Source organism: Pantherophis guttatus, chromosome 2 (assembly GCF_059756535.1).
Source record: "Pantherophis guttatus breed Tessera chromosome 2, ASM5975653v1, whole genome shotgun sequence".
Lineage (NCBI taxonomy): Eukaryota > Metazoa > Chordata > Lepidosauria > Squamata > Colubridae > Pantherophis > Pantherophis guttatus.
The window spans coordinates 108,416,886-108,993,601 of NC_142064.1; the positions used below are offsets into that span (position 1 = coordinate 108,416,886).

A 576,716-nucleotide genomic window follows, 5' to 3' on the forward strand; every position below is an offset into this window, starting at 1 on the left:
TTTAGATTAGAGGAGATGAATCGAGGCTTATTCCAAGTTGCAATATTCTGAAAAGTAACGCGAATGAAGGTTTCTAATAAAACTCATTTATTTGTTATAAAGAAAATAAAACACCTCACTAACTAAGAAAAGTTAATTGTTACATTTTGGAAGTAATTTGGGCCAGCTGCCTTTCAGCAACCGGCACCCGTGGCAAGAGAACAAAGGAAAGAGTGTGTGAAGAATGTGGGTGGATACGGAAACACGTAGCTTACTGATAAGAAGTTGGCAAAGCTACGGAGAGTCTGACAGTCCAGAAATAATGAAGCTCAGCTGGGAAATCCCTCCCTTTCCGATCCCCAAATCTCTGCTTCTCATTGGCTATCTTCCAAGTCATTCTTCAGACTTCTTGTCTCGTCATTTCCCAGGAATGTCTCCCCCCCTTCATTTCCACGACAACCCGACTTCAAAGGGATTTAGCAGGCAAAAGTTCAGAGCTTATCTCTCTCTCTCCTCTGCTTTCTATGCCAGTGTCGAAGCGCTGACATCGTCTCTATCTCTCCCCTCTCTGTATCTCTCTCTATGTGTGTCTCTCTCCCCCCTCTCTCTATGTGTATCTCTCTCTGTACCCTCTCTGTATCTCTCTCTCTGTCTCTCTCTCCCCCTATCTTCCCCCTCTCTCTGTATCTCTCTCTCCCCCTGTTATGTAAATAGGTTTGTTTGGCGGGCAGTTTGAATTAACTGACCCTCAGCTGATTGGCTGACCACTGGCTGACCACTTAACATTGGCGACAAGGATGGGATTTTGAGGCCAGCAGCCAAGGAAAGAGCTGAAGTTACAACTGAAAAGAGCTGAAATCACGTTCCGAGAGAGAAGCGGAACAACCGATCACAGAATCCAGCCAGGCGAGCGAGTGGAGCACAGGAGAATCATGAAGGATGTCTGCCTACACCCCGCCAGCGCCCTTCAACCCCAAGGAGGAGAAGTAGGGGTCCTACATGTCCCGGTTCAAGAGCTTCATGGTGGCCAACGACCTGCAGGGACTACCGGACGTAAGAAAGAAGGTCCTGTTCCTGAGCCACTGCGGACCGCGAATGTTCAACACAGCCGAAGCCCTGGCAGAGCCGAATTCGGTCCATACCATATCATGGTCAATGCTACAGACCCTGCTGAAAGACCACTATGCCCCAACGCCTTCCAAATACGTCCAACGCTATGAGTTCCGCCAGAAGTTACAGCAGGACAGCGAGTCGATCAGTGAGTACGTCGCTGCCCTGCGTAAGGCTGCAAACCAGTGCGAATACCGAGACCTAGATGAGATGCTCCTAGAGCAACTAATCTGGGGAGTGAGAGACGGCCGGCTACAATGGAGGCTACTTGCGAGATCAAACCTGACGCTGCACATCGCCCTTGATGAGGCAAGAGCGCAAGAGTCATCCGTGAAGGCCACCGAAAGACTGCAGGGGACCATCCATGTCCAGACAGCGCAGAGGTCGGCGACCGTACACCGTGAGGCCATGAGCACCGAGAGCGAAGGGGAGTCCTTCAAGAAAAAGGGGCACATCGCTTGAGTCTGCAGAGCCAAGCAAGCGAAGGGCCACAAACCACGCGGCCTAACCAGCCAATCTGAAATGGCGCCACGCCAGAGATCCAATAAAGATGGCGGAAACCGGAAAGGCGCGAAATTCGAAGACATCGAGGCCTACACCATCCGCATTGGCCAGACCTGCACATCACCCGGCGAGAAGATCTACACCGTGGTCGAGATCGAGGGTCGTGAGTGCCAGATGGAGATCGACACGGGATCCCCGATATCCATCATGTCGTGGGCCAATCTCAAGAAAACCATCCCCAGCGCACACAAGTGGCAGCTCCAACCACAGCGATGCCGGCTTAAGGACTACCAAGGGAACCACATCCCAGTCGAGGGAATAGGCGAGTTCCAAGTACGATATGGGGAGATCAGCGAGAGGCTCCCTCTCACCATCGTCAGCGGCAAGCTTCCCAGCCTCCTGGGCATGGACTGGTTTCGAGCCCTGGGCATGGGATTCACCGGAGTGAGGAACATCCAGAGCACCCTGAGGGACGACCTGATGCAGGAGTTCCAGGACGTGTTCGACGAAAGGCTTGGCAAGTATGTGGGGACCCCTATTTCATTCAACCTCGACCCCAACGTTGCCCCAATCCGTTTAAAGCCTAGGAGGGTGCCATTCGCCCTAAAGCCCAAAATAGACATTGAATTGGACAAGCTAATAAAGCAAGGGGTGCTCGTGCCAGTTAACCACGCCAAATGGGAGACCCCAATTGTGACACCCGTGAAACCGGACGGGTCAGTGCGCATATGCGCCAATTATAAATGCACAATTAATAAGGCCCTGCAACAGAGCGCTTATCCGGTCCCAATTGTGCACCACCTCCTGCATTCCCTGGGCCCCGGCAAGATCTTTGCCAAACTAGACCTTGCGCAGGCGTACCAGCAGCTACCGGTAGATGGTGCTACCGCGGAAGCACAGACTATCGTAACACATAGAGGTGCTTTCAAGTGCACGCGCCTACAATTCGGAGTCAGCATAGCCCCCGGACTTTTTCAAAGTACGATGGAGCAGCTACTGCAAGGGATCCCCGGAGTAGTCCCCTATTTCGAACATGTACTCTTCACGGTGGAAGACGAGCAACAACTGGGGGGGAGGCTGAGAATGGTGTTAGAAAAATTCAGAAAGGCTGGACTCCGGATCAAACGCAACAAATGCATGATCGCTGTCCCCTCCGTAGAGTTCCTGGGGTACCGAGTAGATGGCACCGGCATACACCCCACCGAGAGTAAAATCAGGGCAATCCAAAAGGCCCCCACCCCTAAAGACAAGGCGGAACTACAAGCGTCCCTGGGACTGCTTAACTTTTATGTGATCTTTTTAAAGGACAAGGCAACAGTGGCTGAACCCCTACACAGACTGTTAGCCAAAAAGTCCACATGGACCTGGGGGAAGGCCGAGGACAGGGCATTTGCAAATATCAAGAAACTGCTATCAGCCGAGAGTTTCTTGATTCAATACAACTCAATGCTTCCCCTTGTCTTAGCCTGTGATGCATCCCCTTTCGGTGTGGGAGCCATCCTGAGCCATAGACTCCCGAATGGCCTAGAGGCGCCCATCGCCTACTACTCCCGAACTCTGTCAAGCACCGAGAGGAATTACAGTCATCTTGACAAAGAGGCCCTCGCCACCGTCTCGGGAGTCAAAAAATCCCACGAATACCTGTTCGGGAGGGATTTCTACTAGATCACCGACCATCGTCCGCTCCTGGGTCTCCTCGAGGGAGACTGACCAACACCGGCAGCCCTATCGCCCAGGATGACATGCTGGGCCATCTTCCTCGCAGCCTACTCCTATCGCCTGGTACATCGACCAGGGGCGGACATGGGAAACGCCGACGCACTCAGCTGCTGCCCACTACCAGACAAGCTGGACGACCCCACACCCGGCATCCCCATCCTGCTGATAGACATTTTGGACTCGGGGCCCATCACATTAGCAGAGGTAGCCAGAGCCTCCAAAAAAGACCACGTGATCTGGACGGTCGCCAGTTGGGTGATGAGGGGCTGGCCAGAAAGGACTGGGAGCGGGGAATTCAAACAGTACACCGGCAAACGGGACGAACTAACAATGCAAGGGGGGTGTTTGCTATGGGGCAAACGGGTTGTTGTTCCCTTGTGCCTAAGGGAAAAGGTCTTAACACTGTTGCATGAGGGGCACCCGGGAATTGTACGGATGAAAGGACTAGCCAGGAGCTACGTCTGGTGGCCCAACATGGATGCAGACATTACCGAGTGGGTGGGGAGGTGTCTGCCCTGCCAAGAGTCTAGGCCAGATCCACCAATGGCACCGGTGAGGGAGTGGGAAAGACCCAAGGGACCCTGGTCCAGAATCCACATACATTTTGCGGGGCCGTTTCACGGGCAGACATTCATGGTCATAGTAGATGCCTTTTCCAAGTGGCTGGAAATTAAGCTCATGAAGGCCACTACCACTGACGCAGTTATTAGGGAACTGAGGCAGTTATTCGCTACACATGGGTTACCGGACATCTTAGTGTCAGTGGGCCCCAGTTCACGGCCACACAGTTCGAAGGGTATTTAGCGGAGTTGGGGGTCAGACATGTCCTCTCAGCCCCGTTCCATCCGGCTAGTAATGGACAGGCTGAGAGATTCGTAAGAACAGCCAAAGAGGCCCTCTCACGTCTAGGCCCCGGAGACTGGCAGGAAAGGATAGATCGCTTCCTAACAGCCCAGCATTCCATGCCTTGCACAGCCACAGGCCGAAGCCCGGCAGAACTACTCATGGGGAGGAAGCTCCAAGGGGTACTGGATAGGCTAAATCCCAATTATTCCCCCGAGGTTTTCAAGGGGGGGGGAGAGGAAACTCAGGGAGTTCACCATAGGGACTCCAGTCCATGCCAGAAACTACAGGAAGGGCCCACTCTGGGAAGCAGGGAAACGGGGCCCAAATCGTACAGGGTAGACATGGGGGATGGGAGAGTTTGGCGCAGGCACATAGACCAACTGCGAAGGTGAATTGCAACAGACGCTGAGGAAAACTTCAACGAACCGCTTCCTGACTAGCAGCCAGAACAACAAACTAAGTCAAGCCCGAGTGCAGCGAAGGACTTAGCTGACGATCCTGGCGTCCGGAGCCGTCCCAGCAAGGAGTTCCCGCCAGCCGAAGAAGTCACCGCCCACGAGGAGATCTCGGAGGTTCCATTGGCAGAGCAGGGAGAAACAGGGAGTCCCTCCGACCTGCTCGACGCGGTCCCTCCGACTGAACTACGCAGGTCGACCAGGCTACGTACATGCCCTGGTCACCTGAAAGACTTTGTATGCAAAGTGACTTCTGGGAGGGGAGGAGTGTTATGTAAATAGGTTTGTTTGGTGGGCAGTTTGAATTAACTGACCCTCAGCTGATTGGCTGACCACCACAGCTGCAAGGTATATAAAGGGAGCTGTTTCCCTAGGTCAGTTGCTGGGTTTTCACCCTAATAAACAGAGCTGTTGTCACTCACTGCCTGGCTTGCTGCATCCTCATTCACCCAACTTAACACCCCCTCTCTCCCCCCTCTCTCTGTATATCTCTGTGGCTCTCTCCCCCTCTCCCCCCTCTCCCTGTATATCTCTCTGTGTGTTTCTCTCTCTCTCTCTCCCTATCTCCCCCTCTCTCTGTATCTCTCTCTCTCCCCTCTGTAACTCTGTGTGTGTGTGGGGCTGTATCTCTCCTCTCCCCCCCCCAATTCTGATATGAGGCATCGGTCAGGCCATGAGGCACTCTTGCAGCACCTTGCACAGCACAGTGAACTTTAGTGTGCTTCGCAATGGGGGAGATGGGGTCCCCTCCTCCTCCTGGAGCCCATTAGGATGCAGTGGCCCTCCTCTTCCCCCTCTTCCTCCTCTCGTGACCCCTGGCCAGTTGTGGTGGGGCCGGGAGGGTGTGCCATTACCATGGCAACTCCACTGTGCTGTCCAGTAGAATCCATTTCAGGCTGTCCAGTAGAAGCCATTTTAAGGCACAACAGGCTGTATCTTAACAGAACACACACCCCGAGTGGTGTTAGGGGTGTCTTACCACCACAGTATTTCTTTCCAGGGAGTAAGTCATCTGTGTACCAAGTTTGGTTGAAATTGCTCAAGGTGTTCCATAGTTATGCTGGTAGAAGCCATTTTAAGGCAGTCCAGTAGAAGCCATTTTAAGGCACAACAGGCTGTATCTTTGCCTGGATATTTATAGAGGTTGAAGCATTTCTCTGATAGGGAGCCATTGGGAGGGACCTTTCTTCCCCCTATTCCCATGCCCATCACCCCTGCCCTCTCCCTTCCCCCTCCCATGTGCTCCTCTTTCCCGCCCTTTCTATGATCCTGGCACTTTGCCCCAAATCCACCAGGAGCACCATCAAAGTGTTTGTCTGACAGGGAGCCATTGGGAGGGGCCTTTCTTCCGCCTACTCCCATGCCCACCATCTCTCTCCCTTCTCCCTCCCATGGCCTTCTCTTTCCCACCCTTTCTACGATCCTGGCACTTTGCCCCAAATCCACCAAGGGGCGCCGTTGAAGCATTTGTCTGACAGGGAGCCATTGGGAGGGGCCTTTCTTCCCCCTACTCCCATGCCCATCATCCTTGCCTTCTCCCTTCCCCCTCCCATGTATTCCTCTTTCTCGCCCTTTCTACGATCCTGGCACTTTGCCCCAAATCCACCAGGGGGTGCCATCTGCCTCTGACAGAGAGCCATTGGGAGAGTCCTTTCTTCCCCCTGCCCTCTCCCTTCCCCCTCCCATTCACTCCTCTTTCCCGCCCTTTCTACGATCCTGGCACTTTGCCCCAAATCCATCAAGCACTTCCCTGTTGGTCCACTGGAGGGCAAACATCACAGCTGGCTTTCCAGAGGAAGCTGCGAAGGAACTGACATCACAAACAATAGCCACTCTAGGATGCTGCACTTGCTCTTCTTAATGGCCTAAGCATTCCAGAGTTATGCTGGAACACCCACCCACAGACACACCCACCCACCCCAGGGGTGTATCCCCTGCCCCCAGTATTTGTTTCCAGAGGGTAAGTCATCTGTGTACCAAGTTTGGTTGAAATTGCTGGAGGCGTACCAGAGTTATGTTGGAACACACAAACATAGACACACCCACCCACCCCAGGGGTGTCTTACCCCCACAGTATTTGTTTCCAGAGAGTAAGTCATCTGTGTACCAAGTTTGGTTGAAATTGCTTGAGGCGTTCCAAAGTTGTGCTGGAATATACATACAATCATACATCTTTTTATATAGAGAGAGATTTTATTTATATCCTGCCTTTTTAACAGGATTTCAAGGCATCGTGCATAACATTCCTTCCTCCTACTTTTCTTACAATCCCCATGTGAGTTAGGGTTGGCAAACAAGGAGGAATGATTGGTTTTGCAGTGTCTACCAATACCTCACATCAGCTCTCCATCTTGCTGTTTTAGTCTTTTGATGTTCCTTGGATCTTTGAATGCTCACCATTATTTTATTTTAGTAGAGCAAAATAGTTCTGAACAATGCAAAAATGTAGATCTATATCTGAGATACATTCTGCATTATACTCATTTCCATCAAGCAGAATTTGCAACTTGCAATCACAGTTCCCCCTTTTGTCTTCAGCAAGTGGAGAAAGTTTAACTGAAGTTTTCACATTAGAGGAAAGGAAGTGAATATTCAGATGCGGCTAAAATGTGGCCAACTGTAGCTGAAAGCGGTCAATTCAAAATGTGATTTCTGAGCAAGGTGATGAGTGGAAAACAAACAGCTATTTATATCTTTCAACCAGATCGCACTACTTCCTGTTGATTAAGAGTCAATGTGTCCCTTCCCCTCCTAGTGTTTGTCTTAGATTTAGTTCTATTTGGTGTTGATTTTTCTTAGTTTTTCCTTAATTAATTCTAGAGGGAGAAATGTTACTTCAAGGAGAATTAAGGAGGTGCCCAGAAAAGCAAATACAGCCAACTGGTAGGGGGATGAGAAGTCATGGACTGATTCTCTTTTTTAGTGGCAGACAGCAACTTTTATAGACTTTCTAATCTAACAAGGTGATTGCTTTTTCAAGGTTCCCCCTTCACTGAAATCAGGGGAGGGATTTACTGATGCTGCCTCAATACTGAAGTAATGAAAGGGCTTCTCTTAAGAATTAAGCAGACTATCTTGCACCAAAAGCCTTTAATTTAATTTAATTTAATTTATCATATTTCTATTCCGCCCAACTCCCAAGGGACTCTAGGCGGCTTACAATAAAAATAATACAAACAATGAACATAACCTTTTTTAAAAAAAAACATTATAAAAGCATTTTAAAAACATTAAAAACACATGCACACCATCCATGGCCGGATCTCACAAGATTGAACAGCGAGATCAACGGCCCCAGGCCTGCCAGAAAAGCCAGGTCTTCACCGCTTTCTGGAAGGCCAATAGGGTGGGGGTAGTCTGGACCTCAGGAGGTAACTGGTTCCAGAGAGCTGGGGCAGCCACAGAGAAGGCCCTCCCCCATGGGCCCGCCAGCCAGCATTGTTTAGCTGACGGGACCCGGAGGAGACCAACTCTGTGGGATCTTACCGGTCGCTGGGAGCTATGCGGTAGAAGGGGTCTCAAAGATAGCCTGGCCCTGAGCCATGTAGGGCTTTAAAGGTAATAACCAACACCTTGAATTGTGCCCGGAGACCAATAGGGAGCCAGTGCAGCTTGCAGAGAATTGGTGTAATGTGGGTGCATCTAGGTGCACCCACAATAGCTCGTGCAGCTGCATTCTGGACGAACTGTAGTCTCTGAACACTCTTCAAGGGTAGCCCCATGTAGAGCGTGTTGCAATAATCTAACCGTGAGGTGACAAGGGCATGAGTGACTGTGAGGAGAGCCTCCTGATCCAAGTAGGGTCGCAATTGGTGCACCAGGCGAATCTGTGCAAAGGTCCCCCTAGCCACAGCTGCTAGATGTTGCTCTAATCTTAGCTGTGAGTCTAGGAGGACACCCAAATTGCAAACCTGTTCTGAGGGGGACAATTTCTCCCCCCCCAGAACCAGGGATGGACAATCGACATAGTCTTTAGGAGGCAATACCCACAGCCACTCGGTCTTGTCTGGGTTAAGTCTGAGCCTGTTGACTCCCATCCAGACCCTCACAGCCTCCAGGCACTGGCACATCACATCCATCACTTCACTGAACTGACGCGGGGTGGAGATATACAGCTGGGTATCATCAGCATATTGCTGATACCCCACCCCATATCATTGGATGATCTCACCCAGTAGTTTCATGTAGATGTTAAATAGGAGAGGAGAGAGGACCAAGCCCTGAGGCACCCCACAAATGAGGGGCCTAGGGGTCGACCTCTGCCCTCCTGCCAACACTGACTGTGACCGACCAGAGAGATAGGAGGAGAACCACCGTAACACGGTGCCTCCCACTCCCAACTCCCTTAGTCGTCCTAGAAGGATACCATGGTCAATGGTATTGAAAGCTGCTGAGAGGTCAAGTAGCACCAAGATAGAGGAATGACCCCCATCTCGGGCTTGCCAGAGATCATCCATCAGCGTGACCAAAGCAGTTTCTGTGCTGTAGCCAGGCCTGAAGCCAGACTGAAAAGGGTCTAGATAATCCGTTTCATCCAATGACCGCAGGAGCTGAAGTGCCACCACTTTCTCTACAACCTTTCCCACAAAGGGTAGGTTGGATCCAGGGAAGGCTTCTTGAGGAGGGGCCTTACAACTGCTTCTTTTAATGATTGTGGGAAGGACCCTTCCCTCAAGGACCCGTTAACTAAATCCTGGAACCAGCCTTGTGTCACCTCCCTGCTGGCCAAAACTAGCCAGGAGGGGCACGGGTCCAACAAACAAGTGGAGGAACTCATCGCTCCTACAGCCTTGTCCACTTCCTCAGGAGTCACAGGCTTAAATTCATCCTACACAATAGGACTAAGACCTGCCCCCATCATCTTGGTCAGAATTGCCCAATCAGAGTCCAGCCCCATCCGAATCTGAGCGACTTTATCCAACAGAAACTGTACAAACTCCTCAGCTCTACCCTACCCTACCCACTCCCCCTACATTAAGGAGGGAGCGAGTCACCTTAAATAGGGTGGCTGGGCGCGAATCAGCGGATGCAATAAGTGCGGAAAAATGTGAACATTTTGCCACCCGTATCGCCACTAAATAAATCCTAATAAAGGTTCTTAAGAGTGTTCGGTCAGATTCAGAGTTACTGGTCCTCCAGTGTTGCTCTAGACGTCTCTTCTGGCGCTTCGTCTCCCAGAGCTCCTCTGTAAACCAGGGAGCTTTCCTGGATCCACCACCATGGGGAAGCTGAGTACCACCATGTGTTTGTTGGACCCGTGTCCCTCCTGGCTCATTTATTCGGCCCGGGAGGTTACACGTGGCTGGCTCCAGGCAGTGATTACTGCCTCCTTAGGTGAGGGGAGTTTCCCGGCCGCCTTGAAGGAGGCGGTGGTGAGAGCCCTCCTCAAAAAACCTGCCTTGGATCCAGCTATTTTGAATAACTTTCGTCCTGTCTCCAACCTTCGCTTTATTGCAAAGGTTGTTGAGAGCATGGTGGCACATCAGCTCCCGTTGGCCCTGGATGAAACATTATATCTGGACCCGTACCAATTGGGTTTCAGGCCTGGGTACAGCATGGAGACGGAGTTGGTCGCACTGCTGGATGATCTCTGGAGGGCTCAGGACAAGGGATATTCCTCTGTCCTGGTCCTATTAGATCTCTCGGCGGCTTTTGATACCATCGACCATGGTATCCTACTGCGACGCCTTGAGGGGCTGGGAGTGGGAGGCACTGTTCTACGGTGATTCTCCTCCTACCTCTCCAGGCGTTCGCAAGCGGTGTTGGCGGGGGGACAGAGGTCTGCCCCGAGGCCCCTCACTTGTGGGGTCCCTCGGGGTCGGTCCTCTCTTCCCTTCTGTTCAACATCTATATGAAGCCGCTGGGGGAGATCATCCGTGATTTTGGGATGGGATATCATCAGTATGCTGATGATACCCAACTTTTTATATCAGCCCAGTGGTGCCCTCGACGTGATGTCCCGGTGCCTGGAAGTGGTGTGGCTCTGGATGGGGAGGAACAGGCTTCAGCTCAATCCTGCCAAGTCGGAGTGGCTGTGGATACCGGCATCTCGGTTCCAAGGGAATATTCCATCGCTGGTTATAGGGGGTGAGGTGTTGCCCCTGTTGATAGGGCACGCAACTTAGGTGTTCTCCTGGATTCACGGCTGACTCTGGAAGATCATGTTAGGACCGTGACCAGGGGGGCATTTGCCCAGATTCGTCTGGTGTGCCAGTTGCGCCCCTACCTGGACTATGATGCCCTACGCACAGTCACTCATGCGCTCGTCACCTCCCGGATCGACTACTGCAATGCTCTCTACATGTGGCTTCCCTGAAGACCACTCGGAGGCTTCAGCTGGTGCAGAATGCGGCCGCGCAGGTAGTGATAGGAGTGTCCCAACACTCTCATGTTACACCCCTCCTGCGGGACCTGCACTGGCTACTGGTTGCCCTCCGGGTGAGATTCAAGGTGCTGGTAATTACCTATAAAGCCCTACATGGCTTAGGCCTGGGGTATTTGGTGGACCATCTGTGGCCAGCGACAGCTCCCCATCGCCCAGTGCATTCCCACAGGGAGGGCCTCCTTGGGGTGCCATCAGCCAGACAATGTCGGTTGGCGACCCCTAGGGAGCGGGCCTTCTCTGTGGGCGCACCTACCCTGTGGAATCAGCTCCCCCTGGGGCTCTGGGTTGCCCCTGACCTTTGCTTTTTCCACTGTAGCCTTAAAACATGGCTATTCTGCCTGGCCGGCTTGGACTGAAGGGGTTTTAGAGGGGATTTTAATGGTTTTTATAGTTTTATTGGGTATTCTTTTAAAAATTGAACTTTGTGTGTTTTATTGTTGTGAGCCACCCTGAGTCCTTTCGGAGATAGGGTGGCATATAAGTCCAAATAATTAAATAACTAACTAACTAACTAACTAACTAACTAACTAACTAACTAAATAAATAAATAAATAAATAAATAAATAAATAAATAAATAAAATGGAGAGGTCGCAAAGGCGCAATCCGGTCCAGTGCCCCAGATGCCGCCCTATTCCAGGCAGCCACCAGGGACTCAGCCGGACTGTGGACAAGGGAGTCAGGTATCTCCCCAAGCTCCTTCTGGAACCCTTCAGGGTCCATTAGGCACCTGGGGCGGAACCACTTAATCAGCTCCGCCTCCTTGCGATGGAGGAGTAGCGCCCTGAAGTCTAACCTCAGCAAGAAATGATCTGACCACGACAAGGGAGAAGCATCTATACCCTTTAATTCCAGATCATATCTCCACTGCCCCGAGAGAAACACGAGGTCAAGTGTGTGTCCCCCCTATGAGTCGGACCCTGAACTACTTGGGTCAGGTCCATGGTTGTCATGGAAGCCATGAACTCCTGAGCCGCATCTGAGGATTCGCCAAATGACAGCAAGTTGAAGTCCCCCAGTACCATAAGCCTGGGGAACTCCACTGCCAGCCCAGCTACTGCCTCTAGCAGCACAGGCAGGGCTGTTGTAACGCAGCTGGGAGGCAGGTACATCAACAACAAGCCCAACTGAGCCCCTGAGTCCAACCTCAAGAGGAGAGACTCACACCTAAAAATCTCTGGGGCAGGGATCCTGTGAGGGCAAAGTCTCTTCCGGACAATAGCTGCCACTCCTCCATCCCTTCCCTGGAGTCGCGGCTGATGCAATATCTGGAACCCGTCTGGACACATCTCTGAGAGGGGCACACCCCCTTCCTGGTCCAGCCAGGTCTCAGTTATGCATGCCAGGTCAGCCCCCTCCTCCAGGATTAAATCCCAAACGAGGGGGGCCTTGTTAACAACAGACCTGGCATTAAACAGCAGCAGCCTGAAAATATTAACCTCAACAGATTCATATCAGTGCAGTTCTTCATAAAAATAACTGAAATCCCAGGAGTAAGAACTGAGAGAACCAAGTTTTCTCTGCTGATGCAGGAACATATTTGGATTCTTCTAATGTTCTCCAGCAAATGAATCTGAGGATCAGGATTACATGCTGAAGATGAACTAATTCTAGTGCCAAAGGCATTATAATAGAAACAATTAAATATGAAGTACCGTATTTTCCGGTGTATAAGACGACTGGGCGTATAAGACGACTGGGCGTATAAGACGACCCCCAACTTTTCCTGTTAAAATATAGGGTTTGGGCTATACTCGCCATATAAGACTACCCCTCTTCCAATGCACACCAAATAAAAATTAAAAAACATCAACTGGCTCACCCACAATGTAAAAGCAGCTGTGCTAGACCCAAAATGGCCCCTGCAACAAGCAGGAACCTCACACAGCCACAAAAAGTCCAAAAAACCAACTTTCACACTTTACACACACAAAATTCCACATACAGCTTTGTGAGATTTTGTGTGTTTGTGTAGTTAGAGTGAAACACTACAGAAACACACTAAATCTCAGAAAGCTGCACAAATATTATTTTATTTTATTTTATTTTATTTTTATTTTTATATGAAAGCTAAATTTAAAACTTCCTAAACTTTAAATGGCTAGGTCTAAAAAAGAACAAATAAAAAAACCCCAATTGACTATTTTTTTTTAAAGCTCCCAAAGGGGAAAAAACTTACCCAATAAAACAGGGGTCTCCAACCTTGGCAACTTTAAGACTTGTAGACTTCAACTCCCAGAATTCCTCAGCCAGCTTTGCTTTGCTGGCTGAGGAATTCTGGGAGTTGAAGTCCACAACTCCCTGCTTGCTTGATTGCAGGTAGGGAGTTGCTTCCTGATGGAATAGATTCAGGCAAGCGAAGCAAGGCAAGCGTTGCGACTAGCAGCTGAGGTAAGCAAGCTGGAGGGGGAAAACTTTTTTACATGGCTCTGGCCATCCCAGCTGAGTTTCAGGGAACTCAGCTGGGATGGGATCGACCATCAGAGCTGGGACCATCAGAGCCATGGTTCTGGCGATCCCAGCTGAGTTGCAGGGAATTCAGCTGGGATCTTCAGAGCTTGGATCGTCAGAGTAAAAGGGAAAAAACTTTTTTCCTTTTACATGGTTTCTGGCGATCCCAGCTGAGTTGCAGGGAACTCAGCTGGGATCGTCAGAGCTGGGATCGACCGTCAGAGCTGGGACCATCAGAGCCATGGTTCTGGCGATCCCAGCTGAGTTGCAGGGAACACAGCTGGGATCGTCAGAGCTGGGATTGTCAGAGTAAAAGGGAAAAAACTTTTTTTCCTTTTACATGGTTTCTGGCGATCCCAGCTGAGTTGCAGGGAACTCAGCTGGGATCGTCAGAGCTGGGATCGACCGTCAGAGCTGGGACCGTCAGAGCCATGGTTCTGGCGATCCCTGCTGAGTTGCAGGGAACTCAGCTGGGATCATCAGAGCTGGGATCGTCAGAGCTGGGATCGCCAGAGCCATTTAAGGCTCGTCAGAGCCTTTCGGGCTGGTCTGCCTGGTTACAGGAGAACGACACCCAGCATATAAGACGACCCCCGACTTTTGAGAAGATTTTCATGTGTTAAAAAGTCGTCTTATACGCCGGAAAATACGGTATTAAAGTCATCCCCTAATGTGGCAATTCTAATTATGTGGGTGAGCGTCCCCTGTCTATGGTGGTATTTGTTTATATTATACACTTAGCACTATTGATGATGATAATTGATATTTTTAATTTATAAAAAAATTCTACATTTCTCTTTTGCATATCTGAACTTTTAATTTGCTAATTGCATAGAAACATCATTTACAAAAAAATGTATGACATTGCAGATTGCTTTGCTTGACATGAAAGTATGAAAACAATACTATTGTAAATATTTCTGAGGAACATAATATTCAAAGATTCAATGCCCAAGAGAATCAAGCAGTTCTAGTGGAAGGAGTAGAAGAATCTGTGTTTTCTTTGCAAGAAACACCAAAGACATTATAATAGAAACAATTGAAATAGTCCAAGAATTAAACTTGAACGATGTATGGAGAGAAATCAACCCACAAAAGAACCAATATATCTTCTTTTCCAACCCCCATAATTCATGGTCCAGGATTGACATGGTATGGATGGACCCGGAAACTGAAAAAGATATAGCAGAAATAGAAATTGCAATAAATACCTGGGCAGACCACAATCCATTAATGATTAAGTGGAAAGTAGAAGTAAGAAGGAAAGGGAGATGGACCATGAACCAGAGGGTAGTGAAAGAAAAGAATTATGTCCAATATGTAGAAAAAGAATTAGTGCTCTTCCTAAAGGAAAACTCGAATGAACAAACAACCACTCAAAATTTATGGGATACAATAAAAGCCTATGTGTGGGGCATAACGATAGAGTATACAATACAAAGAAATAGAAATAAAAAGAAACAATATATGGAGCTCCAGGGGAAACTGGAGAAATTAGAATCTAAGCTACAGAAAGAACCCCAAAATCAGAAAATCAAAGAAGAAAAAGATATAACTAAACATAAACTACATTTAATTACGCAAGAAGAAGTGGCCCAAAAAATTAAATCAATTAGATAAAATTATTTTGAAAATGCTAACAAACCAGGAAGATGGTTTGCCTACAAATTAAAAAAAGAAAAGGAAAGAAACTAATACAACAATTAAAATATGAAGAATAAAGAAGAATAAAATGAATAAAGAATAAAATGAAGAAGTAAAAAAAAAAAGAATTGGAGTACGTTATTTTCAAACTTTGTATAGCCAGGAGAAGATAGAAGAGAAGGAGATCAAGTGATACCTACAAGAGAGGATCCTCCCAACTTTACCAGAATTAACAAAGGAATTACTTAATGAGAGGATACTGATGTTAGAGTTGAAGAGAGCAATTCAAAAGAAAAAAAACCAATAAAACTCCAGGTCTGGATGGAATTCCAGCAGAATTTTATAAAGAAATCCAAAAACCATTAGAAAATTTATTATTAGAAATATACAATGAAGCACTAGAACAAGCTAAGATACCGGAATCCTGGATGGAGGCACTAATTACACTCATTCCTAAAAATAGTAATGAGAAGCAAAAGATTCAAAACTATAGGCCAATCTCGCTGCTAAATGCTGATTATAAAATATTTATGGCTATAATGGCAGAAAGACTTAAAAATATACTAAATGAAATCATACACCCGGACAAAAATGGATTTTTACCCAACAGACACATTAAAAATAACATATGAACCATAATGAATGTATTAGAATACTATGAGGCACACCCAGAAAAATAGGCAGCATTGATATTCCTAGATGCACAAATGGCTTTTGGTAACCTAAATTGGGACTTTAGATTAAGGAATGAACTTTGGAAAAAACTTCAGTGAAATGATCAGAGCAATATATTCCAATCAGAGGGCAAAAATAGTATTAAATGGTGAACAAACAGAAGGTTTTAACATAGCTAAAGGAGTAAGACAGGGATGCCCCTTATTTCCTCTGTTATTCATTCTCTCTGTGGAGATGTTAATATTACAAATTAGATACAATTGGGAAATAAAAGGATTAAAAATTAGAACACAGGAATACAAAGTCCAGGCCTTCATGGACGATTTAGCATTTATTATAGAAGAACCTTTAGAATCTGGACAAATATTAGTACAAGAGATAAACCAATTCACTAAAGTGGCAGGGCTCAAAATAAATAAAGAGAAAATGAAAATATTGACTAAAAATCTAACCAATAGACAGAATGAAGAACTAGAGGAGAAATAGGAAATCTCAAGAGCCAAAAAAGTTAAATACTTGGGAATATGGCTATCGGCAAAGTGTATTACGATTAAAAAAGAGAAATATGATACACTATTACAACAAATACAAAAAGATTTGGACAATTGGACTAAACTACAAATATCACTAATTGGCAGAATTTCAACAATCAAAAATGAATAGTTTACCCAAATTACTCTGTCTTTTCCAAACAGTGCCGATAAAATTAGGAATATTTTTTTTGAACAATTAAACAAAATGATAACGAAATTTATTTGGTCAGGGAGAAAATCACGTATTAAACTAAAGCTATTACAAGACAGTAGAAACAAGGGTAGCTTTGGCCTTCCAGATTGGGAGCTTTATTATCAGGCGGCAGCGTTAACGTGGCTCAAGGATTGGATTCAACTAAAAGACAAACGAATATTAACAATAGAAGGCCATCACCTCCAACTTGTTTGGCATGGCTTCCTCTGGGAGGGAAAGAATACATTTCACACATACTTCCAGAGGCACATACTGAGAGATGCTCTGTTAAAAGACTGGGAAAAAAATTAAAAGGATCATTATAGGAAAGTCCCAATTTGGTTATCAACGATGGAAGCAATGATACATCCAAATACCACAGATTTGAGTAAAATTGTGAGTTATGCAGAATTAGATGAAAAAGGAGAACTAAAATTGGTTCAGGATTTGAAAACGCAAGGAATAAATATGGAATGGTGGCCTTATCTTCAAATTAAAGATTTAAAATTAAATCTTTAATCTTTTAATTAAATTAAAAGATTTTAAAAAGACTGGGAACATTATGGTATTAATAAGGAACAATTGGAAATAGACAAATTACTTCAAGGAATGGGGAGAAAAATGATTACAAAAATCTACAATTTTTTGTTAAGATATAAAATGGAAGGGGAGACAGTTAAGGAGACAATGATTACTTGGGCCAGAAATTTTGGACACAATATAAAATTAGAACAATGGGATAAATTATGGGAAAGGAGCTACAAACTTACGATGGCAGTAGCCTACAAAGAAAATCTTTATAAAATGTTTTATCGATGGCATTTACCCCCAGTGAGATTGGCCAAAATGTTTTCAAATTTATCCCACGAATGTTGGATATGCAGCCATAAATTAGGAACATACTACCATATGTGATAGACGTGCCCCAATACAAAAAAATACTGGTGTAAAATTAAAAGATTGCTGGAAGAAATTACGCAACAAAAGATAGAACTTAAACCGGAGTTGTTTTTATTAGGAATATTAGACCCAAAAATGGAAAAAAATCTGTAATACATAATACTACATATATTAATGGCAGCTAGGATTACCCTTGCACTAAATTGGAAACAGTTTAATATACCATCAGAAGAATTAGTGATCAGAAAGATACTTGAATGTGCAGAAATGGACAAAATGACTATGGAAATAAAAGAAAGAGAAGATTTGGATTACTATAAAGTGTGGAATGATTGTATAAATGGCTAGAAAACAGAAACCAAAATAAGAAATAGAAATTTTAAATAAATATAGATCAAACAAAAATTAAAGTTATTAAATACTGTTAAAGTTGAATAGAATAGAATAGAATAGAATAGAATAGAATAGAATAGAATAGAATAGAATAGAATAGAATAGAATAGAATAGAATAGAATTTTTATTGGCCAAGTGTGATTGGATACACAAGAAATTTGTCTTGGTGCATATGCTCTCAGTGTACATAAAATAAAAGATACGTTCATCAAGAATCATAAGGTACTACACTTAATGAAAGGTTACAAATAAGCAATCAGGAAATAATATCAATATAAATTGTAAGGATACCAGCAACAAGGTTACAGTCATACAGTCATAAGTGGGAGGAGATGGATGATGGGAATGATGAGAAGACGAGAAGATTAATAGTAGTGCAGATTTAGTAAATAGTTTGACAGTGTTGAGGGAATTATTTGTTTAGCAGAGTGATGGCATTCGGGAAAAACCGGTTCTCGTGTCTAGTTGTTCTGGTGTACAGTGCTCTATAGCGTCATTTTGAGGGTAGGAGTTGAAACAGTTTATGTCCAGGATGTGAGGGGTCTGTAAATATTTTCACAGCCCTCTTTTTGACTCGTGCAGTATACAGGTCCTCAATGGAAGGCAGGTTGGTAGCAATTGTTTTTTCTGCAGTTCTAATTATCCTCTGAAGTCTGTGTCTGTCTTGTTGGGTTGCAGAACCAAACCAGACAGTTATAGAGGTGCAGATGACAGACTCAATAATTCCTCTGTAGAACTGGATCAGCAGCTCCTTGGGCAGTTTGAGCTTTCTGAGTTGGCACAGAAAGAACATTCTTTGATGTGCTTTTTTGATGACATTTTTGATGTTAGCTGTCCATTTTAGATCTTGCGATCTAAATTATTGACTATGTAAATATAATGTAAATATACGTAGCTAGTATGGTTACAATAGTGGTTAAAGTTGTTATAAAGGATAGAAAGGTATAATAGAAGAGCTAATTATAAAAGTAGAATATGCATGCCGACGCGGAAGGCTGTAAAAATATTATTTATTTATTTATTTATTTGTTTAAATTTCTATACCGCCCTTCTCCAATGTAGGACTCAGGGCGGTGAACAGCCAAAGTAAAAACAAGACATACATACAAAACATACAAAATCTAAAAACTGTTTAAAATAATTAAATAATTTTGGCCGTAATTAAAACATTCCAATTTAAAATCCATTTAAAATTTGACTCAAGCCAGCCCAGCTAGTTGAAATAAATGGGTTTTCAGGGCCCGATGAAAAATCCGGAGGTCTGTTATTGTACGTAGCTCTGGGGGGAGGTTGTTCCAGAGGGCGGGCGCCGCCACAGAGAAGGCTCTCCCCCTGGGGGTCGCCAGCCGACATTGTCTGGCGGACGGCACCCTGAGGAGGCCCACTCTGTGGGAGCGTACTGGCCGGTGGGAGGCTATTGGTGGCAGAAGGCGGTCTCGTAAGTACCCCGGCCCTAAGCCATGGAGCACTTTAAAGGTGGTCACCAACACCTTGAAGCGCACCCGGAAGACCACTGGGAGCCAGTGCAGCTCGCGCAGGAGAGGTGTCACGTGGGAGCGTCTTGTCGCCCCCAAAATCCCCCGTGCGGCCGCGTTCTGGACCAGCTGGAGCCTCCGGGTGTACCCCAGGGGGAGCCCCATGTAGAGAGCGTTGCAGTAGTCCAGGCGGGAAGTGACGAGTGCCTGAGTGACTGTGCGTAGGGAGTCCCGATCTAGAAAGGGGCGCAACTGGCGTATCAGGCGGACCTGATAAAAAGCCCCCCTGGCCACGGCCGCCAAATGATCTTCTAACGACAGCCGTGCGTCCAGGAGGACGCCCAAGTTACGAGCCCTCTCCGTGGGGGCGAGTGATTCGCCCCCAATAGCCAGCGATGGCGTCAGCTGGCTATATCGGGACGCCGGAAGCCACAGCCACTCGGTCTTGGAGGGGTTGAGTTGGAGCCTGTTTCTCCCCATCCAGGCCCGCACGGCCTCCAGGCACTGGGACATCACTTTAAGGGCATCATTGGGGTGGCCTGGGGTGGAGATGTACAGCTGGGTGTCATCAGCATACTGATGGAATTCCACCCCGAAGCCACGGATGATCTCACCCAGCGGCTTTACATAAATGTTGAACAGAAGGGGCGAGAGGACCGACCCTTGTGGCACCCCACAAGCAAGGTGCCTCGGGGTCGACCGCTGCCCCCCTGTCAACACAGATTGCGACCGGTCAGAGAGGTAGGAGGAGAACCACCGCAAAACGGTGCCTCCCACCCCCAACCCCGCCAACCGGTGCAACATGATACCATGGTCGATGGTATCAAAAGCCGCTGAGAGGTCTAACAGGACCAGGATAGAGGAGCAACCCCTATCCCGGGCCCTCCAGAGATCATCCACCAATGCGACCAATGCCGTTTCCGTGCTGTGCCCAGGCCGGAAGCCGGACTGGAGCGGGTCTAGATAGACAGCTTCATCCAGGTACCGGGGAAGCTGTTGCGCCACCACACTCTCAACAACCTTCGCAATGAAGCGAAGGTTGGAGACTGGACGATAGTTAGCCAAAACAGCCGGATCCAGAGAAGGCTTCTTGAGGAGGGGCCTCACCACCGCTTCTTTCAAAGCGGCCGGCAGGACCCCCTCACTCAAAGAAGCATTAACAATCTTCTGGAGCCAGCCTCGTGTCACCTCCCGGGAAGCCAGTACCAACCAGGAGGGACACGGGTCCAATAAACATGTGGTCGCGTTCAGCCGTCCCAGGACCCTGTCCATGTCCTCGGGAGCCACAGGATCGAACTCCCCCCAGATAACACTCTCAAGACCTGCCTCAGTCATCCCGTCTGGACATACCCAGTCAGAGGCCAGCCCTTCCCGAATCTGAGCGATTTTGTCATACAGATACTGCACAAAATCCTCAGCTCGACCCTGCAAGGGGTCATCCCGCACTTCCAGATGGAGGAGGGAGCGGGTCACCCTAAACAGGGCGGCCGGGCGATTATCTGATGACGCGATAAGAACGGCAAAATAGCTAGTTTTCGCCGCTTTTATCGCCACTAGGTAGGTCTTAATATGAGACCTCACCAGTGTTCGGTCAGGTTCGGAGCGGCTGGTCCTCCAACTACTCTCCAGGCGTCTTTTCCGGCGCTTCATCTCCCTAAGCTCCTCGGAGAACCAAGGAGCTAGGTGAGTTCGGTGCCGGGTCAGAGGCCGCAAAGGCACAACTCGGTCCAAGGCCCCGGCAGCCGCACTATCCCAGGCGGCCACCAGGTCTTCAGCCGAGTCATGAGCCAGAATCTCAGGAAATGGCCCAAGCTCCATCTGGAACCTATCAGGGTCCATCAGGCGCCTGGGGCGGAACCACCTGGTCGGTCCCGCCTCCCTGCGGCAGGGTGCAGCGGTTAGAAAGTCCAGTCGAAGGAGCGAGTGGTCAGACCATGACAAGGGTTCGATGGCTATATCCCCTATATCAAGGCCACTCAACCACTGACCAGAGACAAAAACTAAGTCCAGAGTGTGTCCTCCTGTGTGAGTGGGGTCATGAATTAACTGAGTAAGGTCCATGGCCGTCATGGAAGCCATGAACTCTCGAGCCACCTCAGACGTTTCACCGATAGATGGCAGGTTGAAATCCCCCATGATGGCAAGTCTGGGGGTGCCCACCGCCACCTCGGCTATAACGTTAAGGAGCTCGGGCAGGGCCGTTGCCACGTGGCAGGGAGCCAGGTACGTGACCAACAGGCCCATCTGTACTCCACGACCCCACTTCACAAAGAGGGACTCACATCCGGCTATCTGTGGAACAGTGGTCTCCCTTGGATCCAGACCTTCCTTTATAATAACCGCCACCCCCCCTCTCCTGCCCTGAGCCCTCGGCTGATGAAATGCACGGAAGCCTGGTGGGCATATATCCACGAGGGGGACTCCCCCCTCCTGGCCCAACCAGGTCTCCGTAATGCCCGCCAGGTCCACCTCCCCCTCCTGAATAAGATCGTGAATGAAGGGGGCTTTATTAACAACGGACCTGGCGTTGCACAACATCAGCCGGAGGCTCTGGCCTTGAGAATCTGGACAACCTGGGGAACAAGGTTGTTGTTTGTCTTGTTTTTTATCATTTGTTTTTTTTCTGTTTTTTCTGTTTTTAAAGGTGAAAAATGCATAATAAAAACTATTTTTTTTTAAAAAAAGGAAGAAACAATTAAATATGAAGTATTAAAGTCATCCCTTAATGTGGCAATTCTAATTATGTGGGTGAGAGTCCCCTATCTATTGTGGTATTTGTTTATATTATGCACTTAACACTACTGATGATGATAATTGATATTTTTAATTTATAAAAAAATTCTACATTTCTCTTTTGCACATCTGAACTTTTAATTTGCTAATTGCATAGGAACGTCATTTACAGAAAAATGTATGACATTGCAGATTGCTTTGCTTGACATGGAAATGCTCAGATCAGTTATAGCCAGAAGAAACAATACTATTGTAAATATTTCTGAGGGACATCATATTCAAAGATTCAATGCCCAAGAGAATCAAGCAGTTCTGGTGGAAGGAGTAGAAGAATCTGTGTTTTCTTTGCAACAAACACCACATTTCCACTTTTCCAGTATATGTGCAACTTTGATTGGCAAAATAAATGTCTTCCTTCAAGGAGACCATAAGAGATGTTTTTGTATCAGATTTGCTAGATGTCACCATTTTAACTCCCTCTTAATGCACTTAAGGATAGCACTGTATCTTGGAAGCTGAGATCTAAAGCAAATTGTGGTATGAAATATCTGCCAATTGGCAATCGGCAGAAATATCTGCCAATCGGCAATAGACTTGACCTTCAGCAAGTCTAGTACTTTCCCTCATTTCTAATGTTACATTAAGATAATTGTAATTACAAATAAATTTAAAAATATCTGAAATGTTTATTTATTTATTTATTTTATTTATTATTCAAATTTCTATACTGCCCTTCTCCTTTCGGACTCAGGGCGGTGAACAGCCAAAATAAAACATTTATACATAAAGTACGATTAAAAATAGATTTAAAATAATTAAATTTGGCCCATAGTTTAAAATTTATCAATTTAAAATCCATATCAAAATTTAAAATCAACCATAAAATCATAAAATCAAGAGAGACCGTCTAACTGAAAGAGATGAGTTTTTAGGGCCCGACGAAAAGTCCGGAGGTCGGAGATCACTCGTATCTCTGGGGGTAGATTGTTCCAAAGGGTAGGTGCCACCACAGAGAAGGCTCTCCTCCTGGGGGTCGCCAGCCGGCATTGTCTAGCCGACGGCACCCTGACAAGGCCCTCTCTGTGGGAGCGAACTGGCCGGTGGGAGGCTATTGGTGGCAGAAGGCGGTCCCATAAGTACCCTGGCCCTAAACCATGGAGTGCTTTAAAAGTGATCACCAACACCTTGAAGTGCACCCAGAAGTCCACCGGAAGCCAATGCAGCTCGCGCAGGAGAGGAGTCACATGGGAGCACCCCGTCGCTCCCATAATCCCCCGCGAAGCCGCATTCTGCACCAGCTGGAGCCTCCAGGTGTACCCCAAGGGGAGCCCCATGTAGAGAGCGTTACAATAGTCCAGACGAGAGGTGACGAGTGCTTGAGTGACTGTGCGTAGGGAGTCCCAATCCAGAAATTATTATTTAAAATTATTATCTATGACTTTTTTTCCCTATAGACTTTTTAAGAAAGGAAAGCATAACAATCCTTACTAGTGACATTATAATTTGGATATAGCCAGGCCAGACTAGCAAAATTATACTCCTAGCATCAGGCAAGACTTAGAAAGATTTGTGACCAAATGTAATGCCTTATTTTAACTCCTCTGGTCAATGGATCCAATAAGTTCAATCATTTCAGTAGATACTAAACAGGAATCTGGGAGTTGGGAAACAATGTGGAGGAAAAAAATGTTTTTTTCTATTCAGAGAAACAATATCATTTTTTAACAATATCAAAAACATCAACTAAAATTCATATTACTCAAAAATTAAATTCTAATTACATGAAGAAAGTGCTGGCAGCATAGTCAGCACAAAGGAAGGAAAGGTTAATTTTTCTCTCCCAGATGCCATTGCATACAAAATGCAGCCCCTGAAACTTCTTCTTTTGTAGTTCCTGTGTCTATACTTGCTGAAGGTGTTGATGTATTATGAAACTGCAAATACTTGTAAAATGTACTCTATGCCCTAAAAAAGGTGGGGGGGGGGAGCCTGTCCTCAAGACTTTAAGAAAAGGTACAAAACAGCTTGGTCTTTCCAAAAGGCCCCATTACCCATAGAGTAGTGAACAGTGATATGAGAAAGTTAAACTTCTCTTGGATGAAAGTGCAATCGGTCCATGTCTGGAATTTATTTCTGTATCACCACCAGCTCTCCAGGTGTGATTTATTGATTATGTGTCATTCTGAACCAGAAAAACAGCATCATAAAGTTGTCGTCTTAGGTACCAAAATTTTATTCTAAGACTATTTTCCGATAGACTAAGTGTTGCAAGTATCAATTAATGATAAGCCCTAATAGAATTATAATAGCTATAAACATAACTGGTAGGGTAAGTTGGAAATAAAACTTAGGCATTTCAACCTTTTTGCTATAACTATTAGCTATATTTGTTGTTGTCTGTGGTATTTATATGACTTCATGTATATATATGGGGATGGGGGGATTGATCACATTCAAAGCTAAAGAACCAATCAACATCAAATATATTTTCAGCATGGGAGCACACAGCTCCAGTGAACTGTGTAACTCCACCTCAGAAAGACTAACTTATAACAGGATTCAGAGCTACACGAAACACCCACCTCTTCTCATTTCTAGTCAAAGGGATACTCAGGCAAAGAATTGGTGGTGCTTGGTGACTCAAAGAGATTCCCCACAACAACCCTGTACAATCATGGACAGGTAAACCCGCTCCTTCTGCCCCTGGGCAAACTGCTAAAACCATAAATTCACTTGTTATGAATTTACTGTTTTTCCCCTTCTGACTCAGTTTTCCAGATGGCTTCTTCCTATCATTAATCAATTCTCTGAAGCCACCAGTTCTTTTTTATTTATTTTTATTGTCTTTTCTCTGTTAAGGTTTCTCTATCTTTCTTGCACATAGTTGGCTTTATACTTTGTTTTTTAATGCAATTTGTTCCATAAAGTTATAAAAATAAGGTAGACTGCTAATGATTGTTATTTCCCTCACTGCATTGCCTTTTTACAGAAGTAAAAAAAAGTTTTAAAAAAAGCCACAAGCCACAAGACCTTAGTATCAACAAAGAGGGATTTAAGTAGAACAAGGGAAAAAGGAGAGAGACATACTTAAACTTTGGTTCCTTTCCTGTTAAGATGAATTTAGTTGACAGGTGAGTCTTGTGTAATTCAAATCTTCCTAAATCAGGAACAGTTTCTGTAATAAAGATTCATGATACATCATACATTTCTAACGTAAAGATGAGTGGGTCTAAGTTTAAATTTTCTGTACCTGTTCACAGTGACAGACAGAAAACTGTTGTTGTCCTGTGTGTATATTTCTTCTGAGTAACTTTATTTAAATGCAACATTTCTGAATCTGAGCTATTCATAAATATCTATCTGTCTACATCCTTCTGTCCCAGTATTTCATGCAAAATGGGACTGCAGCATAGGTTATTTAAATGTTTATAATTTAAAACATTTTAGTTAGATAAATAGATTTTAAACATGAATAATGCTGCTTTCACCTAACTGATTTTTCACAACTGGTATAGACTCTTTTTATGATATACTTAGCCTTAAATGTGGGGTCTATAATTAGCAAATTCAAAAAAATCATAATAATATGATTCATGGAACAGTTTAACCCTTATGTAGGTGTCTGCATTATCTCTGAGAAGAGTAGCTTTCATTAAGTGACCCTTAGTTGCCTGATTTCTTTATATTAAATGTAATAGCTTAGTCGATCAGTGGTGGCCATTTCTGTCAATGATATAGTCTTGGGTTGCAACAGAGGTTGGGCATCTTGTATATACAGAGACAGCTACCTGTGTTATATGCAGAGAAAACTACCCTTGCTTTATAAAACTGCCTTTGTAAATAATTTTGTTCATCAAGGGCTCCTTGGTGCTTGTTTGTTTTCTTCTCAATGACCATTAACATGCCCATGAGGGTCTAAGACACGTTGGATGCAGCCAGCTCAATGCAAGCAATTTGGCGTAGCCAGCTTGCCACCACCAAGTCCCCTCTGCCAACTCACCGTTCATTGATTCCCATGAATGAGAAAATGGGAAAAGCAGTGGGAAAACCCACTGGAACTACATTGTTACAGTTTTCAAAACTGAAATGTTGTGATTTGTACTGAATTTCAGCTGAGGCAGAAATCCTGGCACAATGGTATAGGATTACACTGGTATAATGCCAATTTGGAAAAAAATAATCAGATCCTCATATGGAGTCATCCACTCTCACAGTCAGTAAGTACAATATGTTTTAATCTACACTGCATCAATTACAACTCCACAATAGAAGGGCATGACAATAACTAATCCTAACAGAGGAAATAGTTCTATATGTGCCTGGTCTTCTAATCTGAAAACATAATTCCAAAGTGGCAATGATGATGATGTTATCCATTCAGTCATGTCTGACTCTTGGCAATTCTATGGGTCAGTTGTCTCCATATCTTCCAATCTTGCACTATTTCTTTGAGTTGTTCTGGCTGGTATCAGCTTTGATAGTGTCCAGCCACCTTGTTCTTTGTGGCCTGGTTTCCATTTTCTGCTGTCTCTTTCAAACATAATTGCTTTCTCCAATGAATTCCTTTTGCTTTATAATAATATTTTGTATAATGTAGTCATAATTATTTCTATTATCCTTTATTAGATCACATAGAGTCATAGAATCATAGGGCTGGAAGAGACCTTGGAGGTCTTTTCTTCCAACCCCATTCTGAAGACAGTAGTCTTTATACCATCCTAGACAAATGGATGTCCAATCTTTTCTTGAAAACCACCAGTGATGGAGTAACCAAAAGTCCAGGAGGCAAGATGTTAATTAATTAATTTTTCTCAATGTCAGGAAATTTCTCCTTAGTTCCCGGTTGGCTCTCTTGTTCTGCTTCTTGTGCTGTCCCCAGTGCTTTGGAGAATAAATCAACCTGCTCTTCTCTGACTACCCCTCAAGTACTAGAAAATAGCTATCATGTCATCACTAATCATTCTCTTTGTTAGGCTAGACATACTTAGTTCCATTAACATTCAGCATATGATTTAATCTCCAGACCCCTTGTTATCTTTATTGCTCTTCTCAGCACTCTTTCAACGTTCTCAGCATATATAGTTTTTTGTGGTGACCAGAACTAGATGCAGTATTTCAATGTTACCTTTTTAGTGCAGTATAAAGCAGCACCACCACTTCTCTTGATCTTGATATTATCTCTCTGTTGATACAGTGTAGGATTGACTTGGCTTTTTTGGCAGCTGCAGCACACTGCTGGCTCATACGTAAGTGGTGGTCGGCTAGGACACCTAGATTCCTCTCACAGTTGAGCCAGATGCTACCTATTCTATATCTGTGCATTTGGTTTTTCCTGCCTAAGTGCAGAACCTTAGTTTTCTCACTGCTGAACTGTATCTTATTGGATAAGGCCCATTTCTCTAGTCTGTTAAGACCCTTCTGGATCTTGAGTCTATCTTCTAAAGTGTTAGCAATTCCCCACATTTGTTGTCTGCAAATTTGATGAGATCTCCTTCTATCTCCTAGATCATTTATGAAGATATTGAAGAGCATTGGGCCTAAAGCAGAAGCTTGAGGTCCCTCCCTGTATATATAGCTCCATTGAGGACTACACACTGAGTATAGTTGGTCACCCAATTTCAAATTCATGTGGTGATGGTACTGTCTCTCTGACATTGAACTCAGTCATGTTTTAATTATATTATTGCCATAAAAGTTTTAGTGGTTGAGCACATTGTTAGTCCCTTAGGCTATGTTCTGGATAGTGGGCAAGCTATAAATATTTTGAATGAATGAATGCTAAGACTTGTGTTTCATCATTATTTTGATCATTTTTTCAAGATTTCTATTATGAAGACAAAATAGATGGTTGAGTCCTCACTGCTACTGAAAGTTCATCAGAAAAAAGATGATGCTGAGTTAGAATTATTTTTAACCCATTCACTCCTGTTTTGCATTGCTTTTGAGGGTGGTAAATGTCTCACTTTACTGAGCACAGTTGTTCACAGTCCTGCTCTTCTCTTCACAGAGAAGTGAAGAAAGTCTTCATGTAGAAAGTCTTCATGTAGAAAGAAAGCTGCAGCTAGCAAAATATTTTTCTTTATATTAATTACCTTTAAATAAAAAACAAAGTTATTCTACCTTTTTAATTCTGTCCAGGGTCCATGCCATTATGGTAAAGCAAGTAATGAGTTATTCTGTAGTATTTCAGTATATGTTGGAAAGGCAACTCCAGAAGCACTAACTCCTAGCATCTTTATCCTAGTAAAAACACAGTAAGATTATCAGATCCCATTGGAGCATGGTGAGTAGCAATAGCAAGAATGGTACTGTATGGGATGCAGCTGTGTTCTTATTTTGGAAAAAAATGCAGATTTAATTTAATTTAATTTAATTTAATTAATCGTATTTCTATGTCGCCCAACTCCCAAGGGACTCTGGGTGGCTTACAACAAAAATAATACAAACAATGAACATAATTAAAAAAAAACATTATAAAAGCATTTTAAAAACATTAAAAACACATGCACATTATCCATGGCTGGATCTCACAAGATTGAACAGCGAGATCAACAGCCCCAGGCCTGCCGGAAAAGCCAGGTCTTCACCGCTTTCCGGAAGGCCAATAGGGTGAGGGTAGTCCGGACCTCATTGTCTCCCTAAGATACCATTTCTTAACTCCAAAATCTTCTTTCAATGTGGTCCTGAGGTTAGAGTATAGATTGCCTAAAAATAAAGCTAGAGCCTGGCAAATAATCCTATTCTTCTGGTTTAGGCTTAATCTAGCCCAACGATGTCAAACTCGTGGCATCACATTGTCATCATGTGATGCATCGTGACTTTTTTCCCCTTCGCTAAAATGGGGGTGGGCATGACCAGCACGTGAAACATCTGGCCCGCAGGCCGAGAGTTTGACACCCCTGATCTAGCCCTACAAAGCTACTTTCACTAGTCTGTGGGATATGTTTAAATCAATGTGGAGGATAAATTGGGTTTTTATGATGCCAGCTGGTTTCTTGTTATTCCTTGAACTAGAAAAAAATTAATGATGTCATCTGACAATATTAAGAATTTTGAATTATAGAATGAGTTAATACAAACTATAAGAATGTATCATTTGCTCGGAGAAATTCAGAGATGCTTCCCAGCACAATGTGTATGGGTGGATCTTTAGAGTCTGTTTCAATTTTCCTCCTGCAGCAGTTTGGGAGCATAACTTTACTAAAACCCACCTATGTGGCATGTGTGTGTGTGAGAGAGAGAGAGAGAGAAAGAGAGAAAGAGAACAAGAGGGTGTTCAGGGAAACTGAAACCCTGCCCTTTTTGTACACATACTGATTTCACAACAAAGAAGCATGGCTTTGACCATGCTGCTGTGGCCATAATACATCCATGTTCATCAGAAAAAATGAATTCCTTATAGCATGATTTACATTCCAGACTATTTCAGCTTTTACTTTTAAAAAAAATCCCTGGCCAAAGAAATGCATGTTAACAAATAAAAATTGTTTAACTAATTGCAAATTTTATTTTTAAACCATAAAGTATTAATGTTGAAATGTTTATCCTACAGGATAAGAAAAACTAAGCCCCTGTAGTATCAGTGATAATTTGAACACATGTAAATTATTATTTTATTATTATACACACACACACACACACACACACACACACACACACAATGTATTCTGTAATATTTTATTGTAGTAACAAGGAGATTTCTTTTTTGTTTCTACTGTGGGGTAAAGACACCTTAATAACCATTTTTAGGTACAAATACTGTAATTTCACTTGTGTCTCATTCCTAGCCCTGCTAAATTGCTGTTTTCCCTCTTCTCTCAACAAAGAAGTTGCAGTTTAGATCATTTATTTAATTCTATGTAGATCAACATACCATGATCAGTGCTGGATTTAGATTTGGTGAGGTCCTATGCTAAATAACACTTGAAGATCTCTTGTTAAAAAGCTACACCAGAAGATCTCACAAAGGTACATATCAAAACAGGATTGTGGGTCATCCCCCCAAAAATTGAAAACATATATATGCCTTTTAATTATATATAAAGCCATTTTTAAACTACACATAAAAAATGGCACATAAGTTTTTAAAACCTATAGCTGTGATGGCGAACCTGTGGCACATGTGCCACAAGTGGCACACGGAGCCATATTGGTGGGCACGCGAGCTCAGTTCCAGCTGATTTTCAGGCCTTCTGGGCCCACCAGAAGTTGGTAAACAGGCTGTTTCCGGCCTCCGGAGGGCCTCTGGGGGGGTGGGGAAGGCCCGTTTTCGCCGTCCTCAGGCTCCTAGAAAGGCTCTGGAGGCTGGGGAGAGCGAAAAACGGGCCTTCTGGTCTCACTGGAAATCAGCAAACAGGTTCTTTCTGGCCTCTGGAGGGTCTCTGGGGGGCTGGGGAAGGTCATTTTTGCCCTCCCCAGGCTCCTAGAGAGCCTCTGGAACCTGGGGAGGGTGAAAAATGGGCCTATTGGGCCCACCGTGCCATCACGTGCCAAAATCGGGGGGTGGGGAGCATGCACGCATGTGGGGGGATAGTGCACATAGAATTATGGGTGTGGGCACATGTGTATGTGACCCCTCAGGCTCCCCCTGCTTTTGGCACACGATGGCAAAAAGGTTAGCCATTACTGACCTATAGGATGCATAAAAGCTATATAAAATTCTAAAAGTGCCCTTCTGGAAAAAAAATCTTAATTTGCAAGGCTCTGTATTCTAAGATGTAGCTTCTTTTGGAAAGGGCTAAATCTGGCATAAGATGGCAATGGTAAAGTCAGGGACAGGCATCTGCCCAACTCCAACATGCTGCAGTGCTTAAGTCTGCTTCAGGCATGTGTCTTTTCCATTTTGTTGCTGGACCCTACTTTGAATGGCCATTTTGGTTAGGGATGCTAGAGAGAGAAGAAACCTGACTTACATAGAGGCAACAGCTTAGGGCATGTCAAATTTTTCAACTTTCAATTTCCAAACATTAAAGGTAAAGGTTCCCCTTGCACAGATGTGCTAGTTGTTCCTGACTCTAGTGTTGTGGATTTAATAAGACAAACACAACTTTTGGGTTAATCAGAGACAGATTTTTATATATTGCGCAATAGGTTCAAGGTTCTGTACATGAAGCGTTGAACAAAGACAGGAATTAGGTACAATGGTTTTATACCCTTCTAGACAAAGGATTCTTTTGAAGTCAGCAATTCATATGGTCATATACATTTATCAATTTTAATTGACATTTCCTAATTACAGAGTTTCTTTGCAAAACAGTCATAATTCTTTTTGTTGATTACTGAAGCATCTCTTTTATCTTTTGACGATGGACAACTTTTAACTCATGTGGATCCCCTTGACCTAACCAACCTTTAAGCTGTATGTCATTAGAATGTTCCTTTCTTCTGACAACTTAGAGGCCTCCTAGAGGAACCAAAAGGACCTTGGCTGAGTTTGTACTCTTTCCAGCCGGATGCATTGCTTTTTAGAATAGAGTGAATAGAAAGTTATCCAGTGGTCATCCATCAGAGCCCGCTTCATTACATTATTCCCCCCTCTGAAAGTTTTTCAATGCAGAAACTTTCACTATTCTCATATAAGTTTAACTTCTGAGTATACAAGATTCCAATAAACAAATCTACCATATATAGGGTCTAACAAAAGATAATTAATAAAAGTAAAGGATAGGTAGTTCTTGATTGTTTTTCTACTCTCTTGATTCTTGGGGAGATTCTCTACCTTTTTCTACAGGTTCCATTTCCTCATATGGGTCTGCCTCAGAATCTTTATGTTCTTCCACAGGATATGGACCAAGTTGATTAAGAAAACGTTCTATCAAAGCTAGTTCCTTTTCAACTTGAATCTCCTTTACTGTTCTTATTTATAGATGTTTCAGCATAGGGATTGCACAAGGAATAAAAACTAGGCCTGCCACAGCCATATTAATTCACCCGGATCCAGGCAACCAAGAAAACCACATGTCAGTTGTTTATAACCTCTGACCTAACTTGGAAGCCCTATCCTGCAATTCCTTGGCCATTTCTCTGACCACACCTGATTTGTTACATGTTTCTGTCCAGTTTGTTGGTAAACACAAATATGCATCCTTTCCACATAAGAAGATTTATGGAAAAGGCATGCACTCAGTAGTTCCTTGCATTAGTCCAGATCCCTAAGTCCCTGCCACAAACATTCCTGCCAGTGGTTGCAATGGGACTTCCAGTGAGGGGTCCTTCTGTTTATCTCTGAGAATTGGTCCTTCAAAAAACATATCGAGAGGTAGTATTTCCAGATGGAAAAAGGATACACAAATCTAATTTGGACTTCAAGTTGAACCAGAGTGGAAATTCGGAAGGTTGAAATGGTCTTGGACAGATTCCATCCACCCCACTTTCCCTTCTTAAAGTTTATTTCTGGTAGCCTTTGTTCTATCCCAGAGTTGTGGTTTGACAGGAACAGCATGATAAGATGTAGGGCTAACATAAGCAGCATTTCTGACCTAGGGTAGGGTCATACTGTTTAACAAGATCTTGACTTAATTCCAAAATCCGTGATATATAGTCTCCTCTATGCAATTGTTGTAGAGGCCCATTTTCCTTATCTATTCCCCCCTCAGCTGGGAATGTCAATAGTGCAACCTTAGGTGGTGGAGTTGACTTAGGTCTAAGGTAACGACCTCGTGCATATACAATGCGTTCTTGGCGTGAGTGAACTTGACCTAAAGTGTCTCCACTTGGGGAATCAATGTTCATCTTATGTTCACTTGAGAGTCCTAGTGCGAATAATGTCCAAAGCCATAAACAAATCATAATCAACTATGGTGTGAAGCTCACTACGTCAGGGAAAGGGTTAGTGGTGCATGTGGTTTGGGAAACAGGAGTAGCAATAAAAATCCTAGATCTACCACAAAACCGTTCCTTATATATGTAAAACAAAATTACTAGCAAGATTAGAAAAACAAATACCCACAAAACGTACTCCCAAACTTCTAATAACATTAGCATGTGTAAGAAAGTGTTATATTAAAGCTAATAATATGTATATGTACAATGTGAAGGCAGTTGTCCTCTTTACAAATCTTCCGCCGTGCGTAGAGAATCAGCTTCCGGAGTGATTCAGCAAGGCTGATGGTCACCTGGTATCAGTCTCATCCAGTGGATCCAGGATTGTCCTCCTAAGATCTTAAAAACACAATTACAAAACCAATACATCTGGGCGAGTGCGCAAAGGAATCTGAGCAGTTGTAGTCCTTTTCAGTTGGGAAACAGCATAGGCAACCACTGAATCCTAAGAAAGAAAAAATACAAAAATAGTCCAGATGATGAAAAATGCTATTCCCACTGGTGGCTGGATCCTTTGGATCATCAACTTCACTGGATTTCCTTGATGAGATTGAGCCCGTTCACTTGGGGTCTAACTTCCATCCAGTTTGGATTAACATCCAATCATCGTGGTGGAATTTGTGGACTGGAAACTTCAAGGGTGATGTTAGGACTAATAGTCCTTGTTTCCTAAAAACTTCAAAATATCTGGACAGGTTATACACATATTGTTTCAATACTTTGTCACTGGTTTCCAAGGAAGTAATGCATATGCTTCCTGTAGTGAAAACTACTCCAAACAACAGTTCATATGATGATAATCTGTCTAGGTTGGGTAAAACTCTTGACACCACTGTTGCTGTAGCATTACTGCAGATAAAAGCTGCAACCCACATTTGTTTATAATTGATGTTACTAAAGGATATATCCCAATACAATCATAGCTTAGTTTAAAAGTTCATGTACAATAGCCTGAAGTCCCCAATGACTCCACCCATATTTTGCCAAATGATGTCCAGAGACTAAGGGTTACAATGCATTAAGCAATAGCCATCATAAAGTCAGCTTATTGCCCCCCACAAACTGGGTCCTCAATTCACCTACCTTAGAAAGGATGGAAGGCTGAGTCAACCTTGAGCCTTGGCGAGATTCAAATTTACAGTAATTGCAGACAGCTGATGTTAAATTAGAATGCATTTATCCACTGAGCTATCCAGGCTCCCTGTCCATAGAGCTTAATTTAATGAATACAATTCAAAGGTTTGAGCAGACCAATTTCGAGGCAATTTGTCTCCAGGGGGTGTCCCTCCAAATCTGGTCTTATTTTTGTATGGAGACCAATTATTTCAACACCATAATGTTCTCATCCAAGGTGATCCATTGATCTGGTGTTGGTTAAGAACTGTGCTTGATTCAAATTGAGATCTGCAGGTTAAAATCACCACTGAAGGATAGTTCTGATTTGATGTGGGGTGTTTACAATGAGGGCTCCCTCCAAAGGTCAATTGCCTACTTTCTGAGCCAACACCCCTCGTGCAATTCAATTTGTGTGTGTGTGTGTGTGTGTGTGTGTGTGTCCACAAAGAGACCGAATGGCTTTTCCAAATTTGGCAAACCCAATACAGGAGCCCTGGTTAAAGCCTGTTTCAATTTTTCAAGGCTTCCTCTTTCATGTCCCTCCCAGTTCAAACTCCAAGATCCAGATTCAATTAATTTTGCATAGAATTGTCTTAATTCTTGCTTGTTTATAGATGGAGGCGGAGATGCCACCCCTCCTTTCTATCAGGAGTGATTGTTGTTTACTACTCCTGTTGGGGGGAAAAAAGTCTTTCCCTTTAAAGATTGCTGAAAGGCAGAGCTTTCCCCGTCCTGAATTCAAAACTCCTGGAATCAGTTCTTCCTTTTGTTGTGGAAATTAAAGCGGCGTCTCAGTTTCTTAATGGCCCATTGGTAAAGGTGGGGGCTGAACTCTGCCTGAGTTTCTGCCTATTTTCTTTAGGGGAATTTTCTTGTGCTTTTAATATTGAGCTTCTCAAATCTTCCAACACTCCCTTCACTGATTAAGTGTATTCAAATGCTTTGTTCACTTAATCTGATCTCTGTCAACGAAAAAACACCACTTCTCTTCTTTGGATCGGGCAATCTTTAACGCTGTCTTCCCTGCCCAGATCACCACTTCTCTCCTACTTCTTAGCACTTCCACATTTCAATCTGCCAACTTCCATAACTTTCCAAAAACAAATCACATACCTTCTCCCTTCCATCAATTCTACTTTCTCTAACTCCTTCTTATTATAACATTCAATTCCTCCTACCACTGCCATCCTGATTTCCAAGCCAGCACAAGTCTGTGTAGACAAACTTAAAGGCAACTTTCTGACTTCCCTTAAAACTTCCTCTCTTCCTTCAACTACCGTATATCCCTCTATAAACAAATGAGCTCCTCAGCACCAATTATCTAATCTCCCCGCAAACTGAAGTGAACAAAAACAAGCATACTCTCGAGGCAGAATCCAACATTTTAGACAAAAATGCCACTGAATCTCTCCCACCACACATCACAATTTCCAACTCATCTCTGTGACAATTCCCAAAAAGGGCAGTAACTTGTGCTACTAGCAAACAAACAAATAAACAACAAACAAACATACAAACGAACAAACGTGCCATCTGTTAAGGATGCAGAATGCACGCAGACATAAAAAACATTTAAGAAAGACAGCTTCAAAAATAAAACAATAGTAAAATGCAAGTCAGATTAAAAAAAATCTTTCAAAATCATTTCTTTGAGATAGAATAAAAATAAGAATAAAAATAATTTTATTTCTATACTACCCTTCTCCCGAAGGACTCAAGGCGGTGTACAGCCTATTTTGTTTAAAAAAACAACAAGGCAAACATGAATTTAAAATAATTAAAAATATTAAATGGATTCGGCTCAATTTAAAACCTCAGAAATTTAAAACATCCGATTTAAAATTATGTTGCTAACCCAGCCTGGCGAAACAACAGGATTCTGAGTACAGGTTTAATGAAGCGTTTTTAAACCTCCAAAAATTTCCAGAAAAAATAAAATCAAAATTGTATTCAGAGCAGAAAAGTTTTCATATGCAAATTAAAGAGACCTAGCAGCAACAGCATTAGCCGATCACCCACTTCCCCCTTCTTTCTCTGGCTGGTCCTCTGAGAGAAAAAAATGGTTAAACCGTAGCCCCCCCCCTTTCGTGCCTCTCATCTCCCAGGGAAAAAGGAGAGGGTGAGAGAAAGGAAAAAAGTTAAAAGGAACTGTTTCTCTCTTACAAAGGAAAAGGAGGGGGGAGAGGGAAAAAAATGTTGTACAGCACGCAAGGAAGCCTCGCTTCTCTCTTCCATTCAGCATTCTTACAACAAAGCAACACAGTATTATTACTATACTAACATTAGTATTTCTCTAATTTCTCACTTTATCAACACACAGGCTTTTCATATTTGTACTGCAATCAGACTTCTTTAAACCAATTTCACATACAAAAAATCCCACTTCATGCAAACCAACCATTCTCAAATATCTCCCACAGCCTCAAGCACAAATCATCTCACTTTGCTGGCAGCCACACATATCACAATCAATTAAATTCCATTCAAATTTTACACACTATCATTATATATATATATATATATTTAACAGAAATCACACCAAATTGATCAAATCATATCTGTTTTCCCATTTAGACAGGCTTCACCTTTTTAACTGCCTGCTAAACCCCGGGAGGGAAGAACAGTAAACTCTGGCTGTTTAAGAATGTCAGTTTATCAGAAAATTTATAACACTGCAATTAGTTCTTCTCTTACCACACATAAGATTACACACAATACTTAGTACTTAATTTCAATACTTAAATACTTAATTCCAGAGACTTCAGCACGCCAACTGGTCTCCTAGGAGATTGATCAGATCTCACTCTTCCACCCTTTTAATGGGTAGGTACCTCTAAACAGAGAGACTTTAACTCTCTGATTTATACTTACCTGTTTACTTTTCCTCTTTCTTTCTTTTTTTAATGTATTTTTGTTGAGTCTCTGTTGTCTGATTAACCTTCAAGGATTCTTGACTTGCCTGTCTTCGTCAGCGGGTTTACGGCACCTCCTCACTGAATCTCCGTGGACTTCAAAGGAGTCCTAATGGCCGGCCAGTGGATTTTCCTTGGGGAGGCATCGATTCCCACTGAGGCAGGCTGTCTGGTAGAACAAAAGTTCTCTGCCTTGTAGTCCCATCTGCAGGGTGCCATAAATGTTGTGGATTTAATAAGACAAACACAACTTTTGGGTTAATCAGAGACAGATTTTTATATATTGCACAATAGGTTCAAGGCTCTGTACATGAAGCGTTGAACAAAGACAGGAATTAGGTACAATGGTTTTATACCCTTCTAGACAAAGGATTCTTTTGAAGTCAGCAATTCATATGGTCATATACATTTATCAATTTTAATTGACATTTCCTAATTACAGAGTTTCTTTGCAAAATAGTCATAATTCTTTTTGTAGATTACTGAAGCATCTCTTTTATCTTTTGACGATGGACAACTTTTAACTCATGTGGATCCCCTTGACCTAACCAACCTTTAAGCTGTATGTCATTAGAATGTTCCTTTCTTCTGACAACTTAGAGGCCTCCTAGAGGAACCAAAAGGACCCTGGCTGAGTTTGTACTCTTTCCAGCCGGATGCATTGCTTTTTAGAATAGAGTGAATAGAAAGTTATCCAGTGGTCATCCATCAGAGCCCGCTTCATTACATTACTAGGGGGTGGTGCTCATCTCCGTTTCAAAGCCAAAGAACCAGCGCTGTCTGAAGACATCTCCGTGGTCATGTGGCCGGCATGACTAAATGCCAAAGGTGCACAGAACGATGTTACTTTCCCACCAAAGGTGGTCCCTATTTTCCCACTTTTTTATGTACTGTCGAACTGCTAGGTTGGCAGAAGCTGGGACAAGTAACGGGAGCTCACCCCATTACACAGCACTAGGGATTCGAACTGCTGAACTGCTGATCTGCCAACCTTTCGATCGACAAGCTCAGCATCTTAGCCACTGAGCCATCGGCTCTCTTTTCAAACATTAGGGGTGCTCAAAAGTTGTGGCATGCCTTGGGGATTGTAAAGATATTTTGGTTACTTTAATATAATTTAGGTGTTTGGTAAATAACTTATCATAACTTTTCAGACCAGCAATTCCCCAGCAAACAATTCAGACCAGCAATTCCCCAGTACCATCAAAGAACAACATTATTTTGTGTGCAGTGAGCTGGGTGGAAGATATCTTTATCATTTCACTCCAGAGAAAGGCTCAAAAATAGGAAAATCTGCTCAAGTGATTGCAGATAATCTGGTGCATTTCATGAAGAAGAAGCTTGAAGGCCATTGGAGGAGATTCTACAAATGTTAATACTGACTGTTGTTAGATACTGACAGCCTGAGAGTTTTCCCTCAGGTACATTGTTTGAGCGGGAAGAATACTCAAACATGATTGGTTGAACTCCCTGACAGCTCCTTATATAAGGGCAAGCTGTCAGAGAGGCAAGCTGCTGGATTGTACATAGTTTTTGAATAAAGTGCTGTTGTCTGAAGCCTGTTTCCAGTCTCTTCACTCACCCAACTTAACACTGGTGACAAAGGTGGGATTGGTGAAGGAGAACTGAGGCAAAAAGAGCTGACAACAAAACATCCAGCCAGGCAGACGAGAAGGAACAGCGGCCATTTTGCATGCCAAATTCGAACAAACGAAAAGCAGCAAGAATGTCTGCATTGCACCTGCCTATGCCCTTTGATCCAACAAAAGAACCCTGGGACACTTATATGACCCAATTTGAGTGCTTCATGGAAGCAAATGATCTCCTCAGGTTATCAGACAATCGAAAAAGGGCATTATTTCTCAGTCATTGCAGCCACGATGTGTTCGATACGGCAGAATCCCTGTCTGAACCAACTCTGGTGCAATCCATACCATGGCAAGTGCTTCAGAACGCACTGAAGATTCACTATGCTCCGGCCCCATCCAAGATAGTGAGACGCTATGAATTCCGGCACCGAATGCAAAAGGATGGTGAACCCATAAACCAATATATTGCAGCGCTTCGAAAAGCTTCTGCCCACTGTGAGTTTAGAGATTTAAATGATATCCTTTTGGATCAACTCATCTGTGGGGTACAAGACATCTGCCTGCAACGAAGGCTGCTAGCCAAAACAAACTTTACTCTACAGACTGCCTTAGACGAAGCAAGGGCCACAGACCAGGGCAGCTAATCACTCCACAAGCTCGCCACAGCCCCAGCGGTAGTAAAACCTGCAGTTACCATGAACAAAGGACACTACCAGGGCGAAGAATCCAAGGGTAGTGAGGACGAGGCCTATCACAAAGAAAGAAGGAGGCCCACGGAGCTGGAAAGCAAATGACAATCATGTGCCAGCTGTGGGGGTTGTTCTGTCCCCGTACCACGCACACACCCAACCAGCCAGCCGAGGGTTAAATAAACTCTTCAAACACTCAACATCAGTGATAAGGAACTTGGCAGCAATTCCGTGGCTGCCTGCCAAGAACTTTTACTCCGATAACACAGACAAAAATACACACAGTTTGAATAGTCCAGTTTGTAATTAAATCCAGAGCAAATAGGTGTTGTGTCCAAAGGTGCAAAGTGCCTCACCAGAGATTAGCTTTGTCCGTCACAGGGACAAAAGCTTTGGCCCCCACACTCCCTTTTATAGACTGTGGAGTGTGGTCCAGTGATTCAGCTTAATCTCTGGCACGCCTCCTTTTCTGCTGCGCCCACTTGTCTCTCCGACGCTGGCGTGGGTCCAACCACAATGTTTCTTCGTCACTATCCGACGGCTCGGAAACACCTGGCTCCTGGCCAATCTCTTCTCCTTCGGGAGACACCTGAGGCATTGCCAGAGAGGAGGGCCCTGGAGAGGGAGGCCTGGCCGTCTCCTCTCCTTCATGTTCGGAGCCTTCTTCATCCGATAAGATAGGCTCGGAGGACGGAGCCACAACAGGGGTCAGCACCCAAGAACATCCTCCCACTAGCGAGATGCCGTCTGTCGCAGTTGTGACCGAAAGGGGCACTTGGCAAGAGTATTCCGGGCAATGCTGCCCATCAATCACATAGCCACCCCAGAGGTCCCCCTGCCTGATGCACTGAAGCCACACAAGTGGGAAACAGGGAAACAGAGGCGCACACATAACAATGCAGGGGCACCAGAAATCAACCAGACGAGAATTGGCCAAGCGAGTACCCCTCCCAAAAGAAACTAAACGTGATGGTACAGATTGAGGGGTCCCCTTGTGAAATGGAGATTGACACTGGATCATTGGTGACCATCATATCCTGGCAAGCCCTAAAGGCAGCGGTCCCGAGGTTCCAGAAGCAGCAGCTGAAACGCCAATAGCTAAAGCTCAGCGACAACCAAGTGAACCAAATTCTGATGTTGGGCTGCAGAACGTTCAATGTGAAATACAACAAGTTCCACAGGAAGTTGTCATTGACTGTGGTCGGCGGAGACATTCTGAACCTACTCCGTTTAGATTGGTTTGGTTCTCTCGGATTGGGGGTAACTGGTATCAATGCCATCATCAGTGCCGGTGCAGACGACCTGATCCGAGAGTTCCAGGATGTTTTCAGCCCAGAGCTTGACAACTATGTGGGCACCCCTATTTCTTTTAGTTTAGACCATAACATTGTCCCTATATGCATGAAGCCACGGAGGGTTCCCTTCGCCTTAAAACCAGGGGTGAAATCTAAAATTTGTTACTACTGGTTCTGTGGGCGTGGCTTGGTGGGGGGGAGTAATGTGATGGTGGGCATGGCCAACTTTTTTTTTTTTACTTTTAAAAGCATTTTTTCTACAACCTTAAGAGGTTGCAGGAAAAAATGCTTTTAGAAGCCTCTGCCGATCAGGCAAGTCAGCTGGGATCGCCAGAGGCTTTTAAAGGCATTTTTTTTCCTACAGCCTCTTCGGCTGAAGAGGTTGTAGAAAAAATGCTTTTAAAAGTAAAAAAAAAAAAGTTGGCCATGCCCACCATCACATTACTCCCCCCCACCAAGCCACGCCCACAGAACCAGTAGTAACAAATTTTAGATTTCACCCCTGGTTTTAAGGCGAAGGGAACCCTCCGTGGCTTCATGCATATAGGGACAATGTTATGGTCTAAACTAAAAGAAATAGGGGTGCCCACATAGTTGTCAAGCTCTGGGCTGAAAACATCCTGGAACTCTCGGATCAGGTCGTCTGCACCGGCACTGATGATGGCATTGATACCAGTTACCCCCAATCCGAGAGAACCAAACCAATCTAAACGGAGTAGGTTCAGAATGTCTCCGCCGACCACAGTCAATGACAACTTCCTGTGGAACTTGTTGTATTTCACATTGAACGTTCTGCAGCCCAACATCAGAATTTGGTTCACTTGGTTGTCGCTGAGTTTTAGCTATTGGCGTTTCAGCTGCTGCTTCTGGAACCTCGGGACCGCTGCCTTTAGGGCTTGCCAGGATATGATGGTCACCAATGATCCAGTGTCAATCTCCATTTCACAAGGGGACCCCTCAATCTGTACCATCACGTTTAGTTTCTTTTGGGAGGGGTACTCGCTTGGCCAATTCTCGTCTGGTTGATTTCTGGTGCCCCTGCATTGTTATGTGTGCGCCTCTGTTTCCCTGTTTCCCACTTGTGTGGCTTCAGTGCATCAGAAACCTCTGACGATCAGGCAAATCAGCTGGGATCGCCAGAGGCTTTTAAAGGCATTTTTTTTCCTACAACCCAGGGGTGGGTTCTAATTTATTTTACTACCGGTTCTGTGGGCATGGCTTATTGTGTGGGTGTGGCTTGGAGGTCATGTGACTGGGTGGGTGTGGCTAGCTGGTCATGTGACCGGGTGGCCATGGCTATGTGTATAGGGACTACTCAGAGGGCTGAAAAAAGTCATTTCTGACAGGTCCTTGCACTTTTGACTGATCTTCACACTTATGACCATCCTCACATTTATGCCCGTGCAGCATTCTTAACAACCATGTCACTCATTTCACAACTGCTTCTCTTCGCCATGGTGACAAGATAGGGCAAAAAACGTAAAATGTGAGGACAGTCGTAAGTTTGAGGACTAGTCAAAAGTGCGAGGACCAGTCAAAAATAACTTTTTCAGCCCTCTGGGTAGTCCATATGCACAAAAGGACTACCCAAAGAGCTGAAAAAAGTGATTTCTGACAGGTCCTCGCACTTTTGACCGGTCTTCGCACTTATGATTGGTCATCATTTATGCCCATTGTAGCATTCTTAACAAACGTGTCACTCATTTCACAACTGCTTCTCTTCACCATGGTGACAAGATAGGGCAAAAAACGTAAAATGTGAGGACAGTCGTAAATTCGAGGACTCGTCAAAAGTACGAGGACCAGTCAAAAATAACTTTTTCAGCCCTCTGAGTAGTCCATATGCACAAAAGGATACAGCAATAGAGAGGGATGAAGGAAGGAGAAGAGAGATGGAAGAAGGAAGGAGAGAGAGGGAAGGAAGAGAAGTGAGGAAGGAAGGGAAGGGAAATTAGAGTAGGAGTAAGAGGAAGAGAGGGAGGAAGAGAGGAGGAGAAGGAGAAAGGAAGAGGAAGTAAGGAGGAGAAGAAGAGGGGGGGAGAGAAAGTAAGAAGGAAAGAAAAGAGAGAGGTGGTAGGTTTGGGGAGAAAGATTGCTGTACAATAAAAAAGATGAAAGGGAAGAAAGGCAACCCCAAACAAATATAAAGATATTAAGATAAAGAATGAATTGTTAAACTTTAAAGAATAAAAGAGAACAAATATGAATAAATAGCAATAATTAGAAACACACATACAAACATACAATGTATTTTCTTTGAACAGAGTATTTGGCCGGTTCACAAATTTAAACAATGTTTAGACATTTCAATTAAATTTACAATTTCTATATTTCCTTTTTGCCATATTTATTCCTCATCTATTTTTTTAAAAAAACAATATTACCCTTCATCCTCATCTCTAATCTTAATCAAATTCAATTTTTCCCTTCTATTCTATATTATACCCCTTCCCATTGTCATCTATTTTTATATCCATCCTCACATTGGTTAATTATGTAATATTACAGTTGTTTAATACAAATTCAACATTTTAATATAAATCAATTAGTTATATAACTATCTTTTTTTGTATATTAATCAATATGAACATGAATATTCCAATTATTTCCATGCAATCCAATTTCTTACAAATCAATTAATTATATTTACCAATAATAATAAACCAAATAATTTCCCCCATATATTCCTCCAAACCACAATTTAACCATTTCTGCTTTTGTTATGGAAGAAAGGATATAAGAGACATCCCTTTGGGTCAGCCAGAGCCAGTTTATTGCGCAATAGGTTCAGAGAGGTATGCGTACCTAAAAATCTGAACAATTTATGATTCTGAGACCACAGTTTTATACATTTTCAAACAAAGGATTCTGTTAACTCAGCAGTTTATATGGTCATATACATTTGTTAAATTTAATTGACATTTCCTAATTACTAAAGTTTTACATTATCCTTGCCAAACAATCATAATTCTTCTGTAAATTACTGGAGCATAGATTCAAATTATCTTCTGTTGATAAACGACTTCTAGCTCATGTGGATACCCTTGACCTTACCAACCTTTAAGCTGTATGTCAGTGTTTCCCAAACTTTTGACATATGTGTACCCCTTCTATAATTTTCGTAACGCTGAGTACCCCTCATAAAAAACATATGCTTTAATAAAAATCAAAATATATTTATTTTTTATTGTTTTGGTACATACACAAAATAAACGAAAGTTATATTATAAAGAACATTTATTTGATTCAATGAGAAGGATGAAATTGTTTATGTTGAGATAACGGATCATCATAATTTGGTTCCCTGGTTGTTTATTTTAATCTGAGATGCGGTTCCACGTCCAATAGTCTGTTCCTTTTTTTCGACTTAATGTCTACAAATGCAGAAAAAGCAACTTCGCATAAATATGAAGTTGGAAAAGGCAAGATGTATTTCAGGACTTTTTCTGTTAAAACCAGATACACATGTTGCATTTGTAACCAGAATGATGTTAAAGTACACTCCTTATGTTTATTTCTCAAGAATCCGTCCGAAGCTAACTCCAACAATTGCTCTTCTTCCGCATGCAACAAACCTTCTGGCCTGGATGTTGTGTTAATGTTGAACGGATATCTTATCCATTCAATATTTTTGTTTAAATCAGGGAAATAGTTTTTCAAGCCAACTTGCAAACTCTCCAAATGCTGTATTATGCATTTCAGAGTATCAGCCTCAATTTTAGTAGCCGAACTTGTTATAAACTCACGAAGAGAGGGAAACAAGTCTACTTCTCCATTACGAACTCTCTTTTGCCATAAATTTAGTTTTGCGATGGTAGCGTTCACTTTATCTTGAGCGTGAAACAATGAAATTTCTTTGCCTTGTAACGATAAGTTGAGGCAATTTAAAACAGAGAATATATCTGCTAAGTATGCTAGTTTACAAAGCCATTTCCAATCATGTAAACAATTTCTCAACTCAAATCTATCATTAAGAAAGCATTGAAGTTCATGTCTAAGTTCGAACAATCGGTTTAGAATTTTTCCCCGAGATAGCCAGCGAACATCGGTATGAAAAAGCAGCTGGGTATGACTACTTCCCATTTCTTCACATATTTGCGAAAAAAGTCGTGCATTCAAAGGACGGCTTTTAATGTAGTTAATGATTTTCACGCTTTCATCCAGAACTTTCTGTAGATCAGCGGGCATCTTACGTGTTGCCAAAGCCTCTCTGTGTATGCAACAATGTGTGGATATGACATTTGGAGCAACATTTTGAATTCTTGCAACGAGTCCTTTATTAATTCCGACCATACTTTTTGCTCCATTTGTGCTTATTCCAACACATCTATTCCAATCAATTTTGTTCTCTTGCATAAATGTATTCATAACATTAAAGATATCTTCTCCAACCAGGTATTACGGAGACCTAGTTGGGCCAAGAGGGGGGGGTCCCCCTCGTCGAGATATGCCCGCCAGGTTTCCGTGCATTTCATCAGCCAAGGGCCCAAGGGAGGGGTGGGGGAGTGGCGGTGATTATTAGGGAAAGTCTTTGTCCAAGGGAGACCACTGTTCCTCAGATAGCCGGATGTGAGTCCCTTTGTGTGAAGTGGGGCCGTGGGGTGCAGATGGGCTTGCTGACTACGTACCTGGCTCCCTGCCATGTGGCAGCTACCCTGCCTGAGCTACTCGACGTCATTGCCGGGGTGGCGGTTGATACCCCCAGACTTATTGTTATGGGGGATTTCAACCTTCCATCTGCGGGTGAGGCGTCAGAGGTGGCTTGGGAGTTCATGGCTTCCATGACAGCCATGGACCTGACCCAGTTAGTTCAAGGCCCCACTCACATAGGGGGACACACTCTGGACTTGATTTTTATCTCTGGTCAGTGGTTGAATGATCTTGGTAGAGGGGACCTAGATATCAAACCCTTGTCATGGACAGATCATTTGCTCCTCCACTTAGACTTTCCTACCGCCTTCCCCCGCCGCAGGGAGATGGAATCGACCAGATGGTTCCGTCCCAGGCGCCTGATGGACCCCGAAAGGTTCCTGAAGGAGCTTGGGCCGTTTCCTGAGACTCTAACACATGACTCGACTGAAGAGCTGGTGGCCGCCTGGGAAAGGGCAGCCGCTGGAGTTGTGGACCGCATCGTGCCTTTGTGGCCTCTGACCCGATGCCGATCTCAATTGGCTCCTTGGTTCTCTGAGGAGCTGAGAGAGATGAAGCATCGGAAAAGACGCCTAGAGAGCATTTGGAGGACTAGTCAATCCGATTCCGACCGGACACAGGTGAGGTCTTATATCAAGACCTACCTAGTGGCGATAAAAGTGGCAAAATCTAACCATTTTTCTGCTCTTATCGCATCTGCAGAGAACCGCCCAGCCGCCCTGTTCAAGGTGACCCACTCCCTTCTTCGGGGGGGGAGTGCGGGAAGATCCCTTGCAGGGTTGTGCTGAGGATTTTGTGCAATTCCTGCATGATAAAGTCGCTCGGATTTGGGATGGCTTGGACTCCGATTGGATGAGTCCATGGGAGGAGACGAGGGCAGGTCTTGAGAATGTTATCTGGGAGGAGTTTGATCCTGTGACTCCCGAGGATGTGGACAGGGTTCTGGGTAAGATTAGTGCCGCCACGTGTTTATTGGACCCGTGTCCCTCCTGGTTGGTACTGGCCTCCCGGGAGGTTACACGAGGCTGGCTCCAGGGGATTATAACTGCTTCTCTGAGTGAGGGTGCCTTTCCTGCCGCCTTGAAAGAGGCGGTAGTGAGGCCCCTCCTCAAGAAGCCTTCCCTGGACCCGGCTGAATTAGCCAACTATCGTCCAGTCTCCAACCTTCGTTTTGTGGCGAAGGTTGTTGAGAGCGTGGTGGCACGACAACTTCCCCGGCACCTGGATGAAGCTATCTATCTAGACCCGTACCAGTTGGGCTTCAGGTAGGGGTACAGCACAGAAACGGCATTGGTCACGTTGGTGGATGATCTCTGGAGGGCTCGGGACAGGGGTTGTTCCTCTGTCCTAGTCCTATTAGATCTCTCAGCGGCTTTTGATACCATCGACCATGGTATCATGCTGCAGCAGTTGAGGGGGTTAGGAATAGGGGGCACCATTCTGCGGTGGTTCTCCTCCTTCCTCTCCGACCGCTCGCAGTTTGTGTTGGCAGGGGGGCAGAGGTCGACCTCAAGGCGTCTCGCATGGGGAGTGCCGCAAGGGTCGGTCCTCTCGCCCCTCCTGTTCAACATTTATGTGAAGCCGCTGGGCGAGATCATCCGTGGTTTTGGGGTGAAGTGTCATCTGTACGCTGATGATACTCAGCTGTACATCTCCACCCCAGACCACCCCAACGATGCCCTTGATGTGATGTCTCGCTGCCTGGAGGCCATGCGGGTCTGGATGGGGAGGAACAGGCTCAGACTCAACTCCTCCAAGACCGAGTGGCTGTGGCTTCTGGCGCCCCGATATAGTCAGCATGTGCCATCGCTGACTATTGGGGGTGAATCTCTGCCCCCCACAGAGAGGGCTCGCAATCTGGGTGTCCTCCTGGATGCACGGCTGTCTTTAGAACAGCATATGACAGCCGTGGCCAGGGAGGCCTTTTATCAGGTCTGCCAGATTCGCCAGTTGCAGCCCTTTCTGGACCGGGACGCCCTGCGCACGGTCACTCACGCCCTTGTTATCTCCCGGTTGGACTATTATAATGCTCTCTACATGGGGCTCCCCTTGAAGAGCACTCGGAGGCTCCAACTGGTCCAGAATGCGGCCGCGTGTGTGGTTATGTGACACCCCTCCTGTGCGAGCTGCCCTGGCTCCCAGTGGTCTTCCAGGTGCGATTCAAGGTGTTGGTTACCACCTTTAAAGCGCTCCATGGCATAGGACCCGGGTACCTTCGAGACCGTCTTCTGCCACCAATAGCCTCCCACCGGCCAATCCGCTCCCACAGAGAGGGTCTCCTTAGGGTGCCATCGGCCAAGTTATGTCGGCTGGCGACACCCAGGGGGAGGGCCTTCTCTGTGGGAGCCCCAGCCCTGTGGAACGAACTGCCCCCGGAAATACGTAAGATCTCCGACCTCCGGGTGTTTCGCTGTGCACTGAAGACCCTGTTGTTCCGCCAGGCTGGCCTATCAACATAATAATTTTAAATTGGGGTATTTTAAATTTCTGGGGTTTTAAATTGAGCCAAATTTATTTAATCATTTTAATTTTTAACTACTGTTTTGTCTTGTGTTTTTTAAATAGGCTGTACACCGCCCTGAGTCCTTCGGGAGAAGGGCGGTATAGAAATAAAATTATTATTATTATTATTATTATTATTATTATTATTATTATTATTATTATTATTATTATTATTATCCTGTTGTGTGACCTAATAAAGGCTGGCAAAATAAAAAGTCGTCATGAATTTCTTGATTTTTTTCGTATCTAACAAACGCCATAAGATTTGCAAAATTCGCAATGTCGGTGGACTCATCGACTTGCAATGCATAATAACGACTTTGAGAAATATCAGATAATAACATCTGTTTTACATTATTAGACATATCAATGATTCGTCGATGAACTGTATTATTTGAGAGAGGAATGCGGTCAAAAGTTTGTTTTGCTCTATCTCCTATCATTACTTCTGCCATTATCTTGGCTGCAGGCTTGATTAAAATTTGGCCAATGGTTTCTGCTGCACTACATTTCGCAATTAAAAGCGACATGCGATACGAAGCTTCTAGTATTTTTTGATTGTCACCTCCTGTCAAACCCTGCATTACTTTTCGAGATTTAAACCCTTAAGTTTATTTTCAAAAAAATCTATGGGTTTATCTTTGTACTGATTATGGTTTGTCTCAAAATGGCGCTTTAAGTTGGATGGTTTCATGCTTTCATTTGTTAGATTTTCAAAACAAATGACGCAAAGTGGAATAGGCTCATTTTCATCTCCAGTCCATGAGAATCCAAATTTAAGATATTCTTTGTCGTACTTGCGAGTTTTCCTTGCTTTTTTCTTAACAGGTTCTTTCAGAATTGAAATTGATTCATCGTTAATTTCATTATTTCCTGTTCGTTGATTGCTACTACAATCATTACTTTCTTTCAGTTTAGTAGTTCCAGATTTCAACCAGCGATCCATAATCTCTGTTAGGGATAAAAATTGTATTTTATAAAAATAATCAAAATCAGTGGAACTTACTAAAGCACGATAACAGGCGCCCGGAACTAACTTTTAAAGAAGTAAGTTGTCTCAGTAACGAAGTGCAGTATATTCATGCCGTGTCACGCCTCACAAGACTGTCTAACCGTTAGATAACACTGCAATTCTCCGGTGTTTAAACAGCTCAGTGGCTCAACGTTAACTGTTAATGTTCCCACAGTTTAAAAATGGCCGAACCCGAGCTGCGCGAAGGATGCGCAGAAGTTCCCGCCATAATGAGTTGCAATACGATGTACGATGGCCCCAGTTCCCGTGTAAAAACTGTGATACGCACCTATTTCTTTCCTTGTTCTGTGGGCGCAGCTAAGCACGATGCAGTGGATATTCCCACGTGATCCCCACCAAACTCCGGTGCAACGCGTACCCCCACCAAACTCTTCCCGTACCCCTGGGGGTACGCGTACCACACTTTGGGAAACACTGCTGTATGTCATTAGAATGTTCCTATCTTCTGACAACTTAGAGGCCTCCTAAAGGTATCAAAAGGATTTTGGCTGACTTTGTACTTTTTCCAACCAGATGCATTTCCTGCTTTTAGAATAGAGTGAATAGAAAGTTATCCAGTGGTCATCTATCAGATCCTGCTTCATCTACATTACTTTCAACACAATATACAATAGTATCTCAATTATTAGAATTCCCTCGTTAAATAGAGCTTTTTTTTCTTTTGTGTTTTAAAATCTTGAACTCTCCTCTTTTGCCCTAAATTTCCCATTGTTTGGACCTACCTTTTTTGGTGAGGAAAAAGAAAAGAAATCTGCCTCTGCCTAATTAACCAATGTAACAGCCAACACCCTGCTTTACTTTCAGTTTCGTTTTCAGCTTGATTTGCATAAGGAGAAAAAAAAATCTGCTCCAACAATTTAGCTCTTTGCAGCAAGCAGCCGAGCCCTGCGCAAAACAGCTGAGAGCAAATCAGCTGAGAGTCAGGAGGCAGATCTAATCAACGGGCTAATTAGCCTATGCTGAAGCTGAAAGGAGTTGTTTTTTTCTTGCTGTTTGCTTGCAAGGAGGTAACTGCTGCGAGGCACAGGCCAAAGGGTGGGGGCCACCCTTCTTGCCACTTAGCGCCCCCCTGTCGCCCCCTTTTGCCTCTAGCACCTCCCTGTCACCCGCCTTGCCTCTTATCGCCCCCTAAGGCATCCCACCGCCCCCCAGGGGGTGGTATCGCCCACTTTGGGAACCACTGGCTTAACTACTTAACTACTTAACAACTGGTTCTACCGAAGTAGAATCCAACCCCTGAGTCTACCCATTTATTTTTGCAGGCACCAGTCTACTCATTTGTTTTCTTTTAACACTGATCAGCTGTAGGGTGGCCCTTTGAAGCCCAGTGGCAAGAGTTTAAACAGTATTTTTCCCTCTAGCAATCAGCTGGGACTCAGGAGGCAGCAATAGATTGGGAGTGGGGTCAAATAAAAGGTAAGAATAACATGGGGGCGGCAGCGGGGGGTGGGGGGGCAGAACCAGTTCGGTGACATCATATTGTCACCGCTACTGGCTCAGCCGAACCGGGCCGAACCGGGAAGAACCCACCACTGCTACAATCTCTTCGGCCGAAGGGGTTGCAGAAAAAATGTCAGGGTGCTAATTAATCCCATTCTGCTTTTGGGTAATCACACCTTGATTTAGAGGATGAATCGAGGCTTTTCCTTGAAGTATACTTAAGAAAATAAACCCGAAGATATATTTTATAAGAAAAACTCATTTATTTGTTATAAAGAAAATAAAACATCTTACTAATCTATTTGGTTACATTTTGGCAACGTTCCTGCCAGCCACCTTTCTGGCCGGACCTCTCCTGGCAGGAGAACAAAGAAAGTTAGAAGAAAGTGAAGGAATGTAGACATGCGCAGTTAGCTTACTGATAAGAAACTTGGCAAGCTACGGTAAGTCTGAAAGTCCAAAAATAATAGCTCATCTGGTAAATACAAAAACGCAGTGACAACCCCTTCTTTTGCCAGTTGAGCGAATATCAGGTACATCATCAAATAAGGCACATCTTCTTACACAGATACTCGTGTTGAGCTGCTGGAAGCGGTTTGTTGACCATGTCTGCAATCTGATCATGTGTAGATACATACTGCAATTTAACAAAACCTTTTTTCAGTAATTGTTTTATGTTTTGATAATGGATGTCAATGTGTCTGGACCTAGAACCTGTGAAATGTGATTCAGAAATATAAACCACCGATTGATTGTCTTCCATCACGGTAATCGGTCGGATCGGGTGTGTCCAGATATCTGTGACTAAAGCATCAAACCAAGTTAGAGAATTACATGCATCTGAAACACAAGCATATTCAGCTTCGGTAGATGAACAAGAAACAAAATTCTGTTTACGCACTTGCCAATAAAAAAGGACATCCATTTAAGAACATCATATAACCTGAAGTACTTTTACGTGATTTCTTATCACTTGCCCAATCAGAATCTGCATAACAACATAATTCTGAATAATCAGTATGTGTTGGTTCTAGCAATAATTTCATGTGTTTAGTGTGTTTTAGGTATCTCAATAATTTCTTAACACATGTCCAATGAAACTGTTTTGCCTTACCTACGTGTCGAGACAAAAGATTAACACTAAGTGCAATGTCGGGTCTGGTCCAACTACTAATGTATAACAGTGACCCAATAACTGAACGATAAAGTGTTTGATCCTCGAACTCAGGACTTGCTTCATGTGTCAAGTTGTGAAAATCTGTTTGCATGGGTGTCTTTGTTGTGTTAGCATCCTTCATGTTGCAATGATGCAAAATTTGTTCAATTTTATCCTCTTGTGAAAGACTAAACCCCTTCTGTGTTTTTTCAATCTGAACACCTAAATAAATGTTAATATGACCTAATGATTTCAATGTGAAATATCTCTGCAAAGCTTTGGCAAAAATTTCACTCATTTGCTTATTTGGACCAATATAAACAATATCATCAACATAAACAAGAACTATCTCATATGCATTGTTAGATCTTTTTGTGAACACGCACTCATCAGTTTCGGACTTAATAAAGCCCATTGAATTTAGTTTGTCAGTAAGACATAAGTACCAGTGGTTGGGTTCCTCCCAGTTCGGTCCGATTCGACTGAACCGGTAGCGGTGATGATATGATGTCACCGAACTGGTTCTCCCCCCCGCCCTCCCATCCCCCCCACCTCCCCACGTTATTCTTACCTTTTATTTGGTCCCACCCCCAATCTATTGCTGCCTCCTGAGTCCCAGCTGATGACTAGAGGGGAAAAAACTGTTTAAACTCTTGCCGCGGGGCTTCAAAGGGCCGTCCTACAGCTGATCAGTGTTAAAAGCAAACAAATGAGTCGGGTCATAAGTGCGAGGACTGGTCATAAGTGTGAGGACCTTCCAGAAATGACTCTGACCAGGTAGCCACGCCCACCTAGTCACATGACCTCCAAGCCACACCCACAAAATAAGCCATGCCCACAGAACCGGTAGTAAAAAATTTAGAACCCACCCCTGATAAGTACCACATTAAACCAGACTGTTTCAGACCATAAAGACTTTTGTTTAGAAACCAGGTATCCCCTTCTTGCTGTCGGAACCCTGGAGGACCTCTCACGTAGATCTCTTCATCTAGGTCTGCATGTAGATAAGCCGTGTCAACATCGAACTGGAAAACTTCTAAACCAAGAATAGTTGCAGTTGCTAAAGCAATTTTTACACTCTCAGTCCTGACTGAGTAGGTATTTGTGTAGTCCTCAGGATAACGTTGAGCGAAACCCTGAGCTACAAGTCTGGCCTTGTACAGTGACTCACCATTCGGCTTCTTTTTGATTCTGTAGACCCATTGAGTGCCAATGACTCTTTTGTTTGCTGGAGGTTTTGCAGGTGTAAACACTTTAAGTTTCTTTAGACTGTCTATTTCAACCTGCAGTGCCTCATACCATTTGTCTTGCTCTGAATTAGGAAGATGTTTGATTTGTGTGAAATTATCAGGTGGAAGTGTAACATTGCAAATCAAACGCAAGGGTGCTTTTGTCAGTTGCCAAGAATATCGTTGTGGAGGGATTCCTTTTGTGGCCCTCTTGGAATGTCTCAGAACAACTGTCCATTCTTCTTCTGCTTCGTCCTCATCCTCACATTCGTCGCTAGCGTCATCATCCGCGGCTTGCGAAGACGGAACATCAAGTTGAGAAGAACTAGTGGAATCTTGATCATCAATCTGCGCAGCATCAGCAGTATCATCTCTAGGAAAATAAACTCCAGGATCATTGGAATGAATCCTGGACCAGTCAACATCTTCCTCAAAATTAGCAGATTGGGAAATCACAATTACATGTTTAGAGTCAATAAATTTGCTCCATTTTGAATTATCATCAATACCCATAAATCTCAGTCTCTTTGCTGCTGGACCTCCTTTTCTTCTTTGAGCTAAGGGAATGTTCACCATAGCATATGAACCAAAAATATGGATGTTTTTGAGATCGGGCTTGTATCCATACAACATGAAGAAAGGAGTCTGATTTATTACACTGCTCCAAGTACGGTTGAGAATGTAATTTGCATATTTGATAGCTTCACCCCAGTATGGGTTACTAAGGTTGGCGTCTTCTAGGAGACAACGCATCATGGTTTGCAGAACCCCCTGTCGTCTCTCTATGACTCCATTGTGAGCCGCTGTGTAAGGAGCCGACGTCTGATGAAGAATTCTATTCTTACGCATCCAGTCCTGGAAACGCTGAGACATGAATTCAGCACCACGATCACTCTGGATTCTGGCGATGCGAACTTGGTGTTGGGTAGAAACAAGAGCAGCAAAGTCTTTAAAGATCTGAAAAGTCTCAGATTTCTCTTTCATAGGATATACATATCCATATCTAGAATAATTATCAACAATTGTTAGAAAATATTTTCTACCACCAAGTGTTGGTGGAAAAGGACCAGAGATACAGAGGATCCTGGATCTGCACACCTTCCGCCACGCTTTAAAGACCTTATTATTTCACCAGGCGGGCCTGGCCTAATTTTCTCCCTCTTTCATAAAAGATTTTTAATTTTTAAATATCTTTTAGTATTTTATACATTCAATTTTAAAATTGGTTTTAAATAGTTCGGGGTTTTAAATTTGTCAGAGCCAAAATTATTTAATTCGATTTTATTCTACTTTTAAATTTTGTATGGATGTGTTTTATTGTTTGGCTGTGCACCGCCCTGAGTCCTTCGGGAGTAGGGCGGTATAGAAATAAAATAAAATAAAATAAAATAAAATAAAATAAATAAATAAATAAATAAATAAATAAATAAATAAATAAATATGTCAGTGTGAAACAAATCAAAAATGCGTGTTGACAGGCGTGTAGCGCATTTGGGAATGGCTGCTGCTTTGGATTTGGCCTTTTTGCATACAGCACAATACAAAAACACCTTACACCCCTTTAGATCCAAACCTTTTGCGAACTCCGGCATCTTCCTAAGAACACGGAAACTGGCATGCCCCAATCTTCTATGCCATTTATGGATACACCTGAAATGCAAAGGTTTACCAGTTAGTGAATTCTCAACATTAACAGTTTTATGAGGAACCTCAGGCTTGCTCTGAGCAACCTGTTTCCTAATTTTCATTTTGTTGGCTTTAGGAGCCTTTGGAGTAGCAACAAGATCTCTCACTGGAGCATCTCTCTCTGGGCTTGTGCTCTCCTCTTTTGGAGCTTGCATTCTTGCCTGTGTTTGCAGTTTAAACTTTGGCTTTAAGTAATAAACACCACCAATTAACATGGTTTCAGCAACAATATCTCCATCTTTAACTATGTAACTTGCTTTTTCAAGGTGGTGAACCTGGAACTTTAATGCTCTAGACTAGTGACTCTGACTAAGCAAATTACTGGTTGCTGTTGGTATGTAATAAACATCAGGAATGAATGCATCGAGCTCTTCAACATAAACAGTTCCTTTTCCTACGACCTTGCAAGGATGATTGGAAAAAGAATAAAGTTCACGTAGTTCAGGTTCAGGTTCATGCATCTCTGTAAAAAGTTCCTTTCTGTAGGTAACATGCAACGCTGCACCACTGTCCAAAGTCCACAGGAGTCGTCTGTCGTACTCTGGTTGAGGTTGTGGATCATTGGTTAAAGCCAATGTGGCGAGTGGAGCTTGTGGATCACGCCTGGGACCACGACGACCTTGTCTTCTGCCTCTGCCTCTGCCTCCTCTGGAATCTGTTCCTCTGGGCTGGTACGAGATGGGAGCTGGAACTCGTTGGGGACAATCCCAGATGGCATGTCCCACACGATTACAGATGTAGCATCTTGGCATCCTTGGAGCATAGGTCCTTCCTCAGAAGGGACGCCTCTAGCTGGAGCTCTTGATGCGGGTGGTCCTCTCAAGTGTGGCGTAGCTAACATGAGTGCTTCTTCTTCAATTAAAAGTCCGCATACATTGTCCACTGTGTGTTGAGCAATAGGTACTAGATTAATCTTTGTAATGGCATCTTTCCATTCATAATTCAATGAGTTAATATAATAATACTGATCATTTGAATATCATCAATAAGATGATATTCTTTCTCTCAATTCTCTTCTGATTCCTTTCAGTTTGGTTAAAGGTCCTCCAATTTGTTCACCAGGTTTCAATCTCGAACCATGGAACTCAGACATGAGCAAACATGAAGATTCAATTGAAACGGGCCTGTAGCAATTTTCCAATTGGACCCAAATTTGTTGGGCTGTTGCATCAGGCGGAAAGGTAACCTGCAGTTCAGTATCCATGGACATCAATAATGTTGTGCAAGTTTTAGTCTCTAAGTCTCTTACTGCAGGAGTCCATGGCTGAGCAGGAGGATTAAAAACCATACAGTGAGTACCTTCTCTGCGAAGTAATAATCCAATCTCACTGACCCAGGCCTTATAATTCTGTCCTGCATCTTTAATTTTGACTCACCAGCTAGTGGAGCAACAGAAAATGCCTGGTGAGGAACATGCATTTGGTATGCTGGCTGTGCCGGTAAAAATATCTATGGTATTTGTTGTGCTTGTTGTGGACCAAAATGGTCCTGGTTGCATGGCTGGAGACATTTGTGCATGCACTTGTGGCTGAGGCTGTTGCATTTGAGTTGCAATATTAACATGGCCTGCTGGAGACGCAGTCATTTGCCTTTGCTGCATTAAGCGTTGTTGTGCTCCATCTAAAAGGACACCAGCACCACCAGGGGGTGCTGAAGATTGAGCTTTTGGAGACACTTGTGGCATTGCAGCCTGAATATCTGAGTGAGTTAAGGACATCTCTGATAAAGTCTGCTGCAACAATTGTAATTGTCTCTCAAATTGCTATGCATTTCAGCTTTCTCTAGTAAATTACTTTTGCCAGCAGATGTGCTGCAACTTTAGTTTCGGGCAGCTCAGATAATTTTTCTGCTTTCGTGGCACTTGTAATCTGAGAATAGGAATGATCATGTGACAAATGTGATGTGTGCACAGCTCTCTGTTCTGATTGGCCTGACAAAAAATCCACCAGGGGGTGTGTCTTTGGCTCCGAAGAAGAAGGCAAAATGGCATTTTTAGAGATTTCAAAAGCACAAGACTCTCTTATCTTGCTCAAGCATAGATGATAATAATAATAATAATAATAATAATAATAATAATAATAATAATAATAATAATAATAATAATAATAATAATAATAATTTTATTTCTATACTGCCCTTCTCCCGAAGGACTCAGGGCGGTGTACAGCCAATTTAAAAACACAAGACACAACAATGATTAAAATTTAAAATAATTAAATAGATTTGGCCAGTTTAAAACCCCAAAAATTTAAAATACCCCAATTTAAAATCATTACGTTGATAGCCCGGCCTGGCGGAACAACAGGGTCTTCAATGCGCAACGAAACACCCGGAGGTTGGAGATCTTACGTATTTCCGGGGGCAGTTCATTCCACAGGGCTGGGGCTCCCACAGAGAAGGCTCTCCCCCTGGGTGTCGCCAGCCGACATAACTTGGCCGATGGCACCCTGAGGAGACCCTCTCTGTGGGAGCGAACTGGCCGGTGGGAGGCTACTGGTGGCAGAAGTCGGTCTCGAAGCTACCCGGGTCCTATGCCATGGAGCGCTTTAAAGGTGGTAACCAGCACCTTGAATCGCACCCGGAAGACCACTGGGAGCCAGTGCAGCTCGCGCAGGAGGGGTGTCACACGGGCACAATGAGGTGCGCCCATAACCACCCGCGCAGCCGCATTCTGGACCAGTTGGAGCCTCCGAGTGCTCTTCAAGGGGAGCCCAATGTAGAGAGCATTACAATAGTCCAGCCGGGAGGTGACAAGGGCATGAGTGACTGTGCGCAAGGCGTCCCGGTCCAGAAAGGGCTGCAACTGGCAGATCAGGCGAACCTGATAAAAGGCCCCCCTGGCCACGGCCGTCATATGCTCTTCTAAAGACAGCCGCACGTCCAGGAGGACACCCAGATTGCGAGCCCTCTCTGTGGGGGGCAAAGATTCACCCCCAATAGTCAGCGATGGCACCTGCTGACTATATTGGGATGCCGGCAGCCACAGCCACTCGGTCTTGGATGGGTTGAGTCTGAGCCTGTTCCTCCCCATCCAGACCCGCACGGCCTCCAGGCAGTGAGACATCACATCAAGGGCATCGTTGGGGTGGTCTGGGGTGGAGATGTACAGCTGAGTGTCGTCAGCATACAGATGACACTTCACCCCAAAACCACGGATGATCTCACCCAGCGGCTTCACATAAATGTTGAACAGGAGGGGTGAGAGGACCGACCCTTGCAGCACTCCCCATGCGAGACGCCTTGAGGTCGACCTCTGCCCCCCTGCCAACACAAACTGCGAGCGGTCGGAGAGGAAGGAGGAGAACCACTGCAGAACAGTGCCCCCTATTCCTAACCATCTCAACCGCTGCAGCATGATACCATGGTCGATGGTATCAAAAGCCGCTGAGAGATCTAATAGGACTAGGACAGAGGAGCAACCCCTGTCTCAAGCCCTCCAGAGATCATCCACCAACGCGACCAATGCCGTTTCTGTGCTGTGCCCCCGCCTGAAGCCCGACTGGCACGGGTCTAGATAGATAGCTTCATCCAGGTGCCCGGGCAGTTGTCGTGCCACCACACTCTCAACAACCTTCGCCACAAAACGAAGGTTGGAGACTGGACAGTAGTTAGCTAATTCAGCCGGGTCCAGGGAGGGCTTCTTGAGGAGGGGTCTCACCACCGCCTCTTTCAAGGCGGCGGGAAAGGCACCCTCACTCAGAGAAGCAGTTATAATCCCCTGGAGCCAGCCTTGTGTAACCTCCCGGGAGGCCAGTACCAACCAGGAGGGACACGGGTCCAATAAACATGTGGCGGCACTAATCCTACCCAGAACCCTGTCCACATCTTCGGGAGCCACAGGATCAAACTCCTCCCAGATAATATTCTCAAGACCTGCCCTTGTCTCCTCCCCTGGACTCATCCAATCGGATACAGCCATTTTTGCCTGGGATAGCTCACGTTCAAAATTTTCTATTTGATCACGATAGCTTTTTACAGCTAGCTCATGAAGGGAGAGATCGGAACTGTGAGGAGAATTATAGTTTACTTCTCTCTCTGCATGGGAGTGAAAATGCTTGGCAGTTTGTAGAAACTCTGGCCTTGCACCAAGTGTTTCAAAATTAAAAGGTTCTGGGAAGACTGTTTGAGAGCATGCATAATTGGAAGAGGGTGTGACACTGACCTCGGTCATAGCACATTACCTTCAAAAGCAGCTCCCGCAACAGCTTTTCTGATTTTTAAAATTCTTTTCACTTCTTCATTAGAGAGAGTAGAGATATCTATATCTTCAGCAGAATGCATTCTGTATTTGTTTTTCTTCTTCGGCATATTTGCAAAAATAATTAGCTTACCTCAGTAGCTAAAAACTAATTGCCTATGCGCTTATCATCAAAAGTAACAAGCAAGGAAAAAAATCATAAATCTCAAACCATCCTCTGCTACCGGGTGTCAGGGTGCTAATTAATCCCATTCTGCTTTTGGGTAATCGCACCTTGATTTAGAGGATGAATCGAGGCTTTTCCTTGAAGTATACTTAAGAAAATAAACCCGAAGATATGTTTTCTAAGAAAAACTCATTTATTTGTTATAAAGAAAATAAAACATCTTACTTATCTATTTGGTTACATTTTGGCAATGTTCCTGCCGGCCACCTCTCTGGCCGGACCTCTCCTGGCAGGAGAACAAAGAAAGTTAGAAGAAAGTGAAGGAATGTAGACATGCGCAGTTAGCTTACTGATAAGAAACTTGGCAAGCTACGGTAAGTCTGAAAGTCCAAAAATAATAGCTCATCTGGTAAATACAAAAACGCAGTGACAAAAAATGCTTTGAAAAGCCTCTGACGATCCCAGCTGAGCCGCGCAATCATCAGAGGCTTTTTTTTTTTTACTTTTAAAAGCATTTTTTCGGCTGAAGAGGTTGTAGAAAAAATGCTTTTAAAAGTAAAAAAAAAAGCCTCTGATGATCGTGCGGCTCAGCTGGGCATAGAGGGGGGGTGCAGGGATTTTTGCTACTGGTTCTCCGAACCACCCACCGCCATCGCTACTGGATCAGGCGATCCAGTCCAAACCGGGAGCATTTCACCCCTGCTTAAAACCCAAAATAGACTTAGAATTAGACAAGTTAATTCAGCAAGGCATTCTCGAACTAGTTGATCACGCCAAGTGGGAGACCCGCATTGTGATTCCCATTAAAGGGGACAGGTCATTGCGCATATGTGTGGACTATAAGTGCACAATAAACAAAGCACTTCAACAATGTGCCTACCCAGTGCCAATCGCCCAACATTTATTACACTCTCTAGGGCCCAGAAATATATTTACAAAACTCGACCTCACACAGGATTATCAGCAACTACCTGTAGATGGTGCTACTGCCAAGGCTCAAACCATTGTAATGCATAGAGGGGCGATCAGATGTCACTGTTTACAGTTTGGGGTTAGCGTTGCCCCAGGAATTTTTCAAAGCATAATGGAGAAGTTGTTACAGAAAATCCCCAGGGTAGTGCCATACTTCAACGATGTGCTAATAACTGCTAGTGATGAACAGTAGTTATACTCAGGCTAAGGGAAGTACTCACTAAATTTTGCGCTGCAGGACTCCATGCAAAACGCAGCAAATGCCAAATCGGAGTCTGCAAGGTTGAATTCCTGGGGTACGGATCACCGGGGACAGTGGTGAAATGTAAAATTGTTTCCCAAGATTCTTGAGTTGTTTCATCCAAGGAATCTTTCCCAAGTTCTCTCTGAGTTTATTAAAATCAGCTCTTTTAAAATCTAAGACACTGGTATCATTATGTTCTATTACTTGTGTTTGCGTTATGTTGAATTCTAGTATGACATGGTCACTCTCACCCAATGTTCCTACCTCTATCACTTCTTCTCTGTTTGGAAAAATTAAGACCAATATGGCTGTCCCTCTAGTTTCCTCCTCTACCTTTTGGACAACAAAGTTGTCAGCTAGGTTGGTTAGGAACTTAAAATATGAATAATAAATCAGAGGCCAATATTTTAATATATTCCCTTTAAAATTGTTCCAATTAATTAATTTTACATGGATTTATCAATATTGGTATACTGATATTCTAGAATTTTGATATTCAGATGTAGAAAAAACCCAAACCCAAATTGGTGGTATCTACCAAGATTGTGTGAGGAACTCTATTGATCTGTTGTTTTAAAATGTCAGTTTCATAAGGGAACATAAATGTTAACAGAGGTTTGAATATATAAAAATAAAAGCCAAAACATAAATACCCTGGTGGCTACTAGCAAGGTCAGTAAGTGATGTGGAAGGAAGCCCTGGCAAAGGTTTTTTGCTCCAGCTATACCCTACAAACAGCTGGGATACTTCTTTCCATTGGACAATAGAAAATGTTTCCTAACAGTAAGAACTGCTCAACAGTAGTATAATAATAGAATAGAATAACAGAGTTGGAAGGGACCTTGGAGGTCTTCTAGTCCAACCCCCTGCCCAGGCAGGAAACCCTACACCACTTCAGACAAATGATTATTCAACATCTTCTTAAAAATTTCCAGTGTTGGGGCATTCACAACTTCTGCAGGCAAGTTGTTCCACTTATTAATTGTTCTAACCGTTTGGAAATTTCTTCTTAGTTCTAAATAGCGTCTCTCCTTGATTAGTTTCCACCCATTGCTTCTTGTTCTACCCTCAGGTGCTTTGAAGAATAGTTTGACTCCTTCTTCTTTGTGGCAACCCCTGAGATACTGGAACACTGCTATCATGTCTCCCCTAGTCCTTCTCTTCATCAAACTAGACATACCCAGTTCCTGCAACCGTTCTTCATATGTTTTAGTCTCCAGTCCCCTAATCATCTTTGTTGCTCTTCTCTGCACTCTTTCTAGAGTCTCAACATCTTTTTTACATCATGGTGACCAAAACTGAATGCAGTATTCCAAGTGTGGCCTTACCAAGGCATTATAAAGTGGTATTAACACTTCACTTCACTAGATCTTGATTATATTCCTCTGTTTATGCAGCCCAGAACTGTGTTGGCTTTTTTGGCAGCTGCTGCATACTGCTGGTTCATATCTAAATGGTTGTCCACTAGGATTCCAAGATCCCTCTCACAGTTACTACTATTGAGCAAGGTACCACATATACAGTACCTGTGCATTTTGTTTTTCTTCCCTAAATGTAGAACCTTGCTTTTTTCAGTTGAATTTCATTTTGTTAGATAGCGCCCAATGTTCAAGTCTGTCAAGATCCTTCTGTATCTTGAGTCTATCTTCTGGAGTGTTGGCTATTCCTGCCAGCTTGGTGTCAGCTGCAAATTTGATGAGTTCACCATCTATCCCCTCGTCCAAGTCATTGATGAAGATGTTGAAGAGCATTGGGCCTAAAACAGAGCCCTGGAATACTCCACTGCATACTTCCCTCCATGTAGATGCAGTTCCATTGAGGACTACACGTTGAATGCGGTTGGTCAGTCAGTTACGAATCCATCTGGTGGTGATACTGTCTAACCCACATTTTTCTACTTTATCTAGTAGTAGGTGATGGTCAGTGGTGAAATCTAAAATTTGTTACTACCGGTTCTGTGGGCATGGCTTGGTGGTGGTGGGGTAATGTGACTGGGTGGGCATGGAGAGGTGGTAAAAAAATGCTTTCAAAAGGCTCTGACAATCCCAGCTGAGTTGCTTGATTGCTGATCAGGCAACTCAGCTGGGATCATCAGAGCTTGGATCGTCAGAGGCATTTAAAAGAAAAAAAGCCTCTGATGATCACGTGGCTCAGCTGGGCATGGGGGGGGGAGGGATTTTTGCTACCGGTTCTCCGAACCACCCACCTCCATCGCTACCGGATCGGGCAATCTGGTCCGAACCGGGAGCATTTCACCCCTGGTTATGTTCTACTTTATCAAATGATTTACTAAAGTCCAAGTAAATTATATCGACAGCATTCCTCTGGTCCACTAATTTTGTCACTTTGTCAAAGAATGCAATAAGATTAGTCTGGCACAATCTGTTTTTGACAAACCCATTCCTACATACCTTAGTTAGCTGACTAGCAAAAAGTTCATCTACTTCCTCTGTTTGGTTGGGTGGCCTATAGTATAGACCTATGGCAATGTCATTCCCCCCCTCTTTAATATTGACCCAAATGCATTCAAGATAATTTTCATCATTGTTGTGCTTTAATTCTGTAGAGATGTAGTTATTTCTTATATATCGTGCAACTCCACCTCCTCTTTTATTTGGTCTATTTCTTTTAAATAATTTATATCCCTCTAGCTGTATGTTCCATTTGTGGGTTTCATTCCACCAAGTTTCCGTAATGGCAACAATATCATATCTGCCCTCATTTACTTGAATTTCTAATTCACCCTGTTTATTCCTCATACACTGTGCATTGGTGTATAGACATTTGAGTCCATTTTGATTGACCCTATGTTTACTGTCTACATAACCTGTGTTGTGCCTGACTGCCCCTGCTTTCTTGCCACCTGTTTGATTAATGCACATGGTATGGCACTCACTATTAAATGCTTGGTTTTGGTTGACAACAGGGGTGATAATCTTACTCGCACAGACATCTATGTTACATGCACTGATAGCCCTATTAATTTTGGATTGCTGGGGACAGAAATGTTCTGTATCAATTAATTCTTTGTCCCCACTGTTCAGTTTAAATGTTTATCCAGAAAATCTGTGAATTTATTGCTAAGTAACTCAGTCCCTTTCTTTGATGGATGCAATCCATCTCTTTTGTACAGTTCTTCATTGGACCAGTTGCAGGCATCATGACTAATAAAACCAAAGCCTTCCCTTCTACACCACTCCTTTAGCCACACATTAAACTCTGCTACACACTGGCCTTTTCCTTTTTGTTCATTATATACTAATAAAACCTCTGAAAAGATAAGCCTACAACCTATACTACTAAGTTCATACCCCAAGCTCTGGAAATTATTCTGCACAGAAAGTACATCCTTTTGGGACAGATCATTTGTGCCAAGATGTGAAGCATGAACATCACAGTCCTTACTGGCATTCTTGACTATCTTAGAGACTATCTCTTGTCTCTGCTGGCAATAGCACCTGGCAGACACCTGACCTCTTTCAAAACCTCCATATCTTTTCCTAAATTTACATCCCTTACAATTGAATCACCAACCAGAAGGTGGCTTCTCTTTTTGGATACCGTGCTCTTCTTGTGTGACTGATGTGTAATACCTGGTTCACACTTTCCCCTTTCCAAAGTAAGTTCTTCATCTTGGACCACAATCCTCTGCTTATTTGAGTTATCAGTATCACTACTACCTTGACCTGTCACTTTAGTGTCTCTATTAAGGTCAGCAAGGGCACTGCATCTGTTATGCTGGGACACAGCAAAAGCTTTGTGTTTATGGTTCACAGCTCTCACCCTGCCAGATCCCAAGGTTGTCCACACTGCCCTTCTCCTGCAGGATCTTTGTGGTAGAGGGGACTGATGGCATAGCAGCTCAATAGAGTGGAATGGCTGAATTGGGCACCTAATTTCTGCTTGGAGAGCACAGATTAGTGATTCTAGATAGGTAATGTGTCCACGTAGACTACTAATTTGTTTACAAAGAGGACAGTACCCAAATTTGAAAAGAGTACTGCGAAAGACAGCTGCAAAACAAGTATTACACTGAACTAAGCCGGTCATTTTTAAATAGAATAAAATCACATTCTCAAATGCACTAACCCTGAATATATTATTGCTATTTTTGATTCATTTTCTTCTCTGTACTCACTCAGACCCCCCTCACAGGCAGTTGCTCCTCCCTCTAACTCCTGTGAAGTGAGAAAGTAAAGAATGCTTTTTCTTTGTATTCACTCAGACCCCCCCCTCACAGGCAGTTGCTCCTCCCTCTAACTCTCAGATCCCCCTCAGAGGCAGTTAATGTTAAGATATTAAAAATTTAATAGCTGGAGCAGTGGATTAGACAATGAGTAAGAACCCACAGTTATAGATAATTGGTTAAAGAGAGCTGGCCATTGCATGAGGGAATCTGAGCTGTATAAGAATAAAGGGGGAGTTTCCTTGTTTTCTACCTTTTTGTCCTGTGTGCTGTGTGTGCTCTCTGTGATTTACCTGATGATGTTCCTGATGTGTTGATTTACCTGACTACGCTCCTCATTTTGTCTCTTATTTACTGTAAATATACTTATTTATATAAAACTGCTGGTTCTTGTCAGCATCTCTGACTCCATTTGGACACCAGTTGCACAATTCCCTGACAAATGATCTGACAGACGGTAAATTCTTTTTTTACTGGAGGTATTTAAATGGGGGGGGTAGATGGTCATACTTTGGGAATGCTACAGTTGTGGATCCTCAGCCCTTATATTCTGCAGAACTTTGATTGACAATGGAGTAACTGCCTTCTATGCCTTCTTTTGAGTGACTGGTGGTTGGTTTTTCTGCCAACAAACACAAAGTGAGAGAAAAGGACACTGATGGATTCTTTAATTTCTATATTACCATCCTGCATTATGTCTCTAAGAATGGCACTCCTCACCAGCCTTGTTCTGGAAGCACAGTAAAACTCAGTGGGGGAGTGCAATTGTGTTGACATTCTTTTGTGCCAACTCAGAGACGGAAGAATGTGCATTTATGCAGCCACGAGGAAGTCCCCTTTTTCCTCTACTTTTTATCCTAATCCAGGGATCCTCAAACTACGGCCCGCCAAAGCCATTAATCCAGCCCATGTGGGACCATGAGTCTGCCCCACCCACAACACCCTGCCCACCCACCGGCCCCCACCCTTCAGAGGAGCACAGTTCTTACCTTTGCGAGCCCTGCAGGCTGAAACTGGAAAGGAAGGCCAAAGTTTTTAGTCAGCAGAGTGCTTCTGGGGACCAGGGAGGCCAAAAATGGGATGTGCTGAGGCCCCGGAAGGGGAAGATGGTGCCCTCCGCCTCAGCTTCTTAGCTCAGGCTTCCTCCATCCATCCGTCCCTGGACTCAGGGAGTGCTCTCCAAGTGGCAATCAGCCATGGTGACCCTGACCGGGGCCTAGGGAGTAAGTGCCTTACTGCTGCAGCATCGAGTGGGTGGGGGGTGATGGGTGGTTGCCCGCCACCTGCTGGCAGCCACAGCAGGCAAGGATGCAAAAGGAGTGGCAAAAGGAGTGGCATCCACGAAGATGCAGGTGTCCAGCAGCAGGGACTACACAGCTGGCCTTCCAAGAAATATGGTGATGGCAGCACTGGCACCAGCAGCAGGTAGAATGGGGGGAAGACATGTGATGCAGACCACCAGATGCGCCTGCTCCATCCCATATAGCTGGGACAGCGCAGGTAGCTGTCCAATGCATCCAGCAAGCCAGACCACGTGCCTCTCCCCTGTGCCTCTGTCTTCAGTTACTGCTGCCGCTGCGGGCAAAAACAAGGTGAGGAGGGTGTGAGGCGACGGTTGCCTATTCCATCCTGTCTCTTTTGGCTTGTGGTTGAAAAGCAGGTAGTTGTTGGTCATCTTCTTGGCCCCTTCATAGGTCTGGCACAACCGAGGCTGCCAGCAGTTCATGCAAGTCCATTAGGCCTCTGCCATCACTACCTGGAGCACCAGGCATGGGGAAAGCTCAATCTCCATCAGCGCTATGGCTGCCCAAGCCCAGCCAGAATCACATGCCTTCACCCTCATCTCTGCTGGACCTGGGCAGCCAAGACTCCGATGGGGATCTGGTTTTCCCCAATTGTGGTGGCCATTTAATGCCTGCTGGGCCTGGTCATGCTTTACCAAATCTACTTGGCCTTTTTAACTGGCCACTTTGCCTCCTTTGGGCTGGGTGGGTCCACTGAGCCGTCATCCTGTCCGAAGTGGCAGAGTTGCTACCCAGGAGCTGCCAGGGGTAGAGACCCCTGATGATGTGCCTCCTTCACTGGAATTGCTCACAAGGGAGAGCCAAGCCCTGCCCTGCCCTGCCCTGTGAGGTAGTAGCTCCAGAGCGCTTTCGGGGCGCTGCCTGTCCGACGCAGCTCCTTCAGACAATGCTCCTGAGGCTGTGGTCCCTTCCCTGGACTGAAGGCAGCCTTCTATCTTGCAGCCCCCCTGCCACATCTCCATTCCAAGCTGAGGATTACAGCCAAATTCTCTGCTTGGCTGGCGTTCCGGGAAGGCGCGGCTTGGGGATAGTGGGACTTCCCTCTACACGAGCAGATGAGTCAGCAAGGTGCTGCCCAAACTGGTGCCTGGGGCTCAAAGGCCCTCTTCCTCCAGCCTTGGGATGGGTGCCACTTCCTACCCCATGCCCCTCCACGTTTCAGGGCAGCCCGGACAGGCACCACGTGTTGGGCCTGGTAGCAGATGGTTCCCTGCATGCTGCACTGTCCCACACTTCCTGCAGGGTGTGCTGGTGAAGCATCCCTCTCGTGCACCCACTGCTGCAGTTGGGTGTGTGAGGGGAACATGCTCCACACAGGGAAGGGAGACACATGCCCATTGCGATTGGCCAAAGGGCATGGGTGGGCGGGGGAGCACCTGCAGCAATGCCGGAGGGTGGACTGACATGAATGGGGAGGGGAGTGCGTGGGAGTTGGCAGCATCAGAACCCTCCTTGGCTCTTCCCTGAAGCCAAATCCTCTGTCCTGAATGCTGCTGCCACCACTCCCTGCCTTGCTTGGGATGCTCGCGATGGCACTTTGGACAGGATGATGGTGGCAGTGGGAGAGCTAGCGAGGCTTCCCGGAATGCTCTCTGGCTCTTTCCTGAAGCACTTCTCATGAGCCGAATCCCCTGCCCCGAATACCACCGCCGCCGCTTCCTGCCTTGCTCAGGAGGCTCGCCCTTCGCTGCCCAGTTCCGGTGGGGCAGGCAGAATTTAATATCTGCCCCTGGGAAGCACGTTGAAGGGGAGTTGGAGTGGCCAGATCCCTTCCAGGAGGCCTTTGCGATAAAGAGGGCCCGTCGTCCCTATTTCACCTGTCAGGTGGCAGCAAGACAATGTCACCATAGGAAAAAAAACGCAACCTCTGGCCCTGTGAATGTTGCCTCTGCTGTGGATGGGCTTGCATGTTGGCAGCAGGAGCAGGAGCCCTGCACTAAGGGTGGTTTTTCTCCTCCCCACTGAAGAAAATGGTTTTGGTGCAGCATTCTGAAAAAGCAGCATTTTAAGTTTTCTTAATTGGAATATGCGAGCACGTCAACCCTATCCCTCTTCGTAAATTTCAGATTGAGGCTATGGGCTCCCCGATCAAGAGTGGGGCTGAGGGGAAGCCAGTCTTAATTTCAATAGCCAAATTGGGGGCGGGGAGGGGGAGAGAGAGGCAGGCCAGTCTAGTAATTCCTCATTTTCCCTTCCCCCACCAATTAAGGGGGCAGGTAGGCAGTAGCTTGGTAGTCTAGCTCAGCCCAGGAAGGCAGAGGAGCAGGGGTGGGTTTCTACTGGTTCACCCCAGTCCGGGCAAACTGGTAGTGATAGCAGTGGGAGGTTCCACCCACCCACCCAGATGTCATCAAAAATGCTCTGTGCATGCGCAAAAGTGCCGTGCGCTCACAAAGTGCACCTGCACACCTGCACACTACTGATAGAGAACCGTAGCACTGGGATTTGAATCCCACTACTGCAGAGGAGGCCCTTGTGCCAGAAGGGGCTTGCCTGGGTCTCATGGCTGCTGCTTCAGCCACAATGAAACATGTTATCTTGGCAAGGGAGCTATTGGGGAGGGGGCAGAGGAATCAAGCCCAGAGGAGAAGCACCCTTTTCCTTGTCTGTTCTGGCACTGAGCAGCAGTGGAGGGAGAGCAAAAGGAGCCTGTACTGGTTGGAGGACTTGGCTGGGGAAAAGTCCCAAGTGTGCAGGAGCTTGCTGCTGAGGGGTGCATTTTTCCAGATTCTGGAGTAGACATAAACCTGCTCCTTTGCCTCTCTAAGGAGGCCCAGCTCTTGGGCCGAGTCCCTTGCCTCCCATCCACCCAAAACAAGGAGAAGCAATGCTTTCCCTGGTTTATTCTACTTGTTGATTGTAAGCTCCCTGGGACTGAGAAGAATTGCTGCAAAATTGAGTTTCCTGAAGTGGACCACTAGACTCCTAAACAACTTAAAAAAATGATCTAGTAAAAAGAAAAGTCAACCAAAAGAGCAACATGCAAACAAAAGCAAATAATACACCCCCAGGAGCGGGTGTTTTAATTAAACCAAATTAAAGTTTAATTTGTGTGTATTGTTTAATGGACTGCTAAATTGGCCACACCCACCAGGTCACATGACCACATAGCTACGCCCAGTCATATGACCACATAGCCACACACTCCAGCTGGTCTGGCCCCCCAACAGCCTAAGGGACCATGAATTGGCCCCCTGTTTAAAAAGTTTGAGGACCCTGTCCTAATCAGAAGACTGACATCCTTAGGCTTTCTCTTTGAGTCTCTACCTAGGATGGGAAGGATAGGGAAAGAACCTTCTTGACTCTTAGGACAGGGTCAGAGACAGTGATGGGATTCAGCCAGTTCAGGGCGGTTCAGGCGAACCGGTAGTAAAAATTCTGGCTGGCCCCGCCCCGCCCACCCCGCCCAGTCACTCCTCATCTCGTCTGCTCGCCTGGCATAGCTGCTGCTGCTCTCCATCTGGCTCCCTCACTTGCCTCGACCACATGGTCTCTGAGGGCCAGCCAACTTGCCTGCCTTCAGCTGCATCCGAGTGGCCCAACTGAGCTGCCCTGGTCTGTCTGGGTGAGTGACTGACTTTCTCATTTCCCCATTGAGTGCAGTGCCCAGGATCCTCTTTAATGGGAAGGGGAAACAGAGCAGCCAGCATGAGGGAAGGAAGCCTCTTTTTTTCTTTGCCTGCTGTTCCTCTGTTCCTCTTTCCCTCCTGCTGGCAGCTCCCTTTCTCATTTCCCTAGAGTACAGCACCCAGGATCCTCTTTGATAGCACCTAAGGTTTCCCCCCTTACAGCCCTGTGCTGTGAGGAGAGAGAGGAAAACATTGGGAGAGGCTTGGGGGCTGGGACTGAGAAAAACAAGCATTGCAAAAAAAGAAGAGTTTTCATTAGTTTGCACTTTGCAGCTTACCATCACAGAAGTTTGTTTGAGTGCCTGCACATGTATGTGTGTGTGTGCATGTGTGTGTGCGTGTCTTGGGTTGAATAAGTCTGATGGCAATGGCTTCATCCAAAGGAGTTTTTGTTTCGGATGGGTATCCTAGCCTTAGAAGGAGAGATGGAAGGGGAAGGGAAGGGGGAGAGAGAGAGTGAGAGAGAGAGAAAAGAAAGAGAGAGAGAGAAGGGAGAGACAAGAAAGAAAGAAAGAAAGAAAGAAAGAAAGAAAGAAAGAAAGAAAGAAAGAAAGAAAGAAAGCCCAAAATTTTGGTTACTAAGCAAGAGCGTTGTTAAGTGAGTTTCACCATATTTTACTCAATCCATGACATCTCTTGGCTCTAACAGTCATGTGCAGGCTAGGGAAGAACATCTGAAGGCATGTGTAACAGTGGTGGGATTCAGCGGGTTGTCTCTGGATCACGTGAACCAGTAGCGGCAACTGCGGGAGGCTCTGTCCACCCGCCCGGACATAATGCGCAACTACTGCGCATGCGCAGAAGGACATGCACATGTGCAGAGGTGGCACATGCAAGAGAAGCGTGCGCACACACTCACACTTGCGAACCGGTACGGAAGGTAAGTGAATCCCACCTCTGGTGTGTAATGTTCTAATGTACAGAAGTTATAGCTAAATGTATGGCAGAAAGTGGACTCTGGGTATATTTTTCCAAATGCAATAAGTGAGGTTGAATGTGTGTGTATATGTATATATACAGTGTATATAGTAGATAATGTATCTTTTTGTGTGCCTATACACACACTATACTATGTAATATGTATGTACACATATGGCATACATACATAGGATTAAATAATGTATTTTGGATGTTCAGTAGTAGTAAATAGATAGGGATATTGTATCTCGTTGAGGCGAGGCCAGGCCAGACAAGGCACCCTTTGACGTGAGTGACGTCAAGCTGGCCATACCCACCCAATCACATGACCACCAAGCCACATGACCACCAACCATGCCCACAGAACCGGTAGTAAAAAAAATTGAATCCCAACACTGGTCAGAGATAACGGCTTTCTGTTGGAGCATGTAACATCTGTAATAAACTTTATTTGTCAGTTTGGGTTTTAGATGATTTTAATAAGTTGGTCCTATTGAGATGTGAATGTTGACTAAAATGAAGAATTGAGAGATCCTAACCAGGGTTGCCTCACATTTTTAGCCACACGTCACTGTTTTGGCTACAGACTTTCTATATTAAAGTTAATATAGTCCTCCTCTGTATTTCCTCCTGCAAACTGCAAACTGTTTTGCTGCCTGAATGTCATTTGTGGGGCCACTCCCAAATAAATTGGTATACTCTGACTAAAACGCCATATGGGGATGTAGAAAAAGACATACAAGGATGGAATGGGCCAGAAAGCATCCTTTTAAAATAAAATTGATGGCAAAATGTGATGGAGAAATCTTAAAAAACACATGTAAGGACTGTTACCCTGTGAATATACTGATATCCACAGTATTGTGGGTGGGTGGGTGGGTGGATGGATGGATGGGTGGATGGATGGATGGGTGGATGAATTATGTGTCATCAAGTCAGTGCCAATGACAACCTGATTCATTAATCATGTAAGACAAAAAGGAACTATAGAAAAAAGTTCCAAAACTTACAGGGGAATATGTTGATCTTGTCATGCTAAATATGCTAAATTAACTATATCCATTGATTTTCTTCTGTCTTTTTTTTTTTTTGTATGTTATATGCTTGAATATATAGAGTATATTCTTTTGCCTAGCACAAAATGATAATACTTTAGTTGACTATCTGCTTCTGAGTTCCTCATTTTTAATCTCATCTTTGGTCAAGTTCTTGATTTGTCCTGTGGCTCCCCCATATTGATCTTCATTTATAAATATGTGCTATTAATTTTCTTAATGTTCCTGCCTCCCTGCAGTCTTCTAATGAAGCAAAAGAAATTTCTCTACCATTTCAAGAACATGAGATGGGCTAAAGGCCGTCATGAAACTTATCTTTGTTATGTAGTAAAACAGCGGAATAGTGCCACATCCTGCTCCCTCGATTTTGGATATCTGCGTAATAAGGTAAAGGGATACACATTTAGCTCCCATTGGGTCTTTTCTAGTAGAGGCCTACAAAAAGTGAAAGCAAGGGAAAAAGCTGTCTTGGACTCCATGTGGTCAGGTAGCTCTGGGTTCTTGCATATTTTATTACAGTACATCATTTTGCTTATTCAAATACTAGTCTTCCTGTGAATCAATGAAAGGGCTGTGCAAAGAGAAAAGCAATGCTTCACAAAGCACATCTGAGTGAGTTCTTGAAATGCTAAAGCATAGCATTTGTTCAAGGCAGCTATTTGTATATAGGTGTGCATGCACAGACCACATCTCTGGGGCCACCAGCAAATCATAATGACATAGATTGGTGAGGAGAGCTTTGAAAATCCTTTGGTGGGTTTTTGGAACATTGGAGAGAATGATTATTTCCTGTGCCAACATTACCCAGTATTTGGAAAAAAGTGAAGCTGGTTCTAGAAACATTCTGCTTTCCTCTCCAATGTTTCCAGGTGACCCTTTCATTTGTGTAATAGGTTTCCATTAACCAATTAAAGTGTTTTCCTTAATCCACTTTGGAAAGACAGAGAACAGATTTCATTACAATCTTCTCATGAATTCCTTTAAGATATTTGAAGAGTGCTATCCCACGTTCCCTCATTTTACAAAAGACTGAGATAGATTTTAACACTTTATTTCAATAGCAAAGACAGCCTACAAAGAAGGAAGGCAAGAATGAAGTTCTATTACATAGAACTTGGTGGCAGATACCTAAAGATTGTAGAAGCAATTGTGAAAGAAAGAGAATTTGATTTCAAGATAGTAGAATAGTTCCTTCTAAAAGCCTAACATCTTGCAGTGGATGTTTTTATATCTTTTCAGGTTCTGCCTATCCTATTCCTAATTGGTCAAGGTGCTTCGAGTACAATGTACATTACAATGATTTTGGCTTGTGATTGTCCAGTCTTTTTGATCCACCAAATTTTCTATGGCCTTAGGTTGGTCCATCCTGATATTTTCTATTACCTAGATTTCTCCTCTTTTTTTTATCAGTCCAATTTGTTGGCCCCTCTGCTAAGATCTGAAAAACAGTTGTTTTCTATCCTAAATTTCAAATTTGCATACTTGCAAGTTATTTATGCTAACCTAAACGAATTAGCAAGTTATATAATTAAGACCCATAGAGTTTTATGCACTAGCAAATGCCTGACCTTAAGTTTTGTTAAAGATGTCCATCCTTGTTTCTTAATAGAATGCCATAACACATACAAAGTGCTCGATCGTCCCACTAAGCAATGTGGTATAACTGCAGAACAATATGGCTCTTATTAAGAATTTGAGATAGCAGCAAATAAATATGATACAGTTGCAAAAAGGAGAAATGTAGTTTTAGATTCCATCAACCTAAGTATATCTGTAATATCTAAATCAGAAGAAATTGTTCTATTTTATTCTGCTTGATTCAGATTTCATCTCGAATACTATATCCTAGTCTAGTACTACACTTTAAAGATTCAGGGAAATTAAAACATGATTGGTGAAGAGCAACAAGGATCAGTGCTGGGTTTCAAAAATTTTTACTACCGGTTCTGTGGGTGTGGCTTGGTAGGTGTGGCATGGCTTGGTGGGTGTGGCTTGGTGGGTGTGGCAGGGGAAGGATACTGTAAAATCTCCATTCCCACCCCATTCCAGGGGAAGGTTACTGCAAAATCCCCAGTTCCTCCCAATCAGCTGAGACTTGGGAGGCAGAGAATAGATGGGGGCGGGGCCAGTCAGAATTTTTACTACTGGTTCTCCAAACTACTCAAAATTTCCACTACCGGTTCTCCAGAACTGGTCAGAACCTGCTGAAACCCACCTCTGACAAGGATGACTTTTAAGACTAATGGGGGAAAAAATGATGGCCTTAGATAAGTTAGCTTTGAAAAAAAAGTCAGGTGGGGGAGTAGCACACATTAGTCAAATATTTTAAAGAATATCATATTGAAGATCACTACCTCTTTTCTCTCCTTGCAGAATGCAGAGTAATGGATTTAAATTACAGAAATCCAGATTCAGACTGAATATTAAGAGTAGAAAAAAATATCCCCAATAAATGTCATAGGACCAATAGACCAAAGATCTATCTTTAGCTACAGTCAGTTTTAGTTTTCCTTAAAATTACCTTAAAATTCCTTAAAATTGCCAAATAGTTACATCCCTATTTGGACCAAGATGCTCTACGCACAGTTACTCATGCGCTAGTCACCTCCCGTCTTGACTACTGTAATGCTCTCTACCTGGGGCTGCCTTTGAGGACCACTCGGAGGCTTCAGCTGGTGCAGAATGCGGCCGCGCAGATTGTGATGGGAAGGTCCTGATACTCCCACATTACACCTCTCCTGCGCGACTTGCATTGGTTATCAGTTGCCCTCCGGGTGAGATTCAAGGTGCTGGTGATGACCTATAAAGCCCTATATGGCTTAGGCCCAGGATATTTGTTGGACCATCTGCAGCCAGCAACAGCTTCCCATCGCCCGGTACGTTCTCACAGGGAGGGCTTCTCTGGGTGCCGTCGGCTAGACAATGCCGGCTGGCGACCCCCAGGGACAGAGCTTTCTCTGTGGGTGCGCCCACTCTTTGGAATCAACTTCCCCTGGGGCTTCGGTTGGCTCCTGACCTTCGCACCTTCTGCCGTGAATTAAAAACATGGCTGTTTACATCACCCAACCTGGACTGAGGGGGTTTGATTATTTTAATGGATTTTTATATGTTTTAAATTTATATTTATACATTTATGTATTTTGTATGTATTTTATGTTTCATTGGGTTTGTTTTTACTGTTGTGAGCCTCCCTGAGTCTACGGAGATAGGGCGGCATACAAATCACATAAAATAAATAAATAAATAAATAAATAGAATTACCTATTTGACCTCATTCATAGCTTCTAAAGGGTATCTTTTTCCTGCTATCAAAAACCTATTGAGGGAAAAATGAAATAGCTGCCTTTTAACTGATAATTCTAGGAATTATTGTGTCTGGAAGGATCTCAATGCCAGCATGATCAGTGTAATGGGACTAGATGCATGATGTATAAAAACAAGACAGATAACTAAAAGGTTAAAAGAAGCTCAGGAACTTAAATCATATATATGCAGAAATCTTATTTGAAATGACCTCCTGATTAATTTATCACCCCAAAAGTGCACCTTCATCACCCATTATTTCATTTTCTCTGCCAATTATCTAAATATCTTCCCAATATTGTCAGCTAAGGATCAGCAATACAATTTATAAATGGCAAAACAATACCTGGAGTGTGTTAAATTAAAATCTGTTGTCCACTCAGAAATATTATACACTTAACTGCGATAGATAGATAGATAGATAGATAGATAGATAGATAGATAGATAGATAGATAGATTCATTCTTTGGCTTGATATTATTTCCATGTATGAAGTAGTGTGGATATAGGAGGAAAACAATCAGATATATAACTTTTCACTAGCAACTTGACATGTCATCTAAGAAAATGTGTTACTCCTGATCATACAATTTTTATTTGTAAATTGAGCAACTCAATCCTGATCTGTAAATTGAGCAACTCAATCCTGATCTGTAGATTGAGCAACTCAATCCTGATCAGGATTGAGTTTATAAAAAAAAAATACCTTTTTTTTTTATAGGCTCTGCCTTTCATTGTATGATGCTCATATCCCAGTTTTTCTGTACCATTGCTATTTAGTCAGGTTGCCATGTTGAAATTCTCTTCCTGCGTTACATTTCCACTTGGGATCTGGATCCAAGGCACTGCTATCGTATTACTTGGTTCACCTCCTGGAGTCCATGTTACGATTGTGCCCGGCATGTGGCTGACTTCTTGTGTGCATATCCTAACCTGACGCTGCGAATTTTCGCTGCCCGTTTGTACTTCTGTGAGGAACGCAATGCTGAGCCTGAAGGGTTAAGACGTCTACACCGTGCAGGAGCTCAGATTGCCATCATGACATTCAAAGGTAAGATACTGCAGAATGATGGCATCTAGAATAATAAATAATTGTGATTGCAAAATATAGCCAACACTGTAAAGCAGACATGTCCAGCCACAGGCCATGAGCCACATTATATTACCTATACATTAACTATGTTATATATATTTTATATGAGGCCCAGGACAATTCCTCTTCACTTAATGCTGCCCTGGCAAACTGAAAAGATTGGACCACTTATGCTGTCAAGGAAGAGTCAGCATTATGGCATCTGTGATAATTCCTTACAAAATCCATGGAACTGTAAAATTAAAAACTAAAATAATTGAAAATTGTTGTAGAATTGAAAGATGACTTCTTGTCAAATTTTGTCTATTTGACTGAAATCTCATGAAATTTCAAAAGCAAGGCCAAAATTTTAAGAGATCTCAGCAGCAAAACGACTATGATACTACAAGATTTTAGCAATACTGTACATTGTCAACAATTTTTATATTTATTTATTTTTCCTTTTTTGTGCGATGTTCATATCACTATTTAAACTTACATGGTGTTTTCCAATACCTGCTAAGGCACCTGGGATCTTATTTAATTTTTGATACACAGTTGTACTACTCTCCCTGCCCCAAAGAGAACTGGTGCTCTATAAGTACTATTAATGGTGCCTCCCAAACACATACTGAATATCACACAGTATCCATTTATGGAATAAACACATTCCACACATCATTGTGTTGTAACTGTAGGCATATGTAGAGTTTGAAAGGGGATGTAATCCATCTGGTCCTGATGATTTGAATTCGTTTATAGTAGTGGATAAGTCTTTTCTTATTGTTGTCTTGCCTATTTTGATTTATATTCTAATCTGTCTTTTACAGTATTGCTTTTATTAGATTGGACTGTTTTTTTCCTTTTGTTTAAAGACAGATGCAAAAAATAAATTAAACAGGTTTTTTTCTCCCTGCTATGCCTCATCTTCTTACCACCTTCTCCCTTTAGCAGACCAATGTTTTTTCTTTTTGACATGTTGAAAGAAACTTGGTTGGGCTGTATTATCTTTTTGTATGAAAACAGATACAAAGAATGAATTTAGCAGCTCTGATTTCTCTCTACAGCCCGTTACTTCCTTACCATCATCTCTCATTAGTGGACTGATCATTTCTTTGTCTTTTTAAATTGTTTCTTATATGTTGAAAGAAACTTTTATTATTTTTGATATTTCTTGCAAGTCTTAATTCATTCTGAGCTTTCATTATTAGATTTCCTCACTTCATCTTTGCAGATTCAGACTATTTGCTGGTATTCTGCTTAATTATTTGTCCCTCTTTCCATTTTTTTATACTTGTCCTTTTTGTCTATCAGTTTAGTTAGAGACTTCTTTATGAATCTATGCTGGTTTCATCTGGGGGATCTCTTATTTTTCTTTCTTGGTGATATTGGGCTAGACTGGGCTTTTATAATTTCATATTTCAGAGTTTCCCAAGCTTCTAGAAATGTTTTCTCTTTGAGATTTCCATCCATGGAATCATTCCTGAGCTTTAAGTTTGTTGAAATCAGCTTTCTTAAAGTCCAAGTACACTACTTAGACTTTGTTCTATTACTTGTGCCTGAAGTATGTTGAATTTCAATATGACATGGTCACCCTCTCCCAAAGTTCCCATAACTTCAACCCCCTATTATCATTTAATCTCTGTTAGTAAGAATAAAGTCCAGTATAGCTGACCTTCCAGTTCCTTCCTCTATCGTTTGGGTGACAGTGTTGTCTGCAACGTTTGTCAGGTACCTGTTTGAGCTCCCATTTGGTGCAAAGTTTGTCTCCCAGTTGATGTCAGGGTAGTTAGAGTCCCCCAATACTATTGCAGTGTGCCTCTGGCACACCTTAGCTAACTTATTAGCAAAAGGTTCATCTATTGCCTGTTTCATTGGATAGTCTGTAACATACATTTATGGCAGTGTCATTTCTGTTTCCTTCTATAATAACCCAAATGCATCCAAGGTTTTCATCTTTGTTTTTTTGCATTTCTGTACAGGTGTAGTAATGCAACTTTGCTTCCTTTTCTGTTAGGTCTGTTTCTGTTGAACAGTTTAAATTCTTCTAGCAATATGTTCCAAACATGGGTTTTATTCCACCAAGCTTCAGTAATGGCAACAATGTCATTCTTGTCCCCATGTACAAAGATTTCTAGTTGGCCTTGTTTGTTCCTCATACTTTGAGCATTAATGTATAGTATTGGAGTCCTGTTTGGCTGACACTGTGTTTGCTTCGTACATCTCTTGTTTTGTATCTTTATTCCCCTTCTTTCTTACCACTTGATTGATTGCCATCAGGCTTTTGCTTGGGATTAGGTCTTGAAAATTGTTCTCCCTCCAATTAATATAATTTAGTTTAATCCAGATTAAATTCTGCTGATTATTAGACAAAGAAAGGTAATATCATACAATTACATTTAGGGAATATCTGCATTATGAACTTGAAGCAAAATAAACTAATTGTATGAATATATATTCAGATGAATATAACGGCTGTACAAATCCTTCAAAAGATTAGCATGGGGAGACAGGTGGGAACAACTTCTAAAAGAGTCAAGTGAGCCAGTGAAGACAGAGTTGCTTTATTTCAAAAGAGATGATTTATACATACTCCCATGAATTCTCAAAGCAACTCTTTCAAAAGATTTGCACAGCCTTAGGAGATATCAAACTGAGTTTGAATGTTTCATGGCTCTTTCTTATCAGACTATTTTTACTGCTGGAACACCTTTGTGGAAAACCGCAAAAAAACCTTCAAAGCCTGGGAAGGACTTCATGAAAATTCTGTGCGTCTTACCAGACAACTCCGGCGTATCCTTTTGGTGAGCATTTACTTCTCTCACTGAGTGTAAGGATTGTCTCTCCTTCTAACTTAAGAAAGTTGAAACGTAGTATTTCAAAAGGAACCTTTTATTAAGCAGAATTGACAGCAATGGATTCAAAGCAACATCTGAATACCCTTAGGCAAGACAGGTAGGATTAAAGTAGTAGAGACCCCTCCCTTTAGCCAGAATGCAGATTTTAGCCAATACACAAGTGTGAAGAATTTTCTTTACCAGCTGCCCTGAGAACCGGATAAGCATGCATTCCCATTGCTATCCTCCATTATCCTTTAAAGTGAAACAGCCCTCATGGCCGTCCTAAACATCCCCCAAAGCAGGGGTGAAATGCTCCTGGTTCGGACCAGATCGCCTGATCCGGTAGCGATGGCGGCGGGTGGTTCGGAGAACAGGTAACAAAAATCCCTGTGCCCCCCCCCCCCACCATGCCCAGCTGAGCTGCATGATCAGAGGCTTTTTAAAAAACTTTTAAAAGCACTTTTTCTACAACCTCTTCCAATGAAAAAATGCTTTTAAAAGTAAAAAAAAAAGCCTCTGATGATCACGCGGCTCAGCTGGGATCATCAGAAGCTTTTCAAAGCATTTTTTTCTGCAACCTCTTGCAGAAGAGGTTGTAAAAAAAATGCTTTGAAAAGTCTCTGACGATCCCAGCTGAGTTCCCTGATCGGCAGAGAGGCATTTTTTTAAAAGCCTCTCTGACGATCCCAGCTGAGTTCCTGATTGGCAGAGAGGCTTTTCAAAGCATTAGAAAAAATGCTTTGAAGTTTTTTTAAAAAAAACTTGACCACACCCACCCAGTCACATTACCCCCACCACCAAGCCATGCCCACAGAACCGGTAGTAACAGATTTTACTTTTTTTTTTTTAATTTGATTTATATGCCGCCCTTCTCCGGAGACTCAGGGCGGCTTACAAAGCGCTAAGCAATAGCCTTCATCCTTTTGTATATTTATACAAAGTCAGCTTATTGCCCCCACAACTGGGTCCTCAATTTACCTACCTTAGAAAGGATGGAAGGCTGAGTCAACCTTGAGCCTGGCGAGATTCGAACCTGCAGTAACTGCAGGCAGCTGGTCTTAATAACAGGGTGCTTTAGACCACTGTACTACCAAGGCTCTTTCACTCCTGCCCCAAAGGTAAGGAGTTCTGTTGGCACAGGCAATGCTAATAAATTGAATCCAAGGTCACCCATTCTCCCAATTGAATGGCAGTATCACTTTTAGGGATCTGACACTAAACTTCCTTCTTCTTCTTTGCTGCTCTTCTCTTACTTGTCATTCCCTACTTCTCCTCAGTGTAAGCAGAATCACTGCCCTCTATTTGCTCTTCTCTTCTGTTGCCTTCATTTCTCATTCATACCCTTCCCTCCACTTCCCAGTTTTTCCTATATTTTCTTGATGTTTTCTTTATTACTGTCCTTATTTGTTATCTTGTCTCATATTCTCACAATTGCTTTTGGATCACTTATTTCTCCTTGATTCACAGCCTCTTTATGAAATTGATGACCTGCGAGATGCTTTCCAAACCCTTGGACTTTAAATTCCTGCTTGGGGAGAAATGAAGATGAAAAAATGTCAACATGTTTTGCGATAGTCTTCAACATCCAACTTTTTCTCCCAGTTCTTTCCTTCCTACCATAAGTATCAAATTCTGAAAAAAAGCATATTTAAGAAAAAAATGGCAAGGTCTTTTGAATACTCTTCTTTTGCATACTGGGACTAGGGCTTGTTGTACTGTCCTCCATGGGAAGAAGTAAATCCAATCAAACTGTCCAAGGCACGTGGCCACATTTATTATTACTATCACAAAGGTCAGCCAGATAAATGGATAATTTAGGAAGATAGCTGTTTGTGCTAAACAAAAGGATCTAATTAAATCTTCTAGAATGAATGATAGATGTGGAAGTCAAATATTAAACTTTTAAAATTGCCAAGGTATTTAGCATCCACAAAAAACTCAGTTTACATGGAAGAAAAGATGAAATTTGAATCCTGATGCCGTAACACTGCATAGAAACTAATACATTTCATCATATTGTTACTAGTAGAAGCCCACTGTAAGTCTGGAGAGCACTGCTGCTTTGACACTGGATTTGTGCTTGGTCTTCATTATGTCATGATTGTAAGCCAAAACACTCTTGCAAAAAAGTATTTTCAAAGATACACCACAAGAGCCTTATACTTTGGATTAAGTATATTAAAAATGTATAATGTGTTGAATTAGATGTAGATTTTTCCATGCTATTTTTCAATAAGAACTAAAAAATAGAAACTTTTTTCATGTCTTACAACATTTACAATGTTATCAAATTGATTAAGCAAAGTCATACAAAATCTCTTAACTAAATAAGGACTTCTGACAACAAGGAAGTTATCAATCAGTTGGAGAAAATTACTTTTATTGATGAAGAATAATCATTCCTAGAATATTGCCTTTAAGTATATGCAAATTTATTCAATATAGAGACCACAGGGACCTCTTCTTTCACAGGCAAAGAGAAAAAGGTTTATTTATAATTTCACTATTATGCATTCTATTAACTGTGCTCTGCAAATGTTAGGCAAGAGAGGGAGAGAATTTCAGAGTTATACTGGAACAATTTGAGGGGCTTCTGTAAAAATTGAGAGTATTATGTACAAATATGTGTAATGTAAAATAAATACATATTGCAATAATATTTTTTTTAAAAAATTTTTTGATTTATATGCCGCCCTTCTCCGGAGACTCAGGGCGGCTTACAATGCGTTAAGCAATAGCCTTCATACTTTTGTATATTTATACAAAGTCAGCTTATTGCCCCCACAAACTGGGTCCTCATTTTACCTGCCTTAGAAAGGATGGAAGGCTGAGTCAACCTTGAGCCTGGTGAGATTCGAACTTACAGTAATTGCAGACAGCTGGTGTTAATCACAATGCTTTCACAATTTGAAAGTCAAGCCATAGCAACTATGGAATTAAACATGAGTTTCTTCATAATAACATTTTAAAAAATCAAATATAAAATGTTTTTCTTATATGTGATTCCCTTTAGAACATATTCAATCATTTAATCACCATTGCTATATATCAAATTTTAAGACTCAAAGATAGGATTAAATCTAAAAAATACTAAATATAGTTTATTGAATTTTTAAGAGATGAAGTCACTATTAGCTGATTATTAGTCAATATAAAATAGTCAATATCTAATTGCTAATACCACTAAAATATGATCTAATGATAGATTTAATTAATTAACTATAGTGTTAAATATATGTTTTTAAAAGTGCTATCATTAATTCCTTTTAAAAGTACTCCTGTTCCATACATTGATTATTTTCTCACAAATCTTTCTCCCATAATGCTAAATAAAGTCTCCATATTGTATTCTATTCTGTAGTCTTCTATAATTTTGCAATGGTTAAGTAAATAGCATGAATCAAATCTTTAGTATGTATTAATCCTTCAATAGAAGTAATGCACAGATTGCCTCATAGTTTTTCAGCAATGAATTCATACCATGCCCACGCTGTAAATTTGAAAAACCAAGATCAGGACCATATGGGTTGGAAACATGCAGAAGAGGCCTTCATCCTACAGTGGATAGACAATGGCTAAAATGATGATGATGATGACACATACCATATTTTTCGGACTATAAGATGCACCTGACTATAAGACGCGCCTAAATTTAGAAGAGAAAAACAACAAAAAAGGTTTTTGGCCTCCCTTTTTTTGGGCCCTTTTCCGGGGCTTTTCTCTATCCATTTTCGAGGCTATTTTCGGCCTGTGTTGTGGGCTTTTGGGGGCCATTTTCGAGGGTTTTTTTGGCCCATTTCTGAGGCTTTTTGGCCCATTTTTTTCCCCAAAAAATGGGCTAAAAAAGCCTCAAAATGGACTGAAAAGAAGCCCTGAAAACAGGCACAAAAAAGCCTCAAAAACGGCCCCAAAAACAAACTGAAAAAAGCCTTGAAAATGAGCCAAAAAAGCCCCCAAATGGGCCAGAAAAGCCTCAAAAACAGGCTGAAAAAAGCCTCAAAAATGGGCTTTAAAAAGGCCTGAAAAAGGCCAAAAATGGTCGTTGCTTACCTGAATGACCCTTTTATCCTCGCTGTGAAGACACTCCTTAGACTGGGTATATATCACTCCTATTTGCACAGCTGAGTGTCAATCAAAATCCCTCTGGAGCTGGATCCACCTCACTTCCTGCTCCTTCCTCAGACTTTTCACGAAGACACTTGGTCCAAGAGCATTAGGACTGTCACGAAGACACACCACCAGATAGCCGAACAGGAAGCAAACAGCTACAGAGGGAAAGAAAAGCAGACCCCCACCAAGGCCAGACCCGGCGAAGATCAGGGAGGGACGGAGTGTCTTCACAGCGAGGATAAAAGGGTTGTTCAGGTAAGCAACGACCATTTTCCTCCTCGCTGTTCAGACACTCCTTAGACCGGGACATACCCAAGTTGTAGGAAAAAAGGGAGGGAACTAAGCCGAAGACTGGCCTTGTGGAGAGATTACAGCCTGTAACACCCTTCTGCCAAAGGCAGCATCCGCAGAGGCAAACTTATCTAGCCTATAGTGACTTACAAAGGAAGAAAGGGAAGACCATGTGGCCGCCCGGCAAATATCATCTACTGAAGCCTGGGTAGCCCAAGCCGCTGAGGTTGCGGCGCTACGAGTAGAATGGGGCATTATACCACCCGGGACAGGGGCCTCCCTCAATTCATATGCCTTAGATATACAGGCTTTGAGCCACCTGCCTACTGTAGTTGAGGAAACCTTCTGACCCAAGGAGGAGGGAAGGAAAGACACCAGCAGCGCCTCGGTCTTGCGAAAAGAGGAAGTCCTTTTAAGATATCTTCTCAATGCCCGTCGGACATCCAACGTATGCCATCGCCTCTCAGCAGGGTGACGAGGGTTCGGGCAGAAATTAGGCAATACGAGTTCTTGGGCTCGATGAAAACGAGTGTTCACTTTGGGCACAAAGGCTGGGTCTAGGCGTAAAACAACCCGGTCTGGATAGAAGACGCAGAGATCACTCCTCATGGACAAAGCTGCAATTTCAGACACTCTGCGAGCCAAAGTAATTGCCAACAAAAAGGCCATCTTTAAGGTCAAGTAGCGTAGGCTGGACGAAGCAAGGGGTTCGAACGGTGGGCCCATCAAGGCCTGCAACACTAAGGTAAGGTCCCAAGTGGGGTAGCGATGAATCGGTGGCGGTCGCAAGTTTGAGACCCCTTGGAGAAAAGAACGAATTCTGGGATCCTGAGACAAAGGAACCCGGGCCTCCCCTGACAGGACAGTGGCCAAAGCCGCCACCTGTCGGCGTAAGGTCGCAGGGGCCAAACCCTTTGAGAACCCCGCATGCAGAAATCGTAGAATGTCCGGAACAGACGCAGTTGTGGGGTCCACATGATGATCTCCGCACCATCTTGTGAAGGAAGCCCAAGAGGCGTTGTAAATACGAATCGTTGATGGCCTTCGAGCAGCTTGAATAATGGAGATGACTTCTTCAGACAAATTGTCTTTGAAGAGCTTTATGCGCTCAAATGCCACACGGCTAATCGAAGCCATTCTGGTTCCGGATGACGGACGGCCCCTTGAGTTAACACAAGCTTGTCGGGTGGAATCCTCCATGGTGGTTCAACTGACAGAGTCTTGAGGTCGGCGAACCACTCCCAACGAGGCCAATAGGGTGCTACCAGCAGAAGATTCGCCTGCTCTTGAATAACCTTCCGAATGACTTTGGAGAGGACTGGAAGGGGAGGAAAGGCATAGAGGAGCCCCCGGGGCCATGGACTCCGAAGAGCATCCAGACCTTCCGCCGCTGGACATGGGTAGCGGGAAAAGAACCTCGGCAATTGGGCGTTGTGCGCTGTCGCAAACAGGTCCACTAAGGGCAGACCGAACCTCCTGGAGATGTCCTGGAACAGGCAAGGGTCCAACCGCCACTCGGCGTGATCTATCTGGTCTCTGCTGAGCCAATCTGCTTCTCGATTTAGAGACCCTGAAATGTGTTCGGCTTTTATCGACGAAAGGTGGAGCTCCGCCCACGATAGCAGACGCTCCGCCTCCTGCATTAGTGTCCAGGATCGGGTCCCCCCGTGTTTGTTGATATGGGCCTTGGTGGCCACATTGTCCGTTAGAATCAGAAGGTCCTGGCGATAAACAAGGTGTTTGAAGTGTATGAGAGCGAGGCGGACCGCTCTGAGCTCTAGCCAATTTATATTGTGCCGCCGTTCCGACGACGACCAAACTCCCTGGGCTAACTGAAGGTTGAGGTGAGCCCCCCAGCCTCGGAGGCTTGCGTCCGTGGTCAACACCAACCGGTCTGGTTCCAGGAAGGGAGAGCCCTTGCTGAGGGCCGGAGACAGCCACCACCTCAGGGACAGGCGAACTGGAGCCGGAACTGTTACTTGGAGAAGAGACTCTGCTCGACCTTGTCTCTGGTAAGGGAGCAGAAACCATTGGAGGCGACGAAGATGGAAGCGCGCCCAAGGGACAATGTCTATGCATGATATTAATTTTCCCAGAAGTTGGGAGAGAGTGAGTAAGGTCACAGACCTGTGGCGTAAGACTTGAGACACCAGGCTCCTTATGCTGACTTGTCTGTCGGGAGATAGGAAGACCACACACTGACCTGAATCTATCGTTGCTCCGAGATGTAGAATGCGAGTCGTGGGAGACAGATGGCTTTTCGCAAAGTTCAAAGTGAACCCGTGGGTTTGAAGGGTGTGAACCACTAGCTCCCGGTCTTGGATCGCCTGCTCGGGCAACGACGACAGGATCAAGATGTCGTCGAGGTAGCATGCCAGGCGGACAGGAACCTCTCTGAGCGACGCCGCGACTGCTGCTAGCAACTTTGTAAATGTCCTCGGAGCAGATGACAGGCCGAATGGCATGGCCCGATATTGAAAGTGGTGGTCTCCGAACGCAAACCTGAGGTACTTTCGGTGCTGCAGGTGAATGGGGACGTGCAGGTACGCCTCCTTCAGATCTACTGATTGCATCAGGTCCCCCCACCGGATGCAGCCGAGTAAAGACTTGAGGGAATGCATTTTGAACCGACGGTATAAGATGTGTTGATTGAGACGTCGAAGGTTCAAAATGCCTCTCCAATCTCCCGAGTTCTTCGGTACCAGGAATAGCGTGGAATAAAAGCCGGTTTTGAGTTGGTTCGAAGGAACACATTCTATGGCTTGAATCTGCAACAGATGGTGAATCTCGAGGGACAGAAGGTAACGCTTGTCCGGCTGTAAAGGCCAAGGGCAATGAACATAAAAGTCCTGTGGCATGGTGGTGAATTCCAAACGCAAGCCTTCGGTGACAGTTTGGACAATCCAGGCATCCGAAGTTGTAGTTGGCCACAGGTGAGAGAAGGCCTGGAGCTTGCCACCGATCGGGACCAGGGACGGTGAGTCACTTACCACGCCTGGCGAAGCGACCTGTAGACGACTTGAAGGGTCGCCGAAAGCTGGATTGTCGGCGACCTCGGTCACGAAAGGACGCTCTATCTGAAGCTGGCTGGTACTGGAACTGTGAGGACCTGTAATAAGAGGCACCGCTGGCGCCTTGTTCTTGCCGAAAGGGCTGACGGTTATATGGTAGATAGCGCCTATCTTGGCGACGAAAGGACGTGGGCAACACTTTTTTCTTATCCCGGTTCTCGACCAGAACAGAATCCAATGACGATCCAAACAGAGCCGGTCCCTTATAAGGGGCAGCAGTTAGGCGCCACTTGGACTTAGTGTCAGCTCTCCAGTTCCGGAGCCACAAGAGACGTCTTGAAGAGACTGTTGAAGCCAAGGCATGTGATGCGAATTTTGCCGCGTCCAAGGATGCGTCGGCCGAATATTCAACCGCTGCCACCAGTTTGGCCAGGTCCTGTTGTGAGCGTGCGTCTTCAGGTGGTATCCTGTCCCTCAACTGACGCAACCACACCAGGGATGCCCGATTGAAGAAGGATGAAGATGTCGCGGCCCAAATAGCCCAAGCCGCCGCTTGGTGCGTCTTACGAAAGCCCATCTCAGCCCGTTTATCCTCGAACTTGAGGCCATCTCCAGCCTCACCTACCAGGATGGAAGAGGATGTAAGGCTAGCTACCGGATCATCAATCGTGGGCAACTGTAGTAAAGCATCCAACGCAGGAGCTGAAGCATACAGCTTTCTGTCAAACGAATTCAGGCCAGATAACGAAGCAGGGCGATCCCAAGGCCTTTGTATAACCTGGCAAAAAAGGTCAGGGCACGGAACAAAGTCATGATCCGGTTGAGGCAGATTAAACAGATTACTGTTAGGACCCGGAGGGGCAGAAATAGAACCCGGAGGAGTACAAGTATCCATATTAGTGGCAGCTTTTGCTTTGCGCAGAAGAGAGCGGAACAAAGAAGGTTTAAAAAGGCCAGGGAAGGCCGGCTTGTCGTGAATCTCGTCCTCATCCTCAGACATCTCAAAGTCTTCCAAGAAATCGTCCTCCCGGGCAGGTTCAGTCACATGACCATAGGGAGCAAAGTGTTGTTGTTGTTGTTCACAAGGAGGATGCATATGAAAGGGGGAAGCAGGAGCGCAGACTGGAGTAGGCAAGGCACCAGAGGCCTGTTGCAAACCCATTTGATACATATGGGACATGGCTTGAGTAAAAAAGGACTGAAAATCAACTGGTTGTCCAAAGGCAGGACCCTCCTCAGGGCGGAGGCCAGCTGCTGTGGGTGTAAAAGTAGCTTCAGGAACAGGCCTAGAAGACTGAGAATAGTGGCTAGCCATACTAGATGAACGAGATCTAGTGCTAACAATAGGCTGATTAGAGGCAGACCGTGGAAACCCTTGAGAAGTAGATGGGAGAACCTCCCCCAATTCACTAGTTAGATTTCCTTCATTATGGGAGACCAAAGGGTCACCAGGCACCTCATGGCATAAGACCCCACTGACTGGCTCCTCACAAGAGGCTTGAGCCTGTTGTCTTGCCTTAGCAAATTGCTTCTCTAATGCATTGTGCCTACGTTGGGCATCCTTATCTGGCTTGGCAGACTTAGAGGACTTCCCATTTTTGGAGCTCTTAGCCCTCTTTCTCCTGGTCTGTCTTGGGGAAGGCACTGGTGAAGGAGAGGGACTCTTATCTAGATCAGAGGAAAGAGCAATTTCCCCCCTGTCCTCCATTATACCAATTGCCTCAGTGAAACAAACAATGAATTGCCACTATCTGGTTATCAACTGTATGTATATATATAAATCAATATTATTATTATTATTATTATTATTATTATTATTATTATTATTATTATATAAAACTGAATTGATTGACTATATACAGATAATTAATTCCATCCAAGAATAATCAATTAACAGAAAATACTCCGCACTCCCCTCTTTTTTTTTCTTTTTTTTTTTATATATAAAAATAAACTATGTGTACTTTCCTGAAGGCTTCAGGCAGGTCACTCCCGGGGTTGGAAGATGCAGGTCTGTCCTGGACAGCGTCCACACCTGCTGGCCAGGAAACGACCCTGGGAACCAAAGCCCAGGTCGCTATGCCACGGGGCAGCCAAAAACGCGGCGAAATGACAGGCCCAAAATGGCGGCCCGCGAAGCAATGTCCCAAGCAAGTCCTGAGCCAGACGAAACACAGCGCCTGCGGCCGGACAGAAACAGCACTGAAACAGGCAGAAATACGCTCCCAAAAAAGGCTAATGAGTTTGCCAGCCGGCAGGGACTCAAGCCGAATGCCTCTAATGCCGATAAGTAGGTCAGCAGCCTCGCGCAGTGACTAGCGGCAAATGGCGGCAAATGGCGGCAAAAAGGATAGTAAAAGAAACTGCCAGCCAAGCCAAGCCGCTAACGGCGGCCGGAGCCCCGAACCGCCGATGCGAGCCTGTAATCTTCACCGAGGTGAAGGCAGGCAACGTGCAGCACTCACAACAAATAAGGAAATAATTTAAGTTCAAATAGACTAGGGAAACCGAATTAAAGATCAAATTGTAAAAGGAGAAACAGACACTCAATGCTTCTGCAATGGCTGAGTGAAAAAGTCTGGGGAAGGAGCAGGAAGTGAGGTGGATCCAGCTCCAGAGGGATTTTGATTGACACTCAGCTGTGCAAATAGGAGTGATATATACCCAGTCTAAGGAGTGTCTGAACAGCGAGGAGGAAAAAAGGGCATGCAGAAGTCAAAAAATGGCTGGTGGGTGGGCGGCAATATTCGGTCTATAAGATGCACAGACATTTTCACCCCCTTTTGGGAGACAAAAAAGTGTGTCTTATAGTGCGAAAAATACGGTACATCATCTGACTTAGTCAGAAGCCACAAAATGTTATTAACTTGTTGATTATTAGAAGAGATCATTTGTACATTTCATCTACTTCATAAATTCCTTTCAAGTAAGAATTAATGTCTTTTCTCTATTATGAACACATATAAGTTTATAAGGGACAATGTATTGATTTTTCTGAAAATTCAGCTTCATAAAATAAAGATAAATTTTAGGCTGATGACAGCCTCTATCATTTTGATAATCACACCAACTTTTGTGAAAACCAGATGAGTTTGGGCTAAAATGTGAGTAACACTTAATATCCTCACCTTGCAATCTCAAATTGACCAAATTTAGTAAAAAGAAAAATATTTTTTCTTTTATTGAACCAAAAATTTAAAAAAATATCCCAGCCAGACACAGTTCTAAAAATCAGGAAAAAGCTGAAAATAGTGAAATCCAATTATTCCTTTTTCTCTATACCAATGACTACATCTCTAAGAATCCCTCTGTTAAAGTACTAAACATTTTAGATGATACAACAGTAATTGATCTAATTCAAGATGACAACAAATCTGCGTAGAGACAGAAAGTTGAACAACTGGCCCTGTGGTGCAGTCGGAACAATCTTGAACTGAACACACTCAAAACTGTATAGATGATAGTAGATTTTAGGAGAAGCCCTGGTATTCTACCACCTCTTACAATATTAGACAACACAGTATCAACAGTAGAGACCTTCTATCAGACCTTGCTCGGTCTATTCTCTCAGGAAAGTAAGACTCGTGACTCCATTTTAATTGAAGCAGAGTGTGGGTAACAAATTCACACAATACTTGGGTTAATCAGAAGTAAGATTTATTAGAAAGCTGTTTGCAAAGAGCTGGTGGAACTTCGCTTTGGCACAACAACAGAAGTCCATGCCTAGTTACAGATTTCAGCATATTTTATACAGTTCTATCACCGGCCACATGTCCCTCCAGACCCAGTTGAAAGGCCTGGTTCAGTCACATGCTTTCCGACCACCTACAATCTACTACTACACCTACATGTTTAAAGTTAGTTAAGTCCTTATTGTCACCCAAACTTGTTAAGCAATCAACCCCTTTCTATCCTATCCCTTTGATATTCCCTTATCAGTTACCTTATTACACAAGAATTATAGTATAGCCATAAAATAGAGCATTAATTAAGTAGAAACAACATTTGAGAGAGGAGGATATCAAAGCAAATTTGAATTAGATACATTCTTACCCCAGTCAAGGCTAGACTTGACTATTCCCTTTGTTTATGGAGACTTGATAAGAGATTAATTGCTTCCCCTGTCAGTTCTGGTCTCAAGCAGAGAAAGAGAGAGAAAGAGGCCCCTTATAGGCTTACAGGAAATTATCAGTAAGCAACATTAAAACATGCCTGTAATGTGGCTATATGTTAAGATACTAACTCTAAATAGTTTAAACAAAGGATATATCTTATATAAATGTATAATATGTCTTTCATAAGCTACATTTTTTTATTTATTTTGTCGAGTATGTATTAGATAATATATATAAGTATAAGCATGAATTGAATACATAAAATGAATACAATTAAAGGGAACGTTAGGACAGGGACAGTAGGCATGCTGTCTTATGCACGCCCCTTACAGACCTCTTAGGAATGGGGTGAGGTCAACAGTAGACAGTCTAAGGTTAAAATTTTGGGGGTTTTGGAATGAAACCACAGAGTCAGGTAGTGCATTCCAGGCATTGACCACTCTGTTGCTGAAGTCATATTTCCTGCAATTGAGTTTGGAGTGGTTCACTTTAAGTTTGTATCTATTATGTGCTCATGTATTGTTGTGGTTGAACCTGAAGTAGTCATTGACAGGTATGACATTGTAGCAGATGATTTTATGAGCTATGCTTAGGTCATACCGAAGGCGACGTAGTTCTAAATTTTCTAAGCCCAAAATTTCAAGTCTGGTGGCATAAGGTATTTTGTTGTGAGCAGAGGAGTGGAGGACTCTTTTTGTGAAATATTTCTGGACATGTTCAATTCTATTAATGTCTGATATGCAGTGCAGGTTCCAGACAGATGAGCTGTATTTGAGAATAGCAAATGCTCTGGTTAGTAGTGTAATATTACTGGAGAAGAAGCTACGCAAGATTAGGTTTACAACCCTTAATGCCTCTTTGGCAATGTTGTTACAGTGGGCTTTGGCACTTAGATCATTTGATATGAGTACTCCAAGGTCTTTGACAGAGTGAGGGTCATCTACAAGGTCATGTCCACTCAGCTTGTATTTTGTGTTCTGATTCTTTTCGCCAATGTGTAAGACAGAGCCTTTGCTGGTTAAGATTTGGAGTTGCCAATTTTTTTACCATTCTGACACAAAGTCAAGGTCTTTTTGAAGGGTAGCAGCATTGTTGGTGGTGTTAAATAGTTTTACATCATCGGCGAAGAGAACACAGTTACTTATAATATGATCACAAAGGTCATTTATGTATAGTATGAAGAGTGTTGGTCCTAAAACACTGCCTTGGGGGACACTGCTATTAACAAGTGCAGGATTTGATAGAGCGCTCCCTATTTTAACCACTTGTCTGTTTGACAGGAATGTGGTTATCCAATTATGGAGGGGTCTGGAGATGCCATAGGATTTTAGTTTTAGAAGTAGTTTGTCATGTACAACTGAATCAAAGGCTTTACAGAAGTCTATGTGAATTACATCTATTGCTTTGCCCTGATCAAGATTTGTAGTCCATATGTTTTTGCAGTGTAGAAGTTGTAGATCACGGGATAATTTTTTTCTGAAACCAAATTGTTTATTAGAGAGTAGGTTGTTTGTTTCTAGGTGGAGGGTAATAGATTGATTGATGATTGATTCCATGACTTTGCAGGTGACGCAGCATAGAGAGATTGGTCTATAATTTTCGATTAGGCTGAGATCTCCCTTTCTGAAGATAGGGATGACCGTGGATAGTGACCATAGGTTGGGTAGGGAGCTGATCCTGAAAGATTTTTCAAAGATTATGCTTAGGGCTTCTGCTATAGCAGTGGAAAGTTTTTTTAAGAAGTATGCACATAGTCCATCAGCTCCAATAGATAGAGATGGTTTTATTCTATGTAGTGCCTTTTCAACATTATCTTCTGTGAAATCTATTTGTGTTAGATCGTTATAGTTATTAGTGATACAACTAGGGAATGTTGGGCATGAGCCATTGCTGTTTACAAAAACTGAGCCAAAGAATGTGTTAAAGAGGTTTGCTTTAACTGCTTCATCATTGCAATCTTTACCATTAGGTCCTTTTAGGGGTGGGATGGATCTTGAGTCTTTAAGTTTGTTGTTTACAAAATTATAGAAGGCACGGTTGGATTTCGTGTGCAGAAGGTTTTCTTCTTGTTTGATGTGGTAATTGGGGCATTCAGTCCTTATTTGGTGGCATATATTTTTGTAGCAGCTTTTAAAGCTAGCTACGTAGCCAGCTACGTAGCTAGCTATTGATTTTGAACAAAAAAAATGTTATAATGGTCTTCAGCAGTGTTATAGTCAGAGAATAGAATTTGCCAATCAAGAGATGAGAAATCGATGTCTATGAGATCATAGTTGGCTTTTTGAAGTTGTAGTTGGGTATCCCATTATTATGGTGATTTTTGTAAGGGCGTATATTGAGACAAAAGTCAATCATGCTGTGGTCACTGTTGGAAAGGGGTTCTTTTATTTGTAGTCCATAAATTGAGTTCAAGCTCATGTGCAACTTGAATATTTTTTAGGTTTAGTGACTTTTTGTAGAAGATAGCTATTCTACCACCTCTGCAGCTTTCGCGATCAGACTGGTAAACGTGATATTCTCTTACTGTGATAATGGAGTCAGGGAGGGATGAGTTTAGCCATGTTTCACAGACAAATATAGTGTCAAATGTAGCAGTATTTAATAAGAGGAGGAGTTCGGACATTTTCTTTACGATGCTTCTTGCGTTTATTAGTTTGTATTTAAGATCAGTAGTGGTTGGTATTGAGGAAGTAAGGGGCGTGCATACCTAGTTTTGGATGAAGGATGGTTGGATGTTCTGGATGATGGATGGTTGGATGTTTTGGACGATGGAGGGTTGGATGTTTTGGATGATGGAGAGTTGAATGTTGGGTGATTGATTGTAGGTTTTACTTTTTATGCAGTCAGCATGGTAATCGATGTACAGGTTAGTTTCACCTTGGTCTTGGTGTCTTTTGAGTTCTGTGCAGAGCTCACGGGAGCGGATCCATTGTAATAAGGATAAATCAGGCCGTGATCGAAGTTTGCTGTGGTTGGAGTTGGATCTGGTAATTGAATTTATAGTATAAATGAACTTTCGTTTGCAAATAACTCTACAGAATTGTGGGGCCACTGAGCCATCTCTGTTCTTGTATTCTGGTTTCATCTCTGGAGGCTTCGATGATTTTGTCAGGGGAGATGGTTGGTGTATTATGGCTGCTAATGATGTTACACACCTTTGTGATATCAGGTTCATTTGTGTCATCTAATCCAAATAAGATAGTATTTTGACATTTTTGTTCTTGCTCAATGGTATCTTTGATGAGTATAGAGATGTTGGTTGGTTGGTTGACAGATATTTGTGGTTTTAGTTGTGGTTGAGGTAACGTTTGTTGAATTGAGACAGGATTTTGATCTGTTGAGTTTTCATTTTTCTGTGCTGTATTTTTTTTCCAAGATATCTAAAACGTGATTCTAAACATGCTAGTATATGTCAGGGGTGGGTTCCAAATTTTTTTTACTATCGGTTCTGTGGGCGTGACTTATTTGGTGGGCATGGCTTGGTGGTCATGTGACTGAGTGGGCATGGCCAACTCGAAGTCACTCACGGCAAGGTGGGGCGGCATCTTACTGTGAGTGACATCAAGTTGGCCACACCCACTCAGTCACATGACCGATGCTGCAGAGACAGAGCGATTTCCTATGTACCTTCCCCTGACCCTTGGGCTGACAAAATAATAGCCTGCCTAGCAGCCCAAACTGGAAAATGAAGGGGGGGAGATGCTTCATGTCTAGAAAAACAGCCTTTCTTTTAATCGCCTCATCAAACCACAAACTCCTCCGATCAGGGCTTCGGTCTCTGAGTAACGGGTCAGACGAAGAGTGGGGAAGTGACTAAAGGGGGAAAGAGGGACAAAGCCCCCTTAATGTGGATGCACGTAAAAAAAGGGTGGAATTTTGACAAACTTCTCCCTCAAGACCAGGAAGAGATTCATTTCCCTCTCACCCTCCCCACCAACATTTCCAAGAGCCTCCAACATTGCAGCAGCTGCTGCTCCTCGCCTCTCCTGTCCGGAAGTGGAACCAGGCACCGTTTCTTCCACCAAGTCATTGTTGGAGCATCAGAGATCTAAGGAAAAGTCTTCCAGCTCTTCACAATTAACTTTAAGAGAGGCGAGAAGCCAATGCAAAAGAAGCGGCAGTGGAGCCGACAGGGGTGTGTGTGTGTGTGTGTGTTTGTCCTTCTGCGGTCCTCTCCCGGGGGTCAGCCAGGGCTTTGCCGCCTCTTCTTTCCTTCAGAGGGGCTGCCTCCAAGTCCTTGCGAAGGGATAAACACACACACACACACACACACACACACACACACTCACACTCCCTGCCCTGTCACCTCCACTGCCGCTTCTTTTGCATTGGCTTCTCACCTCTCTTAAAGTTGATCGTGAAGAGCTGGAAGATGTTTCCTTAGATCTCCCCCAAGCCATTGTGCAACGTCAGAGATCTAAGGAAACGTCTTCCAGCTCTTCACAATCAACTTTAAGAGAGGCGAGAAACCAATGCAAAAGAAGCGGCAGTGGAGGTGACAGGGCAGTGTGTGTGTGTGTGTTTATCCCTTCACAAGGATTTGGAGGAAGCCCCTCTGAAGGAAAGAGGAGGCGGCGAAGCCCTGGCTGTCCCCCGGGAGAGGACTGCAGAAGGACAAACACACACACACACACACACAAACCCCTGTCGGCTCCGCTGCCGCTTCACGATCAACTTTAAGAGAGGCGAGAAGCCAACGCAAAAGAAGCGGCAGTGGAGGCAACAGGGCAGGGTGTGTGTGTGTGTGTGTGTGACAGAGAGAGAGAGAGAGACATCCAGCCACCCACCCCCAGCACCGCCGCTGCCACTGCCCCTCTCACCTCCAGCACAGTGGCTCCGTCTCCCTGAAGGGCTGCCCACCCACCCACTGGCCGGGCTGGAAAGCAGGCAAGCATGGTAGGGCCATGGGGAAGGGAGCTAGCTAGCTGAGTGGCCCCAACATGCTTGCCTACCTTCCCGGTGGCCCCGTTGCCAGGCCCGCTTGCTTACCTTCCTCCCCCACCACCGCTTCTTTTTTCGGCTGCTTACCTTCCACGGTGGCTGGTCCAGAATTGGGAAGGCAAGCTAATCCAAGTTTTTGGCAGCCCCCAGCCAGCTGCTGCTGCTGGAAAGTGACTGACTGAAAAGGCTTTTTTGCCAGCCACTTTCTCCGCAGGCTGCCAAAATGCATCTGCTGTTGTCACCATGTTCTTTGCGCATGCAAATTCCATTGGACTTGAAAGACAATAGGATGCCCATGTGCAAAGAACATGGCGGTGATGAACATGGCGACCGGGAAACCGGTTCAGGGGTGTGGCCAGCCAGCAACTACTACCGGTTCTCCGAATGATGAGAGATTTTTACTACCGGTTCTCGAGAACCGGTGCAAACCGGGAGCAACCCACCACCGGTATACGTGCTTCTAAACTTGTTTCAATGGAGTCTATGGTTGTTTGCTGTGTCTTTATAGTTGTTTCTATAGTATGGACCCTATCAGACATGGCAATTAAGTTATCTAATTTTGGCAAACAAGATGGACATAGATGGAGAAATGTAGAATATGCTTGTAGGAAATTGGCTACCTGTTTGTTTATTTTCAGGCAAATGTGGTGGGCATATTTGGTACATAAATGACATTTCTTGATTTCATCATATTCGTGTCAGCGTTGGAAACCATATTAGGCCAGTAGCTTCCATGCTGCCATCTTCTCATGTGTGGGAAAGTAGGAGGAGGGATTTAGTAGAGGGGTTGTTTGTAGACATAATAGCATTTTTCCTGTCAGTCAAGGTCAGGGCCATCCAGCATCTGGAGAAGGAGTACTCGGAGTGCTGAGTCGAGATGGGACAGACGTTGATTGGAGCATGTGATCGACTGAGGAGTGAAGGGATGGTTTTGGTGGTTTTGATTTACTGAGGGAAAACCCGGATCTCTCAGATTTGGGTTTTCCCAGATGTGCCAGTTTACCTATTCTAGTAAAGAGAAGTTTGGAAAATGCTTGCTTCTGCATCTTTACTCGCAGTTCCTGTCATGTCACCAGTATCCCTTCTGATATTAGCCACCTGAAACTCACTCCTTTTGTAATCAAAAGACTTGTTAAGAAATGATATTCCTTCCTCAAATCTCTGACTCTTCTGGGTATTTGTCTCAACACCACTACCTCTTTATCTTTATATTTCATTGCAGTGTTTCTGGTTATTTGTAGTATCTCTTTATCGCTTTCTTTGTAAATCTTACATGAACTTCTTGTTCTTGGTACTCTTGGTAACTTGTTTCTCATTGCATATCTTGTGTGCACTCTAAATACCTCGTCCATCTCATTTATTATCTTCTCCTTGAGTTATTCCAACACTTCTGTCAGCATCTCTGCCATTGCTTCCAGCAAGTTTTCCCCTTTCTCTTCCTCTATATTTTGAAAATATAGTAAAAATCAGTTTTGTCCATCTCGCGAGAAATAATTGTTCGTTCTTGGTTTTTATCCACTGATGTCAATTTTTCCTCTAATTCTTCCACTTTCTTTTCTGTTAACTTCGCCTTTTCCTCTACTTTTTGAATTCTTTCTTCATTTCTCCCAATCATCTCCTTCACTTCTTTTAAATTTTCTTTCAGATCATCATGCAGTGACTGTATCAGTTTTTTTAGATCCATCGTTTCTTATGTTTTCAATGTTTCTGTCGTAGAGGGGCTTGCTGCTGAATGTAGATGTGCTGTAAATTTCTTCATCTCTTATCGTTATATATCCCAAATTTGTAATCCACTTCTGGTTGATATTTGTAATTCAAATATCTAGTTCACCCCGATGGGTGAACTAGAAAAAAATGAAAAGAACAAAAGGAAAAATATACAAAATAAAAGTTGCAAAAATCCAATACACCCCCCAAGAGAAAAAAAAATTATCCCCAAATCCTGTCCATCCAAAAATAATAATAATAATAATAAAGAAAAAAAAGCCAAGAAAAAAAGTTATATAATAAAAAATAATAGGTAAAGCCAGAAACTAGAAAAGGGAAAATTATAAGCTTCTTCAGGCTCTTCTTGCCTTAATCCAAATTTTAAACAGTAAAAATTCTTCCATGTCTTATTCCCACATCAAATAGTACATCAGAAAGAACAACAACAAAAAACCACCGCCAAAAAAGGTAACCCAAACACCAATTCCAAAACAAAGTACTTCAAAAAGCTCAAAAAACAAAAACAAAACCCAACTATTAGAGAAATAAGAAAAACAAAAACTCAAAACATAAAAACAAATTCAGGACTCCAATCTCTTCCTTTCTTTCCAAAATGTGTTTCTCTCTTCAACATATGTTTTCTTATCTATACAGCCAGCATATTCAAGGTCAGCTTTAAATCTTATGATCACTTTTAAAGTCTTTTCTTTTTAGCCACTAGATGGCACTGCAGTATAACCAAACTATGCTCCCCCCCCCTTTCAATTCTTTAATCAGTTTCGGATCATTGTAATTCCATTTGTAATCCTTCTCTTCTTACTCAGAGTAATCAAACACTTTTCTAGCTCTTCTTAATTCCAAAACTGCACTTTTAAGTCAATTCCCCATCAGTTTAACAATTCATTTAGTTCATTCAAAAAAGAAGGAACATTTTTCCCTTCTCTCTTGGGCTTTCACTTTCTTCGCAGCTTCAATACCGGAAATGGAGAGCCAATACACAGCCTCTCTCCTTCCTCACTTTAGCCATTTATCCAGTCTATCTATAGAGCTGAGGTGGCGCAGTGGTTAGGGTGCAGTACTGCAACTACTTCAGCTGACTGCTAGTTCAGCAGATCAGCGGATCAAATCTCACCGGCTCAAGATTGACTCAGCCTTCCATCCTTCCGAGGTGGGTAAAATGAGGACCCAGATTGTTGGGGGCAATATGCTATTTAGTATACTGTCTTTGGTGTAAGGCGTCCAGAGTCCTTGGAGAGTGGGCGGCATAGAAATATGAATAAAAAAATAAATAAATAAATAAATAAATAAATAAATAAATAAATAAATAAAGTAAATCTTATATCTAGAAAATTAGATTCTCACCTAGATGATGCACTTTCTCTTAGTTTCTCTGCTCCGTTGCGACTGCCCCTGCTTCTTAGGAGCTCCTATGACGGCTTTCCTCAGCTGTTCAGTTCAAGAAGCTACCTCTGATCAACCTGGGAGTTTGCAGATTCCCTGAGTTGATCAGTCCATGCTTCTCTAGTTTGCTGTCCCTACTAGACAGCTTAGGTCAATTAAGACCCCCGATCAGCTGGGATATCAGCGGAGCCCCAAAAAAACCCACTGTCCCGCAGCGACGCTGGTTATGTCCAATCTTATTTTCAAAGACATTATGTAAGAAATGCATTATTATTGGTGTGGGAGAAGATCAGAGATAAATATTATTTGAAAATACCAACATGGTTATCAACAATGGAAGCGTTAATACATCCAAATATTATCAATATTAGAAATATTCTTAGATATAAAGATATATTAACAGATAAGGGGGAATTGAAGGGGAAACAAGAAATAGAAGAACAAGGGATTGAGTTGGATTGGTATACTCAAACTCAAATACGAACAAGATATGAAAAAGATGGTAAATTATATGGTTTTTATTTAGAAATGACAGAACTGGATAGGATACTCACGGGAACAGATGATAAAATAGCTTTAAAAATATACAATTACTTACTTAGTATTGATTTAAAAGAAGAACAAATAAAAGAAACAATTATAGTTTGGGCAAAAATTTTTGGATATTCAATTAAGCTACATTAATGGCAACAATTATGGGAAAGGAATTACAAATTAACAATGTCCACAGCATATAAAGAAAATCAATATAAAATGTTTTACAGATGGCACATGCCACCTGAAAAACTGGCAAAAATGTTTAAAGATAAATCAGCTAAATGCTGGAAATGTCATCAGATACCAGGATCATATTATAATATGTGGTGGACATGTCCAGAAGCAAAAAACTATTGGATTAAAGTTAAAACATGGTTGGAAGAAATTATACAACATATAGATTTAAAACCAGAACTGTTCCTATTGGGAATCTTACCAGAGAAATTTAGTAAAGAAAATATATATTTGATTACTCACATAATAACTGCAGCGAGGATAGTATTTGCACAAAGATGGAAAACAGAGAAAATCCCTACAGAGGGTGAAGTAATTAAGAACAGATTGGATTGCGCAGAAATGAATAGATTGACTTGGACAATCAAAGAAAGAGAGGAATCTGAATGCCTGCCTTGCTTCGCTTGCTGCAATCTCTGAAATCCATTGCATCAGTAAGCAACTTAATCTGCCTGCCTGCAATCAATCCAATCAGTGAGCAACTCAATCTGCCTGCCTGCCTGCCTTGTCCCTTCAATTGGGTAAGTAATTGTGGGTTTTTTTTTCCTTTGGGAGCTTTAAAAATAATAGTTAATTGGGGGTTTTTTTTAGGAGTTTTTTTTTTTAGACATAGCCATTTAAAGTTTGGGAAGTTTTAAATTTAGCTGCTTTTATCTAAAAATAAAAATAAAATAATAAAATAAAATATTTCTGCAGCTTTCTGAGATTTGGTGTGTTTCTGTAGTGTTTCACTCTAACTACACAAACACACACACTCTCACAAAGCTTTATGTGGCCTTTTGTGTGGAAAAAGTGTGAAAGTTGGTTTTGGGGCTTTTTGTGGCTATGTGAGGTTCCTGCTTGTTGCATTCAAGGCCAACAGTTGTGAAAATAGTTGAGTGCATGGCAAACATTAAAAATTAAAACCAAAATATTTTCTAGCATCATTGCACGGAATCTGAAAATATGTCTGATCATTGATGAAGCCTCAACAGTATCCTGCAAACCAGTTCTGTTAGTTTTCTTAAAAGTTGAGGACTCAGAGGACCCACCAACAATTTTTGTCGAACTTGTTGAATTGAAGAAACAAGATGCAGAGACAATATGTTCTGCAGTTTTTGAAAGTTTGCATAAGGTTGGATTTACCTGGGACTAACTACAAAAAAATTTAATAGAGTTCTGCTCTGATAGTGCCAGTGTTATGCTTGGGAGAAAATCTGGAGTGAGCACCAGAATAGCAAAAGAGTTTCCAAACATCATCATATGGCACTGCTTGAACCATCACCTCCAACTTGTTTTAGATGACACTATAAAGGAAATAAAGCAAGTAAATCATTTTAAAATTTTTATTGATAAGATATGCTCTATTTTCCAGCAGTCCAATAAAAATCGAATTGAACTTGATGAAATATCTGAAGAACTTGAAATTAACATCATAAGGATTGGTCGAGTTTTTGGGCCAAGATGGGCTGCCTGTAGTTTACGGGCAACCATAGCTGTGTGGCGTGCTTATCCTGTGCTACATCAATATTTTCATGGGAATGCAAAATACTCAGGTATGGCTGCCCGTCTGGAAAATAAACATTTCTTAAACGATTTGGCGTTGATGATAGACATTTTGGAGGAAATTTCACTTCTTTCAACTGCACTACAAGCACGCAATATGGACATAATAAAAGCTGAAAAACTGGAGAGAAGATCAATAAAGTCATTTGAACTGCTAACAAAGTGAAAGGGCCCATACGAAAGAAAAGTTGAAGGACTAATTACCTCAGAAACCTTCAGGAATGTAAACTTTATAGAAAACCATTGATTTATTGGTCTTCATCGAGAAAGACTTTTACAAAGTATCATCAAAAATTTTCAGAAATGACTGATGGACTGTGAGCATTTAAAAACTGGGAACCAACTGCAAGACATCACAAATAAACTACAGTTTCTACAGTTTTTGGTACCAGAGTACTGGGATTTTGAGGAAATAGTCGTTCCATGGGCAGCAGCTGAAGAACAACTCTGACATTTTCAACTACAACATTGACATTAACGACTATAGAGATTTTGTGGAGAATGTCTTACAAGATTCAAAGAGGTATGCAATTCCTAACAGTATCAAAAAAGCAAAAGATATTGTCAGAACAATTACAGTGAGTTCTGCAGAAGTGGAAAGGGGTTTTTCGAAAATGAACCTGATATGTTCAGAGAGCAGAAATTGCCTAGCTATTTCGAATCTAACCAATCTCATGACCATCAACGTTACTGGACTACCTCTTCCAAAATGGGACCCTATTCCTGCAGTGAAAAAATGGTTCAGAGAACACCATTGCTCAGCCAATGATCCGCGCATCAAGTGCAAGAAAAGTAGAAGTGATGAGACTGCCACTGAAATAGCTATGTGGAAACATCCCAAAGCTAAAGACGACTAACAGTTTTATGTAAGTATTTATGTACCTATTTTGTTTTTTAATTGTTTTGTGTACTTCTGTTATTTTTATTTACGTATTAAATGGTTAAATTTGTATATCATGTTATATCTCTTCGTAGGTCATTATTATCATTGGTGCAAGAAGCGACGTTGAAGACAACACTTTTATTGCTCTTATGTAAGTATTTGTGTACTTCTTATTGTTTTGTGTACTTCATTTATTATTCTTTTTGTAGGTAAACAAAGGGCAAAGTAGTGATGTCGACTTGGCCACGCCCACCTGACCACCAACCCACACCCACCAATTAAGCCACGCCCACAGAACTGGTAGCGAAAATGTTTAGATTTCATCCCTGGTATACTGGATTTAATTATTACTAATAGAGATGAAATAATTGAAGGGATGGAAGTTGCAGAACTTTGGGGGAGAGTGACCATGTCATACTAGAATTCAAAATCATTCAGGCACAAATAATAGAACTAGTATCTTAGACTTTAAGAGAGTTATCTTCAGAAAACCTAACCCTAACGCAAACTCCAAATAGCTTTGGAAGGATTCTATAGATAGCAATCCTAAAGGGGGAAATAAATCAAGATGCTTGGGAAACACTGAAAAATGAGATTATAAAAGTACAGTCTAGCAGAATGCCACAGAGAAAGAAAAACAAGGGACCCCAGACAAAACCAGCATGGTTGCATAAAGAACTCTCTCATAAACTGTGAGATAAAAAGGACAAGTATAAAAAATGGAAAGAGGGACACATAACCAAAACAGAACACTAGCAAATAGCTTGAACCTGCAAGGATGAAATCAGGAGACCCAAGGCTCAGAATGAACTAAGTAAAACCAGTGTATAATGCTCTAAAACATGTTTAAGAATAAAAAATATTTTATCAGAAGTCTGGCTTAATATTAAAAAAACTCTATATGATGTGCCTTTAACTATTTAAATGGATTAAGGACATGTGTTGGTGTCACAGATGTCTTACCTAGGGGTGTAAATGTGCATGTACTTTTATATTCAAAGTATCCCATGTTGTTCATTTATTGTTTCTGAATGATTTTCAGGTAATGCTGACTAGAAGCCCTCCGAGGTCCTTTTCAATTCTATTATGTGTATGAATTTAGTATTTCCCTTTAGTCCCCACTTTGACAGCTTCGTTCAAACCCCGTGTGCTCCCTGCTTTTCCTTGAAACGGTGGTCTAATTAGGACCATTCCTTTCTGCCTCCCTTCTTTCGAGGCTCGTAAATCCTTGTTCGCAGAAATTCAACAAGTCAAGAAAAACGCATCCTTCTAAACTGCATCTCCTGAACTCCTAACCACAACGAGGAGAGCAGCGGCAGCTTACACGCTTCTGCGCTGCCTGCAATCGAAATCAAGACCCGCCCAATACCAAAGATGATCGACCTCGAGCGCCAGCTCCCCATCACCATGGCAACTGCAAACCTCGCTAGTCAAGGGCTCAAGGAGAAGGCAAGTCATGTGCTCCGGAAGAACCGCCTTTTGGCGCCCCCTTTGGCAGGAAGTGGGTAAACGAGAAGACAAGGAGGGGGAAGCCTGAGCCAAGGAAATTAAATACTCGGCGGAGTGGTCGGTTTATATCGGAAAGCGGCTTTGACTTCGGGAAAGGCGATCTGCCGAGGGGGCGCGGTGGCAGCCCTTTGGGCCCCTCCCCTCCTTCCTGGGTTTCTTCGCTGCTGCCGCCGGATCCCGGCTCCGCCCCGCCCCCGTTGCTGGGAGGGCTGGTCTGGGTCGTTGGCGCGCCCCCTTCGGGGTAGACGCTAGGCCTAGCTGGAACCAGAGGTAAGGAAGTGGTGCCCGACCCAGGACCACACCTGCAAGTCACTTTTCCTCCTGCAGCCATTGCGGTTCCCGCCCCTCCTTTCGCCCCATGCAGTTTCGGACCATTTTTTGTTAGTGAGCTTCTTGTTCGTGGTCTGTTTTTCTCACCGGTCTCTTGATTGTTCACACAATGAGTAGTCGTATCCCAGGTCAATTGTTTACTCTGTCTTGTTCCGCTCGTGCCTGTTCCTTTGATAGCTGCACTTGAAACACGTGTTTCCCGCGTTAATATTTTACCTGCACAATCTCTGTAGGGCATTCTTGTAAACAATGCTTGCAGTACTTTTTGCAGAATGAAGGCTTCAGCACCCTACCTGGTCCTTCTCTGCCTGCCTGCCTATTCTTACCATCTATTAAAAATTATTTCTGGAACCTAGAGAAGAATTCTGCCGCTTTCTGGTTAACTGCCGAAAAGCGGCTGACCGACTTCTTTTGTAGAATAAGGCTCATTTGGATTCTTATTGATTAAAAGCATCAAAAGGCAAGGTAGTTAATTCCGGAGCTGGCTAACAAACTTCCAAAATCTACATTTATTTCACTCAGGAATTCAAGATTTTATTGGGGGTAGATAAATGGCAGACAAAAGGTATCAAGAAGTGAATCAGACTAAAAATAAAAATTAAAACATAACTTGCCTCTAGTATCTAGACATCCGATTTCGAACTAAGGATAAATTTTCTGACAGAAGAATCAGTGGAACAACTTGTCTTAAGAAGTTGTGGGTGCTTCATCACTGGAACTCCCTGCTTGAGCAGAGGGTTGGGCTAGAAGACTTCCAAGGTCCTTTCCAACTCTTATTCTGTTACCCATTCTTTCCTTAGGATTTGTCCTAATTAAAACAAATTCTAATTTTTTTCTCTTGGAGAAAGAAACATTAGCTCATTGAAAACTTAAACTGCAAATTGTGTCAGAACCAATTGACAAAGATATTCAACCTTTTAAGGAGAATGGAAATGCAAGCAGTTGAAGATTGATTCAGAAGGCATGGGGGAATCATGTTATTGCTTTCAAAAATTTCTTCCCCTGCTTCTAGCAACATAATTTCTGATATTAAAGAGGTCCAGTGCCTTTATTATAAGTTTCAGTAGAGAAAATACAATGAATACAGTTGCCTTAAAAGGTTCTCCAAAGTTATAGCCATTAGTGCCATTTGCTTGCAAGAATGACTTTTAATGTCTGCCAGAGTACATGGGCTAATTTTGCAATAGTTTTGAAATAGTTAACTTTACATTGACATGAGTAGAGAGCACGGTCCCTATAGTTGTTTAGGGTTATGCTTGAAAGTTTGCTCTTTTCCCCCAGGGTTAGGGTTTAGAATGTTCAGGTGTAGGGGGAAGAGAGAGAGACAAAAGAAAAAGTAGAATGCAAATATTTTTAAAACAAAAGCATTAAAGGGTGAACTAGTATTGTCACTGCATTGTGTATAAAGTCCTAGGAAAGAATATGCTAACATCACTTTATTGCTGAGTTGCAGTCTGAAATCCAGGGCAACATGTAGGCTCCCAAAACTCTAGTATGATTCCTAGAGATCTCCAAAGGTTGTTACTAAAAGATTTTAAAGTTAAATTAGCTAATTTTTAGAAGCTTAGTTTTTGTTCCCGGCTATCTGTTGCTTTTTTTGAGCTCAATTAGTACTCAGACTCTTGATACTGTACCTCCTTTTTCCCAGAAAAAGAATAGAATAGAATTCTTTATTGGCCAAGTGTGATTGGACACACACGGAATTTGTCTTGTGTGTCTTGCATACGCTGTCAGTGTACATAAAAGAAAAGATACATTCGTCAAGAATCATAAGGTACAACACTTAATGATAGTCATAGGGAACAAATAAGCAATCAAATCATATTAGAAAACAGTCAATATAAATCGTAAGGATACCAGCAACAAGAATTCTGCACTAATATGTTTGGCAGAGGCAAGTTGTATAAACTTTAAAATAATTTACTTTGGTTTGCTGATAATTTATAAGTTTGAAAACCCATTGTGATCAAGTTTCAATAGCACTGTAGCTGTATTTTGAACTAATTCAGGTTTTTGAATCATCTTTGAAGATAATCCCATTCAATGTTTTGCAGCAAATAACAAGAAAATATGAGTGTTGCCAGTTTATCTTTGGCCCAGAAATAGTTATAGCTGGTATCTCAACAATCAAAAACAGTCTGGTGATATCTTGCCAAATTAGCAAATTATTATAAAGCACTTCAGAACAGTCTTAAGTTGATAAATTTTTGCTTACTGGCTGAGCTCTGTTATTCTTTCTTCCTTTATTTATTAGATTTCTTTGCTGTCCATCTTGCTTTTAGGTGCCTTTGGGCAGCTTACAACATCAAGAGTAAAACCATGAAGAATAAATATTTCTAATAATGTAAAAATACATTATTATACATGCCCGCTGTGGGGCAATTTGCTGTGGGACAATTTAACAATTCTATTTACCGGTAATTATTTTAAATAAATAAAAATATTTTAATTTTTGCAATTCACATTTCATTCTGTCTCTCCCTTTTGCATACTTTCTTTAATGATTCTATTCCACTATTTCTTTGATATTAGTGTAACTCTTGTCTGGCAGCGAGTTGTCCTGCAGCGAGTTGGGTGGGCGAGTTGTCCCGCAGTGAATTGGCCATGGCAAATTAGCTGTGGCAAGTGAGTTGGCTGTGGTGAATTGTCATAGACCGTTCTCAAATAGTCTGGACCCATGCTATGCTAGGCTTTCAAGGAGATAACCAACACTTTGAATTGCACCCAGAATCCAACTGGCAGCCAGTCCAGCTTGCAGAACAGTGGTGTAACATAGGCCACTCTAGGGCTCCCCAGAATTGCCTGTGCAACTGCACTCTGCATCACTTAGTTTCCAAAGCTGTTCAAGAATAGCCCTTATTATATGATAAGAAGGTGAATAAGATTTTTAAAAGCCATATATTAAGGAATGCTTTATTGCGTGTCTGGAAAAAATATCAATACAAATTAAATGATAAGATACCTATATGGGCAGTACCCAGACATGCCATAGAGAACATAAGTGCAGAACAAAAACAAGATGTGATTACATATAAAGAGCTTCTTAATATGGAAAGAGGTACATTACAGTTAAAGTCTTTGAATGTATTAAAAGAAGAAAGGATAATTCAAACTTGGTTTCAGCATGGACAGCTACAAGCTAGATGGAAAGAGGATCAGAAAATTGGCATCATGCAAAATGAGGAAAACTTGGTAAAACAAATCCGAGATCAGAGCCAAATGCATATAAAAAGGTTGTATAACACATTGATAGAAATAGACTCAGAAACGGAGTTAGTTAAAGATTGTATGATAAAATGGGCACAAAATATTGAGGAGCCAATAATGATGGAAACGTGGGAGAAAATATGGGTTAGAAATGTAAAATTTACACAAGCCCAAAACTTGAGAGAAAATTTTTACAAAATGTTTTATAGATGGCATCTAGATCCTAAAAAGTTAGCTTGTATGTATCCAAGCTTGCAATCCAAGTGTTGGAGATTGTGAGTGTGATGATGCCACGTATTATCATATATGGTGGACAAGTAAAAAAAAGCATTTTGGATAAAAATATGGTGGATTATGCAACATATTCTTAAAAAGATAAAGTTTACTCCACAGCTGTTTTTAGGGTATAATTACAGATTGTATGGTTATGGAGACTAATTTGATTTTAAATTTAATAACCGCAGCAAGACTTTTGGTGGCCCAGTATTGGAAGAAGGAAGATTTTCCTACTATTGAAGAATGGACACTAAAAGTAATGAACTTAGCAGAGATGGCCAAAATTTCAGCGTATTTGAAGGACCATTCAAATGAAAGATATATTTTGGAATGGAGAAGATGGATTAACTATATTCAAAACAAATATGGGATTAAAAAGTTTCAAATATTTTATGAATGAATAAAGAGACTTTAGAAAGTATTTAAATTTAGTCATGTAAAAGGGGAGTTAAAAGTACAAGAGGGAGATAGGAGTCTATAGATAGTTAGCATATGTTAGTATATGATTGTTAAATGCTATACCCTGTATTTTGCTCTGGGAAGTCGGGGGGGGGGGTTGGGGAGGGAGGTGGGAGGTGGGATGGGAAAACATTTGTAAAATTCTTTAAAACTTTTTAATAAAAAAAAAAGAATAGTCCCATGAAGAGCGTGTTGCAGTAGTCCAAATGTAAGATGACCAGGGCTTGACTAACTGAATGCAGGGATTCCCAATCCAGGAAATGGCGCAATTGATATACAACATGAAGTTGTGCAAAGGCTCTCCTAGCCATGACTACCACCTGCTCTTTGAGCAAGAATTCTGACTCCCGGATAACCCGCAGCGCAACCCCATTCAGAACTAAAGATGTTAGAGTCCCAAATCTTGAAGCTCAATGCACCCAAAACCATTTTGTTTGCCTTGATTAAGTTGAAGCCTGTTGTCCCCCTCACATTCCCCTGGCACCATGAGAGGGTAGCTACATCACTTGGATCACCAGGGTTGGAGATATAAAATTGAGTATCATTAGCATCATTAGATACTTCATCCCCTGGTGGCGGATGATTTCATCCAGCAGCTTCATGTATATGTTAAAAAGGAGTACCAAACCCTGTGGCATGCCACAAAAGAACAGCCATGGACTGGATCTTTCACTCCCTATCAACACTGATTGGGACTGACCGTGGAGAAAGGAGCCAAATCAGTACAACACTGTGCTCCCCAGCCTCAAACCTCATAGGTGCCCAAAAGGATACGATGGTTGATGATATTGAAGGCCGCTGAGAGGTCAAGGAGAACAAAAATGATTGCAATACCCCCATCCCACGCTCACCAGAGATCATCAAGTGATACTGGGCCTGAAACCTGACTGGAAGAAGTCTACATAATCAGTTTCATCCAGGACCCTCTGAAGCTGCCAAGCAACAATGTTTTCTACCACTTTCCCTAGAAAGGGAAGATGGGAAACTGCCATTTCTCTCTTGTAGGGATTAGCTTTTGGTTTATGGACATTCATCTAGTCCAGGTGTGTCCAATATGTGGGCCATGTGCTGCATGAGGCCCTAGGTGGTGCAGTGGTTAGAGTGCAGTACTGCAGCTACTTCAGCTGACTGCTAGTTCAGCAGATCAGCGGATCAAATCTCACCGGCTCAAGGTTGACTCAGCCTTCCATCCTTCCGAGGTGGGTAAAATGAGGACCCAGATTGTTGGGAGCAATATGCTATTTAGTATACTGTCTTTGGTGTAAGCCGCCCAGAGTCCTCAGAGAGTAGGCGGCATAGAAATATTATTATTATTATTATTATTATTATTATTATTATTATTATTATTATTATTATTATTAGGCAACTAATAATGAGGTGTCACAAGTTATAATAAAAAATATTTAAAAAATAAAGGAAAATTAGAATTCTTTATTGACTAAGTGTGATTAGACATGCAAGGAATTTGTCTCCGGTGCATAAGCTTAGTGTACGTACAACAATAGTGATTATCATAGTCATTGTAAAACTACATTCATCATAAAACATTAGACACAGCACTTAGTGATAGTCATGGATGCTAAATAAGCAATCAACATAAATCATACTAGGATACTAAGTAAACAATATAAATCATAAGATACAAGCAACAGTTAAAGTTATAAGGAGATAGGTAATAGGGAAGATGAGAATAATGATGGTAATACTGCCTTTCTAGATAGTTTGACAGTGTTGTGGGAACTTGTTTAGCAAAGTGATGGCATGGGGGAAAAAAACTGTCCTTGTGTCTAGTTGTTCTGACATGCAGTGCCCTATAGTGTTGTTTTGAGGGTAGAAGTTGAAACAGTTTATGTCCAGGATGTGTAGGGTTTGTAGATATTTTCACAGCCCTCATTCTGGCTCATGCAGTATACGAGTCCTCAATGAAAGAGATTGTAAGCAATTGTTCTGTAGTTCACGTTGTGAGTGCTTTTTGCCCTTTGACTGTCTCCTGTGAGTACTGGGATCTTCGTTTGTCTGGATTCCTCCCCTCTGGGGAGGGGGCCCTTTCGTTGTCCTGTGGGAAGGCTAATTGGAGCCGCTTCCCTGCTTTGGCGGCTATTGCTTTTAACGGCGGCAAATTCCCTCAGTGCTTGCGGCGGCCATGTTGTTTCGGCTGTCAAGCCGCCCCGTTTTTTTGACGCTGCATCGGATCGTTTCTTCGGCAGTGGCATGCTTTAGTCCTCCGTGCCTTTTTCACCGCTCAGCAAGGCCATCGACTGCCGGGAGGTCCTCATTTCACCGGCTCGGAGCCTTGCACGTCCCTCCTGTCAGCTGGGTGCGCTTCCTCTCCTCGGCTCCTATTCTCTCATCGGTTTCTCTCGCTTCATCTGACCGCCTCATTTACCGGCAGCCAACTCTGTTTGAAGGCACGCAGCCCTACGCTCCCCCCTCCTGTCAGCTGGGGTCTCTCCTCCTGGGATTTCTGCCCTCCTCGCCTGCCTGGAGTCTTCGTTCGCTGCCATTTCAGCTGTCCTCCATTTTATGGCCAGATTTTCATCGCGGCGACCATTTTGAGTGTCTCAAAAGGACTTAGTTGTCTTATTGAAATTTGTGGCGTGTCTGCGCTCCCTCAAGTTGATCAGGGCTAACTTGTGGAGTTTTTTACGCTCCCTCATTTGACATACAGTACTGATTTGTGGAGCCTTGCGCCCCCTGAGTTGATTACCAGAACGCTGGTTCAGCTAGTGACTGCTTAGTGGAGTTCCTTGCGCTCCCACCTTATACTCCAGCGTGTTTTTTTGAGGGGCTTTTATGCCTCCGTTGTTACACTTGCATAACCATCAGTAACCTCTGGTGGAGCTCAATTGTGCCTGCTCAAGACCTCAATTGCAGCCATGCCTAAAGCCCTGGCGAAATGGAAACATGGCCGCTCGGCCAGTACTGCTGCACTTGCCCAGTCGGATTCTGCCTCTCATAACAGGCCTCATGACACGGTGACATCCAGGGAGTCGGTACCATTGTCGGACCTAGCACGATCTCGCCAAAAAGGCCACAAGCATTGGACATCTTCTAAATCTGAGAGGTGAAGGGACAAGGTCTTGACAAAGCTCTGCGAAAAGGTGAGCACTGATATGGCTGCAAAGAGTGCTGTGACCGCACCTATTGCTGATAATGCAAATCCTGGGTCAGTTCCTAGACCCGATACCCCAGATCAGTTATCCCTACGGGACTGCCCTGTGACCATTTCAGCTTCTGCTTTGTGGGGCTCTTCTGATCCTCCTCCACCGGCTGCTTCTGCTCCGGAAATTACACAGTCAGCCGACTCTGCACCTACGACTTCGTCTCCTGCAACGGCTGTCTCTTGTCAATTGCTACCTGAGCAACTTCAACTTCTAATAGAAAATGCGGTGCAGAAATCTTTAGCTGCACAAGAACAATCACGTAGCCGCCCTGAATCAGTGCGGTCGGTTTCTTCTGTTTCTCCTGAGCGACGGGTTAGTGAGGAACACCAGACCCGGGCTCCTGATTCACCTTCTTGTTCTCATTCCAGTCAACCGTCAGTCTTGAGAGATGTGGACTATGATGACTTCGTCCTGTCAGATGATGAGAACTTGCCTCAAGAACAACCGGCCTTTACTGGACTTTTTCCACAGGCTCTGTTTAAGTCCTTACTATTTAAGGCTGTTAACACTGCTCGCTTGTCTTTGCCCGCTGCGGACCCAGTTCTGGTTTCTGAGGCATTGGATCTCATGTTCACAGAACCTGCCAGGCCTATTACTTCCATCCCAACACCTCCTCTATTTGTAGATGTAGTGAAATGGCAGTGGGCTTCACCTGGTTCGGCTCCTTCGCCCTCGTCAAATGATTGCAAGAACTTTCACGTCGCTGCCGAACTAGATTCTCTTCTTCAGGTGCCATCGGTGGACACCCCTATTGCCGCCCTATTACCCAACGCCAACGTTCCGGGCGATCCTGATGAGGGCCTTCGGCCAGATGAATGTTGCTCGGATTTGGTCCTCCAGCGGGCCCATCAGAATTCCGCCTGGGCTATTAGGGCAGCCACTACGGCATCCTTTTTTAACCGGTCCACCTTCTTTGGCTGCGCCAGCTCCAGGAGAAACTGCCTCCGGAGGACACTCGAGTCAGGCAGGACTTGAATAAAATTGTCACAGCCTTGCAGTTTTCGGCAGACTCCACACTAAACGCTGCTCGCTTCGCTTCCAAAGCGTTGGCCTCTACGGTCACTGCCCGTCGCCTTGTCTGGCTTCGACACTGGCAGGCTAACGCCTGCCATAAGTGGCATCTGGCCTCAGTTCCTTTTGGGAGGTCCCACCTATTTGGTGATACCTTGGAACCGTTCCTCACCGAAACCAGGGATAAGAAGAAGGTCTTGGCACCTGTATTTCGACGGGGAGACTCAAGATTTGCCCCTTATACCCCTCGCTCTAATTTCCGAGGTGCTGATGGCATGGGGTTGGCTCCCTTCTTTTCCCCTAGACCTTATAGTAATTTTAACAGGCAGCGGGGATCTCAAGACAGGCCCTCCCGGGGAAAACCCTTTGTGTCTAGGCGGCCCTTTCGGGGGGGAGGAGGTCGTTCCTACCGGCGCCATCGCTAAGTGCATCTTGAATCCTCCCATTGGCGGCAGATTAGCCATCTTTGTCGCCGTTTGGGAGAATTCTACTTCCGATAAGTGGGTCCTGGCTACCTTAAAATCTGGGTTGGCCATTGAATTTATTTCCCCTCCCCCGAGCACCTTTGCTGTCCGCTTTCTTGTAATCCCGAAAAGAGGGCGTGTATGGACGCTGCGGTACAGCATCTCCTTTCCATCAGGGCTATCCAACCTGTTCCGCCCGATCAAGTCGGGTCGGGTTTCTATTCCCGGGTTTTTCTAGTTCCTAAGTCCTCGGGGGGGGGGGTGGAGACCCATTCTGGATCTAAAACAGTTAAATCGGTATGTCACATACCGTAAATTTAAGATGCAGTCGTTGAAATCGATCCTCGACGGTGTTAGGAGGGGCGATCTCCTTTCTTCTATAGACCTAACTGAGACTTACTTGTATATTCCCATCCTCCCTTCCCATAGAAAATACTTGAGGTTTTGTTACGGGGGAGTTCACTATCAGTACAGGGCCTTGCCCTTTGGGCTTTCGTCTGCCCCTCGTACTTTTACTAAAGTGTTGGCGGCTTTGGCGGCTTCCCTCAGGGTTCAGTCCATTAGACTCCTTTGTTACCTGGATGACATTCTGGTGTTGTCCTTTTCCACTCACCAGGCTATACTAGATGTTAAACTCACTCTAGAGACATTGGCCTCCCATGGATTTTCTGTGAATCTGGAAAAGAGGAACCTTGTTCCCTCCACCTCTTTAGTTCATTTAGGGGCCCTAATTGATTCGGTGCAGGGTAGGGTGTTCCTCTCCCCTGATCGCCAAGAGAGTCTGCGACACTTGGTGTCTCGGATTGAGGGAGGTCAGTCCAGTTCACCTTACGTTCTTTCTCAGCTCTTGGGGAAGATGATTTCGGCCATTGCCATTGTTCCCTGGGCTCAGCTCCATGCCCGGGAGCTTCAATGGTTTCTCTTGCCTTTACAGAAGTCGGGCAGAGCCACTTCAACCAGGCCGGTCCCTGTTCCCTCCTCAGTCCTCAGATCCCTCCTGTGGTGGCGGTCCCCAGCAATATCGGCGGGCTGTCTCGTCCTAGAACCTCAACGGGTCGTGGTGACCTCCGACGCCAGTCTCCGGGGATGGGGTGCCCATTGCCAAGGTCAACTGGCCCAAGGGACGTGGAACGACTTGGAGGCTCGTCGTCTGATCAACTGGTTGGAGTTGCAAGCTGTCTTCCTGGCCCTCAGAGCTTTTCGCCATCTGGTCTCCGGCACCCATGTCCTGGTGCTAACAGACAATGTGACGGCCAAGGCACATTTGAACAAGTTAGAGGGCACCAGGTCCATGTCTCTCTTGTCTCTGGCAATGAAACTGGGTCTCGGCTTGTCGTTCGTTCAGAACCGCGATATTCAATAACCACCAGTAACGCACAGAGAATCAGGGTTTACTTTGGCAAATGTCAGCTCGCAGTCAAAAGTAAAGTACAAGTCGGTGTTTTGGTTCAAAGTCAGCGCTGAGTGTAACTACACCACAGCGCTATTTAACAAAAACTCAGCCCCTTAAACATACATCCGGTGATTATCAATCAAGCACCCCCTCCCCCTTAACAGTAACAGCTGCGAGCGCCAGAGCAGCGGGGACAGCAGAATCGGAGATCCTGACGACGTCATCATCCATCGCCCTGAACGCCGCTCTCCAGGAACTGCTTGTGTATTCATTGCGGCTGCCACCTCCGCTCCTCATCTCCCATACCCCCTCATCGATGGCGAGCTCCGGTAGGACTCGACAGGCGGCCCCCCCCTACCAGGAGCTCACCTATAATACAAAGCATATAGATGTTAGCCATTGTTATGATCCTGCCTTAGGTTTGTCTGGGTATTTTTGATGGAACCGTTGTATCAATCGGGCAGCGTGAACGTCGGATGCTGCCACCCACGGGGCCTGTGTTACAGGGTATCCTTTCCACCGTACAAGATATTGTAATATCCCCCTACGAACCCTAGAGTCCAATATCCGGTCTATTTCATATTGGTCGGTATGCACGGGACCTGGTGGAGTAGTTGAGGTACCTGGCCTTTCTATCGTTATCGGTTTCAGCAAACTGCTATGGAACACGGGATGTATCCTACTGAATAGAGGGGGCAGTTTAAGAGCTACGGTAACGGGATTGAGGACGTGTGTTATGGGAAATGGTCCTATATATTTAGGCCCTAATTTTCTACTGGGTAGTCAGAGTTTAAGGTATTTCGTAGATAAGTACACTTTGTCTCCTATCCGGAATGGTTTTGGATCAGCCCTTTTCTTGTCTGCATATTTTTTGTACTCGTCTGCTGCCTTTTGTAATGCTGTTTTTACACTTGGCCATACATGGCTAATTTTATCGGCCCAACCGCGGGGTGTGTTACCATCTGTCATAGGGGGATCTAGTTCTGGAATGGCTGAAAACTCCCAGCCGTATATTACTTGGAATGGGGAGAGCCCAGTACTGCAGTGTGGTATGTTGTTATATGCCACTTCGGCGAAAGGCAGGAGACTTGACCAATTCGTCTGCTGGTATGAAATATAGCACCTGATATATCTTTTGACCATGGCATTGACCCGTTCAGCCGCCCCGTTAGTGCTTGGGTGGAATGCTGAACTTAACCCTTGAGAGGATCCAATTAAACGGACAAATAGTTTCCAAAACTTGGAGGTAAATTGAACACCTCGGTCGGATATAATCCTCTTAGGTGCTCCATGGAGACGATAGATATGTTGCAAAAAGAGTTCGGTTAATTGACGAGCGGATGGTATGCCTTTACATGGCACAAAGTGGGCCTGTTTTGAAAACAGATCTACCACCATCCAAATCACAGTGTGTCCATGGCTAGGGGGGAGATCGACTATGAAATCCATAGCGATCTCTTCCCAAGGCCTGCTAGGGTTCGCGACTGTCTGTAATAATCCTAACGGTCGTCCAGACCACGGTTTGGCGGTTGCACAGGTTGTGCAACTCTTTACGTATGTTTCTATGTCCTTACGCATTCGTGGCCACCAGAATTGCCTCCTTACAAGATGTAGGGTTTTTAAATACCCAAAATGGCCTGCTGATTTGGCATCTTGGCACCTGCATAACACCATGTTCCGTAAACGTTCTGGAACATATATTCTACTCTCCCTCCATGCTATTCCATCATTATAACTAACCATAGAGGGGTTTTGGATTACCCATTGATCCTGTTGTAAAGCCGTTTTGAACTCAGTACGTAAGTGACCATCTACTTCCGTAAGTCTTAATAGGGTTTGGGAAGGTGCAATAAGAGGTTCTATCACTTCCTCTCGCTTGCTATTATACTGTGGCATCCGGGACAGTGCATCAGCCAGGAAATTTTTCCCAGCAGGAACATACCGCAACCGGAAAGAGAAACGCTGGAAATATTGTGCCCACCTTATCTGTTTGGGAGATAGTCGCCTGGGCGTTTGTAAGGCTTCTTAAGTTTTTGTGGTCCGTCCATACCTCAAAAGGATGAGATGCTCCCTCCAAGAGATGTCGCCATGTCATCAACGCCCAACGGACCGCAAATGCCTCTTTTTCCCAGATCGCCCATGCCCGTTCTGCCGTGGTTAACTTTTTAGACGTGTAGGCACAAGGTTGTAACCCTCCCTGCTGTGTTCTTTGTAGGAGTACTGCTCCTACAGCCACGTCGCTAGCATCTACCTGGACTACGAATGCCTGCGTTGGGTCTGGATGCTTGAGTACTGGTTCTTGAGCAAAGAGTATTTTTAACTTCTGGAAGGCCGTTTGACATGCTGACGACCACGTCAACGCTTGTCCCGGTTTGGTTTAGTCGTGGCTGGCTTGGTCCGCAATAAATCCGTTAGTGGTAGTGCTATTTCAGCAAAGTTGGGAATAAATTGCCGATAGAAGTTGGCAAAGCCTAGAAAGCTCTGTAACTGCTTTCTAGTTCTGGGGGCCTGCCATTCAAGCACTGCCTGGACTTTTCTGGGATCCATCTCTACCCCATTCTCTGATATTCTATAGCCTAGATAGTCTATCCTCTTTTTATGAAACTCACATTTGGATAGTTTCACGTACAACTTAGCAGCTAATAATTTGTCTAAGACTTGTCAGACCAGAGATATGTGTTCCTCTTCGGTTTGCGTGTATATCAAGATGTCGTCTAAATATACAAGGACACCCCTGTACAGATGTTCATGCAGTACCTCATTAATGAACTGCATGAACACTACAGGGGCGCCTTGTAATCCGAATGGCATGACCTGGAACTGATAGCTCCCTAAGGGATAATTGAATGTTGTTTTCCACTCATTCCCTGGTTTGATCCGTATCCTATAATACGCTTCCCGTAGGTCGAGTTTCGTAAAGATATGACCGGTGGCTAGGGCAGCTAACAGGTCCTTCATTAAGGGGAGTGGATAGAGGGGCTCCACACACACTGCATTGAGTCCCCTGAAGTCAATGCATAAGCGTAAACCCCCGTCTTCCCACGAAACAGGACAGGGGCAGCCATCCTTGATCGACTAGGTGTGATAAAGCCTCGGGCCAAGTTCTTGTCTATATACTTTCTTAATTCTTTTAGTTCGGATTGTGTCATTGAATACATCCGGGGCTTTGGTAGCTTAGCCCCGGGTATTAACTCAATACTGCAATCCGTAGGCTGGTGAGGGGGCAGGGTCTCACATTCCTCCTCACTAAAGACCCTGACGAGATCCCTATACAAATTAGGATACGTCGTGTCTGAAAGTGGAATCCCTGCTTCTGTTCCCCCTGCTGGCTCCTTTTCCTCATTAGAAGGAGGAGGCCCTAACGGTAATCGGAGTTTGCGAAAAACCCCTTCCCACCATATCGTAGGAGCCCATTTGTCCAGCCATGCCAACCCTAAAATCACTGGTTCTAACATTTTTTCCACTATAATAAACCGAATAGTTTCGGTGTGCTCCCCAATATCGAGGTGCACCTTTTCTGTTATATGAGTCACTGGTGCCCCCCCCAGTAATGACCCATCCATTTGTTCAAAGGTAATAGGGGTTCTCAACCGCACAACCCGCGGCCCAAGTTCGTCAACTATTGCCCTACGGATTAAGCAACGAGTACACCCTGAATCAATCAATGCTTCATATTGGCATCCAGTGGTTGCCCGTGGGTTACGAAGTACGACTGGTACCACGAAAGGTCGGATGGGGTCGCTCACCATCGGGTCCTGTGGGTCCTCGTCGTCATCACTATCCCAGCCACAATCGGGAATTTTTCCGCCATCACTTTCTTAGCATCTGTAGCTAGGGGATCCCTCTCCGTACAGGTTGTTCGAGTCATTTGCGACCGTTCGGATGTTGGACAACCTCTGCCTCTCAACACGGCTCTAGGAGGGGGGGTTCTGGTCCGAGCCGCGGGGCATAGGATTAGGACAGTTAGCTGCTCGATGACCGAGTCGATTACATCTAAAGCAACGAAACACAGGCCGCTGGATCCTTTCTCCCAAGCTGGGGCCAGCATTCGGTCTAGTCTCTGTGGTCTCCTTGGGTGTTTGTATACGTTCTGTTGGTCGTTTTACTTGACTTGCAAACCCTTCACCCCGTATACGGAATTCTCGAAGACCAACGTCCAATTCGATGGCTGCCTTGTACCACACGCTCAACTTGGGGGGCAAGCCCCTATACATGCAGGCTTGCCGTAAATCGCGGTCTAGTCCTTTATGGAATTGGTGCACCAGAAGACGTTCCGGCCACCCCACCAACCGAGCTGCAATCTTTCGGAACTCCTGTACATATTCCTTGGCTGGTACGCTTCGTTGCTTAAGCGCAAACAAATCCCCCTCCGCAACCTGGGTGCTTGTGTCGTCCTCAAATCTGACACGAAGAGCCTCCAGAAACCGTCCCATGACCACCAGTTCTCTTGCATGTTTAGCATGGAGGCCTGCCACCCACTCAGCTGCTTCTCCCGTCAGGACCCCCGTAACAGCAACCACCATAGCCCACTGGGATGGATACCACTGCCCATATTGGTCCATATGGCTTATCACCTGGCTTAAGAAAAGAGCCACTGGTTCAGGGCTTCCGTCAAAGGAGGTCTGCAGGGCAGGTGGACCCCAAACGGCCTGAGGGACCCACAACCCCGGCGGGGGTCCCGGAGGCCAAGGCATGGGGCCAGGGGTCCTCGCTGCGGCGGTTGCTCTCCTGTCCTGCCTTGATCGGTCCCTCACCGCCCCGCAAACCCCAACAGGTATGCCCCCCACTAGTTGCGTTGGTTGGGGCTCAGGACCGGCTCCAAGGTCTCCCGACGATGCTCCTTGGTCTGGTTCTGGAGGGGGTTGTTCCATGGATCGTACAGAGGTCTGCTCCATCCTCAATTTAGGACTTGTGAGCCGGAATTGGGTTTCCGAAGCGGTCACCCCTTTATCCTGCCAAGAAGGAACTGGAGGCTCCAACCCCGCAACCCAGGGCTGCCAGGATGGGGCGTTACAGAATCCAGATTCCCCGAAACGCTCACGCAGCATATCCATAGTACTGGGGCCGGATGAGGCAGGATACCCCCAATCTCCTTCATCCTCATCGGTCCATCGTCTTTCCCTCCAGCCCTGGAAAGACGCTCCCAATCGAGGGGGCGTTGGCATCCGTGGCCCGAGGAGAGCAGAGCTGTGCCACCAGTCCCCCGTCCGACCCCGTTGTCCTGGAAGACTCTCCTCCTCCGGGGCGGGGCGCTCTTAGATTGCTTAACTTTTGGTTTCACTGCCAATTGTTTCACACTCTCCTTCGCCTCCTCTATCAGCAATTCCTCCCCTTCCACATCTCCACCGCATTCCTGCTCTTGCAAAGCCGTCCCTTCTGCCATATTCCCCTTTTCTGCTGCAAAGCAACAGGGAATCCTCACTTACTGCGAAAAGGAACGAAGCGCTGACTTTCTCTCGGCTTGTCGTTCGTTCAGAACCGCGATATTCAATAACCACCAGTAACGCACAGAGAATCAGGGTTTACTTTGGCAAATGTCAGCTCGCAGTCAGAAGTAAAGTACAAGTCAGTGTTTTGGTTCAAAGTCAGCGCTGGGTGTAACTACACCACAGCACTATTTAACAAAAACTCAGCCCCTTAAACATACATCCGGTGATTATCAATCAAGCACCCCCTCCCCCTTAACAGTAACAGCTGCGAGCGCCAGAGCAGCGGGGACAGCAGAATCGGAGATCCCGACGACGTCATCATCCGTCGCCCTAAACGCCGCTCTCCAGGAACTGCTTGTGTATTCATTGCGGCTGCCACCTCCACTCCTCATCTCCCATACCCCCTCATCGATGGCGAGCTCCGGTAGGACTCAACACTGGGTCTCTGGGAGGAACGTCATCTCGAATCGCTCCGGGCGGAGCACATATCCGGGGTCGCCAATGCTCAAGCAGATTGGCTGAGCCATCAAGCAGTGGACAATGCAGAATGGCGTCTTCATCCCAGGATATTTCAGGTCCTGGTTCATTGGTTTGGAGCTCCAATCATGGACCTGTTTGCAACACATGCCAATGCTCAACTGCCCCGTTTCTTTGCCCGGTTTCCGAAACCACAAGCGGAAGCCATCGACGCACTTCGGGCCCCATGGCCGGACGGTCTGTTATACGCCTTTCCCCCGACATCCTTGCTGCCCAGAGTCATCCGTCGGATTCTGGACAAACGGGCAGAGGTGATTCTCTTGGCTCCTCATTGGCCACGCAGAGCATGGTTTGCGGACTTGGTCTCCCTCTCTGTCGCCCCCTCCTGGCGCCTTCCTCTCGACACGGACACGCTGATGCGAGGGGCTTTGAGCCATCCGGACCTTCCTTGGCTCAGCCTGACCGCCTGGAGGTTGAGCGGCTCACCCTGATGAGTGCTCATGTTCCAGGGGATGTGATTAAGACGATCCAGGCGTCGAGACATCCCTCCACGGACCAGATCTATTCTGCGACTTGGCGGTCTTTCTGTTCGTGGTGTATCCGGGCTGGGGTGAATATTTACCAACCTTCTATTGTGGACATTCTTGTCTTTCTCCAGCGAGGTCTCTCCGATGGCCTTGCACCCAACATGTTGCGTCGCCAGGTGGCTGCCATCTGTTCTGTACTTACCTGCGATTTGCTTTCATCGCTGGCCCAACATCCTCTGATTAGACGTTTTCTGCGTGGTGCCACGAACCTGTCTCTTCCAGTTCTACATCGTTATCCTACCTGGGACCTTCTGTTGGTTCTCGAATCCCTCATGGGGCCTCCGTATGAACCGCTGAGGACGTCCTCTCTCCAGTTGTTGTCATGTAAAGTCGCCTTTTTGGTGGCTGTGACCTCGGCTCGCCGCATCTCGGAGGTGGCGGCCTTGTCCATCCGAGCCAATCTCTGTGTATTTCACCCAGACCGTGTTGTCCTCCGCTTGGATCCTACCTTCGTTCCGAAGGTCAACTCTGTCTTCCATCGCTCACAGGAGCTTATTCTACCAAATTTCTGTCCGCGTCCATCTCATCCCCGTGAGCGCCGTTGGCACACTCTGGATGTCAGACGGGCGTTACGGATTTACATCAAGCGGACTGTGGATATCCGTCGGTCGGAAGCATTATTTGTCTCCTTCCTTCCTGTCTCATTGGGTCTCAAGGTGTCGTCTTCTACCATTGGCCGCTGGATTCGACAGACCATCGCTTCAGCTTATGACTTCCGTTGTCTGCCGCGACCTTCCCGGGTCACGGCTCATTCCACACGCAGTGCAGCCACGTTGGCGGCCTGGGCTACTCAAGCTCCGTTGTTGGAGATTTGCAGAGCGGCTACCTGGACCTCGCCTGCGCCGTTTATTCGGCACTATAAGCTGGACAAGTTTGCTTCGGCTGAAGCCGCGTTTGGTCGTCAGGTGTTACAATGGGTTGTGGCCAGTGAAGTTGTTTCGGACCAGCCTGGCCCCTCCCAGACTTTGGGACAGTGAACAGGGGTATGTCCCACACTGGCTGCTGTCACCACCAATAATGGAGAAGGGGTGTTGGTCCTACCTGAGACGCTCCTTCTCGTTGTGTGGAGACAGCAGCCAGACCCTCCCTTGCCTGTCTGGTCCTTTCTTGGTTCATTTCTTGTGTTTCTTCCTTCCTGCCTACCCACACGCCAAGTCGGCCTTATAGTCCTTCGCCAAAAGCTGGACCTGCCAGGCAACAAGGGCAGACTTTAATATTATTGGCTGAGTCAGTCCTTCAGCTGATTGGGCGAGCTACCCACACTGGCTGCTGTCTCCACACAATGAGAAGGAGCGTCTCAGGTAGGACCAATGCCCCACCTCTACTGTTGTTACTGTGTTGTTTAGTAATTTAATCATTTATAAATTATAAATTTAAATGTAATATTAATTTTAAATTAATAATTAAATTAATTTAATATCAATTTAAATTAATATTAATATTAATATGCATAAATTATAAAATTCTATAATTTAGATAGATAGATAGATAGCCATCATCAGCCATTCAGTTGTGTCTGACCCTTGGCCTCTCTATGGATCAGCACTCTCCATGCCTCTGTCAGGTCCCAGATATTTCTACGAGGATGCTGGTATTTTGGTGGGAGGAAAGGGTGGGGGAGGAATGGAGTGGCCTGTATATGAAGTTTCTGTTTTCTGTTTCTGTTTCCTGCATTACTGTGTTAATCTCTATATGAATTCTCTGTTTCTATTTCCCTGCAATGATGAAGTGTGGGAGAGGTTTGGTTAGCATTGTTTTAAATAGCTGGTTTTAAATGAGAAGCTTCAGTTCTTGCCTAGGTCTCTTGTTATCACAAACCTTCCAATAAAAGCTCCTTTTGGAACCACTGCAGTTTCAAGAGTCCTGCTTTCTTGGGAAGATTGGAGAGGCAAGATCTTACATTAGGCAAGAACTGCAAATTTATTTATTTATTTATTTATTTATTTATTTTTTATTTATTTATTTATTTATTTTTTATTTATTTATTTATTTATTTATTTATCTATTTATCTATTTATTTATTTATTTATTATTAGTTCGATTTATATGCCGCCCTTCTCCGGAGACTCAGGGCGGCTTACAATGCATTAAGCAGTAGCCTTCATATTTATGTATATACCTGCTTAGTAGTGCTTTTTGGACCCCCCCCCAAAGCGGTGTTCTATTTTATACAAAGTCAGCTTATTGCCCCCACAAACCGGGTCCTCATTTTACCTACCTCGAAAGGATGGAAGGCTCAGTCAACCTTGAGCCTGGTGAGAATTGAACTCGCAGTAATTGCAGGCAGCTGGCAGCTAAGTGCTACTTTAATAGCAGCAGTTTAGTCTGCTGCATCACCAAGGCTCCTAGGTCAACCCGGAAAGGTAATAGCCCTACCGTGGGGACTGTGCCCACCATGTTTGCCCAGGGCAGTGACCATAAAGAGGCTGAAGACTGGTGGAGAACCCCATCCCCCAAAATCTCAATTGAGGCCCTCAGTGCCTGGGTTGAGGAGAACATTGCCTCAAGCACCGCTGCCAAGACGAGGTGGTCCATCGGTGTTGGGAAGATAGAATGGCTGGGGAAGGCAGAACCAAAGATCTCACCCTCACCCGTGGGAGCCAATGACCTGGTTGGAAGCAGGAAATGGGAGACCTTTACGACAATGATGAACTGGAAGGAGCCCCAGACCGGCCCAACCAACTCCTGAGGGAAGCCATGAACCTCACGAGGGAGGTCATCCATGGCATGCGGATACAGGATGCCCAGGCTTGCGCTGCAAGCCAGTTAGGAGTACGAAAGGGATCCCCAACCTCAGAGGCATTGGCTGAAACCGTGGGGGCTACTGATGAACCCATTTCCATCATGGAAGATCCGCCCAGGAGACATCTCAATTCAAAGCAAGATTTGCGATGAGAGGAGGCTTCCAACCTTAAAACAGAAGGTGTCAAATTTGACGGGAATCCCCAGCAACTGGGACTTTTCCTCACACACGTACTGTCCTACATGCAGGAATATGAGAGTGATCTCCCTACAGAAGGCGTCAAAGTCAGGGTTGTCACCCTGGCTCTAGAAGGATCAGCTGCACTTTGGATGGTGAGCCTTCATAATGCAGATATACTGGAGCTCCACAACTTCAACCATTTAATGACAGCCCTGAGACCGAGATTTGAGGACTCCCTAGCCGATCATAAGGCTAGAGACCACATAAAGCACATCAGACAGGGACGACGTGCAGTTTCAAGAGTCCTGCTTTCTTGGGAAGATTGGAGAGGGAAGACCTTACAGCCTTGCACCACCTCCTTCAGATCAGCCTTGGTTATCTCGGTGTCATCCTTTATAGCATGAGTGTCAAACTTCTGGCATCACGTTGCCATCATGTGAGATTTTGCAATGTTTCTTCCTTTCACGGAGTTGGGGTGGGTGTTGCCTGCACATGATGCATTCAGCATGCAGGCCACCAGTTTAACACTCTTGCTTTATAGTGTCCAGCCAGCAGGTACTAGAATGGTCCCTTATCAGGGGTGAAATTTGACTGGTTCGGACTGGATCATGCGTACCGGTAGCGGCGATTTTAAATGGTTTGTCGAACCGGTAAAAACAACCCCTGGTTGGGCCTGCCCCTGTCCGGGCGCTTGCCTGCCTTTGCAAGCTGGCCACGGGGACTACTAGGAAGGCCTCATGGTAGGTAGTCAAGCAAGCATGTTGGGGAAGGGAGCTAGCAGCCTACTCACTTCCATGAGTGATGAGCCAGCACTTTTTCATGCAAAGCCTTGTGAAAGGCCAGCAGCTTCTAATGGGAACTGCAGCGTCTGCACTGCACTTCCTCCAGTTCTGTTACCGTAAATAGCGCCTCCTACACGTATTCCACCTTCACCCGGAAGCCACTGCCACCTCTTCAGCCTTGTCTGGTGATGGAGAGCACTTCATCTCACCATCTCATCTTGCTTCTTTATCCCTGGCTGAGAGCTCCCTTGTAAATGAAGTTCCACCAACCTGACGCACTTGCTATGTGCATCCCAGAACTAGACCCTCACCCACCTTCTGGATCCCAGGCAACAGGAGGAGGAAGAAGATGGCAAAGGACAGATGGGGAGTGGTGGGGCAGTAGCAGAGATACATGATGAAGTGCAGAGTGGCCAAAAGGCAGAGATGTGGGGGAAATAGGTGGGATGGAATTGAAGAGCCCCTGCAGTCATAAACGTGGGTAGACTGCCAAGTGCTTGAATTGGGTAATGTGACACTTAAGTGGCCAGAATGTCAAGGACCAACTACCATTTGGGTAGCACCAGTGTAACTTTGAATGGTCATTAATCAGGGATTATATATAATATAGAAATGATAATCGTTAAAACTGTCAAACCTTTCATAATTTGCTATTACAAGAAATACAATGGTTAGCAATCTTTAATATTAATCTCATTGCTGTGATAGGTGAGCAATACGTAACTTTACTTTGCATAGGACATAAAAGAGAGTAAGGATGTATTTTCTCTGCATGAAGAAGTGGGGCTTTTATTTATGTAGACAAAATGATTGTTCCCTGCATTTCCTGTATGGAGAATATTTTCCATGCAGGATCAAAACAGAGAAAATTGCTTTCCAAGGAGCTTGATGCCCTGTGATGCAGAAACTGGGACTCTATAGTTCAGCAACATTTAGAAGTCCATGGGATAGCAGAGAAAAAATTTACACCCCAGGTAATTGCCTCAGATTGAAGTGTTTTATAAAGTATTTTGAGACCTTTGGTGCATAAGGAGGTCAATTTTTGGAAGGATTTCCAGTTTGGCGTCATGGCGAGACGGTTGAGGAAAGCGGGGCTCTGTGAATCCTGGCTGATTCTTCTTCGCTACGAAGCCCTAAGGGGCTAAAGTTACCTTGGAGAGGTGACAAAGAGGGGAGGGACCCCTTGCTGATCACGGGAGAGCGACAGCTCTCCCACTGGATCTGAGGCACCCTCCCGACTAATGAAGAAGAGAGATTGCCATTATGGCCAGACCGAAGCTGGGGCAACCAAAAAAGAAGAACTAATGAGCTATTCATGAACAGAGCATTGGAACTGGGTGAGAGTATTTTCAACTTCTACGTTAGAGACCTATCTCCAAATAAAATATTTTTTTTTGAAAGAAAGATTCTCCAAAGCGTAGAAAAAGTGGCAAGTTAATACGTGGAGATCGATTACAGACCTAAAAGAGAAATGAAACTTTAATGGGAGATGATTAAACTTTAAAATACAGAAAGATTGATCTGGAACTGATAATATTGTGGAAAGTAACTTTAGATAATATCTTTTGACTAGTATGAAGAAAATAACTTTTTGGATTATTTGACAATCAGCTGTTTTACTTCAATGCAGGAAGTTAGAGCTTGAGTGACACCTACTGGTGAAAAAAGATATTATACTATTACAAAGTTGGAAAAGACCTTGAAAGGAAGCCAGGACTGATAAGAAGAAGGGAAATAAAGTGAAGAAAGGTAAACAACACCTGGAAGACGGTTTTCTTGTTATTTGGGAATAGGCAATGTTTTCTTTTTGAAACTTGCTGAACTTGGTGGATTATGAATACTGCTGGCTTTGAGAAACGGTTTGGAGACTGAGTGAACTGGTCTTTTCCTTTTTACTTCTGACTTACAAATACCTTGGATAGAGTGGATCGGTGGAATAGCTTGGAACTGTTTAGAGACTATTATAAATACAGACAGATGACAAGGACATAATTGTTGATCTTAAAGAAGTCTTTCTCAACATCCCCAATAGACTGACTCTGTGGATTACAAATATAATTGGCCTAGTGATTGAGGGAATTGTGGGAGTGCATAAGAGGGAACTGTGGGAGTGTTTAAAGGCAACAAGGTACTATAAATTAGGGTACTATAAGATCGTAAGATTATAAAGGAAAAATGGCAAGCGCTCCAAATTTAACTAAAATTGGGAAAAAAGCATCATTCACATCAACATTAGCAACCTCCAGGCCACTAAAGCAAAGACCAATAGATACAATGTCACAACAGGGAAAAACAAATCCATTTCAAAAAGAAATACAATTGATGCTTCAATCTATCCAGGAAGTTATGACAAAGAATTACAACGACACGAAAAAGGACCTGGGAGAGATAAAGAAACAGATGCACAATATGGTTGTGCGATTAGGAAACATTCAGCAAATGACAATGAAAGATGAACAAAGAACCCAGAGAATAGAAGAGAAATCAGAAGGAGCAGAGGAAAAAATAGAGGAGATATAAATCAACAAATGACACAAGCAGATAAAGATTTGGAAAGGATAGTAATAATTCCTGAAATGGAGAAGGTAGCCCACTTTTTAAGATATCAAAATATAGAAGAGGACAGAGAGGAAGTGGTGGTGTTGCTGGTGGGTACCCTAGAAATTGGAACGCATAAGATAGATGTATAGGCAGATGAAATATTTAGACTAAATATGAGTGATGCAAGGAGACATAAGTTCTCATGGGAGGAGCATGTGAGATTCGTTAAAAAGTCAATTAGTCAAAATACTAAAAAGGGCAAGAGATGATGGATAGATACGGAAAACTTTTTAATATGGGATTTGTTTTATTAAAGGTTAGAAAATAGAGGTAGAAATTAGAAATTGGGAAAATACTATTATGTATATTGTCACACAATATAATTTATTATTACTATGTATACATATATATTAGAAGTTGAAAGATTATTACTATATATTGTATATGTTATTATTGTTGTTATTTAAATTGACCCAGACAATACACTGTTCACTAAGCACCTAAGAAAAAAGTATAAATAAAATATATATTTAAAAAAGGAGGTCAATTTTTGGACTTCTTGGGTGAGTTAATATTGGAACATCTATAGCATTTTTCAAGTACATTGTTTAATTAGTTCAGCTTGCAAAACATATTTTGGATATTAGGAATCTTGCCATTAAATTTCCTGTGTGTACATATAATTCCATGGCTTACCGATTGTCTACAGCCGTGATGGCGAACCTATGGCACGCGTGCCACAGGTGGCACGCGGAGCCCCCTCTGCGGGCATGTGAGCTGTCACCCAGCTCAGCTTCACTGCACATGCGCACGCTTCCTGCCAGCCAGCTGATTTTCGGGTCTGCCCTGCGAGCGGGAGACTTCTGCGAATGCGCAGGGGACCTACCTTTCTCCTCACTTTCTGCTGCCTGTGCCTTCCCAGATCTCCAGAGATTCCCTTCCCAGCGCTGTTTTGGGAGGCAAGGCTTTTTCCCCCCTCCCAGCCGTTTTGGGAAGGGAGGCTTTTCCCTCCTTCCCAGCCATTTTGGGAGGCAAGGCTTCCCCCCCCCCCAACCGTTTTGGGAGGCAAGGCTTTTTTCCCCCTCCCAGCTGTTTTGGGAGGCAAGGCTCCCCCCCCTGCCAGCAGTTTTGGGAAGCAAGGCTTCCCCCACCCCCAGCACTGTTTTGGGATGTGAGGCCAAAAGGGGTGGTTGCATGCGCATGCACGGGGGAAGGGAGGGGGGTCAGGCGCCCATGTGCATGTGGTCATGCGCGCATGTGCAGGGGGCAGGGCGTGCAGGAGAGGCATTGCATTATGGGTGTGGGCACATGCTTTTGGCACCCAAGGAAAAAAAGTTTAGCCATCACTGGTCTATAAATTCAAGCTGTACTGTGTAAGAATGTGATACCATAATTATGTACTTATATACTTTTATTGTTTAACTCCCTAGAGTCAGAAATTATTTTCAGAAATTTCATATTTGTTTCATTACAAGTTTCAGATAGTGTGGACTGCATGGTTAAATAGTTCTATTCCCACTTTTTGGTTCTTAATTGAAAAATCATAAACATTTGCTTTAAAAATTAACATTTGTCTCTCATTTCTTCATTATTTTTAAATTTAAATTTTAAATTCCTTCAACTTATTGTTGAAGGAACAGTTATTTAGTAAAACAAATATTTTGTAATTTTGGATGATTACTTAAATAGTGATCTATATTACCAATACTCCATCCATCATTGGTAGATTTTGATACTTGGCATAGATTTATATTTCAGACAGAAAATATTCAAATAATTTTGTAATGTAGCCTTGTCTTTCGTAATCCTAATTTCTTCTTCTAGGGTTTGAAACAAAACTTCAGACAGGAATCCTTGGCACCTGACACAATGGAGACGGAAAGTGAGCAGAATTCAAATTCAGCCAGTGGCAGCTCAGGCTCTGGTGGAAGCACTCGCCCTCAGATATCACAAATGACACTCTATGAGCGGCAGGCAGTGCAGGTGAGGATTAATCTTTATTCTTTAGAAATGTAATTGTGGCATATATCAAGTTTGTTTTCATTCTGAGGAGGTTAGCCAAGGAAAAAATATGGTTCAAGAGAGTGGAATTCGACAATGGGCTTCAACTCCTGCATGCTAATATGACAGAACAAAAACTCAGATTAATATTTTGTTTTAGATTAAGCAGTCCTTCCTTTTCTCAGAGCAGTTCCTCATTTACTCCAGTAGTCCATGGTCTTTCCAGCTGGTAGCCTTTGCTTTGGGGATAACTGAAATAAATATTAGATAACTTTTTTACTTTTGTTCTTCTTAGATAAGAAATGGTGAATGTATGATGAGATGAGGCATTATTCTCAATGGCCAATGCTGGGTAACGCTAAGGCCCTCTGGCTTTTAAATCACTTCAATATGCTGTTTGACCAGGACAGAGGTAATATGAGATTGATGGAAGAAAAGACACTGAACTATGGGAGTTGCATGTTGCTCCATGACCAATAGGCGTTTGCTCCAAAAGTCCATATGGACTGGTGAAAAATTTACTAATATGATTAAGGCAATATAGTCTACACAAACTGCAAAGGTCATGGTTAATGGGGACATGATAGAGAATTTTAATGTAAGGAAAGGCACAAGACAAGGCCCGTGTCCCCTCTACTATTTATATTAACATTTGAACTGTTAAATAGAAACACTTATATATTTAAGTGTTAGTACACTTATGTATTTAACATGTAAGTGTTAGATAGACAAGATTCAGAAATGAAAGGCATGGAAATAAAAAAAGAAAAATACAAACTACAGGTGTTTGCAGATGAACTGGTATTTATTCTAGAACAGTGGTTCTCAACCTGTGGGTCGCGACCCCTTTGGGGGTCGAACAACCCTTTCACAGGGGTCGCCTAAGACCATCGGAAAACACATATGGTTTTAGGAATAATTTTCTGGTTGGGGGTCACCACAACATGAGGAACTGTATTAAAGGGTCGCGGCATTAGGAAGATTGAGACCCACTGTTCTAGAAGAACTGCCAGAAACTGGACCCAAATTAATAAAAAAATAATAATAGAAGAATATGGTGAAATTGCAGGATTGAAAATAAATAAAGAGAAAACCAAGATACTATCAAAAATCTTACAGATAAACAGAAAAAGAATTTATGAAGAAGACAAATATTCAGATAGTTAAGAAGTAAAATACTTAGGAATTCAATTAACAGCAAGATGTGCAGCTATTAAAGAAGATAATTATACTCAGCTAATGCAACAAATTAAACTAGATCTGGAGAAGTGGAAAAACTTGCAATTATCGATGGTAGGAAGAATAGCTGCAATAAAAATGAATATCTTGCTGAGATTATTATTTTTGTTCCAAACAATTCCGATAAAGTTAGAAAAAAAATACTTTGAGGAGCTAAATAAAATGATGTTAAAATATATCTGGCAAGGGAAAAGAGCAAGAATAAGATTGAAAATGTTACAAGACTCTAAAAACAAAGGAGGTTTTGGGTTGCCAGATTGGGAGCTATATTACCAGGCTTCTGTAGTTACATGGGTAAAAGAATGGATAAATTTGAGGCATAAAAGATTATTAACCTTGGAGGGATATGATCTTCAATTGGGGTGGCATGCCTTTCTATGGTATGGGAAAAACAAAATATATAGATATTTCCAAAGACATTATGTCAGAAATGCTTTGCTATTAGTATGGGGAAAAATCAAAGGAAAACATTATATGAAAATACCAGTCTGGCTCTCCATGATGGAGGCACCGATACATCCGAACGCTGTTAACCTGGAAAAAATTACAAGATACAAAGACATTTTGAATGAAAAAGGGGAACTTAAAACTAAGCAAATATTGAAAAAGGGATTTGTAGGATTATTGTCAATGGAATTAATGCAATGTTGAACAGTAGTGGTGAAAGTGAGCCCCCTGGAAGATTCCTCATCTGATGTTGACTTCACTAATGTTCTCCCCATTTGCTGTTAGAACTGTTTTCCATTTTTACATATTTGCTTTCAAAAATGTACAAATATTTTTGCTGATTCCAAAATTACTCCAAAATTATTATTATTATTAGATTATCAATGATATGAATATTATTATTACTATTATTATTTTTCAAAACTGACTGTACTCAGACAACAACACTGTTCATGTAGATATTGAGTTTTTATGTTTACTAAAGAAAAATGTATAAATAAAATATATATAAAAAAATAGTTTTTTTTTCTGCCAAACAGTATAATTCTGGAAGATCAGCTTAACATGTACTAAATATAGCATATAAGAATTGATTATTTCTTTGAAACAATAGACCCCTTTTCCTTCATAAAGGAAGTGATAGTCTCGCTGTGAAAGATGAAGAACTCTGGGATAACTTCTCATTTTCTAAAAGATAGTATTGCTTCTTACCTTAAAATAGTCAGTTTGATCTAGAGATTAAGGCATCAGGCTAGAAACCAGTAACTCTGAGATTTAGTCCCTCCTTGGGCATGAAAGCCAGCTAAGTGACTTTGGGCACTCTCTTTCATCCCACCACACAAAGTTGTTATTGGGGGATGGGGAATAGGAAGAAGGAGAATTAGATATGTTTGCCGCCATGAGTTACTTATAAAGTAATACTGATGGAATGATTTTTTTTAAAAAAAATATGCATCTCCCAGTAAATTTAAAGCAAACTATAAGCCAAAAGTTGTGTTTTGCTTTGCATTATAGTCTACTGTGGGAAATGTTAGTGAGGGAGCTAAAAGAAAATTGGGGTGAGGCCAGACATAGTCTCTGGATTGCTTATGGGCTACTGTTGAAAATGTTATAATTCTGGTCTAGTTGCATTCTCCATTGTAAATAAGATCTTGAAATTATTATCTTTTTTAAAAATAGTTTTTATTATGCATTTTCCTTTGATATGCATAATGTTTCCATTTCTGCAATGGCAGTGTACTGTCTGTATCACATCTCTTTTAAATACACATAGTTTCATACACACCATAATTATAACCATTTTTCTCATAATATGAAAATAATACATACAATGTAATCTTCCTTTCTAATTGCCCTATACAATTTAATCTATAATCCAGTAATAATATTGCTTATGGTATTGTTGTTTATATATATATAAACAATATAAAATTATTTATATATATATACACCCACACACGCACACTTCTATTTTATTGATTATCCTTAATTATAAATTACTAACTTCTGCTTCTATTCTCTTAACCATTTATAAATAAGACCCAAGTTAAATAGTACTCTGTTCCCTCTTTGTTCTTAATTTTCATGGTTAACCTGTCCATTTCGGCACAGTCTAATATTTCCTTTATTACATTTTCATCTATAGGTATATTTCCATTTTTCCATTTTTCCAATTTTGTGCGTACATAATTCTCGCTGCTGTTATCACATGTAATATTGTATAAGTAGTTTTTTTATTATATTTTCCCAGTAATATACCTAGCAAGAACAATTCTGGTTTTAAATCTATTTGTTGTGTTGTCATTTCTTCTAACCACCTTTTGATCTTTAACCAATATTTTTTTGCCATTGGACAGGTCCACCACATTTGGTAAAAGGAACCCGGTATCTGTTTACATTTCCAGCACGTTGGCAATATGTTTTGGAACATCTTTGCCATCCTTGCTGGTGGCAAATGCCATCTGTAGAACATTTTGTAAAGGCTTTCTTTATATGTTGTTGACATTGTTAGTTTGTAGTTTCTTTCCGAAAGTTTTTACCAATTGTCTAATTCTATATTATATCCAAAAATTTTGGCCCATGCTATCATGGTTTCTTTTACATGTTGTTCTTCCATTTTAAAATTCAATAAGTAGCTATATATTTTCTTTATTAGCTTATCATCTGTCCCTAGAAATATCTGATCTAGTTCTAGGGATTCTTTATAGAATCCATATATTTCTGCATCTTTCTTGTATTATTTATTTATTTATTTATTTTTATTTATTTATTAATTTTATTTTTATACCGCCCTTCTCCCGAAGGACTCAGGGCGGTGTACAGCCTGATTAAAAACACAAAGACAGACAAAATTTAAAAATAATTAAAATTATTAAATAATTGGCTCAATTATAAAACCCCAAATTTAAAATCCCAAATTTAAAACCAATTAAAATCTTTACATTGATAGCCCGGCCTGGCGGAACAACAAGGTTTTGAGGGCACAGCGAAATACACGGAGATCGGAGATCTTACGCATTTCTGGGGGCAGTTCATTCCAAAGGGCAGGGGCTCCCACAGAGAAGGCCCTCCCCCTGGGTGTCGCCAGCCAACATAATGTGGCCGATGGCACCCTGAGGAGACCCTCTCTGTGGGAGCGGACTGGCCGGTGGGAGGCTACTGGTGGCAGAAGACGGTCTCGAAGGTGCCCAGGTCCAATGCCATGGAGCGCTTTAAAGGTGGTAACCAACACCTTGAATCGCACCCGGAAGACCACTGGGAGCCAGTGCAGCTCGCGCAGGAGGGGTATCACTTGGCACAACGAGTTGCGCCCATAACCACCCGCACGGCCGCATTCTGGACCAGTTGGAGCCTCCGGGTGCTTTTCAAGGGGAGCCCCAGGTACAGAGCATTACAGTAGTCCAGTCGGGAGGTGACAAGGGCGTGAGTGACTGTGCACAAGGCGTCACGATCCAGAAAGGGCTGCAACTGGCGAACCAAGCGAACCTGATAAAAAGCCCCCCTGGCCACGGCCGTCATATGTTCTTCTAAAGACAGCCGTGCATCCAGGAGGACGCCCAGATTGCGATTGTATCTCGTTTGTATTTGGATATATGGCCACCAGTCCAAATCAATTCCTTGATTTTTTAGTTAGTGTTTCAATTTTAAGTCCCCTTGTTCATTTAGGATATCTTTATACCTTAGGATTTTTTCCAAGAGCATTTGGATGTATTAGCGCTTCCATCGTGGATAGCCAGACTGGTATTTTCATGTAATGTTTCTGTTTGATTTTTTCCCATATTGAGAGCAGAGCATTCCTGATATAATGCCTTTGGAAGTATCTGTGTAGTTTACTTTTCCCTTTCAGCCGTGTGAGCGCTGAAGCCTGGTAATACAGCTCCTAATCTGGTAGTCCAACACCCCCCCCCCCTTATTTTTGGTATCTTGTAACATTTTCAGTTTGATTCTTGGTTTTTTGCCTTGCCAAACAAACTTTAAAATCAATTTGTTTAGGTCCTCAAAAAACTTCTTTTCTAGTTTTATCGGAATTGCTTGAAATAACAGTTTTGTTAAAATATTCATTTTTGTTGTGGCTATCCTTCCGACCAATGACAACTGTAGATATCTCCATTTTTTTCAAGTCTGTCTTTAATTGTTGTATTAATTTAATGTAGTTGTCTTCTTTAATGGTTATACATCTTCCTGTTAACCAGATTCGCAAATATTTAAATTTTTTAGTTATCTGCATGCCCATCTTTTCCGTCAGTTCATTTTTCTGTTTATTTGTGAGATTCTTTGTCAACATCTTAAGTCTTTTTCTTGTTTATTTTTAGTCCTGCCACCTCACCAAACTCTTCTATTGTTTTTATTAGTTTGGGTCCCGTTTCTAGGGATTCCTCCAGAATAAATACTAAATCCATGATGACAAACCTATGGCACATGTACCCAAAGTGGCATGCAAAGCCATTCACCTGGCACGCGCGGCCTTGCCTGTTTGTCTTCTGGGTTTATGGCACTTCCTGCGTGCGCTGATCAGCTGTCCTTCACACATGTGGTAGTGCCAAAAACTGGTGTGCATGTGCGCCGGCCAGCTGATTGTTGGTCACGCATGCGCGCTAGAACCCAGAAGTTTGGCTTTTCCGGAGTATGGCCAGGACGAGTGCATGTGTGTGTGACCTATAAAGGTAAAGGTTCCCCTCGCACATATCTGCTAGTCGTTCCCGACTCTAGGGGGCGGTGGTCATCTCCGTTTCAAAGCCGAAGAGCCAGGGCTGTCCGAAGACATCTCCGTGGTCATGTGGCTGGCATGGCCAAAGGCGTACAGAACACTGTTACCTTCCCACCAAAGGTGATCCTATTTTTCTACTTGCATTTTGTATGTGCTTTCGAATTGCTAGGTTGGCAGAAGCTAGACAAGTAACGGGAGCTCACCCCATTACGCAGCACTAGGGATTTGAACCACTGAACTGCCGACCTTTCAATCAACAAGCTCAGTGTCTTAGTCACTGAGCCACCGCGTCCCTACATATGTCTTGCTATTTTATGTGTGTGTGTGTGTGTGTGTGTGTGTGTGTGTGTGTGTGTGTGTAGGTCTTTGGTTATTCGGGTTTTCTCCCGCGTAAAATTTGTGGTATCTTGGCAACGTTTCGACGAAGTCTCATTTGTCATCTTCAGGCTGGTGTTTTCGGCTTCGTGCACGATCCGGCGGTCGCTGGAGCGACCGCCGGATTGTGCCCTTAATTGTCTCGGAGGCCGATCGACCCCCCGTGGCATTGCCCCAACAGACCTGTCTTGCCGCTCGTCCCGTCTGTGCTGCCGCTCCGCTGAGGAGTTTTTTCCCGCCCGCCGCCATTTTGGATCCCTTTCAAACGGCGAAATTTTCTGTCAGTGGTTGAAATTTCGGCGCGTAAATTCAAAGGCTCTGGGATAGTGCTTTAGCCCTTTCTGGCGGTGTGTGCTCTCTGTGAACTTCAGATCACCTTGCAGACGGAATTTCGGCTTCGTCCTTCGGATAGCCCCTATCTTGCCTGGGTGCTCCTAGCGCATGCGCAGAAGCCTTTCAAGTCTAGATCGGCTCAATTGCCTTCCAGCACCTCTCCAGATACCTTTTGGAGATCTCTGTTACTTCGTATATCTTGCCGGTTCAGCGCTTCGCTTTTTTTTTTTTATTTGATTTATATGCCGCCCTTCTCCGAAGACTCAGGGCGGCTTACAATGTGCTCAGCTTAGTGACAGCTGTCTCATAGTTACGTCTACATCACAGTGACATCGAGGATTCTCTACTCTAGGATCCCTGCTGCGCCAAATACTTTTTCTTGTTCGGCGATTCACTTAGTGACATTCGTCTCACACTTATAACCAAAAAAAAAAAAACCCAACTAATAAATTACCTGGATTCCATTGCGTCATCCACTATGGCGGATCCCGTGCTGTCATCCGACCTTGAACTTTCTGACGGCCCAAACGTCACCGTCCACGTTCCTGCCAAGAAAAAGACCAAGTTGCGGTCACGGGCCTCGCGTGCGGCTTCTGCTCCTCCGTCTTCTTCGGCCCATCCCACCTCCACTGGCCTTTCTTCGACTCGTAAGGATGAGCAACGTCGACATCGCGCCCTAGAGCGCCAATTTAGTTTGGCTCAACAAAAGGCCTTGGCCGTTGCTCCGCAACCACCGATAGAATCGGAGCCTGCTTCTGCTACGGAGTTTTCCGTTCGGCCTACTGCCTCGCCCAGTGCTGTTCCTGTTCCTGCTCAGCCCGAGGCGGGGCCCAGTTCTCGTTCTTCCTCAAGCCGGCCCGCACCCTCAGCTATTTACACACCTACTGCGGCTGGCCTGCGACAAGGTGAGGGTTCCCGCCCTGACCCACCTTTGGACGTCCAGTCCATCGTAGCTGCCACGATATCCAACTTGATGGTCTCGGGCACCTGGACTCCTGCTGCCTCCCAGGGTTCTCAGCCCTTTCACCAGACTTCGGCTACTACTTATGCCGGCCGCTACTTTGACTATGAAGGTTATCAAGATTCCGCTCATAGCGAGGAATCCAACTGGGAGGACGATTACCATAGAGACTCAGAATTTTCGGAGGACGAGGGCCTCTTACCGGACAAACCTCCGCTGACAAGGCTCTTTCGTCCAGCCTTGTTCAAGTCCTTGCTACAGAAGGCAAAGGTTTCCACAAATTTGGTGGACCCTCCTGACCAACAAGCCACGTCTTCGTCCTCCCTCCCTTCTGATGGCCTGTTTCAGGTTTAGGCAGAATCTCAGGATGCTATTCCCTGCCCTCAGTTATTTACGGAGGTAATTCAAAGGCCATGGAGCTTACCTGTTTCCTTGCCAGCCCCAAATAGCCTAGACAAAAAGTTGTATTGTTCAGCGCCTAATTTACAGGAAATGCTGACTCTACCTTCTGTGGACGCCCCCGTGGCTCAGCTAACAGCGTCGTCTGTCCTGACTAGCGATGTGGCGGACGGCTTACGCTCTGAAGATAGACGGGCGGAGATCCTACTACGAAAGAACCATCAGGCGGCTGCTTGGGCGATCAGGGCAGCGACAGCGTCGTCTTTCTTCAACCGCGCCTCCCTCATCTGGCTATGCCAGTTACAGGACCGCCTCCCCCAGGACGACAAGCGCTTGCATCAGGATATTAATAAACTGGTCGCAGCGGCAGAATACTCTGCGGACGCATCCCTGGATGCGGCCAAGTTCGCCTCTCGCTCCCTCGCCGCCACCGCTGCCTCACGCCACCTCCTGTGGTTACGACACTGGAAGGCAGACAACAAGTCTAAATGGCAGCTGGCTTCTGTCCCATTCAAAGGAACGAAACTGTTTGGGGACGCGCTTGATCCCATCCTCGTTGAGGATAAGGATAAGCGGAAAGTGATGCCGACTTCCTTCAGACGAGCAGATCGTCGTTATTCACCATATTCGTAATGGCCGCCCTTTCGGTCAGATTCCGGACCCAGTGGGTCCTTTCAATACCGCCCGTCATTTCAAGGGTTCTACAGAACCTCCGACCATTTCGGCTTTCGCGACAGGGGCCATCGACAATCTTCCTCCAAGAGGCCCTACAGGGGCTCCAGCACACGTCCCTTCAGGAGGGGGAAATGACTCCCTCCCTTCAGCTCCCATTGGTGGTCGTCTCCATCTTTTTCAGTCCCAATGGGAGCAGACCACGACGGACACCTGGGTCCGCCAAACTATCTGTCTCGGCCTCACCCTGGAATTCTGCTCCCTCCCTCCTCCGAGATTCATCAAATGCCCCGTCCCAGCGAATCCAACGAAGCGGGACTTAATGGATGCGGAGATTCAACATCTCCTGGACATTCGGGCTATAGAGGCGGTTCCCCTAAGTCATCAAGGGACCGGCTTCTACTCCATCTTTTTCCTGGTGGCCAAAAATTCAGGAGGATGGAGGGGAATTCTGGATCTAAAGGCACTCAACAAATTCATAAAGTACCATCAATTCAAGATGCAAACACTACGGTCGATAATGGACTGCATCCGCCCGGGAGACCTGATGACTTCCATCGACTTGAAAGAGGCCTACCTGCATATCCCCATCCGGCCAGCACATCGCCGATTCCTCAGGTTTGCCTACAACGGTCTGCATTTCCAATACCGGGCAATGCCATTCGGCCTGTCATCAGCCCCGCGGGTCTTTACGAAGGTGTTGGCCGCCGTAGCCGCCTCTCTCCGGCTGATCCCCATTCGGCTCTGCTGTTACCTCGACGACATCCTCATCCTGTCGTCGTCGCCCGCTCTCGCCCTGAGGGATCTTGAGGATCTGCTCTCCGTTCGCACGGCTTCACGCTGAATGTCGGAAAGAGCCATCTCCATCCCACCACTCGGATTCTTCACCTAGGGGCGATCTTGGACTCTCAGCTGAGCATGGTTTTTTTGTCGGAAGATCATCGCCTCAGCATTCGCTCCTTGGTTCTCCAGATCCTGTCACTACCCCGGGTGCCGCTGCTGCTTCTATCGACCCTCCTAGGCAAAATGACATCCTGCCTCTACATTGTACCTTGGGCCAGATTCCACTCCAGGCCTCTGCAATGGTATCTGTTACCTTTCCAAAAGACCCGCCGCAGCAACTCCAGGTCCAGGGTCCGGTTACCTACAGCAGTTCGCGATTCCCTACTTTGGTGGATCTCGCCATCTGTGCTCTCCGGGTGTTTGTTCCAAAACCCTCCACGGGTGACGGTGACCACCGACGCGAGTCTGATGGGCTGGGGTGCCCACCTTCAGAACCAGGTCATACAGGGTCGCTGGTGTCCAGCAGAAGCAGCCAACGACATCAACTGGCTGGAGCTTTGTGCAATCAGACTAGCGCTGTCTCATTTCCAACCTCTCTTGGAAGACCAACACGTCCGCGTCCTCACGGACAACGTGACGGCAAAAGCGCACGTAAATCGCGAGGGCGGAACTCGATCGGCTCCCCTCATGGCGGAAGCGACCATGCTGTTGACTTGGGCGGAATCACACACTCGGTCGTTGACGGCGGACCACATATCCGGCACCGACAACCGCCAAGCGGATTGGCTCAGCCGTCAGCAGATCGATCAGGCCGAGTGGCACCTCCACCCGTTCCTCTTTCAAGAACTGTCCGCCAGGTTCGGTCGCCCCATAATCGACCTGTTTGCCCATCCGGCCAACGCACAACTTCCGAGATTTTTCTCCCGGTTCCACTGCTCCACAGCAGAAGGCACCGACGCCCTCCTATGCCCCTAGCCACGGGGCCGCCTTTATGCCTTTCCCCCTCTCCCACTCCTGCCGAGGGTGATCTGGAAGATCCTCCTGGAACAAGCGGACGTCCTGCTTGTCGCTCCCCATTGGCCGCGCAGGTCCTGGTTCGCCGACCTGGTGGACCTATCAGTGGCTCCTCTGTGGCGAATCCCCGACCACAGGATCTCTCTCAGCCAGAGGGTCATACTGCATCCAGAGCCTCAGTGGTTGCAGTTGACCTTCTGGCATTTGAGAGGATCCTCCTGACCAAAGACAACTTGTCCGGAGAAGTTGTTTCCATCATCCAGGCCTCCAGACGACCTTCCACCACCAGAATTTACAATGCCACCTGGCGCTCCTTCGCTTCCTGGTGCACCGCCAGGCATTCTGATCCCACTTCTGCTTCGGTCTCCGACGTGTTGGAGTTTCTGCATGCCAGTTTCCACAAGGGCCTTGCGGCGAACACGCTCCGCAGACATGTGGCTGCCTTGAATACCGTTCTTTCTGCCGATTCGGATGTTCCTCTGTCTCACAATCGATGGATTAGATCCTTTTTGAGGGGCGCAGCTAATCTCCGGCCTCCATGTGTCTATCGATATCCTTCCTGGGATCTCCCGCTGGTCCTCCGAGCTCTCACGGCCCCTCCTTTTGAACCCTTGGGATCTATTGGTCTGCGTCTCCTGACACTCAAGGTAGTGTTCCTGATTGCGGTGACATCGGCTCGACGGATCTCTGAATTGGCTGCCCTGTCAGTTCGAAAGGATTTATGTATTTTCCATTCTAATCGAGTTGTCCTCAGATTGGACCCCTCCTTTATCCCGAAAGTCAATTCGGTTTTCCACCGCACTCAGGAGCTGATCCTTCCCGATTTTTGTCCGGATCCCAGACACCCGCTAGAGGAACAGTGGCACACCCTTGATGTTCGGAGGGCTCTACGCCGGTACATCAAGAGGACCTCGGCATTCCGTTGTTCTGAAGCTCTTTTTGTTTCTTTTCTTCCGGCTTCTCTGGGTCAAAAAGTTTCGTCTACCACGATTGGTCGATGGCTAAAAGCCTGTATCTGCAAGGCTTACTCCTCGTCAGGCAAGCCTCCTCCGGGCAAAGTCCTTCCTCATTCCACCAGGAGTGCCTCTACATCAGCTGCATGGGCAACTCAAGCCTCGGTTTCGGAAATTTGCAGAGCAGCCACCTGGACCACCTTGAACCCGTTCATTCGACATTATAAAATTGATTCTTTTGTGGCGGCTGATGCTGCCTTCGGCCAACGTGTTCTACAATTGGTCGCTGCTCCAGTGCTTAACCCAGACCTGTCTGACAACCCCCCCTAATTAACTTGCTTGGGTACATCCCACGCTTTGGATTCTCCAAGCAGCGCGCTGGAGAACGAACGTTGCTTACCTGAACATTCCTTCTCGGTGCGCTGATGGAGAATCCAACCCTCCCTACCTTAAGGATTCAGGTCCGGCGCCTTGATTGTGGACTACCGTCGTCTTCTTACCTGTTCTTCGTGAACTAAACTGACATCAGTCGAGCAGAAGGGGCGGAACCGAGGCAGAAAATTTAAAGTGATACACTCAGTCTCTGACAAGCTCAACGTGAACATTACCCACGCTTTGGATTCTCCATCAGCGCGCCGAGAAGGAACGTTCAGGTAAGCAACGTTTGTTCTGGTTGTTCTTATCTTTCTGCGTTCTTTTATTCTTGCACCCTCTCGTTCTGCTTGCTCATTTTTCTCTTTCTCTCTTTCTTCTTGTTCTAGAGCTTTTTCTTCTGTTTGTATTTCATCCTGACTTTTACTTTGCGCTGTGGCTGCTGTGGCGGGTGCTTGGTAGTATGGGTTATGCAGATGTAGCACCTGGGTGCGGGGGCGAGAGCGGGCGGGCCACCACCATGGCACAGGAGCAGGCGCTCGAGGTCTACGGTCGGTGCTGCGGGCGGCGAAAGTGGTTGGGGGCACAAGAGTTTGCAGGGATGTGGCTGCCTTGGGAGGGTTGGGGGGGTGAGAGACCTGTGCGTGCGTGTGTGTGTGAGAGAGGGGGGGCTTAGTTTTGGGGGAGGGCATATAGGCCCATCCCAAAAATCAGGCTTGGCCTTATTTTTGGGACATGTCCTATGTCCCATGGTAGATACAAATAATGTCATTATCCACGAAAAACCCACAAGCATCTTATGCTTATACAAGTGTTTGTTTACATAAAACAAGCCAATATAAATTGTTTATTATTCCTATGATATGTCCAAAGTACCGTCTTGAGAATTACTTCCAGTTTAAAATTTAAAAGAACCACTATTGTAGATTATAGTTGTTCCATGTTCTTACTTTGGATATCTTCTTTATTGCAGGCCCTTCAAGCACTACAGCGACAACCCAATGCAGCCCAATACTTTCATCAATTTATGCTTCAACAACAGCTCAATAGTGCTCAACTTCACAGTCTGGCTGCAGTCCAGCAGGTGAGAAGTCAAGACATGCTAGCTGAAAAATACTGTTTGAGAAGAGAGAAACCCCAGGACTGGAACTTCTGAGTACCACCAAGCCTCCATCTTTTTCATCATGCATTTCAGCATCTGCTTGAATTTGGATAATTGATTTTGAGAATATTAATATTTAGATGCTACTCACTTCTCTCTCTACATTAATTTCACAAATGCTATGGAACTTCTGAGTCAATGTTTGGAGATAGTTTTCATCAGTATTACATTGGAAGAATAAGAATTTCCCAGAATAAGAACACCAATTTGGTCAACAGCCAGTTGCTACCTAGTTCCAAATTTGAGGAATAAAAAGCAAGATGTCCAGTAAGCTTCGAAAAAAGTTGTGGGAAAGAAGCATAAGGTATAAATTGCAGTGGCTATTAGTAAGAGCTGAATTCTGAAGTTGACAGAGGGCATTCAGCTGCCAAGTGGCTTCATTTTAGTAGACAATAAAGATTCTTAAATATGTTAAGCGTCTGTAGCTTCTTTTGAGTTTGAGCCATGTTATCCACTGTCCACATGAGAGTGAAGCTTGTCTTATAATCCATTGTAATTTAAACCTTTTTCCTGCCTCTCCTACAGCTTAATAGATAAGTAGCTTACATTTCTTGGGCTTGGAGTTAGGTGGCAATTGGTTCTTGACAATGAGCACTGCCGAGGGCAAACAAATAGAGGTTGAGTTGAAAAAAAGGAATATATTCTGATTAGGGAACTGCTGTTTTAGAGACTATGGCTTTTTAAAGAATGTGTGTACAGCTTAGCTTTCCATAGATTTACTACTAACTAGCAACAGTCAATAAAAATAATTAGGGGCTTACTTAGAAAATGTTAACCTGCTTTTCATTATTATGTGTTAATGGTACAGTGTCTGAGCTACTGTACTATATTTGAGGCCATTTTTCAAATGGTTATGAGCTGATGCAAAATATAGCCATTCACATATCTAAAGTTATGAGGTAGGTAATTCATTCATATGACAGTTGTAGGCTGCATTCATACTGCACCATTAAATATGAAGTTTATCCATCTTTATTTCTGTCTGCTGGGCTTTAGGCCTTTTGGAGAGTAGTGAAGGGAGCTTTTGACTGTTCTTACTGATAGTTCACATGGTATAAATTTTTGCCATTTCCGTGTCTCTGAAAAAACCTCAAAATTTTTTCAGAGTAATTGAGAACAACGTAATAGTCTGTTAAAACAATTGAGGTCTCTATCATAGTTTACCCTTGCAGAAAGGATATATACTAATGAAAAGTTTAATGTCTCACTTTTTGTCTTTTTCTCAGGGAGTACTTAATAATATATGGTATCTTAATTCTAATTTTTTAAAAAATATTTCTTGTAGGCCACAATTGCAGCCAGCAGACAGGCAGGCTCTCCAAACACAAGCTCCCCTCAGCAGACAGCCACCACACAGGCTTCAGTAAGTAGAGTAATTCATGATTGTTTGTTTGGATACATTCTTGATTATGAATGAATATTTTCATACCTAAGACTGGCATTTTGGAGTCTGGAAAAAGTGTTTGCTGTGTGGGTGGAGAATAATATTAAAATGAAAAGTATATGTTTTAGATAAATAATGGTTAGTGTATGTGAATGAAGACATTTTAAAATATATTTTATTTATGTATTTTTCTTTAACATACATAAGTGCTTAGTAAACAGTGTATTGTCTGGGTCAATTTACTTATACCTAATCATAATTTTTAATTTTTACCTCTTGTCTAACGCAGGGGTCCTCAAACTTTTTAAACAGGGGGCCAATTCATGGTCCCTCAGACTGTTGTTGGGCCGGATTGGCTGGGTGGGCGTGGCTAGATGGGCATTTGACTAGGTGAGCATGGCTAGGTGATGTGGCTAGGTGGGCGGGGCCAATTTAACAGTCCATTGAACAATGCACATAAATTAAACTTTAATTTGTTTTGCTCCTGGGGGTGTTTTTTTTTTTTTTATAAAATTTTATTATAAATTATAAATATAAAACAGAATAAAGACTATAACGAAACACAATCACATACATACGACTGAGGTTGATTCAACCCCCATATATATACAGTTTCTAAATAACATTACAATCATCATACTACAGCTTCAATTTGGTTTATCATACTGCATCTTGCATTTGTTAATCTTCTTATATCTAATATTCCCTTATTTATATTTAGCTTGCTATTTACATATCTATGCTACATGCTTCCCTAACATCTACCTCATGACATTTTTACTTCTATCCATTTATCCCAGCTTTGATTGAAAATTGATTCTTGTCTATCTTTAAGTATATATGTTAATCTATCACATTCTGCACACCACAAAATTTTGTTGATAATCATCTGATCCGATGGTACTTCCTTCCCTTTCCAAAGTTGTGCATAGGCAATTCTAGCCGCAGTGGTAATGTGTATGAAAAGGTACCAGTCTGCTTTCCTTATGCCCCCAGGGTTTATTCCTAGCAAGAAGACCTCTGGTCTCAGTTGAAAACTGACTCCTGTAATCTCCATGAGCCAAACTTTTATCTTACTCCAATAGTTTTGGGCTTGTAGACATGTCCACCATTGGTGGTAAAATGTACCTCTGACTGACCCACATTTCCAACATTCTGCTGAGGTTCCAGGGAACATCTTTGCGATTCTTGCTGGTGGTATATGCCATCTATATAACATTTTAAATATATTTTCTTTGAAAGACACTGCCATCGTCATTTTCACAATTGAAAATTGTTGCCATTTTTCCAGATCTAATGAATATCCAAAATTCCTCTCCCAGCCTATCATCGAGTCTTTAACTATTTCCTCAGCTACAAATCGGGACAGGAGGCGGTTATATACCTTAATGATACATTTCTTATCACCTTCCAGGAGGGCCTTATCAAACTCTTGTGGTGAAGTGAACCCCGCCCCCATTGGCTTTATCTTTTTGATATCTTGCTTGAATTTGTGCATATGCCCACCGGTCCAAATTGATTCCCTGTATTTGTAGTTCCGCTTTAGATCTAAGATTTCCCCCACCATCCAACAATTCCCTGTATATCACAGGTTTATCCAAGTTGTATAGAGGTGGGTATATAGTCGCTTCAAGGGTCACAAACCAATATGGAATCTTACTATACATCATTCCTTTGATCTTATTCCATACCTTAATCAGACATCCCCTTACATAGTGATTTGTAAAATATTTATGCTGTCCTGCTTTGATTGGCCAGAGAAAATAATGCCACCCTTGCTGTAGATTATACCCTTCAATTTTTAATATACGCTTCCTCTTCAGTATTATCCAATCTTTTACCCAAACCAGGCAAGAAGCTTGATAATACCGCTCCCAGTTGGGGAGTCCCAAGCCTCCCCTTGTTTTATGCTCCTGCATCATTTTCCTTTTAATGGCTTTTTCCCTTGCCATATGAATTTTCCAACTATCTGATCCATTTTTCTAAAGAAATTTTTCTCTAATCTTGCCGGGGCTGCTTGGAAAAGATATATCCATTTTGGCAGCACGTGTGCCTTTATCACTGCCACTCTTCCTAACAGGGATAGCTGTACTTTCCTCCACCGATCTAAATCCTGTTCCATTTGCAAGATGACTTTATCATAATTATTCTTTTTTATCGAGGAGCACTTTGGGGTCAGCCATATGCCCAAGTATTTTACCTTTTTAGCTATTTGTATTCCCATCACATTCTCTATCTCCAATTTCCGTGTCCCCTTAAGATTTTTAACAAGTAATTTGGTTTTGTCCCTGTTAATTTGTAGACCCACTACTGCGCCGAATTCCTCAATACTTCATAACAAATTTGGCCCCAAGGTCATTGGCTTCTCCAATATAAAGACGAGATCATCTGCAAACGCTTTTATTTTAAACTCCTCTTTCCTAACATTAGGTCCTTTTATTTCTTTAGTTTTGTCTGATTTGATTTAGTAAAGGTTCCAGAGTCAAAATAAATAATAGCGGGGACAGTGGGCATCCTTGCCTAGTTCCCCGACGTATTTGTATCTCCTCTGTTGTTTCATCTTCAATTAACACTCTTGCATATTGCGCCGTATAAAGTGCCCAGATAACTTCTGTAAAGCTAGATCCAAAATCCATCTCCTCAATTTGTAATAAAATAAAGTCCCAATTAACCCTATCAAACGTCTTTTGCGCGTCGAGGAACATTAGAACCATTTCTTTGTATGTGTTTCATAATATTCCAGTGTATCCATGATGGTTCTAACGTTGTCTCATAAGTATATGGCAAAAAGCCGTTTTGATCTTGGTGGATGTATTCGTTTAAAAAAACCTTTAATCTTTCCGCTAATATTGATGTAAATATTTTATAGTCCGAATTTAGTAGGGAGATGGGTCTATAGTTTTTAATCTGTGTTCGATCAGAATCAGGCTTCGGAAGCAACGTGATGTAAGCTTCCATCCATGACCTGGGAACTATACCTTTAGTTAGAACTTCATTAAATAGGTCTTTTATATTTGGCAATAGTATATCGTATATCTCTTTATATAATTCAACTGGCAATCCATCCGGTCCCGGTGATTTGCCACATTTCTGCTTCTTAATAACAGTTTCAATTTCTCCTTCCCTAATCTCTGAATTAAGAATACCCTTCATATTTTGTGGGGTTTTAGCTAATTTTAAGTTTTCAAGGTATGCCCTTACTTGCATCTACTGTATTTCCTCTTTTTGATATAATTTCTCAAAAAAATTTGTAATCACCCTCTTTTTCCCTTCCACATTCCCCATGAGATTTCCCTCACCATCTTGTAAGGCATCAATTCTCTTTGCTTCTATTTCTTTTCTTAACCTATACGAGAGCCATTTACCTGCTTTATTAGCATGTTCAAAAAAATGTTGCCTCTCCCGCTTAAGTTTGTTCGCCAATTCCTCTTGATCCAGTAATGATAATTTATGTTTAAGAAGCTCTTTTCTCTCTTTTATCTTCTCATTTCTCGGGTCTACTTGTAATGCCCTCTCTTCCTTTTCCAATTCTTCTAAAATTTTGCCCCTCTTCTCTCTTTCTAATTTCCATTTATGCACCAAATTTTTTATCGAATATCCTCTTATAACCGCTTTCATAGTATCCCAGGTATTTTGTAGCGAGGTATCCTCTCGTCTATTTTCCTCGTAAAAAAGCTTTAGTTCTTTTTTCAATCCCGTGACAAAGTCCTCCTCCCTTACCAGATCTGTCCTCATTGTCCATCTTCCCCTACCCTTTCTTTCGTTCCAACTTACTGTCACCGGATTGTGGTCCGCCCATTCGTTTGGTCCAATTTCTATTTCTACAGCCAATCTTAATATTTCTGGGGGTGTTTTATTTGCTTTTGTTTGCATGTTGCTCTTTTGGTTGCCTTTTCTTTTTACTAGATCATTTTTTCAGTTGTTTAGGAGTCTAGTGGGCCACTTCAGGAAACTTAGTTTTACAGCAATTCTTCTCAGCCCCAAGGAGCTTGAGAAATCTTTCTCTGTCTCTTTCTCTCTCTTTCTCTCTCTGTCTGTCTATCTCTCTTTCTTTGTCTCTCTCCCTCTCTCTGTCTCTCTTTCTGTCTCTCTCTTCCCCTCTTTCTTTCTCTCTCCTCCTCTCTTTCTCTCTTTTACTTTCTGTCTTTCTCTCACTCCCTCTCTTTTTCTCTTTCCCTCTCTCTCTTTCCTTCTCTCCCTCCCTCCCTCTTTCTCTTTCTGTCTCTCCGTTTCTGTTTCTTTCTCTCTCTCTCTTCCTCTCTCTCTCTTCCTCTCTCTCTCTTCCTCTCTCTCGCTTTCTCTCTCTCTCTCTCTCTCTCTCTCTCTCTCTCTCTCTCTCTCTCTCTCTCTGTCTCTCTCTCTCTCTGTCTCTCTCTCCCTCTCTCTCCTACTGCCTCTCTCTGTGTGTCTGTCTATCTATGTTCTGGAGGGGAAGGTGAAAAACGGGCCATTTTCGCCTGTTTTTTTGCGTCCTTTCACCTCCCCCACCTCCAGAAGCATTCTGCAGGCTAAAACCAGGCAAAAACAGCTTGTTTTTGGGCCAAAAACGCAGCAGTTTTTCCCGTTCTTTTGCTCTCCTTTCACTCCCCCCCACCTCTAGAAGCATTCTGCAGGCTAAAACCAAGCAAAAACGGCTCATTTTTGGGGCAAAAATGGGCCATTTTTGCCTGTTTTTTTGGCCTCCTTTCACCTCCAGAAGCATTCTGCAGGCCAAAATTATTGAGCTTACCTTTCAGTTTATTATTTATTTATTTATTTATTAGTTCAATTTATATGCCGCCCTTCTCCGGAGACTCAGGGCGACTTACAATGCGTTAAGTAATAGCCTTCATACTTTTGTATATACCTGCTTAGTAGGGCTTTCGGCTCCCCCCTAAGCGATGTTCTTTTTTTATACAAAGTCAGTTTATTGCCCCCACAATCCAGGTCCTCATTTTACCTACCTCGAAAAAATGGAAGGCTGAGTCAACCTTGAGCCTGGTGAGATTCGAACTTGCAGGAATTGCAGGCAGCTGGTGCTAGTTAACAGCACTTTAGTCTGCTGTGCCACCAGGGTTCCAGCCTGCAGGGCTCCCAAAGGCAAGTCCTGTGCTCTGCTGAAGGGTGGATGGGGCAATGTGGGTGGGGCAACCATGTGGTGCTCCACGGGCCGGATTAATTGCTACAGGCAATTAATTAGTTTGAGGACCCTGTCAGGGTGGCAATTAATCCCATTCCGCTTTGGGGTAATTGCACCTTAATTAGAGATGGGACCGTGGCTTTTCCTTGAAGTATACTTTAAGAAAATAAACCCGAGATATATTCTAATAAACACATTTTATTATAAAGAAGTAAAAACATCTTACTAGCTAATGATTACATCTTGGCAGCGTTCCTGCCTTACCTCTTGGCAGGCGAACAAAGAAAGTTAGAAGAAAGTGAACATGCGCAGTAGCTTCTGAGATAAGAGTCATATCAGTCTACCATAAGTCTCAGAATGGGAGCCCAGCTGACAAATACAAAAACACAGTGACAATCCCCTACTCGTGTTGAGCTGCTGGGAGTGGTTTGTTGAGCATATCAGCAATTTGATCATGTGTAGATACATACTGCAATTTAACAAAACCTTGTTTCACTAATTGTTTTATGTTTTGATAACGGATGTCAATGTGTCTGGACCTAGAACCTGTGAAATGTGATTCAGAAATATAAACCACCGATTCATTGTCTTTCATCACGGTGATCGGTCGGATCGGATGTGTCCAGATATCTGTGACCAGAGCATCAAACCATGTTAGAGAATTACATGCATTTGAAACACAAGCATATTCAGCTTCAGTAAATGAACAAAAAACAAAATTCTGTTTACGCACTTGCCAGTAAACAGGACATCCATTTAAGAACATCATATAACCTGAAGTACTTTTATGTGATTTCTTATCACTCGCCCAATCAGAATCTGCATAACAACATAATTCTGCATAATCAGTATGTGTTGGTTCTAACAATAACTTCATATGTTTAGTGTGTTTTAGGTATTTCAATAATTTCTTAACGCATGTCAATGAAACTGTTTTGCCTTACTATGTGTCGAGACAAGAGATTAACACTAAGTGCAATGTCGGGTCTGGTCCAACTACTAATGTACAACAGTGACCCAATAACTGAGCGATAAAGTGTTTGATCCTCGAACTCAGGACTTGCTTCATGTGTCAAGTTATGAAAATCTGTTTGCATGGATGTCTTTGTTGTGTTAGCATCCTTCATGTTGCAATGATGCAAAATTTGTTCAATTTTATCCTCTTGTGAAAGACTAAACCCCTTCTGTGTTTTGTCAATCTGAACGTCTAAATAAGTGCTAATATGACCCAATGATTTCAATGTGAAATATCTCTGCAAAGCTTTGGCAAAAATTTCACTCATTTGCTTATTTGGACCAATATAAACAATATCATCAACATAAACAAGAACTATCTCATATGCATTGTTAGATCTTTTTGTGAACACGCACTCATCAGTTTCGGAGTTAATAAAACCCATTGAATTTAGTTTTTAGGGAAATTTTTTAAGATTTTAAGGGGTTCTGGGAGGGGGGTTTGTAATGATCTTTCTAGAGAAATTGGGAAGAAGACTCTGGGGGATGGGGGGGGAAATCCACCAGGGTCAGAGCCGAGCCCGGCACAGGGTAACGATTTGGGAGGTGTTGGTCGAGGGACTGGGAAAGGGATGGGGGACGATACCTATGAGGTCTGTACCATCTGCACGGTAGATGGGAGGGGCAGATATGGCGGGAGCAGGGGACCATATCATGTGTTGGGGGCTCGCACTCGCTGTTTGAGAGCAATTGCATGCCCCGGTCCCCATGGCTCCTCTCGGAGACTAGGTGGCTTAGACACTCAGGATCTGCGCCTTCGGCTGATGTTATGCAATGCCAGGTCCGTGGTTAATAAGGCCCCCCTCGTTCACGATCTTATACAAGAGGGAGGAGCGGACCTGGCGGGTATTACGGAGACCTGGTTGGGCCCGGAGGGCGGCGTCCCTCTGGTTGAAATGTGCCCACCAGGCTTCAGAGCATTCCATCAGCCGAGGGCCCAGGGGAGGGGCGGGGGGGTGGCGGTTATTATTAACGAGGATCTGGATCCGAGGGAGACCACTGTGCCTCAGATAGCCGGATGTGAGTCCCTCCTTGTGAGGTGGGGCCGTGGGGTTCAGATGGGCTTGTTGCTTACGTACCTGGCTCCCTGCCGCGTGGCAACAGCCCTACCTGAGCTACTCGACGTGATAGCCACGGTGGCAGTAGATACACCCAGGCTTTTAGTCATGGGTGATTTCAACTTGCCATCCGTCGGTGAAACGTCTGAGGTGGCTCGGGAGTTCATGGCTTCCATGACGGCCATGGACCTGACCCAGTTAGTTCATGGCCCTACTCACAGGGGAGGTCACACTCTGGATTTGATTTTTGTCTCTGGCCAGTGGTTGAGTGGTCTTGTTATAGGGGATATAGACATGGAACCCTTGTCATGGTCTGACCACTCACTCCTTCGCCTAGATCTTCGAACCGCGACCCCTCGCCGCAGGGAGGCGGACCCAACTAGATGGATCCGCCCCAGGCGCCTGATGGATCCTGATAGGTTCCAGACGGAGCTTGGGCCATTTCCTGAGGATCTAGCACATGACTCGGCCGAGGACCTGGTAGCCGCCTGGGATCGGGCGGCTGGTGGGGCCTTGGACCGAGTTGTGCCTTTGCGGCCTCTGACCCGATGCCGATCCCGGGCGGCTCCTTGGTTTACTGAGGAGCTGAGGGAAATGAAGCGCCGGAAAAGACGCCTGGAGAGCGGTTGGAGGGCCAGTCTCGCTGAATCTGAGCGAACACTGGTAAGGTCGCATATTAAGGCCTACCTAGTGGCGATAAAGACGGCAAAGTCTAACTACTTTTCCGCCTCTATTGCGTCATCAGGGAATCGTCCGGCCGCCCTGTTTAGGGTGACCCGCGCCCTGCTCCATCTGGGAGTGCGGGAGGATCCCTTAGAAGGCAGGGCGGAGGATTTCGGACAATACCTGTATGACAAAATCGCTCAGATCCGGGGGGATTTGGACTCTGACTGGGTAGATCAGGGCAGGGTGACGAGGAACAGTCTTGAGAATGTTATCTGGGAGGAGTTTGATGCTGTGACTCCCGATGATGTGGACAGGATTTTGGGGAGACTTAGTGCGGCCACATGTTTACTGGACCCGTGTCCCTCCTGGTTGGTACTGGCTTCCCGGGAGGTTACACGAGGCTGGCTCCAGGGCGTCATTAATGCTTCGTTGAGTGAGGGTCACTTTCCCGCTGCCCTGAAAGAGGCGGTGGTGAGGCCTCTCCTCAAGAAGCCGTCCCTGGATCCGGCAATATTGGCTAACTATCGTCCTGTCTCCAACCTTCGCTTCATTGCGAAGGTTGTTGAGAGTGTGGTCGCGCAACAGTTTCCACAATTCCTGGAGGAAACATCCTATCTAGATCCGTTCCAGTCGGGTTTCAGGTCTGGGCACAGCACGGAAACGGCATTGGTCGCGTTGGTGGATGATCTCTGGAGGGCTCAGGACAGGGGTTATTCCTCTGTTCTGGTCCTATTAGATCTCTCAGCGGCTTTTGATACCATCGACCATGGTATCATGCTGCACCGGCTGGAAGAGTTGTGGGTGGGAGGCACTGTGTTGCGGTGGTTCTCCTCCTTTCTCTCCGACCGGTTGCAGTTTGTGTTGGCAGGGGGGCAGAGGTCGACCTCGAGGCCTCTCATTTGTGGAGTGCCGCAGGGATCGGTCCTCTCGCCCCTTCTGTTCAACATTTATGTGAAGCCGCTGGGCGAGATCATCCGTGGCTTTGGGGTGAGATACCACCAGTACGCTGATGACACCCAGCTGTACATTTCCACCCCAGGCCACCCCAACGATGCCCTTGAAGTGATGTCCCAGTGCCTGGAGGCTGTGCGGATCTGGATGGGGAGGAACAGGCTCAGGCTCAACCCTTCCAAGACTGAGTGGCTGTGGCTCCCGGCATCCCGATATAGTCAGTTGACTCCATCACTGACTATTGGGGGCGAGTCTTTGGCCCCCACTGAAAGGGCTCGCAATCTGGGAGTCCTCCTGGATAGGCAGCTGTCTTTGGAGGAACATCTGACGGCTGTTACCAGGGGGACCTTTTATCAGGTTCGCCTGATTCGCCAGTTGCGGCCCTTTCTTGATCGGGATTCCTTGTGCACAGTCACTCACGCCCTCGTCACCTCTCGCCTTGACTACTGCAACGCTCTCTACATGGGGCTCCCCTTGAAGAGCACCCGGAGGCTCCAGCTGGTCCAGAATGCAGCAGCGCGGGTAGTGATGGGAGCAACATGGCGCTCCCATGTAACACCGCTCCTGCGCGAGCTGCACTGGCTCCCGGTGGTCTTCCGGGTGCGCTTCAAGGTGTTGGTTATCACCTTTAAAGCGCTCCATGGCATAGGGCCTAGTTATCTCCGAGACCGCCTGCTGCTACCGATGACCTCCCATCGACCCGTGCGCTCCCACAGAGAGGGCCTCCTCAGGGTGCCATCAGCCAAACAATGCAGGCTGGTGGCCCCCAGGGGGAGGGCCTTCTCTGTGGGGGCTCCCACCCTCTGGAATCAGTTGCCCCCGGAGATAAGAAGAATCCAGGACCTCAATGCCTTCTGTCGTTCCCTGAAAACCCATCTTTTTCAACAAGCCGGGTTGGCCTAAGAAGAAATTTTTAAAATTTTAAAATTCTTTTAATTAGTCTGTGATTCTTAACTTTCGGGCCAAAATTGATATATATTTTTAAATGTTTTAATATTTGTATTCTATGTTTTTTATCTTGGCTGTACACCGCCCTGAGTCCTCAGGGAGAAGGGCGGTATATAAATTGGAAATTAAATTAAATTAAATTAAATTAAATTGTCAGTAAGACGTAAGTACCACATTAAACCAGACTGTTTCAGACCATAAAGACTTTTGTTTAGAAACCAGGTATCCCCTTCTTGCTTTCGGAACCTGGAGGACCTCTCACGTAGATCTCTTCGTCTAGGTCAGCATGTAGATAAGCCGTGTCAACATCGAACTGGAAAGCTTCTAAACCAAGGATAGTTGCAGTTGCTAAAGCAATTTTTACACTCTCAGTCCTGAATGTCGGTGAGTAGGTATTTGTGTAGTCCTCAGGATAACGTTGAGCGAAACCCTGAGCTACAAGTCTGGCCTTGTACAGTGACTCACCATTTGGCTTCTTTTTGATTCTGTAGACCCATCGAGTGCCAATGATCCTTTTGTTTTGCCGGTGTAAACACCTTAAGTTTCTTTAGACTGTCCATTTCAACCTGCATTGCCTGATACCATTTCTCTTGCTCTGAATCAGGAAGATGCTTGATTTGTGTGAACGTATCAGGTGGAAGTGTAACATTGCAAATCAAAGGCAAGGGTGTTTTTGTCAGTTGCCACGAGTATCGTTGTGGAGGGATTCCCTTTGCGACCCTCTTGGAACGTCTTGGAACAACAGTCCATTCTTCTGCTTCGCCCTCGTCCTCACATTCGTCGCTAGCGTCATCATCCGTGACTTGCGAAGATGGAACATCAGGTTGAGAAGAACTAGTGGAATCTTGATCATCGATCTGCGCGGCATCAGCAGTATCATCTCTAGGAAAATAAACTCCAGGATCATTGGAGTGAATCCTGGACCAGTCAACATCTTCCTCAAAATTAGCAGACTGGGAAATCACAATTACATGTTTAGAGTCAATAAATTTGCTCCACTTTGAGTTATCATCAATACCCATAAATCTCAGTCTCTTTGCTGCTGGACCTCCTTTTCTTCTTTGAGCTAAGGGAATGTTCACCATAGCATATGAACCCAAAATATGGATGTTTTTGAGATCAGGCTTGTACCCGTACAACATGAAGAAAGGAGTCTGATTTATTACACTGCTCCAAGTACGATTGACAATGTAATTTGCATATTTGATAGCTTCACCCCAGTATGGCATACTAAGGTTGGCATCTTCTAGGAGATAACGCATCATGGTTTGCAGTACCCCTTGTCATCTCTCTACGACTCTCTTATGAGCTGGTGTGTAAGGAGCCGACGTCTGATGAAGAATTCCATTCTTACGCATCCAGTCCTGGAAACACTGAGACATGAATTTAGCACCACGATCACTCTGGATTCTGGCGATGCGAACTTGGTGTTGGGTAGAAACAAGAGCTGCAAAGTCTTTAAAGATCTGAAAGGTCTCAGATTTTTCTTTCATAGGATATACATATCCATATCTAGAGTAATTATCAACAATTGTTAGAAAATATTTTCTACCACCAAGTGTTGGCGGAAAAGGACCAACTATGTCAGTGTGAACCAAATCAAAAATGCGTGTTGACAGGTGTGTAGCGCGTTTGGGAATGGCTGCTGCTTTGGATTTGGCTTTCTTGCAGACAGCACAATCCAAAAACACCTTACACCCCTTTAGATCCAAACCTTTTGCGAACTCCGGCATCTTCCTAAGAACACGGAAACTGGCATGCCCCAATCTTCTATGCCACTTATGGATACACCTGGAATGCAAAGGTTTATCAGTTAGTAAATTCTCAACATTAACAGTTTTATGAGGAACCTCAGGCTTGCTCTGAGCAACCTGTTTCCTAATTTTCTTTTTGCTGGCTTTAGGAGCCTTTGGCAGAGCAACAAGAACATCTCTCTCTGAGCCTGTGCTCTCCTCTTTTGGAGCTTGCATTCTTGCCTGTTTTTGCAGTTTAAACTTTGGCTTTAAGTAATAAACACCACCAATTAACATGGTTTCAGCAACAATATCTCCATTTTTAACTATGTAACTTGCTTTTTCAAGGTGGTGAATCTGGAACTTTAACACTCTAGACGAGTGACTCTGACTAAGCAAATTACTATTTGCTGTTGGTATGTAATAAACATCAGGAATGAATGCATCGAGCTCTTCAACATAAACAGTTCCTTTTCCTTTGACTTGACAAGGATGATTGGAAAAAGAATAAAGTTCTCGTAATTCAGGTTCAGGCTCGTGCATCTCTGTGAAAAGTTCTTTTCTGTAGGTAATATGCAACGCTGCACCACTGTCCAAAGTCCACAGGAGCTGTCTGTCGTACTCTGGATGAGGTTGTGGATCGTTGGTTAAAGCCAATGTGGCGAGTGGAGCTTGTGGATCACGCCTGGGACCATGACGACCTTGTCTTCCGCCTCTGCCTCTGCCTCCTCTGGAATCTGTTCCTCTGGGCTGGTACAAGACGGGAGCGGGAACTCATTGGGGACAATCCCGGGTGGCATGTCCCACACGATTACAGATGTAGCATCTTGGCATCCTTGGAACGTAGGCTCTTCCTCGGAAGGGGCGCCTCACTGGAGCTCTTGATGTGGGTGGTCCTCTCAAATGTGGAGTAGCTAACATAAGTGCTGCTTCTTCAATTAAAATTCTGCATATATGATCCACTGTGCGTTGAACAATAGGCACCTGATTAATCTTTGTAATGGCATCTTTCCATTTATAATTCAGTGAGTTAATAATAATGCTGATCATTTGAATATCATCAATAAGATAGCCTCTTTTTCTCAATTCTCTTCTGATTCCTTTCAGTTTGGTTAAAGGTCCTCCAATTTGTTCACCAGGTTTCAATCTCGAACCATGGAACTCAGACATGAGCAAACATGAAGATTCAATTGAAACAGGCCTGTAGCAATTTTCTGATTGGGCCCAAATTTGTTGAGTTGTTGCGTCAGGCGGAAAGGTAACCTGCAGTTCAGTATTCATGGACATCAATAATGTTGTGCAAGCTTTAGTCTCTAAGTCTCTTATTGCAGGAGTCCATGGCTGAGCAGGAGGATTCAAGACCATATAGTGAGTACCTTCTCTGCGAAGTAATAAGCCAACCTCACTGACCCAGGCCTTATAATTCTGTCCTGACATCTTTAATTTCGACTCACCAGCTAGTGGAGCAACAGAAAAGGCCTGTTGAGGAACATGCATTTGGTGTGCTGGCTGTGCCGGTAAAAATACCTGTGGTATTTGCTGTGCTTGTTGTGGACCAACAAATGGTCCTGGTTGCACAGCTGGAGGCACTTGTGCGTGCACTTGTGGCTGAGGCTGTTGCATTGGGATCTGCTGTGCTCCAGTTGCCATTTGTGCTTGAGCTTGGAGCTGTTGCATTTGAGCTGCAATATTAACATGGCCTGCTGGAGACGCAGTCATTTGCCTTTGCTGCATTAAGCGTTGTTGTGCTCCATCTAAAAGGACACCAGCACCACCAGGGGGTGCTGAAGATTGAGCCTGTGGAGACACTTGTGGCTTTGCAGTCTGAATATCTGAGTGGATTAGGGACATGTTTGATAAAGTCCAATGTAATATTTGAAATTGGTCTTGCAAACTGCGATGCATTTCTTTTTTTCTTTTTTTTAATAATACTTTATTGATTTTTTTTAAAAAAAATTTTTTAAAAAGAAAACATCAAATCTCCATTAACATCTGAGGTGTCGTGCAGTTACATATTTACATTATGTACATATCAAGTATCTTCGAGTCTACCATTATTAAAAATAGACATATCCTTATAATCTCGTTCTATTATTCCACCATTTGTACCACCTTTCCCATACTGCCTTAAATTTTGAATTCTCATCGTCTTTAAGAGCACTTGTTAATTTTGCCATTTCTGCGCATTCTAGGATTTTATTTATTATTGTCATCTCTGGAGGGGTTTGTTTGTCCTTCCAGTATTTTGCAAAGGTTAATCTGGCTGCTGTTATAACATGTATAATTAATTGTATCTTGTCCTTAGAGAGTCCATCTCCCATCATTCCTAATAAGAAGATTTCAGGGGAAAGTTTTATATCTTCCACTATTTCTCGTAGCCAAATTTATATTTTTGTCCAAAAATTTTTTGTCTCCGGGCAGGACCACCACATATGAAAGAAGGTGCCAACCTCCTTTCCGCACTTCCAACATATTGCTGAGGCACTGGGAAATATTTTTGCTAATCTAGCTGGGGCTAGATACCATCTATGAAATATTTTATAGTGATTCTCCCTATAAGTTGCTGATTTAGTCAAATTATAATTTCTATTCAGGGCCTCCTCCCAGTCATTAAAATTTAACCTATAACCAATATTTTTTTCCCAAATGCTTAGTTGATTCCTGGCTATTCCTTCTGCTCTGTCCTCGCCTAATAAGAAGTTGTAAAATCTCGCTAGCATTTTCTTTTCAATCCCCAACATAATTTTATCCAAATTGTTGTACTTCGTCTCTATACCGAATTGGTCCCTATCTTTTTGATATCTTGAGCTTATCTGTAGGTAGCTCCACCAATCTAAATTGAAACCTTGATTACTTAATATTTCTCGTGATTTAAGAATACCATTATCATCTAATATATCTTTGTACGTGCCGAATTTCAAGATATCCCTTTTATTAGAGGCAGTCAGAGCCTCCATAATTGAGAGCCAAATCGGTACTTTCGTGTAAAATCTTTGCCTAATTTCTTCCCATGTTTGAATCAGGGTCTCCCTTAATTTGTGTTTGTGGAAATATGAATTCTTTTTATTCTTTAGGTCCCATAAATAAGCGTGCCAGCCTGCCTGTAGATCGTGGCCTTCTAACGTCAAAATTCTCTTGTTTTGTAATGTAACCCATTCTTTGATCCATACTAATTTGGCCGCCTTCTGATATACTTCCCAATCGGGTAATCCGAAGCAGCCCATGTTTCTTTTCCCTTGCAGTGTTTTATATGCAATCCTTGCCTTCTTCCTTTCCCATAAAAATTCTCGCACCTTCTTTTCCAGATCTAGGAAATATTTTTTATCAATATTCACTGTTATAGTTTGAAATAAAAATATAATCTTGGGGAGAATATTCATTTTAATTGCTGAGATCTTACCTGTAAAAGACAATTTTAACTTCTTTCATCTGTCTATATCCTGCTTTATTTTTTGTAATAATGGACTGTAGTTATCCTCCTTTAAAGAGGAATATCTTGAAGTAATCCATATTCCCAAATATTTTATTTTCTTCGCTATCTGAAGGTCTAAGGACTTTTCTAGCTCTTTCTTGTTTGTCTCTGTCATATTTCTTGCTAAAATTTTAGTTTTGGTTTTATTAAGCTTGAAGCCAGCGATACTGTTGTACTTCCTGGAGTAATTTGGGGCCAGATTTCAAGGGATCTTCCATTATTAAGGCCACGTCATCTGCGAAGGCTTGTGTTTTAAAAATTTCTTTCTTAATTTGTAGTCCTTTAATTTCTTTGTTATCTCTGATCTTTCTGAGTAGGATTTCCAGCGCCATTATGAAAAGTAGAGGGGACAGGGGGCATCCCTGTCTAACTCCCTTTTGTATCCAAAATATCCGCGTCTTGTCCCCATTTATTAAAATGCTTGCCCTCTGTTTATGGTAAATATTTTCAATCATCTTTCTAAAATTTGTCCCAAATCCCATTAAATCAATTTGGTTGACCATAAATTTCCAGTTTAAGTTGTCGAACGCCTTTTGGGCGTCCAAGAACACTAACGCCAGCTGTTTTTCTGGGTGCTGTTCATAATATTCTATGACATTTATTACAGTCCTCACGTTATCCCTCATTTGCCTCCCTGGGAGGAATCCTTTCTGATCATTATGAATCCAGCCATTTAGAATTTTTTTTAGTCTTTCCGCAATTATACTTGTAAATAATTTGTAATCTGAGTTTAACAAAGAAATCGGCCTATAATTTGCTATCTGTTTCGGGTCAGCACCTTCTTTCAATATGAGTGTAATATAAGTTTCTTTCCAGGAATCTGGGATTCTTGTACCAACTAATACCTCATTAAATATATCTAACAGTTCTAATTGTAGTTCTTCCTCAAATTTTGCATAAATTTCCCCTGGGAGACCATCTGGGCCTGGTGTTTTGTTTTTTTTGATTTTGGCAAGAGCCAATTTGAGTTCTTCCACTGTGATTTTGTTGTTTAACATTTCTCTCTCTTTTTCCGTTATCTGTGGCAAGTTAGCTTCCATCAGATATTGTACAGTTTTATCTAGATCAATCGCTTCCTCTTTATATAAAACTTCGTAAAATTCTCTCGCTCTTTCTAACATCCACTTCTTTTGTCAAGATATCACCGTTGGAGTCTTCTAGTGTGAGAATTTGATTTTTTTCCTGTTCTTTTTTTAATCTGTATGCCAGCCACCTTCCCGACTTGTTGGCGTTCTCAAAGTGGTAGTGTTTTGTTCTCTTAATTTTTTGCGCCAACTCTTCCTGATCCAGAATGTTAAGATTATGCCTTGCCATCATCCACTTTTGTTTGGCCATCTCGTCTCCCAGGTTTTGTTGTAATTTGCTATCCGCTTCTTCTAATTTCCTATTATAATCCTCTCTAACTTTCCTTTCTTCCTTATTTTTGAACGCCGTGTACGATATCGCTACTCCTCTCAAATACGCTTTCATGGTATCCCATACAATTTCCTTCGCCGTGCCTTGCTTGCCGTTCTCGATGAAGAAGCGCTTAATTTCTTCATTTAATTTTATTATAAACTCTTTTTCATTCAAGAGGTTGGTCCTTAGACTCCATCTTTGTTGCCTTCTCTTGTTAATATAATGCCAATTTACTTCGAGAAGTTTATGATCTGTCCAAGTATTTATACTTATATCCACTTTCTTAATTTCTAGACCTAATTTTCTAGTAGTCCATACCATGTCGATTCTGGACCAAGAATTCTGTGGATTTGAGAAAAAGGTGTAATGGGAGTTGTGCGGGTGTAAAGTACGCCACATATCAATTAGGTTAATTTCATCCACCAGATCAAAGAAGCTTTTTGGCAGGGGTAATCTTTTATTTCTTTTTGTCTCCCCACTTTTATAATCTTTCTCAGGGTTAACAATACCATTAAAATTGCCTAACATACATATTTCAGCATGGGCCCAACTCCCTAATTGTTCGTGTAATTTTTTGTAAAATTGTCCCTGTTTCTCATTCGGGGCATATACTCCCACCAACATCATTTTTGCATTACCTCTCCTAATTTCTACCATTAGAATTCTCCCTTTAGTATCTGTGAAAAAAGGAATTGAGGCAGAATTAAAGTACAAAGATACTAAAGGGAGAACTGCGATGCATTTCAGCTTCCTCTAGTAAATTACTTTTGCCAGCAGATGGTGCTGCAACCTTAGTTTCGGGCAACTCAAATAATTTTTCTGCCTTCGTGGCATGTGTAATTTGATCAGAGAGAACGTCATGTGACAATTGTGATGTGTACACAGCTCTCTGTTCTGATTGGCCTGACACAATATCCTCTAGGGGGTGTGTCTTAGGCTTCGAAGAAGAAGCTAATATGGCGGTTTCAGGAATTTTAAAAGCACGAGACTCTCTCTTACCTTGCTCGAGCATAGATAAAGCCATTTTTGCCTGAGATAGCTCATGTTCAAAAAATTTTATATGGTCATGATTTTTATAGCTTGCTCATGTAGAGAGAGTTTGGAGCTTCGAGGAGAATAATGGGTTATTTCTCTCTCTGCGTGGAAGGAAAAATGCTCTGCAGTTTGTGAAAACTTTGGCCTTGCACCAAGCGTTTCAAATTCAAAAGGTTCTTGGAGGACTGTTTGAGAGCATGCATATTCAGAAGGAGACATCACTGATCTTAATTGCAGCACATTGCCTTCAAAAGCAGCTTTTCTGTTATCTTCCTCCTGAAGCCTCTGTAAGAGCATTTCGTCCGTTTCTTCTACTCCCACGTCTCCTTGTTCCAGGCGTGTGGCTGAAGCATGGGGCTGGAAATTTGAAAGCCTCCTTTCTACTTCTTCTTCGTCAGAGAAAAACAAATCATTCGTGGAGAATGCTCTGAGTTTCATTTTCATTTTCCCTTTTTTCTTTTTCTTTGGCATCTTGCAGTAATTAAATCAGCATTCCTCAGTCGTCGAAATAATCATCTGTCTAATTAGCCTATTCGCTTATCTTCAAAGTAACAAGCAAGGAAAAAGCCATAAATCAATCCAAGCCATCCTCCTGCTACCACGTGTCAGGGTGGCAATTAATCCCATTCTGCTTTGGGGTAATTGCACCTTAATTAGAGATGGGACCGTGGCTTTTCCTTGAAGTATACTTTAAGAAAATAAACCCGAGATATATTCTAATAAACACATTTTATTATAAGGAAGTAAAAACATCTTACTAGCTAATGATTACATCTTGGCAGGCGAACAAAGAAAGTTAGAAGAAAGTGAAAGAAATGTGGACATGCGCAGTGGCTTCTGAGATAAGAGTCAAATCAGTCTACTGTAAGTCTCAGGATGGGAGCTCAGCTGACAAATACAAAAACGCAGTGACAGACCCATGGTCTAACCACTGATAAAACAAATCTCATGTTAAAAAGTATTCTGTATCTTCTTTATCTTTTATCTTTAATGTCAACCTATCCATTTCTGCACAGTCGTATTTTTTTAATTATATTTTCTTCTGTAGGTGTTTCCTCATTTTCCCCAGTGTTGTGCAAATACAATTGTCGCTGCTGTCGAGTCATGTAATATTACCCTGTTTCCCCCAAAACAAGACATCCCCTTATAATAAGCTTTTGAGTGCATGGCAGTAGGGCCAAGCGCTTATTTCAGGGTTCAAAAAAATGTAAGACAGGGTCTTATTTTCAGGAAAACACAATATATGTTCCCTTTATCATATTTTTCTGGTAGCATACCTAGCAAAAATATTTCTGCCTTTAAATCTATATGTTGCTTTAACATCTTCTCTAACCATGTGTGTTTTCGTCCAATTTTTTTTTTGCTTTTGAACATGTCTGCCACATAGTAGTAAGAGCCCGGTGTCTGATTGCATTTCCAACATTTGGCGGACATGTTTTTAAACATCTTTGCTAGCCTAGCCGGTGGCAAATGCCACCTGTAAAACATTTTATACAGGTTTTCCTTGTAAGTGGTTGCCATTGTTAATTTGTAATTTCTGTCCCAAAGTTTTTGCCATTTAATTCTATAGTATCTCCACAAAGTTTTTTGTCCATACTATCATTGTTTCTTTCACCTGTTCATCTTCCATTTTAAGGCTTAATAGAAAAGTATATATTTTCCTGCTGGAAAACTCGAGACTTCAGGCATGGGTATCACTCTATCTTCTGGCTCTATGGACTGGGTTCAGACTTGAAGAAACGCCCCCTTTGCAGACGGTCCCAGTTTCAACTCAGTCCTGAGCTTAGTAGGACCTTACCTGGGTTGCTCTTTGATTGATATTAGCAAGGATTCTGCAAGGATTTGTTTAGCTTAGCTACTGGCCATTTGGAGTTTCTACTTAAATGTAAACCTCCAACAGCCCCTTTCACAGCGGAGCGGCAGCGTTGGTGAAGTTTGGCGGTGTCTGCCATTAGGCGCACATGCCAGCCGCTAGACCATTGGAAGGGCTTTCCTCGTCTGAGGGCCCTTCTCTATCTCTATCTTCTCTTCTCCTGGCGTTCTTTCGCTGCCCGGTACTCTGGCGGCCTCCTATCACGGCACAGGGGATGCGGGCGCCATTGAGGATCACACTGGCTGCAAGGAGCTCAGCCTTGTGTGTGCAGAGCGGCGTGGCGACAGGGCCTGGAGCCTTTACAATGAACAGCTCGGCTAGCAGAAGTCCACCTCTCCTCAGGGATCGTGAGAAGGAGGAGGGTGGCAGTAGACGGAGCAGGGCGTGAAGAAGGCCTGTAGCCTCTGGGTGATTTGGCATCATTTAAATTCTGTTGGGAGCTTGCCGGGTGCGGCAGCCATTTTGTCGGCCTTATAACTGGCATGGAGAGGAGAGCTGTCATAGGGCTCAGTTTTCAGCCCTCCAGCACAGCGCAAGTCCTTGGAGGGCAGTGCGAAGGGCCCTGGGCCCGAGCCCGCTTTAGCCTCTTGAGATGAAGAGGAATATTGATACGGTCATTCAAAGAGACCAGAATTAGCCTGAATGTGGCCGTTTTCTGGCAGCGAGGCTTGACGGGCATTTTGGCTCAAAGCAGCCGGTTTCAGCCTGCAGAGCAGAGTGGAGTGTCAAGTTTAGGGTGCTTGGCCCTTATAATACTGCTGGACTTGTGACCTGACTGCATCTGACCAGATGAAGTCGGGTTAGGGTTCTCACTCGCAGAGAGCTTCCGGCCGGGGCTCAAAGGGCTATTATCATAAGACAAGGCTTGGTAATGCAGAGGCGGCTGCAAAACTCAAGGTAAAAGCCCTAGCTCTTAAACGCCCGTCTAAGGTGCAGGAGAAGGTGGAGAAATGCCTACAGAACACTTTAGAGAAGCAGGTGCAAAGAAGCTTTAAAGCTGCTGAAAAGCGCAAACATATTGAAGAGCCGGCTCCGGCTATGGATTTGGCTCTAGCGGACCGGTCCTTAACAATGGAACCCGGTCCTTCTACCAGTTTTCAGTCAAGAGCCTTGTCACCTAGTCCCTTGAGGGGACACCCCAGTAGGGGGAGACCTATATCAACCTCGATCGCCTTGAGGGTGCCACAGGGGGATCAGCAGGCCCTGGGCCGGGAGGCAGTGATGCCACCGATGGTGCAACAGTGGATTGCGGAGGCAGTTCAGCACGGATTTGAAGCTGGTAAGTGGCTCAACAGGCAATCCACACATAGGACGGAGGTCCAGACACAGGATAGGGGCCACACAGTCCCAGAACTGGCAGGACAAGGGTTGGAATTGAACTCTGACTCCTCAGAATCGTCCTCAGAAACGGAGGACTCCTTACCCATGGGGGAGGACCAGTGGGAACAGGAATTATCCGAGGAGGAGGATAAGGATTTAATAGGTTCCAAAGAGGATTCACTCAAGGGCAGGGAGGCCAGTCAGGACAGTTCTACCAGCCTGGATATACTGGATGACAGGAACAGGCCACGAAACCAATCTAAGTGGCCTTTTCAAGGAGGAATTACCGTTCCTTTCGCAGACCTGTCAACTACAGAGATAGGGCTCCCATTGGTGGCCACTTAGGCCTGTTTGCGGACCAGTGGGAGTGGACAACCACCGATGCATGGGTGAGGGAGACCATAACATCCGGTCTCTTCCTCAAATTTCTTGCATCCCCACTGAGGTTCTTTCTTCATTGTCCCAGATCTTGGGACGCGGCCAAAAGAAAAATCATGGACGCTGCAACTCGGCATTTGGATATCGGAGCAGTGGAGACTGTTCCTGTAATAGAACAAAGGGACGGGTATTACTCGATGTTGTTTGTCATCCAGAAGGCCTTGGGGGGCCTGCAACTGATTCTCAACCTGAGAGGCCTGAACAGGTATTTAAGGTATCAGAGGTTCAAGATATACTCCTTCTGGTCAATCCTAGCGAATGTCTGGCAGGGAGACTTCTTGACCTCCATAGACCTCATGGAGGCGTATCTGCTTGTTCCAATCCATTGGAGCCACAGGTGGTACTTGAGGTTTTACTACAACGGCAGACACCTATAGTACTGAGTGCTCCTGTTTGGCCTGGCATCCGCTCCCAGGATCTTCACAAGGGTCTTTGCAATGTTGGGAGCCTCCCTCAGAGCCAAACCCATCCGTCTTCAGGCTTACCTGGACAATATTTTGGTTCAGTCAACCTCTTACAGGCATGCAGTAGAGGATTTGAGGACTACGATATAATGTCTACAGGCACATGGCTTCTTCATAAATGTGGGGAAGAGCCATCTTATACCAACGAATCACCTCTTACACCTGGAGGCGATTGTAGACACACTCAACTGTCAGGTATTCTTGTCACCGGACAGACTACAGATCATCAGGGGCCTGATTGCACAGATTCGATCAAACAAGACAGCCTCACTGACAATCCTGTCATTGCTGTTGGGCAAGCTAATCTCCTGCATAGGTATCATCCCTTCGGCAAGATTTCATGCCAGGGGGGACATCCGGTGGCTCCGAGGACGTCGAGGACGGTCTCCATTGACCGCCAGCCGCCCGATCTATCAAAACCGCCCTGACAGCGCTAAACTGCTGTCCGGCGGTTTGAAAAAACTCTCCTTCGGGCAAAGAAGGAGAGGAGAGTCGGAGGGGGTGGGTAGAGCTCCCAGAAAGTCCCTGGATTAATCCCAGGGACTCGGAGGGTGAGAGCTCCCCAGTTTAGCCCTCCCATTGCTCTGGATCGCTGGTGCCTCTGCTAGCCAGAGCCAGACGTCGCATCCAATTCTGCCGGCAAACAGTGAGTTTTAATGATTTCTAACAAGGCAGACAGAGCGGAAGCAAGAGTGCAAGCCTTAAAAAGAAACAGAGCTTAACTCCGTGAATACATTGTTGCAAACGGAACTTCCCTGAGCTGGAGGCTGGAGAGGAAGCCTTTGTTATGGGCGGAAGGGAAAGTGAAAGTTAAAGGGAAATTGCTTGTTAAGAGTCTTCTGCTTGAAGAGAAAATTGCTGGGGACTGAGAACAGATTGGAGAGAGGATTGTTTATTCTGAAAAACTCTGAAATAAACACTGTAAGACTGTTTATAAGACTTTGTGGTTGTGAAAGGAAAAAACTCATTTTAAAATAAAATGGCTGCTAAACAACTAAAACCATCAACTTCTAAAGGGAGAGGAGGTTCCCCTGTAGTGACTCAAAAGCAACAACTTCCGGCTGATACACAGTCACAAGACCTTAAAGAATTTATAATGGGTGCCTTGAATAATCAGGCAGAAATGATGAAAGAATTCTCGGAGGAGTTAAAGAAAATTAAAGATGTGGTGGAGGAAAAACATGATGCAATAAGAGATGACATTGTCTTTGCAGTTTCAGGACTGGCTAATCGTATGTTAAAGATTGAGGAGAGAGTACGGGAAGTTGATGAAGTTAATTTGGAGCTAGCAACTAAATTAGGAGAGGTTATGATACAAACAGAGAAAGTGGATGATGAAATGGTCATGCTACAATACAGATCAATGGAATTTGCCCTGAGACTGAGAGGTTTGAAAGAAAAGAGTGGTGAAAACTTAAAAGATATTTGTTCCAGTGCTTTAGCAGAGCTGATTTCAGAAAGGCCAGAGGATGTGGCAATTCAAATGGACAAAATCTATAGGGTTAACTCCTGGCTGGCAAAACAAAAGCAGCTACCAAGAGATGTGGTGATCTATTTCACAACAAGGAGAATTAGAAATGATATTCTGCAAGCTTCTTACAGAAACAAGATTCAAGTGGATGGACAAGAGCTGGTGGTCCTGAAAGAGCTTCCTCCTAAAATGTTAAGAGACAGAAAGCAGTTTGGTTTTTTGGTGAACGAATTAAGAAACCAGCAGCTCCAGTACAGATGGGACGTCCCATTTGGGATAATAGTGACATACGCTGGGCAAAGATATCGCTTAAACACAGTTGGAAAGGCAAAAGATTTTTACGCCAATGTCTTAAAGGCTGGACGGCCACCCTCACCAGGGGGTGCTAGAAAGCAATTGGAAATGATATAACAGGAGAAAGATGGAGGGCAACCACAAACCTATGCTCAAGCTTTAGCTGGAGGAGCTAATTTGGAAGAAGATTTATTGTTGAGTGGGGGTCCACCACCAACCCTTGAGCCATTAAAGATGATAGAGTTGCCAAAAGATCAACGATTGACAAGAGCCACCTACAAACAGCGTCTGGCACAACAGCCTCAAGATTCAACCCAACAAGTCCAAAAAACACAAGCAGTGGGAGGAGCTAGGCCGAAGTCCAAAATGGCGGAGGAGGTTCAGCTGATGCTCTCAAAGCTTGGAGGGCCCAGAGATGGCAAATAAATTTTTATCTTGGAATGTCAATGGTTTAAATTCTCCACAAAAAAGAAAGAAAATATTTCACTACTTGAAGCAATTTCAGAATGATGTTATTTGTTTGCAAGAAATGCATATTAAATCCTCAGATCAAAAGTACTTGATAAATTCGAAATTAGGTACACATTTTGTGGCATCAGCACCAGAGAAGAAAAATGGCCTAGTTATATATGTTAAAAGAGGCTTATTGGCCAATTTAATTGAGGCTGACACTCAAGGTAGATATATTGCAATTGAATTAACAACACAGAACGGGAAGCTGCTTGTAATTGGAGTATATGCACCTAATAAACAGCAAGACAAATTTTATAAATTTTTACATACCAAAATACTACAATGGGATTATAGATCTTTACTTTTAATGGGTGATTGGAATGGGGTAATAAATACCCAGAAAGATAAAAAAAAGTCTTTCTAAGATATCCATGCGTGCTAAGTTGCCTAAATCTTTTTTTGATATTTTGGAGGATATGGAGCTGAGAGACATTTGGAGAGAAAGGAACGTATTGGATTTTACTTTTTTTTCAGATAGGCATCAATCTTTTTCTAGGATTGATTTTATATTAACCACAAATGATCTTTTTTCTAGGGTGAAGAAGACGAAGATATGTCCAAGAACTTTTTTTTTTTTTTTTATTTAATTTGATTTATATGCCGCCCTTCTCCGGAGACTCAGGGCGGCTTACAGTGCGTTAAGCAAATATACATCCTTTTGTATATTTATACAAAGTCAGCTTATTGCCCCCACAAACTGGGTCCTCATTTAACCTACCTTAGAAAGGATGGAAGGCTGAGTCAACCTTGAGCCTTGGAGAGATTCGAACCAGCAGTAAATTGCAGGCAGCTGTGTTAATAACAGGGTGCTTTAAACCACTGTAGTACCAAGGCTTTAACTTTAACTGATCATAGCCCGGTTTGGGTGGAACTAGAACAGGAAAGAGGGGAAAGGAGGTCTTGGAGGTTAAATGAGAATTTATTTAGATATGTAGATAACTTGAGTGAACTTAAAAAACAAATGAAAGAATTTTTTGTTAACAATATGAATAAAGGTACCTCGATGGAAATGGTATGGGATGCGAGTAAGGCATATATGAGGGGAACATTAATTTTTCTGAACAATAAATATAGATTAAAACAACAAAACAGATGGAAAGAGATAGAGGAGGAAATTAAAAAGAAAGAACAATTGCTTATAACTAATCCGGGAGACAAAAAGGCAAAAGATATGATAAATATCGTAAGAGAGCAATTTAATATGTTAATGGCTGGGCAAGTAGCAACCAGCATACAATATGCCAGACATAATACATTCTGTAATGCCAATAAACCTGGGAGATGGTTGGCTTACACGATGAGAAAAAAACAAAAATCACGTGTTATAGACAAGATAGAATTTAGAGGTAAGGAGATTTACCAACAGAATTTAATAAAAAAAGGCTTTTTTGGAGTTCTATACAAAGCTATATGCTAAAGACTCAATTCAAGATGTTGATATTGATAGATATTTAAAGATAGATATTCCTGAACTAACGCTGGAACAGAGAGAAAGATTGAATCAGCCAATAACTTCCGAGGAAATTGTTGGGGTAATTAAACAATTAAAAATAGGTAAGGCTCCGGGAACAGATGGACTAACAGCTGTTTATTCTAAACATTTACAATCGGAAATGCTAGAACCACTTAAAATCTTATTTAATAAAATACAGGTAGGAGGAGGAGTACCACCTTCTTGGAAAACAGCTTTTGTCTCACTAATCCCAAAGGAGGATCAAAATTCCATCAAACCTGAGAATTTTAGGCCAATTTCACTTTTGAATACTGATTATAAGATTTTTGCTAAGATACTAGCTAATAGATTAATGCCAGTTATACAACAAATAATTCATAATGACCAATCAGGGTTTATAAAAGGGAGACAAATGAAATATAATGTTAGACAAATTGTAAACCTACTGGAATATTTGGAAAAAAATAATCAAGTCCCTGCAGCGTTTATATTTTTGGATGCAGAGAAAGCATTTGATCGCTTGAACTGGCAATTTTTGTTTAAAATAATAGAGAAAATGCATTTTGGGGAATATTTTACACAATCAATTAGAGCGATATACCAGCAGCAAACAGCACAAATAATAGTTAATGGAGGTTTAACAGAGATTTTTAGAATTGAGAAAGGAACAAGGCAGGGGTGTCCTCTGTCCCCATTGTTGTTTATCTTGACTTTGGAAGTGCTATTGAATAAGATACGTGACTCAGAAAAATTGAAGGGTATTGTAATTAGACATCAAGATTATAGATTAAGAGCATTTGCAGATGATTTCGTTGTTACCTATAGAGTCGGCTCCATATATATTGGATATTATTGATCAATACGGGAAAGTATCAGGATTTAAAGTTAATTCACATAAGACGAAGATGATAATTAAAAATATGTCTGCATTTGAAAGAGATGAACTAGCAAGAATAACAGGGTTTGAAATAGCTAAAAAGGTTAAATATCTGGGAGTGTATATAGCAGCTTCAAATACAAAATTATACAAAAATAACTATGAGGATCTCTGGCAGAAGGTACAGAAGGATATGGAGAATTGGAAAAAATTACAGTTGTCTTTATTGGGAAGAATTGCAGCAATTAAAATGAATGTGTTACCTAGATTCTTATTATTATTTTTTTTATTGCAAAAGTTTTACAATTACATTTTCACCCCCTTTCCCCCCCCACCTCCCCCCCCAAACTTCCCAACCTCCCTAACCCTCCCTAACCCTCCCCTCCCCCCAGACTTCCCTATAATATACTCATAACTGGTAAAAAAAAAACAACACACACACACACACAAAAAACCCCTTAGTATGACACTTACGTGTAAACTTGAACCCCTCCCTCCCCTGTATAATTTTTCTTTTTACCTCATTTCATTAAAATATTTCTAATACATTATTTTCAAATAAAAGCTATTTGATACTTTCTAGTTTGATATTTGTTCTGAACATATTCTATCCACCTTTTCCATTCCCATTCATAAGTCTCTTGTGAACAATCTTTTAAGTATGCTGAAATCTTCGCCATCTCTGCAAAACTGGCCATCTTCAAAGTCCATTCTTCGATAGTGGGCAAAGCTTCATTTTTCCAATATTTACCTATCAACAATCTTGCTGCTGTTATCATATACAATATCAATTTTGTTTCACCCGATGTAAAACCCTTAACTATACCCAATAAAAACAATTGTGGAGAGAATTGAATTTTTTTCCTCAAAACATTCTGCATGACCCACCAAATTTTTATCCAAAAAGCCTTAACTTTCCTACAGGTCCACCAAACATGATAATACGTAGCATCCAAACATTCGCATCTCCAACATTTTGGCTGAACATTAGGGTACATACATGACAACTTTTTGGGATCTAAATGCCATCTATAAAACATTTTATAAAAATTTTCCCTCAAATTCTGCGACTGTGTAAATTTAACATTCTGAACCCAGATTTTTTCCCATGTTGCCAACATCACTGGTTCTTCAAAATTTTGTGCCCACTTAATCATACAATCTTTAACTAATTCAGTTTCTGAGTCCCTTTCTAGCAAAACATTATAAAGCCTTTTGATATGCATTGGACCTTTCTCTTTTATATGTCTAACCAATTCTTCCTCATGCGACATAATACCAGTTTTTTGGTCCTGTTTCCATCTCAATTGTAATTGATTATATTGTAACCAAGTTAGATTAATCCCTTCGTCCAACAGTGTCTGCAATGTCTTCAACTGCCATCTGCCCACATCTGTAAAAAGAACCTCTTTGTATAAAAACCCCCCGAGTGACATTATATTTGTATTCCACAAAGTATGACCAAGATCCAGCCATAGCGGTATTTTATAATCCCATTTGAGTCGATGCTTCTTCCAAACTCTCATCAACGAGTCTCTAAGTATATGACTTTTAAATACTTTATCAACTTTGTCATCATAAAATAAGTAAGCATGCCATCCAAATTCAAGATCAAAACTTTCTACATTCAATATTCCAGCCTTTTTACTTCCAAACCAATCACTTGTTAAAGTTAAAGCTGCTGCATCGTAATATAACTGTAGGTTTGGAAGTTTAAGATCTCCTCTTTCTGGAACATCTTGCATAATTTTCAATTTCACTCTCGGCTTTTTCTCGTTCCAGACAAACTTATTGAGTCCAGTTTGCCAGACTTTCAATTGTTTATCACTTTTAAGCACCGGAATCATTTGAAACAAAAAAAGAAATCTTGGCAAAATGTTCATCTTAACTGCTGCTATTCTTCCAAGTAGAGACAGCTGCAGTTTTTTCCAAGTCTCCATGTCTTTCTGCACCTCTCGCCACAACACCTCATAGTTATTTTGAAACAATTTCATGTTCGATTCTGCAACCTGAACTCCTAGATATTTTACCTTAGGTACAGTCTCAAAACCTGCCCTCCTTTCAAGCTCATGTTTGCGATCTTGTGTCATGTTTTTAGCTATCATTTTAGTCTTTTTTGGATTCAGTCTAAAACCTGAAACTTTACCATAGTCTTGTATAATGTCCTTCATCAAGATTATTGATTCCATTGGTTGTGATAGGGTAACAACCAGATCATCTGCAAATGCCTTTATTCTATAATCCTCTTGCCTAATCATTATACCTTTCAAGATATTAGAGTCCCGTATTGTATTTAGCAAGACTTCTAATGTTAGAATAAATAAAAGTGGGGACAACGGACATCCCTGTCTTGTTCCTTTTTCAATTTTAAACTCTGTTGTCAAACTTCCATTAATAATGATCTGTGCCTTTTGCTCTTGGTAAATTGCTGAGATCGCCTGTATAAATTGATCCCCAAAATCCATCTTTTTTAAAGTCTTTAGTAGAAAATTCCAATCCACTCTATCAAAGGCCTTCTCTGCATCCAAAAAGACCAGCACTGCAGGAATCTGTTTATTCTTCTCAAGATATTCCAATAAATCTATTACTTGCCTTACATTATCCTTCATGTGTCTGCCCTCAATAAATCCCGCTTGATCATCATGAATCACCTTTTGGATTACTGGCATCAACCTGTTGGCTAATACTTTCGCATAGATTTTATAATCTGTATTCAAGAGAGATATTGGTCTATAATTCTCTGGTTTTTTAGGACCGACTTGTTCTTTTGGTATCAAAGATATATAAGCAGTTGTCCATGATGGGGGTATTTTACCCCCTTGTTGAATATTGCAAAATAAATCTCTGAGTTGTCCCACCATTTCAGCTTGCAAAGTTTTATAACACACTGCGGTCAAACCATCCGTGCCAGGAGCTTTGGCTGTTTTTAACTGTTTAATTGCTACTATTATCTCCTCCTCTGTTGTAGGATAATTCATTCTTTCCTTTTGTTGATCAGTAATTTTTGTAACTCTTTTATCGTTTAAATATTTTTCTATAAGTCCATTCTGCACCTCCTCTTTGGCATATAGTTTGGTATAATAGTCCACAAAAGCTTCTTTAATTAATTTTTGTTGAAAGATTTCTTTCCCTCCAATATCAATACTATCAATAGTCCGTATACTTTGTTTTTTCCTCAATGTGTAAGCCAACCATCTGCCCGGTTTATTAGCGTTACAAAATGTATTATGCTTCGCATATTGTAAGTTTGTTGCAACTTGTTCCGCCATAAGCATTTGAAATTGGTCTTTCAAAAATTTTATAGCACTGCGTATTCTTTCATCTGTTGGATTTTTAATGAGTAACTGTTCTTTATTCTTTATTTCTATTTCCAGTTCAGATCTTTTCTTTTGTCGAAACAGTCTATGTTTAGAGTTCATGTAGATAAGTACCCCTCTCATATAAGCTTTACTTGCGTCCCACACAATTTCAATTGGGGTACCTTTATTCAAATTTATTTCAAAAAATTCTTTCAAATGCTTTTTAAGTTCTGTTGTATTTTTTTCATATCTAAACAAATTCTCATTTAATCTCCAAGAACGTCTCTCAACCTTATCCATCTCAATTTCTATCCATACTGGGCTATGGTCAGTCAAAGTTCTTGGAAAAATCTTTGTTCTTTTTGTCTTAACAAGTAAGTCATCTGTCAACAAAATGAAGTCAATCCTAGAGAAGGATCTGTGTCTGTCAGAAAAAAAAGTGTAGTCCAATTCTTTTGGATTATGTATTCTCCAAACATCTTTTAGTTCCATATCTTCTTTCATGTCAAAAAAGGTCTGTGGTAATCTGATTCTAGACTTTGCCAAACTCTTTTTATCTAATTTAGAATCAATTACTCCATTCCAGTCTCCCATAATTAAAATAGATCTGTAGTCCCATTGCAGTATTTTAGTATGTAACATCTTATAGAAATGGTCCTGTTGTTGATTGGGAGCATAAATTCCAATCAGAAGAATTTGGCCATTTGCTGTAAGCAATTCAATTGCTACAAACCTACCATCTTCATCTGCTTCTATAACTTTAGCTGTTAACTTTTTATTTACATAAATAACCACACCATTCTTTTTTTGCGAAGTTGAAGATATAAAATGTGTTCCTAGTTTGGAGTTTATCAAATATTTTTGATTTTGAGTTGTGATATGCGTTTCTTGTAAACAAATTATATCATTATTAAATTGTTTCAAATATGTAAATAATTTCTTCTTTTTCTGTGCTGAATTCAACCCATTAACATTCCAAGATAAACACTTAAACGTCATCTCCATCTTTCTGGAGCAAAGAGCAGAATAATCGAAGGTCATCCGAAAGCTTCGATATCGCTCCCCCCATGGCTCCAGTCTCTTGTGCAGTACTCTTAACTGCCTTCTTGTCTTGTCTTTCCTGTTGTTGTTGTTGCTTTTGTTTAAGTAACTTAGATTGAGCTCGAGTTACACGTTGATCCTTAACTTCAATCATCCGGACCGGGTCCAAGATTGGAGAAGATTCCAGCAAAGGCTCATCCAGAAAACCTCCTTCTGCGCCTTGCATTTCCTCTAATTCCTGCTTAGACTGTTCTTGCGGTTGTCGTTGAGGTTGCTTCTCTTCACTCTTCTTAATCTCCAAAACTGTAGATGTACGTGGAGATGGTGTTCTTTCCTTAAGAATAGTAGTGTAAAAGTGCTGTGCCTTCTCCAGGGTATTCAAACGATATCTTTCTCCCTTATATCTGAAAATTATACCAACTGGGGCGTCCCACCGAAATGGTATCTGTAAATTTTGCAATTCCTTAACAAGAAAGCCAAATTCTTTTTTTTTTTTTATTGAAAAGTTTTATGAAAAATACAAACATTTTCACCCCCCCCACCCTTCCCCCCTCAACCCCCCCTCCCCTTCCCACCCTCCCTTCCCCTCCCTCCCCCCACCCCCCTCCCTAGACTTCCCAGAACGAGCACAGGGTATAGCATTCACAAACCAAGAACTAAAATGTGCTAACAAATTATTACATTTCATATTCTCCCTAGGTCCTTAACTCCTTATAACTCAAAAAAAAACCAAACATAAACTACTTAATATTATTTCATTCATAAGCTATATGAATCTTCTTATTCGGATACTTCTTCTGTATGTAATCAATCCATTTTCTCCATTCCGATATATATCTCTCATTTGAATGGTCTTTAAGGTATGATGAAATTTTTGCCATTTCCGCCAAATGCACAACTTTTAATATCCATTCCTCAATAGTAGGTGGATCTTCCTTCTTCCAGTACTGTGCCACCAGTAATCTGGCAGCTGTTATTAAGTTCAAAACCAGCTTAGTCTCTATTATAGTACAATCCGTAACTATTCCCAACAGAAAAAACTGTGGTGTAAATTTAATTTTTTTCTTCAAAATATTTTGAATAATCCACCATATTTTTATCCAAAAAGCCTTAATCTTTTTACATGTCCACCATATATGAAAATATGTAGCATCTTCACACTCACATCGCCAACACTTGGGTTGTAAATTTGGATACATACAAGCTAGTTTTTTTGGGTCTAAATGCCATCTATAAAACATTTTGTAAAAATTCTCCCTTAAATTTTGTGCTTGTGTAAATCTTACATTTCTAACCCATATCTTTCCCCATGTTTCCATCATTATTGGTTCACCTACATTTTGTGCCCATTTTATCATACAACCCTTGACTAAGTCTGTTTCTGAATCTATTTCCAATAATGCATTGTACAACCTTTTTATGTGCATTTGCCCTTCATCTCTTATTTGCTTTATCAAATTCTCATCCTGCTGCAAAATACCAATTTTTTGGTCTTCTCTCCATCTAGCCAGCAGCTGTCCATATTGAAACCAAGTCTTAATAGTCCCTTCTTCTTTTAATTGTTCCATGGATTTTAACTGTAGTCTGACTCCTTCCTTATAAAGGAGTTCCTTATATGTAATCTTATCTTGCTTTTGCTCTAAATTTATGTTCTCTATCGCGTGTCTGGGTACTGTCCATATTGGTAACCTATCATTTAGTTTATATTTATACTTTTTCCAGACACGCAATAGAGCATTTCTTAATATATGACTTTTAAAAGTCTTATCTACTTTCTTATCATACACTAAGTAAGCATGCCAGCCATAAACCAAACCATATCCTTCAATATTCAATATCTTTTCCTCCGTTAAGTTTATCCAATCTGTGATTGCTGAGAGGGCAGCAGCTTCATAATACAATCTTAAATTGGGCATCTTAAGACCACCTCTTTCTCTAGTATCTTGCAATATCTTTTGTTTGACTCGTGGTTTCTTCCCTGCCCACACAAACTTATTTATGCCCTTCTGCCATTTCTTCAAATTCTCATCTTTTTTAAGTATTGGTATCATTTGAAAAAGAAATAGAAATTTTGGTAAAATATTCATTTTTACAGCAGCTATCCTTCCCAGCAAAGACAGTTGTAGTTTTTTCCAGTTGTCCAACTCTTTCTGTATTTTGTGCCATAATGGTTCATAATTATACTGATATAATTTCGTATTTGCGGTCATAATATAGACCCCCAGATATTTAACTTTCTTAACTACTTCAAATCCTGTTAACCTTTTTATCTCTTCTTTTTGGCTCCTAACCATATTTTTAGCTATTATTTTTGTTTTAGCTGCATTTATTTTAAAACCAGATACTTGTCCGTATAAGCAGGTTATATCCATCAAGGCTGTAATCGATTGTACCGGTTGGGTTAAGGTAACAACCAGGTCATCCGCAAATGCTCGTACCTTGTATTCATGCTGTCTAATTTTAATTCCCTTAATTGTATTCATCTCGCGTATCTTGTTTAATAAAATTTCCAACGTCAAAATGAACAATAACGGGGACAAGGGACAGCCTTGCCTTGTTCCTTTTTCTATATTAAAAACATCTGTTAAACCACCATTAACTATTATTTGCGCTGTTTGTTTTTGATATATTGCCTTAATAGATTGTACAAATTGTTCTCCAAATTGCATCCTTTCTATTAGTTTTAGTAAAAATTGCCAATTCAATCTATCAAAGGCTTTCTCAGCATCCAAGAACACAAGCACTGCGGGGACCTGGTTGTTCCTTCCCAAATACTCTAATAAGTTAACAATTTGCCTTACATTACCCTTCATTTGTCTACCATTTATAAAACCAGTTTGATCATGGTGAATCATTTGCTGCATGACTGTCATTAATCTATTTGCCAAAATTTTTGCAAATATCTTATAGTCTGTATTTAATAATGAAATTGGCCTATAATTTTTAGGATCTGTATCGTCATGCCCTTCTTTTGGGATCAACAAAATAAATGCTGTCTTCCAAGTTGGAGGTACCTCTCCTCCCTGTTGTATATTGTTAAATAATTCTTTCAGCGGTTCTATCATTTCCTCCTGTAGGGTTTTATAGTAAATAGCCGTCAAACCGTCCGTCCCAGGAGCTTTACCCACTTTCAACAAATTGCTAACGCAATTTCCTCAGAAGTTATTGATTGATTTAAACTATCCCTCTGCTCATTTGAAATTGTATAAATATTCTCTTTCTGCAAATATCTATCTATATCTATATCTTTAATTTTATCACCTGTATACAGCCTCGAATAAAACTCTAAAAAAGATTTTTTAATCAATTGTTGCTCATAAACCTCTTTACCCTTATATTTTATTCTCTCTATTGTCCTTGATTTTTGCTTTTTCCTTAACAAATATGCTAACCACCTGCCTGGTTTGTTGGCATTGTAAAAAGTATTATGTTTTGCATATCTTAAATTAGTTGCCACTTGATCTGCTATTAACATATTAAATTGACCTTTCAATAAATTGATTGCCTCTTTAATTTTCTTATCTGTTGGATTAGCTACTAAAGCCCGTTCCTGTTTACTAATCTCATCTTCTAATTCTTTTCTTTTTGTCCCCTGTTTCTTTCTATATTTATTATTCAAATATATCAAAATTCCTCGCATATATGCCTTACTTGCATTCCATACCATTTCCATCGATGTGCCCTTTTGCATATTCATAACAAAAAATTCTTTCATAAATTTTTTACACTCTTTTACATTTTCTTCATACCTAAACAAATTATCATTTAACCTCCAGGACCTCCTAGGCCCTTTCTCATACTCCAATTCCAGCCAAACTGGACTATGGTCTGTCAATGTTCTTGAGCAAATCTTCGTATTTTTCACCCTGGATAAAAGATCGCTAGTAATTAATATAAAATCAATCCTTGAAAAGGATTGATGTCTATCTGAAAAAAAAGTAAAATCTTTTTCTTCCAGGTTTCTTTCACGCCAGATATCGCTCAACTCCCAGTCATCCATCATTTCCCAAAACGCTTTGGGCAATTTTGCTCTTTTTGACACATTTTGTTTAGGTCCCATCTTGTCTTTTTTAACATCCAAAACACCATTCCAGTCGCCTAACAGGATACAAGTTTTATATGCCCAGTGTGTCAATTTTGAATGTAGTAAATTATAAAAGTTTTCTTGTTGTTGATTCGGGGCATAAACTCCGATTACAAGTATTTTTTCTCCTTTTACTAAAAGTTCTATCGCTAAAAATCTGCCTTGATCGTCTGCTTCAATTAATTTAGCAACTAAGTCTCTTTTCAAATATATAACTATACCATTTTTCTTTTCTGGTGCTGCTGCTACGTAAGATGTACCAAGTCTTGCATTAATCAGATACTTTTGATCTTGTATTCTTATATGAGTCTCTTGTAAACAAATTACTTCATTCTTAAATTGCTTAAGATAGTGAAATATTTTTCTTCTTTTCTGTGGAGAATTCAAGCCATTAACGTTCCAAGTCAAAAATCTAGTTCCCATCTCTGGGCCTTTGGAGCCTCTGAAGCAAGTCCTGATGCTCTGATCTCATTTGAGTTTTAGGTCTTGCTCCCCCCACTGCTCCTGTTCTAGTAGTATCTTGAATCATTTCTTGAGTTGCCATCTGGGATTGTTGCTGTCTTAATTCTTCCTTGAGTCTAGCTGTCACCGATCTGGTCTGTCTTTGATCCTTTGGTAACTGCGAGAAATCAATCAGCGCCAACTCTTGAGTAGCCATTTGAATTTGTATTTCTTCTTGATCAGCCAAAGCTCCCCCCTGAACTACTGTCAGGAGCTCTTCTGTCTCAGCTTCCATTACTTCTTTCTTTTGCCTTCTGGTGATTTAGTTGATTTGGGTGTGCCAGCCTTTAATACATTAGTATGAAAATCTCTTGCTTTCCAAATTGTGTTAAGCCGATATCTCTCTCCTGAATAAGTCACCACTAGTCCAGTTGGCACCTCCCATCTGTACTGTATCTGACGTTTTCTCAGTTCATCCACCAGAAAGGCATACTCCCTTCTAGCTCTCAAGATCTTAGGGGGGATTTCTTTCATTGTCATTACTTCCTGGCCTTCCACCCGAAGCTTGTTTTTAAAAGTAGCCTGTAAAATTTCGTTGCGTACTCTCCTTGTAGTAAAATATATCACAATGTCTCTTGGTAGATGTTTCTGTCTAGCAATCCAGGAGTTAACACGGTACAGCTTGTCCATCTGCCAGCCCAGATCATTTTTGGACTCCCCCACCAGCGGTGCCAATGCCTCAGACATCATTTCTCTCAAATTCTCTTGTTTATTCTCCTTCACCCCTCTAAATCTTAAAGCAAATTCCATATCTCTGTATTGTACCATTATTACATCATCTTCAGCCCTTTGAATTCTGTTTTGAGCTTCTCCTATTTTGCTATCCAAAATTTCAGAAGATTGTTTAATTTCCTCAACTCTGTCATCCACCATCTCAATATTGCTTGCCAGACACTTAAATGCCATTAATATATCATCCCTAATCCCCTGATTGCGAATTGCAATCTCATCTGACACAGCCTGTATCTTTTCATTAGTTTCCTTAATTTTTTCATTAGTTTCCTTAATTTTTTCATCAATCACATCAACAATTTTATTTTGTGTGATTTGGAGAGCTTGTTGCAACATTTCCAACGTTAAAGTCTGTGGACCCGCTGGGGGAGCAGAAACTTGTAATCTAGGAATATGAGCTGGGGAGCTACCAGCACTCCCAGTTCCTTTAGTAGGAACAGTTTTTACAGACTTTGAGGCCATTTCCAGTTTGAAATTAGTCTTTATATTTACTCAGAGTCAAAAAGAAGAGTTCCTCAAAAGATTTCCCAATGTTAATTAACGTTTAAAATCCTCCTTCTGTCAGCACAAAAGCTTTTTTTTTTTTTCCCAAGCGAAGGGCTGCCAGCAAAACGAAACTTTTCCTGTAACTTTCCGTTTCCCCCGCCCTTTCAAGCTTCAATCGCCATATTGTTGCAAAGTACTAAGTGATTACTTCCGAAGGAGGCTCTAGGCATTGGAGTTAGGTAAAAAATACTTGCAGTCTGATTTCTCCTTGCTCGTTCCGCCTGCTGTTAGTTCAAGATGTTAATTCCCTCATTTCCATTCAGCAAGATTGGTCGCGGCTTCTAATTCCGCTAATTAGCTAATTAGCAGAGACGTCCCTGGTCTGGAGCGGCTTGGCAGGCTTTTAGGGAACGCACACCCTTCGCGCCCCAGGATTTTTCCTAGGGCGTTCGGGGGGGTTCTACCTCCACCTGCCTGCTCTTCTCTCTCCCCTTTGCCCGGGGGGAGAATTTCAAGCCTCCAGACAGCGTTTGTCGGCTGTTCTGGGGCTTTAACGGAGCCAGGGAGCAGACGCTCTCAAAAGAACGTCTTTCAAAGCTCGCGGAGCCAGCGGAAGCCTAAGAAAGCCAAATTCTTTTCTAGCTTTCAGCATTTTAGGAGGTAATTCTTTATAAATTCCAATTCGTGAGCCCCCCACTTGCACAGAAGTGTAAAAGGATTTTTGCAGGATATCGTTTCTTATTTCTCTATCTGTAAAATATATGACCACATCTCTAGGCAATTGTCTTTGTCTGGCCACCCAGGAATTCACTCTGTAAATTTTGTCTACTTTGTGAAAAACCACATCAGGATTAACTTGTAGAATCTTGGCCAGGGCCTCAGAACAAACTTGTCTCAAATCCTGTCTTTCCTCCTCTCGAATTCCTCGAAGCCATATGGCAAACTCCATTGCCCTGAATTGTACCATGACAATCTCGTTTTCAACTCTTTGCATTTTATTGTCAACATCAGCAATTTTATAATCATTGTCTTTCATCTTAACATTAACTTCTGATTTAAGTTCTTCAACTTTAAAATCAACTTTCCCAATAAATTCTGCCAGGCCAGATGCCACTTCTGATATTTTTTTGGTCACCTTGTTTTGGTTCTGTTTCACCATATCTTTAACTTCATTAATTTCCTGCATAAATTCCTGATGTGATTTTTGAAGTTTATCATCTATCTCCTGTTGAGATTTTTGAAATTTATCATCCAAAGTTTTAGAAATAAATTCTTTTAAATCTCCCACATCAAAATCTTTTTTCTGAGTCTGTATCTGTTGTGCTGGGGGAGGCTGTGCTTTATGTGTGGGAGATCCACCTCCTGTTGCCTTCGCTTCCTGCTTCTTTGAGGCCATCCTGCCACGTAGGCTGGTTTTACTAAAAAGGGAAGTTCTTCTTCCTCTCCCACCTCCACAAAGACCTCTGAAAAAGTCCCCCAGATTTAATCAAATAAGAACCAAAGTAAAGCAAAGTCCAGTATTAAAAAGGGAGAAATTTCTCTGTTATTCTCTTGTTACAAGCGAAGCAACTTTGTAGCAACTTAATAACTTTGTAACAAAGCAAGATAACTTCACCAATCCACACTTACTGGCTCGTTAACTCTAATGCTGGGCGCCATATTTTTTCAAGTCACTTTCACTCATTCGCATTTTTTCTTAAATTGAAAAGTCAACAAAGCGCTAATACTTGCAGTTCCAAGTTTCAGGGTTCAAGTGTATATCCGCTGCTTGTTAAAATTAGTTCCTTTCGCTTTAAATGTTTGCTGCAGCCGGCTTGTTCTGCAGAAGCAGAATCGTCCCACGCCGCCCGGAGTCTCAGCAGGTTGGAAGGGAGCCGCGCCTGTTTCCTCCCCAGAAACGATTCCCTGGGGGGTTACAGGGGCTCGACCTGTGCCCTGCTATCTCTCCTCCAACAATCCTCAGGATTTTGAAGTTTTCGAGCCGCTTCTCGATCGCGAAGCGGCTCTACAGGCGGCGGGGCTGGCGGAGCTTCAAAAGGCACCGCCGCTGCCGAAGGCTAGCAAACCGGAAGTCCTAGATTCTTATTTTTGTTCCAAATGATACCTGTGCTTAAGAAGGATGAAAATTTGAGAGAATGGCAGAAAGGTGTTAATACTTTCATTTGGGCTGGGAAAAAACCCAGAATAAAGATGAAAATTATACAAGATACACGTGAAAGAGGGGGTCTCAAAATGCCTAATTTAAGATTATATTATGAAGCAGCAGTCTTATCACAAATTAGTGACTGGTTTAACTTAACTGAGGGGAGAATTTTGAATTTAGAAGGGTATGATTTATTATATGGATGGCATGCCTATTTGTTATATGACAAAAAAGTGGATAAAGTATTTAAGGCCCATATACTTAGAAATGCTTTGTTGAGGGTTTGGAAAAAATATCAATATAAGTTAAATTATAAGATACCTGTATGGGCAAATCCTAGACATGCAATAGAAAATATAAGTATAGAACAAAAACAGGAGGTGATTACCTATAAAGAGCTTCTTATTATAGAAAGGGGGGTAATGTATTTGAAATCTTTAGATACATTGAGAGAAGAAGGTATAATTTATACATACATACTAATAAAACTTTTTCAATAAAAAAAAAAAAGATTTCATGCCAGGCCTCTGCAACGGTTCTTGTTACCGTTCCAGAGGTTGGGTCAGGTCAAAGTCAGGGTTCTGGGGGTAGTCCTGGCGTCTCTTCGCTGGTGGGCATCCAGGTGCATGGCACAGGGTTCCTACTTCATTGACCAGGAACATATTATGGTAACAATGGATGCCAGTCTAACAGGATGAGGGGGTCCATTGTCTGGACCAGGTGACTCAGAGAACTTGGTTGAGGTCGGAGTCGCAGCAGAATATCAATTGGCTGGAGATGAGAGCGGCCCGATTGGCGCTCAAGAAATGCAACCATTGTTTAGTGAACCGCCATGTACTTCTCATGACTGATAACAGCGGTCAAGGCCCATGTCAACAGGCAGGGAGGAACTCGATCCAAGGCACTCATGGAGGAGGCGAGACTCCTCTGTCGCTGGGCACATTGCAGGGGTGGACAATGTAAGAGCAGATTGGCTAAGCAGGGCCCCTCTGGATCACTCAGAGTGGTGCCTGCATCCAGCATTGTTCAAGGAGATAGTGTGTCGGTTCGGCCAGCTGATCATAGACCTCTTTGCGTCACCAACAAACAGCCAGCTTCCATGATATTTCTCCAGGTTTCCAACTTGGGGCGGAGGGAGTCAATGCCCTTCACTCTCCTTGGCCCAGGGGTCTGCTGTACGCATTCCCCCCATGACACTCCTACCAGGTGTCATCAGTTGGATCCTGCAGAACAGGGCAGAGGTCATCCTCATTGCTCCACATTGACCCAGACGCCTGTGGTTCGTGGATCTGGTGAGCCTGTGGAGGATTCTGCCAGACAGGGTCTCCCTCAGCCAGGGGCCAATTTGCCATCCAGACCCCCAGTGGCTACACTTGACCTTGTGGCGGTTGAGCGGGGACTGCTGGAAAGGCGGAATTTCTCTTCAGGCGTGATACGAACGTTGCAGGCTGCCAGACGCCCATCCACGACGGTCCAGAGTGTTTCCCCCCGTGTGAGTAGGGCCATGAACTAATTGGGTCAGGTCCATGGCCGTCATGGAAGCCATGAACTCCTGAGCCACCTCAGACACCTCACCGACGGATGGCAGGTTGAAGTCCCCCATGACCATAAGTCTAGGGGTATCAATCGCCACCGCGGCTATAACATTGAGTAGTTCAGGCAAGGCCGCTGCCACGTGGCAGGGAGCCAGGTACGTAACCAGCAGGCCCATCTGCACCCCATGACCCCATTTCACAAGGAGGGACTCACATCCGACCGTCTGAGGAACACTGGCCTCCCTCGGACCAAGACCCTCTTTAATGATAACTGCCACCCCCCCGTCCCTTCCCTGTGACCTTGGCTGATGAAATGCCCGGAAACTGGGTGGGCACATCTCTACGAGAGGGACTCCCCCCTCCTGGCCCAACCAGGTCTCCGTAATACCCACCAGGTCCGCTCCCCCCTCCTGAACAAGAACACAAATGAGGGGGGCTTTATTTACCACGGACCTGGCATTGCATAGCATCAGTCGAAGGCCCAGGGCCTGAGGGTCTGTGCCACCTGGGGAACGAGAAGAGCATTGGGGGCCGGAGCGTGCCACCGCTTGAAGACAGCGAGTGCGCACTCCCGCAACTTGATGTGGCCCCCTACAACCGCCATATCTGCCCCTCCCACCTACAGTACTGATGTAATGTCTATCAACAGCACAAGCTCTAACCTTCTCCTTGGCCCCGGATTCTGCATCTCCTCCGCCGTGCTCTTCAGATGGACTAGACCCCGTCCCTTGTGGGTTAATCCCTGAACCCATACAACCCACCCCCCTCCTGGGAGGCCCCCCAGCCTCATTATTTACATTGGAAACCACCCTCCTCCCAGATCCCCTTAAAATAGAATTTGAAAAACTATCTAAAAAACCCCAAAGCTTCCGGTTCTTAGCATACCACCTCTCGGGGTTCCAAAACCCGTCCTCGAGGGCGGCCCTAGATAACTGGGAGGGCCAAACTTGCGAGAGGGGGGAATCTCGCAGTGCTAGGAGTTCTGTTATTGAATACATCGGAGGTGAGATAGAATTGGAGGCGATGAAAGGCCATTTTCTTCTTAAGGTGTTAAAGATGGTTTAAAACAGATGGTTAAGACAAAAAGGGTAAAGTAGATAATTGTACAAGGAAGCTAATATAATAGAACATCGGAATACCATCTCCCTCTTACAGTGATGGGAAAGTCTTGTGATTAAAATAAGTTAGTCATAAAAAGGGGGATGAGAGTCTCAATGACCGCCCTCTCATGGCGACCAGTCCAGAGTTACAGAAACAAAGGAGAAGATGGTCCATCCCATCCACTTGTATAAATATTACAAATAAATTGTTCAAGACTCTCGATGTCTATGCTTCCTCCCTTTCTGATACCAGCAAAAATCTGAAGATAAGGTCGAAAAAAGCAAAGGTGGAGCATCCAGGCGGAAGAGATGAAATCAAATAATCAGGATAACTAGGATAGTCAAGGAGGAAAAGATATTTAAAATAAAGGCTATAAATTGATCGAACAGCTGCAAGTTTTTCGCTGAATGGCCAAACTAGGTCTAGGTCTAGTAAGGGGGGGGGGGGGCGGGAGAAGCAGTCAGGGGAAGATCAAAAAAATCATGTCTTCAGTTCTCAGCCCCCACCACTACCATGCTCTTTCAGATAGGGCCATTCAGGTGATTAAGTTGAATTCAGGTGATTAAGTGAATGTCCAGGCCCCCTCCCCATTACATCGAGGGGGGGTAACTGCTTGCAGCAAAGCCCTCTCCATCGTCTAGAGAGGGCATCCTCATAGCCTAGCCTCCCGGTGTTGCTGCTGCTGTTGATGTCATCATTGCAGTTGCAAGTGTCATTTTAGTCAGCTCTGCCTCCGTATCCATGGCTGCCGCCCTGCGTCGCCACCCGCAGCGCCCAGCACGCAGCAAATTAAGTTTACAGCAGCCCAGGCACCGCCGCCGGCGCTGCCTGCGCCGCCACCGCCACAGCAACATCGCTGACTGTTGCCTCAACCGCTCCAGCCCCGCAGCCGTTTGATTCATGACAGTCAGCTGGGCCTCGGTTTCAACGTTCGCCGCCGTTTACCGCCTGCCGCGCCATCCCTAACTATCCCCACGGCGGCCGGGTGTTCTTCCGGCTCCATCTACGGCTCAATCGAGCCGGCTATGCTTCAGCTTGCTGGGCGGGGGTTGTAAGATGGTCAGCTGGCCCCCCAACACCCTCGAAAATGCCGGACATCGCCCCTTCGTCCTTGGCATTCAATATAGAGTCGCCATATTGGTCTGCTACCTGGAAGGAACATTTATATATATATATAAATATTTATATATATTATTTGTAGTATAATGTTTGTAGTTTATGCTTTTACTTGGCTGTTCACCGCCCTGAGTCCTCAGGGAGAAGGGCGGCATACAAATTTAAAAATAAATAAATAAAATAAATAAATATTAGCTATGGCATATGAAGATGATAAGAATTATATCTAGCAATATCAGGAGATCAAAAGTTGGGAACTATTATTTCAGAACATATCTGGACTCCTGAAAGCTATAGAAAAGACATGAAATCAGAGTATGTGAGTAATTGCTGGACCTGGTTTGGTATTTTTAGTCACAAAGTCCAGGTACCGTTTAGAAATTGCTTCTCTTTTGGTTTCCATTGCTATGAATTCCCACTTTTTGCTGATTTTTTTCATTTTACAGATTAATCTGGCTACCACATCAGCTGCACAATTAATCAGTCGCTCACAAAGCGTGAGTTCACCTGGTGCCACAACACTGACACAATCAGTCCTTCTAGGGAACACCACTTCACCACCTCTTAACCAGTCACAAGCTCAAATGTATCTTCGGGTAAGAGTTTTCATTATAAATCCTCTTTGTCTTCTTGTTGTAGTCTATCATCTCTCTCTGCTTACAACAATCCAGTTGGGAGTTAGCAACCTCTATTCCCTTGAACACTTCAATGTATATATAAACTACAGGGACAGAGTATCATTTAGAATTTTATTTTCTATAACTTTAGAGACCCTATGGCACTTACTGGGAGTTTGAGAACATTTTAGCAGAACAAAAAGGTCATCTTTTGGTAAATCTTGGCTGCAGCTCTTACATTTGTTTTAAATATGCTCTAGTGAAAATGCTCCCATTCTGCTTTTTAAAATAGCTGTGAAGATTTGGCTCTTCATCTAGGCCTTCAATGGGGAACAGTGATACCTCTCAATTGTGTTTGCCATATTTTTTTTCTTTATTTTTTTATGTTTTGTTGTAAATTCTTTGATTGTGCAAGACACTCAGAGTGATTAGAGTTGAGTAACAAACAAGTGTAAGAAGTTATGACTAGTTGCATAGTCAGTCAGATGTTAAGACTGGCTTTTATTATTTATTAATATGATTTCCATGTTCTTGTATCAGTATCCTAGTTTACTATCTTTCTTGTTTTTAGGACTAGATGAAGGGAATGCTATAATTTTAATAAGGCTACTTTTGAAAGAATTTTTTACTGCCCCTTCTCCCCATTGCCTCTGGGTACTAATTGCAGATTTGTGAAAAGCTAATGCTTAACTTGCTTGGTTTCAGATTTTTGTTTTAGATTTAGAGAATAGGTTCTCTTCATTATAGTTCTGTAATATGAAAATACTTTCTTAACTATCACAAATAGTACAGGTCCCTTACTTCCACTATCCATCCTTCATTACTACTTGTAAACTAATGGGTAAATTGTTAGGTATCTATTATTGGCACAATAGTGGGGAAAAAATGATAATTTGCCCTCTGTAAATAAGTAATGTCTGCTTTCTATCTGATGAAGAAAAAACTGCAAATACAGGATGAGTTTCTGTTGGGAGACCCTAGATCCATGACAGATTATAACATTTTTGCTTTTGGTACATTTTCTTTCTTCCTCTCTTTTACTGTCCCACCTCCACACCATCTAATCTTTCCCAAACAGCCGCAGCTGGGGAATCTGTTGCAGGTGAACCGGACTTTGGGCCGCAATGTACCTCTTACTTCCCAGCTCATCTTGATGCCAAATGGGGCTGTGGCTGCTGTTCAGCAGGAATCACCTTCCACTCATGCTCCTGGGGTCCAAACAGACACAGACCAGGTCAGTGACACCCTTTTCTGGGGGTTCCCATGACCAGCCTGACATATCCTAATCTTGTGTGCATACTTAAATTTCACAGTGTCACTAATAGAGCATTAATTTTATGCTGTGTTCTTGTTTCATAGCAAGCATTCATCATTTACTACACACATCATTGTTGCAGTGAATTTATACAGTTGAACAGCTATGTTAATATTTGCGTCTGTTGTATCCTCATTCTCAGAATATGTACCATTTATTGTGCAGCATTAAATATTATATTTTTCGGAGTATAAGATGCACCTTTTTCTCCCCTAAAAGAGTCTGAAAATTTGGGTGCGTCTTATACTCCGAATGTAGCTTTTTCGAAGCTTTTTTCAGTCCTAACAAGTTGCTAACAAGGCGCTAGCAAGTGAAGCTATCTTCCCAGCTTTGCTTGCTTTCTCGACTCTTCGCTGTGCTTTAATGAGGCGCTAGCGAATGAAACGATCTCCATGCTTTGCTCCGACTCTTAGCTGTTCTTTAGAAAAAATTTTTCAGCCCTAACTAGATGCTAGCCGAGTGAAGCAATCTCCCCGTGCTTTGCCTGCTTTTCTCATTGCTGCTTCCTCTCAGCTGTGCCTTAGAAGCTGTTTTTTATCCCCAAGTGGGATAAAAAACCAGCAAACTAATGTGCTGAAGCTGACCAGACTAAGGACGCTAGCCAGATGAATATCCGGTAGGCAGATTTTCCCCCCCCCCTATTTTCCTCCCCAAAAACTAAGCTGCGTCTTATACTCCAGTGCGTCTTATACTCCGAAAAATAGGTTAAATGCTTCTGACATAATAAGTATAAATAATTATTAAATAAAAATTTGGGGAAAAATTATAAAAGGAAATTGTTCAAATAAGGGGTGAGTGGAAATTAATTTGCTATAGGAAATTGGAAATGTAAACCTGTAATAATTTAACTGTAACTCAGGATATGTAGAGATTGCAGAATTATTGCCTTGTAATTCTAGCCTGCTTGATCACTGAACACTATCTTTCTCATCACTGCTTGGCACATTGGAAAGATGGGGGTGGCCCACACTATTCTGCATCTATTTTCTATCCCATATCTATTTTCCATCTTAAATGCTGTTTCTTTGCAAAGATCAACTTTTGCCAATTGTAGTTGTAGGAATGTGAAATAAGTACTGTATTTTTTGGAATATAAGACGCACCTTAATTTTGGGGCAGGAAAACAAGAAAAAAAGAATTCTGCCTCTGCCTACCAGCACCAGGATCAGCGGCGTCCTCACTTCCATTCAGATTTTGATAACAAGTAGCACAGATCTTTTTATCAGTTTAAAACAAATCCTATCACTCTATTTAATTGGAGTGACAAAAGGAGGAGGAGGGTGCGTGGCTTTGCAAATTACTTCGGGGAATCAGGGAGGAAAAAGAGCATTGCCTCCATGCATCGCGTTTTCTGGCGTTTTTCTCCCCAATTCCCCGAAGCAATTCGCAAAGCCATGCACCCTCTTCCTCCTTTTCCGCAGTCTCACTTTCTCTTTCCTCCCGGCCAGATCTGTCTCCCGGGCCAGGAGCAGAAGCCGACCACCCTCAGCCTGGGTAATCTGGAGAAGGGGCAGGCCGGGTGGCGAGCCACCTTGCTTTACACCTCTCGTGCAGAAGCGCCCGCTCCGCAAGAACATCGCCTCTATGCATTGCGTTTTCTGGCGTTTTCCTCCCCGATTGCCCGATGCAATTCGCAGAGCTGCGTGCCATCATGAAAACACGGCAACGGTTTTTGGCCAGTTCCAAACAGCACCCATGGTTTCTGCCACCCATCTCCCAGTGTGCGGAGACTGAAAATGCAATGCTCATTTTTGGCAGTGTGAGGATCGAAACTGCCGGAAAATGCAACGCACGGAGGCCGACAACCTCCCAAGGGTGGGGGCCAGTGAGTGGGTGGGGCTACATTCGGACTATAAGACGCACCCAGATTTTCACCCTCTTTTTGGGTGTAAAAAGGTGCGTCTTATAGTCCGAAAAATATAGTAGTCATCAGAATGCTGTAACATCATTCTGAAGTAGTTTGCTCAGAACAGTATTCATATGGGGGAAAGATGTTTTTATCTAGTTCTGCTCAGGTAATGCCATGTGATTTTAACTTTAAAGACAAGAGATTAAAACTTTGCCAAAGTAACCAATTCTTTTATAAATTACTTGAGCCTCCTTCCCTGTGGTATTTAGTGATATTGGCCCATTTTGGACCCAGAGGAAATTGGACAGTTTTCCTGCAGATTGAATAACAGTAAATTTTAGGACACTGTGCCCCTTGAAACCTACAGTAATGGCTTATTCTTTTTCCTTCTATTGTCCAGGTGCAGAATTTGGCTGTCAGGAGCCAGCAGACTTCAGTAGCTAATGCATCACTCCAAGCTTCTACTCCAAAGGCTACTTTGCCAGGGAATTCCCAGTCTTCAGTAATACCCCAAGCTGCTCATGCTGGCCAGACTTTGACAGTAACACAAGCATCTTCTGGCAATGTAGCCCAGTCACTCAATCTCACCCAAGGTGCAGCAGGAAGTAATGGCATTTCTGGAGGCATGGTCTCGTCAGTAGGGAGTCATGCTACCACTGGGTTGAATCAATCAACTTCATCTGGCCCAGGATCCAACTACCAAAGGAAAGGCACTGGTGTAGTTCAGCCTTTACCAGTACCTTCTGCTCCCCAGGCAGTGACTGTGAGCCAAGGAAGTCAGACAGAGGCAGACAGTGTGGCAGCAAAGAAGGCTGAAGGTGATGGTAATGGGCAACAGACTGTGGGCATGAATCTGACCAGAACAGCTACACCAGCCCCAAGCCAAACTTTGATCAGTTCTGGTATGTTACATGTGATTCTTTTCTGCCAATACCTTCTTGAAACTTTTGTATTCTTTGACAAGGTTCACTGCTTTTATAATTGCTACCTGTCACAGGAAAGATAGACTTTAATTGGATTAGCAAATTGGTACTACTCATTGCTGTGTTGGATTAGATTGAAGAAAAAGCTCCATGGTTCTTGTTCCTGGTAAAGAGAGCTGTGTTTTGTCACACTGTCTTCATTCTCAGTGAGTGAAATACCGAACAGGCAAAATTGTTTTCTGCAAGGATGAGAAATCTCACCCAAGGGCAACTTGTCCTTCTATACCAGTGATATCAAAGATTGGGCATACATAGTTCCTTTACAACAAGCAGTGTTGCTCAACCTTGGAAACTTTAAGATGTGTGGACCTCATCATATGGCTGGCTAAAGAATTCTGAGAGTTGAAGTCTTAAAATTGCCAAGATTGAGAAATAGTGGCATAGGAAAAAATTTTTTCCCATTCTCTTTGCCTGCTTGGTGGAAAGGGCTAATCTTTGATTTCCGAATGTCTTTCTTCATCATTATTAAGACGAAAACATAAGGAAAAGTTTTGCAGTTACATGAGTGGGTACAATTAAATGGTTTTTAATTTGCTAGGTTCCCTTAGCTTCTCCTTTTCTTCATTTTCTCTAATTGTTACCTTTTAGGGCAGGGGTCCTCAAACTATGGCCTGTGGGCTGAATATGGCCCGCCGAAGCCATTAATCCGGCCTGTGTGGGACCACGAGGCTGCCTCACCCATATCACCCACCTACCCGCTGGCCCCCACCTGCCTTCTGGAGGCTGAGGAGGCCAAAAACGGGATGGGTGGAGGCCCCAGGAGGCCAAAAACAGGCCTGTTTTTGGGTGGCAGAGTGGTTCTGGAGGCTGAGGAGTCTCCAGAAAGAGAGAGGGAGGGAGAGAGAGCGACATACACACACACATACACACACAAACAGAAGTCCCTCTCCCTCCCCCCCAAGTCAGCCACATCCCTTCACTAACTTGCTTTCCATCCCCAGGAGCATGACAAATTAAAGTTTAATTTGCGTGTATTGTTTAATGGACTGCTAAATTGGCCATGCCCACCCAGTCATATACCACCTAGACATGCACACACAGTCACATGACCACCTAGCCACGCACACCCAGCTGGTCTGGCCCCCCCAACAGTGTAAGGGACCGTGAATTGGCCCCCTGTTTAAAAAGTTTGAGGACCCGTTTTAGGGTATGGGTATCTGACTTCATTTTCTTACATTGAAGTACAGGTAATCCCCAGGTTACGAGCGTTCCCTTAGTGAACATTCAAAGTTATGTGAACAGCGCCCCCTAGCGTTTCCGAACAAGGCCTGAAAGTACGAATCTTGCATCACCACGACAGTTGTTCGCCCTTAAGAACAACCGCTTGGCACGGCTTGGCACGTTGCCAACCGAAATGGAGCTTCTGAGAGGCAGATCCGCCCCTCAGAAGCCCCGTTCAGTTGTCTAGAGGTCTCCCCCACCTATTGCAGGCCGAAATGGAAGCTCCGGGGGCCAGATCTGAGGCTCCATTCAGCCCTCTGTGGGCCTTCCCCGGCCCATTGCAGGCTGAAATGGAGCCTCAGAGGGCCGGATCCGGCCCCCGGAGGCTCAGATTCGGCCCTCGGAGGCTCCATTTTGACCTGCAATGGGCCCGGGGAATCCCGGCCCCATTCGTGGAGGGCTGAATGGAGTCTTCGAGGGCTGGATCCACTTGTGAAGATAGATCATCACAAGCTAGATCTTCATAAGGTAAGTGACGGCAGCTTAAGGAGGGAGGCAATTTGGGGAGCATGAGGTATTTCAGTGGGTTGGGTGGTCTTAGGCAGTAGGCCCCGCATGGCCTCCCCCCACCCCAATACCTCATGTGCACATAACGAGCCTCACATTCGAATAGCGAATGCATGGGTGAAATGAGGGAGTGATCTCGTTCAAGGTACAAGATTCACTCCCATAAATCCTCAGGTTACTAATGGAATGGGCAGGCTCCATTACATTTGTAACTCAAGGACTACCTGTATTTAGTTATGATGCTAAACCTTTTTCTTGCTGTTTACAGCCACGTATACCCAAATCCAGCCTCATTCACTGATCCAGCAACAGCAGCAAATTCACCTCCAGAAGCAAGTGGTGATCCAGCAACAAATTGCTATCCATCACCAGCAGCCATTCCAGCATCGTCAGTCCCAACTCCTGCACACTGCTACACATCTCCAGCTGGCCCAGCAGCAGCAGCAAGCTTCACCTATGACCCAACAGCAGCAGGGGCCACCACAAGTTTCACAACAGGCCACATCTCTTCATGGCCAACAGCAAGCCCAAACTCTTGTTGTCCAGCCCATGTTGCAGTCACAACTTCAGCCAGTGCAGCTCCAGCAGGACAGTCATTGCCAGACGGTCACTAAGACTTCTGTCTCTATTCAATCCAAGCCTCCTATAGCCCCTCTGAAACCCCCACAAATTGGTGCTGCCAAAATGTCAGCCTCCCAGCAGCCTCCACCTCATATACCAGTACAGGTGGTAGGAAATCGCCAGCAAGGTTCAGCTCAGGCTCAGGCATTAGGACTTTCTCAGATGAACACAGCTGTGCAGCCCCCCCGGGGTGTGCCAGCTTTAGTGCAGCCAGTATCCCAAGCCCATACAGCATCCTCATTAGCACAGATCTCTTCCTCTTCTTCTTCCTCTTCTTCGGTATCATCATCACCACCACCACCTCTACAAGAAGCCCTTCCTCCGCTCACTGCTGGAGCCAATGTAGCACAGGGCACAGCGCAGGTGAAGAGCACTACTTAATCTCCAATTCTTACTCAAGCAGCAGCCACAGCATATTATGTACAGCCAATGCAGTTATCAGTAAGGGGCCCCTTGCCAGTGTAGTGGGAAACAAAGTTGGAGGGGAACAAGTATAATGGGCTAGTCAGTTATTGAGAAAAAAATCAGTTATTTTAAATGAGTAATTGATTTCCTTAGATTTCTAGATAAGCGAGACAGAAATTGTTGGTTTCTTTTGAGGAAAGGTACAGTTGAAAGAGATAGGTAATCTCTATTGTCTGTGGTTCTGCTGTTGCTTATTTCCATGCAGCCTTGATTTGATGGCTGGAATCTTGGATTTTAATAATACTTAAAATAGATTGTATATTATCTTCACTAAAATATATGTAACATTTCAAAGTGTTCCTCCTACACAGAGTAAGCCCCAGGCTTTGGCAATCAAGCGCAAGGCAGAATCTGAAGAGGAGAGAGAGGATTGTAGTGCACCATCTTTACAGGCTGTCAGATCTTCTCCTGTGGCTGAGAGCCCCAAAATCACAGAAGATAAGGTTGGCCTTGGAGGTGAGGAAAGCAGAGCTACATTTTTCATTGTTGTTTTTATGGTTCACACATAAGGATTCTCTGCCTATTCATTAGCCTATTTGGAATGTTTTGAACTATAGGATTCCTGGTGAGATTCCTCCCAGTCTAAATAGTATAATATACATACAGTAAAGACATAGCTCCTACTTTTCAGACTTCAAGCTCAAGGAGATGTTTGCATTCAGAATGCTTGACTTCTGGGTATGCAAGAAACCACTGGACCTAGATCACTGAGAAAAGGGAAAGAATAGGAGCTCAAATCTGAATGTGGCATTGAGTTTCCTATCCTGCCACTTCAGTTATGATGGAGATGTTGTTCTTCCTATCCTGCAGCTGCTACCTCTGTTAGCCTTTCCATTAGTGATTGCATAGAAACCCATTTGTGACTGAGAGTTAACTCATTGATTTTTGTCTCATGAGGGAAAAAATTGTGAATATATGCTCCTTGAGTACAGATCTGAGTTTGTGCATGATGCCCACCAAGTGAGTCAGATTTTCTGTGGTTTTAATTGTTTTTATGATGTTCTCTTTGGATTTGATGCAAAAGATACCACAGTAGAAGCATGTTCAGCATCATTTTTCTCTGTCACATCATCATTTCTCTCCTTATCTGCTCATTTGGATTATAACTAGGTAATTCACCCTTATCCATTGTAGGCTTCTCATCCCTCAGTTTTACTATAATAGCTTAATATTATAATGGGATATTAATGGCCAGTGCTAATAATCATTTCTATCAGGCAAGAGTAAATATTAGAGGTGTGCATAAAATGAAAAAAAAAGTTTAATTTCATTCCTCCTTCTCCCCCCAAAAAAGTTTCATTCTGGAACTTCTGCCAATATCATCTGACAATTGCCGTAATTTATCGATTTATTGCTTCATTTTATTTCTGAGGATAGTTGTAGAAATTCTTGTTTAATTTAAATATTCACAATATTTCAAAGTTGAAGAATCTCTTAGGTTTAGAAACAAATTTCAAAAAACAGCATCTTTTATTATCCCAGATTATCCCAGATTTTATTGGCAAACATCAAGATATGACCAAGAGAGCTACTGTCCTTTAAGATCATTTTGAGCAGTGGTCCCCAACCTTTTAGGTTTGTTTATGTTTAAAGCTTACTTTATTGATTAGCTCTTGGGCCATATCAAAGTGCAAAGCTCCAGACACAAATTATTAATAAAATCTGATAAAAACAATTTAAAATGGAATTGGATAAAATACCGTTTAAAATGAAATTGGAATAAAATACAGTTTTAAATGATAGCTTTGATTAGCCTATAGGCCATATCAAAGCACATGGTGCAAACACATATCGCCAATAAAATCTTATTCAAACAATTTAAAATAAGAGTAGGGTAAAATACAATAGTTATAGGATAAAATACAATATAATTTAATACATAAATATATAAATAGAATAAAATGACATAAAATTATATTTTGGTGTCACCCTTACAATCTACCCCAATCAGTCCCACTTATACAGATCTCAACCAAACCATTTTGTTTAAGTACCGTGCTATGTTAAATGTTATTTTCAGGTTCTGGCAGCACATAAAGTAAATTGTTTTGATATGGGGATCCCAATGGGTCATTTGTTTGGTATATGGACCAAGGTACCTGTCTCTCACCCCCAACAGTCAGATAGGATGTGAGCCAGGTCTTCTACCTCCGCCACTCCACAAATGCAGAGACACTCATTGTAGAGTATAGAATGGAATCTCCCATATCTGACCATTGTGTCAAGCTGCTCGAATCTCGCTTGTATAAATATCTCTCTAAGATGTTTTGTCAGTTGTAACTTTAAATAGCTGTCTACTTGAAAAGTACATTTGCATTTCACTACCCCCTTACTAAGGATAGCTATATTATTTTGTGCTTCTATATCAGTGATGCCTAACCTTTTCCGGACTGAGTGCCCAAAGCGCATGTGCACAAATGCACACGTGCGTGCCTGAACCTCCAAAATGCAATGTACGTGCCCCCCGCGCATGCAACCACCCCCTGCGCATGTGCATACGGCCCCCGTCATGTGCCCCGGGTCTCCTCACATGTGCACGCCGTCCACCGCACATGCCCTGCCCCCCACACGTGTGGCAGAGACCTCATGACCAGCTGGCCGGTGGGAGGCACACGCACATGTGCGGCAGAGCTGAACTGGGGTGATGGCTCGCCATCACAGTTCTATATCCTTAATTCTTTGGGCAGCACCTTTTTTGAATTGTTCTCCTGTTACGCAAGAGACAGGAAGGCCACAGCTTCTTACAAAATTTGTTAGTTTGGTGATCCAGGAGATTTGTGATTGTAATTTTATTTGCTCTAATAGACTTAACTTGGGGAGTCTATCAGTCTTCATTTCATTGACTTTGCACCAGTAGTTATGCTCTAATTTTGGATAGTTCATGAATTGTATGAATTCCCAGTTCAGCTCTAACTGCTGCAGCAGATGTTCTTGGATCTACACCCAAAATACGTCTGAATGCTGGGACTGTGATTCTTCTGGGACTGTGGTTGAATATAGACCCCGAACCTCTGCTCCATACAAGAGCATAGGGGTAACCTTAGCTTTGTATACTTTAATTAATGGGGCTAGGGACCCTGGGTAACTATGGTTCTTTAGTTTAAGCAGTAAATTCAAACGGGTGTTTGCTTTGAATGTACTCTGTTGATGATGGCAAGCCCAAGATCCAGTCTTGGAAAAGGTTACGCCTAAATATACAAAGATGTTAACGTGTTCAATTGGTTCACCATCTAATTGCCACCTATGTCCTGATGCTGTTTTCCAAACACCATTATTTTCTATTTAAATTTACTATTGATTAGGGAGTTATCCTGGCAATAAGAGCTGAATCAACTTAATAGCCTACGTCAGTGATGGCTAACCTTTTTGCCATCACGTGCCAGGAGGGGAGGGGGCGGGGGAGGTTCGCGTGCGCATGCCCACACCCATAATTCTATGTGCCCCGCCCTGCGCATACAACCCCCTCCCCCCCTCCCCCCGCTCCTGGGACGCGATGGCCCGATAGGCCTGTTTTTCTTTCTCACCTGGCTCCAGATCCTCTCTGCATTTGGGAAGGGCGAAAACAGCCTTTCCCACTCCCTCGGAGGCCCTCCGTATGCCTGAAACGGCCCATTTCCCAACTCCCGGTGGGACAGGAAGTGACTTTTTTTGCTGTTCCCAGCCTCCAGATCCTCCCTCTCTCTGGCAAAAAACCAGTCTTCCCCACCCCCCCAGGCCCTCCAGAGGCAGGAAACATCCTGTTTCCCTACTTCTGGTGGGCCTGGAAGGCCCAAAAATCAGCTGGCCGGTGCGCACATGCGCGCCAGAGCTGAGCTGGCATGCCCACTGATATGGGCGTGCCATAGGTTCGTCATCACGGATCTAAGTAATCCTACTAGTAAATATGATAATAAAATCATATCATCAGCATAAAGCAAGCTGTTACAGTAAGTATTTAGGATTATAGGCATGTGTACCATGGGATCCTTCATTAATCCTGGCAAGTCATTGATATATAAACTAAATAATAATGGGACCAGGATACACCCTTGCCTTACCCCTTTATTTGTGTGAATCCTGTTAGTCAGGGCCCCATTAACCCCATACCGCACCCTCAAACAGGTACTTGGTTAAAGGACTTTAATCAAAGCCAGCAGTCTAGGTTCTATTTTAAGAGATATCAGTTTACCATATCAAATGCTGCTGTAAGGTCTATAAAAGCAGCAAACAGGTCTTCTCTTATAAGCATATTTGGCAATTAGATGGTTCAAGATAAAGCAATTATCAATAGTGGATCGCCTTTGTCTAAAACCTGCTTGTTCTTCTGTGAGGATATTGTTTTCCTCTACCTAGATTTCAATCTTGTTCAAATAACCTAACATATATTTTTGCTGCAATGTCAATCAGGCTAATAGGCCTATATACTAGGATCCATTTTATTTCCTTTTTTATATATGGGGACAACCATTGCCATCTTCCACCCATCTGGTATATGGCAGGTGTTATTTATATCTGTAAAAAGACCTGCCAATACTGGGCCCCACCAATGGGGAAATTTCTTGAATAATTCTGCTGGAAAAAAATCCTCACCTGGGACTTTATTGTTCTTTAAACTTTTAATAATGGATTGTATCTCCTTTTCCGAGACTGGTGGCCAAGGGGGGTGGGGGGAGTTCTAGGATTTACTAGATCACTGCTTAGAGACAGTTTCTCTGCAGGTTGCTGGCACAATGCTGGTGAAAATTGGCTCTAAAGTTCCTGCCGATTTTTCCCTTAATTAAAAGTAATAGTTTGTCACTTCCCCCCGAGACATCAGTCACATGGTCCAATCAGCATACAGTCTAGACCAGGGGTCCTCAAACTTGGCAGCTTTAAGACTTGTGGACTTCAACTCCCAGAATTCACCAGCCACCCTTCCTCCCTGTTCCTCATCTCCAGTCTGTGTCAGCACTTAAGCTTTGAAGAAAAGAAAAACCCCAGTAGAATAGAAAGATGGCCACCGTCTAACCAGCTTCAGGGTTGACAGGCTGCTCCCCCCCCCTCAGTTGAAGAGGACCTCCTGCAAGAGAGAAAATAAACCACAGTGGGGTTAGTTAAAGACTCTAACCTCCCCTTCTTCCCCTTGAAGAAAACCCTATCCCCCACTTGCTAGTCCTTTGGCATAGCTCTTTTCTTATCAGCCTGTTTCTTATAGGCTCAGTGAGCCTCGTCTAATGCTTTACGAGTTACAGTCCAGTCCAGGAAGGTATTTGAGGGTTTTCCTGCGGTAGTTCTGGGATGGGCACAAAGTCCTGAACCAACACCACCTTGAATGGACTAAAACCAGTAATACTGTGTATGGAGTTATTATAGGCGACCTCTGCAAATGGCAGTAAGTCTGCCCAGTTATCTTGCTGGTAATTTACATAATACCTGAGGTATTGTTCCAATACTAAGTTAGCCCTTTCACAAGCCCCATTTGTCTGAGGATGGTGGGTGGAGTTAGCCCTTGGGCGGAGCCTAGCAACCTCAGGAACTCCCTCCAGAAGTGGGAGGTGAACTGAACCCCTCTGTCCAAAATTATTCATTCTGGAACACCATGTAACTATACACATGTTGAATGAACAGTTTAGTCAACATTTTTGCTGAGGGAATCTTGGGACATGGTACAAAGTGCACCTGTTTGGAGAACAAGTCCGTAATCACCCAAATGACTGTATTTCCACTACTTTTGGGTAATTCAACAATAAAGTCCATGGATATCTCCTTCCAAGGAGCTCCAGGTCTGGCAATGTTTTGGAGTATCCCAGGTGGCCTCTTTGCCGAAGCACATGCAGGGCAGCTAGCAACGTATGCCTCTATGTCCTTCTTTAGGGAGGGCCCCCAGAATTGTCATTTAACTAAATGTAATGTCTTCACGAACCCAAAATGCCCAGCTACTTTTGCATCGTGGGATTGTTGTAACACTGCCCCCCTCAGGCTGGCCGGGATGTACAACTTGGCCCTCACCCATACGAGACCATCATGAAGAGTGCACTTGTTGGAATGGGATATGAACCACATCAGTTTTTAGCGCTTCCCTTAACTGCTCACGTAAATCAGTGGATAGGTTCAGGTCACCTTTTGCCTGGGCTCTAGTGATGACAGGGGTAGCCAGCTGCTTCAAAGGGATAACCAGGTGGATTACTTCCGGCCATGCACTATTGTATTGAGGTAATCTCGAGAGAGCATCTGCCATAAAGTTCTTTCTCCCAGGGAAGTAACGCAGAGAGAAATTAAAACGATTAAAGTATTATGCCCAATGGACTTGTTTGGGTGACAACTTCCGAGGCGTTTTTAGGGCTTCTAAGTTTTTATTGTCTGTTCACACCTCAAAAGGGTGTTTCGCCCCTTCGAGGAAGTGCCTCCAAGTTAACAAGGCCCAGAGGACCGCAAAAGCCTCCTCCTCCCAAATTGCCCATCTCCTTTCAGTCTCAGATAACTTCCGGGAGGTATAGGTGCAGGATTGTAAAGTTCCTTCAGCATTGGCTTGGAGTAGCACTGCCCCCACGGCCACATCACTGGTGTCGGCCTGGACTACGAAAGGGGCCTCCATGTCAGGGTGTTTAAGGACAGGCTTGGCAGCAAACAGTCGTTTCAGTTTCTCAAAAGCGGCCTAGCACTCCATGGTCCACACGAGTGGCCAGCTAGGCTTTGGCTTAGAATCTCCCTTTGTTTTTCGGAGGTTGGTAATTAGTAATGTAATTTGTGCAAACGAGGGGATGAACTGTCAATAAAAGTTGGCAAAACCCAAGAAGCTTTGCAACTGCTTGCAGGTGCATGGAGGTGCCCACTCCAGGACCGCCCGGACTTTCTTCTAATCCTTTTCTATCCCCTCATTTGATATACGGTAACCCAAATAGTCAATCTTACTCTGATGGAACTCGCACTTTGACAGTTTAGCATACAGCTCAGCTGCTCTGAGTTTTTTCAGGACTGATCGCACTAGTTTCACGTGTTTGTCCATGGTCTCCGTGTAGATAAGGACATCATCTAGGTAGACCAGGACCCCCATGTAAAGATGCTCATGTAGTACCTCGTTAATCAATTACATGGGCCCCCTGTAGTCCGAAAGGGAGTACTCTAAACTGGAAACCACCCAGAGGCCAATTGAAGGCAGTTCTCTATTCGTCTTCTTTAATTCAAACTCTGTAGTAAGCATCTCTCAAGTCCAGCTTGGTGAAAATCTTCCCCTTGGCCACGTGAGCTAACTTGTCTTTCATAAGAGGCAGTGGGTAAACATTCTCTATGCAAATGGCGTTAAGGTTTTTGTAGTCCACACATAGGGGAAGAGAGCCATCCTTTTTCTCCCAAAACAGCACCAGGGCAGCCACTGGTGGCCGAGCTGGTTGGATGAAGCCCCATTTTAAGTTCCACAGCTCCTCTAGCTCAAGAGGCGGTCATGGAATAGCTCTTTGGTTTAGGGAGCTTCACCCCTGGGAGGATCTCTATGACGCAGTCTGTGAGCCAATGGAGTGGGAGCACATCTGATGCCCTCTCGCTGAAAACCTCCCTGAGGTCCCAATATTCCTTAGGTATCTTTTTGCGGCTTTGACCATGCAGAAAGGTTTTCCCCCTTCTTTTCCCTGCTGGGTGGAGCGGATGCATAACCAGCCCTTCCTCCAATTCACCTGTGGGTTCCATTTTCGAAGCCAGGGCAGTCCAAGCAAGAGGGGTCTTTCCATACCAGGGGCTACGATAAGAGTGGAAAGATCTGTTTGTGACTCTAAGAGACTTTGTGTCAAGTTTTACATTACTCTGCATTTGGAACAAATTATGTGGCAGCTTGCCAAACAAGAAAAGGTGTGTGATAACTATTCCTTTGAAAAACTGTTTGGACAAACCTTGCTGACTGTGACAGTCTTAGATAGTCATCAGCTGTCCACGCTTTGTGGTGCCATCTCTAGGCTGCCTCTTCGTTCCTGCTGTGGCTGAGAGGGAAAGTAAACCCTGGGTCTGACAAGAGAGCTGCGACTCTCTTCGATCTCTCAGGATGCCCCTCTTCGCTTCACCGCTCCTACAGAGCAGCTTAGGCTCCTCTTGGAGCCCACAAACAAGAGAAGTTAGCACAGGGGATGAGGAGACCCGTTCCCTGTGTCTGTCTTGCAGCGAAGTCAAAACCGGAAGTGTCTCCTAATTGGTAGTTGACATAGCATCTCAAGTATTGCTCCACCATTGTGTTAACTTATTCCGACGCTCCATTCGTGCTTGGATGAAAAGCCGAACTAAGCCCCTGTGATGACCCAATGATTCTTACAAACTCCCTCCAGAACTTATCAGTAAACTGGACCCCCCTATCTGAGATGATCCTACGTGGGAATCAGTGCAACCTATATATTTGCCTTATAAACAATTTGGCTAGCCTCTTTGCAGTAGCACAGCTCTTTACATAGTCCTCTACATCCTTCTTCATTTTTGGCCACCAGAACTGTCTTCTGGCCAAATGCAGCGTCTTTAAATAGCTGAAATGTCTGGCAAGTTTTGAGTCATGGCTTTTCTGGAGTATTTGAAATCGCAGCTTGTTGGGCATGTATATTTTGGATCCTTTCCAGGACAGACTGTCTCTGATGGTTAGTGCCTCTCTGTTGTCGTTGTACCAGGGGTCAGTCAGTAGATTATCCTTGAGCTTTTGGATCATTGCTCCCCCGTTGGCTGTTTGTCGTTGGGAATTATGATGTGGATTACTTCCTCTCGCTTAATGTTGAATTGAGGTTTTCTGGATAAAGCATCCACCAATAAGTTACCCCCCCTCCCATGGCAGAGATGGGATTCAGCCGGTTCAGACCAGTTCAGGTGAACTGATTGTTAAGATTTTGCACAGTTCAGAGAACCGGCTGATCGCACACTGGCTGGCCCCTCCCACCCTGCTCCTCACAGTCACTCCTTATCTTGCCTCGCCTGCCTTGGCCAGTCCCTAGAGTCATGCCCACCGCATAGCTGCTGCTGCTCTCTGGTTCCCTCGCTTGCTTCAACCATGTGACCCAGCTAATCTCTGCCTGGTGAATAGTCCTTCTGTCAACCCTGGAAGCTATCTTTTACCTTTGAGCCTTCAGGCCTGCCACAAATTCTACTGTGGGAAAATGGGAGGGGGGATTGTATGGAGTGAAGATATGTAGTCAAAATAATATTCTTTCTAGAAAGTCAAGGCCGCTTTGCCCTGCAGCCATGCTGAGAAGACTGGAGAGGTATTTTCTGTTCCGGAGGGTACCTGATTGGTGTGTGATGGACATGTGGGTGATGGGCAAGGACTTGAACTTGCTTTTGGGTGAGGAAAACCCAGAAGCTCTCAGATTCGGGTTTTCCCAGATGTGCCAATATGACATCTCTAATAAAAATTAGCTTTGTGGAATTTCAAGCCTCAGAGTTTGATTTCATTGGAGGTGTTATTTGGAACCCTGACATTAACTCGAATCCCCTTTCTAACTAAAGCAGCTTCCCCGAATTTCAGGGTGCTGTCTGGGGTCTTGAGCTCCAAGCGTCGACCCGACATTGGGCAGCACAAAAACTCATGGAGGATGGAGGAAGAAAAGAAGGCCACGGAGGGAGTAGCAGGCAGTGGCTCAACGACTCCTGTTGAGACCCTCTATTCTCCCTCCCCAGCTATGGAGGAAGCCATAAAAGGCACAGAAGCCGAACGCCAGCTGGGCGGCCGACGCAAGGAGCCGATGCCAGAGCAGAGATCGTGACCTGACCTGACTGCAGGGCAAAGCTGCGGGAGTTACCCCAATCCTGGATGGGGAGGAACAGGCTGAAGCTCAACCCTTCCAAGGAACAGGCTGAAGCTCAACCCTTCCAAGACTGAGTGGCTGTGGTTCCCAGCATCCCGATATAGTCAGTTGACTCCATCACTGACTATTGGGGGCGAGTCTTTGGCCCCCACAGAAAGGGCTCGCAATCTGGGAGTCCTCCTGGATATGCAGCTGTCCTTGGAGGAACATCTGACGGCTGTAACCAGGGGGACCTTTTGTCAGGTTCGCCTGATTCGCCAGTTGTGGCCCTTTCTTGATCGGGATTCCCTGTGCACAGTCACTCATGCCCTCGTCACCTCTCGCCTTGACTAATGCAACGCTCTCTACATGGGGCTCCCCTTGAAGAGCACCCGGAGGCTCCAACTGGTCCAGAACGCAGCAGTGCAGGTAGTGACGGGAGCAGCATGGCGCTCCCATGTAACACCGCTCTTGCGCGAGCTGCATTGGCTCCCGGTGGTCTTCTGGGTGCGCTTCAAGGTGTTGGTCATCACCTTTAAAGCGCTCCATGGCATAGGGCCTAGCTATCTTCGAGACCGCCTGCTGCTACCGACGACCTCCCATTGACCCGTGCGCTCCCACAGAGAGGGCCTCCTCAGGGTGCCATCAGCCAAACAATGTAGGCTGGTGACCCCCAGGGGGAGGGCCTTCTCTGTGGGGGCACCTACCCTCTGGAATCAGTTGCCCCCAGAGATAAGGAGAATCCAAGACCTCAGTGCCTTCCGCCGTGCCCTTAAAACCCACTTTTTCCAGCAAGCCGGGCTGGCTTAAGAAGAAAATTTTAAATGTTTTAATTGGTTTGTGATTTTTAATTTTTGGGCCAAATTTATATATATTTTTAATTGTTTTTTAATATTTGTATTTCATGTTCTTAATTCTGGCTGTACACCGCCCTGAGTCCTCAGGGAGAAGGGCGGTATATAAATTGGAAATAAAATAAAAATAAATAAATAAATAAATCCAAAAATTACTGTTGGACCCACGAGTGGGTGCGGGGCAAGCCTCGACCCTCAGATGGGGAGTGCCACAGCAGACGCACCGCAGGCATTCTGGAGAATGGGGCTTCACGCCACCGTCATGCAGCCAGTTGCTGGCCAGTCTCCTGGAGCAGTTGAGCCAACTCAGCGTGAGCAGGATGACCCAGCCCCTCGGCACCAAAGTGGATCTTGGCACAACCAACATTCACCTTCCCAAGCCAGGGAGTTGCAGTGCAATGTAGAGGAGCATCGGCCTCTTTCCATTCAGCACTAAGCGGCTTGGCTCACAGCCTCACACCTCCACCCAGGCCAGCTGTGGGCTCTATCCACCCTGGGCACAAATGATCCAGCAACCAGCCCTATTGAGCCAGCGCAGCCATGGAATGCAGGGCCTGATGCAGGGATTCTGGAGTCTACCTGCCCCGCAGCATCAACCCAGATTTGCATTGCCCCCAGAGAGCCAAATCCCTCCCAGGTGGGCTTTCTACCCAGGGCAAGGGTGGGTGCAATGCCAGTGGACACCGGCCCCAACCCAGCAACCGATGCCTTTCCTTTCCAGCAGCCAGCTGTTGTGCTGCAGCAAGCTCCTGTCCAGCTGCACCTGCAACCTCAAGCCGCGATCCTTTCACAGGTCCAGGCTCAACAGCAGGTGCCGGTGGTTCCACAACAAGTTCTGGCCCAGCAGCAAGTGCCTGGCCAACTGCAAGCCCAGTTGTCGGTCCCACCAGCTGCTCCTCCCCCTTGGTTTTGGGTGAGATTTGATGGGACTTCCAGGAAGTTGGCATACTTTCTCAACCGCGTCTGGGCTCACGTTGACCAATATGGAAATCAATATCCATCCAATTGGGAATTGATTTCCGCCATCGCGGATGGCATGAATAAAGGAGAGGTGTCGGAATAGATAGTGGAGTTTCATGATGAAGAGGTCCCTGAGGTAGAGGACGCCGATGAATTCATCCAGCTAATGCGGGTCAGAACGTTGCCCAGCAAGTGGAAGCTGAAACTCAAATTAAAGCACTGTAGCAAGCTGGCAGACCTACAGAGGAGTTAATATGGGAGTTTCGGACACTGGCTGGAAAACTGCGAGACTGGCCAGAACTCCTAATGGTGCATACCTTCAAAGAGGCCCTTGACCCAGACCTCAGGCAAGCCTGCTGCATTAAGGGGAGTACCGGATTGGATATTATCGTGGTACAAAATGGCCGTCGTTCTAGACCTGGAGCTTCACCCTCACAGGAAACCAGCTGCAGATAAACCTGCCAGGATGTCGGACCCAGGTGAAGAAAACCAAGGCGCCTCCTCCCACACCATCCGGGACTGTTAAGTGCTACCAGTGTGGCCAGCACGGGCACTGGGCTTCAAAATGCCTCCAAATCCCCAAACCCGGTCTCCCACCAGAGCCAGAGCAAAGAAAACCGCACAGAAACCGCCGGACAAAGGACGAAATGTCAAACAGGCTGCAGAAGTCCCTCTCCTTCCCAACGAAGCAGAGGGTACTCTGGCTAATGAATCTCCTCCAGCCTATGCGGGGGAAAGCAGTGGCAATGATGACCCAATGGTAAGTGAAACCATCCACCCCTTTGCCCTCAAAATAAAGTTAGTAGTCCCAGAGAAAGGGGTCCAAGGGGAACTAGAAACAATCATAGACATCGGCTGCACGCAATGTCTAATCAGTCTCCCCATAGTCGAACAGTTGGCATACACACGAGACCCCATCAGCTTTGAGCAAGTCAATGGGATGCTAATTGGTGGGGACCCTGCCACCTTGGTCACTGAACTTGACAAGCTGGAGATGGGTCAGCACCAAGAACTCCTCCGTTTCGTAGTCGCCCCAAAACTGACTGACTCAGTCATATTGGGACTTGCGTGGTTAGATAAGTCCCTCACATCTCCTGGGGGGATGACTATATGGCCATTGGTGTGGGACCACTGCTGCCCATAAGTCAGAAACACCTCCTAGAAGCCATGACCCCAGAGAAGGCCAGCGCGCCAGAAACTGCAGCCCTGCCCAAAGATGCCCCACCCGGCAGCCAGTTTAACCAATACCGAGACCTAGCGGGGGGGTTTAGTGAGGAAGATTGCAACTTCCTCCTCTTTCACTACTTGACCGATTGCACTACAGAGTTTGTACCAGGGACTAAATTACCCAAGTAAAAAATGTACTCCATGACTCCGAAAGAGATGGAGGAATTAAGGAAGTACATAGATGCCATATTCCTTGGAACCCTGACAATGGGGGGATTGAGGCTTTGCGTTGATTTTCATGGATCAATGCCTTGTGCATGGAAAACACCTACCGCCTTCCCTTCATGAAAGACATGCTAAACCACTTGTTGAAGGGTAAGATGTTCACCAAACTGGACTTAAGGGTAGCATACTATTGCATAAGAATCAAAGAGGGAGATGAGTGGAAAACTGCCTTCAACTGCCTGCTCAGCAGCTTCCAATTTAGAGTCATGCCCTTTGGACTGCAAAGGCACCCCCGCAGTATTCATGCAGCTCATTAACAAAGTGCTACATGAGCACCTATGCCAAGGGATCCTTGTTTACATAGATGACATTCTCATAGGCTTTAAACTTCCGGCGTGTCCCAAGATGGCGGCGGTCGACTGAGCTCCGCTGAGGAGATGGAGAGGTTGCTGGTGTCGGGGTCTTCAGGAGCCGTTTTAACTATCTCCGGCTCCAGTCCCAAGGAGGGGAATGCCTGCCCTGCCTTTTCGCCCTCCGGAATATCAGGGCAGGGCGGGACTCGCTGTTTGAAGCCGCCGCAGGAGATGAGCGACGGCTTGCTGAAACAGCTGTTTCTGGCTTGTCAGCGCCGGAAGAAGTGGAGGCCAGAGCGTTCAGCGGCGGTCGGCGTTTCTGTGCAGCGGTGGCGGCTTGGAGGTGCCCTTCATCCCCCTCGCCCCTCAGGGATCTCTGGGACGTTCTCCGGATGTTTTTCGGGGGTCCTGGGGGAGCCCAGGGTGCCGGTTGCGAGCCGGCGGCGGCGGTGGCGGCGGCGGAAGGCAATGGCTGCCACGGACTATCCGGCTAAGGAAAGAGCTTGCAGTAGGTGGTTGGGGGGAATACGGACAGCCTTGCCCTCCGGACTACCATCTGCTCTTTTTTTGGGCTATGACCCCTATTATCCCGGGTTTTTTTGTCATCAGAGCTGAGACTGGGGATTTGGGGAGATTTGGGGCGGGAGAGGCAGGAGGCTGACCAGGGCTGGTCTTTTGGTTGCCTCGGGTGGCTTCTCCTCCCCCCCACTTTTCCCCCAGGTATGGGTGGGTGTTGGCCTTTGATGGCCACCCACCCTTGGACTGGGTTCTTTGTCTACTATCCCTACTCTCGCCCCAGGGAAGAACTTGTGCCTGTGGAATTATCACCATTGTCTTTAATAACTTTACAAACTGCTGGCTTCTTGTGCGACCCCAAACTGGAGGAGAAGTGGGCAAAACGGTGTGCAGGTGCTGAGGGGGCTGTTTGTCATCCGCCAGATGAAACGATGGACTATTGTGACTTTATTGTCGGTGTCATCTGCCCCAGTCACTGTGAGAGGGTGACTGGGATAATTATCCTCCGGACGTGGGGGGATGCCACCGGCCCCTTTCACTGCCGTGAGAGGGCAGTGAATCAGCTCCTGATATGAAGATCTACTTTGATCCAGTATTATTGGACGATCTGGTGAAGCCCTGACCAGTTGACTCTCCACCTCTGTTTTGTGCGATGTTTACGGCTGCTGACCTGCTTGCGCTGCGAGACTCCCCCCCTCTCGCAGGTTTGGCCCTCCTCACTATCGAGGGCCTACCTTGATGACGGATTTTGGAATCCCAAGAGGTGGCATGTGGCGAGGAGGGGATTGTGGGGTTTCTTGGGGAAATTTTTAGATAAGGTTTTAAAGGTTTCTGGGAGGGGGGTGGGCTCTGTGGGTTTGGGGGAGAACCTGTCAGGGAGGAGGCCAGAGCCGGCTGAAGAGCGCGGCACAAGAGGTGCGGGAACCGGGTTCAAGGAGGGGGTTAGAGCTTGTGTTGTGGATGGACATTACATCAGTACTGTGGTTGGGAGGGGCAGATATGGCGGGAGCAGGGGGCCACATCAGGTTGTGGGAGCGCGCGCCCGCTGGCTCCAAGAGGTGGCGCGCTGCGGCCTCCAATGCTCCTCTCGTTCCCCAGGTTGCACAGACCCTCAGGCCCTGGGCCTTCGGCTGATGCTGTGCAATGCCCAGTCCATGGTAAATAAAGCCCCCTCATTTGTGATCTTGTTCAGGAGGGGGGAGCGGACCTGGCGGGTATTACGGAGACCTGGTTGGGCCAGGAGGAGGGGGTCCCCCTCGTTGAGATGTGCCCACCCGGTTTCCGCGCATTCCATCATCCGAGGACACAGGAGGGGCGGGGTGGTGGTGGTTGTCATTAGAGAAGGTCTTGGTCCGAGGGAGGCCACTGTTCCTCAGACAGCTGGATGTGAGTCCCTCCTTGTGAAGTGGGGTCATGGGGTGCAGATGGGCATGCTGATTACGTACCTGGCTCCCTGCCACGTGACGGCAGCCCTGCCCGAGCTGCTCAACGTCATAGCCGCGGTGGCGGTTGACACCCCAGGCTTATGGTCATGGGGGATTTTAACCTGCCATCCGTCAGTGAGGCGTCTGAGGTGACTTGGGAGTTCATGGCTTCCATGACGGCCATGGACCTGACCCAGTTAGTTCATGGCCCTACTCACATGGGGGGGAAACACGCTAGACCTGGTTTTTGTCTCTGGTCAGTGGTTGAGTGATCTTGAGATAGAGGATATAGCAATTGAGCCCTTGTCATGGTCAGATCACTCCCTCCTTCGCTTTGACCTTCAAACCGCCACACTCCGCCGCAGGGAGGCGGAACCATTGAGGTGGTACCGCCCCAGGCGCCTGATGGATCCAGATAGGTTCCAGACGGAGCTTGGGCCATTTCCTGAGGCTCTGGCACATGGCTCGACTGAGGAGCTGGTGGCCGCCTGTGATAGGGCGGCTGTGGAGCTTTGGATTGGGTCATGTCTTTGTCTCTGACCCGGCGTCGATCTCGCCTGGCTCCTTGGTTCACCGAGGAGCTGAGGGAGATGAAGCGCCGGAAAAGACGCCTGGAGAGTGGTTGGAGAGCCAGCCATTCTGAATCTGACCGAACACTGGTAAGGTCTCATATTAAGACCTACCTGGTGGCGATAAAAGCGGCAAAGTATAACTATTTTGCCACTCTTATTGCGTCATCAGATAATCGCCCAGCCGCCCTGTTTAGGGTGACCTGCTCCCTGCTCCACCAGGAAGCGCAGGAGGACCCCTTGGAGGGTAGAGCCGAGGATTTTGTACAGTATCTGTATGACAAAATCGCTCAGATTCGGGAACACCTGGACTCTGACTGGGTAGATTCAGGGGGGAGGACAGAGGCAGGTCTTGTGAGTATTATCTGGGAAGAGTTTGATTCTGTGACGCCCGAAGACATGGACAGGATACTGGGCAGATTGAGCGCAGCCACATGTTTACTGGACCCGTGTCCCTCCTGGTTGGTGCTGGCCTCTCGGAAGGTTACACGAGGCTGGCTCCAGGGGATTATAAATGCTTCTTTGAGGTAGGGTGTCTTCCCTGCTGCCTTGAAAGAGGCGGTGGTGAGGCCTCTCCTCAAGAAGCCTTCCCTGGACCCGGCAGTGTTGGCAAATTATCGTCCAGTCTCCAACCTTTGCTTCGTTGTGAAGGTTGTTGAGAATGTGGTAGCGTGACAGCTCCTCCAGTACTTGGATGAATCGTCATATTTGGATCCGTTCCAGTCGGGCTTCAGGCCTGGGTACAGCACAGAAACGGCATTGGTCGCGTTGGTTGATGATCTCTGGAGGGCTCGGGACAGGGGTTGTTCCTCTGTCCTAGTCCTATTAGACCTCTCAGCGGCTTTTGATACCATCAACCATGGTATCATGCTGCACCGGCTAGAGGAGTTAGGGGTGGGGGGCACCGTCCTACGGTGGTTCTCCTCCTTTCTCTCTGACCGGTCGCAGTCCGTGTTGACGGGGGCAGAGGTCGACCCCGAGGCCCCTTGTATGGGGGGTGCCACAAGGGTCGGTCCTCTCGCCCCTTCTGTTCAATATTTATGTGAAGCCGCTGGGTGAGATCATCCATGGTTTCGGGGTGAAGTACCATTAGTACGCTGACGACACTCAGCTGTACATCTCCACCCCGGACCACCCCAATGATGCCCTTGAAGTGATGTCCCGGTGCCTGGAGGCCGTGCGGATCTGGATGGGGAGAAACAGACTCAGGCTTAACCCATCCAAGACCGAGTGGCTTTGGTTTCTGACATCCCGATATAGTCAGTTGGTGCCATCACTGACTATTGGGGGCGAATCATTGGCCCCCACGGAGAGGGTTCACAACTTGGGTGTCCTCCTGGACTCATGGCTGTCTTTAGAAGAGCACATGACGGCCATGGCCAGGGGGACTTTTTATCAGGTCCGCCTGATTCGCCAGTTGCGTCCCTTTCTGGATCGGGACTCATTAAATACGGTCACTCATTCCCTCGTTACTTCCCGCCTGGACTACTGCAATGCTCTCTACATGTGGCTCCTCTTGAGGAGCACCCGGAGGCTCCAGCTGGTCCAGAATGCGGCCGCGCGGGTAGTTATGGGAGCGACGTTGTGCTCCCATGTGACCCCCTTCCTGCGCGAGCTGCACTGGCTTCCGGTGGTCTTCCGGGTGTGCTTCAAGGTTTTGGTTACCACCTTTAGAGCGCTCCATGGCATCGGACCGGGGTATTTACGAGACCGCCTTCTGCTACCAATAGCCTCTCACCGACCAGTACGCTCCCATAGAGAGGGGCTTCTCAGGGTGCCGTCGGCCAAACAGTGTCGACTGGCAGCCCCCAGGGGGAGAGCCTTCTCTGGGGGCACCTACCATCTGGAACGAGCTCCCGCCAGAGATACGGAGGATCCCGGACCTGCGCACATTTCGTCGTGCTCTCAAAACTTTTTTATTTCAGCAGGCTGGCCTGGCCTAACTCTCCTCTTTTAAATTTTTAATTCGTTTGATTTTATAAATTGGGTGTTTTAATCTGTGTTTTGGCCAAAATATTTAATAATTTTAAGGGATTTTTTAATATTTGTATTATCTGTATTTTATCTTGGCTGTTCACCACCCTGAGTCCTTCGGGAGTAGGGCGGTATAGAAATTTGATTAATAAAAAATAAATAAATATTCAGCGAGACCCTTGAACACATGAAGCTCGTCTGACCAGTACTGAAAAAAACTCACCGCCAAGCTTTATGCAAAGCTGTCGAAGTGCGAGTTTCACAAGACTTCCCTGGATTACTTAGGCTACCGAATTCCCAGTGGAGGCGTGGAAATGGATCCAGGGAAAGTGAAAGCGGTACTCGTTTGGCAACCTCCACGCACCCATAGGCAACTTCAAAGCTTCCTGGGGTTCGCTAACTTCTATAGATAATTTATCCCGGCTTTCGCAGAGGTGGCCCTACCCCTAACAGAACTGTTGAAAATGGGATCTCCTCCAACGAAGCAAAAGCTGACTCAGCCAATCGCTTGGACAATGGACTGTCAAAAAGCATTTTGAAAACGTAAAAAGACTGTTTGCCCAGGAACTGATCCTGCAGCATACAGACCCAGAGCAACAATTCATCATACAGACTGACGTTAGCAATGTAGCAGTGGTTGTGGTACTCCTACAAAAGAACAACAAAGAACAACTGTTGCCCTGTGCCTATGTGTCCAAAAAACTCACAGAGGCGGAGAGGCGATGGGCCATCTGGGAGAAAGAAGCCTATGTGGTTTGCTATGTCATTGCTCTCCTGGAGATATTTCCTGTGGGGGGGGGGGAGGGAATGCCTTTCGAGGTCTGGACTGATCACAAAAACCTGAAGGCCCTGAAAACCCTCAGGAAACTATCTCCCAAACTAGTCCGCTGGGCTCAATACCTCAGGCGCTTCAAATTTGAGCTGAAATACATCCCAGCAGGAAAAAAACTGCTGGCAGATGCCCTATCAAGAAAGCCGCAATTTGACAGCTGCCGGGAGGAAGTAATCCATACCATCATTCTTCCCCCCACCCCACCCCCACAATCAGCAGCACAAGTCACCACCAGGAGCCAAGCCAGGCGACCACCCAACCCAAACTGGGACAAGCTGACAGCAAAGTTAAAAGCAGTGCTACCAGCTGACCCCTGGCTCACAGAGAATAAAGATGTCTTGACCATGAGGGAGGGACTAGCATGGAAGGGATCCAAATTATATGTCCCCGCAAGCCTGAGACTCAAAGTACTCCAGCGCAGTCACGTCTCGAAGCTGGCTAGCCACTTTGAATTCATGGACGACCCTGCATCTTGCTAGGAGGCAATTCTGGTGGCCAAAATAAAAGCCGAAGTGGAAGACTACATAAAAAGCTGTGCCATCTGTGCAGCGATGAAAACGAGACCAGGAAAACCACCTGGACTCCTTCAACTAGTGGCCAGCCCCAGTAGTCTTTGGGAGGAAATTGCAATGGACTTCATAGTCAAACTCCCAGAAAGCGAGGGGAACACGGTAATTTGTACAGTTATTGATTTGTTCTCTAAACAAGCCCACTTCACTGCTTGCTCTGGAAACTCGCTAAACTATTCATCAAACACATCTACCGTTTGTATGGAATACCCCGTCGGGTCATCTCAGACCGAGGAGTCCAGTTTACTGCCAGATTCGTGAACGCGATGGTAGAACAGTACATAAGATGCTATGTGGATTACCAACAAGAGAACTGGGCAGATCTGTTACCGTTTGCGGAGGTGGTTTACAACAATGCAGTGCACAGCAGCACTGGACTGACCCCTTTCCAGGTCACTAGCAGCATGGAGTTTGTCCCCATGCCTTAACTGCCCAGAGAACCCCCCTCCTCCATGTCCTTGGCAGAATAGATGGAGTCTTTGAAAAAGGGGTGGGAAAATACTAAAAAATCACTGTCAGAAGCAGTAGAGGAATATAAAAAGCAGGCAGATAAGCACCGTTCTCTCCAACCCCCCTTCTGAGTAGGAGATAAGGTTTTCCTATCAACCAAATACATAGGTTGAGGCTGCCTAGCAAGAAATTAGGGCCAAAATTCCTAGGTCCTTTCCCAATACTTAAAATAATTAACCCAGTGACAGTTCAACTTAGCCTCCTCTGCATTCTAGGAATAGTGCATCCTGTGTTTCATTGCAGCCTGCTAAAACCCACCGTTGGGTCTAGTTTAAGATCTCAAACCCAACCACCTCCTCCTCCTATAGTTGTACAAGGAAAAACTCATTATGGAGTCAAATTTTTTTTAGATTTTAGGTTATATGGGGGTTGCTTACAATACACTGTACACTGGAAAGGGTGCTGAACCACATGGGTCAAAAGTTGGAATGTAAGGGAAGATAGACTAGTCAAACAATTCCATGATAAATAAATACCCTGATAAGCCAAAGGGTCCCCGGGGGAGAGGTGGTTAAGAACATGATTAACCCCCTGTGTTATTCTTTTTCTAGGACACCCTTCTCTTCTGAGGGGGGGCAGCCTGTCAGATCTGGAAGCCATCTTTTACCTTTGAGCCTTCAGGCCTGCCACAAATTCTACTGTGGGAAAATGGAAGGGGGGATTGTATGGAGTGAAGAAGATTTTGTTGGGGGTGTTACTTGGAACCCTTCGCTTCTTGCCCAGCTGCCTCCCACACGGTCCCCGCGGCCCAGCCTCCTTTCCTACCTTGCCTGCGGGGAAGGGAAGTGGCTGAGATGCTGCTGCCTTTCACTGGGGCATGTGGAGCGAGATGGAGCTCCTCTTTCTGTTTCTTCTCCCCCTCTCCCGGTGCTGGCCATTGAAGGCCTAGGGCTTCCTGCCCCTCACTTAGCCACCCTCCTCCTTTTTCAATGCAGTTTGGGAGTATGGCAGGTGGGAAGGGGGAGAAAGGGTATTCCGGATTTCTGGGCTGACTGGTTTCTTCCAGGCAGCTCTTGCTCTGCCTTTCAGCGTCAGCTATCAAAGATGAGATGTCAGCATTTTGATGCTGCCATAAAAAGACGAGGCTTGACTTTTCGCCTACTTATTTCTTTGTAGATAATATCCCCTAGGAGATGAGATGGTGGGGGGGGGGGGACATTCCTATGGGGTGAAGTCAGAAGCTGAGGAGACAGACTTGGAAGATGGCCAATGAGAAGATGAGAATTGGGGAACGGAAAGGGAAGGGTTTGGGGGTCAGAGGGTTAGTATCAGCTACGACTAAATCGGGGCCAGATCTGTCATACTTATTATTATTATTATTATTATTATTATTATTATTATTATTATTATTTAATCTTTAGTGAGATTCACAGCCTTTGAGGCTGGTTAATAGCTCAGCAGCTCGAGTCCTAACCAAGGACCTAGGAACTGTTAAGGTATCGTCGGAGGATGTAAGCTGTTCTGAGTAAGGTGGTTTTTTGTAGAGTCAAAATGTTCAAGTCCGGCAAATTTAGAATTTCTAAATAGCGGGGTAGCCCTTTGGGTATTGCTCCAAGGGCTCCAATTACAATCGGGACAACACACAATTTCTTTTTCCACATTCGCTCAACTTCAATTTGCAAGTCCCGGTACTTTGTGATTTTTTCTTGCTGCTTATCTTCAATCCGTGCATCACCAGGTATTGCAATGTCAATGAACCATACTTTTTTCTTTTCAACTATTGTTATGTCAGGTGTATTGTGGACCAAGTGCCTGTCAGTATGAATCCTAAAGTCCCACAAGATCTTGAGTTTCTCATTCTCTAAAACTTTCTCAACCTGATGTTCCCAGTGATTTTTGCTGTACTCAAATCCAAACTTCTGGCACAATTTCCAGTGAATGATCTTAGCAACACGGTCATGGCGTTGTAGGTAGTCAGTTTGTGAAATTTTGCTGCACCCACTGATCAGGTGGTCGACTGTCTCATCTTTCTCATTGCAGAGGCGGCATTTGCTGTTGGTGGTAACATGTTGAATTTTTGCCTTCATGCAGTTTGTGGCTAGGGCTTGTTCTTGAGCTGCCAAAATAAAGCTTTCTGTTTCTTTTTTCAGTACTCCTGATCTTAACCAGTTCCAAGTTAGTTTCTGGTCAGCTTTGCCTTCAATACTTTTCAAGTATTGGCCATGCAGAGCTTTGTGTTTCCAATTTTCAGCTCGCTGCTCAATTACTTCTTTCTTATATTTTGCTTTTGTTTTAGTTGTCTTTAAAAGGCTTCCTTTATTTACTTCCTTAATCATTGGTTCTTCACTTTTCTGGATGTAATCATTCAAGCTGCATTTTTCTTCCTCCACAGTCTGCTTTACTTGTAGGAGTCCTCGACCACCCTCTGCTCTTGGTAAATATAATCGGTCAACATCACTTTTAGGGTGCAAGGCATGATTCATTGTCACAAGCTTCCTTGTTTTTCTGTCCAAATTGTCTAACTCCATCTGGGTCCAGTCAATTATTCCTGCAGAGTATCTAATCACAGGTATAGCCCAGGTATTTATGGCTTTTATGATGTTTCCTCCACTCAATTTGGACATTAATATCTTACGAATTCGCCGAATGTACTTGGCTGAAGTTAATTCTTTGACTTTATTATGCATTAAGTCAGAGGCTTCTAAAATCCCCAAGTACTTGTAGCCTTCTTCTGATTTTACTGCCTTTATCATTTCTTCATTCTCTAGTTCTATTCCATCCTCTTCTATGATCTTGCCTGCTTTGGTTGCTATTGTTGCACATTTGTCAATTCCAAACTGCATACCATGTCTTGGCTGAATTCTTTTGTGTTTTCAATTAATAAATTCAGTTCAGCTTTTGTTTTACCAAACAGCTTCAAATCATCCATGTACATCAAGTGCGAGATTTTCAATCCTTTCTTTGCAAGTTCGTATCCACAGTTCATCTTCTTCAAAATGATTGTCAGTGGTAGCATGTATAGAGTATAAAGTATAAAAAGTATAAAAAGTAGGGGTGAAAGGGAATCGCCCTGGAAAATGCCTCGTTTAATTTCAACTTCACCCAGTTCTTCTTCATTAGCCATAAGTTTTGTTTTCCAGAGGTTCATTGAAGATTCCATGAATTTTTGTATGTTGCTGCTAATGCCTAAGATTTCCAGGCATTTCTTGATCCAGCTATGGGGAATTGAATCAAACGCTTTCTTATAGTCTATCCAAGCCATGAACAGGTTGGTTCGTCTTTTCTTTGAGTTCTTTAGGATTAGCTTGTCGATCAGCAATTGACCCTTTGTTCCTCTTGAGTTTTTGCAGCATCCTTTCTGTTCTACAGGAAGCAAGTTATTTCTTTCCAGGTATCCATAGATTCGGTTTGCAATGATACCAGTAAGAAGCTTGTATGTTGTTGGCAAACAGGTGATTGGCATATAGATTCCAGGGTCCTTTCCTTTTTCTTTATCTTTTTGGATCAAAAATGGCCTTCCAGTTGTCATCCATTCATCATTTTCAGGTGTTTTTAGGATCTGGTTCATCTGGGTTGCCAATCTTTTGTGCAGACTTGTAAGTGCCTTTAACCAGAAGCCATGCAGCTCATCCGGTCCAGGTGCACTCCAATTCTTCACTTTTCTTGACTGTCTTTGCACCATTGCTTTTGTTATTTTCACGTCTTCCATTTTATGCACTTTAATAGAGTCCTCAACCTGTTTGATCCATTTTGCATTTCTGTTGTGCTTCTTGTTGTTTTCCCACAAATTCTTCCAGAATTTCAGAGCTTTCTCTTTATCAGGCTTTTCATTTGTTGTCACTCCGTTTCCATTTTCTAAACTCTTATAAAACTGGTGCTGATTTGCTCTGAACTGTGAGTTTTCCTTGAACTGACTTACTCGGTTTTCATACCTTTTAATCTTTTCAGCGATGGCAACAACCCTCTGCTTCAGCTCTTCAATTACTACCGCAATCTCCTTATTCCTCAGATCGTATCTTGCTTCCAGGCTGCTTTTGATCTGCTTGTTCTTTAGCTGACCTTGCCTTAGGTTCTTCAAGTTGCCCAAATCTCCACGTACTTTTTTGATCTTCAATTCTAACCGAATTTTCCACTTAGGCTTCCCCTTCTTGCCTCTTCGGTTCTTTTGTATTTTCAACCCCAGTTCTTTGGTGGTTATGACGGCTGCTGTATACATCAGTTGGTTTGTTTCGGCTAATGTAGTGGTTCGAATAGTTTGGACAGCCTCATTGACCTTTTTTAGTACATTTCTCAATTCTTTCCGGTTCACTTGGTTCAGCTTTGGCAAACGTGTTCTTTCAGCATCTTCCATTTGGTGCTTTATTTTTCCAGCTAATTGAGCACTATCTGTTGGTGTTTGTTCTTTAGTGCTTCCTTGTTCTTTATCTTCATCCATTTCAGTATCCTCTTCTTCCCTTTCTTCCTCAATTTGCTTTTGAGTCTGGAAATCATTCTTGATGTTACTCTTCTTTGTTGATGTACTCAGACCATTAATTGCTTTCTCTTCTATTGCTATTAATTCATCTGTAGTGAAAAATTTGTGGTTTAGGATTACACGTCGTTGGTCCATTAACCTTTGTTCACTGGTGTCACAGTCCGTATGGTTCATCTTCCAAATCTGATACATTCTTTTTTGAAATCCATGTTTTGCTGGCTCAGACTGATGATAGTAAGCTTTCATAATAGAGGTGTTTTCTTCCCTGCTCCAGATTTTTCGCTTTTTGGGTTTTTCTTCCAGTAGCTTGTCAGCTCCATGCCCTTGTTGCCTAGCAGAGGGAGCTGAGCCCTGTAACTCATTTTGCGTAGAATGCCCAGGAGCCATAGCATCCAATGGAACCCTTGTTAATCCGGGCGACGGTTCAGCTGGCATAAGTTTCATTTTTTCTGTATTCACCATGTTTGAATGGGTTGTGGAGCAGATTTTGTCTGGCCCTTCACCTAAGGTCTGTCTGATATGGTTGCACCTGTTCAGCATAGCCCTTAGGATCACTAGAGCATGCAAGCCCCTCCACCACGACAAGGTAGACCTCCTCGGAGGGGTTGTTGTTGTTGTTGTTGTTATTATTTGAATTTGAATTTGTATACCGCCCTACTCCCGAAGGACTCAGGGCGGTGAACAGCCAGATAAAATACATATAATACAAATGTTAAAAAAGCATTAAAATACAATTAAATAATTGGCCCGGAAAACAAAATTTAAAACACCCCAAATTCATAAGACAAATTTAAAACTGAAGAATTTTAAAAAGTTTAAAAGAGAGGTTAGGCCAGGCCGGCCTGCTGGAAAAGAAATGTTTTGATGGCACGGCGAAAAGCGCGCAGGTCCGGGATCCTCCGTATCTCCGGGGGGAGCTCGTTCCAGATGGTGGGTGCCCCCACAGAGAAGGCTCTCCCCCTGGGGGCCGCCAGTCGACATTGTTTGGCCGACGGCACCCTGAGGAGCCCCTCTCCGGGAGCGTACTGGTCGGTGAGAGGCTACTGATGGCAGAAGGCGGTCTCATAAATACCCCGGTCCTAAGCCATGGAGTGCTCTAAAGGTGGTAACCAAAACCTTGAAGCGCACCCGGAAGACCACCGGGAGCCAGTGCAGCTCGCGCAGGAGGGGGGTCACATGGGAGCGCCCCGTCGCTCCCATAACCACCCGCGCGGCCGCATTCTGGACCAGCTGGAGCCTCCGGGTGCTTCTCAAGGGGAGCCCCATGTAGAGAGCATTGCAGTAGTCCAGGCGGGAAGTGAGGGAATGAGTGACCGTATTTAACGTGTCCCGATCCAGAAAGGGACGCAACTGGCGAATCAGGCGAACCTGATAAAACGCCCTCCCGGCCACAGCTGTAAAGTGCTCTTCTAAAAACAGCTGTGAGTCCAGGAGGACTCCCAAGTTGCGAGCCCTCTCCGTGGGGGCCAATGACTCGCCCCCAATAGTCAGTGATGGCACCAACTGACTATATCAGGATGTCGGAAACCACAGCCACTCGGTCTTGGATGGGTTGAGATCTGTACAGCCTCCAGGCACTGGGACATCACTTCAAGGGCATCATTGGGGTGGTCTGGGGTGGAGATGTACAGTTGGGTGTCATCAGCGTACTGGTGGTACTTCACCCCGAAACCACGGATGATCATACCCAGCGGCTTCACATAAATGTTGAACAGAAGGGGCGAGAGGACCGACCCTTGTGGCACCCCAAAGAATAAATGGAATACTTCAGCAAAGATTAATTGTTTGGGAGTGCAATTTATTTGAGATGACATCGAAACCTGACAGATAGCCGATACTCCTTTCCAAGCCAAGCTGGCTGACCTCCAATCCTCCCGTTCTCTCCCTGATGTACGGAGTGAATGGAGATATTCAACTGACGCCACGGCTGAAGAAAGTTTTATTCAAGCAACTGGAAAAGAGCCAGCCTTGATTCCAGCCAGCTTGGAAGTCACGAAATCTCAACCCTGCCCGTCTCCCCCGGCAAAGTTGCAAGATTTTGTCAGACGATCATGCTGCAAGCCAAGAAGAAGGCAGATATGTACTCAGGGGTTTTGCCAAAAGCTGCAGAGGTTGAGTTTCCTTTCCCGAAAGTGCAGGAGAAGGGGAAACCCCAAAGTGAATTGGGGAGGGCAGACTGTATATGGGCCAGGCACCAAGAAATTTCGATAGCCCCATAGATGAATTGAAGGAGAAATTTGCTGTGCCATCCTTCGGGAGGAGGGGCCATCATGCAGACCAAAGGAAGAGAGAAGCTGTAGGCTGAAGCGCAGCCCTTCCCCCCTCCCTAGCAGAAGGAGAAGGAGCCCAAAAATGCATCCATGGGTTCCCCCCTGGCCCAGCAAGCAGAGCAGCCTAGATGGGACAGCACCTCCCTACCCTAGAATGAGAGATGAGGAAGAGGACCATCAGCACTGAGGCCAGACCTACAGAGCCCCACACTGGGAGGAGAGGGCAGCGAGGGAGGAGCCACCCCGGTTCAGAGGGAAGTTCGATGGCGACCCAGACCACCTAGCCTAATTCCTCGATACCGCTGAGATCTACATAGAGTGTTAGGGACACCTCTACCCATTCCCCAGAGCCCTAGTGAGTGCCATTTCAGAAGGGTTGGAAGGAGAAGCAAGGAGGTGGTCAGCAGCCCTCTACAAGAACAGGACCCCCCAACTGCAAGACGCAGACAGGTTCTTACAACTACTACAAACCCGGCTCAAGGAGGCAGAGGAGGACCCCTATGTGGAGGAGGAGCTCAGAAACCTAATGCAGAAGGGGAAGCCCATCAGAGAGCATATCCGTGATTTCAGGAGAGTCATTGGGACCCTGCCTCCCCTACCGGAGCGACTGCTGGTTCTGGGTAGCGATAGAGGGTTGCGGGCCAACGACATGTCGAAGCAACCAGATAGCAAGGAGAGAGGCCAACCGGACCAGAGGCCACCCAGTAGACGAGGAACTGCAGCACCATAGCCCATCCATTGGCCAGTCGTCCCACGGAGCCCGCTGAACTGCTACAGATGCGGGGGGATTGGTCACCTGGCAGCAATGTGTGGAACCCCTAGACCGAGACCAGATCCACCGCCCAAGGCACGACCGGAACGAGGGCCCAACCGTGCCACCCACGTGCCACGGAAAGCTCCCGAGGGCCCGGAGGTCTTCGCTCACCTGACCGAAACAAGAGGAATCCCAGATGAGGGAGATCAATTCCCCAAATCTTATGACAGCGAGGACGAGGGTGAAAACGACCCGATGGTGAGTGGACCCGTCCATCCTTTTCTTTTCCCCATATGCCTAACAGCCCCAAAAACAGGGACCCAAGGGACTTTCCAAGCCCTAATAGACTCTGGCAGCACGAGGTGCCTGGTCAACCTACCCACAGTCCTAAAATTGGGGATCCGAGCTAAAAAGCTCAAACACCCAATTCAATTTGAGCAAGTTGATGGATCCTTAGTGGGGGGAACTTACGCCACACACTTGACCGAGCCAGTGAGGCTGGAGCTAGCAGATCACTGGGAAATGATTTGGTTCATAATAGCCCCCAAAATGACAGACCCAATCATACTGGGACTCTCGTGGCTGGACAAATGGGGTCCAATCATCTGGTGGCAAGAGGGGACCCGCAGATTGAGGATAGCAAAGGGGCCCTAACCTCTGCCGCTCCAACCAGGACAGACGCCCCCCACACTTGAGCCCCAACTTCTCCCGCCTGAACAAAAGAAGATGGCGCCGACACAAGGGCCCCTCCCGAAGGGCACTGCGAAGCAGCTGGGGGCCACATCCGACAGCTCCCATGAAGCAGAACAGATCCCAAAAGAGTACCAAGACCTTGCAGAGGTATTTAGCGAGGCCGAGTGTGACGTCCTACCCCCCCCACCGCGATGCCGACTGCGCCATCGAAATCATCCCTGGGGCGAAACTACCTAAACCTAAATTGTATGCCATGATGCCCTGTAAAATGCAAGAAATGCGAAACTACATAGACAAGAACCTACAAAGGGGTTTCATTGAGCCAGCCAAATTGCGAGTCGCAGCACTGGTCCTTTTCAAAGATAAGAAAGACGGCTCTATGCGTCTGGTAGTTGACTTCCGCAGTATCAATGCTGTGTGCGTGAACATATATCCCCTCCCCCTCATGAAAGACATGCTAGCCCACCTGGCCAAGGGGAAGGTTTTCACCAAACTAGACCTCCACGAAGCCTACTACCGAATACGCATCAGGGAAGGAGACGAGTGGAAGACAGCATTCAACTGCCCCCTGGGGAGTTTTCTTTCTTTCTTTTTTTTTTTATTGCAAAAGTTTTACAATTACATTTTCACCCCTTTTCTCCCCCACCCCCCCCAAACTTCCCAACCTCCCTAACCCTCCCTAACCCTACCCTCCCCCCAGACTTCCCTATAATATACTCATACTCATAAAGAACCCTAATATCACACTTATATATAAACGTGAACCCCTCCCTCCCCTGTATAATTTTTCTCTTTACCTCATTACATTAAAAAATTTCCAATACATTATTTTCAAATAAAAGCTATTTGATACTTTCTAGTTTGATATTTGTTCTGAACATATTCTATCCACTTTTTCCATTCCCATTCATAAGTCTCTTGTGAACAGTCTTTTAAATATGCTGAAATCTTCGCCATCTCTGCAAAACTGGCCATCTTCAAAGTCCATTCCTCAATAGTGGGCAAAGCTTCATTCTTCCAGTATTTACCTATCAACAATCTTGCCGCTGTTATCATATACAATATCAATTTTGTTTCACCCAATGTAAAACCCTTAACTATACCCAATAAAAACAGTTGTGGAGAAAATTGAATTTTTTTCTTCAAAACATTCTGCATGACCCACCAAATTTTTATCCAAAAAGCCTTAACTTTCCTACAGGTCCACCAAACATGATAATACGTAGCATCCAAACATTCACATCTCCAACATTTTGGCTGAACATTAGGCTACATACATGACAACTTTTTGGGATCTAAATGCCATCTATAAAACATTTTGTAGAAATTTTCCCTCAAATTCTGCGACTGTAAATTTAACATTCTGAACCCAAATTTTTTCCCATGTTTCCAGCATCACTGGTTCTTCAAAATTCTGTGCCCACTTAATCATACAGTCTTTAACTAATTCGGTTTCTGAATCTCTTTCTAGCAAAACATTATAAAGCCTTTTGATATGCATTGGACCTTTCTCTCTTATATGTCTAACCAATTCTTCCTCATGCAACATAATACCAGTTTTTTGGTCCTCTTTCCATCTCAATTGTAATTGATTATATTGTAGCCAAGTTAAATGAATCCCTTCGTCCAACAGTGTCTGCAATGTCTTCAGCTGCCATCTGCCCGCATCTGTAAAAAGAACCTCTTTATATAAAAACCCCCCGAGTGACATTATATTTGTATTCCACAAAGTATGACCAAGATCCAACCATAGCGGTATTTTATAATCCCATTTGAGTCGGTGCTTCTTCCAAACTCTCATCAAAGAATCTCTAAGTATATGACTTTTAAATACTTTATCTACTTTGTCGTCGTAAAATAAGTAAGCATGCCATCCAAATTCAAGATCAAAACTTTCTGCATTCAATATTCCAGTCTTTTTCCTTCCAAACCAATCACTTGTTAAAGTTAAAGCTGCTGCATCATAATATAGCTGTAGGTTTGGAAGTTTAAGACCTCCTCTTTCTGGAACATCTTGCATAATTTTCAATTTCACTCTCGGCTTCTTCTCGTTCCAGACAAACTTATTCACTCCAGATTGCCAAACTTTCAATTGTTTATCACTTTTAAGCACCGGAATCATTTGAAACAAAAAAAGAAATCTTGGCAAAATGTTCATCTTAACTGCTTAACTTCCAAGTAGAGACAGCTGCAGTTTTTTCCAAGTCTCCATATCTTTCTGCACCTCTCGCCACAACATCTCATAGTTATTTTGAAACAATTTCATATTTGATTCTGCAACCTGAACTCCTAGATATTTTACCTTAGGTACAGTCTCAAAACCTGCCCTCCTTTCAAGCTCATGTTTACGATCTTGTGTCATGTTTTTAGCTATCATTTTAGTCTTTTTTGGATTCAATCTAAAACCTGAAACTTTACCATAGTCTTGTATAATGTCCTTCATCAAGATTATTGATTCCATTGGTTGTGATAGGGTAACAACCAGATCATCTGCAAATGCCTTTATTCTGTAATCCTCTTGCCTAATCTTTATACCTCTCAAGATATTAGAGTCCCGTATTGTATTTAGCAAGACTTCTAGTGTTAAAATAAATAAAAGTGGGGACAGCGGACATCCCTGTCTTGTTCCTTTTTCAATTTTAAACTCTGTTGTCAGACTTCCATTAATAATGATCTGTGCCTTTTGCTCTTGATAAATTGCCGAAATCGCCTGTATAAATTGATCCCCAAAGTCCATCTTTTTCAAAGTCTTTAATAGAAAATTCCAATCCACTCTGTCAAAGGCCTTCTCTGCATCCAAGAAGACCAGCACTGCAGGGATCTGTTTATTCTTCTCAAGATATTCCAATAAATCTATTACTTGCCTTACATTGTCCTTCATATATCTGCCCTCGATAAATCCCGCTTGATCATCATGAATCACCTTCTGAATTACTGGCATCAACCTGTTGGCTAGTACTTTCGCAAAAATTTTATAATCTGTATTCAAAAGAGATATTGGTCTATAGTTCTCTGGTTTTTTAGGACCGATTTGTTCTTTTGGTATCAAAGATATGTAAGCTGTTGTCCATGATGGGGGTATTTTACCCCCTTGCTGAATATTGCAAAATAAATCTCTAAGTTGTTCCACCATTTCAGCTTGCAAAGTTTTATAATACACTGCAGTCAAGCCATCCGTGCCAGGAGCTTTGGCTGTTTTTAACTGTTTAATTGCTACTATTATCTCCTCCTCTGTTATAGGATAATTCATTCTTTCCTTTTGTTGATCAGTAATTTTTGTAACTCTTTTATCGTTTAAATATTTTTCTATAAGTCCATTCTGCACCTCCTCTTTAGCATATAATTTAGTATAATAATCCACAAAAGCTTCTTTAATTAATTTTTGTTGAAAGATTTCTTTCCCTCCAATATCAATACTATCAATAGTCCGTATACTTTGTTTTTTCCTCAATGTGTAAGCCAGCCATCTGCCCGGTTTATTAGCGTTACAAAATGTGTTATGCTTCGCATATTGTAAATTTGTTGCAACTTGTTCCGCCATAAGCATTTGAAATTGGTCTTTCAAAAGTTTTATAGCACTACATATTCTTTCATCTGTTGGATTTTTAATAAGTAACTGTTCTTTATTCTTTATTTCTATTTCCAGTTCAGATCTTTTCTTTTGTCGGAACAGTCTATGTTTAGAGTTCATGTAGATAAGTACCCCTCTCATATAAGCTTTACTTGCATCCCACACAATTTCAATTGGGGTACCTTTATTCAAATTTATTTCAAAAAATTCTTTCAAATGCTTTTTAAGTTCTTTTATATTTTTTTCATATCTAAACAAATTCTCATTTAATCTCCAAGAACGTCTCTCAACCTTGTCCATCTCAATTTCTATCCATACTGGGCTATGGTCAGTCAAAGTTCTTGGAAAAATCTTTGTTCTTTTTGTCTTAACAAGTAAATCATCTGTCAACAAAATAAAGTCAATCCTAGAGAAGGATCTGTGTCTGTCAGAAAAAAAAGTATAGTCCAATTCTTTTGGATTATGTATTCTCCAAACATCTTTTAGTTCCATATCTTCTTTCATGTCAAAAAAGGTCTGTGGTAATCTGATTCTAGACTTTGCCAAACTCTTTTTATCTAATTTAGAATCAATTACTCCATTCCAGTCTCCCATAATTAAAATAGATCTGTAATCCCATTGCAATATTTTAGTATGTAACATCTTATAAAGATAGTCCTGTTGTTGATTGGGAGCATAAATCCCAATCAGAAGAATTTGGCCATTTGATATAGACAATTCAATTGCTACAAACCTACCATCTTCATCTGTTTCTATAACTTTAGCTGTTAACTTTTTATTTACATAAATAACCACACCATTCTTTTTTTGCGAAGTTGAAGATATAAAATGTGTTCCTAGTTTGGAGTTTATCAAATATTTTTGATCTTGAGTTGTGATATGCGTTTCTTGTAAACAAATTATATCATTATTAAATTGTTTCAAATATGTAAATAATTTCTTCCTTTTCTGTGCTGAATTCAACCCATTAACATTCCAGGATAAACACTTAAGCATCATCAGCCTCTTTCTGGAGCAAAGAGCAAAATAATTGAAGATCATCCGAAAGCTTCGATCTCGCTCCTCCCATAGCTCCAATCTCTTGTGCAGTACTCTTATCTGCCTCCTTGTCTTGTCTTTCCTGTTGTTGTTGTTGCTTTTGTTTAAGTAACTTAGCTTGAGCTCGAGTTATACGTTGATCCTTAACTTCAATCATCCGAGCCGGGTACAAGATTGGAGAAGATTCCAGCAAGGGCTCATCCAGAAAACCTCCTTCTGCACCTTGCACTTCTTCTAATTCCTGCTTAGACTGTTCTTGCAGTTCTCGTTGAGGTTGCTTCTCTTCACTCTCTTTAATCTCCAAAACTGTAGATGTACGTGGGGATGGTGTTCTTTCCTTGAGAATAGTAGTGTAGAAGTGCTGTGCCTTCTCCACGGTATTCAAACGGTATCTTTGTCCCTTGTATCTGAAAATTATGCCAACTGGTGCGTCCCACCGGAAAGGTATCTGTAAATTTTGCAATTCCTTAACGAGAAAACCAAATTCTTTTCTAGCTTTCAGCATTTTAGGAGGTAATTCTTTATAAATTCCAATTCGTGAGCCCCCCACTTGTACTGAAGTGTAAAAGGATTTTTGCAGGATATCATTTCTTATTTCTCTATCTGTAAAATATATGACTACATCTCTAGGTAATTGTCTTTGTCTGGCCACCCAAGAGTTCACTCTGTAAATTTTGTCTATTTTGTGAAAAACCACATCTGGATTAACTTGTAAAATCTTAGCCAGGGCCTCAGAACAGACTTGTCTCGGGAGTTTTCAATTCAAGGTGATGCCATTTGGGCTACTGGGAGCCCCAGCGGTGTTTATGCAACTGATAAATGAAGTTCTACATGACCACCTCTATAAGGGGGTCCTCGTCTACCTAGATGACATTCTCATTTACACGGAGACCATAGACGAACATGTCCACCTCGTCCGCCAAGTGCTGGAAAAACTGCTGAGGGCAAGCCTGTGGGACCTGACCTGCCAACGGGCATTCAAGACACTAAAAGAAATGTTTGCAAAAGAACCTGTCTTAAAGCATCCTGACCCTGAACAGCCCTTCGTTATGCAAGCGATGTGGCAGTGGGGGCCGTGCTGTTCCAAAAGAACAGCCAAGGTAATCTACAGCCTTGTGCCTACACCTCCCGCAAGCTCACTGACACGGAGAGGCGATGGGCAGCGTGGGAGAAGGAAGCGTTCACAGTGAGATGGGCATTGTTGACCTGGCGGCACCTACTAGAGGGAGGCCAGAAACCGTTCAAAGTTTGGACTGATCATAAGAATCTGGAGGCCCTCAGAACCCCACGGAAATTGTCGCCCAGGCAGGTCCGGTGGGCTCAATACTTCAATCGTTTCAACTTTGAGCTCAAGCACATCCCAGGGGGGAAGAACTTTCTGGCTGATGCTCTCTCCCGGATGCCCCAATACAACAGTGAGCGGGAGCAGGTAGTGAATGCCATCATCCCCTCCACCCAAGCAGTGGGTCAGGTAGTCACCAGACGGCAACGACGTGACCAGCAGGGCCAACCTGCAAGTGACTTAACTGCAAGACTGAAAACCGAAACAGCAAGGGACCCCTGGTTTCGAGACAATCAACACCTCTTGACAAAAAGGGATGACCTAGCATGGAAGGGGACAAAACTCTATGTCCCACAGACTCTACGCACCCTGATCCTCAAGAGGAGCCACGATGTCAAACCAGCGGACATTTTGGCTTCCTAAAGACTCTGCACTTAGCACGGAGACAGTTCTGGTGGCCCCACGTGAGAAAGGATGTAGACAGTTAAGTAAAAAGTTGTTCCGTCTGCGCCACGATGAAGGGACGACCAGGATGCCCTCCCGGGCTGCTGCAACCAGTAGCTGAACCAACGAGACCATGGGAGGAGATTGCGATGGATTTCATAGTAGAACTGCCGAGAAATGGTGGCAACACAGTGATCTGGACTGTAATAGACTTATTCTCCAAACAGGCACACTTTATACCCTGCAGCGGGCTACCCTCAGCCCGCCAATTATCCAAACTGTTCCTGAAACACATCTACCGCCTGCATGGAGTACCGAGAAGAATCATCTCCGACCGAGGGGTCCAGTTCACAGCAAAATTTTGGAGGGAGTTCCTACGATCCATAGGTTCATCCGAAGGCCTCAGCTCAGCGTTTCACCCGAGCACCAATGGGGGGGCAGAGAGACTGAATGCCATGATAGAGCAGTATTTAAGATGCTACGTCAACTACCAACAGTCCAATTGGGCAGACCTCCTATCGTTTGCAGAGGTCGCGTATAATAACGCTGTCCACAGTAGCACGAGATTAACCCTGTTTAAAATAGTGAGTGGTATGGATTTCGTCCCCATGCCAGAGTACCCAAGGGAGCCCCCTTCCTCAGTCAGCGTGACCGATTAGATGGATATGTTGAGAGAAACCTGGGAGAACGTTAAGAGGGTGTTGGCCAAGGCGGCACAATCCTATAAGAAACAAGCAGACAAGCACCGAACTCCCCAAAGACCATTCCAAGTGGGGGAGAAGGTTTATCTCTCCACCAAGTATTTGAGACTTAGACTCCTGAGCAAGAAATTGGGCCCAAAATTTATAGGACCTTTCCCTATAGAAAAAATAATCAACCCGGTTACAGTACAACTGCAGTTGCCCCGGCTACTAGGGAAGATACACCCCGTTTTCCACAGCAGCCTCCTGAAGCCTGTGGTGGGGTCAACTTTAATGCCGGTGCCACATGACCCCCCCCCAGTCCCTGGTTGTTGGGGGCCATACTCACTATGAGGTACAGCGAATTCTTGATTCGAGGTGGCATACGGGGCGCCTCCAATACTTGATTAAGTGGAAGGGTTACCCTTTGTCAGAGGCTTCCTGGGTGAAGAGCACAAATATCCAAGCTGATCGCCTTATAGCCAAATTCCATGCAGATCACCCGGGTAAGGCGGGAGGGGGTGGGACACACCCTTGGACGGGGTAACGGTATTTAATTTGTTTTTCTTTTCCCTGAAACAGGCCTCCCTAGAAAAATGAAGGGAGAAGGGCCGTATGTCAGCATTTTGATGCTGCCATAAAAAGACGAGGCTTGACTTTTTACCTACTTATTTCTTTGTAGATAATATTCCCTAGGAGGTGAGATGGTGGGGGGGAACATTCCTATGGGGTGAAGTCAGAAGCTGAGGAGACTGACTTGGAAGATGGCCAATGAGAAGATGAGAATTGGGGAACGGAAAGGGAAGGGTTTGGGGGTCAGAGGGTTAGTATCGGCTACGACTAAGTCGGGGTCAGATCTGTCGTACTCAATAAATGGAATACTTCAGCAAAGATTAATTGTTTGGGAGTGCAATTTATTTGAGATGACATCGAAACCTGACACGAGGTTTTTGTGGGCAGAAGAGCTTTCCCCAACCACCACCGCCCAGGTCCTTGCTTTCCCGAAGCATTGCTTTGCCTACCTGATTTCCAGCTCCATTGTGTTTCTCCATCGCGTTTCTCGCCATCGTGTGCAGGGAAACAACAGTTTGTGGGACTAAAAAAAATCCACTCAATCAATTTCAACTTTGCGAGATCTTTTTGTTTCGCGAGAAGTTGGAATTGATTGAGTGAATGTTTTTTTTTAGTCCCTCAAACTGTTGTTTCCCTGCACACAACGGTGAGAAACGTAACGGAGAAACGCGATGGAGCTGGAAATCAGGTAGGGAAAGAAATGCTTCGGGAAAGCAAGGGCCTCGGCAGTAGTGGGTGGGGAAAGCTCTGGCGCAGTGATGCAATGGCGAAAAGGGCCCTCTCTTCTTCCTGCATCTTGTCCTTCCCTAGCACTGGCCACTCCATTTCCCATTTCTACATTGCAGCACAGCACCCAGGATCCACTTTGATAGCAGGAGGAAGTTTTTGGACCCGAGGCTGCATGTTCACACTGTTTTTGGGAGGCAAGGCTGCTGGGAGGTGAGGCTGCCCCCCATGCTGTTTTGGAAGGCGAGGCCTCAGCCCCGCGCTGTTTTGGAAGGTGAAGCTGCCCCCCACCCACGCTATTTTGGGAGGCCGGCCATCTGCCTGGCCAGTGTCAGAAGAAAGGATTCCCCACAGGACAGAAGTTTTGTCTAGAAGGAAAAGCATTCAGAAACCAGTTTGATCATAAGTAACCCAAGTATTATGCCCCATATTTCCCACAATTAGATATTTTTAAATTGCGCACTTGTAGCGTAAGTAGACTTCTTTTATTATTTAGTAGAAACAAATTCTATTAACAAAGGAATAAGTAGGGTGGGAAATTTGGAGAAGCTGAAATTGCTGTTCACTTCTTGCATTATCCCTAGCTTCTGCAGCTTCATCCACTATTATTTCCATTTTAGAAGGAAAATGGCTTAAAGTTGCAAAAATAATAGTTCTATACTAAAGGGGCACTTTTTCAGGATGCTGCATTGTCTTTTTAATGCAACCACATGGGATGATCACAGAACACAAACATAAATTGGTAATTTCCCATGTTGTACTTTTTTTTTTTATTGAAAAAGTTTTTCAAATACAAATTTCCCCCCCCCTTTTCTTCCCCCCTCCTCCCTAACCCCCCTCCCCCTCCCCTCCCCCTGTGGCTTCTCCAAAATAAAACCCAAATTAATAACAGATTATATAATACTTTACCATCCTTTTACTCCACCCCCCATATACTGACCCTTTCTTTCTAACAATGTTATTATATCCCCCCTATACTATACATTTCAGAACGACATTCAGCTGTAAAATTATATAATAAATCCTAATTTGGCAATTTCAACTCATAATCTACCCATTTCCTCTTCTCCCATACATATATCTCTTAATTCAAGTCTTTTACGTATATTAGTATAACATAACATCCCTTTTCCTAAACTAAACAATCAGTAAACTAACCTAGCTCCACCCATTTTCCTACAGGTCTACCATACATAATATTTTTAATATTTTTGTTCTTCTGCCCACACCACTAAAAAAATATTTCCATACGTAAATAAAGTCCTCAAATGACTTTAAGCTTGTATTCCATATGATATCTTCTATAATGTCTTTCAACTGGATTGTTAATTCGATCACCCATGTTAGGGTAACATCACATTCTAGTTCCAACAGTATGTTCGGTATCTTCAATTACCATCTGCCCCCATCAATAATAAATATTTTCATATATAAAAAAACCACCCGAGTGACTTTATATTTATATTCCATATAATATCTTCTGTAATGTCTTTCATCTGGATTATTAATTCCAACCACCGTGTTAGGGTAACCACCAGATCTTCTGCATGCCCCAATCCCATAATTCTCTTGCCGTGTAACTCAACATAAACGTAATCCATTTGTCAAAGAGTCCAAAATAGAAAGTTCCAATCCACTCAATTAAAGGCCATCTTCCACATCCCAAAAGCACAGCACTGCAGAGATCTGTCACTCTCCTCAAAATAGTATAAACCAATACTTTGCCTCAACTATATTTTCATATATTTAATCGTCTCTTAAGTAACTGGCATTAGACTGTTGTTTAGTCTAAAATTTTTTAGTTTTGTAGAACCTGCTTCTTCTTTTCTTAACTTGTGGCTTAGATCTCCATCCTGGTTGCCTTTCTAGGACTTGTATATCAGCTGATTGATTTCCATGCTGGTCTGTAACTTGATAAATCATCACATTGGAATCCAAAGCCGCCTCTCTTGTATTTATAGGTAATCCAACTATAACCTCTGAAGGAGAATCCAAAAGCGGCTCGTCCAAAAAGGCCTCTGTAACTTGTTGTTTTTCCATTACCTCCATCTTCATCTGCTTAGCCTGAATTTCAATCTCTTGTTGATTTTGCTTTTCTTTATTCCCCTCGTGTATTATACGTGGAGATGTTGAATCCATTTTAAGAACCTTGTAGTAAAATTCTTCCGCTTTTTCAACAGTATTTAGTTGATATCTTTCTCCTTGATATCTCAATATTATACCAACTGGAGCATCCCACCTAAATGGGATGTTTTGTTTCTTTAGCTCAGTCACCAAAAATCCAAAATCCTTTCTATCTTTTAACATCTTGGGCGGCAGCTCTTTAAATATCCAAATCTTCCTTCCATGCATTTCAAGAGTGGAGTTAAAAGACTTTTGCACAATATCATTTCTTATTTCTTTATCCGTAAAGTAGATCACCACATCTCTAGGCCCATGTTGTACTTTTCAGTGCTAGACAATCATAGTATTTGCAGAGTCCTTGGGGGAAAGGTATTGGGGGGGAGCATATTTCTTTATTGGAGCCACTCATCAAACAAAGAAGCAGAACAAAAAAAGCTATCTGGTCCCCGTACAGTGGATTCAAAGCATCCCTAACCTTGTCTTTTCCTGCAAGATACGGGTCATGTACCAATAGCTTTGCCCTCCCCCCTTTTTTGTTTTGAATTTCCTATCCAAATGAAATTGGATTTTTTGGCTTGGAACCAAGGGTATCTAGGCTCAGACTACCTCTTCTTCTGTCCCGGACAGGACATTTTATGATGATACAATTTTCTTCCAGATAAATAATTGATGGATATTTAGTTATGGGGAAGGCGATGTCTCTTTCAATAATATAAATTAAAACTATTTTATTTTAACAAGAAAAGAAGTAAACATATGCAGAGAAAATTGGGAAAATGAAGAGAAAAACCAAGAAATGATATTACAGAACTTTTTCTTTTGTATTGTTGCTAAACATAATATTTTAAAAACAGAAAAAAAAATGAAGGGGCATAAAAGTGCATTTATCACGTTTTTTAGAACAATTAGCTGAACTCTGCCTTGTTTATCATTATTTTAGGTAGTAATTTATCAAATCAAAATGCAATATGCAAAATTTGCAATAATTTTTATATTTTGGTCAACTGTAAGTTCAAAAAGTCAGGGATACAGTGGCTCAGTGGCTAAGATGCTGAGTTTGTCTATCGAAAGGTTGGCAGTTCAGCGGTTTGAACCCCTAGTGTCGCGTAACGGGGTGAACTCCTGTTACTTGTCCCAGCTTCTGCCAACCTAGCAGTTCGAAAGCATGTAAAAAATGCAAGTACAAAAATAGGGATCACCTTTGGTAGGAAGGTAACAGTGTTCCATGCGCCTTTGGTGTTTAGTCATGCCTGCCACATGACCACGGCGACATCTTCGGACAGCGCTGGCTCTTCGGCTTTGAAATGGAGATGAGCACCGCTGCTAGAGTTGGGAATTGTTTGCGAGGGGAACCTTTACCTTTACCTTAAGTTCAAAAAACAGAGGTGAATTTGAGGTGTGGAATCATTTCTCAAATGAAGCCACTCAGTGAAACAGAATTTTTATAATCTTTGGAAAATACAGCTGATGTGAAAATGCTAAATTTATATAATGTGCTCTGTATATATGGTGTTTGCAATTCATAGCACTTATTTCTTAATCAAGTTAATAATTAATATTTCATAACTGGAAATAGTTCTTGAAATTTAATTTAATTTATCGCATTTCTATGCCGCCCAACTCCCAAGGGACTCTGGGTGGCTTACAGCAAAAATAATGCGAACAATGAACATAGAAAAATTATTTTAAAACATTATAAAAACATTTTAAAAACATTAAAAGCCCATGCGCACCATTCATGGTTGGATCTCGCAAGATTGCAACAGCGAGATCAACGGCCCCAGGCCTGCCAGAAAAGCCAGGTCTTCACCAGTTTCCGGAAGACCAATAGGGTGGGGGTAGTCCGGATCTCAGGAGGTAACTGGTTCCAGAGAGCTGGGGCAGCCACAGAGAAGGCCCTCCCCTGCGGGCCCGCCAGCCAGCATTGTTTAGCTGACGGGACCCGGAGGAGACCAACTCTGTGGGATCTTACCGGTCGCTGGGAGCTATGCGGTAGAAGGCGGTCTCGAAGATAGCCTGGCCCTGAGGCATGTAGGGCTTTAAAGGTAATAACCAACACCTTGAATTGTGCCCGGAGACCAATAGGGAGCCAGTGCAGCTCGCGGAGAATTGGTGTAATGTGGGTGTATCTAGGTGCACCCACAACAGCTTGTGCAGCTGCATTCTGGACGAACTGTAGTCTCCGAACACTTCAAGGGTAGCCCCATGTAGAGCACGTTGCAGTAGTCTAACCGTGAGGTGACAAGAGCATGAGTGACTGTGAGGAGAGCCTCCTGATCCAAGTAGGGTCGCAATTGGTGCACCAGGCGAACCTGTGCAAAGGTCCCCCTAGCTACAGCTGCCAGATGTTGCTCTAATCTTAGCTGTGAGTCTAGGAGGACACCCAAATTGCGAGCCTGTTCTGAGGGGGACAATTTCTCCCCCTCCAGAACCAAGGATGGACAGTCGACATAGTCTTTAGGAGGCAATACCCACAGCCACTCGGTCTTGTCTGGGTTAAGTCTGAGCCTGTTGACTCCCATCCAGACCCTCACAGCCTCCAGGAACAGGCACAATCCACTGTATTTATTAATAAACCTTTTTTAATTTTGTTAATCAATGTGCTCATTGGACAATAGGGGGCTATAAAAATTGACTTTATCTCCAAGGTGCTCCCGTATCTACAAAACATATGAAAAGAAAAATCTTTTTGGTTAAGTAACTATAAACAGGCAAGTGCAAAAGTTATCCTCAGGGGAAGACAAAGGATATTTCACAGGTTTTAGATTTATGACGTAAAAGGTACATGAGTCAGAAAATAAGCTTGCGGAATGGCTCGGAATGGGGTTGCTCAAGCACTTTATGTAAATACAGATAGTCCTTGACTTACTGTACAACCATTTGCTTAGCAATTGTTCAAAGTTATAGTGGTGCTGAAAAAAGTGATTTAAGATTGGTCTTCGCACTTATGTAGAATCCCTGTGGTCGTGTGCTCAAAATTCAGGCACTTGGCAACCAGCCTGTATTTATGATGGTTGCAGTGTCTTGAGGTCAAATGATTGTCATTTGCAACCTCTTCAACTGGCTTCCAGCAAGCAAAGTTAGTGTAGGAAACTGGATTCACTTAACAACCGTGACAGTTTGCTTAACAACTGTAACAAAATAGGTCATAAAATTGGGTACAACTCATTTAATGACTGCCTCACTTAGCAACAGAAGTTCTGATCCTAATTATGGTTGTAAGTTGAGAACTACCTATATAGTTTTAATAGATTGTAGTAATGGGATATTGTTGGTACAATAAAAGAAAGATGTGTAGATCTTTGATACCTGACTCATGGAGGTGGATTGTTGTTGTTAATGTTGTTAGTTTTTTTTAGTCCCTTCTCCAGTGAGTCCTTCCTTCTCATTAGGTGGCCAAAGTATTTGAGTTTCATCTTCAGGATCTGGCCTTCTAAAGAGCAGTCAGGGTTGATCTCCTCTAGGACTGACCGGTTTGATCGCCTTGCAGTCCAAGGGACTCACAGCAGTCTTCTTCAGCACCATAGTTCAAAGGCCTCAATTCTTTGGCACTCAGCCTTTCTTATGGTCCAACTTTCATAGCCATACATTGCAACTGGGAAAACCATAGCCTTGACTATACACACTTTGTTGTCAGGGTGATGTCTCTGCTTTTTAATATGTTGTCTAGATTTGCCATAGCTTTCCTCCCCAGGAGCAAGCATCTTTTAATTTCTTGGCTGCAGTCCGTATCTGCAGTAATTTTGGAGCCTGTTGTGGCTCCGTTATCTGAGCCTGTGTCATCGGCAGGAGAGGACTCCGAGAGTGAAGGAGAGGAGTTGGCAAGGCCTCCCTCTCCAGGACTCTCCTCTTTGGCAATGCCTTCGGTGTCCGCCGAAGGGCAAGAGATAGGGCCGGGGCCAAGCACGTCCATGCAGCCACAGATGGACAGTGATGAGGGTAATGAGTTGGCTGGATCCACGCCAGCATCGCAGAGATAAGCGCGCGCAACAGAAGAAAAGGCGTGCCCGAGATTAGGCTGAGTCACTGGACCACACCCCACAGGATATAAAAGGGAGCGTGGTGGCCAGTCAAACCTTGTGACGAACAAAGCTGAAAGCTTCCACGCCATTCTGCATTGCTGGACTTTTTGCTATAGACTTTGCTGAATTATCTCTGGACTTGATTGACTCCGTAATTATTGAGCTGTTTCTTTTGATGTACCAGGAGTGGGAAGAAGTTATCTCTCCTCTTCGTAAATAATAAACTCTTGGCAGGCAGCCACTAGGTTGTTGCCAAGTTCCATTATCATAAGGAAAAGGATTTTGCCGGCTGGTTTGGTCTTTAACTCTTGAAAGTCTGTTGGTGTGTGTGCGTGTGGTTGGGGACAGAACAGAGCCCAGGAAAATAAAATCTGTCACTATCTCTATTTCCTCCCCATCTATTTGCCAGGAATTGAGAGGGCCAGATGCCATGATCTTAGTTTTCTTAATGTTGAATTTGAAGCCAACTTTTGCACTCTCCTTCTTCACCTGCATCAAGAGGCTCTTTAGTTCCTCTTCACTTTCTGCCATTAGAGTGGTATCATCTGCATATCTGAGGTTGTTGATATTTCTCCTGGCAATCTTAATTCCAACTTGTGATTCATCTAGCCCCGTTTTTCTCATGATGTGCTTGACATATAAGTTAAATAGGCAGGGCAATAGTATACAGCCTTGCCGGACTCCTTTCCCAATTTTGAACCAATCAGTAGTTCCATGTCCAGTTCTCACTGTTGCTTCTTGACCCGCATATAGGTTTCTCAAGAGACAAATAAGATGGTCTCGTACTCCCATCTCTTTAATAACTTGCCACAATTTGTTGTGATCCACACAATCAAAGGCTTTATCATAGTCAATGAAGCATAAGTAGATGTTTTTCTGGAACTCCCTAGCTTTCTCCATGATCCAGCGTATGTTGGCAGTTTGATCTCTAGTTCCTCTGCCTCTTCCAAATCCTGCCTGTACTTCTGGTAGTTCTCAATCCACAAACTGCTGGAACCTAGTAGGATTTTAAGTATTACCTTACTAGCATGTGAAATGAGTGCAATGGTGCGATAGTTTGAACATTCTTTGGCATTGCCTTTCTTTGGAATTGGAATGTAAATTGACCTTTTCCAATCCTGTGGCCAGTGTTGAGTTTTCCAAATTTGCTGGCAAATTGAGTATAGCATTTTTACTGCATCGTCTTTTAAGATTTGAATATCTCAGCTGGAATACTGTCACCTCCACTAACTTTGTTGTTGCTCAGATTTCCTAAGGCTCATTTGACTTCATATTCTAGGATGTCTGGCTCGAGGTCAATGACCACCTCATTGTGGTTATCAGGGATGTTAAGCTCGTTCTTGTATAATTCTTCTGTGTAATTTTGCCACCTCTTCTTAATCTCTTCTGCCTGTGTTAGGTCCCTGACATTTTGGTCCTTTATCATGCCCATCTTTGCATGAAACGTTCCCTTCATATCTCCAATTTTCTTGAAGAGATCTCTGGTCCTTCCTATTCTATTGTTTTCTTCTATTTCTTTGCACTGTTCATTTAAGAAGGCATCTCTTCTAGCTATTCTCTGGAATTCTGCATTCAGTTGGGTGTATCTTTCTCTTTCTCCCTTGCCTTTCACTTCCCTTCTTTCCTCAGCTATTTGCAAAGCTTCCTCAGACAGCCATTTTTCTTTCTTGCCTTTCTTTTTCTTTGGGATGGTTTTAGTTGCTACCTCTTGTACAATGTTGCGAACCTCCATCCAAAGTTCTTCGGGCACTCTGTCTATCAGATCTAATTCCTTAAATCTATTTGTCACCTCTATTGTATATTCATTAGGGATATGATTTAGTTCATACCTGGGTGGCCTAGGGATTTTCTCTACTTTCTTCAATTTAAGCCTAAATTTTGCAATGAGAAGCTCATGATCTGAACCACAGTCAGCTCCTGGTCTTATTTTACTGACTGTATAGAGCTTCTCCATCTTTGGCTGCGGCATACATAGTCAATCTGATTTCTGTGTTGACCGTCTGGTGATGTCCATGTGTAGAATAGTCTCTTGGGTTGTTGGAATAGAGTATTTGCTATGACCATCATATTCTCTTGACAAAATTCTATCAGCTTGTGCCCTGGTTCATTTTGTACTCCAAGGCCAAACTTGCCTGTTATTCTGGTTAACTTTTGGCTTCCTACTTTAGCATTCCAATCCCCCATGATGATAAGGACATCATTTTTTGGTGTTAATTCTATAAGGTGCTGTAGAGCTTCATAGAACCGGTCAATGTCATCCACTTCAGCACCAGTGGTTGGGGCATAGACTTGGACTACTGTGATATTGAATGGTTTGCCTTGGATTCAAACTGAGATCATTCTATCATTTTGGGGATTGTATCCCAGTATTGCTTTTCCTACTCTTTTATTGACTATGAAGGCTACTCCATTTCTTCTGAGGGATTCTTCCCCACAATAGTATACCTGATGGTCATCTGAATTAAATTCACCCATTCCTATCCATTTTAGTTCGCTGATTCCTAAGATGACAATGTTCAGTCTTGTCATCTCTTGCTTGACCAAATCCAGTTTGCCTTGATTCATGGATCTTACATTCCAGATTCCTAAGGAGAATAGATCTTTACAGCTTTCCTTTCACCACCAGATACATTCACAGCTGAACGTTCTTTCAGCTTTGGCCCAGTCGCTTCACTCTTTCTGGCGCTAGTTGTACTAGCCCTCTGCTTTTCCCCAGTAGTATATTGGACACCTTCCAACCTGAGGTGCTCATCTTCCAGTGTCATATCTTTTTGCCTTTTGGTAACGTCCATGGGGTTTTCATGACAAAGATATTGGAGTGGGTTGCCATTTCCTTCTCCAGTGGATCACATTTTGTCAGAGCTCTCTACTATGACCTGTCCGTCTTGGATGGCCCTGCATGGCATAGCTCATAGCTTCATTGAGCTACACAAGCCCTTTCACCACGAAAAGGCAGTAATCCATGAATTGGGGAGGTGGATTAGGTTAGTTTAAATCAGATTTAAACCCAAGTGACTTGGAATCAGAGTTTCTCAAGCAATTCCATTTTGTATAAAATTTTTGCAGGTGAGGCAAGTAGCTGGATGAGGTGAGGGGCTGTGTGCGCCCCCTTCGATGTGAGTGATGTCGAGTTGACCACACTCACCCAGACAAATGACCACTCAGCCAGTCATTAGGGCAGAGAACCTGTTGTTAAATTATTTGAATTCCACCACTGCTCCCGGGATGTATTATAGCTCAAAATTGAATCTTTTGAAGTATTGTGGCCAGCGAACTTGCTTGGGGGAGAGTTTTCAAGGGGTCTTTAGTGCCTCTACATTTTTGTGGTCAGTCCATACTTTGAATGACACCTGACTGCCCTCGAGGAAATGCCTCCAAGTTAGTAATGCCCATTAGCAGCTACCCTGGACTGCATAGGCTTCATTCTCCCGCATGGCCTACCTTCTTTCGGTGTCCATGAGTTTTTTAGAAATATAAGCGCACAGTTGCAGGTTACCGTTTGCATTCTGTTGGAGGAGGACTGCAGCAACCACCACGTTGCTGGCATCCGCTTGCATCCCAAAGGCTGGTCCGGGTGTTTGAAGATTGGCTCTTCAGCGAATAGTCTCTTCAGTGTCTCAAACACCCGCTGACACTCTAAAGTCCAGTTTAGGGGTTGACTCGGTTATGGCTTCTGCGGGTCCCCTTTTGTTTTCAACAACTCAGGGCAGGGCAATCTCGGTGAAGGAGGGAATAAACTGTCTGTAAAATTTGGCGAACCCGAAGAAGCTCTGGAGCTGTTTACATATGCAAGGGGGTTGGCAGCCCAGCACTGCTTTAACTTTTGCCGGATCTATTTCCACTCCTTCGTTTGACACTTGATAGCCCAGGTAGTTTAGAGCTGTCTTGTGGAACTCACATTTTGACAGCTTTGCATACAGCTTTACTGCTAGTAGCTTTTTTAATACTCAGTGTACTAGTTTCATGTGCTCCTCTGGGGTTTCACTGAAGATCAGAATATCATCCCAAGTAGACGAGAGCCCCTTTATGCAGGTGCTCATTAATTAGCTGCATGAAGACAGTGAGGGCTTTTTTGAGCCCGAAAGGCATCACTTTGAATTGGAAGCTACCCAGCAGGCAATTGAAGGCTGTTTTCCATTCGTCTCCTCCTTTAATCTGCACCGGGTAGTATGCCTCCCACAGGTCTAGTTTGGTGAACACCTTTCCCTTGGCTAAGTGGGCCAGCATATCCTTCATTAAGGGCAGTGGGTACGTGTTTTCCACGCATACTGCATTTATTTCTCTAAAATCAACACAGGGCCTCATTGTCCCGTCTTTTTTCTCTTTAAAGAGGACTGAAGCAGCTACCCTGGACTTGGCTGGCTCTATGAACCAATGGGCTAGGTTAGTGTCAATGTACTCTCTTAGTTCTGTCATTTCCTTGGAGTCACGGGGTACATTTTTTGTTTGGGTAGCTTGGCCCCTGGCACGAACTCTATGGCACAGTCTGTGTCTTGGTATTCCCTGGGGATCTGGGGGATCCCAGGGCATGGATCTGAGGTGGCAGCAGCTGTTTTGTTCTGCCTAGTCTCATTCAGGCACTGGAGAGCTCCTCTCTCCGTCGAGCTGGGAGGGGGTTTGGGTCCACCTCTAGCATTAGTTTTCTGTAGCCATCCCCACCCAGGAGATGGTGGGGAACCATTTATCTAGCCACGCCAAGCCTAGGATGATGGCTTTGATCGTTTTTGGTGCCACCACGAATCAAATAAGTTCCCAGTAGTGGCCCATCTCCAGCCTTACAGGCTCCGTAACTAGTGTAGCCAGGAGTTCCCCCTATCAGTGACCCATTGACCTGTTCGAACCGCATGGGATTTGCTAGGGGTTTTATTTTTATGCCTAGCTTGGTGACAGTGGAGAGGCTGATCAAGCAGCAGGTGCATCCTGTGTCTATGATGGCCTCTATTTCACCCTGGACTCCTGCTTTTGGCATCACTAGCTTTGACTTAATGGCGAAGGGATGGATGGTTTCATTTACCATCTGGTCATCCTCGCTGTTGTTGTCACTGTCACCAGTCAGTAGCGATGGGGTTCCAAGGACCAGAGTTCCCTCTTCCCCTTGAGGGGGAGTGGAGACCTCAACGGCTTGGCAGGCAAACTTTTCCTTCTCCACTGCTTTCCAGGATAGCTTCTTTGGCTTGGCCGGGGCTGGAGCCTTACAAGGACTGGGGCCAAGTACTTGGATGCTTGATGACCCTGTTGGCTGCACCGGAAACATTTGATTGCCGCCGGGGAGGGTCCCCTGGGTTGTACCTCAGTCTTGTGGGTGCTGAGCTGTCGACCAAACTGTCTCCTAGGCTTCTTCTCCGGCGTCTCCCTTTGGCCAGTGGAGCTCTGTGGCAGGCCTGAAGGCCCAAATGTAAAAGATGGCTTCCAGGTCTGACACCATCACTATGGCCATCCAGTACCAGTCATGGATGTGGTCAGAAACTCCCCGGCAGAGGCAAATCTTGAGCAGCTCTTTGTCCAGGCCTCTTTGAAGTAATGCACTAAGAGGTGTTTGGGCCAGTCCTGCAGCTTTCCGGCTATCTGTTCTGACCCAGCCTTAGCAGAACCAAGAAACAGATTCCTTATCCCAAAAAAACCCTTTTTATTTAGCTACTGTGAATTCATGGCATTCACACACAGAAAAGTCCAGGCAATAATCCTTCCCAGGGTTAATTACAATAACAGATCTTATCAGTCCTTGGATAATTGCCAGGCCAAGAGCTTCCAGTCCCAGAGCTATAAATTAATTCCTGGCAAGAAGTCTCTGAGGCACGAACCATGATAATAAATCTTCCGAAAGAAATATGAACTGTTTTCTCCTGCAACCACCACTCCCTTTTTGCTCCTATTTATTCCCCAGCCAGGGAGGGGCCATTCAATGTCCACATGCACCATTCTTCCCAAGTCGGCTCCTGTTCCTCATTTGTTCTCCTCTCCTGACAGCTTTGCGCATATGCATATCTGGAACAGGCCCCAGCTTTTCTTCTTCCCCACTTATCTGACTCCAAAGGCAGCTGGGAAATGTCGGACAGCCCTGGCTCTATCTGTGCTTCCGACGCAGAGCATCCATCAGAGCCTTCCCCAGACTCCAGGACTTGTCCAAGTTCCTCCCCATCCTCATCATCGTCCGAGTCTGTCGCCAACTCCGCTGGCAGCTGGCAGGACACAACACTATCCTCTGGAACTCCTGGATGTATTCTTTGGCCATCCGCCCCTTTTGTTTGACTGTTTTAATTTCTGCTTCTTGGCGTTGGGCCATGACTTCGAATCTGCTCCTTAACAGCTGCAAAAAGTTATCAATGTTCGCCAGCTTTGGAGTGCCCTCATCATGTAGTTGAGTCACCCATTCTGCTGCTTCCCCCTCCAGGTTGTCGCAGATGGCAGTGACTATCTCTTGGTCCCTTTGGTACTTATCCCCATAGCAGTTGATGTGGGCCCACACTCAGTTCAGGTAGAAAGCTAGCTTGTTTGGAGTTCCATCGAACCCAGCCCGGAACTGTGGCAGGGCAGCCAGTGGGCTGGAGGGAGGAAAGCTGGCAGCGGTGCCACTGTAGGGGCTGGGTGCCATTGGGCTTGCACTCAGACCCATTTTTGCCCCAGGTAATAAGTCCAGCTGTGCGGTACTTGACCAGAAAGCGGCAGCTGGGGTTGCCCAGGTGGGCTAGCTGGGCTCCAGCACCTCAGCGAACTTCATTCTGGCCCTGGGCTTGAGTGCATAGAGCAGGATGGTGGAGGGCTAGTGGCTCTGATCCCTCCCATGGTTGACCAGGTCCGCCAAGGGGGAATTGGCTCCATCTCAAGCTGTGCTACCGCTAGAGGTGGAGAGCTCACAACTCGAGTAGATTGGTCCCACTTGGGAGGGATTGTCAGTGTTGGCTGGCTGCGAACTACTCAGGTGTTCCCAGCCTTGTGTGAGTGCCTCAAGCTACCGAAACTCAGCCTGTCAAGCCTCTCGGGTAGCCCCTCCAGGGTCTGGCTGCGGACTGCGGTCTGGTATTTCCACTCCCCAGACTCGCTTAGTTACATCGGCCCCATCAACCTCAGTTTGAGGATCATAGCTTGTGATTCCCTTGTAGCAGCTGCTAGGCGCTCCCGGATCGGCTCTTGGAGCGACACTTGGATGGCAAGGTCCTTCTCCACCAAATAGAGCTCTTCTGCAGTAGCCATTTGGTTTGGGCCGTGGGTCAGGCGCCCACCTGGCGTGCAACATCTGCCACCTCTGCCGCCACTCACAGGGTCTTCGATGGGGTCGGCAGGCTCTGGCATGGGCAACTGCAAAACCCGCAATTGCCCACAGTCTCTTCAGTCATCATCTCCATCTTCCCTGAGTCTTCCTGCTTCCTGGGTAAGCAGCCGGGGCTCAGGACCTCGGATAGCAGCTCCTATGGAGCTCAGAGTTTAGAAGAGCCAGTTTAATGTCAGGGTCCCAACTAACACATCCCTGAATGAAAGAATTCTGAGGCCTGAGGTTTCCTTAAAAAACATTTTATTAGGGTATGTCATATTGGCACAATGCTGGTAAAAACTAAAGTTCCTGCTGGTTTTCCCTTTAATTAAAAGTAAGTTTGTCACTTCCCCCTAGGCATCAGTCACCTGTTCCAATTAGCATACAATCCAGATGATGGATGACCCCCAGTCTCCACCTCCCAACCACCTGCACACATGACCTTGGTTCCCAGGGAAAAGAATGTTGTTTTGGTTATAGCACTCCAGCTATCTCTACAGCCCCCTCCCTATCCCTCATTTCCAGTCTGTGTCAGTACTGAAGCTTGAAAAAAAAAACCCAGTAGAATAGAAAGATGGCCACCATCTAACCAGCTTCAGGGTTGACACCTGCTTTGTTAGATGAACATGAAAACCTTCAGAAGGGAACTTCTTTTACCAGCCCCAAACTGTCTACTGTGTTGATCATCTGCAACTCTTACACCAAGAGGCAGATTCTCATGCCCAGTAGATAGGAAAGGCTGTGATATCTGTGCAAACATTTGTAGGCATCCAAACAGCTTGCTTAGAGGCCATACTGTCCGGGTGATTATGAACAATTTTGTAATAGCTTGTTTAAACAAATGGGGTGGAATAATGTCCACTTTTGCTTCAGTTTCAATTATGAGAAAGGAGCATGGTTAGGTATACAATGTTCTTTTTTTTTATTTTTTTATTTTTTTTATTTTTAACATTTTATATTTTAAATTACTAACATTACAAACAACATGTACAATATTTCACCCTGTGCTATACATAAGAAAGGAAGATTTGGTTCTTCGGATATATCCTCATGATCGCCAAAATCCACGTTCTTGGGGTACAGGTACCGAAGCATCCAATTTTCCCAGCGCATAGTCCACAAATGGTTTCCAAATTTTCCAGAAAATGTCTTCTTTATAGTCACCATTTCTAATTTTAATATCACATGTCATTTTATCATTTAAAGCTAATTTCCACATTTCACAATACCATTCTTCTATTCTAAAATTCACATCTAATTTCCAATATCTGGCTATTATAATTCTACCCATTATAATCATAATTCTAATCAATTCTTTCTCATATTTTGTTGGTTCTATTTCCTTAATTAGCAACAGTAATATAGTTTCTGGTCTCAATATTATTGCTTTCCCCATCATTTCAAATATCATTTCCTCCAATTGTTGCCAAAACTTTTTAACTTTATCACATTTGTACCACATATGTTCATAAGTCCCTAATTCCATATCACATCTCCAACATTGTTTACTAATTTTTTTATCCATCAATGACAATCTTAATGGAGTCAAATACCATTTCCAAACAACCTTATAATTATGCTCTTTAATCCTTACAGATAAAGTCTTCATAATTCTACTCTTCCAATTCACGTTCCAATCTAAATCTGATATTTTAATATTAAGTTCTTTTTCCCAATTCATCTTCATCACCCTTTGTGGTTTTCCATCAAAATTTATAATCTTATATATTTTACTAACGAGTCCCTTTAGCCCAATTTCATCTTTCATAATTTGGAATACTAAATATTCAAATTCAGTTTTACTTCTACTTATCGAACAATTGTCCCTTACCTTCTTAGTCCATTTTTCTATCTGTATTTTTTCAAACCAGCCTAAACCCAATTTTTCAATGATTTCTTTTTTCCTCCTTTCATTTTCTGAAGTTTTTAACCAATCTATTATAGTTTGTATATTTTCATCTTCCATTACCCTATCACGACTTATATTAGTTTTAATCGGCCAATTTTCAATTGTCTTCCCTAAGAAAATTATATCTGGAATTAAAATTTTAACAAATTTGTTCCAAATTTTACTCAGTCCCTTTAACCAATAGCTATTAATTACACATTTTGATTTTGCTTTATCTAAAAACCATGTTGAGCCAAATCTCTTGATGTCCTTTAATTCTAAATCTCTCCAATGACTATCTTCTCCTTTAAATATTTTTACCACAGTCCGAATAGCATAAGCCCAATAATAATTGAGTAATTTGGGGATTCCTAATCCACCTTCCTTTTGATTTTGATACCACATTTTCTTCACTAATCTAGGTCTTTTCCCACCATTACAAAATTTATCCAATTTCTTCTGATATCCTTCAATATCTTTCTCTGTCAAGTTTAACGGTAACATCTCAAATAAAAAATTAAACTTTGGCAACAACATCATCTTACACATTGCAATTCTACCAAACCAAGACAACTTTATCATTTTATATTTATCTATCTTTTTCTCAATTTCATTCATCACCACATCATAATTTAATTTTTTCATTTCTTTAACTTTGAGTGAAAGTGTTATGCCCAAATATTTCAATGTTTTTTTAATCCTTATCCCAAGTTGTTCTTGCATATTCTCCCACTCCTTACCATTATTATTCATTAATAATTCCGATTTTGACCAATTTATTTTCAAACCTGTCATTTCCTCAAATTCTTCCAAATGCTTATGTATCCTTTTCAAATCTTTCTCTATATCTTTCAAAATAATCAAAGTATCATCCGCATACAGATTTATCTTATATCCCTTATACCCTTCCAATTCTTCATCTTTTTCTATCATTTTAGTCAAAATTTCCATAACTAATAAAAATAATGTTGGAGACAGGGGACATCCTTGTCTTGTACCCGCTTCCAATCTTATCTCTTCTGTCAGCCTTCCATTCACCTTCACTCTTGCACTACTTTTTTGATACAGTTTTGAAATAACATGTATAAACTTATTACCAAAACCTAGTACCTCAACAATTGTTTTAATAGTTTCCCATTGTACAGAGTCAAAAGCTTTGAAAATATCTAATGATATTATACCTATTTTATCAGCATTATATTCAGCAACATCTATAATATTTAATACTCTTCTGACAATATCACTCATGTATCTACCCTTCACAAAACCTACTTGGTTATAACTTATATATCTATCTATAAATCTACTTAATCTATTATTTATAATGGCGGTAAATATCTTTGCATCTTGATTAATTAAAGAGATGGGCCGATAGGACTCAATCCTTTCTAAGTCTTTATCTGGTTTAGGGATTATAGATATCACCGTTCTGTTCCATGACAACGGAGCTTCTCCACCATGTAAAATTCCATTAAATAGTTTTTGCAATTTTGGTATTATTATTTCCTTAAATTCTTTATAAAACTCAGCAGGTAATCCATCTTCACCTGGAGCTTTCCCTAATTTTATTTTTTGTATTACTCCATTAATCTCGTCTTGTGTTATATTCAAGGATCTTGAAAAAGAATTGCAGGAAGCTGAGTGCGGGGAGAAATTACCACCCTTTTCTCTGAGAGATGAATTTAAGTAGACTACCCGAAAGAAGTGACCCGACCATTGGCACGTCCCCTCTCCCCCGCTCTCTTTATAGAGGCGGAAACCAATTGAGGATGTGGGGGACGAATATTGTTTGTTATTCAATGTTTGATGTTTTTTTTGTCCTTTTTTGTTTTTTTTTATTGTTTTTTTTCTTCTATGTTGAATGTTGTTTGGAATGTGGGAGATTGGTGCTGGGATCTGGGCACAGAAAGGAAGAGGAGGGGAAAGGATTAAAAAAGTTACAGTTTAAATGGGTTTAATAAAAATAATGACATGGAATGTGAAGGGTACAGGGAATCAGATCAAGAGAAGACGATTGGAACTTAAAATTAAAAGAGATTTACCAGATATATTATTTTTGCAAGAAACCCATCAGAAATCTGAAGACTCAAATAAAATGTACATAAAGGGTATGCAAATTTATGAAAAATCTTTTGGAACTTCAAAAGCTAGAGGAGTTGCTATATTGATATCAGATAGGGTATATTTTGAAAAAGAACAAGTAATTGTGGATGAAGAAGGAAGATATGTAATAATTGTGGGAAATATTAACCAGGAAAAAGTGACACTGGTTAATTTATATTTACCAAATGAGAAGCAAAAAGAATTTCTTGAAAAAATAACTAAAATTTTGGAAATCGAAAGTGTAGGGAAAGTAATTGTGGCTGGGGATTTTAATTTAATTAGAGATAAAATAGATAGTACTAACCCCACTCGTTGTGGAGGAGCAAATAAAATGGGGACCTTAAATAAATGGATGTTTCAAAACGGCGTGGTGGATGTCTGGAGAGAAGTGAAAGGAACTGAAAGAGTGTACACTTTTTACTCTAAGATACATAATACATATTCAAGAATTGACTATATCTTAGTTTCGAAAGATTTGTTGAATAATGTGGATAAGATAGATGTGGGAATTTTTAAGGATTCTGATCATGCAGAAGTTACGATGGAAATAGATTTTAATTTTGAGAAAAAAGGAAGTTGTTGGAGATATGATGAAAAACTGTATAAAAATGAAGAGGATAAAAAATGGATATTTAAAAAATGGGAAGAATGTTGGAGATTGAATGATAATGGAGAGGTTAAATTTGAAATTGTTTGGGATGCGATGAAAGCAGTGTTTAGAGGGGAAAGTATCAAGTTATCAAGCAGAAAATATAAAAATTATAAAAATAAAATTGAAAAAGATAAAAGCCAGATTAAAGAATTGGAAAATCAATTTTTGCTTACTAAAGAAAATTTTTTTTGGGAGGAATTAAATTTGCTAAAAAATAAATTGATAGAAGAAGATATAGAATTGGTAAAAAAGAATATGAGATATTTAAATAGGAATTTTTTTGAATTTAGCAATAAAAACTCTAAGTTATTAGCAAGGATGGCGAAAAATAAAAGAGAGAAGAGAGAAATTGGAGCCTTGATAGATGATAAGGGTATGAGACGCTATAAAAAAATAGAAAAATGTGAAGTGGTCAGGAACTTTTTTCAAAATTTATATTCGAAAAAATTAATTGATCGGGGAAAACTGAGAAGCTATTTAGAAAAACATGTTGTGAAAATTGACCAAACATATAAAGATTTAATGGAAGGTATACAATGTTCATGAAACAGTTTGGGACAATATTCTTGAATTGCTAGATATTGAATGTGAATGATGAGGAGCTATAAATAAATTCTTCAGTTACTAAGTAGGAGAGGAATATCAGTCACAGATCTGTGGTCCTGAAATTTTCTTTATATGTTTGTGACATTTCCTTTGGTTGTTCAGAAAAGAGCCAAGGCTCTTCAGGGAAGTCTTGACTACATTCTAATGGAGTTTTTGTTGTAGCCTTCCTAAGCATACTTCACCTTTTTCCTCCATTTTGGTAGGAACGGTGTTCGTTTTCTAGTTCACTCTGACCTACACTCAACATGTGCTCTATTGGTGTGACAACCCTCAAATTTTACAGACTGCAGAATGAAATAAATATCATTTCTTCTATTTGCTCACAAACCTATTCCTTAGTTTCGCCCAAGTTTCTCATATTTTAGATTTTCTTTAGTGACTCAAGTCAAAGGGCTTTCATTTTATTCTGGTTTTGGTTGGACTTTTGAACCCACCATATGAACAAAGTACAGTATTTCTTTTATCTCCACTTTTTAGTTGAAAAAGGACTTAATTGTCTTTGCATTTTTCTCAGATTCCCAAATAATCTAGGAAAGGCTCAAGCACACTTTTTTATATTGTTTCCTGGTGGGAAAACCAGCATCTGTCTCCTGCTCTGGACTTTGGAAAGGCAATCTCATTTTTACTCAATATCTTGCAAACTGGGTGATACAGGTAGTCTTCAACTTACAACCACAATTGAGTCCAAAATTTCTGTTGCTAAGCAAGATAGTAGTAAAATGAATTTTGCCCCATTTTACAACCTTTCTTGTCACAGTTATTAAGTGAATCACTGCAATTAAGTTTAATTTCAGGATGCTGTTATGCCCTTCAGAATGTATAGAAGAGTACGGAGAAATAGAAAATATACAGCAACCATCAGTAAACCAGATAGTTGAGAAAGAGGGTTGCCCTGTTTTGAGTCTTATTGGTATAAGAGGGAAGGAAGGGAAAATACTGTCAGATTTTCAAGATTTTGTTATAGGCTAAATAGAGTTTTAGTATTTCTTGTGTCTGTTTCTTGACTTTGCCTACCTGAAACAACTGACAAAACTGAGTGAAACGATAAGTGAAAAGATAAATTGAAGACAGTGTGTGCCAGTCTGTTGGAATATATATTATGTAGACACAAACCCATATGTGTAAAACCATATTCATATCAGACATCAGATTACTTTCTAGTTGGGGATTGAGGCATTTGTACATGAACAAAATCTTAATGATGCTATATCAAGAAATATAGTAAAGCCTCTGAATCTTGGAAAATGATTAGGATCAAGCTTTGTTTCCACATATAATTTTCTCCCCTCCGTGACTCATAAATGTACTGTTCCCTCTGGTCCTCAATCAGCATGTGATATTCCTATGAGTAGAAATTGACATGAGAAGTTGAGATCAATATATGCTTCAATAATAGCAGAGAGATTAAAAAGGGTTTTGAATGAATTTATACATTCAGATCAGAATGGATTTCTGCCTAAGAGACAGATTAAAAACAATATGAGAATGATCTTAAACACACCAGAGTATTATGAAGCACACCCTGGAAAATAAATGGCATTGATTTTCCTAGACGCGCAGAAAGCATTTGATAAATAACATTTGATATGTTATTACAATTAAAAACTATGGATTTTGGGGAGAGATTTATCAATATGATTAAGGCAATATATCACAAGCAAACGACAAAAGTGATGGTAAATGGAGATATGACAGAGAACTTTAATATAAAAAAGGCACAAGACAAGAATGTCCACTATCCCCTCTACTATTTATATTGACATTGGAAATGTTAAACAGAAATATTAGACAACATATAGAAATAAAAGGCATGGAAATAAAAAAGAAAAATATAAGCTACAGGCGTTTGCAGATGATTTGGTTTTTATTTTAGAAAATCCACAAGCAACAGGACCCAAATTAATTTTTAAAAATAGAAGAATATGGTGAAGTTGCAGGACTGAAAATAAGCAAAGAAAAAACTAAGATTTTGTTCAAGAACTTTACAGATACACTGAAAAAAGTGCCAATGAAGAGAATAGATATTCAGATAGTTAAGAAAGTAAAATATTTAGGAATTCAATTAAAAGCAAGATGTGTAACTATTAAAGAAGGTAATTACTATAAACTGATGCAACAAATTAAAATAGACTTGGAGAAGTGGAAAAACCTGCAACTGTTGTTGACAGGAATAAAATAAAATAATAACTTTATTGTCATTGTACATGTATACACAGTATACCCATACAACGAAATTCATTTAGCACCCAAAGACCAGGTCCGACACACATAACAATCCCCAAATACACCCCTACCCACCACAAATTCCCCACCCCTAAACTACCCAAACATCCACACAACAGACCAAGTAATGCTGTCCAACAGCTCACTGATGGTGGCCCATTAATTCATTGTTGAGTGCAATTATAACTTTGGGATAAAAACTATAGAAGAATAGCTACTATAAAAATGAATATCCTGCCGAGACTACTGTATCTATTTCAAACAATTCATATAAAGCTGGAAAAAAGATATTTTGAAGAACTAAATAAAATAATATTAAGACATATTTGGCAAGGGAAAAAGACAAGAATAAGCTTGAAAATGTTGCAAGGCTTGAAAAATAGAGGTGGTTTTGGGTTGCCAGATTGGGAATTGTATTATCAGGCCTCAGTACTTGGGTGAAAGAATGGATTGGTTTGAGGCATAAAAGATTATTGACTTTGGAGGGACATGATCTTCAACTGGGTTGGGATGCCTTTTTATGGTATGGGAAAAACAAAATACATGGTTATTTTCAAAGACATTATATTAAAAATGCATTATTATTAGTATGGGAGAAAATCAAAGAACAACATTATTTGAAAATACCAGTCTGGCTCTCCACAATGGAGGCACTGATCCATCCAAACGTTATTAATCTGGGAAATATTACTAGATACAAAGATATTTTGAATGATAGAGGGGAGCTCAAAACTAAACAAGTGGTCAAGGGATTGATATAAGATGGTGGCCACAAGTGCAGATACAATCTAGATATGAGAAAGATGCTAAAATGTATGGTTTTTATAAAGAATTAACAGAACTAGATCAGATACTAATAGGGACAGATGAAAAACTAATAAAGAAAATGTATAGTTATCTATTTAGTGTTAAAATGGAAGATGAGCAAATAAAGGAGACAATGATAGTGTGGGCTAAAAACTTTGGATATACAATAGAGTTAGATAAGTGGCAGAAATTATGGGATAGGAATTACGAATTAACAATGTCAACTGCATATAAAGAAAACTTATATCAAATGTTTTATAGATGGCACTTCTCGCCCTCAAGATTGGCAAAGATGTTTAAGGATATGTTGGTTAAATGCTGGAAATGCCATCAGATACCTGGTTTGTACTATCATATGTGGTTGACATGCCCAAAAGCAAAAAAATATTGGACAAAAATACATACATGGTTGGAAAAAATAATAAAGCAACATATTGATTCAAAACCAGAAATATTTATGTTGGGTATTCTACCAGATAATTATAATAAAGGGAATACATATTTGATCCTACATGTATTAACTACAGCCAGAATTGTATTTGCACAACAATGGAAAAGTGAAGAGATGCCTACAGATGAAAATACGATTTTAAAAATATTAGAATGTGCAGAAATGAATAGATTAACACTTGCAGTTAAAGAAAAGGAACAAACTGAATATTTTATGATATGGGATTTATTTTATCAATGGTTAGATAATAAAAACAAGTTAGAAACATGGAAATATAAGAAAAAGATTAATGAAATAAGGGAGATTTGTTAAGGTAGAGAAGTAAATATTATGATTATTTTATTATTATAGAATTAATATCAATGTAATGAATATTGTTGTAAACATTATGATTACTATCTTTCAAACTATTTATACCCAGACAACACATTGTTTAATTGAAAATGAAACTTTGACATGTTAAAAAATAAAAAACTATGCAAAAAAAAAAAGTTGAGATCAACATGAGAGGACTCCCTTGGAAGAAATTGTCATGAGCAGTAATTGTCCTGCTACATCATCCATCCTAACTGATATTGAATCTTCAAATTCTGCAAGGGGATTAAATATTGTTTAACAAATATAATGATGCTGATGTTTGAAATTCATGTCTGAGTTTTAAAAAATCTTAAGACTTGGTTATGCCTGAGAACCCTGGAGGACCAGCAAACTAGTGAGGTGGTTCCATTATTATTAACATCACCTGTTACTTGTTTTTTAGCTTTGTTTTATCATTTTCAATGTTTCAATTTTTTTATTTCAATCAATCAAATAATATGACAACTAAATAAATATATAGAGGTTCAACAGTGTATGCAATTCCCACATGGAATTATATTTAACAATGAATACGTGGATTTATTTTTTATAAAACAAATCCTTTTTGTTAAATATACAATTTTAAAATTTAGTTTGTTAATGGTGTTTCTGTTTTAGAGAAGACTGACTCCACCAGTAGTTCTCTAAATGCATCCCCAAGTGACCCCAACTCTGCAAATCCAACAATTTCTTCTGTTCCTACACTGGCTGTGTTGTCACGTCAGACTGGAGATTCCAAACCTCCACAAGCCATCGTCAAGCCTCAGATTCTTACACATATCATAGAGGGCTTTGTCATTCAAGAAGGGGCAGAGCCTTTCCCGGTAAGAATGCTGTTACCGTAGCATTTTGGTTCTTTTTGTCATTCTAAGTTGATCCTATGGGCTAACACAAATCTCAGAATTATTGGGGAATTTATGTGAAAAAATTGAATAGGAGGCAATGAGTAGATGAAAATGATGAATGTTTATTATTTTTTGCATTACAGGACAAGTATTATTTTGCTAGTGCAGCTCAGTAGCAGTATTTACAGTGACAACATCTATTGATGTTCCTGTAACATTTTTAGCCTAATAAATATAATCAACTACAAACATTAAATCTTATGACCCCAAAACCATTATAATTGCCCTCTATAAAATTCTGTTGTAGTGAATTAATTTGATATGAAACTTAAAAAGCTGAATGGAAAAAAGAATTGGACTTTTGTCTAGGGCATGGGAATAGTTTTAATATCAGTACCAAAATTTTCATTAGATCTTAAATTATGTATTATTCAATGCCAAAAAATATTTCAGATTTGTTGGATTCTTGCATTTATATAGAAAAAGTTGCATAAATATAATATAATAAAATTATAATATATAAATGTCGTGATATTGAGGTTACAATGAGATTAATGGTTCTTATAAATATATATTTCTTCCCTGTCTTGTAACTGTTCCATTGAGGGGATGTGTGAGCACGTGTACTTTGATATGTTCAGATTCTTTTGAACTATGTTCCTGCTGCATAGAGCTAGATATCTGAATACAGAAAGTAGGTGTTCTGTTTCCTATTTATAGCTAAAAGATGCATTCTTTAGCATTGCAAAGAAATATGGCCCTCGGTTCCTCAGTGGTCTGCAAAATTAATATTATGAACTTTTATTGATATAGATTATAATGAATGATTATAATGAAATTCAGCTACCATTCATTGAAATGTTTATATAGAATGTTTATATATGTGAATCCTTTAACATATGCCCTGTTTGTTTCTAAAATTATATATTATTCTCCAACGCGCAGCTTGGAGAATCCAAAGCTTCGGGTAGTTCAATAGTTGAGTAGCCTACACTGAGTGTGTTCCTTTAAATTTTTCTCTTCAGACACGCCCACTTGCTCATCAGAGTCCCAGTTTAGTTCACTCAGTTGAGCCTGTGACACTGTCTGAATTTTTCTCTGGTTCTCTACTAGACTATTGTTCCTGAAGCTTTGGATTCTTCTAAGTTTTTTCTGCATATTTTTGTCAATTTTCCCCTAAGCAAAATATTCTTCCTTGCCCTTCCATACCTGCCAGAATGAGCTCCCTGTGGACTTAGCTGATACTACCAAAGCCAGAGGAAAAAAATGTAGTAATCCTATAGGCCCACCTAATGAGGCATGTAAAAGGTAAATGCTGTCAATGAAGCTAATGCAAGTTTTTTCTCCCTCTTCTCTTGAATGCAGGTGGGATACTCTCAGTTCCTTAAAGACTTTGAAAAGCCTCTTCAAGGGGCCACTCCTTCTAGGCAGTCTACCAACCAACCCAGCAACTCTCCTGGAGTAGAAAGTTTAACAGTTGGTGAGTGTTTGCTGAGAACTAAGAGTAGCGAGAAAGAAATCTTGCATCATGGTTATGATGAGATATTTTCTTTGTACTAAATACTTTTCAAATATTTTGTCCATTTTTCTATTTTTTTTTTAAACAAGAAGAGTCTGAATGCCAATTCACATTCTTAGGAATTAATTCTTAAAAGTCCGAATCTATCAGTCCTTTCAGTTCCAATGTCATTTTATCCATCTCGGCACAATCTAACTTTTACGTAGTATGGGAGAAATGGTATAATTGGATTGAAGATAGAAAAAAAGGGAAATAACAGATAGCAGATTTTGTAAAATTATATAGAGTATAGGAGAACATTAGTGTGATGATATGTAAATGGTCACAGTCATGCACAAGAGTTGAATAAGAATTATTTAATTGTTAAAACCCAATAAAACTAAAAAAAAAAGGAATTAATTCTTTGAAGAGTTACCCAGATTGTTAGCATTGTCAAGGTTTAATCTTTACCCAGTATAAAAATTATGAGGTTTCGAGACTTTCTTAAGGGAAAGATTCATGCTTTAAATAAATATTTAGTGTAGTCCTTCTGTGGAACAGTACAATTTTTTTCTCAAATAGATTTTTAGGTTTATATCCTATTTTTGCTAATTAACAAGATTTGTAAAGTATCTCTTCATCTGTCATTTCCTCAGATCAAGACAAGAAAGGAAACTTGCTGAAATGTGAGTTCTGTGGCAAATATGGCCCTGCCAGTCAGTTCCGTGGTTCCAAGAGGTTCTGTTCTGTAACATGTGCAAAAAGGTAGTGATAATTGGATCTTCTTGAAATTTATGACTCCTAAACAAATAATTTAGAGCATGAATGCCTAGATACTAATAGATTGGAAAAGAAGCTTTATTTTATTTCTAAGGAACAGAAATTATGTTTTATTTCTGGTCATAATAGATATAATGTGAGCTGTAGCCACCAAATACGTCTGCAAAGGAAAAAAATAAAAGAGCTCCAAGAAGCAAACTATGCTCGTCGTAGACGTGGACCCCGGCGCAACAGCTCTGAGATTGCTCGAGCCAAAATCCAGGGCAAGCATCACCAGGTGAGAATTCCTTTTTCCTACCATGTTTAGGACAGGTGGAATTAACATGTGCTTCTCTGTTTTTCTGCCATGGTGCTGGGAGGCATTTTCAAACAGGGACATCTAGAAATGAATCAAAGTTGGGATCATGTGTTATCAGGACAGAATTTTTAAAGTTTATGTCACAGTGGAAGTGGCCCTATCTTCTGCTTTCTTTCAGTAACATTGCTTTAGTTGCTGTGAGAAATAAAGAAGCTATTACCATCTTATTTCCCTGCAGTCCAACAGTGTGCCCAGCTGCCTGAAGGACAGGAAAGATAGGGAATCTCCTAGACCTAGTTTGCTAAATAAGATGGTAGGTATAACCTGGGGAGAACAAGAAAAGGTGGCATAAAAAGCAAGAGATGAACCACTGCAATATAAAAGCAAATAAATAGTGGTGCTGAAACAGGTGCCAAGAAGAGTAAGAAACTGAAGAAGACAATACCAATTCCTGACAGGTCAGCTGATTAAATACAATGTAAATTTCAGATAGTTACATCAGAGGGAATCTTAGTAACTTGGAGTGAAAAAAGATACAGACTGGACTCATTAGATAAAGCACATGAATTCTATGAATATCAATTTGGAACTACTGAAGAACCGGAAAGAGGAGAGGAAGTAGAACCTAAAGGACAAAAAGAACTAGTAAATGTGGAAAAGACTTTATGGCAAGAAGAAAGTGGGGCCAAGAAAATAGAACGAGCAAATAGACATTCAGATAGTAAAGAAAGTTAGGTATTTACCTAGGTATTTACCTAGGAATTCAGCTAACAGCAAGATGCACAACTATTAAGATAATTATATGAAACCTGTTAACAACAAATCAAATTAGATTTGGAGAAATGGAAAAACCTGAAACTATCATTGATAGGAAGGATAGCTACAATAAAAATGATCATTTTGCCAAGACTGTTGTTCTTATTTCAAACAATTCTGATAAAATTAGGAAAAAAATTCTTTGAAGAATTAAACAAAATGATACTAAAATATATCCGGCAAGGGGGAAAAGCAAGAATAAGATTGAAACTGCTATAAGACCGGTGCCTGCAAAAATAGAAAAAATAGCCCCTTTCAGCTTCAGTATAGGTTAATTAGCACAAGTTGATTAGATCAGCCTCGACTCTCAGCTGATTTGCTCAGCTGTTTTGCGGAGGGCTCTGTTGCTAGGTGCAAAAAAATCTGGAGCAGATTTCCCCCCCCAGCTATGCTGAAAAAACGAAACTGAAACTGCAACATGACAAAATGAGGCAGAGAGAGATTTCTTTTTCTTTTTCCTCACCAAAAAGAGGTAGGTGCAAAACTGCAAACAATGGGAAATTTAGGGCAAAAAAGGAGGTTCAAGATTTTAAAACACAAAAGAAAAAAAGCTCTATTTAACTAGGGAATTGTAATAATTGAGATACTATTAATTGTATATTGTGTTGAAAGCAGAAATGGTTAAGTTGTGGTTTGGAGGAATATATGGGGGAAATTATTTGGTTTATTATTGGTAAATATAATTAATTGATTTGTAAGAAATTGGATTGCATGGAAATAATTGGAATATTCATGTTCATATTGATTAATATACAAAAAAGATAGTTATATAACTAATTGATTTATATTAAAATGTTGAATTTATATTAAACAACTGTATTACATAATTACATAATTAACCAATGTGAGGATGGATATAAAAATAGATGACAATGCGAAGGGGTATAATATAGAATAGAAGGGAAAAATTGAACTTGATTAAGATTAAAGATGAGGATGAAGGGTAATATTGGTTTTTTTTAAAAATAGATGAGGAATAAATATGGCAAAAAGAAAATATAGAAATTGTAAATTTAATTGAAATGACTAAACACTGTTTAAATTTGTGAACCGTCCAAATACTCTGTTCAAAGAAAATACATTGTATGTTTGTATGTGTGTTTCTAATTATTGCTATTTATTCATATTTGTTCTCTTTTATTCTTTAAAGTTTAACAATTCATTCTTTATCTTAATATCTTCATATTTGTTTGGGGTTGGTTTTCTTCCCTTTCATCTTTTTTATTGTACAGCAATCTTTCTCCTCAAACCTACCACCTCTCTCTTTTCTTTCCTTCTTACTTTCTCTTCCCCCCCTTTTCTCCTCCCTACTTCCTCTTCCTTTCTCTTTCTCCTCCTCTCTTCCTCCCTCTCTTACCCTCACTCCTACTCTAATTTCCCTTCCCTTCCTTCATTCCTCTCTATTGCTGTATCCTTTTATATATGGACTACTCAGAGGGCTGAAAAACTTATTTTTGACTGGTCCTTGCACTTTTGACCACTCGTCGAACTTACGACTGTCCTCACATTTTATGTTTTTGCCTTATCTTGTCACCATGGTGAAGAGAAGCAGTTGTGAAATGAGTGACACGGTTGTTAAGAATGCTACAATGGGCATAAATGATGACCAGTCATAAGTGCGAAGACCGGTCAAAAGTGCGAGGACCTGTCAGAAATCACTTTTTTCAGCTCTCTGGGTAGTCCTTTTGTGCACAGGGACTACTCAGAGGGCTGAAAAAGTTATTTTTGACTGGTCCTCGCACTTTTGACCAGTTCTCGAATTTATGACTGTCCTCACATTTTACATTTTTTGCCCTATCTTATCACCATGGTGAAAAGAAGCAGTTGTGAAATGAGTGACATGGTTGTTAAGAATGCTGCACGGGCATAAATGTGAGGATGGTTATAAGTGTGAGGACCAGTCAAAAGTACGAGGACCTGTCAGAAATGTCTTTTTTCAGCCTTCTGAGTAGTCCCTATATACATAGCCATGGCCATCCGGTCACATGACCTCCAAGCCACACCCACAAAATAAGCCATGCCCACAGAACCAGTAGTAAAAAAAAATTAGAACCCACCCCTGGTTGGGGGTCACCACAACATGAGGAACTGTATTAAAGTGCATTCCTAACTGCATTAGGAAGGTTGAGAACCACTGAACTAAGGGATTACAGGATATGTAGGGAAAAGGAAGAGGGTTATAAATGAATAAATGATCCAGGCCCCCCTCCCCACAGAAATGCCAGTATCATGATAGGGATCTGACACTATCCACCTAAGTGTTGTATGTCTATCTGGGAAACGTTCAGTCAAGAGGGAATCTAGCACACGTGGGAGTTCACTTGAAATAAGTTTCTCATTTCTGCATTCTTCTCTGTTTTTGTCTTATTTCTGCACTCTTCTCTATTTCCATGAGTAGCTTTGTCTTTTGAGCAGTGATATGCTTGAAATAGAAAACAAGGTTATTTTAATAAAATATCTCTATAATATTTTGTTGAAATTTTCTGAGTTAGCTGCACTCAACTTGGTGCAAACAAATTTCAAAACAACTCAAACGTTGCGTTTTTTATTAAAACAAAAAATAAACCATCTTTACTGTTCTAGACATAGAAAACAATGGGAATCCAGGACAAGTGCCTTGCTTCCTTGTTTTCCACCTCAGGGCTAAAAGAATAGATGAACAAGCAGGTCATTTTTATTGCTATGAATTCTAAGTTAACTTAACAGAAAAACCTTAAAAGGAATTTATTGAAAGCTTTCTTTAGATTCTGTGGAAACTGTTGAAGAGCATGCTGGTAAATCTTTCCCTTTGAGGAATATTAATTAAATAAAATTGTGCAGAAATAAGTTGGGTCTCAAAGTACAAATGTATCTCCTACATACATTGACATAAATGGGTTTTTTTTTCAAAAGTGCTTTTTCCTTTTTTAATACAGGTTGCCTAACTCTCATAGACAATAATATGGATTGCCCCCTAAATATTTACTTTATAGTGTCAGCAGCAAATTTACCTTTTTTGGGTGTGCCTAGCTGCTAAAAAAAGGCTTGCAGCTTCAGGAAAGCAAAGAAAAACAATAACTTGTTTAAGAATAAAGCCTCACTAGTGAAATCAAAGCTTTCCCTGTCTTACTCCGACTCCTTTTTCCTAAATATTCTAAAATGCTCAACAACATTTATTCAAGAAAGGAATGATTGTTTCATCTTTGTTCAATGAAAATAGTCTTTTTACAGATGAATTAGCAAAGGGACAGAAAAATCAGCAAATATAAATGTAAGGAACACTAGACATTAAAAGTTTTGCAAGCCAGTCAAACTCAGTAGAGAGCTAATAATGCATAATGATAAAGAGTGTAAACAAAACCGACAAAACTTAGACACTAACCTGGATTTCTCTGATTTAACAAATACAATAAATTAACATCTAAACTAGAACAACATGATAAATACTTCAAAGATATATAAATCGGACAATAAAAATTTTCTCAGAACAGAGAAACCAGAGCCATGAAATAGACACAGAAACAGGACTGAATAGAACGAATTTAAAGTTTAAATAAATAAAAGAGGAAAGAGATAGTTTAAAAAGGAAATAGAACATTTTTAAAAATAATATTTTGATTTAGATAAAATGAATCACTACAAATTCAAGAAATTTATAAAATAAATTCAAGAAATATACCATGTGATGTAATTAAATCTACATACTTTAAGAGAAACACATTCCATTAAAATGTGGAGATAAAATAATTGAGATTTTTACCAGATAGAGACTTCAGATTTCTGACATCTGTCTTCTAAGAAAGAAAGTTCAAATATGGGTAGTGCCAACCGTCCCATTTGGCACATTCAACAAAAGAAACTCCCAGCTCTTTAGAATCTCCAAGAGTCTAGCTTTATTGAAAGATCCATCTAGGCACAGCAGAAGCAAAGTCAGTTCTGGGATTTTTCCGCAAAAACCCACATAGGTAAAACCAGGGGTGAAATCCAGCAGGTTCTAACAGGTTCTGGAGAACTGGTAGTGGAAATTTTGAGTAGTTTGGAGAACCAGCAGATACCACCTCTGGCTGGCCCCGGTGGGAATGGAGATTTTGCAATATCCTTCCCCCAGGAATGGGGTGGGAATGGAGATTTTGCAGTATCCTTCCCCTGCCACGCCCACCAAGCCATGTCCACCACACCACGCCCACTAAGCCACACCCACAGAACCGGTAGTAAAGAAATTTGGATTTCACCACTGGGTAAAACCCTTTTTCCCCCTTTGGGCCACCCACAGTTCATAGTTCACCAGCTGAGTGCAGTTCTTTTGTTTTAGGAAAAACTGTCTGAGCCACTCAAACATTTTTCATAACTTGATCTTGGTGGATAATCTCTCACCAGCAACAGAAGGCTCTCGTGTATTCTATAGCTTCTCCTCCCCTTAGGAATTCACCCTGCCTCCCATTACTATTTGGCAAAACAGAGTAAAAACAGGTGCAGGCAGCCATGGAGTCAAGTCAATTTTGACATGCTGACCCTCCAGAAGAATGATAGCCCTGGAAAATAAAACACACCAGTACAGACAACATTAGATATTATTATCCACTTCCAAGACCTCCTTCACTTGGGCTGACCTGGATGTTCAGCATGAAATCTGCGCACTAATTTAGCTGCCCTCACATCTGTCGCTGCCATCCATTTTGCATCAGCTAACAGGTAGCCTCTCCATAATACTAAATACTGCAGTTTCCCTCTATGGTACTGAGAGTTAAGACTTTCCTTAATCTCATAGAGTTACTCTCCCTTGACTAGAATGGGAGGAGGAGGCGCTTCCACAGCAGGTCTTAATCCTGAACTGCAGAAAGGTTTTAGCAGCTGCAATGAAATACTGGGTGGATTTGTCTGAGGCTTTTTGGCAACTGCAATTCTACAGTAACTGGATTTATGATCCAGATAATTTGAAAAAGTCTGATATACTTGGGACCTAGCTTTTTACAAGGCTGCCTCAAGTTGAGAAACTTTGTAGACAGATACACTTTATCTCCCATCTTGCATTCCCTCGGTGGTGCTTTCTTGTCTGCTTGCTTCTTTTGTGTCTCCCTAGCTTTTTGTAATGCTCTGCACACTATACCCCTCACATCTACTTTAAAGTTTCCATCCACTCTGTCAATGATACCGAGGATGGTTATCCCTGAGGGATCTCTGGTATTGGCACAAATTTCATTCCACTAGCTACCCTGAAAGGGATAAATCCTGTCCTACTATACACAATGTTATAATATGCCACTTCTGCAAAAGGCAGAAGTTCGGTCCATTTGGACTGTTGGTAATTGACATAACACCTCAGATGTTGCTTCAACACGGAATTGGTCCATTCACAGGTTTCATTGGTACTGCAATGGTAGGCAGAGCTAAGGCTCTATGAAAGGAGCCAATCATTTTAAGGATTACTGCCAAAATTTTGCAGTGAACTGTACCCCATGGTCTGAGATGATACACTTTGTGACTCCATGCAGTCGGTAGATACATTATATGAACAGCCTCACCAAGGATCAAGCACAAGGAATCCTTGGGGAGGCCACAAATGTGTCTGAAATGGTCCAAATTAGTGTTCCATGCACTCTCTGGCAAGTCCACAATAAAGTCCATGGAGATTTCCTCCCAGGGTTCATTGGGTTGGCTACTGGGTGCAGTAACCCGATGCGGGGGCTTGCCAGGCATTAGTTTTATTGAAGCACACACAGGGCAGCTGGCCACGTAAGCTTTTATGTCCTTTTTCACTTTTGGCCACCAGAATTGTCTTTTCACTAGGTGCAGGGTTTTTACAAACCCAAAATGTCCTGATGCCCTTGCATCTTGACTACTCTACAAAATCCAGATCTGCTGGCGCCCTTCCATACCAGCCCCTTCCTCAAAGATAGGTCGTATTTGTGCTGCTGGAACCACTCATCTCTTAAGTGGAACCACTCATTAGGGCATCTCTTAAGGGTTATGGTAAGTCTTGGACTGGCTCTGGCTGTGGTGTCACTTGTTATAGGTGAGACCCAGTGTTGCGTGCTGCTTGGATGGGATGATGGACTTTGCCACTGCCTCTCAGGTGCAATTAAACTACGCCATGCGGGAGAGGGCATCTGCAAGGAATTTTTTTTCCCCTGGCAGATATTGAAGAGTGAAATTAAGTATTGGGGGGGGGGCTGATCTTCTGAGGGGATAGTTTCCGGGGGTGTGTGTTTCCAGCGCTTCTAGGTTCTTATGATCCATTCAGACCTCAAAGGGGATCTTGCTACCCTCCAGGAACTGTCCCCATGTTAGGAGAGCCAATTGGGCTACGTAAGCCTCTTTTTTCCAGATAGCCCAGCGCCTTTCAGTGTCAGACAACTTGCAAGATATGTAGGCACAGGATTGTAATTCACCTTTTTCATTCCTTTGGAGTTGGACCGCCTCTACTGCTATTCTGGATTGCAGTGTTTCAGGACCAGCTCTGCAGCGAACAGGCACTTCAACTTCTAAAAAGTAGCTTGGCAAGCAAGGGACCAGTCCAGGGGCTGGCTGGGATTTGGTTTTGCCCCTCCCCCTGTCTTTAGCAAATTGGGGATTGGTAGGGCTATCTGAGTGAAGGTGGGGATAAACTGGTAATAAAAATTCACATAACCCAGGAAACTCTTTAGTTGCTTCCTAGTCCGAGGGGGGTCCCACTCCAGTATTGCCTTCATGTTACTACTACTACTACTACTAGTAGTAGTAGTAGTAGTAATAATAATAATAATAATAATAATAATAATAATAATAATAATAATTTTATTTATATACCGCCCTTCTCCCGAAGGACTCGGGGCGGTGTACAGCCAGAATTAAAACATAAATATACAATATCATAGTTAAAATTAATTAAAATCTTTAAATAGTTTTGGCCGAATTTTAAAACCCAAAATTAAAACCCAATTTAAAATCATTCAGTTAGACAGCCCCGCCTGTCAGAACAGTAGGGTCTTGAGGGCACAGCGAAAGACCCGGAGGTCAGAGATGTTACGAATATCCAGGGGCAATTCATTCCAAAGGGCAGGACAGAGAAGGCTCTCCTCCTGGGTGTTGCCTGCCGACATAACTTGGCCGACGAGGAGTCCCTCTCTGTGGGAGCGAACTGGTTGGTGGGAGGCTGTTGGTGGCAGAAGGCGGTCCCGTAGATATCCTGGTGCTATGCCATGGAGCGCTTTAAAGGTGGTGACCAACACCTTGAATTGCACTCGGAAGACCACTGGGAGCCAGTGCAGCTCACGCAGGAGAGGTGTTACATGGGCATAACGAGGTGTGCCCATAACTACCCACGCGGCCGCATTCTGGACCAGTTGGAGCCTCTGAGTGCTCTTCAAGGGGAGCCCCATGTAGAGAGCATTACAATAGTCCAGATGGGAGGTGACGAGGGCGTGAGTGACCGTGCGCAAGGCGTCCCGGTCCAGAAAGGGACGCAACTGGCGGATCAGGTGAACTTGATAAAAAGCCCCCCTGACTACGGCTGTCATATGCTCTTCTAAAGACAGCCGTGAGTCCAGGAGGACACTCAGATTGCGGGCCCTCTCTGTGGGGGGCAAAGATTCACCCCCAATAGTCAGTGATAGCACCAGCTGACTATACCGGGACGCCAGGAGCCACAGCCACTCAGTCTTGGAAGGTTTGAGCTTGAGCCTATTTCTCCCCATCCAGACCCGCACGGCCTCCAGGCAGCGGGACATCACATCAAGGGGATCTTTGGGGTGGAGATGTACAGCTGGGTGTCATCAGCGTACTGGTGGACTCTCTCCCCCAAACCACGGATGATCTCACCCAGCGGCTTCACATAAATGTTGAACAGAAGGGGCGAGAGGACCGACCCCTGCGGCACCCCCGAACGAGGCGCTTCGAGGTCGACCTCTGCCCCCCTGCCAACACAAACTGCCAGCGGTGGGAGAGGTAGGAGGAGAACCACCGTAACATGGTGCCTCCAATTCCTAACCCCCTCAACCGCTGCAGCATGATACCATGGTCGATGGTATCAAAAGCCGCTGAGAGATCTAATAAGACCAGGACAGAGGAGCAACCCCTGTCCCGAGCCCTCCAGAGATCATCAACCAACGAGACCAATGCCGTTTCTGTGCTGTACCCCTGCCTGAAGCCCGACTGGTACGGGTCCAGATAGACAGCTTCCTCCAGGTACTGGGGTAGCTGTCGTGCCACCACACTCTCGACAACCTTCGCCACAAAACGAAGATTGGAGACCAGACGGTAATTTGCTAATACAGCCGGGTCCAGGGAAGGCTTCTTGAGGAGGGGCCTCACCACCACCTCTTTCAAGGCAGCGGGAAAGACACCCTCACTCAAAGAAGCATTTATAATCCCCTGGAGCCAGCCTCATGTAACCTCCTGGGAGGCCAGTACCAACCAGGAGGGACACAGGTCCAATAAACATGTGGCAGCACTACCCAGAATCCTGTCCACGTCCTCGGGAGCCACGGGGTCAAACTCTTCCCAGATAATATTCTCAAGACTCACCCCCGTCTCCCTCCCTGGACTCACCCAGTCGGAGTCCAAGTCTTCCCGCAGTTTTGCTTCCTGCAGTTTTCTGCTCTGACCAGATTCACGTGTTCCTCAGGGGTCTTGGTTTATATTAATATGTCATTCAAGTACACCAAGACAGGTGCTTGTGCAGGATCTTGTTTATCAGTTGCATGAACACGGCAGAGGCCCTTGCAGCTCAATTAAACACTGTTTTGCACTTGTCCCCTTCCTTAATCCTCACTTGGTAATATGCCTCCCTCAAGTCCAGCTTCATGAAGATTTTTCCCTTTGCCAAATAGCCTAGCACAGTGATGGCTAATCTTTTTGCCATCACATGCCAGGAGAGGGGGGGCGGGGGAGGTTCGCATGTGAGTGTCCACACCCATAATTCTATGCGCACTGCCCTGTGCATGTGCACACAACCTGCCCCAGCTCCTGGCACGCGATGGGCCGGTAGGCCCGTTTTTCTTTCGCACCTGGCTCCAGATCCTCTCTGTGTATCTGGGAAGGGCAAAAACAGCCTTTCCCCACTCCCTCAGAAGCCCTCCGGAGGCCTGAAAAGGCCCATTTCCAAACTCCCGGTGGGACAGGAAGTGATGTTTTTTGCTATCCCCAGCCTCCAGAGCCTCTCTTAGACGCACAGTCTAAGGGACCTATCCTTTTTCCTGAGCACTGCTCCCACAATCCATAGGTGGGTTCCTCCTCATATTCTGACCGGAAACTGAGTGAGAGACATTCAAATTCAAAGGATGAAGGCTATTGCTGAGCACATTGTAAGCCGCCCTGAGTCTTCGGAGAAGGGCGGCATATAAATCAAATTTTTTTTTTTTAAAAAAAATTCCCCTTGCTTGGCCACGCCCACAGTCCCATGATGCCCCAGTCTTTCACTCAATTCCTGACAGGACTGACGTGTATTTTTCTCTCTCTGAGTGTAGTATTCTCTAGTTAGTGTTTTTTTGTTAGTCTTGTCTAGTCTTTTATTTTTGATTGTTGGTTTTTTCCTTCAGTAAGAGAGCAAAAGATTCATTGCTGCAGGGCACGCGTGGCGTGTCTGGGGCTCCAGGCCACCCGCGCTTCAGCAGTAAGCAGCTGCTGGAGTTCTGTACTCTTCAGGGCGGATCCGGCTTTACTTCTTCAGCCGCCGGTGGATGTGACAGACTGCACAAGCCGCCACCACCAGTTTCCCCTTGCTCTCCTATAGTGGGCGGCTCTGGAGCGGCTGCACGGGTCGCGTGCGCGCTCTGAGGTTTGTGGCTGGAGGCGGCAGCGGAATAGCAGCCACCAGGTCAGAGCTACCTTGGCACTATTTTTGTGGCATTGGACCTCGTTTTCCGCTCGGAATTTTGCCACTCGCCCCACCGTCGACTTCACTGCGGCCGCCATCTTGTCGGACCTTCGGGCCGGCAATTTAGAGCAGCTAGCATTTGCGGGCACCATTTTGGACCATCCACTGTTGCCGGCAGCCATTTCTGGTAGTTGCGGCCGCCATTTTGGAGCGCTCGCCGCTTGCGGCCGCCATTTTGGAACATTTTCTGCTTGCAGCCACCATTTTGCACCATCTACTCTTCACAGCACCATTGTTTTTTGGGGGGTCTCGATTTGATTGGGCCTGCCTAGGGAGACTGTTCCTGTGGTGTCCGCTGTTCTACGTCTTCCCCCAGCGTTTTCCATCATCACTTGGCCTTTGTAGTGATTGACTCTGTTAGTGAGCCTCACTAGAGGGCTGGGCGCCCAACTGCTGCGATTGTCATCCAAGATGGCGGACTCGCCCCTCTCCTCGGATCTGGAGCCTGAGGCAAGTCCACTTCGTAGATCCGCCAAACACCACAAGGCAGCGTCTGGGAAGCAGTCTGAGTTGCCCAACCGCAAACCCCATCAGTCGAGGGCGGCCACTGGTCAGGACAAGGACGCCTTGAGGCATCACAAGGCCCTGGAACGTATATGTGACAAGGCACAACGTTCTGTTTCCTCTACCCTGGGATTGGACGCTTGTTCTCTGCAGACTTCTGCGCCCTCGCCATCCGGCGCTACGTTGCCTCCGCAGCCTCCCTCTGGTTCGGCTATTGGTGATTGGGCTGGATCTGGCCAACCATTACTCTTGTCCAAGAGGGTGTCTTTATCTATGCCAGACGTATTGGGTGGGCTTGCCCTCCTTCCATTCATCTTGCCGCAAATTGCCGGAGGAGACCTTCACTCTGACTGCCGCAGGGCTCCGCGCACAAGAGTCACCTGTCCCTGGCACTCAACTCGACTTACAGTCCATGCTCTCTTCCACACTGTCCTCCATCTTGGCGGCTGGATTGCAGCAAGCAGCCCAGATTCCACTTCAGGCCTTGGCCGGACAACAGGTCGCCCAGGAACAGCTGGTGTCTAAACCACGGTCACCTGCCCGCAGGGATTCAGTTTCACCTGCGGATTCAGACCATGGGGAGGAATGTCCGGAGGACATAGAATTCTCAGAGGACGAGGGTTTGATGCCGGACACCCCGTCTTTCACCGGGTTATTACGCCCCTCGTTAATTAAATCCCTTCTACACAAAGCCAGATTGACAACCAATTTCGGAGTGACCAGTGAATCTTCGTCTGGGTTGCAGGTTCCTACTGGGCCCCATGATGTCTTGTTCAAGGTTTCCAAACCGGAACAGGACTTTATACCTTGTCTGCAGTTGTTTTCGGACATTAGCCAAACGCCCTGGGGACAGCCTGGGTCTCTCACCACACCCAGCAGCCAGGATAAGAAGTTATACTGCGGAGCCCCTGAACTGGAGGACCTCTTAGCACTACCTGCTGTAGATACACCGGTCGCCTCTTTGTCTTCCAACTCAGTTATTTCAACCGACTCGTTATATGGGCTCAAAGCCGAGGACAGATGGGTGGAGCTAGCTTTTCGCAAGTTGCACCAGGAGGTGGCTTGGGCGATTAAGACAGAGACAGCTACGTCCTTTTTCAATCGTGCATCCCTCATCTGGTTGAGGCAATTACAGGAGTGGCTTTCGCCTGAGGAGACCAGGCTGCATCAGGACATAAATAAAATTGTTGCGGCCACTGAGTACTCGGCCGACACCTCCCTGAACTCTGTGAAGTTCACTTCGCGAGCCCTGTCTTCCACAGTCACATCTAGGTGACTCTTTTGGCTTCACCATTGGAAAGCCGATCTCAAAGCGAAGTGGAAACTGACGGCGACTCCGTACAAACCTCCTAATCTCTTTGGGGCAGCTTTGGACCCCGTCCTTTCGGACCAGCCCGGGAGGCCCTCGTCTCAACGGACCGCTTTCCATGGTGGAGACCGTTATCCAGACAGACATTTCCGCGACCATGGCAGGAACCAGCAGCCAGCTAAACGATCTTTCCGTGGTTCCGGTTTCAGATCGTACAGAGGGGGCAAATGACTCCCAGTCATCGGGTTCCATTGGCGGGCGGCTATGTCTCTTCCGTCGCCAATGGGTTCAGTCAACCTCGGACTTGTGGGTGCGTCGCACAGTATCGTTTGGTCTTTCCATCGAATTCAACTGCTTGCCACTGAGTCGCTTCATACTTTGCCCGGTCCAGGGGTCCCCCGAACTGAACCTCCTCATGACAATGGAGATTTCCCATCTGTTAGACATCAGGGCCATAGAACGCGTGCCTCTGGACCAGCACCAGACAGGCTTTTATTCGGTCTATTCCTGGTGCCCAAGAACTCGGGAGGCTGGAGGGGGATACTGAATTTGAAACACCTGAATCTGTCGGTCTGCTATCGCAGGTTCAAAATGCATTCCCTCCGCTCAATCCTAGGGGGCGTGAGGACGGGGGATCTCCTGCAGTTGGTGGACCTTCGGGAAGCTTACTTGCACGTGCCTGTTTATCCCGCCCACAGGAAATTCCTGAGGTTCGAATACGCGGGCCAACACTTCCAGTATTGTGCGATGCCTTTCGGACTCTCATCTGCACATTTACGAAATGGTGGTGGTGGTGGCGGCCACACGCCAGTCAATGCCGGTAAGGGTCCTATGTTACCTCGACGACATCCTGATCCTCTCGTCATCGCGGGACCAAGCGGCCAGGGATTTGGAGCTCGTCTTGAGTGCCTTTCAGAGACACAGTTTCTCGATAAACTTCAAGAAAAGTCACCTGGTCCCATCCACGTGCCTGGGAGCGGTGATAAACTCAGTAAGGTTGACTCAGCCTTCCATCCTTTCTAAGGTAGGTTAAATGAGGACCTAGTTTGTGGGGGCAATAAGCTGACTTTGTATAAATATACAAAAGTATGAAGGCTATTGCTTAACGCATTGTAAGCCGCCCTGAGTCTCCGGAGAAGGGCAACATATAAATCAAATTTTTTTTAAAAAAAAAGGTGTCAGGTGTTCCTGTCCCCGGACCGGGTCCAGAGCATCGTTGAGCTGATTCATCAGGTCTTTGCCCAAAAGAAAGTACCTTTACTGCACCTCTCCTGTCTCTTGGGGAAAATGGTGTCTTGCTTCGATATCGTTCCCTGGGCACGCAGACACTCCCAAGCCCTGTAGTGGTTTCTGCTCCCATTCCAACGTGCGGTCCGGTCCAACTCGAGTCACGAGGTTTACCTTCCACCACAGGTTCGTCTCTCCCTCCGTTGGTGGATGTCTCTGTCTCTCCTCAACAGTTGCGATTTCCTGGAACCGACAGACTGATTCTAACATCTGATGCCAGTCTTCACGGCTGGGGGGCGCACCTTCTCAATCTAGTGGCGCAGGGTCAGTGGTCGGAGTCCGAACAAAGAAGCAGCATAAATCTTCTCGAGCTGCGGGCAATCAGGCTAGCTCTCCTGCATTTCCATCAGGCGGTGGAGGGTCGTCACATCTTGGTCCTCATGGGTAATATTTCAGTCAAAGCGCACGTGAATAGGGAAGGGGGCACGAGGTCTCGAGCCTTGATGTTCGAGGCGGAGAAGCTGTTCGCGTGGGCGGAACGTCACCTCCGTTCAATACGGGCGGACCACATCTCGGGAACGGCCAATGTCTGAGCCGACTGGCTCAGCCGGGAGCAGATCGACCCGGCGGGGTGGCAGCTCCATCGGCTTCTGTTTCAGGAACTTGCTTCACGCTTCGGGACTCCAGTTGTCGACGTGTTTGCAACTCCAGCAAACTCTCACCTGCCTCGCTTCGTGTCCCGGTACCCGGACCCATTAGCGGAGGACCACAATGCTCTGCGGTGCCCTTGGCCCAAGGGCCTCCTTTATGTGTTCCCGCCGATTCCGCTCATCCATCGTGTCATTCGGAAGTTGCTGGTCGAGAAAGCCGACCTTCTCCTAGTGGCTCCCAATTGGCCGCGGTGGCTGTGGTATGTGGATCTTTTAGCACTTTCTGTCACCAGCCCCTGGGTGATCCCTCCTCAGTGGGTCGCTCTGTGCCAGGGGGCCATCTGTCATCCAGAGCCTCAGTGGCTCCAGTTGGCCGTCTGGCATTTGAGCGGGTCATCTTAAAAAAGGAAAGCTTGTCAGATGGTGTTGTTAGGACAATCCAAGCTGCCAGACGTCCCTCCACCTCTCGTATCTACGAGGCTTCGTGGAGGGCTTTCTGCTACTGGTGTTCCCGTCACCATGTGGATCCCACCTCTGCTACAGTTCAGAACGTCCTCAAGTTCCTCCAGGCTGGTTTCGACAAAGGTTTGGCCCCCTCCACGTTACGTCAACAAATGACAGCCTGGTGTGCACCCTTCAATTCGTTTTCTCAGCATCCGCGCATCAAAGGTTTTCTACATGGCGCCACGAATTTGTGTCCTACGGTGCACTGCTACCCGTCCTGGGACCTCCCGCTGGTTTTGCAGGCTCTGACGTCTCCTCCTTTTGAACCGTTGGGGTCAGTGGCACTGAAGTTTTTGTCCTTTAAAGTGGCCTTCCTCCTGGCCGTCACCTCAGCCAGGAGGGTATCGGAACTCGCGGCACTATCAGGAAGGACCTTTGTATATTTTGTGATAGCACGGTGATCCTGTGACTGGACCCTTCTTTCACCCCCAAGGTGAACTCCTGGTTTCACCAGGCCCAGGAGCTCATCTTGCCGGATTTTTGCCCGTCCCCTCGTGATCGAAGGGAGAAGCGTTGGCACACTCTTGATGTCTCTCGAGCTCTCCGTCACTACATTCGCCAGACTGCTGAGTTTCGTCGGACTGAGGCTCTTCTGGTTTCCTTCCATCCGGCCTCTATGGGCCAGAAGATCTTGGCCTCCACGGTTGATCGGTGGATCAAGGCCTGTATCGCTTTGGCGTATGAGTTGAGTGCCAAACCACTGCCTGGAAAGATTTTGCCGCACTCCACACGTAGCGCGGCTACTTCTGTGGCCTGGGCGACGCAGGCTTCAGTGGCGGACATTTGCCTGGCAGCGACCTGGTCGTCGATTTCACCATTCATCTGCCACTACAAGATTGATACTTACGCTTCGGCTGAGGCTTCCTTTGGCCGCTGAGTGTTACAAAGTGTGCACATGGATAGGGCCTCGGGGGGCAGTCAGCCTCCCGCCCTAGGGGTTTGAGCTTGGGTATATCCCAGCTATGGATTGTGGGAGCAGTGCTCAGGAAAACGGATGTTGTCTTATCTGAACATCCCTTTTCTGGGCGCTGCAACCATAATCCATTCCCACCCTGTAGCTGTTTTTTTGGTTGTGGCTTCCTGCCCTTGTTTGTTTTTTTCCACACCGTGGGTGGGACGTGTTGCATTTCTTCGCTGTTGCGTTTGACTTTCGGTTATACAGACCTACCACGCCTTCGTGAAAGACTGGAGCATCATGGGACTGTGGGCGTGGCCAAGCAAGAGGAATTTGAATGTCTCTCACTCAGTTTCCTGTCAGAATATGAGGAGGAACCCAGCTATGGATTGTGGTCGCAGCGCCCAGAAAAGGGACGTTCAAGTAAGACAACATCCCTTTCCTTTGAAAGCACCGGGGACTCCATTCTCAATTTTGCTGGCTGGATGAACTCCCTCAGTAGATTCTTACCTATAAACTCTCTGAACTTGTCCATCTCTCTAGAAGTCATAAGAGTACAATTTTAGCTTGGGCAGCTTGATTCTTGGCATGATCTCTATCGCACAATCAGTGTGTCAGTGAGGTGGGAGCCCATCTGATTCCTTTTCTCTGAAAACTTCAGCTAGTTCATTGGAATCAGCGGCTCTAACCTACCATCTTCTTTTAGTGCATTTGTGGTTTCTGCTTTCACTTTTCTAGTCATAGGCATGTGGACAGCTTTTTGGACTTTCCCTGGCTGTTGCTGATTAGCGGCTCTCCTTCGCATCCACCACTTTTCTCCATCCCAGCTCACCAAGGGGTTGCACCTTTTCCACCAAGCTAGTCCTAGGACCATGGACTCAGTCATTCTGGGGACTACATTAAACCTAATAGTCTCTATGTGAGTCCCCACTTTAAGTTGAACCGGTTCGGTCAGGCATGTGGCTCACCACAATTATTGAGCCATATAATTTGGGTGTGTGTGTAGGGGTGGTGGTATTTTATTATTTTTATTTCTTTTATATTGTGTTTTTATGCCCTTGTAAGCCACCTTGAGTTGCCATGGGCGAGTAAGCAGCAATATACATTTTTTAAATAAATAAATAAATCACCATGCCCCCCTCAGTTTTCATAGCCTCATCCCCAACCTCTCCACTACTTGGGCGCTGACCATACACCTGGTGGAACCTGAATCCAGCAATGCTGAGATGGCCCCCTTTTCCCCCCGGGGGCACTACAATCTCCACCCTGGCAATCATGAGGATGACGGTGCCACTTACAATCGGGTTCCCCTCCCCTTGCTATCACTCTCATAGAACACCAGACCTGTTTGGGGGTTGGTCGGAATTACCTTCTCTTGCTGCCCCATGCATGACTTCTCTTTCGGCTTTGCTGGAGGTCTCTTTTTCTTGAGTTGGTTGGCAGCTTCATGATCCTCCTTTCTGCAACGGAAGCAGGTTCTTGTGGTTCGGTGAGATTTGCCTCCTCCAGCCGAAGGTGTGCCCCCTTCCCCCCTGGGACCTTGGTGTCTTTTGGGTGTTCTGCTGGGCTGGCTTTCTTGCGCGGTGTGCTCCCCAAGCCCCATCAGGTTGATCTCCACTTCATTGGCCACTCAGAACCATGCTTGTAAATTCTGCAGTGTCAGGGTGGCAATTAATCCCATTCTGCTTTTGGGTAATTGCACCTTGATTAGAGAATGGATCGTGACCTTTCCTTGAAGTATACTTTAAGAAAATAAAACCGAGATATATTCTAATAAACACATTTTATTATACAGAAGTAAAAACATCTTACTAGCTAATGATTACATCTTGGCAGCGTTCGTGCCTTACCTCTTGGCAGGCGAACAAAGAAAGTTAGAAGAAAGTGAAAGAAATGTGGACATGCGCAGTGGCTTCTGAGATAAGAGTCAAATCAGTCTACCGTAAGTCTCAGAATGGGAGCCCAGCTGACAAATATAAAAACACAGTGACAATCCCCTTCTTTGTCAGTTGAGCGGACACCAAGTACATCATCAATTAAGGCACATCTTCTTATGCAGATACTCGTGTTGAGCTGCTGGGAGTGGTTTGTTGAGCATATCAGCAATTTGATCATGTGTAGATACATACTGCCATTTAACAAAACCTTGTTTCACTAATTGTTTTATGTTTTGATAATGGATGTCAATGTGTCTGGACCTAGAACCTGTGAAATGTGATTCAGAAATATAAACCACTGATTCATTGTCTTTCATCACGATGATCGGTCAGATCGGATGCGTCCAGATATCTGTGACCAGAGCATCAAACCATGTTAGAGAATTACATGCATCTGAAACACAAGCATATTCAGCTTCAGTAGATGAACAAGAAACAAAATTCTGTTTACGCACTTGCCAGTAAACAGGACATCCATTTAAGAACATCATATAACCTGAAGTACTTTTACGTGATTTCTTATCACTCGCCCAATCAGAATCTGCATAACAACATAATTCTGCATAATCAGTATGTGTTGGTTCTAACAATAACTTCATATGTTTAGTGTGTTTTAGGTATTTCAATAATTTCTTAACGCATGTCCAATGAAACTGTTTTGCCTTACCTACGTGTCGAGACAAGAGATTAACACTAAGTGCAATGTCGGGTCTGGTCCAACTACTAATGTACAACAGTGACCCAATAACTGAACGATAAAGTGTTTGATCCTCGAACTCAGGACTTGCTTCATGTGTCAAGTTGTGAAAATCTGTTTGCATGGGTGTCTTTGTTGTGTTAGCATCCTTCATGTTGCAATGATGCAAAATTTGTTCAATTTTATCCTCTTGTGAAAGACTAAACCCCTTCTGTGTTTTGTCAATCTGAACACCTAAATAAGTGCTAATATGACCCAATGATTTCAATGTGAAATATCTCTGCAAAGCTTTGGCAAAAATTTCACTCATTTGCTTATTTGGACCAATGTAAACAATATCATCAACATAAACAAGAACTATCTCATATGCATTGTTAGATCTTTTTGTGAACTCATCAGTTTCAGACTTAATAAAACCCATTGAATTTAGTTTGTCAGTAAGACATAAGTATCACATTAAACCAGACTGTTTCAGACCATAAAGACTTTTGTTTAGGAACCAGGTATCCCCTTCTTGCTTTCGGAACCCTGGAGGACCTCTCATGTAGATCTCTTCATCTAGGTCTGCATGTAGATAAGCCATGTCAACATCGAACTGGAAAACTTCTAAACCAAGGATAGTTGCAGTTGCTAAAGCAATTTTTACACTCTCAGTCCTGACTGTCGGTGAGTAGGTATTTGTGTAGTCCTCAGGATAACGTTGAGCGAAACCCTGAGCTACAAGTCTGACCTTGTATAGTGACTCACCATTTGGCTTCTTTTTGATTCTGTAGACCCATCGAGTGCCAATGACCCTTTTGTTTGCTGGAGGTTTTGCAGGTGTAAACACCTTAAGTTTCTTTAGACTGTCCATTTCAACCTGCATTGCCTGATACTATTTATCTTGCTCTGAATCAGGAAGATGCTTGATTTGTGTGAACGTATCAGGTGGAAGTGTAACATTGCAAATCAAAGGCAAGAGTGTTTTTGTCAGTTGCCACGAATATCGTTGTGGAGGGATTCCCTTTGTGACCCTCTTGGAACGTCTCGGAACAACAGTCCATTCTTCTTCTGCTTCGTCCTCATCCTCACATTCATCGCTAGGGTCAGCATCTGTGGCTTGTGAAGACAGAACATCAGGTTGAGAAGAACTAGTGGAATCTTGATCATCGATCTGTGTGGCATCAGCAGTATCATCTCTAGGAAAATAAACTCCAGGATCATTGGAGTGAATCCTGGACCAGTCAACATCTTCCTCAAAATTAGCAGATTGGGAAATCACAATTACATGTTTAGAGTCAATAAATTTGCTCCACTTTGAGTTATCATCAATACCCATAAATCTCAGTCTCTTTGCTGCTGGACCTCCTTTTCTTCTTTGAGCTAAGGGAATGTTCACCATAGCATATGAAGCAAAAATATGGATGTTTTTGAGATCGGGCTTGTACCCATACAACATGAAGAAAGGAGTCTGATTTATTACACTGCTCCAAGTACGATTGACAATGTAATTTCCATATTTGATAGCTTCACCCCAGTATGGCATACTAAGGTTAGCGTCTTCTAGGAGACAACGCATCATGGTTTGCAGTACCCCTTGTCATCTCTATACGACTCCGTTATGAGCCGGTGTGTAAGGAACCGACGTCTGATGAAGAATTCCTTTCTTACACATCCAGTCCTGGAAATGCTGAGACATGAATTCAGCACCACGATCACTCTGGATTCTGGTGATGCGAACTTGGTGTTGGGTAGAAACAAGAGCTGCAAAGTCTTTAAAGATCTGAAAGGTCTCAGATTTTTCTTTCATAGGATATCCATATCCATATCTAGAGTAATTATCAACAATTGTTAGAAAATATTTTCTACCACCAAGTGTTGGCTGAAAAGGACCAACTATGTCAGTGTGAACCAAATCAAAAATGCGTGTTGACAGGCGTGTAGCGCGTTTGGAAATGGCTGCTGCTTTGGATTTGGCTTTCTTGCAGACAGCACAATCCAAAAACACCTTACACCCCTTTAGATCCAAACCTTTTGTGAACTCCGGCATCTTCCTAAGAACACGGAAACTGGCATGCCCCAATCTTCTATACCACTTATGGATACACCTGAAATGCAGAGGTTTATCAGTTAGTAAATTCTCAACATTAACAGTTTTATGAGGAACCTCAGGCTTGCTCTGAGCAACTGTTTCCTAATTTTCTTTTTGCTGGCTTTAGGAGCCTTTGGCATAGCAATAGGATCTCTCTTTGGAACATCTCTCTCTGGGCCTGTGCTCTCCCTTCTTGGTGTTTGTATACTTGCCTGTGTTTGCAGTTTAAGCTTTGGCTTTAAGTAATAAACACCACCAATTAACATGGTTTCAGCAACAATATCTCCATTTTTAACTATGTAACTTGCTTTTTCAAGGTGGTGAATCTGGAACTTTAATGCTCTAGACAAGTGACTCTGACTAAGCAAATTACTATTTGCTGTTGGTATGTAATAAACATCAGGAATGAATGCATCGAGCTCTTCAACATAAACAGTTCCTTTTCCTTTGACCTGACAAGGATGATTGGAAAAAGAATAAAGTTCACGTAGTTCAGGTTCAGGCTCATGCATCTCTGTAAAAAGTTCCTTTCTGTAAGTAACATGCAACGCTGCACCACTGTCCAAAGTCCACAGGAGTCGTCTGTCGTACTCTGGTTGAGGTTGTGGATCATTGGTTAAAGCCAATGTGGCGAGTGGAGCTTGTGGATCACGCCTGGGACCACGACAACCTTGTCTTCTACCTCTGCCTCTGCCTCCTCTGGAATCTGTTCCTCTGGGCTGGTACAAGACGGGAGCTGGAACTCGTTGGGGACAATCCCGGGTGGCATGTCCCACACGATTACAGATGTGGCATCTTGGCATCCTTGGAACGTAGGCTCTTCCTCGGAAGGGACACCTCGCTGGAGCTCTCGATGCAGGTGGTCCTCTCAAATGTGGAGTAGCTAACATAAGTGCTTCTTTTTCAATTAAAAGTCTGCATATATGATCCACTGTGCGTTGAGCAATAGGCACTAGATTAATCTTTGTAATGGCATCTTTCCATTCATAACTCAATGAGTTAATAATAATGCTGATCATTTGAATATCATCAATAAGATAGCCTCTTTCTCTCAATTCTCTTCTGATTCCTTTCAGTTTGGTTAAATGTCCTCCAATTTGTTCACCAGGTTTCAATCTCGAACCATGGAACTCAGACATGAGCAAACATGAAGATTCAATTGAAACAGGCCTGTAGCAATTTTCTAATGGGGCCCAAATTTGTTGGGCTGTTGCATCAGGCGGAAAAGTAACCTGCAGTTCAGTATCCATGGACATCAATAATGTTGTGCAAGCTTTAGTCTCTAAGTCACATTGCAGGAGTCCATGGCCGAGCAGGAGGATTAAAAACCATACAGCAAGTACCTTCTCTGCGAAGTAATAATCCAATCTCACTGACCCAGGCCTTATAATTTTGTCCTGACATCTTTAATTTTGACTTACCAGCTAGTGGAGCAACAGAAAATGCCTGGTGAGGAACATGCTTTTGGTATGCTGGCTGTGCCGGTAAAAATACCTGTGGTATTTGCTGTGCTTGTTGTGGACCAACAAATGGTCCTGGTTGCACAGCTGGAGGCCCTTGTGCATGCACTTGTGGCTGCGGCAGCTGCATTGAAATCTGCTGTGCTCCAGCTGCCATTTGTGCTTGAGCTTGGAGCTATTGCATTTGAGCTTCAATATTAATATGGCCTGCTGGGGACGCAGTCATTTGCCTTTGCTGCATTAAGCGTTGTTGTGCTCCATCTAAAAAGACACGAGCACCACCAGCGGGTACTGAAGATTGAGCTTTTGGAGACACTTGTGGCATTGCAGCCTGAATATCTGAGTGAGTTAAGGACATCTCTGATAAAGTCTGCTGCAACAATTGTAATTGCTCTCTCAAATTGCGATGCATTTCAGCTTCCTCTAGTAAATTACTTTCGCCAGCATATGGTGCTGCAACTTTAGTTTCGGGCAGCTGAGATAATTTTTCTGCATTCGTGGCATTTGTAATTTGAGAATAGAGATGATAATGTGACAAATGTGACGTGTACACAGCTCTCTGTTCTGATTGGCCTGACACAAAGTCCTCCAGGGGGGGTGTCTTTGGCTCCGAAGAAGAAGGCAAAACGGCGTTTTCAGAAATTTCAAAAGCACAAGACTCTCTCTTATCTAGCTCAAGCATAGATAAGGCCATTTTTGCCTGGGATAGCTCACGTTCAAAAATATTTATTCAATCACGATAGCTTTTTATAGCTAGCTCATCCAGGGTGAGCTCAGACCTTCAAGGAGAATAATAGATTACTTCTCTCTCTACGTGGGAGGAAAAATGCTCTGCCGTTTGTGAAAACTTTGGCCTTGCACCAACCGTTTCAAAATCAAAAGGTTCTGGGAGGACTGTTTGAGAGCATGCATATTCAGAAGGAGACGTCACTGACCTCAGTTGCAGCACGTTTTCTTCAAGAGCAGTTCCCCCGACAGCACCTCCATCAATTCTGGTTGTTGAAGCAAGCGGTGTTTGAAGAGTTGAAAGCCTTTTTAAAATTCTTTTCACTTCTTCATTAGAGAGATCAGAGATATCTATATCTTCGGCAGAATGCATTCTGTATTTCTTTTTCTTCTTTTTTGGCATATTTGCAAAAAAATAATTAGCATACCTCAGTAGCTAAAAAACTAATTGCCTATGCGCTTATCATCAAAAGTAACAAGCAAGGGAAAAGCCATAAATGAACCATCCTCTGCTACCAGGTGTCAGGGTGGCAATTAATCCCATTCTGCTTTTGGGTAATTGCACCTTGATTAGAGAATGGATCGTGACTTTCCTTGAAGTATACTTTGCTGCTCTTCTTTCTACCGAACACCAAGTTCGCATCGCCAGAATCCAGAGTGATTGTGATGCTGAATTCATGTCTCAGCGTTTCCAGGACTGGATGCGTAAGAATGGAATTCTTCATCAGACGTCAGCCCCTTACACACCGGCTCATAACGGAATCGTAGAGAGACGACAGGGGATTCTGCAAACCATGATGCGTTGTCTCCTAGAAGACGCCAACCTTAGTATGCCATACTGGGGTGAAGCTGGCCTAATTTTTTAAGTGTTTTTAAGTGTTTTGTTTATTGTTTTTAATTAATGGGCCCAAATTTATATATATATATATATATATTAACTGTATTTTAATATTTGTACTTGATGTTTTTACTTGGCTGTTCACCGCCCTGAGTCCTCAGGGAGAAGGGCATTATACAAATTCAAAATAAAATAAATAAAATAAAATAAATATGCAAATTACATTGTCAACCGTACTTGGAGCAGTGTAATAAATCAGACTCTTTTCTTCATGTTGTATGGGTACAAGCCCGATCTCAAAAACATCCATATTTTTGGTTCATACGCTATGGTGAACATTCCCTTAGCTCAAAGAAGAAAAGGAGGTCCAGCAGCAAAGAGACTGAGATTTATGGGTATTGATGATAACTCAAAGTGGAGCAAATTTATTGACTCTAAACATGTAATTGTGATTTCCCAATCTGCTAATTTTGAGGAAGATGTTGACTGGTCCAGGATTCATTCCAATGATCCTGGAGTTTATTTTCCTAGAGATGATACTGCTGATGCCACACAGATCGATGATCAAGATTCCACTAGTTCTTCTCAACCTGATGTTCTGTCTTCGCAAGCCGCGGATGCTGACGCTAGCGACGAATATGAGGACGAGGACGAAGCAGAAGAAGAATGGACTGTTGTTCCGAGATGTTCCAAGAGGGTCACAAAGGGAATCCCTCCACAACGATATTCATGGCAACTGACAAAAACACCCTTGCCTTTGATTTGCAATGTTACACTTCCACCTGATACGTTCACAGAAATCAAACATCTTCCTGATTCAGAGCAAGATAAATAGTATCAGGCAATGCAGGTTGAAATGGACAATCTAAAGAAACTTATGGTGTTTACATCTGCAACACCTCCAGCAAACAAAAGGGTCTTTGGCACTCGATGGGTCTACAGAATCAAAAAGAAGCCAAATGGTGAGTCACTGTACAAGGTCAGACTTGTAGCTCAGGGTTTCGCTCAACGTTATCCTGAGGATTACACAAATACCTACTCAGTCAGGACTGAGAGTGTAAAAATTGCTTTAGCAACAGCAACTATTCTTGGTTTAGAAGTTTTCCAGTTCGATGTTGACACGGCTTATCTACATGCAGACCTAGATGAAGAGATCTACATGAGAGGTCCTCCAGGGTTCCGACAGCAAGAAGGGGATACCTGGTTCCTAAACAAAAGTCTTTATGGTCTGAAACAGTCTGGTTTAATGTGATACTTATGTCTTACTGACAAACTAAATTCAATGGGTTTTATTAAGTCTGAAACTGATGAGTGCGTGTTCACAAAAAGATCTAACAATGCATATGAGATAGTTCTTGTTTATGTTGATGATAATGTTTACATTGGTCCAAATAAGCAAATGAGTGAAATTTTTGCCAAAGCTTTACAGAGATATTTCACATTGAAATCATTGGGTCATATTAGCACTTATTTAGGTGTTCAGATTGACAAAACACAGAAGGGGTTTAGTCTTTCACAAGAGGATAAAATTGAACAAATTTTGCATCATTGCAACATGAAGGATGCTAACACAACAAAGACACCCATGCAAACAGATTTTCACAACTTGACACATGAAGCAAGTCCTGAGTTCGAGGATCAAACACTTTATCGTTCAGTTATTGGGTCACTGTTGTACATTAGTAGTTGGACCAGACCCGACATTGCACTTAGTGTTAATCTCTTGTCTCGACACGTAGGTAAGGCAAAACAGTTTCATTGGACATGCGTTAAGAAATTATTGAAATACCTAAAACACACTAAACATATGAAGTTATTGTTAGAACCAACACATACTGATTATGCAGAATTATGTTGTTATGCAGATTCTGATTGGGCGAGTGATAAGAAATCACGTAAAAGTACTTCAGGTTATATGATGTTCTTAAATGGATGTCCTGTTTACTGGCAAGTGCGTAAACAGAATTTTGTTTCTTGTTCATCTACTGAAGCTGAATATGCTTGTGTTTCAGATGCATGTAATTCTCTAACATGGTTTGATGCTCTGGTCACAGATATCTGGACGCGTCCGATCTGACCGATCATCGTGATGAAAGACAATGAATCGGTGGTTTATATTTCTGAATCACATTTCACAGGTTCTAGGTCCAGACACATTGACATCCGTTATCAAAACATAAAACAATTAGTGAAACAAGGTTTTGTTAAATGGCAGTATGTATCTATACATGATCAAATTGCTGATATGCTCAACAAACCGCTTCCAGCAGCTCAACACGAGTATCTACGTAAGAAGATGTGCCTTATTTGATGATGTACTTGATGTCTGCTCAACTGGCAAAGAAGGGGTTTGTCATTGCGTTTTTTTGTATTTGAATTTCTTTTTCTTGTTTTTCGGCATATTTGCAAAAAATAATTAGCGTACCTCAGTAGCTAAAAACTAATTGCCTATGCGCTTATCATCAAAAGTAACAAGCAAGGGAAAAGCCATAAATCACCACTCAGGTGATCCTGAGGGCACAGATAAACCTCCAGGTAGCCTTAATGACTTGCTAAAAGAATGCAAATGACCAGTTATCTGCAAGAAGTACAAATCCTTCCATTCCCCACCATCCAGTCAGAGCTGAAGAAGCTTCTTGGATGAGAAGTGAAACAACTTCAAAGTAAAACCAGAAAGTCCAGTTGCCTCTTGAAAAAGCACCTTTGGAACAGCCATGACTTGGATGACTGAGAATCTCTATAGACAGTCCTCTGGTAGTTCCCTGGTGCTCCAGGATCTTTGAAAGATATGGTTTGATGGTTTCGAGATCATGTCTGCCAGTTCCTCAGGGCTTTGGAATGTAATCTATCTGGTTCTAGTGATTTGAACTCATCCAGGTAAACAAGTGTTCTCTTACATTTTTGTTGCCTATTTTAATTTGTACTCCTAGTCTGTCTTTTGGGGTTTTGTTTTGTTTTTTGTTTGTTTGTTTTGGTAGGCTGGGTATTTTTTCCTTTTACGTGAAGACAGATGCAAAGAGAAAGCACCTCTGCTTTCTCTCCGCTGCCCCTCACTGCCTTGCCATCTTCTCTCATGAATGGACCAATTTGTTTCCTTGACTTTTTTCTTGATTTTTACATGTTGAAAGAAATGTTTTATTATTATTATTGACATTTGTTGCAAGTCTTAGTTCATTTTGAGCCTTAGCTTTCCCGACTTCCTCTCTGCAGATTCAGGCTATATGCTGGTATTCTGTCTTAGTTATGTGTCCCTCTTTCCATTTTTTTATACTTATGCTTTTTTTCTTTCAGTTTATCAAAAAGTTCTTTATGCTACCATACTGGTTTCTCCTTGGATTTATTAGTTTTCTTTTTCAATGGTATTGTGATGTACTTTTATAATCACATTTTTCAGAGTTTCTCAAGCTTCTTGAGTTGTTTTCCTCTTTTTCATATATGGAATCCTTCCCAAGCTCTATATTTGTTGAAATCAGCTGTTTTAGTCTACAATACTAGTTTGATTTTCTTTTAATGTTTATGTCTGCATTATATTGAATTCCAATATGACATGGTCTCGCTTCCTTATTTAGGGTTTTTTGAGCTTTTGAGGAAATTATTTCTGGTCATTTATTGCTTAGTTTTGGAGTTATAAATCACTTTACTTTCACTATATGGAAGTTGATGGCAAGAGGACTCTCCCCTGGGTATTGAAAATGATCTGATTTGATTTACATTTACATTGGTTTTTCCTACAAGGATTTTATATTCTATTAGTTTTTAAAAGCTCTGGACTTATTTCTTTTAATCTCTGATGGAAACTTCCCTTTTTTCTATTCCCTTTTTATTGTGGGAAATACTATCTCAAGTTTTTTCTGTGGTCATTATGTTATGGTACATCTAATTCTCCTATCCTTGAAAGGAACTGTTTTGTTGTGAAAGCTCAGCTACAAGATCAATTGAGTTTTAAACTATTTTAGAAATGCAAATAAGAGTAAATTAAGGGTTTTGAATATCATACATCATATATTCCTTACAATGTACATAAAAAAAGATATAAAAGAAAGGCAACAGTCAGATCAACAATGTTAAAGCTCTTTGGGAAGCTTTTGCAAAAAAATAAAATAAAAATGCAAGACTTAGATATAACAGAATCAATGAGTGATGGAATGGACTTTCCTAAGAAGATTGATGGAGATTGGATAATGGTTTTATTATATCCAATCAGAAAACAATTGTCAACAGATTCTTTGTTTCAATTTGTTGGAAGATTCTTTGATCAACAGATGCTGCAGTAATTTTTACAATAGAGATTTTGACTTTGGGGATGACATCAGTAGTGTGATTCAGCCAGTTTGCACAGATTCAGCCGAACTGGTTGTTAACTTTTCGTGCAGTTCAGCGAAGCGGTTGATCCCATCACAGGCTGGCCCCACCCCTCCCAACCATTCCTTTTCTCGCCTTGCCTCCCTTTGTGCTCATCCTCACACACGTGGCCTAAGTGTTCTTCGCCTGTTTGCTTCCCTCGCCTGCCTTCAGGCTCACCCTCACGCACCCAACTCAGCTGTTCTTCGCCCGTTTGCCTCCTTTGCCCATTTGCCTCCTTTGTCCGTTTGCATCCCTCACCTGTTTGCCTCCCTTCCCATTTTCCTCCTTCACCTGCCTTCATGCTTGCCCTCACGCCCACAGCTCAGCTGTTCTTTGCCCATTTTCCTCCCTCACCTGTTTTCCTCCCTTGCCATTTGCCTCCCTCCCCATTTGCCTGCCTTTATGCTTGTCCTCATGCCTGCATCTCAGCTGTTTGCCCGTTTGCCTCTTTTGCCCAGGGCCTGTGGATGTGGGACCCAAGGCAGATGGGAGGGCAAGCAGGCCCGAGCCTTGCCATCTTCCCCGATGCATCCCACCCTCTTCAGCCGAGCATGGTGGGCCTGCCCTCCCTCCCATCTGCCTCGGGTCCCACATGGAGCCAAGTCCCACTGTGGTGCGGTGAGGCAGGGTGCTTGGGCCAGCAGAGGCGCGTGGAAACTCTGGAGCTCCTCGAGGCCTTCCGGAACAGGTCGTCCAAGGCTTTACCAATACCCCCCTGGGAAGGGCTCCATTGTGGAGGGCTATGTGTCCGGACTCAGCACTTTATCTCAGGCCTTCCCCCCCCCCCCGCCATTATTGTGTGTCCAGGAAGCTCCCTGAACTGCATCTTAGTCTCGGTCATTAAAACCACCCCAGTGAAGCCGCTGCTTGCCAGCAGCAAGGATCCCACCCACATGGCCAGGCTGCCACCATCCATCCTGCCCAGTGAAGTGATGAAGTCAGTGACTTCATGGTCTACCCATGGCGCTAGGGGGAAAATGCACACAATGTCGCCCACTGCATCTCAGCCTCTCCGCGAGGGAGGAGGCAATAGCAGTGGACTTTGGAATATTGTGGAGCGCTCCACCGGACACGATGAAGAAGCGGGAAGCCCCAACAGCGATACTGGAAGCAACGGGCACTTGAGAGTGAGTGAGCCTGTGAGGTGGGTGGGGTTGTAGGAAGGACAACTGTGGGAAGCAAAGGTTGAGGAAAAAGGGCTTCGGTTTAAAAGGAACCTTATTTGGAGTCTGGAGGCCCCCACCCCTCACTCCCAAGCCTCTTGTGGAGTTGCAGTTAAGTCATTTCTGCAGGTGATTCACCCTCCCGATGTTGAGACCTGGGCGCCAAAATCATCCTTTTCTTTTTTAAAATGCCAGCTGCAAGGGCCAGTATGCACAAGATGCTGGTAAGGGCTGGCTTTTTGCCTAGGTTTGTCCAGCTGTCGGGGAAGAAACAGCTTCCTCCCCAGGCTCCCATCCATTTTCCCCTGACAGCCGGACAAACCTAGGCAAAAAGTCAGCCCTCACTTGCACCCAGCTTCACCAACGGTGGGCTTGCAATCGTGAACTGCTGCCTGCATCAAGCTAGACTGGGGAGGGAGAGCACAAGCGAATGAGCGAGTACCGAGGAGACAGCAGGAGGAGGGAACCCAGGCAAAGGGGCAAGTGAGAGGTATCCGCAGCATGCTGTAGCACATGCATTTTCCCTCAGCCTGGCAGCCTTTCTAAGTCTGCCTAAAGCAGGGAAGGAGGAAGAGAGAGAGAGATCCAATCCAATCCAATCTCAGAGAGTTACATTAGGGCTGGTGGTGGTGTGCGCTCTCTCTCTCTCTCTCTCTCTCTCTCTCTCTCTCTCTCTCTCTCACACACACACACACACACACACACACACACACACACGTAAGATTTTTCTTTCCTCCCACCCCCCCCTCCTGCCCCACCCACCAGAGACCCCTGGATTCCCTCCCCAACACTGCCTGGCCCATATAGGCACCACCCACACAAGTGATGTAGAGTTGGCCACACCCACTCAGTCACATGACCCAGCCACACCCACCCAGCTGGTCATTAAGAAGAACCAGTTGTTGTGGCACTTACCCCCACGACAATTGCTAGAATGTTCAAGAATAAATCGGAAAAATGTTGGAAATGTCATCAGATACCGGGCTCATATTACCATATGTGGTGGACGTGTGTAGAAGCTAAAAGATACTGGACTAAAATCCACACATGGGTGGAAAAAATGACACAAAAACACATAGACTTTAAATCAGATATTTTTTTATTGGGGATTGTACCTGAAACATATAATAGAAAATTGAGATATTTGATTGTGAATGTATTAAGAGCGGCTAGAATTGTGTTTGCCAAAAATTGGAAAAATGAGAAAATACCAATGCAAGATGAAGTTATTAAGAAAATAATGGTATGTGCAGAAATGAGTAAACTGACATTTGTAAATTAGAGAACAAGAAGATAAACAATATGACATTTGAAATTAGAGAACAAGAAGATAAACAATATTATAAGATATGGGATTTATTTTACCAATGGTTAGATAAAAAGACATGGAAATGAAATATGATTGAGATTTTTTTTAATGTAAGAAATGTAGAATCATATAAAATATAATATAAAGATGTACTATTATTGGAATGATTTAGGAGAATGTATGGCATAATACAAATAAAATCAAATCCTAAACTATTTTGTATGAAATGAGGGAAGAAACAGCCATAGTTAAATATATGATTAATGAGGATAATAATATATGGATATATATGAATAGAGTGAAGATGCACAAGACTTGTAACCAACCGACACAGTTTGTATTTACATTGAAGATGGGTTTTTTTTAATTTGTTTTTTATATTTGTTTAAAAAATAAAATTTTTGTCAAAAAAGAAGAAGAAGAAGAACCAGTTGTTAAATTACTTGAATCCCACCACTGGATGACATGCAGTTGTTGGGAAAGATCCTAGTTAAAATTTTAAGGAAAACTTTTAAATTAAGAATTAATTGATGATAATTGATCAGAAATATTAATTGCAGTGGTTTATCAGAAGCTGTTGTGGACTTTTTTTGAGTTAAATATTAGGTTGTTAACTGAGGGCTTTGAAGTAAACAGAATTGTAGATGTTCATAAACTCTGAGCCTATTTCACAAGGCGGGGGACTATTATTCTTTAAATCTATTATCAGTATTCAAGTAGGAGGGACATTCTATGTATATGTGATTTTTAATGCACTTTTATTTATTGTTTAGCTTTGCTTTATTGTATTTTTTCCTTTTTTGGAGTTTGCATTTTACCTTTGTTTATTAAATAAATAAATACATAAATAAATATGGGGGTGAGAAAAAAAGTGTGCATTGGTGATAGGAGATTCATTGTTCAGGAGAACTGAACCAGCAATTTGTAGAATGGACAGTCTAACCAGAGAGGTTAACTGTCTCCCAGAAGCAGCTATCAAAGATGTGACTGAGGGGTTTACTAAAATTATTAAATCCACAGATTATTATTCCTTTCTATGAATGGAAATCCTTAAAAAAACAACAACCAAGAAGCTTGGGAAACACTGAAAAATGAGAACACAAAAGCCCAGTCTAGCACAATACCACTGAGAAAGAAAAATAAGAGATCCCAGAAGAAACCAGCATTGCTGCATAAAGAACTCTATAATAAACTATAAAGAGGGGCACATAACCAAGGCAGGATATCAGCATATAGCCCAAACCTACAAAGATGAAGTCAGGAAAACTAAGGATCAGAATGAACTAAGGCCTGTAACAAACATCAATAGTAATAGAAAAAGCTTCTTTCAGCATGTAGAAAAACAAGAAAATAGTCAAAGAAAAGTCCACTAATAGGAGAAGATGGCATGAAGGTGACAAGCAACAGGAACAAAGCAGAATTGAATAATTCCAATTTGCATCTGTCTTTACACAAAAGGGGGAAAAAACCTGTCCAACCTATCAAAAACTATACCATAAATGACAGATTAAGAATACAAATGAAAATAGGATAGAAAAAGGTAAGAGAACACCTATTAACTCTAGATGAGTTCAAATCACCAGGACCAGATGGATTACATCCCAGCAATCTGAAGGAACTGGCACTGGACCATTTCTCCAAAGATCCTGGAGCACTGGGGAAATGCCAGAGGACTGGAAAAGAGCTAATGTGATTCCCATCTTCAAAAAAAAAAGTGGGGGGGTGGATCCAGCAAACTACAGACCATTCAGCCTGACATCAATACCTGGGAAGATACTGGAAAAAATAAGCAATGAATCTTCGAACACCTAGAGTCTAGGAAAACTATAACCAGAAATCTCATGGGTTTGTTAAAAACAGATCATGCTAGACAAATCTTATTGCAATCTTTGACAAAGTGACTAAATTAGTGGACCAGTGAAACGCTGTGAGTTGTTTCAAGGATGGGCTGAGTGATGATCTATACAATACCTGCGTGGTCCGAGGTGCACCAAATCACCTACATGAGCGGTACATCACTGCCGAAGAAGCTGAGATCGATATGGCCAGAAACAAATACCAAGCGGGATGAGCATGGAAGAAATCTCCACCCCAATGGAAACAAGAGCCCCTCAAACCACAAACCGCATTTTCTCCGAAATCCTCAGCCTGTTTCAAGTCTGGAAAAGAGGGGCACCGAGCTGCAGAGTGTCATTCGCAATGGAGCCACCCACCAGGGGGGGAACCTGCAAAACCTGGCCAGCGCGGGAAGGAGACTGCCCTGAGGAGCAGGGAGATCATAGAATTTCCATCCCCCTCCCCTCTTGGGAGGAAACCCTAGCATCTCAGCAGGAGGAATCACACTCATTCGGAAGCAATCCAGAAGATGAACCACTGATAAGCAAACCAATTAAACTGCTTACCCTCCCCTTAAGACTATTTATCCCAAACCGGGACAGGGAGATAAATATCTCCGCTCTAGTGGACTCAGGGTGCACCCATTGTTTGATCAGCCCAACCCTAGTAGGGAAGTTGGGGATGAAAGCTGAAAAACCCCATCGCTTTCTGCCAACTAGATGGGTCAATAGCAGGAGGGGAGCCAGTTCTTTTGCCACTGAGCCTCTACATATAGGCATCGGAAACCACAAGGAAATACTTACATTTATAGTGGCACCTGGCATGGAATGGTCATTAGTTTTGGGCCTTGCATGGCTGAAAAAAATGGAACCCAAAATCAGTTGGAAACAAGGCATCATAACATTTCAGATGCACATGACTTTTGCTGAGAATCCACATAAAGGAACTGTGGGGGCAGAGAACCTAGAAACAGCCATGCCTGGTCACACCATGCCAATTGAGGGCATACCCATAGAATACAAAGATTTGGCTGAAGTTTTTAGCAAAAAAGCCTCAGACGAGCTCCCTCCCCACTGCGCCACTGACTGTGCGATAGAAATCTTACCCGGAGCTAAACTCTCTAAACCCAAGATGTACAGCATGTCACCGAGGGAGTTGGAAGAGCTGAAAACATTTATTGAGAAAAACCTAGCAACGGGTTTCATTGAGCCAGCCCAATTAAAAATTGCAGCTCCAGTGTTATTTAGAGAAAAAAAAGATGGCTCAAAACGTCTATGTGTTGATTTTAGAAATTTAAATACAATCAGTGTGGAGAACATGTATCCCCTTCCCCTTTTAAAGATATGCTAGCACACCTCGCTAAAGGGAACATTTTTTTCAAAGCTAGACTTAAGGGAGGCTTACTACTGTGTCAGAATTAAGGAGGGGGACGAGTGGAAAACGGCATTTAACACTCCCCTTGGCTGCTACCAATTCAAAGTGCTCCCCTTTGGGTTACAAGGAGCCCCTGCAGTGTTTATGCAGTTAATAAATGAAGTGCTACATCAGCATTTGTATAAGGGGGTCCTAGTCTACTTGGACGACATTTTAATCTATACTGAGATCAAAGCAGAACATGTAAAACTAGTCAGGGCGGTTTTAAACAAACTTCACTCTGCCAAACTTTATGCTAAACTTTCCAAATGTGAATTCCACCAAGAGAAGATTGACTATTTGGGGTACCACATTTCACACCAGGGGGTTGAGATGGACCCTCAAAAAGTGCAGGCTGTACTTGATTGGGAACCACCACGCATGCGTAAACAGTTACAAAATTTCCTGGGATTTGCCAACTTTTACCGTCAGTTATCCCTGCTTTCGCTCAGATTGCCCTCCCCATCACCAAGCTCTTAAAAATGAAGGGGGAGGGCAATCCTAAACTGAAGCAGCCGTTGAACTGGACTATGGAATGCCAGGCGGCATTTGAAATATATAAATGGTTGTTCTCAGCAGAACCAATTCTAAAACACCCGGACACGGAGGAACCATTTGTCATACAAGCAGATACCAGTGATGTGGCAATAGGAGCGGTCCTGCTTCAGAAAAATGAGCATGACAAGCTACAACCATGCGCTTATACATCCAAAAAGTTGAATGAGACTGAGCAAAGGTGGACCATTTGGGAGAAAGGGGTTTATGCAGTTCGTTGGGCACTGTTAACCTGGAGGCATTTCCTAGAAGGAAGTAAGAGCCCTTTTGAAGTCTGGACTGATCATAAAAATTTAGAAGCCCTAAAGACCCCCAAGGAAACTCTCCCCAAAACAAGTACGATGGGCTCAGTACTTTAAACGGTTTGATTTTATTCTAAAATACCTCCTGGGGGGGAGGAACTTTCTGGCAGATGCACTATCCAGAAAACCACAATACAATAGTGCGTAGTCAGACGTAATCAAACCTATAGTACAAAACAATCAACTAGCCGCTAAAGTAATCACCAGATCCCAGGCAAAACAAGAAACATTGACAGACAATGACACCACCCAAACTTTTAAACAAGCATTGGCTACCGATGAATGGTTTTTGAACAACAAATCCAGCTGTCTGATGAAAGAAGACTTGGCTTGGGTGGGAGGGAAGTTGTATGTTCCAGCCAGCCAAAGACTATGCTTAATGGTAAGGTGCCATGACTCCAGATTAACTGGACATTTTGGGTTTCTGAAAATTTTGCACCTTATTAAAAGACAATTTTGGTGGCCATCACTAAAAAAGGACATAGAAAGCTATGTAGCTAGCTGCCCCATTTGTGCAGCAGCAAAAAGACATCAGGGGAAATCCCCAGGTCTATTGCAGAAGGTAGCTGAACCTTCAGCGCCTTGGAGAGAGATTGCTATGGATTTCATTGTAGAATTGCCAAACAGTGAGGGAAATACTGTTATTTGGGTCGTGACAGACCTGTTTTCAAAACAGGCACATTTTATACCCTGCCAAAAGATCCCAACTGCTAAAGGTTTAGCCAAATTATTCCTAATACACATTTATTGACTTCATGGAGCTCCACAAAGGGTCATCTCCGACAGAAGGGTTCAATTCACCTCCAAATTTTGGAGGGCATTTTTGGACTTGGTACTGGCCAGGGGTTGAGCTCCTCACATCACCCTTGTACTAATCGAAATTCTGAAAAATTTAACTCGGTACTAGAACAATATTTAAGATGTTTTATTAATTTTCAACAGGATAACTGGACCAAACTTTTGCCTTTTGCTGAAGTTGCGTTTAATAATGCTGTCCATTCAAGCACTGGTTTTACCCCTTTAGAGTAGCGACAGGCCAGGATTTCAGTCCCACGCCTGAACTACCCACAGAAGAAGAACCTACATCCCCTCACTTAAGGAGTGGATGGATAATTTGTAAAACACATGGCCAGTGGTTAGATTAGCCTTAAAGGAAGCTAGAGAGGCTTTTAAAATTCAAGCTGACAAGAAAAGGATGGAACCTAAACTTTTTCGTGTTGGAGACAGAGTATACTTATCTCAAAATTCCTGAAATCATTACAACCATCAAAGAAACTAGGGCCAAAGTTCATTGGACCTTTCCCCATCACTAGTTATCAATCCAGTAGCAGTTGAACTACTCCTTCCAAAGACACTCAGGCAAGTCCACCCAGTATTCCACATTAGTTTACTCAAACGAGAAGTAATCTCATCCCTCAGACCACCTGAATCTACACCACCTGTTCCCATCATGATTGAAGCTGAACAACACTTTGAAATCAAGGAAATCCTTGACTCTAGGACCCACAGAGGGAAAATCCAATACTTAGTCGCTTGGAAACATTTACCATCAGCCCACAACGAATGGGTCGCTAAACATCACGTTAGGGCTCCAATGTTACTGAGAAAATTTCACACCCAATATCCTAACAAACCTTGTTAATATACTATCATGAAATTTTGTTTATATTTGTTTTTTAGAGGTGGACCCTTTTGTTTTCTAAGGAAGGTAGCATGTCAGATCCCTAAAAGTGATACTGCCATTCAATTGGGAGAAGGGGGAGGCTTGGATTCGATTTAATAGTATTGCCTGTGTCAACAGATATTTTACAACCTATATCCTGGTGTCAAGAGCCCTGAGATCCCCTTAAGGTGGAGGAATGTTTATGACAGCCATGTGGGCTGTTTCACTTTAAAGGATAACGATGTGAATACATGTTTATTCAGGTTCTCAGGGCAGCTAGTAAAGAAAACATCTTCACACTTGTGTATTGGCTAAAATCTGCATTCTGGCTTAAGGGAGAGGTCACTACTGCTTTAATCCTACTTGTCTTGCCTAAGGGTATTCAGACCTTGCTTTGACTTCATTGCTGTCCCTTCTGCTTAATAAAAAGATTTATTTTGAAATATTACATTTTAAGAGGTTTTACTTTCTTAAGTTGGAAGGAGAGGCAATCCTTGGATCTTTCATTGACTGGTAAATTCTGGACAAAATCTTGGAATAGGTGTCCCCTAGTATCTTTGGATTTTCTACATTTGTTTTATATCCTGAGAATTCACTAAACCTTTGTTTTCATCAGCTGTCTTTTTGCTGTTGCATAATAATTACTACTACATCATTCACATAGTACAAATTTTATAATCATTTGGTAGGGAGATTGCTCTATATCATGGTTTCTCAGAATCATTCTTGCCTTTAGGAACCAAAATTATGTATGCTTCTTCCCATGTTTAGAGTATTGCCTTTGTGTAATTTCATTTTTCTGATTTTGTCAGCAGTTTTAGTAATTCATCCTTCAATTCTTTATAAAATTGAGCTTTGTTTTATTTATTCTCAAATTCTTCAATATTTATAAGTTTACTTAATATTTGTCTATATTCTTTAAATCCTTTGGGTCCTCATTATTTATTCAAACATGCTTGATTAATGTCACCATTAGCACATAATTTCCTGAAAAAAATCTGCAAATTCTTCTGTGATACCCGATCTTGGGCATAGCAATTTATTTTCTTTCTTTATTGGCAATATTGTCTTTTTTTTTTCTCATCTAGTGAGACAAAGTTTTCCCTAGTTTATTAGTGTTCTCAAAATTATTTTGTTTGGCAAAATTGATCTTTTGTAATTTTTTTGTTTTGAATAAATATAGTTATTGTTTGGCTTTTAGGTTGTAAAATATCTCGACACAGGCAATGCTAATAAATCGAATGCAAGTCTCCCCCATTCTCCAATTGAATGGCAGTATCACTTTTAGGGATCTGACAGCCAGAAGAGTGAGGGCCAAGATGTTCCATAGGGTAGGGATATATATTTAATGATCTAATTTGGCTGCTCTTTTTTTTACTTTCAATACAAAGTGTTACAAGGTTTTACAATGCAAGGTTTTACAATCCTTTTTTCTTTCCTTCATATAGTTTTTATTTCTCATGCTGTTTTGTGATCTTGGATTTGCAGGGCCAAGAAGATTCAAGCAGAGGATCTGATAATTCTAGTTATGATGAAACCCTCTCCCCCACATCACCGGGACCTCTTTCAGTGAGAACTAGTCATGGAGAGCGAGACCTTGTCAATTCCAGCATGACTCAGCCCATTTCTGACTTGCATGGTATCAATCCAGTTTTCCTATCCAGCAATCCTAGCCTCTGGAGTGTGGAAGAAGTATATGAGTTCATTGCATCCCTACAAGGCAAGTCTGTATCTTTTCTCCCATGCCCTGAAAAGAAGGAGTGGGGTAAATGGCTGTATATTGGACACCTAAATATTGGCATGAATAAGGTGTTGGTAGATTTGAAATACCGTATTTTCCGGCGTATAAGACGACTGGGCGTATAAGATGACCCCTGAATTTTCCTGTTAAAATATAGGGTTTGGGCTATACTCGCGATATAGGACTACCCCTCTTCCAACGCACACCAAATAAAAATTAAAAAACATCAACTGGCTCACCCACAATGTAAAAGCAGCTGTGCTAGACCCAAAATGGCCCCTGAAACAAGCAGGAACCTCACACAGCCACAAAAAGCCCCAAAAAAAAACAACCTTCACACTTTACAACACAACTGGCTCACCCACAATGTAAAAGCAGCTGTGCTAGACCCAAAATGGCCCCTGCAACAAGCAGGAACCTCACACAGCCACAAAAAGCCAAAAAAAACCAACTTTCACACTTTACACACACACAACACAACACAACTGGCTCACCCACAATGTAAAAGCAGCTGTGCTAGACCCAAAATGGCCCCTGAAACAAGCAGGAACCTCACACAGCCACAAAAAGCCAAAAAAAACCCCAACTTTCACACTTTACACACACACAACACAACACAATACAACTGGCTCACCCACAATGTAAAAGCAGCTGTGCTAGACCCAAAATGGCCCCTGCAACAAGCAGGAATCTCACACAGCCACAAAAAGCCCCAAAATCCAACTTTCACACTTTACACACACAAAATTCCACATACAGCTTTGTGAGATTTTGTGTGTTTGTGTAGTTAGAGTGAAACACTACAGAAACACACTAAATCTCAGAAAGCTGCACAAATATTTTATTTTTATTTTTATATAAAGCTAAATTTAAAACTTCCTAAACTTTAAATGGCTAGGTCTAAAAAAGAACAACTAAAAAAAACCCCAATTAACTATTTTTTTTTAAAGATCCCAAAGGGGAAAAAAACTTACCCAATAGAACAGGGGTCTCCAAACTTGGCAACTTTAAGACTTGTAGACTTCAACTCCCAGAATTCCTCAGCCAGCTTTGTTTTGCTGGCTGAGGAATTCTGGGAGTTGAAGTCCACAACTCCCTGCCTGCTTGATTCAGGCAAGCGAAGCAAGGCAAGCGAAGCAAGGCAAGCAGCTAAGGTAAGCAAGCTGGAGGGGGAAAACTTTTTTCCTTCTCCATGGCTCTGGCGATCCCAGCTGAGTTGCCTGATTAGCAGATTGTCAGAGCTTGGATCGCCAGAGCCATGTGAAAGGAGAAAAGTTTTTTCCTTCTCCATGGCTCTGGCGATCCCAGCTGCGTTGCCTGATTAGCAGATCATCAAAGCTTGGATCACCAGAGCCATTTAAGGCTCGTCAGAGCCTTTTGGGCTGGTCTGCCTGGTTACAGGAGAACGACACCCGGCGTATAAGACGACCCCCGACTTTTGAGAAGATTTTCATGTGTTAAAAAGTCGTCTTATACGCCGGGAAATACGGTAGTAATTATATTGGGCATGACATTTTCCTATATTGGACTGGGTTGCTGCCTTCTCAGGCTCAGCATGACATTTAGCAAACTCCTAAGTTCTCCCTCTCCCTCCTAAAAAGGTTGGAGTTGGGCAAAATGAAGTGTTAGAGGAGGCAGTTCACAAAAGGAGCCTTCCTTCCACACAACTGTTATTGTTGGAGCTAGATAGATCTAACAGATATACTATTTGCCAATATCCAGGAACTCTGAAAGGGAGTATTATTTATTTTTCCTTCTATCCTTTATTATTTTTAAACGTAACTCAAGGTAGAAAACATTTTAATATAACAAAATGGCTTTATCTCATTAAATTGTAGTTTTGTCAGTAATAGTGACAGAACCATTATCTATGCTTCTCATCTCTATGGAAATAATATGGGGATTTTGCAGGGGTGTTAAGATAATTAATCACAATAGAACTGGAAGGGACCTTGGAGGTCTTCTAGTCCAAACCTCTGCTCAGGGAGACCCTATACCATTTCAGACAGGTGGCTGTCTAGTCTTTTCTTAAAAACCTCCAGTGATGAAGCACCAATAACTTCGGAAGGCAAGCTGTTTCACTGGTTAATTGTCCTCACTGTTTCTCAATTCCAGGTTGCTTCTCTTCTTGATTAGTTTCCATACAGTTTCTTGTCTTGTCTTCTGGTGCTTTGGAAAATAAGTTGACTCCCTCTTGTTTGTGACAGCCCCTCAAATACTGTAATACTGCTATCATGTCACCCTTAGTCCTTTTTTTCTCTAGACTAGCCAAACCCAAATCCTGCAGCTGTTCTTCATATGGTTTTGTCTCCAGGCCCTTCTTAGTTAATCTTAATCAACTTAGTTGTTCTTTGCACTTTTTCCAAAGTCTCAACATTTTTATTGTAATGCAATATTCCGGGTGTGGCCTTACTGAGGATTTATAAAGCAATACTAATACTTCACCTGATTTGGATTCCATGCCTCCATTTATACAACCCAGGATTATATTAACTTTTTTGGCTGCCGCCACACACTGCTAACTCAAGTTTAAGTGATCATCCACTAGGACTCCAAGGTCCCTCTTACAGTTACTGTTTTTGAGCCAGGTTTAGACACAAATGCAAGATACATGAGTCACAGCAAGTGGAACCACTTAGTGTAGTATTAAAGTTTATAAAGCTAAACTGAGTCAGAACTGGATGGGAGAATAATAAATCCCAGGTTGGTAGACCAGACTAGAAAGTAAAAAAGGAAGCAAACTCCCAGAAGGCATCAATGGCAAACCATTTCCTCATTATTGCCACTATTATATTGAAGAAAATAAACTTGACTCAAGTCTTTTTAAATCGTGTTCGAATATAAAACTTAGATTCTTACAAATATTGAATTAATCTATAAACACTATTACATATGTGTATAGTTTCTATTTCTCACAAAATTCTCTCTGGTATTTAAATCTATTAGGCTGCCAGGAGATTGCAGAGGAATTTCGCTCCCAGGAGATAGATGGCCAGGCCTTGCTTCTGCTAAAAGAAGAACATCTCATGAGTGCCATGAATATCAAATTGGGTCCAGCTCTCAAAATCTGTGCCAAAATCAACATTCTTAAAGAGACCTAACACTGGAATGCAGATTTTCTTTCTTTCCTAGCTATAATGAATACACTAAATGTAAGAAAAAAATTCTTTCAAAAGCCTGTGTCATGGTGATACTTGGGGAGGAATAACTCCCTTGGAGGCCTTGAAACATCTCATCAAAAGCATAGAATATCTTCTGCTGTGCTATGAATTGTTCCTGATGGAAAAAGGCAAAAAAAAAGTTCTACGCTGCAGCTGCTGTGAATCCTTCCTGTCAAGTTGCTGGATTCTCATATTTTTCTCCCAGTAGAATCGTTCTTTCCACATGGTTTCAATTTTCAGGGGACCAATTGGTACTGAATCTTTTCTCTTGCTAAAGGCTTGTTTGGAACAGTAAAGAAATTAGTTTTAAATGACATCTTTTCTAATTGAAGTGTTGATTGAAGGTAAGTAGTAAATTGATTTCATATAGAATACTGGAATGAACGTTAATTGAACATTAAAGACTAGAGCTGGCCCAGGTCTAATGGGACCCTCCAGAAGACATTATTTCTGATACCACCATCAGAGGGTTTAAATATTAATTCCACTTGTGTCTCTTGTGGTGTTTGGAGAAAAATTACTCAAGAGCCAAAGGAGAATCCAACGCTATTGAAGCTCCAAGTGTTTCATCCTGCTTTTAAAAAAACTGTCTTCTTTGGGTTTTGTATTTTACCCTTTCCCTTACGAGAGAGCATATGGGACAAACTTTCTGCTATCAGGTTTGTATCTTCTGTCCAAAGCCTGTTTATTTTTGTTTATTAAGCAAATTATTCAGTAAAAGGAATGCTTCATAAACATTATTGCAATCTTCCTGTTGTCTGATTTTTCTCACCAGCTTTTGCACAATCAGGTTTGCAGCTTGTTTTGAATTCTCACAAGTTTGTTATTAGTCCCTGAATTTAAATTTTAAAAATGATTTTCGGATCTATTTGTAAAAGTAAAATGTATATCCATACAAAATTTTTAAAATATCTTTTAATTTAGATTCCTGTTCTGGAATCTATACATCTTCAGGTGAACTTTTATTCTAACAATTTAGAATAATATTTAATTTCATTGTTCTGCCAATATATTTGAAACAAACTTGTAAAACTGTATTTTTAAATTAATTTGAATAATTATTTCAAAACGTCAATCTCTTAAGAATAAACTTAGGATAGCCAGGGCTTTTTGATAAGATGATTTTCCACTCCTTCCCTTCTATTTATAGTTTAGCATTTTTAAAAAAAAAATTGAACAGAGGAGCAGCAAACAAATAGGGAAATGTACTTTGCTTATTATGTTGTTCATATTTTCTAGAGATATTTAATATAGACCATTACTAAAATATGTAACTATCATAATTTATGGTAACATGCTGAATAAGGTAGCCTAATATGAATTTAACAGAAAAACTTGGAAATTTTTTATTTTCTAGTAGAAATGTTAGCATCCTATAAAATGCAAAGCTTACCTTGGACTAGAAGAAGAGTTTACAATGCCAGCATTGAAAGGTTTTCTTTCTTGAAGTGCAGTTCTATTGTTTTTTATATTCATATCTACTATGATCCAAATTAATGAAAAAATGTATATGATATCTTTCAGCTTCTAGACTTAGCCCACACTTATCATCAGAGTTGTTCCAGCCCTATTTCCTACCATTGAACCTCTTTTCATTTGATTTAGGCCTGTAGGATGTGTAAATGTCTTCCAAAGAAAGGTTAGCACAAAACTACATTGAGTTCATGACTCTGTTTTCAACTAAAATGTGTTTAGCTGTAATTCACAAACTGTTTGGAAACATTTAAGCATACACATATTTTGAAATTTCAAGTCATTTTTAATGTTAAAATTGCATCTCTTTTATACAAAATCTTTTAAACTTTACTATGAAAAAATAACATAAGTAATGGTCCATTTCTTTTCTCTTATAAGAGAGCCTGGCAAAGAGGGCTATACTATGTCTCAAATCTTATCTCAGCTACAGTACTTCTTCATAAAAGGAGTAAGAATAGATATAACCTATAGATATACCTGGAGATTTACTCCCAATTAGATCCATCAATTCCACTAGGAAGAGACCAAGTAAAGATGTAACTATTTATTTCCCCTCACTTCCCCAAAAGCTAATATTCCCAGCAAGTTCAAGTGAATTCAGGAGTCCTAATTGCATTTTAAATGCAATTTAGAGAATTGTCATTAAGAAATAGTACAACATGCACCAAAGAAAAGGAAGCAAATCCCTGAAGCAAACAGACCTGTCACATTCTATCTTTAAAAAAAAAAAGCATATATAGGAACAGATCAGATTTGACACTATTCATACTTATAAGCAGAAATATAAGCATTAACATTCACCAGTTTTAAAAATATTCAGTCCAAACACTAAAATAGTTTGAACAGAACCAGAAAAACATTGTCCACAGAGATTTTGAGGTTTCCTACCCTATCTTTTTTGGTTAAAAATCTTTTTCACTGTTGGACTCTGTATTTTATATAATTTGCAACTGCTGGCACTGTCCTATTTGTAATGAAAATGAAAGACCAGCTTTTGTGTTTAAAACAGCAGGGTTAGTTATTAAAAGTCTGCCCTTTTAAATGTTTTAAAATATTGCCATTTAAATTTAGACCATTTAAATATGTTGCTGACAGTATCCTTTCTAGCTAACATTTCCCCCTCCCCTTAACGGACTATTTTCCTTTGTTAAGAAAATATAGGTATTTCCATTTGGTCTACTGTCTCTCCACAGATTATAAAAAAATTATGTAACTGCATAATTGAAAATCAGAATCCAGTGTTTTTGAAGAGTAAAGCCTGTAGGAAATATGCAAGTACATTCAGTCACTGTAGCTCAAAACCTTTTAGTATTACTTCAGATCATTTCCTCTTCCATGGATTACTTCTTTTCTGTGTATCTTCAAACTGTCACACGACCCTTCCCTTTTGGAAAATGGTTCTGAGCAATCAGTCCAAAACTCCTTAGTACAGCTTTATGTTCATAAACCTTGCACAGAATTTATTTGTATCACAAATATGAAAAATAGTGTGGGTATTTAAAAGTGAAAGCAAGTGGCTTAAAAGGACAATTAGATGAGAGGAAAACTGAGTGGATGTCATTTGTGTAAGAACTGTACACAAATAAAAGGTGCATATCACATGGGCAGCAAGTGGTCATCTTGCTCTTCTGATTCCTCTCCAAGCTGGTCATCACCAACACCACGATATGCAGCTGGTACATTCTGTGGTTTAGAACGGCACATGAAATCACAGCCATCCTGCAAACAGATTAATGAAGTAAAATATCAAAGAACAGTAATATCAAACCTGCAACTGAAAAAGTTTTATTTCTCCAATTACTTTGCTCTGATTTTGTTTTTTTAATATGGAGTGAACAAGAGCGCAATCCTAGCATGAGAAAAATGCCTAACTATCTTACTAAATATTGGGCATTAGTGATTTAAGTATCAATAATTTATAGCAGAAACTTTAGAAATTGATTCAAAAAACACTTCATGGATATATTTATCACCCTTACAAGATTCATTATGATTAGTCTACTTTCCCCCGTTGCCAGTGCCTGAGAAGAAAACAATGTTAAACCAAAGTGTAGTTAGTTTGCTTTTGGTACTTGTTAGTGATTGGGTAGGGGCACCAAAACCCCCAATAAATTGATGATCTATTATTTCAAAATACTACAATGATTTAGGTTTAATTATTTATATAATAAGGCATGGAACCAGATACATTCCAATATCAAAGCAGAGCTTTGAGCATAGGGATCACTTATACTAAGAGTCTAGAAAAGAGCAACAAAGATGCTAAGAGGTCTGGAGACTAACCATAGGATGAACAATTAAGAGAATTAGACATGTCTAGTCTAACAAAGAGGTTATGATAACAGTCCTCCGGTACATGAGGAGCTGTCACAGAGAAGAGAGGATCTTATTCTCCAAAGGTCCTGAGGACAGGACAAGAAGTAATGGGTGAAAGCTCAATTAGAGATCCAACCTACAACTAAGGAGAAACTCCCTGACAGAACAATTAATCAGTGGAACTCCAGAAGTTGTGGATCATTTTCAAGGAGACAGCCATTTTTCCAGAATGACACAGGTAGTCCTTGGCTTACAACAGTTCATTTAGTGATCGTTCGAAGTTACAACAGCACTGAAAAAAGGGGCTTATGACCATTTTTCATACTTATGATCCTTGCAGCATCCCCAAGGTCATGTGATCAAAATTGAGGCACTTGGCAACTGACTCATGTTTATGACAGTTGCAATGTCCTGGGGTCATGTGATCCCCTTTTGTGACATTTTGACCAGAAAAATCAATGGGGAAGCCAGATTAACAACTGAGTTACTAATTTAACTACAATGATTCGCTTAACAACTATAGCAAGAAAGTTTGTAAATTGGGACAAAATTCACTTAACAAATGTCTCACTCAGCAACAGAAATTTTGGGCTTAATTGTCATAAGACAAGGACTTCCAAGGTTCTTCCCAACTCTTTTATTCTATCTTCTGTGTCCTAACTATAAAAGCTCATTGTACATGACAAAAGTAACATCTGTAGCCTTCCTTCAGAGAATAGTTCTATCAAAATTATACCAAGAGTTTGGACCTCTGCTCTTAGATTGATGCAGCCTTGGAAAGAGCCCTTTCTTAATTCACATTCTTTTTATTTATTTATTTTTATTAAATTTATATGCCGCCCTTCTCCCGTAGGACTCGGGGCGGCGCACAGAATTAAAAACATATAACAATAAAAATCCTAAAAACAGCCAATATAAAACCCCAAACAGAATAATAATCATATAAATAATCGAATAAAATCTCGTAACAGATCAGGGAAATTGCTGAAACAGCTATGTCTTCAGGGCGGTGCGGAAAGTGCGGAGGTCAGGGGCCGTCCGGAGCCCGATGGGTAACTCATTCCAGAGGGTCGCTGCGGCCACTGAGAACGCCCTCATCCTGGGGGCCACCAGCCGACATTGTCTGGCCGATGGTACTCAGAGGAGGGCAGCCCTAGGTGACCGCACAGGGCGGTGGGAGGCCAGTAGGAGGTGGTCCTGCAAGTACCCCGGGCCCATGCCATGTAGGGCTTTATAGGTAAGAACCAGCACCTTGAAGCGGATCCGAAGAACAACCGGCAGCCAGTGCAGCTCGCGCAGGAGAGGAGTCACACGGGAGTAACGGGAAGCTCCCATAACAACCCGTGCGGCCGCATTCTGGACCAGCTGGAGCCTCCGGGTGTACCGGAGTAAGCTAATATTTACTTATTTGAATGAATCAAAGAGAGTACAATAAAATGTACCTGTAATTAAGATTCTTCAAATGCTGAATGTGAATTCATATAACACACCCTTCTATCCTTATTCTTTTTTCTTGAGTCAACAACTGAGTTTCAATCTAATAAATAATTAGACTGATTCATATTTATGGCCATTGCTTTTTCCTAAGGTCGTATGATATTATTTTGCAACCTTCTGACAAGCAAAGTCAATGGGGAAGCCACATTCACTTAGCAACTGGGTTACTGATTTATCAACTGCAGTGATTCATTTAACAACTGTGGCAAGAAAGTTTGTAAATTCACTTAAATGTCTCACTTAACAAATTGTCATAAGTTGAGGACTACCTGTATAGTCATATGAGGTCATACTTTACAAGTGCATCACTTAGTGGTGGAAGTTCCAGATCCACTTGTTAACTGAAGACTATCCGTAACTTAAAATACACTTACAGCTACTAGATTGCCAAGATCTTGCCAGAAAGCAAAATGGGGAAACTGTTCCATGCCCTTTGCTCCTACTATCAGACGCTGGTAGAGGAATCCTCCAATAATGTATACTGCAATCAGTGAGGAAAATCTGAAAGAAAACAAATACTAACGAGATTCACATACAAAATATAACATTAAAAAATAAAATACAAATGTATATACCCATGGCTGTTCTAGAGATACAAGATGACTACATATTAGGTCTGAATATGATTCAGATTCATTTTCAAAATGTCACTTTAGATACATAGGCTGCAAATGTAGCATCTGTCTGTAAATTCCTAAAAAGCATGTTAACAAAGAAAAATCATTTTGTATATAAACCAGTGCCACAAGAGGAAAAAATGAGATTAAAATATTTACTAATTATATGGAGAATAGCAAGTAGCATATTCAAGCTAAGTCTCTTTTAGGTACAATTACTATTTCCTATGATAGCAGAAGAGAAACAATACTGAAAGAGATCAGACAATAATAACAGAAAAAACGAAGTGCATTGAAGAACTAACAAAAATCCTAAAGTTCATGTCACATATATGTAATATGTATGACAAATACATACACACTGTTATGGTAGTATCCAGATAATAAAAGCCCAACTGATAAATCAGTTTAACACACTTATTTTCATACCCCAATTCAAGCATATTTGTAATAGAGAAGTTCTTTTTTAAAAGTATAACTGCTACACAGGAATATATTTTAAAAAGCAACAGCTTCCTGTCATCCTTCTACACCCAAATCAAGTAATTCAAAATTGTAGTTCAAATGAGAATCTAAGTTTTAATTGTCCTATTACTTATTAAATGTAGAATAATGTGTGCTAGCTCTCCCTCCCTACAGTGGGATGATGGCAGCACTATTACCAATAAGGGTATACAGGACATTCTTTGCACAGGAGAGCTGGCTTGAGGTGGACTGTACTCATAGAGTTACCCTATGGTAAGATGGACAGCCAATAAATTTGATAAATAAAATAGAGATACACATATATTCTGTGGATGCAGATTCAAGAAATATATTCTGGGTAGAGGCCGAGAGTAAACAGGACAAAAAGGATATACCCAGTAGGCAAATGAGAGGAACTATAGAAAAGCTGGGAAATACCTATGATTTTCTCTGAACTATAGGTATAGACAAAAATTAGACGACCTACTTTGTTTTAAACATGTAACAAAAGAGCTCCCCATAAAACACCATGTAACCAGATGCTACTCCTCATCTAAGGGCCACAAAAGTAGGTACGGTGGCAATCCATATGGAAAAGTATAGAACATTTGGCTAAAGGCATACTTCTAACTTTTAAAATATTAAAATAAAAAATAAAATAAAAATTAAAGTAAATAAAATATTTAAATATTTTAAAAATATTAAAATAAATAGGAAACATTGGGATCTCTGCTCTCATTAATAGAAAAATCTTAGACTGTTGTTATAAAAATAAAAAATGAAGAGAACTATTTACATTTCTTTAAATGGTTGCTTCTTGGTTGCTCATTAGGCAGAGCTATTTCATTCTTTAACATTTATTTCAATTAGTACTTCTTCCTTATGTAGCTTTTTTAATGTTTTCAATTTTTCAAAAACTTACTTAGATGGTACCAAAAGTGGATTTACAAATAAAAGACCAAGAGAATGCCTTGGAAAAGGATGATTTACTGGAAATACAAAAGAAAATGGGTCAGGTTTAAAAAAAATAAAAAAACAAAAACAAATGACAAATGGATAACTTTTTTTTATTGCATTCACAAAAGAGGCCTATATTAAAGCCTTGAAATTTGTGCAATGGAACAAAGAATTGGAGAGGAATCAAATCCTATGACAATATGCAAATGATACTAAAGATTAAGATTATTAGAAATAAAAGAAATGAATATAAAGTTATATAATATAAAGAGCCCCTGAGGGAGATGGGCAGTTAAGAAATATGAAATCTAAATAAACAAATAGTTGATCCCGGTTAAAATGAGATGTGTTAGTTTGGCAACGTTTTTTACTGGCATGTGAATAGTTGATGCTTTATGGAAGCGTCTATAAATAAGGCATTTTACACAGATTATATTTTATATAATATAATATAAAAAATTAGAAGAGGAACTAGTGGACCATTGTTGAAGAAAATGAATGAAATTCAAATAACAAAAACAATAACAAAGACTGGGAAAGAAGCATATACAATATTAATGCATAAGAACAATTCAAAAAATCTCGGTCATATAAGACCAATTCCTTTATTGAATGTCAATTGTAAGATATTTAATACTACAGGTTGTCCTCGGGTTATATATAATTAACTACTCATTCAGTAACCACTGACGGTTACGATGACACTAAACAATTGGGACTTATGGCTGGTCCTTGAAGTTGCAGCTGTCATAGCACTCCACAGTCACATGATTAAAATTTGAATGCTTGGCAAACAACTTGCACTTGATCACTATTTGCAACCCTCCCTGCTGTCTTCTTATTACAAGCAGTCAGTGGGGAAGACAGCATTGACTTTCTCATCAATAAACCATAGTATCTACCTTCACTTGTGTCATGCCATAGCACCTGTTGTGGCTCCGTTACCTGAGCCTGTGTCATCGGCAGGAGAGGACTCCGAGAGTGAAGGAGAGGAGTTGGCAAGGCCTCCCTCTCCAGGACTCTCCTCTTTGGCAATGCCTTCGGTGTCCGCCGAAGGGCAAGAGATAGGGCCGGGGCCAAGCACGTCCACGCAGCCACAGATGGACAGTGATGAGGGTAATGAGTCTTGGCTGGATCCACGCCAGCGTCGCAGAGATAAGTGCGCGCAACAGAAGAAAAGGTGTGCCCGAGATTAGGCTGAGTCACTGGACCACACCCCACAGGATATAAAAGGGAGTGTGGTGGCCAGTCAAACCTTGTGACAAACAAAGCTGAAAGCTTCCATGCCATTCTGCATTGCCGGACTTTTGCTATAAGACTTAGCTGGACTATCTCTGGACTTGATTACCTCCGTAATTATTGAGCTGTTTCTTTGGATGTATCAGAAGTGGCGAGAAGTTCTCTCTCCTCTTTGTAAATAATAAACTCTTGGCAGGCAACCACTAGGTTGTTGCCAAGTTCCGTTATCTTAAGGAAAAGGATTTTGCCGGCTGGTTTGGTCTTTAACTCCTGAACGTCTGTTGGTGTGTGTGCGTGTGGTTGGGGACAGAACAGCACCCACCCACTTACCTCTTCCCCCCATCTTTGCCCTTTCAGATGTACTGTACAGCGGGGAGGGCAGCTCCTGGGCCACAGACCTATACCGGCCTGTGGCCTCTTAGGAACCAGCCTGCGCAGTTGAAGATAAGTGGCAGGCAAGTGAGCTAAGCTTCATCTGTATTTGCAGCCATGTCCCAGCGCTAGCATCACCGCATCAGCTCCATCTCAGATCATCAGGCATTAGATTCTCATAGGAGCATGAACCCTCCTGTAAACTCTGCACACAATTGATCTAGGTTGCATTCTTCTCCCCACCTCCTGGTCCATGAAAAAATTGTTATCCACGAAACCAGTCCCTGGTACCAAAAAGGTTGGGGGCTACTGTAAAGCATGGCTGAGATGAAGATGCTGCTGTATTCTGCAGTCCCTCCAGCTGACTTTCATTGTCATCATCTTGTCTCTGCTTCCCTGACCCCCAGTGGGCCTGTCCCACTTCAACAGTCTCAGCCCACTGCCAACTGGGAGTCATGAATGCATGCTCAGTGCCATTTCCTCTCCAGCCTCCTCTGCCTTAGCAGTCTATGTAGATGTGGCAAAGCAAAGAAGACAACAAAGTCAATTGGGAGAGGCAGAGAGTGGTAGTGGTGGAATACAGCAGCATCTTCATCTTGGCTCTGCTATGAAAGATGGCCAAAAGGGCAGAGATGGGGGAGATAGGCAGGTGCATGGAGTTCAAGCAGAGAGTTTCTGCAGGTCAGGAGAGCGTGGCTATGAATTGCAACAATCGTAAATGTTGGCTGGTGCCAAGCACCCAAAATTAGATACATACGTGGAGATACTGCAGCTTTGAGGACTTGTAAGAGTATTTGTTCAGTGCCACTGTAAATGATTGCAGAATAAGTGATTGTAACCCAAGGACTACCTATACTTTTTTTTACCATAGTCACGAGGCAACAAATATGATGAACTATGTGCCAGAAGTCAATCACAGATTAGAACAGAATTAGGTTTTGTGACCATAAAAACCAATTGTCATGGCTGCATCTCACCTGGTTTCTGACCGAAACAGTGGGGCTGAGGATAGGGACCAATGTAGAGACTATCCAGTACATTGTGGCCACGGGGATGACCAAGGCCATGATCCTGGGACTTGCATAGTTCAAGAAGTGGAATCCCTCCATAGATTGGAAGTGGAACAGGATGAAAGTACGGAAAAATTTTCTAGCCTGGAAGCAGTGGTGAAAGTGACAAGGAGCCGCCACAAGCCATAAATGAGAAAACCAGAAGTTGCAGGGAAAGCTTGGGTGGGGGAGGAGCCAGACCCATCAATCCCTAAAGAGTACTGGGACCTGACCAAAGTGTTCGATAAAAGAGAGTCTACTTCCACTTCATCACCTCACAGACTATGCAATCAAGATTGTCCTGGGAGCTAAGATGCCAAAACCTAAATTGTACTCAATGATGCCCTGGGAAATGGAAGAACTCCAATCATTCATCAACAAGAATTTAGCCAGGGGCTTCATTCAGCCGACCAAGTCCGGCATGGGTGCTCCTGTTTTCCGAGGGAAAAAAGATGGCTCTCTTAGACTGTGCATAGACTTAATGCCATCTGTGTGGAAAATGCATACCCCCTTCCATTGCTGAACAACATACTGGGCCACTTGGCCAAGGAGAGATTTTCCACCAAATTGAACTTAAAGGGGATGTATTACCGAGGAGTGTGGATTAAGAAGAGGGATGAATGGAAAATGACATGTTGGAGCAATACCTCTGCTGTTACATGAACTACCAGCAAGCTATCTCTTACCCTTTGCTGAGGTTGCCTACAATAATTCAGTACACAGTAGTACGAGATTCACCATCCCAAATGGCCACTGGCCTGGACTTTGTCCCTATGCCATAACTCCCTCAACACACCCCTCAAGTGTCATCATTAATCAATTCTATTCGAACCCTGCAGAACATCTGGCCCATGGTCTGCAAAGTGCTTAAATTACAAGTGTTTCTTGAATGGGAATAACCTAATGAACCAGGATCATTTATGGAAATCTCACACATGCCTTTAGTAATCAGGCATTACTAAAATCTCTACTTAATTCAGCGGTTCTTAACCTGGGGGCCGCGACCCCTTTGGGGGTCGAACAGCCATTTCACAGGGGTCGCCAAAGCCCTCTCCCCCCCGCCTTCACTCACCCTCACTCTCTGCTCTGTTGGATCGCCGGCCGTTCGCTTACCCCGCCCACTCCCAATCTATTGCTGCCTTCGGAGTCCCTCTGATGACTAGAGGGGAAAAAACTGTTTAAATTCTTGCCGCGGGGCTTCAAAGGGGCGCTCTACAGCTGATCAGTGTTAAAAGAAAACAAATGAGTAGATCGGTACCTGCAAATATAAATGGGTAGACCCAGTGGTGGGATTCTACTTTGGTAGAACCGGTTGTTAAGTAGTTAAGCCAGTGGTTGCCAAAGTGGGCGGTACCACCCCCTGGGGGGCGGTGGGATGCCTTAGGGGGGCGGTAAGCAGCAAGGAGGGCAGCAGAGGGACGCTAGAGGCAAAGGGGGGGTGATGGGGGCGACAGGGGGGCTAAGTGGCAAGGAGGGTGGCCCCCCTTTGACCTGTGCCTCGCAGCACTTACCTCCTTGCAAGCAAACAGCAAGAAAAAAACAGCCTCTTTCAGCTTCAGCATAGGTTAATTAGCATGATTAGATCGGCCTCCGACTCTCAGCTGATTCGCTCTCAGCTGTTTTGCAGGCTCGTTTGCAAGCTCTTGTTTTGCAAGCTCTTTGCTTGCTGCAAAGAGTGCTGAAGCAGATTTTTTTTTTCCCTAGCTAAAAGGAAACAAAGTAAAGCAGGCTCTGCTGCAACGTGACAAAATGAGGCAGGGAGAGAGATTTCTTTTTCTTTCTCCTCACCAAAAAACATAGGTGCAAATAATGGGAAATTTAGGGCAAAGGAGGAGAGTTCAAGATTTTAAAACACAAAAGAAAAAAAGCTCTATTTAACTAGGGAATTGTAATAATTTAGATACTATTAATTGTATATTGTGTTGAAAGCAGAAATGGTTAAGTTGTGGTTTGGAGGAATATATGGGGGAAATTATTTGGTTTATTATTATTGGTAAATATAATTAATTGATTTGTAAGAAATTGGATTGCATGGAAATAATTGGAATATTCATGTTCATATTGATTAATATACAAAAAAGATAGTTATGTAACTAATTGATCTATATTAAAATGTTGAATTTATATTAAACAACTGTATTACATAATTACATAATTAACCAATGTGAGGATGGATATAAAAATAGATGACAATGGGAAGGGATATAATATAGAATAAAAAGGGAAAATTGAATTTGATTAAGATTAGAGATGAGGATGAAGGGTAATATTGGTTTTTTTAAAAAAATAGATGAGGAATAAATATGGCAAAAAGGAAATATAGAAATTGTAAATTTAATTGAAATGACTAAACACTGTTTAAATTTGTGAACTGTCCAAATACTCTGTTCAAAGAAAATACATTGTATGTTTGTATGTGTGTTTCTAACTATTGCTATTTATTCATATTTGTTCTTTTTTATTCTTTAAAGTTTAACAATTCATTCTTTATCTTAATATCTTTATATTTGTTTGGGGTTGGCTTTCTTCCCATTCATCTTTTTTATTGTACAGCAATCTTTCTCCTCAAACCTACCACCTCTCTCTTTCCTTTCCTTTCCCCACTCTTCTCCTCCCTACTTCCTCTTCCTTTCTACTTCTCCTCCTCTTTTCCTCCCTCTCTTACCCTCACTCCTACTCTAATTTCCCTTCCCTTCCTTCATCCCTCTCTATTGCTGTATCCTTTTATGCATATGGACTACTCAGAGGGCTGAAAAAGTTATTTTTGACTGGTCCTCGCACTTTTGACCAGTCCTCAAACTTACGACTGTACTCTCATTTTATGTTTTTGGCCTATCTTGTCACCATGGTGAAAAGAAGCAGTTGTGGGACTTCCGGTTTGCTGTTTGTCGCTGCCAGACGTTCCTTTGGGATCGTCAGCTTCCATCGCCTGTCAGAGCCGCCTTCACAACGGAATGGCGGCTCGAAAAAACTCCGTTTCCATGAGGAAACGGAGATAGAGCCGGCAGGGGTGGGTAGAACTCTCTGCGGAGTCCCAAAAGTTTTTCCTTTACTTTTGGGACGGAGCGGATGAGATGCCCCGTATCCCCAGCCGCTGCTCCGGGCTTTGGGAGACCTCTGCTGATGCAGAGCCAGGCGTCAAAAGCAAGCCTGCAAATTTAACAGACTACTCAAAGAAAATGTGAGCTGGACCTGTAATACTGAACCGCAAGTATTTTACTGATTTTTTTAAAAAATTACTTAAGAGAGAGGAGGAAAAGAAAGAGGAAAAAAAGCCTTTTAAAATGGCGTCGGCTGGAGGAGAGGCTGAAAGGGAAAGTCCTTCCGTTTTCTATTACCACAATGTAGCGGAATAAATACCACTGGCTACATTTGTAGACAAAACTTCGCTCCTGTGTCTTTTTCTCTTTTTCTTCCCTTGGAGACTTGATATTGTTGTTGATTGGAAAGAAGTCCTTTTTTTTTTCTTTCTTGCTTTTTTTTTAACAAAGCCTGCCTGGGCGGAAACATGGCACTGAGACTCATAAAGTCAGATAAACAAGAAGGGGGGGGGATTCCCCCACCAATAACTTAAAGGAACAAGTCTTAATTCTTCAGTCTCAGAAACCTGATTTTAATATAATAGAATTTTTTATAGAGGAGATTGAAAGAAGGGAGGAGATTGTGAATCAGCAACTTGAAAAATTTAAGCAGGAAATTAAAGAATTGGTGAAATCCAAGTTTGATTCTTTGGAGAAAAAATTCTCAAAAGTGGCTAATGGTTTTACAGAATTTATGATACAGTTGGACACAAATACTAATGTACTAGAGTCTAAAATGGAAGAAATTCAAGATAAATTGGACAATAGAATTCAAAAAATTGAAAATGATTTGACAAACACTCAGGATAATAGCTTAGAAGAAAAACCTAAAATGGATGCTGATCAAAAGTATGGTAATGCAGAAAATCTGCAACAGAAGATTGAAAAAGAGATTTTAATGGTACAATATAATTTCACAGAATATGCGATAAGATTAAGAGGTTTGCAGGAAAATAATAGAGATGATTTAAGGAAAATATCTTCTGAATTTCTAGCTGGGATTCTAAAGGTTCAACCTGACGAAGTGTTTTGTAGGATTGACAGAGTTTATCGAATTAACTCCTGGATTGCCAAGCAAAGGCAATTGCCTAGAGATGTGGTGATTTATTTTACAGATAAAGAAATTAGGAATAATATCGTGCAAAATTCCTTCAATTCTAATTTGCAATTGTATGGAAGAAAGATTTGGATTTACAAGGAACTCCCACCTAAGATATTGATGGAAAGGAAGAAATTTGGTTTTCTGGTGAATGAGTTAAAAAAGAGAAATATCCCATTCAGGTGGGACGCCCCAGTTGGTATTATATTTAGATACCAAGGAGAAAGATATCAGCTAAATACTGTTGAAAGAGCGGAAGAATTTTATCAAAATAGGTTGAAAATGAACTTAACATCTTCAGGTATAATACAGGATAAGCAGAAGGAGCCAGAAATAAAGGTAAAATATCGAATTACAGAGACTGTACCAGATGAATTGCCTTTGGATTTATTGGATACCCCAGCTGGACTATCTACAAATTTGAGAGAAGTGGCATCTAACCTTAATGTGATGACTTATCAAGGCAAGGATAAGCATGGAAACCAATTAGGGGATATACAAGGGATAAAAAAGAAACATGAGATACAAAAACAAAACCAACAAGACCAATCTACAAAGCAGAATAAAAACCGACCAGATGATACACAATTTGTAGAAAGGAAACCAGGATGGAAACCAAACCCACAAAAAGAAAAGAAAAAAAGAAATAGGTGGCATAAAAATAGAAATTTCTAAATCAGGCAACAGTGAAGCCAGTGACTTTAAAATATGAATGATTATGTGTAAACACACAAGAGGCGACGTATTGGTTAATATCATCCTGAGGATTGTGGCAGATCTCTGCATGGCCGTAATCTGGGGACGTGAAACGAGCCTTAAACTGATGGATTTGAATTATCCATTTTGGAATTTCTTTTTGTGTTGATAAACATATTATATTATCTTGAATCACAAGGCAAGAGAATTATGCTGGGGCATGCAGAAGATCGGGTTGTTACCCACTACGATGATGGGAGTTAATAATCCTGATGAAACCCACAATTATTACTATATGGAATATAATTATAATGTCACTCGGGTGGTTGTTTTTACTTTTATACATATAAGAAGATATTTACTACTGATGGGGGCAGATATGATTGAAGATCCTGAATAAACTGTTGCACCAGCAAGCTATGTTACCCGATTATGGATGTTGGTTCTACCAATCCAGTGGAAAGACCTCAAAGAAGATACTATATGGATTATAAATTTAAAGTCATTGTCTTTTCTTTTTTTTTATTTAGATATAATGGAAAATATAGACATATATTTTTAAGTAGTGTGGGCAGTGAATCAAAGATATTAAGAAATGTTGTGTATGGTAATTTTGCATGATAGTGGGTGAATAAGCTAGTTAGTAGATTGATTAGTCTAAGAAAAGGGATTTTTAAGTGATATATTTAGGGGAGTGGAGGAAATGGATAGAGTGGAATAAATGTTAACTAGATTTTATGGGGAAGGCCGCTTTGAAATGTTATAGTAATATATATAGAAGATTAAATGTTAAAGTAGGACTTATCGTATAGTTTTAAAGTGGAGAAGTTATTCTATAATGTCATAGTATAATGTCTTTTTTTTTTTCCTTTCTTTTCTCTTTTCTGAAATGTATGGATAAAGGGGGATGTTATAATATTAATAATATTTTTAGTAAGTAAAGGTCAATATCTAGAGGAGGGAGTAAGTAAGCTGTTATGAATTAGGGTTTTTTTTTGTTATGAAGAAGTCACAGGGGGGGATGGGTGGGGAGGGGGGGTTAGGGAGGGGGAGGGAGAGGGGGAAAAAAAAGGGGGGAAATTTGTATTTGAAAACTTTTTCAATAATAAAAAAAAAAAGAAGCAGTTGTGAAATGAGTGACATGGTTGTTAAGAATGCTGCACGGGCATAAATGTGAGGATGGTCATAAGTGTGAGGACCAGTCAAAAATGCGAGGACCTGTCAGAAATGACTTTTTTCAGCCCTCTGAGTAGTCCCTATACACATAGCCATGGCCACCCGGTCACATGACCAGCTAGCCACGCCCACCCAGTCATATAACCTCCAAGCCACGCCCACAAAACAAACCACGCCCACAGAACCGGTAGTAAAAAAATTTAGAACCCACCCCTGGTTAGGGGTCACCACAACATGAGGAACTGTATTAAAGGGTCGCGGCATTAGGAAGGTTAAGAACCACTGACTTAATTAGTTTTATGATGCCAAGTTGCTATTTTAAAATGGTTTGATTTTGAATGCTTTTCCACCCTTAAAATTATTATGGTAAGTTGTTGGAAGCTGTTTAACTCAGAAAAGAACTATTATTTCAAATCAACTTACGTGATTAGCAGTATAGAGCCAATACTGAGGTGATGGTGCACATTTTGGTGCAATTCTTCCGGAGGACAAGCCAAGCTGCTCTCTAACTCAAAAACATAGGAACATTGCTTTATCTTCTCCTTCTCTTCTGCCACCATGGTGAAGCCAGTCTGTTTAGAAATGGTAAGAGTCTAATGTCATACTAATCAATGTTCAACTGCCCCCTCCACTCAAGATATTCAGCAACAGGGTGCCCCACAATTTTCACAATCCTATTGTGCCCTGATTCATACACATGGCATGTGGACTGAAACTACCAAGAGGTAGTTCAGCACTATATAGAGAGCTGCAGTTTCCATTTCCCTAGGCTAAGGCATTACTAAAAAGTTCTAATATAGTCTCTATGATGTGCCTTTTTCTTACTTAATGCTCTCAGTATTATATCTTACAGTACACGCTGTAATTTGATATGTAATATATAATTTTCATATGTAATTTTCATATGAAATGCATAGCCTTTCTTTTCCCAATCAACTTCAGTTCTGATGTTATGTAGCATGTAACCAATACTGCAAATAGTATGGTAACGGCTGAGTTATGTACTAGTTTTTTTTAACATAATTCATTTTTACTGCCCCCGTTCTTATACTCACTGCTAATGTTGTTCGGTTGCAGATAATCATTACTAAAGCTTTCCTGTCTTCCTGTGTACAATGTCTATCATAGGGATCGCCACTCTGATATATCAGCATAATCCAGCTAGCTGCCAAATTAGAAATATAAGAGATTCAATGAGGCATGAGTATAATTATAAGGATGCTCAATAGATCTGTTCAAAATTATGTCTTACTTCCATTTGCAAGATGGGTCTCATTGATTCGTCCTATTACTTTTTGTTTGTTGTTTATCTTACTGATCTGCACCAGGCCAGAATTGGTCATATTGCTGAAGACTTCCCGACATATCCTCAGTCTGTAAATGTAGTGGCCCTCATCATTCTTGCTTTCTGTTTCAAAACTGCAAAGAAATGCCAATTTAGAACATATTATATAGAATCAGGACTGAATGTGACCTCAGAGGTCTTCTAGTCCAATCCCCTGCTCAAGATAGGAGCCTTATATATGATTCCAATCAAATTGTTGTCCAGACTATTTTTGAAAACTAGCACCCACATTTACACAGTTTACCCTCATTTATACATTTACAACCACATTTAGACCAATATGGGTCATTCCATATCAAGTGGTCTGATTTCAGAAAAGTGCCCAGCTGAACCATTACAGATTTTGATGAAATTTGGTGTGAACATGCACACACATCCCAATGAGCATTGATAGTGTTACGTTTGCCAATGCAATACTTGTGGAGATATAGTCATTTATATGACCCCATACCGCAGCCTTCGACAGTATGACTGAGGTTTCAGCAACTTTGAGACATAATATCTCCGGCAATATTTTGTTGAGAGAAACAAAACTTGGCCATCTTGTAGAACTTCTTGTGCTCTATTAAACAAAATAATAAAAACATTATCATGTGCGATCTCCATCTAGATAATTTGGAGCAAATTTGGCCGAAAATGTTTGGCTTCTTACATCTCTAGAAGGAAAGGTATGAGAAACGTGAAACCTTGTGCGTAATAACTTAGCAACACAACCTTGTCGAATATAAAATTTCATTTTCCTACTGCTTTCCAATAGTTCACAAATTGAGTGTAAAGGTGATGGTTTTCGTAAAAATGCCAAAAATAGGGTATTTTTAGCCTGCTTTTACAAAAAAAGACCTGAAAACTGTTAAATCATTCTCATTAGAAAGAAATGTTTCAACCCCCCTAAAAAAATAGGGTTGGTGTTTCATTGCTGACGTTATAAAGCCCTAAAAATAGGGACAAAGTTGAGGACGTTGCTATGGCAGCATCACATGCATTCTATTATTGTTTCATCTTGTTTGTTTTATATAGACATCATTACTACTATTATATTGCGTTGGTCCATGGTGACATTGTCACTACCAGTTCAAGCACTTGACCCAGCAACCTCATTGCCATAGGGGGCATGCTTGATAGCCATGCAATACCAGCCAAGGGTGGATTTCTTGGTTCAGGATCCCAAGCCTGTAGTTTGGTTTCTACCTTGTATGGTTTAGCGTTGCTTCTGGGAACTGCTAATGTCGACCTTCAGTTACATCGTCAGGTTGACAGTATCAATTCCCAGAAGCAACACTAAAGAACGTGTGTAAATTCAATAATAAATCATTGGAATTTGGCAGTTCATACAAACAGTACAGACTTTGACTAGGGAACCATATAAGATACCCACTTTAGGCTTGGGAACCTAAGATGAGATGCCCAATTGCCGGCTTGGGAACCGGACGGGGGTTTGAAACATGCTCTTTAAATGAGAATGATTTAAGAGTTTCCAGAAGGTCTTTTTTCGTAAAAGCGGGCTGAAAATACCCTATTTTTGGCGTTTTTACAAAAACCATCACCTTTACACTCAATTTGTGAACTTTTGGAAAGCAGTAGTAGAATGAAATTTTATATTCAACAACCTTGTGTTGCTAAGTTATTATGCACAAGGTTTCACGTTTCTCATACCTTTCCTTCCAGAGATATAAGAAGCCAAACTTTACCCTTTTTCCACGTCGCAGTCATTTTCGGCCAACTTTGCTCCAAATTATCTAGATGGAGATCACTCATGAGAATGTTTTTATTATTTTGTTTAATAGAGCACAACAAGTTGTACAAGATGGCCAAGTTTTGTTTCCTTCAACAAAATATTGCCCGAGATATTGTGTCTCAAATTTGCTGAAACCTCAGAGTCATACTGTCGAAGGCTGCAGTATAGGGTCATACAAATGACTATATCTCTGCAAGTACTGCATCGGCAAATGTAATACTTTATCAATATTCATTGGGGACGTGTGTGCATGTTCACACCAAATTTCATCAAAGTCCGTAATGGTCGAGCTGGGAGCTGCAGACCACTTGACATGGAAGGACCTATATACGAAAATAAAAACAGTAAGAAAGCTAGCAATATTTGCCTGGTATATTTCTTATAATGCTAATTTTATCTTTACCTCTCAAATGAAGGAATAATTAATAGCCAGAATACAATTAACACTGTGAATCAAACTTCATTACAAAAAGAGCATCATCTCTCCTTCTAGATCAAATGAGAAACATGAAATCTTGAACTACAGTGCATTCAGAAAGTATTCAACCCCCTTCACTTTTGTCAATTTTGAACAATGAATCTGCATACAAACGGGAGGTTGAACAACTAGCCTTGTGGTGCAAGGAGAAAAATCTTGAACTAAATGCACTCAAAACCGTAGAAATGATGGTGGATTTTAGAAGAAAACCTCCTATACTACTACCTCTTTACAATACTAGACAACACAGTATCATCAGTAGTCCTTCAAGTTTCTAGGTTCTATCATATCTCAAGACTTAAAATAGACACCTAACATCAAAAACGTCATCAAAGAAGCTCAACAAAGAATGTTCTTTCTGCGCCAACTCAGAAAGCTCAAACTGCCCAAAGAGCTGCTGATCCAGTTCCACAGAGGAATTATTGAGTCTGTCATCTGCACCTCCATAACTGTCTGGTTTGATTCTGCAACCCAACAAGACAGACACAGACTTCAACAGATAATTAGAACTGCAGACAAAATTGCTACCGTGTTTCCCCAAAAATAAGACCCTGTCTTATATTTTTTTGAACCCTGAAATAAGCACTTGGCCTTATTGCCATGTGCTCAAAAGCCCGATTGGCCTTATTATCAGGGGATGCCTTATTTTGGGTACCAATCTGCCTTCCATTGAGGATCTGTATACTGCACCAGTCAAAAAGAGGGCTATGAAAATATCTACAGACCCCTCACATCCTGGACATAAATTGTTTCAACTTCTACCCTCAAAACGACGCTATAGAGCACTGCACACCAGAACAACTAGACACAAGGACAGTTTTTTCCCGAATGCCATCAATATGCTTAACAATTAATTCCCACAATACTATCAAATAATTTACTAAGACTGTATTACTATTATTCTTCTCTTCCTTACTAGTATCTATCTCTTTCCACTTACTACTATAACCATGTTTCTTGTATCTTTCAATTTATATTGTTTTTGTTTCCTACTACAATTTGATAGCTTATTAGTAACCTTGACTATCACTAACTGTTGTATCTTTTTATTCTTGATGAATGTATTTTATTCTCTTTATGTACACTGAGAGCATATACACCAAAGACAAATTCTTTGTGTGTCCAATCACACTTGGCCAATAAAGAATTCTATTCTATTCTAGTCTAGTCTATTCGATTTGATTCGATTCTGATTCTACAGTTGTTGAAATTCATTTTTTTCTCATTAATCTACATTCAGTACCTCATGACAAAGTAAAAATAGAATTTTAGAAATGTCTGTAAATTTATTAAAAATAAAAAACTGATATATCACATTGGCATAAGTATTCAGACCCTTTGCAACAACACTTGAAACTTAGCTCCCATGCCTCCCATTTCTCCTGATCGTTACCGACATGTTTCTATACCTTGACTGAAGTCAACCTGTGGTAAATGTAATTGATTGGACATGATTTGAAAAAGCACACACTCTATAGAAGGTCTCACAGTTGACAATGTGTACTGTAACAGAGCAAAAACCATGAGGTCAAAGGAACTGCCTGGAGAGCTCAGAGACAGAATTATTGCAAGGCATAGATCTGGGGAAGGCTACAATAAAATTTCTGCTGCACTGAAAGGTCCTAAGAGCACAGCAGCCTCCATAATTCTCAAATGGAAGAAGTTTGGCACAAACAGGACTCTTTCAAGAGCTGGCCACCCAGTCAAACATAGCAATCGGGGGAGAAGGGCTTTAGTAAGAAAGGTGACCAAGAACCCGATGGTCACTCTGACTGAGCTCCAGAGATCCTGTGTGGAGATGGGACAGAATTCCAGAAGAACAACCATTACTGCAGCCCTCCACCCATCTGGGCTTTATGGCAGAGTGGCTAGATGGAAGCCTCTCCTCAGTGCAAAATATATGAAAGCCCACTTGGAGTTCGCAAAACAGCACCTGAAGGACTCTCGTGTGAAGACTGTGAAGAACAAGATTCTCTGGTCTGATGAAACCAAGATTGAACTCTTTGGCCTCAATTCTAAACATTATATCTGGAGGAAACCAGGCACCTGTCATCACCTACCCAATATCATCCCAACAATGAAGCATGGTGGTGGTAGCATCATGCTGTGTGGGTGTTTTTCAGCAGCATGGACTGGGAGACTGGTCAAGGCTGAGGGAAAGTGGAATGTAGCAAAGTACAGGGATATCCTCAATGTAAACCTGGCCCACAGCACTCAGGACCTCAGACTGGGCCAAAGGTTCACTTTCCAACATGACAACAATCCTAAGCACATAGCCAAGACCAGACAGGAGTGGCTTAGCTTCAACTTGTGAATGTCCTAGTGTGGCCCAGCCAGAGCCCAGACTTGAACCCTATTGAACATCTCTGGAGGGACCTAAAAATGGCTGTCCACCAACGGTTGCCATCCAACCTGACTGAGCTTGAGAGGATTTGCAAGAAAGAATGGCAGAAAATCCCTCCTCAATCAAGGTGTGCAATGCTTATCATGTCATACCCAAAAAGACTTGAGGCTGCAATTACTGCCATAGGTACTTCAACAAAGTAGTGAGTAAAGGGTCTGAATACTTATGCCAATGTGATATTTCAATTTTTTCTTTTTAATAAATTTAAAGACATTTCTAAAATTGTTTTCTGTTTTCACTTTGTCATTATGGGGTTCTGAGTGTAGATTAATGAGGAAAAAAATGAATTTCAATAACTGTAGAATCAGGTTGCAACATAACAAAATTACAAAAGTAAAGGGGGTCTGAATATCTTCTGAATGCACTGTATATTAAAATATAAAATATGTTACTTGCATAAATTTCCTTTAAATATTTTTTTCAGATTTGGTATCTGAGAAGTGTGGAAACACTGAGAAAGGATTAAAATTAGCATGACATGTATATAACACATAAAGAGGTTACATAAAGACAGGATAACACCTAAGGAGGTTACATAAAGACTCCCAAGAGTCCCTTGGGAGTTGGGCAGCATAGAAATGCGACAAAATAAATAAATAAATAAATAAATAAATAAATAAATAAATAAATAAATAAATAAATAAATAAATAACTAACTAACTAACTAACCTTTATTTTCAATAGCCTCATGAAAACCAGAATCTTGGGTATGGTGATGTTACAGATTTCTAAAAGCAATTTTTTCCTCAAAGTTGAAATTATGATTAATATCGATCTCTATTAATTAGAGCATTAGAAAGCATTCTACTGGCAATATCAATTCAGCATATTTTCTTACTCACTACAATGCTTTCTACTTCTGTCATTCAAAGGAGTGCAACATTGCCTAGTCTTATTTGTTTGATCTGAAATTTATTGACACTGTACCTTTGATTGAAAAGTGGCTTCAGTCTGTTCATCAATGCTAGTTCTTTTGAGGATTCTTGTTCCCGTTCCCCAAGAAGGTCACACGTCTTTTCTTCTGCCATCACAGTGATTATAATGGCTAGTATTACAGCATGGGAGAAAGCATGAACCAGGAACATTCTATAAACAGGAATTTACAGAAAGTGAGGAAAATAAGTTTCAAAAAACTATAATATGTCTGTTAATGCTTCTGACACATAAATTCTGAATTAAGCAAACTGTTTCAGCCTTCACAACTCGAAATTAAGAGAAGAATAGGAAAAGAATATGGAGCATTACTGGTCTCATAAAAATAAAGTGGAATGAGATACTTCTGAAACAAAAGGGAAATTACGTTTATGGAATGGAAATTTCAATTGCTGTATGATAGCACTATCCTTGCCACACTTTCCTTAGTGTCCATTATATACTTTCTTTAGTGTCCTTTAATGGAGGGCGGAAAGCCAGATTAATTAGATGGTTCTCTTTCTCAGAAAATCCATACTAACTATCCTCTGCAGGATACCAATGAAGAAAAAATCTGGTCATACCAATTTCAGAAAGTTATTCAGCTGACACTTTGCTAAGTCTCTGTGGTAGAACACTTAGAAAGTTATTTTTTGAAGTAGGTGTAGGAGAAGCTTGAGGTGTCAAAATCTAAGAAACCTGGAGAAAGCTGTAGTGCAGAGAATTTCAAGACAGAAATTGTTTGGACCACTATACTTGTTAGTTGCTGTAATCAGAGTTATATTTTATCCACTGAAACTGAGACTTATTACCATATATTAATGAGGTGCAATTTCTGCAGATCTCTTGTATGATAAAGTAGAGAATGATGGAATGTTTGGCATTAGAAAACTGACCACAATCCTAACTATACTCACAATCTTATGCTAGGTGGTAATTTACAAAGCATTCTACTGGCATTTCTGTTTTTTGCTCTGCCTTCCATTTTATTGATGGAATCTGTGACTATTACCTTTGGAAGGCCAGTAAATGAACAATTATTCTGGAGAAGGAAATAAACTGGTACTACTGGAACACATGGATGCGGTGGCTCAGTGGCTAAGACACTGAGCTTCTCGATCCAAAGGTCATCAGGGATTCAGTGGTTCGAATCCCTAGTGCCACATAACAGGGTGAGCTTCCGTTACTTGTCCCAGCTTCTGCCAACCTAGCAGTTCGAAAGCATTTAAAAAATGCAAGTAGAAAAATAGGGACCACCTTTGGTGGGAAGGTAACAGCGTTCCATGTGCCTTTGGCGTTTAGTCATGCCTCCCACGACCACGGAGACATCTTCGCACAGCGCTGGTTCTTCGGTTTTGAAACGGAGATGAGCACCGCCCCCTAGAGTTGGGAATGACTAGCACATATGCATAAGGGGAACCTTTACTTTTACCTTTTACTGGAAGACATATAAAGAAATTAATCTGATAGACCCCTGGATTGTACAAAGCCTTTTAAATTTGTATTTTACAATTTCTCTACAGACAGAGTTCAGAAACGGGAAAAGCCTATGCAATTGATATTCCAATAAAATACACTGTGTGCACAATTATTAGGCAAATGAGTATTTTGACTATATCATTATTTTCATGTATATTTTCCACCTCCAAGCTGTATAAAGCCAAATGCTTAGTGGATATAAGCATATCAGGTGAGATCAAGACCCTTTATCAAGGTGTGCATAATTATTAGGCAGTTTCTTTTCCTCAGGCAAAATGAGCCAAAAAAGGAGATTTAACTGACTCTGAAGTCAAAAATAGTCTTTCAGAGGGATGCAGCACTCTTGAAATTGCTAAGATATTGGGACATGATCACAGAACCATCAAATGTTTTGTTGCAAATAGTCAACAGGGTTGCAAGAAACATGTTGAGAAAAAAAGATGCACATTAACTGCCAAAGATTTGAGAAGAATCAAATGTGAATCAGGTCTATTCTGATTCTGAAGTTCTTCTTTTTGACAGAACTGAGGATTGGTTGGCCACATTCATCTTTCATATAATAATCATACAGAACAGCTCTGGAAACTTCAGACTGTCATTTTTTTTGTGTGTACTTCAACCAACTATAGCATACCAGGACACCTATAGATACTATTCTCTGCACTCGGCAACTCCTTTTTTCCTAAAGTAGTAATTTTTAAAAAATAAAAGCTGAATTTCAAATAAAAACCAGCTTCTATCTCTATTCAGAAAAATTCTTATAGTTATATAGGCATTCTTAGAAAAAATGCTGCTCACTGCCATTTATAAATGATTGCACTTGAGCAAGAAAAAAGAGGCAAAATTGGGAGAGGGGTTAGTGGTAGAAAAATGACATATTAATAGTGTAAGGATTGCCTCTTCCTCTAACTTAAGAAAGTGAAAACTCTTGAAACGTAGTATTTCAAAAGGAACCTTTTATTAAGTAGAAGTGACAGCAATGGATTCAAAGCAAGATCTGAATACCCTTAGGCAAGACAAGTAGGATTAAAGCAGTAGAGACCCCTCCCATTAGCCAGAATGCAGATTTTAGCCAATACACAAGTGTGAAGATGTTTTCTTTATCAGCTGCCCTGAGAACTGGATAAGTATGCATTCCTATTGCTATCCTCCGTTATCCTTTAAAGTGAAACAACCTACATGGCCATCATAAACATTCCCCAAAGGTAAGGAGATCTCAGGGCACTTCGGCACCAGGATATGTGTTGACACAGAAAAATGCCAATAAATCCAGGGGCCCCCTTCTCCCAATTGAATGGCAGTATCACTTTTAGGGGTCTGACAAATAGTTTCCTTATGGATGTTTTCATTTCAAAACACTCATCACAGCCACTACTTTGCAAACGAACATCACTGATGGCTCTCAAAATTCCACAAGTACTCTCTTCACGCACAACAGCTAAAAATTTGTATTGGGATTTTAAAATATGAATTGTCTGTCCATTAACAATGCAAAAATGTATTTGCAAGTCTGATAACCTTCAATTTGGCCACATGGTGGTGAATAGTAGCAGTTACAACCCTACGCAGAACGCATCACAAAGGTCTAATTGCATCTTTAAAAACCCTGCTTAAATCTGTGTATGTACACATTCTGCTTAAAGAAAATAAATATATGCAACAACTGAGGCAATCAACACAGACTACAATTGGCCAAGCAGGAACAAGCCTGGGATTCCTTAGTCCAGGGATCCTCAAACTACGGTCCGCGGGCCGGATATGGCCTGAAGCAATTCGAGCCCACGCTGCACCATGAGGCTGCCCTTCCCACATAACCCTGCCCACCCCCCGGCCCCTGACCTTTGGCCAAGAAGACTTAATTGGTGGGCAGCTGTGGTGAGCAGAGTGGTGCGAGCCCAGTGGGCTGCAACTGGAAGGTTAGGCCAATTGTAGAGGAGGGAAATCTGCTCCGGGCCCACTGCGCTAGGCGAGGCTCAGCTGCCTTTTGTTGCTCTGGGCTGGGCAGCAGTTCGGTTTTCCCAGCTGGCCATGACCCCTGATCCCCACCTCCCCTTTCTCCCATGGCTGGTGATAGAGAGGAAGGTGAGCCATTGTCGTTCATCCCTCCCCCAGCCCAGACTCTCCGCAGCTGCTGGGCCTCACCTGCTGCAGCTGCCAGTACTCAGGGAGCACGAGGCTGCGCTGCCTGCATTGCTCCTCTGCCAGCTGACTTCCCCGCTGGACCACGCCCTTCGGCTGAGTGAAGCCTTACTTTCGTGGACAGCTGCTGTGACCAGAGCTTTGCGAGCCCCATGGGCTGGAACTGGAAAGTAAGGCCAACAGCGGGGGAGGGAAATCCGCTCTGGACCCACCGTGCAAGGCTGAAGGCACCCTCAGGGGGGGTTGTGGACAGCAAGCCTCAGCCACCTTTCGGGCCTGCCTCTTGGCTTCCGTGGGGCCTCCAGGTGCCCGCCGCACTCTCGCCTTCCCCTCCACCTCGGGCCCCGCATCCAGCCCACGACCAGGAGATGTGTCACCCAGTGCAGCGCTCTTCCTTGAGGGCTGCCTGTTCACCCATCCACCAGCTGGACTGGTCTGGAAGCAGCACATCCTTGACCTCCTCCCGCCTAGCTGCTGGCTCCTTGACAGGAGCAGAGCCTGCTGGTTGGAGCAAGGGGAACTGCAGTGCTGGGCTGCCACGGCTGCAAGTGCCAAGGCATAGCTAGAATTGGAAGAAAAGGCTGTGTGGCTGTGGCAGAAAGAACCGGAGCAACACCCGGCAGTTTGGATGAGAAGGCGCGAGCGAGGCAGCAGCTGCTCTCACCAGTAACTGAGCCCACCACGCCAATTTCCTTGGCACTCGCAGCCGCAGCAGCCTAGCACTGCAGTTCCCCTCGCTCCAACCAGCAGCCTCTGCTCGCATCAAGGAGCCGACGGCTGGGCGGGAGGAGGACAAGGACACGCGCAAGGTGACACGCTGCTTCCAGGCCAGTTTGGGGAGCGACCCAAGAGCCACACAGGAACAGCTCACCCAAAAGAACTAAGGCAAAGCCTTGCAGCTTTTATCTGCTGGCTGGCCTCTGGGTAAGGCCCCTCCTCCTCCTCCTCCCCACTTCCAGCAGTGTACTGTTTTTCCAAACACCCAGGCCAGGCAGCAATTCCCAGGAAGGCGCCCCGATCAAGGAGGCTCAGGCTTATCCTGCGGCTTGCATAAACCGCTCCCGCACCTTTCAAAATAGCCATCCGGCACTTCCATTGGGCGCCGAAGGCCAGCAAATGGCTCTTCTGAAAAGGGGGAGGGGAGAGGCAGGCACGCCGGCGGAGACGGGCTTTGGTTGCTCGTTCTGCTGCGACCCCAAACGACTGGCCTTGGCTGCCCCTCACAGGCGCTCTGTCCACCGGGGGAACCAAAGTGGCAAAATGCCGCCTTCCACTGGCCCTGCATCCCTGGGCGGAGCTCCAGGCAGAGGGGCTTGCTTTGGCCCTAGGCTGGAGCAGTGAGAAGGCAATGGCATGAAGGGAAGCCACGTGGCCTAGCTGTTGCAACCTGCAAGAAAATAACCATTTTTGGTGCCACCGGCATGATGGGCCTGCCCATCCTGGTGCAAGCCCTGGAGGCGGATGAGTCAGGGGAGGGGGCATCAATCTGGGGGGCAGAACAGGGGGGACCTGTGAAGGGGCTGCGAAAGGATGCGTTTGGGATGCGGCCGCTTCCCTGGAGAAAGTGGCGCAGCTGCTGACAATTTGGGGGGGGGCGAGTACCAAAGGAGCAGCTCCTCGCATTGTGGCTGCTGCAATGAATATGAGACGCCCAGCCAATATTTTGAGCATGGTTAACATCTCCAGCCTAATTTTATTTATTTATTTATTTGTTTTAATTTGTATACCGCCCTTCTCCAACAGGACTCAGGGCGGTGAACAGTCAGAATAAAACAGAACATACAAAATTTAAAAAACAATTTAAAATAATTAAATATTTTTGGCCGCAATTTAAAACAAACCCAATTAAAATCAATTTAAAATTAACCAAAACTATGGGGTCAAGCCAGCCCAGCTAGGTGAAATAAATACGTTTTTAGGGCCCGACGAAAAGTCCGGAGGTCTGGTATTGTATGTATCTCTGGGGGGAGGTTGTTCCAGAGGGCGGGCGCCACCACTGTTTGGTGGACGGCACCCTGAGGAGGCCCTCTGTGCGAGCGTACTGGCCGGTGGGAGGCTATTGGAGGCAGAAAGCGGTCTCGTAAATACCCCGGCCCTAAGCCGTGGAGCGCTTTAAAGGTGGTCACCAACACCTTGAAGCACACCCGGAAGACCATCGGGAGCCAGTGCAGCTCACGCAGGAGAGGTGTCACATGGGAGCGCCCCGTTGCTCCCATAATCCCCCGCGCGGCTGCATTCTAGACCAGCTGGAGCCTCCGGGTGCACCCCAGGGGGAGCTCCATGTAGAGAGCATTGCAGTAGTCCAGGTGGGAGGTGACGAGTGCCTGAGTGACCGTGTGTAGGGAGTCCCGATCTAGAAAGGGACGCAACTGGCGTATCAGGCGAACCTGATGAAAAATCCTCCCGGTCACGGCCGTCAAGTGCTCTTCTAAAGACAGCCGTGCATCCAGGAGGACGCCCAAGTTGTGAGCCCTCTCCGTGGGGGCCAGTGATTCGCCCCCAATAGCCAGCGATGGCACCAGCTGGCTATATCGGGACACCGGAAGCCACAGCCACTTGGTCTTGGAAGGGTTGAGTCGGAGCCTGTTTCTCCCCATCCAGGCCCGCATAGCCTCCAGGCACTGGGACATCACTTCAAGGGCATCGTTGGGGTGGCCTGGGGTGGAGATGTACAGCTGGGTGTCGTCAGCGTACTGATGGAACTCCACCCCGAAGCAACGGATGATCTCACCCAGCGGCTTTACATAAATGTTGAACAGAAGGGGCGAGAGGACCAACCCTTGTGGCACCCCATAAGCAAGGCGCCTCGGGGTCGACCACTGCCCCCCTGTCAACACAGATTGCGACCAGTCAGAGAGATAGGAGGAGAACCACCGCAGAACGGTGCCCCCCCACCCCCAGCCCCTTCAACCGGTGCAACATGATACCATGGTTGATGGTATCAAAAGCCGCTGAGAGATCTAACAGGACCAGGATAGAGGAGCAACCCCTATTCCAAGCCCTCCAGAGATCATCCACCAACGTGACCAATGCCGTTTCCGTGCTGTACTCAGGCTGGAAGCCGGACTGGAGCGGGTCTAGATAGACAGCTTCATCCAGGTACTGGGGAAGCTGCTGCGCTACCACACTCTCAACAACCTTCGCAACGAAGCGAAGGTTGGAGACTGGACGATAGTTAGCCAAAACAGCTGGATCCAGAGAGGGCTTCTTGAGGAGGGACCTCACAACCGCTTCTTTCAAAGCGGCCGGCAGGACCCCCTCACTCAGAGAAGCGTTAACAATCCTCTGGAGCCAGCCTCGTGTAACCTCCCGGGAAGCCAGTACCAACCAGGAGGGACACGGATCCAATAAACATGTGGTCGCGTCAGCTGTCCCAGGATCCTGTCCATGTCCTCGGGAGCCACAGGATCGAACTCCTCCCAGATAACGCTCTCAAGACCTGCCTCAGTCATCCCGTCCAGACATACCCAGTCAGAGGCCAGCCCTTCCCGAATCTGAGCGATCTTGTCATGTAGATACTGCACAAAATCTTCAGCTCGACCCTGCAAGGGGTCATCCTGCGCTCCCAGATGGAGGAGGGAGCGGGTCACCCTAAATAGGGCAGCTGGGCAATTATCTGATGACGCGATAAGAGCGACAAAATAGCTGGATTTCGCCGCTTTTATCACCACTAGGTAGGTCTTAATATGAGACCTCACCAGTGTTCGGTCAGATTCGGAGCGGCTGGTCCTCCAACTGCTCTCTAGGTGTCTTTTCCGGCGCTTCATCTCCCTCAGCTCCTCGGAGAACCAAGGAGCTAGGTGAGTTCGGGGCCGGGCACTATCCCAGGCAGCCACCAGGTCTTCAGCCGAGTCATGAACCAGAATCTCAGGGAATGGCCCAAACTCCATCTGGAACCTATCAGGATCCATCAGGCGCCTGGGGCGGAACCACCTGATCGGTCCCGGTCCCGCCTCCCTGCGGCGGGGTGCAGCGGTTAGAAAGTCTAGTCGAAGGAGCGAGTGGTCAGACCATGACAAGGGTTCGATGACTATATCCCCTGTATCAAGGCCACTCAACCACTGACCAGAGACAAAAACTAAGTCCAGAGTGTGTCCACCCGTGTGAGTGGGGTCATGAATTAACTGAGTAAGGTCCATGGCCGTCATGGAAGCCATGAACTCTCGAGCCACCTCAGACGTTTCGCCGATGGATGGCAGGTTGAAATCCCCCATGATTACAAGTCTGAGGGTATCAACCGCCACCTCGGCTATGACGTTGAGCAGCTCGGGCAGGGCCATTGCCACGTGGCAGGGAGCCAGGTACATGATCAACAAGCCCATCTGTACTCCACGGCCCCACTTCACAAAAAGGGACTCACATCCGGCTATCTGTGGAACAGTGGTCTCCCTCGGATCCAGACCTTCCTTTATGATAACCGCCACCCCCCCGCCCGTACCCTGAGCCTCGGCTGATGAAATGCACGGAAGCCTGGTGGGCACATATCCACGAGGGGAACTCCCCCCTCCTGGCCCAACCAGGTCTCTGTAATGCCTGCCAGGTCTGCTTCCCCCTCCTGAATAAGATCGTGGATGAGGGGGGCTTTATTAACAACGGACCTGGCATTGCACAACATCAGCCGAAGGCTCAGGCCCTGAGAATCTGGACAGCCTGGGGAACGAGAAAAGCATTGGGGACCGGAGTGCACAATTGCTCTAAGATAGCGAGTGCGCACTCCCCAAACATGATGTGGCCCCCGGCTTCCGCCATATCTGCCCCTCCCACTCACTATGCTGATGGAACAGCCCTCCCTAAGTTGAACTCCAACCCCCTCCCCGACCTCTGGTTCTACATCCCTAGTGTCGCAGCCCTCCGCAGAGGCTGGTCTTGAACCCGGTGGATTTCCCCCAAAACCCACCCTAATCCCCCCCGAACCCCTTAAAATTTTTGTTAAAAACCCATTTTAAAACCCACTTTAAAAAACCCTCAAACTCTTCTTTGCCGCATGCCATCTCTCGGGGCTCCAAAGCCCGTCATCAAGATAGGCCCTCGATAACGAAGAGGGCCAAACCTGCGAGAGGGGGGAATCTCGCAGAGCACGGAGTTCATTCACCGAATACATCTGGACATCAAGGGGAGGTAATGACCCATGACCAATAACCAGGGGGCAATTTTGATGTTATCACAGTCAGAAGGGGTGAAATGAACTAATGAGTTCTCTGTTAACACTCACCACACCTGTCAATTTACCAACTCCAGTTACTGCACCAGTGAACATCGCACATCCAGTCACTATCACTTCACCAATGAATCTCCCAACACCAATGACATTAGCTGGCCCTTTAAATATTGCCATGAGACCTGTGGAAAGCATGCCTTTCCTTCCCTAGGCATTGCCAACCTCTTCCCCAAGTAAAAAAAAAAACTAGAGCAAAAACTTCAATGCAGTACAGTATTAAAAAGAATAGAAAAGTGGGCTGCTGTGTATTGTTTAATGGATTGCTAAATTGGCAAAATGGACAGCTAAATTGGCCACGCCCACCCAGCCAGTCCGGCCTCCCAAAAGTTTGAGGGACTGTGAATTGGCCCAGTTTAAAAAATTTGAGGACCCCTACCTTAGACACTTTAATAAAAGTGCTGATTTACCACCAGCCTATCAGGTACTTTGAGCCGAGGGCACAGTGGCATAAGGAAACAATTAACTTAGTAGCCGTCCATTAACACCCTAATTAACTGAGGTTTCCTTGTTCTTAGTGTAGTTTTACTATGAAGAAAAATATGACCAAATGTGAAAGAAATACTTCAAGGCTAAATGCTCTGCAATACCATCTCCAAATACTTGGGGTGGCATATTGCACCTTTTCTTTCAGAATGAGAGACATGCTTTGTACTATATGACAGGGGTCCCCAACCTTTTGGACCTCAGGGACCACCAAGTTCATAATTTTAAATTTCGTGGATCACTAATACGAATCCAGCGCGCCGCTTGCTGAAGCACCTGGACTCCCAGTGACGGGATGGGGTCCTTCAGGCACTCTCCCTCCTCTCTCTCTCTCTCCCACTCTTTCTCTCTCATTCTCTCTCTCTCTCCCACTCTTTCTCTCTCATTCTCTCTCTCTCCCCCTCTTTCTTTCTCTCTCTCTCCCCTCTTTCTCTTTCCCCCCTTTCTCTCTCCCCCTCTTTCTCTTTCTCTCCCACTCTCTCTCTCATTCTGATTCTCTTTCATTGTCTCTCCCTCGTTCTGATTCTGATTCTCTCTGTCTCATTCTCTCATTCTGTCTCTTTCTCTCTCTCTCATTCTGTTTCATTCTTTCTCTCTCTTTCATTCTTTCTCTCTCTCTGTCTCATTCTGATTCTCTTTCTCTCATTCTCTCTTTCATTCTTTGTCTCTTTCTCTCTCTCTCTCTCATTCTCTCTCTCTCTCATCTCATGGGCCAGCCAGCGTCTTGGGGCTCAGAGGAAGTCAAGCATCTCCCTGAGTGACCGAGGTGCACGGAGCACCAACAACGGCCGGAAGAAGTGTGGGACCGAAGCACTACTTGAACTTGCGCGGCATGAGCATTCGCCTTGGTATATTTGCGCCAGCCGGTGGCGCAAGGCAGCCCTCATCTCCTGCCGCTTCGGACTCGGAGCGGTAAATGGTGACTGATCCGGGGAGCAGCCGGATTTTGCTCTCCATTGCGGATGCCAGATCGGCCCCCTGCAAGCTCTCATCTCTGGAGGAGCACTCCCTGAAACGGCGCTGGAAACTTTGATCAGGCTCCTCGAAAGAAACAAGAGCTTGCAGAGGGCCGATCTGGCGTCTGCAATAGAGAGCAAAATCTAGCTTCTTCTCTCTGCTGTAAGTGCAGCATCAGGATTCCGCCTTGGTATATTTGCGGCGCAAGGCAGCCCTCGTTTCCTGCCGCTTGGGACTCGGAGCGGTAAACAACGTATGGTTCGAGGAGCAGCCGGATTTTGCTCTCCATTGCAGACACCAGATTGGCTCCCTGCAAGCTCTCATCTCTCGAGGAGCCCGACCAAAGTTTCCAGCAGTGCTTCAGGGAGCGCTCCTTGAGAGACGAGAGGTTGCAGGAGGCCGATCTGGCATCCGCAATGGAGAGCAAAACCCGGCTGCTCCTCGAACCAGACGTTGTTTACCGCTCCGAGTCCCAAGCGGCAGGAAACAAGGGCTGCTTTGCGCCACTGGCTGGCGCAAATATACCGAGGCAGAATGCTGTTGCCGTGCAAATGAAAGTAGTGCTTCGCTCCTGCAGCTTCCAGCCATCGCAAACACCGCTTCTTCCCGCTTGTGCCGCCCCTCCCCCACCGCCACAACAGCACTATTCATTCCAGACAGTGAGGGCTCCTTTTTCCATATTGCACCATCTGCAAAAATGCAAAAATACAAAAATTTATCCGCGGACCACCAAAATTTTCTTGCACACCACCAGTGGTCCGTGGACCACCGGTTGGTGACCACTGCTATATTAGATGTGTTGTCTCAGAAGTTTGCCCTTCCTAATTTTGTTGCTTTAAGGCCAAACTGAATGCAATCTGACAACAATATAAACATTACTGGGGTTTCTGCCTCTTCATAGCAGCTGGTATATTACTAGTATGTAGCAATATACCAGCTCTTTCCTCCTTGGTGGCTTACAATATAGGTTGGGATATTCCATGTGACATGTAAAATACCTGGCTACATCCACCTTCTCCGGCTCGACAACCAAACTATCAAACCGCCCAATGGTCAACTACTTTAGAAAGCATATGTATTAGCTCCTTCATGAAAGCATGCCACTTTGTGCGACTCATTTAACGTGAAGCCCGTAACAGAAATAACTGCGCAAGTTTCAGAGCTATCCTAAACAGCAGAAACGAAGCGCCTGCAAAGGCAGCAGAAAACAAACAACAACGCTCGTCCATTTTGCAAAGCAAAAAGTCAAGCGGAGGAAGGAGTTGTCTGTGGCTGTCTAATACATTAAGACTCCCGTCTAATGCCGATACCACATACTACTACTTCTTCGGGTAATAGCCCCGAATCTCTCACGGAACCCTGTAACATTTCATACTCCAAAACGGTACTTCCACCCTAGCCGTTCGCTACGGTACCTGGCGAAGAAATCGAAAAACAGCGAGGCACAACCTACGCTCATCCTCTGAGGCGCGCTGAATACCGGAACCAATGTAACGGGGGAGAAGGAGTAACCATCGTCCCTGCGAGAGGATTGGCTCCTACCAACAATTTTCTCTAATCAGAGAAAATATACTCCCGGATGGTCCGCCTACGAGTCTTTCTCGCCCAATAAAAAGTGAAGATGACCCACTTTGTAGACGGTGCTCTGCCTTCAGTCACCTGATAGCGCTGTGCTCTAATGAAAAAGAGGTAAAAGAATCTATGTCATTATCCATCACGGGACCCTCACGTGCCTCTTTTATTACAGTCGTTTGCCGGGGGCGGGATCTAGGAGAGGGATTTAGTTTTAAGGTCTTATTCGTCTGGCACTGAGATTTTTGGAACGCTTGTGGGTGTCTTAAGTTTCCTTTTTGCCCTGACCACGAAGTATTGAATGGCCGTGAGAAACTGACCCTGGGAAAGGAGTGGCCGGATAGCTTCTCCAGCGAGCAAGTTGACTCTTTTGTTGACGTAGAGCCGTCATCTTTAGATACATTTTCCCTGAGACCAAAAAGTTAAGTGTCAGCTCGGCAGGGCTTTTGGTTAGAAGACTGGAGCTTTTTTTCTCTGTTTTTAAAAGTTTATGGTGACATTGCAGTCTCATTTGTCCTACATATGCAGGGAGGGTTTATCATCAGTAAGTTGGCAAGTCTTGGACTGTTATAGATTGGAGATAGATGAGTCATATCCCTCCCCCTCAGTTAAGAGAGGGCTCTTCAATTTTGACATAAATGGCCTCTTTAACCCCTCTTTCAAACCAGCGATACTCTCTGTCCAAAATATGGACTTAGTTGTCTTCAAAAGAGTGGCCTGTGTCTTTTAAATGCAGATGGACTGTTGAATCTAGTCCTGATGTGTTGTTCTCCTATGTTGTGCCATGCATTTATGAAGTGGGTGTTTCATTTCCCCAATGTACAGATCTGCACATGACTCACTGCATTTTACTGTTGCTCAGTTTCTGTCTGGGTGTTTTAACCTTGGCGTGGACAAGCCTCTGCCTTAGTGTATTCTTGGGTTTCATATGTTATGTTGGCTGCCGATCCTCGTGAGTTTTTCCCATATGCCTGAAAAGCTTATTTCATAAACGCACTGGTCACACCCATTCTCGGTTTAACAAAGGGGGGAAAAGTCATGATACGTAACGTGATGCTGCCGTGATGATGTGAGTCAGAGCCGAAGAAGCATCTTGGATAAGAAACGTCTTCAAAGAAAAACTGGAAGTCCAGTTGCCTCTTGAGGAAAAAAAAGGCACCTTTATCTTGCCATAGAATATAATATCAATATATGCTCAAGGCAAGAGTCCTTATACCATTCCAGACAAATGAATGTCCAATCTTTTCTTGAAAACTTCCAGTGAGGGAGCTTCCACAACTCCAAGAGACAAGCTGTTCCATTAGATGTTCTGACTGTCAGGAAGTTCCAGGTTGGATATTCTTTAACCAGCTTCTACCCTTTGCTTCCTGGACTGCCCTCAGTTGCTTTGGAGAATAAGTGAACCCCCTTAACTCTGTGACTTCCCAACTATTCGAAGGCTATCATGTTGCCTTTTTCTTTGTTAATCTAAAGATAGCTTGTTCCCTTAACTGTTCATTGAATGGCTCCAGATTTTTATATTCTTTGTTGCTCTTCTTTGCACTTTTTATAGGGTCTCAGTATCTTTTTGGTATTATAGTGACCAGAACTGGACACAGTATTCCAAGTGTAGCCCCACTAATGCTGCATAGGTGGGACTATCACTTCTTGTGATCTTGATGCTATCTATTGATGTAGCCTAGAATTACATTGGTTTTTTTGACAGCTGTAGCACACTGTGCTAGTCCACCCACTGTGGTGCACTTTGGATAGCACATGAGGGTGAACTGAACAGACTAGCATCTTGGTGACCAGAATTAGATGCAATATTACAAGTGTGTTCTAACCAGTGCAGTATAAAGCATTGTGGATGCATTAGTTTTTTTGGCAGCAGCAGCACACTGTTAGTTTGGCTCCATCACACTACTGGTTCATGTTCAATTTAAAAACATCCTTTTCACATGAACTACTGATAAGCCGGGTAGCCATTCTATACGTGCCTTTCAAATGTTCTCCCCAAATGTAATATGTTACTTTTATCTCTGTTAAACTTCATACTGTTTGTTTTGGCCCATTGTTCAAGCTTTTCAAGACTTTTGGAATGTCCTCTCTTCTTATGAAATATTTGTTCAACCTCTTAATCTAAAAACATTGAAAAGACAGGCCTCTGCTCTGCAGCATTGCACCTGAAATTACTCTTTAAGCGGATATGGACATCATATATAGATAATCCATTTACAACCTTTCATTTAGTGACCATTTGAAGTTATGATGGCACTGAAAAAAGCGATTTATGAACATTTTTCACCCTTTCACATGGTCACATAATCAAAATTTGGACACTTGGCAACTCTCTCATATTTATGATGGTTATAGTGTCCCGGGGTCATGTGATCACCTTTTGTGACATTCTGACAAGCAATGTCAATGGGGAAACCAGATTCACTTAACAACCATGTTACTGAAGTGATTTACTTAATAACTGTGGAAGAAAGGTCATAAAATGTGGCAAAATTCATTTTAACAACTGTCTCACTTAGCAACAGAAATTTTCAGCTCAATTGTGGCTGTAAGTCAGGAACTACCTGTACAGAGAACATATTCTTTGTATATGGTGTCCAACCTTCAATTTTCAGTGCTAATTCCTTTTCTCTTGTGAGTTACACTGAATGAAACAGCATTTATTTAGTCTTTTGACTGTTCTTTGTATTTTGAATACATAAAGATAAATACAAAAACTTAGTGAAATTGGGAAAGTAATTTTAATTGTTCAGTTTCAATTTTTTATCTGAAAAATGATGAATGTGAGGAAGTTAAACATTTTGAAATCCAGATAATTTCAGAGGGAGATTGAATATGTGTTGAAATCAGTGATTTCAGTTTTGGGCTGAGCTTGTCCATAGCTCCAAAGTAAAATTTTCCGCTGAATACAGTTTATTTTACATATGAATTTAACTCAAAACTTTAGAAGAGTTTGAGTTCTTAGTTCTAAAATGGAAATGCCTTCAGATAGTTTCGCAGTAACGCTTTTGCTTAAAAAGAACTGTACTGACATCTACTGGTTAATACATGTAACATGGGTCTTTTTCATATGGAGCTTGGATTCAGAGGCAATTCAGGATCAAAGAGCAGTAAATCCCCAGTTAAAAGTGTTAGAAGTGTGACTTCAGCTGCACTGACCTTTTGGATTGTTGGAAGAAAAACCCGTCCAGTTCCAAGCTGGGGAAAAAATGCTGGAAATAAAATGGCTACAAGGAAAGAAGGTCTCTATTTACTTTGTTTCTAGAAATTTCAGTGACAGCAGCATGTTTCTGGGGTGGCTGACCAATTGGCTGGGTGAGAGGATGGATTTTTTTCCAGAACACTGCTACTACACTCCAGCATAGGTTTCTACATATATGCACGCTTTCTACATATATGCACTTTACCAGCTTTCCACACATATGCACTTTACCAGCGAGGGGACTTTACCAGCGAGGGGACCTTACCATCGGTCTTTACCACCGGACAAAACGCCGTGAGAGGGCGACTTTTGGACCTGACCCCTGGACGCTGTCTATATGCACCGGTTCATTGCTGCCACCCCACCACAAGAGGGGGTTGTCCAGCTGACCTAACCACCGTGAGAGGGTGGTTAGATCTATTTCCCCCTTGGAACTGTGGTCGTCCTGGCTTTGGACTATGTCCTCTGTTGTGAGGGGACAGGGGACTTGGTCCTGCAAATATGTCTCTGAGATCCCCCATTCTTTTATCTTCTCCTCGGTCCTTTATATACACCCTCAGGATATGGTCGTGTTACCCATTATGATTAATGTACTCAGCAGCGGAGCTTCTTGGTCTGCGAGACTCCCCCCTCTCGCAGGCTTGGCCCTCCATTCTATCGAGGACCTACCTCGATGACGGGCTCTGGAGTCCCGAGAGGTGGCATGCCGCAAAGAGGGGGCTGCGGGGTTTTTTAAAATTGTCCTTGTTTAAACTTTTAAGGGGTTCTGGGAGGGGGGAGGGGGGCGGGATTGGAATTAGGATTGTGGGTTTGGGGGATAACCCACTAGGGGGAGAGTCGGGCTTGGCCAGGACGTTCGGCGGGGGTGGTGGGGGATCCGGAGGGGGTCGAGCTGGTCCAGACTATGCTTTCACCATCGGTACTGTGTGTGGGAGGGGTAGATATGGCGGGAGCAGGGGGCCATATCATGTTAAGGGAGCACGCACCCGCTGTCTTCAAGCGGTAGAGTGCTCCGGCCCCCAAGGCTCCACCCGTTCTCCAGGTAGTACAGACCTTCAGGGCCCGGGCCTTCGTCTGATGTTGTGCAACGCCAGGTCTGTAGTAAATAAAGCCCCCCTCATCTGTGATCTTGTTTACGAGGGGGGAGCGGACCTGGCGGGTATTACGGAGACCTGGTTGGGCCCAGAGGGAGGGGTCCCTCTGGTAGAAATGTGCCCACCAGGTTTCCACGCATTCCATCAGCCAAGGTCACAGGGGAGGGGTGGGGGAGTAGCGGTTATTATTAGAGAAGGCCTTAGGCCGAGGGAGACCACTGTTCCTCAGACGGCCGGTTGTGAGTCCCTCCTTGTGAAGTGGGGCCACGGGGTTCAGATGGGTTTGCTGATCACGTACCTGGCTCCCTGCCACGTGGCGGCAGCCCTGCCCGAGCTACTCAACGTTATTGCCGCGGTGGCGGTTGATACCCCCAGACTTATGGTCATGGGGGATTTCAACCTGCCATCCGTGGGTGAGGCGTCTGAGGTGGCTCGGGAGTTCATGGCTTCCATGACGGCCATGGACCTGACCCAACTAATTCATGGCCCTACGCACACTGGGGGAAACACACTGGACTTGGTTTTTGTCTCTGGACAGTGGTTGAGTGATCTCGAGATAGGGGATATAGTCATCGAGCCCTTGTCATGGTCAGATCACTCGCTCCTTCGCCTTGACCTTCGAACCGCAGCACCCCACCGCAGGGAGGCGGAACCGGTAAGATGGTACCGCCCCAGGCGCCTGATGGAACCTGATAGGTTCCAGATGGAACTTGGGCCAATCCCGGAGGTTCTGGCTCACGCCTCATCTGGGGACCTAGTGGCCGCCTGGGATAGGGAGGCTGCTGGAGCCCTGGATCGAGTCGTGCCTTTGCGGCCTCTGACCCGGCGCCGATCTCGCCTGGCTCCTTGGTTCACCGAGGAGCTGAGGGAGATGAAGCGCCGGAAAAGACGCCTAGAGAGCTGTTGGAGGGCTAGTCTTTCTGAATCTGACCGAACACTGGTAAGATCTTATATTAGGAGTTACCTAGTGGCGATAAAAGCAGCAAAATGTACTCATTTTACTGCTCTTATTGCGTCATCAGATAATCGCCCGGCCACCCTGTTTAGGGTGACCCGCTCCCTGCTCCACCAGGAAGCGCGGGAGGACCCCTTGGAGGGGAGAGCCGAGGATTTTGTTCAATATCTGTATGACAAAATCACTCAGATTCGGGCAGGTCTGGACTCTGACGGGATAGATCCAGCGAGGGTGACGGAGACAGGTCTTGAGACTGTTATCTGGGATGAGTTTGATCCTGTGACCCCAGATGACGTGGACAGGATTCTGGGTAGATTGAACGCGACCACGTTTGTTGGACCCGTGTCCCTCCTGGTTAGTGCTGGCTTCCCGGGAGGTGACGCGAGGCTGGCTCCAGGGGATTATAAATGCTTCGTTGGGTGAGGGTGTCTTTCCCGCCGCCTTGAAAGAGGCGGTGGTGAGGCCTCTCCTCAAGAAGCCTTCCCTGGACCCGGCAGTATTGGCTAATTATCGTCCAGTCTCCAACCTTTGCTTCGTTGCGAAGGTTGTTGAGAGTGTGGTTGCGCGACAGCTACCCCAGTACCTGGATGAAGCGTCGTATCTAGATCCGTTCCAGTCGGGCTTCAGGCCTGGGTACAGCACGGAAACGGCATTGGTCGCGTTGGTTGATGATCTCTGGAGGGCTCGGGACAGGGGTTGTTCCTCTGTCCTGGTCCTGTTAGACCTCTCAGCGGCTTTTGATACCATCGACCATGGTATCATGCTGCACCGGCTGGAAGGGTTGGGGGTGGGAGGCACCGTTTTATGGTGGTTCTCCTCCTTTCTCTCTGACCGGTCGCAGTCTGTGTTGACAGGGGGGCAGAGATCGACCCCGAGGCCCCTTATATGTGGGGTGCCGCAGGGATCGGTTCTCTCGCCCCTTCTGTTCAACATTTATGTAAAGCCGCTGGGCGAGATCATCCGTGGTTTCGGGGTGAAGTACCATCTGTACGCTGATGACACCCAGCTGTACATCTCCACCCCGGACCACCCCAACGATGCCCTTGAAGTGATGTCCCAGTGCCTGGAGGCCGTGCGGATCTGGATGGGGAGAAACGGGCTCAGGCTCAACCCATCCAAGACCGAGTGGCTGTGGTTTCCGACGTCCCGATATAGTCAGCTGGCACCATCGCTGGCTATTGGGGGCGAATCATTGGCCCCCACGGAAAGGGCTCGTAACTTGGGCGTCCTCCTGGACTCACGGCTGTCTTTAGAAGAGCACTTGACGGCCGTGACCGGGAGGATTTTTCATCAGGTTCGCCTGATTCGCCAGTTGCGTCCCTTTCTAGATCGGGACTCGTTACGCACAGTCACTCATGCCCTCGTCACCTCTCGTCTGGACTATTGTAATGCTCTCTACATGGGGCTCCCCTTGAGGTGCACCCGGAGGCTCCAACTGGCGCAGAGTGCGGCCGCGCGGGTGGTTATGGGAGCAACATGGAGCTCCCATGTAACACCTCTCCTGCGCGAGCTGCACTGGCTCCCGGTGGTCTTCCGGGTGCACTTCAAGGTTCTGGTTACCACCTTTAAAGCGCTCCATGGCTTGGGACCTGGTTACTTACGGGACCGCCTACTACCATCAACAGCCTCCCACCGACCAGTACGCTCCCACAGAGAGGGGCTCCTCCAGGTGCCGTCGGCCAAACAATGTCGGCTGTCGGCCCCTAGGGGGAGAGCCTTCTCTGTGGGGGCACCGACGATCTGGAATGAGCTCCCCCCAGAGATACGGAGGATTCCGGATCTGCGCACCTTCCGCCGCGAGTTGAAGACGCTTTTGTTTCATCAAGCTGGCCTCGCCTAAATCTCCTCCTTTCTAAAGTGTAAATTCTAAATTTTTAATGGATTTTAAAATATGGGTATTTTAAATTGGGTATTAATTCAGCCAAATTTATTTAATTCATTTTATTCGATTTTAAATTTTGTATATCTATGTGTTTTATTTCATGGCTGTGCACCGCCCTGAGTCCTTCGGGAGTAGGGCGGTATAGAAATTCAATAAATAAAATAAATAAAAATAAATAAATAGGTTAAACCCTCATTTCTGCCAGCAACTGAGAGAACTTTTATTAAATTAACTTCCTACTCTGTGCTCTTACCATGCCCCTTTTGCACTCAGTTCTCCAGTCTTTCTCTCAGTTGCTGCCAGACTGAGAGGGTTTTTCTCTGTGCTCTGAGGTAAGCGTTAGGCTTTTGTTTATTTTTGATTAGCCCCTTCTTTATTTTTCGGTTATTTTAGGTTTCCCAAGTTTTTCTTTTTTCTCGGTATTTCAGTTGCCTCCCTGCCTGTTTGCTGTCAGTCGGATTCGTGCCTGGGAAACCAGGTCGTCCCGACCGGCGCGTTTTTCGCGCCCACAGCTGCCGGTCTCTGTCCCTGCGGGGCGGACCCGGCTGAATCGTAATTCCCACAGAGTTTGGGGCTGAGGGCTTCGCTTACCGCCGCCGCCTTTTGGAGTGAGGACAGGGCGGCGCAGCGACTTGGAGAGGCGGCTAGCGAGCGCGCTACCGCCACGGAGCCCTGCTGACGACCATCCCGTCAGGTTATTGCGGGCGGCATCTTGATTGGAGTGCCGATCTCCCCACGAGCAGCTCCGGCGCGTGTGGCCATTGGTGGAGGGTGTGGCATGGCGGATGGTTGCTCGCCGCCCTCCGGCTGCGGGGAAATCGGCTTGAGACCCCTCCCACGTGGCGACCCCGGTAGAGGCGCCAAGGGGGTAAAGCAAGGGCCTTGGGACAATGCGGCAAGAACGCCATCCCTTCTGGCACCGTAACTGCGCGGCCACCATTTTGGTTCTTGGGCGGCCGCCATTTTGCCTCGCCACGTGGAGCACCCCTGCCGTTTAGGGCTGCTCAGCCATTTGGGGGCCTATTCTGTGGCGCCTCAAGGAGAGGCGCATCTCAGGCATTTCATCAGGAAGGGGGTATTAACTGGCCCCACCAGCCTTTCACACCTGTTGGCTGGGAGGGGGGGGCGAATTAACCGGCTATCCCCTCTGCGAAGCCGGCTTTCCCCTCTGGCCCGGGCTAGTGCCCTGAAGATACTGAGTTCTTTGTTGGTTTTAAGTTGATGGTGGGCTATTGCGTTGCCTTTCCTGAGGGGAAGATCACCACTGCCCTTAATTCATATATCTTGATAAAAAAAAAAAAGCCACGCCTCCTTGACACATAGGTGGGCGCCTGGCTTATATGATGGCGGATTCATCGTTTTCCTCTGACATGGATCGGGAGGCCAGCCCGGTCAGATCGAGCAAATCTCGTAACAAGCAGTCGGCCAAGCGGTCCACGGCGGGAAGCCACAAGTCCCGGTCTACTAAGTCCTCCTCTACGGCTGACAAGGACGAGCTCCGTCATCATAAGGCCTTGGAGAAACAATGCGAGAAGGCCAGGCAGGCTTCGGCTTCCTCGTCAGGCCGGGACACGGGGCTCGCACAACAGGCATCTTGTGCTCCTTCAGATCCGGAGCGGAGGGCGGCCCAACCCATACCGTTGGCGTTGCAGAAGGGTGTGTCCCAGTCGATGCCGGATGTCTCAATAGTGGGTCTGGATTCCTTCCCGCCTCCACGATGCCAGCCATCTGCCATTTTCACACCTACGGCGGCGGGGCTCCGCACTGTGGATCATCCCCCGCCCCCTTCACAGTATGACTTCCAGTCTATGCTTTCCACCGCTTTGGCATCTATTATGGCGGCTGGCGCTCAAACAGCGGCACTGACTTCATCTGCGGGGACTTCCTCAGGAGGGTTGGGGGCTGCGGGATCTCGCAGGACCCGCTCCCCCTCGTGGCTGGAATCTGATTCGTCTGAGGCTTCAGACCAGGAGGAGGAGGTGCCAGAGGACCTTGAGTTTTCGGAGGATGAAGGCCTACCTCCTGACTCCCCGGCTTTCACGGGTTTGTTCCGACCTGCATTATTCAAGTCTCTGCTTCACAAGGCTTGGCTGACAACGAATCTGGGGTCGGTGGGGGCTCAACCCCCGGCGTCCCAACCCGAGTCTGTCCCGCACGATGCCTTGTTCAAACAAGTCAAGCAGGAAAAGGACTTCATTCCGTGCCCTCAACTGTTCACGGATGTGTTGCAGGTGCCTTGGAGCCAACCTGGGTCGTCTACTGCGCCCAGTAACCTGGACAAGAAATTGTTCTGTTCGGCACCTGAGTTGGAAGCAATGTTGGACTTGCCCACTGTGGATGCTCCGGTGGCCAGCCTCACTTCTCAATCGATGGTCTCATCTGATCCTCTCGAAGGACTGAAATCTGAGGACAGGCGTACCGAACTGGCTTTCCGGAGGTCACATCAGGCCATGGCTTGGATGGTCAGGACGGCCACGGCCACGTCATTCTTTAATCGAGCATCTCTGATATGGCTGCGTCAACTCCAAGAACGGCTTCCGCCGGAGGAATGGCGTATGCATCATGATATCAATAAGATCATTGCAGCCACTGAATACTCAGCGGATGCCTCACTGAACTCAGTCAAGTTTGCATCTCGGGCGATGGCGGCTGTTGTGGCCCCGCCCTCTGAGCCTGTCCCATCGGAGGAAGAAAGCTCCGAGCATGAGGAAGAGGAGTCAGCCAGGCCTCCCTCTCCAGGCCCCTCCCCTCTGGCATTGTCTCAGGTGCCGGCCGAGGGAGAGGAGATCAGTAGGAAGACAGCTGGCTCGGATCAGAGTGACGAAGAAACATCATTCCTGGACGCACGCCTCCGAAGGCATGATAAACGTTTGCAGCAGTTTAGGAGGCATGCTAGGGATTAGAACTGAGTCACTGGACCACACCCCAGAGACTATATAATAGAGGGTAGTTGTCAGTGATCCTTGTGACGAACAAAAGTAAACCTTGGATAGTCACTAAAGCCTCGTTCGGAACTGCGGAGAGAAATATTATTTCTGCTTGGACTTTTTGTACGCTAAGTATCTTATCTTTCTGTTTGTGAAAATAAAGGCATTTGGCAGACGGTGTGTCTATCGCTGCCAAGTGGGAGATAAGACCTGGGTGCGTTCCAAAGTGTTTCCTTAACCCTCGGCTGGCTGTGTTTGTGTGTGTGTGGGTACGGGGACAGATCATCGGCTTCCATCACGTCACGACGCCTGTTCTGGCTATGCCCGTGGAAGGCGGATGTCAAGGCCAAATGGAAGTTGGCGGCGGCTCCATACAAGGCCTCCAACCTGTTTGGTGCTGCTTTGGATCCGGTCCTGGTGGAGGACAAAGACAAATGAAAAATTATGCCTTCTTCTTCTCGCAAGCAAGACAGGCGCTATACCCCGTACTCGCAGCGTCAGCCCTTTCGGGCTTATTCGGGGCAGGGAGGCCCCTCTACTTACAGGCAACCTTTCCAGCAGTCCGACCGTTTCACAGATAGGCAACGCTTCAGAGACCGTGGCAGAACTCAACACGCTTCGAAGCATCCCTACCGCGGGGCCAATTCTAAGCCCTTCCACAGGGGCAAATGACTCACTGACTCCCGGTCCCGTGGGCGGGCGACTTCAAGCCTTTCGTCACCAGTGGGACCGCTCCACGTCGGACAAGTGGGTCCGTCGCACGATTTCCGAAGGCCTCTCAATAGAATTTTTGGATCACCCTCCTCGCTGCTTCCTAAGGTGTCCTGTGCCCCTGTCTACAGACTGTCGCAACCAGATGGCGGAGGAGATCTCACACCTCTTGGAGATCAGGGCGATAGAACCGGTTCCGGCGGATCAACAAGGGACCGGATTCTATTCGGTCCTATTTCTGGTGCCGAAGTCTTCGGGTGGCATCCGGGGGATTCTCAACCTCAAAGATTTGAATCGTACGGTGCGTTACCGTCAGTTCAAAATGCACTCTCTTCGCTCAATCCTGGCATCGATTCGTCCAGGGGACCTGATGCAATCGGTGGACTTACAAGAGGCCTATCTGTATGTTCCGGTGCTTCCTTCGCATCATCAATTTCTGCACTTCGCGTATGCGGGCAGTCATTACCAGTATTGTGCGATGCCATTTGGACTCTCTTCGGCTCCCAGGACTTTCACCAAGTTGGTGGCGGTGGTGGCGGCAACGCTCAGTGCCGTTCCGGTCAGAGCGCTCTGTTACCTGGACGATGCACTGGTCCTTTCTTCATCCAGACAGCGGGCAGTGCGAGACATGGAGCGGGTGCTCTCGGCCTTCAGGGAGTACGGCTTCACTATCAATCTGGACAAGAGCCACCTCGTTCCCTCAACCTCGATTTTACATCTCGGGACAGTAATAGACTCTGGGAGGGGGCAGGTTTTCCTGTCAGAAGACAGAGTGAGAAGCATCGTTTCACTCCTGGACCTGGTCTTGACCCAGAGGTCGGTACCCCTGTTGACATTGTCCCGGTTGTTAGGGAAGATGGTGTCGTGCTTCCGCATTGTTCTGTGGGCGCGCAGACACTCTCGCCCATTACAATGGCTCCTGCTCCCCTTTCAGCGGGAAGGCAGTTCCAATTCGGCGAGGAAGGTGCTAGTCTCTCCGCAAGTTCGTCTATCGCTACGTTGGTGGAAGTCGACGGCCATTCGGAAGGGATGCAGTTTTCTGGAGCCAGACCGGATTGTGATCACCACCGATGCCAGTCTTCAGGGTTGGGTAGCCCACCTGGGTGCCCAAGTGGCCCAGGGACAGTGGACTCAGGCGGAACGCACTCACAGTATCAACTTGCTGGAGCTTCGAGTGATCCGCCTCGCTCTGCTACACTTCAGGTCCCTGATTCGCGGCCGTCACATTCTGATACTCACGGACAACACGTCCGCCAAGGCGCACGTAAACCGCGAAGGGGGAACGAGGTCACGGAGCCTGATGCTCGAGTCGGAGCATCTGTTCAGCTGGGCGGAGCGTCATCTGGTGTCGATTTGTGCGGACCACATCTCCAGGACAGCCAACACTCGGGCGGACTGGCTCAGCAGGGAAGTGATCAGGCCGAGTGGCAACTTCTTCCCAGTCTATTTCAAGAAGCCTCGCTTCGCTTCGGGCGGCCGGTGGTGGACCTCTTTGCCAGCCCGGCCAACGCTCAACTTCCAAGGTTCATCTCTCGATTTCCGACGCCGTTCACAGAGGACACAGATGCCCTACGATGCAGTTGGCCGGCCGGCCTTCTGTACGCCTTCCTGCCAGTGCCATTGATTCAACAGGTGGTCCGGAAGTTGCTTGTGGAGAAGGTGGAGGTGCTGCTGGTGGCGCCGTACTGGCTGCGCAGGCCGTGGTTTGCGGACCTCATGGAGCTTTCGTCGTTGGATCCGTGGCTGATTCCTCCTCATCGGATTATGCTGCGTCAAGGGGCCATTCGACACCCCGAGTCCCAGTGGTTCCAGTTGGCCGTCTGGCATTTGAACACGTTATCCTGAGGAAGGGCCGTCTGCCGGACGAGGTGATAGGGATGGTCCAGGCGGCCCATAGACCTTCCACAACAAGAATTTACGAAGCCTCGTGGAGGGCCTTTTGCTGCTGGTGCGCGGCGGCCCATGTGGATCCGAGTTCCACAACTATACAGGATGTTCTGGGCTTTCTCCAATCGGGGTTGGGCAAAGGCCTGGCTCCGGCGACCCTACGACGTCAGGTGGCGGCCCTGGCCACGGTGCTTTCCTTTCCTCCGTACACGTCTCTGTCACATCACCCGTGGGTGAGGGGGTTTCTACATGGAGCTACGAACCTGAGGCCAACCACTGTTCACCGTTATCCCTCTTGGGATTTGGCGCTGGTTTTGCAGGCCCTTACAGTTTCGCCGTTTGAGCCTCTGGGTTCTATTTCCTTGAAGTTTTTGTCATTCAAAGTTGCCTTTCTGGTAGCGATTACTTCGGCTCGGCACATATCTGAGCTCTCAGCTTTGTCCGTCCGGAAGGATTTGTGTATTTTCCACACTAACACTGTTGTTCTTCGGCTTGACCCTGCTTTTACCCCCAAAGTTAATTCCTGGTTTCACCGCTCGCAGGAGCTGGTTCTTCCGGACTTCTGTCCGTAGCCAGACATCACCGTGAGGTTCTTCGGCACACTCTAGATGTTCGCAGAGCTCTGAGGCGTTACATTCGCAGGACGGAGTCGTTTTGCAAGATGGAGGCACTTTTTGTTTCGTTTCATCCGGCTTCTATGGGTCAGAAGGTGTCGTCGGCCACAATTGGATGTTGGATTAAGGCCTGCATTTCCTCGGCATATGAGAGGCAGGCACGCCCGGTGCCCGCGAGAATTCAGTCTCATTCGACTCGGAGTGCTGCTACATCGGCTGCCTGGGCAACCCAGGCGTCGGTGTTGGACATCTGCAGAGCAGCCACATGGACCTCCTTGTCGCCATTCATTAGACACTATCGCATTGACGCTTATGCTTCTGCGGAGGCGTCCTTTGGGCGGAGAGTTTTGCAGACTGTGGTTTCTGGCCCCTCTGAAGGGAGCAGTGTGTTGCCCGGCCCTGGGAATTAGGCTTGGGTATGTCCCTATGCTGGAGTGTAGTAGCAGCGTTCTGGAAAATGGACGTTGTCTTACCTGAACGTCCTTTTTCGGAACGCTGCGTATACACTCCATTCCCCCCCCCATTTGGTTTTATGTTTGTTTGTGAGTTTGGTTTCTGGTTGGTTTAATAAAGTTGATTTGTGTTTCACACGCTGTGTCTTCGTTCAAGACTGGGGAACTGAGTGCAAAAGGGGCGTGGTAAGAGCACAGAGTAGGAAGTTAATTTAATAAAAGTTCTCTCAGTTGCTGGCAGAAATGAGGGTATACGCAGCGTTCCGAAAAAGGACGTTCAGGTAAGACAACGTCCAATCTGGGGACCAATTGGTTGGGTGAGAGGATGGATTTATGTGGGGTTCTAGGGTTTTGTGATTGAGATGTTCCGGGGGTTGTGCAATGCAGGGGTGAAATCTACTTACCTTCCTTACCAGTTCGGAAGTGCACGCTTCGCACATGTGCGCACGCTCTGCACACATGTGCATGCTTTGTTCACGCATGCATGCATCACATGCATGTGCACACCTGCGCATGCGCAAAACCTGCGCATGCACAGAATATAAAAAAACATTACTTCCTGGTTAAAACTTCGCGAACCTGTGCGAAGGCCCCCCTGGTCACAGCCGTCAGGTGGTCTTGTAGGGACAATCAAGCATCCAGGAGGACACCCAAGTTGCGAGCCCTATCAACGGGGGCAAGTTTTTCCCCACCCATCAAAAGTGATGGGGTCTCTGAAACCCAAGATGCCGGCATCCACATCCACTCAGTCTTGGAGGGGTTGTGTCTGAGTCTGTTTCTACCCATCCAGGCTCGCACCACCTCCAGGTAACGGGACATCATGGAAAGGGCATCTCTGGGGTGGTCTATGGTGGAGATGTATAACTGGGTATCATCAGCATATTGATATCTCACCCCGAAGCCACGAATGATCTCACCCAGCGGCTTCATATAGATGTTAAAGAGCAGGGGGGAGAGAACCGACCGTCCGGGACCGTCAGAATGGTATGGCTGCTGATCCTTAAGAGACCCCCCCCCAGTCTCATTTTTGTTGTTAAAAGCCACTCTCCTCCCGGATCCCCTTAAAATTGGATCTAAAAATCTATTTAAAAAACCCCAGAGCCTCCATTTTTTAGCGTACCACCTCTCGGGGTTCCAAAACCCATCATCAAGGGCGGCCCTCGATAGTTGAGAGGGCCAAACCTGCAAGAGGGGGGAGTCTTGCAGTGCAAGGAGTTCCGTAAACAGAAGAAAAGGCTGGAGGGGATGAGAGACAATCTTCTGAAGGTATTGGAGATGGTCATAGTAGAGGGGAAGAAGATGTTATGTAGAGCACCAACATATTAGAACAATAACCGCCCTCTCATAGTGATGAGAAATCTGAAAATTACAATTCTGTCCGGGGGGAATAAAGGTCTCAATGGCCACCCTCTCATGACGACCAGTCCAGAGTCCAAAAGGACTTAAGAGAAGATGGTCCATTCCCCAACAAAATAATCAGGGAGCAAGCAAGGATTCATAGTGTTAGTGTCTTCATTCCCTTCAATATCCGTGGAAGCTGGGATGGAATTAAAGGGGTAGGATGGTATATCAAAGGACGGAGTAATTGCTGATGGTACAACAGGGGTAACACAGTGAGGGAGAGATATTCATGTGGGGGTGGCAAAGCAGGGGATAATTTAATTGAGCTGAGTGGCCATACTAGGTCTGGGTCTGATGGGGGGGTGTTATTGAAGGGGGGAGATCAATCAACATCCCCCTTCTTGTAGTCTTCTGCTCATTCAACCACACCACTCCAGACTTCTTCTTTAAAGGTCCCTCAGCGTTAGGTGACTACTAGCCCCCCTGCAGATCATAAAAAGGGGGTATCCAGATCACCCTAAATTTAGAGCAAATCCTGAGCCTTCTGCATCGCTGTCTTCTTCTTTGACAGCCTCCAGATGTCACCACCATCCTCACTGCCACCATCAACCACCGTTATCACTACGATCATGGAAAACGCTGCCATGGCTGCTGCCGCCTCCCAAGGCTCACAACCAGCTTCAGAAATGGCTTTCTCTGGCGACCCGAGCACCACAGCTGTTGTAACTGTCATTAACGCCGCCATCGCAGCTGCGCTGAATGCCCGAGGCGATAATAACGACAGTCTCTAAGTCCGTTAGGCAGCAGCAATCTGGCAATCAGGCTCCGGCCACGCCATCACTGGCGTCCTCCTCACCCCCTCCGTCCATAGATCGATTGGACGGGCAATGTTTCGCTTTCCAGGAAAGGGGCCATTAGATGATCTGTGGGCACTCCAACACCTCAAAAGTGCCAATCATTTGCCTCCGCATTTTGGCATTTAGCGTGGAGCTGCCATTTTGATCAGCTACCCAGAAGAAAATAGTTTCTGTTTCCCTTTCAGTTCTCCCTCGTCTGTTAGTAAATCTTTATATCTAACAATATTGCCAAAATTGAAAACATTTGAGTGTATTAATGCTTCCATAGTCGATAACCATGTTGGTATTTTCACATAGTATTTGTCTCTTACTTTCTCCCAGACCAATAACAATGCATTTCATACATAGTGTCTATGAAAATATGTGTGTATCTTATTTCTACCATACCACAAAAAAGCATGTCATCTCAGTTGCAAATCATACCCTTCCAATGTTAACAACCTTATATTTCTTAACTCCACCCATTCCTTCAACCATGTCAGAATTGCTGCCTGGTAATATAGTTCCCAATTTGGTAACCCAAATCCACCTCTCAATCTTGTATCTTGCATCTTTCTTATGCTTATTCTTGTCTTTTTCCCTTGCCATATGTTTCCTTATTATCTTATTGAGATATTGAGTCTTATTGAGTCTTTTGTTCTGAGTTATTATCTTATTGAGTCTTTTCCATTTTTATCGGCACAGTCTGAAATAGAAACAATATTCTTGGTAACATATTCATTTTTATCAGTGCAATCCCTCCCATGAAATGAAGATTCTTCCATTTTTCCAAATCTATTTCAATTTGCTGTTTTAATTTATAATAATTATCTTCTTTTATTGTTACACATCTTGATGTTAAATATACTCCAAGGTACTTAACTTTTTTCACTACTTGTATATTCAAATTTTCTTTCATCTCTCTTTTTTGTTTTTCTGTCATATTTTTAGCCAAAATTTTTGTTTTGTCTTTATTTATTTTCAAGCCAGAGACTTTCCCTTAGTCTTCTATTTGTTCTAATAATTTAGGGCCTGTTATTTGCAGATCTTCTACAATAAATACCAAATCATCTGCAAAGGCCCGCAATGTATACTCCTCTTTTTTAACTTTTATCCCTTTTATCTCTTCATCTCGTCTAATATTTCTATTTAAAACTTCTAATGTCAAGATAAACAACAATGGTGAAAGAGGACATCCTTGTCTAGTACCTTTCATTATGCTAATCTTTTCTGTCATTTCCCCATTTATCATTATCTTAGCAAATATACTGTTTTTATAACATTTATAAATCTCTCCCCAAAATCCATTCTCTGTAATTGTTTTATCATGAACTGCCAACTCACATTATCAAAAGCTTTTTGGGCATCTAAAAACATCAATGCCATCTGTTTTTCTGAATGGTTCTCATAATATTCCAAAGCATTCAAAATCATCCTCATATTGTCTTTAATTTGTCTTTTTGGTAAAAATCCATTTTGATCTGCATGTATATATTCATTTAGTGGCTTTTTCAGTCTGTGTGCCATTATTGACGCAACTGGATTTTGTGCTTGAGATAGAAAAAAAAAAAGAAACTTTGATTTTGGGTTTTAATGATTAGATAGATTTGTTGTTATAGAAATGGCTAGTTTATAAAGGGCATGTTTCCCAGAAACTAAGATCTCTCCGGATAATAAGCCCAATCGGGCTTTTCAGCGGATGCATTAAAATAACCCCACCAAAATAAGCCCCCCCCCCACCAACTACTTAAACGCATGCACAGCTGATCATGCCATTTCTTCTGGTTGCTTGCTGCGCAACCAAAACGAGTTGAGGGGGGGAACATGCCCTCCCCGTTCTTTGTGCCGGACGAGTGGCTGGCCACTGTTGCCTCGTGGAGCAAGATTCTTCAAGGCTTGTTGTGCCATTGCACATCTGAACTGCAGCACCGCCACGAGCTTCATCATACCGGCATAGCTGGCGTCCTGCCGCTCGCGTGCCGGTATGTCAAACCTCGTGACAGTGCTGCCATTCGTGCATGCAAGGGCACAAGACTTGCAGAGTCCTGCTCCACGAGGCAGCGGCATCGAGAATTTGATTGAACTCACGAGAAGGGGTTTTTTTCACAACGTGTTTCTCTGGACAGAATGGCAAGGAATGCCACGGAGCTTGAAAGGTAAGACACAAATTTTATTTGTGTATTGGTGTATAGAATATATTAATAAAAATTATTTTAAAAAATGAAAGGTAAGACGCGCATCCCGCTTCTCGCCTGCCCCACTTGCCACCCCCAAATTGCATCCCTAAAGGGGGTGGGTGACTAAGCAAGGGGCAGGAGTCCTGCCATGCCCGGCAAGGGGGAGAAAAAGAGTCGGCAAGGGGAGCCACGTCTAGCTCCATGTGTCTCGCTTCTCCCCCGCCCCACCTGTCAGAAATGAATCTTTGTGAGACTTATCGCGCCACTGCCTCATGGAGCAGGACTCTGCAAGGCTTGTGCCCTTGCACACATGAATGGCAGCACTGCCATGAGGTTTGATATACCGGCGCAGCCGTGAGCGGCAGGACACCAGCTGTGCTGGTATGATGAAGCTTGTGGTGGTGCTGCAGTTCGTGCATGCAATGGCACAACAAGCCTTACAGAGTCCTGCTCCACGAGGCAGCAGCTGCGGCAGAACTCCCACGCTCGCCGCCTCCTCCACCCCCAAAATAATAAGACATCGCCCGATAATAAGTCAATGCCTTTTTTTTCTTTTCCTCTTGCTTTCCCCCCCTATCCACTTCATTTTTTCCTTTCCTAATTTCCCTAATATTTAATTTTGCATTCTTTTTGTATGTCATATTATAAATTTATACATACATACATACATACATACATACATGTAGGTCTTTGGTTATTCGGGTCTTCTCCCACATAAAATTGGAAGTGTCTTGGCGACGTTTCGACAGTCTCATTCGTCATCTTCAGGCTGGTGTTCTCGGCTTCGTGCTTCCAGGAGCAAGGTGAGATTGGAGCTGTCTCTTCCTTTTAACTGCTAGTGGGGGTGTGAGCTGATTGGGTGGGAACTTGGCTGTGTTCTGATTGGTTAGGGGCTTGGCTGTGCTCTGATTGGATGGGGGGTTGGTTGTGCTCTGATTGGCTGTGGGTGTGTTCTGTTTGGGTGGGGGCTTGGTTGTGCTCAACTTAGTCTGAGTTGCAGGGGGATTTGAGTTGGTGAGCTGTGTTGTTGTTGTTTGGCTTCGTGTTTGTGGCCGTGCGAGCTCTTCATGGTGGGTGTCAGTCTGCTTCATGTATGGATTGGAGGGGTTTAAAGTGGCTAATGATGCAGCTGCAGTCTGGCTTCTGGTCCTTGGTCGTGGCTCATTATCAGTGTGGGTTTGAGTCTGCTTTCTGCGTGGATGTGTGGTGGTGACATCCTGTGTGGCTCTCGTGAGTGTGGGTCTGGTGTCATTCGTCGTGTTAGGGACTCGTTTGTCAATAAGGGCGGGTTTCCAAATGGCTGGTAGGCGGGAGGCGGGAGGTATCATCTCGTTTGTTCATGCTGTGTGGGCGTTTTTCTATCTCGATGGCTTCTCTGATTATTCTGTTGTTAAAGTGTTCAGTTTTGGCGATAGTTCTGGTCTTTTTAAAGTCAATATCATGTCCTGTGGCTTTAAGGTGTTGGACCAGGGAAGAAGTTGGTTCCTCTTTTCTGACTGAGTTCTTGTGTTCTTCTATGCGTGCACTTATTCGTCTGTTGGTTTGTCCGATGTATGTGGTGGGGCAGGCGGTGCATGGGATTTCATATACTCCTTGATTTTCTAACTCAATTTTGTCTTTGGGGTTCCTTAGGATGGTGGATATTTTTCGGTTTGTGCAGAATGCTGTCTTGATGTTATGTTTGTGGAGGATTTTGCTTATTCTGTCTGTGGTGCCTTTTATGTATGGGAGGAGGGCTTTGCCGTTTTCTTGTTCGAAACATCACCAAGACACTTCCAATTTTACATGGGAGAAGACCCGAATAACCAAAGACCTACATATAAACACCTGCGAAAACCTGAGAAAACATATATATATATATATATGGATGCAGCACAAGATCAAGTAGCTTGTTCTGCTGCAGATTACTGAATAACAGTCATTGGCCATGGGTGGTTTATTCTATAAAATATATTCATATTAAGATTATACTTAGATTAAGCCAACTTTATTTTTAAAAACCCTTAAAATTATTATAAAAGAACCACAATTTCAAAAGTGCATATTTTAGAGTACTGCGCAACAACAACAAAGCTGCTTTCAACATGTAAAAAAATAAGAAAAAAATTAAGGAGACAATCAGTCCATTAATAGGAGAAAATAGCAAAAAAGTGACAAGCAGCAGGCTGAAAGTTCATTTTTTGCATTTGTCTTTACACAAAAGGAAAAAACAGACCAACTTATTTAAAAAAAGACTGTAAAATGCAAATTAGAAATGCAAGTAAAAATAAGGAAGAAAAATTGTAAGAGAACCCCTATTGACTCTTGATGAGTTCAAATCACCAGGACCAGATCGATTATTTTATTTTTATTTATTTGTCAAGCATATATAAAATAACAGATAAAAGTGTAAACATGATTTGAATACATGAAAAGGATACTCAAAAAGGGACATTAGGACAGGGACAGTAGGCAAGATGGTGCGCTTATGCTTGCCCCTTACAGACCTCTTAGGAATGGGGTGAGGTCAACAGTAGACAGTCTAAGGTTAAAGTTTTGAGGGTTTTGGGAAGAAACCACAGAGTCGGGTAGTGCATTCCAGGCATTGATCAGTCTGTTGCTGAAGTCATATTTTCTGCAATTGAGTTTGGAACAGTTTACCTTCAGTTTGTATATTGTTTGCTCGTGTATTGTTGTGGTTAAAGCTGAAGTAGTCATTGACAAGTAGGACATTGTGGCAGATAATTTTATGTACTACGCTTAGGTCAGACCGAAGTATTTGAGAATTGGCCTAGCAAATGTTTTGTATGCTCTAGTTCAGGGGTCCTCAACCTTTCAGACTTTAGGGACCACTAAATTCATAATTTTAAATCCCACGGACCACTAATATGATCTGCCTACTGGGTGGGCTCAGCAGAAGCACCTTACTAAGGACTAGTAAGGCTTTCCAAGCAGAGGGAAGACCTGTGGGAGTGCAAGGCTAGGTGCCAACGCCTGGAGGCTCAGCAGGCTGAGATGGTCAGCCAGTTCCAGGTCATGATGCAGTTCCACTGGAACAAGGGCCTCCAGCTCTTCGCCACCAGCGGCGCTTCCCTCCAGCCTTCGCCCAAAGCCCTGCACCAGGAGGCTGAAGCAGACCCCAAGTCAGAATTTCTGCCCCCCTCTGACCCACATAAAAAGACCCACAAGGACCCCTGATTTAGTGCAATATAAAAATGCAAATAATTTTTCTGCGGACCACCAAAATTTTCTCACAGACCACCAGTAGTCCATGGACCACCAGTTGGTGATCGCTGCTCCAGAAGATAGGCTTTAAAATACAGAAAATTCTTGACAGACTTGAACACTGGGCCCTATCTAACAAAATGAAATTCAATGGTGAAAAAAGTAAGGTTGTACATTTAGGAAAGAAAAACCAAATGCACAGGATAGAATAGGTGTTACCTGGATTAACAGTAGTAACTGCGAGAGGGATTTTAGAGTCCTAGTGGATGAACACTTGGATATGAGCCAGCAGTGTGCTGAAGCTGCCAAAAAGGCCAGCAGAGCCCAATGCTGCATTAATAGAGGGATAGAATCAAGATCATATGTAGTGTTAATACCACTTTATAATGCCTTGGTAACACCACACTTATAAAAAAAAGTGTGTTGAGTGCAGAGATGACCTCTTTTTAACAAACCCATGCTGGCTACTAGTTATAATTTTATTTGTTTCTAGATGTTCACAGAGCTGGGTTTTTTTATTATTATTTTCCAGTATATCCTCAGGTATTGATATTAGGCTGATTGGTCTGTAGTTTCCTGGGTCTGGTTCTCTCTCCCCCCCCCCCTTTTGATGATGGGAACCACATCATCTCTTTTCCAACCTTCAGATAGTTCTCCAGGGCTCCAGGATTTTTTAAAGATACGGTACAATGGTTCTGAGATAACATCTGCCAGGCTGCGGAGTGGGTCAGGAGTGGGATGTCAGTTGATCTGCCCGGATACTGAGTCAAGAAGAATTGGCCACGCCTCCTCTCGTGCCCCATTATTTGACTCAGTGGATCTGACTGGACATATTTCTGAGTGCTCACTGCATTCCACTCCTAACCGAAGCTCAGGATATTTCCAAGTGGCTGTATTTAATTCTGCCTGATTTAGAGCGTGCGAGCTGGCCACTTCAGTCTCAGGCTGAAAACGCCGCTGCCACCACTGCCACCACAGTCGCCGCTTGCCAGCTGAGAGGCATTAGCACGCCCACACAGCACTGCTCACCAAGTCTCCAGGCTTTGCTGCAGACACCTCGCCTGCCTCTTTGGACTCCTTTCAGGTAGCGCAACCGGACTGAAATTAGCGGAGCCGCCACTCTACTAGGCGAGCGGTCTTTGTGTGAGTTGCCAGTGGCCATTTTAGCGCGACTGATTGCAACCTTGTGGGCGGCCTATCTTCATCAATAGCGATTCAATGGTGGCCATTTTGAAAACGCTGCATCTTGCCTTCTCAGCGCTATTACCGGGGCAGCCATTTTAGTGCATTGCTGAGCTGCGGCGGCCATTTTTGCAATGCTCATTTCATCTGCTGTGTTGCCTATCACGCCCACAGGCTTTCTTTAGAGCGGCCTTTGGTGCTGGCGCCTCTCAGACTCCTGAGTAAGCCGTCCATCTGTTACATCTAGTGCAGAGGCTACAGCCGCCACCAGTGCCCATTTGCACTTATTATGGCAAACCAGTCATCAGCCAGCAAGGCTCCCCAAATTGAGCCTGGCCGCAAGGCCACGTCTAAGTCTGCCTCAGGCAGGAAGGCCCAGCAACCATCTCAGGCTGAGTTGAAGGATCTCCAATGGTGTCAAAAAGCCTTGGAGCGACACTATCTACAGGCGGAAAAAGAACGAGCTGATCTAGAGAAGCGCTTGTCCATCAGTGAAAAACACCAGGAGCCGGATGATGACCCGGACCTTTCCAGGGCACTCTCTCCAGAGAGGACCCCTGAGAGGGCTGACCAACTCTCTGAGGATGCCTCTCTGCCTTCCAAAGGCCATTCAAAGGGGGACCCCTTTGCTTGCCTGGTAGCTCCGCAAGAGCCCGCCCCTTCACCTCCACAAGAGTGAACATCTACTCCTGTGGCATTGGAGGACTTACCTGAGGCAGTTCACCATCTGATTGTCAATGCCATTTCTCAGGGCATTGCCGCGGGCATGTGAGGACACCGTTCAGCGTCCTTGGCATATGAAAGTCTTCATTCACATCATACCCACGTCTCTCCTTCTGCCAGCCTTACTGGATTCCCTCAATGGTCTCCGACCAGATCACAGGGCAGTGCTGACCTCTTCATGGAGGAGGACCTTCGGAGAGACATTGATCTATCCTATGACGAAGGCGCCCCTCCAGATGCTCCAGCCTTCACGGGCCTGTTTCCGCAGGGGCTCTTCAAATCTCTTTTGCACAAGGCCAAGGTTACATCTGGCCTCCTGGATCCAGCTGCCACCAATCCTGCATTTGCCCCTACCACGAGTGCCGGGCAGGGTCTATTTTCGGAACCAGTCGCGGAACAATTCTTCATTCCCGCTCCCAAATTGTTCACCAACGTTGTTCGAAAACAATGGTCCAACCCGGCTTCTCTACCTACGCCCAGTGGAACTGACCAGAGCAACTACAATTTGGAGCCAGCGCTAGCTAATATTCTCCAGGTACCTCCAGTTGATGGCCCGGTTGTTGCGCTCTCGTCCCCCTCCTCCTATATATCGGGGGACTCCTCCGAAGGCCTTAAGCCTGAGGACAGGAAATTCGACCTGTCCTTCAAGAAAACGCATCAGGTTTCGGCCTGGGCGATCCAGGCCGCTACTGCGGCCTCCTTCTTCTCCCATTCCTCTCTCCTGTGGCTCCAACAGCTTCAGTCCCGTTTGCCCGCCCAAAACGTTCGGGTACATCAGGACCTGAACAAAATCATTGCGGCGACACAATTTGCCTCCAATGCCACGCTCAATGCGGCCAAGTACGCATCTCGAGCCATGGCATCATCTGTCACCTCGCGGCGCCTGTTATGGCTACGCCAATGGCCTGCTGACATCAAGGCCAAATGGCGCCTGGCCGCAGCCCCATACTCAGGGTCTAAACTATTTGGTGATGCCCTCGAACCATTGTTGGTCGAGGATAAGGACAGGAGAAAAGCAGGGTGGATTTGATTTAAATCAAGTTGATTTAAATCACAATTTAAATCACTAGTAAAAAGGCTTGATTTAAATCAACTCGATTTAAATCATAATTTTTAAAGAGCAACTGTCATCTCTGCTACTCCTTTGACCCACTGTTGACTCACCGATAGTCCCAGTGTTGCAGAATATACAGCCTCATGCTACATAACTAAGCTCCATTTCATGCTGAATAAACTAAATTATTTATGTATCTTAAATAGAAAACTATCTTACGATAGATTTTTACCCCAAAAGTTTTTTATTAAAATAAATTAGATAAAAATAAAAAAAAATCCGATTTAAATCAAAAAAATCTGATTTTTTTGATTTTTTTTAAAAAAACAATTGATTTTTATCCACCCTGGAGAAAAGTCTTGCCTTCCACCACTAGACGGGTGGATCGCTGGGCCACTCCCTATTACCGTAGACAACCTTCCTGCTTCTTTCCTCAGGAAAGTACCAGCCAGCGCCCTTACTCGCAGGGCTCCTTTCGTCAACCGGATCGGAGCTCCTTTCGAGATAAACCACGATTTTCTGGGGCACCCAAACGGTCCCTCCGCGGAACTGGCAGCTGTCAGTTCCGTTGCCAAAAATGACTCTCACCTCACTGCCCCCATAGGAGGCAGGTTGAGCCTCTTTCTAGACAGGTGGGCCCTCATTACAACAGACCAGTGGGTCCTCCACACCATCGAACTCGGACTTCCTCTGGAGTTCCTCTCCAGCCCCCCGAACCACTTCGTACCATGCCCTGTCTCCAAGTCCCCTCGCAAGTTCCGCCTCATGGAGCTGGCCATTCACATCGCTGGCAAGGAAAACTTGCAGGCAGACTTCCTCAGCCTAACCAGAGTGGAGCCGTCAGAATGGTGACTCCACCCCGACCTCTTCAAAGCCATCTATCTCCGGTTCAGACAACCACAAGTGGACCTGTTCGCTTCGCCAGTGAATGCGCAACTCCCCAGGTTCTTCACCCGTTACCCAGCTCCGGGGGTGGAGAACACGGATGCCCTTCACTGCCCCTGGCCACCAGGGCTTCTGTACATGTTTCCCCCCCTGGCCCTGCTGCCCAAGGTGATACGCAAGATCATAGCAGAGGCCACGGAGTTAATCCTCATCGCCCCCCACTGGCCACGGAGACCTTGGTTCTTGGACCTGGTCGCCCTCTCGACATCACACCCCTGGAGGATTCCCCCGGAGAGGGTGTCCCTCAGCCAGGGGGCCATTTACCATCCAGAGCCCCAGTGGCTACATCTAATGGCCTGGCCCTTGAGGGGCTCCTCCTGAGGCAGGCGCGTTATTCTGAAGACGTCATCCAGACCATGCAGGCAGACAGAAAGCCTTCCACCATTGGGCTTTACAACATCACCTGGAAGGTATTTGTCTCTTGGTGCTCTTCCCGGAGCTTGTTGTCATGGGGGATTTCAACCTTCCATCCGCGGGTGAGACGTCAGAGGTGGCTCGGGAGTTCATGGCTTCCATGACGGCTATGGACCTGACCCAGTTAGTTCAAGGCCCCACTCACATAGGAGGACACACTCTGGACTTGATTTTCATCTCTGGTCAGTGGTTGAATGACCTTGGTAGAGGGGACTTAGACATTAAACCCTTGTCATGGACAGATCATTCGCTTCTTCACTTGGACTTTCCTACCGCTTCCCCCTGCCGCAGGGAGACGGAACCGACTAAATGGTTCCGTCCCAGGCGCCTGATGGATCCAGAAAGGTTCCTGACGGAGCTTGGGCCGTTTCCTGAGACTCTGACACACGACTCGACTGAAGAGCTGGTGGCCGCCTGGGAGAGTGCGGCCGCCGGAGCTTTGGATTGTGTCGTGCCTTTGCGGCCTCTGACCCGATGCCGATCTCAATTGGCTCCTTGGTTCTCTGAGGAGCTGAGAGAGATGAAGCGTCGGAAAAGACGCCTAGAGAGCATTTGGAGGACCATTCATTCTGATTCCAACCGGACACAGGTGAGATCTTATATCAAGACCTACCTAGTGGCGATAAAAGCGGCAAAATCTAACCATTTTTCCGCTCTTATTGCATCTGCAGAGAACCGCCCAGCCGCCCTGTTTAGGGTGACCCACTCCCTTCTTCAGGGGGGAGTGCGGGAGGATCCCTTGCAGGGTCGAGCTGAGGATTTTGTGCAATTCCTGCACAATAAAGTCGCTCGGATTCGGGAAGGCTTGGACTCCGACTGGGTGAGTCCGGGGGAGGAGACGAGGGTAGGTCTTGAGAATATTATCTGGGAGGAGTTTGATCCTGTGGCTCCCGAGGATGTGGACAGGGTTCTGGGTAAGATTAGTGCCGCCACATGTTTATTGGACCCGTGTCCCTCCTGGTTGGTACTGGCCTCCCAGGAAGTTACACGAGGCTGGCTCCAGGGGATTATAACTGCTTCTCTGAGTGAGGGTGCCTTTCCCGCCACCTTGAAAGAGGCGGTGGTGAGGCCCCTCCTCAAGAAGCCTTCCCTGGACCCGGCTGAATTAGTTAACTATCGTCCGGTCTCCAACCTTCGTTTTGTGGCGAAGGTTGTTGAGAGTGTGGTGGCACGACAACTGCCCAGGCACCTGGATGAAGCTATCTATCTAGACCCATACCAGTCGGGCTTCAGGCAGGGGCACAGCACAGAAACGGCATTGGTCGCGTTGGTGGATGATCTCTGGAGGGCCCGGGACAGGGGTTGCTCCTCTGTCCTAGTCCTATTAGATCTCTCAGCGGCTTTTGATACCATCGACCATGGTATCATGCTGCAGCGGTTGAAGGGGTTAGGAGTAGGGGGCACCGTTTTGCGGTGGTTCTCTTCCTTCCTCTCCGGCCGCTCGCAGTTTGTGTTGGCAGGGGGGCAGAGGTCGACCTCGAGGCATCTCGCATGGGGAGTGCCACAAGGGTCGGTCCTGTCGCCTCTTCTGTTCAACATTTATGTGAAGCCGCTGGGTGAGATCATCCGTGGTTTTGGGGTGAAGTGTCACCTGTACGCTGATGATACTCAGCTGTACATCTCCACCCCAGACCACCCCAACGATGCCCTTGATGTGATGTCTCGCTGCCTGGAGGCCGTGCGGGTCTGGATGGGGAGGAACAGGCTCAGACTCAACCCTTCCAAGACCGAGTGGCTGTGGCTACCGGCGTCCCGATATAGTCAGCAGGTGCCATCACTGACTATTGGGGGTGAATCTTTGCCCCCCACAGAGAGGGCTCACAATCTGGGTGTCCTCCTGGATGCACGGCTGTCTTTAGAAGAGCATATGACGGCCGTGGCCAGGGGGGCCTTTTATCAGGTTCGCCTGATCCGCCAGTTGCAGCCCTTTCTGGACCGGGACGCCTTGCGCATGGTCACTCATGCCCTTGTCACCTCCCGGCTGGACTATTGTAATGCTCTCTACATGGGGCTCCCCTTGAAGAGCACTCGGAGGCTCCAGCTGGTCCAGAATGCGGCCACGCGGGTGGTTATGGGCGCACCTCGTTGTGCCCGCGTGACACCCCTCCTGCGCGAGCTGCACTGGCTCCCAGTGGTCTTCCGGGTGCGATTCAAGGTGTTGGTTACCACCTTTAAATCGCTCCATGGCACAGGACCCGGATACCTTCGAGACCGTCTTCTGCCACCAATAGCCTCCCACCGACCAGTCCGTTCCCACAGAGAGGGTCTCCTCAGGGTGCCATCAGCCAAGTTATGTCGGCTGGCGACACCCAGGGGGAGGGCCTTCTCTGTGGGAGCCCCAACCCTGTGGAATGAACTGCCCCCGGAAATACGTAAGATCTCCGACCTCCGGGTGTTCCGCTGCGCACTGAAGACCCTGTTGTTCCGCCAGGCAGGGCTGTCAATATAATAATTTTAAATTGGGGTATTTTAATTTTTGGGGTTTTAAATCGGCCAAATCTATTTAATTATTTTAATTTTTAATTATTGTTGTGTCTTGTGTTTTTAAATTGGCTGTACACCGCCCTGAGTCCTTCGGGAGAAGGGCAGTATAGAAATAAAATTATTATTATTATTATTATTATTATTATTATTAATCCTGTATCAGCTTGTGTCCCACAGGTCCTCAACTTCTTGCAGGTGGGGCTCCGCAAAGGTCTGGCGCACAACACGCTCAAGTGTCACGTCGCTGCACTTTCCACAGTTTTGTCACCCAGGGATGGAGCGCCACTGTCTCACCACCCATCCATCCACAGGTTTTTGCACGGCGCCTGCAATCTCTGTCCCCCCGTAATACACTGCTATCCCACCTGGGATTTACCGCATGTCCTACGGGCCCTCACCGAACCTCCATTCAAGCCCTTAAGTACCTTGAGTCTCAGATTCTTCACCTTTAAGGTGGCATTTCTGGTGGCCATTACATCGGCCAGGTGCATTTCGGAGCTCACGGCCCTCTCCATCAGGCCCGACCTCTGCGTCATTCATCCCGAGAGGGTGGTCCTTAGGCTGGACCCATCGTTTGTTCCCAAGGTAAATTCCCAATTCCACTAGGAACAGGAGGTCATCCTCCCTAACTTCTGCTCAAGGCCAGCCCATCCCTTGAAACACAAATGGCACACCCTGGACGTCCGCATAGCTCTTAAAAACTACATCTCGCGGACTGTGCCATCCAGGCGGTCTGAGGCTCTCTTCGTATCCTTTCAACCTACCTCTACATCTGCAGGGCTGCTACCTGGACTACTCCTTTTCCCTTTATTAAGCACTATCGACTGGATGTCTTCGCTTCTGCGGAGGCCTCCTTTGGCAAGAGAGTCCTACAACAGGTGCACCTTGCCTCGGGGGCTTCTAGCTCGCAGGCTTCCCACCCATAGGTCAGACAAGCTTGGGTATGTCCTGACCCAATCCGCAGCCTACTGGGAGAAGAGGCGTTGGTCTTACCGTGAATGCCGTTTCTCCGGGGGCTGCGGAGTGGGTCAGCCCCTCCCCGCCTGCAACACCGACATAACTCCCTACTAACTATCTAGCAGGGCTTGTCTTTCAGACCTCTCTTCATCAAACAAACTGGAAATGAGGGGCACGAGAGGAGGCGTGGCCAATTCTTCTTGACTCAGTATCTGGGCAGATCAACTGACATCCCACTCCTGACCCACTCCGCAGCCCCCGGAGAAACGGCGTTCACGGTAAGACCAACGCCTTTTCAATTTAGATGTAGTCTTCTTGTTTGGGTTGGGAATTTTCACTTTGTTCATTGAGTTTCAGAGTAGTTAGAGTTGCCTCTAGACCCTTTACTTTTTCTTCTAGTAATTCCAGTAGTTTACATTTGCTGCAGTTTGGGTCTTCTGTGGGCATAAGCTGAAACTTATGACACAATTTGCAAGTCACTATAATATCAGTCTCCATTTCTATTACTTTTTTTGTTTCTTTGTTAAAAAAATTAAAAATTTCTAAAGATTAAATATTTTTCCTGTTGTGAATGTCAGTTTACAAGAGTGCTTGGCTGTTTGTTCCCTGTCTTGAAAAATTCATCACTATCTGTAAGGTCCAGCCTCTTCTCCTCGTTCAAGAAAGTAAAAACTCTTGAAACTTTGGCATTTCAAAAGGAACCTTTTATTGAACAGGAGTGATAGCAGACAAAAGAAAAGCAGACTCTGAGTTTCCCTCAGGCAATACAGTTAGGATAAAGGAATTAGAAACCCCTCCCTTCAGTTCGATGTGCATTCAGCCAATCCGCAGGTGTGGAGATGTTATTGTAATGGCTGTCCTGAGAATGCGATAAGCAAATGTTCTCAGGGTCATCTTCTGCTGGCTTTTGGAGTGATACAACCCACATGGCCCTCCCTCCCCTTACATTCCCCAAAAGGTGAGAAAATCTCAGGATGCCTAGGCACCAGGATAAAGGTTATAAAGTAAAAGGTTACAGGCTATGGGGGGGAGGGGTAAGGAAGAACACAATAAACTAAGTAATACATCCAGGGTCCCCCCTTCCCCAGAAAAATGGCAGCATCACGATAGGGATCTGATACTATCTTCCCTGTTTTGAAGTGTCTATCTCTTTCTTTTTCTTTTTCTTTTTTTTTTAATTTTTAAAAAGTTTTTTTATTTTAAACACATTAATAACACATTAAAAATCAAACATACATACAACAAAAAGTAACACAAAAAAGAAAAATATCACTTTTCTTTCAGCTATACACAGCGGTCTGCTTTTTCTATACATCAATATTTACAAATATTTAAGTATATACTTATTTGACGTTCATTTTCTACTTTATATCATTTCTTCTTTACTAACAAAAGATCATATACATTTTCCCCCTCCTTTCTTCATTCATTTAACTTATTTCCTTATGTTTCAACCATTCATACCATCTACTCCAAACCTTATAATACTTTGATTCTTCTTTCCCCTTAATTTCTTTAGTTAATTTATCTAATTCTGCACTTTCTAGAATTTTTTTAATTAAATCCTCTTCCGTTGGTAGTGTTTCCTTCTTCCAATATTGTGCGTATACAATACGTGCTGCAGTCAATATATGCAATATAAGGTACTGTATTTCTTTAGTATAATTGTCTATTGAGATTCCTAACAGAAATTGTTCCGGTTTTCCCTCTATTGGGTTCTGAATTATTTCTACTATCCAAGTTTTGATTTTCTTCCAGAATGTTTGTGCCATCGTACAGGTCCACCATTGGTGATAGTATGTTCCGTAGCCAGTCTTGCACTTCCAACATTTCGGGGAGTTGGTAGGGAACATTTTCACAATTCTGGCCGGTGGGAGGTGCCATCTATAAAATATTTTCATCTGGTTTTCCTTGTATGCCGTCGCAATTGTTAGTTTCATGTTCGTTTTCCACATCCTCTCCCACTTCTCTAGTTCTATCACATGGTTAAAGTTTTGTGGCCATTTGATCATCGTGTCTTTCACCATTTCCTCTTCCATTTTATACCGAATTAGAAACTTGTATAGTCTACTTATTAGTTTTCGATCATTCCCTAGTATGATTTTATCTAATTCTGTTTCTTCTAGTAGAACTTGATCTTTTTTTATATCCTCTGTGTACTTTGAATTTATCTGCAGATATGTCCACCATTGCACTGAAGTGTCTATCTCTTTTTCCATGGTGTATTATATTTTCTCTTAAATCGTTAAGAATTCAAACATTTCAAAAAAATAAAATAAAATTCACTGCCTTCGCTCAGGTGTTGGGCTGGATAACTGAGCTGTCTCTGCCTGGGCCACTTCTCATTTGAGCCATCTCTCAGCTGGGCTGCCTCTCACCTCATTAAAAGGATTTTTTCCCCCAAATTTTAAAAATTCTAGAAGTTTATTTTCTTTCTTTCTTTTTTTAAAACATGTTTTATTTGCAGTTTTCTTTTCACACTATACATATTTTGTGGACTGGGTCAAGTCTTTTTTAAACAATGCTAACAATAATAATACAAATAAGTATGTGTAATCCTAATCTTCCAACGTCAACAATACTATTCTCTCTTCATAATCCTTTATTATTTTCCTCATTAATTTATTTAAATATAAATAACATTTCTTTGCGCCAGGTATTTGTTATTCCCTACTAAATTACTATTATTTAATATTTTAAGAATTACTCATTATTCCACCATAACTTCAATATTTGAAATGTGTAGGATAGTAATAGTATAGTAATAACGCCAAATATTAACAATATTTAATCAACCCCGGGAGTGGATTTAATCCACTTAATCAATTTAATTTAATCAATTTAATCAATTAATTATTTAATCAATCCCGGGAGTCTCAAAATCCCCACAATTTCTAATCCTTAATATTTTAAATTTACAATATACTTTAACACACTATTAATGTTAATAATACAATTAAATTACCTAATCCTAAATTTCCATCTACTAATCTTAACTTGTTTTTACTTATAATAAGTTGTATTATCTATTAATATATATACTATTTTCCCTATTTGTATTTTCCCATTTTATTAATATATTTTCTCATTATCCATCATCTCTTAACCTTTTTAAAATTCCATCATTTATTGACTTTTTAGTCAGCCTTTTATCTCTCTCTTTTGGAATCTTGTAGCTCTTTTTAATATTTTTGTGCCTACTGAACATTCCCTTCTGGATACACTTTGTCTCTTTCTGCTGTATTTTTTTAAAGTTTTTTTACAAACATATCAATGCATGAACAGTGTGGCACCTAGGTGTCATACATTCTAATACAAATAAAGCTAGTAGAATTAATCAATTATTACATTCAATCAACATATATTTCTATTAATAATACACATTTATATTAGATTGCAATTATCCAATTATTCAATTTTCTCATTATTACTTTTATTTTATTACATAAAATTATATACACTAACATTCCCTCTCCTCTTATTTCTATCTCTTATTCTAACTTTTAGTCATGTCACCCTTCATTAAAAAAACATTTTCTTTCTATCCTACCTAACTTCTAATCATGTCACCTACCTAAAAAAAGCAAAGAAAGAGAAAAAGAAAAGCAAGTCAGAACAACAACAAAAAGGAGAAATCATCTATCCATTGTCTCTTGCCTGCTTCAATACTTTAATTGCTATGCTTTTTTTGACTTGCCTCCCATATTCCTCTCTTGGATCTTTATCTCTATCTCTACTATCTCTCTACTTCTTGGCTGTTCAATCTAGATATTTCTACCACATCTACCCTCTTCCATTGCCTACCTTCCACAATTTCTACCCAGGCCCCTAACTCCCTTTCAAGGGTATCTTCCTGTATCTCCAATTCTCTTTTCAACTCTTTTAATATGTTTTCCCCTCATTTAATTGATCAGTCACTGTTATTTTCATTGTTATCTCCTCCTTGTTTTTCTTCTTTTCTTCTCTGGTTCTTCAGCTCAATCTTTTCCTCCAATTCTTCTCTTGGCTCCTCCCTTTCCTGGATGTCTTGGTCTTTACTCATCATCCCTCGTATAGTATTTTCCATTTTTTCCGTAATCTCCTTAAAACCTTTCTCTATGATATCCTTTGTGTTTTGAAAAAGTAACGCCATCTCCTTCAAAGTTCCACTCATTTCATCCTTATAAAGTATCTTGTTTTGTTTTAAACAGTTCAACTGTTTATTCAGTCCTTAAATTTCCCTTCAAGGAGTATACTAATCACAGCTCTTTATATCCCACAAGTATACAATCAATTCCAATTAAATAGTCCCAGAGTTTATCCAAAGCCTCTTTGCATCTCCTTTACAGGTTCAATCTTCTAACATAACATTCAGGGGTCCCTTTAATTAGATAGCTTCCTTATTTTTGTATTTGAGTCTCCAGTAATCATGGGGTAGAGTTAAGGATAATCCAGTAAATATTTTCACAGTCGCACATATAGGTATTCCCAGACTTGTAATTTTTCCTTTCGTCAGCAGATGGCACTCTCAACTTAAATTTCAGTATTGCCCTATTGATGGTCGTGCTCATTTGGTTCTATGAGGAAGTTATTTGGTCAATACAGCTTCAGGTTCAAAAAGTTGTTTTATTATTTACAAAATATATACATGCATACAATAATGAACAAGGTGTCCTGTTGCACTTTTTACCCTAACTGTATGACTCAGATGTTGAGAGGAGAGAGAAGTTCACGTGTTGTCTTGCTGAGAGATAGATGAGAGAGAGAAAAAAAACAGGGAAGATGTCCAAGTGGTTTCTGGGTAAGAGTCCAATAAAGAGTTCATTGGCTGATATAGTCACATGTGATGTCTGTAAAGACTTAACCCCTTCTAGTCCCTGGTGCATCATAAGCAGGCAATATTCTGACAGACCCCTTCTATTGCCAAGTGTGATGGAACAGTGTTCAAAGATAATAATAAACACAAGTATAAGAAAAAATAAATTATAAGTACAGTCCAACTGATTTGCAGTGGTTCCAATGTGTTTCACAAGGTTTAGTTAAGAAATCGACAGTTTGGTCTTTGGTATCGCAACGAACAAATTCAACAAAACCCTTTTTAATTAGGTCTCTCACATTTTTATAATGTATATCAATATGGTGAGATCTGAAGCTGACCGAAGAGGCTATAACGGACTCATTGTCCTCGTGGAGAGTGATAGGTAGTGAAGGTTGTGTCCAAATATCTGAAACTAATTCGTATATCCATGTGAGAAGTGTGCAAGCGTCAGAAGCACTGGCATATTCAGCTTCGGCAGTGGAATTAGCAATGAAGTTTTGGCGACAAACGCACCAGTCTATGGGACAACCATTTAGGAAGTATATAAAGCCTGATGTGCTTTTTCTTGATTTTTCATCCCCTGCCCAATCAGCATCTGAATAACAGATAAGTTCTGGGGTGACTCCTTCATCAGGTTCTAATAATAAGACCATATATTTTGTATTATGCAAATATCTGAGTAACCTTTTCATAGCAACCCAATGTTGTTCTTTAGGCTCATCTACTTGTCTAGATAAGAGATTTGTACTTAATGATATATCGGGTCTACTCCATCTGCTGATATAAAAGTGATCCTATGATGGATTGATATTGAGTTTTATCATGATGCTTGTTACCATCTAGATAAGCAATTTTATTATAGTCAGTGCGCATGGGTGTATCTGTGGGATTGCAGTCTTCCATGCCACATCTTTGTAACAGGTCTTCAATCTTATCCTTTTGTGAGAAGCAAAAACCTCTATCAGTTTTAAAAATTTGTACACCCAGATATTGGTCTATATGACCTAAGGTCTTTAAATTAACATGTTCTCTTAATTTGTTTGCAAATTGTTCGCTGGATTGTATGTTGGGCCCGATATAAATCAAATCATCAACATAGATTAAAATAATTTCTTTTCCCCCTTCATAAGGTTTTGTCATTACGCACTGGTCTGATCAAATTTGATTATACCCCATTGATTTTAAAATGTTGGTAAGGCAGTCAAACCAGAGTTTGCCTGATTGTTTTAAGCTGTATAACCCTTTGTGTATCCTCCTTGTTTTGCCAAATTCAACTTGGAATCCTGGTGCCCCATTGACATAAATTTCCTCCTCTAATGGTGCATGGAGGTATGCGGTTTGGACATCAAATTGGTAGACTTCTTGATTTGAGACAATGGCTGAAGTCAGTGCCGTTTTTGCGCTTTCTGGTTTTACTGTGGGGGAGTAAGTTTCATCGTAATCTTCGGGAAAGCGTTGGGCAAAACCTTGGGCTACGAGGCGTGCTTTGTATAGATATGTGTTGTCAGGGAGTGTTTTAATTTTGTAAACCCATCGAGTGCCAATCGGGTGTTTGTGTTGTGGAGGTGTTGTTTTTGTGAATACTTTTAAATTTATTAAATAGTCCATTTCTTTGGACATAGCGTCCCACCATTTTAATTGTTCTGATTCCGGTAATTGGAGCATGTATTTAAAATTTTTTGGAGTGATGGGTATTTGGTTTGTCTGTGTCACATTGTTCACGTCAAATCTTTTAGGTTGGATGCCTTGTGTAATTCGTTTGGATTTTCTGATTGGTAGTTGTGTATCTGTGTTGTTTGTTCGTGGTGTAACATTTGGTGGTGTTGTTTGTACATGTTGAATTCTCTGTGGTGTATCTAATGTATTTGTTTCTTGGGTTAATACGTATGAGTCATTTGAGTGTATTTTGGTCCAGTTGTGGTTTTCTATGAATGTGGCTGAAGGGGAAATTATTACTGTGTTGTTGTTTTTTTATGAATCGATATGCTTTCGAACCTGGTGCATATCCTATGAAACGTAATTTTTTGGACACCTCATTCCCTTTCCGTCTGAGTGGTTTGGGGATATTGACATATGCATAGCAGCCAAAAACACGAAGATGTGTGAGGTGTGGTTGAGTGCCATATACAAGAAAATAAGACGTTTGGTTAATAACCTTATTCCATGTGCGGTTAAAAGTGTAATTGACATATGCAAGGGCTTCTGCTCAATAGCTAGGGAGTACATCAGCATCTAACATGATGCTGCGCATCATGGTCTGTAATATTCCATTTTTTCTTTCACAAATCCCATTCTGCTGGGGGGTAAAAGGTGATGTTTTGTAGTGTATAATGCCTTTGGAGTCAATCCAGTTTTGAAATTGTACAGATGTGAATTCGGTTCCACAATCTGTTTGAATTTTCTTTAATTTGATGTTGTGTTGGTTTTGTATGAGTGTGTAAATTTTTTTTATTTTTTGGAATGCTTGAGATTTTTCAGTAAGGGTATAGATATGTCCAAAACGACTGAAATCATTGACTAAGTTCAAAAAATATTTGCGTTTGCCCAAAGAAAGTGGAAAAGGGCCTACAATGTCAACGTGTACCAATTCGTATATGTGTTTTGATCGTCTGGTGCTGGTGTGGGGAATTGGGGCTGCCTTCGATTTTGCAGCTTTACAAATCTCACAGTCAAGTTGGATAGGGCAATCCTTAGTTGGGCAATCCAAGTTGGATAGGGCAATGCCTTGGGAGTATTGTCTACAGCAACAGTATTGGCATGTGCTAAACGTCTGTGTAATAAATGGGCACAATTATCGTGTAAAGGTTCACCTATATGAGTTTGAATTTTTGTTTTCGAGGTTCATTGGTTTTGTGATGTGGGTGAAGTTGGAGAGAGGTGTGGTGTGGTACCTTCATGGTGGGTGTCAGGGTTACGGTCGGGATGATTGTCAGGGTCAGGTCTCGATGAGGATTGAGGTAGTTGAGTCATGGGTGAGGATGATGTAAAGGAATCTGGAATAAGAAAAGGTAAATCATTAATGACAGAAATATTAGCAATAATAGTGTTATCATGTTTGGATTTTATAAAACCGTGTTGATCATCAAGAAATACTTTAAAACCGATTTTACCTAATTTTGAAGTACTCAAAATATTGTGGCCAAAGGTAGGTGTATAGAGCACTTGACTAATTTCCCTTATACTGGGTATAAAGATAGATCCTTCATATTCAACTGTATTGGAAGTACCATTTGCTGCTGTAATTGAAATATTGGTTGACCCATAGGTGCGTGGTGTCACGCAGGTATTGTTGGGTGTTGGGAAAGATGCCGAATGTTTGGGAATCGGAGTTAGAATATATAGATTGTTCAGTATGTTGTCCCCTTCTGTCTTTATAATCTTTGTGTGTGGGACCCTTTCTAATGTAAAATTCAGTAGCCATGGATCTTTTAGGTTCAGTATGTTCTTTTTTTTTTTTAATTTTATTTATTTCTTTACAACAAAATATTTACTCACACACAGATCGCGACGGGAGCTTTACAGAATATATTTATTTATTTATTTATTTATTTATTTAAATTTCTATACCGCCCTTCTCCAATATAGGACTCAGGGCGGTGAACAGCCAAAGTAAAAACAAGACATACAAAATCTAAAAACTGTTTAAAATAATTAAATATTTTTGGCCGTAATTAAAACAATTCCAATTTAAAATCAGTTTAAAATTTAACTCAAGCCAGCCCAGCTAGTTGAAATAAATGGGTTTTCAGGGCCCGACGAAAAATCCGGAGGTCTGTTATTGTACGTATCTCTGGGGGGAGGTTGTTCTAGAGGGTGGGCGCCGCCACAGAGAAGGCTCTCCCCCTGGGGGTCACCAGCCGACATTGTCTGGCGGACGGCACCCTGAGGAGGCCCACTCTGTGTGAGCGTACTGGCCGGTGGGAGGCTATTGGTGGTAGAAGGCGGTCTCGTAAATACCCCAGTTAACTTTATATTAACTTCAGTCAAGATATACAAATAAAAAATAAAATCTATACTAACCTTATCCTTTTTTTATTCTATTATTCAACCAAGTATACCATTGGTCCCAGCATTGAAAATATACGGAGTCCTTTTGATCTCTCAAAATTTTTGTTAACCTGTCAGCTTCCGCATATTCGATAATTTTTCCCAGAATCAAATCTTCAGCCGGTAGGTCTTTCCCCTTCCAATGTTGAGCAAAACATATTCTTGCTGCGGTTGTGATATGTAATCAGACACCATATATTCATGCCTATCTTATCTGGCCTAATATTTAATAGATAGTATTCTGGTTTCAATTGTAATTTATATCCCGTGATTTCTAATATCCACCTCTGTATAGATCTCCAAAATTCGATTGCCTTAGGGCAGGTCCACCATACATGATAATAAGTACCTATCTCACCACACTTCCAACAATTTGGGGAGAGTCCTGGAAACATTTTGTCTAATCGAGCAGGAGGGAGATGCCATCTATACACCATCTTATACAAGTTTTCTTTGTAAGTGGTTGCCATCAGAAATTTCAATTGTTTCATCCAAATTTCTTCCCATTTTATCAATTCAATTGAGTAACCAATATTTCTCCCCCAGGCAATCATTGAGTCTTTAACAATCTCATCCCCTATCCAATAAGTTATTAAGAATTTATAGATCTTAGATAATATTCTTTCCTCCTTTCCTAATATAATACTATCTATTTCTTGCTGAGTCATGTCTATACCACTTTTTTCCTTGTCTTTCTTATATTTAGAGCTGATCTGGACATAGGACCACCAATCCAATTTTATTCCTTGAAGCTGTAACTCAGTTCTTGTTTTTAAGCAGCCTTGGGCATCCAACAGTTCCCGATAGGATAGGTGTTTTTCTGTATTATAAAGCGAACTATATGTTGTAGCTTCTAACGGGACCAACCAAGAAGGAGTCGAAAAGTAGAGTTTACCCTTAACTTTCCTCCATGTATCAATTAGAATATTCCTTACATAATGTCCTGCAAAACTCATATGTTTTTTAATCTTATCTTGCCAAAGAAAATAGTGCCAACCCTGTTGTAACCCTGAACCTTCCAGAATCAACAACCGTCTTCTCAGCAGGATCCATTCCCTTACCCAAACTAAATTTGCAGCCTGATAATAATATTCCCATTTTGGTAAGCCAAATCCCCCTTTCTTTCACCTCTTGAAGCATTTTAAGTTTAATTCTGGGCTTTTTATTTTGCCAGATAAATTTAAAAACACATTGATTTAACATTTGGAAAAAAGTATTGTTTAGTCTAGCTGGTGCTGTATAAAATAAATATGTCCATTTTGGGAGGATATAGGATTTTATAATCGCGATCCTACCTAATAAAGACGTCTGAAGGTTCTTCCATTTCTCTAAATCCTGTTCTGTTCGTTGGAGTAATTTCAAATAATTATCTTCTTTAATTGTTGTGCATTTGGCTGATAATATAATACCTAGATATCGTAATTTATTGACAATTTGGAATCCCAAATGCGCTTCTAATTCCTTCCCCTGCTTTATTGTCAAATTTTTAATAATAACCTTAGTTTTTTCCTTGTTTACTTTTAAACCCGCTACATTTCCATATTTTCCTAATTCATTAATCAAATTCGGACCCGATAAAATGGGGTCTTCCAATATAAATACTAGGTCATCAGCGTATGCTTGTACCTTATATTGTTGGTTTTTAATATGCAATCCTTTTATCCCTGAATTACGCCTAATTTCCCTCAATAAAGGTTCTAATGTTAAAATAAATAGCCACGGAGAAAGCAGGCACCCCTGTCTAGTTCCTTTCTCAATGCAGATTTGTTCAGAAACGTCTCCATTAATTAGAATCTTAACAGACTGCTTCGAATAAATTGAACGAATTGCCTGAATAAACCTTTCCCCAAATTGTATATGTTGTAATAAACCCACTAAAAAACTCCAACTCACTCAATCAAAGGCCTTTTGCGCATCCACAAAGACCAAAGCCAATTGTTTATCAATATGGGTTTCATAATGTTCCAAGACGTTCATAATTATTCTCACGTTATCTCTAATCTGCCTACAAGGAAGGAAACTGTTTTGATCTTCATGTATAAATTGACTTAGGAAAACTTTTAGCCTTTCTGCTAGCACTGCCGCAAATAATTTGTAATCTGCATTAAGAAGCAAAATAGGTCTATAATTCTGGATCAGGGATAAGTTGGCAAGAGGGTTATTAATGTTTCTGACCAGGAATTCGGAATCTGTCCCTCCCGGATTACCCCATTAAATAGTTCTGTCACTTAAGACTTCCCAAAGTGCCTTGTAATATTCTATTGGGAGGCCATCTGTACCGGGAGTCTTTCCTGTTTTTTGTTTTCCCATAACCCTTTCAAGTTCCCCTTTGGTTATCTCCCTGTCCAGTATTTCCCTAGACATGTCCGATATTTTGGGTAGATCAGATTATTCTAAATATTTCTTTATTTCCTGCTCAGACTTATCCTCTTTTCTATATAGATCGGAATAAAATTCCTGCGCTATTCTTTTCTTCTCTTCTTCCCCTGTAATCCATTCACCATTCCCATCTCTCAAGTTATGAATTCTACTCCTTTCCTTTTCTTTTTTTAATCGGTATGTAAGCCATCTTCCCTGTTTATTTGCATTTTCAAATTGCCGTTGTTTCATCCACCTAATTTTTTTTTCTAAGTCCTCTTGGTCTAATAAGTTAATTTGATGTTGTACTAATTTCAAATTCATATTGAGTTCTCTATTGTTTGGGTCCTGTTGCAACATAGCCTCACTTTTGGTCAAGTCTTTTAATAATTTATCTCGTTTAGCCCTCTCCTTCTTCCGTTTCCCCGCTATATAGTTTATCACTAAACCCCGAAACACTGCTTTAGCGGTTTCCCAAACATTTAAAAAGTTCGCATCTTCCTTATTATTTTCCTGAAAGAAAAAGCCCATCTCCTTCTTTAAATAACTTAAGAATTGTTCATCTTTGAGGACCCTTACATCCATTCTCCACCTGGGCCTTGTTTTCAAGCCTCCCCATGTTATCCATAATGGATTATGGTCTGCCCACTCATTGATGCCTATTTCTACTTTCTGTGTTCCCTGCCTCAGTTCCCCCGACATCCAAACCGCATCTATCCGCGACCAAGATGAGTGCCTGGCGGAGAAATATGTGTACTGTCTATCTTCCGGATGTTTTTCCCTCCAAATGTCTCTAAGTCCAAATTCCTCTTGAATTTGATGGCAAATAGTAGGCAATCTTTTCTTTGCTGATCTCTTTTTTCCTCCTGATTCTTTTTTCCAGATATATAATCTTTATCCTTATCATCTATGGCGTTGAAGTCCCCCACTACACAAATATGTGAGTAATCAAGTTCTACCAATTTACTATAAAGATTCTGAAAAAAAACTTTGATTCCCATTAGGTGTATAAATACAAACCAATATGCTTTTTTTACCACAAATTTCTACTTCAATTATCAAAAGTCTCCCTTCTTCATCTGCAAAAATTAGTCTTGAGTTTATATGCTTTTGAACATAAATCGCTACTCCTCTTTTTTTAGTTTCTGCTAGAGATGTATATAATTGACCCAATTTGGTATAATTCAGTAAATAAAGATGATCTCTTTTCACGTGTACTTCTTGAAGGCATATAATATTCAAACGTGCTTTTATTAATTTATTAAAGATCTTTTTTCTCTTATTCTGGCTATTCAGCCCATTAATGTTAACTGACAATAGTCGAATTTTCTCCCCCATCCCTTCTCCCTTCTGTTGCCCTTACTTGCCTTCTACTTGAAGTTTCTTTTTTGTTTGTCTTGTTTCTCTCTGGTTTAGTCCCTCGGTTCCTATTTCTGCCTGTATCTGCGTCTGTCCTCTTCCTTTCTTTCTCCCACCTAGCTGTTCTGGTTCCCCTCTCTCTTCCTCCTCTAATAATTCTTCCGCACTCTTCCCCTCTGACTCTTCTCCCACCTCCGCTTCTAAAGGTTCAAATGTCTTATAAAAAAATTCTCTAGCATCTCTAAGGTTATCAATTCTCACTTTTTTGTCAGCCCAAGTAAATTGTAACCCTTCCGGTAATAACCACCTGTATAGTACTTTGTGTTTTCTTAATTGAGTGGTTAAGAAATGATAGTTTTGTCGTATTTCCCGTACCCGTCTGGGGAGTTGCTTCAGTATTATCAATTGTTTGTCCTTATATGTCACCGTTTTGTCTCTGGACTTCAAAATCACTTCTTCCCTAAGAGCTTTTTTTGATAGTCTAACATGAACCTCTGTCGGAAGTCTCTGCCTCCTAGCGTAACTTGTAAATACATGGAAAACGTTGTCTATATCTCTCAGGACATCTTTCTTAGTTATCTCCAGAATCCCAGCCAAAATATCCGTCACAATATCTCTTAAAGGCTCCCCCCATTCTTCCACCACATTTTGTATCCTCAAGTAAAAGGCTGACCTTTCCATTTCAAGAAATATAATTTCTTCTTCCAGGGCCCTATTCACTGAGAGCTGCTCTCTTTCATTTCCATCCAGTCTCTCCTCACATCGTCCCACTCTCTTCTCCACATCTTGAACTTTACTCTCCTGTTGTGTCAACACCCCCTGAATACCTTCCAGCCTCTCGTTCAGCATTTTGATATCATTTCTAACAGCTCCCAGTTCCCCTTTAAGGTCTGACATTAAGTCCTCTAAATTTTTGGAGATATCTTCTTGATTTTTTGTCATCACCTCATACATTGCCTGCAGCATATTTTGTAGACTTAATAACAATGGAGGTTTCCCTGCAGCGGCTAAGTCCTCCAAAGATTTAGATGATGATGAAGATGATGATGTAGGTGTAGCTGGAGTAGCAACCGTTGGGAGTGTCAAAACTTTTTTCCCCAATTTTGTGGTCGTTACAATTGTTGCACTTGACATCTTGCTTATAGGGGTATTCCCGATCACTTTCAAAATATCTTAATCAGCTTTTAAGTTAGTCAATTCAGCAAACATATTATATTCCCCAAGTCCTTCAGGTCAAGTCTAGTCAATAAGGATAATAATCAATGGGGGTAATTCATTCAAACACGTATAATCAAGTACAAAACAGATTCAAATTTCTTCTCTTCTAAGAGCACAGTATATAGTGTAATTATACAGTTCGCCACTAGAGGGGGGTAAAGTACTGTTCCATACACACACCTTCTAATGATAGAAAAGAAGGAAGAAGAGTATTTCTCTACCAAGGGATATATCTGTCCGTTCGACCACCATTCTTAATTTAATTCTTAATTTATCAGCGGGGAGGGAGGAAATAAACCATCCAACAATACTTCCCATCAGTAGAGTACAAATCCAATATTTCTTTCAGTCAGCACAATTTAATAACGGCTCAAAATTCCTGGTGTAATAAACTAGCAGCTGCTTTCCTCGTCTTAGCTCCAATTGTAAAAGGGCACTCAGAACATTCCTCCACCACCACAGCACTCACAATAGGGAGATCAAAAGGATCAAAGGTCCATCACAATGTAGACTAATTTACATTAGAAGAGGGCTCCTTGCCCGTCTACGATCGGGTTTCCCTTCCAAAATGGGTAGTCATCGCTTTGGGGCCGCCATTACTGGCGCCATCTTCCCAGCCTGTGACAGGAGAGATTCACCTTCGCGCATCGGATTGCCACTCCACATGCGCTTTCTACTCCTCTCCGCTTACGGCCGCCTCTCTGGGGCCACCGCCGGCACAGAAAAGCCTCCCAGACTGGAAAGTTTACAAGAAAGGGACAGGAGCGATCTCGATAACTGTCTTGCTTGACACGATGACGTAACCGGAAACCGGTTCAGTATGTTCTTTGATAGTATGATTTCTTTTGTTAGTCTTGTCTGTAGGGGTGTATCCCCTTGTATCATGAGTGTGGGTGGTGTTGTCACTGTGTGGAGGATGGGAGTTGTAGGTATGATGATGTCCTCTATAGTTACAATAATTAAAATTATTTTGATATTGAGAGGGGTGTTTCTGCCAGTTTTGGTAGAATGGTTTGTGTGAAGAATGTGAAGGATGGGAATCATGTTTAGGGTAAAAAGGGTGGTCAAAAGAAGTAGGGTATGTATCAGTATGATAGAGTCTTCTATCTTTGTCTATTAATTTGGATTTGATTTCAGCGACAGTGTACATGTGGGGGGGTAAGGAGTGGAGACTATTAATGAATCCTGACCAACCAGGAATGTGTTTAATAGAATTGAAAATGATACCAATCATGGCAGTTTCAGGTACAGGATGATTGCGTTGAATCAGTTGTTTTCGCATGGATTCGAGGTGGAAAAGATGTTTGGCCATAGATGTGCCAGGTTTATATATGGTGCTATAAAAGTCACCGGCAAGAGTAGAGATAGTTGCAGGCGAGGGTTTGTTGTAATGGTTTTGTAAGTATTGCCATACTTCTTGTGCAGTAAAACCTGTAGGTATAGAATGAACAATATCACTTTCTAAAGTTGACATAAGAGTGGCATAAACACTATTGTGAAGAAAAGTTAAGTCAGATGACCAAGGTTTAGTAGGGGGAGATTCAATTATAAGAAATGTGCCTTCTCTTAAAAGATGTAAATGAGTTTCTTGTTCCCAGGTAGGGAAATTATTACCTGAGGTTTGTAATTTTTTGAAGTTTGGTGATAAAGGTAATGGGCCATGTTGTTTATAATGTTGCAAAACAGTTTCAATTTCTAAAGATAAATTTACATTAGTAGATAAAGACAAAGAATGATTAGTTTCAATATTTAAATCATTACAGTTTACAGTAATAGAAGGCTGAAATGAGTTACTGTCAGCAGAGATAGGTAATTGAACGTCGGATTGTTGATTGGAGTCATTTGGTGTGAGAGAAGATGTTGCAGGTGATTCAACGATAGGAGGAATAATGGAGGTGGTGGTTGTAGTTTGATTCGGAAGAGCTGCTGCGACGGCGTCGGCTGCTGTAGAAGGTAGGTTGGCTTTTGATGCAAAGGCTGCAAAAATTGTGTGAATTTGTTGTTTGGACGGGGCATCTGTAGTGTTGGAGGCGGTAGCAGCAGTGGCGGCAACTTCGGCGATAAGGGGGGGAGTGAGGCAGCGGCTGCAAAGACTGAAAAGGATCTTTTTACATTGGAAACAATATTGGTATCAGTAGAAATATATGCAGCTGCTGCAGCTGCAGTGGTATAGATGGGGAGGTCTGCAGCGGCGGCAAAAATAGAAAAGTTCTGAAAATTTTTTTAAAAATTGGGAGGATTCGAACTTGGTGCTCTGGATGAAGAAGGTAGGGAATCAGTCTGAATATCTCCAGTTTTGGGGTGGGTAGTAGGATGTATGGGGGTAAGGGGGTTGGATGAGACCTTGTGCTCTGAAGTGGTAGACGTCATTTTGTTTAAAGTGTGGTCATATAAATTGTCGGCCATTTTGTGGACCGCATGGTGGAGTGTGGGGGCGGCCATTTTGTTGGCCATTTTTGAAGCCATGCTCTCAGGGAAGGTGGAAGCCATATTGGGAGCAATAAAGTCAATAGGTGGGGAGGGAGGATTTTTAATAAAATGGGTGTTTAAAAGGTCAGTCTGGGAATCTATGGGTTGAAGAAAAAATTATCGCTTACCAGGTCTGGTGAGGTTGAAAGGGTGTTCAACAGTTCAACAGTTCTTTGAGGAGTCCAGCCTGCATTTAGCAGGCCTGTCACATGTAAAACTTGATATAAATGCTGTTTTGGAGAAGCTTGAGAAAATAAAAGTTGGTCTGAAGTTATAGGGTTGGAACAGACAAGGGATTCAGAAGGTTGAAGTCCTTGATGATAGTCATGAGGTGGGGTAGAATTGAGATCGGAGCAAGGTTGTTGTAAGCGTGGTTCTGTTCTTTCGGTGTTCAGGTGAAGAGGAGAAAAAAAATTGGGTCCTTTCGTAAAGAGGTTTGTACTTGCTGCGTAGCTTCAATAGAAAGTTTTTTTAGTCTTTTGGATAATGATTGGTGCTGTTTTGTTAAGGATACAGTTAATGCATCAATCTCTTGTAAAGATAATTCGTTCAGGTTCAAGGATTCCATGTTAGGAAAAATCGTTCTATAATTTTAAAATTTACAAAAAAATTCATAGACCTGAGCAATAATTTTTCATCGTCTGCTACCATTTGTCAGATATATATTGATGGCCATGCTCATTTGGTTCTATGAGAAAGTTATTTGGTCAATACAGCTTCAGGTTCAAAAAGTTGTTTTATTATTTACAAAATATATACATGCATACAATAATGAACAAGGTATCCTGTTGCACTTTTTACCCTAACTGTATGACTCAGATGTTGAGAGGAGAGAGAAGTTCACGTGTTGTCTTGCTGAGAGATAGATGAGAAAGAGAGAAAAAACAGGGAAGATGTCCAAGTGGTTTCTGGGTAAGAGTCCAATAAAGAGTTCATTGGCTGATATAGTCACATGTGATGTCTGTAAAGACGTAACCCTTTCTAGTCTCTGGTGCATCATAAGCAGGCAATATTCTGACATTGCCAATAGTCAATCGTTCTTTTCGTTTAAATCCATTATAAAAGCAGAATACGTTTTGTAAATAAATGATTTCAGCATTTTAAAATGCCTTCCCTGTACCACGTCTTCCCAATTTAAGAATCCAATTTTCTGTCTATTTCAAAATTTATTATTTTTCTCTCTTACGCCTTTCACTTCCAGTCTGGTATTTTCTCAGAATGCTTAGATACCGTTTTAAAAAATAGTTAACAAATAGTTCTGAAAAATAGTTAACAAATAGTTCCTTGGGGAATTCATAAAATCCTCTCCCCCAGTTCCAGTCACAGTTCACCTACTTCATTCCAGCACCAGTCTTAGTTGTTCTTCGGTTGTCCCAGCTTTGTGGCAGCCATCTTTAGGCTGCCTCTTCTCCTCACCGTGGCTGAGAGGGAAAAGAAAGGTGGCTACAAGGTGGCTTTGGTTCCTCTCAGAGCCCACAAACAAGGAGATTTCAGCACAGAGAACGCAGAGTCCCATTCTCTGTGTCTGATACCACCACAACATCAACCAGAAGTCATTTCGTTCTCAGGGTCATCTGCTGGTTTTCAGAGTGATACAACCCACATGGCCCTCCCTCCCCTTACATTCCCCAAAAGTTGAGAAAATCTCAAGGCGCCTAGGCACCAGGATAAAGGTTATAAAGTAAAAGGTTACAGGCTGGGGGGGGGGAGGTAAGGAAGAACACAATAAACTAAGTAATACATCCAGGGTCCCCCCTTCCCCAGAAGAATGGCAGCATCATGATAGGATGGAGCCAGCAAGGGACAACCACTGTCCCAACCCTAGGTGTGTGGACAGGAGGCAGCGAGTGCACACAAGGCCTGACATGCCTGGGGACCATCTTCTCCCGCAGGCTGACTGTGTTCGGACTGCTTCCCTTTCACCCAGGATGCCAGCCCCTGCATGCTCGCCACCTCCTATGCGTACACACAGGGGGCGGGGCCAAGGCGGCTGGGCAGTCCCTCGCTGGCTCCAAAGCTGCCCCATTGATCAGATCTAAGGCCAGATGCAGGAAACCAATACCCTCTGTAGCTGGGGTGCACTGCTTGCTTGCATGCACAGGCCGTACTGTTTGAGTGCAGGAATGAAGCCTTCAACTGAGCGAGGAGGTTGGGGCAAGCCCCTCACACCAACATCCTGCTCGCTGGAATTCGCTATGCCAGGGGAGGAATGAGGAATGGTTTCTGTGAGTGGCTGATTCAGATTCTGATTCCAGGACATCTTTACTGTTTGAGTGCAGGAACAAAGCCTTCAACTGAGCAAGGAGGCACTCTGGAGCCATGTCCCTCACACCCATACTGGAATGAGAGACCCCGTTGTCCCGCAGAGCCTGCCACCGCTTGAGCAGGGAGGATGAGGATGAGAAGAGCGGTGAGGCTTTGCCCTGGCTGACTGGCTGGCCAGGCATGGAGTAGGTCAGGCGGGGCTGGGTAGGGGGCTGCTCAGGTGGCTGCCGCTGCCACTGCCAGCAGCTTGGGTGTCCCGGCTGCATCTGAGCTGAAGAAAGTGAAGGTACAACAGTAGAATTGCCCTCAAAAGATCACTCCATTTCCAAGCGCCCATTTGCACACAGACAACCCATTTGAATCCGTGGGACAACGGGGCCTCATTCCTCCGCTGGCATGGTGAACTCCAGCAGACTGGACATGGATGAATCGACAGATAGGCTCCATTTCTCCAATATATGTGTGTGTGTGTGTGTGTGTGTGTGTGTTTCTATCAAGACACCTGGTCTACCCCAGCATGTGGGAGGGAGCGTACTGCATCCCTTTTGCCTTTCAGCTCCAATCCAGGAGCCCTCAAGCAGTCACATTCACGACAAACCATTTTATACCAAATTTATATTTCGCTGATAAAGAAATAAAGGGAAACTAGTATAGATCTATTTCAAGCTATTTAGCTCTCATCAGCTAGCCATACCCTTATTTGGATTCGAACTTGAGCTGCCTGCATGTTAGGCAGTTGTATTAACCTCTGAGCCACAAGTTCTCCTCCCTTCATCAGCTTGAGCCAGGGGAGAGATTATGTGTTTTTCTATCGAGACATCTGGTCTACCCCAGCATGTGGGAGGGAGCGTACTGTATATATATATATAAATCATATTCTATAAATGGGATCATATGTATATATATATCCATGGTGAACTAAGTGATGCTATGACTTCTCTTTCACAGTGCTTGGAGGCTGGATCAGGGGTGAAATGCTCCCAGTTCGGACTGGATCACCCGATCCGGTAGTGATGGCGGCGGATGGTTCAGAGAACCGGTAGCAAAAATCTCTGCGCCCCCCCCCCATGCCCAGCTGAGCCGCACAATCATCAGAGGCTTTTTTTTTAACTTTTCAAAGCATTTTTTCTACAACATCTTTCGATGAAAAAATGCTTTTAAAAGTTAAAAAAAAAAAGCCTCTGATGATCGCGCGGCTCTGCTGGGACCATCAGAGGCTCTTCAAAGCATTTTTTTCTGCAACCTCTTGGCCGAAGAGGTGGTAAAAAGATGCTTTGAAAAGTCTCTGACTATCCCAGCTGAGTTCCTGATCAGCAGAGAGGCTTTTTTTTTTATTAAAGAGTTTTACAAAAAGAAATAAATTTTTTTTACAAATATTTCCCCATCCCCCCCCCTTCCTTACCCCCCCCACTCCTCCAAACTTCCCAGAACAAAATACAGGGTATAATCATTAACAATCATATGCTAAACTAAGCTAATTAACTAAGGATTCCTATCCCCCCCTTCACACTTTAACTCCCCTTTTACTTAAGTAAATATAAATATTCTTAATTTTTCTATTCATTCATAAGCTATTTGATACTTTTTAGTCCGATATTTGTTTTGAATATAATCAATCCATCTTCTCCATTCCGATATATATTTTTCTTGTGAATGATCTTTCAAATATGCTGAAATTTTCGCCATTTCTGCCAGATTCGCTACTTTTAATGTCCATTCTTCAATAGTAGGCAAATCTTCCTTCTTCCAATATTGGGCCACCAAAAGTCTAGCTGCAGTTATTAAATTTAAAATCAATTTAGTCTCTATAACCGTAAAATATGTAATGATACCCAGCAAAAACAATTGTGGAGTAAACTTTATCTTCTTTTTAAGAATATTTTGGATAATCCACCATATTTTAATCCAAAATGCTTTAACTTTTTTACAAGTCCACCATATATGATAATAAGTGGCATCATCACAATCACATCTCCAACACTTAGATTGCAAATTCGGATACATACAAGTCAACTTTTTAGGATCTAAATGTCATCTATAGAACATTTTATAAAAATTTTCTCTTAAATTTTGTGCTTGCGTAAATTTTACATTTCTAACCCATATTTTTTCCCAAGTTTCCATCATTGGTTCCTGAATGTTTTGTGCCCATTTTATCATTCAATCCTTAACTAATTCCGTTTTTTTAAAGAGCCTCTCTGATGATCCCAGCTGAGTTCCCTGATCAGCATAGAGGCATTTTTTAAAAAGCCTCTCTGACGATCCCAGCTGAGTTCCTGATGGCAGAGAGGCTTTTCAAAGCATTAGAAAAAATGCTTTGAAAAGTTAAAAAAAAAAAAAGTTGGCCACGCCCACCCAGTCACATTATCCCCACAACCAAGCCACGCCCACAGAACCAGTAGTAACAAATTTTACATTTCACCCCTGGGCTGGATGGGCAGTAATGGACTGAAGCTGAACTGAAGTTTCAGCCCATTGCTGAAAGACTGAATGGCTTTGAGTTCTTTGGTCCATAGAGAATTGCCATCTCTTTTCTTGGATGGAGTACCACTGCCCCAGTGCTTCTGGGAGTTCTCCTGAACTCACAAGTCCTGCTTGAGGACCAAGTGGCACTTGTGGCCAGGAGGGCCTTTGGCAACTGTGGATTGTACACCAGTTATGCCCTTTCCTAAACCAACAATCCCTGCTCACAATCGCTCACGCCCTAGTCATGTTCCATCCTGACTTTTGCAATGCGCTTTACATGGGGCTGCCCTTGAAAAGTAACTGGAAGCTTCAATTGGTTTCAAAATGAAGCACCCCTCAGGATTTTGTGCAGACCCAGGTATGCACATGTCTAGCTCTCCTGCAGCAGCTGCATTGGTTGTCGATTTGCTTCTGGGTATAATTCAAAGTGCTGCTTTAAAGCACTACATAGCTTGGGACCAGGTTATCTGAAGGACTGTCTCTTCCTGCTTACCCTGACCCACCAGAGGTAGGGAATGTTGCAGGTCCCCTCTCCTAAGGAAGTACATCTGGCAGGACATAGAAGAAGGGCTTTCTCCATAGTGGTTCCCTCCCTTTGGAACATCATCCCCACAGAGATTAGACTAGCCCTCATTTTGATACTCTTTCACAAGGCCCTGAAGACCTAGTTTTGCCAATGGACAAGGGGAACCCAGAGTGGGATGGACCCATCAATTGGCTTGTTTGATTGTTGTCACAAAAGGGTGGGGGTGGGGTTATTATTTTTACTGTTTTACTGTTACATATTGGGTTTCTATTTTTTTGTAAGCTGCCTGGTGAGAGTGAATGAGTGACCATATAACTTCTCTGAATAAATTAAAATAAAACCACCAACACTGAAAGGACAACTATTTGTAAATAAACAAGAGTTCAAACCCTACTCCCTTCTAGCACTGATGATGTTATCTAGTTGGGTAATGAAACATCTGTCAACTTCAAACCGAACCTAGCAGAAACCATTTTCTTGTTCCTCAGTTGCCACACTGTGTGTGTGTGTGTGAGAGAGAGAGAGAGAGAGAGTAAGTAAGTAAGCTTTTATTGTGGTCAGAGAGCCTTGGTAGTACAGTGGTTTAAAGCACCCTGTTATTAACACAGCTGCCTGCAATTACTGCAGGTTCGAATCTTGCCAGGCTCAAGGTTGACTCAGCCTTCCATCCTTTCTAAGGTAGGTTAAATGAGGACCCAGTTTGTGGGGGCAATAAGCTGACTTTGTATAAATATACAAAAGTATGAAGGCTATTGCTTAATGCATTGTAAGCCGCCCTGAGTCTCCGGAGAAGGGCGGCATATAAATCAAATTAAAAAAAAAAAATTAAAATAGACAAAGAAAGGGAGCATATTTTACAAATATGGATAGATCATGGGAGAGTACACCATCTACTGCCTCAAATACAATCTGTACTGTCAATACTAGTGATCCTCTGCCGTCGGGCTTACCTGTCTCTTTTCCTGTTTTTTTCCAGCCACGACTGCAGCAAATTTTTTTGCCACCTTTAGAGTTATATTGGGGTCTGCGTCCTGGAGTAGGAAATAAAGGCTGAACATATCAGGTGAACCAGGGAATCTCTGGGAAATAGGAGAAATGAGTCTTGATCTTATAACCCGGTAGTGGGGACATACGAATGTAATTTGGAACAGGGATGTACAATGGATGGATTTTACACCCCCCCCCCCCCGAAAGCCTACTGTCGAGGACATTCGAGGGGATCACATTAAATTGTGCCTTCATAAATGTGAGCCTGTGTTTGATAGAGTGTAACGCGGAGAGGTAAGGCGGAGGGTGAGACGAGGGAACAATACCAAGGGAAAACGGTGAGCATGTTCCCGATCCGTGTGCCAGATTTAGTTTTCTATCAATGTCGTCCAGCCGTTGAAAGATCAACGATTTGGCAGCATCAGGGCCTAGAATAAAAGTCTCGGCTTGTCGTTCGTTCAGAACTGCGATAGGAAATAATCACCAGTAACACACAGAGAATCAGGGTTTACTTTGGCAATGATAAGCTTGCAGTCAAAAGTAAAGTACAAGTCGGTGTTTTGGTTCAAAGTCAGCGCTGGGTGTAATCACACCACAGCGCTATTTAACAAAAACTCAGCCCCTTAAACATACATCCGGTGATTATCAATCAAGCACCCCCCACTCCCTTAACAGTAACAGCTGCGAGCAGCGAGGACAGCAGAATCGGAGAGGCCCAGCAACGTCATCAATCATTGCCCTGAATGCTGCTATCCAGGAACTGTTTGTGTGTTCTCTGCGGCTGCTTATCTCCACTCCTTCGTCTCCCACACACCCCATCGATGGCGAGCTCCGGCAGGACTCGACAGGCGGCCCCCCCTACCAGGAGCTCACCTATAAATAGACAGCATACAGATGTTAGTCACTGTTACGATCCTGCATTAGGTTTGGCTGGGTATTTCCGATGGAACCGTTGTATCAATCGGGCAGCGTGAACATCGGGTGCTGCCACCCACGAGGCCTGTGTTACAGGGTATCCTTTCCACCGCACAAGATATTGTAACATCCCCCTACGAACCCTGGAGTCCAATATTCGGTCTATCTCATATTGGTTGGTATGCACGGGACCTGGTGGAGTAGTTGAGGTACCTGGCCTTTCTATCGTCACCGGTTTCACCAAACTGCTATGGAATACGGGATGTATCCTACTGAACAGAGGGGGAAGTTTAAGAGCTACGGTTACAGGATTGATGACTTGTGTTATGGGAAATGGTCCTATATATTTAGGTCCTAATTTTTTACTGGGCAGTCGGAGTTTAAGGTATTTCGTAGATAAGTATACTTTGTCTCCTATCCGGAATGGTTTTGGATCAGCTCTTTTCTTGTCTGCATATTTTTTATACTCGTCTGCTGCCTTTTGTAATGCTGTTTTTACACTTGGCCATACATTACTAATTTTATCGGCCCAACTGCGTGGCGTGTCACCGTCTGTCATAGGGGGATCTAACTCTGGAATGGCTGAAAACTCTCGGCCATATATTACTTGGAAAGGGGAGAACCCAGTACTGCGGTGGGGTATGTTGTTATATGCCACTTCGGCGAAAGGCAGGAGTCCTGACCAATTCGTCTGCTGGTATGAAACGTAGCATCTGATATATCTTTCGACCATAGCATTGGCCCATTCAGCCGCCCCGTTAGTGCTCGGGTGGAATGCTGAACTTAACCCTTGAGAGGACCCAATTAAACGGACAAATCGTCTCCAAAACTTAGAGGTGAATTGAACACCGCGGTCGGATATAATCCTCTTAGGTGCTCCATGGAGACGATAGATATGTTGCAAAAAGAGTTCGGTTAATTGTCGCGCGGATGGTATGCTTTTACATGGCACAAAGTGGGCCTGTTTCGAAAACAGATCTACCACCGTCCAAATTACAGTGTGGCCATGGCTAGGGGGGAGATCGACTATGAAATCCATAGCCCACTGGGAGGGATACCACTGTCCATATTGGTCCATATGGCTTATCACCTGGCTTAAGAAAATAGCCACTCGTTCAGGGTTTCCGTCAAAGGAAGTCTGCAGGGCAGGTGGTCCCCAAACGGCCTGCGGGACCCACAGCCCCGGCGGGGGGCCCGGAGGCCAAGGCATGGGGCCTGGGGTCCTCGCTGCTCCAGTCGCTCTCCTGTCCTGCCTAGGTTGGTCCCTCGTCACCCCGCGACCCCCAACAGGTAAGCCCCCTGCCAATTGCGTTGGTTGGGGCTCAGGACCGGCTCCAAGGTCTCCCGACGAGGCACCTTGGTCTTGTTCTGGAGGGGGTTGGTCCATGGATCGTCTAGAGGTCCGCTCCATCCTCAATTTAGGACTTGTGAGCCGGAACTGGGTCTCCGAAGCGGTCACCCCTGTATCCTGCCAAGAAGAACCTGGAGGCTCCAGCCCTGCAACCCAGGGCTGCCAGGATGGGGCGTCACGAAATCCAGATTCCCCAAAACGCTCACGTAGCGTATCCATGGTGCTGGGACCGGATGAGGCAGGATACCCCCAATCCCCTTCATCCTCCTCAGTCCATCGTCTCTCCCTCCAGCCCTGGAAAGATGCTCCCAAGCGAGGGTGTGTTGGCATCCGTGGCCCGAGGAGAACAGAGCTGTGCCACCAATCCCCCGTCCGAGCCCGTTGTCCTGGAAAACTCTCCTCCTCCGGTCGGGGCGGGGCGCTCTTGGGTTGCTTGACTTTTGGTTTCACTGCCAACTGTTCCACACTCTCCTTCACCTCCTCTATCAGTGGTTCCTCCCCCTCCACATCTCCACCACACTCCTGCTCTTCCAAGGCCGTCCCTTCTGCCATATCCCCCTTTGCTGCAAAGCCACAGGGACTCCTCACCTCTTGCGAAAAAGAACCAAGCGCTGACTTTCTCTCGGCTTGTCGTTCGTTCAGAACTGCGATAGGAAATAATCACCAGTAACACACAGAGAATCAGGGTTTACTTTGGCAATGATAAGCTTGCAGTCAAAAGTAAAGTACAAGTCGGTGTTTTGGTTCAAAGTCAGCGCTGGGTGTAATCACACCACAGCGCTATTTAACAAAAACTCAGCCCCTTAAACATACATCCGGTGATTATCAATCAAGCACCCCCCACTCCCTTAACAGTAACAGCTGCGAGCAGCGAGGACAGCAGAATCGGAGAGGCCCAGCAACGTCATCAATCATTGCCCTGAATGCTGCTATCCAGGAACTGTTTGTGTGTTCTCTGCGGCTGCTTATCTCCACTCCTTCGTCTCCCACACACCCCATCGATGGCGAGCTCCGGCAGGACTCGACAAAAAGCTTCAATGGGGGAAATTCCGATCTTCAAGAGTTTTGTATGGATATTACAGGCCCAGGGGCTATGAAAAGGGTCCCGCCATAGGCATTGGCCTAGGTAATAGCCTGGGAGTCTGGTCCACAGGGACAACCAATAGCCAATTGCACGTTTCCACAAGATTGTTGCAAGTGAGGATATGCCCAGTTCCAAACGAATTGCGGCGTTACTTACGCAGGAGGGGACTCCCATCAGACGGCATAGGAACTGGCTGTGAACAGACTCAAGAGAAGAAATGTTGGATTGGACCCAGAGAGAGGCGCCATAGGTGATAGCAGCTATCACCTTTGCCCTGTAGACTTTTAGTGCTGAGGGGATGTGATGAGCTCCCTCAGTATGAAAAAAGTGCAGGAGGGCATGGGTGGAGATCTTAGCCTTATTACAGAGGGACTTAACCTGCGCAGGCCACTTGGTATTGGATTGAAAGAGGATACCTAGATATTGGAATCTGTGGACCTGTTCCACTGGGATGCCATCAAGGTTCCATTGATAGATTTTCCTGCTTCTTGCAAAAATCATGATTTTAGATTTAGAGTGGTTTATATGCAGTTGGTTAGCAGAGCAATAGGCAGAAAGGATTTTTAAGGCTCTAAGTAGGCCCACCCGGGAAAATGAAAGTATTGCGGCATCGTCAGCGTAGGGCAGGAGCGGACATCTATAATCAGCTAATCTAGGGGCATGGATGTAGACCATGTGATCCGAAAATGCCTTTCTCCAGTCACTGATATATAAGTTGAAGAGAAAGGGTGCCAGAATACATCCCTGCCTAACCCCCTTGTTGACGGGGATAGAGAGATCCCCCTGCGGGGTAAGGCGCACTTTTGCTTCTGTTCCATCGTGCAATTGGGAGATAAGCCAAAGTAATCTTTTGTCAATACCCCAGGCGGAAAGTTTGGCCCACAGCTTAGCTCTAGGGATGCTGTCGAAGGCAGCCTTTAGGTCTATAAAGGCAACGCAGAGACGGCCCTTCCTGGGGGTGGAATATTTTACGGCAAGATGATGAAGGATTAGGGCATGGTCAATTGTAGAATGGTCTGGACGGAACCCCGCCTGCTCATATCCGAGCAGGTCGGCCTCTTCAGCCCAGCACTCCAGTTTGGACAGGAGATAACGGGCATAGAGTTTCCCCAAAATTGAAAGAAGACTGATGTCACGGAAGTTGCCGGGATCAGAATGGGCGCCTTTCTTATGTATTGGGATAATTATGGCATCCTTCCAGAGTTTGGGGATAAGGCCCGTCTGGTTGATCGCATTAAATACCTCGGTGAGAACCGGGGTCCACCAGTCCTTATGGGCTAGAATGGCTTCAGCTGGGATGAGATCCAGGCCGGGAGCTTTTCAAAGTTTGAGTTGTCCGATTAATTTGGCAATCATGGATGGTTCCACAGGAGGCCATCTGGGAAGGTAGTTAGGGAAAGGGCCTGAGGTCAAAGAAACTGGCACATCAGTGTCGTAAAAGACTCGGCGTAGAAAGAGTTCCCATGTAGTGGCAGAGATGGAGTGAGTGAGCCTACTAGTTGGCCTCCTGTTTAACAGACTCCAGAAATCGCGAGGGTTGTTGGATTTCGCGGCCTCTAGTAGTGCATTCCACCTTAGCCGGTGCCAGTCTTGCTTGGCTCTTGAAAGGGCTAGCTTGTATGCCTTCTTGGCCTCGAAATAAGCAGGGGGGGCCGTCGATGAACCTGTTCGTTTGTGAGCAGAATATATAAATCTCATATGGTTCCTGGCTTGTTTGCACTGCGAATTAAACCAAGGGGCTCCCTTCCTCCGGGAAACTCTACCAGGGGTAAGAGTGGGGGGCTGAAAGGAGGCTATAAGACCGCTTAAACACTCAGTGAAGGCGGTCAGTAACACACCGGGTGTAGCCTTGGTGCCGATTAAGGCTGACAAAGTATTGGCTGCTTCTTGATGATAAAAGCGTGCGTGAAAAAGGGCCAGAGACTTTGACCATTTCGGCAACATCGGAGAGCCTCTGGGATTAGAGTCTATTGAGACAGCATGAGCAGAATGGTCTTGAGGACTATATAACCGTGCAACCGTAATGAGAGGAAGGTGATCACTGAAAATCCTGTCGTCTACTTTGAAGGAGGAAATGTATGGCAAAAAGGCTCCGAAACCATAATATAGTCTATTATGCTGTTGCCATTTTTGGCCAAGTGGGTAAATTCCCCGGGGACATCCGGGGCACATCTGCCATTGAGGGGGAAGAGGTCTAGTTTGATGGTAAGAAGAGCTAGACAAGTCCCCGCTTTGTCAACTTTCCGATCCTTGGAGACTCTCCCTTTCAAGGTATTCAGGGGGTGGTCATCTCTAGTCGGGCCTGTCCACCAACAAGAGGCAACCAGGGTTTCCCAAGTCCCCGCAGTGCGGGCGTTTAGATCCCCCGCCAGAAGAACCAGAGAATGAGGGAATCTAAGTGTGATGGTAGTGAGAAAGTCTTCCAGACCAGCCCACAGCTCATCCAAGTCCCGGTGAGAGCCCCCAGGAGGAAGATAGACATTAAACACCAGGAGCGAGAGCTTCCTGATGGATATCAAATTTGCCTGGGCATAAGGGGCAAGGGAGTCCACAGGAGTCATGTTTGCGTGCAAATCCAGGGAGATACCTGTTGCAAGGCCGCCCTTCGAACGACCACCAAGCAGTGAGGGACGGGCTGGCAGGGATATGATTTCAAAACCACATAGCGAAATATCATTAACCTCCCACGTTTCCTAAAATATGAGAATTTGAAAGTTTTTGAGGTAGTTCAAAAAGTCCGGGTCGGCTTTTTTGGATGCCCACCCTGCAATGTTCCAACTCATGATGGACCAAGGAAGAGTTGGAGAGTAGATCTTTGACTGTCATTTGGAAGCAACAGGGGGCTGGGGGAAGGACTGGGGGACAGTTAGACCGAAGAAATCTGTTATCTTGCCTTGTTTATCTTGCTTAGTTTTGGGATCATTGTTAGATCTTGGAGAATTCTGGTGGGAAGCCAGATTTGGACTGAGGTTATTGTCCTGGTCTCGGTAGTGGCTTGAATGTTGTACAGATGGAATGATGGGGGAGACAACTGTATGGTATTGTTGTCATCAAAAGAAATACAGCCGTTATGTGATTTGGTGATAATGATAGACGGTGAAAGAGGGGGAGCCCGAGGAGTCTGAAAGGTCAAACCAGCCAGTTGTGGGGACTGAGAGTGTGGCATTTCGGGAGGCGAGATTCTCGGAGCAGAAGGGGAACAAGTGATCAGGGATAAGGGGACAAGTCCTGATAAGCCTTCAGCATCAGAGGTAGAGAGGGGTTGATTTGGGAGCGCAACATTTCTAGTCCGGAGGTCATCCTCCCGTTGTTGCTGGGTTGCCAGCGACGTTGTGGGACTGGTAGTTGAAGCCCTCAGAGGGCTACCAGGTTTCGTGTGAAGATCCTTGCACTCCGGCCCCGTCCGACGGCAAGTGTCCATGTTGATCGCTTCCTCCCAAGAGAGGATAGGTGAGTATTTATAAAGCATCTCTGAGGAAAGACTCCAAAGTGGGTCAGATGGTTGCGAAGACCACTTAAAAGCGAGGGGGTCTTAGATGAGCTGAATTTGAGAATCAAACGTTTGTGGTGGGATGTGCTAGGAAGCCATTCCATGGAAAGCAGCTCATTGTTCAGGATGTGAGAATTGGATAGAAGCCTTAATGTGTCTAAAATGGTTTTACGGTCGGTCCAGTCGTACTTGTTAAAGTGAGAATGGGCCAAGTTCAGACATAAGTTGGCTGTGAGCAATTGGAGATTCACTAACGGCGTTGGTCGTGGAGGAAGATGGCTATCCGTTCGGGACAGACCCAGTGCATGTCTGGTGATTTGTGATGCTGAGACCGACTTACTGAGGGATTCCACTTTGCCCTCCAGCACTCCAACAGAGGATGTCAAAAGGGTAATAGAGTCAGCCAGACGGAGACAGAACTGTTGCAAAAGCCGGATATCCGAGGGCTGAACTGAGTCGATAGGGGACGGCAATGCAGTGAGACAGGGCAAGACAGAACTAGCATCTGATGGTGTCGGGCAATCCAGCAAAGAAGATGTGTTGCAAAGTGAGGCATCCAGGGATTCCGATTCTTCCAAAGGAGAGCTGGGCAGAGTCTCCAGAGATGTTAAGTTTTGGAAGAATTCTTCCAAAGAAGTAATTGATAAGTTTGGATCTTGGTTCAATTTCATGGTGTCAGTCTTTTTGATCTTAGGCAAGGAGCCCATTATGTTTTCGAGGGAGGTCTCCAGACTAAGGTCCCTTGGGGACAAGGAACGACAATGTTTGTGTGGACTCATATCAGGGCAGCCAGTTGATCTCTTGGTGGAGGATGTTGGGTAATAATAAGGCCCAATGCTGGTTAACGTTCTGATAGTAAATTAAAGAAGACCCGGCTTATAGAGTCCCCCGGTTAAAAGCAAATTGTATGGGTAAAGCTTCAACGGAGGTCAGCCCATATACATCAAAGCAGTCAGAGCAGTCAAGGCAGCTTGTAGGGAATATTTGCCGAGTTGTTAGCAAGCAGTATGAGTAATGAAGGCAGGACGCTGGGCCAGGCAATTAGGCCTAACAAACAAAAATATCAGAGGAATTGCAAAACCGGGCTCGTTTCCAGAGTAAAATGGGAGTTGCCGGGAGAGAGTTGGAAAATTAACTGGTATGCAATTTTGCATTAAAACTCCTCTGCAAAAATCAGGGGGTAAAGGCTAAAAGCACAGTTAAAATCGCAATAAAAGACGAAGTAAAAACTTAAAAGCCGAGCAGGAGAAGCATATATCCTACCAGTCCTCCATCTTGGCTCCACCCCTTATCTCTCTCTCTCTCTCTCTGTGTGTGTGTGTGTGTGTGTGTGTGTGTGTGTGTAGAGGCTAGAATGCCTTGCTAGGCACAACACAGAACTCTCATGGGAACCAAAGTCATCTCCACAGGTGTTGGATGTAGTCAGAGAGGAGTGCCTAAGAAACCCACCAATTAATCTAACTGGACAATGTGACCTGTGACACTTGGGAAGGGGATCATTTACTATTTTAATTATACCAAAACCACAGGGAACATTTATAGTTTGTTTTAATCTTAATCGTGCCGATATGATGTACCCAATAAAGAAGTCCTTTGAGGAAGATTTAAGTCTGAGAGTTTCAATTTGCTTGCACTTGTTAGTCAGAACTTAGACAACACCTTCAAGAAAACAAGGACCCCACAGTTACCTGTTTGTAAACATGATAGGATCTTTCAGGTGACCTCTTTTCAAAGCTGCTAAATTATAGCCATCTTCTGGATTACTGAAATGGCCAACATGTTAGTCTGTTTGGTGCATGAATCAGTATGAGATTTTAGATGCCTGTTAAAATAAAAAAATAATAAAAAACCCTCTAATTGAGAATTGTTGCCGTGCTTCAGAATTCATTGGTTCTGCTTGCTGCCTTTGAAAACTATATCAGAGTAATAATTCACCAGCTTAATTGCTGATGCAACATAGTTGTAATTGAGCATAAGCAAATTTTCTGATTCAGCACTGACTTGCCTTTCACGGAACAGGTATTACATGCCCCAAAGGAAATTGTTAACTATAAACCTGATTAAAATGTGAATAATTATTGAGAAATATTTGGAGTTCTTCAATAATGGGATATAGTATATATATTTCCAGCTCAATACATGCACACATATAAGCAACAAAGCATAGCAAAAACTGCAACCATGGAAAACAGCAGGTTATTACAAGATTCTGATTAAGCAGCTTGAGGGAAAATAACTACTTTGAAAAAGAAAAAAAACTATATTAATTATGTGAGGCCAATCACTGAAATGGCAGCAATTTATTACAGATTAACATTTTAGTACTTCATTGGAGATTGGCAGCATGGGTGACTAAGTAGATCTCATGAGAGTAGTTTCTGAGTTATTTTGCAAATATAAAAGCCTGTCCTTGAAAGAGCATTTCTTTGGTAAAAAGGATAAGGAAGAAGAAAGAGGCACTACTCTACAACCTTCATCCTAAACTAGATCTCTGTCTTCAAAGAGGAGGCAGGAGCAGAAAAGAAAAAAACTACTAGAAATAAGCAGGAACATTTTGCACTGAAGGACAATGTGATTTGGTTCCTTTTCAACTTTGTGGGTTTTCCATTCAGCTTCTGAGGTAAATATAGACAGACACTGAGAAAGCATGTATATTTTGTGAACGTCTGTAATGTCTATAAATAAAGGATACTGTACTACTTTCAGAAACATACAGATTGAAAAAGCAAAGCACTATGTCTTAAGCCTATTTCATTGTTGATTTGCTTGGTCTGCAGACTGTACATAATGAAGTTAAATAGGCAACACCACTTTTGGTAAGGAAAAGAAAAATCACATCGTATGATGAGCAAGTGTACCCAAGTGGTAACCATCTCTATTTTGGCATGTCTGGCTCAGGTAAGCTGCATTAGATCACAAAGTAACAGGATGGAAAAAGAGATGGAAAATCAAAAGGAAATGAATTCTGATTTAGGACGTACATTTGTAGCATAAAATGTAGAAAACCTATCTTGCTCATGCTGAACAGCAAGAAAAAAAGAGACTCAAATATCTGAGTATATGAGAATAAGAAAACAATTATGAATATTATACCAGTTCAAGAAAACAGTAACTTTAACATTGTGAGGATGAAAAAAAGAACAGCTTGCCTCCCAAAGTTCTGGATGCTGCAGGTCTTCAGGAAAAGATTGGAGAACTATTTGTCCAGGATGATAAAAAGTCTTCTGCCTTCGGCAGGGGCATGAATTAGAAGATATCCAAGGCCCCTTCCAGCCCTATGATTCTATGATTTCTATGAAAGAAAGCAGAATATTCTGCCATTGTCTTGATTCTTTTCTCTTTTAAGATTCCACAGGTGAAACTGCAAGAGAATTGTACAAACAATGATCTGTGAGTATATGCAGAGCACCATCAATTTCTTATAACTTCAATAAGCTGTCTAAGATATATGGATAAAAATTGCTTCAGTTTTTGTATGGAACAGAATTTTGGGAAAAGACTATAAATAATTTTAGGAATGAGCTGCGCTGACAACTTCAAAAATGTATTTTTGGACAATTCATTGAGAGTAAGAAAATAAAATTATATCCCTACTTTATCTCCACCAAGTAACATATTAGGTATAGAGAAATGATTATTATAATTGTATAATACTATAAATCTATAAGGTTGCTAACCTTATTTTTCTTACTGAAAAGGCCTTACATTGTTCACTGTCTGCAGTTCCTGGATAGACTTGGAGCAGATGTCATGATGCATGGCTTTATTCTCCAAGCAGTAGAAAAAAGTGTCTATGGATTACAAAAAAATTAAAAAATAGAAAAAATTACACAACTCTGTCACTTCGCATTAGACTGGTGCACACCATAACATTTTAGTGCCATTTCCTCCTCACTCCAAGAAATCAATGGAAAACTCTTTCCTATTTTCAAGGAGGCACATGTTTTGGACAAAATTAGGAGGAGATGACTATGGTTCAATCTTAGCTAGAAAACTGTTTTCACAGTGAAGATAGGTAAAGTAAACATCTGTGCAAGATGCTCATACACACACACATACACTCAAGCATACAAGCATATCAAAATATTAATCCTAAGTATGAGACTGTAGGATCATTAGATTCTTCTCAAGAAGATGTGATTTATATTTTAAACCTGGTTGAAAATACTAAAAGACACTAACTTTAGTCACCAACATCAATAACTTAGAATATTCAGAATAGTACAGATATCCAAACTCAAACTCTTTAAAAATGTCCAATTTTTTTAAAGTTAATAATGATTCATAAAATTGTCAAATTAAATATTTTTAGGTTTTCTATAGTTCTATACACCTTCATCTCTCTTGAAACCAGCTAATTATCCAATATATTCTGGAAACAGAACTTTTTAATAGGATTTCTTCATAGCACATCACACACACACACACACACACACACACACACACACACACACACACATTTCCTTATTGATGCTACTGGTTATCAGATTATATCTGAAAATGAAAGGACACATCTGGCAGTGAGGATAGAATTTTAAAATTGAGTTAGATATATCATGCATAGGATTGAGCAGCAGAAGTATGGCTTTTAAAATGCAACTGTTGCACAAGAAGCATGTCTGATTTATTATTCTGAATATTTTCCAATATTGAACTACAGAGTTTGAGGGAGTCTAACTTTCTTATCTTTTATGTTGATCTAATACACTTTTAGAAGGCTAGAAGGACATATCATTGAGCTGTTCCTGGGGTGTTATTCTGAATTCTGGCATTCAGCCTATTCCAAGCAGTTCTGGTCTCCTAAGCATGCACTGTATACTCTGTAAAAAGTAGAAGAGGCATAGCATTCAGGGTAGCTGGAGCAGACACAGACTCAATACCAGAACTCAGAGAGAGGCCTCCTAGGAAAATAACAGAAGGACTAGCAAGAGCACTTCTCTCCTCTTTTGTTTGCCTTGGATGGCACTCAGGAGTGCATTGAAACTATTGCAGGAGTTATTGCTCTGAGTAAAAAGAAAGCCACTGAAAAAAAGTGCCAGTGCCCAAATCCTGTTTCTGGCCTGCCATCACTCATGTAGAATGGGAGTGAGTGTTGTTCCCCTTAAATCTGCTGATCACCTCATGAAATCCTATTAAAAAGTTCTGTTTCCAGAGTACATTGGATAATTGGCTACTTTCAAAAGAGATGGAGTTATACAATCAAGATCATTTGGGATTTTGATTGCTGCTAATTTACTAACAAGTGTATTTGGATAGCATGAAGTAAATCAATAACACAATGTGTAACATTTAAATCTCACATATACCCTCAAAAACAAAATGCTGTGGGCATAATTATTTATTAACGAGGGCAGGAATATTATTGCCGGGATAGACGTGTTTGTATGTTTAGTGTTATGAATGGGGGAGGGAGGGAGGGGAATGTATAGTTTTTGTTTTTATGTATAATCAATGTTTTTGTCTCATGTTGATTTTAACCTGGAAAACTTAATAAAATTTATTTTTAAAAAAAAAAAAAGCAAAATGCTTTCAGTGAAAACTTTTCATGTATCTGGGTTATTAAGTCAAGAGCAATCATCTAAAAATTGTCTGATTGTGAGAATATAAAAATTAATCCTCTATTTCTATGACATTAATATTTTCTTGAACTTCTTTTACCCTCAAAGCTGTTCCAACACAAACTGGGTCCATCATTGGTACATCTGGTAAGGTTAATGGGAAAAGATTCCATGTCATTTATGATGCTTTGAATTTGTTGAGTGAACTTCTTTACTTTTAAAATATAAAATATGATAATAGAAACAATACGGATAGTAACTCAAACATAAACCACAACAAACAAGAGAATATTAAGAATACTTCTCCACACATACACACACTCAAGGCAACTGGATATGTATAGCCTAAAAAAAAAAAAGAATGATTAGGAGTGATATGATACCTGTCTTCCAGTACTTGAGGAGCATCACAGGGCAGGAGAAGAAGATCATTAAAGAAAGATCCAACCTAAAACTAAGGAGAAATTTCCTGACAGAACAATTAATCAATGGAACAATTTGCCTCCAGAAATTGTGGGTGCTCCATCACTGGAGGTTTACAAGAAGAGACTGGACAACCATTTGTCCAGAATGGCCTAGAGCAGTGATGGCTAACTTTTTCTGGACTGACTGCCCAAAGGGCACACACACAAATGTGCATGCCTGCCCCCAAACCCCCCAAAATGCAATGCATGTGCAGCCCCTGCACAAGCTCCCTGACCCCTGTGCATTGTTTAGGGAGTTTAGGGGGATGTCAATGTTCTTCTGCTTATAAGGGCTTCATGTGGTCAGTAGGTCTTGTGATGGTGAGGTCATGTCAGATGAGGGTCCCATCCGGTCAAAGTATTGTGATGGGTCTGGTGTGGGTGTGATCATCGGCCACACTATCACCATCATGCTCATGAGTTCATCAAGGCCTGGCACTCCACAAACAATTCCATCAACAGACACATTGACCTACAATCAGCCTACAAACCCCTCAGAATCCAAATCAATCACACAACCAACCAGAGACAGCACCAATCAACAACCAATCCCTTCAAGCCCCTCCAACCAGCACTTCATCTCCCAATGACCCTCACCTGATGTAATCTCCCCATCACAAGACCCATCACAAGATTCACTGGTGACTCACACCTGACCCATCACAAGATCCTGATCTGATGGGACTCTGACTTGACATGACCTCACATCACAAGACCTACTGACCACACAAAGCCCTTATAAACAAAAGAACACTGACAATCCATAAACTCTGCTGAAGATGTTATGTAGTCTGGTAATGGAATGTTCGGAAACCAATACACAAGCTTGGAAAATGAACCTTCACCCTCATCCTACACCAGAGCTGCAAATATCTAGCATTATTGCAAACTATATATGTATATTTGTTTGGGCAGTTTTCCTCCTTTCCTTCCTTTCTCCTTTCAGAGTTTACTCAATTTGTAAAAAAAACTGATGTACAAATGACCTGTACTACTTATGACAATTGGGACTGGAACATTTGTCACTAAGCAGCATGGTCATTAAGTGCCAGACTTTATATATATTTTTGCTATGGCCATTAAGCAAATCATATGGTTATTAAGAGAATTTGGCTTCTTCCATTGACATTGTCAAAGCCCCCAGAAAGATTACAAATGGTCATCACATGATTCATGCTGGTTGTCAAGAACCCAAATGTTGATTGTATGACCACAGGAATGCTGCAACGGTTCTAAGTGTGACAGCTGGTCATAAGTCATTTTTTCAGTGCCATCACACTTTAAACAGTTGTTAAATGAATGGTTGTAGACTACCTGTATAGTACATTGTTTTCAGGTTTCTTGAAAATCAGAACTAAAGAGAAGAGGTAATACTTGGTGGATTGGAGGACAGAGCCTTAAGAATGTTAGTGAAACAAGTTAGGGCAAAGAACTACAGATCAGGAAGGTTGATCTGATTGGTATCTTAGAGATGCAACCTGGGAAATGTGAAGCTGAGCACCTGGAAAGCACAAGCGGAGGAAAGAGGAGACTTCTATAAACAGGTATATTTTTCTCGACCCCTTGATGCTTATCTTCACTATAAGATTGTCTTTCTTTTGTCAAAAATCCCTAAGAAGAAAGTGGCAAAGGAACAAGGTCTGTTTAGTGCAGGAGTGTCAAACGCGCAATGACATGTCATCATGTGACATATCATAACTTTTTCCCCTTCATAAAACTAGGGGTAGGTGTGGCCAGCACATGATGCATCCAGCCCATGGGCCACGAGTTTGACACCCCTGGTTTACTGGGTCAATTTGCTCTTATGATCAACTTTAATGCAGTTATTTGTATGCCATGAATATTCATTATCAGAGTGTACTCTAATGAGTTAGGGAGAGAGAGAGAAAAAAATGGAAAGTAATGTACTTGAAATGGTGACAGTGATATCCATTTGATTCAATTCTGGAGTTAGTTGTAGGCCTTCTGTAAATATTCTAGAAAAAATTTGTCTATTAGGGAACTTTGTGCATCTCCAGTTTTACAATAATTGTTCTGTCCTCACTACACGTTAGTCTGTGTGCAGCTCAACATGCAGTTAAACCCACCTATCCTCCAATAAAACAGACCATGTGCATAGATCTGAATGTTTTACTGAAAGAACAGGATATGATGAAACTGGGGAAAATAGAACCAAATACAAGACAGACAGTATTGAACTACTGCTGAACATAACAATTAATAAATACAAGCAATTTAAATCTCATCAGTGATGCTCTGTGTGTGGGATGTGGGTTTGTCCTTGGATGACCATGTGCCACGGATTCTTTTTTTTTTTATTCTACCTTCTCCAAATGCTAAAGGAAATGGGGTCTGGCTTCCCAGCATGTACTTGTTTTGAGAGTGCGGGCTGATGGGTAGTGGGGTACTTGGTATTTGTCTCTCTGGCCACTAGATGGGGCTAGAGAGCAACAACAGTATATAAAGTTATATGCTGGAGCATGACAACAATACTGTAGTTTGTTAGGTTTTTCCATTATATGAACAAATGACAAGAGTTCTGATTCTTCTTGTTCTTCACTTCCAGGCTTGTGGTTGGCATTGGTGGGGTCCTCCTTCTCTTTGCCCTTGTTTCTGTTTGTGTTAGATGCTGCTGCTTTAATTGCCATCCAGGAGAAGATGCTTGTCCTCAACCATATGAGGTTACAGTTATTGCTTTTGATCATGACAGCACCCTTCAAAGCACCATCACCTGTGAGTGGAAAGACAATTTAGTCATCCTGAAAGTTGAAAAAAATTATGAAAGATCCCAGTCAGAAAAGTCTTACCAAAATAGTGAACAGGACATCCCAACTTTGGGCACCTTTGAAATCCTGAGAGATGTCACAAGAATTTTTAATTAAATGCTTCCTGGGGCTGGCAATTTAAATAATGACTGTCATTGGCATGCCAAGTTATAAAACACTTTTTTAAATAAATATGACTAAAAACAAAACCCTTTCTCAAGAACTACAGTAAAAATATATTTCGGAGAAAATAAATTGATGAGTTCAAGGACAATATGTCTAAGTAACCAACTGCAAGATGGAAATGGTCCCAAATGTTTCTAAAAGACAAAATGTGCCTTTATCACACACAATTAATTATAAACATCTCAATCACATTAATACAAATAGTTAAATCATAATGTACCATATGTAACTAATTATTCCATTATATCTTTCTAGTATATACATTTCTCATATCATGAGAAAATGTTGGCTAGCCCAATTACCGTATTTTTCAGACTATAAGACTTCCCCTCCCCCCAAAAGTAGGTAGAAATGTCTGTGCGTCTTATAAAGCAAATATTGTGGCGGGGGGAGAGTGGGGTTGGTGCGGTGCTGATCAGCTGTTCTATCACTGCCTATCACCACCACCTATTTGGGCAGTCGCGAACAGGCCATGGCAAATGGGCCGCAGCAAACGGGTCTCAGCGAATGGGTGGTAGTGAACGGGCCAGGGTGGCGGTGGTAAATGGGCCACAGAAACCCCTGCTCAAGCAGGAGACCCTACACAATTTCTGACAAATGGCAGTCCAATCTTTTCTTGAAAGTCTCAAGTGATGAAGCTCCCACAACTTCCGAAGGCAAGCTGTTTCATTGGTTGATTGTTCTCACTATCCGAAAGTTCCTCCTCATTTCTAGGTTGAATCTCTTCCTTGGTCAGTTTCCATCCATTATTCCTTCAGGTGCTTTGGAAAACAACTTGACCCTCTCCTCTCTGTGGCAGCCCCTCAAGTATTGGAAGACAGCTATCATGTCTCCCCAGGTCTTTCTCTTCACTAGACTAGCCATGCCCAGTTCCTGCAACCGTTCTTCATGTTTTAGCCTCCAGTCCCCTAATTATCCTGGTTGCTCTCCTCTGCACTTTTTCTAGACTCTCAACATCTTTTTTATAGTGTGGTGACCAAAACTGGATGCAGTACTCTCGGTGTAGTCTTACTAGGGCTTTATAGAGTGGTATTAGTACCTCACTTGATCTTGATTGTATCCCTCTGTTAATGCAATTTAGGACTGCATTGGCTTTTTTGGCTGCTGCCGCATATTTAGCTGGTTGTCCACTAAAATTCCAAGATCCCTCTCACAGTCACTGCTGTGACTCTCACAGTCACAGTCGCAAAACTAAGCTTTACTTGCTTCTACGTGTTCACAGAAGCTTGGTTATCTTTTCCAGGATCTTCTTAGGTATTGATGTCAGGCTGATTTGCCTGTAGATTGCTAGATCCATTTTTTCCCCTTTTTTGAAGATTGGAGCCACATCAGCTCTTTTCCAGTCTCTGATATTTCTCCAGTGCTACAGGATCTTTGAAAGATATGGTTCAGTGCTTCTGAGATAACTTCTGCCAGCTCATTCAGAATGCTGGGATATAATCCATCTGGTCCCGGTGATTTAAACTAGTATACAGTTTATAGATGTTGTCTTATCATATATATATTTTTTGCCTATTTTGTCTTGTATTCCTAATCTATCCTTTATGGTACTGCTTTTGTTAGGTTGGAGTATTTTATCTTCTGTGTAAAGACAGGTGCAAAAAGTGAATTAAGCAGTTCCACATTCTTCTTGCTGCCCATTAACTCCTTGCCATCTTCCCCCATTACTGCACTGATCGTTTCCTTGAAGATTTTTTACATGTTGAAAGATACTTTTAAAAATTATTTTTGACATTTGTTGCAAGTCTTAATTTGTTCTTAGCATTTGCTTTCCTGAGTTCATCTTTGCAGATCTAGGCTATTTGCTGTATTTTACTTTAGTTAAGTGTCCTTTTCATTTTTATACTTGTCCTTTTTGTCTTTCAGTTTATCAAAGAGTTCTTTATACAACCATGTTTTTTTTTTCCATCTGGGGCCTCTGACTTTTTTTCTCAGTGGTACTGTGCTTGATCCAGTTTTTATAATCTCATTTTTCAGTATTTCCTATGCTTCTTGAGTTTTTTTCCTGTTTAAGTCCATGGAATCCTTCCCAAGTTTGTTGAAATCAAATCTCTTAAAGTCTGACACACTAGTTTGACTTTGTTCTATTGCCTGTGCCTCATTATGTTGAATTCCAATGTTGCATGTTACTCTCCCCCAAAGTTCCTTAACTTCAACCCCTTCTATCATTTTGTCATTTTGTTGAGAAATAAGTCCAGTATAGCTGACCCTCTAGTTCCCTACTCTACCCTTTGAGTGACAAAGTGGTCTGCTAGGTTCATCAGGAACCTCTTCGATTTTTCACTAGGTGCAGATTTTCTCTACCAGTTGATTTTAGGGTAAAGTCCCCCATTACTACTGTGGTGTGTTTTCTGCACACCTTAGCTAACTGATTAGTAAAACGTTCATCTATTTCCTCTTCAGACAGTCTTCAACTTACGACCACAATTGAGCCCAAAATTTCTGTTACTAAATGAGAAATTTGTTAAGTGAGTTTTGCCCCATTTTACGACTTTTCTTGCTACATTTGTTAAGTGAATCGCTGCAGTTGTTAAATTAGTAACATGGTTGTTAAATGAATCTAGTTTTCCCATTGATTTTGCTTGTCAGAAGGTTTCAAAAGGTGATCACATGACACTGCAACCATCATAAATGTGAGTCAATTGTCAAGCATCCAAATGTAAATCATGAGACCATGGGAATGCTGCAACAGTCTTTAATGTGAAAAATGGTCATAAATCACTTTTTTCAATGCCGTTGTAACTTCAAATGATCAGTAAGCAAACAGTTGTAAGTTGAGGACTACCTGTATTTGAGTAGTCTGCAGTATATACCAGAATAACAGATCTTCTTTTCCAACCCCTTGCTCAAGCAGGAAACATTATATCATTTCAGACAAATGTCCAATCTCTTCTTAAAAATTTTCAGTGTTGAAGCATCCACATCTTCTGGAGGCAAGTCGTTCCACTGATTAATTTTTCTGTTAGGAAATGTCTCCTTAATTCCAGATTGGTTCTCTCCTTGAATAATTTCCATCCATTGCTTCCTGCCCTGCCTTCAGTGCTTTGGAGAATAGGTTGACCCCCCTCTTCTTTTTGGCAGCCCCTTAGATATTGGAATACTGCTATCATATCGCTCATAGTTGTTCTGTTCATTAAACTAGACATATCCAATTCCTGCAACAACTTTATCCTCTAGTTCCCTAATCATTTTTGTTGCTCTTCTCTGCACTCTTTGCACATCTTTTTTATATCATGGTGACCAAAACTGGATTCAATATCCCAAGTATGTTCTTACCAAGAGCGGTGGGTTTCAATTTTTTTTACTACTGGTTCTGTGGGCATGGCATTGTGGACATGGCAGGGGAAGGATACTGTAAAATCTCCATTCCCACTCCACTCCAGGAGAAGGATACTGTAAAATCCCCATTTCTTCCTGATCAGCTGGGACTCCGGAGGCAGAAAATAGATGGGGCAGGGTCAGTCAGAGGTGGTATTTACCGGTTCTCCGAACTATTCAAAATTTCTGCTACCGGTTCTCCAGAACTGGTCAGGACCTGCTGAAACCCACCTCTGTTACCAAGGTATTATAAAATGGGTATTAACACTTCACATGATCTTGATTCTATCAATCTATTAATGAGCCTAAGATTGTGTTGGCTTTTTTGGCAGGTGCACCATACCGTTGGCTCATATTTAAGTGATTATCCACTAGGAGTCCAAGATCCCTTTTGCAGTTACTACTGTTGAGCCACATACCATGTATTCTATACCTGTGCATTGGTTTTTCTTGCCTAAATGTAAAACCTTACTTTTCTCTACATTGAATTTCATTTTGTTAGATAGGTCCCAGTGTTCAAGTCTGTCAAGATCTTTCTGTATCTTAAAGCCTATCTTCTGGAGTGTTGGCAATGTCTTTCTTTCTTCCTTTTATTCCTAATCCAAATGCATTAGATACCGCATCTGCTCTCATGTACTAGAACTTCCAAGTTTATCCTGCTTGTACCTTATACTTTCAGCCTTAGTATATAGGCATCTGAGTCCATTTTGACTAACGCTGTGTTTGCTTCTTATCTTGCTTGAATCTTGTTTAAGCAATTTTGCAGGGAAAGACAGACTCAAAATTTATTCTGTTTTTTTAAAAAAATCTGGTTTGCTCTTTCTGATGTGCTAATGCCTTTCTTTTTGCCCTTTGCAATTCTTAATTGCTTTGTCTGATCAATCTTTTATGTGTCAAAGTTTGTTGCAGCACACACAGACACACAATTAAATAATTTCAGCAGGGTTCAAATTATATATAAGAAACTTCTTTATATGCAATACCAAACAGCAGAATTCAGCATACAATATCAGGAACACAGAAGCAATATTCCTAGATGCAAGTCATTACAGAGTAGAGAGATACAGAGGCTAATACCGTTTTTCCCCGAAAATAAGAACCTATCTTATATTTTTTTTGAACCCTGAAATAAGTGCTTGGCCTTATTGCTATGCATTCAAAAGCCCGATTGGGCTTATTATCAGGGGATGTCTTATTTTGGGGAAAACAGGGTATATTGTACAGAGGCACCCATTACAGAAGCCAAACCGACTCTTATATACAGTTCAGCAAGTCTAAGTCACACCCAGACTCCAAATTGTCTCTTATGGTCCCATACAAACAAATACTATGTTTCAGTTTCTAAACAGTCCTCAATAGCTGACTTAGTTGCTATGCTTATTCATTGGCTGACCTGTCACCTATTCCAGTCATACTCTGACACTCCTCCATAACTGGGATAGAAATAAAATAGAATAATTTAATATTCTTCCCAAACAAGTTGTAATGATTGCTTCTCCTTCCAATTTAAGAAAGTAAAGACTCTTGGTTCAAAAGGATTCTTTTATTAAGCAGAAGTGAAAGCAACCAACTTAAAGCAAGATCTGAATACTCTTAGGCAAGACAAGTAGGATTAAAGCAGTAGAGATCCCTCCTTTTAAATCAGAATGCAGGTTTTAGCCAATACACAAGTGTGAAGATGTTTTCTTTACTAGTTTCCCTGAGAACCCGAACAAACATGTATTCACACCGTTATCCTTTAAAGTGAAACAACCCACATGGCTATCATAAATATTTCTCCACATTAAGAGGATCTCAGGGCTGTTTGGCACCAGGATATAGGTTGTAAAATATCTGTTGACACAGGCAATACTATTAAATCGAATCCAAGCCTCCCCCTTCTCCCAATTGATTGGCAGTATCACTCTTAGGAATCTGACATGCTACCCTCCTTAGAAAACGAAAGGGTCCACCTGTAAAAAAAACAAATATAAACAAAATTTTATGATAGTATATTAACAAGGTTTGTTAGGGTATTGGGAGTGAAATTTTCTCAGTAAGGCCCTAACATGGTGTTTAGCGACCCATTCATTGTGTGCTGATGGTAAATGTTTCCAAGTGACTAAGTATTGGATTTTCCCTCTGTGGGTCCTAGAGTCAAGGATTTCCTTGATTTCAAAGTGTTGTTCAGCTTCAATCATGATGGGAACAGGTGGTGTAGATGCAGGTGGTCTGAGGGATGAGATTACTTCTCGCTTGAGTAAACTAATATGGAATACTGAGTGGATTTGCCTGAGTGTCTTTGGAAGGAGTAGTTCAACTGTTATTGGATTGATAACTCTAGTGATGGGGAAAGGTCCAATGAACTTTGGCCCTAGTTTCTTCGATGGTTGTAATGATTTCAGGAATTTGTAGATAAGTATACTCTGTCTCCAATATGAAAAGGTTTGGGTTCCATCCTTTTCTTGTCAGCTTGAATTTTAAAAGCCTCTCTAGCTTCCTTTAAGACTAATCTAACCAGAGGACTTCCGGTGGCATCGCAGGCGCTGGCAGACGTTCCTTTTGGATTGTCAGCCCCGCAATCTCGTAAAAACCACCAAGATAGCGCAAATCAGCTGTCTAGCGGTTTGGAAAACTTCCCCTCGGGAGAAGAGGGGAAGGCGAGCAGCCGGACGAAGGTAGAGCTCCCCAAAAGCCCTAGGAATAATTCTGGGGCTTGAAGGGTGAGAGCTCCCTGATAGCCCGACAAGAGCTCCGGATCTGGGACTTTTCTGCTTCCAAGCAGAACAAGACGCCGCAACCACCCCTGCAATCAACATTCAGTTTTAAATTAATTCCAAAACAGGCAGAACAAAAACAGGAGTCCTAGTAACTGCAAGTACTGAACTTTAACTCTGTATCCATATTTTTTCCCTCTAAGATCATTTTAAAAAAAGGAAAGGAAAAATGGCGCCTGAACTGTAACAGGGCGTGGAAAAGTGAAAGTTATAGTGAAAGTGATTGTTAACATCGTTAGCGCTCTTAAGGCTGTTCAATATTATTGGATTCTATATTAAAGAAAGAAAGATTTAAAGTGGAAAGATTACAGTATGGACTTTAAATAAATTACAATATTTACAAAAGATTTAAAAACAATTGGACTTATTGATTTGGTTGCTGCAAGAAGTATAAATTGAAAGTTAAAAATGGCTTCTAAGCAAACAAAACCCGGCTCTTTTAAAAGTGCTGGAGGATCACCAGCACAACCATCTAAACTACAATCTTTGTCTACTCCAAATCCACAAATATTGACTTTGGAAGCTCTACAAGAGTCTTTACAGGAGGCCTTTAAGCAGTAAACCTGTTTTAGAGGGAAAAATTAAGGGAGTGTCTGATGAGATGGTTGAAATTAAGGAGGTTATCCAAACTTGGAATAAGGAAATAAGAGAAGATATTGTAATGGCATTTCAGGGTCTGGCAAAACACATTGAATTGTTGGATGAAAGGGTAGAAGAAATTAATTAGTCTAATGTGAACTTGGAAAATAAAATGGATGAAGTTCATATCAAGATGGATAGGGTAGACGATGAAGTGGTGATGTTACAATATAGAGCGATGGAGTTTGCCCTGAGAGTAAGAGGTTTGAGAGAGCACAATCAAGAGAATTTGAGAGAGATCTTTGCAGAGGCTTTTGTAAAGATAACAACCAGTACAATCAGTTATAGGTTTAATTGACATAATTAGCCAATATGGACAAGTGTCCGGATTCAAAATAAACAAACAAAAAACAAAGATAATAACTAAAAATATGACGGTAAAGCAAAAAGAACTAGAAAGATTAACGGAATTTGAAATAGTAAAAAAGGTTAAATATTTAAGGGTATATATTACAGCTTCAAATGTGAAATTATATAAAAATAATTATGAATTGTTATGGCAAAAAATACAGAAAGAGATGGAGAATTGGGGATAATTACAATTATTTTTGTTGGGAAGAATAGCAGCAATAAAAATGAATGTTTTACCCAGGTTTTTATTTTTGTTCCAAATGATACCAATACTCAAGAAAGATGTAAATTTGAGGGAATGGCAGAAGGGTATGAATAATTTTGTTTGGGCAGGGAGAAGACCGAGAATAAAGTTAAAAATAATGCAAGATATACATGAAAGAGGTCTTAAAATGCCTAATTTAAGATTATACTATGAAGCAGCTGTCCTATCAATAATCAGTGACTGGATTAATTCAACAGAAGAAAGAATATTGAATATTGAAGGATATGATCTGTTATATGGTTGGCATGCTTATTTATTATATGATAAGAAGGTGGATAAGACCTTTAAAAGCCATATACTAAGGAATGCCTTGTTACGAGTTTGGAAAAAGTATCAATATAAGTTAAATTATAAGATACCTATATGGGCAATACCCAGACATGCGATAGAGAATATAAGTGTAGAACAAAAGCAAGAGGTGATTACCTATAAAGAGCTTCTTAAAATGGAAGGGGGTATATTGCAGTTAAAGTCCTTAAATGTATTAAAAGAAGAAAGGATAATTCAAACTTGGTTTCAGTATGGACAGCGGCAAGCTAGATGGAAAGAAGATCAGAGAATCGGTATCATGTGGAATGAGGAAAATTTGGTAAAACAAATTAGAGATCAAAGCCAAATGCATATAAAAAGATTATATAATATATTGATAGAAATAGATTCAGAAACGGAATTAGTTAAGGATTGTATGATAAAATGGGCACAAAATATTCAGGAACCAATAATGTTGGAAACTTGGGAAAAAATATGGGTTAGAAATGTGAAATTTATGCAAACACAAAATTTAAGAGAAAATTTTTATAAAATGTTTTACAGATGGCATTTAGACCCTAAAAAGCTAGCCTGTATGTATCCAGATTTGCAACCTAAGTGTTGGAGATGTGATTGTGATGATGCTACCTATTATCATATAAGTGGACTTGTAAAAAAAGTTAAGGCATTTTGGATAAAAATATGGTGGATTATCCAAAATATTCTTAAAAAGAAGATAAGGTTTACTCCACAGTTGTTTTTGTTGGGTATAATTACAGATTGTACGGTTATAGAGACTAAATTGATTTTGAATTTAATAACTGCAGCTAGACTTTTGGTGGCGCAATATTGGAAGAAGGAAGATTTGCCTACTATTGAAGAATGGACATTAAAAGTAGCAAATTTAGCAGAAATGGCAAAAATTTCAGCATATTTGAAAGACTATTCACAAGAAAGATATATATCGGAATGGAGAAGATGGATTGATTATATTCAAAACAAATATCGGACTAAAAAGTATCAAATAGTTTATGAATGAATAGAAAAATTAAGAGTATTCATATTTAGTTAAGTAAAAGGGGAGTTAAAGTGTGAAGGGGGGGATAGGAGTCCATAGATAGCTAGCTTAACTTAGTATATGATTGTTAATTGTTATACCCTGTATTTTGTTCCAGGAAGTTCGGGGTGGGGTGGGGGGGAGGGTAAGGAAGGGAGGGGGGATGGGGAAATATTTGTAAAAATTTTTGTAAAACTCTTTAATAATAATAATTAAAAAAGACTAATCTAACCACTGGCCATGTGTTTTGCAAATTATCCATCCACTCCTTAAGTGAGGGGATGTAGGTTCTTCTTCTGTGGGTAGTTCAGGCATGGGACTGAAATTCTGGCCTGTCGCTACTCTAAAAGGGGTAAAACCAGTGCTTGAATGTACAGCATTATTAAACGCAACTTCAGCAAAAGGCAAAAGTTCAATTCAGTTATCCTGTTGAAAATTAATAAAACATCTTAGATATTGTTCTAGCACCGAGTTCAAAATTTCAGAATTTCCATTAGTAGACAGGTGGTGGGAAGAGCTCAACCCCTGGCCAGTACCAAGTAAGTCCAAAAATGACCTCCAAAATTTGGAGATGACTTGAACCCGTCGAAGATGATCCTTTGTGGAGCTCCATGAAGGCAATAAATGTGTATTAGGAATAATTTGGCTAAACCAGGGGTGGGCAATTGTGGCTCTTTTACAACCTGTGGACTTCAACTCCCAGAATTTCTGAGACAGGCTGTCTCAGGAATTCTGGGAGTTGAAGTCCACAGGTTGTAAAAGAACCACAATTGCCCACCCCTGGGCTAAATCTTTAGCAGTTGGGATCTTTTGGCAAGGTATAAAATGTGCCTGTTTTGAAAACAGGTCTGTCACAACCCAAATAGCAGTATTTGGCAATTCTACAATGAAATCCATAGAAAACTCTCCATGGCACTGAAGGCTCTGCAATAGACCTGGGGTTTTCCCCTGACATCTTTTTGCTGCTGCACAAATGGGGCAGCTAGCTACATAGCTTTCTATGTCCTTTTTTAGTGATGGCCACCAAAATTGTCTTTTAATCAGGTGTAAAGTTTTCACAACCCAAAATGTCCAGCTAATTTGGAGTCATGGCACCTTACCATTAAGCATAGTTTTTGGCTGGCTGGAACATACAACTTCCCTCCCTCCCACCCAAGCCAAGTCTTCTTTCATCAGACAGCTAGATTTGTGTTTCAAAAACCATTCATTGGTGGCCAATGCTTGTTTAAAAGTTTGGGTGATGTCATTGTCCGTCAATATTTCTTGTTTTGCCTGAGATCTGGTGATTATTTTAGTGGCTAGTTTATTGTTTTGTACTATGGGTTTGATTACGTCTGACTTCGCACTATTGTATTGCAGTTTTCTGGATAGCACATCTACCAGAAAGTTTTTTCCCCCCGGGAGGTATTTTAGAGTAAAATCAAACTGTTTAAAATTACTGAGCCCATCGTACCTGTTTTGAGGAGTTTTTTTGGGGTCTTTAGGGCTTCTAGATTTTTATGATCAGTCCAGACGTCAAAAGAGGTCTTAACACCTTCTATGAAGTGTCTCCAGGTTAACAATGCCCAACGAACTGCATAAACCTCTTTCTCCCAAATGGCCCATCTTTGCTCAGTCTCATTCAACTTTTTGGATGTGTAAGCGCATGGTTGTAATTGGTCTTGCTCATTTGTCTGAAGCAGGACTGTTCCTATTGCCACATCGCTGGCATCTGCTTGTATGACAAATGGTTTCTCCGTGTACAATTTTAGAATTGGTTCTGCTGAGAACAGCCATTTAAGTTTTTCAAATACCGTCTGGCATTCCATATTCCAGTTCAACGGTTGTTTCAGTTTAGGGTTGCCCTCCCCCTTCATTTTTAACAGCTTGGTGATGGGGAGGGCAATCTGAGTAAAAGCAGGGATAAACTGGCGGTAAAAGTTGGCAAAACCCAGGAAGTTTTGTAACAGTTTACGTATGCATGGAAGTTCCCAATCAAGTACAGCCTGCACTTTTAGAGGATCCATTTCTATGCCCTGGTGTGAAATGTGGTACCCCAAATAGTCAATCTTCTCTTGGTGGAATTCACATTTAGAAAGTTTAGCATAAAGTTTGGCAGAGCGGAGTTTGTTTAAAACCGCCCTGACTAGTTTTACATGTTCTACTTTGGTCTCGGTATAGATTAAAATGTTGTCCAAGTAGACCAGGACCCCCTTATACAAATGCTGATGTAGCACTTCATTTATTAACTGCATAAACACTGCAGGGGCTCCTTGTAACCCAAAGGGGATCACCTTGAATTGGTAGCACCCGAGGGGGGTGTTAAATGCCATTTCCCACTCATTCCCCTCCTTAATTCTGACACGGTAGTAAGCCTCCCTTAAGTCCAGCTTTGAAAAGTTTTTCCCTTTAGCAAGGTGCGCTAGCATATCTTTCATAAGGGGGAGAGGGTACATGTCCTCCACACTGATCGCACTCAGAGTATGAAAATCAACACAGAGATGTTTTGAACCATCTTTTTTTTCTCTAAATAACACTGGAGCTGCGATTTTTGAATGAACTGCCCCCGGAAATATGTAAGATCTCTGACCTCCGGGTGTTTCGCTGTGCACTGAAGACCCTGTTGTTCTGCCAGGCTGGGCTATCAACATAATAATTTTAAATTGGGGTATTTTAAATTTGTGGGGTTTTAAATTGAGCCAAATTTATTTAATTATTTTAAATTTTTAATCGATGTTTTGTCTTGTGTTTTTAAATAGGCTGTACACCGCCCTGAGTCCTTCGGGAGATTATAAATAATAATAATAATAATAATAATAATAATAATAATAATAATAATAATAATTATTATTATTATTATTATTATTATTATTATTATTATTATTATTATTGTCGGGCTGGCTCAATGAAACGCTACATATGGAGTATTATTAATAGATGAACTCCACAGCCTATTAATTAAATAATTAGCAGTCAACATGGCTTCACCCCAATATGAGCTGCTCAGACCAGTGAGTCCTTCATCATTTGTAAAACTCCATTCTGCCTCTCAACTACACCATTCTCAGCTGCTGTGTACGGATTAGTGCGTCTGTGTTTTATTCCTAACTGTACCAACTACTTTTGAAAATTTGCTGACATGAATTCTGAACCTCCGTCAGTTTGCACCTAACATACCTGTTGTTTTTAGCTTACCCATTGCTTAAATTTCTGTAGTACCTCTATTTTACTCTTTAGTAAATAGCAGAACCCAAACCTGCTGTAGTCATCTACAATGACCAGTGCATACTTTGCTCCTCCCAAACTGGCTTGCATTGGTCCCACCAAATCTGCATTGTTGAGCTCTGGTTGTCTGCCTTGTGCTACTTTTGCACACTGGGAATGCCTTGGAATTTGATAATTTACATACTGTACAGTCCAAGTATGACTTACACCCTTTTAACTTTATACCTTCTGCAAACTGTTGCATCTTTTGCAAAACCCTGAAGATGACATGGCCAAGCTTTCCATGCAAGAGATGAACACTTGAATCATATTGTGCCACATTCCTAAATGTGGTTGCAACACATGAATATTATCCTCTTTTATGCCCTGTGCACATACATTCCCATTTCTCTTTATGAGACACCTCCCATTTACAAATGTGGTCTCAAATCCTTGCTTATCTAAACTAGAAACACTCAACAAATTATGCTCCATTTCAGGCACACATAATATATCATTAAACTTCTTTTTCAGATATGGATGTCAGGTTTCAGTGCTATCTTGAATAAACTTCATTCTCAAACGCAAACTCTAATGAATCACTTTTATTTTAAGAATAGCCGAGTCCGACATTCCTGATTTCATTTTGCAGCCAAACTGGCCCCTCCTTCCAACCCCCTCCTCTTCCGCTCTCCAACCCCAATGTCCCATTGGCCATCATGCAGATCCATCTCTACCTCCCGGCACGTTCTTTTCACAGGAATGTAGCCCCCATCCTCGTCTCCCAGGAAATACTATCTGTACATACAAAACTAGGTAAAAGTTCATCTTGTTATGTCAGCGCTGGAAGAGAGCCTAATTTGGAACGCTGACATCCAGCCCCTCTCCCTTCACTTCTGCGACATCACCTATCCCATAGGGAAAACACAACAAGATTAGTCTCATCAGCCCCTCCCTGGCTGTGCACCCCCCCTCCCGGCTTTCTCGGGTGGTCTGCATGGAATTTTGCTATAAGGCGATCAGCTTGGATGTTTGCGCTCTTCACCCAGGAAGCCTCTGACAATGGGTAACCCTTCCATTTAATTAAGTACTGAAGGCGCCCCCTGTGCCATCTTGAATCAAGAATCCGCTGCACTTCGTAGTACGTTTGGCCCCCAACAACCAGGGGCCCAGGGGGTTCACGTGGCGTTGGCCTTAAAGTAGACCCCACTACAGGTTTTAGAAGGCTACTGTGAAAAACGGGGTGAATTTTCCCCAAAAGCCGTGGCAACTGCAATTGCACTGTAACGGGGTTGATTATTTTTATTATAGGAAATGGTCCTATAAATTTTGGGCCCAATTTCCTGCTCGGGAGTCTAAGTCTCAAGTACTTGGTGGAGAGGTAAACTTTCTCTCCCAGCTGAAATGGTCTTTGGGGAGTTCGGTGCTTGTCTGCTTGGTCCTTATAAGATTGAGCCGCCTTTGCCAGCGCCCTCTTAACATTTTCCCAAGTTTGTCTCAACATTGCCATCCAGTCGGTCAAACTGACTGAGGAAGGGGGCTCCCTCGGGTATTCTGGCATGGGAACAAAATCCATGCCACTCACTATTTTGAACGGGGTTAGCCCCGTGCTGCTGTGGACAGCATTATTATATGCAACCTCCGCAAAAGATAGGAGGTCTGCCCAATTGGACTGCTGGTAGTCGACGTAGCATCTTAAATACTGTTCTATCATAGCGTTCAGTTTTTCTGCCCCCCCATTGGTGCTCGGGTGAAATGCTGAGCTGAGCCCTTGGGATGAACCTATGGATCGTAGAAACTCCCTCCAGAACTTTGCTGTGAACTGGACCCCTCTGTCGGAAATGATTCTCCTGTGGACTCCATGTAGGCGGTAAATGTGTTTCAGGAACAGTTTGGATAACTGACGGGCTGAAGGCAATCCACTACAAGGAATGAAGTGTGCCTGTTTGGAGAATAAGTCTATTACAGTCCAGATCACTGTATTTCCACTGCTCCTCGGTAGGTCTACTATAAAGTCCATTGCAATCTCCTCCCATGGTCTTGTTGGCTCAGCTACTGGTTGCAACAATCCAGGCGGGCACCCTGGCCTTGTCTTCATCGTGGCACAAATGGTGCAGCTTTTTACATAACTGTCTACATCCTTTCTCATATGTGGCCACCAGAACTGCCTTCGTACTAGGTGCAGAGTCTTTAGGAACCCGAAGTGTCCTGCTGGTTTAACATCGTGGCTCCTCTTGAGAATCAGGATGCGTAAACTCTGTGGGACATAGAGCTTTGTCCCCCTCCATGCTAGTTCATCTCTTTTTGTCAAGAGATGTTGATTGTCCCGATACCAGGGGTCTGTCAGTGTTTCATTTTTTAATTTTGCAGTTAAGTCACTTGCAAGTTGGCCTTGCTGGTCACGTCGTTGCCGTCTGGTGACCACTTGGGCCGCAGCTTGGGTGGAGGGGATGATGGCATTCACTACCTGCTCCCGCTCACTGTTGTATTGGGGCATCCGGGAGAGGGCATCAGCCAGGAAATTTCTCCCACCTGGGATGTGCTTAAGCTCGAAATTGAAATGATTGAAGTATTGTGCCCACCGCACTTGCCTGGGCGACAGTTTTCGTGGGGTTTTTAGGGCCTCTAGGTTTTTATGATCAGTCCAGACTTCAAATGGTTTCTGGCCTCCCTCTAGAAGGTGCCGCCAGGTCAACAAGGCCCACCTTACTGCAAACGCTTCCTTCTCCCACGCCGCCCATCGCCTCTCCGTATCGGTGAGTTTGCGGGAGGTGTAGGCGCAGGGTTGTAGATCACCTTGGTTGTTCTTTTGGAGTAACACGGCTCCTACTGCCACATCACTTACGTCTGCTTGGATGACAAAAGGCTGTTCTGGATCCGGGTGTTTTAAGACAGGTTCTTTCGCGAACAGTCCTTTTAGCATCTCAAATGCCTGTTGGCAGGTCAGGTCCCACTGTAGGGGTTGTCCCGGGCGAGGTTTCATCGCTGGGCTTCCTGTCTTTAGGAGGTCTGTCAAAGGTTTGGCAATCTTCGCGAACGAGGGGATGAATTGTCTGTAGAAATTCGCAAAGTTTGTAGAAAACTTTGCAGTTGTCTGCGGGTGCGAGGGGGCTGCCATTGTAGAACTGATTGGACCTTGGCTGGGTCCATCTCTATCCCCTCATTTGATACTCGGTAGCCCAGGTAGTCTAGCCGTGATTGGTGGAAATTGCACTTTGGCAGTTTGACATATAGGTTTGCCCGTAGCAGTTTTTTCAGTACTTGGCGGACGAGGGGTATATGTTCGTCTATGGTCTCCGTGTAGATAAGAATATCGTCCAGGTAGACGAGGACCCCTTTGTAAAGGTGTTCATGTAAGACTTCGTTTATTAACTGCATGAACACTGCCGGGGCTTTCCTCCGATAGCTTGGCTTCAGCCATAGTCCGTCCGACCAGATGTCTGGGAGGGAACGGGATGATTTAAACTCAGCCAGCCTGGATTTGGAGGAGAGTTTGGCTGTCTGTCAGGTTTCGGTGCTATCTTGAATAAACTTCATTCTCAAACGCAAACTCTAATGAATCACTTTTATTTTAAGAATAGCCGAGTCTGACATTCCTGATTTCATTTTGCAGCCAAACTGGCCCCTCCTTCCAACCCCCTCCTCTTCCGCTCTCCAACCCCAATGTCCCATTGGCCATCATGCAGATCCATCTCTACCTCCCGGCACGTTCTTTTCACAGGAATGTAGCCCCCATCCTCGTCTCCCAGGAAACACTATCTGTACATACAAAACTAGGTAAAAGTTCATCTTGTTATGTCAGCGCTGGAAGAGAGCCTAATTTGGAACGCTGACAATGGAATTTGCACACTGCCTTTTCCAATGACCTTAGCCTTCTGGCCATTTGCCAAGGCTACTGCATCTCCAACAGTGGGATCCAACCTATAAAACAGTTTAGAATTATTAACAATTGTTTGACTAGCCCCACTGTCATGTCTCTGCTATTACAATAGCTAACTTTTGCCACAGCAACTTGTCCATCTGCTGATTTTCTTCCTTGCAAATAGTTTGTCTTGCAAATAGTTTTTTCTTGCAAATAGTTTTTCTTTTGCAAACAGTTTTTCTTCAAATATGTCTTTTCAGCACAGATGAAACACCTCCATTGTTCCTGGTCTTTCTGCTTAGAAAGTCTTTGCTGATTCTGATCTCTTCTGCTTCTATATTTCTCTTTGCAGACATCTTGTCTGTTGCTCTGATCTCTGCAGACAGCCAGTCTGTTACAGTTCGCTCCTTGGGCCCCCACCTCAGGAATTTCTCCTTATGGCTTCTCCTAAAATGGCGTTTCTGCTCCTCAGAAATTAAATAAGGCTTTAAGGCCTCCAAACGTAATTACTGCTCTGGTTTGAACTCAAATACTGCAGAAACTATGTCCCATATTTCACCCAGACTGTTTAACACCATCAGCACTCTCTGAGATTGAGGAATATGCATTCCATGCTGTTCTAACTCAACAAATGGAGTCTGCATGTGATGCAAATGCTGTTCCACAGATTCTCCTGATTGCAGACGGGCTCTGTATAATTGTTTTGACAATTGCACAATATTGCATGCTGATGTGCACACTTCTTAATTTCAGCCAGAGTTCCTTTGCAGTCTTTAAATTGATAAATTGTTCATCTTCTAAACTTAAGATGATGTAGGCAGTGGTGGGATTCTGCTGGTTCTAGGGGGTTCGGCCGAACCCTTTGTTAAATTGCTGGCTCGCCCCGCCCCTTGCCCCACCCCTCCGCACCACTATTTATTGCCAATAAATAGTGGTGGGCGAGGGGCGGGCGAACCAGCAATTTAACAAAGGGTTCGGTGTTTTTTTGTAATTTTATTGGCCCGTGGAGCTTCAGCATAGGCTAATTAGCCCTTGCTTAGATCGGCTCCCGACTCTCAGCTGATTTGCTCTCAGCTGTTTTGCTCAGGGCTCTGCTGCTTGCTTGCAAAGAGTGCTGATTTTTTTTCCCTAGCTATGCTGAAAAACGAAACAGAAAGTAAAGCAGGCTGTTGGCTTTGCTGTTGTTGCAACGTGGCAAAATGAGGCAGAGAGAGATTCCTTTTTCTTTTTCTTTTTCCTCACCAAAAAAGGTAGGTGCAAACAATGGGAAATTTAGGGAAAAGAGGAGAGTTCAAGATTCTAAAACACAAAAGAAAAAAAGCTCTATTTAACTAGGGAATTGTAATAATTGAGATACTATTAATTGTATATTGTGTTGAAAGCAGAAATGGTTAAGTTGTGGTTTGGAGGAATATATGGGGGAAATTATTTGGTTTATTATTATTGGTAAATATAATTAATTGATTTGTAAGAAATTGGATTGCATGGAAATAATTGGAATATTCATGTTCATATTGATTAATATACAAAAGAGGTAGTTATATAACTAATTGATTTATATAATGTACCTTCTGCGCATGCCCCAAGATGGCGACGCCCATTTGATTGCATCTAGGGATGGCTGGCTCGTGGGCTGGTAGGGGTCTTTTGGGGTTTCCATGAACACCGGCAGCCCCTTTCCCAGCTTGAGGAGCTTCTCCCCAGCCTGATGAGGGCTTTTTTGCCCTCCGGAACCTCGCGGCTGGGGAGAAGTGAGCAGAAGACAGCGCAGGTGGAAGAACGCCGAGGCCGAACGCCGACAGCCCGGCCGCATCGGCTCCGCCGCTTTTCCTTCCTGTTTGGCCGAGGCGGCGGTGGCCAGAGAGTTGGCGGCGGCGGCGGCGGTGATGCCCAGCGAGCTCCCCCCTGGCCCTGGATGCCCAGCGAGCTCCCCCCTGGCCCTGGATGCCCTGGATGCCTCTGGAGGTTTCGTTCGGATGTTCCAGGGGCGCTAGGGTATGCTGGGAGCTCGGGTGTGGCCGACGCCGAGGACGACGCTGTGGCAATGGCGGCTGCTGTGTGGCAACCAGGTCAAGGGCGGTGGTGGCTGATGATGGTGCTGGAGAGCTGTTGGCGTTGGAGGAGAGGAGAGGAACATCAAGCCTCAGCATTGAAATGAAATGGGGGAGTTAAACCCCATTGTGCTCAGGGGCTGAAGGACACATGGCTGACATTAAGGGCTTGCGTGGAAAGACCTGGGGTTGGAGAGGCTGGTGGACGGCTCAAGCATTGGGTCGCTATGGATGGCCTCCCCCCCTCCCCCTTTTTTCTGGCCCTGTTATCAGCCTATCGGCCCAATGTGGACTTTCTTACCCCTGAGCTTGGGACCTGGCTCTGTTTCTTGTCCTGTCTCCTGGCTGTATGGAAGACAAGGCAGTTACGGGAGGATGGATGGAGCCAGTTCCATACTACGTTCGCCGCGGACGGGATGCTCATCTTCTCAAGGCCAGTAGGGCCAAACCACTGTGAGAGGGTGGTTTTGGACTTTTCTGACTTTTTCCATCTTGCCTTGATTAGGATGGCCAACCACTGTGAGAGGGTGGTTGGATAGTTCCCCCAGCTGGACTGAACGTGAGGACTCCTACCCATTACCGTGAGAGGGTAGTGGTGACTCTTCCGATTAACTTAGTCTTGCTTCCTGGACATTGGAAACCATTATTATAGACCCCCAGGCCATGTCTAGGCCAAATTTGTATTATCACTCTAGTGTTTTTAAATGTATTCTAGGGCAAAGCTTCTTGCGCTGTGAGATTCCCCCCTCTCGCAGGCTTGGCCCTCTATGTTATCGAGGGCCTACCTTAATGACGGATCTTGGGACCCCGAGAGATGGCATGTCGCAAAAAGGGGACTGAGGGGTTTTTTAAGGACATTTTTAAATAGATTTTTAAGGGGTTCTGAGGGGTGGGGAGGTTATGTGGGTTTGGGGGGAAAAAACCCACGGGGGTTGGAGACTAGTCCGGCTGCTATTAATGGTGCCATAGGGGGTACGGACTCTGGGGGAAGGGGGACTGTTAGAATGCCCTCTAGTGAGGGCTTCTCCATTAATACGCTGAGTGGGAGGGGCAGGTATGGCGGGAGCAGGGGGCCGTATCATGTGGTGGGGACACACGCTCGCTATCTTCGAGCGATTGCGTGTCCCGGTCCCCTTAGCTCTTCCCGTTCCCCAGGTTGCTTAGAGTCTCAGGGCCCGAGTCTCCGGCTGATGTTGTGTAATGCCAGGTCCGTAGTAAATAAAGCCCCCCTCATTTGTGATCTTATTCAGGATGGGGGAGCGGACCTGGCAGGTATCACGGAGACCTGGTTGGGCCATGAGGGGGGCGGTTCCCCTTGTGGAGATGTGCCCATCAGGCTTCCGTGCATTTCATCAGCCGAGAGCTCAGGGCAGGGGCAGGGGGGTGGCGGTCATTCTAAGAGAAGGTCTTGATCCGAGGGAGACCACTGTACCTCAGATAGCTGGATGTGAGTCCCTTTTTGTGAAGTGGGGTCATGGGGCACAGATGGGTTTGTTGATCACGTATCTGGCTCCCTGCCATGTGGCAACGACCCTGCCCGAACTCCTCAATGTTATAGCCGAGGTGGCGGCTGATACCCCCAGACTTGTGGTCATGGGGGATTTCAACCTGCCATCCATCGGTGAAACATCTGAGGTAGCTCGGGAGTTCATGGCTTCCATGACGGCCATGGACCTGACCCAAGTAATTCACGGCCCTACTCATATGGGGGGACACACTCTGGACTTAGTTTTTATCTCTGGTCAGTGGTTGAGTGGCCTTGATATAGGGGATGTAGATATTGAACCCTTGTCATGGTCTGACCACTCGCTCCTTTGGCTTCACTTTCTGACCGCCGCACCCCGTCGCAGGGAGGCGGAGCTGACCAGGTGGTTCCGCCTCAGGCGCCTGATGGACCCTGATAGGTTCCAGATGGAGCTTGGGCCATTTCCTGAGGCTCTAGCTCATGACTCGGCTGATGACCTGGTGGCCGCCTGGGATAGTGCAGCTGCCGGGGCTTTGGACCGGGTCGTGCCTTTGCGGCCTCTGACCCGGCACCGAACTCACTTAGCTCCTTGGTTCTCCGAGGAGCTAAGGGAGATGAAGCGCTGGAAAAGACGCCTAGAGAGCGGTTGGAGGGCCAGTCGTTCCGAATCTGACTTGACACTGGTAAGGTCTCATATTAAGAACTACCTAGTGGCGATAAAAGCGGCAAAATCTAGCTATTTTGCCACTCTTATCGCATCATCAGATAATTGCCCAGCTGCCCTGTTTAGGGTGACCCGCTCCCTTCTCCATCTGGGAGCGCGGGAGGACCCCTTGTAGGGCCGAGCTGAGGATTTTGTACAGTATCTGTATGATAAAATAACTCAGATTCGGGAAGACTTGGCCGCCGACTGGGTTAGTTCAGACGAGATGACTGAGGCAGGCCTTGAGAGTGTTATCTGGGAGTTCGATCCTGTGGCTCCCGAGGATGTGAACAGGATCTTGGGACGGCTGAACACGACCACATGTTTATTGGACCCATGTCCCTCCTGGTTGGTGCTGGCTTCCCGGGAGGTTACACGAGGCTGGCTCCAGGGGATTATCAACGCTTCTTTGAGTGAGGGTGTCCTGCCAGCCACCTTGAAAGAGGTGGTGGTGAGGCCTCTCCTCAAGAAGCCATCCCTGGATCCGGCTGTTTTGGCTAACTATCGTCCAGTCTCCAATCTTTGTTTTATTACGAAGGTTGTTGAGAGTGTGGTGGCGCGACAGCTTCCCCAGTACCTGGATGAAGCTGTCTATTTGGATCCGCTCCAGTCCGGCTTCAGACCTGGGTATAGCATGGAAACGGCATTGGTCGCGTTGGTGGATGATCTCTGGAGGGCCCGGGATAGGGGTTATTCCTCTATCCTGGTCCTATTAGACCTCTCAGCGGCTTTTAATACCATCAACCATGGTATCATGTTGCGCCGGCTGGAGGGACTGGGAGTGGGGGCACCGTTTTGCGGTGGTTCTCCTCCTATCTCTCCGACCGGTCGCAATCCGTGTTGACAGGGGGGCAGCGGTCGATCCCAATGCGCCTTGTTTGTGGGGTGCCACAAGGGTCGGTCCTCTCGCCCCTTCTGTTCAACATTTATGTGAAGCCGCTGGGTGAGATCATCCGTGGTTTTGGGGTGGAGTTCCATCAGTATGCTGATGATACTCAGCTGTACATTTCCACCCCAGATCATCCCAATGATGCCTTGGAAGTGATGTCCCAGTGCCTGGAGGCCGTGCGGGTCTGGATGGGGAGAAACAGGCTTCGACTCAACCCTTCCAAGATGGAGTGGCTGTGGCTGCCGGCGTCCCAGTATAGCCAGCTGACACCATCACTGGTTATTGGGGGCGAATCATTGGCCCCCACGGAGAGGGCCCGCAACTTGGGTGTCCTCCTGGACGCACGGCTGTCTTTAGAAGAGCATATGACAGCCGTGGCCAGGGGGGCTTTTTATCAGGTTCGCCTGATATGCCAGTTGCGCCCCTTTCTGGATCGGGACTCCCTACCCACGGTCACTCAAGCACTCGTCACCTCTCGTCTGGACTATTGTAACGCTCTCTACATGGGGCCCCCCTTGGGGTACACCCGGAGGCTCCAACTGGTGAAGAATGCGGCCGCGCGGGGGTTATGGGAGCGACGGGGCGCTCCCATGTGACTCCTCTCCTGCGCGAGCTGCATTGGCTTCCGGTGGACTTCCAGATGCGCTTCAAGGTGTTGGTGACCACCTTTAAAGCGCTCCATGGCTTAGGGCCGGGGTACTTACGGGACCGCCTTCTGCCACCAATAGCCTCCCACCGGCCGGTTCGCTCCCACAGAGAGGGCCTCCTCAGGGTGCCGTCAGCCAGACAATGTCGGCTGGCGACCCCCAGGAGGAGAGCCTTCTCTGTGGTGGCACCTACCCTTTGGAACAATCTACCCCCAGATCTCCGACCTCCGGACTTTTCGTCGGGCCCTAAAAACTTACTTTTTTCAGTTAGCTGGTCTGTCTTGATTTTATAGTTGGTTTTAAAATTTTGATACGGATTTTATATTGACAAGTTTTAAATTACGGGCCAAATTTATGTAATTATTTTAAATCTATTTTTAACTGTAATGTTATGTATAAATGTTTTTATTTTGGCTATTCACCGCCCTGAGTCTGAAAGGAGAAGGGCGGTATAGAAGTTCGATTAATAAAATAAATAATAAATATTAAAATGTTGAATTTATATTAAACAACTGTAATATTACATCATTAACCAATGTGAGGATGGATATAAAAGTAGATGACAATGGGAAGGGGTATAATATAGAATAGAAGGGAAAAATTGAATTTGATTAAGATTAGAGATGAAGATGAAGGGTAATATTGGTTTTTTACAAAAATAGATGAGGAATAAATATGGCAAAAAGGAAATATAGAAATTGTAAATTTAATTGAAATGACTAAACACTGTTTAAATTTGTGAACCGGCCAAATACTCTGTCCAAAGAAAATACATTGTATGTTTGTATGTGTGTTTCTAATTATTGTTATTTATTCATATTTGTTCTCTTTTATTCTTTAAAGTTTAACAATTCATTCTTTATCTTAATATCTTTATATTTGTTTGGGGTTGGCTTTCTTCCTTTCATCTTTTTTATTGTACAGCAATCTTTCTCCTCAAACCTACCACCTCTCTCGTTTCTTTCCTTCTTATTTTCTCTTCCTCCCCTTCTTCTTCTCCTCCCTACTTCCTCTTCCTTTCTCCTGCTCCTCCTCTCTTCCTCCCTCTCTTACCCTCACTCCTACTCTAATTTCCCTTCCCTTCCTTCATCCCTCTCTATTGCTGTATCCTTTTATGCATATGGACTACTCAGAGGGCTGAAAAAATTATTTCTGACTGGTCCTCGCACTTTTGACCAGTCCTCGAACTTACGACTGTCCTCACATTTTACGTTTTTGCCCTATCTTGTCACCATGGTGAAGAGAAGCAGTTGTGAAATGAGTGACACGGTTGTTAAGAATGCTACAATGGGCATAAATGATGACCAGTCATAAGTGCGAAGACCGGTCAAAAGTGCGAGGACCAGTCAGAAATCACTTTTTTCAGCCCTCTGGGTAGTCCTTTTGTGCATATGGACTACTCAGAGGGCTGAAAAAGTTATTTTTGACTGGTCCTCACACTTTTGACCAGTCCTCGAACTTACGACTGTCCTCACATTTTACATTTTTTGCCCTATCTTGTCACCATGATGAAGAGAAGCAGTTGTGAAATGAGTGACACGGTTGTTAAGAATGCCGCAACGGGCATAAATGTGAGGATGGTCATAAGTGCGAGGACCAGTCAGAAATGACTTTTTTCAGCCCTCTGTAGTCCCTATGCAGATAGCCACGCCCACCGGTCACATGACCAGCTAGCCACGCCTACCCAGTCACATGACCAGCTAGCCACGCCCACCCAGTCACATGACCGCCAAGCCACACCCCCAACTAAGCCACGCCCACAGAACCAGTTGTTAAAAAAATTGAATCCCACCACTGGATGTAGGCCATTGCTTTATCATGCAGCCTCTGATCTGCAGCTGCCATTGGCCCCTGGGGTGGATTAACAACAATATCCCAGAGCTCCTTAGCCTTCAGGAAACATTCCATCTTTGCAGCCCAAAAAATATAATTATTCTGTCCCAAACAAGGCAGAAAGCTCTCCTTAAATTCAACAACCATCCTGCAAGCCTTTTCTGCCTTGTCTCTCTGTTAACACAGGCAGTCTCTCAGTTTAATTACAGTTCAGTCTTTCTGTGTCTGGTGTGCTCTGAGCCCATAACCTGTCAAGAGTTTGTTGCAGCACACACAATCAGACACACAATTAAATAATTTCAAAGGGTTCAAATTATATACCCTGTTTTCCCCAAAATAAGACCTCCCCAGATAATAAGCCCAATCAGGCTTTTGAGCGCATGCCCAGACTCCAAACTGTCTCTTATGGCCCCATACAAACAAATACTAAATGAGCCAAGGTGGCGCAGTGATTAGAGTGTTCAAATCTCACTCGCTCAAGGTTGATTCAGCCTTCCATCCTTCCAAGAAGGGTAAAATGAGGAGCCAGATTGTTGGGGGCAATATGCTGACTCTGTAAAACCACTTAGAGAGGGCTGTAAAAGCACTATGAAGTGGTATGTAAGTGCTATTGCTATTGCTACTATGTTTCAGTTTCCAAACAGTCCTCAATGGCTGACTTAGTTGCTATGCCTATTCATTGGCTGACCTGTCACCTATTCCAGTCTATGAACATTCATAGTATGCAATACAGTTTTTCACCTCTTTCAATTCCATTTTTTTCTCTTTCATTATAAAAAAATATTTTCTTTCTGTTGCTTTTGGTTTTGTTTTGTAAGAGTCATTTTCATACTATGAGTAAGTCTGAAATAGTATGGTATTAAGCATGATAGTATAAATTTTTAAACATTTTAATGTATTTTACATAGCATGTTATCTGTAAGGATTGCCTCTCCTTCCAACTTAAGAAAGTAAAAACTCTTGAAACGCATTTTTTCAAAAAGGAACTTTTATTTAGCAGAAGTGACAGCAATGGATTCAAAGCAACATATGAATACCCTTAGGCAAGACAAGTAGGATTAAAGCAGTAGAGACCCCTCCCTTTAGCCAGAATGCAGATTTTAGCCAATACACAAGTGTGAAGATGTTTTCTTTACCAGCTGCCCTGAGAACCGGATAAGCATGTATTCCTGTCGCTATCCTCCATTATCCTTTAAAATGAAACAGCCCACATGGCCATCATAAACATTCCCCAAAGTTAAGCACCCTGAGGGATCTCAGGGCGCTTTGGCACCAGGATATAGATTGTAAAATATCTGTTGACACAGGCAATGCTAATAAATTGAATCCAAGGGGCCCCCCTTCTCCCAACTGAATGGCAGCGTCACTTATAGGGATCTGACATTATCTATTTTTTAAAGCTATATGGTAATGTATTAGTATTTTGCAGAATTTCAAAAGGATGGTCTCTTCAACAAAGAATTAAAACTGCTTCTCAATTCAGTGAGCACTTTTGTACAATTCTTTTAATAGTACGGTATATAGTCAATCACTCAATCAACACGTGAGAATAATTTCTACCCTTAATCATTACTGGGGTTTTAGTTGTAATGTACTATTAGTTATAATTGGTTGTACTATAGTTGTAATGTTTGTTTTAACCTAAATACTCCTGGTATTTTCCCTTTCAGCCTTCCATTCCATGTTTGGCCCAGGTGCAAGGAGAATACTAGCAGTAGCACATTCCCACAGTGGAGTGCCAGCAGTGCATCACCCTGCTCGAACAGAGCCTCCCCCAATTTATGAGGATGCGATACATATGAATAGATTCACAGTGGCTCGAAGTGGAGAAAGAGTCCCAGATTTGGAGCTGATGCCAGAGGAGAAACAGACAATAGATACTGAGAAAGAAGTCCAGGAAGCACATTCCACAGAGAGCTAAGACTCCCAAGTCAGATGATCAGCAAGTCTTCCAAAGAAACCTTCACATATATATACAGCTACTTTGATTGCTCCTGTTTTACCAGAACCTCATATCATATTTACCAAATCCTCCATTTTTAATACTATAATGCTAAAAATGTGCAAAATAAGAAATAAATTGCATATAACATGCTCATACACATATACATGTGTTAACAACATACATCAAGGAACATGTTTGCAAAAATGTAAAACAGGTTTCTGAAGTACATCTTTTTCTTCTAGATCAGGGGTGTCAAACTCAAGGCCCGGGGGCCAGATCCAGCCTGTGGGGAGCTTAGATCTAGCCCATGAGATCACCCTGTAAGGACTGGCCCATGGTGCCACTGCCAGCAAAAATGGGCTTGCAAGGGCCACGGGCAGCCCGCGCAAGCTCTGTTTTTGCTGGCAGAGGGTTGCAGGAGGCTGTTGCAGCTGAAAATGGAGCTCAGGAGCCTGTTTTTGCTGGCAGAGTACTGGGGTCACCACAGATGCCTCTGACACGAGTGACATTGAGCTGGCCACACCCACCCCGGCCACACCAACCCCGGCCCCCTGAGGTCAAACACAACCCTGATGCGGCCCTCAATGTAATTGAGTTTGACACCCGTGTTCTAGATCTACTACTTTCATACCTAAAAGATATCCCAGAGTGCATCACTCACTTTCCGAAACAGTTTTAGGGTTATTACAACTGTTCTCATGCAATGTTTTTATTTTCTTCTCTTTCAACAAATACGTCCATTCAGATTAGTGGGCTTCACACAAACAAAACCACAAAGATTGGAATTGATTGATTGATTGATTGATTGATTGATTGAATGAATTTCTATACCGCCCTTCTCCCGAAGGACTCAGGGCGGTGAACAGATTAAGATTTCATATACATATAATATTTTATATATATATAAACAGTAAATAATAAATTGAGTCAACTTGGTGTATCTGCTAAGACCTTGGCATAGAATTTAGATGTTTATGCTAGCCCTGCTTGTTGAAACAGAAAGGTCTTCAGGGCACGTTGGAAAGTGCGAAGATCTGAGATTATTCGTATCCAGGGGGTATTTTGTTCCAAAGAGTAGGTGCCCCCACAGAGAAGGCTCTCTCCCTTGCAACTACTAGACGACGTTGTTTTAATGATGGTACTATGAGTAGGCCTACTCTGTGAGAGCGTATTGGTTGGTAGGAAGTTATCGGTTGCAGCAGGTGGTCTCGTAAGTACTCTGTCAGCGTTCCAAATTATGATCTCTTTCAGCGCTGACATGAAATCAATGAAAGACACAGAAAGACTTGCTTTAATGCTGGGATGAACTTTCACCTAGTTCCTGGCTCTTCAGCAGATAGCGTTACGTGGGCAACAGAGGGAGGGGGGAAATTCCTGTGAAAAGAAAGTGCATGGGACGAAGAGATGGATCTGCATGGTGGCCAATGAGACATTGGGTTGAAGAACGGAAAGGGAGGGGTTTGGAAGGAGGTGCCAATCTTGGCTGCACCAGAGTTCAGGCATGTCGTTTTCTATTCTTAAATAAAGAAAAAAGATTCATTAGAGACTTTGCATTTGAGAATGAAGTTTATTTAAGATAGCAACGAAACCTGACATACTCAGGTCCTAAGCCATGGAGCATTTTAAAGGTAAGAACCAATACCTTGAAGCGCACTCGGAAGGCCACCGGAAGCCAGTGCAGCTCGCGTAGAAGAGGTGTTACATGCGAGCACGATGTTGCTCCCATAATTACTCGCGCGGCCGCATTCTGGACCAGTTGGAGTTTCCGGGTGCACTTCAAGGGGAGCCCCATGTAGAGAGCATTGCAGTAGTCAAGTCGGGAAATGATGAGGGCTTGAGTGACTGTGCGTAATGAGTCCCGGTCTAGAAAGGGACGCAATTGGCGAATCAGGCGAATCTGATAGAAAGCTCCTCTGGCCACGGCTGTTATATGATCTTCTAAAGTCAGTGGTGCATCCAGGAGGATGCCTAAATTGCGAGCTTTCTCTGTGGGGGTCAATGACTCGTCCCCAATAGTCAGTGATGGGACTAACTGGCTGTACTGGGACGCCGGCAGCCACAGCCACTCAGTCTTGGAAGGGTTGAGTCGAAGCCTGTTTCTCCCCATCCAGACCCGTACGGCCTCAAGGCACCGGGACATCACTTCAAGGGCATCATTGGGGTGGTTTGTGGTGGTGATGTACAGCTGAGTGTCATCAGCGTACAGATGACATCACACCCCAAAACCACGGATGATCTCCCCCAACGGCTTCACATAAATGTTGAACAGGAGAGGCGAGAGGACCGACCCCTGTGGCACCCCGCAAATAAGGGGCCTCAAGGTCGATCTCTGTTCACCTGTTAACACTGACTGCGACCTGTCAGAGAGGTAGGACGAGAACCACCGTAATATGGTGCCTCCCACTCCCAGCCCCTCCAACCGGTGTAGCATGATACCATGATCAATGGTATCAAAAGCCGCTGAGAGATCTAATAGGACCAGGATAGAGGAACATCCCTTATCCCGAGCCCTCCAGAGATCATCAACCAACATGACCAATGCTTTTTCTGTGCTGTATCCAGGCCTGAAGCCGGACTGGAACGAGTCTAGATAGACAGCTTCATCCAGGTACTGTGGGAACTGTCGTGCCACCACACTTTCGACAACCTTCGCTAAAAAGCGAAGGTTGGAGACTGGACGGTAGTTTGCTAAAACAGCCGGATCCAGAGAGGGCTTCTTAAGGAGGGGTCTCACCAACGCCTCTTTCAAGGCGGGAGGTAAGAATCCCTCGCTCAGAGAAGTGTTAATAATTCTCTGGAGCCAGCTACGTGTAACCTCCCGGGTAGCCAGCACTAGCCAGGAAGGGCACGGGTCCAATAAACATGTGGTCGCTATTATTATTATTCATGACTATTGAATAGCTCATATGCTAACTATTTATAATCAGGCTTTTAGTTTTGTCTTCCATTCCTTGAAGTAAGGATCAAATTCTTAGGTGATTGAAATTTTGCATTATTATTTTAGAATCCTATGAAGTGACACCCACTATTTATGATTGGTGAATTTTGGATAGTGAATTACCTCTGGGAGCCAAAATCCTATCCAGAATCCCAGAATAGTGATGGGAATGTCCCGACGCGCTCATGTTAAACCCCTCCTGCACGACCTGCATTGGTTACCAGTTGCCCTCCGTGTGAGATTCAATAAGCCCTACATGGCTTAGGACCGGGGTATTTGGCAGACTATCTGCGGCCAGCAACAGCTCCCCATCGCCCGGTGCATTCCCACAGAGAGGGCCTACTCGGGGTGCTGTCAGCCAGACAGTGTCGGCTGGTGACCCCGAGAGAGCGGGCCTTCTCTGTGGGCGCACCTACCCTCTGGAATCAGCTCCCCCTGGAGCTCCGGATGGCCCCCGACCTTCGCTCTTTCCGCCGCAAACTAAAAATGTGGCTATTTCGCCTGGCCGGCCTGGACTGATGGGGGTTTTTAAAATGGATTTTAATTGATTTTAGGGATTTTATTTGTAACTTTTAACCCGAAGTTTTTGTTTTATTTTTCTGTTTTATTGTTGTGAGCCGCCTTGAGTACTCTCGGAGAAAGGGCAGCAAAATAAATAAATAAATAAATAAATAAATAAATAAATAAATAAATAAGTAAATAAGTAAGTAGATAAATAAATAAATAATAATAAATAAATAAATAAATAAGAAAGAAAGAAAGAAAGAAAGAAAGAAAGAAAGAAAGAAAGAAAGAAAGAAAGAAAGAAAGAAAAGAAAGTTTTAGGTGTGGCAGAGTAATTTCTAGGCCTGATCCAGAATCCATCCATTTATTGCATGTTCTGCATTGCCTATTACTATATCTTGTTACCATATCTTATTAAGCCACTTCAATAAAAGAAAAATAGCTGACAAAAACTAAAAATATACTATCAAATCAACCAAAAAATCATGAAAATATCAACACATGCATCCACATATCAGAAACAGAAATGCCATAATATTTATAAGGCAATGAATTCTTTATTAATGGATGACTTACACTACAGATATTTCCTCTTTATGAATGTATGCTTAAATATTAATGTTAAAGTTAAGACTGTTTGTCTCTCTGTGCCTGAGAAGATGGAAAGAAGAAGACAGATGAATTGCCAACGATTCCTATAAATCTTTTAATTCTATCTCAATTTCTAAGAGAATAAACATTTAGAATAATTCTGCTGTTTGAGTCAGGCTTTATGGTATGATTAGGAATATTTGGAGAGTCAGAAGAAACTCGCCCATTTGCTCTAATGAATACTTTCAAAGGTTAAATGCTGTATCACAAATTTAATATACTTTTCTTTTATGTTGGGACAACTGTGGTGGTTTATGTGAGCAGAAGTCCAATATACCTGGAATGTCAGATCTGCCAACAAACAGCTTCAGTGCTGCTTCATTTCGCTTTGATGGCAGCCTGCCATAAAATGCGGGGAGGTGAATTGGGAAAGTAGGGAGGGGACATGACAGGAATCAGAGGTGCCATCCAGAGACAATGGTTGAAAAATCCAAAGACACAGCCTGGGAATGGAATGCAAAATGCCCATTCAAAGAGACGCCAAAATGTGGAACTATTACCAAAACACCTAATTGGAACCTTATTGGACACAACCAAGATGACCAAGAGGAGAGGGCATGGGAGAAGGAAAAATTACCAGGGTTACATGGGAAAGCCTCAGATCTGGCTTTGCTATATTGTAACCAATTGGCTTCAGTAAAAATTATACTTTTCCCTACAAATGGAGTTGGTTTTTCCAAGCTAGGACAGCCTCATGGAGGGTGCTAGCCTCGATAAGACAGAAGTAATATAAAATACTGTACAAAAAATACAAAATATCGACACATTTCATTTATATAGCATTGCACATTATTGGGTTCATATAGTCTTCGACTTACAAGCACAACTGAGCCCAAAATTTCTATTGTTAAGCAAGACAGTTGTTAAATGTTTTGTCCATTTTACAATCTTTCTTGTCACAGTTGCTAAGTGAATTACTGCAGTTAAGTTAGTAACATAATTGTTAAGTGGCTTCCCCATTGACTTTTCTCATCAGAAGTTTGCAAAAGGTGATCACATATCCCTGGGACACTGCCATAAATATGAGCCAGTTGCCAAAAATCCTAATTTGGTCACATAACCATAGGAACGCTGCAACAGTTGTGAGTGTGAAAAATGGTTGTTAGTTTGTCAGTGTAATTATGAGCTGGGATAGCCATAACAACAAGTCAGCCAATGGGAACTGTCTGGTGACTGAGAGTCAGGTCAGACAGCTTGGAACCTGGGCGTGGCTTGGCTTCACTGGACTGTATATATATATATATATAAGGATTTTATTGCTTTAGTGATTATATAGATTCTGTGCTTCTGGATTCTGATTTCTGGTTCTGGCTTCTGCTGCATGGTTATTGTATACATGCATCATGATTTATATTATTGTATATAAATTGTATATAAACAAGTTTCTTCTATAAATGAATCCTGCTGAATTATCTACTTGTGTGCTGGTTGGATTGCTGCAAACTCTAACAAAGTTACTTTTTTCAGTGCTCTTGTAACTTTGAACAGTCACTAAATGAATAGTTGGAAGTCAACCAACCATCTGTCTCGGGGCAGAGAGAAAGTTGCACATCTCCCCGAGTCTGAGATGCGTGCAACACCAACAAGGCCACTGACACTGGCCAGGCCCGGCTGCAGCTGATGCTCCACATTGTAATGGGCTCCAGGAGGAGCAGGGGGATGCCGTCTCCCCCATTGTGAAGCGCGCTAAAATTAAGTATGTTGTGCAAGGCGCTGCAAGAGCAGCGAGCAGGCCATGGAGGCAGCAAGAACACCAGTGTCAGCAGCAGCTGGGCCGGGCCAGTGTCTTGGGGCAGAGAGAAAGTTGTGCATCTCCCCAAGCGACCAAGGTGCGTGCAGTACCAACAAGAAGAGGCAAGTACAGGGCCGCTTCGCTCCTGCTCTGGAATATGGAGCAAGTCTCCATCCACCGCCATCGCCCTTACCTTCTCAAGCGAGGAGTGACTGGGAGGATGAGGGGCGGGGCCAGCCAGTGGTGGGTTCAGCTGGCAGAAAGCCACAGCAGGGGGACAAAAGAGCTTCATTTATCTGGGAACCTGAAATGACTCTTGATTTAAATCATATGGTAAAAAACACCCAAAGAAGAAAGAACAACATCAGCAAAACAAAAAAACAAACAAACCCTCACCTGTTTTTGCAAATGGTTCAAGAGGGAACACACAGACACACACACACGAGAAAAAGACAGAAAGAGATGAGAGAGAAAGAGAAAGACAGAGACAGAGATGAGATAGCGATGTGAGAGAATGAGAGAGGTGAGAGAAATAGATGAGAGAGAGAGAGAGAGAGAGAGACCCGTTTCCCACAGAAAACACTGGGAGCCACAAGTGAGGCTGGGGGGGGTGTCATGTGACTGGATGGGAGTGAGTGTTGTTGAGTTGGCCACGCCCATACAGGTTTTGTGGCTCCCGGTGTTTCCTTTTCTGTGTGAAATGGGTCCAAATGGCTCTTTGAATGTTTAAGGTTGCAGACCCCTGATCTAGAACTACCTGTACATCTTTCATCCAAATAAGCTTGAATTTACTCATTTGCTGAAGAGAAGGCGAATAATGGATTCATGGACATAAAAATCCAAGAATAGAAACAAACCTTTCTAGTTTCAGTTAACCATCACTCATCTCTACGTGATATATACCCAAGCCTACTACACATAGGATTGTATATATATCTACTTGATATATACACAGCCTACACATAGGCTTTGGTTGTGTCCCATAAATTTTGAGTGGTTGTATGTTCATTCCAATTTTCCCTTAGGAAAAACACTAGTTCTTTTTCTACATATTGGACATAGTTCTTTTCTTTCACAACTCTCTGGTTCATGGTCCTTTCCTATTTGCTTCTCCTTTTGATTTAACTATTAATGGGTTGTGGTCCGCCCAGATATTTGGTGCTATTTCTATTTCTGCTATATCTTTCTCCATTTCCAGGTCCATCCACACTATATCAATCCTGGACCATGAATTGTGAGGGTTGGAAAGAAAGTATATTGGTTCTTCTGTGGGTTGACTTCTCTTCATACGTCTTTTAGGTTTAATTCTTGGGTCATTTCAAAAAATGTGTTTGGTAATGTTCTCCTTTCATGATTTATTTTTGCCTGTTTTATAATCTTTCTTTGGATCTACTACCGCATTGAAGTCCCCTAGTAAACATACATTGTTCAACTCTAATTCTGCTATCTGTTTGTTTAATTTACTGTAGTATTCTTTCTGATTTGTATTTGGTGCGTATATTAATATTCTTTTTTTTGATACTTCAATTAATAATGTTCTTCCCTCTTCATCTGTATATAATTGTTTAGGTTTTAGCCATTTCCCTTTTCTTTGTTTCAGCCAAGGCTAGCTTGGGAGATTCCAGGATACCACCTTTTCCTTTTTTGATGTGAATCTCCTGTAGGCATGTGATGTCCGTATTTTGTTTTTGGAGTTTGAAATTGTTTGTCTTCTTTTTATAGGTGAGTTTAGTTCATTTATATTAACCGATATTAATTTCACTTCTTCCTCCATTCTATTACTTGTTTGTTGCTCCTGTTCCTCTCCTTGATTTTATTTCCCTTTGGTTTCTTGTCCTCGCTCCTTTTCTTTCCTGGTCTTCCGTATCCGTCCTCTCTCTCACTTCTTGGTTCCTCAGTCTGTTGCTCCTCTTGGCTTTTAGTTTCTAACTCTCTGCTGTCCAATTCTTCCCCTATGTAATGTTCATAAAATTCCTGGGCTTTATCTATAGTGTCAACTTTTATTTTCTTATCTTGCCATGATATTAGCATGCCTTCAGATATCAACCAACAGAACATTTTTATCAATTGTGAGGAGAGAAATTGCTCTTCTTTGCTCTCTAATTCTCATCGGTAACTGTTTGAGGGTTATGACTTCTTTTCCTTTATAGATCAACTGGTCATCTCTTGTTCTTTCGTAGATTTCATCTCTGATGACTTTTTTTGCAAGTCTTACATGTATTTCACGGGGTAATCTATATTGTCGTGAATAATTGGAATGCACTTTGTATATTTCATCAATGTTGTTCCTCAGTTCACATTTATCCATTTGCAATGATTCCGCTAACAATTCTGTCATAAATTTTGGTAGATCCTCTTCCTTAGTCTCTGTTATGTTTTAGAATCTCAAGTAAAATGAGGATCTTTCTAATTCTAGATGGATTATTGCCTCCTCAAGATCTCTGTTCGCTGCTGTCAGCCTTTCTTCCATTGCTTCGTCTCTTTTCAGTTTGTTCTGTTATTGCTTCTACCATTTTTATCTTCTGCTCATTTTTGGCTATTGTTTCCTGAATATTCCCCATTCTATCGTCCAATTTCTTTATATCTTCTTTCACTTCACCTAGTTCACCTTTCATTTCCTCATGGTTGTTGTTTATTGATTCTTGTATTTTCATCATAACCTCCTGAATCATATGTAATGTGGCTTGCATGTTTTGTAGGGTAAGTGCAGATCCTGGTTTTTCGCTGCTTGACATGTCTGTTGTTGACTTCTGACCTGCTGGAGAGGCTATTGTTGGCATTGTTTTCTTTACAGTTTTGGTAACTGTAGATGTGTTTGACATCTTTAGCTTTTTGAAGAGTTTATTCCCCAATATCATAAGTTTCTAATCTTTCACTCCAATAGGTCTTTTCCTAGTCACTACCCCTGCTTGTATCCCTTTTTGTAACTGATAATTAACAATAGAAATGTAATATAATTCACTGATTAGGTCCAACAATTAATATCAATTTTCTATATAGTTTTATATATGTCACAGTTATAAATTACTATATTTATAATTATTATTGTTATAAATTTAATATGAATTGTCCTGACTTAACTATATTAAAAGGAAAGAAAAAAGAAGTAAATATATATAAGTTATTGAATAATCTATTACAGTTTTTTTGCTATATAAATCTATATTAAGTATATGTAAAATGTAAATATATATAAAATATTAAATTTGTAAAGCTAAAGATTCTATATAAATATCACAGTAATAAATATCTCTAGATTATATAAAAAACTATAAAAAGTATTTGAGTAATCTTCTGATTACTGATTATAGATGAGTCCAATCCAAAGTCCTTCATCGGAATCACCAAAGTTCTTTATTCTTCGATCTGTCTACTTCCTCTGCAACTTCCCTGTTCTCCACATTCAAGATGACAGCTTCCCTCAAATTGCACAGTCACTGTCCCCTCTCTTCACTTTTCTCTGTCTCTGTAACTAAGAAGACCCTTTCTTTTCTTCTTTTTCCAGTCCGTTCACCACCTACACAAACTCTCAACACATATCCCACAACTTCAGTATCAGAGATCTATATGATTTTCCAACACAACAGTCGTTCGAATCACTGCTCGCAATCGCTTTCACTCTGCCAATTCTGTGCTGACTCCGTCTTCTTTTTCCACTCCTACCACTAAGGCGCGGCTCTTCCCACTTTGGAGACTCACTTGATTACTCGTTTGTAAATTCCACCAATTTAGAGAAGTAACTCGGTATCTCACTTTATTTTGGCAGTCTCCACCGATACTTCTTGCTGTTTCTCATGTTTTGCTTCCTCCGCCATTCAATCAGGCCGTCATGCCTCTGGACCTAACCATGACAGCTGGTCTCTTCCATGCAGGATTTCAGAGATTCCACCCTCTGCAACGGGGGGGATCGCTCTTTTCCCTGTCACCCTTGGATTATCCCCTCTCTATCGCTGACCTCTCCAAGGTCCAACTTTGCCGTTGCTGGCCTCCAGACACAAATATCAGACAGAAAGAGCGGAGTCCTGTTCTCCTGTACAGCACCACCGTGACGTCACCCCAGATGAATGGATTTCTATCTGCAATATTTGCGTTGCCTATAAATAGATCTATCTAGATACTTGTCTTCCTCTTTCAATAAGCTCTTTATCTCTTAAGTGCAGACATCTGCTGCAGGCTATTAAGGAAAGTGGGGGCTGCTTTCTGCCTAAAAAAAACATGTTTCTCCATTTCTCCCTTTGGGGAAATATAATAATTCTGCTTTTTTTAAATATTTCCCAAAATATTTCATTCTTTGGGGGGGGGGTGACTTTCTACACCATTTTTTCTTTAAGAAAGCAAAAGAAGCAACCAGGCCCTATCAGCAATTGAACTGCTGCTGATTTTTTATCTGTTTGGGCAATCAAGGGAGGACAGATGTTTTCTGTTACAAAGAAAAAAAAGAGGTGAAAAAGGCCTACTTCCCCTCAGATGCAAATGGTACTTTCATCTTCTGCCCCCAAGTGCTGGATGAACTGCTGTGTTACTGCTGCTAGCTACACTAACCAACAATGTTCTACAGTGGTGGGTTGCCCCTGATTTGCACCGGTTCTATAGAACCGGTAGTAAAAGTGGTGGGAGGCCCTGCCCACTGACCCTGACGTCATGAAAACGCTTCTGCGCATGCCCCATTGCGAACCGGTACTAAAGGTAAGTAGAACCCACCCCTGATGTTCCATTGCCAAATACAGTCAGAATCCCACACAATCATAGTTACAACTGTGACTAAATTCTACTGAAAGTAATTTAAATTATTCTCTAATAAGTTTGTAAAACATCAGACAAACTCTAGGTGTTTGTGAGGAAGAGGTAGAAGGAGTTCTTATGTACAGTGTTTTATCTGGAAAAGAGGATCACACTCTTACCACTATAGAGGGCAGCATACAAAAACTTGTCCCCATTAATTCCGCTTTACTTCTGGCAACCAATTACTGGGGAAGATAGTACTGACTATTGGTAATCACGTGCACATTAGAACAGGCAGTCCGGCTGTTAACTGCAGGGGGTGGAGTTCCTCAGGAATGGCGTCCCAGTTCTGTTCTCGTTGAGATTGCCAAACTAAAGCAAATCCTATAAACTGAGTAATTCATACTGCTCTTTGAATTAGGAAAAATGTAACATGTACGTGGCTTGAAATATTAATTTGATTCTATTCATTGATTTATAATTAGTTTATATTTTAATAGTATGTTTAGGACAGTCTAAACTAAAGTCATTGTACAGAACGAGTAAATAAATAACTTCCTGATTCGGTCCTATATAAAATTACATTTTTATTGGAGTCAATATTTTCTTACTTCCTTCTATTATTCCTATGAAACGCAGAACGATTTGTAAAGTTTAAAAAACAACAAGAGTAATCTCAATCTTGCCTTTCCATCCGCAAAGATTTCGTCACTAACTGCAGCGTTCCATTAATCGTCTGAATAACGATCTCAAGTATGTCGCTTTTTGTCTTTCCCCACAAGTTGAAGTGGTGCAGTCTACGAAACAGGCGGAGGCGGATGCTGATTTTACCCAGAGTGACGTCACAATGCACGTCTTGGACTGTGCGTGTTTATTGTGTATCCTTTGATCAGCTGGTCTAGAAGCAAGCGAATCGTTCCGAAAGTTGCAGTTCCCGGCAGCTGCGTTTTCTCATCGCGATTGTTAAGAGCGTTGGAACGGTCGATTAAGGAGACAGGGATAGTAGAAGACGCTGTCCGTATCTGCTCAAGCCATGAAATTCCAGTATAAGGAAGACCATCCTTTTGAATACAGAAAAAAAGAAGGAGAGAAAATCCGAAAGAAATACCCGGACCGAGTTCCTGTGAGTAGGGAGGCGTAAAAATCGCGCTTTTGTCGATAGAACGAATGGACCTTTGACGCGCCTTATTAGTCGGGGTGTTGAATCTTGTTGCCTCATTTTTTTCAGACCATAGGATCACCTCTTGATCCTTTCAACCTGTTAATATTGTGATACTGTAGCAGAGGTAGAGACTGGTGTATGTGTGTATATGTGTGTGTGTGACTGTGTGTCTGTGTGTGTGTGTGTAAAGTACATAGATACATTACATACATGTGTGTGTAATGTATGTAATGTAATATATCTTGATATTTTGTTGGCCAGTACTTAAAAAAAATGTAATCAGTGACACGATTAATAGAAATGTGAATGTATGGTAGACAAACAGCTGGGTTTTTCAATCTTGTGAATTTTTTCAGGCATTTTTCTTCTACTAAATTATAAAAATACTGAAAGTGTCAGCATTCTCTAGATTTCTGCTAAGATTGTTCTTGTACAAGAGAAAAATCCTATGTTTGAACCAGACAAATTGCAAAATATGTAATTATGGTGCTGGGTTAATAAGCAACGCTAGTCAACTTAATGTACAGGTCCTATGGTTGAATTAGAGCAATATTGCCAATGAGCAATATTGACCTTCCTGGTCAAGAAAGGAAAAAGGAAAAGAAATAATACAACAGGAAACAATTTTGAGACTTTAATTATTTATTTAGCATATGGCACATGTTAGCCAGGGATCACCAAGGTGTCTGACTGCCTATGAAAGGAATTTTTTTCAGGCGGTGTTACCTTTACCTGCGGGACACTTGAATACCGGTAGGCAATCAGGGGAGGCTCCTTTCTTGTCCCTCCATGGTTTGTTTGCTCATGGGAATCAAGCCACCAAGTTGTCGACCTTAGCGGCGCGCAGACCTAGCGTCTTACCACATGAACCACCGCGGCCCCATTTTGAGTGAGATAGGTTGAGGGCTTCAAGAATACAGCCATTTGTTTAGTGACCATGGGACAGAAAAAAATGGACTTATGATCAGTCTTCACACTTACAGCAGTATCCCATAGTCATGCATTCAAAATTTGTGCTTGGCTATGTATTTATGACAATATACAGGTAGTCCTCAAATTATGACCACAATTGAGCCCAAAATTTCTGTTGCTAAGCAAGATAGTTGTTAACTGAATTTTGCCCCATTTAATGAATTTTTTGCAACAGTTAAATAAGGTAGTAACACGGTTGTTAAGTGACTAGCTTCTCCATTGACTTCGTTTGTCAGAAAGTTGTAAAAAGGATCACATGAGCCTAGGAACAGGCAACAGTCATAAATATGAGTCAGTTGCCAAGCAATGTGATTACCTGAATGTGATTATGTGATTATGTGACTATGAGGATGCTGCAATAGTCGTAAGTTATAAATCACTTTTTTCAGTGCTGTTGTAACTTCAAACTGTCACTAACTGAACAGTTGTAAATCGAGGATTACCTGAACTGTTGTAGGATCATGTGATTGCCATTTGTGACCTTCCCTGCCAACAAACAAAGTCAATGGGGAATTCAGATTTGCTTAATGTCTGCATGATTCACTTAGCAATTGCAGTGATTTGCTTAACAGCTGTGGCAAAAAAGGTTATAAAATGGGAGAAATTCGCTTAACTACTGTCTTGCTTAGCCACAGAAAGTTTGGGCTCAATTGTGGTGGTAAATTAAGGATTACATGTACAAAGTTGTCATGGGAACAGACTGATGGTTGAACTGGAGAGCAATGGGATAGCAGGGATTTTATAGCTATTATATTTATTCTACCAGATCATTCTGTGATAGGATGAGTAGATAGATGGAGGTCATCTATGTGTTTATTGCTTGTTTAACACTCTCTGTAGCTAGAAGGGAAAGAGCCTGGTGCCTTTGAATATTTCATCTTCAGAAAAGTATATAAGCTTATAAGCTTAATGGGGCATATAATTTGCATTTCATGTACATTTTTAATATATAATATTTAGATGCTAGGTTAAGAAATGTTGGAGAAACTACAGTATTTTCTTAGGTCATCTTCCCCTGTTAATCCCTGTGAATGCAAAAGATTTGATTAATGTTATCATTATTGGTAATAAAACTGGTAGAACTACATTCTACCAATCACATGTAAGTGATAGGATGATTTACAAAGAATAATCACACTAATATCAGTTAGAATTTATCTATATAAAATAACAAAATAAATTATGCATTAGGTTCTCCCATAAAATATATTTAATATAGCCAATGCTGTTGGATTGTTTTCTGTTTTCTCTTACTGCTATTTTTTTCTTGTTCTACTTTATTAAATAAATAAAGGTATCAGACCTAGCAAGCCACCAGATGGCAGCAGAGACTTCCATCAAAGAGCTGCCATCTAGTGGCAGCCAGAATCTTTGCAATTCAAATTTGGTAGCCCTAATTTGGTGGAATTGATGAGTCTCAATAAAGACAAAACCAATTGCATAGCATGTCCTTCTAATCAATAGCAATTACATCTGTAAAATCTATCCTATGCACCCATCCCAGTAAGGGAGAGGCTTTGAGGCCTCTACCATGAGTTCCAGTCTGAAATTATATAAAGAGGAAAATCAATTGTTACATGAAGATAACCTTTCATTGATGGTTCAGAATGTGAACCAGGGGACACTGAACATGATTAGGAATCTGAAGGCTAAACCTCTCAATTCTTTGCTCCAGAGCCTGGGACACTTCAGGTGCCAAGGGCCCCGCCTCACGGATATATTGTTAACAGGCCAGGTGTCTTGCTGTCATACCTGCCCCAACTTGATCCTTTAGGAAAGAACTTCATTTGGGTTGAAAGTATATTTTACTAAAAGCCAAGTGGAATACAGTATAGCAAAGCCAGAGCTGAAGTTTGTGCGTCAAAATTTTCCAGTTAATTTTCCCCGTTTAGATCCTCTCCTCAGCTGGTGGAGGAAAAAGAAATTATACAAATTGTTTTACTAGTCAGCTGTAAAATATAATTCTTCTCTAATGCTTTCTCAAAATGGACATTGGTTTATGAGATCAAATTTATACTACTTGGTTTTGTCCGTACCAATACATTTTTATTTCACTCCATACATTTGTTATGCATATATTTTATACTTCTAATTTTCTCCCCTGATAGTTATTATTCTTTATTTCTCACCTTAAGCCATTTATACCATTTATTCCATATTCTATAATAATCTGTCTCTTCTTTTTCTTTAATTTATTTTGTTAATCTGTCCATCTCAGCACATTCTAAAATCTTATCTATCAATTCTTCCTCAGTTGGAATTCTTTCCTGTTTCCAGTTTTTTGCATATACTATTCATGCTGCTGTTAAGATGTGTAGCATCAAATATTTTATTTCCTTGGAATATGGTCTTGTAAAAATTCCTAACAGGAATGTTTCTGGTTTTCTTTCTATTTGTTGGTCTGTTATTTGTTCTATCCACTTCTTAATATTTGCCCAATTTTTTTTTTGCTGCCGGGCATGTCCACCATAGATGGTAATATGTTCCTTGGGATTTCTTGCATTTCCAACATGTTGAGCTATTGTTTGAGTACATCTTTGCAAGTCTTGTCGGTGGCAAATGCCATCTATAAAACATCTTCAACTGGTTTTACTTGTATGCCGCCGATAATGTTAGTTTTGCGCTTACTTGCCACATTGTTTCCCATCTCTCCAGATCTATTGCATAATTAAAGTTTTGCGCCCATTTAATCATTGTATTCTTCACTATCTCTTCCTCCATTTTATATTGTAATAGAAATTTATAAATTTTGCTAATTAGCTTCTCTTCTGATCCTAATATAATTTTGTCTAATTCGTGTTTCTCTCTTTGTGCTTCATATGTTTTTGTCTCTGCCTTATATTTAGATTGGATTTGTATGTACGTCCACCAATCAATTTCTCTATTTTTTTGCTACATTTGTTAAGTGAATCACTGCAGTTTTTTCAGTGCCATTGTAACTTCAAATAGTCACTAAATGAACTGTTGTGAGTTTATTAATACTTGAACTTCATCTAAATTAATGAATATACCTTTAAAGGTTTGTATCAGTTCATGACCATTGATTTTTTTCTTTCAAATATTAAAGTAATATTTTTCATATGCATATGTCATTTATCTGTTCAAAAAGATGGGGGAACATAGTGATAATGGGAGAGACTTGAATGCAAAGGTGCTATTCAGCAGGTTCTGATAGATCCTGGAGAATTGGTAGCAGAAATTTTGAGTAGTTCAGAGAACCGGCAAATGCCACCTGTGGCTGACCCCAGAGGGGGGTGGGAATGGAGATTTTGCAATATCCTTCCCCTGGAGTGGGGAGGAAATGGAGATTTTGCAGTATCCTTCCCCTGGAGGGGGGTTGTTCTGTCCCCTCCCACGAGTGGCCTTGCAGAAGCTCAAATAGCCCGGCACTAACAAACGCAGGCTAGAGAGATTGAAGCTGGCCCTTTAATAAACAGTTCTCTTTCAAAAGTATATCAGTTCAGTAATTACCAGCAATGTTCCAGAGGTCTTGGCAGGCGGCCAGCAAGCTAATGCAGGAATGCAGACTCCTTTTCAAAACTCAAAACTAGCAGTTCTAAACTCCACTACATCCAAAACGCCAACAAATTGTTCACTACGCTTTTCCGGCCCAGCCACACCCCTTTTATACTTTGTAGGGTGTGGCCCTACGTCTCCTGACCACACCTCTTGGGACGTGGCAATAGTTGTTCTCTATGACGTCTCCTATGTCTCTCTCTTGCATCCAATAGGGGCTCCCTCTCCTTGTTACCGGCCTCTGTTTCCTCCTCAATTTGGCTGGGGTCCAGAGCCACGTCAGCAACTGTCAGTTCTTGCTGACTCACCAGTGAAGACGGCCCCTCCGGCACATAGCTCATGCCAGCTTCTTCCATATCATCCTCCGATTCAGCATGCGAAGATAAATCAGCCTCCAGGGCCGGAGTCACAACAGGGGTGGAAATGGAGATTTTGTAGTATCCTTCCCCTGCCACACCCACCAAGCCACACCACACCCACCAAGCCATGCCCACAGAACCAATAGTAAAAAATTTTGAATTCCACCACTGCTTGAATGGTTTACAACATTGTGATGAGAAGTCTCACACTTATTTTATAAGGATATGGTCCCTTCAAAAGAAATTCATTTATTTTTTGTTCCTTTCTCTAGGTTATAGTAGAAAAGGCACCCAAAGCTAGAGTACCTGATCTGGACAAGAGAAAGTACCTTGTTCCATCAGATCTCACTGGTAAGAATATCTTGTTTCATACATTTTAACTATATTACCTGCTAAGTAGTAGTTGGAGTACCACTTTCAGCTGAGTGGCAGCGATGCAGGAGGTAATGTTTCCGGCTTTTGGGGGGTTCTGGGGGCCGGACCAACTAGCTACACCCCATGACCGGTGAGGGGAGCTTCTTACCAATCTTTTGAGATCTTGAGAGCTTTGCTGCTCTCCAGGACGCGACGATCAGGATGCGGATGGTGGCGACGACGTTGGCGGTACTGCCCCTCGTCGGGGCTCCGGGGGAAGCCGTGAGGGCGGCAGGAGATTCTTGCGGGACCCAACGGTGGATGGAGACGATTTCGGGGGGCTGGCGACGTCAATGTCAGCGCTGGCTGTGACGCCAGGATGAGCAGCTGCGGGGGATGACATCAGAGATGGCGAAAAGAGGCAGGAGGCCTCCATTGGGAGAGCGAGGGGCACTTTCGACCACTATACTAAATATGCTACCAGCGTTTATAACTGGAACTGCCTGGTCCGGCCATGGGGGGGAGACCCACCTGGAGAGGGCCCACCCCTGGTCGTCCCAGAGGCTCTCCCCTCCCCCCATATGGATGGGGGGTGAGCTAGAGGCATTATTGATCCCATTGGCCATGAAAGATCTCTGGCCAGGTTTTTTGTTCCTTTGTGTGGTCTACTGGCCTCTGTATGGCTATTTATCATCTGGAGGTGGCCTCTGAACAATGTGACATCTGCCTCCCATGGACTTTTATATGGTCTCCTTGATTCGCCTAAGGTGCAGTCACCGTACTCTGTCCTGGCCCTTGATCCTGTGGATTGGTGGTTGTCATCGATGCTTCCCAACTGTAGAGGGATATACTCTGGATCTCAAGCCTGGTATGGAGTCGGACTAAGACTGTTGTTCCTTGGCCCTTCCCAGCTTTCATGAGAGGGTGGCTGGTGCTGACATCTGGCCTCAAAATGGCTTAAGACTCCACCCACTGCTGTGAGAGGGCAGTGGAGTTTATTGACTTGGACCTAAATGGGTATCCGTCCTTCCGGAATTTGGATCAACTTGATGGACCCCCTGGCCATGGGCTTCTCCCGATTATTAGATGTATTCGCCGGCGGAGCTTCTTATTCTGCGAGATTTCCCCCTCTTGCAGGTGTGGCCCTCCATTCTATCGAGGGCCTACCTTTATGACGGGTTTTGGAACCCCGAGAGGTGGCATGTCGCAAAAAGAGGATTGAGGGGTTTTTTGGGGAAATTTTTAGATAGACTTTTAAGGGGTTCTGGGGGGGAGGGTTGTGTGGGTTTGGGGGATAACCCACAGGGGGAGGGTGCCAGTTGTACCATGGGGGGGTGCAGATTCCGGGGCTAAGGGGGGCATTAGAGTTCATTAGAGTTCATTCTGTTGAGGGCTTTTCTATCAATACACTGAGTGGTAGGGGCAGATATGGTGGGAGTAGGGGGTGGGGGCACGCACTCGCTATTTTCGAGTGGTGGCACGCCCCGGTCCCCAAAGCTCTTCCCATTCCCCAGGTTGCACAGACTCTCAGGGCCCGAGCTTTCGGCTGTTATTGTGCAATGCCAGGTCCGTGGTAAATAAAGCCCCCTCATTTGCGATCTTATTCAGGAGGGGGGAGCGGACCTGGCAGGTATTACGGAGACCTGGTTGGGCCAGGAAGTGGGGGTTCCCCTCGTGGATATGTGCCCACCAGGCTTCTGTGCATTCCATCAGCCGAGAGCTCAGAGTAGGGGCAGGGGGTGGTGGCGGTTATTATAAAGGAAGGTCTTGATCCAAGGGAGACCACTGTACCGCAGATAACCGGATGTGAGTCCCTTTTTGTGAAGTGGGGTCGTGGGGTGCAGATGGGCCTGTTGATCACGTACCTGGCTCCCTGCCACGTGGCAATGGCCCTGCCCGAGCTGCTCAATGTCATAGCCAGGGTGGCGGTCGATACCCCCAGGCTTTTGGTCATGGGGGATTTTAACCTGCCATCCATCGGTGAAACGTCTGAGGTGGCTTTGGAGTTCATGGCTTCCATGACGGCCATGGACCTGACTCAGTTAATTCATGGCCCTACTCACATGGGCAGGCACACTCTGGACTTAGTTTTTGTCTCTGGTCAGTGGTCGAGTGGCCTTGATACAGGGGATATAGTTATTGAACCCTTGTCATGGTCTGACCGCTCACTCCTTCGACTTGACTTTCTAACCGCTACACCGCCGCAGGAGCCGACTAGGTGGTTCCTCCCCAGGCGCCTGATGGATCCTGATAGGTTCCAGATGGAGCTTGGGCCATTTCCTGAGACTCTGGCTCATGACTCGGCTGAAGACTTGGTGGCCGCCTGGGATAGTGAGGCCGCTGGGGCTTTGGACCGCGTCGTGCCTTTGCGGCCTCTGACCCGGCACCGAACTCACCTAGCTCCTTGGTTCTCCGAGGAACTGAGGGAGATGAAGCACTGGAAAAGACGCCTGGAGAGCGGTTGGAGGACCAGCCGTTCCGAATCTGACCAAACACTAGTGAAGTCTCATATTAAGATCTGCCTAGTGGCGATAAAAGCGGCAAAATCTAGCTATTTTTCCGCTCTTTTTAAAAAAAAAAAAAAAGTTTTACAAATACATTCCCCCCCCCCCGGTTTATCCAAAAAGCCTTCACTTTCTTGCAAGTCCACCATATATGATAATATGTAGCATCTAAACAATCACATCTCCAACATTTTGGTTGAACATTAGGCTACATGCACGACAGTTTCTTAGGATCTAAATGCCACCTATAGAACATTTTATAAAAATTTTCCCTCAAATTCTGCGACTGTAAATTTGACATTCTGGACCCATATTTTTTCCCATGTTTCCAACATAACTGGTTCTGCAAAATTTTGCGCCCACTTTATCATGCAATCTATTTTTCCGCTCTTATCACGTCAGCAGATAACCGCCCAGCCGCCCTGTTTAGGGTGACCCACTCCCTCCTCCATCTGGGAGCGCGGGATGATCCCTTGCAGGGTCGAGCTGAGGATTTTGTCCAGTATCTGCATGATAAAATCGCTCAGATTCGGGAAGGCTGGACCTCTGACTGGGTAGGTTCAGACGGGATGATTGAGGCAGGTCTTGAGAGTGTTATCTGGGAGGAGTTTGATCCTGTGGCTCCCAAGGACGTGGACAGGATTCTGGGACAGCTGAATGAGACCACATGTTTATTGGACCCGTGTCCCTCCTGGTTGGTAGTGGCTTCCCGGGAGGTTACACGAGGCTGGCTCCAGAGGATTATTAACGCTTCCTTGAGTAAGAGTGTCTTGCCGGCCACCTTGAAAGAAGCGGTGGTGAGGCCCCTCCTCAAGAAGCCCTCTCTGGATCCAGCTGTTTTGGCTAACTATCGTCCAGTCTCCAACCTTCGTTTTGTCATGAAGGTTGTTGAGAGTGTGGTGGTGCGGCAGCTTCCGCGGTACCTGGATGAAGCTGTCTATCTAGATCCGCTCCAGTCCGGCTTCAGGCCTGGGCACAGCACAGAAACTGCATTGGTCGCGTTGGTGGATGATCTCTGGAGGGCTCGGGGTAGGGGTTGCTCCTCTATCCTGGTCCTGTTAGATCTCTCAGCGGCTTTTGATACCATCGACCATGGTATCATGTTGCGCCGGTTGGAGGGGTGGGGGGTGGGGGGCACCATTTTGTGGTGGTTGTCCTCCTATCTCTCTGACCGGTCGCAATCTGTGATGGCAGGGGGGCAGCGGTCGACCCCGAGGCGCCTTGTTTGTGGGGTGCCACAGGGGTTGGTCCTCTCGCCCCTCCTGTTCAACATTTATGTGAAGCCGCTGGGTGAGATCATCCGTGGCTTGGGGTGGAGTTCCATCAGTATGCTGATGACACTCAGCTGTACATCTCCACCCCAGGCCACCCCAATGATGTCTTTGAAGTGATGTCCCGGTGCCTGGAGGCCGTGCGGGTCTGGATGGGGAGAAACAGGCTCTGACTCAACCCTTCCAAGACCAAGTGGCCGCTGCTTCTGTTGTCCTGATATAGCCACCTGGTGCCATCGCTGGTTATTGGGGGCGAGTCATTGGCTCCCACGGAGAGGGCTCGCAACTTGGGCATCCTCCTGGACACACGGCTGTCTTTAGAAGAGCATATGACTGCTGTGGCTAGGGGGGCTTTTTACCAGGTTCGCCTGATACGCCAGTTGTGTCCCTTTCTGGATCGGGAATCCTTACGCATGGTCACAAGCACTCGTCACTTCTCACCTGGACTACTGCAATGCTCTCTACATGGGGCTCCCCTTGAGGTGCACCCGGAAGCTCCAACTGGTCCAGAATGCGGCCGCGGGGGGGATTATGGGAGCGACGGGGCGCTCCCATGTGACACCTCTCCTGCGTGAGCTGCACTGGCTCCCAGTGGTCTTCCGGTGTGCTTCAAGGTGTTGGTGACTACCTTTAAAGCGCTCCATGGCTCAGGGCCTAGGTATTTACGAGACCGCCTTCTGCCGCCAATAGCCTCCCACCGGCCAATACGCTTGCAGAGAGAGGGGCTCCTTAGGGCCAGACAATGTCGGCTGGCGGCCCCCAGGGAGAGAGCCTTCTCTGTGGCGGCACCCGCCCTCTGGAACGACCTACCCCCAGAGATACGTATGATCCCAGACCTCCGGACTTTTCGTTGGGCCCTTAAAACTCACTTATTTCATCTAGCCGGGCTGGCTTGATCCCATTTTTCAGTTTTAATTTGTAATTGATTTTATTGGGGTATTTTTAAATTGTGGGCCGCAATTATTTAATATCTTTTGAAATTGTTTTAAATTTTGTATGCTATGTTTTACCTTGGCTGTTCACCGCCCTGAGTCCTGCTGGAGAAGGGCGGTATGAAAATCAAATCAAATAAATAAATAAATAAATTCAATTTCCATCTTGGCAGTTTACTTGATGACTTTGGGACAATCACCCTTTCTTTTAGCTCAGCCAAACTGATAAGGGGTTCAAATCAAATCTTTATTACTCAAAAGCATAAAAATGCAATAAAATTAAATTAAATATATAACAGCAAAAAAGTGTAAGAACAAAAATCTAAAAAGAATCTTTAAAAGGGGCCTAGAAGGAGGGTTAAGAGCAATGACTGGAGATAGGGGAACATGACAAATTAAATCTATTGTAATACTAAGCACTCTATAATGATAACCTAGGTGCTCATTAAAACTGGTTTGTGGCACAGATTGTTTTCTGACAAATTTCAAATGCAACTACACAGAACCTGACAACATTTTATGTTATGACAGTTTTAGTATCTGGGAGCTGCAGGGAGGTGTAGAATCTGTGTATTAATGACTATTTCTGTAATATGTTCTATACTACATATTTTATAGTTTCCATGTGTCCAAAGTCACAGGGACATTGATTTTTTAGGTAGGGGATCTTTTTGTATTGACCTTCAAGGACATTCAATTCAATTTTCAATTCAATTCAATTTATATGCCGCCCCTCTCCGAAGACTCAGGGCGACTCACAATACATTTAAAATCCTAATAAAAAACATTTTAAAATTAAAAACATTAAAACATTAAAACTCATTCATATCATTCATGGCCGGATCTCGCCAGAGCGAGATCAACGGCCCCAGGCCTGCCAGAAAAGCCAGGTCTTCACCGCTTTTCGGAAGGCCAATAGGGTGGGGATGGCCCGGACCTCAGGAGGTAACTGGTTCCAGAGAGCTGGGGCAGCCACAGAGAAGGTCCTCCCCTGTGGGCCCGCCAGCCAGCATTGTTTAGCTGACAGGACGCGGAGGAGACCAACTCTGTGGGATCTTACCGGTCACTGGGAGCTATGCGGTAGAAGGCGATCTTGAAGATACCCTGGCCCTGAGCTATGTAGGGCTTTAAAGGTAATAACCAACACCTTGAATTGTGACCGGAGACCAATAGGGAGCCAGTGCAGTTTGTGGAGAATTGGTGTAATGTGGGTGTACCTAGGTGCACCCACGACAGCTCGTGCAGCTGCGTTCTGGACCAACTGTAGTCTCCGAATACTTTTCACCCTCCATTGTGGGGAGGGTGTGACCCTTCAGTGATCAGGTACTTCAAGATTGGTTAAGGAGAGGCAGAGAACCTATAAGGTTCCCTGTCAATAAAGTTTGCAGTCCTGGCTAGATTTAGTTAGCACTCTTCATTAGCTGTTTAATGAGAGCTTTGGCTTGATATGCTGAATAGAAGACCTGGAGAGAAGCCCAAGAATGAGATTTTAGTTTTTGCTATCTTTTTCCATGTGGACTGAAAACCGTCCCTCATAGTTAGTGGGGCAAGGCCAAAGGGCCATAAGGATGGTATAAGGACAGCAACAGATTCAAAGCAACGTCTGAATACCCAGGCTATTTTCTGTAAGAATCGGGTTTTCCCCTGACGTCTTTTTGCTGTTGCACAGATGGGGCAAAAGAAGCTGGCTCTCCCCCTGCTATTGACCCATGTAGTTGGCAGAAAGCAATGTGTTTTTTCAGCTTTCTTAAATTAATCCCTAACTTCCCTACTAAGGTTGGGCTGATCAAACAGCGGGTGCACCCGGAGTCCACTAAAGCGGAGATACTTATCTCCCTGTCCCTGTTTGGGATAAATAGTTTTAAGGGGAGGGTAAGCGGTTTAATTGGTTTGCTTACCAGTGGTTCATCTTCTGGATCGCTTCCAAATGAGTGTGATTCCTCCTGCTGAGATATCAGGGTTTTCTCCCCAAAGGGAGGGGGGTGGAAATTCTACAATCTCCCTGCTCCTCAGGGCCGTCTCCTTCCGGCACTAACCAGGTTTCACAAGTTTCCCCCCGGTGGGTGTTTCCGGGCGGGTGTTCGCGAACAACACTCTGCAGCTTGGTGCCCCTCTTTTCCACACTTGAAACAGGCTGAGGATTTCGGAGAAAATGCGGTTTGTGGTTTGAGGGGCTCCTGCTTCCATTGGGGTGAGGATTTCTTCCATACTCGCCCTGCTCAGTACTGGTTTCTGGCCATATTGATCTCAGCTTCTTCGGCGGTGATATACCACTCGTGTAGGTGATTTGGTGCACCTTGGGCCACACAGGCATTGCATAGATCACTCAGCCCATCCTTGAAACAGCTCATCAAAATATCCTCTGGCCAGTTCACACGATACATGAGGTTCCGGAATTCTTCAGTATACTCTGCTACTGGCCATCGCCCCTGCGATCATGTGCTTTGCGATCTGGTAGGAGATCCTCAAACCATCGTCGCAGGGCCATCATGAAACGGTTGAAATCCCGCAATTCTGGTGCATCTGAGTTATGCAGGGTCACCATCCATCTGGCAGCGGCACTCTCCTCACAACTCACACTCGGGATACTTGGGTTTAGAAATCACACCCGTACTCTTGCATATAGGTGAGCACGTGTGCCACAAAGAATCCTAATTATTGTGGATCCCCATCAAATTTCACCCGAAGGGAGGGAGTTTCTGTTTCCAGTTCCGGGACTCGGGTCTGGTTGGGAATGGGCGCCAGTGTGTGCTGCCTGGAGGGGAGGGTTTGCTGGGTTTTCTGCTGCTGCTGCTGCGCCATTTGCTCAATAGGCAGGCTCCAAAGTGGGGTGCCTCCCCTGGCCTCATCTGCAGCTGCTGCCCTTTCCGCGCTCCTTGGCTGTCGTCCTGGCTCTCCTCGAATATTGAGATTTTCCAAAGTTTCCATCACCAATTGGGTTATATGCCTCTTCAGACAATCTTCCCTCAGTGGTGCTTCGGTTAGTTCCCCTGGTCAGCGAGGGCTTCTAGTTCCATTTTCCACCCTGGTTTTCGGTTACCGCGGCTGAGGGTGACTCCTCTGGTTCTCTCATCCCAGCTATATTTCTTCCCAATGCCAATGGACCAGCGGAACTTTTTGGGATTCTCCAGGGTTACCTCATCCTCTCCAATGGGGTGTACAAAACAGGCATCCGGCTGGATGGTAGTTGATGTCTCCCCCCAGCTTCTCCCAGTTCCCTGCTTAGTTCAGACATGGTTTGCAAGATCCCCTCAGTAGACCGAAGATTGCTTCTCTGGATTGACCGTTTTGCAGACATTGCTTTAGGTAAGGACTGCCTCTCCTTCCAATTTAAGAAAGTTAAAACTCTTGAAACGTAGTATTTCAAAAGGAACCTTTTATTAAGCAGAAGTAACAGCAATAGATTCAAAGTAACGTCTGAATACTCTTAGGCAAAACAAGTAGGATTAAAGCAGTAGAGACCCCTCCCTTTAGCCAGAATGTAGATTTTAGCCAATATACAAGTGTGAAGATGTTTTCTTTACCAGCTGCCCTGAGAATCGGATAAGCATGTATTCCCATCATTATCCTCCATTATCCTTTAAAGCAGGGGTCCTCAAACTTTTTAAGCAGGGGGCCGATTCACAGTCCCTCAGACTGTTGGGGGCCCAAACTGGCTGGGTGGGCGTGGCTAGGTGGTCATGTGATTGGGTGGGCATGGGCAATTTAACTGTTCATTTTATACCTTTCTTCTCCTTAAACTGTATTTGCTCAAGCCAAGGAATCTATTTACTTAATAAGATCCACCCCCACCCCCCCAAAGGGAAAAAGAGCACAAACTTTCTTGCCACTTGCCTAACTTCATTACAACAGCAACTTCAGGCTCCTTAAAATAGGCCATTGAAAAAGGAATAAAACAAACAGGATTTCCTTCAAAATAACTCCTGATCATGTTTCAGATGACCACACAATAAACCAGACTGAGAACTGCAGCAATTAAGACTGCAACTAAAACCCCCAAAATGGGCATGAGAGACATTGGAAGCAGGCAGAAGGCAAGAATCAACACAACCCCCCACCCCCCACTCATAATGGTCCCTCAGACTGTTGGACTGTTGGAGGCCAGACTATTGTTTGAAACAAATATGAACAAACTTCTATGAACATTGCACATATCTTTATTTGTAGTGCAAAAAAAGTTAAATAATACAATATTTAAAATGAAGAACGATTTTAACCAACAAAAATATACTAATTCAATGGGAAGTGTGGGCCTGCTTTTGGTTGATGAGAAAGTCAATGTCTGGTTTCATATTTGTCATTGCCAGTCGTAACAATTGATGCAACTGTTCATCAGTTAATCTGGATCTGGTTGGAAATTTCAGTTGTTTAATTCGGGAAAAAGTCTGTTCACAGATATAGGTGCTGCCAAAGATGGTTACCATTTTGAGTGCATGGTTCCTGAGATGAAGATATGTCTCAGAGGGGAGAGATGCATAGAAATCCCCCTCTCGCAGGTTTGGCCCTCCACTCTATCGAGGGCCTACCTTGATGACGGGTTTTGGAACCCTGAGAGGTGGCATGTTGCGAGAAGGGGGTTGAGGGGCTTTTTGATTAAGGTTTTAGACAGTATTTTAAGGGGTTCTGGGAGGGATAACCCACGGGGGCTAGGGACTAGCCCGGCAAGGGGTGATGTTACTGGAGGTGCGGGGTCCGGGGCTAAGGAGGGGGCTAGTTTTCATACTGTGGAGTGTTGTTCCATCGGTACTGTGGGTGGGAGGGGCAGATATGGTGGGAGCAGGGGGCCACATGTTAGCGGAGTGCGCACTCGCTGTCTCCAAGTGATTGTGCGCTCCGGCCCCCAAGGCTCTTCTTGTTCCCTGGGTAGCTCAGACCCTCAGGGCCCGGATTTTTGGCTGATGTTGTGCAACGCGAGGTCCATGGTAAATAAAGCCCCCCTCATTTGTGATCTTATACAGGAGGGGGGTGCGGACCTGGCGGGTGTTACAGAGACCTGGTTGGGGCAGGAGGGGGGGTCCCCCTCGTTGAACTGTGCCCACCAGATTTCTGCGCATTTCATCAGCCGAGGACTGAGGGAAGGGACGGTGGGGTGGCGGTTACCATTAAAGAAGATCTTGGTACGAGGGAGGCCACTATTCCTCAGATAGCTGGATGTGAGTCCCTCTTTATGAAGTGAGGATGTGGGGTTCAGATGGGCCTGCTGACTGCGTACCTGGCTCCCTGCCACGTAGTGGCGGCCCTGCCCGAGCTGCTCAACATGATAGCCAGGGTGGCGGTGGATACCCCCAGACTTATGGTCATGGGGGATTTTAACCTGCCATCTGTCGGCGAGACATTGGAAGCGGCTCAGGAGTTCATGGCTTCCATGACAGCTATGGACCTGACCTAGATAGTTCATGGCCCTACTCACATGGGGGCACACTCTGGACTAGATTTTTGTCTCAGGTCAGTGGCTGAATAATCTAGATATAGGGGATTTAGTCATCGAACCCTTGTCATGGTCTGATCATTCGCTCCTCCGACTGGACTTCTGTACTGCTGCCCCCCACTGCAGGGAGGCGGAACCGGTTAGGTGATTCCACCCCAGGCGCCTGATGGATCCAGATGGATTCCAGAGGGAGCTTGGGCCATTCCCTGAGGTTCTGGCTCACGACTCGACTGAAGACCTGATGGCCGCCTGGGATAGGGTGGCCGCCAGAGCCTTGGATCGCGTTGTGCCTTTGCGGCCTCTGACCCGGTGCCGATCCCATGTAGCTCCCTGGTTCTCCAAGGAGCTGAGGGAAATGAAGCACCGGGAAAGACGCCAAGAGAGCGGTTGGAGGGCCAGCCGATCTGAATCCGACCAGACACTGGTGAGGTCTCATATTAAGACCTACCTAGTGGCGATAAAAGCGGCAAAATCTGACTATTTTCCCACTCTTATCGCATCAGCAGATAACCGCCCAGCCGCCCTGTTTAGGGTGACCCGTTCCCTGCTTCATCTGGGAGCGAGGGAAGACCCCTTACAGGGTAGAGCTGAGAACTTTGTGAAATATCTGCATGACACAATCGCTCAGATTCGGGAAGATTTGGACTCTGACTGGGTAGTTTCAGGCGGGGTGACTGAGGTGGGCCTTGAGAATGTTATCTGGGAGGAGTTTGATCCAGTGGCTCCCAAGGACATGGACAGGATTCTGGGACGGCTTAGTGCGACCACATGTTTATTGGACCCATGTCCCTCCTGGTTGGTGCTGGCCTCCCGGGAGGTTACACAAGCTGGCTCCAGGGGATTATTAACGCTTCTTTGAGTGAGGGTTACTTGCCCGCCGCCTTGAAGGAGGCGGTGGTGAGGTCCCTCCTTAAGAAGCCTTCCCTGGACCCGGCTGTATTAGCAAATTATCGTCCAGTCTCCAACCTTCGCTTTGTGGCGAACGTTGTTGAGAGTGTGGTGACATGACAGCTCCCCCGGTACCTGGAAGAAACAGTCTATCTAGATCTGTTCCAGTTGGGTTTCAGGCCTGGGTACAGCACGGAAACGGCATTGGTCACGTTGGTGGATGATCTCTGGAGGGCTCGGGACAGGGGCTGTTCCTCTATCCTGGTCCTATTAGATCTCTCAGCGGCTTTTGATACCATCGACCATAGTATCATGCTGCGCCGAATGCAGGGGTTGGGGGTAGGAGGCACCGTGTTGCGGTGGTTCTCCTCCTTCCTCTCTGACCGGTCGCAGTTCGTGTTGACGGGGGGACAGAGATCAACCTCAAGGCGCCTTGTGTGGGGGGTGCCGCAAGGGTCGGTTCTCTCGCCCCTTTTGTTCAACATTTATGTGAAGCCACTGGGTGAGATCATCCGTGGTTTCGGGGTGAAGTGCCATCTGTACGCTGATGACACTCAGCTGTACATCTCCACCCCGGACCACCCCAATGATGCCCTTGATATGATGTCCCTGGTGCCTGGAGGCCATGCGGATCTGGATGGGGAGAAACGGGCTCAGGCTCAACCCGTCCAAGACCGAGTGGCTGTGGCTTCCGGCATCCCGATATAGTCAGTTGGTGCCATCGCTGACTATTGGGAGCGAGTCGTTGGCCCCCACAGAGAGGGCTCGCAACTTGGGTATCCTCCTGGATACATGGCTGTCTTTAGAAGAGCATATGATGGCTGTGGCCAGAGGGTCTTTTTATCAGGTTCGCCTGATCTACCAGTTGCGTCCCTTTCTGGATTGGGATGCCTTACGCATGGTCACTCATGCTCGTGTCACGTCCCGCCTGGGCTACTGTAATGCTCTCTACATGGGGCTCCCCTTGAAGAGCACCCGAAGGCTCTAACTGGTCCACAATGCGGCTGCGCGGGTGGTTATGGGGGCGACTCGGCGCTCCCATGTAACATCTCTCCTGCACGAGCTGCACTGGCTCCCGGTGGTCTTCCGGGTGCATGTCAAGGTATTGGTTACCACCTTTAGGGGACTCCATGGCTTAGGACCCGGGTATTTACAAGACCGCCTTCTGCCACCGATAGCCTCCCACCGACCAGTACACTCCCACAGAGAGGGGCTCCTCAGGGTGCCGTCAGTCAAACAATGCCGACTGGAGGCCCCCAGGGGGAGAGCCTTCTCTGTGGGGGCACCGACCCTCTGGAATGAGCTGCCCCCGGAGATATGGCGGATCCCAGATCTACGCACCTTTCGCCGTGCCCTAAAGACATTTTTATTCCAACAAGCCGGGCTGGCCTTACTCTTTTAAATTGTTTTAATTTTTAAACTGTTTAATTATGGGTTTTAATACAGGGGTGCTTTTAATTGTGGGCCAAATTAATTTAATCAGATTTTAATACTGTTTTTAAATTTTGTATTTCTTGTGTTTTATCTGTTGGCTGTTTACCGCCCCGAGTCCTTCGGGAGAAGGGCAGTATATAAATATAAACAATAAATAAATAATGAGGCAGTATTTTTTTAAGTTTTTCATATCACCCCTCACTGGCCCTCCCCCACACCCTTCGGCCTTACCTTCGGCGGCAGCTGCGTGATCAGAAGTGCAGCTCAACCAGTGAAAGAAGTGTGGCTGGAGTGGATGCTCGCTGGAAGATAAAGCCGAGGGTAAAGGGGCAGGGTTTAATCCCACCATTCCGCGGGTTGGATGCTTTGCATTGGCGGGCCATATCTGGCCTACGGGCTGTAGTTTGAGGATCCTTGCTTTAAAGTGAAACAACTCACATGGCCATCATAAACATTCCCCAAAGTTAAGGGGATCTCAGGGCGCATTGGCGCCAGGATATAGATTGTAAAATATCTGTTGACACAGGCAATGCTAATAAATCGAATCCAAGCCCCCTCGCCCCCACTTCTCCCAACTGAATGGCAGTATCACTTATAGGGATCTGACAGATAGTATGAACCTAATTCATACTATCTTCATACTGGTGTAAGAAGGTCACACAGACCTTCAACAACATGAAAAGTATCAACAATGATGCTTGGAAGATCTGCACGAAATACCATTTGTCTGCAAGCTAGAATGGGTGGGACCATAAAATAGCAAAAGTAATAGAAAATGAAGAAGCTAAAGTGCTATGGGAGTTTAAACTTGAAATAGATAGGCACCTGTCACATAACATCCCAGGCTTAACAACTATCGATAAGAAAGAAAAAAATGTCTGGATAGTGGACGTGACAGTATCTGGAGACAGCAGAATAGAAGAGAAAGAACTGGAGAAGGTAACTAAATATGAAGACATGCAAATAGAAATACAATGGCTGTGGCAAAAGAAAGCTAGTATTAATAGCTTTCTTTTACCCTTATATCTTTTTTACTTAAATATATTTACCCTTCGGTGCTATTTTTTGTATAGCTGAGCACGCCTATCTCATTCATCCTCAAGCACGGGTGAAATGCTCTCGGTTTGGACTAGATCGCCCGATCTGGTAGCGACGGTGGCGGGTGGTTCGGAGAACCAGTAGCAAAAATTCCTGCCCCCCCCCCATGCCCAACTGAGCCGCACAATCATCAGAGGCTTTTCTTTTTAATTTTTAAAAGCATTTTTTCTGCAACCTCTTCGGCCAAAATAATGCTTTTAAAAGAAAAAAAAGCCTCTGATGATCACACGGCTCAGCTGGGATCGTCAGAGGCTTTTAAAAGCATTTTTTCTACAACCTCTTCGGCCAAAGAGATTGTAGAAAAAATGGTTTTAAAAGTAAAAAAAAAAAATGTTGGCCACACCCACCCTTGCACATTACCCCACCACCACCAAGCCACACCCACAGAACCGGTAGTAACAAATCTTACATTTCACCACTGTCCTCAAGGTGCTTTTTCAGTTGTGAGGTTTCCTGAAGCCGGTAGGATTGTGTGTTGTTCAAACTTGGCAGACCTAGGTAAAGTGGTGCAGCTGTTGCAGGTGGAGCAGTTGCCTGCTTTATTACCTTGTGACAATCTCAAGTGTCACGAAGATTAGTAAATCATGGTTGTCAATCTTTTTTCCAGCTTTATTTCTAGTCATTCTGAGATCGTTCCATCTTGGGGGCGTTTTTTTCAGGCTGCTCGATGCAGACTGTGTGGACATCCCCAAAGGAATAGTTTCCAATGTCTACAGAGGCTAGGAGCGTGGAGGGGGCTCCATCAACCATGTTACCAGTGGTATTAATCTGCTCCAAGTGGATCCTGAGCAATTTATTTGTGGCAAAATTGACAGGACAATCTCTGATATATACTCGAGTGTCAAGCCATTGGCCACCCATTGGCCACCGAAACTGCTCAAGGTGGAGAAGCCCATCAGTATTCAGTACCTGTCGGGTGATCAGCCCAAAGGTTGAGAAGCCCATCAATCAGACAGATTTCCCATTCACTGGCGACAGTCAAGATGATCAGCCCATTAACTTTACTCACCGTCAGCTCTGCAGAAGACCTAGCCTCCTCAATTATGTCTTACAACTGTGTAAAACTGTATAGGCCAAACGGGATGAGTATGGTGTTGGTTGTACGAGAATGATTCACCGATCTTGATGTTGAACCATCCCACAGTAAAGGTTATTGAGTGGAGGCCAACGAGCAGACATCCGTCACAGTTGTCAACATATTGCTGGAGGCCTATAGCCTCTCCTCTTTGGACATTTGATAGAGTCTGGAACCTTCCCTATGGACGCCAAAGTGTTTGCCTTCAATATAGATGCAAAATATCGGCCTGGAGCACAATCAGCGGCATCATTACTCACCAGTTTCTTCGAAACAATCACTATCCAGGTCCAGGCACTTGCCCTGTAAGCAGGAGGAGGGTTTGAAGCCAAATTCCCAGATGTGTTCCACAACTATCATGTACCCATTGTGTCCTCGGATAACCTTATCCAAGCCTGGAACTCCAACCCCATGCAATTCTGGCAGAACCAGCTCAACTTTGCCATTTTACTGTGGTGTTTTGGCGAAAGACCACTTGACCACCAAAGACCCCCTGCTGTATCGCTTTCATATATACTACCAGATGAGGCATATCCTGGGGGAGATTCAGACGCCACTACCCCAGGACCAGGCCTGGGATGCCATCAACAACCCGTACGACCGCCGGATATATGAAATTTATGCCAAGTTCAGCCTTCAGCCTGGACAACATTCATCCTTGACAAATCAGAGGGCTTTACCCGCCCCAGGGTTGAACGACTGAATGACAGCATCCGAACATATGTCTGGGCAATCCCCGGAGCCCAGGCACAGACATTCACTGGGCATCTGAACATATGTCTGGGCTCTGGGACAGCATTTGATGCACAGAAGTAGTTCTTGGTGGGTTGGCGTGCTGCTTTGGCTGCCAAGTTCACTCATCTCGTGAGCAAGATGGTCCCCAAGGTCTATGAAACGTTGGCCTAAGCACACACGTATGCGGCCCCAGAGATAGAGGTGTTCCCACTGACTGTGGAGGCTGTCCAGCATCTTTACACCTCGCTGGAGTACTTTGCAAGTCTCAGATCCTCAGAGTGAACTCCACCAGCACAGCTTTCCGGTGAAGCTGTCACACCCCACAACCCCTTTTAGAATAACGCAAATAAAGCTTTATCTTGAGATAATGCAGCTGCTTCTCCTGCTTGCAGCTTCGCTGCAGGCAGGTGAGGTCATCCATGGATACACTATCCTGAGTAGGACAACCTCGGCCACCCACTATGTGACAACTGGCCTGTTCCAGAAAAACCCCAACTCCAAGTATAGACTCTAAAGTAAACATTTGTCAAAGTTCTATTTACTAGAATAGGTAAACTGGCACATCTGGGAAAACCCAAATCTGAGAGGTCAGCTCAGTAGCTGTAATGCAGCCACCATCTTCTTATGTCCTGACCAGGCCCAAGTTTACAATGGCCATTGCAATGTCAAAACTGTTTGGCTAGAAAACTCTCCAGCCCAATGGTTTTGCATGCCAGAATGGCTTATTCTCCACATGACGCCCTAAGGTATAACCGCCTCCTGAGGGAGGAGCGTGGCTTGTGATTGGCGGAACGACACAATCTCTGGAGCTCCAGAGTAAGTGTCGATATCTCAGCTGTTTTGGGGGTCCATAGGAGACCATAGCTGATCTGTAGGATCACTGAAGAAAGAGGGCACAGGCTGGTGTGGACAGGGGATCCACAAGTTCCCTGTAGCACCAGCGAAGAGCCTTCGACTCTGCAATTGGGAAGACAGCCATTGAGAGCTGTCACAAAACCGGAGCAGTCACGAGTGAAGAGAAAGAAAGAGGAACGAGGCATTTCATCTGGGTGAGATAATTGCTGTCTTGGAATAAGACTTCTATCTTTTAAGAGATAACCTGAACTGTAGAAAATTAGAACAAAAAGGAACGGCAAGAGCAAAAGGGGAGGAAGCAGATATCTGGCAATCTCCCCATTTTCGAACCAGCGGCATTACAAGATGCTGGCCAAATACAAAAAAAATTTTTTTCAAAGAATATGAACTGATTGTGAAAATAAGGGAAAGCAGAGTGGGTAGTTTGTAGTAAGATTGAAAAACGGATAATTTTTTTGATTTTAGAAATTAGAAACCGGAAAGATCTAAGTTGGAACAAATAGACTTTAGATCAGTGAAAATAAGTTGAGAAGGTATATAGTGCTATCTATGGTGAAAAAAATCTTTTTTTTTTCTTTTGGAAGTGTGGAATGAACAAAGAATGACCTTAACTAACATTTAAGATAAACTGTCTTATGACTCATTGGGAGTAAAAGAGGAGAAGAGGAAGAAGGAAAAAGATTAGCAACTGAATAATAGTTCAAAGTTCAAAGACTATTTTGTTGGAATTGTTTTTTCTGCTGATATATTATTTTTGCTGAGTATCTGGAGTGCAAATTTTTGGATTTTTTCTCTTCTTCTTCTAATTTATTTTATTTTATTTATTTATTTATTTATTTTTTGCTGTTAAAACCTGAAATGAGGAAAAGCTAAAATTGGAATATTGTATTTTTTTTCTTTCTTTCTTTCTTTCTTTCTTTCTTTCTTTCTTTCTTTCTTTCTTTCTTTCTTTCTCCTTTTTTGGATTTTTCATTTCTTGACATTTAATATTTTGTATTTGGGATAATTACTCTTTTTTCTTTTACTTATTGTCTTTTTAGTGCATTTTGATAATCAGATTTTTATTTCTTATTCATCTATATATCTATAGATATAGATACAATATATATTCATCTATATATATTATAGTTGGGTTTTTAATATTTTTTGGCTGACCTTTGGACTTCTCGCTTTTGTTTCTTGATTATTAAAATTTTTTGGCATTTGGTGGTGTTTTTTCTTTTTTCTTCCACTGCCTGGATATTTTTTTTCTCTTCTTTTTTCTCATTTTAGTTTCCCTTTAGGGGGAATATTAGTGTTTGGTTTTGTTGATATCATTTTTTAAACGTATGGATTAGGGTAGCAGGAACCTGAAGATCTGTGGTCACCAGGATGATAAACGTGGATTATAAATATTGATGTGATGTGATGCTGCAAGTATTCAATGAACTATTACTTAAAGCTAAAATTCCGGACTCATGGATGGAGGCATATATAACTTTAATACCAAAAGAAGAGGCAGATCTGCAACAGATAAAGAATTATAGACCGATACCTGTATTAAATGCGGATTATAAGAGTTTTGCATCAATCATCGCTGAAAGATTAAAAAAATTACTAAATGAATTACTACATTTGGATCAAAACGGCTTCTTACCAAAAAGACAAATGAGAGACAATATGCGAACTATATTAAACACATTAGAATATTATGAACTACACTCAGAGAAACAAATAGCATTGTTATTTTTAGATGCACAAAAGGCATTTGACAACATTAATTGGCAATTTATGATAAAACAGTTGAAAATGATGGATTTTGGAGATAAATTTATAAATGTGATCCAAACTATATAGAGAGACCAAGCGGCAAAGGTGATGGTAAATGGTGAAATGACAGAGAAAATACATATTAGAAAAGGAACAAGACAAGGATGCCCTTTATCTCCATTATTATTTATTAGAGATTTTAAATAGAAGAGTGAGGCAGGAAAAGGAAATAAAAGGAATGAGAATTTAAAAAGAAGAATACAAACTACAAGCATTTGTGGATGATTTGGTGTTTATCATGGAAGACCCAATAGAGAGCGCCAAAACTATTAGAACAAATAGAAGAATATGGGAAAGTAGCAGGTCTGAAAATCAATAAAGATAAGACAAAAATATTAGTTAAAAATATGAGAGAAAAGCAAAAGAAGGAGATGATAGAGAAACTGGACATTCAAATTGTGAAGAAAGTGAAATATTTGAGCATCTAGCTGACATCAAGATGTGCAACGCTCAAGGAAGACAATTATCAAAAACTGAAAAAACAAATTGAAACAGACCTGGAGAAATGGAGAAATTTGCAATTATCACTAATGGGAAGAATAGCATTAATAAAAATGACTATATTACCAAAAATATTATTTTTATTTCAAACTATACCAATAAAACTGGAGAAAAAATATTTTGAAGAATTGAAGAAAATAACGTGGAAATATGTGTGGCAAGGAAAGAGAGCAAGGATTAACATAAAAATGCTACAAGATGCAAGATGCTTGGCCTTCTGAATTGGGAATTGTATTATCAAGCAGCGTTAACCATTAAAGAATGGATTTTATTAAGGAATACAAGACTATTGACATTGGAGGGTCATGATTTACAACTGAGTTGGCATGCCTTTTTATGGTAAGGGAAACAAAGGATACATGGATATTTCCAAAGACATTATGTAAGAAATGGTTTGCTATCAGTGTGGGAGAGAGTGAAAGAAAAACATTATTTGAATATTCCAATGTGGCTTTCTACAATATAAGCGGTGACATACACAAGAACAATTATCAACATCCTGGAATATTATGAGAAAAGAACAAGTAGCCTTAATCTTTTTAGATGCACAAAAGGCATTTGATAATTTAAATTGGAATTTCCTCATATTACAACTAGAGGCCATGGTTTTCGGTGACAAATTTTTACACATGATTAGAAAAGTATACTCCTTCCAAACGGCCAAAATTATGATTAATGGAGACATGACTGATAATCTGGATATACAAAAAGGTGTGAGACAGGGTTGCCCTTTATCCCCACTATTGTTCATAATCTCATTGGAAATATTATTAAATGAAGTTAGGAAGGATGCGGAAATAAAAGGTCTGAGAACACGAAAAGAAGAGTACAAACTACAAGCCTTCGCTGATGACATATTTATAATGGAGCAACCAGAAATAACAGGAACCAAACTTTTAGCGAAGATAGAGGAATATGGAAGAGTCGCGGGGCTTAAAATTAACAAACAAAAAGCTAAAGCATTAACAAAGAATTTGACAAAGGTACAGGAGACAAAACTAGAAGACAAACTAGGAATACAAATTGTAAAGAGAATAAAGTATTTAGGAATCTGGCTTACTGCTAAAGCAGTAACAATTAGAGAAGACAATTATAACAAATTAATGAAACAAATTAGAAAAGATTTGGAAATGTGGAACAAATTACAACTGTCATTTTTAGGGAAAATCGCATCCATAAAAATGAACATACTGCCTAGATTACTCTACCTTTTTCAAGTAACTCCAATTTGGCCAGGAAAGAACTTTTTCAAGGACCTTAATAAAATGATAACAAAATTTATTTGGAATGGGAAAAGGGCCAGAATCAAAATAAAGTGTCTGCAAGACACCCGGGAAAAAGGAGGTTTAGACCTACCAGACTGGGAGTTATATTACAAAGCAGCATCGCTAAATTGGATAAGGGATTGGATAGACCCCAAGAATAAAAGAATGCTACTACTAGAGGGCTTTGAATTACAACGCGGATGGCACGCCTTTTTGTGGGAGGGAAAGGACAAGCACCATGGATATTTCCAGCAACATATCATCAGAGAATCACTGTACAAAACATGGCAAGAGATTAGAAAGCACTATACCAAAATTCCAGGTTTTCCCTACGTAGCCAAGGGGTTTTTTTTGTTTTGTTTTGTTTTTTTTTTTTTGTAGCTCCAGCTCAGTAGAATCACATCTACTCGGTTCTGGGCTTTTTTCCTTTCTGACACCTAGCAAGCTCTAACTGCTAGGTGGGAGACCTAAATAGATCCATTTCTAGCTCGTTAGCTGTCATCAGTAGGCCACATATATATATGTGTGTGTGTGTGTGTGTATATGTATGTGTAATCATGTAAATATGGGAATGTAGATATAGATACAAATAGAGAAAAATAAGAGAAATACGAAAATAACCCACCGTTGTAGTAACTTCTAAGAGTCAGTCATTGGACTGAATTGATGTTTGTTCGTTTTGTATGTTGTCTTAATGTATTTATGTTTGTTTGTATTTTTTATTATTAATAAAAATCTTTAAAAAAAAGAGAATAAAAGATAAAGAGGAATTGATGTATTTCAAGACATGGGATAAATTTTAAGATTGTTTAGAAAAGAAATATGAATAAGGACACAGAGATAAAATAGATAGAATAGATGGGAGAAAACAATTAGTAAAATAGATACCCAGATGATGCCAAGTAAAAGGAGAAAGGGGAGGGGGGGTAAAAGGGGAAAAAGTGAGATATAAAAATGTACGCAAATGATGAAATAAAAATAATAATTGAATAAGAAATTGAAATGAGAATAAAGATAATTAGGAAATCGGGGCTGCTTGAATACCACTTCAGATTGAACTGAAAAGGGAAACAACAGGAGAGAGGGGAAGGAGTAGAGAGAGAAGAAGGGAAAGGAGAGGAGAGGAGAGGAGAAAGAAAGGGAAAAGGAGAGGAAGAAGAGGGAGGGGAAAGAGGAGTAGAGGAGAAGGTTAGAAGGGGGAAGAAGAGTGGGGGAAGAGAAGGGGAAGTAGGAAAGAGAAGGAGAGGAAGAACAAAGGAAGTAGGAGGAAAAACGGGAAGCGAAGGGGAGGAGAAGAAGAAAGGTTGGAGTAAAGGTAAAGGGTAAAAGAGCAGCCCCGAAAAAGTAAAAATGAAAAATGAAAGTTAAAAAAAAAGATGAATGAAAAATGAGGGAAAATGACTGTACATGCAAATGTGTTTATGAAAAATAAAAATTAAAAACTTTAAAGATAAAATTTCCTGCCCATCGGGTTCTCTTCGCGAGTAGATGGGATACTTTGTGGTCTATGCCGATGTGTACCCCAAGCTCACGGGTGGTGTCACTACCGTCTGTTCTGACCTAAGCTTTCTAAGAGCATGAAGCAGACTCCTTGTCCCGACAAAAAACCCCTTTTATTAAGTTACTGTGAATTCCTTTCATTCACATCCAGCAAATTCTTTCAAGGGAGAATTTACAGTCACAGACCTTATCTGGCTTGGAGAGCTGCCAGACTGATATCTTCAAAACTCTGAGAGTCACAAACCAATTAAGCAAACTAATTGTCTCCTGCAAACTCCCCTCCCCTTTCGCTCCTCTTTATTCCCTATGGGAGGGGCCATTCACAATCCACCTGTGGCTTTACTCCTGGGTTAACCCTTGTTCCTTAGCTGTTCCCTTGTCCTGGCAGCTTTACACATGCGCACACTGGGAAAAGGCTCCAGCTGTTCTTCTGCCCCACTGATGTCCGACTCCAAAGGCAGCTGACAACTGTCAGACGGCTCTGGCCCCATCTCTGCCTCCGACACAGAGCACTCATCAGAACCTTCCCCAGACTCCAGGACTGGCCCATGTTCCTCCCCAATCTCCTCACTGTCTGAGTCTGCCACCAACTCCGCTGGCCGCATAATGAGGGGGTTGCTGAATTAAATGATGCTGAAGGTTTTGTTGAGCTGCTCCGGGCCAGATTCAAAGACCGAGACTGAATCAATGAAAGTGAAGCCAAGATAGTCAAGGAAATCGACCCATAAAGGACTTCGTATGGGACTTTAGACGGGTCGCTGGGAACCTTGGACATTGGCCAGACAGAATACTTCTGCAGTATTTTAAAGAAGCCATTGATCAAGAAGTCAGAACCGCCTGTGGAATCCAGAGGGTGCCAGAGCAACTGCAAGACTGGTATACCATGTCAATAGCTCTTGATAGAGAAGTTCACCCACACCACAACCCCTCAGCTGAGAGGTCCCCAGGAGAACTTTGGCTAGACATCCTCCGACAAACCCTACTGAAACCCCTCCTGCTCAATCTACAGGGGTAATCAAATGCTACTGTTGCAGACAAGTGGGTTATTGAGCTGCTGAGTGTCTGGCACCTGCGCCGGTTCCACAATTGCATCCCACCACATCAGCCCTGAGGCAGAAGGGACCCACGAAAGCCCCCATATGCCAGCAGAATTGCCCGGCAGGCAGTCAAAACCTCCCCTCCCCCTGGAGAGAGCGAAGAGAACTCGACCAAAGACCTGCTGCCCGGGCCAGCCAGCAGTAGCAGCGGCGAAGATGACCCAATGGTAAGTGGGACTATCCACCCCTTTGCGGTCAAAGTCAAGCTGACAGTGCCAGAGACAGGGGTGCATGGAGAAGTAGCAATAATAGATGCCGGCTGCACCCATTGCTTAATTAGCTTCTCCATTGTTGAGCAGCTAAGCATAAAGACACACTCTTGAGCCACCCCATAAGCTTTCAGCAAGTAGACGGGACCTTTATAGGTGGCACCCCTGCTACACAGGTCACTGAGCTGGTCAGATTGGAACTAGGGATCCACACAGAACTCATTCGATTCATAGTAGCCCCAAAAATGACAGAGTCAATCATCCTGGGACTCACCTGGCTAGACAAATGGACCCCTACAATCAAATGGGAGGATGGCTACCAAAAAGTCATGATGGGGTGGAGCCCTTGCCGCCCATCCCTCCTGAAGCTGAACTCACTGAGATGAGCCCTCAGGGGCCCCACCAACGAGAGGCAGCCACGATGGCCATCAAGTCCTACCTGGGACTCCCCAAGTCCCCAAGGAATACAGGGACCTGGCTGAAGCATTCAGTGAGGAGGAATGCAACATCCTTCCCCCCCATCACCACACTGACTGTGCGATTGAGATCAAGCCCGGAGCCAAACTCTCTAAACCAAAGATGTACTCAACTCTTCACACTCAACTGGATACAATTTTCTAGCAGTCTCCATCAGACACAGGCAAAGGTCCTTGAATATGGAATGTTGTTATGACTGCTCCAACAACAACCCCCTCCCAACTTCCCCAACTAAAATATGTGGCAGTTAAGAAGCAAAAAAGAAAATTGTCTTCCAAAATTGACAGGCTTCCCCCCCTCAGGAAAAGAACGCATCCTGGGACAAGACTGAAGCCAGGGGTTAACACAATTAGCACATTAGCACCCCCCCCCCGGAGGACCCTTAGGCTTATCAGGGAATTTATCATGAAATTGCCGAACTAAGGTGTCTGCCTGAACATCCCAACTCTTCACCCACGTGGCTTCAGACAAGGGGTATCCCTTCCAATGAACCAAATATTGCAAACGTCCCCTCTGCAATCTAGAGTCCAAAATCTTCTTCATCTCATTCACCACAATTTGCTTTGCGGGAGCAGCAGGTTGAGGTCTCAATTTAGATCCCACAGCAGGCTTTAATGGGCTGCAATGGAAAACAGGATGAATTTTTCCCAGTATGCGGGGGAGATTTAACCGTACAGTCACTGGGTTAATCACTTTCACTATGGGGAAGGGACCTAAATATTTCGGTCCTAACTTACTCTTACTCTTCTTACTCTTCAAACTCAAGCTCTCCCAGCCTTTCTTTAATGGTTCCATCCATTCATTCAGTCATGGAAGAAGGCTGTTCTCTTGGCAGTTCTGGCATAGGGACAAATTCCATGCCGCTCATAATCTGAAAAGGCGTCAGTCCTGTATATATGCACTGCATTATTGTAAGCCACTTCTTTTTTTTTTTAATTTTTTATTATATTTTTATTGTTAAAAAATAACAAAAAGGAAAAAAAAATCAATACAAAAAATCAATAGTAAGGGGGGGGAAAAATTTCCCCCAACGTGCTATACAAACGGAAAGGAAGTTTTAGGAACTTGAAGTCTTCAATTCTTCCAGAAATCTCTTTGATAAGGTACTGGTGCCGATTCATCCAATCTCCCAAGTGCAAAGTCCACAAATGGTTGCCAAGTGTTCCAAAAAACATTTTCTTTATATATACCACTTCTAATTTTAATATCACAAGTCAATTTATCATTTAATGCAAATTTCCATGTTTCATTGTACCATTCTTCTAATTTTAAGTCAACATTTAATTTCCAATATCTAGCAATTATAATTCTCCCCATTATAACCAAAATCCTCACCAATTCTCTTTCTCCAGTTGTTAATGTTGTTTCATTCAATATTAATAATAATATGGTTTCCAATTTCAATTTGACCCTCTTCTTAATTATTTCAAATATTTCATTTTCTATCCTAGACCAAAAAAGTTCAACCCCATTACATTTACACCACATATGAACATATGTCCCGAGTTCCACTTTACATCTCCAACACATTTTATCCACTTTATTATCCATTTGAAAAAGTCTTATTGGGGTCAAATACCACTTCCAAATAACTTTGTAATTATGTTCTTTAATCCTTATTGATAATGTCCTCATTATTCTGCTAACCCAATTCAGAGCCTTGCTAGTACAGTGGTTTAGTACACCCTGTTATTAACACAGCTGCCTGCAATTTCTGCTGGTTCGAATCTCTCCAAGGCTCAAGGTTGACTCAGCCTTCCATCCTTTCTAAGGTAGGTGAAATGAGGACCCAGTTTGTGGGGGCAATAAGCTGACTTTGTATAAAATATACAAAAGAATGAAGGCTATTGTTTAACGCATTGTAAGCCGCCCTGAGTCTCCGGAGAAGGGCGGCATATAAATCAAATTAAAAAATAAAAAAAAATAAAAAATATTCCAATTTTGATCAGAAATTTCAATACCCAGTTCTTTTACCCAATTCTCTTTCATTACCCTTTGTGAGTTATTATCAAAGTTAATAATTTTATAAATTTTACTACCTAATCCCTTTGGCCCAATTTCATCTTTTATTATTTGAGATGTCAAATTTTCAAATTCCATTTCCTTTCTATTCTCATCTTTCCTTTCTTTGCATTTCCTATTCCATTTATTCATTTGAATTCTTTCAAACCAATTAATGTTTAATTTTCCATAAATTTCCTCTTTCCTCATTTCATTTTCTATAAATTTCAACCATTCACTAATTGTTTCCACTTTCTCTTCTATTATAATCCTCTCTCTGTTACTATTTAATTTCATTGGGCAATTCTCTTTCAGTTTACCTAAATACAATGCATCTGGTATTAATTTTTTTGCTACTCTGTCCCAATTTTTAGTCAAACTATTTAACCAATAATTACAAATTTTAACCTTACCTTTAAAATTTTCCAAAAACCATTTGTAACCAAACTTCTTTATTTCCTTCATTTCCAAATTACCCCAAAGTTTAACATCTCCTTTTAAAATTTTTACTACTATTTTTATATTAAATGCTCTATAATAGTTTAATAATTTTGGAATTCCTAAACCACCTTGTTTTTGGTTCTGATACCACATTTTCTTAATCAATCTTGGTTTTTTATCTCCATTACAAAATTTATCTAATTTTTTTTTATATACTTCAATGTCCTTCTCGGTTAAAAAAATCGGAAGCATCTCGAATAAAAAGTTAAATTTAGGAAGTAACATCATTTTACATAAAGCTACTCTACCAAACCAAGATAACTTAAGTTTTTTATATTTCCCAATTTTCTCTTCAGTTTCTTTTGTTACTATGTCATAATTTAGTTTCTTTAAATTTTTAATTTTAAGTGAAAGTATAATACCTAAATATCTTAAATTATCCTTTATCCTAATTCCAAATTGATTTTGTAATTTTTCTAATTTATTTTCTCTATCAACTTCCATTAATAATTTTGATTTTGCCCAATTTACTTTCAAACCAGTCATATCTTCAAATTCTTCCAAATGTATTTGAACTCTTTTTATATCATTTGTAATATTATTTAAAATGACAAGAGTGTCATCTGCATATAAATTAACCTTTATATGCCTATAATATGCCTTTATAACCTATTAATTCTGAATCCTCTTCAATCAAAGTTGTTAAAATTTCCATTGCTAATAAAAATAGGGTCGGAGACAGAGGACAACCCTGTCTTGTCCCTGCTTCCAAATTTATGTCTTGTGTAAATATACCATTTACCTTCACTCTTGCCGTACCCTCTGGTACAATTTGGAAATAATATGAATAAATTTATTACCAAATCCTAATGCAGAAATCATTTCTTTTATAGTATCCCATTGTATAGAATCAAAGGCTTTAAAAATATCCAAGGCAAGAATACCTATCTTATCACCATTATTCTCAGCAATATCAATAACATTTAATACTCTTCTAACTAAATCACACATATAACGCCCTTTAACAAAACTTACTTGATTATGGTTTATATATTTATCTATAAAATTGTTCAATCTATTTGCTACAATTGCAGTAAATATCTTAGCATCTTGGTTAATCAAGGAAATGGGCCGATAGGATTCAATTTTTTCTAAATCTTTACCTGGTTTCGGGATTAAGGATATAATTGTTCTATTCCAGAACATGGGAATATCATCTCCATGTAATATTTTATTATACAATTTCTGTAATTTTGGGATTAAGGTTTCTTTAAACTCTTTATAAAATTCTGCTGGTAACCCATCCTCACCTGGAGATTTTCCAAGTTTTAGCTTCTGAATCACATCTTTAATTTCCTCAGAGGTAATATCCTTTTCCATTTTTTCTTTATATTTATTATCAATTTTCTTCTGACCATATTTTTCTAAGAAATTTTTTAATTTACAGTTATCAATTTCTTTTTTAAGATATAATTCTTGAAAAAACTTTTTAACAATTTCACATTTCTCTAATTTTTTATAACATCTCTTACCTTTTTCATCTATTAGGACACCTATTTCTCTTTTTTCTTTTTTATTTTTCGCCATTCTTGCTAATAATTTTGAATTTTTATTACCATATTCAAAAAATTCTCTTTTTAAATAGCTTAATTTTTTTTAACTATTTCTGTATCTTCCGCTATTTGTTTATTTTTCAATTTTTGTAAGCCACTTCTACAAAAGGAAGCAAGTCAGCCCAATTATCTTGCTGGTAATCCACATAACATCTGATGTATTGTTCCACATTGGCATTAGTACGTTCTGCGGCTCCATTCATACTCGGATGAAAAGCCGAGCTAAGCCCCTGAGATGACCCAATGGACCTCAGGAACTCCCTCCAGAACTTAGCGGTGAACTGAACTCTTTGATCGGAGATCACCCGTCGTGGAACTCCATGCAGCCGGTAGATCTGTTTGACAAACATCTTGGCCGAAGGAAGTCTAGAACCAGGAATAAAATGGGCCTGTTTGGAGAACAGGTCTATCACAGTCCATATTACAATATTTCTGCCACTTTCCGGGAGTTCTACTATAAAGTAGCTATTTCTTCCCACAGGCGGCTGGGCTCAGTTACCTGTTGAAGCAAACTGGGAGGCTTCCCCGGTCTTGTCTTATTGCTGGCACATGTGGCACAACTTTTTACATAGTTCTCCACATCAGCTTTCATCTTTGGCCACCAAAACTGCCGTCTAATCAGATGAAGGGTCTTTAGAAATCCAAAGTGACTAGCCAATTGAGAATCATGCTACGCTGGAGCACCAGGAGTCTCATGCTGTTGGGGACGTAAATTTTCGAACCTTTCCAAGCTTTCTGACATCACGTGTCATCAAAGTGTCTCGATTGTTGGCTAGCCATGGATCAGTAGATAGTGCTGCCTTCAAGTCGGCAGTTAGCTTCCCATTGATGAAATCAGTCTGCCTGCTGGCCTGACTCCGGGTAGTGACTTGCGCCTGACTCCGGGTAGTGACTTTGCGTGTCCAGGATGATGCCATGGATGACGTCCTCCCTCTGGCTGTCATATTGAGGTTTCCTTGAGGGGGCGTCTGCAAGCAGATTCTTCCCCCTGGGATGTATTTCAGCTTGAAATCAAACCGCTTGAAGTACTGCTCCCAGCGGACCTGTTTGGGGGAGAGCCTTCATGGGGTCTTTAAGGTTTTTGTGGTCTGACCATACCTCAAAGGGGATCTTGGCTAGGAAGTGCCACCACAATAGAAAAGCCCAACGAACAGCAAAGGATTCCTTCTCCCATACTGCCCATCTCCGCTCGGTGTTTGTGAGTTTTTTGGATACATATGTGCAAGGAAGCAGCCGTCCTTGAGGGTCTTCCTGGAGGAGCATTGCTGCCACTGCAACGTCACTGGCATCAGCCTGGACAATGAACTGCCTATCTGGGTCCAGGTGCTGAAGGATGGGCTCCTCTCCAAACAGCCGTTTCAAGCTTTCAAACACTTTTTGACAGCTTGGATCAAAGCTGTCAATGGGTCCTGTCTTTAGCAGTTCGGTAAGCGGCAGATCAGTGGTGAAATGTAAATTTTATTACTACCGGTTCTGTGGGCGTGGCTTGGTGGTGGTGGGTAATATGACTGAGTGGGCGTGGCCAACTTCTATTTTTTACTTTTAAAACCATTTTTCTACAACCTCTTTGGTTGAAGAGGTTGTAAAAAAATGCTTTTAAAGCCTCTGAAGATCCCAGCTGACTTGCCTGATTGGCAGAGACTTTTTCTTTTTTTTTTTTAAGCCTCTGACGATCGCAGCTGACTTGTCTGATCGGCAGAGACGTTTTCTTTTTTTTTTTTTAAGCCTCTGACGATCGCAGCTGACTTGTCTGATCGGCAGAGACGTTTTCTTTTTTTTAAGCCTCTGACGATCCTAGCTGACTTGCCTGATCGACAGAGGCTTTTTTTCCTTTTAAAAACATTTTTTCTATAACCTCTTTGGCTGAAGAGGTTGTAGAAAAAATACTTTTAAAAATTAAAAAAAAGCCTCTGATGATTGTGCGGCTCAGCTGGGCAATGGGGGGGACAGGGATTTTTGCTACCGGTTCTCCGAACCACCCACCTCCATCGCTACCAGATCAGGCAATCCGGTCCGAACCAAGAGCATTTCACCCCTGCGGCAGAGCAACTTCCGCGAAGGCTGGGATGAATTGCCGGTAGAAGTTAGCAAACCCCAGGAAACTTTGCAGGTGTTTCCTGGAGTGAGGGGGCTGCCAGTCAAGTACAGCTCGTACTTTCCCGGGATCCATCTCTATGCCTTCGTTCGACACTCAGTAGCCCAGGTAGTCCAGAGAAGTTTTGTGAAACTCACATTTGGATAGCTTCACATGAAGTTTTGCGGCCAACAGTTTCTTTACTACTTGTCAGACTAGTTTCACACGTTCTTCTAATTTAACTTTATGCGCACCCTTGACTTCTCTCAAGTCAAGTTTAGTAAACACCTGACATTGGCCTTCACGAGCAAAAACTCTTCTGGGATTAGCATTTGCTATCTGTACCAGCCCAGTGAGCTGGAGGGTGGTCGTCGATGTGCCACTGACCCTGTGTGGTCTCTAGAGGGGTACAGATTTTCCTTGAAAATAGTGTTCAAATTTCTATAGTCCACACATAGGCACAAGAAGTCATACTTTTTCTCTCAAAAGAATACTGCAGCGGCCACCTTGGGTCTGGCAGGTTCGTTGAAGCCGCGCTTGAGGTTTTTGTCTATGAATTGACGCAGTTCATCCAGTTCCCAAGAGGTCATTTTTGGGTTAGGTAGTTTAGCCCCTGGTAGAATCTCAATGGCATAGTCTGTAGGTCTATGAGAAGGGAGTTCGTCAGACGCCTCTTTGCTAAACACGTCAGCTAAGTCTCGGTTCTTGGTACTCCCTGATAGGGGTCCGCTTGTCACAGCAGCAGCCACTTCCTATAGCACAGCATTACTGCCTTGTAAGGCTCCTCCCTCTAGGTCAGTTCATCATTAGGAAATTGGAAGGTCCACCTTCGGGTTCCATTTCTTTAGCCAAGTTAGTCCCAAAACTAGGCCAGGCTGTCTCCCACAATGGACCCATCGAGTTGGCAGAAAGAAACCTTTAATCACCTTAATTGGATCGCCAGTCTTTTTACTAAAGTAGGGCTTATTAGGTTCCTTGTGCATCCCGAGTCCAACAATGCTTTAAGTCTTACTTTTCTCCCCGTTACTGGGATTAATAATTCTAAAGGGATTATCAGGGATTTGACAGTCCCACTTACCAAAGGGTCTTTGTAGTCATTCCCTGAATGGTCAAGTTCTTCTGCCAGTGGAGGCAACTCTGGTCAAGTTCCCAGCACTGGAGGCAACTCTGGCGGGAACTCCATGAGTGTGTGGCTCTTTAAAGCAGTGTGGTGGTTTCACAAGCCTTCCCAAGGTTTGCTTCTCTCCCTTTCTGGCAGGGACCTTTGCATGACAATCAGCCATGCAATGGCTGTCTTTTCCACAGTTGAAGCAGGCAGTCGAGCACAGTGGGGCAGAGCAAGGTTTGGCCATCTCCCTTCTCCATTCAGGTGAGGACCTCCTCCAGTTGCAACTCGCACGGTATCGGTTCTGGGCTTGGTCGATTTCAGCTTCTTCAGCCAAAACATACCAGTCATGCAGGCGGACTGGGGCTCTGTACGCTATGCAGGTCCATGTTGTACAGATCGTCATTGAGCCCATCCTTGAACCAGCTCACCAGTATTTCCTCTGGCCAATCCACACAACAGGCCACTTTGCGGAATTTTTCAATGTATTTGGTTATTGGTTGGTGTCCTTGCCTGATGTGCCTGATGCAGTCTCTGGCCTCTGGTCGGCTAGGGGATCCTCTAACCTCCATCTCAGGGGCGTCATAAAGCGGTTGAAGTTTCAAATCTCTGGGATGTCTGCATTGTGGAGTGTTATGATCCAGAGTGCATCTGGATCATAACACTCCATAACACACACTTGCAGAGGTGACAACTTGGACTTTGGCTCCTTTTGTGGAGAGGTCCCTCCCATACTCCTGCATGTAAGTTAGCCCGTGCACGAGAAAAAATCCCGGTTGTTGGGGGTCTCCATCAAACTTGACACCCGGGGGGGTGCCTTTCACTCTAGAGGGGGAAGCCTTTCCCAGTAGCTTCCTCCCATGCTTCATCCTTGCTGCAGCACAAGCTGGAGCACTCTGGATCTTCATGCCATGGATGGCCTCTCTCATGAAGTTCATGGCTTCTCTCAGGAGTTGGCCAATTGGTCAGCACAAGCTTTCAAGCAAGGAGTTATCTTGTCTGGGCCTGGTGCTTTTCCAGGTTTTTGTTTGTGAAATAGACCATGCATATCATTTTCTGTAATCACATGGGGGGACCCAAAGGGATGGGGTCAGTTATAGGAGGCTTGGCTGTTGTTAGTGTACCTGATATGGAGGTGGTAGTGATAGGTGACAGTGCTTTCCTCTCAAATCTTCAATAAAACAGATTCAGATCATCTGCCAGTTGTTGATTTCCTTCTGCATGGGAAGGAGATTTGCTGTAACCAGTGACATTTTTAAGAGTTTTCCACATATTTGCTGGATCACTTCTAGGATGCTTATTTCTTCCTCGGTGCTCATTGAAACACCTTCCCTTTCAGACATTCAGTCATACAAGAAATGATTTTCTACAAGCACTTTCCACAAGCACTTTCCAGCAAGATTAGGAATACTATCATCATCATCATCATCATCATCATCATCATCATCATCATCATCATCTTATGGTTTGTGCAAAGTCAGCCAGATGTTCCGACTAGACTTAGGTTTGATGGTGTTAAAGATATTGTAACCGAACGTAGGATGTACATTGTTCCAATAAAGCTGCCTTTTGCAATTGACTGTGATTTTGTTGATGGTGTTCAAGTGGATGCTCCACATTGTTTCAGGATTGCACCCAAGGCATTGATGTGGCATTGCTTATAGCCAGCATGGACGGGAATGGACGTCAGGGGTGTGGGCCTCCTTTCTATCATAATTGCAGCCCTAGGTGTCTTGGGCCTTGAAATCACGGCCTTGGCCTGTGGAGTCCTAGGAGTAGCTGGGAAATTCATCGTGCACTGGCTCGCAGTTAAGGCAAAAAAGCATGATCAGATTAGGGAGTTGGCCAAAAGCAAGATGAATACAATTGCAGATCATGTCTTGCAAGCCCTCATGGATGGCCAAATCTCTGAAGAGGAGTTCCGACTGATTGTCAATGAGGCCAACCAGTACCACCAGATGAAGGCCAAGATCTGTGCTGGAGCAGATCTTGGCATGCTGCTGTCGCTCTTGATGAGACAAAAAACGCGTTCATTCAGAAAGGCAGGGGCAGCCTTCATAAAACTGTCATAGTGACAGATAGCTGTTTGTTAATGGTGTTGATGGGGTCAGATGACCCACCTCAGTACACCCCTTAACCCAGGGGTGAAATGTAAAATTTGTTACTACCAGTTCTGTGGGCGTGGCTTGAGGGGGGGATAATGTTTGGCCAACTTTTTTTTTTAACTTTTCAAAGCATTTTTTTTAATGCTTTGGAAAGCCTCTGCCGATCAGGCAACTCAGCTGGCATCGTCAGAAAGGCTTTTTTAAAAATGCTTTGAAAAGCCTCTCTGAGGATCAGGCAACTCAACGTCAGAGACTATTCAAAGCATTTTTTTTACCACCTCTTCGGCCAAGAGGTTGAAGAGAAAAATGCTTCGAAAAGCCTCTCTGACAATCAAGCAACTCAGCTGGGATCATCAGAGAGGCTTTTTAAAAAATGCCTCTCTGATGATCCCAGCTGAGTTGTCTGATCGTCAGAGAGGCATTTTTTAAAAAGCCTCTCTGATGATCCCAGTTGAGTTGCCTGATCGTCAGAGAGGCTTTTTAAAAAATGCCTCTGACGATCAGGCAACTCAGCTGGGATCGTCAGAGACTTTTCAAAGCATTTTTTTTATCATCTCTTTGGCCAAGAGGTTGCAGAAAAAAATGCTTTGAAAAGCCTCTGACGATCCCAGCTGAGCCACACGATCATCAGAGGCTTTTTTTTTCTTTTAAAAGCATTTTTTCGTCGGAAGACGATGCTTTGAAAAGTTAAAAAAAAAAAGCCTCTGATGATCGTGCGGCTCAGCTGGGCATGGGGGGCATGCAGGGATTTTTGCTACCGGTTCTCCGAACCACCTGCCACCATCACTACCGGATCGAGTGATCTGGTCCGAACCGGGAGCATTTCACCCCTGCCTTAACCACTATGTGTAACACTTTTTGTCACATTTGGCGGAGTGCACTCACTCTCTTCTGCTCCCACTCTCTGGACAGTCTGGCAATATTTTTGTAGATCATTTCAGCTACAAGTTTCACAGCCCGGAAGAATTGAGTGGCACCCTGCTTGTGACACAACTGCACAATGGCCTCATGACCATTTTCAACCACCTCGATCATGACTAGATCAACTTCTATGACACAAGACCATAAGTAATAATTCTTACCCCATTGTTTGCTGGGAGCTCCGTGCTCCAGACACAGTCGCACAATGGCCTAGTGACTGTTTTTAGCCGCATCAGACATTGCCCATGGTATGTCGGTACTGTGGTTGGCAGAATGCCCAGAACAATTTGCAGGAAAACTGATAAAAGAGAAAGAAGAGCCAAATCAAATGTTTTCTGGAATCAAGACGCGAAGGAATTTGAACGAAGTTTCCTGCAAATTGCATCAGTCGTCGGCCTTCCTTAAATAGGCTAGGAGAGCGGCCAATTAGCCCCAAGCCTTACTCTCTAGGAGACCTCCTCCTGAGGAGCCACTCCTGCGTTTTCTCAGCTCTGCTCGCTCGTGCATCGAGAAGAGGCTCCTCCTCTTCTTCCTCTTCACATATGGGAGCTTCTGGAGGTTCTGAAGGCCCTGGCTGAATCCCCGCCTCTGGCACCACATCTTCTCCAGCCTCCTCATTGTCCGACTCGAGTGCCAACTGCACAGGCTGTTGGCGCAACACTACACGAGCCTCCTCGCTGTCGGAATCAGCTACTAACTGCACAGGCGGTTGATGGGCCACAACAGCATGCTGTCAACTTGCAAACCTTTCCAGACCAGCTTTCAAGTTGCCATAAGCAGGAGGGGGAGAAATGACGAAGCTGCACACATGCCTTGTTACAGATTGCATCCTAGGTTACCGGAGTCAGTAGGAGGAGTGGGGGTTTTACAGCACGCCAACATGGTCCATTGGAGAATGAAACACTAAAAGAAATGTTTGCAAAGGAACCGGTGCTGAAGCATCCTGACCTGAACAATCCTTCATTATCCAAGCAGACACCAGCGACGTGGCAGTGGGAGGTGTGCTACTCCAAAGAAACAGCTAAGGAAAACTACAGCCCTCCCGCAAGTTCACAGACACAGAGAGACGATGGGCCGCATGGGAAAAGGAGGCTTTTGGGGTGAGATGGGCACTGCTAACCTGGTGACACCTGCTGGAAGGAGGCCAGAAACCGTTCAAAGCCTGGACTCACCACAAAAATCTGGAGGCCCTTAGGACCCCATGAAAACTATCACCCAAACAAGTCTGTTGGGCTCAATACTTCAACCATTTCAATTTCATGCTAAAGCTCATCCCAGGGGGGAGAAACTTTCTAGCTGACACCCTCTCTCACATGCCCCAGTACAAATGCGGCAGGAGCAGGTAGTGGATGCCATCATTCCCCCTACTCATCTGGTGCCCAAGTGACCACCAGATGACAACACCGTGACCGACAAGACCAATCAGCGAGTGACCTAGCTCCAAACTCAAACTCAAACTGCTAGCAGATCCCTGGTTCCGATACAATCAACACATCTTGACAAAAAGAGATGACCTTGCATGGAAGGGGACAAAACTCTACATCCTGGAATCCCTACATACCCTAATCCTCCAGAGGAGCCACAACGCTAAACCGGCAGGCCACTTCGGGTTCCTAAAGACTTTACACTTAGCACAGAGGCAGTTCTGGTGTCCCGGCATAAAGAAAGATGTGGACAGTTACGTGAAAAGTTGCACCATCTGCACCACATTGAAGAAATGACCAGGAACCCCCCCCCCCAGACTGCTGCAACTGGTAGCAGAGTCAACAAGAACATGGGAAGAGATCGCAATGAACTTTATAGCGGAGCTGCCGAAAAGTGGGGGAAGCAAAGTGATCTGGACTGTAATAGGCCTATTTTCCAAACACTTCATACCCTACAGTGGACTCCCCTCAGCCCACCAGTTGGCCAAACTGTTCCTGAAGCACATCTACTGCCTGCATGGAGTACCACGAAGTAATATCTCATACAGAGGGGTCCAGTTCACCGCTAAGTTCTGGAAGGAGTTCCTGCGGTCCATTGGGTCATCCCAGGGCCTTAGCTCAGCCTTTCATCTGAGCACCAATGGGGGGGCAGAGAGACTGAATGCCATGTTAGAGCAGTACTTGAGGTGCTACGTGAACTATCAGCAGTCCAATTGGGCGGACTCCCTGTCTTTTGCTGAGGCACATACAATAATGCTGTTCACAGTAGCACAGGACTAACCCCGTTCAAGGTAGTGACTTCGTCCCAATGCCTGAGTACCCAAGGGATCCCCTCTCCTCAGTCAGCTTGACCGAGTGGATGTCAATGCTGAAAGCGACCTGGGAGAATGTTAAGAAAGTACTAGCTAAAGTGGCACAAACTTATAAGAAACAGGCAGACAAACATCGAGCTCCCCGACGGCCATTCCAATTGGGGCAGAATGTTTACCTCTCCACAAAATATTTGAGGTTAAAACTGGGTCCAAAGTTTATGGAACCATTCCCCATAGTAAAGATAATCAACCCAGTCACGGTGCAATTGAAATTGCCCTGACTGCTAGGGAAGATACACCTGGTCTTCCATAGTAGCCTCTTTAAAGAGTGGTTGAATTGACCTTGAGGCCACTACCCCATGAGCCCCCAGACCCCATGGTCATAGGGGGCCAAACCCATTATGAAGTGCAGCGAATCCTCGATTCGAGGTGGCAATACTTATCGGAGGCATCTTGGGTAAAGAGTCAAAACATCCAGGCTGATCACCTTATAGCCAAATTTCACACAGAAAATCCAAATCAGCCTGTAGGGGCGCGTCCCTAAACTTGCTTTGCGCAGGTCGTCTTCAGGAAGTGAAGGGAGCCGAATGTCAACTTGCAAAGCTTTCCAGACCAGCTTTCAAGTTGCCATAAGCAGGAGGAGGGGAACTGACAAAGCTGTTCAGCTGCCCCAACGGAAAATACATTCCACACATGCCTTGTTACAGATTGCATCCTTGGTTACCGGAGTCAGTAGGAGGGGTGGGGTTTTTACAGACCACCAACGTGGTCCATTGGAGAATGTGATTTATGACATGCCCAAGGAGGAGGGGAGAAACAGGGTCATGGGGGCCCATAAATCACGTGGGGGTTAGAGCTGACTCCATTTGAGTAATTGCCTGAAGCACTACTAGGAACTTACAACTAATCTTTAGCAAAAGGGAGCATTTAAAGGAGCAACAGAATTTTAAATCTACTACCAGGAAACTACAGCGAGTTTTAAAAAAACAAAACTGGGAGAGCATTTAAAGGAGAAGCAGTTTTTAAATCAAGAGCTTAAGTACGGGAATACCAGGCCAGCAATAGCTTTGGACCAGAACATCTGTCCCCTATTTGTTCAACTGGGTGCAAGGATTCTCTCCACCATAGTGACCATCGTAGTTGGCAACTATCTTTAGGTCCAGCATGTTGGAACCAGATGACCCGGACTTCCTCTCTTTCCCCCTGGAACGGTCCAGCTCCCTGGGGTGATGACTCCTACTGCCGTGAGAGGGTGGCTATGGACTCTTCCAGCTGAACTTGGCCGTGCTGTGGTGAGAGGGCAGCAACGACCACAGGTTCCCGCCTCAGGTGATTGCCAGCGAACACAGGAACTCTGCCGCGGTGAGAGGGCAGCGGTGATTACCAACTTATGTCGCTCCAGTTGCCATGAGAGGACACCTGGGAGTGGATATTCCTGACTACTGGGCTGTATATCAGGACCTTAAACTGTTCTTATCCTTATCTGCCATTGTTGCACCCATTTCCATGGTTGGTGATGGTTGTACGAACTTATGCAAGCATGGATCTATATGCCCTGAAGAATGCCCCCCAATCCTGGATATGGCCTACTGGGCTAGCTAGCAACTTCCTTAGTGACGGGTCCTGGGATCCCGAGAGGTGGCATAGCACAAATAAGGGCTTTAAGTTTGGTTTGGGTTGTAAAAAGCGTTCATTGTATTCTTTTCTAATTAGATTTTTTAGGTGACTGGGGAGTGGGGTGGGTTGTGATATCCGGTTGATTGCAGGGGGGGCTGCACCAGGTCAATGGCAGTCCAGGCCATTGGAGGATCATGACGGGGTTGGAGCGGGGTTGGGGTCCTCCGGGGCTCTGAGGGAGGGGGTGTGGGCTTTGATCCCTAGGGCGATTAGAAATGGTGGAACAGAGGGCCATATTGGAATCTGGGAGCATGCCCCCGCTGTCTCCGAGTGGTGGCGTGCTCCGACCCTCTTGGTTCCACCCACTTCCCTGGGGGTTTGGGAGAGCAGACCCCTGGGCTCAGGCTGGTTTATTTTAATGCCAGGTCTGTGGTTAACAAAGCTCCCCTCATCTGTGAATTGATCGAGGAGGAAAATGCGGACTTGGCTTGCATTACGGAGACCTGGTTGGGCTCAGAGGGAGGTATCCCTCTGACTGAACTCTGCCAGCCAGGTTTCCGGGTACTACACCAGCCACGGGCCCAGGGTAGGAGCGGGGGGGAGTGGCAGTTGTTATTAGGGAGACCCAGATAGATGGGTGCGAGTCCCTCCTCATGAGATGGGGCCCTCGAGAACAGCTGAGCCTACCGATTGTGTACCTTTCTCCTAGCTGCATATAAATGGCCCTGCCCAGGCTACTCGACACTATATTGGGGTTGGTGGTTGAGTTTCCCAGACTCATTGTTCTGGGGGACTTTAATCTGCCTTTTCTGGGTGGGGCATCGGGGGTGGCCCGGGAGTTCATGGCCTCCATGGCGGCCATGGACCTGACTCAGATAATTTAGGGCCTGACTCATGGGGGGGACACGCGCCCGATCCAGTCTTTATCTCGGGACAGTGGTGTGATGAGTTCGGTGGGGGAATACCAGTTATTCATCCCCTTTCGTGGACTGATCATTATCTCCTCTGGTTGGACTTCCATTATGCCACTCCTCGCCGCTGGGATGCGGGACGACCAACTGGTTCCACTCCAGGCGCCTGATGGACCCTGATAGGTTCCAGATGGAGCTTGAGATGATACCTGCCTCCCTCTCCCACGCCCCAGTCGAGACCCTTGGAAATGGCGGCCGCCGGGGCTCTCAGCTGTGTCGTGCCTTTGCAACCTCTGACCCGGTGCAGGATCCCGGTTGGCCCCTTGGTTTACTGAGAAGCTCTGGGAGTTGAAGCACCGGAGGAGAGGCCTAGAGAGCTGCTGGAGATCCAGTCGATCCGAATCAGACCGTGCACAGCTAAGATCTTTTACGAGGTGTTATCTTGTGACGATGGAGGCATCAAAGCATTCCTACTTCTCTGCCGTCATCGCGTCCGCAGATAATCATCCGGCCGACCTGTTTAGGATGTCCCGCTCCCTCTTGAGTCGGGAAGCAGGGGATGACCCTCTGCGGGGCCGGGTTGAGGAGTTTAGTCAACATCTGCTGGACAAGATCGCTCAGATCCAGGCCGGTCTGGACTCTGACTGGGCAGGGTCGGACAGGGGGGAGACAACTGGTCGTGTTATCTGGGAGGAGTTCAGCCTTGTTACTCTGGAAGAAGTGGACAGGATCATGGGTAAGCTGAGTGCTGCCAGGTGTTTATTGGACCCATGTCCCTCCTGGCTAGTTTATTCGGCTCGGGAGGTTACACGAGTCAGGCAGTGATTAATGCATCCTTGGGTGAGGGAAGCTTCCCTACTGCCTTGAAAGAGGCGGTGGTGAGGCCCCTCCTCAAGAAACCTGCTTTGGACCCAGCTATTTTAAACAACTTTCGTCCTGTCTCCAACCTTCGCTTTGTTGCGAAGGTTGTTGAGAGCGTGGTGGCACATCAACTCCCGTTAGCCCTGGATGAAGCGGAGTACCTGGATCCATACCAGTCAGGTTTCAGGCCCGGGTACAGTATCGAGACGACATTGGTCACGCTGGTGGATGATCTCTGGAGGGCCCAGGACAGAGGTTACTCCTCTGTCCTGGTCCTATTAGATCTCTCGGCGGCTTTCAATATCTTGCTGCAATGCCTCGGATTGGGAGTGGGAGGCACCGTTTTACGGTGGTTCTCGTCCTACCTCTCAGAACGTTTGCAGGTGGTGTTGGCTGTGGGGACAGAGGTCGGTCCTGAGGCCCCTCACTTGTGGGGTGCCCCAGGGATCGGTCCTCTCTCCTCTTTTGTTCAACATCTATATGAAGCCGCTGGGTGAGATCATCTGGGGTTTTGGGGTGAGGTATCATCAGTATGCTGATGATACCCAGCTTTTTATATCCACCCCAAACCAACCCAGCGATGCCCTCGACGTGATGTCCCAGTGCCTGGAAGCGGTGCGGATCTGGATGGGGAGGAACAGGCTTCGGCTCAACCCTGCTAAGACTGAGTGGCTGTGGGTACCGGTGTCTTGGTCCGATCAAGAGATTCCATCTTTGGTCATAGGAGGTGTTGCCCCCTGTAGACAGGGCGCGCAACTTGGGTGTCCTCCTGGACTCACAGCTAAACTTGGAAGATCATGTAATGGCCGTTACCAGGGGGGCATTCACCCAGGTTCGCCTGGTGCGCCAGTTGCGCCCCTATTTGGACCTAGATGCCCTACGCACGGTTACTCATGCATTTGTCACCTCCCGTATTGACTACTGCAATGCCGTCTACATGGGGCTGCCCTTGAAGACCACTCAGAGACTTCAGCTGGTGCAGAATGCGGCTGCGTGGGTTGTGATGGGAATATCCCGACACTCCCATGTTACACCTCTCCTACACAACTTGCATTGGTTGCCGGTTGCTCTCCGAGTGAGATTCAAGGTGCTGGTGTTTACCTATAAGGCCCTACATAGCTTAGGCCTGAGATATTTGGGGGACCATCTGCAGTCAGCAACAGCTTCCCATCGCCCGGTGCATTCCCACAGAGAGGGCCTCCTCAGGGTGCCGTCGGCCAGACAGTGTCGGCTGGCGACCCCCAGGGGGAGGGCTTCCTCTGTGGGCGCACCTACCCTTTGGAATCAACTGCCCCTGGAGCTCTGGGTGGCCCCCGACCTCCGCTCTTTCCGTGGCTGTTTCGTTTGTCCGGCCTGGACTGATGGGGTTTTAATTCTAATTTAATTTTAACTAGTTAGTCTTAATTGTACTTTTAACTGTTAAATTATGAGATTTGGATTTAATTTTTTAACTTTTTATTAGATGTTTCTTAACTGTTGTGAGCCACCCTGAGTCCGGCTGGAGATAGGGCGGCATATAAGTCTCATTAATAAAATAAATAAATAAATAAATAATTGCTGGAATGGTGCTCCTAATAAATGATTGGAATTCTTTTGAAACTTGGCTCGAGGCTCATTAATTAATTAGGGCATCTTTCGGAAACTTCACAGGTGTTAATTTTGGCCTGAATTGCTGGAACAGCTGTTGGCTGAGTGGTTGACCCTTGGTTAAGATAAACAATTGCCAAAAACATTTCTACCTAACCGTGGCCCGACGTAGACAAACAATTGCCAAAAACATTTCTACGCCAAGTCTTATATGCTTGAGGTCCCCCTACCAACAGTCTGAACAGGGTCTGGGGGACTCAGGGGGGATCGGAGTGGTTCCCAATTGAGGTTCGCTCTCCCTGCTGCTGTATTAACACTATCACAAGGACATCTATAGAAAAATCTGCAGGGTCAAAGGTTGAGAATGTTAATAGAACTGTTCAGTATTTTGCACTGGCTCTTAATTTAATATATCGATCTTCAAATACATTCTGAGATAAGAATGTTTTTTAAAAATATATAATATTGAAATATATAAATATAAATCTTATATATATAAAAAAGGATGTATGAATGTTTGTATTTATGTATTTATGTATGTATGTATGTATGTTCAAGCATAACTCTGGAACTCCTTGAGCAATTCCAAGCAAACTTGGTACACAGATGACTTGCCCTCTGGAGACAAATACTGTGGGGGTAAGACACCCCCTAACACCGCTTTGGGGGGGGTGTCTGTGTGTGTTCTAGCATAACTCTAGAACGCCTCGAGGTATTTCAACCAAACTTGCTACATAGATGACTTACTCTCTGGAAAAAAATACTGTGGGGATAAGGCACCCCTAACACCTCTCGGTGTGTGTGTGTGTGTGTTTCTAGCATAAGTCTGCAACACCTTGAGCAATTCCAAGCAACCTTGGTACACAGATGACTTACCCTATGGAGACAAAAACTGGGGGTATGCTTCTGGACTTCTGGTGGCACCGTAGGCGCCGAAGACGCTCCTTTTGTGAGCGCCAGCCCCGCGATTGCGTAAAGCCGCTAGAACAGCGCAAATCAGCTGTCTAGCGGCTTGGAAACTTTCTCCCCAGGAAAAGGGGAGGAAGAGAGCAGACGGGTGCAGGTAGAGCTCCCCAAGTGCCCCAGGAACAATTCTGGGGCTCAAAGGGTGAGAGCTCCCTCGAAGCCCGACAGAGCTCTGGATCCGGGACATTTCTGCTTTAAGCAGAAGAAGATGCCGCGACCACCCCTGCAAACAACGCTTGGAATAAAACATGGGATTTGGAAGCAGGCTGAGCAAACTCAGGAGAGACCAGATTTGCAAGTACTAAACTGTAACTCCAAATGTGTATTACTTCCTTTTGACGGGGGGGGGGGGGGAAGTGAAACCAAGATGGCGACTGGGCTTTAATGGAGCATGAAAGTGAAAGTTAAAAAGGAAAGTTTCATCTAGTGCTGGTAGCCCCTGTCTAAAATTAGAGATCTCTGCTTTGAAAGAAAGAAGATTAAAGGCTAAAAGACTATAGCAGTGTTTTTTTAAAAAAGGATATTATTTAAAGACTGGAAATTTTTGGATCTGGTGGATTTGTTGCTCTGGTTGCTGAATAAATTCAAATTGGAAACTAAAAATGGCTTCAAAACAAATAAAGACTATTGTCCCTAAAAGTGCTGGGAGCTCGCTAGCTCAAATGTCCAAATTGCAATCTCTCTCTGTTCCAACAGAACCACCAATATTAACACTTGAAATGTTGCAGGAAGCCCTTAAAACACAAGCCTCTGTTGACAGACTTCTGTTGGCTTCGCCGGTGTCGTGGACGGTCTTTTCGGACCGCCAGCCCCACGATTCCGTTGGAGCCATTCTGACAGCGCTAATCAGCTGTCAGACGGCTTGAAAACCTCTCCTTTGGGACAAGAAGGAGAGGAGAGCCGGTGGGCGAGGGTAGAGCTCCCCGGGAGCCCCTGGAGCAATTCCAGGGGCTTGGAGGGTGAGAGCTCCCCGTTCAGCCCACTGAAGCTCCGGATCCGTGGCGACTCCGTTTTAAACGGAGCCAGACGCCAGCGACCGACTCTGCTGTCAACAAGGAGATTAATTGATTCCAAAAGCAGACAGAACGGAAGCAGGAGAACAAGCCTTTGCAAGTATGTTGCTTAACTCCTGGGATACTACTTGATTTTGCTGAGCTGGAGGAGGAAATGGCGTCTTCATTGTGGCTGGAAAAGTGAAAGTTAAGTGCTTGTTAATAGATTTGTGCTTAGAGACTGGACTTAAGCTGCTGGGAATTGAGAGCTGGGTGTAGAAAAGACTATCTTGCTTGATAAACTACAAATAAATCTGAGAAAGCTGCTCAAGAGATTTTATGGCTTTGAAAAGAAAAATTCTTTTAAAATAATATGGCTTCCAAGCAAAGAGTTCCTGAAAGTGGTGGAAGCTCTCTAATGGTGTCAGAAATGACACAGAGAACTGACTCACAGACCCAAGAGGATTTTTTTAGAGACCTTACAGAATTTATAAAGGAAGCCATGAACAACCAAATGGCAATTATTAATAACTTTACAGCAATCATGGAACGAAAATTTATAGAACTGGTGGAGGATATAAAAACAAATAAGGATGTTTTTGAAGGAAAGCACAATGACAATGAAGGAGACATTTTGACTAAAACAGAGAAGCTGGATTTGGCTGATTCTCAAGAATCTTCAAACTTTCTTCCTGCCCTTTTGGAATTAACTGACAGAACTTTTCAAAAATATAATTTGGAGCAGAAAGAAGAAGAAACTGATCAGCCCTACGAGGTTTCGGAAGATTTGGCAGAGGCTTTCACACAATTAATTGAAATGCAACAACTGGACTTTTCTTTGCAAACTCATCGAGTTAACTCTTCGTTCTATGAACTGACTGATTATATAAGCAAGAAGAATCAATATGGGGGCTCCAAATCAGAGGAAATGGTTCCAAGAAAGGGACAAGTTTTAAAGATACATCAACCCCCAGTTGAAAATCAAAACCTCCTCAAAATAAAAGTAAGAGGGAGGAAGAAAGATTGGAAAAAATATAGAAAGAAAGGAAGAATGGAAGATTAATTTTCTTTGGTCTAATAATTGATGTATTAATGACTAATTACAATGATTAAGTAAATGAATTAAGAACTCAATTAATGATTAATTAAGGTTTAAGGAATTTTGAGAATAAAAGTAGGAGGGAGAGTAAAATGATTAAGAAAATGAACTAAGAATATCTTACAGATGTATTACGAGAATTCTAGGCTTTGAATGATCTATTAGTGTTTGTTAATGTTTTTAAAACTCTTAGGCTTAATTGTTATTTTGAGATTAAAGGGAGGTTGATGAATAATCTGTAGAAGGGGAGTTAAGGGGTCTAGGGAGTTTTAGTCTTGCATTAACTTAGCATATTTTAGGGTATGTTTGGTAAAATTTATACCCTGTTTTTCTTCTGGGAAGTGGGGGGAGGGGAGTGGGAAGAGGGGGTGGAAGATTGGGTTTATAAATGTTTAAATGGACAAGTGAAAATGTTATTTGTATTATAAAAAAATAATAAAAACTTTTTCTCAAAAAAAAAAAACACAAGCCTCTGTTACAGAAAAAAAAATTACTTTGGTGTTTGAGGATAAAAACCGAGATGTTGCTGAGGAGATGGCTCAAATTAAAGAGTTCATTCAAAATCAAAATCAGGAAATTAGAGAAGATATTGTCATGGCAGTCCAAGGTCTGGCAATAGATGAAAAAGTGGAAGAAATTAAGCAGTCTAATGAGAATTTGGAAAATAAAATGGGAGAGGTTCAGAATAAGATGGAAAGAGCAGAGGCCGATGTGATAATGATACAATATAGAGATATGGAATTTGCTTTGAGAATAAGAGGCCTCAAAGAAAATAAGCAAGAGAATTTGAGAGAGATTTTTTCAGAAGCATTTGCACAGATAATGGGAGATCAAAAAGCAAATCTTGAATGGCAAATTGACAAAATTTATTGTGTCAATTCATGGGTGGCCAGACAGAAACATCTACCAAGAGACATTGTAGTCTATTTTACAACAAGGAGAATACGCAATGAAATCCTACAAGTCACTTTTAAAAATAAACTTCAAGTGCAGGGGCAGGAGGTTTTAATACTGAAAGAAATCCCCCCCAAAATGTTGAGAGCCAAAAGGGATTATGCCTTTCTGGTGGAAGAACTGAGAAACTGTCAGATACAGTACAGATGGGAGGTTCCAGCTGGACTAGTGGTGAACTATTCAGGAGAAAGATATCGTCTTAACTCAGTGTAGAAGGCAAGAGATTTCTACACCAATGTACTAAAGGCTGGATGCCCACAGTCCCCAGAAGCTAGAAGGAAGAGGGAAGCAGAGGGGGCAAGAAAGGGGGAGAAGGAAGAATCGTTGGCACAGGCCCAAAGGGGAGTTTTGATTACTCAAGAAGATTTAATACAACTTTCGACTACTGCTCAAGCTTTGGAGGTATTCAAAAAAATAGAAGAACCTAAGGATCAAAGACAGACCCGTGCAGCAGCCAAGCGTCAAGAAGAATTAAGAGTACAGCAACTCCAGATGATTCAAGAAACTACAAAAACAGAAGCAATGGGAGGAGCAAGGCCAAAAAGCAAAATGCATGGAGATTTCCAGCAGATGCTCCAAAAGCTTCAGGGGGCCAAGAATGGCAACTAGATTTCTGACTTGGAATGTTAGTGGCCTAAATTCACCACAAAAGAGGAGAAATATACAAAAGAATGAAGGCTATTGAGTCTCCGGAGAAGGGCGGCATATAAATCAAATTTTAAAAAAAAATCATTATTTGAAACAGTTTAAAAATGATGTAATCTGTCTATAAGAGACTCACATTAGAAGGAAAGATAAAAAATATTTAATAAATGCAAGGTTAGGCATATATTTTGTTGCATCTGCTCCTGAGAAGAAGAATGGTATAGTTATATACCTAAAAAAAGACTTAATTGCTAAATTAATTGAAGCAGATGATCAAGGAAGATTCATAGCAATTGAACTTTTAATAAAAGGAGAAAAAATATTTTTAATTGGAGTATATGCACCGAACCAACAACAGGAAAAATTTTACAAGCTTTTACATTCCAAGTTACTACAATGGGATTATAAATCATGCATCTTATTGGGCGATTGGAATGGAGTTTTGGACACTAAAAAAGATAAGGGGCTCTTGCAAAATATCTCAACGCGTGCCAGATTGCCAAAATCGTTTTTTGAAATGATGGATGATATGGAGTTGAGAGATATCTGGCGAGAGAGGAACTCTGAAGAAAAAGATTTTACCTTTTTTTCTGATAGACATCAATCTTTCTAGGATTGATTTCATATTAATTACTAATGATCTTTTTTCTAGGGTGAAGAAGACGAAGATCTGCCCAAGAGTTTTAACGGATCATATAGTCCAGTATGGATGGAATTAAAGTATGGAATAGGATTTAAGAGGTCTTGGAGGTTAAATGAAAATCTGTTTAGATATGAGGAAAATGTAAAAGAATGTAAAAAATTTATGAAAGATTTTTTCATTATAAATATGCATAAGGGTACATCTATGGAAATTGTTTGGGATGCAAGTAAAGCATATATGAGAGGTATCTTGATATATTTGAATAATAAACATAGATGTAAACAGGAAAAAAAAGGAAGGACTTAGAAGAGGAAATTAAAAAAAAAGAACAAGCTTTGATATTGAACCCAGCAGACAAGAAAATAAAAAAGGCAATTAATTTACTGCGAGGCAATTTAATATGCTAATGGAAGATTAGGTCGCAACTAATTTGCAATATGCTAAACATAATACTTTTTGCAATGCTAATAAATCAGGGAGATGGTTAGCATATCTGTTAATGAAAAAACAAAAGTCACAGACCATAGAGAAAATAGAATATAAAGGTTTATCAGCAAAACATGATTAAAAAAGCATTTTTAGAATTTTATGCGAGGTTGTATGCTAGTGATAAAATTCAAAGTATAGATATAGATAGATACTTACAGAAAGAGAATATTCCTATAATTACAAAAGAGCAAAGGGAGGGTTTAAATCAACCAATAACTTCCGAGGAGATTATATTTGCAATTAAGCAGTTGAAAGTGGGTAAAGCCCCTGGGACAGATGGTTTGACAGCTGCTTATTATAAACACTTGCAGTTAGAAATGGTGGGACCACTCAAAGAATTATTTACTAACATACAATCTGGAGGAGATGTACCCCCATCCTGGAGGACAGCTTTTATTTCTCTGATTCCAAAGGAGGAGCAAGACCACACCCAGCCAAAAAATTATAGGCCTATATCACTTTTAAATACAGATTACAAGATTTTTGCTAAAATACTAGCAAATAGGTTAATGACAATCATGCAACAAATGATTCATAATGATCAAACTGGTTTTATAAATGGTAGACAAATGAAGAGTAATGTAAGGCAAGTTGTTAACCTATTAGAGTATTTGGGGAAGAACAACCAAATCCCTGCTGTGCTAATATTTCTTGATGCGGAGAAAGCATTTGATCGATTGAATTGGCATTTCTTATTGAAAATAATAGAAAAAATGCAGTTTGGAGAATATTTTACACAATCTATTAAGGCAATCTATCAGAAACAAACAGCGCAAATAATAATTAATGGTAGTTTAACAGATACTTTTAATATAGAAAAAGGAACAAGACAAGGATGTCCCTTGTCTCCATTATTGTTTATCTTGACTTTGGAATTTTTGTTGAGTAAGATACATGGGTCGGATAAAATAAATGGAATTAAAATTAGGCAGTATGACTACAGATTACGAGCATTTGCAGATGACTTGGTTGTTACTTTAACCCAACCATTACAGTCGGTTGTAGGTTTAATGGATATAATTAATCATATGGACAAGTATCTGGATTTAAAATAAATGCAGGGAAAACGAAGATAATAACTAAAAACATGACTACAAATCAAAAAGATGAATTAGAAAGACTAACAGGATTTGAAATAGTAAAAAAAAGTTAAGTATTTAGGGGTTTATATTATGACATCAAATGCGAAATTATTTAAGCATAATTATGATCTGTTGTGGCAAAAAATACAGAGAGAGATTGAAAATTGGAAAAAATTACAATTATCTTTGTTAGGAAGAATAGCAGCAGTAAAAATGAATGTTCTGCCTAAGTTTTTGTTTCTTTTTCAAATGATACCAATACTTTAAAAAGATGGAAATTTGAAGATATGGCAGAAGGGTATTAATAATTTTGTCTGGGCAGGGAAGAGACCGAGAATAAAACAAATCAAATAAACTAAACAAATCAAATAAACTAAACTATAAACTAAAACAAAAAATAATGCAGGATATACGTGAAAGAGGAGGTCTCAAAATGCCCAATTTAAGATTATATTATGAGGCAGCTGCTCTGTCAGTAATTAGTAATTATAAGATTAGTAACAAGAAGTAATTAGTGACTGGATGAATTCAACAGAAGAAAGAATATTGAATATTGAGGGATATGATTTGGTTTACGGTTGGCATGCTTATTATATGATAAGAAAGTGGACAAGACTTTTAAAAGTCATATATTAAGAAATGCTTTACGGCGTGTCTGGAAAAAGTATCAGTATAAATTAAACGATAAGTTACCAATGTGGGCAATACCCAGACACGCGATAGAGAATATAAATGTAGAGCAAAAACAAGATGTAATTACTTATAAAGAGCTTCTTAATAAGGAAGGAGGTATATTACAACTAAAATCTTTGAATCAATTAAGAGAAGAAAGGATAATTCAAACATGGTTTCAGTATGGACAGCTGCAAGCTAGATGGAGAGAAGATCAGAAAATTAGAGACCAAAGTCAAATGCATATGAAAAGGTTGTATAATGCATTGATAGAAATAGATTCAGAAACATAGCTAGTTAAGGATTGTATGATAAAATGGGCACAAAATATTGAAGAACCAATAATGATGGAAACGTGGGAAAAAATATGGGTTAGAAATGTAAAGTTTACACAAGCCCAAAACTTAAGAGAAAATTTTTATTAAATGTTTTATAGATGGCATCTAGTTCCTAAAAAGCTAGCCTGTATGTATCCAAGTTTGCAACCTAAGTGTTGGAGATGTGAATGTGATGATGCTACGTATTATCATATATGATGGACATGTAAAAAAATTAAGGCATTTTGGATAAAAATATGGTGGATTATCCAAAACATTCTCAAAAAGAAGATAAAATTTACTCCACAGTTCTTTTTGTTAGGTATAATTACAGATTGTACGGTCATAGAGACTAAATTGATTTTAAATTTAATAACAGCAGCCAGACTTTTGGTGGCGCAGTATTGGAAGAAGGAAGATTTACCTACTATTGAAGAATGGACATTAAAAGTAGTGAATTTAGCAGAGATGGCAAAAATTTCGGCATACTTGAAGGACCATTCAAATGAAAGATATATATCGGAATGGAGAAGATGGATTGACTATATTCAAAACAAATATCGGACTAAAAAGTTTCAAATAGCTTATGAATGTGTTAGGGTGTGTGTAATGAGTATTTGTTGCTTGTGCAACGAGCAGAGCAGAAACACACAGGGAAGGAGATAAACGTACCGCTCGTGTGAGAAAAATACTTTATATACAAAATAATAAGCAGTCTCGGTGTAGGTAAAACAGTCCAAGGTCATAAACAGTAATATCAGTCCAGTAATTATCTTCCCTTACCAAAGCAAACAGACTTTAGTAACTCTCGGTATACAGTACCATATAACAATTCAGTCTAACACCAAGCAGCAGAAAGACGCAGGAAGGAACAGGAACAGGAACAATCAGGAACAACGGACGCTTCTCTGCGCTGCTTATTTATACACTGTAGCCTAATTACAGGGTTCAGCAAACCCTGATTACGTGGCTCAGTTGTTTCTTAAAAAAACAGATATATTGCCTGACCAACAAGTTAGGAGTAAGCTACAAGCTGAACCTAACAGAATGAAACCAACATTTTCTTTTTGAATTATGTTTTGGTAGTTGAAAGGGGAGTTAAAGAGCAAGAGGGAGTTTGGAGCCTACAGAAAGTTAGCATATTATAGTTTATGTTTGTTAAATGTTATACCCTGTATTTGCTCTGGGAAGTCCGGGGTGGGGGGGGAGGGGGGTTGGAGGGATAAGGGGGATGAGGGATGTGGGGTGGGAGGAGGAGGGAAGGGGGGGAGGAGAGATGGGAAAAAATTGTTGTAATACTTGATAAAACTTTTTAATAAAAAAAAGGGGGGGTAAGACACCCCTAATGCCCCTCAGTGTGTGTGTGTGTTCCAGCATAACTCTGGAACGCCTCGAGCAATTTCAACCAAATTTGATACGTACTCTCTGGAGACAAATTATTGTCGGGGTAAGTCACCCGTAACACCTCTCAGTTTGTTGCAGCATAACTCTGGAACACCTTGAGCAATTTCAACCAAACTTGGTACACAGATGCCTTTCTCTCTGGAAAAAAATACTGTGGAGGGTAAGACATCCCTAACACCCTTCGGCACACAGAGCCCAGCTCAGCTCCACCGTGCATGCATGCTCACCTCCTGTCACCCAGCTGATATTCAGGTCTCTGCCGCACATGCGTGGGGGGCAGTGGGAGTGCAGGGAGGTGCGGTGTGAGCCCCCTTTTGGCTTCAGGGAAGCATACTAGGCCAAACACAGATGCGTGGGTGGGGTGGGGTGGCCCTCCCCTAGCCCGTTTTAGCTCACAGGAGGCTGCAGGGAGGCCTACTAGGCCCAAAATGGGCTCCGGAGGATTGCGTGCACATGCATGTGAGGCGGGGGGGATTAGGATGAAAAAATACCCGGGCAGTGCCCCATCATAAGCTAGTATATAAATAAATATAATCTTTTAGTATGAAACATAGCAACAGAAAAAGTAACAAACCCAGAATGAAATAACAGAATTGAATTGAATTGAATTGAATTCTTTATTGGCCAAGCGTGATTGGACACACAAGGAATTTGTCCTGGGTGTATATGGTCTCAGTGTACATAAGGAAAATAAAATACATCCATCACGAATAAAAGATACAACACTTAGTCAAAGTTACTAATAAGCTATCAAATAGTACTAGGAAACAAAAACAATATAATTGAAAGATACAAGCAACATGGTTATAGTAATAAGTAGGAAGAGATAGACACTAGTAAGGAAGAGAAGAATAATAGTTAATACAGTCTTAGTAAATTATTTGACGGTGTTGTGGGAATTAGTTGTTAAGCAGAGTGATGGCATTCAGGAAAAAACTGCCCTTGTGTCTAGTTGTTTTGGTGTGCAGTGTCCTATAGCATCTTTTCGAGGGTAGAAGTTGAAACAATTTATGCCCAGGATGTGAGGGGTCTGTAGATATTTTCACAGCCCTCTTTTTGACTCGTGCAGTATACAGATCCTCAATGGAAGGCAGGTTGGTAGCAATTGCTTTTTCTGCAGTTCTAATTATCCATTGAAGTCTGTGTCTGTCTTGTTTGGTTGCAGAGCCAAACCAGACAGTTATGGAGGTGCAGATGACAGACTCAATAATTCCTCTATAGAACTGAATCAGCAGCTCTTTGGGTAGTTTGAACTTTCTGAGTTTGCGCAGAAAGAACATTCTTCGTTAAGCTTTTTTGATGTTTTTAATGTTAGGTGTCCATTTTAAGTCTTGAAATATGATAGAATCTAGAAACTTGAAGGACTCTACTGTTGATACTGTGTTGTCTAGTATTGTAACAGGTGGTAATATAGGAGGTTTTCTTCTAAAATCCACCACCATTTCTACGGTTTTGAGTGTATTTAGTTCAAGATTGTTCTGCTTGCATGACAAGGCTAGTTGTTCAACCTCCCGTCTTTATGCAGATTCATCGTTGTCTTGAATGAGATCAATCACTGTTGTATCATCTGCAAACTTCACTATTTTAATAGAAGGATCTTTTGAGATGAAGTCATTGGTGTATAGAGAGAAGAGAAGTGGAGAGAGCACACAGCCCCTGGCAGACTCCTGTGCTAATTGTGCAGGTATCTGATGTGATTTTGCCTAGCTTCACCTTTAACTATCTCTTTGTGTGTGTGTGTGCGCGCACACATGCGCACACACGCTTGTGTACAAATTTTCAACTCAGCCTTGATTCCTGGTGACTATCTGGAAAAGTCCCTGTATTTTCTTGGCAAGATTTTTCAGAAGTGAATTGTCATTGCCTGCTTCCTAGGGCTGAGATTAGCCCAAAGTTACCCAGCTGACTTCAATGGCTAAGGCATAATTAGAACTCAAAGTCTCCTGGTTTCTAGCCTGGTGCCTTACCACTACACCAATTTGACTTAGCTAATTTTAAGAGAGAATAATTTAAATACTTACATAGTACCAGAAAGACATCAGTGTTCTCATTATCTCATTTCAGGCAGAAAAGGCAATCAGACCAATTACTCCATGGAAGATTTCTCTGTGGGGGAAAATGATCTCTCTGTCAGATCCACCCACTTCAGCTTGGTGCCTTGCCAGCAGTCTGCCATCAATCAGGGAAAGGGAGAGGGAGACAAATGGGCAATAAAGCTGTATACTTTTATTATAAGAAATCGGGAGGGGGAAATTGGCAGTTGAGGAAGAACAGAGCATTCTGGAATCCAGTTTGTACTGATGTGCTGGCATCTCCAAGGCCGTTTGCCCTGAGAGTGGAATTTCACCAACCCAAACACTTCAGCACTTTCCCAAACATTTTGGTGGTGCTGGATTGGCTACACACAGATGGACCACGCAGGCTAGGGGAAACCAGAGGTTCTGTATTGGTGCGTGGGAATTTTAAGATTTCACTTGACTTTACTGCAGCATCTCTTAGTAAAAGTGCCTTTTTGCATCAACCAAATGGAGTTGGGAGTTATCTACTATATATCTGATGCATTTTTTCTTTACTATTTCTTACCTCTTCTATCTTTTCTAGTTGGTCAATTCTATTTCTTGATTCGAAAGCGAATCCACTTGAGACCAGAAGATGCCTTGTTCTTCTTTGTCAACAACACTATTCCTCCTACCAGTGCTACTATGGGTCAGCTGTATGAGGTAAACACTAGCATTTCTTCTATTTTAATGGTGGAAATGATGGAATAGTGGATAGTAAATAACATAGCTTTGTTTATTTAGTACAATGCTTTTGCTTTCTATATGAAACTTAATGCCACTTGCCCATTGTGCCATTGTATCTCAAAGCTTAATCTCTGAACCTTTTCTGTTTTTTTCTGAGGGACTTTCAAGTACCTGTTATGAAGAGACTTATTCAGTCTGAAATCTAGAGATGCATGGCTTTTTATTTATTGTAATGTGCTCTTGACTCTGTTCTGAACGCTTCCCTTTCACCCAGGATGCCAGCACTTGCAAGCTTGCCATCTCTTGTGTGCCCGCCTGGAGGCGGGGCTGAGGTGGTAGGGCAGCCCCACGGGTCAGGTCTAAGGCTGGGCACATGAACCAATGCCATCCATGGTGGCATTTGCTGCTCGCTCACATGCACCGGTCTTATTGTTTGAGAGCAGGAACGAAGCCTTCAACCAGACATGTCAAACACAAGTTCCAAATTTGGCCCATAGGGCCACCACCCCAGAGACTGAGGGAGTAGATGCTACTGCCACAGCCAACCCCCGCCGGATGCCCCCCAGAGTTCTCATAGGAGGCAGTGAGCATATGGGGGCTGATGGTGTCTGGCAGCAGCCCACTGGCCAAGGGGCTCCACAGCACGTGCAGTGCAGGTGGGTCTGGGTGCTGTGACCACCAAGCTGGCCCTTAAAAGAGCAGGCAGAGGCATGGGAGGAAGCACATGATCCAGCCCGTTGGAAGTGCCTGCATGCCCCGTCCCACTGTCTGTTTTTGCTTGCCTGTGGCTGCCACAACTGGGATGGGGCAGGCGGGCAGGCAGCTGCCCAGCATATCTGGCAGGCTGGGTCATGTGCCTCCCCCCTGCGCCTCTACCTTCGCCTGTTTCCAGTGCTGCCACCACAAGGTGAGGGGAAGCAGGTGGCAGGGCGGGGTTGGAGCCATCCAACTTTGTATTCTAACTCCGCTGCACATGCAGTATGAGTCTTCTGCCCGCTGCTCCACTTGTGAAAACCCCAGCAAATGGGAAAGGTGGGGAGCCCCCATCCCCAAGAGGCAGCTTGGACTCAGCAGCACAGGTGGGTCTAAGCCCTGTGACTGCTGGTTGATGCTCCAAACAGCAGGTGGAGGCATACTATCCAACCTGCCAGATGCGCCAGGCGGCCACCAGATGTGCTGGGCTGCTCTGCAGCCACCTGCTCTGTCCCAGCCACAGCAGCCATGGGCAAAAAGGTCTGCCAAAAAGTTTAGTAACTGTACTGTCACTTCCTCTACTCTATTATTCTTTTCTCCTGTCAATAGCAAATAATCTACATATTGAATAAGTGTCACATGTGGAGGTTTCTGATATTCCTCCAGAATCTGTTCCAGAAATTGTCCAAATAAATTAGGTGATTCAGTATACCCTTTGGGTAATACCATCCACCTGAATTGTTTTCTACCTGTGTCTGGCACAATCCAGGCATTCAAAGGCAAAGATGTCTCAGCTTCCTGGGTCCAAAGGACAAGATGAAAAGGCATCCTTCAAGTACAGTACAGTATACCATTTCTCCTGGGAAGGTATTCTATCCAAGATGGTATAGGAATTGGGAACCACAGGAAACTTAGGCACCACTATGTCATTGATTTTTCTCATCCTGCATCTAGAATTAAGGGAAGTTCCTATTTGTGAGAACAATCAATGGAAGGCTTGCCTGCAGAAGTTGTGGATGTCTGGTTGTCTCTCTTTTAAGTCACTAATAAATCCAATCTGCTTTCGCAATCATGGTTGATCAGATACTGCCACCACTGGGATTTTAAGGAAAGAAGTTTTAATGTGATAAAAGTGTAAAAATAGAACACATTAGAACATTAAAATAAAAGTTTCATCTCTTTTAGCCTTTGTTTCTGGTTGGAAATTTTTCTTATGGATATTTTCCTTATAGCTGCTTCACTAAACTGTTCCTGCTTTACCTTTCTTTAAAAAATAAAATACTTTTTAAAAGAACATTTTAAATTATTATAAGCTGTTACATGCTAAATCTGACATGCTGTCCCCCCTTCTATATATTTAGCTGATTATGACCTCTATTTCTCCCTACCCCATTTTTATCTTTTAATAGGATAATCATGAGGAAGATTATTTTCTCTATGTGGCTTACAGTGATGAAAGTGTTTATGGCCAGTGATTCTATGCATTACTAGCTTACAGATGGATTGGACTGAAAGAGTTATTATGGAAGGAATGTCCAACAAAAGCAGGAAACGGGAGAAAAAGCTGGACGGCAAACCATGTATTTCATGCTATCGTTTCTTGCACCTTTTAATAAAATACTATTTTGTTCAATCATAAGAAAAGAGCAAGTGTTTTAAAACCATCTGATGGTTGGTGCTTTGTCATATTCCATCAACTTGCATTCTCGTAACTGACATGTCAATAAGTTTACTATGTAAGGAAAAGACAGGAGTGGGCAAGAAATTCCTTAGCAATATAATTCATTCTTTTCCATGCCAAGTCAGTCAAAAGATTTAATAGCAAATTATTCAACCTCAATTGGCCTTTCCTTCAACACCCCACAATTAATGTTCTTTATTTTAATATATTTCTTTTCCTGACCTGTCTACCCATCAAATGCAGGAAAGAGGCATAACATCAATTATTGTTTTCTAACATCATTATAATCATTACAATTCCTTGTCCTTAATTCAGTACAGGTATTGCACTAGTAGTCTGGTTAACAATCATGTTAATGCTTCTTGTTATCAAGAAAATTGTGCATAAGTAGTTACCTAGTTAGTTCAATTGAACTTCAACAAGTATACAACATATTATTTCTCAATATAATCAGAATTTGGACCTTGGTATTCAATACTTAACACAGTTTCACTAAATGCATGAATGTTCTGTGATGTTCTCTGTCCTTGCTTTGTTAGTAAAGGCTATTCCCATCTAGGTTGCGGTTACAGCAGCTGAAACCTTCACTATGAAATTATGAATGAAACCCCCTGAAGTAAACTTTTACCCATAGCCTTGCTAAAATATATATTCTGCAACTTCTTATGAAATAATCTTTTTTATGATAACAATCCTCCATAAACTTCTCTACTTCTGCTTAATCATATAATCTTTAAAAGTCTGAGAAAGATTTTACTCAACTAAGCAAAGCAGTTTCCAAAACAACTGATAGTTGTATTGCCTGTATTCTATAATGGCAAGTAAAAATAAAAAATAGGATAGTTTATGTTGAGTCTTATGTGTCTTAGTTTTAGGGCAACTTGGAGAATATTAAAAGATTATATCTGTGTGTAAAATAGAAATTGACTCACTCTTAACTCACTCTCCTACTTCGAACTGTCGTTCTAATAATTTTTGAAATAGCAAAGGTATCCATGAAATGGACCATGAAATGCTGTTTTAGGAGTGTGGCATAGCTCAGAGAACTTTCAGGATGAAAACTGCTAGAATGAATTACTGGAATATGCTACCCCAATAGCCAGACAATGAGGACTAAGCTTTTTTTTGTTTGTTTGGAATAAAATAAAACTGGATACCACTTTTATAATTAATTCTGTTCTAATGCTCAACAGCAAAAACTGTTTGCTCATTATCTTTATCATTCAGAGAATGTTTAGGAGTGAATCATGTCCAGAATTTCTCATATGGGCTGATTGTATGTGCGTTGTATATGGACATTCCTTATACTGCTGCTAATCATTAAAGGATGTTAGTAAAATTTCAGTTTACTCATTTGATACATGTAAATTATTGTGTTTATAAGTTTTAACTGCTTTGTGACATTTTTCATCACTGTTTGCTTCAGCTTATAAAAGGTAGTGCTATGTATTCTTTTTCTGTTGTGAACCAAGACAGCTTTAGATTTTTGTAAGAGTTTTGTTAGTCAAATAAATACACACTTGAAAATCTGAAATGGAAGTCTGGAATGATGTTTAATAATCAGCTAACTTGGGCTACAACTATTTATTTATACTATTTAAGTACATTTATTTATACTATTTAAGTACATTAAAGAACACAGCACAATTTTTGTATATTTTTTCCTAAAACTATTAGATTTGGACCATCCAGCACAGATGATTGATTGATTGATTCAATTTATATAACTACCCATCTTACCATAGCAACTCTGAGCAGCTAGCAATATATAAAACAGCGTACAAAATTACAACAAAAACAATCAATAGTTAAAAGTCTATAATAATAACTGAGGTAATATCCAATTTAATAAACTAAGAAAATCCTGTGGACTCCAATTAACCTTCTGAGCAGGTTGTATTCTCAGGAATACATCCAAATCTTTAAAACTTCAAAAAGATGGTATGGTCAGGACCAATCTAATCTCAGGATATATGTTCCAAAGGATAGGGATTGCAATAGAAAGTCCCTTTTTCTGGTTCCCACAAGATGCACCTGTAAATGTCTGTCTTGCTACGTTTTGGACCAACAGGAGCTTCCAGACATTTTTCAAGGATAGTCATAAATAGAACACGTTGCAGTAATACCACTTGGAATGTGACCAACACATTCCTCCTGATCTTGAAAAGGACCCAACCTGACACACAAGACAAAGTTGTGCAAATATTCTTTTAGCTACAGCTGTCACCTGTTCCTTGAATAGGAGTTAGGATTCCAAGAGGTCTCCAAATTGTTCACTGGATCCAGTGGTGAGATTCAAATTTTTAACAACTGATTCTGTGGGTGTGGCATATTTGGGGGTGTGGCTTGGTGGGCATGTGACCAGGTGGGCATGGCTAGCTGGTCATGTGATTGGGTGGCCGTGGCTATGTGCATAGGGACTACTCAGAGGGCTGAAAAAAGTGGTTTCTGACCGGTCCTCGCACTTTTGATCGGTCCTCACACTTATGACCATCCTCACATTTATGATGGTTGCAGCATTCTTAACAATCATGTCATCCATTTCACATTTGCGGTGCTTCATGTGACCTAGTGGGCATTGCCAGGTGGTCACGTGACTGGGCGGGTGTGACTAACTCAACATCGCTTCTTTGCCCTAATGACAGTTTACTGCAATGGACATAAATATGAAAAATAGTTATAAGCAGTGGTGGGTTCTACTTACCTTTACTACCAATCCATATCTCAGAATTGGCAGGAGGAGACTCAATCAGCCAGAAAATTTAACTTTTGACAGAGAGCTCAGATTTGCAAATGAAACTCATCTTCATGTTCCCCATGATCTGAAAAGCCCAAAAACACATTCAATTTTCAAATATGAGCTTTCCCTGAGGAGTTAGACCAAAGCTGTATTTCAGAACTGGACTCAATTCAGCCACAAAAAAACTTTTGACACAGAGTTAAGATTTGCAAATGAAACACATATTCATGTTTTTCAAGGTATGAAAAGACAAAAACACATTCAATTTTCAAATCCGAGCTTACCTTGAGGAATTAGACAAGGCTGTATCAGAATTGACAGGAGGATTCAATTCAACCAGAACACTTAACTTTTGACACAGAGCTCAGATTTGCAAAGGAAACACATATTCATGTTCCCTACGGACTGAAAAGCTGAAAAACACATACAATTTTCAAATATGAGCTTTGCCTGATGAGTTAGACCAATCTCTATCTCAAAATTGGCAGTACGACTCAATTGAGTCAGAAAACGTAACTTTTGACACAGAGCTCAGATTTGCAAAGGAAAAACATATTCAGGTTCCCTAAGGTCTGAAAAGCCCAAAACATATTCAATTTTCAAATGGAAGCTTTTCCTGACCAAGTTAGACCAAGCTGTATCTCAGAATTGGCAGTAGGACTCAATTCAACGTAACTTTTGACACAGAGCTCAGATTGGCAAATGAAAGACGTATTCATGTTCCCCACGGACTGAAAAGCCGAAAAACACATTCAATTTTCAAATACGAACTTTTCCTAACGAGTTAGACAAATCTCTATCGCCCAATTGGCAGTAGGACTCATGTCAACGTAACTTTTGACACAGAGCTCCGATTTGCAAATGAAACACATATTCATGTTTCCCAACTCTGAAAAGCCCAAAACACATTCAATTTTCAAATGGAAGCTTTCCCTGAGGAGTTAGACCAAGCTGTATCTCCGAATTGTCAGGAGGACTCAATTCAATGTAACTTTTGACACAGAGCTCAGATTGGCAAATGGAACTTATATTCAGGTTCCCTAAGGTCTGAAAAACCCAAAACACATTCAATTTTCAAATGGAAGCTTTCCCTGAGGAGTTAGACCAAGCTGTATCACAGAATTAGCAGTAGGACTCAATTCAGCCAGAAAACTCAACTTTTTTTTATTAAAAAGTTTTACAAAAGGTTTACATATTTATTCTCCCCCTTCCCTACCACTCCCACCCCCTTCCCTCCCTTACCCCCCCCACCCTGCCCCCGCCTCTTCCCAGAACAAATTACAGGGTATAACATTCAACAAACATAATCCATCCTAATCTAAGTAATTCTTATCAATATTGGGGTCCATTACTCCATTCCAATCCCCCATCAGGATGCATGAATTATAGTCCCAGTGTAATAATTTTGTATGTATCAACATAAAACTTCTCTTGTTGTTGGTTAGGTGCATATATCCCCATGAGGAAACACAAATCAAGATTGATAAAACAGAAGCTGAAGTGATGTTGATACAATATAAGATGAGGAATTTGCTGTAAGAATAAGAGGCTTGAAAGAAGATCCCAAAGACAACTTGAAACAGATCTTTGTGGAAGCCCTGGCACAGTTTACAGGAGAGTCCAGAGGAGAACTTGAATGGCAAATTGATTGGACCTATCGCATTAACTCATGGATAGCCAGACAAAGGAAATTACCAAGAGATGTTGTAATCTACTTTATTACCAGAAGGATTAGAAATGAGATTTTACAAGCCTCTTACAAAAACAAGGTGCAAGTGGCAGGACAAGAAGTGGCAGTATTCAAAGAAATACCACCTAAAATGTTGAAAGACAAGAAAGAGTATGCATTTCTGGCAGATGAACTTAGAAATCGACAGATACAATACAGATGGGAAGTTCCAGTCAGATTACTGGTGAACTATGAAGGAGAGCGATATCGCCTTAATACAATTTGGAAAGCAAATTGTATTAAATTCAATTTCCAAACATGAGCTTTCCCTGAGGAGTTAGACCAAAGCTGTATTTCTGGACTCAATTCACCAGAAAATAACTTTTGACACAGAGCTCAGATTTGCAAATGGAACTCATATTCATGTTCTCCACGGTCTGAAAAGCCAAAAAACACATTCAATTTTCAAATGGAAGCTTTCCCTGAGGAATTAGACCAAGCTGTATGTCAGAATTGGAAGGAGGACTCAATTCAACCAGAAAACATAACTTTTGACACAGAGCTCAGATTGGCAAACGAAAGACATATTCATATTCCCCACGGACTGAAAAGCCGAAAAACACATTCAATTTTCAAATAAGAACTTTTCCTGACGAGTTAGACCAATCTCTATCTCACAATTGGCAATAGGACTCATTTCAGCGTAACTTTTGACCCAGAGCTCCGATTTGCAAATGAAACACATATTCATGTTTCCCAAGGTCTGAAAAGCCCAAAACATATTCAATTTTCAAATGGAAGCTTTTCCTGAGGAGTTAGACCAAGCTGTATCTCAGAATTGGCAGGAGGACTCATTTCAACGTAACTTTTGACACAGAGCTCACATTGGCAAATGAAAGACATATTCATGTTCCCCACGGACTGAAAAGCCGAAAAACACATTCAATTTTCAAATACGAACTTTTCCTGACGAGTTAGACCAATCTCTATCGCCCAATTGGCAGTAGGACTCATGTCAACGTAACTTTTGGCACAGAGCTCCGATTTGCAAATGAAACACATATTCATGTTTCAACTACGATCATTCCCTGAGAGGTTAGGCCAAGCTATATCGCAGAATTGGCAATAGGACTCAATCCAGTCAGAAAACTCAACTTTTGACACAGAGCTTAGATTTGCAAAATAAAAACATATTCAGGTTCCCTAAGGTCTGAAAAGCCCAAAAATACATTCAGTTTTCAAATACGAGCTTTTCCTGAGGAGTTAGACCAAGCTGTATCTCAGAATTGGCAGGAGGACTCTTTTCAATGTAACTTTTGACACAGAGCTCAGATTTGCAAAGGAAAAACATATTCAGGTTCCCCAGGGTCTGAAAAGCCCAAAACACAATCAATTTGCAAATGGAAGCTTTCCCTGAGGAGTTAGACCAATCTCTATCTCAGAATTGGCAGGAGGACTCTTTTCAATGTAACTTTTGACACAGAGCTCAGATTGGCAAAAGAAACACATATTCATGCTCTTCACGGTCTGAAAAGCCCAAAAACACATTGAATTTTTAAATACGAGCTTTTCCAGAGGAGTTAGAACAATCTGTAAGTCATATTTGTAACTTTCGATACAGAAATCAGATTTGCAAAAGAAACACATATTCATGGTCCTCACGGTCTGAAAAGTTCAAAAACACATTGAATTTTCAAATATGAGCTTTCCGTGCAGAGTTAGACCAATCTGTAACTCATTTTTGTAACTTTTGACACAGAACTCAGATTTGCAAAAGAAACACATATTCATGCTCCTCACGGTCTGAAAAGCCCAAAAACACATTCGATTTTCAAATACGAGTTTTCCCTGAGGAGTTAGACCAATCTGCAACTCCTATTTAGGAGTAGATCTCAATTCAGCCATAAAACGGAACTTTTGACACAGAAATCAGATTTGCAAAAGAAACACATATTCATGCTCCTCATGGTCTGAAAAGCTCAAAAACACATTCAATTTTCAAATACGAGCTTTCCCTGCGGAGTTAGACCAATCTGTAACTCATATTTGTAACTTTTGACACAGAACTCAGATTTGCAAAAGAAACACATATTCAGGTTCCCCAGGGTCTGAAAAGCCCAAAACACAATCAATTTGCAAATGGAAGCTTTCCCTGAGGAGTTACACCAATCTCTATCTCAGAATTGGCAGGAGGACTCTTTTCAATGTAACTTTTGACACAGAGCTCAGATTGGCAAAAGAAACACATATTCATGCTCTTCACGGTCTGAAAAGCTCAAAAACACATTCAATTTTCAAATACGAGCTTTCCCTGAGGAGTTAGATCAATCTGTAAGTCATATTTGTAACTTTTGACACAGAACTCAGATTTGCAAAAGAAATACATATTCATGCTCCTCACGGTCTCATAATCCCAAAAACACATTAAATTTTCAAATATGAGCTTTCCCTGAGGAGTTAGACCAATCTGTAACTCCTATTTAGCAGTAGATCTCAATTCAGACATAAAACAGAACTTTTGACACAGAAATCAGGTTTGCAAAGGAAACACATATTCATGCTCCTCACGATCTCAAAATCCCAAAAACACATTCAATTTTCAAATATGAGTTTTCCCTGAGGAGTTAGACCAATCTGCAACTCCTATTTAGCAGTAGATCTCAATTCAGCCAGAAAATGTACCTTTTCATACAGAAATCAGATTTGCAAAAGAAACACATATTCATGCTCTTCACGGTCTGAAAAGCCCAAAAACACATTGAATTTTTAAATACGAGCTTTCCCTGAGGAGTTAGACCAAAGCTGTATTTCTGGACTCAATTCACCAGAAAATAACTTTTGACACAGAGCTCAGATTGGCAAACGAAAGACATATTCATGTTCCCCACGGACTGAAAAGCCGAAAAACACATTCAATTTTCAAATAAGAACTTTTCCTGACGAGTTAGACCAATCTCTATCTCACAATTGGCAGTAGGACTCATTTCAGCGTAACTTTTGACACAGAGCTCCGATTTGCAAATGAAACACATATTCATGTTTCCCAAGGTCTGAAAAGCCCAAAACATATTCAATTTTCAAATGGAAGCTTTTCCTGACCAAGTTAGACCAAGCTGTATCTCAGAATTGGCAGTAGGACTCATTTCAACGTAACTTTTGACACAGAGCTCAGATTGGCAAATGAAAGACGTATTCATGTTCCCCACGGACTGAAAAGCCGAAAAACACATTCAATTTTCAAATACGAACTTTTCCTAACGAGTTAGACAAATCTCTATCGCCCAATTGGCAGTAGGACTCATGTCAACGTAACTTTTGACACAGAGCTCCGATTTGCAAATGAAACACATATTCATGTTTCCCAACTCTGAAAAGCCCAAAACACATTCAATTTTCAAATGGAAGCTTTCCCTGAGGAGTTAGACCAATCTCTATCTCAGAATTGGCAGGAGGACTCTTTTCAATGTAACTTTTGACACAGAGCTCAGATTGGCAAAAGAAACACATATTCATGCTCTTCACGGTCTGAAAAGCCCAAAAACACATTGAATTTTTAAATACGAGCTTTTCCAGAGGAGTTAGAACAATCTGTAAGTTATATTTGTAACTTTCGATACAGAAATCAGATTTGCAAAAGAAACACATATTCATGGTCCTCACGGTCTGAAAAGTTCAAAAACACATTCAATTTTCAAATACGAGCTTTCCGTGCGGAGTTAGACCAATCTGTAACTCATATTTGTAACTTTTGACACAGAACAGATTGGCAAAAGAAACACATATTCATGGTCCTCACGGTCTGAAAAGCCCAAAAACACATTGAATTTTCAAATAAGAGCTTTCCCTACGGAGTTAGACCAATCTGTAAGTCATATTTGTAACTTTTGACACAGAACTCAGATTTGCATAAGAAACACATATTCATGCTCCTCATGGTCTGAAAACTCCAAAAGACATTCAATTTTCAAATACGAGCTTTCCCTGAGGAGTTAGACCAAACTTTAACTCCCATTTAGCAGTAGATCTCAATTGAGCCAGAAAACGGAACTTTTGACTCAAAACTCAGATTTCCAAAAGAAACACATATTCATGTTCCCCACGGTCTGTAAAGTCCAAAACACATTCAATTTTCAAATACGAGCTTTCCGTGAGGAGTTAGACCCATCTGCAACTCATATTTAGCATTAGATCTCAGTTGAGCCGGAAAATGCAACTTTTGACACAGAACTCAGATTTGCAAAAGAAACACATATTCATGCTCCTCACGGTCTGAAAAGCCCAAAAACACATTGAATTTTCAAATACGAGCTTTTCCTGTGGAGTTAAGACCAATTTGTAACTCATATTTGTAACTTTTGACACAGAACTCAGATTTGCAAAAGAAACACATATTCATGCTCCTCACGGTCTCAAAAGCCCAAAAACACATTGAATTTTTAAATACGAGCTTTCCGTGAGGAGTTAGAACAATCTGTAAGTCATATTTGTAACTTTTGATACAGAAATCAGATTTGCAAAAGAAACACATATTCATCCTCCTCACAGTTTGAAAAGTTCAAAAACACATTCAATTTTCAAATATGAGCTTTCCCCGAGGAGTTAGACCAAACTTTATCTCCTATTTAGGAGTAGATCTCATTTGAGCCAGAAAACGGAACTTTTGACTCAAAACTCAGATTTGCAAAAGAAACACATATTCAAGTTCCCCACGGTCTGTAAAGTCCAAAACACATTCAATTTTCAAATACGAGCTTTCCCTGAGGAGTTAGATCAATCTGGAAGTCATATTTGTAACTTTTGACACAGAACACAGATTTGCAAACGAAACACATATTCTTGTTCCCCACGGTCTGAAAAGTCCAAAAGACATTCAATTTTCAAATACGATCTTTCCCTGAGGAGTTAGACCAATCTGTAACTCATATTTAGCAGTAGATCTCAATTGAGCCGGAAAATGGAACTTTTGACAAAGAACTCAGATTTGCGAAAGAAATACATATTCATGCTCCTCACGGTCTGAAAAGCACAAAAACACATTCGATTTTCAAATACGAGTTTTCCCTGAGGAGTTAGACCAATCTGCAACTCCTATTTAGGAGTAGATCTCAATTCAGCCATAAAACGGAACTTTTGACACAGAAATCAGATTTCCAAAAGAAACACATATTCATGCTCCTCATGGTCTGAAAAGCTCAAAAACACATTCAATTTTCAAATACGAGCTTTCCCTGCGGAGTTAGACCAATCTGTAACTCATATTTGTAACTTTTGACACAGCACTCAGATTTGCAAAAGAAACACATATTCTTGTTCCCCACATCTGTAAAGTCCAAAACATATTCAATTTTCAAATACGAGCTTTCCCTGAGGAGTTAGACCAACCTGTAACTCCTATTTAGCAGTAGATCTCAATTCACCCAGAAAATGTAACTTTTGATACAGAAATCAGATTTGCAAAAGAAACACATATTAATGCTCCTCACGGCCTGAAAAGCTCAAAAACACATTCAATCTTCAAATACGAGTTTCCCTGAGGAGTTAGATCAATCTGTAAGTCATATTTGTAACTTTTGACACAGAACTCAGATTTGAAAAAGAAACACATATTCATGCCCCTCACGGTCTGAAAAGTCCAAAAGACATTCAATTTTCAAATACGAGCTTTCCCTGAGGAGTTAGGCCAATCTGTAACTCATATATAGCAGTAGATCTCAATTCAGCCATAAAACGGAACTTTTGACACAGAAATCAGATTTGCAAAAGAAACACATATTCATGTTCCCCACAGTCTGTAAAGTCTAAATCATATTCAATTTTCAAATACGAGTTTCCCCGAGGCGTTAGACCAATCTGTAACTCATATATAGCAGTAGATCTCAATTCACCCAGAAAACGTCACTTTTGATACAGGAATCAGGTTTGCAAAAGAAACACATATTCATGCTCCTCACGGTCTGAAAAGCTCAAAAACACATTCAATTTTCAAATACGAGCTTTCCCTGAGGAGTTAGATCAATCTGTAAGTCATATTTGTAACTTTTGACACAGAACTCAGATTTGCAAAAGAAATACATATTCATGCTCCTCACGGTCTCATAATCCCAAAAACACATTAAATTTTCAAATATGAGCTTCACCTGAGGAGTTAGACCAATCTGTAACTCCTATTTAGCAGTAGATCTCAATTCAGACATAAAACAGAACTTTTGACACAGAAATCAGGTTTGCAAAGGAAACACATATTCATGCTCCTCACAGTCTGAAAAGCTCAAAAACAAATTCAATTTTCAAATACGAGCTTCCCCTGAGGAGTTAGATCAATCTGTAAGTCCTATTTGTAACTTTTGACACAGAACTCAGATTTGCATAAGAAACACATATTCATGCTCCTCATGGTCTGAAAACTCCAAAAGACATTCAATTTTCAAATACGACCTTTCCCTGAGGAGTTAGACCAAACTTTAACTCCTATTTAGCAGTAGATCTCAATTGAGCCAGAAAACGGAACTTTTGACTCAAAACTCAGATTTCCAAAAGAAACACATATTCAAGTTCCCCACGGTCTGTAAAGTCCAAAACACATTCAATTTTCAAATATGAGCTTTCCCTGAGGAGTTAGACCAATGTGCATCTCAGAATTGGCAGTAGGGCTCAATTCAGCCAGAAAATGTAACTTTTGACACAGAAATCAGATTTGGAGAAGAAACACATATTCATGCTCCTCACGGTCTGAAAAGCTCAAAAACACATTCAATTTTCAAATACGAGCTTTCCCTTCGGAGTTAGACCAATCTGTAACTCATATTTGTAACTTTTGACACAGCACTCAGATTTGCAAAAGAAACACATATTCTTGTTCCCCACATCTGTAAAGTCCAAAACATACTCAATTTTCAAATACGAGCTTTCCCTGAGGAGTTAGACCAACCTGTAACTCCTATTTAGCAGTAGATCTCAATTCACCCAGAAAATGTAACTTTTGATACAGAAATCAGATTTGCAAAAGAAACACATATTAATGCTCCTCACGGCCTGAAAAGCTCAAAAACACATTCAATCTTCAAATACGAGTTTCCCTGAGGAGTTAGATCAATCTGTAAGTCATATTTGTAACTTTTGACACAGAACTCAGATTTGCAAAAGAAACACATATTCATGCCCCTCACGGTTTGAAAAGTCCAAAAGACATTCAATTTTCAAATACGAGCTTTCCCTGAGGAGTTAGGCCAATCTGTAACTCATATATAGCAGTAGATCTCAATTCAGCTATAAAACGGAACTTTTGACACAGAAATCAGATTTGCAAAAGAAACACATATTCATGTTCCCCACAGTCTGTAAAGTCTAAAACATATTCAATTTTCAAATACGAGCTTTCCCCGAGGAGTTAGACCAATCTGTAAGTCATATTTGTAACTTTTGACACAGAACTCAGATTTGCAAAAGAAATACATATTCATGCTCCTCACGGTCTCATAATCCCAAAAACACATTCAATTTTCAAGTACGAGCTTTCCCTGGGGAGTTAGACCAAAGTGCATCTCAGAATTGGCAGTAGGGCTCAATTCAGCCAGAAAACGCAACTTTTGACACAGAGCTCAGATTTGCAGAAGAAACAAATATTCATGCTCCTCACAGTCTGAAAAGCACAAAAACGCCTTCAATTTTCAAGTACGATCTTTCCCTGGGGAGTTAGACCAAAGTGCATCTCAGAATTTGCAGTAGAGTTCAATTCAGCCAGAAAACGTAACTTCTGACACAGAGCTCAGATTTGGAGAAGAAACACATATTCATACTCCTCACGGTCTTAAAAGCACAAAAATGCCTTCAAGTTTCAAGGAAGAGCTTTCCGTGAGCAGTTAGCCCAAAGTGCATCTCAGAATTGGCAGTAGGGCTCAATTCAGCCAGAAAATGTAACTTTTGACAAAGAGCTCAGATTTGTAGAAGAAACACATATTCATGCTCCTCACAGTCTGAAAAGCACAAAAACGCCTTCAATTTTCAAGTACGATCTTTCCCTGGGGAGTTAGACCAAAGTGCACCGCAGAATTTGCAGTAGAGTTCAGTTCAGCCAGAAAACGTAACTTCTGACACAGAGCTCAGATTTGGAGAAGAAACACATATTCATGCTCCTCACGGTCTGAAAAGCACAAAAATGTCTTCAAGTTTCAAGGAAGAGCTTTCCGTGAGGAGTTAGCCCAAAGTGCATCTCAGAATATGCAGTAGGGCTCAATTCAGCCAGAAAACGTAACTTTTGACGCAGAGCTCAGATTTGGAGAAGAAACACATATTCATGCTCCTCACGGTCTGAAAAGCACAAAAATGCCTTCAATATTCAAGTAAGAGCCCTTCCTGGGGAGTTAGACCAATGTGCATCTCAGAATTGGCAGTAGGGCTCAATTCAGCCAGAAAATGTAACTTCTGACACAGAAATCAGATTTGGAGAAGAAACACATATTCATGCTCCTCACGGTCTGAAAAGCTCAAAAACACATTCAATTTTCAAATACAAGCTTTCCCTTCGGAGTTAGACCAATCTGTAACTCATATTTGTAACTTTTGACACAGCACTCAGATTTGCAAAAGAAACACATATTCTTGTTCCCCACATCTGTAAAGTCCAAAACATACTCAATTTTCAAATACGAGCTTTCCCTGAGGAGTTAGACCAACCTGTAACTCCTATTTAGCAGTAGATCTCAATTCACCCAGAAAATGTAACTTTTGATACAGAAATCAGATTTGCAAAAGAAACACATATTAATGCTCCTCACGGCCTGAAAAGCTCAAAAACACATTCAATCTTCAAATACGAGTTTCCCTGAGGAGTTAGATCAATCTGTAAGTCATATTTGTAACTTTTGACACAGAACTCAGATTTGCAAAAGAAACACATATTCATGCCCCTCACGGTTTGAAAAGTCCAAAAGACATTCAATTTTCAAATACGAGCTTTTCCTGAGGAGTTAGGCCAATCTGTAACTCATATATAGCAGTAGATCTCAATTCAGCTATAAAACGGAACTTTTGACACAGAAATCAGATTTGCAAAAGAAACACATATTCATGTTCCCCACAGTCTGTAAAGTCTAAAACATATTCAATTTTCAAATACGAGCTTTCCCCGAGGAGTTAGACCAATCTGTAACTCATATATAGCAGTAGATCTCAATTCACCCAGAAAACGTCACTTTTGATACAGGAATCAGGTTTGCAAAAGAAACACATATTCATGCTCCTCACGGTCTGAAAAGCTCAAAAACACATTCAATTTTCAAATACGAGCTTTCCCTGGGGAGTTAGACCAAAGTGCATCTCAGAATTGGCAGTAGGGCTCAATTCAGCCAGAAAACGTCACTTCTGACACAGAGCTCAGATTTGGAGAAGAAACAGATATTCATGCTCCTCACGGTCTGAAAAGCACAAAAACGCCTTCAATTTTTAAGGAAGAGCTTTCCGTGAGGAGTTAGCCCAAAGTACATCTCAGAATATGCAGTAGGGCTCAATTCAGCCAGAAAACGTAACTTTTGACACAGAGCTCAGATTTGCAGAAGAAAAACTTATTCATGCTCCTCACAGTCTGAAAAGCACAAAACGCCTTCAATTTTCAAGTAAGAGCTTTCCCTGGGGAGTTAGACCAATGTGCAACTCAGAATTGGCATTAGGGCTCAATTCAGCCAGAAAATGCAACTTTTGACACAGAGCTCAGATTTGCAGAAGAAACACATATTCATGCTCCTCACAGTCTGAAAAGCACAAAAACGTCTTCAATTTTCAAGTAAGAGCTTTCCCTGGGGAGTTAGACCAAAGTGCATCTCAGAATTTGCAGTAGGGCTCAATTCAGCCAGAAAACGTAACTTCTGAAACAGAGCTCAGATTGGCAGAAGAAACAGATATTCATGCTCCTCACATTCTGAAAAGCACAAAAACGCCTTCAATTTTCAAGTACGATCTTTCTCTGGGGAGTTAGACCAAAGTGCATCTCAGAATTGGCAGTAGGGCTCAATTCAGCCAGAAAATGTAACTTCTGAAACAGAGCTCAGATTTGGAGAAGAAACACATATTCATGCTCCTCACGGTCTGAAAAGCACAAAAACGTCTTCAATTTTCAAGTAAGAGCTTTCCCTGGGGAGTTAGACCAAAGTGCATCTCAGAATTGGCAGTAGGGCTCAATTCAGCCAGAAAACATAACTTCTGAAACAGAGCTCAGATTTGCAGAAGAAACAGATATTCATGCTCCTCACCTTCTGAAAAGCACAAAAACGCCTTCAATTTTCAAGTACGATCTTTCTCTGGGGAGTTAGACCAAAGTGCATCTCAGAATTGGCAGTAGGGCTCAATTCAGCCAGAAAATGTAACTTCTGAAACAGAGCTCAGATTTGGAGAAGAAACAGATATTCATGCTCCTCACGGTCTGAAAAGCACAAAAACGCCTTCAATTTTTAAGGAAGAGCTTTCCGTGAGGAGTTAGCCCAAAGTACATCTCAGAATATGCAGTAGGGTTCAATTCAGCCAGAAAACGTAACTTTTGACAGAGAGCTCAGATTTGCAGAAGAAAAACTTATTCATGCTCCTCACAGTCTGAAAAGCACAAAACGCCTTCAATTTTCAAGTAAGAGCTTTCCCTGGGGAGTTAGACCAATGTGCATCTCAGAATTGGCATTAGGGCTCAATTCAGCCAGAAAATGCAACTTTTGACACAGAGCTCAGATTTGCAGAAGAAACACATATTCATGCTCCTCACGGTCTGAAAAGCACAAAACGCCTTCAATTTTCAAGTAAGAGCTTTCCCTGGGGAGTTAGACCAATGTGCATCTCAGAATTGGCATTAGGGCTCAATTCAGCCAGAAAATGCAACTTTTGACAAAGAGCTCAGATTTGCAGAAGAAACACATATTCATGCTCCTCACGGACTGAAAAGCACAAAAACGCCTTCAATTTTCAAGTACGATCTTTCCCTGGGGAGTTAAGACCAAAGTGCATATCAGAATTTGCAGTAGAGTTCAATTCAGCCAGAAAACGTAACTTCTGAAACAGAGCTCAGATTTGGAGAAGAAACACATATTCATGCTCCTCACGGTCTGAAAAGCACAAAAAGGCCTTCAATTTTCAAGTAAGAGCTTTCCCTGGGGAGTTCGACCAATGTGCATCTCAGAATTGGCAGTAGGGCTCAATTCAGCCAGAAAATGTAACTTTTGACACAGAGCTCAGATTTAGAGAAGAAACACATATTCATGCTCCTCACGGTCTGAAAAGCACAAAAACGCCTTCAATTTTCAAGTACGAGCTTTCCCTGGGGAGTTAGACCAAAGTGCATCTCAGAATTTGCAGTAGGGCTCAATTCACCCAGAAAACGTAACTTCTGAAATAGAGCTCAGATTTGCAGAAGAAACAGATATTCATGCTCCTCACATTCTGAAAAGCACAAAAACGCCTTCAATTTTCAAGTACGAGCTTTCTCTGGGGAGTTAGACCAAAGTGCATCTCAGAATTGGCAGTAGGGCTCAATTCAGCCAGAAAACGTAACTTCTGACACAGAGCTCAGATTTGGAGAAGAAACAGATATTCATGCTCCTCACGGTCTGAAAAGCACAAAAACGCCTTCAATTTTTAAGGAAGAGCTTTCCGTGAGGAGTTAGCCCAAAGTACATCTCAGAATATGCAGTAGGGCTCAATTCAGCCAGAAAACGTAACTTTTGACACAGAGCTCAGATTTGCAGAAGAAAAACTTATTCATGCTCCTCACAGTCTGAAAAGCACAAAACGCCTTCAATTTTCAAGTAAGAGCTTTCCCTGGGGAGTTAGACCAATGTGCATCTCAGAATTGGCATTAGGGCTCAATTCAGCCAGAAAATGCAACTTTTGACACAGAGCTCAGATTTGCAGAAGAAACACATATTCATGCTCCTCACGGTCTGAAAAGCACAAAACGCCTTCAATTTTCAAGTAAGAGCTTTCCCTGGGGAGTTAGACCAATGTGCATCTCAGAATTGGCATTAGGGCTCAATTCAGCCAGAAAATGCAACTTTTGACAAAGAGCTCAGATTTGCAGAAGAAACACATATTCATGCTCCTCACGGACTGAAAAGCACAAAAACGCCTTCAATTTTCAAGTACGAGCTTTCCCTGGGGAGTTAGACCAAAGTGCATCTCAGAATTTGCAGTAGGGCTCAATTCAGCCAGAAAACGTAACTTCTGAAATAGAGCTCAGATTTGCAGAAGAAACAGATATTCATGCTCCTCACATTCTGAAAAGCACAAAAACGCCTTCAATTTTCAAGTACGAGCTTTCTCTGGGGAGTTAGACCAAAGTGCATCTCAGAATTGGCAGTAGGGCTCAATTCAGCCAGAAAACGTAACTTCTGACACAGAGCTCAGATTTGGAGAAGAAACAGATATTCATGCTCCTCACGGTCTGAAAAGCACAAAAACGCCTTCAATTTTTAAGGAAGAGCTTTCCGTGAGGAGTTAGCCCAAAGTACATCTCAGAATATGCAGTAGGGTTCAATTCAGCCAGAAAACGTAACTTTTGACACAGAGCTCAGATTTGCAGAAGAAAAACTTATTCATGCTCCTCACAGTCTGAAAAGCACAAAACGCCTTCAATTTTCAAGTAAGAGCTTTCCCTGGGGAGTTAGACCAATGTGCATCTCAGAATTGGCATTAGGGCTCAATTCAGCCAGAAAATGCAACTTTTGACACAGAGCTCAGATTTGCAGAAGAAACACATATTCATGCTCCTCACGGTCTGAAAAGCACAAAACGCCTTCAATTTTCAAGTAAGAGCTTTCCCTGGGGAGTTAGACCAATGTGCATCTCAGAATTGGCATTAGGGCTCAATTCAGCCAGAAAATGCAACTTTTGACAAAGAGCTCAGATTTGCAGAAGAAACACATATTCATGCTCCTCACGGACTGAAAAGCACAAAAACGCCTTCAATTTTCAAGTACGATCTTTCCCTGGGGAGTTAAGACCAAAGTGCATATCAGAATTTGCAGTAGAGTTCAATTCAGCCAGAAAACGTAACTTCTGAAACAGAGCTCAGATTTGGAGAAGAAACACATATTCATGCTCCTCACGGTCTGAAAAGCACAAAAAGGCCTTCAATTTTCAAGTAAGAGCTTTCCCTGGGGAGTTCGACCAATGTGCATCTCAGAATTGGCAGTAGGGCTCAATTCAGCCAGAAAATGTAACTTTTGACACAGAGCTCAGATTTAGAGAAGAAACACATATTCATGCTCCTCACGGTCTGAAAAGCACAAAAACGCCTTCAATTTTCAAGTACGAGCTTTCCCTGGGGAGTTAGACCAAAGTGCATCTCAGAATTTGCAGTAGGGCTCAATTCACCCAGAAAACGTAACTTCTGAAATAGAGCTCAGATTTGCAGAAGAAACAGATATTCATGCTCCTCACATTCTGAAAAGCACAAAAACGCCTTCAATTTTCAAGTACGAGCTTTCTCTGGGGAGTTAGACCAAAGTGCATCTCAGAATTGGCAGTAGGGCTCAATTCAGCCAGAAAACGTAACTTCTGACACAGAGCTCAGATTTGGAGAAGAAACAGATATTCATGCTCCTCACGGTCTGAAAAGCACAAAAACGCCTTCAATTTTTAAGGAAGAGCTTTCCGTGAGGAGTTAGCCCAAAGTACATCTCAGAATATGCAGTAGGGCTCAATTCAGCCAGAAAACGTAACTTTTGACACAGAGCTCAGATTTGCAGAAGAAAAACTTATTCATGCTCCTCACAGTCTGAAAAGCACAAAACGCCTTCAATTTTCAAGTAAGAGCTTTCCCTGGGGAGTTAGACCAATGTGCATCTCAGAATTGGCATTAGGGCTCAATTCAGCCAGAAAATGCAACTTTTGACACAGAGCTCAGATTTGCAGAAGAAACACATATTCATGCTCCTCACGGTCTGAAAAGCACAAAACGCCTTCAATTTTCAAGTAAGAGCTTTCCCTGGGGAGTTAGACCAATGTGCATCTCAGAATTGGCATTAGGGCTCAATTCAGCCAGAAAATGCAACTTTTGACAAAGAGCTCAGATTTGCAGAAGAAACACATATTCATGCTCCTCACGGACTGAAAAGCACAAAAACGCCTTCAATTTTCAAGTACGAGCTTTCCCTGGGGAGTTAGACCAAAGTGCATCTCAGAATTTGCAGTAGGGCTCAATTCAGCCAGAAAACGTAACTTCTGAAATAGAGCTCAGATTTGCAGAAGAAACAGATATTCATGCTCCTCACATTCTGAAAAGCACAAAAACGCCTTCAATTTTCAAGTACGAGCTTTCTCTGGGGAGTTAGACCAAAGTGCATCTCAGAATTGGCAGTAGGGCTCAATTCAGCCAGAAAACGTAACTTCTGACACAGAGCTCAGATTTGGAGAAGAAACAGATATTCATGCTCCTCACGGTCTGAAAAGCACAAAAACGCCTTCAATTTTTAAGGAAGAGCTTTCCGTGAGGAGTTAGCCCAAAGTACATCTCAGAATATGCAGTAGGGCTCAATTCAGCCAGAAAACGTAACTTCTGAAACAGAGCTCAGATTGGCAGAAGAAACAGATATTCATGCTCCTCACATTCTGAAAAGCACAAAAACGCCTTCAATTTTCAAGTACGATCTTTCTCTGGGGAGTTAGACCAAAGTGCATCTCAGAATTGGCAGTAGGGCTCAATTCAGCCAGAAAATGTAACTTCTGAAACAGAGCTCAGATTTGGAGAAGAAACACATATTCATGCTCCTCACGGTCTGAAAAGCACAAAAACGTCTTCAATTTTCAAGTAAGAGCTTTCCCTGGGGAGTTAGACCAAAGTGCATCTCAGAATTGGCAGTAGGGCTCAATTCAGCCAGAAAACATAACTTCTGAAACAGAGCTCAGATTTGCAGAAGAAACAGATATTCATGCTCCTCACATTCTGAAAAGCACAAAAACGCCTTCAATTTTCAAGTACGATCTTTCTCTGGGGAGTTAGACCAAAGTGCATCTCAGAATTGGCAGTAGGGCTCAATTCAGCCAGAAAATGTAACTTCTGAAACAGAGCTCAGATTTGGAGAAGAAACAGATATTCATGCTCCTCACGGTCTGAAAAGCACAAAAACGCCTTCAATTTTTAAGGAAGAGCTTTCCGTGAGGAGTTAGCCCAAAGTACATCTCAGAATATGCAGTAGGGTTCAATTCAGCCAGAAAACGTAACTTTTGACAGAGAGCTCAGATTTGCAGAAGAAAAACTTATTCATGCTCCTCACAGTCTGAAAAGCACAAAACGCCTTCAATTTTCAAGTAAGAGCTTTCCCTGGGGAGTTAGACCAATGTGCATCTCAGAATTGGCATTAGGGCTCAATTCAGCCAGAAAATGCAACTTTTGACACAGAGCTCAGATTTGCAGAAGAAACACATATTCATGCTCCTCACGGTCTGAAAAGCACAAAACGCCTTCAATTTTCAAGTAAGAGCTTTCCCTGGGGAGTTAGACCAATGTGCATCTCAGAATTGGCATTAGGGCTCAATTCAGCCAGAAAATGCAACTTTTGACAAAGAGCTCAGATTTGCAGAAGAAACACATATTCATGCTCCTCACGGACTGAAAAGCACAAAAACGCCTTCAATTTTCAAGTACGATCTTTCCCTGGGGAGTTAAGACCAAAGTGCATATCAGAATTTGCAGTAGAGTTCAATTCAGCCAGAAAACGTAACTTCTGAAACAGAGCTCAGATTTGGAGAAGAAACACATATTCATGCTCCTCACGGTCTGAAAAGCACAAAAAGGCCTTCAATTTTCAAGTAAGAGCTTTCCCTGGGGAGTTCGACCAATGTGCATCTCAGAATTGGCAGTAGGGCTCAATTCAGCCAGAAAATGTAACTTTTGACACAGAGCTCAGATTTAGAGAAGAAACACATATTCATGCTCCTCACGGTCTGAAAAGCACAAAAACGCCTTCAATTTTCAAGTACGAGCTTTCCCTGGGGAGTTAGACCAAAGTGCATCTCAGAATTTGCAGTAGGGCTCAATTCACCCAGAAAACGTAACTTCTGAAATAGAGCTCAGATTTGCAGAAGAAACAGATATTCATGCTCCTCACATTCTGAAAAGCACAAAAACGCCTTCAATTTTCAAGTACGAGCTTTCTCTGGGGAGTTAGACCAAAGTGCATCTCAGAATTGGCAGTAGGGCTCAATTCAGCCAGAAAACGTAACTTCTGACACAGAGCTCAGATTTGGAGAAGAAACAGATATTCATGCTCCTCACGGTCTGAAAAGCACAAAAACGCCTTCAATTTTTAAGGAAGAGCTTTCCGTGAGGAGTTAGCCCAAAGTACATCTCAGAATATGCAGTAGGGCTCAATTCAGCCAGAAAACGTAACTTTTGACACAGAGCTCAGATTTGCAGAAGAAAAACTTATTCATGCTCCTCACAGTCTGAAAAGCACAAAACGCCTTCAATTTTCAAGTAAGAGCTTTCCCTGGGGAGTTAGACCAATGTGCATCTCAGAATTGGCATTAGGGCTCAATTCAGCCAGAAAATGCAACTTTTGACACAGAGCTCAGATTTGCAGAAGAAACACATATTCATGCTCCTCACGGTCTGAAAAGCACAAAACGCCTTCAATTTTCAAGTAAGAGCTTTCCCTGGGGAGTTAGACCAATGTGCATCTCAGAATTGGCATTAGGGCTCAATTCAGCCAGAAAATGCAACTTTTGACAAAGAGCTCAGATTTGCAGAAGAAACACATATTCATGCTCCTCACGGACTGAAAAGCACAAAAACGCCTTCAATTTTCAAGTACGAGCTTTCCCTGGGGAGTTAGACCAAAGTGCATCTCAGAATTTGCAGTAGGGCTCAATTCAGCCAGAAAACGTAACTTCTGAAATAGAGCTCAGATTTGCAGAAGAAACAGATATTCATGCTCCTCACATTCTGAAAAGCACAAAAACGCCTTCAATTTTCAAGTACGAGCTTTCTCTGGGGAGTTAGACCAAAGTGCATCTCAGAATTGGCAGTAGGGCTCAATTCAGCCAGAAAACGTAACTTCTGACACAGAGCTCAGATTTGGAGAAGAAACAGATATTCATGCTCCTCACGGTCTGAAAAGCACAAAAACGCCTTCAATTTTTAAGGAAGAGCTTTCCGTGAGGAGTTAGCCCAAAGTACATCTCAGAATATGCAGTAGGGCTCAATTCAGCCAGAAAACGTAACTTTTGACACAGAGCTCAGATTTGCAGAAGAAAAACTTATTCATGCTCCTCACAGTCTGAAAAGCACAAAACGCCTTCAATTTTCAAGTAAGAGCTTTCCCTGGGGAGTTAGACCAATGTGCATCTCAGAATTGGCATTAGGGCTCAATTCAGCCAGAAAATGCAACTTTTGACACAGAGCTCAGATTTGCAGAAGAAACACATATTCATGCTCCTCACGGTCTGAAAAGCACAAAACGCCTTCAATTTTCAAGTAAGAGCTTTCCCTGGGGAGTTAGACCAATGTGCATCTCAGAATTGGCATTAGGGCTCAATTCAGCCAGAAAATGCAACTTTTGACACAGAGCTCAGATTTGCAGAAGAAACACATATTCATGCTCCTCACGGTCTGAAAAGCACAAAACGCCTTCAATTTTCAAGTAAGAGCTTTCCCTGGGGAGTTAGACCAATGTGCATCTCAGAATTGGCATTAGGGCTCAATTCAGCCAGAAAATGCAACTTTTGACAAAGAGCTCAGATTTGCAGAAGAAACACATATTCATGCTCCTCACGGACTGAAAAGCACAAAAACGCCTTCAATTTTCAAGTACGAGCTTTCCCTGGGGAGTTAGACCAAAGTGCATCTCAGAATTTGCAGTAGGGCTCAATTCAGCCAGAAAACGTAACTTCTGAAATAGAGCTCAGATTTGCAGAAGAAACAGATATTCATGCTCCTCACATTCTGAAAAGCACAAAAACGCCTTCAATTTTCAAGTACGAGCTTTCTCTGGGGAGTTAGACCAAAGTGCATCTCAGAATTGGCAGTAGGGCTCAATTCAGCCAGAAAACGTAACTTCTGACACAGAGCTCAGATTTGGAGAAGAAACAGATATTCATGCTCCTCACGGTCTGAAAAGCACAAAAACGCCTTCAATTTTTAAGGAAGAGCTTTCCGTGAGGAGTTAGCCCAAAGTACATCTCAGAATATGCAGTAGGGCTCAATTCAGCCAGAAAACGTAACTTTTGACACAGAGCTCAGATTTGCAGAAGAAAAACTTATTCATGCTCCTCACAGTCTGAAAAGCACAAAACGCCTTCAATTTTCAAGTAAGAGCTTTCCCTGGGGAGTTAGACCAATGTGCATCTCAGAATTGGCATTAGGGCTCAATTCAGCCAGAAAATGCAACTTTTGACACAGAGCTCAGATTTGCAGAAGAAACACATATTCATGCTCCTCACGGTCTGAAAAGCACAAAACGCCTTCAATTTTCAAGTAAGAGCTTTCCCTGGGGAGTTAGACCAATGTGCATCTCAGAATTGGCATTAGGGCTCAATTCAGCCAGAAAATGCAACTTTTGACAAAGAGCTCAGATTTGCAGAAGAAACACATATTCATGCTCCTCACGGACTGAAAAGCACAAAAACGCCTTCAATTTTCAAGTACGATCTTTCCCTGGGGAGTTAAGACCAAAGTGCATATCAGAATTTGCAGTAGAGTTCAATTCAGCCAGAAAACGTAACTTCTGAAACAGAGCTCAGATTTGGAGAAGAAACACATATTCATGCTCCTCACGGTCTGAAAAGCACAAAAAGGCCTTCAATTTTCAAGTAAGAGCTTTCCCTGGGGAGTTCGACCAATGTGCATCTCAGAATTGGCAGTAGGGCTCAATTCAGCCAGAAAATGTAACTTTTGACACAGAGCTCAGATTTAGAGAAGAAACACATATTCATGCTCCTCACGGTCTGAAAAGCACAAAAACGCCTTCAATTTTCAAGTACGAGCTTTCCCTGGGGAGTTAGACCAAAGTGCATCTCAGAATTTGCAGTAGGGCTCAATTCAGCCAGAAAACGTAACTTCTGAAATAGAGCTCAGATTTGCAGAAGAAACAGATATTCATGCTCCTCACATTCTGAAAAGCACAAAAACGCCTTCAATTTTCAAGTACGAGCTTTCTCTGGGGAGTTAGACCAAAGTGCATCTCAGAATTGGCAGTAGGGCTCAATTCAGCCAGAAAACGTAACTTCTGACACAGAGCTCAGATTTGGAGAAGAAACAGATATTCATGCTCCTCACGGTCTGAAAAGCACAAAAACGCCTTCAATTTTTAAGGAAGAGCTTTCCGTGAGGAGTTAGCCCAAAGTACATCTCAGAATATGCAGTAGGGCTCAATTCAGCCAGAAAACGTAACTTTTGACACAGAGCTCAGATTTGCAGAAGAAAAACTTATTCATGCTCCTCACAGTCTGAAAAGCACAAAACGCCTTCAATTTTCAAGTAAGAGCTTTCCCTGGGGAGTTAGACCAATGTGCATCTCAGAATTGGCATTAGGGCTCAATTCAGCCAGAAAATGCAACTTTTGACACAGAGCTCAGATTTGCAGAAGAAACACATATTCATGCTCCTCACGGTCTGAAAAGCACAAAAATGTCTTCAATTTTTAAGGAAGAGCTTTCCGTGAGGAGTTAGACCAAAGTGCGTCTCAGAATTGGCAGTAGGGCTCAATTCAGCCAGAAAATGTAACTTCTGAAACAGAGCTCAGATTTGGAGAAGAAACACATATTCATGCTCCTCACGGTCTGAAAAGCACAAAAACGTCTTCAATTTTCAAGTAAGAGCTTTCCCTGGGGAGTTAGACCAAAGTGCATCTCAGAATTGGCAGTAGGGCTCAATTCAGCCAGAAAACGTAACTTCTGAAACAGAGCTCAGATTTGCAGAAGAAACAGATATTCATGCTCCTCACATTCTGAAAAGCACAAAAACGCCTTCAATTTTCAAGTACGAGCTTTCTCTGGGGAGTTAGACCAAAGTGCATCTCAGAATTGGCAGTAGGGCTCAATTCAGCCAGAAAACGTAACTTCTGACACAGAGCTCAGATTTGGAGAAGAAACAGATATTCATGCTCCTCACGGTCTGAAAAGCACAAAAACGCCTTCAATTTTTAAGGAAGAGCTTTCCGTGAGGAGTTAGCCCAAAGTACATCTCAGAATATGCAGTAGGGCTCAATTCAGCCAGAAAACGTAACTTTTGACAGAGAGCTCAGATTTGCAGAAGAAAAACTTATTCATGCTCCTCACAGTCTGAAAAGCACAAAACGCCTTCAATTTTCAAGTAAGAGCTTTCCCTGGGGAGTTAGACCAATGTGCATCTCAGAATTGGCATTAGGGCTCAATTCAGCCAGAAAATGCAACTTTTGACACAGAGCTCAGATTTGCAGAAGAAACACATATTCATGCTCCTCACGGTCTGAAAAGCACAAAAACGCCTTCAATTTTCAAGTACGATCTTTCCCTGGGGAGTTAGACCAAAGTGCATCTCAGAATTTGCAGCAGAGTTCAATTCAGCCAGAAAACGTAACTTCTGACACAGAGCTCAGATTTGGAGAAGAAACACATATTCATGCTCCTCACGGTCTGAAAAGCACAAAAACGCCTTCAATTTTCAAGTAAGAGCTTTCCCTGGGGAATTAGACCAAAGTGCATCTCAGAATTTGCAGTAGGGCTCAATTCAGCCAGAAAACGTAACTTCTGAAACAGAGCTCAGATTTGCAGAAGAAACAGATATTCATGCTCCTCACATTCTGAAAAGGACAAAAACGCCTTCAATTTTCAAGTACGAGCTTTCCCTGGGGAGTTAGACCAAAGTGCATTTCAGAATTTGCAGTACAGTTCAATTCAGCCAGAAAACGTAACTTCTGACACAGAGCTCAGATTTAGAGAAGAAACAAATATTCATGCTACTCACGGTCTGAAAAGCACAAAAACGCCTTCAATTTTCAAGTACGATCTTTCCCTGGGGAGTTAGACCAAAGTGCACCTCAGAATTTGCAGTAGAGTTCAATTCAGCCAGAAAACGTAACTTCTGACACAGAGCTCAGATTTGGAGAAGAAACACATATTCATGCTCCTCACGGTCTGAAATGCACAAAAACGCCTTCAATTTTCAAGTACGAGCTTTCCCTGGGGAGTTAGACCAAAGTGCATCTCAGAAGTGGCAGTAGGGCTCAATTCAGCCAGAAAACGTAACTTTTGATAGAGAGCTCAGATTTGTAGAAGAAAAACTTATTCATGCTCCTCACAGTCTGAAAAGCACAAAACGCCTTCAATTTTGAAGTAAGAGCTTTCCCTGGGGAGTTAGACCAATGTGCATCTCAGAATTGCCATTAGGGCTCAATTCAGCCAGAAAATGCAACTTTTGACACAGAGCTCAGATTTGCAGAAGAAACACATATTCATGCTCCTCACATTCTGAAAAGCACAAAAACGCCTTCAATTTTCAAGTACGATCTTTCCCTGGGGAGTTAGACCAAAGTGCATCTCAGAATTTGCAGTAGAGTTCAATTCAGCCAGAAAACGTAACTTCTGACACAGAGCTCAGATTTGGAGAAGAAACACATATTCATGCTCCTCACGGTCTGAAAAGCACAAAAACGCCTTCAATTTTCAAGTAAGAGCTTTCCCTGGGGAGTTAGAGCAATGTGCATCTCAGAATTGGCAGTAGGGCTCAATTCAGCCAGAAAATATAACTTTTGACACAGAGCTCAGATTTAGAGAAGAAACACATATTCATGCTCCTCACGGTCTGAAAAGCACAAAAACGCCTTCAATTTTCAAGAACGACCTTTCCCTGGGGAGTTAGACTAAAGTGCATCTCAGAATTGGCAGTAGGGCTCAATTCAGCCAGAAAATGCAACTTTTGACACAGAGCTCAGATTTGCAGAAGAAACACATATTCATGCTCCTCACGGTCTGAAAAGCACAAAAACGCCTTCAATTTTCAAGTAAGAGCTTTCCCTGGGGAGTTAGACCAATGTGCATCTCAGAATTGGCAGTAGGGCTCAATTCAGCCAGAAAATGTAACTTCTGACACAGATCTCAGATTTGGAGAAGAAACACATATTCATACTCCTCACGGTCTGAAAAGCACAAAAATGTCTTCAAGTTTCAAGGAAGAGCTTTCCATGAGGACTTAGCCCAAAGTACATCTCAGAATATGCAGTAGGGTTCAATTGAGCCAGAAAACGTAACTTTTGACAGAGAGCTCAGATTTGCAGAAGAAAAACTTATTCATGCTCCTCACAGTCTGAAAAGCACAAAACGCCTTCAATTTTCAAGTAAGAGCTTTCCCTGGGGAGTTAGACCAATGTGCATCTCAGAATTTGCAGTAGAGTTCAATTCAGCCAGAAAACGTAACTTCTGAAACAGAGCTCAGATTTGGAGAAGAAACACATATTCATGCTCCTCACGGTCTGAAAAGCACAAAAAGGCCTTCAATTTTCAAGTAAGAGCTTTCCCTGGGGAGTTAGACCAAAGTGCATCTCAGAATTGGCAGTAGGGCTCAATTCAGCCAGAAAACGTAACTTCTGACACAGAGCTCAGATTTGGAGAAGAAACAGATATTCATGCTCCTCACGGTCTGAAAAGCACAAAAACGCCTTCAATTTTCAAGTACGAGCTTTCTCTGGGGAGTTAGACCAAAGTGCATCTCAGAATTGGCAGTAGGGCTCAATTCAGCCAGAAAACGTAACTTCTGACACAGAGCTCAGATTTGGAGAAGAAACAGATATTCATGCTCCTCACGGTCTGAAAAGCACAAAAACGCCTTCAATTTTTAAGGAAGAGCTTTCCCTGGGGAGTTAGACCAAAGTGCACCTCAGAATTTGCAGTAGAGTTCAATTCAGCTAGAAAACGTAACTTCTGACACAGAGCTCAGATTTGGAGAAGAAACACATATTCATGCTCCTCACGGTCTGAAATGCACAAAAACGCCTTCAATTTTCAAGTACGAGCTTTCCCTGGGGAGTTAGACCAAAGTGCATCTCAGAAGTGGCAGTAGGGCTCAATTCAGCCAGAAAACGTAACTTTTGATAGAGAGCTCAGATTTGCAGAAGAAAAACTTATTCATGCTCCTCACAGTCTGAAAAGCACAAAACGCCTTCAATTTTCAAGTACGAGCTTTCCCTGGGGAGTTAGACCAATGTGCATCTCAGAATTGCCATTAGGGCTCAATTCAGCCAGAAAATGCAACTTTTGACACAGAGCTCAGATTTGCAGAAGAAACACATATTCATGCTCCTCACATTCTGAAAAGCACAAAAACGCCTTCAATTTTCAAGTACGATCTTTCCCTGGGGAGTTAGACCAAAGTGCATCTCAGAATTTGCAGTAGAGTTCAATTCAGCCAGAAAACGTAACTTCTGACACAGAGCTCAGATTTGGAGAAGAAACACATATTCATGCTCCTCACGGTCTGAAAAGCACAAAAACGCCTTCAATTTTCAAGTAAGAGCTTTCCCTGGGGAGTTAGAGCAATGTGCATCTCAGAATTGGCAGTAGGGCTCAATTCAGCCAGAAAATATAACTTTTGACACAGAGCTCAGATTTAGAGAAGAAACACATATTCATGCTCCTCACGGTCTGAAAAGCACAAAAACGCCTTCAATTTTCAAGAACGACCTTTCCCTGGGGAGTCAGACCAAAGTGCATCTCAGAATTGGCAGTAGGGCTCAATTCAGCCAGAAAATGCAACTTTTGACACAGAGCTCAGATTTGCAGAAGAAACACATATTCATGCTCCTCACGGTCTGAAAAGCACAAAAACGCCTTCAATTTTCAAGTACGATCTTTCCCTGGGGAGTTAGACCAAAGTGCATCTCAGAATTTGCAGTAGGGCTCAATTCAGCCAGAAAACGTAACTTTTGACACAGAGCTCAGATTTGCAGAAGAAACACATATTCATGCTCCTCACGGTCTGAAAAGCACAAAAACGCCTTCAATTTTCAAGTACGATCTTTCCCTGGGGAGTTAGACCAAAGTGCACCGCAGAATTTGCAGTAGAGTTCAGTTCAGCCAGAAAACGTAACTTTTGACACAGAGCTCAGATTTGCAGAAGAAACACATATTCATGCTCCTCACGGTTTGAAAAGCTCAAAAACGCCTTCAATTTTCAAGTACGAGCTTTCCCTGGGGAGTTAGACGAAAGTGCATCTCAGAATTGGCAGTAGGGCTCAATTCAGCTAGAAAACGTAACTTCTGACACAGAGCTCAGATTTGCAGAAGAAACACATATTCATGCTCCTCACGGTCTGAAAAGCACAAAAATGTCTTCAAGTTTCAAGGAAGAGCTTTCCGTGAGGAGTAAGCCCGAAGTGCATCTCAGAATTTGGAGTAGGGCTCAATTCAGCCAGAAAACGTAACTTCTGAAACAGAGCTCAGATTTGCAGAAAAAACAGATATTCATGCGCCTCACAGTCTGAAAAGCACAAAAATGCCTTCAATTTTCAAGTAAGAGCCATCCCTGGGGAGTTAGACCAATGTGCATCTCATAATTGGCAGTAGGGCTCAATTCAGCCAGAAAATGTAACTTTTGACACAGAGCTCAGATTTGCAGAAGAAAAACATATTCATGCTCCTCACGGTCTGAAAAGCACAAAAACGCCTTCAATTTTCAAGTAAGAGCTTTCCCTGGGGAGTTAGACCAATGTGCATCTCAGAATTGGCAGTAGGGCTCAATTCAGCCAGAAAATGTAACTTCTGACACAGATCTCAGATTTGGAGAAGAAACACATATTCATGCTCCTCACGGTCTGAAAAGCACAAAAATGTCTTCAAGTTTCAAGGAAGAGCTATCCGTGAGGAGTTAGCCCAAAGTGCATCTCAGAATATGCAGTAGGGCTAAATTCAGCCAGAAAACGTAACTTTTGACACAGAGCTCAGATTTGCAGAAGAAAAACATATTCATGCTCCTCACAGTCTGAAAAGCACAAAAACGCCTTCAATTTTCAAGTAAGAGCTTTCCCTGGGGAGTTAGATCAATGTGCATCTCAGAATTGGCAGTAGGGCTCAATTCAGCCAGAAAACGTAACTTTTGACACAGAGCTCAGATTTGCAGAAGAAAAACATATTCATGCTCCTCACAGTCTGAAAAGCTCAAAAACGCCTTCAATTTTCAAGTAAGAGATTTCCCTGGGGAGTTAGACCAATGTGCATCGCAGAATTGGCAGTAGGGCTCAATTCAGCCAGAAAATGTCACTTTTGACACAGAGCTCAGATTTGGAGAAGAAACACATATTCATGCTCCTCACGGTCTGAAAAGCACAAAAACGCCTTCAATTTTCAAGTACGAGCTTTCACTGGGGAGTTAGACCAAAGTGCATCTCAGAATTGGCAGTAGGGCTCAATTCAGCCAGAAAATGCAACTTTTGACACAGAGTTCAGATTTGCAGAAGAAACACATATTCATGCTCCTCACGGTCTGAAAAGCACAAAAACGCATTCAATTTTCAACTACGAGCTTTCCCTGGGGAGTTAGACCAAAGTGCATCTCAGAATTTGCAGTAGGGCTCAATTCAGCCAGAAAATGTGACTTCTGACACAGATCTCAGATTTGGAGAAGAAACACATATTCATACTCCTCACGGTCTGAAAAGCACAAAAATGTCTTCAAGTTTCAAGGAAGAGCTTTCCATGAGGACTTAGCCCAAAGTACATCTCAGAATATGCAGTAGGGTTCAATTCAGCCAGAAAACGTAACTTTTGACAGAGAGCTCAGATTTGCAGAAGAAAAACTTATTCATGCTCCTCACAGTCTGAAAAGCACAAAACGCCTTCAATTTTCAAGTAAGAGCTTTCCCTGGGGAGTTAGACCAATGTGCATCTCAGAATTTGCAGTAGAGTTCAATTCAGCCAGAAAACGTAACTTCTGAAACAGAGCTCAGATTTGGAGAAGAAACACATATTCATGCTCCTCACGGTCTGAAAAGCACAAAAAGGCCTTCAATTTTCAAGTAAGAGCTTTCCCTGGGGAGTTAGACCAAAGTGCATCTCAGAATTGGCAGTAGGGCTCAATTCAGCCAGAAAACGTAACTTCTGACACAGAGCTCAGATTTGGAGAAGAAACAGATATTCATGCTCCTCACGGTCTGAAAAGCACAAAAACGCCTTCAATTTTTAAGGAAGAGCTTTCCGTGAGGAGTTAGCCCAAAGTACATCTCAGAATATGCAGTAGGGCTCAATTCAGCCAGAAAACGTAACTTTTGACACAGAGCTCAGATTTGCAGAAGAAAAACTTATTCATGCTCCTCACAGTCTGAAAAGCACAAAACGCCTTCAATTTTCAAGTAAGAGCTTTCCCTGGGGAGTTAGACCAATGTGCATCTCAGAATTGGCATTAGGGCTCAATTCAGCCAGAAAATGCAACTTTTGACACAGAGCTCAGATTTGCAGAAGAAACACATATTCATGCTCCTCACGGTCTGAAAAGCACAAAAACGTCTTCAATTTTCAAGTAAGAGCTTTCCCTGGGGAGTTAGACAAAAGTGCATCTCAGAATTTGCAGTAGGGCTCAATTCAGCCAGAAAACGTAACTTCTGAAACAGAGCTCAGATTTGCAGAAGAAACAGATATTCATGCTCCTCACATTCTGAAAAGCACAAAAACGCCTTCAATTTTCAAGTACGATCTTTCCCTGGGGAGTTAAGACCAAAGTGCATCTCAGAATTTGCAGTAGAGTTCAATTCAGCCAGAAAACGTAACTTCTGAAACAGAGCTCAGATTTGGAGAAGAAACACATATTCATGCTCCTCACGGTCTGAAAAGCACAAAAAGGCCTTCAATTTTCAAGTAAGAGCTTTCCCTGGGGAGTTCGACCAATGTGCATCTCAGAATTGGCAGTAGGGCTCAATTCAGCCAGAAAATATAACTTTTGACACAGAGCTCAGATTTAGAGAAGAAACACATATTCATGCTCCTCACGGTCTGAAAAGCACAAAAACGCCTTCAATTTTCAAGAACGACCTTTCCCTGGGGAGTTAGACCAAAGTGCATCTCAGAATTGGCATTAGGGCTCAATTCAGCCAGAAAATGCAACTTTTGACACAGAGCTCAGATTTGCAGAAGAAACACATATTCATGCTCCTCACGGTCTGAAAAGCACAAAAACGCTTTCAATTTTCAAGTACAATCTTTCCCTGGGGAGTTAGACGAAAGTGCATCTCAGAATTTGCAGTAGGGCTCAATTCAGCTAGAAAACGTAACTTCTGACACAGAGCTCAGATTTGCAGAAGAAACACATATTCATGCTCCTCACGGTCTGAAAAGCACAAAAATGTCTTCAAGTTTCAAGGAAGAGCTTTCCGTGAGGAGTTAGCCCAAAGTGCATCTCAGAATATGCAGTAGGGCTAAATTCAGCCAGAAAACGTAACTTTTGACACAGAGCTCAGATTTGCAGAAGAAAAACATATTCATGCTCCTCACAGTCTGAAAAGCACAAAAACGCCTTCAATTTTCAAGTAAGAGCTTTCCCTGGGGAGTTAGATCAATGTGCATCTCAGAATTGGCAGTAGGGCTCAATTCAGCCAGAAAACGTAACTTTTGACACAGAGCTCAGATTTGCAGAAGAAAAACATATTCATGCTCCTCACAGTCTGAAAAGCTCAAAAACGCCTTCAATTTTCAAGTAAGAGATTTCCCTGGGGAGTTAGACCAATGTGCATCGCAGAATTGGCAGTAGGGCTCAATTCAGCCAGAAAATGTCACTTTTGACACAGAGCTCAGATTTGGAGAAGAAACACATATTCATGCTCCTCACGGTCTGAAAAGCACAAAAACGCCTTCAATTTTCAAGTACGAGCTTTCACTGGGGAGTTAGACCAAAGTGCATCTCAGAATTGGCAGTAGGGCTCAATTCAGCCAGAAAATGCAACTTTTGACACAGAGTTCAGATTTGCAGAAGAAACACATATTCATGCTCCTCACGGTCTGAAAAGCACAAAAACGCATTCAATTTTCAAGTACGAGCTTTCCCTGGGGAGTTAGACCAAAGTGCATCTCAGAATTTGCAGTAGGGCTCAATTCAGCCAGAAAATGTGACTTCTGACACAGATCTCAGATTTGGAGAAGAAACACATATTCATACTCCTCACGGTCTGAAAAGCACAAAAATGTCTTCAAGTTTCAAGGAAGAGCTTTCCATGAGGACTTAGCCCAAAGTACATCTCAGAATATGCAGTAGGGTTCAATTCAGCCAGAAAACGTAACTTTTGACAGAGAGCTCAGATTTGCAGAAGAAAAACTTATTCATGCTCCTCACAGTCTGAAAAGCACAAAACGCCTTCAATTTTCAAGTAAGAGCTTTCCCTGGGGAGTTAGACCAATGTGCATCTCAGAATTTGCAGTAGAGTTCAATTCAGCCAGAAAACGTAACTTCTGAAACAGAGCTCAGATTTGGAGAAGAAACACATATTCATGCTCCTCACGGTCTGAAAAGCACAAAAAGGCCTTCAAGTTTCAAGGAAGAGCTTTCCCTGGGGAGTTAGACCAAAGTGCATCTCAGAATTGGCAGTAGGGCTCAATTCAGCCAGAAAACGTAACTTTTGACACAGAGCTCAGATTTGCAGAAGAAAAACATATTCATGCTCCTCACAGTCTGAAAAGCACAAAAACGCCTTCAATTTTCAAGTAAGAGCTTTCCCTGGGGAGTTAGATCAATGTGCATCTCAGAATTGGCAGTAGGGCTCAATTCAGCCAGAAAACGTAACTTTTGACACAGAGCTCAGATTTGCAGAAGAAAAACATATTCATGCTCCTCACAGTCTGAAAAGCTCAAAAACGCCTTCAATTTTCAAGTAAGAGATTTCCCTGGGGAGTTAGACCAATGTGCATCGCAGAATTGGCAGTAGGGCTCAATTCAGCCAGAAAATGTCACTTTTGACACAGAGCTCAGATTTGGAGAAGAAACACATATTCATGCTCCTCACGGTCTGAAAAGCACAAAAACGCCTTCAATTTTCAAGTACGAGCTTTCACTGGGGAGTTAGACCAAAGTGCATCTCAGAATTGGCAGTAGGGCTCAATTCAGCCAGAAAATGCAACTTTTGACACAGAGTTCAGATTTGCAGAAGAAACACATATTCATGCTCCTCACGGTCTGAAAAGCACAAAAACGCCTTCAATTTTCAAGTACGAGCTTTCCCTGGGGAGTTAGACCAAAGTGCATCTCAGAATTTGCAGTAGGGCTCAATTCAGCCAGAAAATGTGACTTCTGACACAGATCTCAGATTTGGAGAAGAAACACATATTCATACTCCTCACGGTCTGAAAAGCACAAAAATGTCTTCAAGTTTCAAGGAAGAGCTTTCCATGAGGACTTAGCCCAAAGTACATCTCAGAATATGCAGTAGGGTTCAATTCAGCCAGAAAACGTAACTTTTGACAGAGAGCTCAGATTTGCAGAAGAAAAACTTATTCATGCTCCTCACAGTCTGAAAAGCACAAAACGCCTTCAATTTTCAAGTAAGAGCTTTCCCTGGGGAGTTAGACCAATGTGCATCTCAGAATTTGCAGTAGAGTTCAATTCAGCCAGAAAACGTAACTTCTGAAACAGAGCTCAGATTTGGAGAAGAAACACATATTCATGCTCCTCACGGTCTGAAAAGCACAAAAAGGCCTTCAATTTTCAAGTAAGAGCTTTCCCTGGGGAGTTAGACCAAAGTGCATCTCAGAATTGGCAGTAGGGCTCAATTCAGCCAGAAAACGTAACTTCTGACACAGAGCTCAGATTTGCAGAAGAAAAACTTATTCATGCTCCTCACAGTCTGAAAAGCACAAAACGCCTTCAATTTTCAAGTAAGAGCTTTCCCTGGGGAGTTAGACCAATGTGCATCTCAGAATTGGCATTAGGGCTCAATTCAGCCAGAAAATGCAACTTTTGACACAGAGCTCAGATTTGCAGAAGAAACACATATTCATGCTCCTCACGGTCTGAAAAGCACAAAAACGTCTTCAATTTTCAAGTAAGAGCTTTCCCTGGGGAGTTAGACCAAAGTGCATCTCAGAATTTGCAGTAGGGCTCAATTCAGCCAGAAAACGTAACTTCTGAAACAGAGCTCAGATTTGAAGAAGAAACAGATATTCATGCTCCTCACATTCTGAAAAGCACAAAAACGCCTTCAATTTTCAAGTACGATCTTTCCCTGGGGAGTTAAGACCAAAGTGCATCTCAGAATTTGCAGTAGAGTTCAATTCAGCCAGAAAACGTAACTTCTGAAACAGAGCTCAGATTTGGAGAAGAAACACATATTCATGCTCCTCACGGTCTGAAAAGCACAAAAAGGCCTTCAATTTTCAAGTAAGAGCTTTCCCTGGGGAGTTCGACCAATGTGCATCTCAGAATTGGCAGTAGGGCTCAATTCAGCCAGAAAATATAACTTTTGACACAGAGCTCAGATTTAGAGAAGAAACACATATTCATGCTCCTCACGGTCTGAAAAGCACAAAAACGCCTTCAATTTTCAAGAACGACCTTTCCCTGGGGAGTTAGACCAAAGTGCATCTCAGAATTGGCATTAGGGCTCAATTCAGCCAGAAAATGCAACTTTTGACACAGAGCTCAGATTTGCAGAAGAAACACATATTCATGCTCCTCACGGTCTGAAAAGCACAAAAACGCCTTCAATTTTCAAGTACAATCTTTCCCTGGGGAGTTAGACGAAAGTGCATCTCAGAATTTGCAGTAGGGCTCAATTCAGCTAGAAAACGTAACTTCTGACACAGAGCTCAGATTTGCAGAAGAAACACATATTCATGCTCCTCACGGTCTGAAAAGCACAAAAATGTCTTCAAGTTTCAAGGAAGAGCTTTCCGTGAGGAGTTAGCCCAAAGTGCATCTCAGAATATGCAGTAGGGCTAAATTCAGCCAGAAAACGTAACTTTTGACACAGAGCTCAGATTTGCAGAAGAAAAACATATTCATGCTCCTCACAGTCTGAAAAGCACAAAAACGCCTTCAATTTTCAAGTAAGAGCTTTCCCTGGGGAGTTAGATCAATGTGCATCTCAGAATTGGCAGTAGGGCTCAATTCAGCCAGAAAACGTAACTTTTGACACAGAGCTCAGATTTGCAGAAGAAAAACATATTCATGCTCCTCACAGTCTGAAAAGCTCAAAAACGCCTTCAATTTTCAAGTAAGAGATTTCCCTGGGGAGTTAGACCAATGTGCATCGCAGAATTGGCAGTAGGGCTCAATTCAGCCAGAAAATGTCACTTTTGACACAGAGCTCAGATTTGGAGAAGAAACACATATTCATGCTCCTCACGGTCTGAAAAGCACAAAAACGCCTTCAATTTTCAAGTACGAGCTTTCACTGGGGAGTTAGACCAAAGTGCATCTCAGAATTGGCAGTAGGGCTCAATTCAGCCAGAAAATGCAACTTTTGACACAGAGTTCAGATTTGCAGAAGAAACACATATTCATGCTCCTCACGGTCTGAAAAGCACAACAACGCATTCAATTTTCAACTACGAGCTTTCCCTGGGGAGTTAGACCAAAGTGCATCTCAGAATTTGCAGTAGGGCTCAATTCAGCCAGAAAATGTGACTTCTGACACAGATCTCAGATTTGCAGAAGAAACACATATTCATGCTCCTCACGGTCTGAAAAGCACAAAAATGTCTTCAAGTTTCAAGGAAGAGCTTTCCGTGAGGAGTTAGCCCAAAGTGCATCTCAGAATATGCAGTAGGGCTAAATTCAGCCAGAAAACGTAACTTTTGACACAGAGCTCAGATTTGCAGAAGAAAAACATATTCATGCTCCTCACAGTCTGAAAAGCACAAAAACGCCTTCAATTTTCAAGTAAGAGCTTTCCCTGGGGAGTTAGATCAATGTGCATCTCAGAATTGGCAGTAGGGCTCAATTCAGCCAGAAAACGTAACTTTTGACACAGAGCTCAGATTTGCAGAAGAAAAACATATTCATGCTCCTCACAGTCTGAAAAGCTCAAAAACGCCTTCAATTTTCAAGTAAGAGATTTCCCTGGGGAGTTAGACCAATGTGCATCGCAGAATTGGCAGTAGGGCTCAATTCAGCCAGAAAATGTCACTTTTGACACAGAGCTCAGATTTGGAGAAGAAACACATATTCATGCTCCTCACGGTCTGAAAAGCACAAAAACGCCTTCAATTTTCAAGTACGAGCTTTCCCTGGGGAGTTAGACCAAAGTGCATCTCAGAATTGGCAGTAGGGCTCAATTCAGCCAGAAAATGCAACTTTTGACACAGAGTTCAGATTTGCAGAAGAAACACATATTCATGCTCCTCACGGTCTGAAAAGCACAACAACGCATTCAATTTTCAACTACGAGCTTTCCCTGGGGAGTTAGACCAAAGTGCATCTCAGAATTTGCAGTAGGGCTCAATTCAGCCAGAAAATGTGACTTCTGACACAGATCTCAGATTTGCAGAAGAAACACATATTCATGCTCCTCACGGTCTGAAAAGCACAAAAATGTCTTCAAGTTTCAAGGAAGAGCTTTCCGTGAGGAGTTAGCCCAAAGTGCATCTCAGAATATGCAGTAGGGCTAAATTCAGCCAGAAAACGTAACTTTTGACACAGAGCTCAGATTTGCAGAAGAAAAACATATTCATGCTCCTCACAGTCTGAAAAGCACAAAAACGCCTTCAATTTTCAAGTAAGAGCTTTCCCTGGGGAGTTAGATCAATGTGCATCTCAGAATTGGCAGTAGGGCTCAATTCAGCCAGAAAACGTAACTTTTGACACAGAGCTCAGATTTGCAGAAGAAAAACATATTCATGCTCCTCACAGTCTGAAAAGCTCAAAAACGCCTTCAATTTTCAAGTAAGAGATTTCCCTGGGGAGTTAGACCAATGTGCATCGCAGAATTGGCAGTAGGGCTCAATTCAGCCAGAAAATGTCACTTTTGACACAGAGCTCAGATTTGGAGAAGAAACACATATTCATGCTCCTCACGGTCTGAAAAGCACAAAAACGCCTTCAATTTTCAAGTACGAGCTTTCACTGGGGAGTTAGACCAAAGTGCATCTCAGAATTGGCAGTAGGGCTCAATTCAGCCAGAAAATGCAACTTTTGACACAGAGTTCAGATTTGCAGAAGAAACACATATTCATGCTCCTCACGGTCTGAAAAGCACAACAACGCATTCAATTTTCAACTACGAGCTTTCCCTGGGGAGTTAGACCAAAGTGCATCTCAGAATTTGCAGTAGGGCTCAATTCAGCCAGAAAATGTGACTTCTGACACAGATCTCAGATTTGGAGAAGAAACACATATTCATACTCCTCACGGTCTGAAAAGCACAAAAATGTCTTCAAGTTTCAAGGAAGAGCTTTCCATGAGGACTTAGCCCAAAGTACATCTCAGAATATGCAGTAGGGTTCAATTCAGCCAGAAAACGTAACTTTTGACAGAGAGCTCAGATTTGCAGAAGAAAAACTTATTCATGCTCCTCACAGTCTGAAAAGCACAAAACGCCTTCAATTTTCAAGTAAGAGCTTTCCCTGGGGAGTTAGACCAATGTGCATCTCAGAATTTGCAGTAGAGTTCAATTCAGCCAGAAAACGTAACTTCTGAAACAGAGCTCAGATTTGGAGAAGAAACACATATTCATGCTCCTCACGGTCTGAAAAGCACAAAAAGGCCTTCAATTTTCAAGTAAGAGCTTTCCCTGGGGAGTTAGACCAAAGTGCATCTCAGAATTTGCAGTAGGGCTCAATTCAGCCAGAAAACGTAACTTCTGACACAGAGCTCAGATTTGGAGAAGAAACAGATATTCATGCTCCTCACGGTCTGAAAAGCACAAAAACGCCTTCAATTTTTAAGGAAGAGCTTTCCGTGAGGAGTTAGCCCAAAGTACATCTCAGAATATGCAGTAGGGCTCAATTCAGCCAGAAAACGTAACTTCTGAAACAGAGCTCAGATTTGCAGAAGAAACAGATATTCATGCTCCTCACATTCTGAAAAGCACAAAAACGCCTTCAATTTTCAAGTACGATCTTTCCCTGGGGAGTTAAGACCAAAGTGCATCTCAGAATTTGCAGTAGAGTTCAATTCAGCCAGAAAACGTAACTTCTGAAACAGAGCTCAGATTTGGAGAAGAAACACATATTCATGCTCCTCACGGTCTGAAAAGCACAAAAAGGCCTTCAATTTTCAAGTAAGAGCTTTCCCTGGGGAGTTCGACCAATGTGCATCTCAGAATTGGCAGTAGGGCTCAATTCAACCAGAAAATATAACTTTTGACACAGAGCTCAGATTTAGAGAAGAAACACATATTCATGCTCCTCACGGTCTGAAAAGCACAAAAACGCCTTCAATTTTCAAGAACGACCTTTCCCTGGGGAGTTAGACCAAAGTGCATCTCAGAATTGGCAGTAGGGCTCAATTCAGCCAGAAAATGCAACTTTTGACACAGAGCTCAGATTTGCAGAAGAAACACATATCCATGCTCCTCACGGTCTGAAAAGCACAAAAACGCCTTCAATTTTCAAGTACAATCTTTCCCTGGGGAGTTAGACCAAAGTGCATCTCAGAATTTGCAGTAGGGCTCAATTCAGCCAGAAAACGTAACTTTTGACACAGAGCTCAGATTTGCAGAAGAAACACATATTCATGCTCCTCACGGTCTGAAAAGCACAAAAACGCCTTCAATTTTCAAGTACGATCTTTCCCTGGGGAGTTAGACCAAAGTGCACCGCAGAATTTGCAGTAGAGTTCAGTTCAGCCAGAAAACGTAACTTTTGACACAGAGCTCAGATTTGCAGAAGAAACACATATTCATGCTCCTCACGGTTTGAAAAGCTCAAAAACGCCTTCAATTTTCAAGTACGAGCTTTCCCTGGGGAGTTAGACGAAAGTGCATCTCAGAATTGGCAGTAGGGCTCAATTCAGCTAGAAAACGTAACTTCTGACACAGAGCTCAGATTTGCAGAAGAAACACATATTCATGCTCCTCACGGTCTGAAAAGCACAAAAATGTCTTCAAGTTTCAAGGAAGAGCTTTCCGTGAGGAGTAAGCCCAAAGTGCATCTCAGAATTTGGAGTAGGGCTCAATTCAGCCAGAAAACGTAACTTCTGAAACAGAGCTCAGATTTGCAGAAAAAACAGATATTCATGCGCCTCACAGTCTGAAAAGCACAAAAATGCCTTCAATTTTCAAGTAAGAGCCATCCCTGGGGAGTTAGACCAATGTGCATCTCATAATTGGCAGTAGAGCTCAATTCAGCCAGAAAATGTAACTTTTGACACAGAGCTCAGATTTGCAGAAGAAAAACATATTCATGCTCCTCACGGTCTGAAAAGCACAAAAACGCCTTCAATTTTCAAGTAAGAGCTTTCCCTGGGGAGTTAGACCAATGTGCATCTCAGAATTGGCAGTAGGGCTCAATTCAGCCAGAAAATGTAACTTCTGACACAGATCTCAGATTTGGAGAAGAAACACATATTCATGCTCCTCACGGTCTGAAAAGCACAAAAACGCCTTCAATTTTCAAGTACGAGCTTTCACTGGGGAGTTAGACCAAAGTGCATCTCAGAATTGGCAGTAGGGCTCAATTCAGCCAGAAAATGCAACTTTTGACACAGAGTTCAGATTTGCAGAAGAAACACATATTCATGCTCCTCACGGTCTGAAAAGCACAAAAACGCATTCAATTTTCAACTACGAGCTTTCCCTGGGGAGTTAGACCAAAGTGCATCTCAGAATTTGCAGTAGGGCTCAATTCAGCCAGAAAATGTAACTTCTGACACAGATCTCAGATTTGGAGAAGAAACATATATTCATACTCCTCACGGTCTGAAAAGCACAAAAATGTCTTCAAGTTTCAAGGAAGAGCTTTCCATGAGGACTTAGCCCAAAGTGCATCTAAGAATATGCAGTAGGGCTCAATTCAGCCAGAAAACGTAACTTTTGACACAGAGCTCAGATTTGCAGAAGAAAAACATATTCATGCTCCTCACGGTCTGAAAAGCACAAAAACGCCTTCAATTTTTAAGGAAGAGCTTTCCGTGAGGAGTTAGCCCAAAGTACATCTCAGAATATGCAGTAGGGTTCAATTCAGCCAGAAAACGTAACTTTTGACAGAGAGCTCAGATTTGCAGAAGAAAAACTTATTCATGCTCCTCACAGTCTGAAAAGCACAAAACGCCTTCAATTTTCAAGTAAGAGCTTTCCCTGGGGAGTTAGACCAATGTGCATCTCAGAATTGGCATTAGGGCTCAATTCAGCCAGAAAATGCAACTTTTGACAAAGAGCTCAGATTTGCAGAAGAAACACATATTCATGCTCCTCACGGACTGAAAAGCACAAAAACGCCTTCAATTTTCAAGTACGATCTTTCCCTGGGGAGTTAAGACCAAAGTGCATCTCAGAATTTGCAGTAGAGTTCAATTCAGCCAGAAAACGTAACTTCTGAAACAGAGCTCAGATTTGGAGAAGAAACACATATTCATGCTCCTCACGGTCTGAAAAGCACAAAAAGGCCTTCAATTTTCAAGTAAGAGCTTTCCCTGGGGAGTTCGACCAATGTGCATCTCAGAATTGGCAGTAGGGCTCAATTCAGCCAGAAAATGTAACTTTTGACACAGAGCTCAGATTTAGAGAAGAAACACATATTCATGCTCCTCACGGTCTGAAAAGCACAAAAATGCCTTCAATTTTCAAGTACGAGCTTTCCCTGGGGAGTTAGACCAAAGTGCATCTCAGAATTTGCAGTAGGGCTCAATTCAGCCAGAAAACGTAACTTCTGAAATAGAGCTCAGATTTGCAGAAGAAACAGATATTCAAGCTCCTCACATTCTGAAAAGCACAAAAACGCCTTCAATTTTCAAGTACGAGCTTTCTCTGGGGAGTTAGACCAAAGTGCATCTCAGAATTGGCAGTGGGGCTCAATTCAGCCAGAAAACGTAACTTCTGACACAGAGCTCAGATTTGGAGAAGAAACAGATATTCATGCTCCTCACGGTCTGAAAAGCACAAAAACGCCTTCAATTTTTAAGGAAGAGCTTTCCGTGAGGAGTTAGCCCAAAGTACATCTCAGAATATGCAGTAGGGCTCAATTCAGCCAGAAAACGTAACTTTTGACACAGAGCTCAGATTTGCAGAAGGAAAACTTATTCATGCTCCTCACAGTCTGAAAAGCACAAAACGCCTTCAATTTTCAAGTAAGAGCTTTCCCTGGGGAGTTAGACCAATGTGCATCTCAGAATTGGCATTAGGGCTCAATTCAGCCAGAAAATGCAACTTTTGACACAGAGCTCAGATTTGCAGAAGAAACACATATTCATGCTCCTCACGGTCTGAAAAGCACAAAAACGTCTTCAATTTTCAAGTAAGAGCTTTCCCTGGGGAGTTAGACCAAAGTGCATCTCAGAATTTGCAGTAGGGCTCAATTCAGCCAGAAAACGTAACTTCTGAAACAGAGCTCAGATTTGCAGAAGAAACAGATATTCATGCTCCTCACATTCTGAAAAGCACAAAAACGCCTTCAATTTTCAAGTACGATCTTTCCCTGGGGAGTTAAGACCAAAGTGCATCTCAGAATTTGCAGTAGAGTTCAATTCAGCCAGAAAACGTAACTTCTGAAACAGAGCTCAGATTTGGAGAAGAAACACATATTCATGCTCCTCACGGTCTGAAAAGCACAAAAAGGCCTTCAATTTTCAAGTAAGAGCTTTCCCTGGGGAGTTCGACCAATGTGCATCTCAGAATTGGCAGTAGGGCTCAATTCAGCCAGAAAATGTAACTTTTGACACAGAGCTCAGATTTAGAGAAGAAACACATATTCATGCTCCTCACGGTCTGAAACGCACAAAAACGCCTTCAATTTTCAAGTACGAGCTTTCCCTGGGGAGTTAGACCAAAGTGCATCTCAGAATTTGCAGTAGGGCTCAATTCAGCCAGAAAACGTAACTTCTGAAACAGAGCTCAGATTTGCAGAAGAAACAGATATTCATGCTCCTCACATTCTGAAAAGCACAAAAACGCCTTCAATTTTCAAGTACGAGCTTTCTCTGGGGAGTTAGACCAAAGTGCATCTCAGAATTGGCAGTCGGGCTCAATTCAGCCAGAAAACGTAACTTCTGACACAGAGCTCAGATTTGGAGAAGAAACAGATATTCATGCTCCTCACGGTCTGAAAAGCACAAAAACGCCTTCAATTTTTAAGGAAGAGCTTTCCGTGAGAAGTTAGCCCAAAGTACATCTCAGAATATGCAGTAGGGCTCAATTCAGCCAGAAAACGTAACTTTTGACACAGAGCTCAGATTTGCAGAAGAAAAACTTATTCATGCTCCTCACAGTCTGAAAAGCACAAAACGCCTTCAATTTTCAAGTAAGAGCTTTCCCTGGGGAGTTAGACCAATGTGCATCTCAGAATTGGCATTAGGGCTCAATTCAGCCAGAAAATGCAACTTTTGACACAGAGCTCAGATTTGCAGAAGAAACACATATTCATGCTCCTCACATTCTGAAAAGCACAAAAACGTCTTCAATTTTCAAAGTAAGAGCTTTCCCTGGGGAGTTAGACCAAAGTGCATCTCAGAATTTGCAGTAGGGCTCAATTCAGCCAGAAAACGTAACTTCTGAAACAGAGCTCAGATTTGCAGAAGAAACAGATATTCATGCTCCTCACATTCTGAAAAGCACAAAAACGCCTTCAATTTTCAAGTACGATCTTTCTCTGGGGAGTTAGACCAAAGTGCATCTCAGAATTGGCAGTAGGGCTCAATTCAGCCAGAAAATGTAACTTCTGAAACAGAGCTCAGATTTGGAGAAGAAACAGATATTCATGCTCCTCACGGTCTGAAAAGCACAAAAACGCCTTCAATTTTTAAGGAAGAGCTTTCCGTGAGGAGTTAGCCCAAAGTACATCTCAGAATATGCAGTAGGGTTCAATTCAGCCAGAAAACGTAACTTTTGACAGAGAGCTCAGATTTGCAGAAGAAAAACTTATTCATGCTCCTCACAGTCTGAAAAGCACAAAACGCCTTCAATTTTCAAGTAAGAGCTTTCCCTGGGGAGTTAGACCAATGTGCATCTCAGAATTGGCATTAGGGCTCAATTCAGCCAGAAAATGCAACTTTTGACACAGAGCTCAGATTTGCAGAAGAAACACATATTCATGCTCCTCACGGTCTGAAAAGCACAAAAACGCCTTCAATTTTCAAGTACGATCTTTCCCTGGGGAGTTAGACCAAAGTGCATCTCAGAATTTGCAGTAGAGTTCAATTCAGCCAGAAAACGTAACTTCTGACTCAGAGCTCAGATTTGGAGAAGAAACACATATTCATGCTCCTCACGGTCTGAAAAGCACAAAAACGCCTTCAATTTTCAAGTAAGAGCTTTCCCTGGGGAATTAGACCAAAGTGCATCTCAGAATTTGCAGTAGGGCTCAATTCAGCCAGAAAACGTAACTTCTGAAACAGAGCTCAGATTTGCAGAAGAAACAGATATTCATGCTCCTCACATTCTGAAAAGGACAAAAACGCCTTCAATTTTCAAGTACGAGCTTTCTCTGGGGAGTTAGACCAAAGTGCATCTCAGAATTGGCAGTAGGGCTCAATTCAGCCAGAAAATGTAACTTCTGAAACAGAGCTGAGATTTGGAGAAGAAACAGATATTCATGCTCCTCACGGTCTGAAAAGCACAAAAACGCCTTCAATTTTTAAGGAAGAGCTTTCCGTGAGGAGTTAGCCCAAAGTACATCTCAGAATATGCAGTAAGGTTCAATTCAGCCAGAAAACGTAACTTTTGACAGAGAGCTTAGATTTGCAGAAGAAAAACTTATTCATGCTCCTCACAGTCTGAAAAGCACAAAACGCCTTCAAGTTTCAAGTAAGAGCTTTCCCTGGGGAGTTAGACCAATGTGCATCTCACAATTGGCATTAGGGCTCAATTCAGCCAGAAAATGCAACTTTTGACACAGAGCTCAGATTTGCAGAAGAAACACATATTCATGCTCCTCACGGTCTGAAAAGCACAAAAACGCCTTCAATTTTCAAGTACGATCTTTCCCTGGGGAGTTAGACCAAAGTGCATCTCAGAATTTGCAGTACACTTCAATTCAGCCAGAAAACGTAACTTCTGACACAGAGCTCAGATTTGGAGAAGAAACACATATTCATGCTCCTCACGGTCTGAAAAGCACAAAAACGCCTTCAATTTTCAAGTAAGAGCTTTCCCTGGGGAGTTAGACCAATGTGCATCTCAGAATTGGCAGTAGGGCTCAATTCAGCCAGAAAATGTAACTTTTGACACAGAGCTCAGATTTAGAGAAGAAACACATATTCATGCTCCTCACGGTCTGAAAAGCACAAAAACGCCTTCAATTTTCAAGAACGACCTTTTCCTGGGGAGTTAGACCAAAGTGCATCTCAAAATTGGCAGTAGGGCTCAATTCAGCCAGAAAATGCAACTTTTGACACAGAGCTCAGATTTGCAGAAGAAACACATATTTATGCTCCTCACGGTCTGAAAAGGACAAAAACGCCTTCAATTTTCAAGTACGAGCTTTCCCTGGGGAGTTAGAACAAAGTGCATTTCAGAATTTGCAGTACAGTTCAATTCAGCCAGAAAACGTAACTTCTGACACAGAGCTCAGATTTAGAGAAGAAACAAATATTCATGCTACTCACGGTCTGAAAAGCACAAAAACGCCTTCAATTTTCAAGTACGATCTTTCCCTGGGGAGTTAGACCAAAGTGCACCTCAGAATTTGCAGTAGAGTTCAATTCAGCCAGAAAACGTAACTTCTGACACAGAGCTCAGATTTGGAGAAGAAACACATATTCATGCTCCTCACGGTCTGAAATGCACAAAAACGCCTTCAATTTTCAAATACGAGCTTTCCCTGGGGAGTTAGACCAAAGTGCATCTCAGAAGTGGCAGTAGGGCTCAATTCAGCCAGAAAACGTAACTTTTGACAGAGAGCTCAGATTTGCAGAAGAAAAACTTATTCATGCTCCTCACAGTCTGAAAAGCACAAAACGCCTTCAATTTTCAAGTAAGAGCTTTCCCTGGGGAGTTAGACCAAAGTGCATCTCAGAATTTGCAGTAGAGTTCAATTCAGCCAGAAAACGTAACTTCTGACTCAGAGCTCAGATTTGGAGAAGAAACACATATTCATGCTCCTCACGGTCTGAAAAGCACAAAAACGCCTTCAATTTTCAAGTAAGAGCTTTCCCTGGGGAATTAGACCAAAGTGCATCTCAGAATTTGCAGTAGGGCTCAATTCAGCCAGAAAACGTAACTTCTGAAACAGAGCTCAGATTTGCAGAAGAAACAGATATTCATGCTCCTCACATTCTGAAAAGGACAAAAACGCCTTCAATTTTCAAGTACGAGCTTTCTCTGGGGAGTTAGACCAAAGTGCATCTCAGAATTGGCAGTAGGGCTCAATTCAGCCAGAAAATGTAACTTCTGAAACAGAGCTGAGATTTGGAGAAGAAACAGATATTCATGCTCCTCACGGTCTGAAAAGCACAAAAACGCCTTCAATTTTTAAGGAAGAGCTTTCCGTGAGGAGTTAGCCCAAAGTAAATCTCAGAATATGCAGTAAGGTTCAATTCAGCCAGAAAACGTAACTTTTGACAGAGAGCTTAGATTTGCAGAAGAAAAACTTATTCATGCTCCTCACAGTCTGAAAAGCACAAAACGCCTTCAAGTTTCAAGTAAGAGCTTTCCCTGGGGAGTTAGACCAATGTGCATCTCACAATTGGCATTAGGGCTCAATTCAGCCAGAAAATGCAACTTTTGACACAGAGCTCAGATTTGCAGAAGAAACACATATTCATGCTCCTCACGGTCTGAAAAGCACAAAAACGCCTTCAATTTTCAAGTACGATCTTTCCCTGGGGAGTTAGACCAAAGTGCATCTCAGAATTTGCAGTACACTTCAATTCAGCCAGAAAACGTAACTTCTGACACAGAGCTCAGATTTGGAGAAGAAACACATATTCATGCTCCTCACGGTCTGAAAAGCACAAAAACGCCTTCAATTTTCAAGTAAGAGCTTTCCCTGGGGAGTTAGACCAATGTGCATCTCAGAATTGGCAGTAGGGCTCAATTCAGCCAGAAAATGTAACTTTTGACACAGAGCTCAGATTTAGAGAAGAAACACATATTCATGCTCCTCACGGTCTGAAAAGCACAAAAACGCCTTCAATTTTCAAGAACGACCTTTTCCTGGGGAGTTAGACCAAAGTGCATCTCAAAATTGGCAGTAGGGCTCAATTCAGCCAGAAAATGCAACTTTTGACACAGAGCTCAGATTTGCAGAAGAAACACATATTTATGCTCCTCACGGTCTGAAAAGGACAAAAACGCCTTCAATTTTCAAGTACGAGCTTTCCCTGGGGAGTTAGAACAAAGTGCATTTCAGAATTTGCAGTACAGTTCAATTCAGCCAGAAAACGTAACTTCTGACACAGAGCTCAGATTTAGAGAAGAAACAAATATTCATGCTACTCACGGTCTGAAAAGCACAAAAACTCCTTCAATTTTCAAGTACGATCTTTCCCTGGGGAGTTAGACCAAAGTGCACCTCAGAATTTGCAGTAGAGTTCAATTCAGCCAGAAAACGTAACTTTTGACACAGAGCTCAGATTTAGAGAAGAAACACATATTCATGCTCCTCACGGTCTGAAAAGCACAAAAACGCCTTCAATTTTCAAGAACGACCTTTCCCTGGGGAGTTAGACCAAAGTGCATCTCAGAATTGGCAGTAGGGCTCAATTCAGCCAGAAAATGCAACTTTTGACACAGAGCTCAGATTTGCAGAAGAAACACATATTCATGCTCCTCACGGTCTGAAAAGCACAAAAACGCCTTCAATTTTCAAGTACGATCTTTCCCTGGGGAGTTAGACCAAAGTGCATCTCAGAATATGCAGTAGGGCTCAATTCAGCCAGAAAACGTAACTTTTGACAGAGAGCTCAGATTTGCAGAAGAAAAACTTATTCATGCTCCTCACGGTCTGAAAAGCACAAAAACGCCTTCAATTTTCAAGTAAGATCTTACCCTGGGGAGTTAGTCCAAAGTGCATCTCATAATTGGCAGTAGAGTTCAATTCAGCCAGAAAACGTAACTTCTGACACAGAGCTCAGATTTGGAGAAGAAACACATATTCATGCTCCTCACGGTCTGAAAAGCACAAAAACGCCTTCAATTTTCAACTACGATCTTTCCCTGGGGAGTTAGACCAAAGTGCATCTCAGAATTGGCAGTAGGGCTCAATTCAGCCAGAAAATGCAACTTTTGACACAGAGCTTAGATTTGGATAAGAAACACATATTCATGCTCCTCACGGTCTGAAAAGCACAAAAATGTCTTCAAGTTTCAAGGAAGAGCTTTCCGTGAGGAGTTAGCCCAAAGTGCATCTCAGAATATGCAGTAGGGCTCAATTCAGCCAGAAAATGTAACTTTTGACACAGAGCTCAGATTTAGAGAAGAAACACATATTCATGCTCCTCACGGTCTGAAACGCACAAAAACGCCTTCAATTTTCAAGTACGAGCTTTCCCCGGGGAGTTAGACCAAAGTGCATCTCAGAATTTGCAGTAGGGCTCAATTCAGCCAGAAAACGTAACTTCTGAAACAGAGCTCAGACTTGGAGAAGAAACACATATTCATGCTCCTCACATTCTGAAAAGCACAAAAACGCCTTCAATTTTCAAGTACGATCTTTCCCTGGGGAGTTAAGACCAAAGTGCATCTCAGAATTTGCAGTAGAGTTCAATTCAGCCAGAAAACGTAACTTCTGAAACAGAGCTCAGATTTGGAGAAGAAACACATATTCATGCTCCTCACGGTCTGAAAAGCACAAAAAGGCCTTCAATTTTCAAGTAAGAGCTTTCCCTGGGGAGTTCGACCAATGTGCATCTCAGAATTGGCAGTAGGGCTCAATTCAGCCAGAAAATGTAACTTTTGACACAGAGCTCAGATTTAGAGAAGAAACACATATTCATGCTCCTCACGGTCTGAAACGCACAAAAACGCCTTCAATTTTCAAGTAAGAGCTTTCCCTGGGGAGTTAGACCAATGTGCATCTCAGAATTGGCATTAGGGCTCAATTCAGCCAGAAAATGCAACTTTTGACACAGAGCTCAGATTTGCAGAAGAAACACATATTCATGCTCCTCACGGTCTGAAAAGCACAAAAACGCCTTCAATTTTCAAGTACGATCTTTCCCTGGGGAGTTAGACCAAAGTGCATCTCAGAATTTGCAGTAGAGTTCAATTCAGCCAGAAAACGTAACTTCTGACTCAGAGCTCAGATTTGGAGAAGAAACACATATTCATGCTCCTCACGGTCTGAAAAGCACAAAAACGCCTTCAATTTTCAAGTAAGAGCTTTCCCTGGGGAATTAGACCAAAGTGCATCTCAGAATTTGCAGTAGGGCTCAATTCAGCCAGAAAACGTAACTTCTGAAACAGAGCTCAGATTTGCAGAAGAAACAGATATTCATGCTCCTCACATTCTGAAAAGGACAAAAACGCCTTCAATTTTCAAGTACGAGCTTTCTCTGGGGAGTTAGACCAAAGTGCATCTCAGAATTGGCAGTAGGGCTCAATTCAGCCAGAAAATGTAACTTCTGAAACAGAGCTGAGATTTGGAGAAGAAACAGATATTCATGCTCCTCACGGTCTGAAAAGCACAAAAACGCCTTCAATTTTTAAGGAAGAGCTTTCCGTGAGGAGTTAGCCCAAAGTACATCTCAGAATATGCAGTAAGGTTCAATTCAGCCAGAAAACGTAACTTTTGACAGAGAGCTTAGATTTGCAGAAGAAAAACTTATTCATGCTCCTCACAGTCTGAAAAGCACAAAACGCCTTCAAGTTTCAAGTAAGAGCTTTCCCTGGGGAGTTAGACCAATGTGCATCTCACAATTGGCATTAGGGCTCAATTCAGCCAGAAAATGCAACTTTTGACACAGAGCTCAGATTTGCAGAAGAAACACATATTCATGCTCCTCACGGTCTGAAAAGCACAAAAACGCCTTCAATTTTCAAGTACGATCTTTCCCTGGGGAGTTAGACCAAAGTGCATCTCAGAATTTGCAGTACACTTCAATTCAGCCAGAAAACGTAACTTCTGACACAGAGCTCAGATTTGGAGAAGAAACACATATTCATGCTCCTCACGGTCTGAAAAGCACAAAAACGCCTTCAATTTTCAAGTAAGAGCTTTCCCTGGGGAGTTAGACCAATGTGCATCTCAGAATTGGCAGTAGGGCTCAATTCAGCCAGAAAATGTAACTTTTGACACAGAGCTCAGATTTAGAGAAGAAACACATATTCATGCTCCTCACGGTCTGAAAAGCACAAAAACGCCTTCAATTTTCAAGAACGACCTTTTCCTGGGGAGTTAGACCAAAGTGCATCTCAAAATTGGCAGTAGGGCTCAATTCAGCCAGAAAATGCAACTTTTGACACAGAGCTCAGATTTGCAGAAGAAACACATATTTATGCTCCTCACGGTCTGAAAAGGACAAAAACGCCTTCAATTTTCAAGTACGAGCTTTCCCTGGGGAGTTAGAACAAAGTGCATTTCAGAATTTGCAGTACAGTTCAATTCAGCCAGAAAACGTAACTTCTGACACAGAGCTCAGATTTAGAGAAGAAACAAATATTCATGCTACTCACGGTCTGAAAAGCACAAAAACGCCTTCAATTTTCAAGTACGATCTTTCCCTGGGGAGTTAGACCAAAGTGCACCTCAGAATTTGCAGTAGAGTTCAATTCAGCCAGAAAACGTAACTTCTGACACAGAGCTCAGATTTGGAGAAGAAACACATATTCATGCTCCTCACGGTCTGAAATGCACAAAAACGCCTTCAATTTTCAAATACGAGCTTTCCCTGGGGAGTTAGACCAAAGTGCATCTCAGAAGTGGCAGTAGGGCTCAATTCAGCCAGAAAACGTAACTTTTGACAGAGAGCTCAGATTTGCAGAAGAAAAACTTATTCATGCTCCTCACAGTCTGAAAAGCACAAAACGCCTTCAATTTTCAAGTAAGAGCTTTCCCTGGGGAGTTAGACCAAAGTGCATCTCAGAATTTGCAGTAGAGTTCAATTCAGCCAGAAAACGTAACTTCTGACTCAGAGCTCAGATTTGGAGAAGAAACACATATTCATGCTCCTCACGGTCTGAAAAGCACAAAAACGCCTTCAATTTTCAAGTAAGAGCTTTCCCTGGGGAATTAGACCAAAGTGCATCTCAGAATTTGCAGTAGGGCTCAATTCAGCCAGAAAACGTAACTTCTGAAACAGAGCTCAGATTTGCAGAAGAAACAGATATTCATGCTCCTCACATTCTGAAAAGGACAAAAACGCCTTCAATTTTCAAGTACGAGCTTTCTCTGGGGAGTTAGACCAAAGTGCATCTCAGAATTGGCAGTAGGGCTCAATTCAGCCAGAAAATGTAACTTCTGAAACAGAGCTGAGATTTGGAGAAGAAACAGATATTCATGCTCCTCACGGTCTGAAAAGCACAAAAACGCCTTCAATTTTTAAGGAAGAGCTTTCCGTGAGGAGTTAGCCCAAAGTACATCTCAGAATATGCAGTAAGGTTCAATTCAGCCAGAAAACGTAACTTTTGACAGAGAGCTTAGATTTGCAGAAGAAAAACTTATTCATGCTCCTCACAGTCTGAAAAGCACAAAACGCCTTCAAGTTTCAAGTAAGAGCTTTCCCTGGGGAGTTAGACCAATGTGCATCTCACAATTGGCATTAGGGCTCAATTCAGCCAGAAAATGCAACTTTTGACACAGAGCTCAGATTTGCAGAAGAAACACATATTCATGCTCCTCACGGTCTGAAAAGCACAAAAACGCCTTCAATTTTCAAGTACGATCTTTCCCTGGGGAGTTAGACCAAAGTGCATCTCAGAATTTGCAGTACACTTCAATTCAGCCAGAAAACGTAACTTCTGACACAGAGCTCAGATTTGGAGAAGAAACACATATTCATGCTCCTCACGGTCTGAAAAGCACAAAACGCCTTCAAGTTTCAAGTAAGAGCTTTCCCTGGGGAGTTAGACCAATGTGCATCTCACAATTGGCATTAGGGCTCAATTCAGCCAGAAAATGCAACTTTTGACACAGAGCTCAGATTTGCAGAAGAAACACATATTCATGCTCCTCACGGTCTGAAAAGCACAAAAACGCCTTCAATTTTCAAGTACGATCTTTCCCTGGGGAGTTAGACCAAAGTGCATCTCAGAATTTGCAGTACACTTCAATTCAGCCAGAAAACGTAACTTCTGACACAGAGCTCAGATTTGGAGAAGAAACACATATTCATGCTCCTCACGGTCTGAAAAGCACAAAAACGCCTTCAATTTTCAAGTAAGAGCTTTCCCTGGGGAGTTAGACCAATGTGCATCTCAGAATTGGCAGTAGGGCTCAATTCAGCCAGAAAATGTAACTTTTGACACAGAGCTCAGATTTAGAGAAGAAACACATATTCATGCTCCTCACGGTCTGAAAAGCACAAAAACGCCTTCAATTTTCAAGAACGACCTTTTCCTGGGGAGTTAGACCAAAGTGCATCTCAAAATTGGCAGTAGGGCTCAATTCAGCCAGAAAATGCAACTTTTGACACAGAGCTCAGATTTGCAGAAGAAACACATATTTATGCTCCTCACGGTCTGAAAAGGACAAAAACGCCTTCAATTTTCAAGTACGAGCTTTCCCTGGGGAGTTAGAACAAAGTGCATTTCAGAATTTGCAGTACAGTTCAATTCAGCCAGAAAACGTAACTTCTGACACAGAGCTCAGATTTAGAGAAGAAACAAATATTCATGCTACTCACGGTCTGAAAAGCACAAAAACGCCTTCAATTTTCAAGTACGATCTTTCCCTGGGGAGTTAGACCAAAGTGCACCTCAGAATTTGCAGTAGAGTTCAATTCAGCCAGAAAACGTAACTTTTGACACAGAGCTCAGATTTAGAGAAGAAACACATATTCATGCTCCTCACGGTCTGAAAAGCACAAAAACGCCTTCAATTTTCAAGAACGACCTTTCCCTGGGGAGTTAGACCAAAGTGCATCTCAGAATTGGCAGTAGGGCTCAATTCAGCCAGAAAATGCAACTTTTGACACAGAGCTCAGATTTGCAGAAGAAACACATATTCATGCTCCTCACGGTCTGAAAAGCACAAAAACGCCTTCAATTTTCAAGTACGATCTTTCCCTGGGGAGTTAGACCAAAGTGCATCTCAGAATATGCAGTAGGGCTCAATTCAGCCAGAAAACGTAACTTTTGACAGAGAGCTCAGATTTGCAGAAGAAAAACTTATTCATGCTCCTCACGGTCTGAAAAGCACAAAAACGCCTTCAATTTTCAAGTAAGATCTTACCCTGGGGAGTTAGTCCAAAGTGCATCTCATAATTGGCAGTAGAGTTCAATTCAGCCAGAAAACGTAACTTCTGACACAGAGCTCAGATTTGGAGAAGAAACACATATTCATGCTCCTCACGGTCTGAAAAGCACAAAAACGCCTTCAATTTTCAACTACGATCTTTCCCTGGGGAGTTAGACCAAAGTGCATCTCAGAATTGGCAGTAGGGCTCAATTCAGCCAGAAAATGCAACTTTTGACACAGAGCTTAGATTTGGATAAGAAACACATATTCATGCTCCTCACGGTCTGAAAAGCACAAAAATGTCTTCAAGTTTCAAGGAAGAGCTTTCCGTGAGGAGTTAGCCCAAAGTGCATCTCAGAATATGCAGTAGGGCTCAATTCAGCCAGAAAATGTAACTTTTGACACAGAGCTCAGATTTAGAGAAGAAACACATATTCATGCTCCTCACGGTCTGAAACGCACAAAAACGCCTTCAATTTTCAAGTACGAGCTTTCCCCGGGGAGTTAGACCAAAGTGCATCTCAGAATTTGCAGTAGGGCTCAATTCAGCCAGAAAACGTAACTTCTGAAACAGAGCTCAGACTTGGAGAAGAAACACATATTCATGCTCCTCACATTCTGAAAAGCACAAAAACGCCTTCAATTTTCAAGTACGATCTTTCCCTGGGGAGTTAAGACCAAAGTGCATCTCAGAATTTGCAGTAGAGTTCAATTCAGCCAGAAAACGTAACTTCTGAAACAGAGCTCAGATTTGGAGAAGAAACACATATTCATGCTCCTCACGGTCTGAAAAGCACAAAAAGGCCTTCAATTTTCAAGTAAGAGCTTTCCCTGGGGAGTTCGACCAATGTGCATCTCAGAATTGGCAGTAGGGCTCAATTCAGCCAGAAAATGTAACTTTTGACACAGAGCTCAGATTTAGAGAAGAAACACATATTCATGCTCCTCACGGTCTGAAACGCACAAAAACGCCTTCAATTTTCAAGTACGAGCTTTCCCTGGGGAGTTAGACCAAAGTGCATCTCAGAATTTGCAGTAGGGCTCAATTCAGCCAGAAAACGTAACTTCTGAAACAGAGCTCAGATTTGCAGAAGAAACAGATATTCATGCTCCTCACATTCTGAAAAGCACAAAAACGCCTTCAATTTTCAAGTACGAGCTTTCTCTGGGGAGTTAGACCAAAGTGCATCTCAGAATTGGCAGTCGGGCTCAATTCAGCCAGAAAACGTAACTTCTGACACAGAGCTCAGATTTGGAGAAGAAACAGATATTCATGCTCCTCACGGTCTGAAAAGCACAAAAACGCCTTCAATTTTTAAGGAAGAGCTTTCCGTGAGAAGTTAGCCCAAAGTACATCTCAGAATATGCAGTAGGGCTCAATTCAGCCAGAAAACGTAACTTGTGACACAGAGCTCAGATTTGGAGAAGAAACACATATTCATGCTCCTCATGGTCTGAAAAGCACAAAAAGGTCTTCAAGTTTCAAGGAAGAGCTTTCCCTGGGGAGTTAGACCAATGTGCATCTCAGAATTTGCAGTAGGCTCAATTCAGCCAGAAAATGTAACTTTTGACAAAGAGCTCAGATTTGCAGAAGAAACACATATTCATGCTCCTCACAGTCTGAAAAGCACAAAAACGCCTTCAATTTTCAAGTAGGAGCTTTCCCTGGGGAGTTAGACCAAAGTGCATCTCAGAATTGGCAGTAGGGCTCAATTCAGCCAGAAAACGTAACTTTTGACACAGAGCTCAGATTTGAAGAAGAAACACATATTCATGCTCCTCACGGTCTGAAAAGCACAAAAACGCCTTCAATTTTCAAGGAAGAGCTTTCCGTGAGGAGTTAGACCAAAGTGCATCTCACAATTTGCAGTAGGGTTCAATTCAGCCAGAAAACGTAACTTCTGACACAGAGCTCAGATTTGGAGAAGAAACACATATTCATGCTCCTCACGGTCTGAAAAGAACAAAAAGGTCTTCAAGTTTCAAGTAGGAGCTTTCCCTGGGGAGTTAGACCAAAGTGCATCTCAGAATTGGCAGTAGGGCTCAATTCAGCCAGAAAACGTAACTTTTGACACAGAGCTCAGATTTGAAGAAGAAACACATATTCATGCTCCTCACGGTCTGAAAAGCACAAAAACGCCTTCAATTTTCAAGTAAGAGCTTTCCCTGGGGAGTTAGAGCAATGTGCATCTCAGAATTGGCAGTAGGGCTCAATTCAGCCAGAAAACGTAACTTTTGACACAGAGCTCAGATTTGAAGAAGAAACACATATTCATGCTCCTCACGGTCTGAAAAGCACAAAAACGCCTTCAATTTTCAAGTACGATCTTTCCCTGGGGAGTTAGACCAAAGTGCATCTCACAATTTGCAGTAGGGTTCAATTCAGCCAGAAAACGTAACTTCTGACACAGAGCTCAGATTTGGAGAAGAAACACATATTCATGCTCCTCACGGTCTGAAAAGCACAAAAACGCCTTCAATTTTCAAGTACGATCTTTCCCTGGGGAGTTAGACCAAAGTGCATCTCACAATTTGCAGTAGGGTTCAATTCAGCCAGAAAACGTAACTTCTGACACAGAGCTCAGATTTGGAGAAGAAACACATATTCATGCTCCTCACGGTCTGAAAAGCACAAAAAGGTCTTCAAGTTTCAAGGAAGAGCTTTCCGTGAGGAGTTAGACAAAGTGCATCTCAGAATTTGCAGTAGGGCTCAATTCAGCCAGAAAACGTAACTTTTGACACAGAGCTCAGATTTGCAGAAGAAAAACATATTCATGCTCCTCACAGACTGAAAAGCACAAAAACGCCTTCAATTTTCAAGTAATAGCTTTCCCTGGGGAGTTAGACCAATGTGCATCTCAGAATTGGAAGTAGGGCTCAATTAAGCCAGAAAACGTAACTTCTGAAACAGAGCTCAGATTTGCAGAAGAAACACATATTCATGCTCCTCACGGTCTGAAAAGCACAAAAACGCCTTCATTTTTCAACTACGAGCTTTCCCTGGGGAGTTAGACCAAAGTGCATCTCAGAATTGGAAGTAGGGCTCAATTCAGCCAGAAAACGTAACTTTTGACAAAGAGCTCAGATTTGCAGAAGAAACACATATTCATGCTCCTCACGGTCTGAAAAGCACAAAAACGCCTTCAAGTTTCAAGTAAGAGCTTTCCCTGGGGAGTTAGACCAAAGTGCATCTCAGAATTGGCAGTAGGGCTCAATTCAACCAGAAAACGTAACTTCTGACACAGAGCTCAGATTTGCAGAAGAAACACATATTCATGCTCCTCACGGTCTGAAAAGCACAAAAACAGCTTCAATTTTAAAGTACAATCTTTCCCTGGGGAGTTAGAAAAAAGTGCATCTCACAATTTGCAGTAGGGTTCAATTCAGCCAGAAAACGTAACTTCTACACAGAGCTCAGATTTGGAGAAGAAACACATATTCATGCTCCTCACGGTCTGAAAAGCACAAAAAGGTCTTCAAGTTTCAAGGAAGAGCTTTCCGTGAGGAGTTAGCCCAAAGTGCATCTCAGAATTTGCAGTAGGGCTCAATTCAGCCAGAAAACGTAACTTTTGACACAGAGCTCAGATTTACAGAAGAAAAACATATTCATGCTCCTCACAGACTGAAAAGCACAAAAACGCCTTCAATTTTCAAGTAAGAGCTTTCCCTGGGGAGTTAGACCAATGTGCATCTCAGAATTGGCAGTAGGGCTCAATTAAGCCAGAAAACGTAACTTCTGAAACAGAGCTCAGATTTGTAGAAGAAACACATATTCATGCTCCTCACGGTCTGAAAAGCTCAAAAACGCCTTCATTTTTCAACTACGAGCTTTCACTGGGGAGTTAGACCAAAGTGCATCTCAGAATTGGCAGTAGGGCTCAATTCAGCCAGAAAACGTAACTTTTGACACAGAGCTCAGATTTGGAGAAGAAACACATATTCATGCTCCTCACGGTCTGAAAAGCACAAAAACGCCTTCAAGTTTTAAGTAAGAGCTTTCCCTGGGGAGTTAGACCAAAGTGCATCTCAGAATTTGCAGTAGAGTTCAATTCAGCCAGAAAACGTAACTTCTGACACAGAGCTCAGATTTGGAGAAGAAACACATATTCATGCTCCTCACGGTCTGAAAAGCACAAAAACGCCTTCAATTTTAAAGTACGATCTTTCCCTGGGGAGTTAGACCAAAGTGCATCTCACAATTTGCAGTAGGGTTCAATTCAGCCAGAAAACGTAACTTCTGACACAGAGCTCAGATTTGGAGAAGAAACACATATTCATGCTCCTCACGGTCTGAAAAGCACAAAAACGCCTTCAAGTTTCAAGTAAGAGCTTTCCCTGGGGAGTTAGACCAAAGTGCATCTCAGAATTGGCAGTAGGGCTCAATTCAGCCAGAAAACGTAACTTCTGACACAGAGCTCAGATTTGCAGAGGTAACACATATTCATGCTCCTCACGGTCTGAAAAGCACAAAAACGCCTTCAATTTTAAAGTACGATCTTTCCCTGGGGAGTTAGACCAAAGTGCATCTCACAATTTGCAGTAGGGTTCAATTCAGCCAGAAAACGTAACTTCTGACACAGAGCTCAGATTTGGAGAAGAAACACATATTCATGCTCCTCACGGTCTGAAAAGCACAAAAAGGTCTTCAAGTTTCAAGGAAGAGCTTTCCCTGGGGAGTTAGACCAATGTGCATCTCAGAATTGGCAGTAGGGCTCAATTCAGCCAGAAAATGTAACTTTTGACAAAGAGCTCAGATTTGCAGAACACATATTCATCCTCCTCACGGTCTGAAAAGCACAAAAACGCCTTCATTTTTCAACTACGAGCTTTCCCTGGGGAGTTAGACCAAAGTGCATCTCAGAATTCGAAGTAGGGCTCAATTCAGCCAGAAAACGTAACTTTTGACAAAGAGCTCAGATTTGCAGAAGAAACACATATTCATGCTCCTCACGGTCTGAAAAGCACAAAAAGGTCTTCAAGTTTCAAGGAAGAGCTTTCCGTGAGGAGTTAACCCAAAGTGCATCTCAGAATTGGCAGTAGGGCTCAATTAAGCCAGAAAACGTAACTTCTGAAACAGAGCTCAGAGTTGTAGAAGAAACACATATTCATGCTCCTCACGGTCTGAAAAGCTCAAAAACGCCTTCATTTTTCAACTACGAGCTTTCACTGGGGAGTTAGACCAAAGTGCATCTCAGAATTGGCAGTAGGGCTCAATTCAGCCAGAAAACGTAACTTTTGACACAGAGCTCAGATTTGGAGAAGAAACACATATTCATGCTCCTCACGGTCTGAAAAGCACAAAAACGCGTTCAAGTTTCAAGTAAGAGCTTTCCCTGGGGAGTTAGACCAAAGTGCATCTCAGAATTTGCAGTAGAGTTCAATTCAGCCAGAAAACGTAACTTCTGACACAGAGCTCAGATTTGGAGAAGAAACACATATTCATGCTCCTCACGGTCTGAAAAGCACAAAAACACCTTCAATTTTCAAGTAAGAGCTTTCCCTGGGGAGTTAGACCAATGTGCATCTCAGAATTGGCAGTAGGGCTCAATTCAGCCAGAAAACGTAACTTCTGACACAGAGCTCAGATTTGCAGAAGAAACACATATTCATGCTCCTCACGGTCTGAAAAGCACAAAAACGCCTTCAATTTTAAAGTACGATCTTTCCCTGGGGAGTTAGACCAAAGTGCATCTCACAATTTGCAGTAGGGTTCAATTCAGCCAGAAAACGTAACTTCTGACACAGAGCTCAGATTTGGAGAAGAAACACATATTCATGCTCCTCACGGTCTGAAAAGCACAAAAACGCCTTCAAGTTTCAAGTAAGAGCTTTCCCTGGGGAGTTAGACCAAAGTGCATCTCAGAATTGGCAGTAGGGCTCAATTCAGCCAGAAAACGTAACTTCTGACACAGAGCTCAGATTTGCAGAAGAAACACATATTCATGCTCCTCACGGTCTGAAAAGCACAAAAACGCCTTCAATTTTAAAGTACGATCTTTCCCTGGGGAGTTAGACCAAAGTGCATCTCACAATTTGCAGTAGGGTTCAATTCAGCCAGAAAACGTAACTTCTGACACAGAGCTCAGATTTGGAGAAGAAACACATATTCATGCTCCTCACGGTCTGAAAAGCACAAAAAGGTCTTCAAGTTTCAAGGAGGAGCTTTCCCTGGGGAGTTAGACCAATGTGCATCTCAGAATTGGCAGTAGGGCTCAATTCAGCCAGAAAATGTGACTTTTGACAAAGAGCTCAGATTTGCAGAAGAAACACATATTCATGCTCCTCACGGTCTGAAAAGCACAAAAACGCCTTCAATTTTAAAGTACGATCTTTCCCTGGGGAGTTAGACCAAAGTGCATCTCACAATTTGCAGTAGGGTTCAATTCAGCCAGAAAACGTAACTTCTGACACAGAGCTCAGATTTGGAGAAGAAACACATATTCATGCTCCTCACGGTCTGAAAAGCACAAAAAGGTCTTCAAGTTTCAAGGAAGAGCTTTCCGTGAGGAGTTAACCCAAAGTGCATCTCAGAATTTGCAGTAGGGATCAATTCAGCCAGAAAACGTAACTTTTGACACAGAGCTCAGATTTGCAGAAGAAAAACATATTCATGCTCCTCACGGTCTGAAAAGCACAAAAACGCCTTCATTTTTCAACTACGAGCTTTCCCTGGGGAGTTAGACCAAAGTGCATCTCAGAATTCGAAGTAGGGCTCAATTCAGCCAGAAAACGTAACTTTTGACAAAGAGCTCAGATTTGCAGAAGAAACACATATTCATGCTCCTCACAGACTGAAAAGCACAAAAACGCCTTCAATTTTCAAGTAAGAGCTTTCCCTGGGGAGTTAGACCAATGTGCATCTCAGAATTGGCAGTAGGGCTCAATTAAGCCAGAAAACGTAACTTCTGAAACAGAGCTCAGATTTGTAGAAGAAACACATATTCATGCTCCTCACGGTCTGAAAAGCTCAAAAACGCCTTCATTTTTCAACTACGAGCTTTCACTGGGGAGTTAGACCAAAGTGCATCTCAGAATTGGCAGTAGGGCTCAATTCAGCCAGAAAACGTAACTTTTGACACAGAGCTCAGATTTGGAGAAGAAACACATATTCATGCTCCTCACGGTCTGAAAAGCACAAAAACGCCTTCAAGTTTCAAGTAAGAGCTTTCCCTGGGGAGTTAGACCAAAGTGCATCTCAGAATTTGCAGTAGAGTTCAATTCATCCAGAAAACGTAACTTCTGACACAGAGCTCAGATTTGGAGAAGAAACACATATTCATGCTCCTCACGGTCTGAAAAGCACAAAAACGCCTTCAATTTTAAAGTACGATCTTTCCCTGGGGAGTTAGACCAAAGTGCATCTCACAATTTGCAGTAGGGTTCAATTAAGCCAGAAAACGTAACTTCTGACACAGAGCTCAGATTTGGAGAAGAAACACATATTCATGCTCCTCACGGTCTGAAAAGCACAAAAACGCCTTCAATTTTAAAGTACGATCTTTCCCTGGGGAGTTAGACCAAAGTGCATCTCACAATTTGCAGTAGGGTTCAATTCAGCCAGAAAACGTAACTTCTGACACAGAGCTCAGATTTGGAGAAGAAACACATATTCATGCTCCTCACGGTCTGAAAAGCACAAAAACGCCTTCAAGTTTCAAGTAAGAGCTTTCCCTGGGGAGTTAGACCAAAGTGCATCTCAGAATTGGCAGTAGGGCTCAATTCAGCCAGAAAACGTAACTTCTGACACAGAGCTCAGATTTGCAGAGGTAACACATATTCATGCTCCTCACGGTCTGAAAAGCACAAAAACGCCTTCAATTTTAAAGTACGATCTTTCCCTGGGGAGTTAGACCAAAGTGCATCTCACAATTTGCAGTAGGGTTCAATTCAGCCAGAAAACGTAACTTCTGACACAGAGCTCAGATTTGGAGAAGAAACACATATTCATGCTCCTCACGGTCTGAAAAGCACAAAAAGGTCTTCAAGTTTCAAGGAAGAGCTTTCCCTGGGGAGTTAGACCAATGTGCATCTCAGAATTGGCAGTAGGGCTCAATTCAGCCAGAAAATGTAACTTTTGACAAAGAGCTCAGATTTGCAGAACACATATTCATCCTCCTCACGGTCTGAAAAGCACAAAAACGCCTTCATTTTTCAACTACGAGCTTTCCCTGGGGAGTTAGACCAAAGTGCATCTCAGAATTCGAAGTAGGGCTCAATTCAGCCAGAAAACGTAACTTTTGACAAAGAGCTCAGATTTGCAGAAGAAACACATATTCATGCTCCTCACGGTCTGAAAAGCACAAAAAGGTCTTCAAGTTTCAAGGAAGAGCTTTCCGTGAGGAGTTAACCCAAAGTGCATCTCAGAATTGGCAGTAGGGCTCAATTAAGCCAGAAAACGTAACTTCTGAAACAGAGCTCAGAGTTGTAGAAGAAACACATATTCATGCTCCTCACGGTCTGAAAAGCTCAAAAACGCCTTCATTTTTCAACTACGAGCTTTCACTGGGGAGTTAGACCAAAGTGCATCTCAGAATTGGCAGTAGGGCTCAATTCAGCCAGAAAACGTAACTTTTGACACAGAGCTCAGATTTGGAGAAGAAACACATATTCATGCTCCTCACGGTCTGAAAAGCACAAAAACGCGTTCAAGTTTCAAGTAAGAGCTTTCCCTGGGGAGTTAGACCAAAGTGCATCTCAGAATTTGCAGTAGAGTTCAATTCAGCCAGAAAACGTAACTTCTGACACAGAGCTCAGATTTGGAGAAGAAACACATATTCATGCTCCTCACGGTCTGAAAAGCACAAAAACACCTTCAATTTTCAAGTAAGAGCTTTCCCTGGGGAGTTAGACCAATGTGCATCTCAGAATTGGCAGTAGGGCTCAATTCAGCCAGAAAACGTAACTTCTGACACAGAGCTCAGATTTGCAGAAGAAACACATATTCATGCTCCTCACGGTCTGAAAAGCACAAAAACGCCTTCAATTTTAAAGTACGATCTTTCCCTGGGGAGTTAGACCAAAGTGCATCTCACAATTTGCAGTAGGGTTCAATTCAGCCAGAAAACGTAACTTCTGACACAGAGCTCAGATTTGGAGAAGAAACACATATTCATGCTCCTCACGGTCTGAAAAGCACAAAAACGCCTTCAAGTTTCAAGTAAGAGCTTTCCCTGGGGAGTTAGACCAAAGTGCATCTCAGAATTGGCAGTAGGGCTCAATTCAGCCAGAAAACGTAACTTCTGACACAGAGCTCAGATTTGCAGAAGAAACACATATTCATGCTCCTCACGGTCTGAAAAGCACAAAAACGCCTTCAATTTTAAAGTACGATCTTTCCCTGGGGAGTTAGACCAAAGTGCATCTCACAATTTGCAGTAGGGTTCAATTCAGCCAGAAAACGTAACTTCTGACACAGAGCTCAGATTTGGAGAAGAAACACATATTCATGCTCCTCACGGTCTGAAAAGCACAAAAAGGTCTTCAAGTTTCAAGGAGGAGCTTTCCCTGGGGAGTTAGACCAATGTGCATCTCAGAATTGGCAGTAGGGCTCAATTCAGCCAGAAAATGTGACTTTTGACAAAGAGCTCAGATTTGCAGAAGAAACACATATTCATGCTCCTCACGGTCTGAAAAGCACAAAAACGCCTTCAATTTTAAAGTACGATCTTTCCCTGGGGAGTTAGACCAAAGTGCATCTCACAATTTGCAGTAGGGTTCAATTCAGCCAGAAAACGTAACTTCTGACACAGAGCTCAGATTTGGAGAAGAAACACATATTCATGCTCCTCACGGTCTGAAAAGCACAAAAAGGTCTTCAAGTTTCAAGGAAGAGCTTTCCGTGAGGAGTTAACCCAAAGTGCATCTCAGAATTTGCAGTAGGGATCAATTCAGCCAGAAAACGTAACTTTTGACACAGAGCTCAGATTTGCAGAAGAAAAACATATTCATGCTCCTCACGGTCTGAAAAGCACAAAAACGCCTTCATTTTTCAACTACGAGCTTTCCCTGGGGAGTTAGACCAAAGTGCATCTCAGAATTCGAAGTAGGGCTCAATTCAGCCAGAAAACGTAACTTTTGACAAAGAGCTCAGATTTGCAGAAGAAACACATATTCATGCTCCTCACAGACTGAAAAGCACAAAAACGCCTTCAATTTTCAAGTAAGAGCTTTCCCTGGGGAGTTAGACCAATGTGCATCTCAGAATTGGCAGTAGGGCTCAATTAAGCCAGAAAACGTAACTTCTGAAACAGAGCTCAGATTTGTAGAAGAAACACATATTCATGCTCCTCACGGTCTGAAAAGCTCAAAAACGCCTGCATTTTTCAACTACGAGCTTTCACTGGGGAGTTAGACCAAAGTGCATCTCAGAATTGGCAGTAGGGCTCAATTCAGCCAGAAAACGTAACTTTTGACACAGAGCTCAGATTTGGAGAAGAAACACATATTCATGCTCCTCACGGTCTGAAAAGCACAAAAACGCCTTCAAGTTTCAAGTAAGAGCTTTCCCTGGGGAGTTAGACCAAAGTGCATCTCAGAATTTGCAGTAGAGTTCAATTCATCCAGAAAACGTAACTTCTGACACAGAGCTCAGATTTGGAGAAGAAACACATATTCATGCTCCTCACGGTCTGAAAAGCACAAAAACGCCTTCAATTTTAAAGTACGATCTTTCCCTGGGGAGTTAGACCAAAGTGCATCTCACAATTTGCAGTAGGGTTCAATTAAGCCAGAAAACGTAACTTCTGACACAGAGCTCAGATTTCGAGAAGAAACACATATTCATGCTCCTCACGGTCTGAAAAGCACAAAAACGCCTTCAAGTTTCAAGTAAGAGCTTTCCCTGGGGAGTTAGACCAAAGTGCATCTCAGAATTGGCAGTAGGGCTCAATTCAGCCAGAAAACGTAACTTCTGACACAGAGCTCAGATTTGCAGAAGTAACACATATTCATGCTCCTCACGGTCTGAAAAGCACAAAAACGCCTTCAATTTTAAAGTACGATCTTTCCCTGGGGAGTTAGACCAACGTGCATCTCACAATTTGCAGTAGGGTTCAATTCAGCCAGAAAACGTAACTTCTGACACAGAGCTCAGATTTGGAGAAGAAACACATATTCATGCTCCTCACGGTCTGAAAAGCACAAAAAGGTCTTCAAGTTTCAAGGAAGAGGTTTCCCTGGGGAGTTAGACCAATGTGCATCTCAAAATTGGCAGTAGGGCTCAATTCAGCCAGAAAATGTAACTTTTGACAAAGAGCTCAGATTTGCAGAAGAAACACATATTCATGCTCCTCACGGTCTGAAAAGCACAAAAGCGCCTTCAATTTTAAAGTACGATCTTTCCCTGGGGAGTTAGACCAAAGTGCATCTCACAATTTGCAGTAGGGTTCAATTCAGCCAGAAAACGTAACTTCTGACACAGAGCTCAGATTTGGAGAAGAAACACATATTCATGCTCCTCACGGTCTGAAAAGCACAAAAAGGTCTTCATGTTTCAAGGAAGAGCTTTCCGTGAGGAGTTAACCCAAAGTGCATCTCAGAATTTGCAGTAGGGCTCAATTCAGCCAGAAAACGTAACTTTTGACACAGAGCTCAGATTTGGAGAAGAAACACATATTCATGCTCCTCACGGTCTGAAAAGCACAAAAACGCCTTCAAGTTTCAAGTAAGAGCTTTCCCTGGGGAGTTAGACCAAAGTGCATCTCAGAATTTGCAGTAGGGTTCAATTCAGCCAGAAAACGTAACTTCTGACACAGAGCTCAGATTTGGAGAAGAAACACATATTCATGCTCCTCACGGTCTGAAAAGCACAAAAAGGTCTTCAAGTTCCAAGGAAGAGCTTTCCGTGAGGAGTTAACCCAAAGTCCATCTCAGAATTTGCAGTAGGGCTCAATTCAGCCAGAAAACGTAACTTTTGACACAGAGCTCAGATTTGCAGAAGAAAAACATATTCATGCTCCTCACGGTCTGAAAAGCACAAAAACGCCTTCATTTTTCAACTACGAGCTTTCCCTGGGGAGTTAGACCAAAGTGCATCTCAGAATTCGAAGTAGGGCTCAATTCAGCCAGAAAACGTAACTTTTGACAAAGAGCTCAGATTTGCAGAAGAAACACATATTCATGCTCCTCACCGTCTGAAAAGCACAAAAATGTCTTCAAGTTTCAAGTACGATCTTTCCCTGGGGAGTTAGACCAAAGTGCACCTCAGAATTTGCAGTAGAGTTCAATTTAGCCAGAAAACGTAACTTCTGACACAGAGCTCAGATTTGGAGAAGAAACACATATTCATGCTCCTCACAGTCTGAAAAGCACAAAAACACCTTCAATTTTCAAGTAAGAGCTTTCCCTGGGGAGTTAGACCTATGTTCATCTCAGAATTGGCAGTAGGGCTCAATTCAGCCAGAAAATGTAACTTTTGACAAAGAGCTCAGATTTGCAGAAGAAACACATATTCATGCTCCTCACGGTCTGAAAAGCACAAAAACGCCTTCAAGTTTCAAGTAAGAGCTTTCCCTGGGGAGTTAGACCAAAGTGCATCTCAGAATTGGCAGTAGGGCTCAATTCAGCCAGAAAACGTAACTTCTGACACAGAGCTGAGATTTGCAGAAGAAACACATATTCATGCTCCTCACGGTCTGAAAAGCACAAAAACGCCTTCAATTTTAAAGTACGATCTTTCCCTGGGGAGTTAGACCAAAGTGCATCTCACAATTTGCAGTAGGGTTCAATTCAGCCAGAAAACGTAACTTTTGACTCAGAGCTCAGATTTGCAGAAGAAACACATATTCATGCTCCTCACGGTCTGAAAAGCTCAAAAACGCCTTCATTTTTCAACTACGAGCTTTCCCTGGGGAGTTAGACCAAAGTGCATCTCAGAATTGGCAGTAGGGCTCAATTCAGCTAGAAAACGTTACTTTTGACACAGAACTCAGATTTGCAGAAGAAACACATATTCATGCTCCTCACCGTCTGAAAAGCACAAAAATGTCTTCAAGTTTCAAGTACGATCTTTCCCTGGGGAGTTAGACCAAAGTGCACCTCAGAATTTGCAGTATAGTTCAATTCAGCCAGAAAACGTAACTTCTGACACAGAGCTCAGATTTGGAGAAGAAACACATATTCATGCTCCTCACAGTCTGAAAAGCACAAAAACACCTTCAATTTTCAAGTAAGAGCTTTCCCTGGGGAGTTAGACCAAAGTGCATCTCAGAATTGGCAGTAGGGCTCAATTCAGCCAGAAAACGTAACTTCTGACACAGAGCTCAGATTTGCAGAAGAAACACATATTCATGCTCCTCACGGTCTGAAAAGCACAAAAACGCCTTCAATTTTAAAGTACGATCTTTCCCTGGGGAGTTAGACCAAAGTGCATCTCACAATTTGCAGTAGGGTTCAATTCAGCCAGAAAACGTAACTTCTGACACAGAGCTCAGATTTGGAGAAGAAACACATATTCATGCTCCTCACGGTCTGAAAAGCACAAAAAGGTCTTCAAGTTTCAAGGAAGAGCTTTCCGTGAGGAGTTAACCCAAAGTGCATCTCAGAATTTGCAGTAGGGCTCAATTCAGCCAGAAAACGTAACTTTTGACACAGAGCTCAGATTTGCAGAAGAAAAACATATTCATGCTCCTCACGGTCTGAAAAGCACAAAAACGCCTTCAAGTTTCAAGTAAGAGCTTTCCCTGGGGAGTTAGACCAAAGTGCATCTCAGAATTTGCAGTAGAGTTCAATTCAGCCAGAAAACGTAACTTCTGACACAGAGCTCAGATTTGGAGAAGAAACACATATTCATGCTCCTCACGGTCTGAAAAGCACAAAAACGCCTTCAATTTTCAAGTAAGAGCCTTCCCTGGGGAGTTAGACCAATGTGCATCTCAGAATTGGTAGTAGGGCTCAATTAAGCCAGAAAACGTAACTTTTGACTCAGAGCTCAGATTTGCAGAAGAAACACATATTCATGCTCCTCACGGTCTGAAAAGCACAAAAACACATTCAAGTTTCAAGTAAGAGCTTTCCCTGGGGAGTTAGACCAAAGTGCATCTCAGAATTTGCAGCAGAGTTCAATTTAGCCAGAAAACGTAACTTCTGACACAGAGCTCAGATTTGGAGAAGAAACACATATTCATGCTCCTCACGGTCTGAAAAGCACAAAAATGTCTTCAAGTTTCAAGGAAGAGCTTTCCGTGAGGAGTTAGCCCAAAGTGCATCTCAGAATTTGCCGTAGGGCTCAATTCAGCCAGAAAACGTAACTTTTTACACAGAGCTCACATTTGCAGAAGAAAAACATATTCATGCTCCTCACAGTCTGAAAAGCACAAAAACGCCTTCAATTTTCAAGTAGGAGCTTTCCCTGGGGAGTTAGACCAAAGTGCATCTCAGAATTGGCAGTAGGGCTCAATTCAGCCAGAAAACGTAACTTTTGACACAGAGCTCAGATTTGCAGAAGAAACACATATTCATGCTCCTCACGGTCTGAAAAGCACAAAAACGCCTTCAAGTTTCAAGTAAGAGCTTTCCCTGGGGAGTTAGACCAAAGTGCATCTCAGAATTGGCAGTAGGGCTCAATTCAGCCAGAAAACGTAACTTCTGACACAGAGCTCAGATTTGGAGAAGAAACACATATTCATGCTCCTCACAGTCTGAAAAGCACAAAAACGCCTTCAATTTTGAAGTACGAGCTTTCCCTGGGGAGAGAGACCAAAGTGCATCTCAGAATATGCAGTAGGGCTCAATTCAGTCAGAAAACGTAACTTTTGACACAGAGCTCAGATTTGCAGAAAAAAAACATATTCATGCTCCTCACGGTCTGAAAAGCACAAAAAGGTCTTCAAGTTTCAAGGAAGAGCTTTCCCTGGGGAGTGAGACCAATGTGCATCTCAGAATTGGCAGTAGGGCTCAATTCAGCCAGAAAATGTAACTTTTGACAAAGAGCTCAGATTTGCAGAAGAAACACATATTCATGCTCCTCACGGTCTGAAAAGCACAAAAACGCCTTCAAGTTTCAAGTAAGAGCTTTCCCTGGGGAGTTAGACCAAAGTGCATCTCAGAATTGGCAGTAGGGCTCAATTCAGCTAGAAAACGTAACTTTTGACACAGAACTCAGATTTGCAGAAGAAACACATATTCATGCTCCTCACCGTCTGAAAAGCACAAAAATGTCTTCAAGTTTCAAGTACGATCTTTCCCTGGGGAGTTAGACCAAAGTGCACCTCAGAATTTGCAGTAGAGTTCAATTCAGCCAGAAAACGTAACTTCTGACACAGAGCTCAGATTTGGAGAAGAAACACATATTCATGCTCCTCACAGTCTGAAAAGCACAAAAACACCTTCAATTTTCAAGTAAGAGCTTTCCCTGGGGAGTTAGACCTATGTTCATCTCAGAATTGGCAGTAGGGCTCAATTCAGCCAGAAAATGTAACTTTTGACAAAGAGCTCAGATTTGCAGAAGAAACACATATTCATGCTCCTCACGGTCTGAAAAGCACAAAAACGCCTTCAAGTTTCAAGTAAGAGCTTTCCCTGGGGAGTTAGACCAAAGTGCATCTCAGAATTGGCAGTAGGGCTCAATTCAGCCAGAAAACGTAACTTCTGACACAGAGCTGAGATTTGCAGAAGAAACACATATTCATGCTCCTCACGGTCTGAAAAGCACAAAAACGCCTTCAATTTTAAAGTACGATCTTTCCCTGGGGAGTTAGACCAAAGTGCATCTCACAATTTGCAGTAGGGTTCAATTCAGACAGAAAACGTAACTTTTGACTCAGAGCTCAGATTTGCAGAAGAAACACATATTCATGCTCCTCACGGTCTGAAAAGCTCAAAAACGCCTTCATTTTTCAACTACGAGCTTTCCCTGGGGAGTTAGACCAAAGTGCATCTCAGAATTGGCAGTAGGGCTCAATTCAGCTAGAAAACGTTACTTTTGACACAGAACTCAGATTTGCAGAAGAAACACATATTCATGCTCCTCACCGTCTGAAAAGCACAAAAATGTCTTCAAGTTTCAAGTACGATCTTTCCCTGGGGAGTTAGACCAAAGTGCACCTCAGAATTTGCAGTAGAGTTCAATTCAGCCAGAAAACGTAACTTCTGACACAGAGCTCAGATTTGGAGAAGAAACACATATTCATGCTCCTCACAGTCTGAAAAGCACAAAAACACCTTCAATTTTCAAGTAAGAGCTTTCCCTGGGGAGTTAGACCAAAGTGCATCTCAGAATTGGCAGTAGGGCTCAATTCAGCCAGAAAACGTAACTTCTGACACAGAGCTCAGATTTGCATAAGAAACACATATTCATGCTCCTCACGGTCTGAAAAGCACAAAAACGCCTTCAATTTTAAAGTACGATCTTTCCCTGGGGAGTTAGACCAAAGTGCATCTCACAATTTGCAGTAGGGTTCAATTCAGCCAGAAAACGTAACTTCTGACACAGAGCTCAGATTTGGAGAAGAAACACATATTCATGCTCCTCACGGTCTGAAAAGCACAAAAAGGTCTTCAAGTTTCAAGGAAGAGCTTTCCGTGAGGAGTTAACCCAAAGTGCATCTCAGAATTTGCAGTAGGGCTCAATTCAGCCAGAAAACGTAACTTTTGACACAGAGCTCACATTTGCAGAAGAAACACATATTCATGCTCCTCACGGTCTGAAAAGCACAAAAACGCCTTCAAGTTTCAAGTAAGAGCTTTCCCTAGGGAGTTAGACCAAAGTGCATCTCAGAATTGGCAGTAGGGCTCAATTCAGCCAGAAAACGTAACTTCTGACACAGAGCTCAGATTTGGAGAAGAAACACATATTCATGCTCCTCACGGTCTGAAAAGCACAAAAACGCCTTCAATTTTCAAGTACGATCTTTTCCTGGGGAGTTAGACCAATGTGCATCTCAGAATTGGCAGTAGGGCTCAATTAAGCCAGAAAACGTAACTTCTGAAACAGAGCTCAGATTTGTAGAAGAAACACATATTCATGCTCCTCACAGTCTGAAAAGCACAAAAACGCCTTCAATTTTCAAGTACGAGCTTTACCTGGGGAGATAGACCAAAGTGCATCTCAGAATATGCAGTAGGGCTCAATTAAGCCAGAACACGTAACTTTTGACACAGAGCTCAGATTTGCAGAAAAAAAACATATTCATGCTCCTCACGGTCTGAAAAGCACAAAAAGGTCTTCAAGTTTCAAGGAAGAGCTTTCCCTGGGGAGTTAGACCAATGTGCGTCTCAGAATTGGCAGTAGGGCTCAATTCAGCCAGAAAATGTAACTTTTGACAAAGAGCTCAGATTTGCAGAAGAAACACATATTCATGCTCCTCACGGTCTGAAAAGCACAAAAACGCCTTCAAGTTTCAAGTAAGAGCTTTCCCTGGGGAGTTAGACCAAAGTGCATCTCAGAATTGGCAGTAGGGCTCAATTCAGCTAGAAAACGTAACTTTTGACACAGAACTCAGATTTGCAGAAGAAACACATATTCATGCTCCTCACCGTCTGAAAAGCACAAAAATGTCTTCAAGTTTCAAGTACGATCTTTCCCTGGGGAGTTAGACCAAAGTGCACCTCAGAATTTGCAGTAGAGTTCAATTCAGCCAGAAAACGTAACTTCTGACACAGAGCTCAGATTTGGAGAAGAAACACATATTCATGCTCCTCACAGTCTGAAAAGCACAAAAACGCCTTCAATTTTCAAGGAAGAGCTTTCCGTGAGGAGTTAGACCAAAGTGCATCTCACAATTTGCAGTAGGGTTCAATTCAGCCAGAAAACGTAACTTCTGACACAGAGCTCAGATTTGGAGAAGAAACACATATTCATGCTCCTCACGGTCTGAAAAGAACAAAAAGGTCTTCAAGTTTCAAGTAGGAGCTTTCCCTGGGGAGTTAGACCAAAGTGCATCTCAGAATTGGCAGTAGGGCTCAATTCAGCCAGAAAACGTAACTTTTGACACAGAGCTCAGATTTGAAGAAGAAACACATATTCATGCTCCTCACGGTCTGAAAAGCACAAAAACGCCTTCAATTTTCAAGTAAGAGCTTTCCCTGGGGAGTTAGAGCAATGTGCATCTCAGAATTGGCAGTAGGGCTCAATTCAGCCAGAAAACGTAACTTTTGACACAGAGCTCAGATTTGAAGAAGAAACACATATTCATGCTCCTCACGGTCTGAAAAGCACAAAAACGCCTTCAATTTTCAAGTACGATCTTTCCCTGGGGAGTTAGACCAAAGTGCATCTCACAATTTGCAGTAGGGTTCAATTCAGCCAGAAAACGTAACTTCTGACACAGAGCTCAGATTTGGAGAAGAAACACATATTCATGCTCCTCACGGTCTGAAAAGCACAAAAACGCCTTCAATTTTCAAGTACGATCTTTCCCTGGGGAGTTAGACCAAAGTGCATCTCACAATTTGCAGTAGGGTTCAATTCAGCCAGAAAACGTAACTTCTGACACAGAGCTCAGATTTGGAGAAGAAACACATATTCATGCTCCTCACGGTCTGAAAAGCACAAAAAGGTCTTCAAGTTTCAAGGAAGAGCTTTCCGTGAGGAGTTAGACAAAGTGCATCTCAGAATTTGCAGTAGGGCTCAATTCAGCCAGAAAACGTAACTTTTGACACAGAGCTCAGATTTGCAGAAGAAAAACATATTCATGCTCCTCACAGACTGAAAAGCACAAAAACGCCTTCAATTTTCAAGTAATAGCTTTCCCTGGGGAGTTAGACCAATGTGCATCTCAGAATTGGAAGTAGGGCTCAATTAAGCCAGAAAACGTAACTTCTGAAACAGAGCTCAGATTTGCAGAAGAAACACATATTCATGCTCCTCACGGTCTGAAAAGCACAAAAACGCCTTCATTTTTCAACTACGAGCTTTCCCTGGGGAGTTAGACCAAAGTGCATCTCAGAATTGGAAGTAGGGCTCAATTCAGCCAGAAAACGTAACTTTTGACAAAGAGCTCAGATTTGCAGAAGAAACACATATTCATGCTCCTCACGGTCTGAAAAGCACAAAAACGCCTTCAAGTTTCAAGTAAGAGCTTTCCCTGGGGAGTTAGACCAAAGTGCATCTCAGAATTGGCAGTAGGGCTCAATTCAACCAGAAAACGTAACTTCTGACACAGAGCTCAGATTTGCAGAAGAAACACATATTCATGCTCCTCACGGTCTGAAAAGCACAAAAACAGCTTCAATTTTAAAGTACAATCTTTCCCTGGGGAGTTAGAAAAAAGTGCATCTCACAATTTGCAGTAGGGTTCAATTCAGCCAGAAAACGTAACTTCTACACAGAGCTCAGATTTGGAGAAGAAACACATATTCATGCTCCTCACGGTCTGAAAAGCACAAAAAGGTCTTCAAGTTTCAAGGAAGAGCTTTCCGTGAGGAGTTAGCCCAAAGTGCATCTCAGAATTTGCAGTAGGGCTCAATTCAGCCAGAAAACGTAACTTTTGACACAGAGCTCAGATTTACAGAAGAAAAACATATTCATGCTCCTCACAGACTGAAAAGCACAAAAACGCCTTCAATTTTCAAGTAAGAGCTTTCCCTGGGGAGTTAGACCAATGTGCATCTCAGAATTGGCAGTAGGGCTCAATTAAGCCAGAAAACGTAACTTCTGAAACAGAGCTCAGATTTGTAGAAGAAACACATATTCATGCTCCTCACGGTCTGAAAAGCTCAAAAACGCCTTCATTTTTCAACTACGAGCTTTCACTGGGGAGTTAGACCAAAGTGCATCTCAGAATTGGCAGTAGGGCTCAATTCAGCCAGAAAACGTAACTTTTGACACAGAGCTCAGATTTGGAGAAGAAACACATATTCATGCTCCTCACGGTCTGAAAAGCACAAAAACGCCTTCAAGTTTTAAGTAAGAGCTTTCCCTGGGGAGTTAGACCAAAGTGCATCTCAGAATTTGCAGTAGAGTTCAATTCAGCCAGAAAACGTAACTTCTGACACAGAGCTCAGATTTGGAGAAGAAACACATATTCATGCTCCTCACGGTCTGAAAAGCACAAAAACGCCTTCAATTTTAAAGTACGATCTTTCCCTGGGGAGTTAGACCAAAGTGCATCTCACAATTTGCAGTAGGGTTCAATTCAGCCAGAAAACGTAACTTCTGACACAGAGCTCAGATTTGGAGAAGAAACACATATTCATGCTCCTCACGGTCTGAAAAGCACAAAAACGCCTTCAAGTTTCAAGTAAGAGCTTTCCCTGGGGAGTTAGACCAAAGTGCATCTCAGAATTGGCAGTAGGGCTCAATTCAGCCAGAAAACGTAACTTCTGACACAGAGCTCAGATTTGCAGAGGTAACACATATTCATGCTCCTCACGGTCTGAAAAGCACAAAAACGCCTTCAATTTTAAAGTACGATCTTTCCCTGGGGAGTTAGACCAAAGTGCATCTCACAATTTGCAGTAGGGTTCAATTCAGCCAGAAAACGTAACTTCTGACACAGAGCTCAGATTTGGAGAAGAAACACATATTCATGCTCCTCACGGTCTGAAAAGCACAAAAAGGTCTTCAAGTTTCAAGGAAGAGCTTTCCCTGGGGAGTTAGACCAATGTGCATCTCAGAATTGGCAGTAGGGCTCAATTCAGCCAGAAAATGTAACTTTTGACAAAGAGCTCAGATTTGCAGAACACATATTCATCCTCCTCACGGTCTGAAAAGCACAAAAACGCCTTCATTTTTCAACTACGAGCTTTCCCTGGGGAGTTAGACCAAAGTGCATCTCAGAATTCGAAGTAGGGCTCAATTCAGCCAGAAAACGTAACTTTTGACAAAGAGCTCAGATTTGCAGAAGAAACACATATTCATGCTCCTCACGGTCTGAAAAGCACAAAAAGGTCTTCAAGTTTCAAGGAAGAGCTTTCCGTGAGGAGTTAACCCAAAGTGCATCTCAGAATTGGCAGTAGGGCTCAATTAAGCCAGAAAACGTAACTTCTGAAACAGAGCTCAGAGTTGTAGAAGAAACACATATTCATGCTCCTCACGGTCTGAAAAGCTCAAAAACGCCTTCATTTTTCAACTACGAGCTTTCACTGGGGAGTTAGACCAAAGTGCATCTCAGAATTGGCAGTAGGGCTCAATTCAGCCAGAAAACGTAACTTTTGACACAGAGCTCAGATTTGGAGAAGAAACACATATTCATGCTCCTCACGGTCTGAAAAGCACAAAAACGCGTTCAAGTTTCAAGTAAGAGCTTTCCCTGGGGAGTTAGACCAAAGTGCATCTCAGAATTTGCAGTAGAGTTCAATTCAGCCAGAAAACGTAACTTCTGACACAGAGCTCAGATTTGGAGAAGAAACACATATTCATGCTCCTCACGGTCTGAAAAGCACAAAAACACCTTCAATTTTCAAGTAAGAGCTTTCCCTGGGGAGTTAGACCAATGTGCATCTCAGAATTGGCAGTAGGGCTCAATTCAGCCAGAAAACGTAACTTCTGACACAGAGCTCAGATTTGCAGAAGAAACACATATTCATGCTCCTCACGGTCTGAAAAGCACAAAAACGCCTTCAATTTTAAAGTACGATCTTTCCCTGGGGAATTAGACCAAAGTGCATCTCACAATTTGCAGTAGGGTTCAATTCAGCCAGAAAACGTAACTTCTGACACAGAGCTCAGATTTGGAGAAGAAACACATATTCATGCTCCTCACGGTCTGAAAAGCACAAAAACGCCTTCAAGTTTCAAGTAAGAGCTTTCCCTGGGGAGTTAGACCAAAGTGCATCTCAGAATTGGCAGTAGGGCTCAATTCAGCCAGAAAACGTAACTTCTGACACAGAGCTCAGATTTGCAGAAGAAACACATATTCATGCTCCTCACGGTCTGAAAAGCACAAAAACGCCTTCAATTTTAAAGTACGATCTTTCCCTGGGGAGTTAGACCAAAGTGCATCTCACAATTTGCAGTAGGGTTCAATTCAGCCAGAAAACGTAACTTCTGACACAGAGCTCAGATTTGGAGAAGAAACACATATTCATGCTCCTCACGGTCTGAAAAGCACAAAAAGGTCTTCAAGTTTCAAGGAGGAGCTTTCCCTGGGGAGTTAGACCAATGTGCATCTCAGAATTGGCAGTAGGGCTCAATTCAGCCAGAAAATGTGACTTTTGACAAAGAGCTCAGATTTGCAGAAGAAACACATATTCATGCTCCTCACGGTCTGAAAAGCACAAAAACGCCTTCAATTTTAAAGTACGATCTTTCCCTGGGGAGTTAGACCAAAGTGCATCTCACAATTTGCAGTAGGGTTCAATTCAGCCAGAAAACGTAACTTCTGACACAGAGCTCAGATTTGGAGAAGAAACACATATTCATGCTCCTCACGGTCTGAAAAGCACAAAAAGGTCTTCAAGTTTCAAGGAAGAGCTTTCCGTGAGGAGTTAACCCAAAGTGCATCTCAGAATTTGCAGTAGGGATCAATTCAGCCAGAAAACGTAACTTTTGACACAGAGCTCAGATTTGCAGAAGAAAAACATATTCATGCTCCTCACGGTCTGAAAAGCACAAAAACGCCTTCATTTTTCAACTACGAGCTTTCCCTGGGGAGTTAGACCAAAGTGCATCTCAGAATTCGAAGTAGGGCTCAATTCAGCCAGAAAACGTAACTTTTGACAAAGAGCTCAGATTTGCAGAAGAAACACATATTCATGCTCCTCACAGACTGAAAAGCACAAAAACGCCTTCAATTTTCAAGTAAGAGCTTTCCCTGGGGAGTTAGACCAATGTGCATCTCAGAATTGGCAGTAGGGCTCAATTAAGCCAGAAAACGTAACTTCTGAAACAGAGCTCAGATTTGTAGAAGAAACACATATTCATGCTCCTCACGGTCTGAAAAGCTCAAAAACGCCTTCATTTTTCAACTACGAGCTTTCACTGGGGAGTTAGACCAAAGTGCATCTCAGAATTGGCAGTAGGGCTCAATTCAGCCAGAAAACGTAACTTTTGACACAGAGCTCAGATTTGGAGAAGAAACACATATTCATGCTCCTCACGGTCTGAAAAGCACAAAAACGCCTTCAAGTTTCAAGTAAGAGCTTTCCCTGGGGAGTTAGACCAAAGTGCATCTCAGAATTTGCAGTAGAGTTCAATTCATCCAGAAAACGTAACTTCTGACACAGAGCTCAGATTTGGAGAAGAAACACATATTCATGCTCCTCACGGTCTGAAAAGCACAAAAACGCCTTCAATTTTAAAATACGATCTTTCCCTGGGGAGTTAGACCAAAGTGCATCTCACAATTTGCAGTAGGGTTCAATTAAGCCAGAAAACGTAACTTCTGACACAGAGCTCAGATTTGGAGAAGAAACACATATTCATGCTCCTCACGGTCTGAAAAGCACAAAAACGCCTTCAAGTTTCAAGTAAGAGCTTTCCCTGGGGAGTTAGACCAAAGTGCATCTCAGAATTGGCAGTAGGGCTCAATTCAGCCAGAAAACGTAACTTCTGACACAGAGCTCAGATTTGCAGAAGTAACACATATTCATGCTCCTCACGGTCTGAAAAGCACAAAAACGCCTTCAATTTTAAAGTACGATCTTTCCCTGGGGAGTTAGACCAACGTGCATCTCACAATTTGCAGTAGGGTTCAATTCAGCCAGAAAACGTAACTTCTGACACAGAGCTCAGATTTGGAGAAGAAACACATATTCATGCTCCTCACGGTCTGAAAAGCACAAAAAGGTCTTCAAGTTTCAAGGAAGAGGTTTCCCTGGGGAGTTAGACCAATGTGCATCTCAAAATTGGCAGTAGGGCTCAATTCAGCCAGAAAATGTAACTTTTGACAAAGAGCTCAGATTTGCAGAAGAAACACATATTCATGCTCCTCACGGTCTGAAAAGCACAAAAGCGCCTTCAATTTTAAAGTACGATCTTTCCCTGGGGAGTTAGACCAAAGTGCATCTCACAATTTGCAGTAGGGTTCAATTCAGCCAGAAAACGTAACTTCTGACACAGAGCTCAGATTTGGAGAAGAAACACATATTCATGCTCCTCACGGTCTGAAAAGCACAAAAAGGTCTTCATGTTTCAAGGAAGAGCTTTCCGTGAGGAGTTAACCCAAAGTGCATCTCAGAATTTGCAGTAGGGCTCAATTCAGCCAGAAAACGTAACTTTTGACACAGAGCTCAGATTTGGAGAAGAAACACATATTCATGCTCCTCACGGTCTGAAAAGCACAAAAACGCCTTCAAGTTTCAAGTAAGAGCTTTCCCTGGGGAGTTAGACCAAAGTGCATCTCAGAATTTGCAGTAGGGTTCAATTCAGCCAGAAAACGTAACTTCTGACACAGAGCTCAGATTTGGAGAAGAAACACATATTCATGCTCCTCACGGTCTGAAAAGCACAAAAAGGTCTTCAAGTTCCAAGGAAGAGCTTTCCGTGAGGAGTTAACCCAAAGTCCATCTCAGAATTTGCAGTAGGGCTCAATTCAGCCAGAAAACGTAACTTTTGACACAGAGCTCAGATTTGCAGAAGAAAAACATATTCATGCTCCTCACGGTCTGAAAAGCACAAAAACGCCTTCATTTTTCAACTACGAGCTTTCCCTGGGGAGTTAGACCAAAGTGCATCTCAGAATTCGAAGTAGGGCTCAATTCAGCCAGAAAACGTAACTTTTGACAAAGAGCTCAGATTTGCAGAAGAAACACATATTCATGCTCCTCACCGTCTGAAAAGCACAAAAATGTCTTCAAGTTTCAAGTACGATCTTTCCCTGGGGAGTTAGACCAAAGTGCACCTCAGAATTTGCAGTAGAGTTCAATTTAGCCAGAAAACGTAACTTCTGACACAGAGCTCAGATTTGGAGAAGAAACACATATTCATGCTCCTCACAGTCTGAAAAGCACAAAAACACCTTCAATTTTCAAGTAAGAGCTTTCCCTGGGGAGTTAGACCTATGTTCATCTCAGAATTGGCAGTAGGGCTCAATTCAGCCAGAAAATGTAACTTTTGACAAAGAGCTCAGATTTGCAGAAGAAACACATATTCATGCTCCTCACGGTCTGAAAAGCACAAAAACGCCTTCAAGTTTCAAGTAAGAGCTTTCCCTGGGGAGTTAGACCAAAGTGCATCTCAGAATTGGCAGTAGGGCTCAATTCAGCCAGAAAACGTAACTTCTGACACAGAGCTGAGATTTGCAGAAGAAACACATATTCATGCTCCTCACGGTCTGAAAAGCACAAAAACGCCTTCAATTTTAAAGTACGATCTTTCCCTGGGGAGTTAGACCAAAGTGCATCTCACAATTTGCAGTAGGGTTCAATTCAGCCAGAAAACGTAACTTTTGACTCAGAGCTCAGATTTGCAGAAGAAACACATATTCATGCTCCTCACGGTCTGAAAAGCTCAAAAACGCCTTCATTTTTCAACTACGAGCTTTCCCTGGGGAGTTAGACCAAAGTGCATCTCAGAATTGGCAGTAGGGCTCAATTCAGCTAGAAAACGTTACTTTTGACACAGAACTCAGATTTGCAGAAGAAACACATATTCATGCTCCTCACCGTCTGAAAAGCACAAAAATGTCTTCAAGTTTCAAGTACGATCTTTCCCTGGGGAGTTAGACCAAAGTGCACCTCAGAATTTGCAGTATAGTTCAATTCAGCCAGAAAACGTAACTTCTGACACAGAGCTCAGATTTGGAGAAGAAACACATATTCATGCTCCTCACAGTCTGAAAAGCACAAAAACACCTTCAATTTTCAAGTAAGAGCTTTCCCTGGGGAGTTAGACCAAAGTGCATCTCAGAATTGGCAGTAGGGCTCAATTCAGCCAGAAAACGTAACTTCTGACACAGAGCTCAGATTTGCAGAAGAAACACATATTCATGCTCCTCACGGTCTGAAAAGCACAAAAACGCCTTCAATTTTAAAGTACGATCTTTCCCTGGGGAGTTAGACCAAAGTGCATCTCACAATTTGCAGTAGGGTTCAATTCAGCCAGAAAACGTAACTTCTGACACAGAGCTCAGATTTGGAGAAGAAACACATATTCATGCTCCTCACGGTCTGAAAAGCACAAAAAGGTCTTCAAGTTTCAAGGAAGAGCTTTCCGTGAGGAGTTAACCCAAAGTGCATCTCAGAATTTGCAGTAGGGCTCAATTCAGCCAGAAAACGTAACTTTTGACACAGAGCTCAGATTTGCAGAAGAAAAACATATTCATGCTCCTCACGGTCTGAAAAGCACAAAAACGCCTTCAAGTTTCAAGTAAGAGCTTTCCCTGGGGAGTTAGACCAAAGTGCATCTCAGAATTTGCAGTAGAGTTCAATTCAGCCAGAAAACGTAACTTCTGACACAGAGCTCAGATTTGGAGAAGAAACACATATTCATGCTCCTCACGGTCTGAAAAGCACAAAAACGCCTTCAATTTTCAAGTAAGAGCCTTCCCTGGGGAGTTAGACCAATGTGCATCTCAGAATTGGTAGTAGGGCTCAATTAAGCCAGAAAACGTAACTTTTGACTCAGAGCTCAGATTTGCAGAAGAAACACATATTCATGCTCCTCACGGTCTGAAAAGCACAAAAACACATTCAAGTTTCAAGTAAGAGCTTTCCCTGGGGAGTTAGACCAAAGTGCATCTCAGAATTTGCAGCAGAGTTCAATTTAGCCAGAAAACGTAACTTCTGACACAGAGCTCAGATTTGGAGAAGAAACACATATTCATGCTCCTCACGGTCTGAAAAGCACAAAAATGTCTTCAAGTTTCAAGGAAGAGCTTTCCGTGAGGAGTTAGCCCAAAGTGCATCTCAGAATTTGCCGTAGGGCTCAATTCAGCCAGAAAACGTAACTTTTTACACAGAGCTCACATTTGCAGAAGAAAAACATATTCATGCTCCTCACAGTCTGAAAAGCACAAAAACGCCTTCAATTTTCAAGTAGGAGCTTTCCCTGGGGAGTTAGACCAAAGTGCATCTCAGAATTGGCAGTAGGGCTCAATTCAGCCAGAAAACGTAACTTTTGACACAGAGCTCAGATTTGCAGAAGAAACACATATTCATGCTCCTCACGGTCTGAAAAGCACAAAAACGCCTTCAAGTTTCAAGTAAGAGCTTTCCCTGGGGAGTTAGACCAAAGTGCATCTCAGAATTGGCAGTAGGGCTCAATTCAGCCAGAAAACGTAACTTCTGACACAGAGCTCAGATTTGGAGAAGAAACACATATTCATGCTCCTCACAGTCTGAAAAGCACAAAAACGCCTTCAATTTTGAAGTACGAGCTTTCCCTGGGGAGAGAGACCAAAGTGCATCTCAGAATATGCAGTAGGGCTCAATTCAGTCAGAAAACGTAACTTTTGACACAGAGCTCAGATTTGCAGAAAAAAAACATATTCATGCTCCTCACGGTCTGAAAAGCACAAAAAGGTCTTCAAGTTTCAAGGAAGAGCTTTCCCTGGGGAGTGAGACCAATGTGCATCTCAGAATTGGCAGTAGGGCTCAATTCAGCCAGAAAATGTAACTGTTGACAAAGAGCTCAGATTTGCAGAAGAAACACATATTCATGCTCCTCACGGTCTGAAAAGCACAAAAACGCCTTCAAGTTTCAAGTAAGAGCTTTCCCTGGGGAGTTAGACCAAAGTGCATCTCAGAATTGGCAGTAGGGCTCAATTCAGCTAGAAAACGTAACTTTTGACACAGAACTCAGATTTGCAGAAGAAACACATATTCATGCTCCTCACCGTCTGAAAAGCACAAAAATGTCTTCAAGTTTCAAGTACGATCTTTCCCTGGGGAGTTAGACCAAAGTGCACCTCAGAATTTGCAGTAGAGTTCAATTCAGCCAGAAAACGTAACTTCTGACACAGAGCTCAGATTTGGAGAAGAAACACATATTCATGCTCCTCACAGTCTGAAAAGCACAAAAACACCTTCAATTTTCAAGTAAGAGCTTTCCCTGGGGAGTTAGACCTATGTTCATCTCAGAATTGGCAGTAGGGCTCAATTCAGCCAGAAAATGTAACTTTTGACAAAGAGCTCAGATTTGCAGAAGAAACACATATTCATGCTCCTCACGGTCTGAAAAGCACAAAAACGCCTTCAAGTTTCAAGTAAGAGCTTTCCCTGGGGAGTTAGACCAAAGTGCATCTCAGAATTGGCAGTAGGGCTCAATTCAGCCAGAAAACGTAACTTCTGACACAGAGCTGAGATTTGCAGAAGAAACACATATTCATGCTCCTCACGGTCTGAAAAGCACAAAAACGCCTTCAATTTTAAAGTACGATCTTTCCCTGGGGAGTTAGACCAAAGTGCATCTCACAATTTGCAGTAGGGTTCAATTCAGACAGAAAACGTAACTTTTGACTCAGAGCTCAGATTTGCAGAAGAAACACATATTCATGCTCCTCACGGTCTGAAAAGCTCAAAAACGCCTTCATTTTTCAACTACGAGCTTTCCCTGGGGAGTTAGACCAAAGTGCATCTCAGAATTGGCAGTAGGGCTCAATTCAGCTAGAAAACGTTACTTTTGACACAGAACTCAGATTTGCAGAAGAAACACATATTCATGCTCCTCACCGTCTGAAAAGCACAAAAATGTCTTCAAGTTTCAAGTACGATCTTTCCCTGGGGAGTTAGACCAAAGTGCACCTCAGAATTTGCAGTAGAGTTCAATTCAGCCAGAAAACGTAACTTCTGACACAGAGCTCAGATTTGGAGAAGAAACACATATTCATGCTCCTCACAGTCTGAAAAGCACAAAAACACCTTCAATTTTCAAGTAAGAGCTTTCCCTGGGGAGTTAGACCAAAGTGCATCTCAGAATTGGCAGTAGGGCTCAATTCAGCCAGAAAACGTAACTTCTGACACAGAGCTCAGATTTGCATAAGAAACACATATTCATGCTCCTCACGGTCTGAAAAGCACAAAAACGCCTTCAATTTTAAAGTACGATCTTTCCCTGGGGAGTTAGACCAAAGTGCATCTCACAATTTGCAGTAGGGTTCAATTCAGCCAGAAAACGTAACTTCTGACACAGAGCTCAGATTTGGAGAAGAAACACATATTCATGCTCCTCACGGTCTGAAAAGCACAAAAAGGTCTTCAAGTTTCAAGGAAGAGCTTTCCGTGAGGAGTTAACCCAAAGTGCATCTCAGAATTTGCAGTAGGGCTCAATTCAGCCAGAAAACGTAACTTTTGACACAGAGCTCACATTTGCAGAAGAAACACATATTCATGCTCCTCACGGTCTGAAAAGCACAAAAACGCCTTCAAGTTTCAAGTAAGAGCTTTCCCTAGGGAGTTAGACCAAAGTGCATCTCAGAATTGGCAGTAGGGCTCAATTCAGCCAGAAAACGTAACTTCTGACACAGAGCTCAGATTTGGAGAAGAAACACATATTCATGCTCCTCACGGTCTGAAAAGCACAAAAACGCCTTCAATTTTCAAGTACGATCTTTTCCTGGGGAGTTAGACCAATGTGCATCTCAGAATTGGCAGTAGGGCTCAATTAAGCCAGAAAACGTAACTTCTGAAACAGAGCTCAGATTTGTAGAAGAAACACATATTCATGCTCCTCACAGTCTGAAAAGCACAAAAACGCCTTCAATTTTCAAGTACGAGCTTTACCTGGGGAGATAGACCAAAGTGCATCTCAGAATATGCAGTAGGGCTCAATTAAGCCAGAACACGTAACTTTTGACACAGAGCTCAGATTTGCAGAAAAAAAACATATTCATGCTCCTCACGGTCTGAAAAGCACAAAAAGGTCTTCAAGTTTCAAGGAAGAGCTTTCCCTGGGGAGTTAGACCAATGTGCGTCTCAGAATTGGCAGTAGGGCTCAATTCAGCCAGAAAATGTAACTTTTGACAAAGAGCTCAGATTTGCAGAAGAAACACATATTCATGCTCCTCACGGTCTGAAAAGCACAAAAACGCCTTCAAGTTTCAAGTAAGAGCTTTCCCTGGGGAGTTAGACCAAAGTGCATCTCAGAATTGGCAGTAGGGCTCAATTCAGCTAGAAAACGTAACTTTTGACACAGAACTCAGATTTGCAGAAGAAACACATATTCATGCTCCTCACCGTCTGAAAAGCACAAAAATGTCTTCAAGTTTCAAGTACGATCTTTCCCTGGGGAGTTAGACCAAAGTGCACCTCAGAATTTGCAGTAGAGTTCAATTCAGCCAGAAAACGTAACTTCTGACACAGAGCTCAGATTTGGAGAAGAAACACATATTCATGCTCCTCACAGTCTGAAAAGCACAAAAACACCTTCAATTTTCAAGTAAGAGCTTTCCCTGGGGAGTTAGACCTATGTTCATCTCAGAATTGGCAGTAGGGCTCAATTCAGCCAGAAAATGTAACTTTTGACAAAGAGCTCAGATTTGCAGAAGAAACACATATTCATGCTCCTCACGGTCTGAAAAGCACAAAAACGCCTTCAAGTTTCAAGTAAGAGCTTTCCCTGGGGAGTTAGACCAAAGTGCATCTCAGAATTGGCAGTAGGGCTCAATTCAGCCAGAAAACGTAACTTCTGACACAGAGCTGAGATTTGCAGAAGAAACACATATTCATGCTCCTCACGGTCTGAAA

The 576,716-nt window shown here is 43.1% G+C and overlaps 5 protein-coding genes, 1 long non-coding RNA gene and 2 pseudogenes across 15 annotated transcripts; 5 read left to right on the forward strand and 3 right to left on the reverse strand.

Moving 5' to 3' along the window:
- Positions 1-71,003: 71,003 nt before the first annotated feature.
- AICDA (activation induced cytidine deaminase) lies at positions 71,004-80,653 on the forward strand. Its single transcript, XM_060690236.2, has 4 exons — positions 71,004-71,171; positions 74,868-75,138; positions 77,848-77,963; positions 79,467-80,653. The coding sequence occupies exons 1-4, from the start codon at positions 71,004-71,006 to the stop codon at positions 79,518-79,520; spliced, it is 609 nt and encodes a 202-aa protein (XP_060546219.2). The 3' UTR covers positions 79,521-80,653.
- An 11,580-nt stretch (positions 80,654-92,233) lies between these two features.
- On the reverse strand, positions 92,234-94,696 carry LOC148115248 (uncharacterized; annotated as a pseudogene).
- Positions 94,697-94,775: 79 nt separating this feature from the next.
- Positions 94,776-100,748, forward strand: LOC148115249 (E3 SUMO-protein ligase KIAA1586 pseudogene; annotated as a pseudogene).
- A 1,427-nt stretch (positions 100,749-102,175) lies between these two features.
- Positions 102,176-295,039, forward strand: PHC1 (polyhomeotic homolog 1). Of its 2 annotated transcripts, XM_087888448.1 has the most exons (16): positions 102,193-102,553; positions 104,896-105,030; positions 127,151-127,309; positions 140,056-140,166; positions 141,530-141,607; positions 184,210-184,359; positions 185,459-185,614; positions 187,945-188,446; positions 190,524-191,239; positions 191,653-191,797; positions 250,544-250,749; positions 252,136-252,250; positions 252,925-253,033; positions 253,178-253,325; positions 290,886-291,117; positions 294,085-295,039. In XM_087888448.1, the coding sequence occupies exons 3-16, from the start codon at positions 127,196-127,198 to the stop codon at positions 294,237-294,239; spliced, it is 2,937 nt and encodes a 978-aa protein (XP_087744574.1). In that variant the 5' UTR covers positions 102,193-102,553; positions 104,896-105,030; positions 127,151-127,195; the 3' UTR covers positions 294,240-295,039. The 2 variants fall into 2 exon arrangements, with proteins under 2 accessions (XP_034260314.1, XP_087744574.1); XM_034404423.2 differs by lacking the exon at positions 104,896-105,030 and having other exon boundaries at positions 102,176-102,553.
- Positions 295,040-296,037: 998 nt separating this feature from the next.
- On the reverse strand, positions 296,038-329,202 carry M6PR (mannose-6-phosphate receptor, cation dependent). Of its 3 annotated transcripts, none has more exons than XM_034404425.3 (7): positions 328,904-329,202; positions 317,228-317,386; positions 311,591-311,757; positions 311,394-311,503; positions 310,762-310,910; positions 299,963-300,089; positions 296,038-297,494 (listed from the first exon to the last, which is right to left on the reverse strand). In XM_034404425.3, the coding sequence occupies exons 1-7, from the start codon at positions 328,945-328,947 to the stop codon at positions 297,372-297,374; spliced, it is 879 nt and encodes a 292-aa protein (XP_034260316.1). In that variant the 5' UTR covers positions 328,948-329,202; the 3' UTR covers positions 296,038-297,371. The 3 variants fall into 3 exon arrangements, with proteins under 3 accessions (XP_034260316.1, XP_034260317.1, XP_060546224.1); XM_034404426.2 differs by having other exon boundaries at positions 328,942-329,080; XM_060690241.2 differs by lacking the exon at positions 328,904-329,202 and adding an exon at positions 318,470-320,944.
- Positions 329,203-358,783: 29,581 nt separating this feature from the next.
- On the reverse strand, positions 358,784-433,015 carry LOC132711427 (uncharacterized). Of its 7 annotated transcripts, none has more exons than XR_015732777.1 (6): positions 432,854-433,015; positions 391,112-396,187; positions 390,584-390,795; positions 389,123-389,256; positions 365,791-365,892; positions 358,784-363,536 (listed from the first exon to the last, which is right to left on the reverse strand). It is a non-coding gene; the product is annotated as an uncharacterized LOC132711427 (long non-coding RNA). The 7 variants fall into 7 exon arrangements; XR_015732773.1 differs by adding an exon at positions 380,558-380,638 and having other exon boundaries at positions 358,784-365,892; XR_015732772.1 differs by adding an exon at positions 380,558-381,467 and having other exon boundaries at positions 358,784-365,892.
- On the forward strand, positions 389,255-421,779 carry TMEM52B (transmembrane protein 52B). Its single transcript, XM_087888449.1, has 6 exons — positions 389,255-390,054; positions 390,212-390,332; positions 390,781-390,824; positions 393,101-393,139; positions 396,023-396,189; positions 421,346-421,779. The coding sequence occupies exons 2-6, from the start codon at positions 390,276-390,278 to the stop codon at positions 421,594-421,596; spliced, it is 558 nt and encodes a 185-aa protein (XP_087744575.1). The 5' UTR covers positions 389,255-390,054; positions 390,212-390,275; the 3' UTR covers positions 421,597-421,779.
- Positions 433,016-433,151: 136 nt separating the features above from the next.
- Positions 433,152-494,995, forward strand: GABARAPL1 (GABA type A receptor associated protein like 1). The gene is made up of 4 exons (XM_034404427.3): positions 433,152-433,290; positions 438,449-438,527; positions 490,945-491,063; positions 493,190-494,995. Exons 1-4 carry the CDS (start codon positions 433,201-433,203, stop codon positions 493,253-493,255), a joined length of 354 nt encoding a protein of 117 aa, XP_034260318.1. The 5' UTR covers positions 433,152-433,200; the 3' UTR covers positions 493,256-494,995.
- The last annotated feature ends 81,721 nt before the right edge of the window (positions 494,996-576,716 follow it).

Bases quoted from the DNA above. Each gene is read 5' to 3' on its own strand.
- AICDA (XM_060690236.2), top strand. From the start codon at position 71,004: ATGTTCCTGCCTCCCTGCAGTCTTCTAATGAAGCAAAAGAAATTTCTC. The intron at 71,172-74,867 runs GTAAAGGGATAC...ATTGCTATTTAG, and splicing joins TTGGATATCTGCGTAATAAG to TCAGGTTGCCATGTTGAAAT. The intron at 75,139-77,847 runs GTAAGATACTGC...CTTTCTTATCAG, and splicing joins TGCCATCATGACATTCAAAG to ACTATTTTTACTGCTGGAAC.
- PHC1 (XM_034404423.2), top strand. From the start codon at position 127,196: ATGGAGACGGAAAGTGAGCAGAATTCAAATTCAGCCAGTGGCAGCTCA. The intron at 252,251-252,924 runs GTGAGTGTTTGC...TCATTTCCTCAG, and splicing joins AGTAGAAAGTTTAACAGTTG to ATCAAGACAAGAAAGGAAAC. The intron at 291,118-294,084 runs GCAAGTCTGTAT...TAAATCTATTAG, and splicing joins GTTCATTGCATCCCTACAAG to GCTGCCAGGAGATTGCAGAG.
- M6PR (XM_034404425.3), bottom strand. From the start codon at position 328,947: ATGAGCGTAGGTTGTGCCTCGCTGTTTTTCGATTTCTTCGCCAG. The intron at 317,387-328,903 runs GTACCGTAGCGA...TCCTGTTTATAG, and splicing joins TTTTTCGATTTCTTCGCCAG to AATGTTCCTGGTTCATGCTT. The intron at 310,911-311,393 runs GTGAGTATAAGA...ATTTCTAAACAG, and splicing joins GCAACCGAACAACATTAGCA to ACTGGCTTCACCATGGTGGC.
- TMEM52B (XM_087888449.1), top strand. From the start codon at position 390,276: ATGATGAGCAAGTGTACCCAAGTGGTAACCATCTCTATTTTGGCATGT. The intron at 390,825-393,100 runs GTGAGTATATGC...TTACCCTCAAAG, and splicing joins AATTGTACAAACAATGATCT to CTGTTCCAACACAAACTGGG. The intron at 393,140-396,022 runs GTAAGGTTAATG...CTTCACTTCCAG, and splicing joins GTCCATCATTGGTACATCTG to GCTTGTGGTTGGCATTGGTG.
- GABARAPL1 (XM_034404427.3), top strand. From the start codon at position 433,201: ATGAAATTCCAGTATAAGGAAGACCATCCTTTTGAATACAGAAAAAAA. The intron at 433,291-438,448 runs GTGAGTAGGGAG...TCCTTTCTCTAG, and splicing joins AATACCCGGACCGAGTTCCT to GTTATAGTAGAAAAGGCACC. The intron at 491,064-493,189 runs GTAAACACTAGC...ATCTTTTAATAG, and splicing joins CTATGGGTCAGCTGTATGAG to GATAATCATGAGGAAGATTA.